This window comes from Musca autumnalis, unplaced genomic scaffold, assembly GCF_047663935.1.
Source record: "Musca autumnalis isolate F117 unplaced genomic scaffold, ASM4766393v1 scaffold_3, whole genome shotgun sequence".
NCBI classification, from domain to species: domain Eukaryota; kingdom Metazoa; phylum Arthropoda; class Insecta; order Diptera; family Muscidae; genus Musca; species Musca autumnalis.
The window spans coordinates 190,617,383-191,143,884 of NW_027411866.1; the positions used below are offsets into that span (position 1 = coordinate 190,617,383).

Below are 526,502 nucleotides of genomic sequence, written 5' to 3' on the forward strand. Positions count from 1 at the left end.
CAATGGACTCAATCGGTCTACTCATTCGGGTACCTCCCGTACAAAATTTCAGAAAAGTTCAGTATAGGACCTGCTCTGGAATCGCTTTGATTATTGTTGTAACAACTTGTATTCACTGTAGTGGTTGGAGCGTAAGATAACTCTCGAACGAATCTGCCGATTCGGTCCACAACTTGGCCTTCGTAATATTTTCTCTAAACTTAAACGGTAAATTTTTTTTCAGGGGCTAGTTCATACTTCTTGGGAAAACAGCCCGAAAGGCAATATCGGTCCACAACTTCCGGTACTTCCCACCAATATTTAAAGAAAACATCACTAAATGGTATGCACGATATTTCTTGAACGGGGAAACCAATTTGGTCCAAACCTTGGATCTCCTAATATGTTGTCCAAATTTAGTTTAACTTTTACAATGGCACATATCGGTCCTCTCCTTAGGGTACCTCCCCCACAAAAGTTCTAAGTGCAGTTTAGGGTCTGTTCGAGGATCCTTTGGAAATGTACATGCTGTTCGTAGTGGTCCTGTTTACAGCGATATTATGTTTTCAGTGGACAAGTCGATGCTTCCTGGCATACTGATCTAAAATCTATACGATGACCGACTGAAATAACTAGTCGGCGCAATATCTATCGAAAGGATATGACTCTCTGTCGGCAAAGCCAACTGATACTATTTTACTTGTTTTACAAAAGATTTCCCATTAGCTTTCCAGGATATTTATAGACACCGTCCAATAAACAGAGACCGAATGCCGGCTACCCACCAAAATCATATTTTTCCAAAATTGTTTATCTAAAAGAATTTCAAAATTTTGTAGTAAGGTCATAATTCCCGAAAAATGGCTTTTTGAGATACCCCGGATATATAAGCCCCATTTTCGGAATCAGGGCCGTGATTAAAAGATTTGAAAAACAAGTAAGAACGGTGTCAAGTTCGGCAGGGCCGAACTTTCTATATCCTCCACTACGAACAGTATTGCAGTGCAAGGAACAATTAGTATCATTTTTTAATTAATTTCTCGTTGAAATCGAGCTTAATGATCAATGATGCAAGTGACAAAATTTATGAAACTACTGAGCTACTCCTATTATTCCTTGCCCTTTAAAATAGCTCATATGAGGCGTCATCATGGACCAATATTTACAATGATCCGAATGGAGCTTTTGTGTCCTCTGGGAACACACATTATTAATTTACAGCAATCTCGGTTCGAAAATTTAACCCTCGAAATACATACAATTGGGAAATACCGGCTAGACTAAAACCCGGATACACATGGGTAGTTTGTTGCGAGTAAGTACCGAAAATTGGGTGATACCGTCTTATGGGGGCTATATGAACACATAGACCAACACCGACAAATATTTGATGAAAGGTTTTATACCCCAACGAATATCAAATTTCAGCCATTTCGGTGGGATATTGGAGGCAAAATCTGCAAAGTACCGAAAATTGGGAGGGACTATTCTATGGGGGCAATATGAAGACGTGGTCCTATACTGATAATTCTCTTCTACCATGACCTTTACCGAAAAACGGAAGGTACCGTTGTATGTGGCTACACGAAGACGTGGACCTATACTGAAAAATTTCAGGTGGAACGTTTTATTTTAACAATTTTCCGCAATTTCGATGAGATATCGAGACCACAACCTTTAAAATACCGAAAATCGGAAGGTAACGTTCTATGTGGGCTATATGAAGACGTGCACTTATACCGACAAATTTCAGGTGGAAAGTTGCATACCCCTAAAAATTGCTAAGTACCAAATTTCAGTTGAGGTAGTGATATTGAGGCCACAACCTTCAAAATACCGTAAATCATGAAGTAGCGTTCTATGGGCGCTATATAAAGACGTGGACCTAATCCAACAAATTTCAGGAGGAAAGTTTTGTACCTTTAATGAAGACAAAAATATCAAATTTCAGCCTTTTCGGTGGGATATTGATGTCATAACCTTAAAAATAACGAAAGTCGGGAGGTACCGTTCCACGGTGGCTATATGAAGATGTGGACCTGCACCGACAAATTGCAGGTGGAAAGTTTTATACCCCCAATGAAGACTAAATACCAAATTTCAGTAATTTCCATGTGAAAATGAGGCTAAAACCTTCAAAATACCGAAAATCGCGAAGTACGGTTCTACGGCATCTTCAGTACCAAACATCTTAGGAGTAATAGAAACTTTTATACCAAATTAAAAGCTCTATTTTAAAAATTGCGAGTTGAATCTTGATTTCAACAGACAGGCGGACATGGTTATATCGTCTTAGAATTATGCTGATCAAGAAACGGACGGACGAACAAACGGGTATGGTTATATCAACTTAGAATATATGTATATACTTTGTAGGGTCTACGACGAATAACGGAATGACATATCCTTTTTTCTTCTGAAAGATCAAATAACAAAGAAATATTTTTGTGAAAATCGGGTGAACTTGATAAAAAATTCTATGAAGAAATCGGAAAAAATGTATGTTTCGACGTACAGTGGTTAAGAACTCCATTTTCTTGGCCAAAACCCCAATTTTCGTTGTCAATATCGGATTCAATAGTAATTATACTGAAACTAAGAAAACCAAAAATTAGTTCAAAATATAGGAAGATGTGGGCGTGGAAAATAAGTCACATTTTTGGAAAATAAGTAATTTTTGCACATTTCTGGATAAAGAAACATATATATTTCTCCGAAACTATGGCTTTCCGCAAAATGATGTCTGAGAATGTCCACTTTCAGTCCATACCCAGCAGTAGTGTGTCCAAAACACCGTTTTTTTGAAACAAAATGAAAGCCGTACCTAAAATTTACTGAGTCACATTTTTGCAGAACATTTCGAAGCTGAAAAATGTCATCTTGTGGTACTTTTATAGCGGCTCTTAAAATAGAGGACGAAATGGACATTGAAGGAAGCGAGTTAGAAGGTCGAAGTGCTCTACGAAAATAATCCTCATTCGATTTGACTGAAGACATGTCACCAGGGGCAACTTTATATTTCTTGAGAAAACAGCCCGATAGGTGCAAACAAATCTCCTATGGCACCATATGTAGTGGCTGGAGAGCATATTTTTTCCAAACTTAGTTTAAGATCGAAAATGGACAATACCGGTACGCAACTTCCGGTACTTTCCCCAATATTTAAAATAATGAACGGGGCAACCAATTTGGTCGCAACTTTGGATCTCCTAATATTTTGTCCAAATTTAGTTTGACTTCTAAAATGGCCCATATCGGTCCTCCCCTTAGGGTACCTCACCCACAAAATTCCAACATTTGTAGCGTCTGTTCGAAGATCCTTGAAAATGTATACCGATGCTTTTCGTTGTGGTCCCGTTTGCAGCTTTGTTTGCTGTTTGCAGTTTGACCCAAAAATGACTAGTGGGCGTGATATGGTATGCACGACATCTCTTGAACGGGGCAACCAATTTGGTCCCAACTTTGGATCTCCTAATATTTTGTCCAAATTTAGGAGGGTTGGCGTTTTTTGTTTGGGATGACGACTTCTATTTTGTTTTTCAAAATAGTCAGGCTTAATCCCATAGTCGTTGTTTTAATATTTTATTCAAACAACTTTAATTTATTAGTGGGAAAAAATTGGCGATGTTTACCAAGGGGTAAGGCAGGGAATACTATAGTTTCAGATCTCGCCACAGATCTTCATCAGTTCCCTTATTTCTTGTTTTTCAACAAGAAACTTTTTTTTACCCAAGTGTCAATTGCTAGCTCAAATAGATACGTGCGCAAAGAAACACTCTGATCGAGAATTTAGTTTAAGAGAAGATCCTTGAAAATGTATACCGACGCTTTTCGTTGTGGTCCTGTTTGCAGCGTTGTTTGCTGTTTGCAGTTTGACACAAAAATGACTAGTGGGCGCGATATCTATCGAAAAGATATGGCTCCCAAAATAAGATCCACTACCATAATGGACTAAGTGGGCATGGATCAAGTATCTCCTTCGCAAAACTTTTGAACGTTAATCCTAATCCACATTTTTGTCGGCAATCTCAAATGTTAAAAGGGCCACACAATTCTGAAAAGACCCTAAATACATTCGATCTGTCCGTATATGAAAGTTCATATTCACATACGCTGAGGGTATATCTTTGTTGGCAAAGCCGACTGATACTTTTTACTTCTTTTATTTTATTTTGCTCTCCGCTGGATTTGATCATGTGAACTTCTGATTTGTAGCGGCACACATTACCACACTTTGCTACGCGTACGAATATTAAAGCTTCGTTCATGTACTTTTTAATGATAAAAGTTTTAAAATAGCAAACTGTTGAAAATGAGTTTAACATACACATTTTTCCAAAATGTACGGGAACGGAGAGATGGCAGAAACGTCATAAAAACTTGAACAAATGTCAAAGTCGGTATGTCAGCCAATCAGAAGCCGGCAAACATGTTGCACATTTTTGCTCACCCAAATTTGTCATGTAAAAAGTTTCTAAAGTGAAAGCTATTCAGTGCCATTTTGGTTCAAAGACAAGTGAACATTTTGCACGTTTTGCATGTATTTTACGTGTATGGGAAAGCATTTTGGGTAGAAATGTGCAAAATGTGTTTAATGTGTAAAAACTTTTTAGTTCTGGAACTAAGCTTAAGTGTTGTTGAAAATCTTACGTGTGCATCGCCAACTGTTTTTATATTTTTAACAAAAAAATCGCGTGCCGGCGGCATATACATTTCTCATTTTATAATACAATTTATAAATGATTTAAAATTTTTAAGGAAAATAACTATAAAATAAGTAGTAGTCAATACAAGTCAATCTATATTCAAAATTCGCTTTCAAACCTACTGTTTTTCAGTAGCCATTAAGATGAATGGAAATGGAAAACCTGTAAAAAAATACTGCCAACTTATGAATCTAATTCGTCGGTGTCATGTGTTTCATGCGCCATTTTCCCGTTTTGAGATAATCGCATTTTAATGTTTGCGTCCCAACTGTTTGGAGCTGACTGAAGAAAATATTTATATTTTTGACAAGATTTATCAGTAACTAGCAGACCCCGTTGCTGGCCCGTCGTAATGAGTTTTAATGACAACTTTTTATGGACTTTATGCTGACAATTCAAAAATATGTATTTTCTACTTCACTTCTTCGGTAAATTGTCAAACCGATGAGGATATTAAATTTATCAACAGATTTTGTCTGTAAACTTCCTTCTCTCTTACGGACTTTGTCGGATTTTTTGGCTTACTGATGCTGTTTAGGATTTAATATCGTCCAGGGGACTTTATCCTAAAGCGATCTAATTACAAACGTTTTTAAAAAATTATTAACTCGAATTCTCCCTCTTATTGAGACCTATACATATGTTTTAGTTTTTCATGGCTGATGGACTGTTGAGCCTGACCATTTAAAGAAATTTTTAAATACATATATCGTAAAAATTGCATGAAACTAGGTTCAGTAGTGTTGGAAAAAAATGTGTTGAAAAGAGTGGGCGTGGTCATCAGTTTTCAAGATATAACATAGTTAAAAAAGTGGGCGTTGTCCGGTATTTTGGCTACAAATATGTACTTAGTATACACATAATCCCATTGTCTTCCAAAATGTATGCTGAACTCGATATAATCATAAGTTTGGCTTATACATATAGCATTTAAAACAAAGGCGTGGGGAAAGTACCCCTCCTCGCTCGAAATTCATAAAAATATATAAGAACGCAAACCTTGCGCTTTTGCCGAACATTTCATGAAAAACGTTTCAGTAGTATTGGAGATATAACATTTTTTAAAAAAGCAGGTGTTGTCGGGTCTTTAGTCTTCAGATTTTAGATTAATTCGTAATTTTTTAAACCGATACATTTGTAATTTTTGCAAATATAGCGCTTTTTAAAAATATCGCATCCCATCCCTGTGCATTTTCTGACAATTTCTGAAAAATCAGTCCAGTAGTTTTTGTAGAAAAGATTTAAATTGAAAAAAGTGGAAGTAAAAGTGGGCGTGGTCAAATTCGGTCCAGCCATTCTCAACTGATGCCATTACCAACGAACGGCATTTGATTTTTATTTATATATGAAGATATAGCATTTTTAAAGAAATAGGGTATAAAGGAAGAATCACGCCCCCTCCGAAAATAAAAAAATAGCCCATTTTAACCGAGGGCTATCCCTGAACATTTCCTGACAATTTTAGAAAAAACGGTTTTTGTAGAAAATATAAAATTTGAAAATTGAGTCGGGTTATGGTATATACCAAAAGTTGCCAAAAGTTAGAGAAAAATTTGTTGAAATAAAATACTTAGTTTGTCATTTTGATTACAAATATGTTTTGACAGGAAATGAAGACATAAGTTCATGGTACAATGATACAGGTAGCATTATCGTACCAGCTGATGGTAACATAATGTGTCAACTGCATTGAGTTGATGTCAAATTTTGACACCTTATGTTACCAACAATTGCCGATGCGGCTACCTGTGTATTTGTACCATGCATAAGTTGGTATTATCGTATCACCTTCTTTCTTGCACAATGGTTGACTTTTTTGTTAACTCCATCTGTTGACAATATAAAATAATTTCCCAAGTTTTGTTCTTATATCTTCGTTCAATATTACTTAAGTATAGCTTAACGCCACACATACTAAACATTTTATATCCAATACACAAACCACAAAACAATCTCTACAAAATAAGCACACAATAAAAATCTTACCATTTACATTGCACAATTTGATAGGTAGGTACAAGGTGGCGCAAAAGTAATCTTCCGAAGTTTTTATACCCTCAGCATTTATGCTAACGAGGGATATACACTTTCATACGGGCAAAATGTGCCTCATCGAAATAATGGTTTTAGACCCCAAGTATGTTTGGACGAAATGTGTTTCAGACAATTTGGAGTTGATTTAGCCATGTCCGTCCGTCTGTCTGTCCGTCTGTTTGGCTGGTGCGCACGATAACTCTCGAACGGAGCTACCGATTCGGTTCAAAATTTGGCTTTCGTAATATTTTGCCCAAACTTAGTTTAAGTTCGAAGATGGGTTATATCGGTCCACTCCTTCCGGTACCTCCCCCACAAAAGTTCGAAAATGTTCGGAAAATTTGTGAGCACGATAACTCTTGAAGGGAGTAACCGATTTGGCCCCCACTTTGTACATCGTGAAAGTTCTACCAGACGAAGTTTAAATATGGACTCAATCGTCCACTCCTTCGAGTACCTCCCACACAAAATTTCGGAAAAGTTCAGTTTAGGACCTGCTCTCGAATCGCTTTGAATTTTGTTGTAGCAACTTGTATTCGCTGTCCCCCATACGACGGAACAAGTTTCATCAGGGGTAAGTCCATACATCCTGACAAAATAGCCTAAAAGGTGCAAAAAACCCCTATGACACGGTGTGAGTTGGTTGGAGCGCAAGATAACTCTAGAACGGATCTGGCGATTCGGTCCAACATTTAGCCTTAGTAATATTTTGTCCAAACATAGTTTAAGTTCGAAGATAAGCCATATCGGTCCACTCCTTCAGGTACCTCCCCCACAAAAGTTCAAAAATGTTCGGAAAATTTGTTACAATTGTAAAAGTATTTTTCAGGGGTAAGTCCATACTTCTTCATGTGTAGTGGCTGGAGATTCACACCCATAATGGTCAATGTCGGTACATTCCTTTTAGTATCTCCTCCGCACAACTTTTGATCTTTAATCTTAATCAACATTTTTGTCAGTTCAAACGCCGAAAATTTTTAAAACCCCCTAAATACATACGTTTTTGGGGAAAAAACTGTTTCAATATACACAGGCTGAGGGTATATCTCTGTCGGCAAAGCCGACTGATACTTTTTTACTTCTTTTGTTTTTCTTTCTTGAATATATTTCTGTGTGTTTCATCGAAAGAGGAACTTCCCGCGCGAAATGTTGGTGTCATACTCATTAACGAAATTAATGCGAGACAATTATTGGTCTGTTCCTTTATTTTTAAAAATGGTAACAGTGGAAAAAAATGGTAAAAGTGGTGACCTGTTCTCATATAAACTGTATGACTTTAAAAGTAAGGGAACACTTTGTGGGTAAAAAGTGGTAAAAACTGGTAACCTCAAGAACGTAAAGGAACACGGCTTATATTAGCAAATCGGATGACGATGAATGTTATTGTGGCTGTCTCTTTCTTTCTCATTTTCATGTTCACGAAGGAGCATTGCAAATTGGGAGGAAGTTGCAACAACAATTCTGTTTTTCGGCGCGCTTAGTTCGGTAAACGAACGTTAAAAAGCAATAGAAATAGAATATAAAAATTAAACAATATTGCAAATAGTGAAGGAAATGTGAAATAGAGTCTTACAACTTGATTTTCTAAGTTTTTTTTTTATTTTCAAACTAATATTTCTATTATTCCAATAAGTTTCATTTGTGCTTGACAGAATAAAAATGAATTGCTAGACCAAATCTTTACCCATATAAAAGAACTATTTTTAGATGTGTTATGGATTCCAATTAAAACCTTACCTGTTGATTTCGATATTTCGCTGTGCTTTTAAAGGATTTTGAGTCGCTGTGTTGCATAGCGTAAAAAGTCTCCAAACTGTTTTTTATTCGGTTTGAGTCGGAGATAGTGTCAAAATGTCTGAAGATATATTTATTTTCTTTCTCATATAAGGATGTCGCTAGTGTTAAAAAGTTCGTCTTTCGGTTTTTGAATATGATGAAAATCTAGATTCACAACTTGCGTAAATGTTATGGTTCATCAAGATATGACCAACTTAACCTATTTCGATAATAAACTTCACGATTTTGCTTTGTGAATGAAATTATGATTAAATTATGAAAACCTTTTAAATTCGTCTTCTTTTAAGAAATCGCGCAAGTGAGAACGTAAAGAACAATAAGGTTGCATTTTTGGTTACTGATTTATTGTAAATCATCAATAATAGCCCACAAAGTTAAAATCTTTCGAAAATAAATTTGACGATTTCGGTTTGTGAATAAAATTATGATTAAATTAAGGAAATATTTTTAGAAGCAATGGAAATTCGGTTCGGTTTCGATATGTAGTGCCGTGGTCGTCGTTGAGGTAATCGCGGAAATAAGAAACTAGGGAACAATAACGTGAGGTGTTTTGAGGTGTTTAGTGATTTACTACAAACTCCTTTAACATATTGGGTCACAATGGAGCAAAATAAGGTGCATTAAGGGTAAGTCTTTTTTATTGACATATTTTCCAGGTTTCTTGGGTAGATAATTAAAAAAAAAATATTTAAAAAATCTTAGTTTCTTGGGTTGATAATTTTTGAAAAATATTCTTTAAAAAATCCACGTTTCTTGGGTTGATAATTTTTGAAAAATATTCTTTAAAAAATCCACGTTTTTTTGGGTTGATAATTTTTGAAAAATATTCTTTAAAAAATCCACGTTTCTTGGTTTGATAATTTTTGAAAAATATTCTTTAAAAAATCCACGTTTCTTGGTTTGATAATTTTTGAAAAATATTCTTTAAAAAATCCACGTTTCTTGGGTTGATAATTTTTGAAAAATATTCTTTAAAAAATCCACGTTTCTTGGTTTGATAATTTTTGAAAAATATTCTTTAAAAAATCCACGTTTCTTGGGTTGATAATTTTTGAAAAATATTCTTTAAAAAATCCACGTTTCTTGGTTTGATAAATTTTGAAAAATATTCTTTAAAAAATCCACGTTTCTTGGTTTGATAATTTTTGAAAAATATTCTTTAAAAAATCCACGTTTCTTGGTTTGATAATTTTTGAAAAAACGTTCTTTAAAAATCCACGTTTCTTGGGTTGATAATTTTTGAAAAATATTGTTTAAAAAATCCACGTTTCTTGGGTTGATAATTTTTGAAAAATATTCTTTAAAAAATCCACGTTTCTTGGGTTGATAATTTTTGAAAAATATTCTTTAAAAAATCCACGTTTCTTGGGTTGATAATTTTTGAAAAATATTCTTTAAAAAATCCACGTTTCTTGGGTTGATAATTTTTGAAAAAACGTTCCTTAAAAATCCACTTTTCTTGGGTTGATAATTTTTGAAAAATATTCTTTCAAAAATCCACGTTTCTTGGGTTGATAATTTTTGAAAAATATTCTTTAAAAAATCCACGTTTCTTGGGTTGATAATTTTTGAAAAAACGTTCCTTAAAAATCCACTTTTCTTGGGTTGATAATTTTTGAAAAATATTCTTTCAAAAATCCACTTTTCTTGGGTTGATAATTTTTGAAAAATATTCTTTAAAAAATCCACTTTTCTTGGGTTGATAATTTTTGAAAAATATTCTTTAAAAAATCCACGTTTCTTGGGTTGATAATTTTTGAAAAATATTCTTTAAAAAATCCACGTTTCTTGGTTTGATAATTTTTGAAAAATATTCTTTAAAAAAACCACGTTTCTTGGGTTGATAATTTTTGAAAAATATTCTTTAAAAAATCCACGTTTCTTGGGTTGATAATTTTTGAAAAATATTCTTTAAAAAATCCACGTTTCTTGGGTTGATAATTTTTGAAAAATGTTCTTTAAAAAATCCACGTTTCTTGGGTTGATAATTTTTGAAAAATATTCTTTAAAAAATCCACGTTTCTTGGGTTGATAATTTTTGAAAAATATTCTTTAAAAAATCCACGTTTCTTGGGTTGATAATTTTTGAAAAATATTCTTTAAAAAATCCACGTTTCTTGGGTTGATAATTTTTGAAAAATATTCTTTAAAAAATCCACGTTTCTTGGGTTGATAATTTTTGAAAAATATTCTTTAAAAAATCCACGTTTCTTGGGTTGATAATTTTTGAAAAATATTCTTTAAAAAATCCACGTTTCTTGGGTTGATAATTTTTGAAAAATATTCTTTAAAAAATCCACGTTTCTTGGGTTGATAATTTTTGAAAAATATTCTTTAAAAAATCCACGTTTCTTGGGTTGATAATTTTTGAAAAATATTCTTTAAAAAATCCACGTTTCTTGGGTTGATAATTTTTGAAAAATATTCTTTAAAAAATCCACGTTTCTTGGGTTGATAATTTTTGAAAAATATTCTTTAAAAAATCCACGTTTCTTGGGTTGATAATTTTTGAAAAATATTCTTTAAAAAATCCACGTTTCTTGGGTTGATAATTTTTGAAAAATATTCTTTAAAAAATCCACGTTTCTTGGGTTGATAATTTTTGAAAAATATTCTTTAAAAAATCCACGTTTCTTGGGTAGATAATTTTTGAAAAATATTCTTTAAAAAATCCACGTTTCTTGGGTTGATAATTTTTGAAAAATATTCTTTAAAAAATCCACGTTTCTTGGGTTGATAATTTTTGAAAAATGTTCTTTAAAAAATCCACGTTTCTTGGGTTGATAATTTTTGAAAAATATTCTTTAAAAAATCCACGTTTCTTGGGTTGATAATTTTTGAAAAATATTCTTTAAAAAATCCACGTTTCTTGGGTTGATAATTTTTGAAAAATATTCTTTAAAAAATCCACGTTTCTTGGGTTGATAATTTTTGAAAAATGTTCTTTAAAAAATCCACGTTTCTTGGGTTGATAATTTTTGAAAAATATTCTTTAAAAAATCCACGTTTCTCGGGGTTGATAATTTTTGAAAAATATTCTTTAAAAAATCCACGTTTCTCGGGGTTGATAATTTTTGAAAAATATTCTTTAAAAAATCCACGTTTCTTGGGTTGATAATTTTTGAAAAATGTTCTTTAAAAAATTCACGTTTCTTGGGTTGATAATTTTTGAAAAATATTCTTTAAAAAATCCACGTTTCTTGGGTTGATAATTTTTGAAAAATGTTCTTTAAAAAATTCACGTTTCTTGGGTTGATAATTTTTGAAAAATATTCTTTAAAAAATCCACGTTTCTTGGGTTGATAATTTTTGAAAAATATTCTTTAAAAAATCCACGTTTCTCGGGGTTGATAATTTTTGAAAAATATTCTTTAAAAAATCCACGTTTCTTGGGTTGATAATTTTTGAAAAATATTATTTAAAAAATCCACGTTTCTTGGGTTGATAAAGTTTAAAATTTATTTAAAAAATCCCCGCTTCTTGGGCTAATACATTTTAAATTAAAATACTCGTTAATAAATATGAACATTTTTCTTTTATTGAAAAAATTATATATTAACAACAATAATTAATATAAATATGATAATATATTATAGAAGTTTATTTAATACTGAAGAAAGTTTTAAATTTAAATCTAATAAATATAAGTTAGTCTAGTACTGATCGAGAAATATTTCAAGATTATTTTTTTAGCAAAAAATCAATGAAATCGTTACTTTATTTGAATAATGTTGTGTATTAATAGATTTACGATTATTTAATTTCTGAATAACAATAAATATATGTTAGTTATAAAATACAAAAAATATAGTTTCCTTGTCTTCTTACGTACTCTCATAACATTTTTTGATTTCAAAAATAGATACTTTTTTTATAATACATTCTTATCTAATAACATATTTTGAATTTTGTGGCACAATTTAATTTGTTTCTTTTAAGAAAATAATTTTATGTGTGTTTTTATGATTTTTCTCTGGGATATATTTAAGATTAGTTTTCTAGAAAATTAATGACCTACAGCTATAAAGAAATTAAAGAGTTTTGATTGTTTTTTTCAAATACATTGTATAGATTTCGTCAGAAATGTTTAAGTGACTGATTGATTGTATAGTTTTTGAGTGGTATGTAGTAAATTTTTTGATATTTTTGAAAAATGTATCGTGGGTTTTATGGTGGGAAATAATTATAAAATAGATTCGCAAAAATCTTTTTACATAAAATAAGTTGAGGATATTCTAGAATTAAAACAGTATATACTATTAAAGTTTAAGTTCTTAAGGTTTGAAATAATAGTCTTTGCATGTAATTTCTTGCTTTTGTCCTCACAATTGCAACTCTTTTTTAAATCGAAAGTTAGCCTTGGAATAATGGTTGTAGATCCCTTCTTCCTACTGATCTTCAGTAAGTAGACCAACTCGTCTTCTAAAAAAATACCTACTGGCCTTTTGTAGAAGTTGTATGAATCTCCTATGAGGAAACTTACTGGACATGCAGGCTTCGGGATATAGAGACTTCGGGGCTTTACTTAAATTCCCACCGATCTTTTATACGAGACATACGGGTCTTCTATTCAAATTCAAAACTTTTAAGTCTTAAAAAGCAAAATAGATACAAAACTACCTTAAATTTCATTTCATAATCTCCAAATATAAATTAAAATTAAAAAATATCCTGAAATGTTTTCCTTGCTGTTAAAATTTTCATATAATCTTCTATTCTGGTAAATAGTTATTCAAAAAATATTTATTATTTGAGCATATATTGAAGTATATTGAGTAAATTTTGTTCCTTTCAAGATTCAAACACACACTCACACTAACAAAGACATATACTATTTGCACTTTATGTTCCATTCAACCAAAAGGTCACTGATTGATTTTGTACAGAGATACCCTGAAACCCTTTTAAAAGTTGTTTACCAAGAAGTTACCTATTTTGTATGTTGTCAATACTTATCATTTAATATTACCTTACAAACTATAAAGTATTCAATTGTACTTATCATAACTTACATACACATACAAACATACATACATCCTTAACAAAATCAGGTACAACCCTCATATAAACCTTCGCTTTAAAGACCTTAGCTAAACTGTCATACTTACAAATAAAATACGTATTTTTGGTTGAAAAAAATACAGTACAATAGAATAAATTAAGCACCCAGCATTTTCTTAACCGAATAACCAGGTACTGAGTACACGAACAGAACGAAAAATAATACCAGACCGCAAAACAGCAGACCCTTTAATATGGCCCACTTGTAGTTGTGCCAGACTATATAGCGAATCGATTTCAGTGGATTTACAAACCACATAAAGGAGGCATCTGGACGACTGAAAGAAAATAAGAAAATTATGAGATTTAAATTAAATTTGTATATAAGTTACATTTTTCATTGGAAATATAGATCCTTTCTGAAAGCTATGGTTCTTCTATAGACCCGTTCTGAATGAAAAGGTGCTTCCATAAAATGTTTCTGTAAGAAAGAGCGCTTCTATAGACCCTTTCTATAGACTCTTCCTCAAAGCATATAAAGTATGCTTCTATATACCCTTCATCAAAGAATGTGTGTTCCAATACACCTTTTCTGAAAGAAAGGGTACGTCTATAGATCCTTCCTCAAAGAAAGGGTGCGTCTGTAAATGGTGCTTTTAGAGACCCTTTCAGAAAATGGGTTCCTTGAAAGACCTTTTCGGATAGAAAGTGTGTTTCTAGAGACTTTCGGAATAAAAGGGTGTTTCTAGAGAGTCTTTCGGAGAGAAAGGGAGTTTCTATAGACCCTTTCGGAGAGAAAGGGTGCTTCTAGAGACTCTTTCGGAAAGAAAGGGTGCTGGTAGACACCCTTTCGGAGAGAATGGGTGCTGATAGACAGCCTTTCTCATAGAAATGGTGCATTTATATAACCTTTCCCCAATAATGGGTACTTCTCTAGACCCTTTCTCCAAGAAAGGGTGCTTCTATAGACCCTTTCTTTAAGAAAGGGTGCTTCTAAAGACGATTTCTCCAAGAAAGGGTGCTTCTAAAGACCCTTTCGGAAAGAAAGGGTGCTTCGAAAGACTCTTTCGGAAAGAAAGGGTGCTTGTATAGGCTCCTTCGGAAAGAAAGGGTGCTTCTATAGACCCCTTTCTCCAAGAAAGGGTGCTTCTATAGACCCCTTTCTCCAAGAAAGGGTGCTTCTATAGACCCCTTTCTCCAAGAAAGGGTGCTTCTATAGACCCCTTTCTCCAAGAAAGGGTGCTTCTATAGACCCCTTTCTCCAAGAAAGGGTGCTTCTATAGACCCCTTTGGAAAGAAAGGGTGCTTCTATAGACCCTTTCTCCAAGAAAGAGTGCTTCTATAGACCCTTTTTGATAGAAGAGATTCTTCTATAGACCCTTTTGAGAGAAAAGATTCTTCTATAGACCCTTTTGAGAGAAAAGATTCTTCTAGAGATCCTTTTGGAAAGAAAGGGTGCTTCTAAAGACTCTTTCGGAAAAAGGGTGCTTCTAAAGACCCCTTCTAGAGGCCATTACGGAAAGAAAGGTTGCTTCTATAGGCGCTTTCGGTGAGAAAGGTTGCTTCTATAGGCGCTTTCGGAAAGAAAGGGTGCTTCTATAGACTCTTTCGGAATGAAAGGGTGTTTCTATAGACCCTTTCGGAAAGAAAGGGTGCTTCTATAGACCCTTTCAGAAAGAAAGGGTGCTTCTATAGACCCTTTCAGAAAGAAAGGGTTCTTCTATAGACACTTTCCAATAGAAAGACCATTTTGGAAGGAGAGGGTGCTTCTATAGACACTTTCCGAAAGAGAGACCATTTTGGAAGGAGAGAGTGCTCCTAGAGACGCTTTCGGAAAGAATGGGTATTGATAGACACCTTTTCTCAAAGAAAGGGTGCTGATAGACACGCTTTCTCAAAGAAAGGGTGCTTCTTTTGACCGTTTCTCAAAAAAATAAAAAAATAAAATTTACTTCTATAAACCCTTCCTCCAAAAAAAGGTGCTTCTATCGACCCTTTCTCCAAGACTTCTTCTTCTATAGACTCTTTCTGCAAGAAATGGTGCTTTTAGATACCCTTTCGGAAAGAAGGGGTGCTTCTATAGACCCTTTCGGAGAGAAAGGGTGTTTCTGGAGACCCTTTCCGAAAGAAAGCGTGCTTCTAGAGACACTTTCTGAAGGAATGGTTGCTAATATACACACTTTCTCAAAGACCGTTTCTCAAAAAAATTTAATTCTAGAGACCCTTTCTCCAAGAAAGGGTGCTTCTATAGACGCTTTCTCAAAGAAAGGGTGCTTCTATAGACCCTTTCTCAAAGAAAGGGTGCTTCTATAGACCCTTTCTCAAAGAAAGGGTGCTTCTATAGACCCTTTCTCAAAGAAAGGGTGCTTCTATAGACCCTTTCTCAAAGAAAGGGTGCTTCTATAGACCCTTTCTCAAAGAAAGGGTGCTTCTATAGACCCTTTCTCAAAGAAAGGGTGCTTCTATAGACCCTTTCTCAAAGAAAGGGTGCTTCTATAGACCCTTTCTCAAAGAAAGGGTGCTTCTATAGACCCTTTCTCAAAGAAAGGGTGCTTCTATAGACCCTTTCTCAAAGAAAGGGTGCTTCTATAGACTGTTTCCCAAAGAAAGGGTGCTTCTATAGACCCTTTCTCAAAGAAAGGGTGCTTCTATAGACTGTTTCCCAAAGAAAGGGTGCTTCTATAGACCATTTCTCAAAGAAAGGGTGCTTCTATAGACCCTTTCTCCAAGAAAGGGTGCTTCTATAGACCCTTTCTCCAAGAAAGGGTGCTTCTATAGACCCTTTCTGCAAGTAAGGGTGCTTCTATAGACCCTTTCTCCAAGAAAGGGTGCTTCTGTAGACCCTTTCTCCAAGAATGGGTGCTTCTATAGACCCTTTCTCCAAGAAAGCGTGCTTCTATAGACCCTTTCTCCAAGAAAGGGTGCTCCTATAGACCCTTTCTTCAAGAAAGGGTGCTCCTATAGACCCTTTCTCCAAGAAAGGGTGCTCCTATATACCCTTTCTCCAAGAAAGGGTGCTCCTATAGACCCTTTCTCCAAGAAAGGGTGCTCCTATAGACCCTTTCTCCAAGAAAGGGTGCTTCTATAGACCCTTTCGGAAAGAAAGGGTGCTTCTATAGACCCTTTCGGAAAGAAAGGGTGCTTCTATAGACCCTTTCGGAAAGAAAGGGTGCTTCTATAGACACTTTCGGAAAGAAAGGTGTTTATATAGACCCTTTCGGAAAGAAAGGGTGATCCTATAGACCATTTCGGCAAGAAAGGGTGCTTGTATAGACCCTTTCTCCAAGAAAGGGTGCTTCTATAGACCCTTTCTCCAAGAAATGGTGCTTCTGTACACCCTTTCTCCAAGAAAGGGTGCTTGTATAGACCCTTTCTCCAAGAAAGGGTGCTTCTATACACCCTTTCTCCAAGAAATGGTGCTTCTATACAACCTTTCTCCAAGAAATGGTGCTTCTATACAACCTTTCTCCAAGAAATGGAGCTTCTATACACCCTTTCTTCAAGAAATGGTGCTTCTATACACCCTTTCTCCAAGAAAGGGTGCTTCTATGGAACCTTTTGGATAGAAAGGGTGCTTCTAGATACCCTCTCGGAAATAAAGGGTGCTTCTAGAGACCCTTTCGGAAATAAAGGGTGCTTCTAGATACCCTTTCGGAAGGAAAGTGTGCTTCTAATTACCATTTCGGAAAGAAAATGTGCTTCTAATTACCATTTCTAATTACCAAGCGTGCTTCTATAGACCATTTCTCCAAGAAAGGGTGCTCCTATAGACCCTTTCTCCAAGAAAGGGTGCTTCTATAGACCCTTTCTCCAAGAAAGGGTGCTTCTATAGACCCTTTCTCCAAGAAAGGGTGCTTCTATAGACCCTTTCGGAAAGAAAGGGTGCTTCTATAGACCCTTTCTCCAAGAAAGGGTGCTTCTATAGACCCTTTCGGAAAGAAAGGGTGCTTCTATAGACCCTTTCGGATAGAAAGGGTGCTTCTATAGACCCTTTCGGAAGGAAAGGGTGCTTCTATAGACACTTTCGGAAAGAAAGGTGTTTATATAGACCCTTTCGGAAAGAAAGGGTGATCCTATAGACCATTTCGGCAAGAAAGGGTGCTTGTATAGACCCTTTCTCCAAGAAAGGGTGCTTCTATAGACCCTTTCTCCAAGAAATGGTGCTTCTATACGCCCTTTCTCCAAGAAAGGGTGCTTGTATAGACCCTTTCTCCAAGAAAGGGTGCTTCTATAGACCCTTTCTCCAAGAAATGGTGCTTCTATACACCCTTTCTCCAAGAAATGGAGCTTCTATACACCCTTTCTTCAAGAAATGGTGCTTCTATACACCCTTTCTTCAAGAAATGGTGCTTCTATACACCCTTTCTTCAAGAAATGGTGCTTCTATACACCCTTTCTCCAAGAAAGGGTGCTTCTATGGAACCTTTTGGATAGAAAGGGTGCTTCTAGATACCCTCTCGGAAATAAAGGGTGCTTCTAGAGACCCTTTCGGAAATAAAGGGTGCTTCTAGATACCCTTTCGGAAGGAAAGTGTGCTTCTAATTACCATTTCGGAAAGAAAATGTGCTTCTAGATGCCCTACTTGTAACAAAGGGTGCTTCTAGAGTCCATTTCTGAAAGAAAGGGTGCTTCTAGAGTCCATTTCTGAAAGAAAGGGTGCTTCTAGAGTCCATTTCTGAAAGAATGGGTGCTTCTAGAGTCCATTTCTGAAAGAAAGGGTGCTTCTAGAGTCCATTTCTGAAAGAATGGGTGCTTCTAGAGTCCATTCCTGAAAGAAAGGGTGCTTCTAGAGTCCATTTCTGAAAGAAAGAGTGCTTACACCGACCCTTTCGGAAAGAGAGGGTACTTCTATAGACCCTTTCTCCAAGAAAGGGTGCGTCTATAGACCCTTTATCAAAGAAAGGGTGCTTCTATAGACCCTTTATCAAAGAAAGGGTGCTTTTATAGACCCTTTATTAAAGAAAGGGTGCTTCTATAGACCCTTTATCAAAGAAAGGGTGCTTCTATAGACCCTTTTGGAAAGAAATGGTGCTTCTATGGACCCTTTCGGAAAGAAAGGGTGCTTCTATAGACCCTTTATCAAAGAAAGGGTGCTTCTATAGACCCTTTATCAAAGAAAGGGTGCTTCTATAGACCCTATCGGAAAGAAAGGGTGCTTCTATAGACCCTTTCGCAAAGAAAGTGTGGTTCTACAGACCCTTTCGGGAAGAAAGGGTGCTTCTATAGACCCCTTCGGAAAGAAAAGGGTGCTTCTATAGACCCTTTCCGAAAGAAAGGGTGCTTCTACAGACCCTTTCGGAAAGAAAGGGTGCTTCTATAGACCCTTTCCGAAAGAAATGCTGCTTCTATAAATTCTTTCGGAAAGAAAGGGCGCTTTATAGACCCTTTTGGAAAGAGAGGGTGCTTCTATAGACCCTATCGGAAAGAAAGGGTGCTTCTATAGACCCTTTCGGAAAGAGAGGGTGCTTCTATAGACCCTTCTGGAAAGAGAGGGTGCTTCTATAGACCCTTTCGGAAAGAAAGGGTGCTTCTATAGACCCTTTCTCAAAGAAAGGGTGCTTCTGTAGACCCTTTCGGAAAGAAAGTGTGCTTCTATAGACCCTTTCGGAAAGAAAGGGTGCTTCTATAGACCCTTTCGGAAAGAAAGGGTGCTTCTATAGACCCTTTCGGAAAGAAAGGGTGCTTCTATAGACCCTTTCGGAAAGAAAGGGTGCTTCTATAGACCCTTTCGGAAAGAAAGGGTGCTTCTATAGACCCTTTCGGAAAGAAAGGGTGCTTCTATAGACCCTTTCGGAAAGAAAGGGTGCTTCTATAGACCCTTTCGGAAAGAAAGGGTGCTTCTATAGACCCTTTCGGAAAGAAAGGGTGCTTCTATAGACCCTTTCGGAAAGAAAGGGTGCTTCTATAGACCCTTTCGGAAAGAAAGGGTGCTTCTATAGACCCTTTCGGAAAGAAAGGGTGCTTCTATAGACCCTTTCGGAAAGAAAGGGTGCTTCTATAGACCCTTTCGGAAAGAAAGGGTGCTTCTATAGACCCTTTCGGAAAGAAAGGGTGCTTCTATAGACCCTTTCGGAAAGAAAGGGTGCTTCTATAGAACCTTTTCGGTAATTGTGTGGCCACATTAATCCACCGAAATGGCTGAAATTTGGTATTTGGTCGTCATTTGGAATACTAAACGTTCCACATGAAATTTGTTGGTATAGGTCCAGCCCTTTATATAGCCCCCATAGAACTTACCTCCCGATTTTCGGTGTTTTGAAGGTTGTGACCTCAATATTCCTCAGAAAGGGCTGATATTTGGTAAATACCGTTTGGGGTATACAACTTTTAACCAGAAAATTGTCGGTACAGGTACACGGCTTAGTATAGCCCCAATAGAATGGTAATTCCCTATTTTCGGTATTTTGAAAGTTGTGGCCTCAATATTCCACCGAAATGACTGAAATATGGTAGTTAGTCTTCGTTGGGGGTGTACAACTTTCCACCTGAAATTTGTCGGTATTTGGTCTTCATTTGGGGTATTAAACGCATATGAAATGTGTAGGTCCACGTCTTCCTATAGCCCCCATAGAACACTACCTCCTGATTTTCGGTATTTTGAAGGTTCTGGCGTCAATATCCCACCGAAATGACTGAAATTTGGTAGTTAGTCTTCATTAAGGATATACAACTTTCCACCTGAAATTTGTCGGTATAGGTTCACGCCCTCATGTAGCACCTATAGGAAGACATCTCCCAATTTTCGGTATTTTTGGTATTCACTTCAGTACAGTTCGAAGTGAAGGGGATAAAAAGTTCTGCCAGGCCGAACTTAACGCTTTTCTTACTTGTTTCTATATAAATTTGTTGTGAAGAAAAAAGATTATATTTTTGTAAAAACTTACTTAGGTTTCTCTAATGCATCTGGCTCGTTACGGCCATAACCGGCTGGATTCTGTTCTGCTTCTTCTTTGGTCAATAGATGGAATTCAGCTTCAACCTTTCCAGTAAGCTCCATTTCTTCATTTTGTTTCTTGATATAAAATGGCCACCAACCACGTACACGTTTTTGCTTGAAGATATTCACAGTTGGTATGTGATCGGTTTTTAACATATCCAGGGTACACAGTTTTGACGATTTAGCACCACGAGGAAAACGATTCAAATCAAATGATATGGCTCCTGAATATTGTTTCAAAATTATAACTAAACCAGAACATTTTGAATAAATATGTTCAACATTACCCAGAAAATCATCTGCCGAAAAATGATCGGCATCCCAGACCTGTAGTTCTAAACGAGCTGGTATCTTAACTTCGGTTTCATCCCAGCTAAATAGAGATTCTCTTCTTGAGAGAACTATACGCTCTTCTGCCGCCAAGTATTCGAAGGGGAAAATAAAACGCCAATTGAAGTTACCCTCACCGGTAAGGGAACGATAATGGATATCTGTCGATTGGCAATCTTGAGGACCCTTCAACCACCTGTAATTACACACATTTGAAATATTAACAGATTATTTTGAAACAAAATATCAATTCGACTTCCAACTTACCCCTTAACATAAATATCGGACATTTTCTCTCCCGTAAAGAAGGCATCATCTTCCAAGACCACATCATCTGTATTCCATATAACAACACGCAGCTCGTATGCCTTGGGTTTTCTTGGTGATATATCAACAGCTGGTCCCGGCAGCGGCATATCCATAGGAAACATATCTACCCACATTTCAAGTTTACCCTGCTCTATACCCGGTTTATCAGGATTATAAATTGGACGACTTTCAATATGTTCGGGTACAAGCTTTAAATGATTTCCACACAGAAATAATGTTAATATACATTTTCTTCTTATTATAAACATGTAAAAAATTTTAAAATATTTACAAAAAATTGATGTGGAATCCGAGATTATTTTACAAATACATCAATATTAAAAAAAATTTTGAATTGAAATTTTGTATCATTCATAATTGAATTAGAAGAAATTTAATTGCCAACATAGCTTAAAAGGAGAAAATGAAAGAAAAATGTTTGAGATATTTATCGGCGAGAAATAATTCGGTAATGTTTAATTTTAATTGTTTAGAAGAAAACATTCAAATTTTTGGGACCATTCAGTGGGATTTATAATTTTGCCCAGGTATATAAAAAACATTAATTGAACAATTTACCAATATTATTAAAATTTACTTTTTTCTACCAGAGTACAACCTAGGAAAACTTTAGATGGTACTTTGTGGTTCGAGATCTAGGAATAGTCCTTTTTTCAAGCATATAGATTCCGAACCACTGTATATCCACCCAAATCTTGTTATTATTAATTCATAGGTTAAGGCGTTTCAATTTTTTTAAATACTTTTTGTTTTGCTGTACAACTACACACAGAGAAAGAAAACGGTCGTTGAAATCATAATGTAAAAGTATTTTTAATTTTCCAATATACAGATAGAGAGTTAAAAATATGAAAATAAAATATAACAAGTAAAAAAGTATCAGTCGGCTTTGCCGACAGAGATATACCCTCAGCCTGTGTTTGAATCGACAAAAATGTTGATTAGGATTAAATATCAAAAGTTTTGCGGAGGAGATACTAAAAGGAATGGATCGACATTGACCAATATGGAAGTGGATCTCCAGCCAGTACATATGGTGCCTAAGGGGTTTTTACACCCTTCGGGCTGTTTGCTCAAGAAGTATGGACTTGCCCCTGAAAAAAACTTTTACCATCGTAATTGAGGCAGCGAATGCAAGTTGCTTCAACAAAAATCAAACTGATTCGATATCAGGTCTTAAAGTGAACTTATCCGAAATTTTGTGCGGGAGGTACCGGATTTAGTGGACAAATATAGTCCATAGTTGAACCTGATCTATATCTGGTAGATATATTAGGATGTGTAAAGTATGGACCAATTCGGCCACTCCCTTCAAGAGTTACCGTACGAACAATTTTCCCGAACATTTTTGAACTTTTGTGGGGGAGGTACCTGAAGGAGTGGACCGATATGGTTAATCTTCGAACTTAAACTACGTTTGGACAAAATATTAGTAAGGCCAAATGTTGGACCGAATCGGCAAATCCGTTCTAGAGTTATCTTGCGCTCCAACCACCTCACATGGCGTCATAGGGGTTTTTTGCAACTTTCATGCTATTTTCTCAGGAAGTATAGGCTTGCCCCTAATGAAACTTGAACCGTCGTATGGGGGCAGTGAATACAAGTCGCTAAAACCAAAGTCAAATCGATTCGAAAGATGGCCTAAAACTGAACTTTACCGAAATTTTGTGTGGGAGGTACCCGAAAGAGTGGACCGACTGAGTCCGTATTGAAATCTTATCTAAGTCTGGTACACATTTCAGGATGTGCAAAGTATGGGCCGAATCGGTTACTTCCTCCAAGAGTTATCGTGCGCACAAATTTTTCGAACATTTTGAAACATATGTGTGGGAGGTACCGGAAGGAGTGGACCAATATAGCCCATCTTCGGAACTTAAACTAAATATTACGAAAGCCAAAATTAGAACCGAATCGGTTCATCCGTTCGAGAGTTATCGTACGTTCCAGCCAGCCAGACAGACAGTCGGACGGACATTGATCAATCGACTCCAAATTGTCTGAAACACATTTCGTCCAAACATACTTGGGGTCTAAAACCATTATTTCGATGAGGCGCATTTTGCCCGTATGAAATGCTGAGGGTATAAAAATAGGATTTGTACGTTTATATTATTTAATAGGAAGACATTATAAATTTGTCATAGAATTAAATTACGGTGTCGCACAGCCTAGGATGTCCACTTTCACCCCATATGTATGTACTTTTGTACCCGTCCCGACCTGTTCATTTTATTAAAATTAAACGGAAAAAATATGAAAATCATGCCTGTGAAAATAAATAAACAAAGTAAAGTAAACAAAACCAACACCATAAAAAACCCGAACTTAAGTAAAAAATCACGTTAAATTATTATAAAAAGAAAAAAAATTAATGCAAAAATGCTTTATTAATAATATTACATAAAATATGCCAACATTTTGAATACTTATTCCGCCTCAAGTATCCCGCCATATAGCGACAACAGTACCCGATACATATCCCAAAACGTTTTGGGAGCAGATATAGAAGCCATTTTATATACACTAGCGATCATCTGAATAGTTTTGATTTTTTTTTCTTTTTATATGTTAAGGTATCTGCTGATGTGTTCGTATTACAGATCTATACTATTTAGTTTTTGAGAGTCCTATACTATGCCAACATTCCCAAGAAAAAACTTGACGGTGTTGCCATATTTTCGGAAAATATCCCTATTATAATAAAATATGTATAAAAATGTGTCCAATTTTTGCGATCATCAGAATAGGTTTGAATCAAATAAAATTGAAAAATTGTACTACCCATGCAAATATTGCGCAATTTTTGTGTTAAGTTTAGTAAACTGGAACATTCTGATAAATCCTACAACAAATTTGACCCGCTTTATTAGGAACGTGACGAGTGCAAAATATGAACACTTTAGCAGAACTTTACTAATAACTTTTAAAGAAAAAGGTGTAGATTCCTAAAATTTTGCACAAATGTTTCTTATATTAGTGGACAGTGTGGGGCTCACATAGACCCTAGTTTCCTGTAGCGCTCATGTAACGGTGGCTGCCATTTTTACATTTTACATTAATTTTTCAATCAATAATTTTTCATTTTGATGCAAATTGGTTATTGAGTTTTTAGCGGATAGAAAACTTATGTACAAAATATTTTCAATATAGGTTCGCGTTTTGGAATAGCCCCCACAGGCCGGGTTCCCTCACATTGGGTATTTTAGAGGTTAAAGACAAAAATTGCAGCCGATGTTGATGCAAACGTAAATTTTAAGATGTTAGCGAATAAAAAACCTCCTCACACGAAAGCTGTCAACATAGGTCCACTTCTGGGTGAAGCCCCACAACCCTACACATCTATTAAGGAGTAAAATGTCATTTTTTTGTGTTTTCATTTGTATCTATAATGTTTATTGGTCCATTCAGCAGGTCTGTACCATTAATTTTGTTAATAATGTCTTTCAGATCAAGTTCAGGTCTGCACTGCATTACAATTTTTAACGTATTTTGGTATTTGCACCGCAGCATCTAAAAATGGTCAGAGGTCAAAACTATGAAAAATTGCGAGAGGTCTCTTAATTTTACAGAAATTATCATTGTTAGAATTAGTGAGTCCATTTCTTCAAAACACAGTCAACAATGGCGTTCATTGTCGCGTTTACCTTCCACTTTTGGAAAATGCAACTGAATGAAATTCCCGAAGTCTTTTTAGAAAATCTTGAATGTCTCCAAAGACCGCGCGATACCGCAGCAGATTTATAGCTTTGCGCACAGAGGAAAATCCAATCTTTCAGATTATATATATCTTAACACGTGAATGTACGAAACTCACTTTTGAAATGCCCACGGAAAATAAAAAACTATAATTTTGAAAACTTCAAAAAATCACTTCTTTCCGACTAAAATTGCACGAAAACAATAAGGGTTTTTTGCATTTTTTTAAAGTGTGAAATACATAATTGTTTTGTAAGATAGTAAGAAAAATAAATCATGGCATACTGACTTACCATTTGTCCGCGCCACTCCATTTTTTTAATGAATCAAAAATACATTTCTTACAAAAAAAAAATAATTAAACAAAAGTGCAACTTTAAGTGCATTTTTTAAGTCGTTTGGTGGAATAAATCGGCTAACTGAGTATGGTCCACTTGCAGTGGAGTACTTAGCTAACTAATTCAATAAAAGTTTAATTAATTTCATGTACTTTGAAAATCCCTTAAAGTTCCACTAAACTTCCCAAATTTCGCACTGTGCGTGGGTTTAATTTTCAACATGGAAAAGTTACCAAAAACTTTCAGATAAAATAAAGAAATATTCCAACAAAAACGTTTTATAAACCTGCTTTAAATGACTTTTTGATTTCGTTAGATCTCTTCTGAGCTTCGAAAAGTGTCTGAAAGCAAATACCAAGTGTTAGTAATATTATTATGATGGATAAATTAGAAAGGTCATTGAAAATAGTTGGTATTTTAGCTCAGTAGTGCAATTCTCTAACTCATTTTTTGAGTTAACGACAAATGTCGGTAAAATTAAAACACACAATTATGAATGAAAAGTTCAAATAAAAGTCGACAACACTGTTGCTATCGATAGAACTTTACGACTACTTTCTCTTGGTCGCTAACTTACCGAAAAATTTCGTTAATTACCGAATTTATAAGCATTTTAATTTTACCGATTTTTGTCGGTAACTCAAAAAATATGTTAGAGAATCGCACTACAGGTTTAATTTTTAACTATCCTTGCAGTACAAATTTAAGTATTACCATGCTCACAAATCCACCATATTTGACCACATGTATCATAAATGTTCGAAAATTGGTCTGGAAGAATGTCTCTTCGACGACAAAAAAATAAAGTAGAAAATTGTAAATCAAATTTAAGTCAAAGGGGCATGATATCGCCGACTTTTTAGTGCTGTAATACCTATATTGTCAGTTCAAAAAGTTTTTTCTGTTAACAAATCATAAAACAAACACGAATAAGTATAAAAGAATGGACTACTGAGGTTATACAGCACTATAAAAGTCGGCGATATCATGCCCTTTGGGTTAAATTTGAATTACAATTTTCTATTTTATTGTCGTCGAAGAAACATTCTTCCAGACCAAATTTCGAACATTTATGATACATGTGGTCAACTATGGAGGATTTGTGAGCATAAAAATACTTAAATTTGTACTGCAAGGATAGTTAAAAAATGAAACTTGAACTAAAATACCAACTATTTTCAATGACCTTTCTAATTTATCGATCCTAATAATATGGTTACACTTGGTATTTGCTTTCAGACAATTTTCGAAGCTCAGAAGAGATTTAACGAAATCAAAAATTCATTTAAAGCTAGTTTATAAAACGTTTTTGTTTGAATATTTCTGTATTTTGTCTGAAAGTTCTTGTTAACTTTTCCATGTTGAGAATTGAACCCACGTTCCAAATAAAGCGGGCCAAATTTGTTGTAGGATTTATCAGAATGTTCCATTTTACTAAACTTAACCAAAAAATTGCGCAATCTTTGCATGGGTAGTACAATTTTTCAATTTTATTTGATTCAAACCTATCCTGATGATCGCAAAAATTGGACACTTTTTTGAACATTTTTTATTATAATTGGGATATTTTCCGAAAATATGGCAACACCGTCAAGTTTATTCTTGGGAATGTTGGCATAGTATAGGACTCTCAAAAAGTAATTAGTATGGATCAGGGATGGAAAAATGAAATTTTCAAAAAGTACTAAAATGGTACTTTTTTCACTGAAAAGGTACTTTTTATTATTTTTTAAGGAAAAAATATAAACAATTTTAATTCAGGCTTAAATCTATGAAATCTGAAGAATGTTCCAAAATGGTATATTTTTTTATACCCTGCTGGAGGTTATAATTAACTTTGTCATTCTGTTTGTAAAACATCGAAATATTCGTGGGAGACCCTATAAAGTATATAACCAGGTCCGTCCGTCTGTTGAATTCTATATACAGCACTCAATATTTAATATTAAGCTTTTTATTTGATACAGAAGCTTTAATTTCTCCTAGGAAGTTTGGTATTGCAAATGGGCTCTATCGGTTCACGTTTTGATATAGCTCCCATACAACGGTACCTCCCGATTTTCGGTATTTTGAAGGATTGAGCCATATTAACATACCAAAATTTTTGAAATTTGGTATTTAGTCTTCGTTTGGGCCACTAAACTCTCCCCCAGAAATTTGTCAGTGCGGGTAAACGTTCTGATATAGCCCTAATAGAACGGTATTGTAAAAGATTTATCCTAAGTATTCCATCGAAATTACTGAAATTAGATACTTTGTTTTCGTTTTAAATAGCCTGCAAACTGGCACACTATCGATAGTCCGACTACAGTTTTGATCGCCGTCGTAAAGCCTTATTTATATTGAACTCTGAACTACTGATTTTCTATTTAAATAATTCGTGACAGATAGTCCAAAAAAATGGTTTGGTGGCCAATGTAAACTGTGTTTTTCGTCAGTAATCAAAACAATAGTTAGACTGTCGATAGTTTTCCAGCGCTAATATAGCTCCTATAAAAGAGGTATTGCAGATTCTCGTATTGGAATGTACTTCTATACCACTCGATGTGAATCTTTTAAATGATTAGTCTACCGTAGTGACTGTAACTTTATATTTCGGATTCTCAAAGGGTGGAAGAGCTCCACAAAGAAAATGATCAACATGGGTTCATATTTTGGTATATTCCCATATATCCAGATTTATAAAAGTTCTAGTAATTTTATGGGTCTATCTTGTATTGCCACTAAACTTGAGTTGCGTTGTCAGTTGTCTGCGCGACTGAGACGAAATGTTGTACCATTAATGTCAACTCAACTGGGTGGTCGATAAACATGTTATCGATCAGTGTTTTTTCAAACTTGTGACCTCTATTCGCAAAAAAAAAACATTTTAAAAATAATTGCGGTTTGGATAACTCTTTTGTGTATTCTGGAAAATATTTTAATATTTTGGCTGAGTTTTCGAGCAAATTTGGAAAACAACCCAAGATTGGAATATAACCTGCCCGTTGAATCTTCGGATCGTCAAGTTTTATTTGCTGTCCCAAAAAATGATAAGTTCGGTGGAATTATTTTTTGATGATGAAGAAAATGTACAGGACATTGCATCTATTAGAAGAAATTTGAGGGACAAGTCGAATCCATTGGAATTGCCATCTGCACTGTAAGCTGATGATCATGTGGAAAGATCTGTATAGTCAGTAAATTATTTCAGGTTTAAGGCATATTTTCGATTGCCAAAGGATGCCGTACTTTACGTTGTGGAAACGTTAAAGGATGACTTCAAAGTAAGTTACAGATCAACAGCAATACCCCCACTTGTGCGCAGCGTTGCGATTCTTGGAGGACGGAAGTTTCCAAAAGTCCCATGTCAATGATTTCAACAATTGCATGGCTCAATCTAATTTGTCGAGAGTATTGAAGGAAGTTGTCCACTTGATAGAGGACAAATTGTGCCAAAATTGGATCGTTTCGAAGTTGACAGAGGAGGAAAAAAGGCAAAATAAAAACCATTTTTATTCAAAAACGAAATTCCCTGGTGTAGTTGGCTATATAGATGGAGGATATTCGTCATTTGTACTTAAACTGAACCTACTGTATTTGTCACCAAATTCATTTGCAAAAGATTTGCTGCTGTCCGCTCCAAAGGCGATAAATTCACTTATTGTGATGAGCCACCACCAGTGTCGTTGAAGTTTATTTTATTTTGAGGCATTTTCTTTTTCAACTTTGCTTTAAAGTGAATCCAGACTCTGCCACTCTTCAGGTTTTCGTGTTGGAGGTTCATTGCTGTTTAAACTGTCCGAAATGGACCTCCACGCTTCATCCGCTGTGGCTTTGGTTTCACCAAAACTCCCGAACTCCTCGGACTAAGTTTGGATTTTCACTCAGTTTATCAATTAATATTTCGAACTGCTGCTTTGTCGTTATTTTCACCATATTGATACACAAAATTAATTAATGATGCAAAGAATCAATAATTGTTAACAAAATGTTTATTTTTCCTTCTATTTTACTTCTTGTTTCTTCGAAAATGTTCACTGCAACTGAAAATTGGTGGTTGCTGAAAAACAGCCGCTTCGTCAACTGAGATTCGCAACTTCAGTTGAGAGTTACCATACGTGGATCAATTTTGACAACTGGCAACGCCACTCAACGATAATTGTTATCGATGATCGACCCCTAAAACTTTAATTTTGCAGTTTTAGTTCCAAAAAAATTTCTCTAGAAAATGGTACTGAATTGGCCGCGGGGGTACTTCGGTACTTTTTATAGTGAAATGGTACTGAAAAAAGTACTATTGTACTGAATTTTCCATCCCTGGTATGGATCTGCAATACGAACACATCAGAAGATACCTTAACATATAAAAGAAACAAATTCAAACCTATTCGGATGATCGCTAGTGTATATGCAAATATAGTAAGTCCCAATTTACATTAGGCGAGTTTACTTGCGGCAATTGTCAGTTTGATGGAGAGAAAGGTGAGGTATATGGTAAACCTTTGCTCTCAACACCCTCTCTCACCCACAAACTGACAATTGCCGCAAGTAAACTGTAAATTGGGACTAACTGACCCGTTTCTCAGGAACGGCTCCGCGTGCCGTATAGCGGCATATACTATAGGATGGGTAAAAAATACCTTTCCAACGGTACCCTTTGTGTATGTCACAACATTTTGGAAGCCCAGATATCGTCTATTTTATTTATGACGAAGGGTTGATAAACAAAAACCATTGAAAAAGAGAGAAAATTTTGTGTCGATCTTAAATTGCGCCAATTTACACATGGTCACATTGTACATGCATGGTTGCATTTCTATCATTTTGTAAAAAAGTGCATTTTTCGAAGAAGAAGCAACTTGTTTGCAGTCTATAACGAAATTCTGTAAAAAGGTATTTTTGTTACTGAAAAAATAAGTACAATTAAACTTGAATATTATGGATGAAAAATTTAAATAAATGTTTCCAGCGCTGTAGTTATCAGTAGATCTAGCCTGCTTCCTAATAACCGACTAATTACCTAAATTACACTGCGCAGCAGCATTTTTGGGGGGGGGGTGGAAAATTTCAATTGGAGATGAAAGCCCTTGATGAGTATACTAAGAAGCCAAAGGGAAATTTTCACCATAGGTCAAGTTTCTGAGATATCGTGCGATGAAGTTTTTGATTTTTTCCCTATAATACTTGGGAAAATAGCTCCATATCTCTGTTTGGCGTTGTTGTAGCTTCGTTTTGAGATAATATGTCTTCAGTCAAATCGATTGGCGAATCTTTTTGTAGAACAATTCATTCTTCTAACTCAATGCCTTTCATGTCCTTTTCGTCCTTTATTTCTTGAACCGTAGTGAAAGTACCACAAGATGAGATTTTTCAGCATCCAAATATTCTACAAAAATGTTGCTCAGAAGATTTTAGGTACGGTTCTCTTTGACAACTAATCGATTTTGTCCCGTTTTCGTTGTCATTTTTGATATTTATTCGGACTTGGTTCAGAATTAAACTATGTTTTGTTTTTCTGTATATTCGTTATTTGTTATGTATAGGTATGTAGACATAACAATTGGTTATTGCTTATGTAGACATCTGGGGTGCTTCTGAAATATTTTCCACAAATAGCTCTAGCAAAGTTTTCATAAGCGAATTAATTTAATGTGATTGACAGCTCTATAAGCTTTTTAATGATATACATATAAGTTTAAACTTAAAACCGGTTCAAATATCGGTTTTAATATCGGAATATCCGGTTCAAAAACTGAGATAACCGGATCTATCCTCCAAGAAAATTTGTTATTAACGTGTTCATCAATGCGAGAGCTATTTGTGGTAAATAATTCAGAAACACCCCAGATGTCTACATAAGCAATAACCAATTGTTATCTCTACATACCTATACATAACCAATAACGAATATACAGAAAAACAAAACATAGTTTAATTCTGAACCAAGTCCGAATAAATATCAAAAATGACAACGAAAAGGACAAAATCGATTAGTTGTCAAAGAGAACCGTACTTAAAATCTTCTGAGCAAAATTTTTGTATAATATTTGGATGCTGAAAATCGTATCTTGTGGTACTTTCACTACGGTTCAAGAAATAAAGGACGAAAAGGACATGAAATGCATTGAGTTAGAAGAATGAAATGTTCTACAAAAAGATTCGCCAATCGATTTGACTGAAGACATGCCATCTCAAAACAAAGCTACAACAACGCCAAATAGAGATATGTAGCTATTTTCCCAAGTATTAAAGGGAAAAAATTAAAAACTTCATTGGGCGATATCTCAGAAACTTGACCTATGGCGAAAATTTCCTTTTGGATTCTTAATATATTCACCAAGGGCTTTCATCTCCAAATGAAATTTTCCACCCCCAAAAATGCTGCTGCACAGTGTTATTAAAGGCGACAATCCTACCTACATTATGTTTGCTTCTTTGTTCTTCATTAATATTATCCATACATTAAAATCCCGATATTGGCGTCTTTAGAACATGCAATAACATTTAAATAAAAAAGAATTAAAAACATATACACAAATATATTTACAAAAAATCCTAGGTTGTACCTCGAATGATTTCTCAGATAATATCTCATCATAATCAACTTTTAAGCTATGCACAGACAATTCAGACGTCAAGGAGATTTATGTTGAGAAGATTACACAAACATTTAAAACAAGTAGGTTTTGCCAGAATGAATACCAAATAAGATGACAACGATTAAAAGAGAATTAAAGTTTTGGAAAAAACACATTCAATTTAAAAAGGAGACTCGTTTTGAGTAATTATTTTTTGTTTGATTTAGAAGAAAAAAGTAGAGGTAGTAGTAGTGGTAGAGAAATTGAAGAAGAGAGCACACGGAAAGACATTCACTCACTCACACACAGCGAACAAAACAAACCCACCTTACAACCAACACTTGGTATTTCACTCCAGCGATGTAGGACAGCTAAAGCCAAATGCTCATCGCGGTTACGGCAAGTACTGGGACCATTCCAGGCTATGACTTCCTCATCGGAAAAAGTCATACAGTACTTGCCTATAGCCACGCGATCTTGAAAATAATGTGGGGTATCCAATTTATTTTCTTTACACAACCTCGATAGGATTTGAGTTGGTTTCATGGGATCACGCCATTGATTGTAACCAATACTATGGTTGAGGAGGAAGGAAGGGACAAGAGAGAGATGTGGAATAAGGTAATAGGGAATTGGGTTTGGGGAAAAGAAAGATTTTGAATTATTAGTTGCTGATCATTAGAAAGTGTGAGGGGCTTTATGGAACTCAATACTTACTCTTCATAGCGCAAAGCTAGTCCACAGGTGGCCCTGTGTTTGCTGTAGAAACGATTTTCCAAATCAATGCGTGTCTCACCAATTAAATCATCCGAGCCCACCAAATCCCAATCGAATATTTGCACTGTCAACATTGAATCTTGGGGAAAAGTGGCCTCCACCTCAAAACATTTACCAAAGACGGGATTTAATTGCTTGCTAACATAGTTGTCTTTGTCTGATATGCGTTTACTGCCCAGGTGAAGGACTACGTAAGGATCAGCTTTGCCATTCAAATCCATGGGATGCAGGTCGGTGGCCTTGATTATATAGATACGAACCAGGACATGAATGGGTTCATTGGCAGGTAAATTGGGTACAGGATAATCAATGCCCTTGGGTGGTGGTAGGCGATACACTTTAATGGCTCCTTTAAAGAAGCCCACGGTGCGATTATCATCCTCTGTCGAATCGCCGGTTTTCTTGCCACGATACAGGGCAAATGAATGCAGCCAATCACGAAAGTTGTTAAATTCTATTTGGGCCTCCAGCTCACCAGCGTAGATCTGAAAGTGAGGAGCACGACGTGCCACACTACGAATTCGTTTTGACGACGAATTCGTCGGTCCATTACTTACCTGACACAAAGCTGTGGTGTTGGTCAATGCTTTTGCTTTGGCAGAACATGGTGAAATATTTTGGTCTTGTTTGTTGCTGCGGCCCAGCGCATTGGTCACGCCCTTGGGGCTAAGTTTCTGGACAAATTTGGAGCCGAATTTGCTGACACTTTGTGTTTGTTGGATTGTGGGCGGTGTTAGATATTTGTCCGTAGTTGTTAAGGCCTTCTCCGCCTTGGCATTGTCGATGAGGCGTTCATAGGACCAGAAGTATTTTGTCCACCAATCACGACTGCATTCATCGTCGATATCCTGTTGGTCACCCATTAGGGAGTTTTCCTTGTTCATGCTGCGTGGTGAGGATTTTTTCTTGGATGTTTGTTTTTTGACCCTGCATGGAAGGAGAATAGAAAAATAGGTTGAGTATGTTGATTACCGTCCTAGGTTTCATTCACCCACATTTTCGTAACGCATGCTGCTCCATACAATGTAAACTGATCACACGATGATCTACGATTGCCATAGAAATCTTTCATATTTGCCTGCTGCAATGAATCCATCATTGGCTGCATGCCAAAGCCATCAACCAAATTATTATAGGTCTCCTCGGTAAATGGAGCCGATAATATTATTTGGCCCCCAATTGTCTTATATTTTGTGATATCTTCCTTGGGTGGTGGCTTATAGAGATAACGATGTATGGATGTAATCTGATGTGTACCCACCAGGGTATAACGCCCAAAAGATCTACAATCCACACAACGTATGGTAATGGGCGGAGCGTAGGTTTCCTCCAGTGGCAATTCCAATTCAATTGATTTCAACATATTCGGAAAATTCGGATTCTTTTTGGCATTCTGTATGATCGTGGAACTCAATATCTTCCCGGAACACTCCACATCGATGCGCGGCTTATCAACCGACATGAAATGGACTCTTTTCAAATCTCTTAAACCCCAGAACAGGACTTCCAGGCGGAATCTAGCCAAATTAGGTCGCACCTCCTTGGGAACTGGAAATATGGTGTCCTGGGGTGGAATATTGTTCTTTTCATTGGTTTTCCCCTCAATGGCCGCCATGGTATCTTTGGGTTCTGTTAGCCTTGGCATATCTGGTGAACCGAGTTCTAGCATTTCAAATGCCGCCAATAACTCCCCGGCATTGTCGGGTCCGCGCACGATATCAAACCATTCCAATGTGGGTGTAACATAGGGATTTTCTCGCAACTTAACACGCGGCTTTGCTATGGCTCGACCAATAAATTCGGATTTACCCACTTTATCCTGATCGTAGATTTCAATAATAATGGTGGGAGGATTTTTCTTGATTTCATCTTTGGTACCATAAACAAGGATCTCATCGAAGACAAGCAATTCATCCCAGGTGGGGCTGAGAGTCTCCTCAATGACTTGGGTGGTTTTGGCGTATTCGGTGATATAAACGGTGGCATATGGATCACTAAGGCCCGAAGCGTCGGAGCCAATTAAGGAACGGGCTTGATAAATGTGGGCCCTCAACTGGAAAGTCTGAAAAGAAAAACAAACGAATACCTCAATAATGTTATTTAATTCAATGGATGTAAGTCTTACCGATTTTTCAAGATAGTGTATATTATTGGGAGCCATTGCTCCTGGTCTCTCAGCATTCCTCAGCTCATGTGACAAATCATAACCAATGGGTAAACCCTCAAAGAAATGTCCCTTGTGGTTGACCACACCCAACCACAAGTAGATCGATAGTTTGGCTTGTATAAACCAACTAGCTGTTCCGGTGGACTGTTTACCGGGTAAACGTAGAAATAGGGTTTGAATTTTACCGCAATGTATTCCAGCCTCCTCTTCAGTTTGTGAATAAATCAAATCTCTGGTCGACATTCGATGATAGCAATAACGTTTGCCATTGGCAATGAGCCACAAGAAAATATCAGGTAATGAATGTTGAGGCTGAAAAGAGTTAACTGAAATTAGTTTATATTGTTTTTTTAAAAGATTCAAATCTTACATCATCTATTAGGAATTTCAATTTAGGCATATAGGTCTGAGCCTGTTTGAAACGTTCCCTCAGGGAACTCTTGGTCACCAAGGCCCTTAGATTTCGGGCCAGATTACCTAAACTTTCCTGCACAAGGAAAATAAAAAAGACAGATAAAATGATGAGTGGTAAATTTTGATATTTAGTGGAGAAGGGGCAATACTTTTTATTATAAACACGTTTTTTTTTCTTTTATCCGTTTTGACTTATTTTTAGAAAACATTTACTACTTACAATTTCCCGCATACATAGCTTCATACGTTCTTTGTCCAATTTTGTTTTACCACTTCCTGGTCCCGTAGAGTTACCTTTAGTTATGGTCTGATAACGAACACAAGCCGATGCCAGTTCTTCCAATGTCGAACGAAGACGAACTTCTGCTTTTGGATCTTCATTTTCTATCATATTTTTCGTTTCCGCTAAACCGTCTTCCTATTATTTTAAAGAACCAAGGATATGCGAATGAACTTTAGGGAATTTGTTATATACTGTAAAGTACTTGATTTCGGTAATCTAGTTCCTAGATTTAATGTCCTAGTTCCTGAACGTGTGAGTGATTTTATAGAAACGAGCGTATGAAATATCGCACGCAGAGAATAAAAATATTTTTTCACTTTTGTTGGAACAAGAATATTTATTTTTGTTCCAACAATTAATTTGTTTTGTTCAAGCATTGCAATTGCAAATCCAAAAATACCATATTTTGCTCCAAACATTAAAAACAAAAACAACTTGCGAAATTCCGCAATATTGTAAACATCATTAACAATACCGATGGTAGGAACTATTATAATCTAGAATTTTTACAAAAACTATTGTCAGCCTAGATATTTTTGATTTGATTGTATATAATTCTCATATACACCTTTCACATAACTTTGGTATTAATGTTGTTGTTGTAACAGTGCTTATTATTATGTTTGTATGTTCGTTTTTCTGTTCAATCTGGCTCTGGGTCTATCACCAGCTCCAGGAAAGTGGCTGCTTCGATGGGATGTAACCACAGATCCACTGGAGTTAGATGAGTAGGTTTGGCTGGGCAGTTGAAAAGGTGTTTTGTGTCATGCGGGCCCATGCCACATGCTGGGCAGATGTCTTGCACGGCGCGGTCGATTTCCGCCCAATAAGAATTTAGGCGACTGCAATATCCCGAGCGTAGTTGAGCCAAAACTACTCTAGTTTGCCGTGACAGTTGACGCTCCTCAGCTGCGATAGATGGGGGATGTATTTCGAGGATTTTATTCGCACTATATTTGCTTATGGCCTTAGCAACTGCATCCGTGTGAATACTATTTAAACCTGCTTGATATGCCAGTTGATCTAGCGGTTCTCTCCTATATTGTTCGACCTCCCTCTTTAGATCATGAATATCCTTCCTGATATGCCTGAATGTGTCGGGCATAACCAGCAGATGGTGATTGTAATCGCTCCCGCGGTAACACCCAAGCATGTACTGCAACGAAAGCATCTCATTGTGTTCCTTTACTGGAAGAATCTTTGCCTCCTTATGTAGATGGTCCACTGAAGACTTGAGGAGGCACCCTGTTGCTGTTCTCAGGGCGGCATTCTAGCAGGTTTGAATCTTTTTCCAATTCGTATCACATAATCCCGGGGACCAAACTGGTGCCGCATAGCTTGCCACAGAACGACCTATCACGTTATATGTGGTCAACAAGGTTTCTTTATCTGCACCCCAAGTGCTGCCGGCTAGGGACTTGAGGACCTTGTTCCTACTTTCCAGTTTGTCGCAGATAGCTAAGGCGTGCGCGCAAAACTTGAAAGAAGTGTCGAATTTGACCCCTAAACTTTTGGGGCAGTTTGTGGTCGGAATTCTGCTACTGTCGACCACTACATTCAATTTTCTTCCAAACTGTGCTGTCTATGTGTTGAACAGAGTGGCTGTTGATTTTGTGGCGGAAATCTGCATATTCCTTGAATAAAAAAAGGTGGTAAGATCAGTTAGTATCTCACAGATGTCATCAGGATAGATACCTGACGCCAGGATCGTGCAATCATCCGCATATGTTACGATATCGATGCCGTCTGGAGGGGCGGAGTACAGGAGAGGTAGAGGTTAAATAGTTCCGGAGATATCACCCCACCTTGGGGAACTCCCTGTTTCACTCTACGGGGTTTGGACTTCTTGTTCCTGAATTCCACGTACGACTGGCGTCCACACATATAATTGACTATCCAACGCTTCAAGCTTGGCCGGAGGGTTGTCTGCTCAATGTCCTCAAACAGCGTGGAGTGTCTGACTGTATCAAAGGTTTTTGATAAGTCAAGCGCCATCATCACTGTTCTATCGTCTCTGGTTGAGTCCTTGACAAATATGTATATGTGGTAATGGCGTGCAGCGCAGTTGTCGTGCTGTGCTGTTTACGGAATCCATGCTGATGATCGGCAACTTGATAGCTATTTCTGATACTGGGAGGACTAAGGCTACGGGCGACAAAAGCGAAATCGGCCAGTACGATTAACTTTTGTTGGTATCCTTGCCGGGCTTCCGCAGTGGGACCACCCTGCCCATTTTCCAGACTTCGGGAACAATGAGGGTGGATAGCGACAAGTTGAGAACTTTAGTGACATACACCACTCCCGGCTCATCCAGCTGCTTCAGCATTACCATGGAAATTCCATCAGGGACCAACGCTTTGGATGATTTAGCGTTCCTGATGGCATTGGCAACATCATCCACTGAAAACTGTGGTGGTTCCTCCTCGGCAGGAAGAGATCTGATGCGACGTAATACTCTTCTCTTCGCCCTGTCACTCTCGGGGTGCTCGACAAACTGTCGATTGAAATAACTTGCGCACCTCTTCGGGTCAGTCAACGTAACGTCGCCAAACGTGCCTGGGGTCCTATCTTCCCTTCTTCCAGGGTTCGAAAGTGACTTAACCGTTGCCCACAATTCACCTATGCCGGCTCCAATGTTGCAACTCTTCAGATAATTTAACCACTTGTTCCGCTTATGCTCGCCGACCAGCCTGTTAACTTTCAGTGTCAGCTCCCTGACTCTGGGGTCATTGGGGTTGGCTCGCTCATTTGCTGATCCCGTCGCCTCTGCTGGGAAGTTTGGTCTTACTTCGGGTATTCGACCAGCAGGGATATGGCGAGCGGCTGCAGCAGTGATGACTGAAGGACTTTTGGAGGGATAATTTCCCCCCAACGATTTTTTTTAATATTAGTAGGATACATTTCAACTTTTTTACATTTCAACTTTTTAAATATATAGAAGGTACATTGTGCGGTTCAGTTATATGAAGGATACGTCAAAATGTGGACCTCAATGTAAAATTTGGAAAATTCAGCCATATTGATTGATTATTACGACTAGAATCCTAAAAATACCGAATTTTGGGCGGTACCGATTTATGGCGTCAGCATCAAAGGGTGGACCTACATTACTCGACAATTTTCTGGGGGTAGCCTACCTCCAGGAATGATTAAGTGGCATTTCGGCCATTTCGAATTAATAATTTATATAAAGCATTAAATTTCTTAAAATCGGGAGATACCATTATATGGGGATACTTTCAAAACGTGGACCCAATTCAAAAAAATTTTGCAAGAAGTTTTTCTAACATTAGGGAATACCGATAGCCAAATTTTAGCTAATTTCATAGAAAAATGTGGTCAACATCCCCAGAATGCCAGATATCAGGTGTACCGTCCTATGGGGGCTATACCTAAGGTTGGACCTTTGTTGAATTTTTTTGCATTTTTTTCATTTGTGTTACTAAACTAACCTTTACTGAAAATTTCGTATTGATATCTGCTCAGGAAGTATTTTTGGCCGCTCTTCCCATACAAATTCGACCACAGGGCAATGATCGACTACGAATAAATATGAATAAAGTCACTTAAGGATAATCGATTATCCGGTTTTCGCACAGTCAATAGTCGACTACGACTTTAAGAAATTTTACGGCTAATATTCGATTAACCGAAATCGATTTTACGCAGCTATGAACAAAGCAGTACTCTAGCGTCGATTCATTGCACAAATACTACAGTCACACATATTATTTTGTGCATCATTGATTTTACGTATCCCTAAAACGTAACTACTTTATTTCGCTTATTCAAGCACCCACCCCAGCATAACACGATGCGTCTTAACTAACTTTAAATGAAAAGTACTTACACCTGGGAAGTTTTTACGGATTCTGGAACTACAATGTTCAGAGATGAGAAAAATCGAAACACAAAAAAAAAATCGCCGGAGGGATTTTCAAATAAATTGCGGTCAAAGTTCACATTTTTAAGACTTTTTTTAGGTTTTCACGATTTGCTTGGAAACCGCAAGCCTTATCGATTGCACCCATGTCATCCATATTACCTAGTTAAATAATATACTTTTCTTCCTAACGTGATCTAAACGGGGGGTTTCTTTTATACTTACATATTTCTCTGCCATTTTCGCCAACATATTACTATTATACATTCTCCGTCGCAAATCTGGCAATGTACAACGCACATCCATGCACGGCTTATAATCCCAATAGGGCAGATAATAATGACTTTTGTCATGTGAAATGGGCTTACAGGAATTTGTGGTACTACTAAATGATGTGGTATCCACCGATTCCAATAAACAACCATCTTCTCCATCATCCGCCAAGGTGGAGAAACTCTCGTTATGACCATCAATGGAATTACCCGCGTTACCCATACTCAATTCAAAGAATACAGTTTTATCACTAATTTTCTTGTCAATCATTGACGCTTCAATAATGCTGCCGAATAAAAAGAATTCTTCATTGCGTGAATAACTGGATTCTGATATTAATTGGGTGGGTTCTAGTTCGACATTTTTTTCGGTGGTCAATTCGATGTTTTCAGTAATTTCAGTACGTATGGCAATTAATAAACGTGCACGATAGCTAACGCCTTCACCGAGTCCGGTATTTAAAGTCGAGTGTTGATCCAATATGGTATAATCTCGTGTGGAGCCATACAAGTGGATAAACGAAGGACCAAATGTTGGTAAAAATCCTTTTTCGCCATCATTTGAAATTTGTTTCAGATCAATGTAGTGGGTGCCAATAATTGAGGGTTTCATGGGATCGGCATCTCTTAGTTGGATCTAAAAAATACAGCAATTAAAAAGAAATTATTGTCAGTTTATAAATACATACATACATAAATCTTTGAAATAAGAACTTATTTTCTGATAAATTTTTGGCTCGAAGGACCAATTCTTTATTATAACAATTTTTGCTTTTGCTGTTGGACAGATTTACTTGCTAACTTCATTATCTGGCCCATTACAGAACATTTGTTCCATAGGCCGAACTAAGAAAAGGTCTCCAATTCTCTCTATTTGTTGCTTGGTACTCTGGAATACCGCGCCTCTCATCTCTTCATCCACTTGTTTGCGCCATCTATTCCTTTGCCTGCGAATTCTGCGTGCACCGCCAAGCGGTCCGTGTTTATACGCGTTTTTATCGGGTTCATCATCGCTCATTCTTATGATATGGCCTAGCCAACGCAATCGCTGCATCTCGATACGTTTAACAATATTGATGTGATTGTATAGCAGATACAGCTCGTGGTTCATGCGACGTCGATATTCACCGTCAACGCAGATTGGTCCGTAGATCTTTCGAAAGCACTGCCACGTCTGCTTGTCCAAGTACCCAGGCTTCGGAGCGATACATCAGCACGTGTAGTATCAGTGTTCTGTACAGCGTTATTTTTGTTTGACGAGATGTGGATTTGTTTTTAAACTGCTTACTTAAGTAGCATCTGTTGGTCAATACAATTCTTTTTTTTTAATTTCACAACTGATGTCGTTTGTTGTATTTACGGAGGTGCCGAGGTAGACGAAGTATTTTACTACCTCAAAATTATAGGAACCAACTTCCACAGTTGGTCCGAGCTCAATGGACGCATTGCGCGTCGACACCATCAATTTGGTCTTCTCAGCGTTTACCGCCAGACCCACTTTAGCAGAATCTCCTTCGACCTTCATAGAGGTATCACTTACTTCTTTTACTGATCGTCCCATGATGTCCATATCATCAGCATAAGCAAGTAACATGTGGCTATTGGCCACTTCTTGTGACGTTTGCCTCTCGTATAACCTTTCCGAGCAGGATGTTGAAGAGATCACACGAAAGGCTGTCTCCTTGCCTGAAACCTCGTTTGGTACAAAACTCTTCGGAGAGGTTCTTTGCTATTTTAACTGAGGATCTCATGTCGATTAAAATAATTTTACAAAGCCGGATGAGCTTTGCGGGGATACTAAATTCAGACATAGCTTGGAATATCTTTGAACGCAGCGGGCTGTCGAAGACTGTTTTATAAACTACAAAAAGTTTGTAGTTGTCGATCTGCATCTCTTGGGTCTTCTTGCCGCAGGGTAAATATCTGGTCAATGGTGGACTTGCCAGGTCTAAAGCCGCATTGGTATGGTCCAATTATCTCGTTGACCATAGGCTTTAGTCGTTCGCACAATATCCCCTATAATTAGAGCATACAGTTCCAATCGTCGGGTACTCGTTCTTCCTGCCAGATGGTGCTAACTAGTTGATGAATACACCTTATCAGCGTGTCGCCTCCGGTTTTGAACAGCTCGGCTGGTAGGCCATCAGCTCCTGCTGCCTTATTATTCTTCAGCCGATTTATTGCTGTCTTTACCTCATCTTGGCTGGACGGTATACATTCAATACCATCTTCTGGGATTGTGTTTGTGGTATCTTCGTCGTCTTCTCTGCTATTGGATACCAACAGTTTTTAAAAAAGTTCTTTCAATATCTTGAGCACACTATCTGTATCAGTTATCAAATTACCTTAATGGTCTCTACAGGAGGATGTGACTGTACCAAAGCCATCAGTCTGAGGCTTGACTCTTTGGTAGAATTTTCGGACTTCATTCTGGTTCCTGTACATCTCGATTTTTTCGCACTCCCGCTTTTCCATCACCGTATTTTTCCTGCGGAAAGACGTTTCCCCTCTCCCGATATCTTTCTCGTGCACTACGCGTTGCTACGGATTGTAAAGTAGCCCTATATGCCGCATTTTTCTCTTCGGTAGCAGCACGACACTCCTGGTCATAGCATGGATTCCTTAGTGGAGGTCTCTGGTATTCAAGTATTGATTTTGCGGCTGTTTGCCTGGAGTGGGCAATACTTTGCCTTCGCGCTGATATGTTATCGGGATGAGGAGTGCTTTGATTAAGCAATTGGGCTAGTTAAGTGGAATATGCTGTGGCTATCTGTTGTGATTGCAGCTTATCGATGTCTAACTTTCGTGTTGCGTCTGTTCGTACTTTGGCTACTACGTTTAACCGGGTGTGTACCTTTGCTGCAACAAGGTAGTGGTCCGAGTCTATGTTTGTTCCTCGGAACGAACGCACATCCAACACGCTCGATGAATGTCTTCTATCTATCACAAGGTGATCAATTTGATTTCTTATTTTCTGATCTGGAGACAGCCAGGTGCCCTTATGGATGTCGAGATGTTGAAATCTGGTGCTGCTAACTACCATGTTTTTTTGCCGCTGCGATGTCTATCAGCCTCATACCATTATCAGATATTTCACTTTGGAGACTGAATTTTCCGACTGTTGGGCCAAAGATATTTTCCTTTCCAATTTTGGCATTAAAATCGCCTAAAATAATTTTAATGTCATGGGCAGGACAACGATCATATGTTTCTTTAAACGCTCATAAAATATATCTTTGGTCAGTTCGTCCTTGTCTTCAGTGGGAGCATGAGCGCAAATAAAGCTGATGTTGAAGAATTTTGCTTTTATTCGAATTGTAGCAAGTCTTTCAATCACTGGTGTGAAGCTGGAGACCAGGTGTTTTAACCTCCGACCAACTACAAATCCACAACCAAACTCATGCTTTGTGTCATGACAGCTATAATACAGTGCGTCAACTTTAGGTGTTGTTGTGACGCCTTTCCCATTCCATTGTATTTCCTGTATGGCAGTAATGTCGGCCTTGTAAATTTCAAGAACATCTGCCAATGCGTAAACTGCACTTTCTCTATGAAGAGTGCGAACATTCCAGGTGCAGATCATGGTCCTTAAAAGGTTTGCGGGGGTCGTCAACTTTTGAGGGATTTGTTTTTCTTTTCTTTTGTTTTTTCATAGCGGGCTGCTTTTTCTAGGGGAGGGTTACTAACCCTGCGCCCAAATCCAAGATTTTAACGTTCTTGCACACATAAGGTCGTGGGTTCGATTCCCCGGCCAGGCAACATCAAAACACTTTTCAACGGTGGCAAAATACCCCTCAGTAATGTTGGCGACATTTCCTGAGCATTTCAGCCATGTAAAACTTCTCTACAAAAGTGGTGTCTTAGACACGCCGTTCGGACTCGGCGATAAACTGTAGGCCCCATATCATTGAGCTAATATGAATCGGGGTACACTCATTGATATAAGAGAAGTCTCCCTTGTCCCTTATGGGATGTTTGTGGAACAATTATTTAACGGGTGTTAAAGGGTGCTACCCCAGGTGACACCACGGGGAGGCCAGTGTTCACTTGTGATGAAAGAGGGACCAAGATAAATCCTGGACTTTGCCATGTTAAAGCCGGTCAGGACCGTTCCTTGGTATCTTTCATCCCCTACGCAGATTTAGAAACGCAAAATAAACCACTTTGGAAGTGTTAAAAATATAATTTTCGTATAAAAAGATAATGCCAAGAATAACGGTATAAATCTGTTCGGAAAATCCAAACTTTAACAAAAGAAGACTTATAATAATAAGGGTACGTATGAACATCACTATATCAAATTCACAAACGCTGTTTTTGGTCCTTCGAGCCGGACTCAAATCTTTTTATTGCAGTATCAGAGTTCACTTGGTAGTAGTTTTACGAATAGTTAAGGATATTTTAATACAAACCTTAATTCGTTGACACAATGGTGGAAACATTTCGGTAAATACCAACTGTTCATTCCACACTGGAGCATAGGCATTCTTCTTCACTGTAGTTTTACCGGACAAGCCAGCAAATGACACCTGGACATAAGGACTCACCAAATCCTTGGCCTCACCCGTTAAGGCCTTCTTAACATTGGCCATTAATGAAGAATTCATGCGAGGCAAACCATCGGCACGATAAATTTTAACTATAAATTTAGCTCGTTGTCTTTCGATGGGAACACCATCAGGCAATAGGAGGTTACTGGAGGAAGAATATATGTTTAGTATTATTATACTGAATTGAATGGCAGTTTATTCGAGGACTTACGCTTCAATATCATCGGGATCCTTTTCAGATTTTTGCGGCACTTTAACTGTATCACCTTTACCTATAATGCCAATATCACATTTGAGATATCCCTTGGGTCCACTATAGAAATCATCAGGATCGGTTAGTAGAGCCCACTTATGATAGAATTGATGATCTGAAAAATGTTTTAAAATTTCGGTTATTGTTATATTTCTTGAGTTGAGATAGCAAGCACATCTATAAGAGAAAAATTTGCAAGCGAAAAATCCCACTGATAAAAAATTAGATAAAATGGTGCAATTGAAAAGAAAACAGAATTTCATGCAGAAGAAGAAAATATGTGAAAATTGAAAAATAGAAAAAATTAAGGGAATTTTAAATATTCTTATTTTTTAATTAAGCCATAAGAACTACTCTACACTTCTTCTATTTCGATAGTTTCATTCGTAATTTAATATAGCAAATATATAATTAAAAATTCAATTAATTTTATATGAAATCTGAAATGTTTGGAATTTTTAATGCGAAATTCAAACGAAAAATATTAAATTACAAATAGATAGATGAATAATTTGATTCTAACACGGATCATTTAGACATGCAAATGATATGTCAATTCTGAGAGCGACTGCCTTAGCTCGAGGGACGGCCGTACCTCACCGATAATGTACGAACAAAAAATGCCATTAATATGCCCATTAATAGCAGCGAAATTCTGTTACCGCAGTAAGTAAAATTGAAATTCTTTTGTAATGGCTTTCATGTTAATGACGCTGCTGTCTATTGTCGCTTTAATATTTGGCAAGGGCTTAGAAAACATTCTTGAATTTGGTACCCATTCACTTGTCCTATAAGAGTGAGTTGACATAACAGTCTTGATCACTTCCTGATCTGTCCCGGATACAAATGCTCATAACTCCATGTGTCAATCTTCGCGAAGACGTCGGGGTCGTAAATGGTTACTGCATTCCGCGTAAAGATAACGCCTGTAAGTAGGGACCTAATAAACTGATGACAACTGCAATGACCCTAAAAGGCTAAAAACAAAGAATAAAAATAACTTACCTTTCACAAAATCTGAAGAATGTAGTGCATTAAGGTTAACTCCTCATAGAAACAGTGGAGAACGACCAAAGTCTACAGCTCAAAACAACTGAAGTAAACCAATTCAACGGATTCGGAAAACCAGAAGATCCCCACAACCTACGTAGATAGTACACACGGTGTGCCTTAACCAAATTTAAATGGAAGGTGCTTACACCTTGGAAGTTTTTGCAGATTCTGAAACTACAATGCTCATAGATGAGAAATATCAACAAACAAAAAAATCGCCGGAGGGTTGAAAATCCCGATTTAAGTTCACATTTTTAGGGGTTCTTTAGGTTTTCACGATTTTGCTTGGAAACCGCGAGCCCTATGTAAATAGGCCTAAAGAAAATGTTGTAGCTGTGAAAATTCTCCACAAGATTGACCTTTATGATATTTTCGTAGGTTTTACCGTTTTTGAGATATAGAAGTTCAAATTAGACAATGCACTGACTGTATCGCCTCCTTATAAAACAATATCATGCTCAGTGCGCCTTAACTAACTTTTGATGAAAACCGCTTACACATGGGAAGATTTCACGGATTCTGAAACAGCAATGTTCATAGATAAGAAAAATAAAAAACACAGAAAAAATCGCCGGAGGGATTTTTAAATAAATCTCGATCAAAATTCACAATTTTAGGGTTTTTTTAGGTTTTCACGATTTTGCTTGGAAACCGCAAGACGTATCGAAATGAGTCTAAAGAAAATGTTGTAGCTGTGTAAATTCTCTACAAGACTGATTATTAGGTTTTTTTCGTAGGTTTTACCACTTTTGAGATATAGAGGTTCAGTTCAAATTTTTAGGTTTTTATCTTAAGTCTTCAAGATTTTGCTTGGAAACCGCAAGTCAGATCAAAATGGGACTAAAGAAAATGTTGAAGCTGTGAAAATTCTCTACAAAGGTGGATGATTTATTTTTTTCTAGGTTGTACCATTTTCAAGATATATAAGTTTAATTTGGGAAAGTGCAGTAATGACATTGTTTTATAAGGAGGCATTGTCTCAATTTGAACTTCTATATCTCAAAAACTGTAAAACCTACGAAAATATCATAAAGGTCAATCTTGTGGAGAATTTTTACAGCTATAACATTTTCTTTAGGCCTATTTACATAGGACTCGCGGTTTCCAAGCAAAATCGTGAAAACCTAAAGAACCCCAAAAATGTGAACTTAAATCGGGATTTTTTTGAAAATCCCTCCGGCGATTTTTTTGTTTCTTGATATTTCTCATCTATGAGAATTGTAGTTTTAGAATCTGCAAAAACTTCCCAGGTGTAAGCACCTTCCATTTAAAATTAGTTAAGGCGCACCGTGTACAATCAAGACCGCAAAAAACGATCTAAACACATAAAAAAAGCCACCACCGAGAAGGCGTCTGAGAATACAGAAGCCAACAGCTCATCGCTAAAAAATTCATCCTTAAAATGAAGAGCTCTACATAATAGACTGTTGAGAGATGTCGATGTAGAAAAATATCTGTATCGGCGTTCGAAAAGGATTGTCAGGAAAAAGCAGAAGGCCGGCAGAAAGGACGTGAAAAAATAAGAATCTTCCAAAAAAAACATTGCAACAAGTCCAGTAGAAAATCCAACATAAGGAAGATCTTGAGCGGACGCCGTTGTTGTCAAACTACCAATGTCTTGATAAAACTAAAGTGGAATGCGAAACACAACACCCGACTCACAAATCTTGACTAATGAGATCAAAGAAGAGTTTTTATTGCAATATAATCAATTTTGGAGAACGAAGCGAAAAAATTCTGAAGAGATATCGGTTGAAGATCGTATGGATAACTGCAGAATAAAAATATAGCGAAGAAGGCAGACGGGGGGTGACGTAGGGGATGAAAGATACCAAGGAACGGTCCTTTAACATGGCAAAGTCCAGGATTTATCTTGGTCCCTCTTTCATCTCAAGTGGACACCTAGACAAAGCAGCCTACTATGAAACAACAACAAAAAAGAAAAACAAATCCCTCTAAAGTTGACGACCCCCGCAAACGTTTTAAGGACCATGATCTGCGAATCTGCACCTGGAATGTTCGTACTCTTTATAGAGAAGGTGCAGTTTACGCATTGGCAGATGTACTTCAAAAGTACAAGACCGACATTACTGCCATACAGGAAATGCTATGGAATGAGAAAGGCGTCACAACAACACCTAAAGGTGACGCACGGTATTATAGCTGCCATGACATAAAGCATGACTTTGGTTGTGGATTTGTAGTTGGTCGGAGGTTAAAACACCTGGTCTCCAGCTTCAGTGAATGAAAGACTCGCCGCAATTCGAATAAAAACAAACTTCTTCAACATCAGCTTTATTTGCGCTCATGCTCCCACTGAAGACAAGGACGAACAGACCAAAGATATATTTTACGAGCGCTTAGAAGAAACTTATGACCGTTGCCCTGCCCATGACATTAAAATTGTACTAGGCGATTTTAATGCCAAAATTGGAAAGGAGAATATCTTTGGCCCAACAGTCGGGAAATTCAGTCTCCACAGTGAAACATCTGACAATGGTATAAGGCTGATAGACTTTGCAGCGGCAAAAAACATGGTAGTTAGCAGCACCAAATTTCAACATCTCGACATCCATAAAGGCACCTGGCTGTCTCCAGATCAGAAAACAAGAAATCAAATTGATCACGTTGTGATAGATGGAAGACATGCATCAAGACTGTTGGATGTACGATCGTTCCGAGGTGCAAACATAGACTCGGGCCACCAACTTTTTGCAGGAAAGGTACGTACCAGATTAAACGTAGCAAACAAAGTGCGAACAGACATCAAACACGGAAGTTGGACATCGGTAAGCTGCAATTAGAACAGAAGCCACATCATATTCCACTCAACTCGCCACTCAATTGCTTAATCAAAGCACTCCTCGTCCCGACAACATATCAGGACAATGGCAAAACATTGCCCACTTCATGCAAACAGCCGAAAAATTAGTACTTGGATACCAGAGACCTCCACCAAGGAATCCATGGTATGACCAGGAGTGTCGTGCTGCTACCGAAGAGAAAAATGTGGCATATAGGACTACTTTACAATCAGTAGCAACGCGTAGCGCACGAGAGAGATATCGGGAGAAAAGGAGAGAAGAGAAACGTCTTTTCCGCAAGAAAAAGAGAGAAATGGAAAAGCGGGAGTGTGAAAAAATCGAGATGTACAGGAGCCAGAAGTCCGAAAATTCTACCAAAGAGTCAAGCATCAAACTGATGGCTTTGGTACAGGCACATCCTCCTGTAGAGACCAGCAAGGTAATTTGGTAACTGATACAGATAGTGTGCTCAGGATATGGAAAGAACATTTTTCAAAACTGTTGGTATCCAATAGCAGCGAAGACGACGAAGATACCACAGACCCAATCTCTGAAGATGGTATAGAATGTATACCGCCCGGCCAAGATGAGGTAAATACAGCAATAAGCCTGCTGAAGAATAATAAGGCAGCAGAAGCCGATGGCTTGCCAGCCGAGCTGTTCAAAACCGGAGGCGACACGCTGATAAGGTGTATTCATCAGCTAGTTAGCACCATTTGGCAGGAAGAACGAGTACCCGACGATTGGAACCTGAGTATCCTGTGTCCCCTCCACAAGAAGGGAGATAAGACTGTGTGCTCTAGCTATAGGGGCATAAGTCTACTCCCTATTGCCTACAATATCGTGTCAGGGATATTGTGCGAACGACTAAAGCCTATGGTCAACGAGATAATGCGACCATAGACCTGGCAAGTCCACCAATGACCAGATATTTACCCTGCGGCAAATCCTAGAGAAGACACAAAAGATGCAGATCGATACCTACCACCTTTTTGTCGATTAAAAAGCAGCCTTCGACAGCCCGCTGCTTTCAAAGATATTCCAAGCCATGTCTGAATTTGGTATCCCCGCAAAGCTCATCCGGCTTTGTAAGATGACTTTAACTGATACTAGGTCCTCAGTTAAAATTGGAAAGAACCTCTCCGAAGAATTTTGTACCAAAAGAGGTTTCAGACAAGGAGACAGCCTTTCGTATGACCTATTCAACATTTTGCTGGAAAAGGTAATACGAGATGCAAATGTCAAAAGAAATGGCACAATTTACACCTATAGCCACATGCTACTTGCTTATGCTGATGACATAGACATCATGGGACGATCAGTAAAGGAAGTAACTGATACCTTTAGGAAGGTCGAAGCAGTATCTTCGAAAGTCGGTCTGGCGATAAACGGCGAAAAGACCAAATTGATGGTGTCGACGCGCAAAGCGTCCATAGAGCTCGAACCAACTATGGAAGTTGGTACCTATAATTTTGAGGTAGTTAAAGACTTTGTCTACCTCGGCACTGCCATAAACACAACAAAAACATCAGTTGTGAAATAAGAAGAAGAATTGTATTGGCCAACAGATGTTACTTTGGTTTAAGTAAGCAATTTAAAAACAAAGCCACATCTCGTCAAACAAAAATAGCACTATACAAAACGCTGATACTACCCGTGCTAATGTATGGCTCCGAAGCATGGGTATTTGCGCAAGCAGATAAGGCAGTGCTTGGTGTGTTTGAGAGGAAAATTCTTCGATAGATCTACGGGCCGATTTGCGTTGACGGTGAATATCGACGTCGTATGAACCACGAGCTATATCAGCTATACAAAGACATGAATATAGTTAAACGTATCGAGATGCAACGATTGCGTTGGCTAGGCCATATCATAAGAACGAGCGATGATGAACCCGCTAAAAAGGCGTATGAATACATGCCACATGGCGGTGCACGCAGAATCGGCAGGCCTAAGCTTCGATGGAGCATACAAGTGGATGAAGAAATGAAAAGGCGCGGTATTCCAAAAAGGGAAGCGAAAAACAGAGAGGAATGGAGATCTTTTCTTAGTTCGGTCTATGGAACAAATGTTCTGTAATGGGCCAGCTAAGTAAGTAGGTAAGCTTGTCAAATTGCTGCGAAAAAAGTAAAAAGTCCTGGATGTGAAGGACCATCCCAGGCGTAACCCTTACTACAGAAAAAACACTGACAAAAATACTGGAGAGCCCTGAGAACATAAACCAGAAGTGTCTGGTGGAATAACGGAATCGTTAGAGGAGAACGAGAGTTTCTCAAATGTAGGAGGCGGTAATCGAGGACAGAGCTTGCCAAATTGCTGCGAACAAAGTAAAAAGTCCTGAATGTGAAGGACCATCCCAGACGTAAACCTTACTACAGAAAAAAACAATGACAAAAATACTGGAGAGCCCTGAGAACATAAACCAGAAGTGTCAGGTGGAATAACGGAATTGTAAGATGAATACCAGAGTTCTTCAAATGTAGGAGGCGGTAATCGATGACAAGGGAATTCAAGCTGAAAACTCGAGAAGTCTGTACAGTAGGCTTACAGGAAAAAATACGACAGCAAACGGCGAATGGGGAAAGCTCTACGGAAAGACATCAACTAATAATCAATGGGCCACGGGACATGAATGTGGCATGGAAAAGTTAAATCCAAAAAATGAGAAGATAGCCCTTCTTTACACAAAAACACCCGGAAGCAGAGGCAACCCCCAAACAAAATTAAAGCCAAGGAAGACAGCAGGACCAGATGTGATGCAGAAAATAGGTACTAAACGCCCAGTACTGCTTCTTGACACAAACAATGCTTAGTGCAAGGGAAACTCCCCATACATATTTTGAAATTCGTATTAGCAATGAAAAATACAGCCCTGACTCCCCATTAACTTACAGGTTATTCTGTGTACTCAACACAGCGGAGAAATTAATTAAACTGAAACTGGAAAAGGCTATTGATGGTAAAGGATATCTATCCAACAGACAACACAAGTATAGACGTGGCGGATCCACGGTAGAGGCCACAAGAGATTTCATACAGGCTTTTCAAGCTGAGCAACAGAAAAATTATGAAAGCATACCACTGATATTAGAAAAACCCAAATTTAGCGACGGAGAAATATGAATATATCCGTCGCTAAATCATCTAACACACTGTTCACCACCTGGACTTCTGAAATAACCCTGGACCCTTAACATATTGGTCGATGGCGTCCTGATTCCGAATACTAACTATCCCGCCCAAGTAAGAAGGAGGTTCTCAAGTCCCTTGCCGGCACCACTTGGGTTGCTGATCATTAAAGTCAATCTTGTAGAGAATTTTCACAGCTACTACATTTTCTTTAGCTCCATTTCGATATGACTTGCGGTTTCCAAGCAAAATCGTGAAAACCTAAAAAACCCTAAAAATGTGAACTTTGACCGCGATTTTTTTGGAAATCCCTCCGCCGATTATTTTTTGTTTTTTTTTATTTTTCTCATCTATGAACATTGTAGTTCAGAATACGCAAAAACTTCCCAGGTAGTTAAGGCGCACCGTGGGGAACTGCCTTTAACACCCATTAAAGGTAGTGAGCTAACATGTGCCGCGTGTTAACCCATAAGAACGTTAAAAACTTGGTTTGGGCGTCGGGTTAGTAACCCTCCCCTAGAAAAAACAGTCTACTATGAAAAAACGAAAGAAAAGAAAATCAAATCCCTCAAAAGTTGACGACCCCCGCAAATGTTTTAAGGACCTTGATCTGCGAATCTGCACCTGGAATGTTCGCATTCTTTATAGAGAAGGTGCAGTTTACGCATTGGCAGATATACTTGACATTACTGCCATACGAGAAATATGATGGAACGGAACAACACCTAAAGGTGACGCACTGATTATGCTGCCATGACACAAAGCAAGAGTTTGGTTGCGGATTTGTAGTTGGTCGGAGGTTAAAACATCTGGTCTCCAGCTTCACCCCAGTGAATGAAAGACTCGCTGCGATTCGATTAAAAGCAAAATTCTTCAACATCAGCTTTATTTGCGCTCATGCTCCCACTGAAGAAAAGGACGAACAGACCAAAGATATATTTTATGAGCGCTTAGAAGAAACATATGACCGTTGTCCTGCCCATGACATTAAAATTATACTAAACAATTTTTATGCCAAATTTGGAAAGGAAAATATCTTTGGCCCAACAGTCGGAAAATTCAGTCTCCACGGTGAAACATCTGACAATGGTATGAGGCTGATAGACTTCGCAGCGGCATAAAACATGGTAGTTAGCAGCACCAGATTTCAACATCTCGACATCCATAAGGGCGCCTGGCTGTCTCCAGATCAGAAAACAAGAAATCAAATTGATCACGTTGTGATAGAAGGAAGACATTCATCGAGGGTGTTGGATGTGCGTTCGTTCCGGGGAGCAAACATAGACTCGGACCACTACCTTGTTGCAGCAAAGTACGCACCCGGTTAAACGTAGCAAATAAAGTACGAGCAGGAAAAAGAGAGAGATGGAAAAGCGGGAGTGTGAAAAAATCGAGCCAGATTGAAGTCCGAAAATTCTACCAAAGAGTCAAGCATCAAACTGATGGCCTTGGTACAGTCACATGCTCCCGTAGAGACCAGCAAGGTAATTTGGTAACTGATACAGATAGTGTACTCAGAATATGGAAAGAACATTTTTCAAAACTGTTGGTATCCAATAGCAGCGAAGACGACGAAGATACCACAGATCCAATCCCAGAAGATGGTATAGAATGTATACCGCCCGGCCAAGATGAGGTAAAAACAGCAATCAACCGGCTGAAGAATAATAAGGCAGCAGGAGCTGATGGCCTACCAGCCGAGCTGTTTAAAACCGGAGGCGACACGCTGGTAAGGTGTACGCATCAGCTAGTTAGCTCCATCTGGCAGGAAGAACGAGTACCCAACGATTGGAACCTGAGCATCCTATGTCCCGTCCACAAGAAAGGAGATAAGACCGTATGCTCCAACTATAGGGGCATAAGTCTTCTCCCTATTGCCTATAAGATAGTGTCAGGGATATTGTGCGAACGACTAAGGCCAATGGTCAACGAGATAATTGGAGCATACCAATGCGGCTTTAGACCTGGCAAGTCCACCATTGATCAGATATTTACATTGCGGCAAATCCTGGAGAAGACCCACCACCTGTTTGTCGATTATAAAGCAGCCTTCGACAGCCCGCTACGTTCAAAGGTATTCCAAGCAATGTCTGAATTTGGTATTACCGCAAAGCTCATTCGGCTTTGTAAAATGACTCTAACTGACACAAGATCTTCAGTTAAAATAGGAAAGAACCTCTCCAAAAGAGGTTTCAGACAAGGAGACACCCTATCGTGTGATCTTTTCAACATCCTGCTAGAAAAGGTTATACGAGAGGCAAACGTCAAAAGAAGTGAAACAATCTACACCAATAGGCACATGTTACTTGCTTATGCTGATGATATAGACATCATGGGCCGATCAGTAAAAGAAGTAACTGATACCTTTATAAAGGTCGAAGGAGAATCTGCTAAAGTGGGTCTGGCGGCAAACGGTGAGAAGACCAAGTTGATGGTGTCGACGCGCAATGCGTCCATTGAGATCGGACCAACTGTTGAAGTTGAAGTTGAAGAAAAAGAAGAATTGTATTCGCCAACAGATGCTACTTTGGCTTAAGTAAGCACTTTAAAAACAAAGCCACAACTCGTCAAACAAAAATAACGCTTTACAAAACACTGATACTACCCATGCAAGTTCGTTGGCTAGGCCATATAATAAGAATGAGCGATGATGAACCCGCTAAAAAGGCGTATAAGTTCGAGCCACATGGCGGTGCACGCAGAATTGGCAGGCCAAAGAATAGATGGCGCAAACAAGTGGATAAAGAGATGAAAAGGCGCGGTATTTCAAAAAGCGAAGCACTAAACAGAGAGAATTGGATATCTTTTCTGAGTTCGGTTTATGGAACAAATGTTCAGTAATGGGTCAGCTAAGAAAGTAAGTAAGTAAGCTTGTCAAATTGCTGCGAACAAAGTAAAAAGTCCTGGATGTAACCCTTACTACAAAAACACTGACAAAAATACTGGAGAGCCCTGAGAACATAAACCAGAAGTGTCAGGTGGAATAACGGAATCGTAAGAGGAGAACGAGAGTTTCTCAAATGTAGGATGCGGTAATCGAGGGCAAGGAACAGAATTCAAGCTGAAAATTCTAGAAGTCTGTACAGTAGGCTTAAAGGAAAAAATACGACAGCAAACGGCGAATGGGGAAAGCTCTACGGGAAAACATCAACTAATAATCCATGGGCCAAGGGACATGAATGGAAAAGTTAAATCCAAAAAATGAGAAGATAGCCCTTCTTTACACAAAAACACCTGGAAGCAGGGACAACCCCCAAACAAAATGAAAGCCAAGGAAGACAGCTGGACTAGAAGTGTTGCAGCAAATTGCTACTAAACGACCAGTACTAGAGTTAGGTAATATAGTTCCTAGTTCCTTGTACTAGTTCCAAAACGTATGAGTAACATCATGAAATGTAACGTGTGATATTAAGTATACACAATTTGTTCCTTTGGCACAACTCTACCCAGTACTGCTTCTTGACACAAAGAATTCATGCTAAGTGCAAGGGAATTTCCCCATACGTATTTTGAAATTCGTATTAGCAAAGGGAAATACAGCCCTGACTCCCCATTAACTTACAGGTTATTCTGTATACCCAACACAGCGGAGAAATTAATTAAACGAATCTTAAAACTGAAAACACAAGTTTAGACCTGGCGGATCCACGGTTGAGGCCATACGAGATTTCATGCAGGATTTTGAAGCTGAGCAACAGAAAAATTCTGAAAGCATACCACTGATATTACAAAAACCCAAATTTAGCGGCGGAGAAATATGAATATATCCGTCGCTAAATCCTCTACCACACTGTTCACCACCTGGACTTCTAATTGAGGCTTTCGCTTAACATATTGGTCGATGGCGTCCTGACTCCGAATACTAACTATCTCGCCCAAGTAAGAAGAAGGTTCTCAATTCCCTCGCCGGCACCACTTGGGTTGCTGATCTCTTATAAAGAAATAGGACGTTCGGTGTCAAGCTATGCGGCGTTAGTGTGGTATACAAATGTTAATAGATGAGCAAAATCAAAAAAAAAAAAAAAAATGCCGGAGGAATTTTCAAATAACCCGCGGTCAAAGTTCACATTTTAGGGGTTTTTTAGGGTTACACGATTTTGCTTGGAAACTGCGAGTAGTATCGTAATGGGACTAAAGAAGAAAATGTTGTAGCAGTAAAAATTCTCTACAAGATTGACCTTTATGACTTTTTCCTAGGACTTACCATTATTGAGATATTGAAATTTAAATTGGGTTTTTATACCCTCATCACTTATGCTAACGACACTTTTATGCTAACTAACACTTTAATACGGGCAAAATGTGCCTCATCGAAATACTGGTTTTAGACCCCAAGTTTGGACGAAATGTGTTTCAGACAATTTGGAGTCGATTTACCCATGTCTGTCCGTCTGTCTGTCTGGCTCGCTGGTGCGCACGATAACTCTCGAACGGATGAACCGATTTGGTCCAAAAACTGGTTTTAGCAATATTTTGTCTAAACATAGTTTAAGTTCGAAGATGGGTTATATCGGTCCGCTCCTTCCGGTACCTCTCCCCTTGAAGGGGGTAACCGATTTGGTCCATACTTTGAACATCGTAAATTTTCTATCAAACTTAGATGAGGTTCCAATATGAACTCAATCGGTCCACACCTTCGGGTACCTTCCACATAAAATTTCGGAAAAGTTCAGTTTAGGACCTGTTCTCGAATCGGTTTGATTTTGGTTATAGCAACTTGTATTCACGGCCCCCCATACGGCGGTACAAGTTTCATCAGGGGCAAAACCATACTTCCTGAGAAAATAGCCTGAAAGGTTCAAAGAAACCCTGTGACAGAGTGTGTAGTGGTTGGAGCGCAAGATAACTCTCGAACGGATCTGCTGATTCGATCCAAAATTTGGCCTTCATAATATTTTGTCCAAACTTAGTTTATGTTCGAAGATAAGCCATATCGGTTCACTCCTTCAGGTACCTCCCTCCACAAAAGTTCAAAAATGTTCGGAAAAATTTCAAGGGAACGACCGATTTGGTCCATACTTTACGCATACTAATATATCTACCAGATATAGATCAGGTTTGAATATGGATTATATTTGTCCACACAAAATTTCGGATAAGTTCACTTTAAGACCTGCTCTTGATTAACTGTGACTTCTGTTGAAGCAACTTGCAATCGCTGTCTCAATTACGACGGTAAAAGCTTTTTCAGTGGCAAGTCCATACTTCTTGGAAAACAGCAAGAAAGTTGTAAAAAACCCCTAAGGCACCATGTGTTGTTGCTGGAGAGCACGGTAACTCTCGAACTGATCAACCGATTTGGTCTAAAATTTGGCCTTCGTCATATTTTGCCCAAACTTAGTTTAACTTCCAAAATGGTCCATATCGGTCCTCTCCTTAGGATACCTCCCACACAAAAGTTCAACATATGTGGCCAAGTGCAGTGTAGGGTTATTTCGGAGATCCTTTGGAAATTTATACCGATGATGTTCTTTGTGGTCCTGTTTACAGCCATATTATGTTTTCCGTGGACAAGTCCATGCTTCTTGGCATACTGGTCCAACAGGTGTACGATAACCCACTGAAATGATTAGTGGGCGCGATATCTATCGAAAAAATATGACTCTCAAAATAAGATGCACTTCCGTAATGCACTATGTCGGTCCATTCCCTCCTCCGCAAAACTTTTGCACTTTACTCCTATTCCATATTTTTGTCGGCAAGTTCATATGTCCAAAAAGTACCACAAAAAAGACCCTAAATACATTCGATCTGTCCGTACATGAAGGTTCCAATTCACATAGGCTGAGAGTATATCTCTGTCGGCAAAGCCGACTGATACTTTTTTACGTGTTAAAGTAATTTTTTCCTCACATCCCCTCACCTTTAAGCGTGGACTTTTAAAGTACATTTTTCCACACATCCCCACGCCTATAAGAGTGTATTTTTAAAGTCAATTTTTTCACACCCCCACCCCTTTAAGCATGGATTTTTTAAGTAAATTTTTTTACTCATCCCAATAATTTCTTGTTTTACTTATCTCCAGTCAAATGCTGTTAATCAACTTAATTCTGGTTTACTTTCTCTTTACAATTTTGATCTGACCAGTCAGTTGTTTACTCCCCATTGTGAAACATTGGAGTATGGCCGATAGACAGGAAAACCCTTTCAAGAAATTATCACCAATTTCCATTTCATTTAAACTTTAAACGAATCATTTATGTGTGTTTGTATGAATGTCCCTCAAGACAAGGGTCAACATCCTTTTTTCATTAAAACTATTAACAAGTTTTAGGTTCTTATGGCTTTTTTTCTATTAGACAGGATGCGTTAAAAGCAAAAAATGTGTATGTATTGTACGGTTGTATTTGTGGTTTTCTATGTGTATTTATGTAATTATTTTCCTGGGTTTACATTAAAACATGTTTAGCCATTTCCGCATGGTTATCATCGTTGTCTCTTTTGTTTACCTTTTTGTATCCAAACCGTTGCTACGTCCAATTTAAAATTACCAATTAATTTGTTTGGCCTTAAAACACTGCGACTTTGTAAGACCTTTTAAATGTTAAATTTGTATTTTTACGCAAAGTATTGACAAATTGTTATGTTTTTGTGGAGTATTTTTGGTGTTGTTATTGTTGTCAGTGTAGCGTGTAAAGTTGAGAAATGTATATGGGGTTTGTTTACATTGTTGTTGTGTTATATTTTTTCGCGAGAAGTTTGTAGACAATTTGTTGTTTTGTTTTACATAAAAAATTAGATTGTGGGAGAAGAGGAAATAACAAAAAAACAGAGAGAAAAGGGAAATTTAAATGGGTAGAAAAGAGAACATTCAGCGTTTTCTTTAAAATACAAAGTTAGGTATTTTCTTACAGTAACGAAGTTCTTGGAGAAAGGGTATTTACATTAGTCAAACTGGGCTATAACAAACGAAACAGAATTTTCCTTGCTTGATACAACTGCTTATAATTCATCACCATTCTTAAACGATAAATTCAGAAATTCAGCGAATTTGTTATAACCCTGTTCAACCACAAACAATTATCAATTAGCATAACATAAATATTTAATTTAGGATACTGCAAATGAAAACAAATCTGTTCAAACCCCTTCAACAGACAGATATGTTTCCTTATAATTTCAAAGTGAAGTTATTAAAATAATCATAAAGAAAAGGTAAATATGTATAAAAAAATGTTTTCTTAAAGAATATGCTTCTAAATTTGATAGAACATTCACTTGCCTATAAACAGGGGTAACACTAAAGAAAATTTAACAAATAAATATTTAAACACATAATTTTTTATGAAAAATGTACCGGGAGCATCATAAACAGTTGACAAGTCAATTTTAAAGGAGCCAACTAAAGTACCAGCTCGCAAAAATTTTCTAGATTGCAGGACCTTTTGATTTATTAAGAAATAATACAAAAATATTAAAGAGTAAGTATCACTTTGATTAGAAATAATTTCAATCATTAAATATCTTCTGAAGTTGACCTCTGTGCGGTTTTAATAAGAGCTTAAGCTTTTTACATTCCATTTACATTCCACCTAAAAAGATCCGAATGGTTCCTGAGGTAGCCTTAAATTCCTCAGGACCCATTGAATTTCATATTTTGATTTTTATACCCACCACCATAATATGGAGGGTAGGCCGGGGCGATTTAAAAACCTTAATGGGCCTTCGCGTTTCTTATTCCTGGGATTGTACTGAGCAAAAAAGTCCACTAGACCCTAGGTCTACGGTGAAAATCGATCCTCCTGATTTTGACTTTAAGTTTTTTTCCACGTTTTTGGAGATTTTGGCATATAACAGCCACACCATTGAGATTTTCGATCCAACATAAGGACAAAAGTTGTAGCCAAGACAGTAATTAAGAACTCTCTAATACATCGCAAAAGCATTGGAACGCTCCTTCAGGCAGTTTTGGCCTTGAGAAGGTGCAACATTTTCGGAAAATGTCGATAAATGACACTGTGCTACAAAAGTTGACCAGAAAAATATTCAATCGTTCTGATGCAAAATTCTATCGTTTTGGGATCCACAGACAACGAAAATGCCTTTAGTTCGTTTGGGACACTTCGTTTTATTGTTTTATAACGGCAAAAGTAGTGAAAATCTGGGTTTCTTACATTTTCAAATTTAAACGGAAATATATTCTTTTTTTCACAACGGATTTCTATTGATCCTTCTTCCTTTTAAAGGGGCGAATACTATCTTTCGAACAAGTTATTGTTTTTCTTTTAAATCTGTTAACAAATGGCTAAGTTAAAGTGTTTTAAGTCTGAAAACCCCCACAAAAAACTATAACTGAATTTCTCACAATTTTCGCAATAAATATTGAACAAAAAGTTTGCACCTTCTCAAGGCCAAAACTGCCTAAAGGAGCGTTCCAATGCTTTTGCAATGTATTAGAGAATTTTTAATTATTATCTTGGCTGTAATTTTTGTCCTTGTGTTGGATCAAAAATCTAAATGGTTTGGCTGTTATATGCCAAAATGTCCTAAAAACGTGGATAAAAAACATAAAGTAAAAATCGGGAGGCTCGATTTTCACCGTAGGCCTATGGTCTAGTGGACTTTTTTGCTCAGTTCAATTCCAGGAATCAGAAACGCGAAGTGCCCATTAAGGGTTTCTTTCCATACAAATCGCCCCGACCTAATGGATGGTAAAATTAAAATTTTCATTACGTTTGTAACACATAGAAATATGCATCGAAGACCCTATAAAGTATATATATTCTTGATCAGGGTAAAATTCTAAGCCGATATAACCATGTCTGTCTGTCCGTCCGTCGGTCTGTTGAAATCAAGATACTGCTCGCAATTTTTAAGATAGAGCTTTGTAATTTGCTATAGAAGTTTATATTACTCCTAGTATGTTTGGTATTGCAAATGTGCTTTATCGGTCCATGTTTTGTTATAGCCTCCATAGAACGGTACCACCCGATTTTCGGAATTTTGAAGGTTTTAGCTTCATTGTCACACCGAAATGAAATTTTTTACTTAGCCTTAGTGGGGTGTATAAAACTTTCCTCCAGAAATGTTTTGGTCTAGGTCCACGCCTTCATATAGCCATCATAGAACGGTACCTCCCTATTTTCGGTATGTTGAGGGTTTAAGCCACAATATTCCACCGAAATGTCTAAAATTTAGTATTTAGTCTTCGTTGCTGGTATAAAACTTTTCCGCAGAAAATTGTCGGTACAGGTCCACGCCTTAATATAGCCCCTATAGAACGGTGCCTTCTTATTTTCGGTATTTTGAAGGTTGTGGCTACAATAACCCATCACAATGACTGAAATTTGGTATTTAGTCTTTGTTTGGGGTATTCAGCTTTCTCCCAGATATTTCTCGGTACAGGTCCACGCCTTATTATATAGCCCCCATAGAACGGTACCTCCCGATTTTCGGTATTTTGAAGTTTTGGTCTCAATATTCCAACGAAATGGCTGAAACTTGGTATTTATTGTTTGTTGGGGGTATACAACTTTCCTCCAGAACTTTCTCGGCACAGGCCCACACCTTTATATAGCCCCATAGAACGGTACCTCCCGATTTTCGGTATTTTGAAGGATATGGCCTAAATATTCCACTGAAATGGCTGAAATTTGGTATTTGGTCTTCATTTGGGATATTAAACGTTCCATATGAAATTTGACTGAATAGGTCCACGCCTTCATATAGCCTCCTTAGAACGGTACCTCCCGATTTTCGGTATTTTGAAGGTTGTGGCCACAATAATCCACTGGTATAAAACTTTTCATCAAAAAGTTGTCGGTATTGGTCCAGGCCTTCATATAGCCCCCGTAGAACAGTAACTCCCAATATTCGGTATTTTGAAGGTAGTGGCATCAATATTCCACCGAAACGTCTGAAATTTAGTATTTGGTCTTCATTTGGGGTATTAAACGTTCCATATGACATTTGTCGGTATAGATCCACGCCTTCATATAGCCCCCATAGAACGTACCTCCAGATTTTCGGTGTTTTGAAGTTTGTGGCCTCAATATTCCTCAGAAATGGCTGAAATTTTGTACTATATCTTCGTTGGAGGTATAAGCCTTTCTGACTGAAATTCGTCGCTATAGGTCCACGTTTCGATATAGCCCCATAGAACGGTACCTCCCGATGTTCGTAATTCTGAAGGTTGTGATATCAATATCCCACCGACAGACTGAAATTTTTTGTTATTTAGTCTTCCATGGGATTATAAAATAGAAGCATACCTCTTGATTTTCGGTATTTTGAAGGTTTTACCGAAATCTCGGAAATTTGGTATTTAGTCTTCTTTCAGTCTAAAATTTTTCCGCCAGAAATTTGTAATTATTTGAAGACGTTTTGATATACGTCCGACATTCGGGAGGTACCGTTCCATGAGGACATATAACAACAAACCTGGACATATAACAACAAATTTCTGGCGGAAATTTTAATGTTACCAACGAAGACTAAATGTCAATTTTCTGCAATTTCGGTGGGATATGGATATTTCTGGGTTAAAGTCTTGTAGCCCCAAAGAAGACTAAAGACCAAATATCAGTCATTTCGGTAAGACGTTCTCGCTAAAACATCGGGAGGTACTGTTCTCTAGCGGCTGTATGAAAGCGTGGAGCGACATAGAGCATTTTCAATACCAAATATCCTAAGAGTAATATAGCTTCTGTAGCAAATTATAAAGCTTTATCTAAAATAGTGCGAGCTGTATATTGATTTCAACAGACAGACGGACTGATATGGCTATAACAATTAAAGTACAGTACACATTGTCAGTTTTGAATGACGATTTTTTGCAATTATCGATAACTGTCCAACCGTCCAGCATATCTTATATATCTTTGTCTTTGAGGTCGCACATCTTATTAAGTTAGAAAAACTAAAACCAGTGAAATGAATGTTCATTAAAGTTGCAGATCTTAAATTATGTTTATTATTAAATATGATTTTGCTGTTATAATAGGTGGAGGATATTTCTTTTGTCATAACTTAATTAATAAAGGAAACACATATTATGTGATTTGTTCTAAGCTCTGTAATGTTTACGTTTTTCGTTCCTAATTGTACCCTTAAGTAAATAAGCATTTGATACTAATTAATGTAATGACAATAATGTATATGTAATATCAAGTGAATGTGGGCAATGTAATATCAAGTGAATAAGGCAAAAAAAAAAAAAATTAATTATTGTTTATGAAGTCGTCTTCCCACTCTCCTTCAATATTCCATATTAGGATCAATTAACATAAAATACAATTCAATTCAGTTTTTTTTATAACTGTTGCCATTAGTTTATATTAAAAAGCATAATTAGAAAACAAGTAAGAAAAGTCTATAGTCGGACGGAGCCGACCATGGGATACCCTATACCACTATCCCTGGACAATTGCTCTCCACGGAACTTCTTTTCAATGATTGTGAAAATTTAATTATCAAATATCAGAGATGTAATGTATAATACTTATGACCAAAACCAAAAAGTTATCTAGCATGACAAAGACATTTTTGTAGCAGGAAAGGAAAATTGAGTTCACACAAATTAAAATGTAATGAAACCCACTTATGTAGTACTACTACTTCCGTTGTTTAACCGCTACGTTATTGAATTTTTTACCAATTTCACACAAAAGTTTCAGTCCATTTAACCCACTATGTATTATCTGATTTTCACGTTGGTTTGTACGCTTGGTCTTCATCATAAACTTAAACTTTGTTTAACATTTTGCGGGTTATTATTTTGACCTACAGAGCCGCTACAAAATTGGTTAAAATTTTGTTTTTGGTCCATTTCATCCCCTGAACATTTCACGATCATCACCAAAAACTAATCATTTCTATTATGGCCCGAACCCAATCTCCTTAAAAAAATTTTTACAATCGGTACATAATTGCGGCCTTAAGCTTGTTTACAATTTTTAATGGACGGACACACATCGCTAAATCGCTTTATCTCGTCAAAATATGAATTTTGGCATACCAAATAAGGGGTCTAGGACGAATATTTCGTGATGTTACATAAAATATTGGAGAGACAATATGTAGCATGGTATAAAAATGTGGTTCTCTACACCCATTATATATTAGGCAGTAGGCCCGTTATCTAGCAACACTTTATTGCAATTTACATCAGAGGAAAGGTCAGTAGTTGGCTACTTTGCGAAATATATATGTCCTCAAGGAATTAAAATATCGACCAAAAACAAAATTTTTATATTTTTCATACAAAAGTAATGGTCCATTTCACCCGCTAAAGAATATCAGATCGTCATACAAAATTGTAGGCATCTTTTTCGACCTATACTCTTACCCGGTGCAAAATTTCGTGACTATTGATGTATAATTGCGACTTCTAGCGAGTTTATTGTTACACTACAAACAAATAACGGAATATATTAGGCTGTAACTCTGTTATCTGATCATGCACACCAACATAATTGGCATCAGTTGAAAGGTCAAGCGTTCCACTTTCAAATATATCTCACTTGTCCGGAATGTCACTTCCAGTAATTAAGATATAAGCTGTATATTGATGTACGCGTTGATCGGACTATTATTGAGACCTACAGAGCCGCAAGGAAATTGGATAAATATTATGTTTTTGGTCCATTTCACCCGCTAAATATTTCACGATCATCACCAATAAGAATAGGGATCTATTCTGATCTCAACCCGACCTCCATACAAAATTTCGTGACGATCGGTCCATAATTGCGGCCTGGATCGTGTTTACAATTTATAATGGACAGACGGACGGACGGACGGACGGACGGACAGACACACATCTCAAAATCGCTTTATCTCGTCGAGATATGAAGATTGGTATACCACATTGGGGGTCTCCGACGAATATTTCGCGGTGTTACATGAATTTTTACCAAAACAAACTTATAATACCCTTTTCCACATTGTGGTATAGGGTATAAAAATTTAAACGAGTTTTGGTTATTGATGAAAGACTGCCAATCAGTTTCACCCTATCAAACAACCATTTCTCTAGATGTATTTAACTCCCTTAATTATTATTTTTGGTTTCTTAATATTTTTTTTTATTCGTCGTCCATTTGATCATAAATTAACTATAAGTACAGAAAATTGAATAAGATCTAGTTATTGATGCTATTCGTAGGATGTCAATTTTGAGATACATTTTTCTATGGCCGACTACGTTATGCTGAATGGTGTGCTAATTAGGTGAATACAATTTTTTGGATGTGTGTACTTCTGTCTCTATTTTAAAAATGAAATAAATCCCCAAAAACTTTCTTTCTATGTTAGTCTTGTGCCAGACTATGAAAATTTTCATCAGAAAATTCTTTGCCATTCTCTTTTAAAATTTCATTGACGTCCACAGTCATATAGGAAATCATATGAAATTTTTGATATCGTCTGCCTCGCGTTTTTGTTACCGAATGATAGTACAAGCCAAAATACGTAGTATGATACAAAGAAAATGATGGTATGTCGCGTTTTTCTATATGTTTTGCCCTTGTCGGAAAAGGTCTTAAGTCCACAAAATGTAGAAATTTTATTTTTTTAAGGTCGTAAGTCCACAGGAAAATTTATATTTTAAAATAATACTACGGCTAATGTGGTTCCGATATACTATTTAACGTCATCCTACATTGGAACCCAACCATACGTTTGGGTACATTGCAAAGAACTATCCTACACATTTGGATGATAATCAGATCATATTTGGCGGAGACAGTGAACCAATTTTTAGAACAAAAATCTGATAATTTCTATTTTGCAACGAAAATTTACATTTGACACCTATTTTCCTCTATAAGTTAACTGATTATGAAAGATGAACTTCTGGCCTTTTCATTGATACTAATTGGGATGATGTATGTGTCCAAACACAACACATATTGCAAAATTTGTAAAAAAAATTAATTTTATATTGTTTTTTTGTTGATATCTTACAGAGTCCCTTACTAAATAAAAATATTGATGTTTCTGCTGATTTTATTGGCATTTGCAAGCCAAGCCGTATTATCATACACATGTATGTACTCGGATCATAATTTGTTTAAAAGCTTTTAGAACCCTTAATTTTTTTTTTTAAACTATTCGATATGACCGATGACGCAAAAGTGACGGATCTGTGTAGTTTGAAATACACGCCAAATGGAGATCAATTGTTTTAACTGAATTTTTAGGATCAGTGGCAGAGTTAATCTCAAACAATTAATAATGGAATAACTGCATTGGAGTTCTCATCCACATACATATTAAGCAGTTCCGTTATTTAACCGCTACTTTATTGTAATTTGCATCAAGAGTAAGGTCAACAACAAATGGAAATATGGCAATGGGAGGGGGTCTACGATAAACACTTCACTATGTTACACGAATATTGTAAAGTATAAATATTTTATTTAAAAAATCCGTAAATTGTAAGAAAAGTTCGCAAGTCCCTGCAAAAATACAAAAATACAAGGAAAACGTCGTAAGTCAAAGACATCAAATTATCTCCCAAATGGAATTTGATCAAACAAAATACATACTGCCTTTACCACCATAACAATATCTTTAATAATAAAGTGCTGGAATGTCTTTCTTCCTCCTGAAAAATTTATGAAAATGGACTTACGACCTTTTCCGACGAGGCAGACGATATTTTTATTGCTTTACATTGGTTTGAGATTTAAGAAGAACATTTCACCCCCTTCAAACCTCTTGCCTATAAACTCATTTTCACATTATCTGGCACAAGACTTATATGTTTTTATTTTGTTCTTATGTAAAAAAAATAGTAATTTATAAAATATACAGTTATACAACAAAAATTTAGATAAGAACCAGTAAGGAAAGGACTTTATGAAACCCTACACCACTGTGATTTCGATATAATATGGTATCACACATTCCAAATTTCATCAAAATTGGACAGATATAGGGTGTTTGGTGCAGCAAATACCTGAAATCGGCCGAAAATATATATGGGAGGTATATCTAGTTAGTCTTCAAAGATTTTATTTTCATCTGAAAACGAAACTTCCCGAATTTCCCCGAATTTCCTCTCCCATATATGTATGTATTATTAAACATGTTGCAATCGCAACATGTTGCAACCGCTATCTTACCGTTTTTCAATAACTCAATTGACTTATCTATTTCACTGTCATTCATACACTCCGGTTAGGGTGTCCAAAACCGAAACCGGTTAACCGGTTAACCGGTTTTGAGTTACAAAACCGAAACCGGTTTTCGCCAAAAACGTCATTTTCGGTTAACCGAAAAAACCGGTTATTTGTGTCGGTTAACCGGTTTTAAAAAAGTAGTAATATTTTTAAAATTTAATTACAATTGTATTCTTGAAAGTGAAATAAACTTAACTGACAAAAGGTACGGAAAAATTATACATGTCAGATACCTTTAAACTTCAAAAATATTTTGTGTAAAATGGCACAACTCCAATATAGTTAAATTGAACGATCTATGAAAAAACTGCGTATACGTAATAAATCACTGTTGTTTGAATGACGTTATTCATACGTTTTTGAATTAGTACAGTAAACTTAGAACTTGTCGAATATAAGGTTGTAAAGGGTAACGATAGCAAACTGCATTTTGATTCTGGCACTATAATTTGAGGTTCTCAACGCAGGAAGGAGAATCCAGACTTAATAAAATGTAAATTTAATTCCTTTGGTACACAATCTTATATTTGTAAGGGCTTTTACTATTCTTAAAGCACAATTTCTGTCTTATCTTTGCTGTCTCCACTTTAAGGTTGAATGTTAAATAACAAGGATATTATCAGATAATTATATAATAACGAATTAGTTATACTTAATTTACCCCTTGTCGCACATATTTAATCAAATATTTATAAATTATGAGCAATTTTGTACCTATTTTACAAAACCGGTTTAAACCGGTTAACCGGTTTTGAAAATTTTTGAAAACCGAAAACCGGTTTTTAAAAAAACTGAAAATTTCGGTTAACCGAAAACCGTTTTGTTTGGAAAAACCGGTTTTTTGGACACCCTAACTCCGGTTCATCTGAATAGAACCAGCCAATATTTGTCTACAAATACCGTTATATCTGACGAAAGGAGAGGAATTGTAACTTATAATTTTGTGGACATGTAGAGTATATAGTAGCCGATATTTTCAATACTTAAGATGTTTCACATATGCGTTATAACGGTACTTTTTACTCGCTTTACGAAAAAATGTCAAAATATTAGCATTTTTAATGGTTCACCAGGATAGAACCACCCTAAGAATTTACACAAATCCTTTGTTAGATGTGGTAAACTTTAACAAAAAACTATTTATAATTATAAATAAATGCCGTGAGTGTTAATTGCTATCAAATATTGTGCAAAAATTTGCATTAGGGTCTTAAAATTTGATGAAAATCGATTCTTAGAGCTCCACAAAATGTATTTTTATGAAGAAATCGGTAGAAACAATTTATAAAGACAAAATTTTATACTGAATTATGTTCAAAATTTTCTATACTACAATAAAATTACAAAAAAGTCACATTTGATAGGTTTATGAGTCCGAAACAGAGGAAATATGGTAATCCAAAATTTGATATTTTATCTCAATAAAGTGAATGCAAATCGATGGGTTCTACCCAGTTTCGTTGGCTGTGGACATCTACAGGCCCAAAAAATGAAGAAAATTTCACCGCCGAACGCTTAATGTCAACATCAAGGGCTTTGATTTAGAAGATATCGCATGACATGGAAAGCACAGAAACAAAGGCTTTCTTTTTTGTGTAATAACGGATCGAAAATATTTTTTCGGTACTTATACTATGAGTAAAAGATGTGCGAACATCATGGCCATCAAAATTAAACCCTTTCCTTTCGAAAAAATTAACGTCTGCCTTCCCCTATCGCTAAGCTGTTTCTTCACATCAAATGTCTTAGAACCTTTTGAAATTCTAAGGACTTGATGGTGACATGGAGCGTTCGGCGGTGGAATTTTCTTTATTTTTTGGACCTGTAGATGTCCACAGCCATCGAAACTGGGTGGAACCCATCGATTTGCATTCACTTTCTTGAGATAAAATATCAAATTTTGGATTGGAAAGGTAAATTTTGAATTATCTTTACCATATTTCCTCTGTTTCGGACTCATAAACCTATCAAATGTGACTTTTTTGTAATTGTATTGTAGTATAGAAAATTTTGAACATAATTCGGTATAAAATTTTTAATTTTTATTAATTGTTTCTACCGATTTCTTCATAAAAATACATTTTGTGGAGCTCTAAGAATCGATTTTCATCAAATTTTAAGACCCTAATGCAAATTTTTGCACAATATTTGATAGCAATTAACACTCACGGCATTTATTTATAATTATAAATAGTTTTTTGTTAAAGTTTACCACATCTAACAAAGGATTTGTGTAAATTCTTAGGGTGGTTCTATCCTGGTGAACCATTAAAAAAATGCTAATATTTTGACATTTTTTCATAAAGCGAGTAAAAAGTACCGTTATAACGCATATGTGAAACATGTTAGGTATTGAAAATATCGGCTACTATATACTCTACATGTCCACAAAATTATAAGTTACAATTCCTCTCCTTTCGTCAGATATATTCAGATGATCCGGAGTGTATAACTATTCTTTAAATAGTAAAAATAGGTTGATATGAAACAAATTTTCACAAGAAAAATTTACAATTTAAATTTAAAACTCCGTATCGATCAGTATACGCTCTCCATCAAATAATATGAAATAAATTGATAACCAATAACTACATGAGAAAATACAACGACTGCGTGGTAAATTCAAAGGGATATTTGTACTAAATAATTAGCAATTTTAGAAGAATTAAATAAGTCCCCAAATTTATGTTTGTTGATTTATTTCATTTCCGAAATTAGGGAATTTTTTTCTTATTGATATTGAATATAATCTTCAATACTCGTAAAAGACGAAAATTGATTTTTTATGTTTCTTTTTGACATTGCTGCCAGATCTACTATTTTTCCGTTCCTTTACTTTTCTGGTAAAAATGTTCATGAGAGAGCAATTTTGACACTTTTCTCTTTTACCACCCTTACCATTAAAAAAGTAAAGGAACAAAGCTCTAATATTTCAACCTAGTGCTGATAGACTCAACATGTATGTACATATGGTTCATATTGTTCTGCTATGCTCAAAAGACGATAACTGCAGTGAAAATCATTAGAAGAAACCGTAAATTACAATAATACAAAATATAAAAGCATTAATAAAAATCAGCAAAATTTGTCTCTGGTTTGGTTGGTGGTGTGTGGTGGTTGTTAGTCAATAAAAACAAAACAATTCGCCGTAATTGTTTTTTTTTAATCTGTCAGAAGAAACCAGTATTTTTTTAGTTCTTTATGTTAGGAGTTTTTTGCTTTATTGAGACAATAATCCTACCTGCCTAACAAAAACACAATGAACACAACATCTACAATAATTACGTATTTGGAAAAAACTATCGTCTATAGGAGCACGCCAAGCCCACACTTTCCAATATGTTGATCTATTTTTTTGGTTTCCTTAGTTTCAATATGTACACTATCGAATCCCACATAGAAATTAATAACACTGTGCAACAAAATTCAATTTTTTTCAAAATGATGGGAAAATCGAATAGATTATGAAAGTAAAGCTAAAAATATGAGACACGTGTATCGGCGTTTTAAAAGTTTACGTCGGAAAGTAACCAAAATAGGAGGGGCAAGTTCCGCCCATTTTTAATTTTGTCGAAATATTCGAGTTGAGATATCTTTGAATCCTTGCATTTTAGGTATATAGTGTCTTTGGACTGTTTTAAACATGTATTTTTTGTTTGGCTTTAGGTCAGAATAATTAAAAAACAATGGGTTTTGTTTTTTACATAATTTTTTTTTTCCAATATTTCGACTTTCTTTGAAAGTCATCATCAGGGATTTTTCCTTTTTTAAAGAAACAAATAACAAAGTTTTTGATATTAAAATATAAACACAAAATATAAATGTTAAAAGAAAATTACATTTATTTTTCTTCTGTTAAACAACTATCGGACACATCCTCCTTCTCACTCGAGTATTTTCCAACTAATCAATGCTTTTTATTTACATTTAAATTACATTTATTTTTCTTCTGCTAAACAATATCGGACACATCCTCCTTTTCACTCGAGTATTTTCCAACTAATCAATGCTTTTTATTGTATTTTTCTATAGTGTTTCGGTAAATTTGTGCACAGTGTTCTGTGTCCATCTTGTAGTTGATTCTTTTTTCTATTGGTACATTAATTATATGCAGCATTTCAAGCAGGTATCTGCGTTTGTAGTTTGTTTCTTGGGTTAGAATTTCCACATCATTGAAATTCGGAGTGTGCCCCGTGGTTGCACAATGTGCTGCAAGAGCAGTTTTCTGCTCCAAAGGCTTGTTTTTGGCTCTTTGGTCAGACTTGTGACCACTTATTCTTGTTTTCAACTTTGTCTTTGTTGTGCCCACGTATACCTTGGGGCATACGTTAGACGAGTCACCATTACATTTAATTTTGTATACTATATTAGATCTGTCTTCGATGGGAACTTTCGTTTTTGTGCGACTGAAGAAAGTATTGTTCGTGTTACTGCTTTTTGTGGCCAATCGGTATTGGTTGTTATTATAGAGATTTGAACGAGAAAATCTTTCGGAGAATCCTGGGACATATGTAAACCGTTTATAAATCTTTTCAACTTTTTGGTCAAGGTATACGTGGGCACAACAAAGACAAAGTTGAAAACTAGAATAAGTGGTCATAAGTCTGACCAAAGAGCCAGAAACAAGCCTTTGGAGCAGAAAACTGCTCTTGCAGCACATTGTGCAACCACGGGGCACACTCCGAATTTCAATGATGTGGAAATTCTAACCCAAGAAACAAACTACAAACGCAGATACATGCTTGAAATGCTGCATATAATTAATGTACCAATAGAAAAAAGAATCAAATACAAGATGGACACAGAACACTGTGCACAAATTTACCGAAACACTATAGAAAAATACAATAAAAAGCATTGATTAGTTGGAAAATACTCGAGTGAAAAGGAGGATGTGTCCGATATTGTTTAGCAGAAGAAAAATAAATGTAATTTTCTTTTAACATTTATATTTTGTGTTTATATTTTTATATCAAAAACTTTGTTATTTGTTTCTTTAAAAAAGGAAAAATGCCTGATGATGACTTTCAAAGAAAGTCGAAATATTGGAAAATAAAAATTATGTAAAAAACAAAACCCATTGTTTTTTAATTATTCTGACCTAAAGCCAAACAAAAAAAAAATATATGTTTAAGGCAATATTTTTGTTAAAAATTTTAACCCGCATGCGGTTCATCAAAGGGGTCTTTTTTTCCTTTTTTCAAAAATCTTTCAAAAACACCTTAAAAATGTGATTGTATCAAATCCAAATATTCTACAAAATTGTTCGCCATATAATTCTACTAGAGGTCTCAGAATACACCAAATCTGTAACTCTTGTCTAATCGCCAGGAGTCTCTAAAAATGAAAAACACGTTTTAGGGTTAAAGTCGGACTTCATCTGAGTTTATTCAAAATTGTCCCACAATAAATAATTTTAGAGAGATTATGTCAGAGACAAAAATATTCTTCGTCAAATTTCACTATGGGTCACCAAACAAATGAAATGTCTGTTTACATTTTATAGGATGAAAATATCAGTATCAATTTTGCTGAAAAAATATGAAAATATTTCCCAATTTTTTGATGAAAAATTTTTCCTTCTTTTTTCGAGTTGGTACATGGAAGTAATATGAAACTTGGTTATAGGGGAAAAGTGTCAAAGGATGAAAAATTCTACATAAAATTTCGCTATGAGTTTAAAGATAAACCATATGTCTATGTATACTATTTCCTTAAAAAAAATTAGATTACAAATTTATATATATTAGGATGAAATTATATGTTTTAATTTTGGACTGTTAATTTTACATAATTCCATACTGGATCAAAATCTAGCAATATCCTTTACTTTTTGGGAATATTGTTAAAGAAAGAAATGTTCCAAATGAAATTTCATTATGGGTCTCTGAATAAAAGAAATCTGTAACCATAGCATATAACATTCTTAGCGGCATTTGTTTTTGATATATATGTTTTAAGGCCATATTTCCCAATTTTCATACAGATTGTCGTTATGATTGGATACTGTAAATATCATATTGATGGTTTTTCGTTGTGAATTCATACAGAAGATGTTGTGCGTTCCATTCATAATGCTTTTGAAATATTTGTGGTGCATATATATTTGGAATATAAAAAACCTACATTGGACCTGCCCAAATTGCGTATTTTTAGTACTTTCAACTTAAATTCCGTAGTTTGGATGAGCCATTGGTTGCTTATATTGTAATTGAAAACACATTAGAGGTCTACGGCTATGGTCAAGTGAAAATATAGGTGTCATATGGGCTCTCACATGCACAATTTGGTGTGGTCCAAAAAACTACAATGATGGGACTAACTCCTACTTTGGTGGCATTTACACAAAATGCAGGCAGGTCCAATGTGGGTTTTTTATATTCCAAATATATATGCAGCACAAATATTTCAAAAAAATTATGAATGGAACGCACAACATCTTCTGTATGAATTCACAACGAAAAGCCATCAATATGATATTTACAGTATCCAATCACAACGACAATCTGTATGAAAATTGGGAAATATGTCCTTAAAACATATATATCAAAAACAAATGCTGCTAAGAATGTTATATGCTATGGTTACATATTTCTTTTATTCAGAGACCCATGATGAAATTTCATTTGGAACATTTCTTTCTTTAACAATATTCCCAAAAAGTTAAGGATTTTGCTAGATTTTGATCCAGTATGGAATTATGTAAAATTAACAGTCCAAAATTAAAACATGTAATTTCATCCTAATATATATAAACTAGGGGACCCGGCGAACTTCGTCTCGCAGTCTGTTAGACGTCGTATTACTGAAGTCGATGGCTTGTCGTGTTTAATTGCAAATATTCCTTTGTTTTGAACTATTTAGGACGATCTTTGACGCAGATGCCCATTAGGCAATTGTACTTTCGATAATTGTCAGTTTGTCGAAGAAAGAGGCTATTGAGGGCAAAGTGTTTATATTTTCCTCGAATCTCTGTCCCATAAACTCACAATCGGGCAACTGTAAATCGGAACTAAGATATTTTTATTAAGCAAATAATATATTTTGCGACGCACAGTTGAAACAAAGTAGTATCGTAACGCCCCCATTAGTTTCATAATCGATGGTTTTCTTCTTAGCAGTACCTCCTACTTCTTGCTTTTGATACCCTCAGCCTTTAGGCTAAATGTGCCTCATCGAAATAATAGTTTTAGACCCCAAGGTTTTTGGACGAAGTTCTTTCAGACAATTTGAAGTCGATTTAGCCTTGTCCGCCCGTCTGGCCGTCTGTCTGGCTGGTGTGCACGATAAATCTCGAACGGATCAACCGAACCGAACTTCGTAAAACCTTGCCCAAACATAGTTTAAGTTCGAAGTTGATCCATATTGGTCCATTCCTTCGGGTACCTCCCCCACAAAAGGGCGCAATCGATTTGGTCCAAACTTTGCAAATCGTATTACTCCTTCCGGATATAGATCGGGTTTGAATATGGACTATATCAATCCACTCCTTCGTGTACCTACCACACACCATAAATGAAGTTTAGGAGCTTCTCTCAGATAGTTTTGAAATTTTTTCAGCAGTCCATACTTCCTGAGATACTGGCATAGAAACTCCAAGAAACCCTTACGGCATCATCTAAAATGCCAAATCCTGAAGATAACTCTCGCAGGCATTTTCTGATTGGTCCAAACTTTGCGCTTCGTATTATTTCACCCAGTCCAGTCGGTCCAGTCCTTCGGGTACCTCCCACACAAAAGTTGGGAAAATTGGACTTGAGGACTCGTCTTGGATCTATTTGATTTTTGTTTGCAGAAGGTTTTTTTTCACGATTCCTATTACAACGGTACAATTTTTTCCGGAGTAAGTCCATGACACCCTGCCGGCATATGCTTAAACTGCTAGTATAAAGGATAACTCTCTAATTTTTCAAAATTTTTTTCCAAACTTGGTTCAAACTCGCTGTTTAAACTTGTGTTAGCTTTTTTTTTTGTTTTTGGTCATGGGCTGAGGGTACAGCTGACTGATACTTTCTTACTTGTTTCTTTCCAATTATGAATATCATACTTGTTCGATATACATATATATGTATGTATTTGACCATTTGCAATTGCGTTCCAGCTCTGCGGGAACTAAACTGATTTTCAGTGGGGATATCATTTGTCAGTAACATGACAGGACCTAGACAGTATGGGGCGGCAGTGCCACCGGGGCGGCTTTGCCACCGCAAACGTCCCTTTATGGTAAAATTTTGATATTTAAGGAAGAAGTATGGTAAATGAAGATTTAGAGTCCCTTGGAGTAGGTATCGACGTCGGTGGCAAATCTGTTAATCTGCCCCATGGGTGGGGCGGCTTAGCCACTTTTTAGACATTTTGTAAATTCTCAAAAATTATATTTTAAAAACAAAATTATAAACATTTATATATCAAAACTTATAATAATATTTGAAAAAACTTTAACGGTGTTGATATTAGAACATTTTGAACAAAAACGTGGCACACCCTCCCCATGCTACCATATATGCCACAACCTCATTTCCAATGAAATTACCTCTGAGCTCTAGATTTTTCAAAAAAGCCACTAATTTTGTGGATTTTGTACGTTTTTCCTCAAAACTATGGAAACAACCATTTCCAGCGTCTTCACCTTCATCTTTTTAATCAGAATCTGACCGAAACCACTACTAATCTTTACAAAATCTAAACTAAACTCTCTCTTTTTAACAAAGTTTTCGCTGTTAATTTTCTGAAAAGACTCTTAAAAATAAATGAAAATCGATTTGATTGTTAATAAAAAATGTCTTTACAACTTTTAGAAATTGACAAAACAGAGTAGTACAATGGACCCTGACAGTTGGTGCATATACAATTTTCACCAAAAACTGTCAAAAAAAGGGTCACGGTATACTCCTAACACGAAGCTACATAGAAATGTGTCAAAAAATATTTTTTGCAAATTTTTCGCAAATTTTCGCGATTTTTTTTAGGTTTTATCCTTTCTGCCATGAGACCATTCCGAATTGGTGCGAATTGTCAAAATCAGTTCAGCGGTTCTTGACTTATAAGCGTAGTAACTAACATCATCCTTTTTTATATATATAGATTTGTAATCTAATTTTTTTAAGGAAATAGTATTCATAGACATATGGTTTATCTTTAAACTCATAGCGAAATTTTATGTAGAGTTTTTCATCCTTTGACACTTTTCACCTATAACCAAGTTTCATATTACTTCCATGTACCAACTCGAAAAAAGAAGGAAAAATTTTTCATCAAAAAATTGGGAAATATTTTCATGTTTTTTCAGCAAAATTGATACTGATATTTTCATCCTATAAAATGTAAATAGACATTTCATATCTTTGGTGACCCATAGTGAAATTTGACGAAGAATTCTTTTATCTCTGACATCATCTCTCTAAAATTATGTTTTGTGGGAAAATTTTGAATAAACTCAGATGAAGTCCGACTTTAACCCTAAAACGTGTTTTTAATTTTTAGAGATTCCTGGCGATTAGACAAGAGTTACAGATTTGGTGTATTCTGAGACCTATAGTAGAATTTTATGGCGAACAATTTTGTAAAATATTTGGATTTGATACAATCACATTTTAAGGAGTTTTTGAAAGATTTTTGAAAAAAGGACAAAAAAGACCCCTTTGATGAACCGAATGAGGGTTAAAATTTTTAACAAAAATATTGCCCACATACTCCTCCGTAAAGTTGCCAAAGACACTACATACCTGAAATGCAAGGATTCAAAGATATCTCAACTTGAATATTTCGAAAAAATTAAAAATGGGCGGAACTTGCCCCGCCTATTTTGGTTACTTTCCGACGTAAACTGTTAAAACGCCGATACACGTGTCTCATAATTTTAGCTCTACTTTCATATTCTACTCGATTTTCCTCGTCATTTTTTTGTTGTCGCACAGTGTAATTGGTGACGACCAAAAATTGGGGTTTTGGCCAGGAAAATTGAGTCCTGAACCACTGTGCGCCGGTGCATTGGTGTAGGACACTTTCATACTTGTTCCTCCTAAAATTTTCAACAATATCTGCCTGTAAAAATTATTGATTTCACCACAACTTATCTCCATAGTCATTTTGGAATGTGATGGCCATATTAGCTCCACATCGTCATACAACATTGTCAATTTATTATAAAATTCAGCAAATATAATTAAAGTATAATTTAAACAACACTTACCGATAATGTAATGATTTTATCAAATAACATAACTGGTGGCATATGAAAATCGAAGACAAAATACTGAAAATGAAAAACAGAGACAGAAACCAAACACACAATAGCACATAATTAATTGACAATATATTCTCAAAATAAATGGTAGTTTATTCCATCGTTCATACTTCGTTGTAATAAGGACAATTGGTGCTTTCCTTAACACTTGTGTATTTCTTTTGATCGCCCACTTGAATGCACACCACCGGATCCATATTTAAACCAGGTAATTGTCGTGCTTCAATTATGGTAATACAAACTTGGAAGTCCTGTGATTTTAAATGGTCTTCTGTGCGTGTCATTTGTTTCATCCTAGTGGGGGAGGAGGGTAATAAATTTGTATTTTTTTGTTTTATTGGGAATATTTTTTAAATTTACATATTATATTCGAAAACATTTAAAAAACATTTTATATTTTACTTACATTTTCCCCTGATCAATTTGTTGCATTTCTTCCACATCACTGGACTGATTTGAAATTGCACTTTCAGCTCCAGGGGTTGTTAAGGTGTTGGCAGTGGTCGTCTGTGTAACAATAACTTTGCCACGCCTTACACTTTCAACACCTACACCAGCCCCATCAGCTGGCACGGAGGAAGCGGCATTTGTTATGCCTGCGGCTCCATTTGAACCCATTTCGTTTTCGAATATGAGAGGGGATCTGCAATTGTTATAGGTAAAAATGTAACAAATAAAAAGTTATTTTGATATGTGAACTCGTAATGTAATGTATGCAACATATGTAAATTATTTAAAACATTTAATAAAATATAATTTGCACGCATGACTGTAGGGTAGACGTAGCCCCCACTAATGTCAATTTTTCTGGATATTTTTTTTTTTATATTTTACAAAACAAGAAAATCACAAACAATTTCAAAATGTATTTCTATCAATGTCATGGAATTGTGAAAAATAACTCGATTATATTTAAACATTTATTTAATTTTTTCATTTTATGGTTTTATTTAAAGACTTAGTTTGCATTTTGTTGGAAGATCTGGAGAACTTACTTTCTTCTGTAGTGATTAAATTTAATATGTATAATGAAAATATAATATAATCTTCTGTTTGGAAAATAATCAACATTTTGTGGTTTATTCTGGATGACTAATTTAATTGAAATATATTTGTATAACACAAAATTCCACCTTTGATATCAAATTTAATTATCGTAGCTATGGGTGGTAATGTATAGTGCTAAAATCACAACAACATCAACACGATTGACAGAAGTGTTGTTAATGCATTTATGTATTTGTGAAATATTCAGTAACTTTATAAAGTGTTGAATAGCTTGATTATTTTAATCGTGATTAACAGACATTAGATTTTGTATGTACATTAGGACTGTAACCAAAAACAAGTAAGAACGGCGTTAAGTTCGGCCGGGCCGAACTTTTTATACCCTCCACCACAAGTTGTATTGAAGTAAAATGGAATAATTAGTTTCCTTTCGTGTATGAAGAAGACTTAATGCTAAATTTCAGCAATTTCGGTAAAACAATGTGAAGCACCATTATATGGGGGCTATTTCAAAACGTCGATCTATACCGACAAACTTCTGACGGAAAGTTTTTATGCTCAAAGAAGACTAAATACCAAATTTCCTATATTTCGGTAAGAGAATGTGGCTAAAACTTAAAAAATACCGAAAATCAAGAAGTACGCTTCTATGGGGATATAGGAAGACGTGGACCTATACTGATAATACTCTTCTGGAATATTTTATAACTCTTGGAAGACGAAATAACGAATATCAGCCATTTCGGTTGGATAATGACGTCACAATATTCAGTATTACGAAAATCGGGAGGTACCGTTTTATGGGGGCTATATCGAAACGTGTACCTATACCGACGAATTTTAGTCAGAAATGGGGCAATATGAAAGCGTGGACCTGTACAGACATATTTCTGGCGAACGGTTTTATATCACATTGAAGACTAAATACCAAATTTCAGCCATTTTGGTGGAATATTGAAGACACAACCTTCAAAATACGAAAAATCGGGAGGTACCTTTCCATGGGGGCTATATGAAGGCGTGGACCTATACCGACAAATTTAAAGGGGAAGTTTGAGTACCCCCAATGAAGTCTAAATACCAATGTTCAGCCATTTCGGTGGAATATTGAGGCCACAACGCTCAAAATACCGAAAATCGGGAGGTACCGTTCTATGGGGGCTATATGAAGGCATGGACCGATACCGACAAAGTTCTGGGGGAAAGTTTTATACCACCAACGTAGACTAAGTACCAAATTTCAGCCATTTCGGTGTGATAATGAAGATAAAAACTTAAAAATACCGAACATCGGGAGGTACCGTTCCAGGGGGGCTATATGAAGGTGTGGACCGATACCGACAAAATTCTGGGGTAAAGTTTTATACCCCTAAAGAAGACTACGTACCAAATTTCAGCCATTTTGGTAGGATAATGAAGCTAAAACCTTAAAAATACCGAAAATCGGGAGGTACCGTTCTATGGGGGCTATATGAAGGTGTGGACCAATACCGACAGAATTCTGGGGAAAAGTTTTATACTCCTAAAGTAGACTACGTACCAAATATCAGCCATTTTGGTAGGATAATGAAGCTAAAACCTTAAAAATACCGAAAATCGGGAGGTACCGTTCTATGGGGGCTATATGAAGGTGTCGACCGATACCGACAAAATTCTAGGGAGAAAATTTTATACCCCTAAAGAAGACTACGTACCAAATTTCAGCCATTTTGATAGGATAATGAAGCTAAAACCTTAAAATACCTTAAATCGGGAGGTACCGTTCTATGGGGGCTATATCAAAACGTAGACCGATATATCCCATTTTCAATACCAACCATCCTGCAAGTAATGAAAACTTCTGAACCAAATTTTGACTCTCTATCTTTAAAATTGCGAACTGTATCTTGACGGACGGAAGGACGGACGGACAGAATGAAATGGTCAAATCGACATAGAATTTTATGCTGATCAATAATATATATACTTTATAATGTCTCCGACGAATATTTCGATGTGTTACCAACGGAATGACAAATTTAATTATACCCTCCATATGGTGGAGGATATAACAAGTGAGCACAGACTATAGTCGGGACGGGGCCGACCATGTGATACCCTACACCACTACCCCTGTGCCTAAGCTTTTCACTGGTCAACATTTCTATTAGGGAATATAATCCAACTACCACCAAACATAATATGCCTCTTTCTCTCTGGGACCCCTATAAGCAACGAAAGTATCGTGACCATCCGATCAAAATTGCGAACTGTAGAAGAATGGAAGAATTGGATGCATTACCGACTATTGTGGTATCTCCCTTGTTTGATCACCTTCGCCAACCTACTTTACACCAATGTAAAGGTAATATTTGCTTCTTCCATTGACAGGCCGTTGGAATACCCCTACTAGAAGCCGATATATTCACAAAGAATTAAACTTTGAATTTTTCTCCACATGAGTTTTTCCCCATTCCGACCGCTAAATATTATCCGACTATCACCAAAATCAATAGGCTTCTTCCTCTGTAGGGCCCCCATCAACCCCCAACATTTCGTGACTATCTGATCAAAATTCCAAGCTGTAGCGTGATTAAAAAAATGGAAAAATTGGATATATTACTGACTTTTGCGATATCTCGGTTGTTTGCCCACTTACGCCAACATACTTTGCATCAATATAATGGAGATATTTTCTTCCATTGACGTGCTTTCCTTTTGGAATACTCCTACCAGAAGCGGAAATATTCGCATAAGAAAAAAACGTTGAATTTTCTCCACATAAGCTTTTTGCTTATTCCGACTCCTGAATATTATCCGACTATCACCAAACTTAATCGGCTTCTTCCTCTCCCAAAAATTCGTGACGATCCGATCAAAATTGCGACCTGTAGCGCGATTTCGAAGAAAATTGAAAATGGGATGTATTACTACTGCTATATCTCCGTTATATGACCACTAAAGCCAACCTACTTTGCATCGTTGTAAAGGTGGGATATTCTACTTTCATAGTCAGGAAGCTCCCCAACTAAAACTGTGATATTCGTCATTATAATTAAAATCGCAAAAACGAAAAATTGGGTTGTATAAACGACTATTGCGATATCTTTGTTGTTTGACCACCTACGACAACCTACTAACATCGTTGTAAAGGTGATATTTTTACTTTCATTAGTAGGTTTTTTTTTTGGTATACCGATATAGATGCGGAGATATTCGATTTGAAAAAAAACGTTGACTTTTTCTCCAAATAAGTTTATTGCCCATCCCGACCCCTGAATATTATCCGACCATCAATAGGCATCTTCCCCTCCGGGACCCTCATCAACACTCAAAATTTGGTGACGATCCGATCAAAATTGCGACCTGTAGCGTGATTACAAGCTTTAGATGGACAGACGGACGGACACATCAACAAAGTCTGGGTATACGACCATTATTACAAACGTTACAAACTTTTTGGCCAAAACCAACTTATAATACTCTCCCCACATAGTGGTGAAAATAAACTATGATACATGCATACGGCAGTTTAGGTTTTTATCACTTACCGTTTTCTAAAAATTAAATCGATGTTTTTTAAAATAGAACTACATAAGTCGACTTATGTAATTTTTCAGCTATTGGTATCTCCACAAAAAAAAAAATGTTAATATAGGTCCATGTTTTGGTATATCACAAGATATTAGCTAAAGAGGGGGGGGTCCTAAGACATGCCGTTCGGACTCGGCGATAACAATTAGGTCCCATATCATTGAGCAAATATAAATCGGCGTGCACTCATGGATATGAGAGAAGTCAACCTGGTGCATTCGGGGAGGTAGTGGCTGCATATATACACGGAGGAAAAAAAGCCTCTCTAACATATGTCCCAAACATATTTTGCAGCAAACATATATTTGTTTACAATCAGTCCCAAACATAATATATGTCCTGCAAACAAATATATGTTTGGGTGCAAACAACATATATTTTTTCTGCATATATGTATACGAGTGGTTTATTATTTGTACACGAAACTCCTTGATCTCACCTTAATGTCGCCACATATTTCTATTTATATACCAAATTAATGTCATAAAAATCTACCAATATTTGATATGAATGTGAGTAGAGTATAAAAGTGAATTTTGTATCCCTCATTAGCTGGACAAATGACAGACCACTCTACATCTGCATACGAGTACGTCATCAACACAATCATTCCTCAAAATTTAACTTCAATACCTTATAATACGTAAAACATCAATGAAGAATATAATATGCAAAATCACTTTGGCAGTTTCTTAACTTGTTGTTTTTAAATTTGAAAACAACAAGTCTGATATTAAGCTCGCTTATATTACAAATACTAAATTTGCAAATATTTTGATCGGCCCTATATAAAAAATATGTCATCATTAACGTTTGTTTAAGTTGTCCTTTTGTACAGCTTTAAATAAAACTAGTATGATACGAGGGGCACTAGAAAAATTTCTGATCTAGGCAACATTTTAACATTTAACATTTTTTTTGGAAAGTTTGAAGTTTTTAGTCTAAGCGTACTTAGGACGGTTTGACATACGACCATGTGTTGGGTTGTTTACAGTGGTTTGATTGAGACACCTCCAAAACATGGTTTTCGAACGCTTTTACAGTATCTTCTTGCGATTGCTGCTATTTTTCGGGTTCATACGCATAGTTCGGTCACGATTGAAGTCATTAAACCAGTTTTTCATAGTTCTATAGGATGGTCCTTTATCGACATACAAAGATTTAATTTGATCGATGTACACTTTGCCGTGATTATCCACGTCGAAAGTTGTGAAAAATTATCGGACGAAAATGTTCACAAGTAAATTCCATTTTTTTGCAAAGTGATCTTTTCTAGTCACTGTAGACAACCCAATACAGGGTCGTATGTAAAACTTTCCTGAGTACGCTTAGGCTAAAAACTGTCAAACTTTCCCAAAAAATGTCAAATGACGCCTGGCTACACTGCGTGTTGCCTAGGCCAGAAAGTTTTCAAGTGTCCCTCGTAAACATTTCCCGACTACATTTTAATTTATTACTTCTTCCCTTTAGTTGTTCATTCTGATACGCACAAATCAACAACTGCCGTTAATATTTCATCCACATTAATGGATATGGATATGATTTTAAGCTTCCTGTCGGAAAACATTTATTTCCAATTGGAAATCCAAGCGAGATGTGTGGGGCCGATGTTTCATCGACATTTGAGTAAATGTACGCACTAGTATGTGCATCATATTCTGGCTCGTGCTTCAATATCAACTGTTCAAGTCCATAAATAGAATGAATGAATGCATTGCTTTAACGGTCAATGTCAGCCTGGAGCATGAATGGGCGACTACAATCAGGAAGTGAACTATAAAATATAGTAAATAGTTATTTTTGGTCTTGCGTGGGAATTGTGTATGGAACGGAGAAAATACAGACGAATATACAGTTAGACCACAAATTTATTGCAATGACCAAAATTGTAAAAAAATTCATATTAATTGTTCGTTTATGGCAACAAATTATTTAAAAACTATACCGCTTTTTGTGCAAATCTCTTACTATTGGTCCTCAAAACAATATTCCATCAAAATATACAAAATTTATTTGCAATTTATAACTTGATTTGGTAATTTTTGCAATTCTTTTATTGTCACCCCCAAGTAGTAGATAATTCTTATTTTAGTCCGCATTTGTTATAAATCGCAAAAAAAACTTTTGTATATTCTGACGGAATATTGTTTCTAGGACCAATAAGAAGAGATTTGCACAAAAAACCGTATATTTATACCCTGGGGAGGGTATTATAAGTTGATTTTGGCCAAAAAGTTTGTAACGCATCGAAATAATGGTCGTAGACCCATACTTATATATACTAAAATGAATGTCTCGACGAGCTGAGTCGATCTGGCTATGTGTGTCCGTCCGTCTGTCCGTCCGTCCGTCCGTCCGACGGAAAGTCTGTCCGTCTGCCCATCTAAACTTTGTAATCACGCTACGGGTCGCAGTTTTGATCGGATCGTCACCAAATTTTGGGTGCAGATGACGGTCCCGGAGGGGAAGAAGCCTATTGATTTTGGTGATGATCGAATAATATTCAGGGGTCGGAATGGGCAAAAAACTTATTTGGGGAAAAAGTCAACGTTTTATTTCAAAGCAAATATCTCCGTATCTTACTTACTTACTTAGCTGGCCCATTACAGAACATTTGTTCTATAGGCCGAACTAAGAAGAGATCTCCATTCCTCTCTATTTGTTGCTTTGCACTCTGGAATACCGCGCCTTTTCATCTCATCATCCACTTGTTTGCGCCATCTATTCCTTGGCCTGCCAATTCTGCGTGCACCGCCATGTGGCATGTATTCATACGCCTTTTTAGCGGGTTCATCATCGCTCATTCTTTTGATATGGCCTAGCCAACGCAATCGCTGCTTCTCGATACGTTTAACAATATTCATGTCGTTGTATAGCAGATACAGCTCGTGGTTCATGCGACGTCGATATTCACCGTCAACGCAGATTGGTCCGTAGATCTTTCGAAGAATTTTTCTCTCAAACACACCAAGCACTGCCATGTCTGCTTGCGCAAGTACCCAGGCTTCGGAGCCATACATCAGCACGGGTAGTATCAGTGTTTTGTAGAGCGTTATTTTTGTTTGACGAGATGTGGCTTTGTTTTTAAACTGCTTACTTAATCCAAAGTAGCATCTGTTGGCCAATACAATTCTTCTTTTTATTTCACAACTGATGTCGTTTGTTGTGTTGACGGAGGTGCCGAGGTAGACGAAGTCTTTTACTACCTCAATATTATAGGAACCAACTTCCACAGTCGGTCCGAGCTCAATGGACGCATTGCGCGTCGACACCATCAACTTGGTCTTCTCACCGTTTACCGCCAGACCCACTTTAGCAGATTCTCCTTCGACCTTTATAAAGGTATCAGTTACTTCTTTTACTGATCGACTCATGATGTCTATATCATCAGCATAAGCAAGTAACATGTGACTATTGGTGTAGATTGTGCCACTTCTTTTGACGTTTGCCTCTCGTATAACCTTTTCTAGCAGGATGTTGAAGAGGTCACACGAAAGGCTGTCTCCTTGTCTGAAACCTCTTTTGGTACCAAACTCTTCGGAGAGGTTCTTTCCTATTTTAACTGAGGACCTCGTGTCAGTTAAAGTCATTTTACAAAGCCGGATGAGCTTTGCGGGAATACCAAATTCAGACATGGCTTGGAATACCTTTGAGCGCAGCGGACTGTCGAAGGCTGCTTTATAATCGACAAAAAGGTGGTAGGTGTCGATCTGCATCTCTTGGGTCTTCTCCAGGATTTGCCGCAGGGTAAATATCTGGTCAATGGTGGACTTGCCAGGTCTAAAGCCGCATTGGTATGGTCCAATAATCTCGTTGACCATTGGCTTTAGTCGTTCGCACAATATCCCTGACACGATCTTGTAGGCAATAGGGAGTAGACTTATGCCCCTATAGTTAGAGCATACAGTCTTATCTCCCTTCTTGTGGACGGGGCACAGGATACTCAGGTTCCAATCGTCGGGTACTCGTTCTTCCTGCCAGATGGTGCTAACTAGCTGATGAATACACCTTATCAGCGTGTCGCCTCCGGTTTTGAATAGCTCGGCTGGTAAGCCATCGGCCCCTGCTGCCTTATTATTCTTCAGCCGATTTATTGCTGTCTTTACCTCATCTTGGCTGGGCGGTATACATTCAATACCATCTTCTGGGATTGGGACTGTGGTATCTTCGTCGTCTTCGCTGCTATTGGATACCAACAGATTTGAAAAATGTTCTTTCCATATCCTGAGTACACTATCTGTATCAGTTACCAAATTACCTTGCTGGTCTCTACAGGAGGATGTGCCTGTACCAAAGCCATCAGTTTGATGCTTGACTCTTTGGTAGAATTTTCGGACTTCATTCTGGCTCCTGTACATCTCGATTTTTTCACACTCCCGCTTTTCCATCTCTCTCTTTTTCCTGCGGAAAAGACGTTTCTCCTCTCTCCTTTTCTCCCTGTATCTCTCTCGTGCGCTACGCGTTGCTACGGATTGTAAAGTAGCCTTATATGCCGCATTTTTCTCTTCGGTGGCAGCACGACACTCCTCATCATACCATGGATTCCTTGGTGGAGGTCTCTGGTATCCAAGTATGGATTTTGCGGCTGTTTGCATGGAGTGGGCAATGCTTTGCCATTGCGCTGATATGTTATCGGGATGAGGAGGGCTTTGATTAAGCAATTGGGCTAGTTGAGTGGAATATGCTGTGGCTATCTGTTGTGATTGCAGCTTACCGATGTCTAACTTTCGTGTTGTGTCTGTTCGTACTTTGTTTGCTACGTTTAAGCGGGTGCGTACCTTTGCTGCAACAAGGTAGTGGTCCGAATCAATGTTTGCGCCTCGGAACGATCGTACATCCAACACGCTCGATGAATGTCTTCCATCTATCACAACATGATCAATTTGGTTTCTTGTTTTCTGATCTGGAGACAGCCAGGTGCCCTTATGAATATCGAGATGATTAAATCTGGTACTGCTAACTACCATGTTTTTTGCAGATGCAAAGTCTATCAGTCTCATACCATTGTCAGATGTTTCACTGTGGAGACTGAATTTCCCGACTGTTGGGCCAAAGATATTCTCCTTTCCAATTTTGGCATTAAAATCGCCTAGAATGATTTTAATGTCATGGGCAGGGCAACGGTCATATGTTTCATCTAAGCGCTCGTAAAATATATCTTTGGTCTGTTCGTCCTTTTCTTCAGTGGGAGCATGAGCGCAAATAAAGCTGATGTTGAAGAATTTAGCTTTTATTCGAATAGCAGCAAGTCTTTCATTCACTGGAGTGAAGCTGGATACAAGATGTTTTAGTCTCCGACTAACTACGAATCCACAACCAAACTCATGCTTTACGTCATGGCAGCTATAATACAGTGCGTCACCTTTAGGTGTTGTTGTGACGCCTTTCCCAATCCATCGTATTTCCTGTATGGCAGTAATATCGGTCTTGTACTTTTCAAGTACGTCTGCCAATGCGAAGACTGCACCTTCTCTATAAAGAGTGCGAACATTCCAGGTGCAGATTCGCAGATCATGGTCCTTAAAACGTTTGCGGGGTTCGTCAACTTTAGAGGGGTTTGTTTTTCTTTTCTTTCGTTTTTTCATAGTAGGCTGTTTTTTCTAGGGGAGGGTTACTAACCCGACGCCCAAACCCAAGTTTTTAACGTTCTTATGGGTGAACGCGCGGCACATGTTAGCTCACTACCTTTAACGGGTGTTAAAGGCAGTTCCCCAGGTGACACCACGGGGAGGTCAGTGTCCACTTGGGATGAAAGAGGGACCAAGATAAATCCTGGGCTTTGCCATGTTAAAACCGGTCAGGACCGTTCCTTGGTATCTTCCATCCCCTACGTCACCCATATCTCCGTATCTATAAAGAGTATATCAAAGGCAAGACCTGCGAATGAAAGCAGAAGCATATGACCTTTACAACGATGTACAGTAGGTTGTCATAGGTGGTCAAACAACGAAGATATCGCAATAGTCGCTAATATAACCCCACTTTTCATTTATTCGATTTTAATTCTAATGACGAATAACACAGTTTTTGTTGGGGACTTTCCAAAAACAAAGCATGGCTATCAAAGTAGAAAATCCTGTCTTTACAATGATGCAAAGTAGGTTAGCGTAGGTGGCAAAATAACGAAGATATCACAATAGTCGGTATTACATCCCATTTTTCCACTTTTAAAGAAATCACGCTACAGGTCGTAATTTTGATCGGATCGTCACCAAATTTTGGGTGTTGATGGGGGTTCCGGAGGGGAAAAAGCCTATTTATTTTGGTGATGGTAGGATAATATTTAGGGGTCGGAATGGGCAAAAAACTTATTTGGAGAAAAAGTCAACGTTTTATTTCAAAGCGAATATCTCCGCTTCTATAAGGGCTATATCAAAAGCAAAACCTGCTAATGAAAGTAGAAAATATCACCTTTGCAACGATGTAACGTAGGTTGTTGTAGGTGGTCAAACAATGAAGATTTCGCAATAGCCTCTAATAAAACACAACTTTTCATTTTTGCGATTTTAATAATAACGACGAATAGCACAGCATTGGTTGGGGACCTTCCAAAAGCAAAGTCCGACTATGAAAGTAGAAAATCCCATCTTTACAATGATGTAAAGCATCATGTTGGCGTATGTGGCCAAATAACGGAGATATCGCAATAGTCGGTAATACATCATATTTTTTAATTTTTTGTTATCACACGTCGTAATTTTGAGGAAAAAACCTATTGATTTTGGTAATGGTTGGATATTATTCAGGGGTCGGAATGTGATGGTTGATGGTTGGCGTACATCCCACTTTTCCATTTTTTTATTTGAGTTATTCTGACGATGCACTTAAATGCGTTTCAATAAAATTGACCTGTATTAATGAAGACATTCAGAGCAAAGGCGCTAAGCTATCCCAATTTTAATATTTTGAATTTTACCAGTCAAAAGCTCATGCACAGGGGAAGTGGTGTAGGGTATCACATAGTCGGCCCCGCCCCGACCCGACCATAGCCTTGGCTCATTTGTTTTTTCATAATTTTTTGCCATAAACGAACAATTCGTATGAAATTTTTACAATGTTGGTCTTTGCAATACATTTGTTGTCTAACTGTAGGATAGTTTAACAAACTCACATAAACTACCCACTCTGTGGTAAAGCGATGCAATCTGTTTGTTATGTATGTAAAGCATGGAAGTGTTTGCCCAACAGAATAAACCAAAATTACATGAGAAGTTGTCATGATTCTCACTTGAAAAGTGTAGCAGAAATATGAGTGGACAAACATTTTTGGTGTAATGTATACATTCCCTTATATTTAGGAATATACACACTAGACTGACCCAAAGAATAAAATTTTTTTGAACTAAATTGTTTCCATTTGTTTCAAAAACCTTATATGTGAATTTTTATGACGTTAATCCGTGTCACTCGGGTGACTTTTGTTTCCATAGTAATTTGTATGGGGCCAAGAGTGCATTTACACGGAAATGTTCTAAAAGCCGCAATTATAGTCCAACCGATGAACATTTTTACCGGTTCATTGTTGTGGTTAAAAAACGAATCGTACAAAAAATTGTGAAAATCGGATCGAATCGCCATATACATATAAGGTTTTTAGATCAAATGAAAAATATTTAGGAAGTGGGAGTTCCAAACAAAATTTTTTTGGGTCAGTCTAATATACACATACGCCTCTCGTAGACATTGTAAGAGTGTGCAAATGTTTGTCCATTAATGCTTCGGATATGAGTGCATAAGTCCATAAATTAATTTTGCATACATAATTTTCTCCTACTCTACAAAACATTGATAGTATTGTCGCCATGGTATAAATATACAAACAAACAAAAAATGTTAATAATCTTTAATTAGACATGGAATTTGCTGATAGCGGGATATTTTATGACAATTTGCATCTATTATGGTCGATATTTAAACGAAGCTAAATCCATTAATATTGATTCAGGTAGGTATATACGGTAACGTAATTCAAAGCTGTTAAATTAAATGAAAACGGTTCCAATAGTGAACAAGGAAGAACGGCGTTAAATTCGGCCCGGCCGAACTTATTATACCCTCCATCGCGAGTTGTTTTAAGGTAAAATTGAACAATTTGTTTGCTTTCGTTTATGAAGAAGGCAATTCCAACAATTTCGGTAAAACAATGTGGCGAGGTTTCGTTCTATGGGTGCTATATGAAGTCGTGGACCTATAGCGACAACTTTCATATGGAAAGTTTTATACCCCAAATGAAGACTAAATACCAAATTTCAGCCATGTATGAGGAATATTGAGGCCACAACCTTGAAAATATCGAAAATTTGGAGGTATCGTTCTATGGGGGCCATATGAAGGCGTAGACGTATACCGACAAATTTCATATGGAAAGTTTTATATCCCAAATGAAGACTAAATACCAAATTTTAGCCATTTCGGTGGAATATTGAAGCCACACTCTTCAAAATACCGAAAATCGGGAGGTACCGTTCTATGGGGGCTGTATGAAGATGTGGACCTATACCGACACATTTAGAGGGGAAAGTTGAATGCCCCCAACAAAGACTAAATACCAAATTTCAGCCATTTCGATGGACTGTTGTGGCCATAATCTTGAAAATACCGCAAATCGAGAGGTACCGTTCTATGGGGGCTGTATGAAGGCGTGGGCCCATACCAATACTACGTACGAAATTTCAGCCATTTCAGTGTGATAATGAAGCTAAAACCTTGAACCTGACATCGTGCAAAACATCTACTAAGCATACGGCACAAGCACGCACCACACACTGCACCCTTTCAACAGCCCTGCCAAACCTATACACCTTATTCCAGTAGATCTGTGTTTACATCCCATCGAAGCAGCTATATTCTTTAGATTAAGGAGAAACAAGTAAATAACATGAAGTTTGGTCGGGCCCATCTTTTTGACCCTCCACCATAAAATATTCAAAACTAGTTTCCTGTTAGGTACCAAAATTGTTCAACCATGGATACCCCAAATGTGTAAATTAGGTCAAAAAATCTATCTAAAAATGTCTTCAATCTATTTGTACCTTTATACGGGGGATGTACCAAAACATGAAGCTATGTGGACGTTTTTTTTTTTTTTTTTTTGGTGGAGGAGTTTCGGGACCTCTGAGAACTTCAAATGTCAAATAGCTAAAATTCTCAAAATACAAAAAATCGTGAGGTACTGTTCTATAAGGGCTATACCATATATAGTGACATCCGAAAATCCATGGTATCGTTATATGGGGGCTATACCAAAACCTGGACCTGTGTTCACGATTTTTGGTGGAGAAATTTTGTGATCGCGGGAAACCTCAAGTGTCAAGTTATGTGGGTGATGTACTAAAACGTGGACCTATCTTGGTATTTTTAGTGGATAAGTTTTTTTTTGTCATTGTGAACCTCAAACGGCAAATTTCAGCTAATTCGGTCAGAAAATGTAGCTAAAATCCCAAAATACTTTAAATCGGGAGGTACCGTTATATGGGGGCTATAACAAAACGTGAACCCATCTTTACAAAGTTTAGTGGAGCCATTTCTTGGTCATTGGGAACCTCAATGACAAATTGCAGCTAGTTCGGTCAAAAAAATTAGCTAAAACCCTCCAAATAACTTATTACCGTTATATACGGGCTATACGAAATCGTGGACCTACATATATAGCCCACCTTCGAACTTGACTTTCCTGAGGAAAAGAAACACTCTAGTGCAAAATGGTAGCGTTCTATCTCAATTATTGCGGACGCTAGAGTGATTACAACAGACAGACAGACATTTCTAGATCGTCTTAGAATTGTATCCTGATCAAGAATATATATATTTTATATGGTCGCAAATGGTTTGTTTAGTCTCTTACAATCAGAATAAAAGAATAAAAACAATTTTAACACCCGTTAAAGGTAGTGAGCTAACATGTGCCGCGCGTTCACCCATAAGAACGTTAAAAACTTGGGTTTGGGGGTCGGGTCCGTAACCCTCCCCTAGAAAAACAGCCTACTATGAAAAAACAAAACAAAAGAAAAACAAACCCCTCTAAAGTTGACGAACCCCGCAAACGTTTTAAGCTGCGAATCTGCACCTGGAATGTTCGCACTCTTTATAGAAAAGGTGGAGTTTACGCAGTGGCAGATGTATCTGAAATGTACAAGGCCGACATTACTGCCATACAGGAAATACTATGGAACGGGAAAGGCGTTACAACAACACCTAAAGGTGACGCACTGTATTATAGCTGCCATGACACAAAGCATGAGTTCGGTTGCGGATTTGTAGTTGGTCGGAGGTTAAAACATCTGGTCTCCAGCTTCACCCCAGTGAATGAAAGACTCGCTGCAATTCGATTAAAAGCAAAATTCTTCAACATCAGCTTTATTTGCGCTCATGCTCCCACTGAAGACAAGGACGAACAGACCAAAAATATATTTTATGAGCGCTTAGAAGAAACTTATGACCGTTGCCCTGCCCATGACATTAAAATTATACTAGGCGATTTTAACCACTACCTTGTTGCAGCAAAGGTACGTACCAGATAAAACGTAGCAAACAAGGTGCGTACAGACACAACACGGAAGTTGGACATCGGTAAGCTGCAATCACACAGATAGCCATAACTTGGATACCAGAGACCTCCACCAAGGAATCCATGGTATGGCCAGGAGTGTCGTGCTGCTACCGAAGAGATAAATGCGGCATATAGGGCTACTTTACAATCAGTAGCAACGCGTAGAGCACGAGAGAGGTATCATGAGAAAAGGAGAGAGGAGAAACGTCTTTTCCGCAGGAAAAAGAGACAGATGGAAAAGCGGGAGTGTGACCAACTCGAGATGTACAGGAGACATAATGAAGTCCGAAAATTCTAACAAAAAGTGAAACATCAAACTGATGGCTTTGGAGCTGGAACTGATGGCCAGCAAGGTAATCTGGTAACTGATACAGATAGTGTGCTAAGGATACAGAAAGAGTCGACGAAGATACCACAGATCCAATCCCAGAAGATGGTATTGAATGTATACCACCCGGCCAAGATGAGGTAAAGACAGCAATAAACCGACTGAAGAATAATAAGGCAGCAGGAGCTGATGACCTATCAACCGAACTGTTTAACACCGGAGGCGACACGCTGATAAGGTGTATGCATCAGCTAGTTAGCTCCATCTGGCAGGAAGAATGCGTAAGCATCCTGTGTCTCGTCCATCAGAAAGGAGATAAGACTTTAGCTCTAACTATAGGGGCATAAGTCTTCTCCCTATCGCCTAGTGTCAGGGATATTGTGCGAGCGACTAAAGCCCATGGTCAACGAAATAATTGGACCATAACAATGCGGCTTTAGACCTGGAAGTCCACCATTGACCAGGTATTTACCCTGCGGTAAATCCTGGAGAAGACCCAAGAGATTCAGATCGACACTTACCACCTTTTTGTCGATTATAAGGCAGCCTTCGACAGCCCGCTACAAAGATATTCCAAGCCATGTCTGAATTTGGTATCTCCGCAGAGCTCAGTCGGTTTTGTAAACTGACTTTGACTGACACAATATCTTCAGTTAAAATAGGAAAGAACCTCTCCGAAATGTTTTGTACCAAAAGTGGTTTCAGTCAAGGAGACAGCATTTCGTGTGATCTTTTCAACATCCTGGTAGAAAAGGTTATACGAGAGGCAAACGTGAAAAGAAGTGGCACAATCTACACCAATAACCACATGCTACTTGCTTATGCTGATGATATAGACATCATGGGACGATCAGTAAAAGAAGTAACCGGGGGAGAATCTGCTAAAATGGGTCTGGCGGTAAACGGCGAGAAGACCAAGTTGATGGTGTCAACGCGCAATGCGTCCATTGAGCTCGGACCAACTGTTGAAGTCGGTTGCTATAATTTTGAGGTAGTAAAAGACTTCGTATACCTCGGCACCGCCGTAAACAAACAACAAACGACATCAGTTGTGAAATAAAAAGAAGAATGGTATTGGCCAACAGATGCTACTTTGGCTTAAGTAAGCACTTTAAAAACAAAGCCACAACTCGTCAAACAAAAACAACGCTTTACAAAACACTGATAGTAGCAGTGCTGATGTATGGTTCCGAAGCCAGGGTACTTGCGCAAGCAGATAAGGCAGTGCTTGGCGTGTTTGCGAGAAAAATTCTTCGAAGGATCTACGGACCAATCTGCGTTGACGGTGAATATCGACGTCGTATGAACCACGAGCTTTATCTGCTATACAACGACATCAATATAGTTAAAGGTGTTTGGATGCAGCGATTGCGTTGGCTAGGCCGCTAAAAAGGCGTATAAATTTGAGTCCCATGGCGGTGAACGCAGAATTGGCAGGCCAAAGAATAGACGACGCAAACAAGTGGATGAAGAGATGATGAGATGACAAGGCGCGGTATTCCAGAAAGCGAAGCACTAAACAGAGAGAATTTGAGATCTTTTCTTAGTTCGGTCTATGGAACAAATGTTCTGTAATGGCCCAGCTAAGTAAGTAACTAAGATGGTCAGATAATATTTGGCGTCGGAATGGCAAATAAAAAAATATCTATGGGAAATGTAAAATTTTTATTTTTAAGCCAATATCACCGCTTATAAAATTTTACCAACAAACCAACACCACACATCAACATACCATCAAGTTGCCGAAGATACACTGGGCTCAGTCCCAAAACACAGAAAAATCTGGATATCAGACGACTCTTGGAACCTAATTTCTCAAAGAGGTGAACATAAGATGCAATTGAATAACAACAATATTGAAAAGAGGAGTATAAACAACTAGCTAAACAAGTGAAGAAAGCTGCAAGAAGATACAAAAGAAATTTCCTAGAAGATCTGGCAAAAACAGCAGGGGAAGCAGCAAGCCATAATAACATGAGAAAGCTACACCGGACGATAAATAGTCTCATAAATCAAAGGTTTACCAGGAAACCAAGCAGTAAAAGATCGCAATGGTAGACTACTAACGAACAATGATGAACAAATTCAAAGATGGAGAGAACATTTCGAAGAAATTAGCAACATTGGAAACACCATCGAAAACAACGAAATGTACAATAGCAGGGAAAATACGTTTAATATACCCTGTAACCCTTCCAGCTTGAATGAAATAAAAGAGGCAATAGAACAACTTAAAAGTAACAGATCAGTAGGAGATGATGGTTTGCCTGCAGAATCATTACACGCCGACGCTAGAACCGCAGCAGAATTATTACGGCCTCACATCATATCAGCTTGGGAAGAAGAAAGACTGCCTCCAACATGAAAGAAAGGTGTTTTTGTAAAGTTACCCAAATATGACGACTTGAAAGGCTGTAACAACTGGAGAGGAATAACCCGGTTCAATACCATATAAAAGAAACTAGCAGTTATAATATAAGAAAGAATTCAAAGGCAAGTATAAAACATTATGAGAGATGAACCAGCTGGCTTCAGACCAAATAGAAGCTGTGTTAAACAATCAATAGAATGGTGCACCCTCCCTGTATCTACTGTTCATCGATTTAAAGAAAGCCTTCGAAACCATCAGACCAATTGCCATATGGGAAGCATTGAACAAAAAGGGAGGGGAACTCTTAGTTCTTTCACAACTTCACAATGCAGAACTCTTAGTTCTTCACAACGGAAACATAAGCCAAACATTCCTCACAAACGTGGGAGTAAAGCAAGAATGTCAAAATGTCACCCCTACTGTTCAAAATTGTACTGGATGAAATAATGAACGAAGTCTTTTCTCAGAAAAGATGCATAACATGGAGTCTCTCACGACAACTCGAAGACTTAGTCGGCTTTCACACAGTGTACTTTCGTCACGGAGACGACGTCATTTCTTGCTCTCCGTTTTCGCTTCATTCGTATTTTTTGTAACCAGGGTTGCATTTTTGCGGGATTTTTGTGCCAATCGTACATCTTTACCTAAGTGTACTATTTATGTACCGAATGTACAAAAATGTCTTAATGAAATATGTTGAAATAGAGATTACAAAATATGTGTATACATTGATTCTGATGAAAAACATCATTGCAAGTAAGAAACATAATTAAATGAGTGCAATAAAATATTTATTTTGTATATGAATTTACATCAACAGTACTTTTTGGTTTTTTTTTTGGTCAAGCGTCGAATGACGATGGATGTTGGTCGAGTACCCAGAGTACTTTTTACCACTACTGTTTTTATATTTTATTTTATTTATTTTTTATATCGATTTTTTGAGGTAATCTCTTACAGCTGATTATAGTTGTACATTAGCTCGGTGAATGAATTTGCATAATTCCACAAAGTTGTGAGTTGAAAAGGTTTTTAAAAGCGAATGTAAGTCTTGGAAACATTTAAATATACCATAGTGTTTCCTTTCATCTGCATATTTTGTGCATTTAAGTATTAAATGATTTTCCGTTTCAGGAATGTTACACTGCTCACATATATTTGAACTTTCGACATTAATTTGGTGTAAGTACTGTTTTCCATAGGTGTGTCCAGTTAGAAGACGATTTATTAATTTGATATCCGCAGGAGACATTGAGGATTCAGCAAACCAGTAGCTCTTAGGAGGAGATGGAAAGAACTGAAAGGTGCTGATGTATCATAGAATAAGCATCCGTGATAGACAACTCAGTATTTATAATACAACCCACTTGAACAGCATGCTTTGCAAAGTAGTAGGCTCGTTCGTTCGATGGAATACCCACATGTGAGGGAGTCCATATGAGAACTAATGATGATATGTCGGAGAGTCTTATCTTTTGGAGGATGTTATTAGCTAGGTAATTATTAGCAGAGTTGTGTTTAAGGATTAAGCAGGCATTCTTACTATCCCTGAGAATGGCGACTTCATTGCAACGGTCTTCTATCATTAAGTCAATGGCTTTGTTTATGGCATGTAATTCCCTCATAAGGGATGATATCTTAGATTGTATTTTAAAAACATAGTTTTCGTTCTTTGTGATATTGCATACCGCACAACCAATTGCCTCGTTTGAAACTGAAGCATCTGTGGCCCATATCGTATATTCATCTAGTTTTAATTCATTAATTTTTTCTTGTATGGTTTTACGGAAATATGCATATGGTTGCGAATTTTTCCCAGTATTGAAAAGATTCATTTAGAAATGTTTCTTGTTGGAGGGATATTCCATTCGATTTATTACTGTTCGATCAAAAATGTATTGTATGAATTTACATCAACAGTACATTTTGCCACCCTGACAACATCTACGAATGAACGTCAAAACGGAAACTGTGAAATGGTGTCGTCAAAACGACACTGTGTGAAAGCCGACTTAGACAATGCGGTTGATATATGCCTTCTCTCTCACAAGATATCCAACATGCAGTCAAAATTAGAAGACCTGGAGAGACTTACTCTTAATGTTGGACTTGAGATTAACATAAAAAAACAAAGGCCATGAGAATAAACTACACCAGTAGAGAACACATCATGTTACAAAGCCAAGCAATTGAATATGTCGATAGCTTCTGCTATCTAGGAAGCACTGTAACAACGAATGACGGTGCAGAAACGGACGTAATCAATAGACTAAATAAAGTGAGAGCAGCATTTGAACATCTGCAAGTTGTATGGAGAAGCACACATATATCCAGTAAAAACAAAGCTTGAAATATTCGAAGCTTGTATAAAAATGGATTCTACTATACGGCAATGAAACCTGGCTTGTATCTAACACCATCACGCAAAAGCCACAGGTATTCATAAACAAATGCCTCATGATCATATCATATGCAGGATATTCTTGCCCAACACCATAAGTAACATAGAACTGTGGAACTTAACAATCCAGGAACCCATACGTAGGAAATGGAGATGGATTGGCCACACCTTAAGAAAAAATGTTCATAGCTTAACCAAGATGAAGCTTGAATGGAATCCCCAAGGATCACGAAATCAAGGTCGTCCAAGAAATGCTTGGCGACCAACAATAACGCAAGTACTAAGGCAAAACAACCTTACATGGGAACAACAACAAGTAACAGTGTAAGGTGGCGATGCTTTGTGGAAGCCCTGTGCCCCCAAGGGGAGTAACAGAAAAAAATCACCGCTTATATTAGGCATACAAAAAATGTCACCGTTACAGTCATGTAAAACAGATTGGCTGGCGTATATGGTCGAAGAACGGACTTATTGCTATAGGCGGTAATCCATTATATTTTTCCACTTTTTGTTTGGATTTTAATTGCAATGACGAATATCTCTGCTTTGGTTGGGAACATATCATTTTTGGGTTTGGGCGTCGGGTTAGTAACCCTCCCCTAGAAAAAACAGCCTACTATGAAAAAACGAAAGAAAAGAAAAACAAACCCCTCTAAAGTTGACGAACCCCGCAAACGTTTTAAGGACCATGATCTGCGAATCTGCACCTGGAATGTTCGCACTCTTTATAGAGAAGGTGCAGTCTTCGCATTGGCAGACGTACTTGAAAAGTGCAAGACCGATATTACTGCCATACAGGAAATACGATGGATTGGAAAGGGCGTCACAACAACACCTAAAGGTGACGCTCTGTATTATAGCTGCCATGACGAAAAGCATGAGTTTGGTTGTGGATTCGTAGTTAGTCGGAGACTAAAACATCTGGTATCCAGCTTCACCCCAGTGAATGAAAGACTTGCTGCAATTCGAATAAAAGCTAAATTCTTCAACATCAGCTTTATTTGCGCTCATGCTCCCACTGAAGAAAAGGACGAACAGACCAAAGATATATTTTACGAGCGTTTAGAAGAAACATATGACCGTTGCACTGCCCATGACATTAAAATCGTTCTAGGCGATTTTAATGCCAAAATTGGAAAGGAGAATATCTTTGGCCCAACAGTCGGGAAATTCAGTCTCCACAGTGAAACATCTGACAATGGTATGAGGCTGATAGACTTTGCAGTTGCAAAAAACATGGTAGTTAGCAGTACCAGATTTAATCATCTCGATATTCATAAGGGCACCTGGCTGTCTCCAGATCAAAGAACATGTAATCAAATTGATCATGTTGTGATAGATGGAAGACATTCATCGAGCGTGTTGGATGTACGATCGTTCCGAGGCGCAAACATTGATTCGGACCACTACCTTGTTGCAGCAAAGGTACGCACCCGCTTAAACGTAGCAAACAAAGTACGAACAGACACAACACGAAAGTTAGACATCGGTAAGCTGCAATCACAACAGATAGCCACAGCATATTCCACTCAACTAGCCCAATTGCTTAATCAAAGCACCGCTCATCCCGATAACATATCAGCGCAATGGCAAAGCATTGCCCACTCCATGCAAACAGCCGCAAAATCCATACTTGGATACCAGAGACCTCCACCAAGGAATCCATGGTATGATGAGGAGTGTCGTGCTGCCACCGAAGAGAAAAATGCGGCATATAAGGCTACTTTACAATCGGTAGCAACGCGTAGCGCACGAGAGAGATACAGGGAGAAAAGGAGAGAGGAGAAACGTCTTTTCCGCAGGAAAAAGAGAGAGATGGAAAAGCGGGAGTGTGAAAAAATCGAGATGTACAGGAGCCAGAATGAAGTCCGAAAATTCTACCAAAGAGTCAAGCATCAAACTGATGGCTTTGGTACAGGCACATCCTCCTGTAGAGACCAGCAAGGTAATTTGGTAACTGATACAGATAGTGTACTCAGGATATGGAAAGAACATTTTTCAAATCTGTTGGTATCCAATAGCAGCGAAGACGACGAAGATACCACAGACCCAATCCCAGAAGATGGTATTGAATGTATACCGCCCAGCCAAGATGAGGTAAAGACAGCAATAAATCGGCTGAAGAATAACAAGGCAGCAGGGGCCGATGGCTTACCAGCCGAGCTGTTCAAAACCGGAGGCGACACGCTGATAAGGTGTATACATCAGCTAGTTAGCACCATCTGGCAGGAAGAACGAGTACCCGACGATTGGAACCTGAGTATCCTGTGCCCCGTCCACAAGAAGGGAGATAAGACTGTATGCTCTAACTATAGGGGCATAAGTCTACTCCCTATTGCCTACAAGATCGTGTCAGGGATATTGTGCGAACGACTAAAGCCTATGGTCAACGAGATAATTGGACCATACCAATGCGGCTTTAGACCTGGCAAGTCCACCATTGACCAGATATTTACCCTGCGGCAAATCCTGGAGAAGACCCAAGAGATGCAGATCGACACCTACCACCTTTTTGTCGATTATAAAGCAGCCTTCGACAGCCCGCTGCGTTCAAAGGTATTCCAAGCCATGTCTGATTTTGATATTCCCGCAAAGCTCATCCGGCTTTGTAAAATGACTTTAACTGACACGAGGTCCTCAGTTAAAATAGGAAAGAACCTCTCCGAAGAGTTTGGTACCAAAAAAGGTTTCAGACAAGGAGACAGCCTTTCGTGTGACCTCTTCAACATCCTGCTAGAAAAGGTTATACGAGAGGCAAACGTCAAAAGAAGTGGCACAATCTACACCAATAGTCACATGTTACTTGCTTATGCTGATGATATAGACATCATGGAACGATCAGTAAAAGAAGTAACTGATACCTTTATAAAGGTCGAAGGAGAATCTGCTAAAGTGGGTCTGGCGGTAAACGGTGAGAAGACCAAGTTGATGGTGTCGACGCGCAATGCGTCCATTGAGCTCGGACCGACTGTGGAAGTTGGTTCCTATAATATTGAGGTAGTAAAAGACTTCGTCTACCTCGGCACCTCCGTAAACACAACAAACGACATCAGTTGTGAAATAAAAAGAAGAATTGTATTGGCCAACAGATGCTACTTTGGTTTAAGTAAGCAGTTTAAAAACAAAGCCACATCTCGTCAAACAAAAATAACGCTCTACAAAACACTGATACTACCCGTGCTGATGTATGGCTCCGAAGCCTGGGTACTTGCGCAAGCAGACATGGCAGTGCTTGGTGTGTTTGAGAGAAAAATTCTTCGAAAGATCTACGGACCAATCTGCGTTGACGGTGAATATCGACGTCGCATGAACCACGAGCTGTATCTGCTATACAACGACATGAATATTGTTAAACGTATCGAGAAGCAGCGATTGCGTTGGCTAGGCCATATCAAAAGAATGAGCGATGATGAACCCGCTAAAAAGGCGTATGAATACATGCCACATGGCGGTGCACGCAGAATTGGCAGGCCAAGGAATAGATGGCGCAAACAAGTGGATGATGAGATGAAAAGGCGCGGTATTCCAGAGTGCAAAGCAACAAATAGAGAGGAATGGAGATCTCTTCTTAGTTCGGCCTATAGAACAAATGTTCTGTAATGGGCCAGCTAAGTAAGTAAGTAAGTAAGTAAGTAAGAGGATTTTTATCTCCTTAGTCAGCATGGTCCCGACCATGGCCTTCGCTTACTTGTTTTTATGGTAAAGCCCTTTTCCTCATTTAAATATTTAAATTCATAATTTCCAAGGTTATTATCAAAGATTGGTTTCGCACACAATGTCATCCATATCCAACAAATGAATAAAATTCCTTGAAAATTGCTGTTCAATTCGTTCATAAAGCAAACAACATACGAATGCCACTCTTTTCGTTTCCAGGAATACTTTAAGAATATTCTTTTTATTCACCAGAAGAAAAAAATGGACAACACTTCAATAATATTTACACAACTTTTTTTTTTGAGTTGAATGCTTGTTTCCTCTTTTACGCTATATAAACTCACTTTTTTTCTATATGTCACATATCATTTGATTTTTTTTTTTCGTTTTATATTTTCTTTTTCTTACCTTCCTTCATCCTCGGTGCTACTATCACGTGTCTGCGAACTTTGTCGACTACGACCCAAACGCATTAAACTTCTTACAGCTCGCATTGTTATGCGTTTTTCTTTGACAGCCGGTACTGGACTACCACCCGGTGTGCCCGCCTCACTGGATGCAGCAGTAGCAACTCCACTACCACCACCACCCATTGATGCTGCACCAAATGAATTGCTTCGACATTGTGACTTGCCATAGTTGCTATCAGCACGTTGTCGACTTGGTACGATGGGTATAGCTTGTGTTGTTGATCCTGTTGCTGCCGGTGTTGTAGCCGATGTTGTTTGAAAATTTGATGTAGCACCGGAGGCGACACGTTTAAGTAGACGTTTTTTCGATGATTCACTACCACTAGAAGCTCCTCCGCCACTTGATGCCAGGGTGCCGCTTGAATCTGCAGAGATCAAGATATTAAGAAAATTGTTATTGCATTCTTCAGGAGGAAGTCTTGTTTCAATAAATGAATAATAATAGCACACACATGGAAATAATACGATTATTTATTCTATTGTACTCGGCATAAGTAGGTGGTAGGGAATATTATAATAAATACATATTATCAGTCAAAAACAATATCGGACAATATCTTTTAGATGTAAAATAAAAGGTAATTTAATATTTTTCAGATAGACAAATTGTAGGTGACAAAATATACATGTATGTTGATTTCTAAGTGAATTCGGACACTATTTTTCAAAAAGTGGTTTTGATTTCATTTATTTTATGTTGTGTTGATGCTGCTCCTCAGCAAAACATTTTAGTATATTTTCAGATTTTTTTACAAACTGCACCAGAGTATCCTGCACCTTTTAGTATCCCGCTCATAGAAGCGAATACTTGAGAGGCTAGGTTCAATCGGGACTACAGCGACCTTTTTGGGAGAAAGTGCATACTTCCCAAGAAAGTCTCGTCATAATTTTTATACCCTCAGCATTTATGCTAACGAGGGTATATACACTTTCATACCGGCAAAATTTGCCTCATCGAAATAATGTTTTTGACCCCAAGTATGTTTGGACGAAATCCGTTTCAGACAATTTGTAGTTGATTTAGTCATGTTTGTCCGTCTGTCTGTCTGGCTGGAGCGCACGATAACTCTCGAACGGATCAACCTATTCGGTCCAAAATTTGCTTTTCGTAATATTTTCTCCAAACTTAGTTTAAGTTCGAAGATGGATTACATCGGTCCACTCCTACCGGTACCTCCCCCACAAAAGTTGGAAAATTGTCGAATATAAACAAAGATTATGCGATTTTGGTTATGTCGTGTGCTTCCAAAGCTTATTTTAAGTTATATATTTTTCTGTTTATACTGAGTTCAAAAGTTTGTCAAAAAACTCATATAGACAAATTTTCAAAGACTTTGTGCCTGAGCTTTTTTTTATCGAAACACCTTATAATTAAAATGTTATCTAATTTTAGGTAAAAACCCATCAAAATATGATACAGGGATACAGGTTGTAAAAAGTCGTAAGCTTAATATACATACTAAATTTTTCGAATAAAAAAACAGTAAGTAAACGATCAAATTCGGGCGGGGCCGACTATATGATACCCTACACCACTGTAAATATGTAACATATATATGGGAGATAATATAAATCCATAACTGATTTCGATATAATATGGTTCACTTATTACTAGACCAAATTCCGTCACACATTCAAAATTTCATACAGGGTGTTTGGTGCAGCAAATACGTGAAATCGGGGGAAAATATATATGGAAGCTATATCCAAATCTGAACCGATTTCGATATAATTTGGCACATTTATTTTTAGACCGAATTCAGTCACACATTCCAAATTTCATCGAAATCAAACACATAATCCGTGTTTGGTACAGCAAATAAGTGAAATAGTTGCATATACATATATCGATATTCGAAAAGTAAAATATTTGATTCCAGTTATTTTGACATTCATTTTGACATTAAATGGTATGTCTTTAAATCTTGGGTTAGAGTACTTGTCGGTGGCAATTAAAACACATATATATATTTTAAAAAATATATGTTATTAAAGAAATTAGTTGTAGATGCTAAACTTGGCGATTTCAGGACGCAGTATGGTTATTATAGAAATATTGTTGGAAAAAATTCCATGTTAAAGTAAATCCTACAGGATACTTCAGATCAAGAGCATGAAATAATTTAAAGCAAGTATCTAAGCTTTCCAGAAAAGTTGGACATTTTTACAACGTTTTTACCTCTCCATCAGAATGTCCTTCTACTAGAAAGAACGGTTGTACAGTTAGTACAGCGGAGTAGTAAAAAAAACTTTCCCGTGCATCTCCACTTGTAGGTTTACTGCAACATTTTCCGGAACTATTTTTGATTCGTACTGAACATGGCAATACTCCGTGGTAGAAACTCTTGTTTGTAGCATAAACATGCAATAACGATCTTCTCTTCGATGTTTCATCTAACAAAATCGCCAAATACTAAGTAACACAAATAATACATTAGTAACTTATATAACAATGTGCAACATGTTCATAGCAATTTTGTGCAATCAACTTCTACTGTGGATTTTATGAAAGTACAGACCCAATTGACAAAAACCGTATTTTGGTTTTGGGTTGACAGATCGGATTTAGATTTTATGTCCTCATCTAAACATGGTTAAAAATTTACTTTTTAGAGACTCTTTAATCCCCTGAAGCAAATTTGTAGATAAGAGCATGAAGAAAATATTTGGAGACAAATTCACCTCATGCATTTGTTGCCTCAAAATAGATAATAATATATCTAAAAATTCCTTTATTTCGTATATCCAAAACAGTTACATTTCTCGCTAAGTTTTCTTTGAAAGAAATATCCGCTGGAATGTAGTTCACAACTCTTCAGAACATTCCATTCATGTTAAATACCTTTAACTGAATTAAATTTCTCTGAAAACACGAATTTTCACATAAAATACGAAATGTCACAAACAACTCAATAAAAAAAACAAGTAAAAAAGTATCAGTCAACTTTGCCGACAGAGATATACCCTCAACCTGTGTATATTGAAACATTTTTTCCCAAAAAACGTATGTATCATCTATGTTTAGTATAAATTTCACGATGTGCAAAGTATGGATCAAATCGGTTACTTCCTTCAAGAGTTACCGTGCGCACAAATTTTCCGAACATTTTCGAACTTTTGTGGGGGAGGTACCGGAAGGAGTGGACCGATACAGCCCATCTTCGAACTTAAACTAAGTTTGGACAAAATATTACGAAAGCCAAATTTTGGACCGAGTAGGTTGATCCGTTCGAGAGTTATCGTGCGCACCAGCCAGACAGACGGACAGACAGATAGACGGACGGACATTGCTCAATCGACTCCAAATTGTCTGAAACACATTTCGTCAAAACATACTTGGGGTCTAAAACCATTATTTCGATTAGGCACATTTTGCCCGTATGAAAGTGTATATACCCTCGTTAGCATAAATGCTGAGGACCCGACATATTCGATTAGTTGTCAATGAGAGCCGTACCTAAAATTTACTGAGCGATATTTTTGCAGAACATTTCGAAGCTGAAAAAAGTTATCTTGTGGTACTTTTATAGTCCCTCTTAAAATAAAGGACGAAAATGACATTGAAGGAAGCGAGTTAGAAGGTCGAAGTGCTCTACGAAAATAATCCTCATTCGATTTGACTGAAAACATGTCATCTCAAAAATAAGCTAAAGCAACAGTGAACAAAGATATAACGCTAATTCCTGATGGCTTACAGGGTCTCTAGCAAAAACTTCATCACGCCATAACGCGGAAGTTCAACTCAGGGCAGATCTGTCCTTCGTGGTTCTTAATATACTCACCAAGGGCTTTCATCCCCAAAAGGAATTATCTCTGCCCCAAAATTTGTGTTCACAGTGTAAGTAGAAACAATATTAATTTTAAATTTAAAATGTATTTCAATGTTATTTCTCGGTTACGTTGAACATTATTGATTTAAGAGTGTGCGATCTAATTTTTAAGTTGCAACTTTTCCCTGAGTGTACAGAAACAGTAGTGCTCCTCAGTCCTCGAAAATGTGTTTTCTTAAGATGCCATATATACATACATATGTATATATTTTCTTTCACACAAAATATGATTGAAATATAAAGGATTAGTATGCAATATAAAATATTTTAGGACAAATATGAAAAAGGTTATTAAAAGCAACATGTACGAGCCCTGTACGTGTTTTTGTAATGCATTATGTCTGTTGAATTCGAGTTCTTGTAACATTTACGGAATTTCAATTATTGCAAAAAACATGAAATTTTAAGCAAACGAAGAAAGAATTCCTCCATATTCAATGAAATGATCATAACACGTGTTTTACAGAGTATAATAACCTAAAAGGACTTATTTAATTTTATTAAAAAAATGCATAATAATAATGTAAAACATAAAATTCATATATATTTTTCGATTGTGACCTTCTTCATAAAAATATCGATTATACGCTAAAAATAAAAATAATAAAAACATGCATATGTATGTATTTTTCTAAAAGTATCATTTGCGCAATTTACATTATTGAATTGACACCGCCGCGTAATGGAAGACGACAAAATAAGAAGACACGTGTCCCGGCGTACTATGTCGCGCGTTCATATTAATTGTGGCCAAAAATAGAAGGAGTTGTCGTAGGTGCATCAATTTTGATACAAGTACTTATTGTTGAATAACAATCTCGAGGACGAATAACTGGGATGTTTGGTCCACGTTTTGATATAGCCCCCATAGAACCGTACCTCCCAATTTTCGGTATTTTGAAGATTTTAGCCTCATTTTCACACCAAAATTGCTGAAATTTGGTATTTATTATTCGTTGGGGGTATAAAACTATCCCCTTGAAATTTGTCGGTATCTGTCCACGTTTTCATATAGCCCCCAAAGGACGGTAGCTTCCGATTTTCGGTATTTTGAAGGTGATAATGAGACTATTATCACACCGAAATGGCTGAAAATTGGTATATAGTCTTCGTTAGGGGTATATAACTCTCCACCTGAAATCTGTCAGCGTATGCCCTCGCCTTGATATAGCCCCATGGAACCGTATCTACCGATTTTCGGTATTTTGAAGATTGTGCCCTCAATATCCACCCGAAATGTCTGAAATTTGGTGTTCAGTCTTCACATTTTTTCTGGGATTATTGAATACATCGAACTCTTGTCTTCAAAAATAAGATTTAGTGGTCAAAAACGGCTTTGTTGTAAAAAAACTCATGTGGATTTTGGCTGTTCACCATTTTTATACCCTCAGCATTTATGCTAACGAGGGTATACTTGTACACTTTCATACGGGCAAAATGTGCCTCATCGAAATAATGGTTTTAGACCCCAAGTATGTTTGGACGAAATGTGTTGCAGACAATTTGGAGTCGATTGGGCAATGTCCGTCCGTCTGTCTGGCTGAGCGCACGATAACTCTTGAACGGATCAATCGATTCGATCCAAAATTTGCCTTTCGTAATATTTTGTCCAAACTTAGTTTAAGTTCGAAAACCCATATAACCCGGTCCACTCCTTCCGGTACCTCCCCCAAAAAAGTTCGAAAAAGTTCGGAAAATTTTTACGTACGATAACTCATGAAGGGAGCAACCGATTTGGTCCTTTCTATGCACAACGTGAAGTTTCTACTAGACATAGATGAGGTTCCAATATGGACTCAATCGGTCCACTCCTTTCGGTACCTCCGACACAAAATTTCGGATAAGTTCACTTTAGGATCTGCTCTCGAATCGCTTTTATTCGCTACTTGTATTTACTGCCCCCGTACGATGGTACAAGTTTCAACAAGGGCAATTCCATACTTCCTGAGAAAATAGCCTGAAAGTTGCAAAAAAACCCTATGACACCGTGTGTAGTGGTTGGAGCGCAAGATAACTCTCGAATGGATCTGCCGATTCGGTCCAAAATTTGGCCTTAGTAATATTTTGTCCAAACTTAGTTTAAGTTCGAAGATAAGCCATATCGGTCCACTCCTTCAGGTACCTTCCCCACAAAAGTTGAAAAATTGTCGGAAAAATTGTTCGCACGGTAACTCTTGAAGGGAGTGGCAGATGTGGTCCATACTTTACACATCCTAATATATCTATCAGAGATAGGTCAGGTTCAAATATGGGCTATATTTGTCCACTGCATCCAGTACCTCCCACACACAATTTCGGATAAGTTCACTTTAAGACCTATCGAATCACTTTGATATTCGTCGAACTAACTTGCATTCGCTGCCTCAATTACGATGGTAAAAGTTTTTTCAGGTACAAGTCCATACTTCTTGAGAAAACAGCCCGAAGGGTGTAAAAACCCCCTATGGCACCATATGTAGTGGCTGGAGATCCACTTCCATAATGGTCTTTGTCGATCCATTCCTTTAAGTATCTCCTCCGCAAAACTTTTGATCTTAATCCTAATCAAAATCTTTTACATACGTCTGTTGGGAAAAATTGTTTCCACAGGCTGAGGGTATATCTTTCAAATAATAAATAACCACCACCATTTATAAATGTGTGTATGTATCTTTTTTGTGGCGTTTGGGTATGTATTAAACAAAAAAAAAAAAAAAAAAAAAAAAAAAAAAAAACAAAATAATTGTAAATATGAATATTTTTTTATTGAATGGAAAAAATTCATTCAAAAATTTTTTTAATCAAGAAAATATTTTGTTTTTATCAAGCAAAATGTGGAATGTTTTGATAAATATTTTTGTCAATATGTGAAATGTTTTATCAGTTCAAAATAAAAAAATCGATAAATATTTTAATCAATATTACAATTTTATTTTATCAACATGTATTTTTACTTTGTGATCACGAAATTTAATCGAATTTTGTCAATATGACAATTTTTTTATTGCCGGAAAATCGATAAATTTTTGGTTGAATCTTTGAATTTCTTTATCAAATGGCTACAATTTTTTTCTGCGAAGGTGTAAAAAATCCTCATTGTACCATATGTAGTGGTACAATCTGCCGATTCGGTGCAGAATTTGGTGATCCTAATATAATATTCGAAGATGAGCCATATCGGTCCACTTCTTTAGGCACCTCCCTCACAAAAGTTCAAAAGTTTTCACTAAAATGATGCGCACGATAACTTTGGAAGACGGTTACCGATTTGGTCCATACTTTGCACATTGAACCACCGCAGGAACTCCTTATAATAAAATGATTCACATAAAATTTATGTTTATTTTATTTGCGTAAATCAAAGAGTTTTATTGATAAAATAAAAAAATAATATAGTATAAGATATGTTTGAGTTCAAAAATTTTTCAAATTAAACAAAGAGGAAAAAAAACAATTTTACGTTTTTCAATCAATTTTGTTGGCTGAAAATGTGATATTTTTCCAAATATGGATAAATTCATAAGGTCACATCGCATTTTTGGAACTTTGTACGTGAACGACGTATGCAATTTTAGTTTTGACATATTTTTGTTCAGAAATGACCTTCCTTGCTGCAATCCCTAAAGCTTGCGTCTGGAATATAGACTTTTCGACTTTTTTTCGTCGATCGATTCGACTATAAATATGGCCTTTAGAAAATTCTTGTGAAAATTCACCTTTGGACCCATACAAATTACTATTGAAACAAAGATCGTGCTGGTGGCTCGGGTAAGCAATACTCGACCGCCATAAAATTTCATATATAAGGTTTTCCGTTCAAATAGAAAAAAAATGTTGTAAATTTTTCGGACCGGCCTACTGTACAGAATCGTCAACGATTTCTTCCTCTTTACAATCTTTGTCAGTCAAAGAGTCTAAAAGTCTTGTATATCATATAGTGTCATAATTAAAATAAACCATAATAAATAAAAATTAAATAAAATCCTTATAAGTGTCCAAGAAATATATAAACAACCCTTTTTATACACTTAAAACCCCAAAAAATAGGAATTTATTGTTTTGAGAGTTGTATAGTGCGTCCCTGCGGTGGTTCCACATGAAACCACTTTTTTAGCACATTTTTTTAAAAACTAAAATTATTTTTTTTTTTTTGAAATAGATATATTTCACATATTGTAGACTTTTTTGTCTACATTCATTATGTATTAATGTTTTGTTTGAAAAATATTTAGAAATATGTTTAATTTTCATTTGCCACTTGCGAGAACACATTTTTTCACTGTTTTGTTCAATTATTTTTCATAAACTTTTAACTTGCTTTTCGAACTGCACCTGTAACTCGAATGCCCTAAACGTCAGAGAGAAAAAGTTAGCTGCATGTGTTTACTGTTAGAAAAACATTTCAATAGCATCAAAATATTATTTTTGTAGTGTTTTTTTTTCGCTGAATCGCAAAACACTAAAAGTAGTTCCATATGGAATCTGCCGCAGTGATTGGGTTCATTTCATTGTTCATTTACTAAGCGAACAAAATATTAGGTCTGCCTCAGAGAGTTAGGAGTTTTTAATCTCTTTTGCATGAACATTGTAAAAAGTAAAGAGACACTGCAAAAACCAGCAAGCAATCAGCTGACTTGCCAAATAAAGTAAGCAAAAATGTTGTATTCTAGGAATTTTTTCCACTTTGCAACTTTGTTCTTAAAAAAAAATACATGTGTTCTTTTACTATCTGATGGATTTTAAAATGCAAAATAAACTAATTTAGAGGCATTAAAAATATAACTTTCACATCGAAAATTAATGACTTGAAGCTCCGCCTTGAAATTCAATCAGTTAACCGGAACGCTATAAATCTGTTCGGTAAATCCAAACTATAACAAAAGATGTCTTACAATAATGGGGGTTAGGCTTGCTATTTCCACAATAAAATTGTTTTTATACCCTCAGCATTTATGCTAACGAGGGTATATACACTTTCATACGGGCAAAATGTGCATCATCGAAATAATGGAATAAAATAGACCCCAAGTATGTTTGGACGAAATGTGTTTCAGACAATTTGGAGTTGATTTAGCAATGTCCGTCCGTCTGTCTGGCTGGCTGGTGCGCACGATAACTCTCGAACGGATCAATCGATTAGGTCTAAAATTTGGCTTTCGTAATACTTTTTTTTCCAAACTATGTTTAAGATCGAAGATGGGTTATATCGGTCCACTCTCTCCCGTACCTTCCCCACAAAAATTCGAAAATGTTCGGAAAGTTTGTGCGGACGATAACTCTGGAAGGGAGTAACCGATTTCGTCCATACTTTGCACATCGTGAAACTTCTACAAGACTTAGATGAGGTTCCAATATGGATTCAATCGGTCCACTCCTTCGGGTACCTCCCACACAAAATTTCGGAAAAGTTCAGTTAAGTACCTGCTCTCGAATCGCTTTAAGTTTTGTTGTAACAACTTGTATTCACTACCCCCCATACGACGGTGCCAGTTTCATCAGGGGCAAGTCCATACTTCCTGAGAAAATAGCATGAAAGGTGCAAAAAACCCTATGACACCGTGTGTAGTGGTTGAAGCGGAAGATAATTTTCGAACGGATCTACCGATTCGGTCCAATATTAATTCAATTCGTAATATTTTGTGAAAACTTAGTTTAAGTTCGAAAATGAGCCAAATCGGTCGGACAAATTGTGGGTACGATAACTCTTAATGGGAGTGACCGATTTGGTCCATACTTTACACATCCTATCATGTCTACCAAATATAGATCAGGTTCGAATATGGACTATATTTGTCCACTCCTTCGGGTACCTCCCACACAAAATTTTGGATAAATTTACTTTAAGACCTGATTGATTGACCTTGATTTTTGTTGAAGCAACTTGTATTCGCTGCCTCAATTACGACAGTAAAAGTTTTTTCAGGGGCAAGTCCATACTTCTTGAGAAAACAGACCGAAAGTTGTAAAAAACCCCTATGGCACCATATGCAGTGGCTGGAGAGCTCGAACCGAATACTGCGTTCGTCCACACTTTGCATATCGTAATATTTCTTCGAATATTAGATGAAATTAAAAGGTGGTGCTTTTAGGTCCACTCTTTCCGGTACCTCCCCCGCAAAAGTTCGAAAATATTCGCTAGATCTCTAAATATTGTCGAAACTTAGTTTATGTTCAAATTTGGGCCCTATCTGTCCAATTCTTGGGGTACCACCCAAACAAAGGGTCTGTTGAAAGATGCTTCGGACATTTTTACCGAAGGTTTTCCTAGTGGATATTATGTTTTTCGTAGGCTAGTATGGTAAAAAGCCCTATCTATCGATGTCCCCGCAAAATTTTAAGTTTTAATCCTGTCCATATTTTTGTCGGTTCATACGCCCAAAATTTTGAAAACCACCTACATACATAATTTTTTTTTTTCTTCGGTAAAAATTTTTCAATCCACACATGCTGAGGGTATTACTCTGTCGGCAAAGTCGACTGATACTTTTTTATTTGTTAACATAAAGCATAACATAAAGCACCGAATAATTAAAAACAGATGATTGATTGTTTTCAAGATGAAGAAGAATTGCAAGTGATTGAAAAAGAAATTTATCCAGCAAAAATTTTTGCAAACTCTCAGTAAAAGCACTGTCAAGATGTATCTCTCAGACGACTTCCAGCAACAATTGTTACAAATTTAAGGGTAACCAGACAGACCCATTGTTTGCTCATAAAATAATATTCCCTTTTTGCAATAAAAAAAAACTTCATGACTTTCACTTCTCCATGGCAGGGATGTTTATGAAACAAATGTATTTTCAACTAATTACACGTTTCAGCTATATTGTTGCGGCTTATGTCTGGAGTTTGATGAATTAATTTGTTGGCAGGATAATTAAAGTAATGAAGACTAACAATTTGTTTAAATTAACTGAAACAACAAAAAAGCCCTTGGGCAAGTTAGAAATTATTAAAACCCATTTAAAATTTTGAGTTAACGGGGAAAAAGTGAATGTTTTCAAAATAAATTGATTGAACGTTAATTAAATTGTCTAAGATTTTGTTGTTAATTGAAAATTGGGTCTATTGAAAATTTGAAGAGGTTATTGTTTCTTAAGGCGGTATAACTTTTATGGCGATAGGAAATTATAAATAAATGAAAATAGATTTTATCACGTCAGTATAAGCGAAGATAAGCAATTAATAAGTTAGGCCACCATTTTATTAATCCAACAAAAAGTAATTTTCCCAATGTATTTGATAGATACATATTATCTTAACAAATGAGGCAAATATATATATTAGAAAGTAAATTTTGGCTTGTGAATTTTTTATTTGACCCTTGCTGGAACTCCACTTTCACTATCGATCTTCCCGATTTATTACATTCATCATTTTCATTACATGTATACGAATTATTTTACTGCATGGAGGACAAACATTTGGGATTGTTTGTATAAAAATCTGTAAATTCAATTACAAAAATTTAATATACAGTAACATGTTCATTTTCTATCCATTTAAATTTTATTGTTGTTGATAGATTTTTTATGCATATGTATTTAAATTTTTGTTGAGTTATTCATTCAATGATTTTCCAACATACACAGGGTATAATTTATTCAAATATATGTCCTTATGCAAACCATGTCAAACTTGACATCTGTATCACATCATGGAAAAGAAACATAACAGACGATCTACTTGAAGGCAGCATCAAATAAATGATGAATTGCGAATGAAGTTAGATTATTGCCATTAGTACATAAGGGTGATTACTTTTCAAATTAATCCCCTCAAAAATTATTTCCGGTTGCACGAATGAATGATTTTTTATTTGTCTATTAACTACTGATATCTTTTATTTAATTATACCCTCAGCATTTATGCTAACTAGGGTATATAAACTTTCATACGGGCAAAATGTGCCTCATCGAAATAATGGTTTTAGACCCCAAGTATGTTTGGACGAAATGTATTTCAGACAATTTGGAGTCGATTTAGCAATGTCCGTCCGTCTGTCTGGCTGGCTGGAGCGCACGATAACTCTCGAATGGATCAATCGATTCGATCCAAAATTTGGCTTTCGTAATATTTTGTCCAAACTTAGTTTAAGTTCGAAGATAGGTTATATCGGTCCACTCCTTCCGGTACCTCCCCCACAAAAGTTCGAAAATGTTCGGAAAATTTGTACGTACGATAACTCTTGAAGGGAGTAACCGATGTGGTCCATACTTTGCAAATCGTGAAATGTCTACCGGACTTAGATGAATTTCCAATATGGAGTCAATCGAGTGGACTCAATTACGATGGTACAATTTTTTTCAGGGGCAAGTCCATACTTCTTGAGCAAACAGCCCGTAGGGTGTAAAACCCCCTATGGCACCATATGTAGTGGCTGGAGATCCACTTCCATAATGGTCAATGTCGATCCATTCCTTTAAGTATCTTCTCCGCAAAACTATTGATCTTTAATCCTAATCAACATTTTTGTCGGTTCATACATCCAAAATTTTTAAAACACCCTAAACACATACTTTTTTTGGAAAAAAAATATGTTCTCAATATACACAGGCTGAGGGTATATCTCTGTCAGCAAAGCTGACTGATACTTTTTTACTTGTTTTAATATTAACAAGTAAAAAAGTATCAGTCGACTTGGTCGACAGAGATATACCCTTAGCCTGTGTGAATTGAAGCTGTTATCTATTGACAATATCGAATCGAATACCGCCTGGCTTAAGTATCAGGGGGTATTCAGATTTCTCTTTTGGACATTTGAACTTGCCGACAAAAACATATTTCGATTACTGTTCAAAAGTGATGCAGAGGGGTATAAAGAGGATTGTATCGGAAAAGTCCGTTTTACGAATCATTTCTTTCCTATATATAGCGCGCCCATCAGTTCTTTTTGGTTGGACACCGTATAACTAGGTTTTGGACCAAAATGTCAGGAAACATTGACTTACCCACGAAAAATTTAATATCGCTGTGATTATACAATTAAAAAAGGTTTTCGAACATACTACACTGCGCTTAAATAAAAATCTTGAATTTTTTTTGGGAGGTATCTTAAGGATTCCATATAGTCCATATTCAAACTTTATCTAAGAGCTTTCGTAATATTTTGTGCAAACTTAGTTTAAATTCGAAGATGGGTTATATCGGTACACTCCTTCCGGTACCTCCCCACAAAAGTTCGAAAATGTTCGGAAAATTTGTGCCCACGATAACTTTTGAAAGGAGGAACCAATTTGGTCCATACTTTGCACATCGTGAAATTTCTACCAGACTTAGATGAGGTTCCAATGTGGACTCAATCGGTCCACTCCTTCGGGTACCTTCCACACAAAATTTCGGAATAGTTCAGTTTAGGACCTGCTCTCGAATTGCTTTGATTTGTATTGTAACAACTTGTATTTACTGTCTCTCATAAGACGGAACAAGTTTCATCAGGGGTAAGTCCATACTTCCTGAGAAAATAGCCTGAAAGTTGTAAAAAACCCCTATGACACCGCAAGAGCGCAAGATAACTCTCGAACGGATCTGCCGATTCGGTCTAAAATGTGGCCTTCGTAATATTTTGTGCAAACTTAGTTTATGTTCGATGATAAACCATATCGCTCCACTCCTTCAGGTACCTCCCCAAAAAAAGTTCACAAATGTTCGGAAAATTGTGCGCACGGTAACTCTTGATGGGAGTGACTGATTTCGTCCACTCCTTCGGGTATCTCCCACACAAAATTTTGGATAAATTTATCATTTTGATTTTTGTTGAAGCAACGTGCATTCGCTGCCTCAATTACGACAGTAAAAGTTTTTTCAAAGGGCAAGTCCATACTTCTTGAGAAAACAGCCCGAAAGTTGTAAAAATCCCTATGGCACCATATGTAGTGGCTGGAGAGGTCGAACCGAGTACTGCGTTCGTCTAGACTTTGGATATCGTAATATTTTTTTAAAAAATAGATGAAATTCGAAGGTGGTACTTATAGGTCCCCTCCTTCCGGTACCTCCCGCACAAAAATTCGAAAATATTCGCTAAAATGGTACGCGCGATATCTCATAGACGTAGGAACCGATTTGGTCCAAACTTTGGATATCTAAATATTGTCGAAACTTAGTTTATGTTCAAATTAAGAGAACCACCCACTCAAATGTTAAAAATTTTTGTGTGGTTAAGGGTCTATTCGAGGATCCTTTGGACATTTTTACCGAAGGGTTTCCTAGTGGTCCTGTTTATAGCGATATTATATTTTTCGTAGGCTAGTATGGTAAAAAGCTTTTTTGAACTTTAACCCTATCCATATTTTTGTCGGTTCAAACGCCCAACATGTTGAACCCCCCTAAATTCATGTTTTTTTTTTTTTTTTTTTTTTTTTTTTTGAAAAAAAAACGGTTTTCAATCCACACAGGCTGAGGGTATATCTCTGTCGGCAAGGCCGACTTATACTGTTTTACTTGTCTCTATTATTTTGAGGAAGTGTGTATGTCCGATGTCTATGAAATTTGGAAATCGAAATCGGTTAAGATTTGGATATAGTTATTTGATACACCAAACACCCCATCCAGATCTGTCCAATTTTGATGAAATTTGAAATGTCGGAATGACGGAAATAAGTGTGCCATATTATATCGAAATCGGTTCAGATTTAGATATAGCTCCAATATATATTTTACATATTCGCAGTCGTTTAGGGTATCATAAAGTCGGCCTGCCAGATTTTGATCATTTCCTCACTGGGTTTTTATTAAAAAATTCAGAAAAAATAAAATTTTCGAAATAAGTGGCTTTTGAGGGCTGTAAAAAATCGTTTTGAAAAATTTTACCGATGTGATCCTGTTTACACTTCCTGGCATACTGATCCGAAAGCTTTGACAAATACTTCAGCAACTAAGTAAGATTGTTTGGAAGGTACGATGAGTATAGTTATATAGTCATGATAATCGATAGCTATTGAAAGGAGTGACACCCAAATTAAAACTTCCAAGATCACCTACGAAGGACCATTCCCTCAGGTATAATACCCCTTCTCGGATCATGTTGTGATCCTGGCTGCAATTCAATACCAACAGTAAAAAGCTATACTTAACTGCACTTGGAATCCAATATCAAAAGGAAGTTAAGTTTAACTTAACATTCGGAGATACTGGATACGAAGTGCAGTTAAGTGCAGCTTTTTCCCTTTGCACGGTGGTTGAAACCACTGATCTAGCGGCGCGAAATTAATAACTTAAAAACGAATTGAGATATGTTACTGAAAACACAGCCTATGTCTTTGGGTAATAATGTGCCCAATGTGAACAATATTGGTTAATGTTATGGTATAGCACCCATATAACGGTACCTTCCGATCTTCAGAGTTAGTTGTAATTTTGTACTTAGGGTTCCTAGTGGTCACAAAACACTTCCACCAAAAATTATGGGCATAGGTGCATGTTTTAAGGTATTTTGAATATCACGACCACATTTTTCAACCGACTTGGCTGTTATTTTGCATTCTGTGTTATCACTGCGTGTAAAATCTTCTTACAAAACATTTTCAATGTGGATTTATGTTTTGATGTAGCCCCCTTTTATGGTACCCCCCGATTCACTGATGTTTTACTTGTTATCTCATATTTATTACCGGATTTAGCTATAATATGATATTTTAGGGAAGAAGATTTGCAAATATTTGCAGCCCTATTGTGGTTATTCCGTATCCAAAGAGTCAAATTTAATTCCCCAAAAAATAGTCGAACCCAAGCCGGCCAAGTTTACAAGATGCTCTCTATGGAAAATGCGCGAAAACCCAATAAAAACCCTATAAAAATTAATTTTTTTAATTTTATTGCTATATAACTATGTACCTCCTGACACAAAACTATTTTTTATAATTTAAGTCACACCCTCCGCTATCAATTAAAAATAAATTGTGTTCAGTTTTATTACGAATTTATTTAACATTTAAACGAATATGGACGCTAGATCAGTGGTTTCGACCAGTGTGCGTTGGTTGTACTTGTGTCTTACATTAAAACGCTTTAATTTATACCCTCCACCATATGGGGGGTATAATTAAATTTGTCATTCCGTTTGTAACACATCAAAATATTCGTCGGAGACCCTATAAAGTATATATATATATTATTGATCAGCATAAAATTCTATGTCGATTGGACAATGTCCGTCTGTCCGTCCGTCCGTCTGTTGAAATCAAGATACAGCTCGCAATTTTAAAGATAGAGAGTCCAAATTTGGTACAGAAGTTTTTATTACTTGCAGGATGGCTGGTATTGAAAATGGGATATATCGGTAGACGTTTTGATATAGCCCCCATAGAACGGTACCTCCCGATTTTCGGTATTTTTAAGGTTTTAGCTTTATTATCCTACCAAAATGGCTGAAATTTGGTACGTTGTCTTTTTTGGGGTATTAAACTTTCCCTCAGAATTTTGTCGGTATCGGTCCACACCTTCATATAGCCTCCATAGAACGGTACCTCCCGATTTTCGGTATTTTTTAAGGTTTTATCTTCATTATCACACCGAAAAGGCTGAAATTTGGTACGTAGACTTCTTTAGAGGTATACAACTTTCCCCCAGAATTTTGTCGGTATCGGTCCACACCTTCATATAGCCCCCATAGAACGGTACCTCCCGATTTTCGGTATTTTGAAGGTTTTAGCTTCATTATCACACCGAAATCGCTGAAATTTGGTACTTAGTCTACGTTGGTGGTATAAAACTTTCCCCCAAAACTTTGTCGGTATCGGTCCATGCCTTCATATAGCGCCCATAGAACGGTTCCTCCCGATTTTCGGTATTTTGAACGTTGTGGCTTCAATATTCCACCGAAAAGGCTGAAATTTGGTATTTAGACTTCGATGGGGGTACTCAAACTTCCTCTTTACTCAAACTTCCCCCTTTGTCGGTATAGGTCCACGCATTCATATAGCCCCCACGGAAAGGTACCTCCCGATTTTTCGTATTTTGAAGGTTGTGTCTTCAATATTCCACCAAAATGGCTGAAATTTGGTATTTAGTCTTCAATGTGATATAAAACTGTTCGCCAGAAATATGTCTGTACAGGTCCACGCTTTCATATTGCCCCATTTCTGACTAAAATTCGTCTGTATAGGTCCACATTTCGATATAGCCCCCATAGAACGGTACCGCCCGATTTTTTCGTAATACTGAAGATTGTGACGTCAATATCCAACCGAAATGGCTGAAATTCGTTATTTCGTCTTCCAAGAGTTATAAAATATTCCAGAAGAGTATTTTCAGTATATGTCCACGTCTCCCTATATCCCCATAGAAGCGTACTTCTTGGTTTTCGGTATTTTTTAAGTTTTAGCCACATTCTCTTACCGAAATATAGGAAATTTGGTATTTAGTCTTCTTTGAGCCTAAAAACTTTCAGTCAGAAATTTGTCGGTATAGATCGACGTTTTGAAATAGCCCCCATAGAATGGTGCCTCACACTGTTTTACCGAAATTGCTGACATTTAGTATTAAGTCTTCTTCATACACGAAAGGAAACTAATTATTCCATTTTACTTCAATACAACATGTGGCGGAGGGTATAACAATTTCGGCCTGGCCGAACTTATCGCCGTTCTTACTTGTTATATTTTTCTTACTTCCAGCGATATTTGCCCTATAGTTTTTGGATCTGTCAGTAGAATACTTAACTTGATATCTACCCTCCTAAAAATTGGAGATCTTTTAATGCTTTATTTAGGTCCACCGTTTTTCCTTTTTGTACAGTCATGGGTTGTTGTTTATATTGGATATCCATCATCAGTTGAAATGTTGGTGCGAACTATGTTCTTGTCATCATATTTCATTAAACAATATACCTTAATTCTACATATCTCTTTTTATTCAAATTATGTTTGCAAAATGTCATACATAAACTATCAAACATTTCATAAATATGTATAAAATGAATGTATGCATTTTGGTTAATCTATCACACTTTATCATCAGTAGACATTTGCGTCCTTGACCCCAAATGATAGACGTCTGCAATTCATTGACAAATATGTTCTTATAATCCTTGCTTTCACAATGAGCGATATGCTTTAGTCTGGGACAGAATTGTCATTGCCACCAACCTCAACCTAACCATTTGTAATATATCATCATGCATACATCATATAGATGTTTCTTACACGAGTGTCCTTGACATTAACACTTTCATGAATTGAATACCACGAAGCAACGAAAAGGGTTATTTGTCATCTTCAAGGGGCAAGATTTATTAAAAAAAAAATTAATTTAATAACTTTGTTGTATTTGGTTATTTATAGAAAATCATTTCTTTAAATAAATGAAATTACAGTAGTATGCAAATCATATAGTATGCATGTGCATGTGTAGCTAAGTTTTAATAATATTTTGTAAACATTCAATTGGCCGAGGAAGAAGGCAGAAAGAAATAAAAGTTCATAAACTCAATCACAACTTTTTGATATTATTTTCTATTTGTATTATTCTGTTTTGCTTCTTATTAGATATTCATACAGAAAATTGTTTTCTTTAAGAAGAAAAGTTTTGTGGTAAGAATTGATTTGAATCGTATTATATTAGAAAAGAAAGTAAAATGACTTTATATTTGATTCCTGTTCTTGGTCTAAAACTGTTCTGAGAAATAAAGCAGCTATGGTTGCCATTAAAAAGTTATATTTAGTATTCAGTTATTATTCTGACACGCATACAGTAACTATTTTTCTGCTGGATGTACTATATGCGACCGTTCTATTATATACTTTTAGAATTGGCAAAACTTAAATAGTACCTCTTCTGCAATTGTCATAACAAATGTCAAAGCTATCTACATGCATATGTACATATAAGTATACATATGTAGCCAGCTATAACAGACATAACAAAAGAATGCGAGCATTTGTGACTTTGAAGCTTTGTTTGATAGTTCAATACTGTACGAAACTTTATAAAACCAGTAAGGAAAGGATCAAAGTCGGGCTGGGCCGTCTATATGATACACTCCTGCACCACCTTTAAATATATAACAAGTAAGAAAAACGTTAAGTTCGGCCGGGCCGAACTCTTTATACCCTCCACCACGAACTGTATTGAAGTGAATAGGAACAATTAGTTTTATTTCGTTTATGAAAGTACTAAACTCTTCTTTTTATTACAGTAGTAGTACATATATCTCAACTGATAATACTCCCTTCAAAGCATTTAATATGGGGCGACATTTTTGTTCTTTCCAAAACATGGACCAATATTTACAATTTTTCGAATTAAGCGAAATACATAAAATTGGGCAAAACCGACTTGACCTAAACGTGGATATTCTTTATTTGGATAGTTAACAACATCGGGAGTGCCGTTCTATGGAGGCTGTATAAAACGTTAATCTGTACCGACAAATTACTAAATTTCGTAACTCCAGCGAAGACTAAATGACAAATTTCACTTATTCCCATTGAATATTGTGGCTAAAACTTTCAAAATACCGAAAATTGGGAGGGATCTTTCTATGGGGGGTATATAAAAACATGGAACAATATCGGAAATTTTCAGGTGGGAAGTTTTATACCACCAATGGAGATTAAATATTAAATTTCATCCGTTTCGATGGGATATTGATGACACAACCTTAAAATACCGAAAATCGGAAAGTTCTTTTCTATGCGGTTATTTGAAGAAAAGGGCGTATACTGATAATTCTCTTCTGCAATATTTTATACACTCATGGCAATTTAAATACTAAATTTCAGTCATATCGGTGGTATATTTAGACCACAACTTTCAAAATACCGTAAATCGGAAGGTACGGTCATATGGGGGTATTTGAGGACGTCGACCTATACCGCCACATTTCGGTTGGAATGTTTCATATCTCTATCAAAAACTTAATACCAAATATCAGCTATTTTGGTGGAGAACGAGCTATATGTAGAAAATCGGGAGGTACCGTTCTATGGGGGCAATATGAAGACATAGACCTATACCGACAAACTTCAGGTGGAAAGTTTTACACCCTCAACAAAGTACCATCTTGCAGCCATTTCCATGTTATAATGAGGCTAAAACCTTCAATATACCGAAAATTGGGATATACCGTTCTATGGAAGTACTAAAATTTCCTTAAAACGACGACGCGTCACTTTGTATGGGAGCTATACGAAAACGTGGACCTACATAGCTTTCAATACCAAAAGTCCTACATACATATAATAGATTTTACCAAAATTTCATCCACCTACTTCAATCCGTTCGGAAGCTAGAGTGATTTTCACAGACGGACGGACATGGTTATATCGATGTAGAATTGCACGCTGATCAAGAATATATATAGTTTGTGGGGTCTACAATGATTATTTCGAGTAGTTACAAACGGAATGACAAACTTAATAAACCCCCATCCTATGGTGGAGTGTATAAAAAATATAAAAAAAAGTAAGAAAGTATAAGTCAACGGTGCTGACAGACCCAAAAAAAAAACTACAACCAAACACAATAATTATGCCGTATATTAAATATATATTGATTTTTAATTACGAGTTTGCTTTAAAATCTGTATGTACCGTAATGTGGGGCTGTACCAAATTATTGACATATGTATACCAAACATTTTTAGTAACCAAACTTCTGCATAAAGGTCTCAAAATATTAAATTTCATTAAACTAAGTATTGAAGACATTTTTGAAAAAGTTTTAGAATTATCTTGCACAATAGCTATTTGAGTATGTACCGGCAGGGTTTTGGAGCTTGGATCATTATCTCAGAAAGTATTGACTTATTCAGGAAAAAGATTGTACCGTTTTAAACGAGGCCACTAAAACAACCCACTGAAAAAAGAATCTAAACGATGCGAGAGCAGCTCTTAAACTTCACTTTTTTAGAAATTTGTGTGGGAGGTACCCGAAGGAGTGGACCGATATACTCCATATTCCAACCTGATACAAAAACTACCTGCGTGAATTATCTTGCGGATTTGCCATTGTTGTCCAATATCTCAGGAAGTATGGACATGCGCTAGAAAAAAATTGTACCGTCGTAAAGGGAGCCGCATGGACAACCTGCTGAAAAAAATTCAAGACGATCCCAGAGGAGCTCTTAAACTTCACTTTAAGGGAGGTACCCGAAGGAGTAGAGCGGTATACTCCGTATTCCAACCTGATAAATGACTGGATGAAATAATATGATGTGCAAAGTCTGCATCAATCAGAAACTCCCTGCAAGAATTATCTTGTGGATTTGCCATTTTGGGAGGTACCGCAGGGTTTCTTGGAACATTTTGCCTAATATCTCAGGAACTATGGACTTGCGCAAGAAAAAAATTGTACCGTCGTAAAGGGAGGCGCATGGAATTATATTTGGAAGGAATAACACGATGTGCAAAGTTTGGACCAAATCGATTGCTCCCTACGAGAGTTATCGTTCACACCATTTTACAGACAAATGTTTAACCCTAAACTAATTTTGGACAAATTATTACGATACCCAAAATTTGGTTCGAATTGGTTAATCCGAGAGTTATCGTGCGCACCAACCAGCCAGACAGACGGACGGACATGGCTAAATCGACTCCAAATTTTCTGAAACGAATATCGTCCAAACGTACTTGGGGTCTAAACCGGTTATTTCGATGAGGCACACTGGTACTGCACGTGCTGATGTATGGTTCCGAAGCCTGTGTACTTGCGCAAGCAGATAAGGCTGTCCTTGATGTGGTTGAGAGATTTTTTTGGTAACATAAGAGAAATATTGTTATCGTAGAAAATTTTTTTCTGGCTGGTTCTGGAAGATTGCATATGTTTATATCCACAGCCTTTACGCTAAAGAGGGCATATACACCTCTTCGTGAAGGTGGTTTTAGACCCCAAGTGAGGTTGGACGCAATCCGTCCCATAAAATTTGGAGTCGATTTAGCCATTTCCGCCCGTCTGTGTGGCTGGCTGGAAAGAAATAAAACATTCGAACGAATCTCCCGATTCGGTCCAAACTTTGGCCCTTGTAATATTATGTACAATTGTATAAAAGTTTAATGTTGGGCCATATCGGTCTACTGCCGCGGGTACCACCTCCCCAAAAGTTCAACTTTTCTCGCTTAAGTGATGCGCAACATAACCTTTGAAGGGCAGAACCGATTTGGTCCATACTTTGTGCGTCGTAATACTTCTACCATACATAAGCTATATCGGCCAACTCCTTTGGGTACCTCCCACATAAAATTTTGGAAAAACGCTGTTTTAAACCTGCTCTCAAGTCGTTTTGATTTTTTTTTTTGCAAAAGGTTGTTCTTGTGAATCCTGTTATAAAGATTTTTTTTTTCACGGGCAAGTCCATACCCCCGGAGAAAATGGCTCGATAACTGTAAATGTCCCTATGACAACCACACGGAGGAAAACAAACGGCCTCTGTAACATATGTGCCAAACATATTTTGCAGCAAACATATATAAGTTTGCAAGTGCAAATAAATATTTGTTTGGATGAAATATTAATACAAACTCAAAAACCACAAAAAACGTACACACACATTTATAAATGGTGGTGGTTTTATACCCTCAGCATTTATGCTAACGAGGGTATATACACTTTCATACGGGCAAAATGTGCCTCATCGAAATAATGGTTTTAGACCCCAAGTATGTTTGGACGAAATGTGTTTCAGAAAATTTGGAGTTGATTTAGCAATGTCCGTCCGTCTGTCTGGCTGGCTGGTCCACACCTTCCGGTACCTCCCCAACAAAAGTTCGAAAATGTTCGAAAAATTTGTGCGCACGATAACTCTTAAAGGGAGTAACCAATTTGACCAATGCTTTGCACATCGTGAAATTTCTACCAGACTTAAATGAGGTTCCAATATGGACTCAGTCGGTCCACTCCTTCGGGTACCTCCCACACACAATTTCGGAAAAGTTCAGTTTAGGACCTGCTCTCGAATCGCTTTTATTTTTGTTGTAATAACTTGTATTCACTGTTCGCCATACGACGGTACAAGTTTCATCAGGGGCAAGTCCATACTTCCTGAGCAAATAGCCTGAATGGTGCAAAAAACCCCTATGACACCGTGTGTAGTGGTTGGAGAGCAAGATAAATCTCGAACGGATCTGCCACTTCAGTCCAAAATTTGGCCTTCGTAATATTTTGTCCAAACATAATTTAAGTTCGAAGATAAAGCATATCGGTCCACTCCTTCAGGTACCTCCCTCACCAAAGTTCAAAAATGTTCGGAAAAATTGTGCGTATGATAAATCTTGAAGGGAGTGATCGATGTAATCCATACTCTGCACATCCTATTATATCTACCAGACATATGTAGATCAGGTTCAAATATGGACTATAAAAAAATTAAAATTTCGGATAAGTTCACTTTAAGACCTGCTCTCGAATCACTTTGATTTTTGTTGAAGCGATTTGCATTCGCTACCTCCATTACGACGGTAAAAGTAATTTCAGGGGCAAGTCCATATTTCTTGGGAAAACGGCCCGAAAGGTGTAAAAACCCCTATGCCACGATAACTCTCGAACTGTTCAACCGATTTGGTCCAACATTTGGTCTTCGTCATATTTTATCCAAACTTAGTTTCATTGGGCAATACCGGACCAAAACTTCCGGTACTTCTCTCCCAATAAAATGTCACTTGAATTGGTCAACCAATTTGGACCTAATTTTGGTGCTCCTAATATTTTGTCAAAATTTAGTTTAACTTCTAAAATGGCCCATATCGGTCCTCCCTAAGGGTACCTCCACCACAAATGTTCAACATTTGTGTTTAAGTGCAGTTAATTCATAATCCACATTTTCGTCGGCATGTTCAAATGTTGAAAAAGGGTCACAAAATTCTGAAAACGACCCTAAATACATTCGATCTGCCCGTAGATGAATGTTTAACTTCACATTGGCTAAGGGTATATCTCTGTCGGCAAAGCCGACTGACACTTTTTTACTTGTTCTTTTATTAGAAATACCAAACACAAAAGCAACAACAGACGCATAGGTTCATAAAAAATTCCAAATACAAGAGATAGTGTCACACTTTTAGAAAGAAAAATAAATAAAATCTGTTAAATATAAAATATAGAAACACCGTTGAACGCTTCTCGTTAGTTGTGAAACAAAACACATTCTCCTCAAAATTTAAATCATCAACGGAAAATCGGCATCTGTAATCAAATGTTTATATAATGTAATAAATAGGAACATCCATGTTTCAAATATATGCATGTGTACGAAAATTGTATTAATGTTATTACCAATATTAAACGCGATTTCTTCTTTGTCCAATAAAATATTTCGGTTCACCTTTTTGATTTAATTATAAAACTTAAACTTAGGAAATATAACACTACGCAACACTGAAAATGCAAACAACTTCTAGTATGCGTTGTATGAGTTGAAACAAGTAACCTTTTGCAAAAATATTTCAAACAATTCTTCAGAACATTCTGAAACTCTACAATGCTTACTTCATGTTGTTTCGGCGGTATTTTGCATCATATCTTTTACAACACGTGTTTCAAACACAATTTACACCAACAGTTTATTCTCGCATTTCGGATTTCACCACATTATTGACGTGATAGAGACATTTTACAACAATAACATGTTCTGACGAGTTGTGTATTACATTCCAGTGAGTATTTTTCCAAAAGAAAACATTAAGAAAAAATTAATGTTTTTGGAGATATGGTGCGAAATGTATTCAAATTATGGAAATTTTCGATGTTTTATAAAATTTGAGGCAATAAATGTAGTTTTTCGATTTTATTATTTCTCCAAATATTTTATTCTTGCCCTTATCTACAAATTTGCTTCAGAGGTCAGATGAAAATTAACATAGGTTTCAGAGACATAGCCTAGAATTGCTTTAGATGGGTCCATAAAATCCAAGCTGGATCTGACATAACAAAACCAAACTAGGGTTTATGTCCTTTGGGTGTGTACTTTCAAAAAATCCTCAGCTCTAATTGTTTAAAGAGATATCAGTACTCAACAAACATCGCAACAAACATACTTTCCATGGAGTTCCATATTAAATTTAATATTCGCTTTACTGTTTAGCTCATGTGCTTTTGCTATTATGCAGTGGGCGCCACCTGGTGATTAGTGCTTCAACATACTAAAATTCAGATTTGGCAACGCCATCCATGTGGACAATAGTTGAACATTAGTGATATTCGCCTTTTGGATTGTGTCTTTGCTATTATCGTTTGCAACACCCATTTAGATTCCACACATCCATGACAGCACAGGTTCCACAAAATTTCTTCAGCCCCCTTTTTATACTACTGTCATATGACACCAAACTTTTTGACATTTTTAACAAAAAATTGCTGAAAATGTAGATGTGCCCTTTACAAAAAGTTTAGTAGTTTCTTATAAAATATCATGTAAACTTTTTTATTTGAGTTCCAGAACAGGTGATAATCCATAGAGAGTGGCACAGCGTGTGTTTGTCTAATTACTATCCGAAAGAGACAAAAAATGTGGAGTGCCAGCAATTAGAATACAAATTCAACTAATAAACAATTATTTCTAGCGTATAACTACGTCCACAGGTTGCGGATAGTGGAACTCTCCGTACATGTACGGGGTATTTGCAGTAACGCAGACGCGGACAGTCAGTGGTTTCGAGAGGAGGGTCTCAGGGGGTCTCCGAGTAGTATAGGATTCCTATTAAATCCTGAGTGCCAATTATAATCGAAGTGACAAGGCGAATATTTGGCGCTTTTAAATAACCAAACTACTAACATAAAGCGGTCCTCCGACTTCACAGGGGTTGCTCGCTGGCCTGATAAGGCGGAGTATAATACTAGCATATCAACGAAACTATGTACAAAAGCTAGAAGAAGAACAACAACGGATTTAACGGTACGACCAATTGGCTTTAAAACACGGACAAGAATTGGAACATGGAATGTTAGGACGTTAATGGAACCAACTCGCCTACTACAAGTCTGCAAAGAAATGTCAAACTATCGCCTGGATATTTTGGGACTCTCCGAAGTACGTTGAAAAGGTTCTGACGAAATATGGACGACAGAAGGGCAGTATTTTATCTTCAGTGGCAACAATACCAGTCATAGAAATGGAGTTGGCTTACTACTGACACCGCAATTGAAAAAAGCAATGATAGAGAGCAAAACAATAACAGATAGATTGCTAATGGTTCGGTTTAAGACGAAGTACAGGAATATTACACTTTTTCAATGCTACGCACCAACTGAACAGGATGAGGAAGACACAAAAATGAATTTTACGAGAAACTAAACTCAGAGATTGCTCAATCGAATAAAAGCGATATCAAAATCATCATGGGTGACATGAATGCAAAAGTCGGCAACGACAACACCAACTTGCGTTTTATAATGGGCAAACATAGCTTAAATAGCTCACGCAACGACAACGGAGAACGTATGGTTGATCTCTGCATGGAAAATCAAATATTCATCGGTGGCACAAAATTTCCCCACAAAGATATTCATAAATATACTTGGCAATCACCAGACGGAATAACGCGCAACCAAATTGACCACTTTCTCATTAGCAGAAAGTTTTTGGGATGTCTGATGGATGTTAAAACTATAAGAGGAGCAGACGTATACAGTGATCATCAACTCCTAGTTGGAATAGTGAAATTGCGGCCCAAAGCAATTTACCACCAAAGGAACACAAAGCCCAAATTCGACATCCAAAGTCTTAAAACCACAACGATAGCAGAAAGGTTCTCCAGCACATTAGACTGCAAACTTCGCCAACAACGCTGCAGTTGGTGGGAAATAGCAACAGCCTGCAAAGAAACAGCACGGGAAGTCCTAGGTTGTTCTACACACAACGCAAAACCCTGGATAAGCAATGAAACCTGGAAGCTAGTAGACGAGAGAAAAAACTTAAAACTTAAGATAGAAACAGCTAAACCCCACGAAGATATTTTGCTGATGAGAAGAGAATATCGTGCAATAAACAAAAACGTAAAGAAGTCGGTAAGACGCGATAGACGAAAGCACTACGATGAAATTGCCAAAGATGCGGAAGATGCGGCGATACGAGGAGATACGCGATCTGTCTACAAAGCGGTAAGACAATTAAGCTCCGAAAAAAATCGCACTGTGACGAACATAAAAGATGCAAATGGGCAAATCCTCACCACAAAACCAGGACAACTACAACATCGGAAGGAGTTTTATGAATCAACCTCACAATCTACTTCAAGAGTTCTTATAAACCCGCAACAGGAGCGCCTAAACCCAAGGAGGGACATATCTACGCGACCGCCATCAGTTTGTGAGATAAGAAATGCTATCACAAAACTAAAAAATAATAAATCTCCTAGCCCAGACAACATCCCCGCAGAAATATTCAAATACTCAATGCTACATGAATATATTTATCCCCTCGTCAGTGAAGTCTGAAATTTAGAGCTTATTCCGCAAGACTGGATAGAAGGCCTAATCATTACTATCACAAAAAAAGGCGATTTAAGTGAGTGTCGAAACTGGAGGTGTATAACACTTTTAAATACTATTCAAAAGATATTATCATTTATCATTCTGGACCGTATAGGACCAGCAATAGAACCCAATATTAGAAAAGAACATGCAGGATTCAGGAGAAATAGATCATGTATAGATCATATCCATACCCTATGGATTATAGTGGAGCAGTCGAATGAGTGGAACAGCCCTCTGTATCTCATCTTTGTCGACTTTGAGAGAGCCTTCGACATGATCAATAGAAGTGCTATCTGGGAACATTTGAAAAATGTTGGCGTTCCTCCCAAAATCATACAAATGATATGCATGATGTACGAAAATGCTTTGTGCAAAGTATCATTTAAAGGATTCGAAAGTGAACCTCTCACTATACAAACAGGGGCAAAGCAGGGGTGCGTTCTCTCCCCACTTCTGTTTCTTATAGTTCTTGACGCTGTAATGACGAAAACGAATGCTGAAGCCAGGGACGGTATACAATCCCAGCAAAAATTTGGATCCAGTAGTCATTACGTAACCCATTACAAAGTAATGTAAACAAACTTCTTTTCCCATTACAAGTAATCTGAAAAGTAATGGGATACTTCTTAAAAAAAATACAAGGCAAACCTACTTACTTTGCTCCTCACTAAGTAATGAGGACGGTGGCACAGTGAGTGTGTGTCTGACTATAAATCCTAGGGTTGTGTGTTCAACGCTCACTGTCGGCACGCGAGTTTTTTTTAATTAAAAAATAACAGTTCGTGGTGCACATGTGTAGTGCACATTTAAGTTCTTATGTAACCCTTAATGTTCGTGTGCGTGGCATAGTATGTAGTGTCTTTGGCTAGAAATCAGAGGGTTCGTGTGTTCAACTCGCACAGCAAGCGAAATAAAATAAAAGTAAAGAAGTGTGATGAAATTAAAAAAAATCTCTACATCAACTGTTCTAAAAATAGAATTTTTTTCAACTTACTTTTCAACTTCTAGTGGCCACAGAATAACTAGTTATTCTAGTGGTCATAAAATAACTACAAACTGAGTGCGACATGCCCTTGTAAAAATAATGGGGAAGAAAGGGGGTTTGCGAGTAGTTACGGCTGCCAAAAATCCCTTACAAAACCCATGATTTTGGGAGGACTTTTTTTGCTGGGATGGCATTTAGAACAACGTCTACACGATCTAGACTTCGATGACGATATATGCTTAATGTCCCATACACTTAATGGCATTCATAAGAAAATTGACAGTCTGAATAAAAACAGCCTAGCAGTTGGGTTAAAAATAAACGAAAAAAAGACAAAATTAATGAGAATTGGAACGTCGACCAATGCACCCGTACTGCTCAATGGCACTCCCATCGCAGAAGTAAACGTATTCACATACCTGGGAAGCACCATAGACAAACGGGGAGGAGAGCAGATGTGGATGTTACCAACAGAATAAACAAAGCTCGCCACGCATACGCTTCACTATCTAGAGTTTGGCAATCCTCACAAATTTCCAAAAAAAATCTACATATTCAACACCAGTGTGAAATCCGTCTTGCTATACGGGTGCGAGACATGGAAAGTCACTACATCAATCACATCTAAATTGCAAGTATTTCTTAATAAATGTATGAGAACAATGCTCAGGCAAAGGAAATGGAAATGGATTGGGCATACACTACGGAAAGATGAATCTGATATCGCTAAAATAAGCTTACAATGGAACCCACAAGGCACACGCAACAGAGGGCGCCCTCGAACAACCTGAAGAAGATCAGTTGAAGCAGAACTCCAATCAAAGGCAAAAACATGGCCCGAAATAAGGCGAATGGCACAAGACCAAACTTCATTTCGAAATTTTGTACACTCCATGTAAATTTATGTATATAATATATAATATTTCGCATTTCTAACTTTGCTTGTAATAGCTAGAGTTGGGCAATCTCGTTCAATTGAACGATCCGGATCACTATCTCGTTCAATGGACACCGGTAATTTATTTGAAAAAACTGCGTATACTTAATTTCACACGTTGGTTTTTATGATGTTACTCATTCGTTTTTGAACGAGGACAGTGATCCGGATCGTTCAATTGAACGATGTTGCCCAACTCTAGTAATAGCTATATGCTCCAATTGGGAGAGATGTTTTTTACATGTTTCCTTTAGTACATACTTTGGAATTAATAAAAAAAACTACTTAGACCCACAAGTATTAGTTAACGCATTATTTGGTAATAGAATTTTTGCTGTACGAGGGCAGTTCGGAAACTTCTTAGCCTAGCACAAAAAGCGCGGTATAAACAGAAAAAAGTTAAGTTTTTTGGAAACACTCTGTTATGAATACATGTTAAATTTTGTTTCGATCTGGCAACTCCTTCATATAGAAACAGGTGTTCAAAAAAGACGCATCCGCAATTTTTTTACAATGGAAAAATTAGAAATGCGTGCTGTCATTAAATATTTACATAACAAGTAAAAAAGTGTCAGTCGGCTTTGCCGACAGATATATACCCTCAGCCAATGTGAAATGAAACTTTCACCTACGGACAGATCGAATGTATTTAAGGTCTCTTCAGAATTTTGTGGCCCTTTTTGGACATCTGAACTTGCCGACAAAAATGTGGATTTAGAATTAACTGCACTAATGTTGAACTTTTGTGGGGGAGGTACCCTTAGAGAGGACCGATGTGGGCCAAATTAGAAGTTAAACTAAATTTTGACAAAATATTAGGAGATCCAAAGTTTGGACCAAATTGTTTGCCTCATTCAGGTGATATCGTCCTAGCATTTTAGTGAAATTTTTTAAAGAAGAAGTACCGGAAGTTGTGTACCGGTATTGCCCATAAAACTAAGGTTGGATATAATATGACGAAGACCAAATGTTGGACCAAATCGGTTGAACAGTTCGATAGTTATCGTGCTCTCCGAATGCTACATATGGTGACATAGGGATTTTTTTACACCTTTCGGGCTGTTTTCCTAAGAAGTATGGACTTGCCCGTGAAAAAAACTTTTACCGTCGTACTGGAGGTAGTGAATGCAAATCGCTTCAACAAAAATTAAAGTGATTCGAGAGCAGGTCTTAAAGTGAACTTATCCAAAATTGTGTGTGAGAGGTACCAGAAGGAGTAGACAAATATAGTCCATATTCGAATCTGATCTATATCAGGTATATATATTATTATGTGCAAAGTATGGATTACATCGGTCACTCCCTTCAAGAGTTATCTTGCGCACAACTTTTCCGAACATTTTTGAACTTTTGTGGGGGAGGTACCTGAAGGAGTGGACCGATATGGCTTATTTTCGAATTTAAATTATGTTTGGACAAAATATTACGAAGGCCAAATTTTGGACCGAATCGGCGGGTCCGTTCGATAGTTATTTTGCGCTCCATCCACTACACATGGTGTTATAGGGGCTTTTTGCATCTTTGAGGCTATTTTCTCAGGAAGTATGGACTTTCCCCTGATGAAACTTGTACCGTCGTATGGATGGCAGTGAATACAAGTTGTTGCAACAAAAATCAAAGCGATTCGAGAGCAGGTCCTAATCTCAACTTATGCGAAATTTTGTGTGGGAGGTACGCGAAGAAGTGGATCGATTGAGTCCATATTGGAACCTCATCTAAGACTGGTAGAAATTTTACGATGTGCAAAGCATTGATCAAATCGGCTACTTCCTTCAAGAGTAATCGTGCGCACAAATTTTCCGAACATTTTCGAACTTTTGTGGGGGAGGTACCGGAAGGAGTAGACCGATATAATCCATCTTTGAACTTGAAGTAAGTTTGGACAAAATATTACGAAAGCCAAATTTTGGACCGAATCGGAAGATCCGTTCGAGAGTTATATTGCGCTCCAACCACTACACACGGTGTCATAGGGTTTTTTGTAACTTTCAGGCCATTTTCTCAAGAAGTATGGACTTGCCCCTAATAAAACTTACAGCGTCGTATAGAGGACAGCGAATACAACTTGCGTAAACAAAAATCAAAGCGATTCGGGACCAGGTCCTAAACTGAACTTATCCGAAATTTTGTGTGGGAGGTACCCGAAGGAGTGGACCGATTGAGTCCGTATTGGAACCTCATCTAAGTTTGGTAGAAATTACACGATGTGCAAAGTATGGACCAAATCGGTTATTCCCTACAAGAGTTATCGTGCGCACAAGTTTTGCGACAATTTTTGAACATTTGTGGGGGAGGTACCTGAAGGAGTGGACCTATATGGCCCATCTTCGAACTTAAATCGAATCTGGACAAAATATTACGATACCCAAAATTTGAACCGAATCGATTGATCCGTTCGAGAGTTATCGTGCGCACCAGCCAGCCAGACAGACAGACAGACGGACAGACAGACAGACGGACGGACATTGCTAGATCTACTCAAAATTGTCTGAAACGGATATCGTACAAACATACTTGGGGTCTAAAACCATTATTTCGATGAGGCACATTTTTGGTCGTATCAAAGTGTAAATACCCTCTTTAGCCTAAAGGCTGAGGGTATAAAAAAGGTTTATCGGGACAAAAAATTCATAATGATATGGTGAATGTGTTAGGTGGAATGGCTCCTTCATATGCAACAGTAAAAAATTGGGTTGCTGAATTTAAACGTGGTCGTACAAGCATTGAAGATGAACCACGTAGTGGACGTCCAAAAACAGCAACAACAACAGAAATTGTAGCAAAAGTGCATGATATGGTATTAAATGATCGACGAATAAAAGTGCGTGAAATTGCTAATATCATGGGCATCTCAAATGATCGAGTCCATTTAATTTTGCACGGAGAACTACAGATGAAAAAGCTTTCTGCAAGATGGGTGCCGCATTTGTCAACAGTCGATCAAAAACGCATAAGAATGAACATTTTCAATCTTGTTTGGATCGTTTTAAGCGAAATAAAATGGATTTTAAGCGTCGTTTCATAACTGTTGATGAGACATGGATCCACCACTATACTCCAGAGACAAAAGAACAATCCAAACAATGGACTGAAGCTGGAGGAAGTGCCCCAAAGAAGGCAAAAACAATTCCATCGGCTGGTAAGGTTATGGCAACGGTTTTTTGGGATTTCAAAGGTATTTTATTGATTGACTATCTGCAAAAGGGTAAAACAATAAATTCAGAGTACTATTGCAACCTTTTGGATCAATTAAATGTACAAATTCGAGAAAAACGTCCTGGCTTACAACACAAAAAAATAATTTTTCATCAAGACAACGCACCATCGCACAAAAGTGTTTTAACAATGGCTAATATCAATGAATTAAAGTACGAGTTGCTTGACCACCCACCTTATTCTCCTGATTTAGCTCCCAGTGACTTTTACTTGTTCCCAAATCTAAAAAATTCCTTGCTGGCAAGCGTTTTACCTCAAATGAAGATGCAATTACAGTTGTAAACCACTATTTTGAAGACCTTGAGGAAAACTATTTTAATCAAGGGATAGAATTGCTAGAAAAGCGTTGGCCTAAGTGTATTAAAGTTTCAGGAGATTATATTAAAAAATAAAAATATTTTTGAAAAACTAACTATTGTCTTTCATTAATAGGCTAAGAAGTTTCCGAACCGCCCTCGTATACATACATGCTACGTCATCATACCAAATTCAAATCTCATTTCAATAAAAACAAAACTAAGTATCCATTTTAAACATTCCAAACGCAATTGTGAATACAAAAGATTGGTAAACACAAAATTGATTTAGTAAAAAATCAATGAAATGTAGTATTTTGTTAGCTTTGAGTTTGTTTTCGTAGTCCTATTGAAAACACACAAACTAAACTTAATGAAAACAAGTAAAAAAGTATCAGTCGGCTTGGCCGACAGAGATATACCCTCAGCCTGTGTATATTGAAACAATTTTTTCCCAAAAAAACGCATGTATTTAGGGAATTTTGGGCGTTTGAACTGACAAAAATGTTGATTAGGATTAGAGATCAAAAGTTTTGCGGAGTAGATACTAAAAAGAATGGATCTTCAGCCACTACATATGGTACCATAGGGGTTTTTTACAACTTCAGGGATGTTTGCTCAAGAAGTATGGACTTGCCCTGAAACAACTTTTACCATCGCAATTGAGGCAGCGAATGCAAGTGGCTTCAACAAAAATCAAAGTGATTCGAAAGCAGGTCTTAAAGTGAACATGTATCCGAAATTTTGTGTGGGAGGTACCGGATGGAGTGGACAAATATTGTCCATATTTGAACCTGATCTATATCTGGTAGATATATTAAGATGTGTAAAGTATGGTCCAATTCGGCCACTCTCTTCAAGAGTTATCGTACGCACAATTTTACCGAACATTTTTGAACTTTTGTGGGGGAGGTACCTGAAGGAGTGGACCGATATGGCTTATCTTCGAACTTAAACTATGTTTGGACAAAATATTACTAAGACCAAACTTTGGACTGAATCGGCAGACCTGTTCGAGAGTTACTTTGCCCTCCAACCTCCTCACACGGTGTCATAAGGGTTTTTTGCAACTTTCAGGCTATTTTCTCAGGAAGTATGGACTTGCCCCTGATGAAACTTATACCGTCGTATGGAGGGCAGTGAATACAAGTTGCTAAAGCAAAAATCAAAGCGATTCGAGAGATGGTCCTAAACTGAACTTTTCCAAATTTTTGTGTGGGAGGTACCCGACGGAATGGAACAATTGAGTCCATATTAAAACCTGATCTAAGTCTGGTGCACGCTCCACGATGGGCAAAGTATGGACCATATCGGTTACTCCCTGCAAGAGTTATCGTGCGCACAAATTTTCCGAACATTTTCGAACTTTTGTGGGGAGGTACCGGAAGGAGTGGACCGATATAGCTCATCTTCGAACTTAAACTAAGTTTGGGCAAAATATTACGAAAGCCAAAATTTGAACCGAATCGGTTCATCCGTTCGAGAGTTATCGTGCGCTCCAGCCAGCCAGACAGACAGACAGACGGACGGACATTGCTCAATCGACTCCAAATTGTCTGAAACACATTTCTTCCAAACATACTTGGGGTCTAAAACCATTATTTCGATGAGGCACATTTTGCCCGTATGAAAGTGTATATACCCTTCATAGCCTAAAGGCTGAGGGTATAAAAATTAATTTATTTAATAGAGTTTTTGGTGACTCTGTGTGTTGGAAAATGTAATCAATTCAATAGTATTTGAATATTTTTTTTTAAACATTGTCCTTTCCCAGATACATGAATGTATGTATTTACAACAATTTGGGAAGAGGAAAACACCTATTCACCCCTTGGCAGTGATAAACATAACATTTGTTGTGTTATTCTATGTAACAAAAGCTGCTCCATTAATTAACCATCATCGTCATCATCATATCCTCCAACTCGAGGGAATTTGTTACCGTGGTATTTTGTGGAATGAGTAGCGGGACGAACAACCAAAATATAACAAGCTTGTTTCCAGTATATGTTCACATTACAGCCATACATCATACCGTAACAATACGCATAAAACAAAACACATTGTTGACAGCGCCGCAGTCACAACAAGAAATTCCTAGAATTTAACATGTTTCACACACAAAAAGTGAAAGAAAAAATCTTTCTTATAGAATAACAATTACATTCACAGAAGATCTACTATGGCATAATTCAGGGATTATAAAGTTGTGAGTAATTTTAAAATATGTTTCAAGGCACTTTTTATATTTCGTGTGAATTCAGGGTATCGAGTAAGGAAGGAGATACGAAGAAATCCATGTCACATCTACTGAAACATAAGTTTAATTAGTAATTCTGTGAACACTAACAAGCCCAAGGCAGTATTGATTTTTACGCTCTGTGTAAACTGAAGTTCTTCTACATTTTTGTTACAGCACATTTCAGTCAATTATAAATATAAAGAAGAACATAAAAAATGGCTTAAATTTTGTTATGATCTACAGGGATTTTAATGCTTAACATCCTTTTCAAAAATTTAAACATATAAAATAAAATATTATCCGAAAATACTTACAAATAAACCCTTTTTGAGCTGAAACACAGATTTTTTCTGTGAAATGTTAATTGCGTCTGAAAAACATGTCGAACAAACAACAAAATACAACAACTTGATAATAATGTGTATATAAGGGAATCCTTTTGACCTATCACAATTTCGAATCATTAAACACAGAAAAACCACAGGACAATATTCATGGAATGCCAGTAATTGAATATTTTTTATTGAATGATAAAACCGGAAATTATTTAATTTTTGATATAATTTGAAACGTGAATATCTTAACGAGGCAAAGCCACCATTGATAGGGAAGGCGAAAAAGTTTAAGCCGCCAGAGACTGGCTCAAGCCGTAAAATCTGCATGGGTTACGGAGATTTTTGGGGCTGTGCACGTACTACCGTTAATTCGCCTGCACTGATTGGCGCAGAAAACTAAAAGACATGCTACACCCCGCTTGGCGGACAATGGTTCAGAAATCGATTTTCCTGGCCAATACCCCAATTTGTTGGTCGTCACCGGTTGGTAATTTTTATGTGTTTTTGTGTGTGTTTTTTCCAAACCGTTTCCCATATAAATTACAGTTTTTATACCCTCAGCATTTATGCTAACGAGGGTATATGGTAAATTTCAATTTTCTTTTGCAATTCCATTGGAAGAAATGTTAAAAAAAATTTTTGCGAGCACATCCGCAATTTTTGGAACATAGATTAAGAAAACAATCGTGGTTTTAAATCTGTTCGCGTTCACAAAATTGGATGCTGCGCTCCAAAGTTATGGGCGGTTTTATTCCCTTATAAAGAACAAATATTTAAAAATTCAATTTTTGCTGTAATAAGAAAATGTATATATAAAGCGTTAACAGCATTTAATATCTATCCGTAGATGCCTAAATATTTACTAAATGTATTTCTATTTTCGCGGAAAATCAAGAAATACTGAAAAAATCTTGGAGTAAATTTAATTTATTCTAATTTAGAGTCCAAATAAAACTCGAAAAAAATAAATTAAAAATACGTACAAATTCTAGACAACGCGTAGAAAAATATGAGACCAAAATTTTAACGATAGGATTTATAACTGACATATTACAGCAACAACAAAAGACTAAAACTTATTGTTGGAATATTATTTCAAAAATAATTTTTTTGTTTACTTCGAAAAATAGAAAAAAACATTTTTGGGAGTTATTCTACTATTTCGCTAAATTTCGGTGCAAAGACTGACGGACTTCGCTGAAACTTCTTGAGGAAAAATGCGATGACAAACCCGAAAGTGTATTTGCTTACTTTGATAAACAATAGGATTATGAAATAGAAAGTAATATTGAAATTACAACCACAGAAAAAACATAAAAGTTAAAAAACGTATAATTCGCGAATTCGTTAAAATCGGTTAAGGCGCATGCGCTTTTCAGATACAGCGAGTGCATCTCTATCAATATGTAGCGATTTTTCCACTTTTCATCCAGCGGCCAAAGTGTGCCGTCAGCTGCATCTTACTGTTCAAAAAACCTTTATGTGGGTAAAAATTGCGCGATGTACATAAGATTATAAGGCGCATCCGATTTCAGTGACTGCCTATAAAAAATACGTCATTATAACAAATTTTAAACAAATTCGTCAAGAACCGCGGATGTGCTACCAAATTCTATTTTATACGAAATACGAATATTACTCCAGAATCGCGGTAATTTATGCCACACGGTTTTGGAAAATAATATAATCGCGTATAAAGGATTCCGTTTATGTAAAAATAACCAAAGAAAATCGCGGTTCAATGCGCGGAATCATCAAAATATAATTTTGCAGAATTTCCTACTTTCAAGGTATCTATAACCGCCGTTTTAGTGGATGGATTTGAAAGCGGAAGGGTTCATTGGACCCGGCGCGTAAAAAAACTAAAATCACGCGGGGTTCAAGGGAACTTGATTCACAGTTGTAAATTTTGAAGCCAAAAAATAGGTTTTTAAAGAAAAATTACACACCAAAATTTCGTCTTTGGACTCCTATTACTAGGGAGCTGTATGAAGCACACTCATGAGATATACATCAAACGACGAGTTCTACAATCCAATACATAGTTTGGGTAATTATCTGGTTGCGCCCTCCAATTATAAGAAAAATTCAAAAAACCCAGATTTCAAAACTTCAAAATGTCAGCATCGATTTTAGGCGGATGCAGTGTATATATAGAAAAGTCATACATTAGAACCATGTTGCCCAAGGGGTATACTTCAATTCTTTCTTTGAACTCAGGTCTGAATTTTCCGTGGTTTTACCAGAAATCAAGAAAGAACACAAAAGAACTTGTAAACTTCAACACATTTTTACCCATTTTTTAATATTACCACCAACACAGCTTCCACATAAATTATTTGTTATGGTTCATTTTATGCGACCGCGGCTAAAACACTTCAATTAATATAAATATAGTCATATTGTATTAAATATATTGACAGTTCGCGACTTATTAAATGGTGAACCTCAACTTCAACGATTGTAAAACATTTTTGAATATTACCATATACACTTTCATACGGGCAAAATGTGCCTCATCGAAATAATGGTTTTAGACCCCAAGTATGTTTGGACGAAATGTGTTTCAGACAATTTGGAGTCGATTGAGCAATGTCCGTCCGTCTGTCTGGCTAACTCTTGAAGGGAATAACCGACTTGGTCCATACTTAGCACATCGTAATATTTCTACCAAACTTAGATGTGGTTCTAATATGGACCCAATCGGTCCACGCCTTCGGGTACCTCCCACACAAAAATTGAGAAAATACCCTAAAAGATGCAAAGAGCCCCTATGACACCGAGTATAGTGGTTGGAGAGCAAGATAATTGGTCCAAAAGTTGGCTATCGAAATATTTTGTCCAAACATAGTTTAAATTCGATGATAAGCCATATCGGTCCACTCCTTCAGGTACCTCCCCCACCAAAAGTTGCAAAATGTTGGGAAAAATTGTAAGCACGATAACTTTGGAAGGGAGTGGCCGATGTAATCCATACTTTGCACATCCTAATATATCTACAAGATATAGATCAGGTTCGAATATTGACTATATTTGTCTCCTCCTTCTGGTACCTCTCACAAAAAATTTCGGATAAGTTCACTTTAAGACCTGCTCTCGAATCACTTTAATTTGTGTTGAAGCAATTTGCATTCGTTACCTCCATTAGACGGTAAAACAGCCCAAAAGGTGTAAAAACCGCCTATGTCACCATATGTGGCTTTCGGAGAGAACGATAACTCTCGAACTGTTCAACCGATTTGATCCAACATTTGATCTTTGTCATATTATATCAAAACTTAGTTTCATGGGTCAATACCGGTCCACAACTTCCGGTACTTCTCCCCAATATTTAAAAAATGTCACTAAAATGCTAGGACGATATCACTTGAATGGGGCAACCAATTTGGTTCAAACTTTAGACCTCCTAATATTTTGTCAAAATTTAGTTTAACTTCTAAAATGGCCCATATCGGTCCTACCTAAGGGTACCTCTCACACAAGAGTTCAAAATTTGTGTCTTAGTGCAGTTAATTTCTAATCTACATTTTTGTCGGCAAGTTCAGATGTCCAAAAAGGGCCACAGAGAGCCAGACCTTAAATACATTCGATCTGTCCGTAGGTGAAAGTTTCGCTTCACATTGGCTGAGGGTATATATCTGTCGGCAAAGCCGACGGACACTTTTTTACTTGTTTACACAAAAGGACATTTTTGTAAGCATATGAGTTGTATGAGAACTCAAAGAGTATTTTTTTATTTTTGAGTAAATTTTAATTTTTTTTAAATATTTGTTTTCAATTTTTTTTTTTGTTTCATAATGTTTTTTTTTTTTTTAATTTTTTTTTGTTTATATGAATGTATATAGATTATTTATTGTGGTTTGACCATTCCCTGGTTGACAAAATTTCGCAACGAAATGTCGGAGAGAAATCGAATCGATTTCGGTATGATTTCGCAACGAAATCGGAAGAAAATTTAGAACGGAAATTTATTTCCGACATTCGCTCCGATATCGGAAAGAAATCGGTACAAAATCTAAACTATTTCGACTCCAAAAACCGTGTAGAAATCGGAACGAAATCTGAACGATTTTGCTTCGTAAATTATTCCGAAGTGTCGGACATCCGACATTTGGTTTGCTTTGTTTTTAATATAAAACAAGTGAGAGCGGCGTTAAGTTCGGCCGGGCCGACAATGTGGCTTCTATGGTGGCTATACCAAAACGTCGATCTATGCCGACAAAGTTTTTAGACTAAAAAAAGACTAAATACCAAATTTCCGATATTTCGGTAAGATATTATGGCTAAAACCTTCAAAATACCGAAAATCAAGATGTGCGCTCCTATGGGGGATATAGGAAGACGTGGACCCATACTGATAGTTCTCTTCTGGAATATTTTATAACCCCATGGAAGATAAAATAACAAATTTCAGCCATTTCGGTGGGATATTGACGTCACAATCCTCAGAATAAAAATTGGAAGGTACGGTTCTATGGGAGCTATATCGAAACCTGGACCTATACCGACGAATTTCAGTCGGAAAGGTTTCTAAATCCAACGTTGACTAAATACCAAATTACAGACATTTCGGTGGCTGATTTTCGGTATTTTGAAGGTTGTGGCCACAAACCTTCAAAATAATGAAAATCGGGATGTACCGTTATTTAAGGGCAATATGAAGGCGTGGACCCTTATCTAAAAATTTCAGGTGGAAAGTTTTGTACATCCAACGAAGACTAAATACCAAATTTCAGTAATTTCGTTGGAATATTGATGCCACAAACTTCAATATACCGGAAATCCGGAGGTACTGTTATATGGGGGCTATACTAAGGCGTGGACCTATACCGACAAATTCCATATGGAACGTTTTATACCCCCAAATTTTAGCCATTTCGGTGGATTATTGTGGCCACAATTTTCAAAATACTGAAAATTGGGAGGTATTTTTCTATGGGGGCTATATGAAGGCGTGGACCTATACCGACAAAATTCAGGGAGAAAGTTTTATACCCCCCACAAAGACTAAGTACCAAATTTCAGCCATTTTGATGTGATAATGAAGGTAAAACCTTTATATGGGGGCTATATGAAGGCGTGAACCTATACTGATAAATTTCAGGTGCAAAGTTTCAAACCCCCAACGAAGACTAAGTACCAAATTTCAACAATTTCGGTGGAATATTGATGCCACAATCTTCGAAATACCGAAAATCGGGAGGTATTGTCCTACGGGGGCTATATTAAGGCGTGGACCTATACCGACAAAATTCTGGGGGAAACTTTTATACCCCCAGCGAAGACTAAGTACAAAATTTCAGCCATTTTGGTGTGATAATGAAGCTTAAACCTTCAAAATACCGAAAATCGGTTGGTACCGAAAAAAGATTTTTGTGCGGCGGAGAGTTTGTTATGGACACTAAAGTTGGGTCATAGTGCAGTGTACTATTCCAGCAATCTAGATCGGCCGGACCGAAAATTTTATACCCCCCCTATCGGACGATACATTAATATGGTGGTATATCAAAGTTGAAAATATTTGATGGAGAAGTTTTGTGACCACTGGAAACCTCAAATATCAAATTACAGATAGTTCGGTCAATAAATGTAGATAAACTCCTCAAAACGCCTAAAATCAGGAGATGCTGTCGTATAGGGGCTACGCCAGAACATGGTCATATACACACAATTTTTGGTGAAGAAGTTTTGTGACCACTGAGAACATCAAATATTCAGTTACAGATGATTCGGTCAAAACACATAAAATATGAGGACTGTACCCAAACATGGACCCACTGGGAACATCAAATATCAAATAACAGATAGTTTGGTCTAAAAATGTAGCTATATCAAAATGTAAGCCGATATAGTCCATCTTCGAACTTGACCTGCCTATGCATTTAAAAATGCGAAGATTTTGATTAAATAGATTTTCTATATAAGGTATTGCTAGAAGCACTATCGATGATCTCAAAACGTACTGAGATTTCCCAGATGTGGGGAAAGTACAACCCAATTTTCTAAAAATGGTCTGGCCAGCTAATTAGGGACATTAGTAGTAAAATCAACTTTAAGGTTAACTGAGGCACATTTTTATACAAGAATTGCTTGTATTAGTTAGTTTCATACTTTACCTCCACCGACAGTCCTTTAAGGGACCGAAGTATTACTATAATCCCTAATAACGTGCTTTAGGCGTTATTTTCTGTTAATGCATCAGAAAAATTATATTTTTTGTCTCTGAATAGCAAAAAATATGTTTTTAGTAACCCCAGACAACATTTCGAGCCATACACTGCAATTACCGCGCCATAACGGGTGTAGATTTCTCCTTAAATTACTTATTAACCAGTTTGGATGAGTAATTAGAGTGATGGTAATCTGGTCATTAGCATGCCGACATAATGTAAAAAAATATTTGGCCGCTATCTATAAAATTGAGCAAAATTTTGATGAGGGTTTATTTACATACACAATTTTTACAAAGGCTGAAAAACACCAAACATTGATGGAAGCACCAGGGATTCTTGTGCTAGCTTTTGTATGGAACAAAGTACATTTTCACATCGAAACCAATCGATATTAATCATGTTTGTGGGAAAAGAAGTTTATATTGCTGGAATAATTATCCGGTACGTATAAACAAAATGTTGGTTTAATTGTATAGTTTTAAAATGGCATACACAAAGTTTCCTCCATGCCGAAAAACACCAGTTGTTGAAATAATACATTATGCCAGCATGCTAATGACCAGATTACTATATTTTTTGATTTAAAAAAGCATCGTATCTCATCCTTAAAATAGGATTTTCACCGTAGTAACTCATCCAACTGGTTAATAAGTAATTTAAGGATACATGTACACCCAGTATGGAGCGGTAATTGCAGTGTATGGTTCGGAATGATGTCTGGGGTTACTAGAAATATCATTTTTGCTTAAAGGGCCAAAAAAAAATCTGCTTATTCGTAGTGAATTAATGGAATATAAGGTCAAAATCACATTATTATAGGTTATAATAATACTTCGGTCCTTTAAAGGACTTGCAGTGGGGGGTAAAGCATGAAATCATCTGAATACGCTATTGACCAACTAAATACATACAATTCTGGTATACAAGTATGTTCCAACTAACATTAAGTTGATTTAACTACTAATGTCCCTAATTAGCTGGCCAGGCTAATATGGACCATTTTTGGAAAGGTGGATGTCCTTCCCCCACAATGGGGAATCTCAGAATGTTGCCAATATTTTATACACAAAATTTATTTCATAAAAATCTTAAAATTTTGTAATGAAATCGAGTAATCTATTAAACTGAATTTATTGTCCCGACACTGTATATGGGGATTTCTGAGTGAAATCGGACATTTTTCAAAAATTTGTTTTTGATTTCATTTATTTTTTGCTGTATTGATGCTGCTCATCAGCAAAACGTTTCAGTATATTTTAAGATTTTTTACTAACGGTTTCTGAGATATCGCGCCTTGAAAAAGTCGAATTCTGTAAAATCTATATGCAAAGACATACTTAATATTGACCAAAGTAGAAAAAATCTTTTTATACCCTACACCACTATGTGGGGAGGGTATTATAAGTTGGTTTTGGCCAAAAAGTTTGCAACGCATCGAAATAATGGTCGTAGACCCATACTTATATATACCAAAATGAATGTCTCGACGAGCTGAGTCGATCTGGCTATGTGTGTCCGTCCGTCTGTCCGTCTGTCCATCTAAACATTGTAATCACGCTACAGGTCGCAATTTTGATCGGATCGTCACCAAATTTTGGATGTTGATGAGGGTCCCGGAGGGGAAGAAGCCTATTGATTTTGGTGATGGACGGATAATAGTCAGGGGTCGGGGTGGGCAAAAAACTTATTTGGGGAAAAAGTCAACTTTTTATTTTAAAGCGAATATCTCCGCATGTATAATGGGTATATCAAAAGCAAAACCTGCTAATGAAAGTAGAAAATATCACCTTTATAGTATATTATAGTAGGTTGTCGTAGGTTGTCAAACAAAGAAGAAATCACAATAGTCGCTAATACAACCCATCTTTTTATTTTTGCGATTTGAGTTATAATGACGAATATCACAGCTTTGGTTGGGGATCTTCCAAAAGCGAAGCCTGACTATGAAAGAAGAATATCCCACCTTTACAATGATTCAAAGCGGGCTGGCGTAGATGGCCAAATAACGGAGATATAGCAATAGTCGGTAATACATCCCATTTTTAATTTTTTTTCAAAATCGCGGTACAGGTCGCAATTTCGATCGGATCGTCACGAAATTTTGGCAGTTAATGGGGGTCCCACAGAGGAAAAAGGCTATTGATTTTGATGATGGTCGGATAATATTCAGGGGTCGAAATGGGCAATAACTTATTTGGAGAAAACGCCAACGTTTTATTTCAAAGCCAATAGCTCTGTTTCTTTAAGAGGTATATCAAAAGCAAAACCTGGGAAGTAAAGTAGAAAATATCACCTTTACAACGATGTACAGTATGCTGTCGTAGGTGGTCAAACAACAGAGGTATCGCAATAGTCGGTAATGCATCCCATTTTCCGATTTTTTTGTAATCACGCTACAGGTCGCAATTTTGATCGGATGGTCACGAATTTTTTGGGATTTGATGCGATCCCCACAGAGGAAGAAGCCTATTAAGTTTGGTGATGGTCGGATAATATTCAGGAGTTGGAATAAGCAAAAAGCTTATGTGGAGAAAAGTCAAAGTTTTTTTCTTATGCGAATATCTCCGCTTCTGGTAGGAGTATTCCAAAAAGAAAGCACGCCAACCCAGCAAAAAAGTCCTCCCAAAGTCATGGGTTTCGTAAGGGATTCTTGGCAGCCATAACTACTCTCAAACCCCCTTTCTTCCCCATTATTTTTACAAGGGCATGTCGCACTCAGTTTGTAGTTATTTTATGACCACTACAATAACTAGTTATTCTGTGGCCACTAGAAGTTGAAAAGTAAGGTGAAACAAGTAAGAAAAGCGTTAAGTTCGGTCGGGCCGAACTTTTTATACCCTCCACCACAAATTTCAGCCATTTCGGTGGATTAATGTGGCCACAACCTTCAAAATACCGAAATTCGGAAGGTACCGTTCTATGGGGGCTATATGATGGCGTGGACCTATACCTACAAATTTCTGGGGGAAAGTTTTATACGCCTAAAAAAGACTAAATACCAAATTTCAGCCATCTCGGCGTGATAATGAGGCTAAAACGTTCGAAATATCGAAAATCGGGAGATACTGTATTATGGGGGCTATATCAACACTTGGGCCTATATAAACATTTTATGACAGAAATATTGTTTAGCCTCTGGAAACACAAAATACAAAGTTACAACCGATTATTTGGTCAAATGGGTCAAATAGATTCAAAATATATTAAAATGACGCGTACTTTATAAGGGGCCTTATATGGGGGCTATACCAAAACGTGGACCTATATAACCCATCTTTGGAAGGAATGTTTTTTGACCTCTGAAGACACAAAATACCAAATTACAACCAATTCTGTGGTCAAATGGGTCTAATACATTCAAAATATATTAAAATGACGCGTACTTTATATGGGCCCTTATATGGGGGCTATACCAAAACGTGGACCTATATAACCCAACTTTGGTAGGAATATTTTTTGGCCTCTGGAGACACAAAGTACCAAATTAAAATCAATTCGGTGGTCAAATGGGCCAAATATCTTAAAAATTCCTTAAAACGACGACGCGTCACGCGTCATTTTGTATGGGGGCTATACGAAAGCGTGGACCTACATAGCCCGTTTTCAATACCAAAAGTCCTACGTAAATATAACATATTTTCCCAAAATTTCATCAACCTACGTCAATCCGTTCGGACGCTAGAGTGATTTCCACAGACGGACAGACGGACAGACGGACGGACATGGCTATATCGATGTAGAATTGCACGCTGATCAAGAATATATATACTTTGTGGGGTCTACAATGATTATTTCGAGTAGTTACAAACGTAGTGACAAACTTAATATACCCCCATCCTATGGTGGAGGGTATAAAAAAATTCTATTTTTAGAACACTTGATGTAGAGAATTTGTTTTTAATTTCATCACACTTCTTACTTTTATTCTACTTTATTTTATTTCGCTGTCTGCCCGAATTGAACCCACGAACCCTCTGATTTCTAGCCAAAGACACTACACACTATGCCACGCACACGAATATTAAGGGTTGCTTAAGAACTTAAATGTGCAGTGCACATGTGCACCACGAACTGTTATTATACCCTCAGCCTTTAGGCTAAAGAGGGTATTTACACTTTGATACGACCAAAAATGTGCCTCATCGAAATAATGGTTTTAGACCCCAAGTATGTTTGTACGATATCCGTTTCAGACAATTTTGAGTAGATCTAGCAATGTCCGTCCGTCTGTCTGTCTGTCCGTCTGTCTGTCTGTCTGGCTGGCTGGTGCGCACGATAACTCTCGAACGGATCAATCGATTCGGTTCAAATTTTGGGTATCGAAATATTTTGTCCAGATTCGATTTAAGTTCGAAGATGGGCCATATAGGTCCACTCCTTCAGGCACCTCCCCCACAAATGTTCAAAAATTGTCGCAAAACTTGTGCGCACGATAACTCTTGTAGGGAATAACCGATTTGGTCCATACTTTGCACATCGTGTAATTTCTACCAAACTTAGATGAGGTTCCAATATGGACTCAATCGGTCCACTCCTTCGGGTACCTCCCACACAAAATTTCGGAAAAGTTGAGTTTAGGAGCTGCTCTCGAATCGCCTTGGGTTTTGTTTACGCAAGTTGTATTCGCTGTCCTCTATACGACGCTGTAAGTTTCATTAGGGGCAAGTCCATACTTCCTGAGAAAATAGCCTGAAAGTTACAAAAAACCCTATGAAACCGTGTGTAGTGGTTGGAGCGCAAGATAACTCTCGAACGGATCTGCCGATTCGGTGGAAAATTTGGCTTTCGTTATATTTTGTCCAAACTTAATTCAAGTTCAAAGATGGATTATATCGGTCCACTCCTTCCGGTACCTCCCCCACAAAAGTTCGAAAATGTTCGGAAAATTTGTGCGTACGATAACTCTTGAAGGGAGTAACCGATTTGGTCCATACTTTGCACATTATGAAATTTCTACCAGACTTAGATGAGGTTCCAATATGGACTCAATCGGTAAACTCCTACGAGTACCTCCCACACAGAACTTCGGAAAAGTTCAGTTTAGTAACTGCTCTCGAATCGCCTTGGTTTTTGTTGTAACATCTTGTATTCACTGTCCCCTATACGAAGGTACAAGTTTCCTCAGGGGCAAGTCCATACTTCCTGAAAAAGTAACCTGAACGTTGAAAAACAAACCCTATGACACCATGTTTATGGGTGGAAGCGCAAGATAATTCTCGAACGGAAATGCCGATTCCGGCCAAAATTTGGCCTTCGTAATATTGTTTCCAAACTTACTTTAAGTTCGTAGATAAGCCATATCTGTCCACTCCTTCAGGTACTTACCCCATAAAAGTTCAAAAATATTCGGAAAAATTGTCCGCACGATAACTCTTGATGGGAGTGACCGATTTGGTCCATACTTTACACATTCTCATAATATCTACCAGATATAGATCAGGTTCGAATATGGACTATATTTTTCCACTCCATCCCGTACCTCCCACACAAAATTTTCGACAAGTTCACTTTAAGACCTGCTATTGAATCACTTTGATTTTTGTTGAAGCCACTTACATTCGCTGTCTCAATTACGATGGTAAAAGTTGTTTCAGGGGCAAGTCCATACATCTTGAGAAAACAGCCCGAAGGGTGTATGGCACCCCAAGGTCTATGTCGGTCCATTCCTTTAAGTACCTTTTCCGCAAAATTTTTGAACTTTAATCCTAATCAACATTTTTGTCGGTTCATACGACCAACATTTTGAAACCCCCTAAATACTCCTACATAAGTTTTTTGCGAAAAAAGTGTTTAAATTTGCACAGGCTGAGGGTATATCTCTGTCGGCAAAGCCGACTGATACTTTTTTACTTGTTTTTTAATTAAAAAACTCGCGTGCCGACAGTGAGCGTTGAACACACAACCCTAGGATTTATAGTCGGACACACACTCACTGTGCCACCGTCCTCATTACTTAGTGAGGAGCAAACTAAGTAGGTTTGCCTTGTAATTTTTTTAACAAGTATCCCATTACTTTTCAGATTACTTGTAATGCGAAAAGAAGCTTGTTTACATTACTTTGTAAGGGGTTACGTAATGACTACCGGATCCAAATTTTTGTTGGGAATGGTAGAAGAAAAGATCTCCTTTATATTGATGCAAAGTATGTTGGCGTAAGTGAGCAAACAGCCGAGATATCGCAAAAGTCAGTAATATATCCATTTTTTTCATTTTTTGTAATCACGCTACCGGTTGGAATTTTGATCGGATAGTCACTAGATTTTGGGGGTAGATGCGGGCCCCACAGAGGAAGAAGCCTATTGATTGTGGTGATAGTCGGATAATAGTTAGGGGTCGGAATGGGGAAAAACTCATGTGGAGACAAATTCAAAGTTTTATTCTTTGTGAATATATCGGCTTCTAGTAGGGGTATTCCAAGGGCAAAGCCTGTCAATAGAAGAAGAAAATATTACCTTTAAATTGGTGTAAAGTAGGTTGGCGAAGGTGGCCAAACAAGGGAGATAAAACTATGCATCCAATTCTTCCATTTTTTGCAATCACGCTACAGGTCGCAATTTTGATCGGATGGTCACGAAATGTTGGTTGCTTATAGGGGCTCCGGGAGAAAGAGGCATATTATGTTTGATGGTAGTCGGATTATCTTCCCTAAAAGATATGTTTACCAGTGAAAAGCTTATGCACAGGGGTAGTGGTGTAGGGTAACACATGGTCGGCCCCGTCCCGACTATAGCCTTTGCTCACTTGTTTTTTTTTTTTGTATTTTTTGCTGTTTTATCAGCTCTCTAATAAAAAATAGAAACAATTTGGAACAGTGGTCTTGGATGCAATTTTCGCGATTTAAAATTGTATTATTGTACTCTTCAATATTCTTGAAATTTGTTTGTATTAAACTACGATTAATTATAAAAATATTAAGTCCTATTTGGTATTGGGATTCGAGTGATTATTATTTTTTCATACTGTTTTAAAATTTGTCAATACAATTTTTCCTTTATTCCAGTGTGAAACATATGTTATTTTATCAAAAAAAATAATTTTTTTAGCATAATTGCGGCATTTAGAGAAATTTTGTTTTGGCCCCTTACAAAATACTATGGAAACGAAGATCGCTTGTGTAGTGCAGCTTAACGTTAACCGATCGCTATAAAACCCCAGCAAAATTTTATGGAAGTGGCATTGGTTCAAATGAAGTCGTGAAAGATCCGATCTTTTCATCAGCATTTGAACCAATTCAAAGGAAGTCGTGATAGATCCGATCTTTTCCTTAGCATTTGAACCTATTCCATCGATCCAATAGAGATGAATTTTATGTTTTTATACCCTACAACACTATGTGGGGAGGGTATTATAAGTTGGTTTTGCCCAAAAAGTTTGTAACGCGTCGAAATAATGGTCGTAGACCCATACTTATATATACCAAAATGAATGTCTCGACGAGCTGAATCTGGCTATGTGTGTCCGTCCGTCAGTCCGTCCGTCTGTCCATCTAAACCTTGTAATCACGCTACAGGTCGCAATTTTGATCGGATCGTCACGAAATTTTGGATATTGATGGGGGTCCCGGAGGGGAAGAAGCCTATTGATTTTGGTGATGGTCGGATAATATTTAGGGGTCGGAATGCGCAAAAAACTTATGTGGGTAAAAATACAACGTTTTTTTCCAAAGCAAATATCTCAGGTTCTATATGGGGTATACTAAAAGCAAAACCTGACTGTGAAAGTAGAAAATATCACCTTTCTAATGATGTAAAGTAGGTTCTCGTAGGTGATCAAACAACGAAGATATCGCAATAGTTGGAAATAAAACCAAAATTTTCATTTTTGCGATTTTAATTATAATGACGAATATCACAGCTTTGGTTGGGAACTTTCAAAAAGCAAAGCCTGACTATGAAAGTAGTAGATCCCATTTTTACAATGATGCAAACTAGGTCGGCGTAGGTGACCTACTAACGGAGATATCGCAATACATCCCATTTTTCCATTTTTTGGAAATCACGCTACAGGTCGCAATTTTGATCGGATCGTCACGAAATTTCGAGGGTTAGTGGGGGTCTCACAGGAGAAGAAGGCTATTGATTTTGGTCATGGCCGGATAATATTTAGGGGTCGTAATGAGCAAAAAATTATTTGGAGAAAAATCCAACATTTTATTCCAAAGCAAATATCTCAGAGTCTATAAGGGGTATACAAAAATCAAAATCTGGCAATGAAAATTTTCCACTTTCACCTTTATAACGATGTAACGTAGGTTGTCGTAGGTGGTCAAACAACGAAGATATCGGAATAGGACCCAACTTTTATCACACCTTTGGTTGGGGACCATCTAAAAGCAAAGCCTGACTAAGAAAGTAGAAAATCCCATCTTTAAAATTATACAAAGTAGGTTGGCGTAGTTGGTCAAATAATAGAGATATCGCAATAGTCGGTAATACATCCCTTTTTCCACTTTTTCTGCAATCACACTACAGGTCGGAATTTTGATCGGATCATCACTAAATTTTCTCACAGAGATAGAAGCCTATTAATGTTGGTGATGTCGATAGTAGTCAAATATAAAATAAAATATTCATTATTTTGGTTCGTTTCGCCATAAGTCATTTGGTATAACAGCCATATAGGTGAAAACTTTCGTATCTCTCTAAAAGAAAAGTTTTCGAGTGAAAAGATTATGCACAGAGGTAGTGGTGTAGGGTATCACATAGTCGGCCCCGTACCGACTATAGCCTTTTCCCACTTGTTTTTCTTCATTTTTTGGTGTAAAATAATTTTGGCGGTTCGTGAAAAAAGTGTGTGAAAAATCAACAACATATCATGGATTTAATGAGTATTTAAACTTAAAGTATAAATTTTATAACAAGCATAACACTGTGTGTAATTTTTTGAGTCATGGAAAATTAACCACATTCTGACACCGCAGCGTGATAGGAGATGAAAAATAAGAAGACACGTGTCCCGGGATTTTTTCCCTTCACTTCGAAATTCACGGTTATGGGCCCCCAAAGACCTGAGGCCTTGATGTAAAAAGGGATAATTTTGTCAGACTCTAACCGCTAAGAATTCGGTTTCACTCGTGGAAGCAAACTTGTATCACTCGTCTTAGAGAATAATAAATTGTGAACACATAAAATCGATTCACCCGCATCTTCAAGGTCAAAATCGTTAAGGTCAAGTTTCCGTTATAAGTTTTTCTCAGATTTTGGTCTACAGAGATCAAACCGACAAAATTGAATCAAACAACCAACTACAAAAACGTACCTTAGGTCTCAATAAACAACTTCCTCGAACATATGAACTCTGTAGAAATGGTTCTTAAAGGTCAAAGTAGCAAAACAAATGTTATTTTTATCTTCTTTTTTCGGTTTCTGCTCCATAGAAATTAAACCATTCAAAATTCAAGAAACTAATCAACCACAATAATGTAGCGAATATTTCAGTGAACAACTTTGTGGAATATCAGAGCTCGCTATGAACTGTTCTTAGCGGTCAAAATAGCAAATAACTTTAGAAAATATTCGATTTTTATACTTGTTTCTCCGATTCTGGTCCATAGATAGCGAAACGTTCAAAATTCAAGAATAGAAACAACTACAAAAATTTACCTGAGATCTCAGTAAACAATTTTCTAGAACATATGAACATTCTAGGAGAGGTCCTTCAAGCTCAAAATTAACTAGCAATTATGTTACGGTTAACATTTCCTGATGCTCAGGTCTGGAAATAACAAACTTTTCATCACTCAAGGGAATTTGAAAGGTTTGTTATTTACGGACCTGAACAGGAAAAAATTGGTAAAATTATTGGAATTTTGAGCTTGAAGGACCTCTCCTAGAATGTTCATATGTCCTAGAAAATTGTTTACTGAGATCTCAGGTAAATTTTTGTAGTTGTTTCTATTCTTGAATTTTGAACGTTTCGCTATCTATGGACCAGAATCGGAGAAACAAGTATAAAAATCGAATATTTTCTAAAGTTATTTGCTATTTTGACCGCTAAGAACAGTTCATAGCGAGCTTTGATATTCCACAAAGTTGTTCACTGAAATATTCGCTACATTATTGTGGTTGATTAGTTTCTTGAATTTTGAATGGTTTAATTTCTATGGAGCAGAAACCGAAAAAAGAAGATAAAAATAACATTTGTTTTGCTACTTTGACCTTTAAGAACCATTTCTACAGAGTTCATATGTTCGAGGAAGTTGTTTATTGAGACCTAAGGTACATTTTTGTAGTTGGTTGTTTGATTCAATTTTGTCGGTTTGATCTCTGTAGACCAAAATCTGAGAAAAACTTATAACGGAAACTTGACCTTAACGATTTTGACCTTGAAGATGCGGGTGAATCGATTTTATGTGTTCACAATTTATTATTCTCTAAGACGAGTGATACAAGTTTGCTTCCACGAGTGAAACCGAATTCTTAGCGGTTTAGAAGATATGAGTCTGACAAAATTATCCCTTTTTACATCAAGGCCTCAGGTCTTTGGGGGCCCATAACCGTGAATTTCGAAGTGAAGGGAAAAAATCCCGGGACACGTGTCTTCTTATTTTTCATCTCCTATCACGCTGCGGTGTCAGAATGTGGTTAATTTTTTTCGTGTCGCACAGTGTAAGCAAAAGAAATTTTAAAAGACAAATGAAAAAAATAGAACATTTTATATCAAACCAGTAAGGAAAGCATGAAAGTCGGGCGGTACCTTTTTAGCTTCTTCAATATTATATGTTTTTTCTTTAATAAAATGGGTATAATATGCAAACAAAAGTGTAAGTTCACCGTCTTATAGTACGTTTAGATTTACGAAATACATTGGATTTCAAATGTCAACTTCACGTATACGTCAAATAAATCCCCGTCATAAATCCAGTGGATTTCATTTAACGTATAGATATGGAATTGACATTTGAAATCCAATTGATTTCGTGAATTGGTACCAGATTGTCACTACTATTTTTTGCCTATTTGGAACTTTTTAATAGATTATAAGTATGTATATGTGGTACATACTTATAATCTATTAAAAAGTTCCAAATAGGCAAAAATAGTGACAATCTGGTAGCAATGTCTCCATATGACGCTTTATTAACTATTGATTCACTACATCCAATATCTCTATAGACTCACTACTTCCAATGTCTCTATTGACTCACTACCTCCAATTCCTATATTGACTTACTACCTCCAATTGCATTACATGACGCCTCAGTAATTACTGAATTTCTACTGACATACTAGGTCCGTTTAACGGAAGTACGTCATACACTGTCGCGAGGTCATATTAACTGTGGCCAAAAATAGAAGGAGTTGTCGTAGGTGCATCAATTTTGGTACACGTACCTATTATTGACCTACAATCTTCAAGACAAAAAATTGGGATGGGATGAGTGTATTCAAATTTGGTGGTTAGTCTTCGGCAGAGGTATCAAACATTCCAACAGAGAATTGTGGGTTTTGATATAGCCCCCATACAACGGTACCTCCCGATTATCGGTAATTTGAAGCTTTTAGCCTCATTATTACACCGAATAATACTTTCACCTTGAATTTTGTCTGCATAGGTCCACGCCTTCATATAGCCCCCATAGGACGGTACTTACCTCCCAATTTTCGGTATTTTGGAGATTTTAGCCTGATTATCACACCGAAATGGGTGAAATTTAGTATTAAGTCTTCGTTAGGGGGCTCATAACGTTCTATCAGAAATCTGTCGGTATAGGTCATCGTCTTCCTATAGCCCCCATAGAACCGCGCCCACTCATTTTCGGTATTTTGACTGTTGTGACCTTAATATCCACCCGGAATGACTGAAATTTGGTGCTTAGTCTTCATATTGTCTGTGAGCATATTGAATATATCAAACCCTTGTCTTTATACATGAGAAATTTCCTTTAAAAACATTTTTTGACCGATGAGTGGTCAAAAACGGTAAATTTTTTGTAAAAAATCGAATTTTGACCTTCGCTGTTCACCATTTTTTTTTAATTTATATTTTAAAGGTCTCTCGTTTAAAGCAAAATTATTAGGTACTTAATAAGCCCACAAAAATATATGATGATCGGTTAATTCGTTTTCGCGCTATAGCCAACACCGCAAAACGCTTTGTTAAAAAAGGGGGTATCCTCTGACTGAGGTGGTCGCTGAAAAAGAAAACAACGCAAACAGCAAATAATATCTATATACTCTATTATACAATTTGTTCCCACTCCATTAATTTTAAAATTTGGTTCACAAAATCAATATACTAAGTACCACAGACTTGGGTAGCTGTAAACACCATATGACACTATTTACTCCTAAACAAAATTAAATCTATGTTTACTACATCCAAAGCAATCCTAAAAATGTATTTTAGAACGATATATTACTTTATATATTAAAATTTTGGAGCATAATACAATTTATTAATTTAAGTAAAATAATGATAAAAATACACATTTCCAACAATTATCGGAATTGAACCTTCACATGGACAAAACTACTTGACAAATCAATACCATAAATAAAATTCCTTCAAATTGAAATGTTTAAATTATATTTTCATCAATAAATTTGTATTCCGAAGTAATTGACTTTGACCATTGGCCACGGTCGTGACACTGTGCGTCATCGCTGTCTATTTTGTTTGTATTCCGTATATTTGTGTGTTGTTGTTCACCTAATGCGAATGTGCGACTGTGTGTTCGTTGCTTAGTTGGTTTCTGGAAGTTGCCAGATGCCCTAGAAACTTCAACAACGAAAAGCAACGGGATATAAATACCAGGAGATTGGGAAACAGCGAGCGAGTTGTGTTTTAGACATTAAACTGAACAGTCGGTTAAAGAAGTAAAGGAAAGCTGTGTGCTTAGTAATTAAAGTCGGTTGTGAATACGAGTAAAAAAGTAAATAAAGCATTGTAGAGGCGTAATTTAAAACGAGCCCTGCTTTATTTGGTACAAATCGCACTGGGGAATAAAACAACGTCTACACGGAGATTAGTTACATCCAATTCCGTAACAGTATATTTCTCACTTAGTACGCTTTCCTTTGTTTTTTTTTACAAATTGGTTAAATAAATAAATAAGTTTGAATGAGATTTGTTTCAGTTACACAAAACGTTTTATCAATCTTAACTTATTTTCTATCTAATTATGTTGCTTTGGTAAATATTCCTTTTTTGCTGTCATATAAAAAAACATCACTCAAAGATAAAGAGAGTTTACCAACAGGAATCACATCTCTAAATTATATTATCAAATACGGACAAATGAATGGCAAAATACATTTAAAAAAAACAAACATTTCATGGAATTTCTCTGCGAAAAGGTATTCTGTCACATGGATTACATTTTCACTTTTTAAAAAAAAAAAACAACGGTAATTGTTTTGTTTTGGCTTGACGTTTACATATTACATGTTACAAATTCAATTTTCCTAAATATGTAAATCTTGTGTTCGTAAACCGCTGCTTGATTTTCAAAAGGTATAAATTCTTATAGCAGTCTCTAAGAAAATGCAAAACCAAAAGTTCTTACAAATCTGAATTTTGGTGGCGAACTAATGTTTTCCATGGCAATTAATGTCGTAAAAACAAGATAAAAATACCAATTTTTAAGGTTTTATTAATGTATTTTGGACTTTTTTTGAAAAACGGTAGGACGTACCAAAAAGTGCAAAAATATAGATCATAGAGTCATTATTACATGTTTTGTTGTACTATTTATTTTTTACTATTATAAACCAATTTGGATGAATAAGAAATATAAGTTTCACATTAAAAGCTAATGTGAAGAAGGTACTCCTTGAAACTTTAACTTTAAGATATCCTGAACGCTATAATTCTCTCAAAAATATATATCCATAATGTACATCGGATATAGAAATAAGAATGTAAAATGTCGTATGGAATTTGACACTAGTATTACATGCCTAAAAGTCATGGATACTTAACCGCATACATACACCACAGACCGAAAAAGTTTAGACACGTGTCCCGCCGTTTTCCTAAAGTCACGCACTTTCATATTTATCTTGCAAACAGTTTAGAATTTTGATTTACTTTCGGAGGCCAAAGTTGTAGCTTTTGATACACAAAAAAATTAATAAAACTCCATCTTCAATGTCAAACTAGTCTAAGTAATTTTTTTTATAATTTTTTACCGATTCAGGTTTATAGCTACCAAAGCACTGTGATTTTAATGTTGAAGGTAATTGATTCTTTGTATTCACAATTTTTGTTCTGTATTACAAAAGCTACAACTTTGCTCTTGAGAGTAAATCAAAATACTACATTTTCCAAAAGGTCTTCTGTTTTATGTTCTCATATATTCCTTTAAAGCTGGTTTACCTGAATCATCAAAATACTAACAGTTCTGTTTGATAGAAAACTCAATGTGTTTTCTTAAAGAAGATCTGGAGGTCTCTTTATAGAATGATTTTATAAAAGATCATTTTGGACTTTTATAGTCGGTATTATTGAGAAAGAACCCAAGGTCGTTCATAAAGAGCAAGTAGGTCTTCTAACAGTCTTTGTCATAGAGGAGTTGTAGAACAGTTAGGTGTAGTATGTCAAGCATATATGGGACATACAAATTATTAATCCAAAGAGAACAATTGTTGAGTACAGTTGTTTGCAATGAAACCATAGACTAATTAATTTAGAGACAAAGAATGGCTCTCACCATTTTTCTGCGGCGAAAGAGATGTCGCTTACGCATGTTTGTGATTTGAGTGACAGCTACTTGTTTCACTCAAACGAAAACTCCTAAAAATATTAACATTTACGAACTATATGCCTATCAAAAAGAGTGGCATAGTTAATTTCATATGTAAAGTTCATTTTAAAGTGGCGAAGTTTGCAAACAGAGACCCTAATTGGTAGAAAAAACAAATAAATTGTTTTCGAAGTTGAGTCATTTGACTAACCCCAGTCTGACTTGAGTCAGATGACTAGCCCCAAATCTATTCGTGCGACATCTGGTTGAGAATGAAAAATGAGAGCGTTCGTAGTCTCTGCTTAATTAGTCTATGATGAAACTATTGGAGGGTATAATAGGAATCGCAATATTCTTAAACCGACACTAAAACTAAAATTTTGATTTGATTTCTATGAATTTGTTCATGTGTTTAAAAAATATTTAAAGAACCTGACAACCAACGTTCACTGAAATTCATTTTGGAGGACCAACTACAACTTTATGAAGCTAACGGTTCAATACGAGTATGAACAATAGGGTGGTTTTAAAAACTCGAATAAAAAGACCACATTTATTATCCAATCGAAGAGAAACTTTTACTAGTTCATTTCGATTTTTCTCTTTGAGTTAAAACCAGTCTAATGAGCAAGTAAAAAGGCGGTAAGTTATGCCGGGCCGAACTTTTTGTATTGTTGTATCTCTGTTACGAAAGTACCAATGTCCACAATTTGTGGTGCACATAAAATTTGGGCAGAAAATGTCTATAACAAGTAAAAAAGTATCAGTCGGCCTTGCCGACAGAGATATACCCTCAGCTTATGTGAGTTGAACATTTGATCAATGGACAGACATTTGAACTTGCCAACAAAAATGTGGATTAGGATTAAAGTTCAAAAGTGTTGCGGAGGAAATGGAAGTGGATCTTATTTTAGAATCATATCTTTTTGATAGATATCCCGCCACTACTATCACGAACAGATCCCAAACTGCACTTAGACACAAATGTTGATCTTTGAGGTACCCTAAGGAGAGATCGATATCGGCCATTTTAGAAGTTTTTGGAAAAAATATTCCAAAGTTTGAACCAAATTGGTTGCCCCCTTCAAAAGATACCGTGCATACCATTTTAGTGACATTTTTTAAATATTGGGGGAAGTACCGGAAGTTATTGTCCATCTTCGAACTGAAACTAAGTTTGGACAAAAAATGACGAATTTAAAATTGTGGACCAAATCGGTTGATCAGTTCAGAGTTATAGTGCTCTCCAGAAAAAAATGTTTGCCGTCGTAATTGAGGCAGCGAATGCGTGTTGCTTCAAGAGAAATCAAAGTGATTCGAGAGCAGGTGTTAAAGTGAACTTATCCGAAATTTTGTGTGGACGAAAATATTACGAAGGCCAAATTTTGGACCGAATCGGCAGATCCGTTCGAGCATTATCTTGCTCTCCAACCACTACACACGGTGTAATTGGGGTTTTTTGCACCTTTTAGGCTATTTTCTCATGAAGTATGGACTTGTCCCTGATGAAACTTGTACCGCCTTTTGGGGGCCCTGAATACAAGATGTTACAACAAAAATCAAAACGATTCGAGAGCAGGTCCTAAGCTGAACTTTTCCAAAATTTTGTGTGGGAGGTACCCGAAGGCGTGGACCGATAGAGTCCATATTGGAACCTCATCTAAGTTTGGTAGACCAAATCGGTTACTCCCTTCAAGAGTTATCGTGCGGACAAATTTTCCGAACATTTACGAACTTTTGTGGGGGAGGGGAGTGGACCGATATAACCCATTTTCGAACTTAAACTAAGTTTGGACAAAATATTGCGAAAGCCAAATTTTGGACCAAATCGGTTGATCCGTTCGAGAGTTATCGTGCGCCAGACAGACAGACTGACAGACGCACTTGGGGTCTTAAACCTTTATTTCGATAAGGCACATTTTGCCCGTATGAAAGTGTATATACCCTCGTTAGCATAAATGCTGAGGGTATAAAAACTTCAAAATACCTGAAATCGGGTGGTACCGTTAAATGCGGCCATACTTAATGTGGACCTATATCCCCATGTTTTGGTAGAGAAGTTTTTGGATCACTTCGGAACATAATTGCGAAAATAAATCTAAATTTGGCCGGCTATTCCAAAACGTAGACCTATGTCACAATTTTTATGAAGAAGTTGTTTGACCGCTACGAACTCTAAATTCCAAATTACACCCAATTTGGGCCGAAAACGTCGATAAAAAACTTCAAAATACCTGAAATTGGGCGGTACCGTATACAAGGCTATTCCAAACGTGTCAAATTTATTTGCAAAAATGGTTTCTAGCATCCGAAACCACAAAATTTCAAATTACAACCAATTCGATTGTCAAATGAGACGAATACCTATAATCCAACCTGTAACTAGTTTAAAAAAGCATTTCGTAGGTGGAAAATAGGTTTTGGAAGTTGTATATAAGTTTGTGGGACAGATATCATAAACAATGTCCACAACAGACCTAATTAACACAGTCTTCACAGAATACAAAAACTACTAAAACACGTTGCTAAATCTAACACCTATGTTGTCAATTTCGTAATACGCGTGGTCAATTTTTTTGACCATGGCCGTTTCAAATTTAGCACAAACGTGTACAAATTGACAACGATACGTGGTCAATTTTTAGTATCTGACAACGACTGTGCTCAACATGAGCACCTATGTGCTCGAATCGAGCACGGCTTGTGGTCAATTCGTAATCTTATGTATTCGGATGCATTTTTATTATTACTTTCGTGTTGCTGAAAGTGAAAGGACGCGTTGCAAAAAAAAAAACGTTGTGCAATGGTATGCACACCCGCCTTGCACGCTGAAGGTCGTGGGTTCGATTCCCCGGCCAGTCAAACATCAAAATTTTCAACGTTGGCAAAATACCCCTCAGTAATGTTGGCGACATTTCCTGAGTATTTCAGCCATGTAAAACTTCTCTACAAGTGGTGTCTTAGGACACGCCGTTCGGACTCGGCGATAAACTGTAGGTCCCATATCACTGAGCTAATATGAATCGGGGTGCACTCATTGATATGAGAGAGGTCTCTCTTGTCCCGTATGGGATGTTTGTGGAACATTTATTATATTATTATTATTAAATATGGAAAATATTCAAGAAAATTATACAGAATAGCAGCAAAATATCATTGGAGATCAATGGTAATATTATGACGTGACGACGATAATAAGCTTAAGGAATTCATAAAAGGCATAAATGGGGTCGCTTTATGAATACTTAAAAGGTAAGTAAATAAAAACAAGTGAGCCAAGGCTATAGTAGGATCGGGCCCGACTATGTGATACCCTACACCACTTCCCCAGTGCATAAGCTTTTGACTGGTAAAATTCAAAATATTAAAATTAGGATAGCTTAGCGCCTTTGCTCTGAATGTCTTCATTAATACAGGTAAATTTTATTGAAACGCATTTAAGTGCATCGTCAGAATAACTCAAATAAAAAATGGAAAAGTGGGATGTACGCCAACCATCAACCATCACATTCCGGCCCCTGAATAATATCCGACCATTACCAAAATCAATAGGTTTTTTTCCTCTGTGGGACCCCCATTTTGTTTTTGGAAGGTCCCCAACCAAAGCTGTCATATTCGTCATTATTATTAAAATCGCAAAACTGACAAGTTGTGTTCTATTAGCGGCTATTGCGATATCTTCGTTGTTTGACCACCTACGACAACCTACTTTACATCGTTGCAAAGGCGATATTTTTATACCCTCCACCATAGGATGGGGGTATATTAAGTTTGTCACTACGTTTGTAACTACTCGAAATAATCATTGTAGACCCCACAAAGTATGTATATTCTTGATCAGCGTGCAATTCTACATCGATATAGCCATGTCCGTCCGTCTGTCCGTCTGTGGAAATCACTCTAGCGTCCGAACGGATTGACGTAGGTGGATGAAATTTTGGGAAAATCTATTATAGGTACGTAGGACTTTTGGTATTGAAAGCGGCCTATGTAGGTCCACGCTTTCGTATAGCCCCCATACAAAATGACGCGTGACGCGTCGTCGTTTTAAGGAATTTTTAAGATATTAGTCCCATTTAACCACCGAATTGGTTGTAATTTGGTATTTTGTGCCTCCACAGACCGAAAAAACATTCCTACCAAAGTTGGTTTATATAGGTCCACGTTTTGGTATAGCCCCCATATAACGCCTCATATAAAGCACGCGTCATTTTAATATATTTTGAATGTATTAGTCCCATTTGACAACAGAATCGGTTGCAACTTTGTATTTTGTGTTTCCAGAGGCTAAGAAACATTTCGACCATAAAATGTTTATATAGATCCACGTTTTGATATAGCCCCCATAGGACCATATCTCCCGATTTTCGGTATTTTGAAGGTTTTGGCCTCATTGTCACACCGAGATGAAATTTGGTATTTAGTGTTCGTTGGGGGTATGAAACTTTCCCCCAGAAATTTGTAGGTATAGGTCCACGCCATCATATAGCCCCCATAGAACGGTACCTTCCGATTTTCGGTATTTTTAAGGTTGTGGCCACATTAATCCACCGAAATGACTGAAAATTGTGGTGGAGGGTATAAAAAGTTCGGCCCGACCGAACTAAACACTTTTCTTACTTGTCTACTTTCATTTTGCTTTTGGCATACCCCCTATAGAAGCTGAAAATTTCGGTTTGAAAAAAACATTGTCTTTTTCTCCAAAAAAATTTTCTCCATTACGACCCCTCAATATTATCCGACCATCACCAAAATAAATAGGCTTCCGATCAAAATTACTTAAATTTAAAAAAAAAATTAAAATTAATTAAAATTGGATGTATTACCGACTATTGTGATATCTCCGTTGTTTGGCCACCTACGACAACCTACTATACATCGTTGTAAAGGTGATATTTCTCGGCGATAAACAGTAGGTCCCATAAACTTTGTAATCACGCTACAGGTCCCAATTTTGATCGGATCGTCACCAAATGTTGGGTGTTGATGAGGGTCCCGGAGGGGGAGAAGCCTATTGATTTTGACGATGGTCGGATAATACTCAGGGGTCGGAATGGGCAAAAACTTATTTGGGGAAATGTCAACGTCCCTCGGAGGAAGAAGCCTATTAAGTTTGATGATGGTCGAATAAAATTCAGGAGTCGGAATAAGCAAAAAGCTTATGTGGAGAAATGTCAACGTGTTTATACCCTCAGCATTTATGCTAACGAGGGTATATACACTTTCATACGGGCAAAATGTGCCTCATCGAAATAATGGTTTTAGACCCCAAGTATGTTTGGACGAACTGTGTTTCAGACAATTTGGAGTTGATTGAGCAATGTCCGTCCGTCTTTCTGTCTGGCTGGCTGGATAACTCTCGAACCGATAAACCGATTCGGTTCAAATTTTGGCTTTCGTAATATATTACCCAAACTTAGTTTAAGTCCGAAGATGGGATATATCGGTCCACTCCTTCCGGTACCTCCCCCACAAAAGTTCGAAAATGTTCGGAAAATTTGTGCGCACGATAACTCTTGAAGGGAGTAACTGATTTGGTCCATAATTTGCACATCGTGAAATTTTTAACAGACTTAAATAAAGTTCCAATATCGGTCCATTCCTTCGGGTACCTCCCACACAAAAGTTCGGAAAAGTTCCGTTTAGGGCCACCTCTCGAATCGCTTTGATTTTTGTTTTAGCAGCTTGTATTCACTGCCCTCCATACTACAGTACAAGTTTCATCAAGGGCAAGCCCACACTTCATGAGAAAATAGCCTGAAAGTTGTAAAAAACCTCTATGTAACCGTGTGAGGTGGTTAGAGCGCAAGATAACTCTCAAACGGATCTGCCGATTCGGTCCAAAATTTGGCCTTAGTAATATGTTGTCCAAACATAGTTTAAGTTTGAAGATAAGCCATATCGGTCCATTCCTTCAGGTACCTCCCCGACAAAAGTTCAAAAATGTACGGAAAAATTGTTCGTACGGTAACTCTTGAAGGGAGTGGCCGAATTGGTCTATACTTTACACATCCTAATATATCTACCAGTTATAGATCAGGTTCAAATATGGACTATATTTGTCCACTCCATCCGGTACCTGCCACACAAAATTTCGGATAAGTTCACTTTAAGACCTGATATCGAATCCCTTTGATTTTTGTTGAAGCAACTTGCATTCGCTGCCTCAATTACGATGGTAAAAGTTTTTTTAGGGGCAAGTCAGTACTTCTTGATCAAACAGCCCGAAGAGTGTAAAAACCCCCTATGGCACCGTATGTTGTGGCTGGAGATCCACTTTCATAACGGTCAATGTCGATCCATTCCTTTTAGTATCTCGTACGCAAAACTTTTGATTTTTAATGCTAATCAACATTTTTGTCGGTTCAAACGCCCAACATTTTTAAAACCCCCTAAATACATACGTATTTTGGGAAAAATTGTTTCAATATACACAGGCTGAGGGTATATCTCTGTCGGCAAAGCCGACTGATACTTTTTTACTTGATTCATATGCGAATATCTCCGCTTCTGGTAGGAGTATTCCAAAAGGTAAGCCCGTCAATGGAAGAAGAAAAGATCTCATTTATACTTATGCAAAGTACGTTGGCGTAAGTGGGCAAACAACCGAGATATCGCAAAAGTCAGTAATATATCCAATTTTTCCATTTTTTGTAATCACGCTACAGGTTGAAATTTTGATCGGATAGTCACGAAATTTTGGGGGTAGCGGAAGAAGATTTTGGTGATAGTCAGATAATATTTAGGGGTCGGAAGGGGAAAAACTCATGTGGAGACAAATTCAAAGTTTAATTCTTTGTAAATATATCGGCTTCTAGTAGGGTTATTCCAACGGCAAGGCCTGTCAATGGAAGAAGAAAATATTACCTTTACATTGGTGTAAAGCAGGTTTGCGAAGGTGGTCAAACATGGGAGATACCACAGTACTCGGTATTGCATACAATTCTTCAAATTTTTTGCAATCGCGCTACAGGTAGCAATTTTGATCGCATGGTCACGAAATTTTGGTCGCTCATGGGGTCCCAGAGAGAAAGAGGCATATTATGTTTGGTGGTAGTTGGATTATATTCTCTAAAAGAAATGTTTACCAGTGAAAAGCTTATGCACAGGGGTAGTGGTGTAGGGTATCACATGGTCGGCCGCGTCCCGACTATAGCCTTTGCTCACTTGTTTAATCATAACTTGTTAAAGTTTAAATAATTTCTTGGATATTTGGTTACATGATTTAACATTTTTAGAACATTAGCTTTAAAATATCATAATACGTGACATATTCCATGGGTTTTCATTCAATTTTTTATGATATCAATACTGTGTATGATATAAAATCGGCTAATGTGACATCAGTTATAAAATTTTGTAGCAATAGCTAAAATTTAATTATATATGTGCATTTGCTTTCGTTGCCTTAAAAAGTTTGAAAAGGCAAGTTTGTTTATAGTTCGTTTAAAAAATGAGAACGAAAGAGAAGAATTAGAACTGTCGTAAGCTGTTTTTATACGGCTAGGAGTAGTGACCGGTGATCCTCCCCCACAATGTTTTTAAGAAAACCTGAAATCTTTGATATTTTTGAACGTATTGTTTACAGATTGTTTTCCCTGAATGATCGCGGTCATCACAAAGTTTTCAAAAATGTATTATTTCAATTAATATACATAATTTTAGTAAGCGTGATACAAAAATGATATAAACACTAGCTTAAACAAGTGGGATAGCGCGGTCGTGAGCTATTTTAATACGGCTAAGTGTAGTGACCGGAGGTTCTCCTTCAAAAAATTTTTTTTTTAAATCTGAAGTCCATGATATTTTTGAACGTATTGTTTACAGATTGTTTGCAATACTGACCCTAAATGGTCTTCGCGGAAGTGAAATATCGCGGTCATCGCAAAATTTGCAAACATTTATTATTTCAGATAATATACATAATTTTGTAAGCGTGCCTAAAAAACGCTATAAACGCTGAACACTAAACAATAAGTGGCGCTGTCCCACATCAACTCCACATTTTGGAATACAGTAAAATCCGGATGACTTGAGATGTCACAAGATCGAAATTCCAGAAAGATCCATTGGAAATCAGACAAAGTTATTGATATACAAAACAATATCATCATTGGAATCAGAATACCGCGATCGTGTTCGATTTTTGAAAATATTATAATTACGGATAAAATCTCAAAATGTGGGAAGTGAAACTTCATGAGCATTGATTTCAGTCCTTGGAATAGCTAGGTAAAGATACATTTTTTTAAATACAGCAAAATCTCGATAATAACAACTACAATTTATAGAAGTAATTTTTTATGAATTATATAATTTTGCCATACATATCCCGAAGGAACATTCATTTCGCTGAGGGGTATTTTACCACTATTGCATACATACCGAGCGCAAATAAAAAGGCTCTCCTCTTTAAAATATGTTAATACCAGATTTCAGCCATTTCGGTGTGATAATGATGTTAAATTCTCAAAAATAGCGAAAATCAGCCGGTACCGTTCTATGGGAGCTATATCAAAACGTGGACCTATACCAACAATTCTTTGCAGTAATAATTACGACCCCAACCGCGACCAACAATCCAATATATAGCAATGTTAATTGACGTGCACCGACCATTATATGTGGGTCACAAAGTGCTTTAAATTGTCGATTTATGGTGAAGGGTATAATAAAAGAGATTTTATATCTTAAATTTGGGGGAATTTATGTCAAAACATTGATTTATATTATACTGGATAGATAACTAAAGTTTACACGGAGAACCCAAACAACGGGCCAGCAACGCGGACCGGGTCAGCTAGTAAAACATATTTTTAAAAATATCGATTTAAATTGTTTTCACTATGGGAAAAAATAATGACACTGAATGGTGTCAATTTGACCCTGGATTGGTGTCAATCTGAGCAAATATTCCACCATTCTGATTACTAAAATGGCATGAAACGCGAAAAATTTGGAAATTATTATTCGATTATTGTGGTACATCATTTTCAATGCTCAGTTTAAAAATGCCATTTTTTGTTTCCGGTAAAATTTTAGTATAACGGTACTGTTAACGGAATATTTTTGTATGCCATCTTAAAGACAACTCTTCAGCCTACAAAATTGGTTTTTAAATAGTTAAAAAATCTTAACTCGTGTCCAAGCTATCAACGTTTACATTTGTTATTTCAGGTTGCATCATTTTCAATGACAGTCACTGTATATGAAATATTTTGAAACAAAATGCCTTTTGCTGCTATCTTTATATGACCACAGCTTCTACACAAATTTTTCCTGAAGGCTTTATTTTATAGCATTTAAAAAAACGTAGTTTTAGGTTTTTTCTTTCATAACAATTTTTTTTAATTATTACACTTACATCTCACGGTTTTCTTATGCATTCTCGTTGGAAATTCCATTGTGATATTTTGAAAATATTTTAAACTCTACTTCACTATATTTTGTATATTTCCTATCTAATTTATTTATGACCACTTAATATTTGCTATTCTAACAATTTCAAAACAAAACATTTACAATGACATTTGAAATTTTCTTTCGTAGGAATTCAATTATATTGCTATTGCGGAAAGCACGAACTATTATTTTTCACTTGAAAATTCATGGATAACCGATTTATTTATTTATTTTTATTTTTTATTTTATTTTTTTTATATGATTTAATTTTCACTTCTTTTTATATTTTGGATTACCGCACATTTTCGCATTATTTACATACATTAAATCAAAAACGCGTTGCATTCACGTTTCATTTCATTTCTACGGAATCTCAAAATTATGCTTGAGTTTAATTAATTGTTGGTTTATTTTATTAGGGAAACTATGCTACAATAACTAAGTGTACGCGCGTATCTATGATTGCAATAGCAAACATTTAAAAATGACTATTTTTTTTCTTTTAATTTAAAGCACCTCTACTTCGTGTTTTGTTTTCTTATTTTTTTTTTAATAAAATTTCTTTTCACCTTTATTGAGTGTCCGTTCCAAGTTCGCTATGTTCTGTTCGATGTCAAGTAGCATCTGTTGATCATCGTCCAAACTTTGTGTGCTGCAACTTATGTTGTGCTGCTGTTGAATGGAGCGTATCAAGTTGGTTGGCTCAAAATTGCCTGAAGCATCATCGGGAGATACATATTTGGCTTCGAAAATAACAAGGACCTGCAATGAATGAGAAAGAAAAGAAAACAGCACATAAACATAAAAGAGCATGAATACCATTAGAAATATGAAAGGCATAGAAAGGCAACACAATACAGACACACAAAAGCAATAAGAGCGGGAAATTGTATTCATAAAGCACTCCACAGTACCCCCCAGTTAGCTTTAAGAGGAAACCATGCAATGAAGTACTACATGGACCAGCTTTAGTTTCAGTGTTGGGAGGGGGTGGGGATGGCAAATTTAGGTGGAGAGATTGAATCAACAGTTTGTTTACATTGCGCACAACAAGTGTTTGTTTTTTGTTCTCTCTTTTTTCCCAGAAAATTAATACTCTATTTTGCGTTGTGTTCTCTCTGCCAGAGTACACTCATTTGTCAAAGGACATAACTTCATATCCTGTGCTCTGTTTTGGTTATATTTATTCATGTCGCAAAGCTACTACTACTCTATGCCTAGCATCCATGTGTATTTTGAATTTTTGCCGGGATAAGGTCATTGTAGAATTGCCTTGACTTTTTCATTAACAGTAGCTTGTTTACTCTCCGGCGGCAGGTGGAGGGAGAGAGGGTGTTTACTAAACCATGATACTTTGTAAATTCATGTGTGTACTTTATATGTCTGTTGTGAATCCTGGAGTTACATGGAGTATGATGAGCTGTTGTTAATGTTTCCAACCTTGTTTTTTCTCAAGGGAATTCCTGTAAAGTGTAGCCAGCCAGCCCAGCAGTGTGGGTATCAGTGTCTGTGGGGTCACATGCAAGCAACAGGTTACAAGTTAATGACAATTTTTTCATAGTTTGTTTTTGTTCTCTTTTCTTTGGTGTTGTTGTACTACTGCTAATTTTACTTCCTTGTTAGTTATATTGTGTGTGACTTTATGTGCGACATGTGATTTATGGTTAGGGAGAACACATTTTATTTGTCTGCAGCAGTAAAAAAGGGTAAATCTAGCAACAATGTTGGTTTTTTATTAGACAATTCACAAGGATAATTTGAGCTAATTTGTTATGAACATCGTAGATTAAGAGTAATGGCGGTAAATTCAAGTGACATTACAGGTAAGGTTATTTGTTTCTTACACGCAGCTCAGACGACGCAGTTTAACAAATTTTCGGGAATGATGGATTTTTAAGGAACTTCACATTTCTTATGTGCAAGAAGATATTTTTTAAATGTGACATTGGTTTCAGGAGAAGGTATCACGAATATGTAGATAAAAACTAAAAACCCTGAAATCGGTGCTACTGTTTTATGGGGCCCATCAAATACGTTGGTATATCTTACTGGACAAGTTATGTGATCCCTGGGATACTCAAATGTCAAATCACAAGTAGTTCGGTTTAAAAATGTTGCCTAAACCCTCAGAATACCGAAAATCGGAGGTACCGTTATATGGGAGCTATAAGACACCGCAAACCTATGTTGACAATATTTGGTCCAGAAGTTTTTTGACCACTGGTAAACTCAAATTTAAAACAAGTAAAAAAGTATCAGGCGGCTTTGAAGACAGTGATATACCCTCAGCCTATGTGAATTGAAACTTTCATCTCGAATGTATTTAGGGTATTTTCAAAAATTTTAAACTTGAATTTGGACTTGCCGATAGAAATGTGGATTAGGGTTTGGACCAAATAGGTTGATCGGTTCGAGAGTTATCTACAGCCACTACATAAATATCCATATTAAAACTTCATCTAGGTCTGATGGAAATTTCACAAACTGCATAGTATGGACGGTTACCCCCTTCAAGAGTTATCGTGCGCACAAATTTTTCGAGCATTTTCGAACGTTTGTGGAGGAAGTACCGGAAAGAGTGGACCGATATAACCGATCTTCGAACTTAAACTAAGTTTGGACAAAATATTACGAAAGCCAAATTTTGGACCGAATCGGTTGATCCGTTCGAGAGTTATCGTGCGCTCCAGCCAGCAAGACAAACGGATGGATATGGCTAAATCTATTCCTAATTGTCTGAAACGGATTTCGTCTAAACATACTTGGGGTCTAAAGTCATTATTGCGATGAGGCACATTTTGACCGTATGATAGTGCACATACCCTCGTTAGCATAAATGCTGAGGGTATAATTACAGTTATTTCCGTAAACATTGTAGCTACAATTCTCAAAAATATAAAATCGAAGGTAACGTAATACGGTGGTTTTTACAAACCATGGATCTATACTATCAACTTGTTGTGGAGAAGTTTCGTGACTGCAGACAACTACAAGGGGCAAAAACAGCTAGTTCGGGTTAAAATTGTAGCTAAAATCCTCAAAATGCAGAAAATCGGGAGGTTGGGGGCTATACCAAATCATGGACATATGTTGACAATTTTTGGTGAAGAATTGTTGTGGCCTCTAACAGCACCAAATATCAAACTACGGGTAGTTCAGTCAAAAAAAATATATATCTTAAACTCTCAAAATACCGAAAATAGGGAGATACCGTTATATGGGGTTATACCAAAACATGGTCCTATATTGACAATTTGTGATGAAGAAGTGTTTTGGCCCTCAAATGACAAATTACATTTGTACACGTTTTGTCACATCCGCATCTTCATCCGTATCGAACCTTAGGTGAGAAGCAATGGATGTCAGGAGTGGGTGAATCTAAGAGGTTGCTGGTAGCAGTGAGGTGTGGAACTGCCGAGATAGAGTTGCTGAACGTATACATCCCGCCGAGAAATACCTGTATCTCAGATTACGAGCTTGACATTAGCCCGTTTTTGGAAGGTCATAACCGTCTGGTCCTGGGGGACTTTAATGCGAATCATGAGATGTGGCATTCGGCCCTCGGAAACTACCAGAGGGTTACAGCGCTGGCTGAGCAGATTGATAGCTCTATGTCTTGCACGGTCAATGAGGACGTAACTACCAGAATTAGACGAGAGTGTCACAGTTCGCCAGACATTACCATCGTTTCATCTGATCTGACAAATGACTTTACTTGGCAACCCGTAATTTCCCTTGGATCAGACCATCTCCCCATAATTATCCCCATTAGCAGACCATTCGATTTCATCACCTCTGAACGCCGTACATTTGTCAATCATAGGAAAGCTTATTGGCAGAGTTTCAGAGAGTTCACAAATCACCACTTCAGAGAACTGCCCAATCCTTCTGATATTCGGGTAGCGAAAAGGACGTTCCGAGACATCAACACTGCTTCATTCGCTCCCTGCTGGTCGAATACCCGAAGTAAGACCAAACTTCCCAGTGGAGGAGACGGGATTAGCAAATGAACGTGATGAGCTTCGTCGAGCCAACCCCAATGACCCCAGAGTCAGGGAGCTGACACTGGAAGTTAACAAGCTGGTCGGCGAGCATAAGCAACATTGGAGCATGAGGGAAGATAGGACCTCAGTCACGTTTGGCGACGTTACGTTGACTGACCCGAGAGGTGCGCAAGTTGTTTCAGTCGACTGTTTGTCGAGCAATTATCTCTTCCTGCCGAGGACGAACCACCACAGTTTACAATGGAAGATCTTGCGAATGCCATCAGGAACGCTAAATCATACAAAGCATTGCGCCCTGACAGAATCTCCATGGAGTATCTCACTAAAGTTCTCAACTTGTCGCTATCCACCCTCATTGTTTCCGAAGTCTGGAAAATTGGCAGGGTGGTCCCGCTACGGAAGCCAGGCAAGCATGCCAGCAAAAGTGAATCGTACTGGTCGATTTCGCTTTTGTAGCACGTAGCAAAGGCCCTTGAGGCCTTAATCCTCCCCAGTATCAGAAATAGCTATCTATTTGCCGATCAACAGCATGGATTCGGTAAGCAGCACAGCACAACAAAAGCGCTGCACGGCTTCTCCACATATATTTGTCAAGGACTTAACCAGATACCGCCGTGTAATAGAACAGTAATGGTGGCGCTTCACTTATCAAAAGCCTTTGATACAATCAGGCCCTCCACGCTGTTTGAGGGCATTGCGCAGACAACTCTCCGGCCAAGCTTGAAACGTATGATAGTCAATTATATGTGTGGACGCCAGTCGTACGTGGAATTCAGGAACAAGATATCCAAACCCCGTAGAGTGAAACAGGGTGATCCCATGGTGGGGGGATATCTCCCGAACTGTTTAACCTCTACCTCTCCTGTATTCTGCCCCTCCAGACGGCTTCGAGATCGTCAGGTACCTTACCTGATGACATCTGTGAGAGACTGAACACCTATTTAACCGATCTTACCACCTTTTTCCACGCGGATTATGCAGATTTCCACCACAAAAATATACAGCCATTCTGTTCACCACATGGACAGCGCAGTTTGGAAGACAGTTGAATGTCGTGGTCAACGGTAGCAGAATTCTGACCACAAACTGCCCCAAAATTTTAAGGGTCACATTCGATACTATCTGCGCACGCCGCATCTGTCAGCGATGAACTGAAAAGTAGGAACAAGGTACTCAAGACTCTAGCCGGCAGCACTTGGGGTGCAGATAAAGAAACCTTGTTGACACATATAACGCGATAGGTCGGTCTCTGGTAAGCTATGCGCCGCCAGTTTGGTCCCCGAATTTAGTTAAAACGAATTGCAAAAAATTCAAACTAGTGGGTAGGCCCGACACATTTAGGCACATCAGCCAACTCCATCTCGAAAACTAACGAACCGATCGTTAACAAGTAAGAACGGCGTTAAGTTCGGCCGGGCCGAACTTGTTATACCCTCCACCACAAGTTGTATTGAAGTAAAATGGAACAATTAGTTTCCTTTCGTGTATGAAGAAGACTTAATGCTAAATTTCAGCAATTTCGGTAAAACAATGTGAGGCACCACTCTATGGGGGCTATTTCAAAACGTCGATCTATACCGACAAATTTCTGACGGAAAGTTTTTAGGCTCAAATAAGACTAAATACTAAATTTCCTACATTTCGGTAAGAGAATGTGGCTAAAACTTAAAAAAATACGGAAAATCAAGAAGTACGCTTCTATGAGGATATAGGAAGACGTATACCTATACTGATAATACTCTTCTGGAATATTTTATAACTCTTGGAAGACGAAATAACGAATTTCAGACATTTCGGTTGGATATTGACGTCACAATCTTCAGTATTACGAAAATCGGGAGGTACCGTTCTATGGGGGCTGTATTGAAACGTGGACCTATACCGACGAATTTTAGTCAGAAATGGGGCAATATGAAAGCGTGGACCTGTACAGACATATGTCTGGCGAACAGTTTTATATCACATTTTATAACTCTTGGAAGACGAAATAACAAATTTCAGTCATTTTGGTGGAATATTGAAGACACAACCTTCAAAATACGAAAAATCGTGAGGTACCTTTCTATGGGGGCTATATGAAGGCGTGGACCTATACCGACAAATTTAAAGGGGAAGTTTGAGTACCCCCAACGAAGTCTTAATACCAAACTTCAGCCACTTCGGTGGAATATTGAAGCCACAACGTTCAAAATACCGAAAATCGGGAGGTACCGTTCTATGGGGGCTATATGAAGGCATGGACCGATACCGACAAAGTTCTGTGGGAAAGTTTTACACCACCAACGTAGATTAATTACCAAATTTCAGCCATTTCGGTGTGATAATGAAGCTAAAACCTTCAAAATACCGAAAATCGGGAGGTACCGTTCTAGGGGGGCTATATGAAGGTGTGGACTGATACCGACAAAATTCTGGAGGAAAGTTTTATACACCTAAAGAAGACTACGTACCAAATTTCAGCCATTTTGGTAGGATAATGAAGCTAAACCCTTCAAAATACCGAAAATCGGGAGGTACCGTTCTAGGGGGGCTATATGAAGGTGTGGACTGATACCGACAAAATTCTGGGGGAAAGTTTTATACACCTAAAGAAGACTACGTACCAAATTTCTGCCATTTTGGTAGGATAATGAAGCTAAAACCTTAAAAATGCCGAAAATCGGGAGGTACCGCTCTATATCAAAACGTGGACCGATATATCCCATTTTCAATACCAAGCATCCTGCAAGTAGTAAAAACGTATGTACCAAATTTTGACTATCTATCTTTAAAATTGCGAGCTGTATCTTGATTTCAACAGACAGACGGACGGACAGACGGACATGGTCAAATCGACATAGAATTTTATGCTGATCAATAATATATATACTTTATAGGGTCTCCGACGAATATTTCGATGTGTTACAAACGAAATGACAAATTTAATTGTACCCTCCATATGGTGGAGGGTATAAAATGTGTGTGGGATTATTTAGAACATAAAAATATACTCTTTTATCGTTCATTTTCGTAACAAATATTAGGTTTTACGGAAACATTTTTGGTCATAAAACGGGCAAAACAATTAAAAAAATAGATAGATGAAGGCCTAGATTTTGACGTTTTTGATAAGCCCACAAAAATATGTGACAATCGGTTCATTAGTTTTCGAGATGGAGTTGGCAACGATTTCAAAATGTAATTTCAACAAAAATGCGTTTTACTTGCTATGCTACATACAAAACCCAAAAAAAAATTTTCCCTTCCAACGCTCATATCCCATCCAATATTGTTTCGATCTGCTGAAAATTTCAAGTTCAACCCAAAAAGATAACATCAACTAAAACTTCCTCGGTGCCCTTGAACCATCTTTAAATGAAAGGAGCTTACATCTGGAAAGTTTTTGCGGATTCTGAAACTACAGTGTTCTTAGATAAGAAAAAAAGAAAAAAAAATCGCGGTAAAATTTAAAATTTTTATTGTTTTTTAGGTTTTCACGATTTTCCTAGAAAAATCGGAAGTCCTATCGAAATAGAATCAGAGAAAATGAGCTGTAAAAATTCTCTACAAGACTGACCTTTATGATATTTTCGTAGGTTTTAGCATTTTTGAGATATAGAAGTTTAAATTGGGACAATGCACTGACTGTATCGCCTCACCGCTTACACCTGGGAAATTTTGGAGGATTCTGAAACAGCAATATTCATACATATATGGGAAAAATCCAAAAATAAGAAAAAGTCGCTGGAGGGATTTTTAAAAAAATCGCGGTGAAAATTCACATTTTTAGGTTTATTTTAGGTTTTCGCGATTTTCCTTGGAAACCGCAAGTCCAATCGAAATTAGGCTAAAGAAAATGTTGTTCCTAGGCTTTACCATGTTTGAGATATATAAGTTCAGATCACACTTTTAGATTTGTTGTTAGGTTTTCACGATTTTGCTTGAAAACTTCAATGGGACTAGAGAAAATCGCATAGCTGTCAAAATTCTCTACAAGATTGGCTTTTGGTATTTTTCCTATGTATCCCAATTTGAACTTCTATATCTCAAAAATGGTAAAACCTACGAAAATATCAGAAATGTCTATCTTGTAGAGAATTTTCACTGCTACAACATTTTCTTTAGATCCATTTCAATAGGACTTGCGCTTTCCAAGCAAAATCGAGAAGACCTAAAAACCCCTAAAAATGTGAACTACGAGGGCGGTTCGGAAACTTCTTAGCCTATCAATGAAAGAGAATAGTTAGTTTTTCAAAAATATTTTTATTTTTCAATATAATCTCCTGAAACTTCAATACACTTAGTCCAACGCTTTTCTAGCAATTCTATCCCTTGATTAAAATAGTTTTCCTCAAGGTCTTCAAAATAGTGGTTTACAACTGTAATTGCATCTTCATTTGAGGTAAAACGCTTGCCAGCAAGCAATTTTTTTAGATTTGGGAACAACTAAAAGTCACTGTGAGCTAAATCAGGAAAATAAGGTGGGTGGTCAAGCAACTCGCACTTTAATTCGTTGATTTTAGCCATTGTTAAAACACTCTTGTGCGCTGGTGCGTTGTCTTGATGAAAAATTATTTTTTTTGTGTTGTAAGCCAGGACGTCTTTCTCGAATTTGTACATTTAATTGATCCAAAAGGTTGCAATAGTACTCTGAATATATTGTTTTACCCTTTTGCAGATAGTCAATCAATAAAATAACTTTGAAGTCCCAAAAAACCGTTGCCATAACCTTACCAGCCGATTGAATTGTTTTTGCCTTCTTTGGGGCACTTCCTCCAGCTTCAGTCCATTGTTTGGATTGTTCTTTTGTTTCCGGAGTATAGTGGTGGGTCCATGTCTCATCAACAGTTATGAAACGACGCTTAAAATCCATTTTATTTCGCTTAAAACGATCCAAACAAGCTTGAGAAATGTTCATTCTTATGCGTTTTTGATCGACTGTTAACAAATGCGGCACCCATCTTGCAGAAAGCTCTTTCATCTGTAGTTCTTCATGCAAAATTAAATGGACTCGATCATTTCAGATGCCCATGATATTAGCAATTTCACGCACTTTTATTCGTCGATCATTTAATACCATATCATGCACTTTGACTACGATTTCTGTTGTTGTTGTTGCTGTTTTTGGACGTCCACTACGTGGTTCATATTCAATGCTTGTACGACCACGTTTAAATTCAGCAACCCAATTTTTTACTGTTGCATATGAAGGAGCACTTTCACCTAACACCTTCACCATATCATTATGAATTTCTTGTCCCGATAAACCTTTTTTAGGTAAATATTTAATGACAGCACGCATTTCTAATTTTTCCATTGTAAAAAAATTGCGAATGCGTCCTTTTTGAACACCTGTTTCTATATGAAGGAGTTGCCAGATCGAAACAAAATTTAACATGTGTTCATAACAGAGATGGAAGTTTCCAAAACACTTAACTTTTTTCTGTTTATACCGCGCTTTTTGTGCTAGGCTAAGAAGTTTCCGAACTGCCCTCGTATGACCACGGCTCCGGCGATTTTATTTTTTTTTTTATTTTTTCCCATCTATAAACGTTGTAGTAAGCAACTTCCATTTAAAGTTGATTCAGGCGCACCGTGATGCATCTACCAAAAATATATTACTTTCAATAAAAATCAATAAGACAAAGTTTTTGTTGTGGGAAACTCAATACTTGTAAGTTGCCATGGCACAACTATCCAGGTAGTGGCATCACACCAGCTGTTCGAATATGAAGTGTCAAATCCCTTTATAAAAAAAAATATTTTTGTTGTAATTTCACCAACAACATAAAGAAATTTTTGAAATAACTTATTACTGCTAAACCTAAATAACGACTGGACGTACACAAATATTTTACCAACCTACCAAAACAACGCTCTCTGAGCGTCCGTATTACCCAAATACGTTGAGTCCCAAATCACATTTAAAACACAAACTCCGCGGCCGAAACTTACTTAAATGTTTTCATTCGCAAAACAAATAATTTTCCTTTACAATGAGTTGTATTTCATGTTTTGTTGGGCTTTTGTTTTTAAAATACAAAACACACAGACATACAAACAATAACGTTCTGTCATAGTTGAATTTGTTCAACTTACAAAAAGTATACGCTCGACGTATTTCGGTAGTTCTCATAAGAATACATGTGTTCTACTTTTTTCACCACACACGCCCTGGGTATACGTCCGTATATAGGTATGGACCTTACAAATATGTCGAAGCCACTACCTGGTCGATATTCCTTGCAAGTTACTAAACTTTGGTAAATTACCTGCCATTAACATTAGACGTTTATCTCGTTCGTTTGTTTCTTATTTTCTCGCACAAAATCGGATAAACGAAAAAAAAAACATTTAAAAACTTCTATTTAAAGTTGTTGACATTGAAAATGGTAATAATTACAAAGAATAGACTTTAAAAAGATTCAGTTCTGTGTTGTGACTTGAAAGTATAGATTTCCCCTTTTCTCTCAGCGTTAGAGTTTCCTGAGTTTTTTTACTGTCAATTAAATTTGGAAATTAAATCTATATGTTGAAAATTGTATAAACCTGTTCCTCATTTTATTTTCTTTATTCACGTGTATAATCCAATTTCACTTTTAGAATTTTAAAGTCTCCTATTACAAGTTGTTCTTTTCTCATTTAACCCCTTTAAGTAATTAAAAACATCATCGCATCATTTTCCGTTGCTTTTGTTTTCAGTTTCCAGGGACATTTGAGATTCACAATCTTTTAATTCGAAAGTTTAACAACAATTGCTGCTAAGCTTTAAGAGTTTCCTTTTTCATGCCATTGCACAATGAAAGATTGTCGCTCGCATGTCGTCTTTATTTTCCGTGTCATTAGCCAGCCAGCCTCCATGGAGATTTGGCTTTTGTTGTTTGTTCTTCGTTTCTTCTACTACTGGTAACGTAGATGCAGTCCTTCCTTCCTTTCGTTGTCGGTTAGTTAGTTAACCATAGAAACGAAATGTCAACTAAACACCAGACAGACTTCGCTATAGAAATGTAAACTTTTTGTTTACTCTGCCCGCAATCGTACAAACATTTAAAAGGTCCACTGGCGATAAAGAAGTGGGTTGCTTGGTAAATTTGTCACCGACTTAAAATGGTTGTCAAGTGAATTGTTTAAGAAAAGGAGAGCAACTTTTAATTTTTTTTCTCGCTGCTTAAGAGATCAAGTTTTTTGTTTCAAAATATTAATTATTTTTTGCTCAAAATTAAATATTTATTTTATTTTTTCTCGAGTAGATGTCCACATGGATACATCGTTTCTGGTGAGAATTTGTCGTTTATTTAATTCGTTACCAAATAATTTACAAATATTCAATTTAACCATTTCTTCATTTCGAAATAAATTACTTGTTTTATTCCAAGAATCACTGTAAATTTGTGGTACCACAATTATCTTTGTTGGGAGTGCTTTTCTATTATTTTACCTTTATATAACCCCGATATGGGGTATAATTGGGAGTAGTTATTCCAATATGGAGTATTATTCTTGTATAATTTGGTTTTTTTTTTGTTAGGAGTAGTTCTCTCCTGGGAGTTATTTTCCATATATTACTTTTTAGTCTTAATTTAGATTATTAATTTAGATTTTTCATATATATAATTATACCAATACAACTGTATATTTTCAAAGCTATGCATATTGTAATAAGTTATTGGCCCTCAGGCTTATCATTACAAAATGAAGAAATAAAATAAAATAAAATAAATAAATAAATAAATATAACAAAAACTGTGAGATATCTTTTATATCTTGTGTGTTTATTTCAGCTAATGTCCATATTTTTTTACACTCTCCACAACATTTTCAACATACAACAGCATTAGATGCCATATCCACACATATCAGTAGAGGACTGAACTAGAAAAGGCCGTGCGACCGAACAGTCATGGTGGCTCTTGACCTATCGAAGGCTTTCGATACCGTCAACCATGCCATGCTGTTCGAGGATATAGAGAAGACTAATCTCCAGCCATGTTTGAAACGTTGGGTAATCAACTATATGTGCGGACGCCAGTCGTTTGTGGAATTCAGAAACAAGAAGTCCAAAAACCCTAGAGTGAAACAGGGAGTTCCCCAAGGAGGGGTGATAACTCCGGAACTGTTTAACCTCTACCTTTCTGAAATTCCACACCCTCCAGACGGTATAGAGGTCGTGATTTATGCGGATGAGTGTACGATCTTGGCTTCGGGTCCTATCATCGATGACATATCGTGATAGGTTAAATGTCTACATATCTGACCTAGTGCAGTTCTTCGATCTGAGGAATATGTAAATATCCACCGCTAAATCCACCGCCACATTGTTCACCACATGGACGGCTGAAATGAGGCTCCCACTGAACATATTGGTCGATGGTGCACTGATTCCGACCACTAACTACCCCAAAATACTGGGTGTAACGTTCGATATCATGTTTAAGTCGACCGCGCATGCCACAACTATTTGCGATAAGATCAGAAGTAGGAACAAGGTGCTCAAGTCGCTGGCCGGCAGCACTTGGGGAGCTGACAAAGAAACCTTGTTGACCACCTACAATGCAATAGGCCGGTCTGTGGTAAGCTATGCGGCGCCAACGTGGTCTGCAAAGGTTATCGCTACGCAGAAGATTCTAACCTGCCAGAATGCCGGTCTGAGGACTGCAACAAGGAGGCACCCTGACACCAGTGGACCATCTTCATGAGGAGACGAAGATTTTACCGGTGCGTAAGGGCAATAAGATGTTGTCGATGCAGTACCTGCTTGGGTGTTATCGCAGTGAGCATCTCTGTCACGATTTAATGGACAGGCTTTCTCCATCCAGGCACGTCAGGAGAGATCTTCATGATCTAGAGAGAGAAGTCCAAAGTTATAAAAGAGAACCTCTAAACCAACGAGCTTATCAGGCAGGCTTGGATAGCATTCACACTGACATGGTTGCGCAGGCAGTACAGAGATACAGTGTGAATGCCGTACTTGGAGACCACCCCCCATCCATCGCAGGAGAAGAACGCCAGATGCCAAGGCAAACACGAGTGGTTTTAGTCTAGTTAAGATCCGGATCAATTCGTATTGGGCACTAATTGACGCCACGATACCAACACATGCCCAGCATGTGGATTGGGACTACACGATACACTGCATTTGTTTAGCTGCCCAGCTAACCCCACTCACCAGTCTCCTGATTCCTTATGAACGCAACCAGTCCACGTTGCAGAATTCTTGAATCTTGATACAGAGGAACCTGATAAGTGAAATAATACGCGAACGAACACATTTGCGTTGCTACAACAACAACACCCCCACAGTCCCTCCACAGAAGCAGCACACTCAGCATCGAACACCGGCCGTTGTTATTCCAAACACTGCATTCTTTGTTGCAATTAAATTGCAATGAACTCCCAGGTAAGGTCGAGCAAACTGTGGATTTCATGAGTCGGAAGAATATCATGCTCGCGGCGGTGCAGGAAAGCAAACTCAACAACATCTACAGCTTACAGCGTTGTGAGGAGGGATCACACCAGAAGTGGAGGTGGGGGATTAAACTTGCTATTGCACCGGTCTGTTGAATACATACCTATCTCGCTTGAAGTTGGCTTTAATGAATGTTTACATCCTGTCGATAAATAGCAGTACTCAAGCTTATAGGACTAACAATAGCCCACTACTGGTTATGACAGTCTGGGCTTGGTAGACTTTCAAGCTCATCATGAGGCATTCGGTAAGCGGAAACAAGTGAGCCAAGGCTATAGTCGGGTCGGGGCCGACTATGTGATACCCTACACCACTACCCCTGTTCATAAGCTTTTGACTAATAAAATTCAAAACATTAAAATTGGGATAGCTTAGCGCCTTTGCTCTGAATGTCTTCATTAACACAGGTCAATTTTTTGAAACGCATTTAAGTGCATCGACAGTACAACCCAAATAAAAAAATGGAAAAGTGGGATGTATGCCAACCATCAATAGGCTTCTTTCTCTGTTAGACCCCCATCAACCCCCAAAATTTTGTGAGGATCCGATCAAAATTTCGTAGTGTGATTCCACAAAAATGGAAAAAGGGATGCATTACCTACTATTGCGATATCTCTGTTGTTTGACCACCTATGACAACCTACTTCACATCGTTGTAAAGGTGATATTTTATAATTTCCTTGCAAGGTTTTGCTTTCGATATACCTCCTACAAAAGGGAGATATTAACATTGAAATAAAACGTTGGTCTTTTTTCCAAATATTTTTTTTTGTCACATTCCGACCCCTGAATAATATCCGACCATTATCAAAAATCAAAAGGTTTTTCCTCTGTGGGAACCCAAATACACCCAAAATTTCGTGACGATCCAATTAAAATTGCGACCTGTAGCGTAATTTCCAAAAAAGTGGAAAAATGGGATGTATTACCGACTATTGCGATATCTCCGTTATTTGGATACCTACGTCAACCTGCTTTACATCATTGTAATGATGGGATCTTTTACTTTCATTGTCGGACTTTGCTTTTGGAAGGTCCCGAACCAAAGCTGTGATATTCGTCATTATTATTAAAATCGCAAAAATGAAAAGTTGTGTTCTATTAGCGGCTTTTGCGATATCTTTTGTTGTTGTTGTTTGACCACCTACCACAACCTACGTAACATCGTTGCAAAGGTGATATTTTCTACTTTGATTAGCAGGTTTTGCTTTTGATATACCCCTTTTAGAAGCGGAGATATTCGCTTTGAAATAAAACGTTGACTTTTTCTCCAAATAAGTTTTTTGCCCATTCCGACCCCTGAATATTATCCGACCATCACCAAAATCAATATGCTTCTTTCTCTGTAGGATCCCCATTAGCCCCCAACATTTCGTGACGATCCGATCAAGATTGCGACCTGTAGCGTGATTACAAAAAACTGAACAAAATGGGATGTATTGCCGACTATTGTGATATCTCCGTTATGTGGGCACCTACGCCAATCTACTTTGCATCACTGTAAAGATGGGATTTTCTACTTTCATAGTCAGACTTTGTTTTTGGAAGATCCCCAACCGAAGCTGTGATATCCGTCATTATTATTAAAATCGCAAAAATAAAAAGTTGGGTTCTATTAGCGGCTATAGCGATATATTCGTTGTTTGATCACCTACGAGAACCTACTTTACATCATTAGAAAGGCGATATTTTCTACTTTCATGGCCAGGTTCTGCTTTTGGTATACCCCATATTGAAGCTGAGATATTCTCTTAGGAAAAAAACGTTGTCTTTTTCTCCAAATAAGTTTTTTGCCCATTACGACCCTTAAATATTATCCGATCATCACCAAAATCAATAGGCTTCTTCATCTGTGTGACCCCCATTAACCCTCAAAATTTCGTGACGATCCGATTAAAATTGAGACCTGTAGCGTGATTTCCAAAAAAGTGGCAAAATGGGATGTATTACCGACTATGCGATATCTCCGTTATTTGGTCACCTACGTCGACCTAGTTTACATCATTGTAAAGATGGGATCTTCTACTTTCTTTGCCAGGCTTTGCTTTTGGAAAGTCCCCAACCAAAGCTGTGATATTTGTCATTATAATTAAAATCGCAAAAATGAAAATTTGGGTTTTATTTGCGACTATTGTGATATCTTCGTTGTTTGATCACCTACGAGAACCTACTTTACATCATTAGAAAGGTGATATTTTCTACTTTTATTGTCAGGTTTTGTTCTTGGTATACCCCGTATAGAAGCTGAGATATTCGCTTTGGAAAAAAACGTTGTCTTTTTATCCACATAAGTTTTTTGCCCATTCTGACCCCTAAATATTATCCGACCATCACCAAAATCAATAGGCTTCTTCCCCTCCGGGACACCCATCAACATCCAAAATTTCGTGACGATCCGATCAAAATTGCGACCTGTAGCGTGATTACAAGGTTTAGATGGACAGACGGACAGACGGACGGACGGACGGACAGACGGACGGACACACATAGCCAGATCGACTCAGCTCGTCGAGACATTCATTTTGGTACATATAAGTATGGGTCTACGACCATTATTTCGATGCGTTACAAACTTTTTGGCCAAAACCAACTTATAATACCCTCCCCACATAGTGGTGTAGGGTATAATGACCAGAGGGGTATAGTGCTGGCTGAGCAGATTGATAGCTCTACGTTTTACACGGCCAATGAGAACGCCCCTTACAGAATTAGCGGAGAGTCTCACAGTTCGTCACACATAACCGTCGTGTCACCTGGTCTGACAAATAACGTCACCTGGCAACCCATCGTTTCTCTTGGATCGAACCCTCTCTCCATAATTGTCTACATCAGCTGACCGCGCTATTTCATCACATCTGAACGCCGTTTCATCAATCATGGTTAAGCTTATTGGCATAGTTCTAGAGAGTTTACTAATCACCGCTTCAGAGATCTGCCCAACCCTTCTGATGTTCGGGTAGAAGCAAAGACGTTCCGAGACATCATCACTGCAGCAGTTGCTCGCCATATATCTGCTGCTAGAATATCCACAGAGAGACCAAACATCCCAGCAGGGGCGACGGGATTAGCAAATGAGCTGAATGAGCATCGTCTTGCCAACCCCAGTGACCCCAGAGTCAGGGAGCTGACATTGGAAGTTAACAGGTTAGTCGGTGAGCATAAGCGGAATAAGTGGTTAAATCATCCGAAGAGTTGCAGCATTGAAGTCGGAATTGAAAAGTGAATTGTGGGCAACAGTTAAGTCACTCTGGAACCCTGGAAAGAAGGAAGATAGGACCGACAAAGTGCGCAAGCTACTTCAATCGACAGGGAGTGACAGTGGGAGTTACCCCACAGTTATAGAGCTGACACTGGAAGTTAATAGGTAGGTGGGTAAGCACAAACGACTTGATTGTCTGAAGAGTTGCAACATTGGAACCAGAATAAGTGAATTGTGAGCAATGGTCAAGTCACTCTCGAACCCTGGAAAAAAGTCTGATTTGGCGACGATACGCTGACTGATCCGAAGAGGTGCGCAAGTTATTGCAATCGACAGTTTGTCGAGCATCCCGGGAGTGTTAGGACATTATATGTATAACTTCCTGCCGAAGATGAACCACCACAATTTACAATGGATGATGTTGCGAATGTTATCAGGAACGCTAAATCATCCATAGGGTTGGGCCTTGAGGGAATCTCCATGCTAATGCTGTCGTTAGCACCTACGTCGTTGCCGAAGTCTGAAAAATTTGCAGGGTGCCCCCGCTATTGAAGCCAGGCAAGGATGCCAGCAAAGGTCAATCCTACGAATGATTTCACTTTTGTTGCCCGTAGCAGTCGTCCAGTTGTCGATCATCAGCATGGATTCCGTAAACAGCACAACAAAAGCGCAGCACGATATCTCAACACATGTTAGTCAAGGACTCAACCCGAGCAAGCCGCGTGATAGAACAGTTAAGGTGACACTTGATTTATCAAAATCCTATGATAGTGTTAAGCACTCCACGCTGTTTGAGGACAGCAAGCAGAGAACCCCTTCGGCCAATTTTAAAACGTTGGATAATCAATTAAATGTGTGATCGCCAGTCGTCAGGAACTAGAAGTCCAAGCTCCGTTAAGTGAAGCAGCGAGTTTCCCAAATTGGGATGATATATTAGTAACAGTTTAACCTCTACTTCTTCTGTTTGTTATTATTGAGATCGTAACGTATGCGGACGATTGTACGATCTTGGCATCAGGTAACTTCCCTGATGTCATATGTAAAAGGCTGAACTGTTGGTTGACTGATCTTACCACCAATTCCCACGCGAAGAATATGCAAATATCTGCCACTGAATCTACGGTAACTCTGTTCAACACATGGACGGCAGTGGTGAGAACAGGCCTTACATTTGACAGCATTTGCATGTCGTCCGCGCATGCCACAGGTATCTGCGACAAGCTGAGATGTAGGAACAAAGTCCTTAAGATAGGCGATAGATAGCGATAGGTAGTTCTGTGGTAAACTACCGACAAAATTAAAGTGAAAGTGAAATACTAAATACAAAATACAAAATTTCAGCCATTTCGGTGGAATATTGAGACCACAACCTTCAAAATACCGAAATTCGTAGGGACCGTTCTATGGTTGCTATATTAAGGCGTGGACCTGTACCGACAAATTTCTGGGCAAAAGTTGTATACTCCCAACGAAGACTAAGTACCAAATTTCAGCCATTTCGGTGTGATAATGAGGCTAAATCCTTCAAAATACCGAAAATCGGGTGGTACCTTTCTATGGGAGTTTTATCAAAACGTGGACCGATATAACCCATTTGCAATACCAAACATCCTAGGAGTAATATAAACTTCTATACCAAATTACAAAGCTATATCTTCAAAATTTCGAGCTGTATCCTGATTTCAACAGACGGACGGACGGGCATGGTTATATCGACTTATAATTTTACCCTAATCAAGAATATATATACATACATTATAGGGTCTCCGATGAATATTTCAGTGTGTTACAAACGGAATAACAAATTTAATATACCCTCCATAATATGGTGGAGGGTATAAAAAGTATAAAAATCAAATATTTATACCCTCAGCATTTATGCTAACGAGGGTATATTCACTTTCATGCGGGCAAAATGTGCCTCATCGAAATAATGGTTTTAGACCCCAACTATGTTTGGACGAAATCCCTTTCAGACAATTTGGATTTGAGTTAGCCATGTCTGTCTGGTTGGCTGGTGCGCACGATAACTCTCGAAAGGATTAACGAATTCGATACAAAATTTGTCTTTCGTAATATTTTGTCCAAACTTAGTTTAAGTTCGAAGATGGGTTATATCGGTCTACTCCTTTCGGTATCTCCCCCCACAAAAAATCAAAAAGTTCAATAAATCTTGAAGGGAGTAACCGATTTGGTCCATACTTTGCACATCGTGAAATATATACCAGACAGAGATGAGGTTCTAATATGGACTCTATCAGTCCACTTCATCGGGTTCCTTCCACACAAAATTTTGGAAAAGTTCAGTTTAGGAACTGCTCTCGAATCCCTTTGATTTGAAAATAGCCCGAAGTTGTAAAAAACCACTATGGCACCAAGTGTAGTGGTTGGAGCGCACGATAACTCTCGAACGGATCTTCAGATTGGGTTCAAAATTTGGCTATCGTAATATTTTGTCCGAAGTTAGTTTAAGTTCGAACTTTTTAACAAAAGTTAAAAAGTGTTCGGAAATTGTGCACGCGATAACTCTTGAAGGGCGTGGCCGATTTGGTCCATACTTTACACAAGCTAATATATCTTAAGTTGATCGTTAAAATATCAGGTGATTTTTATTGCTTTGGGTCTGAGCCAACATAGTAAAAAGAAAAAACCAGATCCTTCCTATACACAGAAAAAAAATTGTTTAAATTTATGGAGCAGACATAAACTGGAAATATTCGTAAATGTAGTACAGCAATATTTTGTACCTTTCAATTCCATGAGGCGATCAACTCGGCAATATTAATGGTCTATTTAATTCTTCTCTTTCCGGAGATGCAAGAAGTAATAGATTTTCTATCGGAAACCTACAAATAATGATTATTTGCTTCGGGAAACTACTACATGCTTTTCCTTATAATATTCATTATGGTTGTCTAAGAAATCTAACCTATTTTTTCTGTGTTTAGGAAGGATCTGTTTTTATACCCTCAGCATTTATGCTAACGAGGGTATATACACTTTCATACGGGCAAAATGTACCTCATCGAAATAATAGTTTTAGACCCTAAGTATGTTTGGACAAAATGTGTTTCAGACAATTTGGAGTTGATTTAGCAATGCCCGTCCGTCTGTCTGTCTGGCTGGCTGGATAACTCTTGAACGGATCAACCGATTAGGTCCAAAATTTGGCTTTCGTAATATTTTGGCAAACTTATTTTAAGTTCGAAGATGGGTTATATCGGCCCACTCCTTCCGGTACCACCCCCCCCAAAAAAAACTAACCGATTTAGTCCATACTATGCACATCGTGAAATTTCTACCAGACTTAGGTGAGGTTTCAATATGGACTCAATCGGTCCACTCCTTCGGGTACCTCCCACACAAAATTTTGGAAAAGTTCAGTATAGGACCTGCTCTCGAATCGCTTTGATTTCATCAGGGGCAAGTCCATATTTCGTTAGAAAATAGCCTTAAAGGTGCAAAAAACCCCTATGACACCGTGTGTAGTGGTTGGAGTGCAAGATAATAACCGTAAGGAATTTCCGATTCGCTCCAAAATTTGGCCTTTGTAATATTTTGTTCAAATTTAGTTTAAGTTCAAAGAAAAGCCATATCGGTCCACTCCTTCAGTTACTTCCCCCAAAAAAGTTCAAAAATGTTCGGGAAAAATGTGCGCACGATAACTCTTGAAGGGTGTGACCGATTTGGTCACAACTGTGCACATCCTAATATGTCTACCAAATATAGATCAGGTTCGAATATGGGCTATATTAGTCCACTCCTTCGGGTACCTCCAACACAAAATTTCGGTTAAATTCACTTTAAGACCAGCTCTCGAATCAATTTGATTGAATTACGGCAGTAAACGTTTTTTTTTCAGGGGCAAGCCCATACTTCTTGAGAAAACAGCCCGAATCGTGTAAAAACCTCTACACCACCGTATGCAGTGGCTGGAGAGCTCGAACCGAATACTGCGTTCGTCCACATTTTGGATATTGTAATATTTCTTCGAATATTATATGAAATTCGAAGTTGGTGATTATAGGTCTACTCCTTCCGGTACCTCCCCCACAATAGCTCGAAAATATTCCCTAAAATGGTACGCGCGATATCTCATAAACGCAGCACCCTTGGGGTACCACTCACACAAATGTTCAACATTTTTGTGTGGTTAATGGTATGTTCGAGGATTCTTTGGAAATTTTTACCGAAGGTTTTCCTAGTGGCCCTGTTTACAGCGATATTATGTTTTTCGTAGGCAAATATGGTACAAAGGCCCTATCTAACATACAACATTTTGGAAACCAAAATAAATACATATGTAAGTTTTTTTTTGGGAAAAAAGTGTTTCACTCCACACAGGCTGAGGGTATATCTCTGTCGGCAAAGCCGACTGATAATGTTTTACTTGTTTTCTGTATAGTATGTTAGCTCAGACCCAAAGCAATAAAAATCACCTGATATTTTAACGATCAATTTATCTTAATGCTAACATTGGACCACATTATGGAATAAAAGTTATAGGAATTTGACGTTTCTCGAAGAACTGTACCCAAATTTCAGTAGAAGTTCAAGATTATTTTGCACCATCTCTCTTCTATCATTCATTTTTCATGAGTTCTTTATAAATCTAACAAGAAACTATAGACTTATGCAAAATTTTTAAAGTATTATAGACAATTAAAGGCCACAACCTTCAAAACGTCTCATTTCCCCAGTTTAAAGACATCGTTTGACCAATTTTAGCGTTTTAAACTTGAAATGGCTTTTATTTGTTCCAATTTTAAAGGCCTCCACTCACCTATCAGTCTTGCTGTCGGGCCGATGAACCCTTTTTGTATGTGTGTGCATGACAAGTGTGTAGCAAAGTATTCAGTCAATTCTCGAAATCTTGAAACTTTCCTCCAAAAATTAATTAATTTTAACTTTTTCTTTGTTCCTTCACAAACATTATTTTTTGTTTTTAAAAAAATTATACTGACAATTTGAAAATAAACACAATTCACCCCCAGTTGTTCAATAAATAGCAATTGTCTACTTTTACATAGGCATGTAACTAGTTACTCATTGATCCTAGTTACTTTACACCCAAAAATGGCAAATAAAATAACCTATAGCTTGCTTTTCTCACTAGAAAAGGGCGTCCCTGCCTATCATGTCAATTCACTAGTTACAGGTAATGCGGTGTGTAATATATTGACTATTTTATAGACTACCGATGGATAGTGTAATCGACAATGTTTCTCTCTTGTAATCTCTTTTCAACATTATTTCTCTTTTTGAAAACAAAAAAGAATAAATGTATTGTCATTTTGTATAAAATTTATTTTTTATTCTGAATTAAAAAAAGTTTTTTGGTGCGTTTGATGTGCAAAAACTTATTGTTAAATAAAGATGCAACAAACATGTTATTGGGCTAAATTAAAAAAGGATGACTATTTTTAGAAGAATATTTGGTAAGTATAGATACTTTTTGGGACAATACATTGTTTAATTATCTCATTAAACTTTTATGCATTTTATTTCAGGTACATCTGAATTATCTGAAGCACACTTGAGATGCCCATTCCCATGACCAAACAAACATAAGCAACATAAGTCCCAGTATCAAGGATTCACGCATAAGTTTCAATATCAAGGAATTTAAAGATTAACATTAAATTGTCATTTATAATATATGTATGTATGTATGTATGTACGGATGTATGTTTATCTACGTCATGCAATTAAAAAAGCGTGGTTAGCGCATATTCGAAATATACAGATTAACTGTTATAATTGTGTTGTTCAAACTGGTATTCTGATTACAACTTACTAGTGATTTGGGCTATCATTTCTGACCACCGAATTGACTGGTTACTGGTAATGCACTGAGGAGACAATTGCCTTTCACATGACTCTCGAATTGGGTGGTTACTGGTAATGCAGTGAGGGGACAATTGCCTTTCAAATGACTATCGAATTGGGTGGTTACTGGTAATGCAGTGGAGGGACAATAGACCCCTTCCTATGACATCCCCATGTTAAATTCACCAGTCTATAGCATTGCGAGTAGATTAGGTGGTAACTAGGGGTGTTTACCAGTAGCCAGCAAAATTGCTAGTTATTCCCTAGTTACCTGAACAACTGGGCCCAGACTGATTTTCATCAGTCTTGTAAAACTCACACATACATTCTCAAATTTTCTAACATTTACACATACTATTACAAATGCTGTCGGGTAGACTGATAGGTGAGTGACCCCCTTAAAGAATCGTAACAGCAGCGTTCAAAATTTGCAGTCGTTCTCGGTGAAAAACTTCGGCCCTACCGAACTTAAAGATTTTTAACTTCTTCTATGTTAGGATCCGCATAACATATCAATTGATATTTTGAGGAATTTATTATCATTTTGCCCATACAAATTGGACTTGGGGCCAATTTGATAGAGGCCACCTTCCACGTACACAAAATTTCTAGAAATAGTTTTACCATTTCTTTAATATCACAGTGCAACAAGGTTTCTGTGCGGTGGAAAATTCCTTTTGTAGATGAAAGGCCTTAGTGAGTATATTAAGAACCCAAAAGGAAATTTTCCCCATAAGTCAAGTTTCTGAGATATCGCTCGATGAATTTTTTGAATTTTCGCCTAGGATGCTTCAGAAAATAGCTTTATATCTCTGTTTGCCGTTATTGTAGCTTCGTTTTGAGATTACATGTCTTCAGTCAAATCGAATGGCGAATCTTTTTGTAGAACATTTCATTCTTCTAACTCAATTCCTTTCATGTCCTTTTCGTCCTTTCTTTCTTGAACCGTAGTAAAAGTACCACAATATGAGATTTTACAGCATCCAAATATTCCACAAAAATGTTGCTCAGAGAATTTTAGGTACGGTTCTCATTGACAACTAATCGATATTGTCACGTTTTCATTGTCTTTTTTGAAATTTACCCGGTTTTTGTTCAGAAAAAACCTATGTTTTGTTTTTCTGTATATTCGTTATTTGTTATGTATTGGTAGGTAGACATGCCCATTGGTTATCGTTTTTAAGGAAAATATCACTGCGCGGTGGGTGAAATATTGTTTCCAATACATAACAAATAACGAATATACAGAAAAACGAAACATAGGTTTTTTCTGAACAAAAACCGGGTAAATTTCAAAAAAGACAATGAAAACGTGACAATATCGATTAGTTGTCAATGAGAACCGTACCTAAAATTCTCTGAGCAACATTTTTGTGGAATATTTGGATGCTGTAAAATCTCATATTGTGGTACTTTTACTACGGTTCAAGAAAGAAAGGACGAAAAGGACATGAAAGGAATTGAGTTAGAAGAATGAAATGTTCTACAAAAAGATTCGCCATTCTATTTGACTGAAGACATGTAATCTCAAAACGAAGCTACAATAACGGCAAACAGAGATATAAAGCTATTTTCTGAAGCATCATAGGTGAAAATTCAAAAAATTCATCGCGCGATATCTCAGAATTTTGACCTATGGGGAAAATTTCCTTTTGGGTTCTTAATATACTCAATAAGGCCTTTCATCTCCAAGAGGAATTTTCCACCGCACAGACCTTGAGTTCCAATTTGTGGCACAGTGTATTTTATGGAGCTAATTTGTTTTGAAAAGAAAACTAACGCTTCTATGATTCCTACTTGATATATTGTTAATACGAAAATTCAAACTTTTCCCTTTATACCACACATTTCTGCTATTACCGCAAGCGTCAGTTAAACTTAAAGTAATCAACATGGAGTCTGGTCAACCTTTAACAAATAACAGCAAAACAGCCTTGGGATCCATCCATTCGCATCGATCAAACAACATTGCTGCAGGTCACGCAATAACAATCAAAACACATTCTTCCTCTTAACGAAATCATCAACACCCCAGCCCCAGCATTGTTTTTAAACTTAAACTTTGCAGCGCATCAAACTTCAACAAAGTGTAACAGAACTTTGGTAATCATTTAAAGTTGATTTCCTTTAAGGTAACACACACACAACATTTCTTTGCTTTTATCCTCCTCTTTCCAGGTAAATTTATGTGTATTCTTTGTTTTGGCATTTGTTACGGAATTATATTTGTTCGCTTAATGCTTTTAAGATGGATTTCCGGTTTGTCTCCAACATTATCTGTTGATGTCAATGTCATAGAAAAGTTCTTAAATTTTTCATGAAGAAAAAGTGGAATTTTGACTTATTTTTTATACAATCATATATTATGTATGTATGCACATATGTATGTATGAGGAGGATGTCGCATTATTTTATGTGTCACATGGAATATTTGAGAAGAAGAAAAGCGAATGCTGTCAAATGTTTATAATGGCTCTTTAAAAGTCAAAAAGTTGCTAAAATTTAAATAAATAATATATCAGTCCATTTATTGCTTTGTTGTTATGTGGTTTGCTTACGGGTAAAGCTTTTATGTGTAATTCGTTTTGAATGTGAATAAAAACCTTAACTTTTTAAAAATTTCTTAACAATAATAAAACAAGTTACAAAATTTTATAGTCGGAATGGGGCCGATTATGTAACAATCTACACAACTATCACTGTGCATAAGAATTTATTCCCCACTCAGGCTTTTAATATCCGATGACTGCAGATTAACCGAACTAAAAAACAAAACAACAACATTGTTTGATGTTAAACTTTTTCCACGTACAACACAATTGAAACCAGTTTAAAGCTCAGAATGTCTTCTTTAATATTGGTAGCATTTGATTAAATTCTGCCAACCCAAAGCTGAGATATTCTTCTTTACAATTAAAATAAAACAAGTACAAAACCGTTATGTTCGGCCGGGTCGGGATAATTAGTTTCCTTTCCTATTCACATTTTTGGGTGAAAACTTGTTCGACCACGGGGTATCCTAAATTATCTAATCTATCGGGTCTATATCAAAGTGTGGACCTATTTTGTAAACATGTTTTGTAGCTAAAATTAACCTCAAATATCAAATTACGGGTAGTTCCGTCAAACAATGTTGCTAAGACCCTCAAAATACCGAAAATCGAGAGGTACCGTTAAATGGGGACTATAACAAAACATGGACCTATATAAACGATTTTTCGTGGAGAAGTTTCGTGGCCACAAAGAACCTCAAATGTCACATTTCAGCTAGCTCGGGTAAAAATGGTAGTTAAAACTCTTAAAATACCGAAAATCGGGAAGTACGGTTATATGGGGCCTATACCAAAATATGGACCTATATAAAAAATGTTGGTGCAGAAGTGCTGTGACCACGACGAACCTCAAATGTCAAATTACAGCTAGTTCGGTTAAAAATTGTAGCTATAACTCCTAAAATACCGAAAATCTGGAGGCACGGTTATATGGGCCTATAATAAAACATGGCCCTATATAAACAATTTTTGTGGAGAAATGCTGTGATCACGAAGAACTTCAAATAAAAAATTACAGCTATTTCGGCTATGAATTCTAGGTAAAATTGTCAAAATACCGAAAATCGGGAGGTACTGTTATATGGGGGCTATACCAAAACATGCACATATGTTGACGATTTTTAGTGGAGAAGTTTCGTGACAACAGACAACTAAAAATATCAAATTACAACTTGCTCGGTTAAAAGTTTGTTGCTAATATCCTCAAAATACCGAAAATCGGGAGGTACCGTTATATGGGGGCTATACTAAAACATGGACCTAAGTTGACGATTTTTCGTGGAGAAGTTTCGTAACCACTAGGAACCTCAAATGTCACATTGCAGGTAGTTCAGTTAAAAATTGTAGCTAAAACTCTTAAAATACCGAAAATCGGGAAGTAAGATTATATGAGGCGTATACCAAAATATGAACCTATATAAACAATTTTGGTGGAGAAGTGCTGTGACCACGAAGAACCTCAAATGTAAAATTAAAGCTTGTTCAGTTAAAAATTTTAACTATAATCCTCAAAATACCGAAAATCGGAAGGTACCGTTGTATGGGGGCTATATCGTAACATTTACCTATGTTGATGATTTTTGGCGAAGAAGTTTCGTGACCACAGAGAACTTCAAATGTCAAATTACAACTAGTTCGGTTAAAAATGGTAGCGAAAACCGTCAAAATACTGAAAATCGGGAGGTACCGTTATATAGGACTATCCCTGTAGCATCCACAAAAATGGAGATAGGACGTTGAAATTTTGGGAAGATGCGTCTTGTGTTTGGGGGCAGGTCAAGTTCTATGATGGGCTATATCGGTCAACGTTTTGGAATAGCCCCATATGACGGTACCACCCGATTGCAGGTATTTTGACGATATTAGTCACATTTTCAAACCGACTTAGGTATAATTTGACATTTAGGTTTCTTGTGATCAACAATTTTATATTCCAAATATAGATTTCATCGTTTTCTGCGCTGAGCTTTTCTATCCGTTGACGAATAAAAAGTAATGTCCACTTTAGTATGAACATGTAGCAAACCCCTTCAAAATAACTTAAATCCGACAGTATCGTTATAAGGTTTATCTACCAAAACAAAGACATACGAGTATATCTACACATTACCGTAACTGCTGCCCGATAATATTGATTGTAATTTGTTGAGTCATGAAAAACTAACCATTAACATGCACTTTCGCGATTATGGGCCCAAAAGACTTGATGTTAAAAGGGATCATTTTGTCCAAACCGTTAAGAATTTTGATTTACTCTTGGAGGCCAAGTTGTAGCTCTTCATCTTCAAGGTCAGAATCGCCTAGGTCAAAATACGTTTAAAATAAGTCTATTACAAACAAGTAAAAAAGTATCAGTCGGCTTTTTTCCCAAAAAATAACTTATGTATTTAGGGGGGTTTTCAAAATTTTGGGCATATGAACCGACAAAAGTATGGATAGGATTAAAGCTCAAAAATTCGTGGGGATATCGATAGATATGGCTTTTTTTATCACACTAGCCTGCGAAAAACATAATATCGCTTTAAACAGGGCCAGTAGAAAAATCTTCGGTAAAAATATCCAAAGCATCCTCAAACAGACCCTTAACCAAACAAAAATGTTGAACATTTGTGTGGGTGGTACCACAAGGATTGGACAGATAGGGCCCAAATTTGAACATAAACCAAATTTCGAGAATATTTAGAAATCCAAAGTTTGGACCAAATCGGTTACTACGTCTATGTGAAATCGCGCGTACCATTTTAGCGAGTATTTTCGAACTTTTGTGGGGGAGGTACCGGAAGGAGTGGACCTATAAGCACCACCTTCGAATTTCATCTAATATTCGACGAACGCAGTATTCGGTTCGAGCCCTCCAGCCACTACATATGGTGCCATAGGGGTTTTTTACAACTTTCGGACTGTTTTCTCAAGAAGTATGGACTTGCCCCTGACAAAACTTTTACTGTCGTAAATGAGGCAGCGAATACAAGTTGCTTCAACAAAAATCAAAGTGATTCGAGAGCAGGTCTTAAAGGAATTTATCCAAAATTTTGTGTGGGAGGTACTCGAAATAGTGGACAAATATAGTCCATATTCGAACCTGATCTATATTAGGATGCGTGAAGTATGAACCAAATCGGTCCTTCCTATCAAGAGTTATCGTGAGCACAATTTTTCCGAGCATTTTTGAACTTTTGTGGGGGAGGTACCTGAAGGAGTGGACCGATATGGCTTATCTTCGAACTTAAGCTAAGTTTGTACAAAATATTACGAAGGCCACATTTTGGACCGAATCGGCAGATCCGTTCGAGAGTTATCTTGCGCTCCAACCACTACACAAGGTGTCATAGGGTTTTTTTTGTAACTTTCAGGAAGTATGGACTTGCCCCTGATGGAACTTATACCGTCGTATGGGGGGCAGTGAATACAAGTTGCTACAACAAAAATCAAAGCGATTCGAGAGCATGTCCTAAACTGAACTTCTCCGAGGGAGGTACCCGAAGGAGTGAACCGATTGAGTCCAAATCGGAACATCTGCTAAATCTGGCAGAAATTTGACGATGTGCAAAGTGTGGAGCAAACCGGTTGCTCCCTTCAAGAGTTATCATGCGCACAAATTTTCGGAACATTTTCGGACTTTTGTGGTGGAGGTACCGGAAGACGTAGACCGATATAACCCATCTTCGAACTTAAACTAAGTTTGGACAAAATATTACGAAATCTAAATTTTGGGCCGAATCGGTTCATCCGTTCGAGAGTTATCGTGCGCACCAGCCAGACAGACAGAGGACGGACATTGCTAAATCGACTCCAAATTGTCTGAAACACATTTCGTCCAAACATAATTGGGGTCTAAAACCATTATTTCGATGAGGCACATTTTGCCCGTATGAAAGTGTATATACCCTCGTTAGCATAAATGCTGAGGGTATAAAAAAACCTTAAACTTTACATCTTCCAAATTTTGTGTGGGAGATACCCTAAGGAGTGGTACGATGTACGTTCCATATTTGGACGTAATCCAAGTATATACGCGATTGTTATGTTAGGCACAACCAAGTTTAGTTAGTGCCGGCAGATTTTTTGGAGCTCCAGGGCCATTATCTCAAAAAGTATGGACTTGTCCCCGAAAAAGAATACACCGTCAAGGAAAAGAATACAAAGTCAAAATTTCGATTTTTAACAAAAAAAAATGTGCCGTTTATTGACCATTAATCGGTCAAAAATTTTTTAAGGAAAATTCTCTTATTTGAAGACAAATTTTTGATGTATTCAATAAACTCACATAAATATATGAAGACTGAATACCAAATGTCTGTAATTTTGGGTGGATAATGTGGCTAAAACCTTAAAAACCCGAAAATTGGGTGTGGGTTATATCAAAACGTGAACTAATACCAACAATTCTCTGTAAAAATATTTTGCAACACCTGGCGAAGACTTAATTCCAAATATCAGCTACATTGATTGTTTATTGTGGCTAAAATCTTGAAGATACCGAAAATCGGGCGACACCGTTCTATTGAGCTCTATCAAAACGTGGACTTATGTACATAATTTTTATCAGAAAAGTTTTTTCGTCCATTGGGAACCCTCAATGCAAAATTTCGGCGTATTTGGGCGTAAAACATATGTAAAATCTACAAAATTTCGAAAATCGGGAGGTACCGTTATATGGGGTCTATATCAAAACGTGGACCTATGTCCATAATTTTTATCGGAAAAGTTTTTTGTAAAGTGAAAACCACGCATATCAAAATTCAAACAATTTGGTTGATAAGTTTAGCTAAAATATTCAAAATACCGAAACATTAAGAAGTATCGTTGCATGGGGACTATCCCAAAACGTGGGCCGACCTTTTTTTGGCTCTCGACATTGTCAGTGAACTATTAGTATTTATACCAAAATTCATCTGCCAACTCCTTTTTTTGGCCACCGTTTATTTGAACTCGCGACATAGTGCAGCGTTCTTTTGAGGTTATGCGCCATTATCTCGGGAACTATGGACTTGCCCTCGGAAAAAAATTGATTCGTTTGAGAGTTATCGTGCGCACCAGCCAGACAGACAGATTGCTAGATCTACTCAAAATTGTCTGAAACGGATATCGTACAAACATACTTGGGGTCTAAAACCATTACTTCGATGAGGCACATTTTTGGTCGTATCAAAGTGTATATGAGGAAAAGTCAAAATTTTTTAGTTTCCATGAAGCCAAGGTTTGCAATATTATAATACGCGAACTATTGTAGTTTACCAGTAACTATGACTATTGCTGGATTAATTTAGATGTTTTTGTACAAAGCTCAAAAATTCAGCAAAAAAATTTAATTTACGTGGTAGTTACGACCGCGTAAAGGAAAAAACATAGGTAAAAACACGTTGAAGCTAAACAGGTTTTTTACATTGCTATTCGATTTCTGATTAAACCATTCAAATGACGGACATCTGTCCAAAGTAAAAGTTGGAGAATACAAAATGAAGATTACACTTCTAATGTATCACTTTCCAAAATTTCCACTGCATCCACCTTTTATGGATGCTGACATTTTGAAGCCGGATTTCAGGTGTTTTTTGTATTTTTTATGTAACTGGGACGCGCATTCGGATATTTCGAAAAACCAATTATAGGATTAAAGAACTCGCGATTTCGCATAATCTGATATGTATATTGAGTATGTAGCCCACACAGCAGCAGAGTAATCTACTGCCAAAAACCAAAATTTAGTGCGATATTTTTTCTAAAAAACCTATTTTTTGGGTACAATATTTACAATATCGTTTTGAGTGTGCTGGTACCCCGTGATATTTTAGTTTTTCGACGATCCGGATCATATGAATCACAGATCGTAAAAATCCATCTACTAGAACGGCGGAAATGGCTACTGCAAAAATTGAAAAATTTGCGAAAAATGTTTTTCAAAATATCGCTGACTAATTCGCGTTTTATGTGGATCGTTTCCATTTTAATGAAGAAAGTGAATCATCACTCGCGTTTGTGCGAAAACAGCGGTTTGAAAAATTTAGTGGCATGGGAGCTGTATCCGATTTATCCAAAAAATACTGTGTGATGCTACATCCACGGTTCTTGATGGATTTTATTGAAATATGTTTAGATCGATGTATTTTTTCACGGTTGATAGTGAAATCGGATGCGCATAAAAAGTGTATGCACTTTGTGCAAAATATAAGCGTTATACAGTTTGTTGTACACTAAACTGCAGACGATGCTACATCTTAGCGGCCAAAGTAAATCCTGGCAAATGTGTACAAATTAAAAGAGAAGAATTCGCTGTATTGGTAAACCGCATGCGCATCAAGTGATTTTGAGGATTTCGCGATTTACACGCATTTCAAAATGAACATTACCCGATACAATTTTATTTTAAGATTATACCCCATTTAAAGGAACCCAACATTTTTTTGAAAGATATCCATATCTTCTGCTAGATGTTAGCGTGTTTTCGAGAAGTGATTAGAATAAAAAATGTGATTTATTGCGTGAAATTTAACTAAAATAAAAGAAAAACTCCGACCTATTTTTCTTACATTTTGTCCAACTAACTCACAAAATAAATTTTAATAAATATTTTCTCTTACAAACAATTTTTAAATTTCCTCAATATAGTTTTTGTTTTTTGCTATAATATGCAAACCGCTAAACGGATTTGTATAGTTTTGGTTTCATTTGAATCTTCGCGATGTTTAGATTACGTACATATTTTTTATATATTTTTCAGATGCATAAACAGCTTGAATTTTATTAGAATAAGTTGTAAACTACCAATTGTTTGAATGCTTTCCTAATTTCCGCGAAAATGTACAACTTTTTCACTAAAGTTATGGGACCTTAGTAAACATATAGTATGTAGGGAGCCCCTAATTAAGAGAGTTTCTCAATATAATGATTAGAGTCTTTTAAAGATTTTTTTCTTTTTATCAGAATTGAAACCGCCATAACTTTTACGCGCAACAACCAAAATTAGTATCTCGAACAGATTTAAGAATGGGATTTTTTTCCCAATCTATGTACCAAAAATCTTTCATGTAGCTTAAAAAAAATTTTTAATTATTTTTTTATGGAAAACTAAAAAATTTTGTCTTTTCTTCATATATCCTCTTTAGCCTAAAGGCGATTTCGGTATTTTGAGGGTCTTAGCAACATAGTTTGAGGGAACTACCCGCAATTTGATATTTGAAGTTAATTATAACTACAAAACATTTCCACCAAATATTGTCAAGATAGGTCCACACTTTGGTATAGACCCAATAGATTAGTTAATTTAGGCATTTGGGGTATCCGTGGTCGAACAAGTTTTTCACCCAAAATTGTGAACAGGAAAGGAAACTAATTATTCCATTTTTGTTAAGAATATTTTGTGGTGGAGGGCATAAAAAGCTCGGCCCGGCAGAACATAAGGGCTTTATACTTGTTTTTTTTTTTTTAATTGCAGTTATAAATCTTTACCACAAAAGATGTCGACACTTTGATATAGCTCCATAGGTGGTACCTTTCACCTGGCTTAACACATTTTTAGATTAGATAATTTAGGCGTTTGGGGTATTCATGGTCGAAAAATGTTTCCACCTACAATTGTGAAAAATTATTCCATTTTAATTAACACTATTTTATGGTGGAGGGTATAACAAGTTCGGCCCGGCCGAACTTAACGCCGTTCTTACTTGTTACTTGTTTATATAATCTATGTGAATCAAATCAAGGCACATTGAATAGGTAGTGGTGTCACGGCAGCTGTTCGAATATGAAGTGTACAATCCCTTTGTAACATAATTATTTTTCTTGTAATTTCCCTAACAACATAAAGGAAATTTTGACTTAAGATATTCAGAATTTGTCGATACCTGTTCACTTTGCCTTTAATCAAATATAAATTGTTCAGTGTCAATGCAAACTTTAAGGTGTGTCCGCCACTTTTAAAGCCCAAAAAAGTCAATTTTTTATGAATTTTTTCCGAGAAAACTACCAAAGTTTTTCGGTAGATTTCTTTTTTATCAGAAAGAGCACATCTTAATCTAGTGCCTGAAATGTTTTTGTTGAAAAATATTATGTGGTTTTGTGGCAAATGCCAGTCCACGAAAAAGCATTTTGCGGTGCCAACTCTAGCTCGAAAACTAATTAACCGATCGTCATATATTTTGTGGGCTTATTTAGAACATAAAGATCTAGTCCTTCATCATACGATTTTTTAAAAATATTATATTTTACTAAAATGGTGGACCAAGAAGTCAAAATTTACATTTGTTGGCCTAAAAAACTGACGATTCCTAGTCACAAAAGGGACAAAAAACTTTTTAAAAATAAATTCGATCGATGAAGGACTAGATTTTTATGTCGTTGATAACCCCATAAAATTGTAGAACAATCGGCTTATTAGTTTTCGAACGAGAGTTGGCACCGATTTCAAAATGGCATTTCGAGCAAAAACGCGTTTATAATATTTACCCCTTCAACACCCATATCTCCAACTATATTGTTCCGATCGACTTAAAAATATTTAAAATAAACAAATATTTTTTTTTAACTTTCTGAAATTTACAAATCATCCCTTAAGTAAAATAGATCGTTTCAGTGTGGCTATTGCCACAGCATAGTTTGAAATAATTTTTTAATTCAAAAATATTTAAATACAATACGTTTATTTTGTTACTTATGTTTTATATGCTGAAAACATCTAATTCAATTTTAAGTCACACAATCTTTTTCGTTTCATTTTCTCCAAGAATATCAAAACTAAAAAATTGATTCTAATATTCACATGCCATTTTCTTCTATTTACAGGTAAATACCGAATGAAATAGTTTATGCAAGATTGAGATAAGAAATATGTTAATGTATCCCCCCTTGAGCAAATGTGACAACTATTCAGGCCATGAAGAAAAAATCTGGTAAGTCGTTTATGACAAAAAAGGCAGAGATAAAGAATTCCGTATTATACCACTCTAGTCTTTAAAGTACCCATTTTGCAGCTTTAGAAAGAAAATTCTTAAGGAGGAATTTTGTGCATATCAAGTGTTATTCATTCTACCGTAAAATAGAGCAAAAGAGCTAAAAAAAGCAAAAAAAAAATCCAAAGAATTTCGGTAGTTTTGTGCGTATCTCTTTCTCCCACTCTACGGAATGTTCCGTGATTCTTGTACATATTTTTTTCTCTTTTTCTGAGGAACGTTAAAAAGAAAAAAATTATAAATTATTTAAGGAAGAAAATAACACAGTAGACAAACAGCAGCAGCGGGATACTTAACAATAAAAGGATTTTCATAGCTAGAAGGCAGAAATATTTTCATGGATATGATTGCAGAAGGTTTTGTTGGATGGTTAACAAACTCTGCTGCTGCCATTTTAAGCCAGATATTGTTTATCGTTTCATTTTTACCTTAGACAAGGAACTAACCCCATTGTTATCTTTGGAGTATAACAACAACAATAATGTGGAAAATTATAATTATTTTGCTTATCATAATAATTATAATTTTCCATCCGTTGTTGCTGTTGAAAGCTCAGGGAAAAAATATTATTTTTCATTCCTCTTAGCATTACGACAATTTAATGATTTACTTTTAAAGAGTTTCCTTTTTACACATTCCACAATATAAGTGGGAGCACGAACACGTGTTGCGATTATAAGTACATTTGTGGAGCACATACACATACGGAAATTTAAAATGAAATAAAAAATGTAGCTGTAAAGACCTGTAGTCATAGATTTTTCTACCAAATCCAGCCTCAAGGCCAATTTGAGCTACTTAACCTTTTAGCAGAAAGTAATCACTTATTAAAAATAAACATAAGTTCAATAATATTGGAAATATATTAAGAAATAAAATCTTAATGATTAAAAAACATATGCAGTAGGATGATATGTCGGAAAAGGTCGTAGGTGCATTTTCATAAATGTTTCAGGAGGAAGAAAAAACATTCCAGCGCTTTCTGTAATAAATATTTTATTATGGTGGTAAAGGCAGTATTCTTCGCTTATTTATTCCGCTTTAATACGTGTGTTTTGTTAGATCAAATTCTATCGCGTTTGGGAGATAATTGGATGTCTTTGGACTCACGACCTTTTTCTTTTACAGTTTTGTATTTTGGCAGGGACTTACGACCTTTTCCCATAATTTACGGGGAATGTACTTTACACAACAATATGGAAAGGGTATTATAAGTCACGGTGCTTTTGAAGCAACTTTAAATGGAAGGTGCTTACATCTGTTACATCTGTTCATAGATGAGAAAAATCAAAAAAAAAAAATCACCGGAGCGCTTTTTAAATAAATTGCGATTCAAGTTGACATTTTAGGGGGTTTTAGGTTTTCACTATTTAGCTTGGAAACCGCAAGTCTTATCGAAATGGGACCAAAAAAATGTTATGGCTATGAAAATTCTCTACACGATTGTCATTTATTCGTAGGCTTTACCGTTATTAAGATGTAGAAGTTTAAATTGGGACAATGCATTGACTGTATGGCAACCCTAAAAATCTAAAAACAAGAAAAAATACGCTGTAGGGATTTTTTAATAAATCGCGGTCAAAGTTCACATTTTTAGGTTTTCACGAGTTTGCTTGGAAACCGCAAGTCCCATCGAAATGGGACTAAAGCAAATGTTGTAGCACTGAAAATTCTGTATAAGAGTGGCCTGCATAATATTTTCGTAGGTTTTACCGTTTTTGACATATAGAAGTTCAGATCAATCATTCAGATTTTTTTTTTAAGTATTCAGGATTTAGCTTGAAAACCGGAAGTCCTATCGAAATAGGGAAAAAATGTTGTAGCTGTGAAAATGCTCTACAAGATTGGCTTTCGTATCTTTTTCCTAGATTGTACCATTTTTGAGATATATAAGTTTATGTTGGGAAATTGGCTTTGCCGATAGAGATTTACCCTCAGCCTATGTGAATTGGAACTTTCATCTACGGACAGACCGAATGTATTTAGGGTCTTTTCAGAATTTTGTGGCACTTTTTGGACATTTGAACTTGCCGACAAAAATGTGGATTAGGATTAAAGTTCAAAAGTTTTGCGGAGGAGGGAATGGACCGACATAGTGCATTACGGAAGTGGAACTTATTTTGAGAGTCATATCTTTTCGATACATATCGCACCCACTAGTCATTTCAGTGGGTTATCGTGCACCTGCTGGACCAGTATGCCAGGAAGCGTGGACTTGTCCACGGAAAACATAATATGGCTGTACATCATCGATATACATTTCCAAAGGATCTCCGATCAGACCCTAAACTGCACTTGGACAAAAATGTTGAACTTTTGTGGTGGAGGTATCCTAAGGAGAAGACCGATATGGGCCATTTTGGAAGTTAAACTAAGTTTGGACAAAAAATGTGAAAAAGGCTAAATTTTTGACCAAATCGGTCTATCAGTTCGAGAGTTATTGTGCTCTCCGTCTACTACATATTGTTCCTAGGGGTGTTTTACAACATTCGGGCTGTTCTCCCAAGAAGTATGGACTTGCCACTGAAAAACTTTTACCATTTTATTAAGACAGCCATTGCAAGTTGCTTCAACAGAAATCAAAGTAAGTCAAGAGCAGGTGTTAAAGTGAACTTATCCGAAACTTTGTGTGGGAGGTACCCGAAGGAATAGGCAAATATAGTCCATATTCAAACCTTATATATATCTGGTAGATATATTAGGATGGACCAAATCGGTCCGTCCATTCAAGAGTTATCGTGCGCACAATTTTTCCGAACATTTTTGAACTTTTGTAGAGGAGGTACCTGAAGGAGTGAACCGATATGGCTTATCTTCGAACTTAAACTAAGTTTGGACAAAATATTATGAAGGCCAAATTTTGGATCGAATCGGCAGATCTGTTCGAGAGTTATCTTGCGCTCCAACCACTACACACGGTGTCATAGGGGTTTTTTGAAACTTTCAGGTTATTTTCTCAGGAAGTAGGGTTTCGCCCCTGATGAAACTTATACCGCCGTATGGGGGGCCGTGAATACAAGATGCTACAACAAAAACCAAAACGATTCGAGAGCAGGTCCTAAACTGAACTTTTGGGAAATTTTGTGTGAGAGGTGCCCGAAGGCGTTTACCGATTGAGTCCATATTGGAACCTCATATAAGTTTGGTAGAAATTTCACGATGTGCAAACTTTGGACCAAATCGGTTACTCCCTTCAAGAGTTATCGTGCGCACAAATTTTCCGAACATGTTCGAACTTTTGTGGGGGAGGTACCGGAAGGAGTGGAAGGAAGATATAACCCATCTTCGAACTTAAACTAAGTTTGGACAAAATATTGCGAAAGCCAAATTTTGGACCAAATCGGTTCATCCGTTCGAGAGTTATCGTGCGCACCAGCCAAACAGACAGACGGACGGACATTGCTAAATCGACTCCAAATTGTCTGAAACACATTTCGTCCAAACACACTTGGGGTCTAAAACCATTATTTGGATGAGGCACATTTTGCCCGTATATACACTACCCTCGTTAGCATAAATGCTGAGGGTATACAAATTCTAAAACTTTACATGTTCCAAATTTTTTGTGGGAGATACCCTAAGGAGTGGTACGATGTACTTTCCATATTTGGACGTAATCCAAGCATGTACGAATGTTATGTTAGGCACAACCAAGTTTAGTTAGTGGCGGCAGATTTTTGGAACTCCAGGGCCATTATCTCAAAAAGTATGGACTTGTCCCCGAAAAAGAATACACCGGAAAGAATACAAAGTCATTGACCATTAATCGGTCAAAAAAAATTTAAGGAAAATTCTCTTATTTGAAGACAAAATTTTGATGTATTCAATAAACTCACAAAAATATATGAAGACTGAACACCAAATTTCTGTAATTTTTGGTGGATAATGTGGCTAAAACATTAAAAACCCAAAAATTGGGCTCTACCGTTCCACAGGGGTTATATCAAAACTTGAATTAATGCCAACAATTCTCTGTAAAAATATTTCGCAAGACCTGGCGAAGACTAAATACCAAACATCAGCTACATTGGTTGTTTAATGTGGCTAAAACCTTGCAAATACCGAAAATCGGGCGATACTGTTCTACTGGAGCTATATCAAAACGTGGACCTATGTACATAATTTTTATCAGAAAAGTTTTCTGGTCCATTGGGAACCCTCAATGCAAAATTTCGGCGTATTTGGGCGTAAAACATATGTAAAATCTTCAAAATTCCGAACCGTACCGTTATATGGGGTCTATATCAAAACGTGGACCTATGTCCATAATTTTTATCGGAAAAGTTACAACAAATTTCATAACTATTCGTGAAGTGTCACTAAACTGCACTTATTTCAAATTTTGTGTGGGATGTACCTGAAGGAGTGGACCTGATGTATGCCTAGAGGTAGTATTACCATATGCAAAGTTTGGTTCAATTCGGTTACTCCCTTCGAGAGTTATTGTGCGCAGAAGTTTTGCGACAGTTTTTGAACTTTTGTGGGGGAGTTACCTGAAGGAGTGGACCTATATGCGACATCTTCGAACTTAAATCAAATCTGGACAAAATATTTCGATACCCAAAATTTGAACCGAATCGATTGATCCGTTCGAGAGTTATCGTGCGCACCAGCCAGCCAGACAGACAGACGTACGGACATTGCTAGATCTACTCAAAATTGTCTCAAACGGATATCGTACAAACATACTTGGGGTCTAAAACCATTATTTCGGTGAAGCACATTTTTGGTCGTATCAAAGTGTATATTCCCTCTTTAGCCTAAAGGCTGAGGGTATAATTAAATACTATTTTGGTTCAGTCCGCCTTAAGTCATTTGGTATTAAAGCCAGATAGGTGCTCAATTAAGTATCTCCCTAAAAGAAATGTTTACGAGTGATAAGCTTAAGCACAGGGGTAGCGGTTTAGGGTATCACATAGTCGGCCCCGTCACGACTATATACTTTGCGTACTTGTTTTTCAAAGTGTGCTATTGCATGTTGATATGCAAGAAAAACATAATATTGTCTGTTATGACAAAATTTATTGTTGTTTTGACAATATTACATTCCGAATATGGCAATATATTTACAATACAAAATATTTGCTCAAGACTTCTTTCTTCAACTTTTGTTAGATCAAAAATAGCTATTTTATCAAAACTTTTAGTTGTTTTGTTCGACCATTCCTATTGCGAATCTAAAAATACCGTAAAACAATTGTCGAAATTGAGCAATATAATAAAAATCACTTACCTACAAATCAAATAGACTTCGCAAACAAGACCTACAATTTTTACCAAAAGTATTGTCGGCCCAGAAAAGCAGTTACTCAAATTTTTGATTTGGTTGTATACAATACTCATCTCATTTTCCAAATACCTTTGTTATAAACGAAACATATGATATAGCAAACGGATGTTGGGTGAACACAGATATGAATCATGGTTCATATGTATATTCAACTTTCTGTATGTACCTACATATCTCTATGTATTTCAAAAGCTATTTTTATTATTACGCGAATAAAAAATCTTACTAGCTTTACCCCAGATGGGACTCGAACCCACAATCCCCGGCTTAGGAGGCCGATGCCGTATCCATTGGGCCACTGGGGCTGGTGATGGAGCATTTATGGGTAGCCAACATAAACTTCTCAAATGACAAAAAATGTTTGTGATACTATCACAGATGTTTATACGACTAATATTTAGCTATAAAAATATACAAAACCAGAGATGCTGCAAACATTTCCTAATTTTCCATAGAGCATAATTTTTTTAACCACTTATTGTTATTGACGACTATGAATATATGCCAATATAACTTCTATGTAAATTTCATTACAATATTTCAAAGATTTTTTCCTAAGAAATTATTCACAACAAAAAATCTTACACATCTTTACCCCAGATGGGACTCGAACCCACAATCCCCGGCTTAGGAGGCCGATGCCGTATCCATTGGGCCACTGGGGCTGTTAGCAAATTGGCAGCAAAGTTGTGAACTGTTGCTTAATTGCCACCAACAAGAAAATTCTATGGCACTTTTCTTTTTGGCTATAAATAAAAAATAAGGCCATAATAAGAACGCACACCTAGCAGAGAAATGCCAACAGAGATGGCCAAAAACATTCACACTCTTATTTTATATACAACAACAATGATGTGAAATATCTCAGAACAAATAAACGTTTGAGAGTTGTCCGAAAACATACATCTCTTAGATACAACATACCCCCGTACAATTCATTATGACCACACAAAATGTGTAACTCAGAAATAAAGAGTAAACGTTGAACATTACGCATCTCGTATAATGAACATTTCTTTAGCCACATTTCGTCTCTTTATAGCCCAACCACCACTTTTTTATTTTGTATCTGCAATCTCTTAGATATCGTTCTTATGGGCGCCACTCTACCCGACTCAAATAAAACACCACCACGCCAACGTGTATTGTAGCCACTATCGGCATTTCAAGTATTTTCTGCGCGTGCTATCGCTGTTTTTGTTTTGCTACGTTCATTCTGTTTAGTTTTTTAGAACTGCTTTTTAGTACTTTGACTGAAAGCGCCAGACCACAACAAGAACAAAAGATACGAGTTTGGGAGCACATGTTTGTTTGGCGCCTAATGTAAAAGCACGCATACGACCATGTGCGTCAGTCATTTGGTTGAACTTTGGGGTATATGAACCAGAGGTGGGAATTATTAGTTTCTTCATAATTTGGTTAATTGTTGCTCAGTTCAAGAACCTGCAAGAGTCTCTTTGACCATTTTATTTATTTGTTTTATTTATTTATTTCAATTCACATATGCCCAGTCTTTCGACCTTAAGGCTGTGCACTACAATACAAAGCCATGATAACAAGTAAATTTTAAATTAAGTAACTTAAGGGAGGGATGACTTTACTACTCCAAAACACAATTACTATGTATAAAAATAGGGGTAGTAATTATAAAATAAACAAAAAACTATATTAAATATAATATATTTTGATTGATTGAATTATTATACTCCAGGATACCTATGGAAGAGATGTTAAACAACTCCAACTTAAACTATTATCCTTCATAAATTTGTAAAAAAAAATCCAAAAATAGTAGATTCTGCAAGGTTCTGGAACAGAGCATGTTTCAAAAACGTATTCAAATTAAATAATCTATATATGTATGTACAAACATACATATGTACCTACATATGTATATCCAACAAAAATACTCATTACAAATTGGCCTACTTTCTCATTATTTTAACACGGGCATGTCATAGGCAGTAAGTACTTACAGAAATAAGGCCCCAAATTGAACATGAAAATATGCCCCAAAAAAGTACATAGAAAACAACAACAAAACTTTTGAGGCTTATTTTCGTTGTTTTGTGAGATTTTTTCATTCAGCTGTTGGGGCCAATTTGTCTTCACAATTCAAATCAACAATCAAATTGGGGTCTAAATAATATCGGGGTCTAATTCCATTTTTCATTGAGGCCTTTTTGCATATTTATGTTTAGGGCCCAAATTCAATCAAGTGTTTAATTGAAAAAACAAATTGGGGTGAATTTTCGAAAGTTATTTTGAAGAAAACGAACCAAAATTAGGGTTTAATTTCATAAATTTTGTTAAAAACAAACAAACAAAAAGTGCCCGGACATAACTCCCAACGATTTTCTTAACCCATATCGTACCGAGAAAAATTTTTTGTTTATTTTTTTTAAAAACAAAGCACTTTTTAGGGTAATTAGGACCCACTGATGTCAAAAACCAACTCAAAAAATTTTTCCGATTTTTCGTTTTCCCGGAAAGTGGTGTTCGAAATTTCGAACGCTGGTACTTAAGCTATATGTATAGAAATAAAATAAAATTGATTTATTTGCCGTTTTACTTATTTATTTCACCATTTTTGTATGAAAAAATGGTTGAAGATTGGTATTAAGACTTCTTTGGACCTACAAAACCTTTCCCCGAAATGTGTCAGCACTGGTCCACGTTTTGGATTGCCCCCCATAGAACGGTACCGCCCGATATTCGGGAGATTTCAAGGATTTAGCTGCATTATCCTACAGAAATGACTGTAAATTAATACATATTTAGTCTTTTTGAGGTTACTTAACTTTCCTCCAGAAATTTGTCAGCATAGGTCCAGGTTTTATATAGCCTCCATTGAATTGTACCTAACGATTTTAGGGCATTTCAGGCTTTTAGCCTTACTATCCTTTAGAAATGTCTGAAAATTAGTATTTAGTCTTATATGGTGCTATAATAACTTTTCCCCGCAATTTGTCAGTGAATTTCCACGTTTTGACATACCCATCGATATGTAGGTTAAGTACCAGCGTTCGAAATTTCGAACAGTCAACTTTGCACATCTGTAAAGTCGCGCTAGCGCATGTAAATCAAGTTCTCTATAATTTGTCAAACGGCTACGTATATTGGCAATAATTCCCCATGATTACTTTTTTAATTTCATTTTTTTTATAATTTTTTAAAATTAATTTAAAAAAGATCCAAAAATATAGGTTTTAAAAAACTACCCTTAACATCGAGGGGGGGTGGGGTTTTCAAGGGAACAATTTTTTTTTATTTGCTGACAGATTAGGCTTTATACATATACCAAAACATGTTTAAAATTTAACCTTTTTCATCCATAAATATTTTTTTGAAAAAAAGTGATTTTACTGTTCGAAAAATCGAACACCAAGTACGAAATGGGTTAATGTTAATTTTTTCGAAATTTTTTATTAGTTTCTTTTGATCAAAGAACTGTTATAAATGTTAGAGAAGAAGTTAGAATATAAGCGAAATTGTACATTTGGGAAGGCTTAAGTACCAAACAATACCGAAGTCTCCACAAAATTTTCCAGATTTCATAAAAGTATGAAAAATGAAATAATATCTGAATTTGTCAGTAGCAGTTCGGAGAAATTTTATCAGACTACTGTATTGGACGAAGACATTTCGTATACTATACGAGCAAAATATTTTTGCAAAAAATCGCTCTATTTTTTAAAAATATTTTCGCCCGCGGTTTTTTTCGGTTTTATACAATTATTTGCAATTTTTTAGAAAAACTTTGTATTTAGTAAAACTGTGAAAATATTGATGTAAAAACATCGCGCCATTTTTTCAAAAATATTTTCGACTACGGCGGTTTTCGTTTTTATAAAATTATTTGCAATATTTTAGAAAAACTTTGTATTTTCTAAAACTGTGAAAATATTTTTGTACAAAATCGCGCGATTTTGAATATTTTTTTCAGGCGTATATCTTCCAACAACATACATACACACCTACACCTTAATAGGAACCCTCACTCAAAATTTCCAGATTCTAGATCCAGCCGTTTCGCCTCTGTGTTGATTACCAGTAGGTCACTCAAATCGTACAATTTTAAGTACATTTTAGTACTAATCGAACCTTTCTAGTACGAATTTCCAAAAACCCTGCCTTATTACACACCTAATCGCCATTAGAAACCCTCACTCACTCAGTTTTGCCGGGAAATTAAGATACGAGTTTGTTGCATTTACGAAAATAGGAGTGTTGAAACTGAGGTATGAGGTATTGTAACTCGCGGACAGTTGTTATATACCATAACTTTTGAAGTCATTTAAGTAAAACAAACTGTTTTAGCCCGATTCACCGAGGGATTTTTTAAAATAATAATTTGAGCGGAAGTTGTGGTCGTGTTAATGTAAAAAATAGGAAAAAAACGTTAATGCTCAAAGAAGAAGTTAAACAATACACTTCAGAGATGGGGTTTCCAATGTATGACTTTTTAATACATATATCTACTGTATGTACCTGAAACGTATGCTGAGATTTTGAAGACTGAAAAATGGGATTTTCTGGATTTTTGTTCTAATCGGGACGCGCAGCTGGATTTATCTAAAAGCATATTATTCGATTGTAGTACTCGCGATTTCGCATTTTTTAATGTTTAAAATAGCGTGTAGCCTTCATAGGATCACAGCAATCAACGCTCAAAACCGAAAATTTGGTGCGTAATTTTTTCTAAAAAACCTGTTTATTTGGTTCAAAATTTGCAAAAGTCATTCGATTTCCGTGGAAACCCGCGTAAATTTAGTTTTTTTACGTTCTGAATCTAATAAGCCACGGCGCCTCTAAATCCATCCATCCATCGGTGGATATGATACCCCTCAAATTTCGCAAATCTGCAAGAAATATTTTGAAAATATCGCGTATTTAAACGCGCTTTGGATGTGTTATTTCTACTGAAAAAAAGAGAGCGATATGCCTGCTTAAAATGTGCAAAAATGGATATTTAAAAACTATAGCGAATCCCGAGATACAATTGGCTTTTTCTAAAAATTATGTGCGATGTGCATCCACGGTTCTTCATGGATCGCAATGAGAGGACATCAAATGATGTATTTTTTAAAGGTGATCATCGAAATCGGATGCGAATAAAATGTAAATGAACTTCGTGGAAATTATGACCATTTCACTGTTTTTTGCACCCTAATATTCAACAGATGCTACATCGTCGTCGTCATTCATTCATTTATTTACCATTATATAATCAAAGGCCGACTAAGGCCAAAACGATTACAAAGTATTATATAAAAATGACGCTATATAAAATTAATGCCTTAAAAAACTATACAACATATCGCTCATTTACTCAAAGTGTGACACATCTCAAAAAATCGAGATTCGGGAAAACGCGTTTTAAGTTGGCGATGGAAATTGGAGTTCCCAACTTAAAATGGTTATTACAGAAAAAATAACTACTTGGACCATATTTTGCAAAGAACTAGCCAGATATCAGTGCTAAATTTCTGTGTAAGATCAAGCATGATTTGAAGTGTTATAGTGTTCCATTAACTCAAAAAACTTTTTTGTTGATTTATGCCACACTTCTAGTAAATTAGCTGTAACTCGTTGAGTTTCAGAGATATCAACACGAAAATTTGACACAAGATAAAATAGAGGTCGTAGCAAAAATAGAAATTGCTAACTCAGAAAACACATTTTTTGAGTTATGCCACACTTTGAGTAAAAAAAACTAACATAGGGCAGAAGAAATATATTTATGCCATTGACAAGGAAATTCGCATTTAAATATTCATTTTAAAAACAGGACATGCACATTGCTTTAAAATGATTGCAGGACATAAACAAATTTTGTTCACTATAAGGAATTATAGAATTTCACAAACGCGTAGCTCTTACTTGGAAAGAACGTTGCATTTCTACTGCTTGATACTAATGATGATGTTCTAACAGAGTTACCGGACACAAATGTTGAATATAAATAAGAGGGGCGCCCAAATTTCATAACCTTAAACAGTAATTGTAAAACTCTTAGGTCCATGAAACGACTGAATGAACAGCCTAAAAATTGTGAGACATAAGAAGAAACATGCACATAATACCTTAAATTATATACATATCTCACGATTCGATTAATGCAAAGTTCAAGACGATCTAACACCGTCCATAGTACAATGCGAGAAAATCTGCAGATCATCCGCATATAGATGACCCTTCATCCTTTAACTTCAACAAACTGGGACCTACCACAAATAAAGGATTTAAACAGGTTACAAGAAGGTAAAGAGAATTTGAAGAATTGGATTAACTTATTAAGCAATACTTCGTGACATATCGAATCAAACGCACGTCTAAAGTTCAAGCTAATCAACGCGACAATATGTTTTTCATCCAGATGTCGCCTTATAGAGTCTGTCAAATCAAATCATCAATGTGGTGGTGCTATGCCCTTTCCTAAACCCTGACTGATATGTTAACACAGGTTTCTTTCCTGCAAATAATTCAATAGTTGATTGCTTACAATTATTTCAAAAACTTTAGACAAGCCAGGAAGAATGCTTATTGGACGAAAATCAGATCAGGAACTTGGATTTTTAATTTTAGCTATGGGGATAACTTTAGCACATTTCCAAGCCACAGGAAATGTTGACCAGAGAACTGCGTAAGTAGCTGTTTTTGACACTCATAAGCCACATGCAAAAAAACAAGCGTATGTGCGGCTTGCTACTCAAAAAAATAAATGCAAGTGTTGCTTGCCATTCTCAAAATATGTACGAGTGTGGCTAGCCACTCAAAAAATAAGTTATTTAAAAATGGATATTTTTTGACACTTGCGTATGCTTTGCCAAGTAGTTTTAAATACGCAATTACATTTTCTGTTTTACTTTCTTGCTCATCGCACATCAAGTGTTGTTTTCAACCCTTGTAATTCAACCGTTTGTCTTATGGTCTCCGAGAGAGTGAGAGCAAAAATAATTTTCTAACACCATAGATGGGCAAAATTAAATTGAGAGTATGAGTGAGAGAGAGAATGAAAATGCACTGAAAGGAATTAAGTGCAAGCATTTTGTGGTTGCTGCCTTAATGATCCGTAAACATGTACATGATATTGTATGCCAGGAGGAGGCATTGTGACTCACAAGAGAGCCCATGTGCTCTAAGTGAGCGTAAATTTGTTATCGCTCACAGCCTGTGTAGATGCTAACACGTTGTGAACAACAACAAATTTACGCTCATTGAGAGCACAAGAGAGACCCAAAAATGTTCTCTGCCTCACTCTGTTGTATGCTTTGTGCATTTAAAAAATTAAATAAGAAAATAATAATAAATATTATTTTAAACACATATTTATATTGCTTAGAGAAAAATTAAAAAAAAAATATTTAAACTTTTGAATTTTTTTCATCATAATATCATTTTTCCATAACATTATGCGTATTTAATTTATGATAATATGCGCAAAAATGTTTTTTTAAAACGTGTAACACTTTTTGTAAAATAACAAAAATTTTATTATGTTTTTATATACATTTTTAACAACATAATTAATTCCCTGAAAAATAATTGTAGATTTCGTTGTGTGTACACAAGAAAATCACGCGCACACCCCATATGTGTGTTCATTCTTCGGCTTCTCAGCAGCAACTGATTCGAAGAGCGTAAGAATGCGTGAGGGTTGACAATCAACGCTGGCGTGTATGAAAGCCCACCATTGTCTAACACTGATTTTCAAAGGTTAGAAGAGCATTCAAAAGCACGCATAACATTCCAAGCAAATAAAGAAAATCACACACAAACGAAACAACAAAAAATAAAATTAGAAATGTTTATTTTTTGTAATGTTGTGTGTGTGCTTCCACTTGATAAGTCACTTGGCAAACTATCTACGATTGCGAGTTTTGTAACAGTGCAAAATATGATGAATACTTGTTTTACTTATTACGCACAAGCAACGGTCTTGATGCGTCGCAAGTATTTTTGGTGGTGGTGGAAAAAATACAGAGTGCAAGAAAACACACGCATTAAAAAAGCAAAAGGCCAAAAAACTTGTGCGTGCACAATTGGCTTACGGGGACAAGTAACTCATTGATGATCTCTGATGTTGACGTCATAAGTATGGTATTAAAAATATAAACTATGTGTCTTGAAATTAAAGAAAAAACAAGTAAGAAAAGCGTTAAGTTCGGTCGGGCCGAACTTTTTATACCCTCCACCACAAATTTCAGCCATTTCGGTGGATCAATGTGGCCACAACCTTCAAAATACCAAATTTCTGGGGGAAAGTTTTATACGCCTAAAGAAGACTAAATACCAAATTTCAGCCATCTCGGTGTGATAATGAGGCTAAAACCTTCAAAATATCGAAAATCGGGAGATATCGTATTATGGGGGCTATATCAACACGTGGGCCTATATAAACATTTTATGGTAGAACTGTTTCTTAGCCTCTGGAAACACAAAATACAAAGTTACAACCGATTCTGTTGTCAACTGGGTCTAATACATTCAAAATATATTAAAATGACGCGTACTTTATAAGGGGCCTTATGTGGGGGCTATACCAAAACGTGAACCTATATAACCCAACTTTGGTAGGAATGTTTTCTGGCCTCTGAAGACACAAAATACCAAATTACAACCAATTCTGTGGTCAAATGGGCCAAATATCTTAAAAATTCCTTAAAACGACGGCGCGTCACGCGTCATTTTGTATGGGGGCTATACGAAAGCGTGGACCTACATAGCCCGCTTTCAATACCAAAAGTCCTACGCAAATATAACATATTTTCCGAAAATTACATCAACCTACGTCAATCCGTTCGGACGCTAGAGTGATTTCCACAGACGGACAGACGGACAGACAGACGGACGGACATGGCTATATCGATGTAGAATTGCACGCTGATCAAGAATATATATACTTTGTGGGGTCTACAATGGTTATTTCGAGTAGTTACAAACGTAGTGACAAACTTAATATACCCCCATCCTATGGTGGAGGGTATAATAAGTTTTATGAACTTCAAAGGGATTTCATCATAATGTAAAAAAGTCACTGCAAGAGTTGACATCTACATCACACCCCACATTATGACTGCTCGACAGCCCAAGATTACGGAGCTCTGACCACATTTCCTTTGAATATATTACAAAAATGTTTCTTTTTTCTCTGCGCATTATCCTTTTTAGTCGATTTCTATGTTTGCAAAAGGTCATATCTTTTGCGCGCAACTATCAAAGTTGGTAACGAAAACAGATTTGGAATGACAATTTTTTTTCTTATAGCCCGTTTCCACGGTACGTCGTTCGTTCTCTATTCGTTGTTCGACCCATAACTACGAATAAATTACTTATTTCCCCACACAAAATTCTATGAACGAACGACGATTTGTCTACGTTGTTCAATTAGAAATACTCTCTGAACGACGAATAAGTATGTCCCATCCCTAACAAATGAGAGAATTTATCGAAAATTAATTATGCCATGTCTAAATTCAAAATTGAAAAATTTGTGAAAACACAAACATTTTTCGAAAAAATGAATGAGATGAATGAAAATTAATGAACTAAACATTTTATATAGATGCAAAAGGAAGATGGTTGTGTTTCCTTCTTAATTCCACACACATTCCGTGTCCATTAGTTCAAAATCGCGTAAAAAATCAGAAAGAAAAGGGAAACAAATAACTGAAAGTCTGTGTACACAAATATTGTTTTGACATGTCTCTCTCTCTTTAATTTTGAAAATAGAAACATATACAAAAATATATTGAAAATACAAAATTATTCAGAATTTATGGAAAATATGAATGAAAAGTGTGTTGTTAAATATAGAAGATACATTTGAAGGAAAGTCTATTGCTTTTCCTGTTCATCTAATGTATATTTTATGTTTTTTCGGTTCAAATTCGGAAGGAAATTTTGTTTATGTTTCTGTTAATTACGAATGGTGTCGTGGAAACGGGTTAATTCGTGTACGTCGTTCGACAGGCGAACAACGTAATTGAAACGCTCGTGTGAACATGACATTAATCTACATATGTAAAAAAATCATTGATGTAGTATTAAAAAATTTGTTTTGATTTTTTTTTTGTTTTGAAATGGAAAAGACGATTTTAGACATTTTTCTTGATATATGAGAATTATATATAACCAAATAAAAAATTCAACCTATCGGCTAAAAACACTAAATATTCCGCCTAAAAGTATACTATTCAATTTTTTTGGCAACAAACTCAAATACACTCTGTAAACATTTTAAATCACTTTTGTTTTTTCAAAATAGTCTGGCTTAATCCCATTGTTGTTGTTTTAATATTTTGAAACAACTATTTTATCACGTAATGATAATCGCGATTATCCACGAAAATCAAGTGAATCGCGGAATATCACTCCTAAACATCTTCCGCGTATAACCAACTAGAGTAAGTGTTTATTCAAGGCGAATTGTGACCAAGAGTCCATACGAATCTTATGGAAGATCTTTAGAAGAAGAAAATATAAAGACAAAAATTGAACAATTCCTTTTTCATTCTTCTTTTTTGTTCCTTTCATTTATGTCGTAAATTTTGTGCCTTTTCCTTCTGGTGTTTGTTTATTTTTTGCTTTGGTATGGATTCTGTTTCTTCAGCCGCTTTTTTCATTTCATTTGGACGTTATTCTAGACAAGGCGCATAAAAAATTAAAAATGAAAGCTAATCTCGACTAATTTTCATTTAACTAAATACCATTACGACATACTACAAATATGAAAGATTCCAAGATAATCTGTACACAGAATGCTCAAGTCTATCGCAAGCGGAGATATTCGGATATGAATAAAACGTTGAACTTTCTCCACATAAGTTTTTTGCTCTTTCCGATCCCGAATATTATCCGACCATCTCCAACATCAATAGGCTTCTCTCTCCCTCTGAAACCCCCATCAACCCCCAACATTTCGTAAGGATCCGGTCAAAATTCCGACTTGTAGCGTGATTGAAAAAAAATGGAAAATGGGATGCTTTACCGACTATTGAGATATCTCTGTTGTTTGACCACATACGACAACATATTTTACATCGTTGTGCGTGTGATATTTTCTACTTTCATAGTCAGGTTTTGCTTTGGGTATACCCCTTATAGAAGCTGAGATATTCGCTTTGGAAAAAACTTTGACTTTTTCTCCAAAAAAGTTGTTTGCCAATTCCGACCCCTGATATATGATTTTGCTCCTATATCAATTTTTCCTTAGATATCCTTTTTTTAAGGATACCAATGGTTTTTTGGTTTAAGGTAGTTTTCAAGGGCCATGTCCATTTCCTCGTCGTGTAAAATTTTGTCTTTTCTTAAGCTTCAAAGAATGGCAAACGGTTTGTTTATTAAACATTTTGGTATTTTTATATGATTTTTGGATTCAAATAACTCTTGCCCAAAGTTGTTTTCGGGGTCTGCCACTCAAGTTTGAGGTGAATATTGTTTTCTAAACTCGAAATAATAACAATTTATGAAATTATTTTCTGGAAATGATGCCCTATAATAATTAATTTTTTATATTAAGTGTTAAAAATTTGTTCTAACGTTTTCCAATATAGTCTTAAGGGACACTAGAAAATGTGGGTTTCTTGAAAAACTCCATTCATATGCCATCCAATGCTACGAAAAGATCACATATAGGAGAGGGAATGGGTCATTGATTAAACTCTGATTGTATTCTGTATTAATAATGAAAGAAATTTTAGAAAATAACCTTTAATCATAAATACTTGAGAAGACTTGTGGCAGTTTCCATTGTTTTGCCAAGCCTCTCGAAGTAAAAAATGGTTGCAAAAAATGATGTTAAACATGGGTATTTTCGCATCATTTTGTGTTTCTTTTTTTGCATTTTGTTATATTAGTTGTGTTCCTTTACTTACCTCAGGTTACCATTTTTAAACTGCGAAGCGTTCCTTAACCCCAAAAAGTGGTAAAACTGGACGCAGTTTTTAAGAGAGAGGGAGTAGAGCAGCCATGCACGCTTCTTTACGAAAAAGTTAACTACAACTCTCTTTCCCATACAAAAACCCAAAATAGCATTCTCTTTTTGTGCACCATTGGAGTAGAGAGAGCAGCAATGCTTTCTCCTCTACCACAGGCTACCAGAAAAATTTCTTCGGGTAAAAAAATGGTAGAACTGATTTTTCCGCATTTGTTTGTCGATTATTTGACAATGAAGAAAAAATTAACGAAAACAGAAGAAAAAAGTGAACGCGGACAAAACAAAAAAAAACTGTGAAATAAAAGAAGAAAAGTGAATATTAATGTTTATTTTTGCCATTGCTACCAGATCTTTTCGTTCCTTTACTTTTGTGGTAAAACTGGTAATGAGAGAGCAATTTTGATAGTTTTCTATTTTACACTTTTACCATTAAAAAAGTAAAGTAACAAAGCTATTATAGTTTCAGATTGTAAATCTTGAGACCCTAGAAAGCTTTGGAGTTGTTATTGAGCAAAACATTCCTTCCTGAACGTCGATTAATACACGTTTTTCTTCAAATTTCTCAGGAAGTTTATATATTCCGTAGAATTCCTGGCGCAAATTGCATACAAAAGGCATTGAATTGCCTTGTAATATAGTCCAATACAATCCTTGGGCATTAATTGAACAGAAATGTGAAATATTTTTTTACAAACCTGTTCCCAAAGCTTCCAAAGCAACAAAATATAAGCACTAACAAAAAAAATGAAAAAAATGAACAACGTCGTTTTCCTATTATGATCTTTACCGTCACTATAGGGGCGAAACGTTTCGTATAATTGTACATTTCTGAGTCAATTGATGCCCAAGGATTGTATCGGACCATATTACAAGGCAATTCAATGCCGTTTGTATGTAATTTGCGCCAGGAATTTCGCGGAATATATTAACTTCCTGAGAAATTTTAAGGAAAAACGTGTATTAATCGACATCCTGGAAGGAATATTTTGCTCAATAACAACTCCAAAGCTTTCTAGCTAGCTTGCTATCTAAAACTATGTTTGTGCTTTTTATAAAGTACAATACCTAAAAACGCAAAGAATTAAGCAAGGGTCAGATTTAATGAGCTATACAAGAAGTCCGACCTTAAATAACGACATTAAACCCCAAAACTTATTTGTTTTCTCTAAAATATATCTCAGACACCCAGAGACATTCGCCAAAGCTAAAAAATGTATAGGGTAAGTGCACCAGTAGTCGGCACTTTAAGGATTCTCGTATCTTCAGCCGTATGTCATTCCGAGTCTAAATGTCCAATCAAATTGAATTAAAGTTGCTATGATTCGTTATTTTGTGTAGTTTTAGATTATATAAACAATTTTTTTGATTATTTCTGTTCAACATGCAAAAAATAAAATTTTAGTGAAATACTGCTTTTTCACCAGTAGTCGGCACCATTCCCCAATAGTCGGCATGATATGATCCAGTAGTCGGCATGTTATATTTAAATAATGAAAAAATTCATACTTTACATTTTTTCTTAAATATTTGAAAGAACTATAGCTTAACCTTTAACTTTGGAGGTGAAAATGTAGGACGTACTTTTTGACGTGGTGGTAAATTTTACCCCTATACATATTCTTAAATATTTCTTTATATATTTTCTATTTTTTATAATATTTTGCATTTTTTGCATGATATTGTGTCAGCAAATAATAAAATAATATCAAATCAAACCACACTCTTTGTTTATATAGTAAATTAGGCTCTACATTTCACAGACCTTTTTTTAATCCAACAAAAAAGGCATATTTTATTTTTAGAAGAAATAAATAATATAACAATGCTTAAAAACGTGAAATTACATTTTTTGACAGTCTTGCCTAAATATTTAATAAAAATACAGAGATCATTCAAAAACACACGTTTTTTAAAAATCTGCAGGGTACTAAATAGTTGATTTATCATTCATAATGATCGTACACTGTACACATACATATGGGTATGATGCAACCCATTTACATTCCTTTATTGGATTGGAAACAGGTATGTGTAGTTTTTTTGTTATGCCTACTAAGCAAATATAACATATTTTCGAGTCTTTGGGATATATTTTGGATGGGGCTATTGAGTCCTTGCCCAAGATCCTAGTAATAATTTAACGTAAGTAGCCTTTGGTTATGTTGAATTCGGGATCGACCATCACCGTCAACGTTGCTGAACTTATCGTCCTGTTCTAGCAATTGCCTTATTATAGGAACACTGATTTGCTGTGAAAATGGATTAATTGAAAATGCAGAATATATAATTCATATGCCGAGTTTGACGTGTGGTCAAAACTTTTCCATGAAATTCATACGTCGTATTGGACGTGGGGTCATTTTTTTACATAGGATACTTACGTTAGTTTGGAGGTGGTGGTAAAATATTTTCTGTGCCACAGTGACAAGAACTTGGACGTGGGGTAATTTTTACACCACCGTAAGCATATCTCCTCACTTGCTAGTCATATGACAACCAAAACATTACTGCCTACTTATGTTAAGGAAATATGAAGATACAGAGAAAATTAGACTGATCGCTCAAATCATTTGAAAGTAATTAAGCATTAGTTATTTATATATTCCTAGATTATTACATACGTTTCTATTGATTTTACTTCAAAAAATAAGGAAATTTAAACATATTGTTTAAATAAATTAGTTCGTACCAGTAGTCGGCATCTATTACCCAGCTGTCGGCACCCCACAACGTACGTACTTCATATCATGGCTAATATTGCTTAAAATCGCTAAAGTTCCTTTCTAATTGAAACTATTTTTTTATTAATTAGCCTTTAAAGTATTTCTTTAGTATTTTTTTATAATTTTTAGCTAAAAGTAATCGATAAAAATCAATGTTTATAACCCCATGCCGACTTCAGGCAAATTTTATATTTTTTTGTCCCTAATGTCGGCATCAGCAAAAATTGCACAATTATAAATATTTTTTAAAAATTTCTTTTTCTGAAGTGTTCTTCTAACTGTTCTCTACCTATATAACAAAAATGTTGTGGAAAATTTCTTCATTTTAAAATAATTACAGAGCTTATAAGGTTAACATCTCCATAATTTTTTTCTTAAGAAACATGCATTTTCGGTTGTGGTGAAAAACCCTCACTGACAAAAACTTAAATTTCGATATTATAATTGGTCCTAGCTCAATGAAATTTTATATCAAGTTAGCTGACAATATTGTTGAAGAATTTTTAAGATTATTTTCCTATTTTGTTTTCTTAATTTTTAGTTATTTGATTTCATATTCAAAAGGTGCCGACTACTGGTACATGCCGACATTAGGTGCACTTACCCTATTACTATCACCTTTTTTCTTATAAAGAAGTGTATTAATTAATGATAATTCAACATTTTATCAATTTGACTACATTGGAATTTTAAAATTTCTTCAGTATTGTACCTACATACTTCTTTGAACACATTTCCCTAGCTGTTTTAGTTTTCTAATGCTTCCTTGAACATTCGAGACTATAATAACTATAGTATGTGTAGTTGGACACCTCTGATTTTAAAAAGCACATGTTTCACGTAAGAATGAACTTTCATTTAACTGAATCTACCATTTGCTTTTATAAAACTTTCGCATTTTCTTGTCTCTTTCATTGTCGTTTGAAGTTTTGTTTTCATCAGTAAAGCTTTTTTATATTTTTCTCATTTTGTTCCAATGAATCTAAAAATTTTTACTAAAATCAGCAAACTCTTTTAAAAGTTGGTCACTTGCTCCCCAACAAAAACGTTCTCTTTTATTAGAACACAAATTCTCTTCTTATTATCTCTTCAAATGCGTCACCTTACGACTGTGTCAGACTGGCAGACTACGTGTGTTTCATTTAATTATTTATAACTTGAAACGTATGTTGGCGGAATGAGGTTACAAACTAACAAACGTACATGTTAGCATGTCAGAACTCATACCTCATACATACTTCTTGTTGTTGTTGCAGTTATATGGATTGTTGTTATTATAGCAGCACCAAAAGGGGCCTGCCTGTCTGTGGGTTATTTCAAAAGGTGTTCTGTTGCTATATTTGGTGGTGGATTTGTGATGTATTGTGTCTTCTAAAAATAGAACCTGTGATGTTTTTCGTTTCCTGTAATTTTTAGTGGTGGTTGTCGTCACACACTGCATAGTCATGAATTTATTAGCATCACTTTGACCAAGTGCGCCTAACCGCCCCAGTGGCCCAATGGATACGGCATCGGCCTCCTAAGCCGGGGATTGTGGGTTCGAGTCCCATCTGGGGTAAAGCTAATGTAAGTTTTTTTTGGTTTTTTTAATATTATTTTTTTATATTATCATAGAACATGTTCGATAATATTTTCTATATATTTAAAATTTAATGTTAATATATTTAAATTTAATTTAATATATCTAAATATTATTTTTGTATAGCATGTGTATATTACGCTTTTAACTTACCGGTAATGCTCGACTCGTTGATATATCCACCAGATGGTCTTCGACATGAACAAATCCCGTTTGTATAAGACCTGGAAGGAAATAAAATTACAAATATTTCATTGGGAGAGTTTTTTCAAAATCTTTTCTGTTTTTACTCTGATTTGATCTGATTTTTTGATGAAGTTCAAAATAGAATTAATAAGGCATTTGTAGATATTTTTCATAAAAATTATAAAATTTAAATAATTATTTCTGAAGATATTTGTAGGTAGACAAAAATTTGGATTTTTTATATTCAAGAACTGTTGCACTATACAAAACAAATATTTGTTTTATAATATGGATAATATGGAGATTATAATTAAATTTGTCATTCCGTTTGTAACACATCGAAATATTCAACAGAGACCCTATAAAGAGCATAAATTCTTGATCAGGGTAAAATTCTAAGTCGCTATAACCATGTCAGTCCGTCCGTGCGTCTGTTGAAATCAAGATACAGCTCGCAATTTTTAAGATAGAGGTTTGTAGTTTGGTACAAAAGTTTCTATTACTCCTAGGATGTTTGGCATTGTAAGTGGGCTATATCGGTCCACGTTTTGATATAACCGCCATAGAACTGTACCACCCGATTTTCTGTATTTTAAAGGTTTTAGCTTCTATATCACACCGAAATGGCTGAGATTTGTTATTCAGTCTTCATTTGGGGTGTAAAACTTTCCATATGAAATTTATCGGTATAGGTAAACGGCTTCATATAGCCCCCATAGAACGGTACCTCCCGATGTTCGATATTTTGAAGGTTGTGGCCTCAATATTCCTCCGAAATGGGTACAAATAAAACGCACATCCCAGTTTTTTTTAGTATTTTGAAGTTTGTGGTCTCAATATTCCACCGAAATGGCTGAAATTTGATTGGTAGTATTCATATACGTCCATAGAACGGTACGTTCAGACTTTTGAAAGTTATCTACATTGTTTTACCGAAATTGCTGGACTTGGTATTAAGTCTTTTTCAAAACAAAAGGAAATTAATTGTTCGGTTTTACTTCAGTACAACTCATAGTTGGGGGTATAACAAGTCGGGCCGAACTTAACGCCGTTCTTACTTGTTTTTTCTAAAATTACAAGGATAAATCGGACTCAACAATAATGAAAAAAGGCAGCTGCATCATCTGATTTTTTGTTTCTTACTTAAGTTGGTCAGTTATTTTCAAATTAGAAAGCAGTTTTTCTCTATCAGCTCTTGTTTTCGAGATATATTTTACGATTTTTAGCCAGATTTTCCTTGGTCACCAAAAATGTATTTTTTCGGTGCAAATGTCAAAACGCGGGGATTGTCCACGGCTTTGGTCTAGTGAAAAATAATGATGTCAAAAGGGGCGTAACAATCGAGATTTTGTCGAGGGTCTTAAAATTTCATGATAAATACTAGAACTGCATTGACATATTTAAAAAATTTGCTTAGAAATCCAAGTATATTGTCAAATCCGGACAATATGATATCCAAGGCTTGTCTTGGTGACTTAATTCTACATTAAAGTACTCAAATTCGGAAAATTTTACCAAATCCGATATGGGTCTTCATATTCACTATGAATATAGCGAAAACAGTTTAGATCGAACACACCTCATCTTTTTAATAAAATCATGTTAAAAATAATATACCGAAAAATATTTTTGGTGACCAAGGATAACGAAAAATCTGAGTAAAAATCGTTAAAACAAGAGCTGATAGAGAAAAACTGTTTCGGGATTTGAAAATTACTTGACAATTTGAGTTAAAAGCTGTAAAAATATCGAATGTTGACTAGTGTTATGAGTGCACGTTGTATCCATAATTTGGAACCTACTTTTTATCGTCCGAAGGGTGTGTCTTGAAATACTCAGGAAATATATGTAAGGTTAGTTTGAAAAGAGGGGCGAGGAATGGCCACATGTTCTGTTGAGTGTATGTCCAGAGTAGGCCTGTTGTGCACTCTAGACTAAGTTTTTGAATAAAAGGACTCCGTATACTTTTACTTAATGAATTCTGTGCCTATTACAAAATACCTTAACTGTTTTAGTTAATTTGCCATTACTTGATTGGGATCTGGTATGGTGTGGTTCTCCAAAAATTGGGATCTAATATTTGCGAAAGCGGAGCAATGGCAGAGAAAGTGTTTCAACGTTTCGTCGTCGTCTCCGCATAATCTGCATGTGCTATTACCCAGCAAAAAGTTTGCCTCCAAAGATGCAGTTAAATCATATGTACAAGTTATTAGGAAAAGCATAATCATCACTCTTCGGAATGAGTTTTTATTCAGTTTAAAGATGGAAAAATAATGCAAGCCATTGCAAAATATTCCAGAATAAATAAAAATAATTTATTGTTTGTGTAAAACAAGAATAATATGAATTTTATTACATTAATACAAATTATGAAATTGCTTCAATAAATTCAATCGCAACTGAGTTTGTTTAATCCAAGCTGAACTGTTCTGGCTTCATCTGCTAAAGGGGTTTTTATATTGTTTTCCCATCACCATTTATGATTTCGACATGCACTCCACTAGCACTCCATTAGCAAATTTTCTTCTCATGAGTTACCGCAAAAGTTTCCAAACTATTTTATTTTGGTCTGTTCATTTACCTTTAAAAATTATGAAATGCGCTCACAAAAATTGTATGCTTACATCAAATAAGGAACACTTTTCGAGTAAAAAGTGGTAAAACCTGAAGATTCTTGCACGTAAAGGAACGGGTCTTTTATAACAAATTTTTAGAAATGTTTTTTTTTCTGTTTTAGGACTAATTTTAGTCACTTTATGTACGCACAAAAAAAAACGGCCTCTCTAACATATGTCCCAAACATATTTTGCAGCAAACATATATATGTTTGCAACAGTCAGTTTGGGTCTGCATACAAATATATGTTTGGGTCTGCAAACAAATATATGTTTGGATGCAAACATATATATGTTTGGGTGCAAAGATATTTAGGTTTGGGTGCAAAGATATATATGTTTGGGTGCAAACAGAGATATGTTTGGGTGGAAACAATTTTATGTTTTGTTGCAAAAAAATACAAATCTAAAAGGCACAAAAAAACAAACACATGCACCAGTGGGCGCTTACTGAGAGCAGCATTCCACAGCCGCGAGAGCACTGTTATTACTCTCGTTGACAAACATCCTCTCTCCACCCATGAAACAAATGTTCTAACATAAAAAATATGTTTTACCCAAACATATCAAATTGAGATATGTTACAAAATGTTGCAAACATATATTTGTTTGGACCCAAACATATTATGTTTGGATCCAAATATATAGTTGTTTGCAACCGGTCCCAAACATATATTTGTTTGGATCAAAACATATTTCTAAGATAAATTTTTCTGCGTGTACTTGTAGGGACCACTAACAACTGCTAATAAAATGTAACGAACGGAGTGCCTTTTTCACAACTTCATTTGGACTGCACCTGGATGCTGTTAAAATGTGGGAAATGGATGTCAATTGTTGGATCGCATCCGAATGCGGTTAGAATGTAAAGAATTGGAGTGCATTTTTCACGACTCTGATTAAAATGTGAGAAATGGTTGTCAGTCGTTGGATCTGAATGGAGTGTATTTTTCACGACTCCGTTAGAACTTCATCAAAGCATGCCGTGAAAGAACTAGTCTACATTGCACTACTTCCAATTAATTTTGCTGGATATCTGCATATTTAATTTTGATGTTCTGTTCCTCGGGAAATCTGATCATCTTTTCCACTTCCGAAGATCTTTATGATCTCTTTGGGAACGTCCTGCGATATCGCCTTTTTGCTTACCTGGTACTTCTTGAGCTTGCTCCGTTGAGTCCCAGACAGCTGTTTCCTCTGTGTTGTGAGCTTTGCAATGATTTTGCTCTCTTAATATACCTTCTTGTGGAGGAGTCTTTCTTTGGAATTTTACTGACGGGTATATTTGATTTCCTTTCGCTATCGGAATCTGAGTTCCTACCCGTATCTGGAGGTTGAGTCGAGCATGAGCTTCCCCTTTGTTCCTCAGTCCCCTCCTTCCAGCATTTGCCCGTATGACAGGTGAAGGCATTGTGACTCACAAGGGAGCACATGTGCTTTAAGTGAGCGTAAATTTTTTATCGCTCACAGCCTGTGTAGATGCTAACACGTTGTGAACAACAACAAATTTACGCTCATTGAGAGCACAAGAGAGACCCAAAAATGTTCTCTGCCTCACTCTGCCGTATGATGTGTACTTGTCTAAGTACACACAGATGCCAATGTACACGCATTTGTGGGAGAGATCACGATCGCTCACGATCGCATGATGACGACGGTGTGTGACCTGTAGGCAGATCAACAACACCCGCCGGGTTATTTAGGCCCTGCGAGGTAACATTTTTACGTTGTCCTACTTTTTTCATACTGGAGTTTTTTTGTGTTTGGGTTTTTCGCGGCGAATGAGAGAATCCCTTAGGTAGGTGATCTTTTTGAATAAAAGGACTCCGTATACTTTTACTTAATGAATTCTGTGCCTATTACAAAATACCTTAACTGTTTTAGTTAATTTGCCATTACTTGATTGGGATCTGGTATGGTGTGGTTCTCCAAAAATTGGGATCTAATATTTGCGAAAGCGGAGCAATGGCAGAGAAAGTGTTTCAACGTTTCGTCGTCGTCTCCGCATAATCTGCATGTGCTATTACCCAGCAAAAAGTTTGCCTCCAAAGATGCAGTTAAATCATATGTACAAGTTATTAGGAAAAGCATAATCATCACTCTTCGGAATGAGTTTTTATTCAGTTTAAAGATGGAAAAATAATGCAAGCCATTGCAAAATATTCCAGAATAAATAAAAATAATTTATTGTTTGTGTAAAACAAGAATAATATGAATTTTATTACATTAATACAAATTATGAAATTGCTTCAATAAATTCAATCGCAACTGAGTTTGTTTAATCCAAGCTGAACTGTTCTGGCTTCATCTGCTAAAGGGGTTTTTATATTGTTTTCCCATCACCATTTATGATTTCGACATGCACTCCACTAGCACTCCATTAGCAAATTTTCTTCTCATGAGTTACCGCAAAAGTTTCCAAACTATTTTATTTTGGTCTGTTCATTTACCTTTAAAAATTATGAAATGCGCTCACAAAAATTGTATGCTTACATCAAATAAGGAACACTTTTCGAGTAAAAAGTGGTAAAACCTGAAGATTCTTGCACGTAAAGGAACGGGTCTTTTATAACAAATTTTTAGAAATGTTTTTTTTTCTGTTTTAGGACTAATTTTAGTCACTTTATGTACGCACAAAAAAAACGGCCTCTCTAACATATGTCCCAAACATATTTTGCAGCAAACATATATATGTTTGCAACAGTCAGTTTGGGTCTGCATACAAATATATGTTTGGGTCTGCAAACAAATATATGTTTGGATGCAAACATATATATGTTTGGGTGCAAAGATATTTAGGTTTGGGTGCAAAGATATATATGTTTGGGTGCAAACAGAGATATGTTTGGGTGGAAACAATTTTATGTTTTGTTGCAAAAAAATACAAATCTAAAAGGCACAAAAAAACAAACACATGCACCAGTGGGCGCTTACTGAGAGCAGCATTCCACAGCCGCGAGAGCACTGTTATTACTCTCGTTGACAAACATCCTCTCTCCACCCATGAAACAAATGTTCTAACATAAAAAATATGTTTTACCCAAACATATCAAATTGAGATATGTTACAAAATGTTGCAAACATATATTTGTTTGGACCCAAACATATTATGTTTGGATCCAAATATATAGTTGTTTGCAACCGGTCCCAAACATATATTTGTTTGGATCAAAACATATTTCTAAGATAAATTTTTCTGCGTGTACTTGTAGGGACCACTAACAACTGCTAATAAAATGTAACGAACGGAGTGCCTTTTTCACAACTTCATTTGGACTGCACCTGGATGCTGTTAAAATGTGGGAAATGGATGTCAATTGTTGGATCGCATCCGAATGCGGTTAGAATGTAAAGAATTGGAGTGCATTTTTCACGACTCTGATTAAAATGTGAGAAATGGTTGTCAGTCGTTGGATCTGAATGGAGTGTATTTTTCACGACTCCGTTAGAACTTCATCAAAGCATGCCGTGAAAGAACTAGTCTACATTGCACTACTTCCAATTAATTTTGCTGGATATCTGCATATTTAATTTTGATGTTCTGTTCCTCGGGAAATCTGATCATCTTTTCCACTTCCGAAGATCTTTATGATCTCTTTGGGAACGTCCTGCGATATCGCCTTTTTGCTTACCTGGTACTTCTTGAGCTTGCTCCGTTGAGTCCCAGACAGCTGTTTCCTCTGTGTTGTGAGCTTTGCAATGATTTTGCTCTCTTAATATACCTTCTTGTGGAGGAGTCTTTCTTTGGAATTTTACTGACGGGTATATTTGATTTCCTTTCGCTATCGGAATCTGAGTTCCTACCCGTATCTGGAGGTTGAGTCGAGCATGAGCTTCCCCTTTGTTCCTCAGTCCCCTCCTTCCAGCATTTGCCCGTATGACAGGTGAAGGCATTGTGACTCACAAGGGAGCACATGTGCTTTAAGTGAGCGTAAATTTTTTATCGCTCACAGCCTGTGTAGATGCTAACACGTTGTGAACAACAACAAATTTACGCTCATTGAGAGCACAAGAGAGACCCAAAAATGTTCTCTGCCTCACTCTGCCGTATGATGTGTACTTGTCTAAGTACACACAGATGCCAATGTACACGCATTTGTGGGAGAGATCACGATCGCTCACGATCGCATGATGACGACGGTGTGTGACCTGTAGGCAGATCAACAACACCCGCCGGGTTATTTAGGCCCTGCGAGGTAACATTTTTACGTTGTCCTACTTTTTTCATACTGGAGTTTTTTTGTGTTTGGGTTTTTCGCGGCGAATGAGAGAATCCCTTAGGTAGGTGATCTTTTTGAATAAAAGGACTCCGTATACTTTTACTTAATGAATTCTGTGCCTATTACAAAATACCTTAACTGTTTTAGTTAATTTGCCATTACTTGATTGGGATCTGGTATGGTGTGGTTCTCCAAAAATTGGGATCTAATATTTGCGAAAGCGGAGCAATGGCAGAGAAAGTGTTTCAACGTTTCGTCGTCGTCTCCGCATAATCTGCATGTGCTATTACCCAGCAAAAAGTTTGCCTCCAAAGATGCAGTTAAATCATATGTACAAGTTATTAGGAAAAGCATAATCATCACTCTTCGGAATGAGTTTTTATTCAGTTTAAAGATGGAAAAATAATGCAAGCCATTGCAAAATATTCCAGAATAAATAAAAATAATTTATTGTTTGTGTAAAACAAGAATAATATGAATTTTATTACATTAATACAAATTATGAAATTGCTTCAATAAATTCAATCGCAACTGAGTTTGTTTAATCCAAGCTGAACTGTTCTGGCTTCATCTGCTAAAGGGGTTTTTATATTGTTTTCCCATCACCATTTATGATTTCGACATGCACTCCACTAGCACTCCATTAGCAAATTTTCTTCTCATGAGTTACCGCAAAAGTTTCCAAACTATTTTATTTTGGTCTGTTCATTTACCTTTAAAAATTATGAAATGCGCTCACAAAAATTGTATGCTTACATCAAATAAGGAACACTTTTCGAGTAAAAAGTGGTAAAACCTGAAGATTCTTGCACGTAAAGGAACGGGTCTTTTATAACAAATTTTTAGAAATGTTTTTTTTCTGTTTTAGGACTAATTTTAGTCACTTTATGTACGCACAAAAAAAACGGCCTCTCTAACATATGTCCCAAACATATTTTGCAGCAAACATATATATGTTTGCAACAGTCAGTTTGGGTCTGCATACAAATATATGTTTGGGTCTGCAAACAAATATATGTTTGGATGCAAACATATATATGTTTGGGTGCAAAGATATTTAGGTTTGGGTGCAAAGATATATATGTTTGGGTGCAAACAGAGATATGTTTGGGTGGAAACAATTTTATGTTTTGTTGCAAAAAAATACAAATCTAAAAGGCACAAAAAAACAAACACATGCACCAGTGGGCGCTTACTGAGAGCAGCATTCCACAGCCGCGAGAGCACTGTTATTACTCTCGTTGACAAACATCCTCTCTCCACCCATGAAACAAATGTTCTAACATAAAAAATATGTTTTACCCAAACATATCAAATTGAGATATGTTACAAAATGTTGCAAACATATATTTGTTTGGACCCAAACATATTATGTTTGGATCCAAATATATAGTTGTTTGCAACCGGTCCCAAACATATATTTGTTTGGATCAAAACATATTTCTAAGATAAATTTTTCTGCGTGTACTTGTAGGGACCACTAACAACTGCTAATAAAATGTAACGAACGGAGTGCCTTTTTCACAACTTCATTTGGACTGCACCTGGATGCTGTTAAAATGTGGGAAATGGATGTCAATTGTTGGATCGCATCCGAATGCGGTTAGAATGTAAAGAATTGGAGTGCATTTTTCACGACTCTGATTAAAATGTGAGAAATGGTTGTCAGTCGTTGGATCTGAATGGAGTGTATTTTTCACGACTCCGTTAGAACTTCATCAAAGCATGCCGTGAAAGAACTAGTCTACATTGCACTACTTCCAATTAATTTTGCTGGATATCTGCATATTTAATTTTGATGTTCTGTTCCTCGGGAAATCTGATCATCTTTTCCACTTCCGAAGATCTTTATGATCTCTTTGGGAACGTCCTGCGATATCGCCTTTTTGCTTACCTGGTACTTCTTGAGCTTGCTCCGTTGAGTCCCAGACAGCTGTTTCCTCTGTGTTGTGAGCTTTGCAATGATTTTGCTCTCTTAATATACCTTCTTGTGGAGGAGTCTTTCTTTGGAATTTTACTGACGGGTATATTTGATTTCCTTTCGCTATCGGAATCTGAGTTCCTACCCGTATCTGGAGGTTGAGTCGAGCATGAGCTTCCCCTTTGTTCCTCAGTCCCCTCCTTCCAGCATTTGCCCGTATGACAGGTGAAGGCATTGTGACTCACAAGGGAGCACATGTGCTTTAAGTGAGCGTAAATTTTTTATCGCTCACAGCCTGTGTAGATGCTAACACGTTGTGAACAACAACAAATTTACGCTCATTGAGAGCACAAGAGAGACCCAAAAATGTTCTCTGCCTCACTCTGCCGTATGATGTGTACTTGTCTAAGTACACACAGATGCCAATGTACACGCATTTGTGGGAGAGATCACGATCGCTCACGATCGCATGATGACGACGGTGTGTGACCTGTAGGCAGATCAACAACACCCGCCGGGTTATTTAGGCCCTGCGAGGTAACATTTTTACGTTGTCCTACTTTTTTCATACTGGAGTTTTTTTGTGTTTGGGTTTTTCGCGGCGAATGAGAGAATCCCTTAGGTAGGTGATCTTATCACAGTTGATTTCCCTAGTTTAGAACAAATTAGTACAAATGCCTCAATTCGGCGGTAGGAAAGCGCCCTGTTGTTGAACTGACAAACATCCTCGGGCTGAGAGAGCCAAAATTACGCGAGGGGATTTGTCAACGCCGAAAATGTTTAAGTTCTCAGGGACTGAACATAAGACCTTCTTTCATTCGAATTTAATAATACGTATAAATCGCGAATTTATCAAATTCAAATATATTTCTATATATATAAAAGAGTAGTGAGGTGAGTGACTGACTGACTGACTGATTGACTGACTGACTGATTCATCAGCGCCCAGACGAAACCGCTGAAGCTAGAAAGTTGAAATTTTGGGTGTAGGTTGCTGTTGGTGTGTAGGGGTGAGATAAGGCTGGGTTTTTGGAAATTCGAACTAGAAGTGTACGAAAAGTACTAAAAGGTACTAAATATGGTACCCTTTGTATTAGGCAAACGGTAAGAGCTAGACTTCTGAAATTTGGAATGAGGGTAACTGATGGAGAGCTAGAAAGATGTACCAAAGGGTTTTTGGAAGTTCGAACTATAAGTGTACGAAAAGTACAAAAGGGTACTAAATTTAGTACAATTGAGATTTGGGTGAACATATAGAGCAGGAATCCTGAAATTTGGAATGAAGGTCACTGATGAAGAGTAACGATGAAAGGTTTTTGGAAATTCGAACTATAAGTGTACGAAAAGTACTAAATGGTACTAAATTTAGTACAATTTGGATTTGTGTGAACGGATAGAGCTGGAATACAGGCATTTGGAATGTGGGTCACTGATGAAGAGTAATAATGAAAGGTTTTTGGAAATTCGAACTGTAAGGGTACGAAAAGTACTAAATGGTACTAAATTTAGTACAATTTTGATTTGGGTGAACGGATTGAGCTGGAAGACAGACACTTGGAATGAGGGTCACTGATGAAAAGTAACAATAAAAGGTTTTTGTAAATTCGAACTATAAAGGTACGAAAAGTACTAAATGGTACTAAATTTAGTACAATTTGGGTTTGGGTGAACGAATAGAGCTGGAATCCTGAAATTTGGAATGAAGGTCACTGATGGAGAGTAAAAAAGAAAGGTTTTTGGAAATTCGAACCATAAGTGCACGCAAAGTATTAAATGGTACTAAATTTAGTACAATTCGGATTTGGGTGAACGGATAGAGCTGGAATCCTGAAATTTGGAATGAGGATCACTGGTGAAGAGTAAAAATGAAAGGTTTTTGGAATTCGAACTATAAGTATACGAAAAGTAATAAATGGTACTAAATTTAGTACAATTTGGGTTTGGGTGAACGAATAGAGCTGGAATCATGAAATTTGGAATGAAGGTCACTGATGAAGAGTAAAAAAGAAAGGTTGTTGGAAATTCGAATTACAAGGGCACGAAAAGTACTAAATGGTACTAAATTTAGTACAATTTTGATTTGGGTGAACGGATTGAGCTGGAATACAGACATTTGGAATGGGGGTCACTGATGAAGAGTAACAATGAAAGGTTTTTGGAAATTCGAACTATAAGGGTACGAAAAGTACTAAATGGTACTAAATTTAGTACAATTTGGATTTGGGTGAACGGATGGAGCTAGAATCCTGAAATTTTAAATTAGGGTCACTGGTGGAGAGTAACAAAGAAATGTTTTTAGAAATTAGAACTAAAAGTGCACGAAAAGTACTAAATGGTACTAAATTTAGTACAATTTGGATTTGGGTGAACGGATAGAGCTGGAATCCTTAAATTTGGAATGAGGATCACTGATGAAGAGTAAAAATGAAAGGTTTTTGGAAGTCGAACTATAAGTGTACGAAAAGTAATAAATGGTAGTAAATTTAGTACAATTTGGGTTTGGGTGAACGGATAGAGCTGGAATCTTGAAATTTTGAATGAAGGTCACTGATGGAGAGTAAAAAAGAAAGGTTTTTGGAAATTCGAATTAAAATTATACGAAAAATACTAAATGGTACTAAATATAATACAATTTGGGTATGGGTTAACGAATAGGGCCGGAATCCTGAAATTTGGAATGGGGGTCACTGATGAAGAGTAAGAAAGATGTACCAAAGGTCGAAAAGTCCTAAATGGTAGTGAGTTTAGTATGATTTGGATTTGAAGAGCTGGAATCCTGAAATTTGTAATTAAGATTACTGTTGGAATATAGAATTGAGATATGGAGGTAGCTTTGGAAAATCGTACTAATGTGCACGAAGTAGTACTAAATGGTACGAAATTCGCTATAATTTGAATTTGCGTGAACAGATTATTGTTGGAGTGTAGGATTGAGGTAGTTTTGGAAATTCGTACTTATGGAAAAGTGCTAAATGGAACTACATTGGCTATAATTTGGGTTTAGGTGAACGGATAGAGCTGAGATATGAAAGTACATTTCGGAAAATCGTGTACGAAAAGTGCTAAATGGTACAAAATTTGGTACCTTTTGGTATTTGCTATATGGTTTAGAATTTTGTACAATTTGTGATTTTTTAAAGGGTACAACTGGAATTTTGAAATTCGGTATTAGATTAGCAGTTGGTGTTTAGAGTGGAGGTAGGGAGTAGGTTTTGAAAATTCGTACTTATTTATACAAAAACTACTAAATAGTCCTCAAATGGGTTTCAGGGGAACTGGAAAACTGAATTGGGGTTAGGATATATGTTGAATATAAGGAAGTAATTTTTGAAACGTTTACCTATGTGTAGGAAAAGTTGGGTAACATGTTGATACCAAAACCATTTTAAATAGTTAAGGTACTAAATTTGGTGTTGGGTGTAGGAACAAAGCTGGGATTATATAATTTAAAAATACGAAATTTGTACAAAAAATACGAAATTGAAAAATATTTGTTATGAAGATCGCTCTAAAGTTTGAGACAAAGTTCTGAGTTTGAAAAATTGTACTGAATATTGCCCCATTGATTTGATGTTAACGCCAAGGAGTTTCTACATAATGTACTGAAATAAAGTAGTCAAACGTAAAGCATCTTTTCAAAAAATGTTTTTTGTTCTGACCGCTTTGGTACAATTTTGTTAACTAGAAGGTATTTACCCCTGATATTAAAAAATCCTAAATTGAAATGCCTTCAAAAAATTTTCCGTTATATACTGTTGACATACCGGTGCACATTAAGTACAATTTTTTGTAAAGAATTTTTCTAACCTTTCATGCCACAAATTCCGAATTTCGGTTGGAAAATGTGCAGAAGATCTTCAAATACTCTAAATCTTCAAAATATCTCTTCTAATAAACGTGGATTGAAGTGGAGATTTTTTAAATTAAACTTCTATATCCTCTGAGTATTCAAGGTCCAAATTTAAAGAAAATTGGACAATATACATTTGATCTTCTTTAAAAATACACTAAGTCAAGAGGTACCGTTATATGGGAATATACGAAAACGTGGCCGAAAATTTAACGGACCTATTCGGGTTCTGGGCGAAACCGCTAAAGCCAGAACCTTGAATTGTGAATGTGCGTGATTTTTTTTGTGAAGGGGTGAGATAAAGTTTAGTGTTTGGAAATTCGTACTAGAAGAGAAGGCTGTGTTAGTGAAGGGGTAAACCCAGGAGTCAAATCTGAAATTTGCAATATGATACGTATTTTTGGAAATTCGAAATAAAAAATATGGTAGCTGTGTAGGGATGCGATACGGCAATTTTTTTTTAAATTCTGACTACAATCGAAAAAAGTAGGTCTTAGTACAACAATATCTCCAGTATTCACCATTCCCGTATTAAATATTGTTTATATATATTTCGTTTCCTTTCCGCATACGAAGTAGCGGGCATTTGCTAGTCTTATATAAAAGACAATTTGTGTATGTACGTACATATGTTTGTATGTTCCGTATAGACTCAAAAACTACTGAACCGATTTTCCTGAACATTTCAGAGAATGGTCATATATTTTGTTTAATTTCGGAGGAGCGGGTTACCCCTGTGCCCTATTTTTAAATGCGCTGTATATGTGTCCGTTTCCCCGACCCAGAGTACATATTTTAGCCATATGACCTGACCACTTCCACATTCTTGAATATGTTACAAATCAATGGAAATCATTCTTGGCACATAAAAATTCTCTAGATGCTATAGTCGATTCTTAAAGGATTTAAGAAGAAATTTTAGATTTTAGACAGACACTTCAGTTATACTATTCCGGCAGATGAAATAAAATTGTTAAAATTCCATATCGACAGCAACATTTCTGATATTTTTTATTTATAATCACTTGCAGACCCCGACTAATTAGCGTTGCAAGAAAAATATAATTAACTTAAGAAAAAGTAACATACAACTGTTTCAAGTGCCAGCAACGCGGACCGGGTCGGCTAGTTTGATATATAAAATAAAAAAAAGCTAATGCCACTTTAGTTATGTCGTGTGCCTCTAACGCTTATTCTAAGTTTTATATCAGCTTATACTGATTTCAAAAGTTTGTCAAAAAAGCTCATATAGAAAAATGAATGACTTTGTGTGTGAGCTTTTTATCGAATCACGTTATAATTACATCTCTTATCTTAGGTAAAAACTCATCAAAATATAATACAGGGATACGAGATTGTACAAAATAATAACCCTATTGAAAACACAACTCTCGGATTTGTAGTCGGACACACGCTATGTGCCACCGTACTTATTACTTTGTGAGTATTGAAGTAAGTAGTTTTAATGTGTTACATTACTTTGTAATGGGTTATATAATGTCTAACGGATCCGAATTTTTGCTGGGTAGTTCCATTATCAAGCTCTCCCCTTGGAATATGCCCAACAGAAGCATAAATATCCGGCATGGAAATAAAATTCCACAATTTGGAAATGGTATTCTTCTACATCGCTATTGACCAATTTTGGTAAAGCATTTGGGTCCAATATAAAACTCAGAATGTCTTCATTAATATAGGTTACTTTTGTTAAAACGCTCTGACATTCGTCGGTTCATTTCAAACAAAAAAATAAAAATTAGGTTGTGTGTCAACCTATTTTCATTATTATAAAGGTGCTATTTTCTTCTTCCCCTGACGGACTTTCCTTTTGGAATACCCCTGCTAGAACCGGTGATATTCACATGAGAATAAAATTCTGAATTTTTCTTCACATACGTTTTTTGCCCATTCCCACCCATGATGCTCGGAAGATCCGTGCTTCTTTCGTAAAGATCTGATCAAAATTGCGACCTGTAGCGTGATTACTTTATCAATTTTGTCGATATCCGTTATTTTATCACCTATACCAACCTATGCTGAATTAATGTAAAGGTGTACTTTTCTAATTAATAGTCAGTCTATGCTTTTGGAATGTCCACATCCAATGCTGTGATATTCGTCATTACAATTAAAATCGCAAAATCTCCGTTGTTTGACCACCTACGACAACCTTCTTTACATCGGAGTAAAGGTGCTATTTTCTACCTTCATTGCTTTTTGTTTACCCCTTTCGGAAACGAACACCGAAAATTTGTTGATGATCCGATCAAAATTGAGACCTATAGCGAGATTACAAGGTTTAGATGGACACACGGACGCCAGATCGACTCAGCTCGTCGAGACATTCAGTTTGGTATATGGGTCTACGACGATTATTTGGATGTGTTACAAACTGTTGTATAAAAATGCATGAAATCGAGCGGAACCGGTCACAAATAGCTTTATTAAAATATATAAAATCAGGTGATACCGTTATATAGGGGCTAACCTTCACAATTTTTGGTGGAGAAGCTTTTAGACCCCTAGCAACCCTAAATGCCAAATTATAACTAATTCGACCTGAAAATGTGGCAAGAACTCAATATATGTACCTGAAATCGGGTATTAGCCGTTCAAACCGTTTTCACAATTTTAGGTGGAGAGAATGTTGACCCCCAAAAATGGGGCGGTACCGTTATGTGAGTTCTAAACTAAAACGTGGATTGATATAGCCCATTTTCGAACATCATCTGCCTAATTTCATTCTCCCATTATTTCAGCGTTCTATTTCAATTATTTTGGATTAGGATGTCTAATGATTAAGAGATCCGATTTCCATTTATTTGACTGCACAACCTTAAAACGAAGTTCACGGTATTGTTTAGTATATTTCCTTTCTAACCAATCATAACCATATCTTCCAATTCCTCATCACCACCATCATAATTACGAGTATGTACTGAAAAAGCACTTGGTGTTAATTAGTGCATGTGATTTGCACTATTTTAAAAATGCTCTGACAACACTAGAGGGGTACTAAGTGCAAATGTTTGCTGTTAAGTGCATTCGCCTCGGGTGTGTGTTTAAAAATAATCACCTTTCAAGGATGCTGTTGATTCAAGGAACCTTGTTTCCCGAGTTATGTATGTATGTATGTAATAAAATGTCATGAATGAATGAGAAGCTACGATATAAAAATGTTGCTTCAACATGTGTATTTTTCAAATGGTACAAAACATATGTTGCATTGTTAGTTCATGGAACATGATGCCATTAAAACAACATGTCCTTGCAACACTGTAATCCTTTAGCAACATTTAAGTAAAAAATCATATTTGGCAAAAATAGAACGATTTCACGTAAAATTACAATGTGTTCGCAATGTTGAAAATAATAAAACCCCAATTTCAAAAAATTTTCATCCTGTACTTCTAAACAATATTTGAAAATCCATTTAAATTCTAAATGAGTTTATATTTGTTTTGGAGGTCTCATGTCCTTCCAAAAACACACTGACATGCACTGATTTGTATTTTGAAATATTTGAACTCTGTGATTAGATTTTCCATTAAGGCTGAAATAGCAAAATTTAACAAAGCTTGTTTGAACTTGACCCAAAATTGCAAATACTCTACTACTTAATGTGGTTTTGTGGTAATGTTGGTGAATGGTTGTTCATAAATGTTGACAGATACTAGTATTCTCTAGTGTGTTTCTGTGTGGTATACGACGGCATATTTTTTTTTGATTGTTACTCATGTCCTATATAAAACAGTGCAAGATAGAAACATCTGTGTAAATATGTAGTCGAATATTAGGGTGTAAGTATAGAATAGATCTTGAATGTTGCTCTCAATTTTTTTAAAAGGACTATCTCCCTGAATATATGCTATATAATTATATATTTTCTTGAATTAAATTTTCAGATTTCTAAAACATCGGTTTGAAATCCATAGAAAGTAAATCTTTTATATTCCCGAGGGATTTTTTCAAGTAGTTATTATTGTTTGTTTTGAGAGCAGCCTAATATTCTTTTTACATTTGCGGTATTTGTTTGTTATTTTTTCTAATTCTCGGAAATTTGCTACACATTCTCTTTGTGTTGCAAATTTAAGCAGATGTTGCTTTAATGTGATCATGGCAATAATGGAATTTTTGGCAACGAGGTAGGCCTACGATTTCGCAGAATAAAATATAAATTACATTTCTGGCTATGCATGTATCTCCTCGAAGTGATAAATGTAGCACAGGTAGCCATCCACTGTACCAGAACCATCGAAGAATAAATACCCCTTCTATTATTCGCAAATAAAATCTAGTCTATAATCTTAACGAACAGATTTAGGAGTGAAATCGAAGAATATCTCGAAGAAGAACAGTGTGATTTCAGACACTTGATATTCACATTGACCATTTTATCGACCGTAAAGGTAAGAAATATGGAATGCGTTGGAAAAAAGAAATATCAACGACAATTTGATCAGACGAATAAGAAGTTTCTACAAAATATGACGAAACTGTGAGAATGGGAAATTCCACTTCGTAATAATTTCTAAAGGTGGAGTTACATTAGGCAAATATTTGCTCCAGCGACCGGCAGTGTGCGCTTACTGAGAGCAAGTGAGTATAAATTCAATGTATTATTAACACTCACTTGATCTCAGTAAGCGCACAATGCCTGTCGCTGGAGCAAATATTTGCCTAATGTGACCTTACCTTTACTAGCCAAGGTGTAAGACAAGGAGACATGTTGAGTCAATATTTATTTATAACGGCATTTACGACATTATTGTTTAATTGCTGGATGGGCTTATTGACCTGTTTATCGATACAGAGTCGGCGGAAAAGGGAACTGATGAAGTTGTTTGGTGACAACTGAAACTATAGTATTCCCTACCCTCCGCCCGCAACTAATCAATTTCATATCCACTGTAAAACATTTTGTTGTTATTCAAATACTTGAATACAACAAAATATGGACTAAAGCTGAAATAAACACAAAGATGTATAATTCTGCAGTCCAACAATAAAAAACGCCAACAACATTATAAAAAATTTTAATTCGAAATTTGAATATCAGAGATACATATCAGAGAATGCAATATTAGCCTATGCAGATGATGTGACTATAATAGCCCACAATCAAGAAAACACAACAAAATATAAACATTTTCGAAAACAAATGTGTCCTGTCGTTCTAGCTACGCATTAGAGGGTGGTATATATATATGTATATTGAATAGAACCCCCCTGAAAAATTGTTTCCAGTCTCAATTTTTTCCGATTTATACAAGATATGAAGTTTTTAAGTTTTGTTCTATTTTGCTTCATGTGTTTGGAGTAAACTTAGTCATTCATTTGCATTCAAATCCAATTTCTATAAGAATTATACAAGGAAAACAAAATAAAGTCAAAAATTTAAGTAAAAAAATTGGTTCATTTGAAGAGAACCCGCCTTTAAAACTTGGGAATACAGAAAGATTGTATTAAAACATCGATACATATTCACTCTATATTGAAAAAGAAGTACTTTCAGTAATATTCAGTAAAAGTATATATCTCTTAGAGATGGTATTTACCGGGTAAATACCCATTTGTGGGTATTTATTTGGGTATTTACTATATTGAATGGCAAATACAACATTTTAAACCCTATTCTTGGGTTTAGGTTGTAAATTCGTTTCAAAATGGATAGTTTTACAATACTTTAAACTAGTGGGTAAATACAGGGTGTTTTTTAAGCTAGATAGAACTTTAAATTGTAAAAAGTAACACAAAAAATTAAATTTTGATGAAACTTTTTTTTTATTTGTTTCAGTATACGCTGACAAATCATCATGAATAGACTCACGCTTGAACAACGCTACGAAATTATCCAAATTTACTTTGAAAATCAGTCGTCGATTCGCGCAACTTATAGACGACTCGTCATTTGTATGGCGTACATAATCGTCCATCTGAACAAGCCATTCGTCGAACTGTGGTTAGATTTCGTACCACATACTCTCTAGAGGATGCAATAACACCAGCACGTCGAAGGAATGTGCGTACTGAAGACAATATCGCCGCTGTAAACGAAAGTGTGGAAGAAAATCCAAATTTATCGATTCGTCGTCGGTCGCAGGAATTGGGGCTCTGTCCGTCCACTACGTGGAAAATTTTGCGCAAAGATCTCGGCCTACACCCGTATAAGATCCAGCTGGTGCAGGAATTGAAGCCACGAGACCATTATATGCGTCGTTCTTTCGCCGATTGGGCTCTAGAGCAGTTGGCAAATGACCCGTTGTTTTACCGCAAAATTGTGTTCAGCGATGAGGCGCATTTTTGGCTTAACGGGTTTGTTAATAAGCAAAATTGCCGCATATGGAGTGAGACCAATCCACAAGAGACCCTACAGACTCCATTACATCCAGAAAAATGCACCGTATGGTGCGTTTTTCACGCTGGTGGCATCATCGGACCTTATTTCTTCAAAATGAGGCCGGAGCTCGCGTTACGGTCAATGGAGATCGTTACCGCACCATGATCAATGATTTTTTGTTTGAAAATATGGATGACATTGATCCGGAGGAGATGTGGTTTCAACAGGACGGCGCTACGTGCCATACGGCGAACGCAACCATCGACTTATTGAAATCAAAATTTGGCGATAAGTTGATTTCGAGAAGTGGACCTGTCAATTGGCCTCCAAGGTCGTGCGATTTGACACCTCTCGATTATTTCCTGTGGGGCTACGTGAAGTCACTGGTTTATGCTGATAAACCAGCAACAATTGATGCCTTGGAGGCCAGCATTGTTCGTGTTATTCGTGACATACGGCTAGCAGTGCGCGAAAAAGTGGCCAAAAATTGGAGGTCCAGAATTCACTTCGCCAAGAACAGCCGCGGTGCCCATATGCCCGAAGTCATTTTCAAATGTTAATGTCACGTATTGATCTTTCGAATAAAAAAAAATTGATTACAATTTAATTTTTTGTGTTATTTTTTACAATTTCAAGTTCTATTGGGCTTAAAAAAACACCCTTTACTTGGGTAAATACCCGAGTATTTACCCAAGTGTTGGGTAAAAACCTCATTAACTGCCGAACCACTTGACGTAGGCTGACAAAATTTGGCTTACATCTTTCTTATGTCAACAGAACTTCTGGTACTGAACATGGGGTCCGTACCTCCAGATTTAAGGTATTTTTTGTCTATTAGCCACATTTTACAATAATATTGGCTGTAGCTTGGCACAGTGAGTTCTCAATGTATAGAAAATATCCTTGCAAACATTTCTCAATATAGATCCACGTTTTCTAATAGCCCTCATATAAGGGTACCCCGATTTCTAGTATTTACCCAAATTTTGGGTAAAAACTTTTTAACTGCAGAACCATTTGACGTAGGCAGACGAAATTTGGGTCAAATCTTACTTATATTAAGAGAATATCTAGTATTGCAAATGGGGTCTCTAGGTCCATGTTTTAATATAGCCCCCATATATCCCTACCACTCGATTTAAGGTATTTTTTACCTATTACCCTCATTGTACAATCATATTGGCTGAAATTTGGCATAGTGAGTTCTCAATATGTAGAAAATATCCTTGCAAAAATTTGTCAACATAGGTCCACGTTTTCTAATAGCCCCCATATAGGGGTACCCCGATTTCGAGTATTTACCCAAATGTTGGGTAAAAATTCTTTAACTGCCGAACCACTTGACGTAGGCTAAAAAAACTTGGCATAAATCTTTCTTATGTCAAAAGAACTTCTGGTACTGAACATGGGGTCTCTGGGTCCATGTTTTGATATAGGCCCCATATATCCGTACCTCCCGATTTAAGGTATTTTTTACCTATTAGCCTCATTGTACAATCATATTGGCTGAAATTTGGCATAGTGAGTTCTCAATATGTAGAAAATATCCTTGCAAAAATCTGTCAACATAGCTCCACGTTTTCTTGTAGCCCCCATATAAAGGTACCCTGATTTCGAGCATTTATCCAAAAGTGGGTAAAACTCATTAACTGTCGAACCACTTGACGTAGGTTGACGAAATTTGGCTCAAAACTTTCTTATATCAATAGCATTCAAGGTATTGAAAATGGAGTCCCTGGGTCCATGTTTTGGTATAGCCCCCATATTACCGTACCTCCCGATTTCAGAAACCCATATTGGAGCTAGAAGAAAATGTGGACCTACGTTGGCAAATTTGTGCAAGGATATATTATACTCATTGAGGACTCACTGCGCCAAACTTCAGCCAATTTGGTTGTAAAATGTGGCTAATAGATGAAAAATACCTCAAATCGGGAGGTAAGGCTATATGGGGGCTATATCAAAATATGGACCCAGGGACTCCATTTTCAATGTCTTTAATACTATTGATATAAGAAAGTTTTGAGCCAAATTTCGTCAGCCTACGTCAAGTGGTTCGACAGTTAATGAGTTTTTACCCACTTTTGGGTAAATACTCGAAATCGGGTACCCCTATATGGGGGCTATTAGAAAACGTGGACCCATGTTGACAAATTTTTGCAAGGATATTTTCTACATATTGAGAACTCACTATGCCAAATGTCAGCCAATATGATTGTACAATGAGGCTAATAGGTAAAAAATACCTTAAATCGGGAGGTACGGATATATGGGGGCTATATCAAAACATGGACCCAGAGACCCCATGTTCAGTAGCAGAAGTTCTTTTGACATAAGAAAGATTTATGCCTAGTTTTGTCAGCCTACAGCAAGTGGTTCGGCAGTTAATGAGTTTTTACCCAACACTTGGGTAAATACTCGGGTATTTACCCACTTGTTTAAAGTATTGTAAAACTATCCATTTTGAATCGATTTCATAACCTAAACCCAGAAATAGGGTCTAAGATGTTGTATTAGCGATTCAATATAGTAAATACCCAAATAAATACCCAGAAATGGGTATTTACCCGGTATTTACCCAATTTATCCCTCTTGATTAAGGATACACCCGTGTATCCTGCTTTGGCAAGGATTCTTTAAATAATCAGGTGTAAGTTTATTTTTGGAAGCGTACTGTCTCCTTTAGTCGTATATTTTACGCATAAGTCATTCCCATACATTTTAGAGAATATTTACCACTGTAGAATATGAAGAACTTGGGCGTCAATTTCATTCACCCTATAAGCGCACGACAATTTCCAAAGGAGTTCTAAAACAGGCATTTCTAGTAGTGAGAAACATTTTCGGATATCCCGAGTGGCAATTTCATCACGATTTCACAAACTTTTGTACACTTCGAGTCATCACAACGTAAATTTTTGAAAAGAAATTGCGGATATCCTTGAGGTCCCGTCATATTCCACAGTGGTAAATATTCCCTAAAATGTATGGGAATGACTTATGCGTAGGGTGTCCAAAACCGAAACCGGTTAACCGGTTAACCGGTTTTGAGTTAGAAAACCGAAACCGGTTTTCGCCAAAAACGTCATTTTCGGTTAACCGAAAAAAGCGGTTATTTGTGTCGGTTAACCGGTTTTTAAAAAATACTAATATTTTTAATATTTCATTACAATTGTATTCTTGAAAGTAAACTAATCTTAACTAACACAAGGTACCGCAAAGTTATGAATGTCAGATACCTTTAAATTTGAAAAATATTTTGTGTAAAATGTAGAGTTGTGCCAATACAGTTCACTACCCCCACATCGTTTGTGGGCGAATACGCAATATAAGACGGTTAAAACTAATATTAGTCATTATACAACAGACCGCCGAATTTTCCGATGCTGTGTAATATTCACTGTGACCAGCCTTATCAGGCAAAGTCTGTGCATAATTAACACAATCTTTAGTCGAATGTCAGGTTATGAAAGGTAACGATAACAAAATGTATGTTTGAGTCAGGAATTTCACTACAATTTTAGTTTGGCAAAGCAAGGCGAAGAAACCAGACTTAGTAAAATGTGAATTAAATTCTTTTGGTACATAATCTTATATTTGCAAGGGCTCGGGCGCCACCGTGGTGCAATGGTATGCACACCCGCATTGCACGCTGAAGGTCGTGGGTTTGATTCCCCGGTCAAAATTTTCAACGGTGGCAAAATACCCCTGAGTAATGTTGGCGACATTTCCTGAGTATTTCAGCCATGTAAAACTTCTCTACGAGTAGGGTTTTAGGACACGCCGTTCGCACTCGGCGATAAACTGTTGGTCCCATATCATTGAGCTAATATGAATCGGGGTGCACTCATTGATATGAGAGAAGTCTCCCTTGTCTCGTATGAGATGTTTGTGGAACACTAAGGGCACACTTTCTGTCTTTATTTTGCTGTCCCCACTTCGAGAATGAATGTCCAATAAAAAGGATATCATGAACTAATTATATAAAAACGAAGTCGGTATACTTAATTTATCCCTTGCCGTACATTTTGATACAAATACTTATCAATTTTGATCAATTTTGTACCTATTTAACAAAAACGGTTTAAACCGGTTAACCGGTTTTGAAAACTTTTCAAAACCGAAAACCGGTTTTTTAAAAATATGAAAATGTCGGTTAACCGAAAACCGTTTTGTTTGGAAAAACCGGTTTTTTGGACACCCTACTTATGCGTAGAATATACGAGTAAAGGAGACAGTACGCTTCCAAAAATAAACATGTTGGAAGAAATAATAACATTGTTTTATAAGGAGACGATACAGTCTGTGCTATCTGAAAAGAATGCGAGGAATATTTTTCTTAAAAAAATTAACCCTCGTGCGAGTCATAAAAGGGATCCTTTTGGTCCCTTTTTCCACAAATCTTTAAAATCTCCTATAAAATGTGATCGGATCAGACCAAAATATTCTAGAAATTTGTTGGCCATAAAATTTTACTATAGGTCTTAGAATATACCAAAACTCCAAATTATACCCAAACGCCAGAAAGTGACCCTATACTATATTCTGACATTCTGAATGAAAGAAACTCTGTACATACCTGCAAGACAAAATATCACATAAAAACAAAAATTGCAAATATGTGCAGGATGTTTCGATGGAAATTGGTAAAAAACCCTTCCTTTTTTATGAAATGATAAATTACACGGCCCAACTCGATCTTAATCACAACTATTTTCATAATAAACAATATCTGACCCTTTTTAGTGTGAATTGATAATTTTTTTTTTTTCGATTTTTGGCCAGGTTTTTTGGAAAATCGGACACTGTACATTGTCCCAATTTGAACTTCTATATCTCAATAATGGTAAAACCTACGAAAATACCATTAAGGTCAATCTTGTAGAGAATTTTCACTGCTACAACATTTTCTTTAGATGTGAACTTTGACCGCGATTTATCTGAAAATCCTTCAGGCGCACAGTGGATCCACCTGTATGGAGAAAGTGGCCAAAAATATTTAGAGTGTACAAATCAAGCCAATGCGCCGGTTACAGCTTTGTGCTGCTGCGAAGAGTGTTTTAAGAAACCACGAGCGTAAGATTGGTAAGAATTGTTTTATGCTGTTAATACAAAATGACATAAACAAAGGTCCCGATTATCTTATGATGCATAAATAGGCATGGGGAAACAAAACAATCTCCAAAACAACATAAAATCCAACCAATTTAGCGGAATGAAAAAATCAAATTTTTTGTCTGAAAATTGGTAAAATTTTTAATATATATCTTATAGCGTTCTTCCAGGAAGGCACATACCGCCAACGTAAGACAAATATGGAAGAAGATTTCTTTATCTTGCCACTGATCCCAATTATAATAATGTGGGTGGTCAGATAACAGTGTTATACGCTAATATATCCATAGAAACCCTATTCTAGGGCAGCTTTAGTCAGCGACCCACCATTTATAGTCTGGCACTAGACGGCAGCTGATTTTAATACTGAATAATCTTAAACCCATGACCTACTTTGGAAAATTATTCCCGAGTTGGGCACTGGTGGGCATCATGACTAAAACCTTAGGTCAAATTTAAGTATATGATCGAATTGGCATTACAAAATACACTAAGAAAATATGCAGCTAAGGAGAAATGCACAACACACTAAGACACTATTTTTTAATGAAAATTAAGCTACTACCTCCTCCTTCAAAATTCACTATAATATTTTGCTATATGTATTAGTTTGGCGATATTTCGAATATATTTACTTGCACTTAAAATATAGGTTGTACACACAACAAAAAATATTAGTCAAATGTTCCGAATTTGAAGCTATTCTTAAGAAGATCGCGTTCGAATGAAACAAAAACTAATATATTTTTATAAAGCTCCATGTCATAGCTGTCCGAGTTGCCAGATGTTGTACCGAAATTTTGACATTAATTTTTTTATTTTTGGCCAATGGGTGGATCCACTGTGAGGCGATTTTTTAGTTAAGTTAAGCCGTATATATGGGGTTATACAAAATACATATCGTCTGCTCCATCGGAAAAGGTCGTAAGTCCCTCTCAATAAATTTTTCAGGAGGAAGAAAAAACATTCCAGCGCTTTCTGTATTAAAGATTTTATTATGGTGGTAAAGGCATTATTTTTCGTTTATTTATTCCGCTTCAATATCTGTACTTTGTTTGATAAACTTCCGTCGCGTTTGGGAGATAATTGGATGTCTTTGGACTTACGACCTTTTCCTTGTACAGTTTTGTATTTTTGTAGGGACTTACGACCTTTTCCTACAATTTACGGACGTTTTTAAAATAAAATATTTATACTTTACAAAACAATGTAGAAAGGGTATTATAAATTTGTTTTGTTCAATATTCGTGTAGCATCGCGAAGTATTCGTCGTAGATCCCCACCCCTTGCCATTTTTCATATCTTGACGAGATAAAGCTATCCAGCTATGTGTGTCCTTCCATCCATTAACAATTGTAATAAAACTCCAGGCCTCAATTTTGGACCGATCATCACGAAATTTTGTGGAGAGGTCGGGTTCCGACCAGAAGTGACCCCATTAGATGTTAGTTATGAAAGGTGTGAAATGGACCAAACCCACAATTTTTACCAGACTTTGTAGCTGTCCTGTAGATCGCAGTAATATTCCGATAGGCGCAAAATTTTAAGAATGATTTGAGTTTAAGACAAAGAATAAGCTAGCAATTTAACATGGTGATGAGATAATTATTAGCGGGTTTAATGGACCAAAACTTTTGTGTGAAATATAATATATAAAAGACAATGTGTGTATGTTTGAATGTTCCGCATAGACTCAAAAACGGCTAAACCTATGTTTTTTGAAAATTTGAGAGAATATACAAGGAACAACCGAGGTGAAAATAGGCTTTATATTTTTTGAATTTCGGAGGGGGTAGGGGCAGGCCCTATTTTTTAAAAAACGCTTTTTTGCTAAAGTTATGAAAGTATCGGTCAGAAAATTAATTTGCGAGGTAACGGTTGTTGAATCTCCGACCCTTTTACTTCTAGGATGTTTGTATTGACGCCTTCAAATAGCCCCCATAGAACGGTACCTCCCGATTTCCGGTATTTTGAAGGTGTGGCCTCAATATTCCACCGAAATAACTGAAATTTGATATTTATTCTTCGTTTCGGGTATAAAACTTTCTCCCATAAATTTGTCTATATAGGTCCACGCCTTCATATAGCCCCATAGAACGGTGCCTTCCGAATTTCAGTATTTTTAAGGTAAGCCACATTGTTTTACCGAAATTGCTGAAATTTGGTATTTAGTCTACTTCATAAACGAAAGGAAACTAATTGAAGTAAAATTCATTACAACTCATGGTGGAGGGTATAACAAGTTCGGCCTGGCCGAATTTAACGACGTTCTTATTTGTTATTGATATTCACTTGCATATCCCAACTAATTTGCGATGCAAAAAAAAAAAAAAATTAATTGACATACGAAAAGGTAACATAAACTGTTTCAAGGGCCAGCAACGTGGACCGGTTCGGCTAATATTTAATATAAAACAGGACACGTATTGTCGCCTTCATGATTAATTCCGTTAATGTACATGGTTCCTTAGCTACATTGTAATCCCAAATAGTGTCCTTTTTTGTCTTCCCAAGTATTTCTGCCCCAAATCACTGCATCTTTTGTTTTTGTCTGCAAACCATGTAGAATCTTCAGCATGTAATGTCTTCCTGCGTTTAGGAAGTTTATCATCAAGCTTTCAGAATCACCGTGAAAACCATAGGTAACTAGACCCATGACACCATCGTCTAATTCCATTCCAAATTCATATTGCTCTTTGTTAGCAAGAACCATGATGTCTTCTTAGTTAATTAACATTTCAAGCAATTATTATTTTAGAATAATTTAATAGTATAAACATTGCACTTACCCGTCCGTTAGAAGGTATTACTTTATTGAATTCAGAATACAAACTAATCTCGTTACGAGTATGTGAATAAATGTCCCTAGAGAAACCACAAACTACCAGTTGATAAAGTTAAGTAAGATATACGACAGTAAAAACAGTAAAAATTTTGATTTTTTTTACAAATTTTTCAATATATGAGGTATTTGAACACATACAGCATCCCAATTTGTATCAATGAAAAGGCCAGAAGTCCATCTTTCATAATCAGTTCGCTTATAGGAGAAAATGGATTTCAAATGTAAATTTTCGTTGCAATTTAGAAATTATGACATTTTTGTTCAAAAGTTTGGTCCACAGGCTCCGCCAAATATCATCCGATTATCATCCAAAGGTGTAGGCTAGTTCTTTACATTGTACCCCAACCATGGATGACGTTAAACATAATATCTGAACTACATTAGCTGTAATATTCTTTTAAAGTATACATTTTCCTGTGGACTTACGACCTTTTCGTACTCAAATTTGTACGTTTTGTGGACTTACGACCTTTTCTGACAAGGGCAAAACATATAGAAAAACGCGACATGCTACCATGTTCTTTGTATCATACGACGTGTTTTGACTTCTACTATCATCCTGTAACAAAAACTCGATTTCCAAAAAAAGTGGACTTACGACCTTTTCCGACGGAGCAGACGATATATGAATAATATGTTTTCAAAACAGGAATTTTGCCAGAAATTGTTTAAGGTGATTCTGTTGAAAAATGTGAATTAAAATCCCAGAACACTCTAAATCAGGTAGAATCGTTATATGGGAACTATATCAAAAGGATTCGAAGATTTTTTGCAAGTGAAAACGGAAAGCCGAAGATTAAAACCGACAGAACCACCAAATTATATGATCCGTTTCGCTGTTAGTTAATCAGACATATCGGCTGTTGGAGTGGCTTCTCTGTCATCGAACTTTGCAAATGTGTTTTACAGCGACAGATATTTGTCCGTTCAATCTGCGGTTTTAGTGGTTTTAAAGGACTTTCATCAACTAGAACCAATATCGAAAATTTCATATCGATAGCTTCTCTAGAAAAATTTATCACATTCACTGTGCAACTGTTCGTTGGTCATATCACGAGAATGAGCATAACGAACGCGCTAAACATGAGATTAAAAATTGGAAAGAAAAGGTAATAAGCTCGGATAGTATGGAATCTATTTTAGTTCAGATTATTTAACTAATGCTCTGCATCGGGTCACATTATGAACAACAAATTACAACAGGCCCTGTACTTTACCTCAACACCAACAATTTTTAGTTTTCAGAATACATATTCCCAAAACTTATCAGACTTTCCTCCTTTATTTGCTATCATTTCATTTTTATAGTATAATATCATATCATCATCATGTTGTGATTTGTGACCTTGCACTTGTACGTACTATGATGAACAACATTACATATTCTGTCAGTAAGGATACTGTGCTGCGTACTCGTACTCGAGTTCCTACAAAAAGTCATTTCAAAGAGTACATACAGACATCTGTGCAACAACCGAATTGGTTGGTAGCAGTTGGACTGTTGTTGCTACAAATTGTTGCTTTTGATGATGATTGCATTTGTGTTGTTTTTAAATTTTACATCCGTTTTGGGGAGGTTGTTGGTTACACTCAGAGTTCGTTTCTTTTTTACCGTGCACAATTTTCGTTTGTGGGTCAAGGGTCTCAAGAACAAACAAAAATAAAGTTATTTTTGTATTTCTCTATGGTATGGCTGAAAGTTTTTGCTTCTTTCTTTTAAAACGTAGCCCATGGTTAGGTCGTGATGGCCACCATGTATTTTGTTTATTCTAATTTTTTTTTGCAGAAAATATTTACTTGCATGTACGTACGCCTGAAGGGTTTTTGAAAACGTTGAAATACTGAGACATTTCACTTGAGTAGTGCTAATTATAAAAAACGAAAACATAAGAAAAAGGCAGGTTTGTAATAGGTTAGAGATCTACACAATAAACTACATACACTTGGTTTTACCGGAAAAATACATGTAAAAAAACAACTACTGTGGGAGGAATGGGAAAAGTACCTACGAAAGAAAGCATGTTGCAAGTTGTTGAAATCGTTGTTGAAACTGTAGAATGTGACTTCTGCAACTGTCCTGGGGTTTAATTTTATGGGATCAGTCTGACATATCAATCTGAATTTTCCTGGAGTAAATATAAATTATTTCCTGATAGTTTCATGTTTTGTCTTGGTCCCACGTCGAATTAGTGTATGTGGAAGGTTTTCCCTACATAGTTAATTAGATTTTTCTACAATTTGGGATTTTGAGTTCTGATTGGTTAAGAAAACAATTATCTATATAAAACCATGTTGTTATATAGCCACCCTACATGGGTATACCTGATTTGGGACCTTTTGAAGGCTTTTGCCATATATGTCAATAGATTTCTCTGAATTATAAGTTATACATATAACATTTTGAAGAACAAAATAGAGCATTACGTCACTATACATATCACCAATATTTTTGAAAATTTAACATAGCTGAAGCCAAGGTTTACCCTTTTAGAACACGCGACTTGTGATTGCATATTATACAAATTAAATATTTTTGGATAAAATGTTTTTGGACGTGGCAAAAAATATTGGACTTAAAATATAATTTGCGTGGAAGCTGTGGCTATATTTATGTTAACAAATGGGTCAAAATGGGTTGAAGCCAACTTGTTTTTTTTTTTGTTTTCTCTCGATTTGTGAGTAAACTACACTTCTCGCGAGTAGTTCTTAGTTCATCAATTTTGTGAAGCAAATTCTAAAACAAGTAAAAAAGCATTAAGTTCGGCCGGGCCGAACTTTTCATACCCTCCACCATAAAATATTCATTCCTGTCCCCAACTTTAAGTGAGTACGTTAAAATGTCAGATAATGTACATAAAATGCTTCATTCGGGAGGCCCTTTTTTATGGTGCCTATATCTAACTGTTGACAATTTTTGGTGGGCTAGAAATTGGGAGGTACTGTTATATAGGGGTTATAATAAAACATGGGTCTATGTTGAGAGTTTTTGATGGGAGCCTTTAATGTAAAATAACTCCTAATTCGGTTAAAAAATTTAGCTAGAATCCTCAAAATATCGAAAATCGGTACATAACGTGGGAACTTCAAATGTCATTAACAGCTAGTTCGGAGGTATCGGGGCTATACGAAAATATGAACTTAAATGAACAATTTTGTTGCAGAATTTTTGTTGACTTTTAAATTTCAAATTACAGAAAGTTCGTCCAAAAATAAAGCTAAGGTACGGAAAATCGGGAGGTTTGTTTTGGGGCTATACAAAAACATGGACCTACGTTCGGCTAAACATTTTAAGTAAAATCCTCAAAGTACCGAAAATCGGGAAGTATCGTTATATTGGGGCTATGTTGAAAATTGTTGATGCAGATGCGTGGTGACCACTACAACCTTCAAATGTCAAATTACAGTTAGTTCTGTTAAAAATTGTAGCTAAAATGGCCAAATTACTGAAAATTGGGAGGTGCCGTTACATGGGAGCTATATCCGAACATGGACCTATGTTGACAATTTTTGATGGAGAGGTTTTGTGACTACTAAGAACTTCAAATGTCAAATTACTGCTAGTTCGGTTTAATATTGTAGCTAAAATCATCAAATTACTGAAAATCGGGAGGTACCGTTATATGGGGGCTTTCTTGACAATTTTTGGTGGAGAGGTGTGGTGACCTCTAAGAATTTCAAATGTCAAATGTTCAAATTACAGATAATTCGGTTAAAACTTGTTGGTAAAATTCTCAAAATACCTGAAATCGGGCGGTAACGTTATATGGGGGCTATTCCAAAACATGGGCCTATGTCCACTAGTTATATAAGTTTATTGACATTTAAGAACCTTAAATGTCAAATTATAGCTATATCGGTCTGAAAATGTAGATAAAAACGTCATAATGTCGTAAATCGGGGGTACCGTTATATGGGGGCTATACCAACACGTGGACCTAGGTCCACAACTTTTGTTATATAAGTTTAGTTACACTTAAGAACTTCAAAAGTCAAATTATAGCTTCATCGGTCTGAAAATGTAGCTAAAAACGTCAAAATACCGTAAATCGGGGGGTACCGTTATATAGGGGCTGTACCAAAACGTGGACCTATGTCCACAACTTTTGTTATATAAGTTTATTGATACTTAAGAACCCTAAATGTCAAATTATAGCTAAATCGGTCTGAAAATGTAGCTAAAACCGTCAAAATATCCTAAATCGGGGGGTACCGTTATATGGGGGCTATACCAAAACGTGGACCTATGTCCACAACTTTTGTTATATAAGTTTATTGACATTAAGAACCCTAAATGTCAAATTATAGCTAAATCGGTCTGAAAATGTAGCTACAAAGGTCAAAATACCGCAAATCGGGGGTACCGTTATATGGGGGCTATACCAAAACTTGGACCTATCTCCACAACTTTTGTTATATAAGTTTATTAACACCTAAGAACCCTAAATGTCAAATTATAGCTACATCGGTCTGATAATGTAGCTAAAAACGTCAAAATACCGTATATCGGGGGGTACCGTTATATGTGGGCTATACCAACACGTGGTCCTAGGTCCACAACTTTTGTTATATAAGTTTAGTTACACTTAAGAACTTCAAATGTCAAATAATAGCTTCATCGGTCTGAAAATGTAGCTAAAAACGTCAAAATACCGTAAATCGGGGGGTACCGTTATATGGGGGCTATACCAAAACGTGGACCTATGTCCACAACTTTTGTTATATAAGCTTATTGATAGTTAAGAACCCTAAATGTCAAATTATAGCTCAATCGGTCTGAAAATGTAGCTAAAACCCGTCAAAATACCGTAAATCGGGGGCTACCGTTATATGGGGGCTATACCAAAACGTGAACCTATGTCCACAAATTTTGTTATATAAGTTTATTGACACTTAAGAACCCTAAATGTCAAATTATAGCTAAATCGGTCTGAAAATGTAGCTACAAACGTCAAAATACCGCAAATCGGGGGTACCGTTATATGGGGGCTATACCAAAACTTGGACCTATGTCCACAACTTTTGTTATATAAGTTTATTGACACTTAAGGACCCTAAATGTCAAATTATATCTAAATAGGTCTGAAAATGTAGCTAAAAACGTCAAAATACTGCAAATCGGGGGGTACCGTTATATTTGGGCTATACCAAAACGTGGACCTATGTCCACAACTTTTGTTATATAAGTTTAATAACACCTAATAACCCTAAATGTCTAATTATAGCTACATCGGTCTGATAATGTAGCTAAAAACGTAAAAATACCGTATATCGGGGGGTACCGTTATATGGGGGCTATACCAAAACGTGGACTTATGTCCACAACTTTTGTTATATATGTTTATTGGTACTTAAGAACCCTAAATGTCAAATTATAGCCAAATAGGCCTGAAAATGTAGCTAAAACCGTCAAAATACCGTAAATCGGGGGGTACCGTTATATGGGGGTTATACCAAAACGTGGACCTATGTCCACAACTTTTGTTATATAAGTTTATTGACACTTAAGAACCCTAAATGTCAAATTATAGCTACATCGGTCTGAAAATGTAGCTAAAACGTCAAAATACCGCAAATCGGGGGGTACCGTTATATGGGGGCTATACCAAAACGTGGACCTATGTCCACAAGTTTTGTTATATATGTTTATTTATACTTAAGAACCCTAAATGTCAAATTATAGCCAAATCGGTCTGAAAATGTAGCTAAAAACGTCAAAATACCGTAAATCGGGGGGTACCGTTATATGGGGGCTATACCAAACCGTGGACCGATATAGCCCATCATCGAACTTGACCTGCCTGCAAACAAAAGACGCATTTTCCCCAAAATTTCAGCGTCCTATCTCCATTTTTGTGGATGCTAGAGTGATTACCACAGACGGACGGACGGACGGACGGACGGACGTGCTCAGATCGACTTAGAATTTTACCCTGATCAAGAATATATATACTTTATAGGGTCGCAAATGAATATTTCAATGCGTTACAAACGGAAAAACAAACTTAATATACCCTCCATACTATGGTGGAGGGTATAATTAGTGGAGTGGGAAAAAAGTGTGTAAAAGTGTATATCGATATTATTATACTCTCCACCATAGTATGGAGGGTATATTAAGTTTGTTTTTCCGTTTGTAACGCATTGAAATATTCATTTGCGACCCTATAAAGTATATATATTCTTGATCAGGGTAAAATTCTAAGTCGATCTGAGCACGTCCGTCCGTCCGTCCGTCCGTCCGTCCGTCCGTCTGTGGTAATCACTCTAGCATCCACAAAAATGGAGATAGGACGCTGAAATTTTGGGAAAATGCGTCTTTTGTTTGCAGGCAGGTCAAGTTCGATGATGGGCTATATCGGTCCACGGTTTGGTATAGCCCCCATATAACGGTACCCCCCCGATTTACGGTATTTTGACGTTTTTAGCTACATTTTCAGACCGATTTGGCTATAATTTGACATTTAGGGTTCTTAAGTATAAATAAACATATATAACAAAACTTGTGGACATAGGTCCACGTTTTGGTATAGCCCCCATATAACGGTACCCCCCGATTTGCGGTATTTTGACGTTTTTAGCTACATTTTCAGACCGATGTAGCTATAATTTGACATTTAGGGTTCTTAAGTGTCAATAAACTTATATAACAAAAGTTGTGGACATAGGTCCACGTTTTGGTATAACCCCCATATAACGGTACCCCCCGATTTACGGTATTTTGACGGTTTTAGCTACATTTTCAGGCCTATTTGGCTATAATTTGACATTTAGGGTTCTTAAGTACCAATAAACATATATAACAAAAGTTGTGGACATAAGTCCACGTTTTGGTATAGCCCCCATATAACGGTACCCCCCGATATACGGTATTTTGACGTTTTTAGCTACATTATCAGACCGATGTAGCTATAATTAGACATTTAGGGTTATTAGGTGTTATTAAACTTATATAACAAAAGTTGTGGACATAGGTCCACGTTTTGGTATAGCCCAAATATAACGGTACCCCCCGATTTGCGGTATTTTGACGTTTTTAGCTACATTTTCAGACCTATTTAGATATAATTTGACATTTAGGGTCCTTAAGTGTCAATAAACTTATATAACAAAAGTTGTGGACATAGGTCCAAGTTTTGGTATAGCCCCCATATAACGGTACCCCCGATTTGCGGTATTTTGACGTTTGTAGCTACATTTTCAGACCGATTTAGCTATAATTTGACATTTAGGGTTCTTAAGTGTCAATAAACTTATATAACAAAATTTGTGGACATAGGTTCACGTTTTGGTATAGCCCCCATATAACGGTAGCCCCCGATTTACGGTATTTTGACGTTTTTAGCTACATTTTCAGACCGATGAAGCTATTATTTGACATTTGAAGTTCTTAAGTGTAACTAAACTTATATAACAAAAGTTGTGGACCTAGGTCCACGTGTTGGTATAGCCCACATATAACGGTACCCCCCGATATACGGTATTTTGACGTTTTTAGCTACATTATCAGACCGATGTAGCTATAATTTGACATTTAGGGTTCTTAGGTGTTAATAAACTTATATAACAAAAGTTGTGGAGATAGGTCCAAGTTTTGGTATAGCCCCCATATAACGGTACCCCCGATTTGCGGTATTTTGACCTTTGTAGCTACATTTTCAGACCGATTTAGCTATAATTTGACATTTAGGGTTCTTAAATGTCAATAAACTTATATAACAAAAGTTGTGGACATAGGTCCACGTTTTGGTATAGCCCCCATATAACGGTACCCCCCGATTTACGATATTTTGACGGTTTTAGCTACATTTTCAGACCGATTTAGCTATAATTTGACATTTAGGGTTCTTAAGTATCAATAAACTTATATAACAAAAGTTGTGGACATAGGTCCACGTTTTGGTACAGCCCCTATATAACGGTACCCCCCGATTTACGGTATTTTGACGTTTTTAGCTACATTTTCAGACCGATGAAGCTATAATTTGACATTTGAAGTTCTTAAGTGTAACTAAACTTATATAACAAAAGTTGTGGACCTAGGTCCACGTGTTGGTATAGCCCCCATATAACGGTACCCCCGATTTACGACATTATGACGTTTTTATCTACATTTTCAGACCGATATAGCTATAATTTGACATTTAAGGTTCTTAAATGTCAATAAACTTATATAACTAGTGGACATAGGCCCATGTTTTGGAATAGCCCCCATATAACGTTACCGCCCGATTTCAGGTATTTTGAGAATTTTACCAACAAGTTTTAACCGAATTATCTGTAATTTGAACATTTGACATTTGAAATTCTTAGAGGTCACCACACCTCTCCACCAAAAATTGTCAAGAAAGCCCCCATATAACGGTACCTCCCGATTTTCAGTAATTTGATGATTTTAGCTACAATATTAAACCGAACTAGCAGTAATTTGACATTTGAAGTTCTTAGTAGTCACAAAACCTCTCCATCAAAAATTGTCAACATAGGTCCATGTTCGGATATAGCTCCCATGTAACGGCACCTCCCAATTTTCAGTAATTTGGCCATTTTAGCTACAATTTTTAACAGAACTAACTGTAATTTGACATTTGAAGGTTGTAGTGGTCACCACGCATCTGCATCAACAATTTTCAACATAGCCCCAATATAACGATACTTCCCGATTTTCGGTACTTTGAGGATTTTACTTAAAATGTTTAGCCGAACGTAGGTCCATGTTTTTGTATAGCCCCAAAACAAACCTCCCGATTTTCCGTACCTTAGCTTTATTTTTGGACGAACTTTCTGTAATTTGAAATTTAAAAGTCAACAAAAATTCTGCAACAAAATTGTTCATTTAAGTTCATATTTTCGTATAGCCCCGATACCTCCGAACTAGCTGTTAATGACATTTGAAGTTCCCACGTTATGTACCGATTTTCGATATTTTGAGGATTCTAGCTAAATTTTTTAACCGAATTAGGAGTTATTTTACATTAAAGGCTCCCATCAAAAACTCTCAACATAGACCCATGTTTTATTATAACCCCTATATAACAGTACCTCCCAATTTCTAGCCCACCAAAAATTGTCAACAGTTAGATATAGGCACCATAAAAAAGGGCCTCCCGAATGAAGCATTTTATGTACATTATCTGACATTTTAACGTACTCACTTAAAGTTGGGGACAGGAATGAATATTTTATGGTGGAGGGTATGAAAAGTTCGGCCCGGCCGAACTTAATGCTTTTTTACTTGTTTGATGTTTGAGTTGTGGAAAGTGAGTACTTCAAATGTATAAAGTTGCCAGCAGCAGAGTTTTGCCGACAAAACAATCAAAATCGGAATTTGGTTTTTTTTTTAAATGGGCCGATTTCAGAACCGCTTTGGGACGAACAGACATACATAAGTCTGCACAATAGGTGAATCTATGTTTATCCCTAAAAAAACTGGGACTATCGCGTTTCCTTATGAATGTTACACACAAATACACATTAATCGGTTAACTCTTTTAAGAAAAATTATCTTATTTAAATACAAAATTTTGATGCATTCAATAAGCCCAAATATATGAAGATTTTTGCCCTTGGCATTGTCAGTCAACAATAAGTACTTGTACCAAAATTCATTCACTTACGCCAACTCCTTCAACAAAACTTTTTTGTTGATTTATGCCAAAGTCCTAGAAAATAAACTGTAACTCGTTGAGTTTTGTAGATATCAACATGAAAATTTGAAGCAAGATAAAGTAGAAGTCGTGGAAAAAATAGAAATTGCTAACTCAACAAGTAACAAGTAAAAAAGTATCACTCGGCTTTACCGAAGGAGATATACCCTATGTGAATTGAAATTGTGAGCCAAATTTTGGACCAAATCGGTTGACCACTTCGAGTGCTATAGTGCGCCCCAGCCACCACACATGGTGTCATAGGGATTTTTACAACTTTCGGCCTATTTTCTCAGAAAGTTTTTACTTGCCCCTGAAAAAAGTGTACCATCGTAAGTGGGTCAGTTGCTTCAACAAAACTCAAAGTGATTCTAGAGCAGTTCTTAAAGTGAACTTATCCGAAATTTTGTGTGGGAGGTACCCGAAGGAGTGGACAAATATAGTCCATATTCGAACCTGATCTATACCTGGCAGATATATTAGGATGTGTAAAATATGGACTAAGTCGGTCACTCCCTTCAAGAGTTGTCGTACGCACAATTTCACCGAACATTTTTGAACTTTTTTGGAGGAGGTACCTGAGGGAGTGGACCGATATGGCTTATCTTCGAACTTAAACTAAGTTTGCACAAAATATTGCGAAGGCCAAATGTTGGACCGTAACGGAAGATCCGTCGGAGAGTGATGCTGCGCTCCAACAACTACACACGGTGTCATATGAGTTTTTCTGCACCTTTCAGGCTATTTTGTCAAGAAGTATGGGCTTGCCCCTGATGAAACTTCTACCGTCGAATGGAGAGCCGTGAATACAAGTGGCTACATCAAAAAATCAAAACGATTCGAGAGCAGATCCTAAACTGAACTTTTTCAAAATTTTGTGTTGGAGGTACCCGAAGGCTTGGACCGATTGAGTCCATATTGGAACCTCATCTAAGTTTGGTAGAAATTTCACTATGTGCAAAGTATGGACCGAGTCGGTTACTCCCTTCAAGAGTTATCGTGCGCACAAATTTTGCGAACATTTTCGAACTTTTGTGGGGGAGGTACCGGAAGGAGTGGACCGATATAACCCATCTTCGAACTTAAACTAAGTTTGGACAAAATATTGCGATAGCCAACTTTTAGACCAAATCGGTTCATCCGTTCTAGAGTTATCGTGCGCACCAGACAGACAGACAGACGGACATTGCTAAATCGACTCCAAATTGTCTGAAACACATTTCGTCCAAATATACTTGGGGTATAAAACCATTATTTCGATGAGGCACATTTTGCCCGTATGAAAGTGTATATACCCTCGTTAGCATAAATGCTGAGGGTATAAAACAACCTTAAACTTTACATGCTCCAAATTTTGTGTGGGAGATACCCTAAGGAGTGGTACGATGTACGTTCCATATTTGGACGTAATCCATTGGTTGTTTAATGTGGCTAAAACCTTGAAAATACCGAAAATCGGACGATACCGTTCTATTGGAGTTATATCAAAACGTGGACCTATGTACATAATTTTTATCAGAAAAGTTTTTTGGTCCATTGGGAAGCCTGCAAAATTTCGGCGTATTTGGGCGTGAAACATATGTAAAATCTTCAAAATTCAGAAAATCGGGAGGTACCGTTATAAGGGGTCGATATCAAAACGTGTGCCTATGTCCATCATTTTTATCGGAAAAGTTTTTTGTAAAGTGAAAACCCCGCATCTCAAAATTCAACCAATTTGGTTGATAAGTTAAGCTAAAATCTTCAAAATACCGAAACATTAAGAAGTACCGTTGCATGGGGACTATCCCAAAACGTGGACCGACCTTCCACATTTTTGCTCTCGACATTGTCAGTGAACTATAAGTATTTATAACAAAACTCATCTGCCAACGCCAACTCCTTTTATATTTGGCCACCGTTTGTTTGAACTCGCGACATAGTGCAGCGTTTTTTGAGGTTATGCGCCACTATCTCGGGAACTATGGACTTGCCCTCGAAAAAAAAATACAATGACGTAACGGGGGCCGCACGAACATCCTGTTACAAAAAATTTCATAACGATTCGTGAGGTGTCACTAAACTGCACTTATTTCAAATTTTGTGTAGGAGGTACCTGAAGGAGTGGACCGATATAATCCATATTCGAACCTGATGTATGCCTAGAGGTAGTATTACCATATGCAAAGTTTGGTTCAATTCGGTTACTCCCTTCGAGAGTTATCGTACGCACAAGTTTTGCGACAATTTTTGAACATTTGGGGGGGAGGTACCTGAAAAAGTGGACCTTTATGGCCCATCTTCGAACTTAAATCAAATCTGGACCAAATATTTCGATACCCAAAATTTGAACCGAATCGATTGATCCGAGACAGACAGACGGACGGACATTGCTAGATTTACTCAAAATTGTCTGAAACGGATATCGTACAAACATATTTGGGGTCGAAAACCATTATTTCGATGAGGCATATTTTTGGTCGTATCAAAGTGTAAATACCCTCTTTAGCCTAAAGGCTGAGGGTATAAAAAGTATCAGTCGGCTTTCCCGACAGAGATATATCTCAGCCTATGTAAATTGAAACTATCATCTAGGGACAGATCAAATGTATTTAGGGTCTTTTCAGAATTTTGTTGCCCTTTTTGGATATTTGATCTTGCCGACAAATGTGAATTAGGATGAAAGTTCAAAAGTGTTGCGGAGGAGGTATTTGAAGGAATAGACCGACATAGTCCATTATTGGGAGTCATATCTTTTCAACAAATATCGTATCGTATAGTTTTTGGACCAGTATGCTAGTAAGCATGAACTTGTCCACGGAAAGCATAATATCGCTGTAAACAGGACCACAACGAACAGCATCGGTATGTATTTCCAAAGAATCTTCGAACAGAGGAGGAGATCGTAGTTTGGACCAAATTGGTTGCTCCGTTCAAAGGAAGTCGTGATAGATCCGATCTTTTCCTTAGCATTTGAACCCATTGCATCGATCCAATAGAGATGAATTTAGTGTTTTTATTTTTACACATGTATATACATATATTCTTTATTTATCTAAATATGTACGTTTAAAGCAATGTAAGATTTATTACGCTAGGAAGTCCCAATCATTGAGCTAAAAGTAGAGTCGGACTGCACTCTTTGGTATTAGTCGTGTTCTTTTACATGCCTGAGGTTACCAGTTTTTACCCGCAAAGTGTTTCCTTACTTTTAAAAGCATTCAATTTATATGAGAGCAGTTCACCACTTTTACCATTTTTGCAACAATTACCATTTTTAAAAGTAAAGGAACATACCAATTATAAAAGATTCCTTGCCTGCTCTAGAAAACCCTGCTCAACAAGTCGATTTGTAGATCCCTAATCGTAAAATAAAATTCACGAAATAGTAATCTGCAGTTGGAGTAAAATCCTTTGGAAGATGAATCAAAACCTGTTGAGGAGGAAGTAAACTCTGTTGCGTGCAGCGGCGTTGTTTAGACTGCAACAGCTGGGACGGCCGGAAGTCAAGATTCTCACTTAAATTTACAACCTGTCGCTTGCCAAACACATCGTTCCCGAAGTCTGGAAAATTGGCCAGCTACTGAAGCCCGAAAGTGAATGTTACAAACCGATTCCGGTTTTGTCGCCCGTAGCAAGGACCCTTGTGGCTATAGTTCTTCCAGCATCAGAAAAAACTTTCCAGTTGCCGATCAATAGCATAGGATCCGTATGCAGCACAACAACTACGCTGAAGGCCATCTCCATATTAGCAGAGGACTCACTCAGAGCAAGCCGTGCTCATAATCTAGAAAGAGTAGTCTAACGTTACAAGAGAGAACCTCTAGATCAACAAGCCTTTCAACCAGGTTTAAGTAGCATTCACACGAATGCAGTAAACAGTTATCGTGTGAATGCGGTCCTTGGAGAACATCCACCATCTATCGCAGCTGATAAGCGCCAGCTGTCAGGACAAACCAGAGTAGTTTTGGGTCAATACGCTCGGGATGGTGCAGCCGTCAAAATTCCTATAGGGCAAGTACTGATGACACCGTGGAAAACATCTGCCCAGCATTCAGCACAGGCCCCCACGACACACTGCTCCATTTCAATTGCCCTACCAATCCTGCTAGGAAACTTAAGTTTGCAGCTTTGTGGTTACAAACCATATAAATAGCGAAATAGCCACATTCTTACGACTGATAGACCCAGAGTCAGATTAAGCAGAAAAATGAGAATACAAACATATTAACTACTGTTACAACAACGAGAACAAACTGCAATTATAGATGTAAACTTTATGATGATAAATAAATTATAGTTATTTCATTAATTCCTTTGAATTAATAAAATAAAAAAAATGAAAATCATTTTTCAATACAGCATTTTCCATTTTCCGAACAAGACGTGAAAATTACATGCCAAAGGGTTGGTGAAAATGACATGCCAAAGATTAGTGAAAGTGCTATTCTTGGGAATTGGTATATATGCCATGCCAAAGGATTGGTATAGATGCCATGCCAAAGAATTGTTGAAGATGCCATTCCATCGAGTTAGTAAAGATGACATGCTTAGGATCTGAAAATTAATTGCATCTTTTGGTGGTCACGCTCTTGTAAAAAGAATGAGTGAAGATGAAAAAACTGTGGTTTCAAATCTGTTCGCGTCCACAAAATTGACCGATGCGCGCAAAAGTTATAGCGGATTTTATTCTCATATAAAGAAAAAATATTTAAAAATATTTAAAAATGTCTTATTTGTTGTTATGAGAAAATTTATGCTTAAATCGTTAACAGCATTCCATATCTATTCGTAGAGTTTAAATATTTACCAAATTTATTATTATTTTCGCGGAAAATCAACAAATAATACAAAAAAATTGAAGAAAATTCAAATTATCCTTACCAGAGTCCGTACAAACCCCCAGAAAATAAATTAAAAAATATCTGCGGAATCTAGACAATGCGCAGAAAAATATGAAACCAAATTTATAGAGAATGGATACATAAATTGCATATTATAGCAACAACAAAAGAGCAAAATTTATTGTTAGACAATATTGTTGCAATTGTATTTTTTGGTTTGATTCGAAAAATTAGAAAAAAAAATATTGGGGATTTCTCCAACTATTTTGCTAAAATCCCATACAATAACTAATGAGTACTGCTAAAACTTCATCAAGAAATATGGTTTACCAAGCTTATTTGCTTACTGTGATAACTTATAACGATAGGAAATTAAGAGTAATATTGAAATTACAATCATTCAAAAATATGAAAATTAAAAAGTCTCTAATTCGCGATTTAGTTAAAATCAGTTGATGCGCATCCGTTTTTGGATACAGCGAATCAGTCTCGTTCAATATTTATGCATATTTGGATGTTTCACGCAGCGGCCATTGTGTGCCGTCAGTTGCATCTCACAATGCCAAAAACCTTAATGTGGGTAAAAGTCGCGCAATGTGCATACGATTTTGATGCGCATCCGGTTTCATTAGCGCCCATCAAAAAAAAAGTCAATATACAACTACTTGAAATAGATTATTTAAGAACGTCGGATGTGCCTGCACATTCTATTTTGCGTAAAAACCCATATTACTTGCGTATCTCTGTAATTTATGACATGCGTTTTCGCAAATATTATAATCGCGTATAAAGGATTCCAGTTATGTAAAAATGTTTAAAGAAAATCGCGGTTTAGGATTTGTCAAAAAATATTTTTGCTGATTTTCTTATTTTCAAGGCATCTACATATCGTCGGTGTCATGCTTAAGTGTTCCATACGCCATTTGCCTGTTTTGAGATAATCGTATTTTAATGTTTTGCGTCACAACTGTGTGGAGCTGGCTAAAGCAAATATTTATATTTTTGACTTGAAATATTAATAATAGTATATAGAACAAATTTGCAAAAATTTAGAGGAATATATATTGGAATATAAAACTTATAGAGATTTTTTCAAAAAAAGAATTTTTGTCGATTTGTTCCATATCCGCACTTATGACACAAATGTGAAATATTGTAAATCACATGGAACAAAGTGACAAAAAAATTTTCCATATTTGCCTCAATAAATTAAATACTTCTAAATCGAAAATTAAAATTCTGATTTTTGACATGTGTTTTTAAACTTGTAAGTTTTTAAAATATTAATTTCATAACTGAAAAAAGTTGATGCTTTCCCGTCGAGGCGTAGATATCTCGGAAGCTAGAGCAGATAGAAGAAATCCGACTAGAAATTCAGAAAGAGCATACCGGAAAACCCTAGAAACCACCTGTATCTCAAAAAGTCAAAAATGGCGTATGGAACACTTAAGCATGACACCGACGATATATCCGCGGTTTTAGTGGATGGATTCGATCGTGGATGGGCTCATTAGATCCGTCGCGTAAAAAAACTAAATTCACGCGGGGTTCAAAGGAAATTGAATGACAGTTGTAAATTTTACAGAAAATTCAGGCATGACATTTTGGCCTGTTACACACAAATGCACAAAGATACCACTTTGTGGTGTGGCGTATAATTATGTACTATGAACAATGTTTCAGGGTCGCCTAAAATCTCAACAAATCCCTTGCTTCCTTTTTGACAATTTTGTATAAATATTTTCCAATTACTCTTCTTTCCTCTAGCTAGCTAATGACTAACGCACTTGTCAGCTTACTAAAGTGTAAAGAAATTAGCGCTGCAAAATAAGTCAAGTAAATGTTAAGTTTCCATCAAAATTGTTGTTGTAAACATTAAAATAAATTGTTTCTTTGGAAACTAATTTACATAAAATTCATTACAAGTGTTGAGTATTCTTTTACCAGTAATGAGTGAGGAATAGAGTACAACGTGTTTTTGTGTGTAAGTCTCAGACAAAAACCCTTTCAAAGAATTTATGTTAATGAACTATTTGACCTTGTTCTTTTTTTTAGTTATGCAGAAGTTGCGTTGGGTATTAAATTCTTGTTATACAAAAGAGAACATTTAATAACCGTGACCTTGAAAATGAGTTAGAAATTCTTTGCATTTATTTTAAATTTATATTTTATTTATGTGAATTCGACGTTGTGACCTTATCCGATTGAAATGCAGGGGAAGTTTGTTTTTAGAAAGTCTGAGGTATTTGTGAAATTCAATAATCATATTTCAATGTCAATATAACAATCCAGCTATTAATCATGATGTAAAATACGAATATTTATAATGAATGTCATTTTCAGAGAGAGATATTTTCATCATTGCTTTGCGAAGACAAATTTGTTAAGCTTAATAGTATATTTTTGTAGATTGCTAAAACGGAAAGTTCGTAATTGAAACTGAACTCAGGGCACAGTATAGGAAATTACAATACTTTACAATTGGTTGTCATGTTTTTGGAAACAAATTGTTGACAGGATAAATAGGTAGGGGCACAATTTCCTTCCAAAAAAATTACAACCCAATTGCAAAGTATTATAATTTCCTATACAGTGTCCTGAGTTCAGTTCTATTTGACCCCAGACTAAAAATAATATTCTTGAATTTTAAGCAATTACAAAACCACATCTAAATATTTTGAATTGTATAAAATCTGTTTGCTTATCAATCATCAGGAAAATAGTATTCCAAATATAATAAAGATTATCTGAAGATAAAAGTAAGTTTAGCATTAACTTTTGCAGCAAAACATTGCCAACATTTTTGTTTTCTTCTAACAAATGGACGCATCTAACTGTCATAACATAAGCCTACCCATTAAGCACTTAAAACTACCACTCAATCCCACTTTGGCAATCTCAAATATGCTCTTTGAAAAGTAAAAAAAGGCATCAACGCCTAAGAGTATTAAACACATTAACATGCTAACATCATTTTGTCCGACTGAAATCTCGAAAACACATCAACCAACGTTTGGCTCTAAAACACGAAATAGCCTTAAAGATTATGCCTATCTGTATACAATATGGGACTTGTAGGACTTACCTTGCATCAGCATCATATATTGACCAACACATTTACTGCTGCTGGTAATGGTGCCGGTGGCTGGACTACCACCCATCCATCCGCCCGAAGCATGACTTAAACTTGTTCTGATTAGGGTTTTTGTTGTTTGTGTGCGTAGCTCTACAATCAGAGGTTCTTCATCTGTGGCTGGACGTGCAAGAGGCCATATAAAGGACTGTGTAATAAAATAAAGAGAGAATATAACAAATATATTATTTTATACATACATGTATGTTGTATATTATATATGCCACACATACAGAAAATGTAGGCTTTTTTCTTAAGCTGTGATTTTTATGTTTGTGATATTATATGACAGTAATATAAATAGTAATGTTAATAATGGATGGATGGTATGATGGTTATGATTTTGGGTAAATTTAATGTTTAGGAATAAAATGAAAATCTTAACAATTTAATAGTTTACAACGTCGTAAAAAAGGCCGATGACAAATTGGCTTTCTATCTTTTATAGATGTCATTTCTCTAATTTAAACATTTTGGAACCCAGCAACATGTTCGATGCCAAGGATGCTATTGAATCATGAGTGCTAGTGATCTGGCATGCCATCTTTTTAGCATTTTCACTCATGAATTTTATATGAGCGTGACCACCATAAGATGACATTCATTTTCGGATATTAAGATGACATTCATTGTCGGATCCTAAGCATGTCATTTTGACCAATGCTTTGACATGTAATTTTCACCAACCCTTTGGCATGACATTTTCATGTCTTGTTTGGAAAATGGAAAATTCTGTATTGAAATATGATTTTCATGACAAACCAAACTCTTTATTAATTCAAACTAATTCATGAAATAACTAGAACTAATTTATCAGCATAAAGTTTACACCCAAAATTTCAATTTAATCACCGTCGCTGCACCGCAACGGAGTTTACTTCGTCCACTCTCAGCCACTGATTTTGTTTCATCTTACAAAAGCTTTTCTATTATCTTCTCATCACCAGTTCATATTTCGACATGGACTCCAACAGCACTCCTTTAAGAATTTCCAGTTCGTGAACCTACATTTAATTTGTAATTTTGTAATTTTATAACAACAATTTTGAAAATGTATACCCTTTTGTTTTGATGTCGCTACATGTAGGGATGTACAAATCGACTTGTTTGTTTATAGTGATCTGTACAAATGATTCAAATGCTGATGAAAAGATCGGATCTTTCACGACTTCCTTTGCATGGGTTTAAATGCTAATGAAAAGATCGGATCTTTCACACTTGCTTCGAACCAATGCAAAATATGCTATGAAATCACGTCATCGCATAGAACCCCTTCCTTCAAATTTTGCTGGGAACACAACAAGTGCCTAAGGATGAACACATGCATTTTGAGTTAGTGTTGTCAAAGAAATTTATTGTAATAATTTATTTTTTATACCCCCCACCATAGGATGGGGGTATATTAAGTTTGTCATTCCGTTTGTAACTACTCGAAATAATCATTGTAGACCCCACAAAATATATATATTCTTGATTAGCGTGCAATTCTACATCGATATAGCCATGTTCGTCTGTCTGTCTGTGGAAATTACTCTAGCGTCCGAACGGATTGACGTAGATGGATGAAATTTTGGGAAAATCTATTATATGTACGTAGGGCTTTTTGAAACGGGCTATGTAAGTCCTCGCTTTCGTATAGCCCCCATACAAAATGACGCGTGACGCGTCGTCGTTTTAAGGAATTTTTTACCACCCAATTGGTTGTAATTTGGTATTTTGTGTCTACAAAGGCCAAAAAACATTCATACCAAAGTTAGTATATAGGTCCACGTTTTGGTATGCCCCCATATAACGCCCCATATAAAGTACGCGTCATTTTAATATATTTTGAATGTCATTTGACAACATAATCGGTTGTAACTTTGTACTTTGTGTTTCCAGAGGCTAAGAAACATTTCTTCCATAAAATGTTTATATAGGTCCACGTTTTGATATAGCCCCCATAGGACGATATCTCCCGATTTTCGGTATTTTAAAGGTTTTGGCCTCATTATCACACCGAGATGGCTGAAATTTGGTATTTAGTCTTCGTTGGGGGTATAAAACTTTCCCCCAGAAATTTGTAGGTATAGGTCCACGCCATCATATAGCCCCCATCGAACGGTACCTTCCGATTTTCGGTATTTTGAAGGTTGTGGCCACATTAATCCACCGAAATGGCTGAAATTTGTGGTGGAGGGTAAAAAAAGTTCGGCCCGACAGAACTTAATGCTTTTCCTACTTGTTATTATTAACCCATATCGTACTTGGCGTTCGATTTTTCGAACAGTAAAATCAATTATTTTCAAAAAATATTTATGGATGAAAAAGCTTAAATTTTTAACAAGTTTTGGTATATGTATAAAGTCTAATCTGTCAGCAAATAAAAAAAAATTGTTCCCTTGAAAACCCCCCTCCCCCTCGATGTTAAGGGTAGATTTTTTGAAACCTATATTTTTGGATACTTTTTAAATTAATTTTAAAAAATTATAAAAAAAATTAAATTAAAAAATTAATCATGGGGAATTATTGCCAATATATGTAGCCGTTTCACAAAATATAGAGAACTTGATTTACATGCGCAAGCGCGACTTTACAGATGTGAAAAATTGACTGTTCGAAATTTCGAACGCTGGTACTTAACCTACATATCGATGGGTATATCAAAACGTGGAAATTTACTGGCAAATTGCGGGGAAAAGCTATTATAGCACCACATAAGACTAAATACTACATTTCAGCCATTTCTAAAGGATAGTGCGGCTAAAATCCTGAAATACCCTAAAATCGTTACACGCAGAAAAAAACGGTCCCAAGCATATTTTGCAGCAAATAAATATATGTATGTTTGCAACAGTCCCAAACATAACATATGTTTGGGTCCTGCAAACAAATATATGTTTGGGTGCAAACAAATTCATGTTTGGGTGCAAACAATTAATATGTTTGGGTGCAAACAATTTAAATGTTTGGGTGCAAACAATTTAAATGTTTGGGTGCAAACAAATACAAACCCAAAAGCCACAAAAAAAAACAAACACATACACCAGTGGGCGATTACTGAGAGCAAGGGAGCGTAAATTCCAATGTAAAACACTTTGAAATGTATGCTCTCTTGCTCTCAGTAAGAGCTCACTTGATATCTCTATAATAAACACACAAATGATGGTGTTTTTGTTTATTGAAAGGCACAACAACAAGATACACATAGGTACATACAAAATTCCAAAGAAATACATAACACACTTTAATAAAAGAAAAACTGATAGAAATAATTTGTAAATAGTCACACTTTTAAAAAGAAAAATATATAGAAACGTAGTTGAACGCTTCTCTTTAGTTGTGAAATAAAACAAATTGTACTCAAGGTTCAAATATACATATGTATGTAATTACCAATATTAAATGCGATTTCTTCCTTGTCCAATAAAATAATTCCATTCAACTTTTCGATTCAATTATAAAATGTGTTGGGCATTTAATTTACTAAAAACACAATTTCTTTAAGAAAACACAAAACACTGATTTATTCACTCACTTTACCGTCTTGACGCTACGCTGGCAACTAAAAACACTGAAGAAAGAAAAGACAAAATAATTCATACCATTTCTTCTTATCCTCTTCCCCTGCTACGTTAGTTAACAACAAGTTGACGCATACACTTCTACGTCTTCTATTTTACAATACACACAACTCTTTATTATAAAACAGCATTCTGCAGCCGCGAGAGAACTGTTATTACTCTCGTTGACAAACATCCTCTCTCCACCCATGAAAAAGATGTTCTAACATAAAAAATGTGTTTTACCCAAACATATCAAATTGAGACATGTTACAAAATGTTGCAAACATATAACATATTATGTTTGGATCCAAACATATATTTGTTTGCAACCGGTCCCAAACATATATTTGTTTGGATCCAAACATATTTCTAACATAAATTTTTCTGCGTGTATATAAAACGTGAACCTATGCTGACAATTTTCTGGAGGAAAGTTAAGTAGCCTCAAAAAAGACTTAATATGTATTAATTTACAACCATTTCTGTAGGATAATGCAGCTAAATCCTTGAAATCTCCCGAAAATCGGGCGGTACCGTTCTATGGCGGGCAATCCAAGACGTGGACCAGTGCTGACACATTTCGGGAAAAAGTTTTGTAGGTCCAAATAAGTCTCAATACCAATCTTCAACCATTTTTTCATACAAAAATGGTGAAATAAATCAATAAAACGGCAAATAAATCAATTTTATTTTACTTCTATACATGTATCTTAAGCGCCAGTGTTCGAAATTTCGACACCACTTTCCGGGAAAACGAAAAATGGGAAAAAATTTTTTGAGTTGATTTTTGACATCAGAGGGTCCTAATTACCCTAAAAAAGTGCTTTGTTTTTAAAAAATAAATAAAAAAAATTGTCTCGGTACGATATACGTTAATTACTTATTTAATATTCAAAAGGTTCGATGCCAAAGATGCTATTCAATCATGGATGCAAGTGATCTGGCATGTCATCTTTGTAGCATCTTCATCGATGAATTTTATATGAATGCTTTGACAAGTAATTTTCACCAATGCTTTGACATGCCATTTTTACCAAACCTTAGGCATGAAATGTTCACGTCTTGTTCAGAAAATGGAAAATGTGGTAGTGAAATATGATTTTCATGAAAGGAAAAGGAATTTATGAAATGGCTCTAATTTATCTATCATCAAAAAGTATACATCCATAATTGCAGTTTGTTGTTGTTGCAACAATAGTTTATATGTTTGTATGTTCATTTTTCTGCTTAATCTGACTCTGGGCCCATCAGTTGGAAGAATGTGGCCATTTCGATGGTTTGTAAGCACACAGCTACATACTTAAGTTTGTTAGTAGGTTTGGTAGGGCAGTTGAAAAGGTGCAGTGTGTCGTATGGGCCTGTGCCGCATGCTGGACAGATGCTTTGCACGGTGTCATCAATCCTCCCTATAGGAATTAAGACGGCTGCACCATCCCGAGCGTATTGAGCCAAAACTACTTTGCTTTGTCCTGACAGCTACCGCTCCTCCTTTGCAATAGACGGTGGATGTTCTCCGAGGACCGCATTCACACGATAGCTGTTTATTGCTTCTGCGACTACATTCATGTAAAAGCTACTTAAATCTGCTTGATAGGCTTGTTGATCTAGGGGTTATCTCTTGTAACGTTGGACATCTCTTTCTAAATCATGAAGGCCCCCTGGCCTACCTGGGTATGTGGTCTGAATTCTGCTACCATCGACCATGACATTCAACTCTATTGTTCCCAACTCTGCCGCCCAGGTGGTGAACAGAGTGGCCGTAGATTTATAGGCTGATATTTGCATATTCCTCGCGTGGAAAAAAGTGGTAAGATCAGACAAAAAGGAGTTCAGCCTTCCACAAATGTCGTCAGGGAAGACACCTGACGCCAAGATCGTACAATTATTCGCATACGTTACGATCTCAATACTGTCTGCAGCGTTTGGAATAAAGGAGAGGATTTTTCACTCTACAGGTCTGGGACTTCTTGATCCTAAATTCTAAGTACGACTGGCGTCCACACATATAATTTATTATCCAACGTTTCAAACTTGGCCGGAGCGTAGTCTGCTCGATGACCCCAAACAGCGTGGAGTTTTAATAAATCAAGTGCACCAATCACTATTTTATCGCACATCTTGCTCTGTTTGAGTCCTCGACAAATATTTGTGGAGATGGCCTGCAGCGCAGTTGTTGTGCTGCTTACGGATCTCACGCTATTTATAGGCAACTGGACAGTTATTTCTGATGCTGGGGAGGACTAAAACCCCAAGGGTCTTTGTTACAGGCGACAGAAGCGAAATCGGTCTGCACGAATCACGTTTGCTAGCTTTTAAGGTTCTGTAGAGCAGGGTTCTCTAGAGCAGGCAAGGAAACTTTTATAATACCAAAGAGTGCAGTCCGACTCTATTTTTAGCTCAATGATTGGGACTTCCTAGCATAATAAATTTTATATAGGTTTAAACGTATTTAGATAAATAAAAGATAATATACATGTTTGTTTTGTTTTGGTTAAAATTTCAATCTCATTTGATTGTTTTTAGGTCTGGAGCATTACCCCAATGGCTTGAACTTCATCATTACTTTCTGTTACAGAGAGTAATGTTTTTCAAAACGAACCAATATCATGATTTCATCCCGGCGAAACGAAAGAAAAGAAAAACGAACCCCTCTATGCGAGTTTAATGCCAAAATTGGAAAGGAGAATATCTTTGGCTCAACAGTCGAGAATTTCAGTCTCATGGTATGAGGCTGATAGACTTTGCAGCTGCAAAAAAACATGGTAGTTAGCAGTACCAGATTTAATCATCTCGATATTCATTAGGGCACCTGGCCGTCTCCAGATCAAAGAACAAGTAATCAAATTGATCATGTTGTGATATATGGAAGACATTCATCGAGCGTGTTGGATGTACGATCGTTCCGAGGCGCAAACATTGATTCGGACCACTACATTGTTGCAGCAAAGGTACGCACCCATCTAAACGTAGCAAACAAAGTACGAACAGACGCAACGCGGAAGTTGGACATCGATAGGCTGCAAACACAACAGATTACCACAGCATATTCCACTCAACTAGCCCAATTGCTTAATGAGAGCACTCCTTGTCCTGATAACATAACAACACAATGACAAAATATTGCCCACTCCATGCAAACAGCCGCAAAGTCCATACTTGGATACCAGAGACCTCCACAAAGGAATTCATGGTATGACCACGAGTGTGGTGCTGCGAAGAGAAAAATGCGGCATATAGAGCTACTTTACAATCAGTAGCAACGCGTAGCGCACGAGAGAGATATCGGGAGATATCCGCAGGAAAAAGAGAGAGATGGAAAAGCGGGAGTGTGAAAAAATCGAGATGTACAGGAACCAGAATGAAGTCCGAAAATTCTACCAAAGAATCAAGCATCAAACTGATGGCTTTGGTAGAGGCACATTCTCCTGTAGAGACCAGCGAGGTAATGCAGATCGACACCTACCACCTTTTTGTCGATTATAAAGCAGCATTCGTCAGGCCGCTCCGATCAAAGGTATTCCATGCATTGACCAGATATTTACCCTGCGGCAAATCCTGGAGAAGACCCAAGAGATGCAGATAGACACATAACACCTTTTTGTCGATTATAGAGCAACATTCGACAGTCCCCTCCGATCAAAGGTATTCCATGCAATGTCTGAATTTGGTATCCCCGCAAAGCTCATCCGGCTTTGTAAGATGGCTTTAACTGATACAAGGTCCTCAGTTAAAATTGGATAGAACCTCTCCGAAGAATTTTGTACCAAAAGAGGTTTCAGACAATGAGACAGCCTTTCGTGTGACCTATTCAACATTTTGCTGGAAAAGGTAATACGAGATGCAAATGTCAAAAGAAATGGCACAATTTACACCAATAGCCACATGTTACTTGCTTCTGCTGATGATATAGACATCATGGGACGATCAGTAAAAGAAGTAACCGATACCTTTATGAAGGTCGAAGGAGAATCTGCTAAAGTGGGTCTGGCGGTAAACGGCGAAAAGACCAAATTGATGGTGTCGACGCGCAAAGCGTCCATAGACCTCGGACCAACTGTGGAAATTGATACCTATGATTTTGAGGTAGTTAAAGACTTCGTCTACCTCGGCACTGCCATAAACACAACAAACAACATCAGTTGTGAAATAAGAAGAAGAATTGTATTGGCCAACAGATGCTACTATGGTTTAAGTAAGCAATTTAAAAACAAAGCCACATCTCGTCAAAGAAAAATAACACTATACAAAACGCTGATACTACCCGTGCTAATGTATGGCTCCGAAGCATGGGTACTTGCGCAAGCAGATAAGGCAGTGCTTGGTGTATTTGAGAGGAAAATTCTTTGAAAGATCTACGGGCCGATTTGCGTTGACGCTGAATATCCACGTCGTATGAGCCACGAGTTAGCGATGATGAATGAGCGATGATGAACCCGCTAAAAAGGCGTATGAATACATGCCACATGGAGGTGCACGCAGAATTGGCAGGCCAATGAATAGATGGCGTAAACAAGTGGAAGAAGAGATGACAAGGCGCAGTATTCCAAAAAGCGAAGCACGAAACAGAGAGAATTTGAGATTTTTCCTTAGTTCGGTCTATGGAACAAATGTTCTGTAATGGTCCTGGTAATTTAAAATTTTAATAAATCCTTTAATTCCGCTGTTAATTTTGAATTTTTGCCTGAAAAACAGGGCAAATTACCTATAGTGCAATGGCTTAAACTTCATCATTACATTCTGTTACAGAGAGTAATGTTTCTCAAAACGGACTGACAGTGTTGCAAAATTTTACTGATCGCTACCAATATCATGATTTCATCCCGGCGAATGGAATTATCAATTGGCGTTTCAGCTTTTTGAAATCATTTCTTTTTTTAGCGCAAAACCGAACTTTTTAAGTGTCTAGTATTCTCAAATAAATGAGAATCACACTCATTTTTCGGCTTTCCCAAATTTTGCAACACTGTCAGTTCGTTTTGAAAAACATTATTCTATTTAACAGAAGGTAATGATGAAGTTTAAGCCATTGGGGTAATACTCCAAATGAGATTGAAACTTCAACCAAAACAAACAAAAAACAGCTGATGGCACGCGGCGGGGAATTTAACGAATTCCAACAACAATTACTCACAGGCAACTGTGGTGATGTTCTTTTCAACTTACAGAACTCGATGAGTTCTTAGTTGATACGTGCTGATAGTTGTTTGCAAATATTTTTGTTCTGATGTTTTTGGGAAAACCGAAAAGTGAGTGTGATTCTCATTTATTTGAGAATACTAGACACTTAAAGTGTTCGGTTTCAAAAAGCTGAAAAGCCAATTGATAGTTCCCTTCGCCGGGATGAAATCATGATATTGGTAGCGATCAGTAAAATTTTGCAACACTGTCAGTTCGTTTTGAAAAACATTACTCTCTGTAATAGAAAGTAATGATGAAGTTTAAGCCATTGGGGTAATACTCCAGACTTAAATACAATCAAAAGAAAATATACATGTGTATTAATAAAACAAGTAAAAAAGTATCAGTCGGCTTTGCCGACAGAGATATACCCTCAGCCTGTGTAAATTGAAACAATTTTTTCCAAAAAAAAAAAAAAAAACGTATGTATTTAGGGGTTTTTAAAAATGTTGGTCGTTTAAACCGACAAGAATGTTGATTAGGAATAAAGATCAACAGTTTTGCGGAGGAGATACTAAAAAGAATGGATCTCCAGCCACTACATATGGTGCCATAGGGGTTCTTACACCCTTCGGGCTGTTTACTCAAGAAGTATGGACTTGCCCCTGAAAAAACTTTTACCATCGTAAATGAGGCTGCGGATGCAAGTTGCTTCAACAAAAATCAAAGTAATTCGATATCAGGTCTTAAAGTGAACTTGTCCGAAATGTTGTGTGGGGGTACCGGATAGAGTAGAAAAAAATGTAGTCCATATTTGAACCTGATCTATATCTGGTAGATATATTAGAATGTGTAAAGTATGGACCAATTCGGCCACTATCTTCAAGGGTTACCGTACGAACAATTTTTCCGAACATTTTTGAACCTTTGTGGGGGAGGTACCTGAAGGAGTGAACCGATATGGCTTATCTTCGAACTTAAACTATAATTGGACAACATATTACTAAGGCCAAATTTTGGACCGAATCGGCAGATCCGTTCGAGAGTTATCTTGCGCTCCAAACACCTCACACAGTGTCATAGGGTTTTTTTGTAACTTTCAGGCTATTTTCTCAGGAAGGATGGACTTGCTCCTGATGAAACTCGCATGGGGGCGGTGAATAAAAGTCAAAGCGATTCGAGAGATGGCCCTAAACTGAACTTTTCCGAAATTTTGTGTGGGAGGTACTCGAAAGAGTGGACCGATTGAGTATATATTGAAACCTTATCTAAGTCTGGTACACATTTCACGATGGGCAAAGTATGGACCAAATCGGTTACTCCCTTCAAGAGTTATCGTGCGCACTAATTTTCCGAACATTTTCGAACTTTTGTGGGGGAGGTACCAGAAGAAGTGGACCGATTACGAAAGCCAAAATTTGAACCGAATCGGTTTATCCGTTCGAGAGTTATCGTGCGCTCCAGCCAGACAGACAAACGGACGGACATTGCTCAATCGACTCCAAATTGTCTGAAACACATTTCGTCCAAACATACTTAGGGTCTAAAACCCTTATTTCGATGAGGCACATTTTGCCCGTATGAAAGTGTAAATACCCTCGTTAGCATAAATGCAGAGGGTATAAACACAGAATTCATCTCTATTGGATCGATGCAGTGGGTTCAAATGCTGATGAAAACACAGGATCTTTCACGACTTCCTTTGAATGGGTTCAAATGCTGATGAAAATATCGGATCTTTCACGACTTCATTTGAACCAATGCAAAAGATCCAGTGAAATCATGGCCATTGATATATCACTTACTTTTTTTTCCGAACGGCGTGTCATAAGACACCAATTGTAGATATGTTTTTATGACTAAAATACTCAATGTCGCCTAAGATGTTGTCTGACCTAGGAATCGAACCCCGCACTTTAGCGTGCAAGGCGGGTGTGCATAACTTTGCACCACTGTGGCACCCAATCAATTCAACCTACCGACAAAAACAATGAACACAATATCTGTTATAATTTCGGAGAAATAGCTATTTCTTTCTCCAGGCACTTGCAAAATTGACGTATATTTTCAAAATTGGGAAAAATTGTCGTCTTTAGGAGCACACCACGCCCATACCTTTCAATATTTTACATACTTTTTTGGTTTCCTCAGTTTCAGTATGTTTACTATCGAATCCCATATAGAAATAACAATCAGTGTCGAAAAAATTGGGGGTTTGGTCAGGAAAATTGATTTCTGAACCATTGTTCAACGTAAACTTTTATGTCTCTGATACACAAGACTTCTACTTTTCGTCCGTAATATTCAGTAGTGACGAAAGCGTCATACTGTGTTCTTTCCGCGATTGTCGCGGATGGTACTACAATCGCCTTCATGTGACTTTTAGGTTAGCAAGGCGAGAGCAAATGCTTGCAGGGATATGATGTACACATGTATATTCACGGTGCTCTTGAAATCATTTTAAATGGAAGGTGCTTACACCTCGGAAGTTTTTGCGGATTCTGAAACTACAATGTTTATAGATGAGAAAAATCAAAAAACAAAAAAAAAATCGCCGGAACGCTTTTTAAATAAAACGCGATTTAAGTTGACATTTTTAGAAACCGCAAGTCCTATCAAAATGGGACTAAAGAAAATATGTTGTGTAACTATGAAAATTCTCTACAAGATCGTAGTTTGTACCATTTTTGAGATATAGAAGTTCAAATTGGGACAATGCACTGACTGTATCGCACCCTTATAAAACAATGTCATGAAGGGTGCGCCTTAACTAACTTTTGATGAAAACCGCTTACACAGGGGAAGTTTTTGTGAATTCTGAAACAGCAATGTTCATAGATGAGAAAAATCCAAAAACAAGAAAAAATCGCTGTAGGGATTTTTAAATAAATCGCGGTCAAAATTCACATTTTTAGGTGTTTTTTAGGTTTTCACGATTTTGCTTGGAAACCGCAAGTCCAATCGAAATGGAGCTAAAGAAAATGTTGTAGCTGTGAAAATTCTCTAGAGGATTGACGTTTATCATTTGTTCCCAGCTTGTGTCATTTTTGAGATAAAGAAGCTCAGTTTACATTTTTAGGTTTTTTGTTAGCGTTTCGCAATTTTGCTTGAATACGGTAAGTCTTATCGATATGGGACCTGAGAAAATCTTAAAGCTGTGAACATTCTCTACAAGACTGGCTTAAGTAACTTATCCTAAGTTGTACCATTTTTTTAGATATATAAGTTTAAGTTGGGAATTTACAGTCATGACATTTTTTTTATAATGGAGCGATACAGAATTGAATTTGAATTGTCCCAATTTCAACTTCTATATCTCAAAAACGGTAAAACCGACGAGAATACTATAAAGGAAAATCTTGCAGAGAATTTTCATAGCTACAACATTTTCTTTAGTCCCATTTTGATAGGACTTGCGGTTTCTAAGCAAAATCGTGAAAATCTAAACAACCCCTAAAAAAACGGACGGACATTGCTCAATCGACTCCAAATTGTCTGAAACACATTTCGTCCAAACATACTTAGGGTCTAAAACCCTTATTTCGATGAGGCACATTTTGCCCGTATGAAAGTGTAAATACCCTCGTTAGCATAAATGCAGAGGGTATAAACACAGAATTCATCTCTATTGGATCGATGCAGTGGGTTCAAATGCTGATGAAAACACAGGATCTTTCACGACTTCCTTTGAATGGGTTCAAATGCTGATGAAAATATCGGATCTTTCACGACTTCATTTGAACCAATGCAAAAGATCCAGTGAAATCATGGCCATTGATATATCACTTACTTTTTTTTCCGAACGGCGTGTCATAAGACACCAATTGTAGATATGTTTTTATGACTAAAATACTCAATGTCGCCTAAGATGTTGTCTGACCTAGGAATCGAACCCCGCACTTTAGCGTGCAAGGCGGGTGTGCATAACTTTGCACCACTGTGGCACCCAATCAATTCAACCTACCGACAAAAACAATGAACACAATATCTGTTATAATTTCGGAGAAATAGCTATTTCTTTCTCCAGGCACTTGCAAAATTGACGTATATTTTCAAAATTGGGAAAAATTGTCGTCTTTAGGAGCACACCACGCCCATACCTTTCAATATTTTACATACTTTTTTGGTTTCCTCAGTTTCAGTATGTTTACTATCGAATCCCATATAGAAATAACAATCAGTGTCGAAAAAATTGGGGGTTTGGTCAGGAAAATTGATTTCTGAACCATTGTTCAACGTAAACTTTTATGTCTCTGATACACAAGACTTCTACTTTTCGTCCGTAATATTCAGTAGTGACGAAAGCGTCATACTGTGTTCTTTCCGCGATTGTCGCGGATGGTACTACAATCGCCTTCATGTGACTTTTAGGTTAGCAAGGCGAGAGCAAATGCTTGCAGGGATATGATGTACACATGTATATTCACGGTGCTCTTGAAATCATTTTAAATGGAAGGTGCTTACACCTCGGAAGTTTTTGCGGATTCTGAAACTACAATGTTTATAGATGAGAAAAATCAAAAAACAAAAAAAAAATCGCCGGAACGCTTTTTAAATAAAACGCGATTTAAGTTGACATTTTTAGAAACCGCAAGTCCTATCAAAATGGGACTAAAGAAAATATGTTGTGTAACTATGAAAATTCTCTACAAGATCGTAGTTTGTACCATTTTTGAGATATAGAAGTTCAAATTGGGACAATGCACTGACTGTATCGCACCCTTATAAAACAATGTCATGAAGGGTGCGCCTTAACTAACTTTTGATGAAAACCGCTTACACAGGGGAAGTTTTTGTGAATTCTGAAACAGCAATGTTCATAGATGAGAAAAATCCAAAAACAAGAAAAAATCGCTGTAGGGATTTTTAAATAAATCGCGGTCAAAATTCACATTTTTAGGTGTTTTTTAGGTTTTCACGATTTTGCTTGGAAACCGCAAGTCCAATCGAAATGGAGCTAAAGAAAATGTTGTAGCTGTGAAAATTCTCTAGAGGATTGACGTTTATCATTTGTTCCCAGCTTGTGTCATTTTTGAGATAAAGAAGCTCAGTTTACATTTTTAGGTTTTTTGTTAGCGTTTCGCAATTTTGCTTGAATACGGTAAGTCTTATCGATATGGGACCTGAGAAAATCTTAAAGCTGTGAACATTCTCTACAAGACTGGCTTAAGTAACTTATCCTAAGTTGTACCATTTTTTTAGATATATAAGTTTAAGTTGGGAATTTACAGTCATGACATTTTTTTTATAATGGAGCGATACAGAATTGAATTTGAATTGTCCCAATTTCAACTTCTATATCTCAAAAACGGTAAAACCGACGAGAATACTATAAAGGAAAATCTTGCAGAGAATTTTCATAGCTACAACATTTTCTTTAGTCCCATTTTGATAGGACTTGCGGTTTCTAAGCAAAATCGTGAAAATCTAAACAACCCCTAAAAATGTCAACTTAAATCGCGATTTATTTAAAAAGCGCTCCGGCGATTTTTTTGTTTTTGGATTTTTCTCATCTATGAATATTATAGATTCAGAATCCGCGAAAACGTCCAAGGTGTAAGCACCATGTGTATTTCTATGTGAGTATGTATTATACTCACATACAAACATCAACTTCTATCACTGTTGCTTTTTATGGAAGCAGGGACATATCGGATGTGGACGTTGTTGCTATTACGGTATATTAAAAAGTTATTTTTTCCCAACGGAGAGTTAATGGGAAACTAAGGTGTCTTTTGATGGATATGAACCAACACTATTGGAATAAATGTCCATGGTGCAATGCAAATGCAGGGATGGAAGTGTTTAATTTTAATAAATTAAAAAATGAATATTAAGTCGAATGCAAATACTCTTCAAGATTTAAAACTGTGTTGAATTAACTAAAAGCAGAAACATAATAAACAATTTCCCTCCTTAGTTAAGCGCTTTGTTCTTTGATATACGTAAATAAATTTTATAATTTTTTATAGTAAAAGCCTATATATGACTGGCGAATTCTCATTGCCTTCGGCATCGCAAACAGTATTCAGCTGACATGAATGTTTTGTATTTAAAATGTATAATTTTATGAATTTAGAAGAAGAAAATTTGTATACAAATTGTAGTTTGTAATTAAATGTCCTACATTCCTCAAGCCGTTTAGTTGCCACACGGTCAGTTTTGCCGAAGAAACAGACGACCATTTGCTTCGAACTGCTTCTTACATGAACAACTTTTGTTGGATTTGGCTCGCTTTCGAAGACCTAAACGGTGGATTCCTGTTTTGTTTCGGGCTCCTGATCTAAGATTCGTCGTCTGTGACGATCTTATAAACGTCGTTTGAAGTACCGCGATCCTTTTATTCACAATTTCTTTACACCAATCCACAAGTTTTTTTTATACCCTCAGCAGTTATGCTAACGAGGGTATATACATTTTCATACGGGCAAAATGTGCCCCAAGTTTGTTTGGACGAAATGTGTTTCAGAAAATTTGGAGTTGATTTAGCCATGTGCATCCGTCTGTCTGTCTGTCTGGCTGGAGCGCACTATAACTCTCGAACGGATTAACCGATTTGGTGCAAAATTTGGTTGTCGTGATATTTTGTTCAAACTTAGTTTAAGTTCGAAGATGAAGTTCGGTCCACTCCTTCCGGTACCTCCCCCACAAAGGTTAGGAAATGTTCGGAAAATTTGTGCGCACGAAAACTCTTGAATGAAGTAACCGATTTAGTCCATACTTTGCACATCGTGAAATTTCTACAAGACTTAGTTGAGGTTCCAATATGGACTCAATCGGTCAACTCCTTCGGGTACCTCCCACACAAAATTTCGGAAAAGTTCAGTTTAGGACCTGTTCTCGAATCGCTTTGATTTTTATTGTATCAACTTCTAGTCATTGCCCCCCATACGACGGTATAAGTTTCATCAGGTGCAAGTCCATACTTCCTGAGAAAATGGCCTGAAATGTACAAAAACCCCTATGACACCGTGTGTATTGGTTGGAGCGCAAGATAACTCTCCAACTGATCTTCCGATTCGGTCCACAATGTGGCCTTCGTTATATTTTGTGCAAACTTAGTTTAAGTTCGAAAATAAGCCATATCGGTTCACTCCTTCTGTTCCTCCCCCACAAAAGTTCAAAAATGTTCGAAATATTGTGCGCACGATAACTGTTGATGGGAGTGACCGATTTGTTCCATACTTTACACATCCTAATATATCTACCAGATATAGATCAGTTCGAATATGGACTATATTTGTCCACTCCTTCGGGTACCACCCACGCAACATTTTGGATAAATTCACTTTAAGACCTGCTCTCGAATCACTTTGATTTTTGATGAAGCAACTTGCTTTCGCTGCCTCAATTGCGGCAGTAAAAGTTTTTTCAGGGGCAAGTCCATACTTCTTGACAAAACAGCCCGAAAGTTGTAAAAAACCTCTATGGCACCATCCACTCCATCTATCCACTACATGATGGAGAGCTCGAAACGAATACTACTTTCTTCCACACTTTAAATATTGTAATATTTTCGAATATTAGATGAAATTCAAAGATGGTGCTTATAGGTCCACTCCTTCTGGTACCTCCCCCTCCCAAATGGTACGCGCGATTTCTCGTAGCAACCGATTTGGTCCAAACTTTGGATCTCTAAATATTTTCGAAATTTAGTTTATGCTCAAATTTGGCCCCTATCTGTCTAATCCTTGTGGTACCACCCACACAAATGTTCAACATTTTGTGTGGTTCGAGGATCCTTTGGGCATTTTTACCGAAGGTTTTTATAGTGGCCCTGTTTACAGCGATATTATATTTTTCGTAGGCTAGTGTGATAAAAAAAACCCCTATCTATTGATATCCGCGCAAATTTTTAGCTTATACTTCCATACTTTTGTCGGTTAATACGCCCAAAATTTTGAAAACCCCCCTAAATACAGGCTGAGGGTGTATCTCTGACGGCAAGGCCGACTGATACTTTTTTTTTTGAACGATTGATCAATTTTGATGCATCTAGCGAGAAAATCCCTTTATGCGGTCAGGTGCTGATGCAATATCAAATGCTAGTTGGTGGAAGAAATGGGCAAGGGTGGTATATAACACGGTATATAACATGGTAATCTTTTATTATCCGTTCACGACCTTCAAGACCATCGTTTTTTTTTTTTTTTGCAAGATTCGGCCACGATTATATTCATTAAACCAGCTATAGGATAGTCCTTTATCGACATACAAAGATTTAATTTGAGCGATGCGTTCTTTCCTTGATTACACCGTCCGACAGCCAAAATTACACTTGAACCGGACTATATACGTTTGAAAGTATAGGCAAAATGAAGCAAAACTTATTTTTTAATTTTTCGTTTTCTCATCGTTTTGACCTTTTAGAGGACATTCAAATTTCATAGGTCAACATTAAAAAAAAAATATTTTAAATACTTGTACTCGTCGTACGATGCTGGTGTTGGTGTCATATTAAAGAGGAGAGTATAGGCTTTATATAATAATTATTAATTATTGATTTCCAGGATAACAAGGACATCCTGCAATTTTTTTTCAAAAAATATAATGTCCTTCATGTAGTGCAACACTTCCCGAAGTTTCAGTATTCTACCTCTCTTAGTTATTTTTATACCCTCCACCATAGTATGGAGGGTATATTAAGTTTGTCATTCTGTTTGTAACACATCGAACTAATCATTTGCGACCCTATAAAGTATATATATTCTTGATCAGGATAAAATTCTAAGACGATCTAGCCATGTCCGTCTGTTGTAATCACTCTAGCGTCCGCAATAATTGAGATAGAGTGCTGAAATTTTGCACGCGAGGGTCTTTTTTCCATAGGCAGGACAAGTTCGAAGATGGGCTACATCGGTTCTCTCTTTCGTGTAGCCCCTATATAACGGTACCTCCGGATTTGAGGTATTTTGACGTTCTTCGCCACATTTGCAGACCAAATTAGCCATAATTTGACACTTAGGGTTCCTAGTGATCAACAAACTTATATCCCAAAGGATATGGGCATAGGTCCATGTTTTGGTATAGTCCCCATATAATGGTACCTCCCGATTTTCGGTATTTTGAGAATTTTAGCCACAATTTTTAACCTAACTATCTGCAATTTGACATTTGAGGTTCTCAGTGGTCATGAAACATCCCCATTAAACATCGTCAACATAGGTCCATGTTTTGGTATAGCCCCCATATAACGGTACCTCCCGATTTTCGGTATTTTGAGCATTTTAGTTACAATTTGTAACCGAACTAGCTGTAATTTGCCATTTGAGGTTCTCAGTGATCCTGAAACATCTCCACCAAACTTCGTCAAAATAGGTCCATGTTTTGGTATAGCCCCCATATAACGGTACCTCCCAATTTTCGGTATTTTGAGAATTTTAGCTACAGTTTTTAACCGAAATCGCTGTAATTTGACATTTGAAGTTCTCAGTGGTCATAAAACATCTCCAATGAAACATCGTCAACATAGGTCCATGTTTTGGTATAGCACCCCATATAACGGTATCTCCCGATTTTCGGTATTTTGAGAATTTTAGCAGCAATTTTTAACCGAACTAGCTGTAATGATCGGTACTTTAAAGAATTTTAGCTACAATTTTGTCTATTCAAAAATAATCGTCAATATAGATCCATGTTTTGGTATATCCCCCCCATATAACGGTACCTCCCGATTTTCGGGAATTTTCAGTGGTCACGAAATTTCTTCACTAAAATTCGTCAACATGGGTCCATTTTTGAGGGTCTACATTGTTTTGATGAGACTACCCTCAATTTGACTCTTGAAGTTCCCTGCAGCTATAAAACTTTTCCGCCAAAAAATTTAAAGATAGGTTGACTCTTTGATATAGCCCCGTAGGTGGTACCTTTCACCTAGCTGAACACATTTTTTTAGATTAGATTAGATAACACTGTGCAACAAAATGGAGGTGAAAGTCTGGGGCACGGAAAATTCCTCTTGGGGAAGAAAGGCCTTGGTGAGTATATTATGAACCCCGAAGGACAAATCCTCCGTGAATCGAACTTCCGCGTTATGGCGTGATGAAATTTTTGTTAGAGACCATGTGGGCCTTCAGGAATTAGCTTTATATCTTTGTTCACTGTTGCTTAAGTGCTCTACAAAAACAACAAACATAGATATAATGCTAATTCATGATGGCTTACAGGGTCTCTTGCAAAAACTTCATCACACCATAACGCGGAAGTTCGACTCACGGCGCACCTGTCCTTCGGGGTTTTTAATATACACACATTAAGGGCTTTCATCTCCAAAAGGAATTATCTCTGCCCCAACATTTGTGTTCACAGTGTAATTTAAGCAATAGTGGGAGGCAGTAGGAGTCTATCCATTGTCGAAAAGTTGTTTCACCTTAAATTGTGAAAGGACCCTAATTATTCCGTTTTAATTAAGACTATTTTGTGGTGGAGGGTATAAAAAGTTCGGCCCGGCCGAACTTAACGACTTTTTACTTGTTTAATAAATATTTATTCCATTTAAAAAAAATTAATTTCTCAAATTTTACATATGAAACTAACTTATTCACAGATATTCAACATTAACATTGTTTATGAAAAGTATATACTTTTACGTTTGTAATTATCACTATTCTCACGACAAATTGACCAACAGTAATCAGCCAACATATGCGCAGCATTCTTTCCCCGAAACTGAATATGTTTGTATCTTTCGGATTTGTTGTTTCCCAAAAAATCACAGCACCAAACTACTCGATGCTTCCTTTTCCACTTATGTTAGTAAAGTTTGAAATTCTTTGCATTTAAGCAATTTCTTTAATTGTTGCCCATTGAACACCTCTTTGACAAAAAATAGTTAACAGTGGGATAGGGTGACTAAAAGTCTTTATTATCTGAATTTTTTTTACTACTTTTAAGACATTTTACCTTTTTCTTTTTAGATTCAATTGTGTAATGCTATGTAATTGTGATGACTTTTGTACATGTAAGTACTCAATAATATTTTTCATTAGAATTGAATGTGGGTTAGGTACATAAATTCAAGTGTACAGATCGGTTTCTCCGATTGACTCGGAATGAAAAGAACATCTAAAACATACATCCACATCGACTCTTAAGCAGCGCAGTGCGACCAACATAATTGTATATATTTCGTATAATAAAAGGTAGTTTATTTTTAAATTTATTCTAAATATATAGAATTTTTCCGTTATATTAAAAAATCTGCAATTTAATTATTCTTTTTGATTTGTTCTCAAACATGCATTGTATTTGTCCCAATTTTACTTTTAAATTGGCTAATCAGCATGTCATTCACGTTCGCTATTATACGAAAACCTAATGTTTCCCAAATGCCTAATTTTCATGTTGTGTTCATGTCATTTATTGTCAAAATGAATAGAGTCAAGTGTATGCAGCAACAGCGACAATACGAGAAGCAAATGATGGGTAATTTGCTCGTTCGAAGCAGGGCTACGGGGTCGAAAACGAGCCATTTAGACTATTGGATACAGTGTAACGCCCAACTCGTTTTTGGCCACACAAATATATTTATTCTTTCTTTATTTAATTAATTTGAAATGTAATGTGATGTTATTTTATGTCATTTGAAGTACATAAATGTACATAAACATGTCATTTGCCAATTAAAACTTTTTGTATGAATATAAGAATCTAGTTTAAGTTGAATAAATGATCAATGAGTTTTATTTCAAACGTAACGACCAGAAGGTCCCCCAGTGGTAAGGCAAAAACACTAACGTACAGTAATGGAGACACCTAGCGGAAATTAACCACATTAATATGTTGTACGCCGATGGAAAGGGAATGGAACGACGGCCAGCGACCAACAGGTATAAAAGGAGGTACTGTGGAGATAATCGAGACAGTCGTCTGTTGGCGGTTGTTGAGTCAAGTGGTGTGAAAATAAAACCTTGGCTTTTGTGGGAGTATAGTAGATGGTAGTTTCTGCGTAGTCAAGTGCTGTTGCAAAACAAAACCTTGACTCTGTGGAAAATAGAGTAGATAGTATTTTCTATGTAGTCAAGTGGTGTTACAAAACGTTGACTCTGTAGAAAATAAGGTAGATAGTTGTTTCTACGTAGTCGAGTGGTGTGAAAACAAAACCTCGACTATCAGTGGAAGTAGCTGCAGTATACTCTCGGAGTTAGTGGTCTCTCGGTTGTGCTGTCGTCAGAGTCAAGTGGTGTTGCAAAAAAAACCTTGGCTATTCGACAGGGCATCGAGTCGCCAATAGTATAATTGTTGTGGGGTCGTCTGAGTCAAGTGGTGTTGAAAAACGAAACCTTGGCTTCTCGACAACACATCAGTGTATACCAGACTGTCTCACGTCGCTGTCATCAACGTTTGTTCCCATTAGACCGCTGCTACGCTAACATCGCTGCCAAGCATCATATCTTCTACCAATCTCGCTGTCGTCAACCACATTTATTAGACCGCGGCTGTGATAACGTCGCTGTCAAATGCACTGTCATCAACATTGATCGAGCCGCTGCTGTGACAAAGCCGTTGCCCACCGCCTTGTGTACATCAAAACCGCTACGCCCATCATCTCGTGCTAACGCCTCTTCCAATGCATTTACCCAACAACATATGTACCAGAATATTGAATGTCAGGATATTGTGTTAACTATGTGTAGTGTTTCCGTGTTAGAAGAAATAAAGTGTGTTTATAACGTTTTATGAAAAAACAAGTAAGAACGGCGTTAAGTTCGGCCGGGCCGAACTTGTTATACCCTCCACCACAAGTTGCATTGAAGTAAAATGAAATAATTAGTTTCCTTTCGTGTATGAAGAAGACTTAATACTAAATTTCAGCAATTTCGGTAAAACAATGTGAGGCACCATTCTATGGGGGCTTTTTAAAAACGTCGATCTATACCGACAAATTTCTGACGGAAAGTTTTTAGGCTCAAAGAAAACTAAATACCAAATTTCCTATATTTCGGTAAGAGAATGTGGCTAAAACTTAAAAATACCGAAAATCAAGAAGTACGCTTCTATGGGGATATAGGAAGACGTAGACCTATACTGATAATACTCTTCTGGAATATTTTATAACTCTTGGAAGACGAAATAACGAATTTCAGCCATTTCGGTTGGATATTGACGTTACAATCTTCAGTATTACGAAAGGTACCGTTACCGGGAGGTACCGTTCTATGGGGGCTATATCGAAACGTGGACCTATACCGACGAATTTTAGCCAGAAATGGGGAAATATGAAAGCGTGGACCTGTACAGACATATTTGTGGCGAACAGTTTTATATCACATTGAAGACTAAATACCAAATTTCAGCCATTTTGGTCGAATATTGAAGACACAACCTTCAAAATACGAAAAATCGGGAGGTACCTTTCCATGGGAACTATATGAAGGCGTGGACCTATACCGACAAATTTAAAGGGGAAGTCTAAATACCAAATTTCAGCCATTTCGGTGGAATATTGAGGCCACAACGTTCAAAATACCGAAAATCGGGAGCTACCGTTCTATGGGGGCTATATGAAGGCATGGACCGATACCGACAAATTTCTGGGGAAAATTTTTTATACTCCTAAAGAAGACTACGTACCAAATTTCAGCCATTTTGGTAGGATAATGAAGCTAAAACCTTAAAAATACCGAAAATCGGGAGGTACCGTTCTATGGGGGCCATATGAAGGTGTGAACCGATACCGACAAAATTCTGGGGGAAAGTTGTTTACCCCTAAAGAAGACTACGTACCAAATTTAGCCATTTTGGTAGGATAATGAAGCTAAAACCTTAAAAATACCGAAAATCGGGAGGTACCATTCTATGGGGGCTATATGAAGGTGTGGACCGATACCGACAAAATTCTGAGGGAAAGTTTTATACCCCTAAGGAAGACTATGTACCAAATTTCAGCCATTTTGGTAGGATAGTGAAGCTAAAAACTTAAAAATACCGAAAATCGGGAGGTACCGTTCTATGGGGGCTATATGAAGGTGTGGACCGATACCGACACAATTCTGGGGGAAAGTTTTATACCCCTAAGGAAGACTACGTACCAAATTTCAGCCATTTTGGTAGGATAATGAAGCTAAAACCTTAAAAATACCGAAAATCGGGAGGTACCGTTCTATGGGGGCTATATCAAAACGTGGACCGTTATATCCCATTTTCAATACCAACCATCCTGCAAGACACAAAAACTTCTGTACCAAATTTTGACTCTCTATCTTTAAAATTGCGAGCTGTATCTTGATTTCAACAGACAGACAGACAGACGGACGGACTGACATGGTCAAATCGACATAGAATTTTATGCCGATCAATAATATATATACTTTATAGGGTCTCCGACGAATATTTCGATGTGTTACAAACGGAATGACAAATTTAATTATACCCTCCATATGGTGGAGGGTACAATTAACGAATGTGTGTCTCTCTCTTTATGGTCTCTAAACAAAAATAAATTCTTGTGACGAGCCTGGCCCTACTGCATCTACCCCAGCTGCAAAGTGAAACACTTCGTTACAACAGTGCGAAAAGAACTTGGAGGAGGCTCCATTATACTAAAATTTACCCAATGTCTCAATTATATTGCAATAAATATAAATTACTAATTGAAGTCTAGCCTATTGTCGGAATCTAAACAATGCTAAAATTGAGTTGAGATTCAGAAAATGTTCTCCTCCACAGCCCTTGCGGCGAACCATCAGCAATAGCATCAGTTGCAAAAGGATCAACAAGCCATGTCGGCCGCCAGCTGCACAATGCATCCATCCTTCCATCCATTGTGGGGAGAAAATTTGTATAAATGGATAAAGAAAGGATTGGTTGTGTTGGATGGATGCATTCAAGGATATTCAAATTAGCACAAGAAAAAAAATCACAACCCAGACGGTCTCTGTATGAAAACAGACACCAAACCATGCGGCTTTATGTGTGCATATTCATGAGAATATGCAATGACATTGACAAAGACACAGTACAGATGCAAGTGTGTGTAAATGAATGGCTGAGTGTGCCAATTTGTGTTGGTAGAATGAAGAATGGCTAATGGAGGGGGCTGGGAAGTATATCAACTGAAATATGGCTGGCGGCTAAAATCACAAAATAAACAATGCGAAAAATGCCAAACAACAAATTTGAAACTTGTTCATATTCAGTCATTTTAAATATGAACTTACCTGGTTGACATCAATTTGATTGGAGGATGAGCTTAACTCCGATGTGATGTGGGCAACGCCTGAAAAAGAAAAGGTGGAAGGAAGGCAAAAAATTTATTAAATCAAACCATGAATTTGTGTTGTGTCGCCTAAAATGTTGATGTTATAAAAAGTAATTTTTAATAGACCGAAATAAAGTATTCAAGTGGGAGTTATGTGTACATATGTATGTATCTATGCCTGTGTGCGTTTTTATTTTGAACATTAATAAAATATAAATGTTTACTTTTAATTTGTTGTGTTATTGTGTTGTGTATTTTTAATTTAATGGGAATTTTTTTGCTAACAATACCTGTGTCACACATGGCCTGACAAGTCCCGGCTCCAAAAAGTCCCCTTTAATTTATTAAATTTTTGTTTAAGATTTCCACATTTTAAAATTCACAATAAACATCAATCCCATGAGTGTATGTGAAACCTTAAATTTTAAAACAATTATCATCGTTCATGTTTTGAAGGCTTGCCTTCAAATTCTGTTTCTTTCCCATACATGAACCCTTTGAGATTTTGTTGTAATTTTTCAATTTGTTTACCCTTCACAAAATATGACAGTAGGTTTTTTTATTGTTCTTCTCATGGTTTTATTGTTTTCAAAATGAAGAAGTCGGAAAGTGAATATAACAAAATACTTGATGTAAATTTAACATATAAATTGTGTTCTTCAGTTTCTTTTTTTATATTTCCATGTCAATAATCACCTTTAATCTCTTGTGGGTATAAACTTCGCTGCCATCTTAAATATTTATATAAGGGTGAAGTGTCATAAATGTGCAGAATTCAAAATAATTGAAATAGGAAAGTAATCAGACAATAGGGTAAATTCGATGAAACGATTGTAAAGGGCATTTTTGTTTAAAAATACAACAGTAAACAAGAAACTGTTGGCTTAGTTGGCATACACTCATCCTATGCCAGTAGAATTTAAATGAAACTGTTTCCACAATTGTATCCGTATGATGTTTTAGGTACATCCGCCACGTTTGACTATAGAAATATGGGTGGATTCCTTTTATTACAAAAACAAGTAAGAAGAGAATAAATTCGGACGGTCATTCGATTTTATACACAACTATTTTGGGGAATAATTCATTCTCACAATTTTATGTAGAGATTTTTTAGCACTGGGAATATCAAAATCCTAATTTAAGCTGATTCTGTCAGGTAAAACGGACGGTGCCGTTCAGGGACGTACGCAGGGGGGGGGGGGCACTGGGGGCCCGTGCCCCCCCCCGAAATGGTTTGGTCGACTACAATCTTTTGAGCTACTTTAACAAATTATTACGATTTTTTCTCTAAAATAATTTTTGTTTTTAAAATTTCAAATGAAAACTGATATTGTTCTGAAGGTTCTGTACTGAAAATGTACTTTTTCATCATGTTGTCTAAGAAATATTTAAATTTTTTTTGTTTGAATACTCTTTTTAGAGAAACGTCCAGTATAACCGAATTCCTTCCTTATGCCATGCCAGTGTTTGGGAATTCTGTAATGAATATAAAGGTCTTGAGGCTTTAAACTCATTTTGTATTCAAAACATTTACAGATTCAGTATTGTGTGGATTAGAAGTACATAAAATGAAATGTCTATTGGACAATATGTACGACATATCAAGGGTTTTCCGTGGAGTATATCTCGAAAAGCAGTTAGAAAATTGTTTTACTGCCTTAATCAAAATTTTGTATTCCTAGTTTATATTAACTTGTTGCTAAACAGTGGGATAAAATAATGTAGAAAAATGTATTGTTATGCATTATAAAGTGATAATATCTGCTATAAATAGCGTGCCCATCTGAATTTTTTCCTGTTAGTAACAAATTTGTAGCTGAAAACAACCGTAAACGAAATTAATGCTCAAACTTTCGTTATATGGTATTGTATTAAAATCTGCTGTTATTTGTATTGTACATTACGGTGCTCTTGAACCAGCTTTAAATGAAAGAAGCTTAGATGAGAAAATCGAAAAACAAAAAATTGCATTTTTAGGGTTTTTTAGTTTTTGACGGTTTTGCTGGGAAACCACAAGCCCCATCAAAATGGAACTAAAGAAAATGTTGTAGCAGTGAAAATTATCTACAATATTGTTCTTATTTTCGTAGTTTTTACCATTTCTGAGATAGAGAAGTACAAATTTGGACAACTCACTGACTGTATCGTCGCCTTATAAAACAATGTCAGGACTACAATTTCCCAACTTTAACTTATATATCTCAAAAATGGTACAACCGAGTAAAAAAATTACGAATCCCAATCTTGTAAAGATTTTCTGTAGTCCCATTTCGACAAGACTTACTGTTTTGAAGCAAATCGTGAAAACCTAACAAAAAACCTAAAAATGTGACCTGAACTTCTATATCTCAACAAGTAAAAAAGTATCAATCGGCTTGGCCGGCAGAGATATACCCTCAGCCTATGTGAATTGAAAATGTCATCTACTGACAGCTGGAATGTATTTAAGCTGTTTTCTGAATTTTATGGCCCCGTTAAAAGGATATCGTGCATACCATTTTAGTAACATTTTATAAATATTGGAGGGAAGTACCGGAAGTTGTGGACCGGTATTGCCCATCTTCGAACTGAAACTAAGCTTGGACAAAATATGACGAATGCCAAATTTTTGACGAAATCGGCAGATCAGTTCGAGAGCTATCCTGTTCTCCAGCCACCTCATATGGATTTTTTTACACATTTCGGGCTTATTTCTCAAAAAGTATGGACTTGCCCCTGAAAAATATTTTACCGTCATAATTGAGGCAGCGAATGCAAGTTGCTTCAAAAGAAATCAAAGTGATTCGAGAGCAGGTCTTAACGTGAACTTATCCGAAATTTTGTGTGGGATGTACCCGAAGGAGTGGATCAATTGAGTCTATTTTGGAACCTCATTTAAATCTGTTAGAAGTTTTACGATGTGCAAAGTATGGACTTAATCGGTTACTCCCTTCAAGAATTATCGTGCTCACAATTTTTCCGAAAATTTTTGAACTTTTGTGGGGGAGGTACCTAAAGGAGTGGGCCGATCTTCGAACTTAAACTAAGTTTGGACAAAATATTACTAAAGCCAAATTTTGGACCAAATCGGCAGAACCGTTCGAGAGTGATCTTGCGCTCCAACCACTACACACGGTGTCATAGGTGTTTTTTTGCACCTTTCAGGCTATTTTCTCAAGAAGTATGGACATGCCCCTGATGAAACTTGTACCGTCGTATGGGGCAAATCTTGAGCAAAGTCCAATCCGATTTTTCGAAACCTAGAGTAGGTTCGAATGTGGATTATATCGATTCACTCCTTCAAATACCTTCAACACAAAATTTCAATTACCGATTTGGCGGAAACATCCTAAAATTACGTACATATTAAATTCTGAAACTTTTTGGCTATACAATTTATAGAAAAAAATTGGCTATGTAGCCCGTATTCGATCTGTTTATATATAAAAGTCTCAACTCACACAGGCTGAGGGTATATCTCTGTAGGCCAACCCGACTGTAACTTTTTACTTGTTTTCCAGAAAACAAAAGTTATGCACTTTCATAAGTTTGTCTCCGCTGTGCCGACAGGAGTGATTGGTCGTTGGAAAGTTTTTAAGGTCATCGAGTCCATAAACATCTAGTCGTACAATTAAGATAGAAATAAGCGGGAACAACAACCATTGATGTATCAGATGGAGTTTTTTGTCTTAAACTATTTTTTCAGGATTTAACTAAAATGTTGCCGAGCGTTTTTAGAGATATTTTTCGACCATGTGTTAGCGTAGTCTCAAACAGTACTGCGAGTGGGATTCGGAGTCTATGAGTCGTAGATTGCATCGCCCGGCTCCTGATATTTTTTTCCTTTTTTTTAATGTAATTTCTGAATTATTAGTTGGTTTTTACGGACTCTATCACTTCTGGTAAAATAGTAAAGTTTTCGTGTTTTTATGCACTAAAGAATATTATTTTCTTACAATAATACAAAACTTTTTTAATGACACTGAACTTAGTGTGTGATAAAGAAGAAACGGCGTTATGTTCAGATCGAACTGTTTATATCTTCCAAACAATATCTATTCGAAATATTCGCGAATGCAATCCCTGCGTTCGAACGTGGATCTATTTTCACCACTTCTTGCATGGAAGTTCTCCCAACAAAATGATTTCAAAAATCCATATTACTGACGATATTTTTAAAAACTATGCTTATAGCCTCGAATATAGAAAATGTTTCGAAAGCTATTCGCTGCGGGATTTAGAACCCAAAATGCCAAATAAGAGCTAATGTGGGATACACCAAAACGTACATCTATATGGGTAATATTAATTTGAAAGATTTTTTAGTTATTGCTTCATTTCTGTTGGAGAATTTGGTTAAAAACTTTTGTAAGGAGACTATGCCGAACGTGGTCTGATATGGTTCATCCAAGGACTAATATATTATAATCAGTTCCAAATTTCAATTTTGTATCTAAAATATTGTGATCTCTCTATTTTGAATGTATATACTTTGTGGCAATATTGAATGTACAAAAAATCAATTAAAACCCCTTTAAAATAGCTTTACGTAACGATACACAACATTTTTAATTTTCATGATTTTTGGTCAAGTTGGGCCCCCCCCCGAAATGAAATACTGCGTACGTCCCTGGTGCCGTTATATTGGGGTAAACCACAAGTTTAATAGAGAAGTTTTTAACCTTGTTGTTAATCTTGCCCGAAAATATAGATTACAAGTAAAAAAGTGTCAGTCGGCTTTACCGACAGAAATATACCCTCAGCCAATGTGAAGTGAAACTTTCACCTACGAACAGATCGAATATATTTAAGGCCTCTTCAGACTAAGACACAAATGTTGAACTTTTGTGGGAGATTACCTTTAGGGAGGACCGACATGGGTCATTTTAGAAGTTAAAAAAAAATTTTGACAAAAAATTAGGAGATCCAAAGTTTGGACCAAATTGGTTGCCCCATTAATGTGATATCGTTCTAGCATTTTAGTGACATTTCTTAAATATTGGAGAGAAGTACCGAAAGTTGTGGACCGGTATTGCCCCATGAAACTAAGTTTGGATATAATATGATGAAGACCAAATGTTGGACCGAATCGGTTGAACAGTTCGAGAGTTATCGTGCTCTCCGACCCCACATATGGTGACATAGGGGTTTTTACACCTTTCGAGCTATTTTACCAAGAAATGTGGAGTTGCCCCATGCGATGACGTGATTTCATGGCATATTTTGAGTTGGTTCAAACGAAGTCGTGAAAGATCCGATCTTTTCATTAGTATTTGAACCGTACAAAAGAAGTCATAAAAAGATGCTAAAAAGATGACATGCCAGCTCACTTGCACCCATGATTGAATGGCATCTTTGGCATCGAACAGTTTGCTGGGAACTTTTACCGTCGTAATGGATGACCTATGTTACAGTTTTTAGTGGAAAGTCTTGTAATACCCTAAGAACCTTAAAAGTCAAATTACAGACAGTTTGGTTAAAATTGGTACCTAAAATCCTCAAAATACCCAAAATCGGGATGTACCAAAACATGGTCCGATGTAGCCCATCTTCGACCTTGACCTGTCTATGGAAAAAAATATACTAGGGTGCAATTTTTGTGGATGCTACAGTGATTACAACAGACGACTAGATCAACTCAGAATTTTATCCTGATCAAGAATATATGGGAAATGTTGCCAATTATTTCATGTTCCATTTCCAAAAAATTTATTTTTTTCTTTTCGCGCTACATTAACGATTTTTGGTACATAGGTTAAGAAAAAATTCCCCAGTACAAATCCGCTCGCGAGCAAATTTTTGGTTGTTGCGGACAAATGTTATCGCGGTTTTACTTCCACTTTTAAGAAAAAATTATTATAAAAAGCCTAATTATTTTATTGAGCACAATTGTCACTAAAAAGTTATCACGAAGTGACGTCATTAAGTAGATTGCATAATATTTGTAAACTCAGCATTCGCGGAATTTACAAAAAATTGACAAAATTTCAAATGTAATCCGAATTTTTTGAAAATATTGGTCCATTTACCCGTCAAAAATTACAAAAAAGTAACAGTTTTAAAGAAAGAGACTAAACTTATAATCATCGGGATAGTAGTTAGGATATTATAGCCAAAATAAGCACATATTTGTGTTACAAAAAACAAATTTTGGTTTGGAATAATAGTTTTCACATGCATTCTAGAGTTGAAAATATTGGAAAAATTCTATAGGAGTACTTCTTTTATTTTTCTTGAAACTCCCAAGAAAATGGGCGGATTTTGCTTTATCTACATTCACATAGAAGGTTTCCCATTGAGGAAAGTTATCGGGTTGTTGAAATAAATCATTAGACTTCTTAAACGGAAATAGAGTTCAAATAAACCGCTGTAACATATATGCATTATTAAAATATGTGTAAATCGCGTAATTATCAAATTCGTTTTGTCCGCATGTGATTTTCATGTACAGCAAGACCATATCGTTTAATTTGTATATATTTTTCGAAATATAATTTGGACGCTAAGATGTAGCATCGGCTGGATCTTAGCATTAAAAACCCTATAAAACATCGCTAATTTGCGCAAAGTTCATACAATTTCGTTCCGCATCCGGTTTTAGTGTCACCATGAAAATCTGCATCGATATATACCTATTTCAAGGCAATCAGTCAAGAACCGTGGATGTAGCATCACACACTATTTTTGGGATAAAATGAATGTAGTTCCCTTATCAGTGAAGTTTTTAAATCTCTGTTTCCGCAAAAATGAAGATGATGCACTAGATTTTTCATAGCAGTGCAAGCGGCCGACAGAATACGCGATAAAATGCGCGATATTTTCAAAAACAATATTACGTGATTTTCCTACCTTGGAATTTCTCCTATCTCTCGTTTTTGGAGATGGATTTTAACGAGTAATGATTTATTAGATCCGCAACGTAAAATCCAAAATTTGCAATCATGCACGAGTAAATCGAATGCCAATTGTACAAATTAGACCCGAAATATATGATTTTTAGAAATTTGTTCGCACAAAATTTTCGTATTTGGATACAGATTTCTCTGAAGATGTGTAGGCTACATTCACGACACATATATCAAATAAATCAGAATCGTGAGTTCTTCATTCCTATATATGATTTCTTGAAAAACCTGTTTGCGGAACGAAATTAGATGTAAATTTCAAAAAACCCTTAAAATCTGGCTTCAAAATGTCAGCATCATTTAATGGTAGACGCAGATCAAATTTTGAAAAGTTATACATTGGTGAGATGATCCTTATTTAGTTGGCTTCTACTTTCACTTTGACAGGAAAATCGGGCAAAATGTGGTTTAATCACAAATCGAGAGAAAACAAAAAAAGTCACGTTGGCTTCAACCCATTTTTACCAATTTTTTAACATAAATATAGCCACAGCTTCCACGCAAATTATCTTTTAAGGCCAATATTTTTTGCCAAGTCTAAAAACATTTCATTTTATCCAAAAGCATTTAAATTGTGCAATATACAACCACTATTCGCGAGTTATAAAGGGGTAAACCTTGGCTTCAACGATGTTAAATTTTCAATAATATTGCCCATATATGCTTTGTAGGATCGCAAATAATTATTTTTTAACGCGTTTTAAACGGAAAAATAAACATAATATACCCTCCTTACTATGGTGGAGGGTATAAAAATTATTATATTCTCTCACAGTTTAAGATATCTGCCATCTACTAAATAATTTTAATCCGAAGGTATGTGTACTTTAGATTGAATATCTGGCTTAATTTTCTTTCCGATTTTTCCAAAATTTTTTCTCAAGTGTTAAGGTAAAATGTTCACATTTTCACAAAAAGTTATGATACATTTCGTGATGATCGGACTGTAATTGTGATCCTTACAGAGGCAAGCTTACCGATAAAGCCGTTAAAACTACATTTCAGTGAGCATACGTTTCAATTGAAATTTACGCTCCCTTGCTCTCAGAAATCGCCCACTGGTGCATGAGTTTGTGTTTTTGTGGTTTTTGGGTTTGTGTTTGTTTGCAACCAAACATATACATAATTTTTTTGCACCCAACCATATATTTGTTTGCAGGACCCAAACATATGTTATGTTTGGGACTGATTGCAAACAAATATATGTTTGCTGCAAAATATGTTTGGGACATATATTAGAGAGGCCTTTTTTTGTCCTCCGTGTAGGAAAAATTAACCATTTGGCCATGGTTTCTCTATAACTAATTTTCTCTATAACGTAGCAATTCTTCGGTCCCCAAGTGCGACGTTATAGAGATGTTCGACTGTATAGACGAACTAGAACATGTAGTTGCTAAGGCGACTGCCCACGATCGAGATAGATCCACTTAAGAACTTGGAATTTCTCTATCATTCTGTTGCGTGAAAAGAAAATTATCAAACCTACTTCTATATTTGGTAGTAGTTCCGTTATCGATCCGCTTATTTCAAGATTTTTGTAGACTAAAAATTACACCTTCTTGAAGTCAAACGTTAACTAAATTCTTCCAACAGTACTCGCCAATGTAAATAACTGTAATTTTCTAAATCCAAATACATACTAATGTACCCACAACCTTGGTAGGATTTCCCTTATTGTGTGACTTCCGCATATTGAAAAAGAAGTTCTTCTTCATTTTCGATATGCCCAAATGTGCAACAAAAATGTATTGCCATGAACTTGTAAAGTCAAAGGAAACATGGGTTTTCCGTTTCATCGTATTTTGCTTATTGTAACAGTTGTAATTTGTTGTTGGTTTTTACAGTTTTTTTTTGAGTTTATTTATTTCCCATTGACATTTGTACATGAGTTGTTTTGATGTTGTTCGAAAATACATTTGTATTTGTATGTCTGAAACATCTTTCATCTCCATTCATCTGAACCGATGTTATTTTATATTCAATGACTGATGTATTTCAATCGTCAACCGACAAATCCTCAGGAGAATATCTAAAAACTTGAAAACATACAAGACATTTTATTACTTTCCGTTTGATACATACATTGTTACATACATATGAATGTAGGTGGGTGTGTTTTTGTTTTTGCTTTCATGGATGCACAAGAGCATGGGTTTTAATACTTTCCTAAGCTTTCTGATTTGTTACAGTTTTTATGCCTTTGACAGTCTTCAAGGAAAGTCAATTATTTCAGTGGTTTCGTTTCTTCTACATGGACTTAGTTTTGCTACATTTTTCTACCTAAGACAGTTTTTAAAAAAATCAATGGAATTTAATTTAATAACGATTTTATTGTGGCTGGAAGGGTTTATACCATCCAACCAGATGAAAAGTTTAATCTCACTAGTGTACTAACTAAAACCTCCAACATGTAATCTGGAATAATACAAATACAAAAATAATTAAATAAATAAATGCAAAAATAAATATCTAACACTGTGCAACAAAATTCAATTTTTTTCAAAATGATGGGAAAAACCTAGTACATTCTGAAAGTAGAGCTAAAATATGAGACACGTATATCGGCGTTTTTAAAGTTTACGTCGGAAAGTAACCAAAAAAGGCGGGGCAAGTTCCGCCCATTTTTAAATTTTTCGAAATATTCGAGTTTAGATATCTTGGAATCCTTGAATTTCAGGTATATAGTGTCTTTGGCAACCTTACTTAGGAGAGTGTGGGAAATTTTAACCCTCATGCGGTTCATCAAAGGGGTCTTTTTGTCCTTTTTTCGAAAATCTTTCAAAAACTCATTAAAAGTGTGTTCGTATCAAATCCGAATATTCTACAAAATTGTTCGCCATAAAATTTTACTATAGGTCTCAGAATACACCAAATCTGTAACTCTTGTCTAATCGCCAGGAATCTCTAAAAATGAAAAACACGTTTTAGGGTTAAAGTCGGACTTCATCTGAGTATATTCAAAATTGTCCCACAAAACATAATTTTAGAGAGATGATGTCAGAGACAAAAATATTCTCCGTCAAATTTCACCTTAGGTCACCAAAGAAATGAAATGTCTTTTTACATTCTATAGCATGAAAATATCAGTATCAATTTTGGTGAAAAACCATGAAAATATTTCCCAATTTTTTGATGAAAATTTTTTCCTTCTTTTTTCTAGTTGACACATGGAAGTAATATAAAACTTGGTTAGAGGTGAAAAGTGTCAAGGGATGAAAAATTCGACACAAAATTTTACTATGAGTTTCAAAATAAACCATAAATCTATGTACACTATTTCTTTAAAAGAATTAGATTACAAATTTATATATATTAGGATGAAATTTTATGTTTTAGTTTTGGACTGTTAATTTTACACAATTTTATACTGGATCAAAATCTAGCAAAATCCTTTACTTTTTGGGAATATTATTAAAGAAAGAAATGTTTCAAATGAAATTTCATTATGAGTCTCTGAATAAAAGATATCTGTAACCATAATATATAAAATTCTTAGCAGCACTTGTTTTTGATATATAGGTTTTAGGGCCATATTTTCCAATTTTCATACAGATTGTCGTTGTGATTGAAAAATATAAATATCTTATTGATGGTTTTTCGTTATAAATTCATACAGAAGATGTTGTGCGTTCAATTAAAACAGCTTTAAAAACATTTGTGGTGAATATATATTTGAAAAATAAAAAAAAAAAACCAGATCGGACCTGCAAAAATTGTGTATTTTTAATACTTTCAACTTAAATTCCGTAGTTAGCATAATCCATTGGTTACTTTATTGCATGCGAAAATACATTAGATGTCTACGGATATGGTCCAGTGAAAATATAGGTGCCATATGGGCTCTCACATGCACACTTTGGTGTGGTCCAAAAAACTACAATGATGGGACTCACTCCTACTTTGGTGGCATTTACGGAATTAACCCTAGCAATTGACATAAATAGCTGTATCATTAATGACCATAACGAACCCAGTTATGATATAGTCATTTATGCCACTTTCTAAGGTTTATTCCGTAAATGCCACCAAAGTAGGAGTGAGTGAGAAATTTTATGACGAACAATTTTGTAGAATATTCGGATTTTATACGAACACACTTTTAATGAGTTTTTGACCGATTTTCGAAAAAAGGACAAAAAAGACCCCTTTGATGAACCGCATGAGGTTTAACATTTTTAACAAAAATATTTCCCACACTCTCCTAAGTAAAATTGCCGAAAACACAATATACCTGAAATTCAAGGATTCCAAGATATCTAAACTCGAATATTTCGAAAAATTTAAAAATGCCCCGCCTATTTTGGTTACTTTCCGACGTAAACTTTTAAAACGCCGATACACGTGTCTCATATTTTTACCTCTACTTTCATAATCTACTCGATTTTCCTTGTCATTTTTTTTTGTTGTCGCACAGTGTAATCTAAATAATTATCTAATCTTAAACATGAGTTCAATCAGGTCTGGACGAAGGCTGACAATTTTTGATGGAAAAAATTTGTGAATTTAGGGAGGTACTGTTATATGAAAGCTATACCAAAACATGGACACATGTATGTTTACAATTTTTGTTGGGAAGTTTCGAGACTGCATAAAACCTCACACGTCAAATTTCGAAAATTGGGAGGTACTGGCCAATACCAAAATGGAGCAAAAAGTCGAACAATATTGAAAAGTTTTACTGAGAACTTTTTTGACTACTGTGAAACTCAAGGTCAAATTACGCGAAGTTTGGTAAAACAGTTAAGCAAAAACACTTAAACTTTTAAAACGCCGATACACGTGTCTCATATTTTTACCTCTACTTTCATAATCTACTCGATTTTCCTTGTCATTTTTTTTTGTTGTCGCACAGTGTAATCTAAATAATTATCTAATCTTAAACATGAGTTCAATCAGATCTGGACGAAGGCTGACAATTTTTGATGGAAAAAATTTGTGAATTTAGGGAGGTACTGTTATATGAAAGCTATACCAAAACATGGACACATGTATGTTTACAATTTTTGTTGGGAAGTTTCGAGACTGCATAAAACCTCACACGTCAAATTTCGAAAATTGGGAGGTACTGGCCAATACCAAAATGGAGCAAAAAGTCGAACAATATTGAAAAGTTTTACTGAGAACTTTTTTGACTACTGTGAAACTCAAGGTCAAATTACGCGAAGTTTGGTAAAACAGTTAAGCAAAAACACTCAAAATGTCAAAATTCGGGAGGAACCGTTATATGCCCTATGTTGACGATTTGTGGTACAAAGGTTTCGTGACCACCATGTTGACGATTTTTGATGGAGAACCTTCATGACCACTGATAACCTCAGTGAAATTGCAGATAGTTCGGTTTAAACTTGTAGCTAAAACCCTCAAAATACCGAAAATCGGGAGGTACTGTTATGTGGACCTATGTTGACAGTTTTTAGTGGAGTAGCGTTGTGGCACCTAAACACAGCTGTCCAGTTAAATATTGGAGCTATACCTAAACATGGACCTATATTGACAATTTTTAGTGGAGTAGTGTTGTGACACTTAAGAACCTTAAATGTCAAATTACAGTTAGTTCGGTTAAATACTGCAGCTAAAATCCTCAAAATACAGAAAATCGGGAGGTATCGTTATGTGGGTGCTATACCCAGCAAAAATTTGGATCCGGTAGTCATTACGTAACCCTTTACAAAGTAATGTAAACAAGCTTCTTTTCGCATTACAAGTAATCTGAAAAGTAATGGGTTACTTCTTAAAAAATTATAAGGTAAACCTACTTACTTTACTCCTCACTAAGTAATGACGACGGTGGCACAGTGAGTGTGTGTCCGACTATAAATCCTAGGGTTGAGCGTTGAACACCGCTCACCGTCGGCACTCAAGTTTTTTTTTAATTAAAAAATAACAGTGCGTGGTGCACATGTGCACTGCACATTTAAGTTCATAAGCAACCCTTAATATTCGTGTGCGTGGCATAGTGTGTAGTGTCTTTGGCTAGAAATCAGAGGGTTCGTGGGTTCAATTCGGGCAGACAGCGAAATAAAATAAATGTAAGATGTGTGATGAAATTTAAAACAAATTCTCTACATCAACTGTTCTAAAAATAGATTTTTTTCACCATACTTTTCAACTTCTTGTGGCCACAGAATAACTAGTTATTCTAGTGGTCATAAAATAACTACAAACTGAGTGCGACATGCCCTTGTAAAAATAATGGGGAAGAAGGGGGTTTGAGAGTAGTTACGGCTGCCAAAAATCCTATACGAAACCCATGATTTTGGGAGGACTTTTTTGCTGGGCATATATCAAAAATATACAAATGTAAAAAAATACACTCATAAGTAGATCCCAAAACAAAAATGTCTAAATCCTTAAAGAAAAAAAAACCAAAACAAACAATTAAAACACAAAACAGAGAAGAAACTGATAATACAGTAATACGGCATATTCACTGAAACGACCAGAGGCATCGTCAATATTTTTAATGTCACACACGGAAATGCAAATATATGCAGCTGAAACCAAATTTTGTGTGAACATAACACTATTTCGAACATTCTTCAAAAAATTTGGAGAGTGGCGAAGGATGGCGAAGTTAGTAAAACTCAACTTCAATTTTTAGGACTTGGAAACAAGTATTATAAAAAATGTGATTTTCAGCACATTTTATGCAAATAATGTGTTTTTATGTAAAAGTAATTAGAAACCCTTGAATTGAAACTTCCATTTCGAAAAAAATAATTTTACCCTTTCAATTTTGTGTTACTTGCCTTGTAAAAAGTCACCATCTTACTGATGTTTTTAAAGTTTTTAAGAGATCATACGTAAATGTCAACTTCTTCTGTTTTGTTTTGTTAAATACCCTTATAAATTACAAAAACTGTGCTGGAATATAAAAATATATTATGTTTAGAGACAATTTGTTAAATTTGTTGACATCGATTTTTGTCGCAGGTTGGGACCAGTGTGCATTCCAGAGTTATCGTGCGCGTAGTTTTTCCGAACATTTTTTTTTTAACTTTTGTGGGGGGATGTACCTGTAGGAGTGGACCGCAATGGCTAATCTTCGAAAACTAAGTTTGGACAAAATATTACGAAGGCCACATTTTGGACCGAAGAGGCAGATCCGTTCGAGAGTTATCTTGCGCTCAAACCACTACACACGGTGTCATAGGGTTCGTTTTGTGACTTTCAGGCTATTTTCTCAGGAAGTATGGACTTGCCCCTGACGAAACTTATATCGTCGTATGGGGGGCAGTGAATACAAGTTGCTACAACAAAAATCAAAGCGATTTGAGAGTAGGTCCTAAACTGAACTTTTCCGAAATTTTGTGTGGGAGGTACCTGCAGGAGTGGTTCCAATTGAGTCCATATTGGAAACTCATCTAAGTCTGGTAGAAATTTCACGACGTGCAAAGTATGTACCAAATCGGTTACTTCCTTTAAGAGTTATCGTGCGCCCGAATTTTGCGACCATTTCGAATTTTTGTGGGAGAGGTACCGGAAGGAGTGGACCGATATAACGCAGCTTCGAACTTAAACTAAGTTTGGACAAAATATTACGAAAGGCAGATTATAGACTGAATCGGTTGATCCGTTCGAGAGTTATCGTGCGTACCAGCCAGCCAGACAGACGGACAGACATACGGACATTGCTAAATCGACTCCAAATTGTCTAAAACGGATTTCGTTGAAACATACTTGGGGTGTAAAACCATTATTTCGATGAGGCACATTTTGCCCGTATCATAACTATTCATGACGATTTTTAGGTTATGGCCGAATCATGGGCGCTATGAACGTTATCTATATATATAAAAGAGCTTAGTGATAAGTGAGTGAGTGAGTGAGTGAGTGAGTGAGTGACATGTATATCATCGCCCAGACGAAACCGCAGAAGCTAGAAAGCTGAAATTTTGACTGTGGGTTGCTGTCGGTGCGTAGGTGTGAGATAAGGCTGGGTTTTTGGAAATTCGCCGTAGAAAGGTACGAAAAGTACCAAAAGGTACTAAATATGGTACCCATTGTATTAGGCAAACGGCAAGAGCTAGAGTTCTGAAATTTGGAATGGATATCACTGATGGATAGTTAGAAAGATGTACCGAAGGGTTTTTGGAAATTCGACCTCTAAGTGTACGAAAAGTACTAAATTTAGTACCAATTGTGTATTTTGAACGGATTTAGCTAGAAACTTGGAATTTGGTATGGAAATGAAGGTTGGCAAGTGGTGTTTATATAAGGAAATGGTTTGTGAAATTAGTACTCATGTGTACGAAAAGTACTAAATGGTTCTAAATTTAGTACAATTTCGATTTGGGTGAAAGGATAGAGCTGGAAACCTGAAATTTGGAATTAAGATTACTGACGGAGTATTGGTTTGAGACATGGGGGTAGTTTTGGAAATTCGTACTTATGTATACGAAAAGTACTAAATGGTACTAAATTTAGTACAACTTGGATTTGGGTGATCGGAAAGAGCTAGAAACCTCAAATTTGGAATTTGGAATTAGGGTTACTGTTGTTGTGTAGGATTGAGGTAGTTTTGGAAATTCGTACTTAAGGGCACGAAAAGTATTAAATTTGGTACGATTTAGATGAACGGATAGTGCTAGAATCCTGAAATTTGGAATCAAGATTACTAGCGGAGTATTGGATTGTGATATTGGGGTAGTTTTGGAAATTCGTACTTATGTATACGAAAAGTACTAAATGGTACTAAATTTAGTACAACTTGGATTTGGGTGAACGGATAGAGCTAGAAACCTGAAATTTGGAATTAAGGTTACTGTTGGAGTGTAGGATTGAGGTAGTTTTGGAAATTCGTAAGATTACTGTTGGACTGTAGCATTGAGGAAGTTTGGAAAAATTATACTATGGGTACGAAAAGTACTAAATGGTATTCAATTTGGTACAATTTGTGTTTGGGTGAACGGATAGTGCTGGAATCCTGAAATTTTGAATTAAGATTACTGTTGGAGTGTAAGATTGAGGTAGTTTTGGAAATTCGTAATTATGGGTACGAAGAGTACTAAATGGTACTAAATTTGGTACAATATGTATTTGGGTGAACGGATAGGGCTGGAATCCTGAAATTTGGAATTAATATTACTGTTGGAGTGTAGGATTGAGGTAGTTTTGGAAACTCGTACTTATGGGTACGAAAAGTATTAAATTTCGTACAATTTAGACTTGGTTGAAATTTGGAGTTAAGGTTACTGTTGGAGTGTTGGATAAAAGAAGATTTGGAAATTCGTAATTATGGGTACGGAAAGTACTAAATGGCTCCACATTTCATAGAATTAAATTTGGGTGAACGGATAGCGCTGGAATTCTGAAATTTGGAATTAAGATTACAGTTGGAGTGTAGTATTGAGGAAATTTTAAAAATTCGTACTTGTGGGTACGAAAAGTATTAAATTTCGTACAATTTAGACTTGGTTGAACGGTTAGAGCTGGAATCCTAAAATTTGGAATTAAAATTACTGTTAAAGTGAAGAATTGAGGTAATTTTGAAAAATCGTACTTATGGGTACGAACAGATACTGCTGGAATCCTGAGATTTGGAATAACGATTTTTGTTGTTATTGTGTATAATCGTCAGTATAGCGTTGAGAGATGTGGTTGTACTAAAGAAGTCTAAATGTTGTATCGGGAGTAGGAACGGGTGGAATTCTAAAATTTGTTCTTATAGTCACTGTTGGTATGTGGGGTTAAGATATGGAGATGGATTTTTTTTGGAATTTTTGAAATTTTAGGAGGAGGTTTCGCAAATCGTTGTTATGAATTTATATGTAAATTACTATAATTGGGTTTGGGGGAACTGATAGAGCTGGAAAATAGAATCTCGGTTGGTATAAATAGTTCATATAAGAAGGTAATTTTTTGAGGTTATACACAGGTGTACGAAAAGTACTAAATTTAGTACGATTTTGTTATTGCATGAACGATAATATAAGGAGTTTTTTAACGCGTACAAATTATGAAATTTGGTATGAGGGTCGTTGATGGCTGAAATGATATTGGAAATACCTACTATTAGTTAACGAAAAAGTACTAAATGGTATTGAAATTTGGAATTAAGATTACTGTTTGAGTGGACGATTTAAGTAGCCTTATATTTACGAAAAGTACTAAATTGTACTTAATGTGGTAAAATTTGGATTTGATAAACGCATCGAGCTAAAATTCTGAAATATAGAATTAAGATTACTGCCAGAGTGGAGTCATTGAAATTTGTACTTTCGTACGAAAATTATTAAATGGTACTAAATTTGGTATTTGGAATTCGGAAATTTGGTATAATATTCGCTGTTATGAATGTCATTGTGGATATATGTACGTACCATAAGAGGTAGAGCTGAAATTGTGAAATTCGGTATTAGGATAACAGTTGGGGTATATTGTGGAGATAAGGAGGATGTTTCGGTGTTGCATAAAGGGATATAGCTGGAATTTAGAATTTTTGTATTAGGTTCTGTGTTAGTGTTTAGATATTGAGCTGGTGTTGGAAATACGGAAATACATTTTGATATCACAAATTCCGAAATTACAACTTCTTCGGTTGAAACACGTGGATACAATTTTTAAACTACCCTTACCGTTGTAGTGAAACGTGAACCGAAGTTTAAAATGTTGACGTGTAGGACGCGATAAGGTATTTCTTTTTTTGGAAATTCGAACTAAAGGTGTACGAACGGTATTTAAATGAAATTAAACATCAATTAAAATAGGTATTGGTACATCAAAATTTTTAGTGTTCACCATTTTCATATTAAATATTGTTTATTTGTATATTCTTCCCTTTCCGCATACGAAGTAGCGGGCATTTTGCTAGTATTATATATTTGAATACTGGAATATACAGTAGACACCCTAAGCATATCCGGTATGCCATATGAAGGTCCTATGACTTCCCCTGATGACGTAATTACAGCTTAAAATACTCAAAAATGCAATTTTTATAAGGTCCGTCGTATGTTTTCTATATTTTTCGATATATATTCACAATAATTATTTCAAAAACTTTCTGTATCGAGCGTACAACATCTCCTTCATATATAAGTGTTGAAAAACCCACAAAAAAAATTTGTTTATATCCGAAAATAACGAAATTCTGCGTAAAACTCGTAAAAAACGATTTTGTACAAAAGTACAAAAGCCGATGGAGAAAAACCGAGACTGGATTTGAAAAATAACTCGCCGATTTCAGTTAGAAAGAAAAAAAATTGGTTGAAACAAAAGACGTGTTGACCAGTGTAATCTATATAAAAAAATGTCGTTCGTTGGTAATGGCATCACTGAGAACGGCAGGACCGATTTGGATATTTGGTCATAACCCAACTTAGGTTTTTATGCAAAGAAAATTTGACCACGCGTACTTTTTTCAATTTTCAATTTTAATCTTTTCTACAAAAACTACTAAACTGATTTTCCTGAAGTTGTCAGGGAATGTACAGCAATGGCCACCGGTGGAAATATGCTACATATTTTGTTGAATTTCGGATGGGGCGGGGTACTTCCCCTATTCCCTATTTTTTAAAAATGATATATTTACAATAATCTCCGACATTACCTAATTTTTTTAGGACCCAAAGACTTGACCACGCCTACTTTTTAAACTATGTTACATCTACAAAACTACTGAACCGATTTTCCTGAAAGTAGAATGTACAGGGATGGCCTCATCAGGAAATAGGCGGGGTACTTCCCCTATGCCCTATTTCTTTAAAAATATTGTTTCGATCCCTAAAGCTGACTTAAACTAACTTCTTGCAAGGAAATTTAATTTTGAAAGCTGAGCTGATACCTTACGAAATGAAAATTCTTTGTAATAAACATATCCTGTTAAGATAGTTTCTGTTTCAGTCGTAATAGTCATCGAATTGATTAATTAATATATCGTGGAACATATTATCCTTTGACCTTGGTGTCTTCTTCTTTATTCTTAAAATGTTTGCCTCTTATAAAAATTCTTCTTCCTTTTTTCTAATTGAGCCTTACAACATTCTACAAAACAACATAGTTCTTTGAAAATGTTTCGCTATTTTCATTGAAATTGACAACTTAACATATTGCCACAACAAAACTTTTCTTCTACTTGCCACCACATCATAGTGATTTTGTGTTTGCACATGAAAATATTTAAGTTAATGCGTATCACACGAAACCATAGTTTTGCAAATCTCAACGCTTTCACCTTCATAAAACTTTAGTAACAAGACTGAGATTACAATCGAAGATAATCGACAGGATTTTATGATAAACTTAACTCGTGTAATCTTTAAGATTTCCTTTCGAAAAAAAACTACTTACACAAATTTACATTGGAATAACATTTCATTTAATGGTTTCAAAACACTGTACGTGTTTAAATGTGAATGGAAAAACACGTACCATCATGTTTGTGGTTTAGAAATGAGGTCTTTTTCTTTTCAATGACATTGCATTGACAGGCTCTTGTTTTGGATTTAAGTTTCCAACATAGTGTGGAAGTTTTTCTGACATAATACAAAGTAATAAACATAAAAGAAAAGTTTTGTTGAGCAAATAAAATATAATAGTTTTTGATTTTATTAAACATTTTCAAGAACTACGTTGAAAAGGCGTAAGGCGTAAGGGATTTAACGATTACGTCAATCGAATAAGGATATTTAAATTGCTAATATGTTTCAAGTTTAAAACTTTTTAAAATACTTGAAACGAAATTTTTGCAACTTTGGGAATGAAAATCACCAACCCATCGCCAGTTTATCGAGATTCAGAATTTGTGTTAATGGCCAAAACCCCAGTTTTTTGTCATTACCAATTTCTAAGTTATATATAGCATAATACATAGTAAGTAAAGGATGAAAGTAGGGCGGGGCCGACTATATGATACCCTACACCACTGTGAATATGTAAACTATATATGGAACAGCAAATACGTGAAATCGGCAGAAAATATATATGGGATCTATATCCAAATCTAAACCGATTTCGATATAATTTGGCACATTTATTTCGAGACCGAACTCAGACACGTATTCCAAATTTCATCGAAATTACACATATAGTGTGTTTGGAGCAGCTATATTCAAATCTGAACCCATTTTCCCCAAAAGCAATAGAGTTTTCCTAGGGTTAAACAAATTAAATACCCAATTTTCAGCTGAATCGGGTAATAAATGCGATCTGTACTTTGCGAACGGACGGACATGCATAAATCAACTCAGAAGGAGATTCTATGTATTTGCCTATGGGTCTATCTCGTTTTAAACTATTATATATTTTTATACCCTCCACCCTAGTATGGAGGGTATATTTAAAATAACTATTTGCGACCCTATAAATTATATATATTCTTGATCATCGCATACATGGCACATAGGTTTCAATTAGGAAATTTTTAGCCCAAACCCAATAAAAAACACACAAACATAAATTCTTGCTCAAATAAAGTGTATTTTTCTATTTTAAGATGGGAGAATTTTTTGTAAATACCTGTTGTGATTGAAATAGAGCGATAATACCCAAATCTATCAACCGATTTTTCTTAAATTTAATATTTAAGGGTTTCAGAGTGTAGAAAACAAGTATGTGTAAGTTTTTTGAAAATAGGTCCATTTTTTGTCATAGCCCCCACAAAAAGTACCGTCCGATTTTAGATATTTTGTGGATTTTACCGACACTTTATGACCGATTCGGCTGAAATTTGGTATTTCGACCTCTTGGAAGATATGAATCCTTCGTACCAAAAATTATTAACATAGGTCAAGGTTTTGGTTTAGACCCCACACAACGGGACCACCCTGTTCAACAAATTTTGGCTGTTTTTGGTCATTTTGGTTGATAAAACGTAAGAATTGCTGTTTGTACACATTTAATATAAATAATAATTAATTTCAATACAAAATGGACGTTGAAATAGTTTTGGCCAGAAAATTTGGATTTGAGACCATTGTGCATCGGTGCGTCTGTTCTAATCACTCTAGTGTTCGCAAAAATTGGGCTAGAGCGCTAGATTTTTGCACCCGAGTATCTTTCTTCCACGGGCAGGCCCAGTTCGAAGGTGGACTATATCGGTCCATGTTTATGTATAGCCACACATTTTGAGGGTTTTAGCTACAATATTTAACCAAACTAGCAGTAATTTGACATTTAAGGGTCTTAAGGGTCACAACACTACTCCACAAAAAATCGCCAATATATGTCTATGTTTAGGTATAGCCCTCATACAGTACCTCCCGATTTTCTGTATTTTGAGGGATCTTGTTACAATTTTTAACGAACTAGTTGTAATTTAGAATTTAATGTTCTTAGTGACCACAACACTACTCCACCAAAAACTGTCATCATAGGGCCATGTTTAGGTATAGCCCCCACATATAACGGAACCTCCCGATTTCGGAATTTTGAGGATTCAATTTTTAAACGAACTTGTTGTAGTTGTAGTTTTACGTTTACGTTTGTAAGTGGTTACGAAACTTCCCATCAAAAAATGTCAACATAGGTCCATGTTTAGGTATAGCCCCATATAACGGTACCTCCCGATATTGTGTATTTTCAGGATTTCAGGTACAATGTTTAACCGAACTGGCTGTAATTTGGCATTTAGGGAACTTATGGCGTCGCAACACTATCCCACCAAAAACTGTCAACATAGGTCCATGTTTAGGTATAGCTCCCATATAATTGTACCTCCCGATTTTCGGTATTTTGAGGGTTTTTAGTTACAATATTTAACCGAACTAGTTGTAATTTGAGATTTAAGGGTCTTAAGAGTTACAACACTACCCCACTAAAAACTGTCAACATAGCCCTATGTTTAGGTGTAGCCCCCATACAACGGTACCTCCCGATTTTCGGTATTCTAAGGCATTAGTTACAATATTTAACATAACGAGCTGTAATTTGACATTTAGGTCCATGTTTAGGTATAGCCCCAATATAATGGTACTTCCCGATTTTTCGTATTTTGAGGGTTAACTACAATATTTAACCGAACTAGCTGTAATTCAACATTTAAGGTTCTTAACTGTCACAACACAACTCCACTAAAAACTGTCAACATAGGTCCATGTTTAGGAAGAGCTCCCATATAATGGTACTTCCCGATTTTTGGTATTTTGAGGGTTTTAGCTACAATATTTAACCGGACTAGCTGTAATTTGACATTTAAAGTTCTTAGGATACCACAACACTACTCCACCAAAAGCTGCCAACATAGGTCCATGTTTAACTATAGCCCAATATAACGGTACCTCCAGATTTTCGGTATTTTGAGAGTTTTAGCTACAATATTTAACCGGACTAGCTGTAATTTGACATTTAAGGTTCATAGGTGCCACAACACTACTCCATCAAAAACTGTCAACATAGGTCCATGTTTAGGTATAGCGCCAATATTTAACTGGACAGCTGTTCTTAGGTGCCACAACGCTACTCCACCAAAAACTGCCAAAATAGGTCCATGTTTAGATATAGCCGCCATATAACGGTAACTCCCAATTTTCGGTATTTTGAGGGCATTAGCTACAATATTTAACCGGACTAGCTGTAATTTGACATTTAAGCTTCTTAGATGCCACAACACTACTCCACCAAAAACTGTCAAAATAGGTCCATGTCTAGGTATAGCCCCAATATAATGGTACCTCCCGATTTTCAGTATTTTGAGGCTTTAGCTTTAGTTTCTTAAGTGCCACAACCCTAGTCCTCCAAAAACTGCCAACATTGGTCCATGTTTAGGTACCCAGCAAAAAAAGTCCTCCCAAAATCATGGGTTTCGTAAGGGTTTTTTGGCAGCCGTAACTACTCTCAAACCCCCTTTCTTCCCCATTATTTTTACCAGGGCATGTCGCACTCAGTTTGTAGTTATTTTATGACCACTAGAATAACTAGTTATTCTGTGGCCACTAGAAGTTGAAAAGTATGGTGAAAAAAAATCTATTTTTAGAACAGTTGATGTAGAGAATTTGTTTTTAATTTCATCACACATCTTACTTTTATTTTACTTTATTTTATTTCGCTGTCTGCCCGAATTGAAGCCATGAACCCTCTGATTTCTAGCCAAAGACACTACACACTATGCCACGCACACGAATATTAAGGGTTTCTTTACTTTGTAAAGGGTTATGTAATGAGAACCGGATCCAAATTTTTGCTGGGTGTATGATGCTACATATAATATGAAAGACAAGTAAAAAGGTAAAGTTCGGTCGCACCGAACTTTATTATATCCCCTACCATGAAATATTCTGACCTCAAATGGAATAATTTGTTTCTTTTCCTGTCCACGATACCAGTCTGGGACGTTTTTTGACAACTAAGAACTCCAAATAGCAAATTACAACCAATTCGAACCAAAAATGTGGATAAAAACCTCAAAATAACTGAAATAGGGAGCTACCGTAATATGAGGGCTATACCGAAACCTGGAACCTAAGACCACAATTTTTGGCGCAGAAGGTTTTTGATCTTTGAGAACTCCAAATGGCAAATTACAACCAATTCGGGCCGAAAATGTTGATAAAATCTTCAAAATACCTGAAATCGGGAGGTACCGTAATATGATTGTCATGCCGAAACCTGGACCTAAGACCCCAATTTTTGGCGCAGAAGGTTTTTGACTATTGGAACCCCAAATAACAAATACAGCCAAATAGGGCCGAAAATGTAGATAAAAACTTCAAAATACCTGAAATCGGGTGGTACCGCTACATGGGGGCTATAGGAAAAACTGGACCCATATTGATGATTTTTTTGGCTAAAGTATTTTTTACTTATTTTTAGCATATACTGAAAGAATAAGATTAATCCGACGATTATAAATCGAAAATGGGCCATATCGGTTCACGTTTTCGTATAGCCTCCATATAACGGTACCTTCCGATTTTTGGTATTTTAAGGGTTTAAGCAATATTTTTCGACATTTAGGTTATACAAAAAATTGTCCACCAAAAATTATGGATATGGATCCACATTTTTATAATACCTCCCGATTTTTAGCATGTTCATGCTTTTAAGTACATTTTTACTAAATTTGCTTTGTCCCAGTGGACAAATAATTTCATCTTATTTTGGAAACAAATTTAGAATGCTTGCATTATCTTATAAAGAAGTAACACACCACATTATGTTAAGATTTATTATGGCTTTTATGAGATAATAATCTGAAATCTGGAAAATATATATAGAGGAGCTATATCTATATCTGAGCCGACACCGTCCAATTTTTGCACATTTGGTTCTAAGCCCATTATAAACATATGCACGAAATGTCGAAGGTCTAGCTTGCCCCTGTGATTTGTTGCCTTGTTATTGGCCCCACAGTGGAATGGAGTGACCGATTTGGTCCATAATTTACACATCCTAATATATCTACCAGACATAGATCAAGTTCGAATATGGACTATATTTGTCCACTCCTTCGGGTACCTTCCACACAAAATTTCAAATTTCTCAAATCACTTTGAATTTTGTTGGAACAACTTGCATTCACTGCCTTAATTACGGCATCAAGTCCATACTTCTTAAGGAAATAGTCCAAGTCCATACTTCTTGAGGAAATAGTCCGAAAGTTGTAAAAAAACCCTATGGGTCCATATGATCAACCGATTTGGTCCAAAATTTGGTCTACGTCATATTTTGTCCAAACTTAGTTTCAGTTTAAAGATGGACAATACCGGTCCACAACTTCCGATACTTCCCCGCAATATTTAAAAAATATCCCTAAAGTGGTATGCAGGATATCTCCTGAACGGGGCAACCAATTTGGTCCAAACTTTGAATCTCCTAATATTTTGTCAAAATTTAGTTAACTTCTAAAATGGCCCATATCGGTCCTATGCTTGGTGCCGTGACATAACTCCCAAATCGTTTTGGGAGTTATGTCCGCCTTGGTTTGCGGACATAACTCCCAAATTTTTTGGAAAAAATCGCGCGATTTTTTACAAAAATGTTTTCACAATTTAAGAAGATAAAAAGTTTTTGTAAAAATATTCAAATGCTTTCTGAAAAACGAAAAGCGCCGCAGGCGAAAATATAATTGAAAAAATCGCGCGATTTTTTACAAAAATATTTTCACAATTAAAGAAAATAAAAAGTTTTTGTAAAAATATTCAAATGCTTTCTGAAAACAAAAAGCGGCGCAGGCGAAAATATTTGTGAAAAAATCGCGCGATTTTTTACAAAGACATTTTCACAATTTAAGAAGATAAAAAGTTTTTGTAAAAATATTCGCGAATTTACAAAAATATTTTCACAATTTAAGAAAGTAAAAAGTTTTTGTAAAAGTGTTCAAAAATATATTCGCAATTAAAGGAGAGAAAATCGAAAATATTTGGAAAACAAAAATCGCACGATTTTTTACAAACATATGTTCACAATTTAAGAAAATAAAAAGTGTTTGTACAAGTATTCAAATACATTCTGAAAAACGAAAATAATTTTGAAAAAATAGCGCGATTTTCTTAACAATTATTTTTACAATTTAAAACTTCTCCTAACTGTTACTTACATAATTTCGTTTTTCAATAACTTTATGAAATCAGGAGGATTTTGTGGATACTTCGATATTGGTTGGCACTTAGGCTTTCTCAAATGTATAATTCCGCTTACATACTAACTTCTACTCTAAAATTTAAAAGAACGTTTAACTATAAATTTCAGTATTAAGCAAAGAAATAATTTATAAATTAAGAAAAACATCGTTGGGAGTTACGTCCGCGATTTTTTTTGGGTGTTATGTCCGCGTTGCCCTCACGGACATAACCCCCAACGAATTTTGGGAGTTATGTCCGGGCACCCTATGCTTAGGGTACATCATCCACAAAAGTTCAACATTTGTGTTTAAGTGCAGTTTAGGGTCTGTTCGAAGATCCTTTGGAAATCTATACCGATGCTGTTCGTTGTGGTCCTGTTTACAGGCATATTATATTTCCCATGGACAAGTCCATGCTTCCTGACATACTTGTCTAAAAGTTATACGATGATCCACTGAAATGACTAGTAGGCGCGATATCTATCGAAAAGATATGACTCTCAAAATAAGATCCACTGCCACAATGGACTTTGTCGGTCCATTCCTTTAAGTACCTCCCCCTCAACACTCTTGAACTTTAATCCTATCCACATTTTTGTCGGCAAGTTCATATTTCCAAAAAAGGGCCACAAAATTCTGACCCTAAATACATTCGATCTGTCCGCAGATGAAAGTTTCAATTCACATAGGCTGAGGGATATCTCTGTCGGCAAAGCCGACTGATACTTTATTACTTGTTTTATTTATTATTTAATTTTTATTATTTATTAGTTGTTATTTATTATTTATGATTTATTATTTATTATTCTTGTTTCACAAATCTTTAAAATCCATTTTTATTAAATTATTGTCTCTGTAAAATATTGTTATTTCCCCACAAAGAAAAACAGATTGCTTTCGCAAGCCGCATAAAAATCAAATCTAATCCCAATGAAATATACACCATCTAGTGTAATGTAATTTCCACAAAATTCTCTCTACCACCTCAACTATTGCCGTCACAGTCGTATGAGTTTCAGCCGCATTGTTTCAACAACAGATTTTCAAAGCATCATCAACATTTTCAGCAGAATTACCATCAACATTATCTCCTTTGAATGAGTGTTATATAGGCTTCTAGAGTTTTTGTTCCTGTAGTATAGCTGTTAGTATGTTTATGGCTTTGCCGCAAAGGGATATTTACTGAAATAGGTGTGTTGGCAAGGAAGTACGTACCACAGCTTCGCAATAAACTCTATGTTCTTTATGGCATAACAGTGAAATGATTAGACCATAAAAATCTTACGCACAATTTGACATTTTTTATTTTACCCCTAGCAGAGAGGACGATTGCTAATTCAATGTCATTGTGTCAGTAGGAAGTGTGGATGTGTGCCCTTTTTGCGCCTTTTCGCCATGGAAGTCAAAATAAACAAAAGAAAATCATTTATTTGGATTTAGTTAACAGTTTTTGTTATCAAAATATTTTTTTATTGTTAAATTTCATTTATTTTTTACTCGTTCATGGGAACAAATAATAAAGAATTCTTTCTTTTATGTGAATTTAGAGAGAGAGATAGAGAACGGTAGACATCGGCTTTGGATAACAAAAGGATACCCATCAAGTACGCATATCGTTAAGAGTATAATACGTATATTTGCCACTTGCCGCCATGTTAAAACTGTCAGTACTTGACATATAAAATTTGTTACCTTGTGACATATTATGTAAAAAAGTTTTGATCCCATCAAAATTCCATGGTGCAGCTAATCAATGGTCGAACATAATTTACTCACCCTTTCGGAGCAAAAACGAACAAATGTTTTTCTTTGGCATGTGAGAAAATATTCGTATACAAATTGTTTATTCCGTGCTCGTGCTCCGACTTCTTTGTCCTATCACTGTCCCATGAGAATAAAAACTTCTGCTGTTATGCTTTGGAATTTTGAGATCTGTTTAGCCAAACAATACTATGGCAATGGAAATGAATGTTCATTCTCTCCTTAAATCCACTAAGTGGAAGTTAACAAGTTTTTCATTTTTTTTTTGGTGGAGGAAAAGCGTTGGAACGCCACATAAACCCACAGACACAGATAAGTAGTATGTCACGCAAAAGTAGTGCAAATGACTTTCACTTTTGTTTGCTTTGTGTTTAGATTTTGCTTGTTTTTCGTTTTCATTTTTCAAATTACAAAGGATTCGCCGGCAAATGTTTGTGGCATGCCATGTCTGTCTGTTTCAATATCACTTGCTGTAGATAAGCACGTACTCTTCCATGCAGACGTACATCAGTTCATCGTTTCAACTGCTGATAATGGAAATGTTAACTTTGAGGAATTTTAATTAAACCAAAACAAAGTGCCCACCAAAATTTTATTATTGTGTGTGCGGGTGCCAAAAAAAATGGAATATTTGAAGGAGAATCTCACAAAAAAGCATCGAACAATGATGTTAAGGACATCTTGAATTCATTTTAAATTGGATTGTTTTGGGGGAGAATGAAAAGTCATGGTGTAATAAAAGTCACGTAGCCGACCGACTTTGTTATGCCAAATTTGGCAAGTAGTGTTGAACAATTTGTCATGGTTAGTTGGTCTTTCAATAAAATTTAATATTTATTAAAATGTTCAAATTTGTATTATTAAGGCGACTTTTTTTAATTTAAAATATATTTTTTCGAAGCAAAAAATGGTTACCAAATAATGAGTTTTAAGAGCATTTTTTGGTAGTCGTAACTACTTACAAAACCCTCTACTATCCCATTATTTTAACAAGGGCATGCCGCACTGAATAACTACCCAGCCAATTTTGATGACGTGATGACGTGCGATGACGTGATTTCATGGCATCTTTAGCATTGGTCCAAACGAAGTCGTGAACGATCCGATCTTTATACCCTTAGCATTTATGCTAACGAGGGTATATACACTTTCATACGTGCAAAATGTGCCTCATCGAAATAATGGTTTTAGACCCTAAGTATGTTTGGACGAAATGTGTTTCAGACAATTTGGAGTCGATTGAGCAATGCCCGTCCGTCTGTCTGTCTGTCTGGCTGGCTGGAGCGCACGATAACTCTCGAACGGATGAACCGATTCGGTTCAAATTTGGCTTTCGTAATATTTTGCCCAAACTTAGTTTAAGTTCGAAGATGGGCTATATCGGTCCACTCCTTCCGGTACCTCCCCCACAAAAGTTCGAAAATTTTCGGAAAATTTGTGCCCACGATAACTCTTGAAGGGAGCAACCGATTTGGTCCATACTTTCCCATCGTGAAATGTGTACCAGACTTAGATAAGGTTTCAATATGGACTCAATCGGTCCACTCCTTCGGGTACCTTCCACACAAAATTTGGGATAAGTTCACTTTAAGACCTGATATGGAATCACTTTGATTTTTGTTGAAGCAACTTGCATTCGCTGCCTCAATTAGTTTAGGGTCATCTCTCGAACCGCTTTGATTTTTGTTTTAGCAACCTGTATTTACTGTCCCCCATACGACGGTACAAGTTTCATCAGGGGCAAGTCCATACTTCCTGAGAAAATAGCTTGAAGGTTGCAAAAAACCCCTATGACACCGTATGAGGTGGTTGAAGCGCAAGATAACTCTCGAACGGATCTGCCGATTCGATCCAAAACTTGGCCTTAGTAATATTTTGTCCAAACATAGTTTAAGTTCGAAGATAAGCCATATCGGTCCACTCCTTCAGGTACCTCTTCCACAAAAGTTCAAAAATGTTCGGAAAAATTGTTCGTACGGTAACTCTTGAATGGAGTGGCCGAAGTGGTCCATACTTTACACATCCTAATATATCTACCAGATATAGATCAGGTTCAAATGTGGACTATATTTATCGACTCCATCTGGTACCTCCCATACAAAATTTGGGATAAGTTCACTTTAAGACCTGATATGGAATCACTTTGATTTTTGTTGAAGCAACTTGCATTCGCTGCCTCAATTACGATGGTAAATGTTTTTTCAGGTGCAAGTCCATACTTCTTGAGCAAACAGCCCGAAGGGTGTAAAAACCCCTATGGTACCATATGTAGTGGCTGGAGATCCATTCTGTTTAGTATCTCCTCCGCAAAACTTTTGATCTTTAATCCTAATCAACATTTTTGTCGGTTCTAACGCCCAAAATTTTCAATATACACAGGCTGAGGGTATATCTTTGTCGGCAAAGCCTACTGATACTTTTTTACTTGTTTCATTACTATTTGAACCAATGCAAAGGATGTCGTGAAAGATCCGTTCTTTTATCAGCATTTGAACCCATGCAAAGGAAGCCGTGCAAGATCCGATCTTTTCATCAGGATTTGAATCCATTCCATCGGTCCAATAGAGATGAATTTAGTGTTTTTATTTATACACATTTTTCTAAATATATAAGATTAATTATTTAAATATTTACAATGTTGTCGGAGACTCGAAATCACAACCAACGTTGTTAAAACTTTCGTCGTAATGATAATGTCACTGCAAAGGTTGGTGAAAATGACATGCCAAAGCATTCGTGAAAATGACATGTCAAAGGATTGGTGTAAATGACTTGCTTTGGATCCAAAAATGAATAGCATCCTTTGGGGTCCACGCTCATATAAAATTCATCGATGAAGATGCTAAAAAGATGACATGCCAGATCACTTGCACCCATGATTGAATGGCATCTTTGGCATCGAACATTTTGCTGGGTAGTTATTCTATAAACACTAGTTATTCTATGGCGGCTAGAAGTTGAAAAATTAGCTAAAAAATATATGTTTTATTTTCAGAGGTGGAATTTTCAATGTTAACACACTTCATATTGTTATTTTTCTCTCTGCTGGATTTGATCATGCGAACTTCTGATTTGTAGCGAAACACACTATACACTTCGATACGCGTGCGAACATTAAGTGTTTTTTAAACGTTGAACACACAACCCTAGGATTTGTAATCGGACACACACGCTCTATGCCACCGTACTCGTTACTAAGTAAGTAGTGAAGTAAGTAGTTTTACCTTGATATATTACTTTGTAATGAGTTACATAATGACTAACGGATCCGAATTTATGCTGGGTAATGATTAAACAGATAAAAGTCATGAAGGAATCCTGACGTCTTTTACATATATTGATTTTATGTCATGGATTTTTATATTATTTATAAATTAGCCTACATTATCATCTGCAAAAGATTCCACACTATACTCAGCCTTATGGCTAAAGAGGGTATATACACTATAAAATATGCCGCATCGAAATAATAGCTTTAGACCCCAAGTATGTTGGCACGAAATCCGTTTCATGCAATTTGGAGTCGATTAGCCATGTCTGACCGGCATGTCCGTCGGATTAACTGGTTTGGTCCAAAATTTAGTTATGGTACCAATCATAGTTCAATCATAGTTCAAAGATGTGTCATATCCGTCCAATCCGTAGGGTACCTCCCCAACCAATGACCAAACTTTTTTGCTAAAGTAGGAGCACGATAACTCCCGATACCATTAACCGATATGGACCATACTTTGTACATCATAAAGTATTACTATCAGACATAGGTCAGTTTCGAGTATGGACTTTACCGATCTACTCCTCCGGGTACCTACCATACAAAATTTTGGAAGGGTGCAGTTTAAGACCTACCTACAAGTGTTTTTCAAGATCAAGCCCATACTTCCAGAGAAAATTGTCCGAAAACTCAGAAAATTGTTAAAACAACCTATGACCACAGGATACTGCGTTGGACCAAATCTAGTCACTTTGAATCTAACCAAAGTTCTAAGATGTACATACGTGAAATTCTTCGGGTATCTTCTTGAACTGAAAAGGGCGCTTAAGTTCGCCGCAATGCAGTTAATGTCCCTTTTCATACCCTCAGCCACTCCTTTCAGGTACCTCCCACACACAATTTCCTATTACGGAGGTACAGTTTTTTCGGGGCAAGTTAGTGAATCCTGAGATAATGGACCATGAGCTGTAAAACCCCGGTCAATATCTAACAAATTACTAATGACCACAAAAAAAGTATCCGATTTGAACGAACCATTGCACATCGTAATATTTCTTCCAAATATATATCAACCTCCCGGTGCACAGTGGATCCACTTGTATGGAGAAAGTGGCCAAAAATATTTAGAGTGTAAAAATCAAGCCAATGCGCCGGTTACAGCTTTGTGCTGCTGCGAAGAGTGTTTTAAGAAACCACGAGCGTAACATTATCCCCCCTTTCCCCTCTGAAGGGGGTATACGGTAAGAAATGTTTTATGCTGTTAATACAAGAATAAGCTTGGGGAACAAATCAATTTCCAAAATAATATAAAATGCAACCAATTTAGCGGATTAAAAAATTAACAATTTTGTCTGAAAATTGGTAAAATTTTTAATATATTTCTTATAGCGTTCTTCCTGGAAGGCAAGTTCCACCAACGTAAGACAAATTTGGTAGAAGATTTATTCATCTTGCCACTGATGTCAATTATGTTAATGTACGTGGTCAGATAACAGAGTTATACGCTAATATATTCATAGAAGCCATTTTCTAGGGCAGCTTTAGTCAGCGACCCACCATTTATAGTCTGGCACTAGATGGCAGCTGATTTTAATACAGAACAATCTTAAACCCATGACCTACTTTGAAAATAAATCCCGAGGTGGGCACTGGTGGGCATCATGACTAAAACCTTAGGTCAAATTTAAGTACATGATCGAATTGGCATTACAAAATACACTAAGAAAATATGCAGCTAACTAGAATTCCACAACACGCTAAAACACTATTTTTAATGAAAAATTAAGCTATTACCTCCTCCCCTGCCAGCATATGGAAGTGTGTTTCTCACTCCCTCGCCTAGGAAGTCACTCCGGAGACACGTCAAGGAAGATCATTGGTGTATTACACAAACAATTTCTATAGCCTTATTGTGATTACCTTTTATCGCGTTTGCCGACACTTCGGGGTGTCTTCTGAGTGACTTCCAAGGCGATTGTTTACATTTATTTAATGATTCAACACATTTGAACTAATATGGGACATTTTTCTGTCTGATGATTATATGAGACGGTGGTGCAGTGGTAAGCATACTCGCTTTGCACTCTGAAGGTCCGGGTTCGCTTCCCAAGTCTGCCAACAAAACATCACATTTTTAAAATGACAAAATTAATGTAGGCGGAAATTCCAAAGAATAATTTCTCTAAAAGGGCGTACTTCAAAAAACAAAATAAATAAATAAATAAAAATAAAAAATAAATAAAAATAAAAAATAACAAAAAATAAAATAATAAAAGTAAATAGAAAAAAAAAAATAAAAAATATTTTTTTAATTCCAAGAACTATCGCGAAAATGATCTTCCAGAAGTGTCGCTGGAGTGACTTCCAAGACGACACGCCGGCGTGGTTCATTTCTTCACAACGGAGGTCACTTCAGGGTGACTTCTGCGACTATCGCCGCGACTGTTTTCATCACCCTGGGCGACACGCCTAAGTCACTTCCGCGATAGTTTTTGCTTGCAGGGTCCTTCAAAATCCACTATAATATTTTGCTATATGTATTAGTTTCGCGATATTTTGAATATATTTACTTGCACTTAAAAAATATGTTGTACTCACAACAAAAAATATTAGTCAAATGTTCCGACTTTTGAAACTATTCTTAAGAAGATCGCGTTCGAATGAAACAAAAACTAATATATTTTTAAAAAGGTCCATGTCATAGCTACCAGAGTTGCTAGATGTTTTACCAAAATTTTGACATTCGTTTTTTTATTTTTGGCCAATGGGTGGATCGGCTGTGCGGTGTCTATATCGGACAGCATCTTCGGATACCTCTTAACGAAAGTTGAACATTTCGGTCTAAAGTTTGTTTTGAAATTTTTAACAAAGGTAGCGATAATGTGTTGTTTTGTGGGTAACTGAATGCTTCCTAATAGCCCTTCCAATTTCAAAATGGACTATGTTGACTCATCCGTTAAGGTACCTACTCCGCAAAAATTTAAGAAAAATTTGCGTCACTTCTGCTGGGAAATTTGGTCTCAATTCGGTATATGGCGAGCGGCTGCAGCAGTAATAATGTCTCGGATGGTCCTTTCTGCTAGGTGAACATCAGAAGGGTTGGGTATATCTCTGAAGCGGTGATTAGTGAATTCTCTGAAACTCGGCCAATTAGCTTTCGTCCAGGCGTGTCCAGAGGTGATGAAATCGGACGGTCTGATGATGGAGACAATCATGGGGAGATGGTCTGATCCAAGAGAAATGACGGGTTGACAGATGACGTCATTTGTGAGACTAGGTCACACGATAGTTATCTCTGGCGAACTGTGACACTCTGCACTAATTCTGCTAGGGTCGTCCTCATTAACCATTGAAAATGTAGAGTTATCAATCTGCTCAGCCAGCACTATACAGAGGGGTATAGTTTCCGAAGAAACCGAATGCCACAACTCAAGATGAACGACGGTTATGACCTTTCAAAAGCGGGCAAATGTTGGAGTGCAGCTATTTATCGGCGGGTTGTGTACGTTCAGCAACTCTACCTCGGCATACATTCCATGTACGGGTCATTAGAGCCAGGCTTAAGCGGGCATTACGTTGACTAGCTTGCTACACCATGATATGATCGAGTCATGAAATCCATTATTTCCGGGATCTTACTTCAGAGTCCCTTGCATTTAAATTGTACAAAATAATATATTTTTCGGGATTGGAACAACAACGGCTGGTGTTAAGTGCTGCGTGTGCTACAGCTGATGACGATGACGAACTAGGGGTGTGTCCGCATGTAGCAACAAAGTCCCTGTCGTAACTAATATACGATTATTGTGGTGCATCATTTGTAATGCCCAATTTCGCATTTTTTGTTTTCTGGTAAAATTTTAAATAAGATATGCATACACCTGCGAAGTTTTTGCGGATTCTGAAACTACAATGGTCATAGATAAAATAAAATAAAAATCAAAAAACCAAAAAATTGTCGGAGGGATTTTTAAATAAATCATTGACCGCGATTTCACATTTTTATTTTTTTATGTTTCACGATTTTGATTGGAAACCACAAGTCCTTTTGAAATGGGTCCAGAAAAAATTTTATAGTTGTGAAAATTCTATACAAGATTGGCATTTATGATTTTTTCCTAGGTTTTAGCATTTTTGAGATAAAGAAGTTCAGAGTTGGGTGACGTAGGGGATGAAAGATATGAAGGAACGGTCCAGACCGGATTTATCATGACAAAGCCCAGGATTTATCTTGGTCCCTCTTTCATCTCTAGGGGACACTGACCTCCCCGTTGTGTCAACTGGGGAGCTGCCTTTAATACCCGTTAAAGGTAGTGAGCTAACATGTGCCGCGCGTTCACCCATAAGAACGTTAAAAACTTGGGTTTTGGGCGTTGAGTTAGTAACCCTCCCCTAGAAAAAGCAGCTTACTATGAAAAAACGAAAGAAAAGAAAAACAAACATCTCTAAAGTTGACGACTCCCGCAAATGGTTTAAGGACCATGATCTGCGAATCTGCACCTGGAATGTGCGCACTCTTTATAGAGAAGGTGCAGTTTACGCATTGGCAGATGTACTTGAAAAGCACAAGGCCGACATTACTGCCATACAGGAAATACGATGGGTTGGGAAAAGCGTCACAGCAACACCTAAAGGTGACGCACTGTATTGTAGCTGCCATGACACAAATCATGGTTGCGGATTTATAGTTAGTCGGAGGTTAAAACATTTGGTGTCCAGCTTCACCCAGTTAATGAAAGAGGAACAGACCAAAGATATATTTTACGAGTGCTTAGAAGCAACTTGACATTAAAACTATTCTAGGCGGATCCACTGTGAATCGCTCCAAAAAAGGCTCTTGTGGATTGTTTCAAAGAAATTGTGCATAAAATCGATCGCGGTGCTTCGAACGACGTTTATAACATCGTCACAGACGACGAAACTTGGATCTATGCGTAGGAGCCGGGAACAAAACAGGAATTGAGCGCTTGGGTCTTTGAAAGCGAGCCAAATCCAACGAAAGTTGTTCATGGAAGAGGACCTTCGAAGAAAAAAGTCGCCTGCTTCTTCGGCTAAATTGACCGTGTGGCTACTATACGGCCCGAGAAATGTAGGACGGTTAATTCTGAGTGTTACACTACAATTTGTTTGCCTCAAGTCTCCTGAGAAATTCGAAAAACGAACAAGAGAAAACGAATCGTTCTGCATCATGACAATGCGAGCTCTCACAGATCGATTCAAACCAGCGCACAGTGGTTTCGCCCTTGGACAAAAATCGAAAAATTGATGGCGACAAATCTGATTGCGATTGAAATAAATATTCTCTAAACATATCAAATTTTTAACATCCAGCATTATTTTTGTAAATTTACATCGGTTATACGTCAAGTTAAGTCGAAGAAACTGTGATTTGTATGCGAGGCATTAAAAACGAAAAATATATCCGCAAAGCATTCGTAGGTTATGAGTAAAATTATAAAAATTGGAGAGGTAAATGTGTAATTTTCAAAATGTAACTTATAAGTGATGGCATTGACAATGTTTTTGTGAAAAAACAAATTCATAATTCGCTTTCTAACTTCATTAAAAATAAATTCTTTATAAATGACTTTTTCTGCTATTAAAAATAATTACTGTTAATTTATGTTGCGTTTTACTAATGTTGTGAGCATTTGTGAGTCTCGAAAGTTTTTTTAAAATGCAGGGGAAAGTCTCTAATGTACGAAGTCCAGCTGCCCCCATCTGCCACCCGCTTAGTTATTCCCCTTATACCTCGCCTGTAAAATCGTCAAAATTCCGAAAATCGGGAGGTACGTTTATATGGGAGCTATACCTAAACTTGGAACTATACTGAACATTTTTTACTAGGAGGTATATTGCTCACTCAGAACTCAAAATGCAAAAATACAGCCGAATCGGTTGGAAAATGTGGGTAAAATCGTCAAAATTTTGAAAATCGGGAGGTACGTTTATATGGGGGCTATACCTAAACGTAGACCGATATTGACCAATTTTTTGCAATGAGGTATTTGGTACACTCAGAACTCAAAATACCGAATTACAGCCAAATCAGTTGGAAAATTTAGCTAAAATTGTCAAAATACCGAAAATCTGAGGGTACATTTATATGGGGGCTATACCTAAACGTAGACCTATATTGAATATTTTTTGCAAGGAGGTAGTTTATTCACTCAGAACTCAAATGCAAAATAACATCCAAGTCGGTTGGTAAATTTGGCCAAAATCGTCAAAATGCCAAAAATCGGACGGTACCTTTCTATGGGAGCTATACCCAAATATGGACCTACATCCACTAAAAATGGGTTTCTATCTTTTTGGCTTGTTATAAACCTACGTTTAAAATTTGGAGGCGATAGCTCATTAGGCCATATATAAAGTTAGTTCCATTTAAAATTAGTTCAGGCGCACCGTGTAGTGTAAATTTATTATTTTTGTAAATCTATAACATTTCATTTCATTATAATTTCAGTTATTTTAATACGATAAAAATTTTCTTTAAACCAAATCCGTTTAACACAGTTAGCCCGTCAAAATTTAAAATTTTTAAGATAAGAAGTATTTTAATACCATGCCGTTGAAAATACATACATACAGTAGGCAAAGTTTATATTCGTACACGCCTCGTTATTTATTTAACATTTTTATGCAAATATGAAACAATTGATGGGAATTACTATGGAGAGGAAGGATTTAGAAATACCAAAACGAATTTTTAATTTATTTCGCCTATGTTGGTTGCAAAGTTCGTTTTCCGGCACCTAGAAGCACTATATATTTGTGGCATTTAAGGATTTTTTAGGCGAAGTTCCGCTATTTTTTGTTCTTTTTGTCTATTGGAATGCTTGTGCTTTAGAAAAATTTAAAAATAACGATATTTTTATAGCATAAATAAAATTCGCACAAATATTCGAAATACTTAAGAAAAATGAGATTGATACGATTAACTAAAACTATTTTTCCGAATTTTTACGAAAAAAGGTACTTGCAGTCCTTCTGCAAAAATATTCGTGGTCTCATATGCAAATAAATTTTGCCAGCGCTTGGAAATGCAACGAAACGTAATCCGGGCTAAGGCAACGTAAAGACATTTTTGGTTTCTACTTCGTAAAAATCTCATGTTTCGTTCTATATTTGGTCTAAAATTAATTGTTATTTTAGAATACAGTTTCGAAAATCATGTTATGTCAGCATATATCGGAAATAACGAGGAATAATAGATTACTAAGGACGAAAATTTCCTCGAAAATAATGAATTTCTTCAATAGGTTACCACACGTTCATTCCTGGGAAACTTACGCCATTTTTTTGAAATTTATTTATCAATTTTGGACAATTCGGTAAAGAAATATTATTATATAGAAGTAAGTAGAAACAATTTTGTAAGAAATAACTCTCGTTCATGGTAAGCGTAGAATTTCAGTCGTACGCAGACAGTATGAAGACTTTTATAGCTTAATTGTTACTCATATTTTTAATAAAAACATCGTTAGTTTTACATGTTTCTACAGCACAATCATTCCAATAGACGAATAGAACAAAAATGTGATAGTGATATTTTGCTTGAAAAATCCTTAAATACCACAAATATATAGTGCTTTTAGGTGTACGAATACGAACTTTGCCACCCATATGGGCGCCATCTATACCTAAATGACGGAAAAATTAAAAACGAATACGAACTAACTTTGCCACCAATATAGGCGCCATCTATACCTAAATGACGGAATAAATTAAAACATTTGTTTTGATATTTTAAATCTTTCCTCTTCATAGTAATTCCCATCAATTGTTTCACATTTGCATATTAAATATGTAAATAACAACGATTTTATTCAGTTTTTAGGGGTGTCCGAATATGAACTTTGCATACGGAATGTCATCAGAAACCCTGTTAGGGACATTTTTATCTTTATATTTATACAAATTATGTTAGCCAAACATTTTTGATATTTAAAATACCCCCCGAAATCCCATTTCCATCCGAATGTCTTACTTTAAACATGATACCAAAAGTTTTGTTAGCAAACATTTCGTGAAAAGAGAAATTGTTTTCAAAGATAATTTTGAGTTGTGGAAAGTAGAATTATATGGTTGTAACCGTCCCGACTATAGCCTTTGCTTCGTTATTTATATGACTCCCATATATTTTATATGACATCAATATATGTCCGGTAGATCTATGTATGTGTATGTAATAAATGCATAATAGCAACCACAACATTTTTTTCAACATTATGTACTAATAATAACCTACTAACTCAAATACATACATAAAACATTCTTCCGTGAAGGACACACATCCATTAATATCCATGAAAATGTTCACTAAGTTTTGCCATGACAGAATACTTGTTCTTCTCTTGGAATATTGGACAAAAGGGACAGGCTAACTTTTACTCGCTGTCAGAAATGTGAGTGACGACACACAAGATTCTGATGATGTTGAAATATTTGTGCTAAAGTATTTCTTTTCATATTTTCGCTTAACGTCTGTTAATGTTCACTCGTGATGAACTTGAATAAAAGGCCAAATTTGTTGACAGTTTTATGGATGGCTTAAAAATAGTTTCAGGCATTAAAACATTACTTTTTTTATGATTCTCTAGAAGAAGAAAAAGAAGAAGATCAAGTGCAGAAGTGTATGATTTTAAGTGTCACCTCATTATAGGATATTTTTCATGAATAGTGTTAGCTATTTTCTTCTTTTATGTTGTGCTTTCAAGGGGACACTTTTATGTTGTTAGGATTTCTTTTATATTCCATACAAGCAAAGATTTTCGTATATGCAAGTGGTTTGCTAAGGTTTTCGGCTCTCAAAAGCAATGTGAATAATTCAAAATATCAAATAAGATATGTAGTAAAGTAGATAACGTGTAATAAATACTACATTGCGTTTACATATATATGTGTATATGGGCATTAGGGTGGTTTTAAAAATCGATGTCGGATTTTTATGCTGCACCCCCTGATGTGTTTAGTTTTGTTAGATTTGAAGATTGTCAAAGTTTGAGTCAATCAGAATATGTTAACACCTGCCGCTGAGGCCTCAAAGTTTCCATGAGCCCTATATATAACTAATATTAAAATCTGACCCGATTCTCAAAATTTGTTGTAGGATTACATGTTTAGCCACAGAATTGAACTGGTAAAATTTTGGTATCAGTTGAGAACGGCTGGACCGATTTAGATAATTCTTTGTTGAATTTCGGAAGTAGCGGGCTACTTTCCCTGTACCCTATTTCTTTGAATATGCCATATCTTTATACATAAAAATCAAATGTCGTTCGTTGGTAATGGCATCAGTTGAGAACGGCTGGACCGATTTGGATAATTATTATTTGGAAATGTTCGTCATAATCCAACTTAGGTTTTTAGGCAAAGAAAATTTGACCACGCCCACTTTTACACCCACTTTTTAAATTTTCATTTTAATATTTTCTACAAAATCTACTGAACCGATTTTCCTGAAATTCTCAGGAAGTGTATGGGGATGGCCCCCGGTGAAAACAGGCTACAAATTTAGTTTCGAAGGGGCGGGGTAATTCCCCTATACCCTATTTCTTTAAAAATTCTATATTTACAATAATTACGAATGTATCGGTTTGGCAATTAATTTGCGAGACAATTATGGTTGTATCTAAGACCTTACTTTTTTAGGAACCAAAGACGAGATCACACCCACTTTTTAAAATACGTTACGTCTACAAAACTACTTAACCGATGTTCCTGAAATTTTCAGGGAATGTACAGGGGTGGCACCCGGTGAAAAAAAGCTGCATATTTTCTTGAATTTCGAAGGGGCGGGGTACTTCCCTTTGTTATATTTAAAACACGCCGTATTTTTATGAATAAAAAACTACTAAACCGATTTTCCTGAGATTGTCAGGGAATGTACAGGGATGCCATCGAAAAGAGGCTACATATTTTTTTGAATTCCAGAGGGGGCGGATTTGAAAAAACGCTATATTTGCACAAAAATATGCATGTATCGGTTTAAAACTTTACAGATTAATCTACAATCTAGGTACTTTTTTGAGCCCACGCCTGTTTTTTAATATGTTATATCTCCAATGCTACTGCACCGATTTCCTTCAAATTTGGAGCAAAAGCTCAATATTTGCCGTTGTTATGTATATTTTATGCATTTCTTAGCAGGTGGGGTTTCTTCTCCACGCCATTTTTTAAACGCTATATGTATATGCCAAACTGACGAATCACGCACTTTTTTAAAAATGTTATATCTTGAAAACTGATGACCACGCCCACTCTTTTGTATGCATTAGTTTTCCAAAACTACTGAAATTTTTGCATATCGTGCATATTTTGACATATTTTTACATATTTGCATTAAATGAGCATATGCAAAACAATATGCAAAAATATTTACAAGGATTTGTGGTCTAAAAAGCCCACCGAAATGGCTGAAATGTGGTATTAAGTCTTCGTTAGGGGTATGAAACTTTACACCTGAAATTTGTCCTCATGGGTGGGTCCACGTCATATAGACCATATATAGCACCCACAGAAAGGTATCACACTTAAATGGCTGACATTTTGTATAAAGTCTTCGTTGGGAGTATACAACTTTCCACCTGAAAATTTTCGGTATAGGTTCACGTCTTCATATAGCCCCCATAGAACGATACCTCCCGATTTCCGGTATTTTAAAGTTATTGCCTCAATATCCCACCGAAATGACTGAAATTTGTCATTTAGTCTTCATGCGGGGTATAAAGCTTTCCACCTGAAATTTGTCGGTATAGGTCCACGTATTCACATAGCCCCCATAGAACGGTACCTCTCGATTTTCGGTATTTTGAAAGTTGTAGCCTCAATATCCCACTGAAATGACTGAAATTTGGTATTTTGTCTTCGTTGTGGGTATAAAACTTTCCACCTGAAAATTGTCGGTATATGTCCACGTCTTCGTATAGCCCCCATAGAAAGGTACCTCCCAATTGTCTGTATTTTAAAGTTGTAGCCTTAATATCCCACCGAAATGACTGAAATTTGTCATTTAGTCTTCATGCGGGGTATAAAGCTTTCCACCTGAAATTTGTCGGTATAGGTCCACGTGTTCATATAGACCCCATAGAACGGTACCTCCCCATTTTCGGTATTTTAAAAGTTGTAGCCTCAATATCCCACCGAAATGACTGAAATTTGGTATTTAGACTTCGTTAGGCGTATAAAACTTCCCACCTGAAATTTTTCGGTATAGGTTCACGTCTTCATATAGCCCCCATAGAACGGAATCTCCCGATTTCTGGTATTTTGAAGGTTTTGGCATCAATATTCCTCCCAAATGGCTGAAATTTGGTACTAAGTCTTCCTTGCAGATATAAAACTTTCCACCTGAAATTTGTCGGTATAGGTCCACGTCTTTATATAGCCGCAGAGAACGGTACCTCCGGATTTCTGGTATTTAGAAGATTGTGGCCTCAATATCCCTCCGAAATGGGTGAAATTTGGTATTAAGTCTTACTTGGGGGTATAAAACTTTCCACCTGAAATTTGTTGGTATAGGTCCACGTCTTCATATAGCCCCCATAGAACGGAATCTCCCGATTTCTGGTATTTTGAAGGTTTTGGCATCAATATTCCTCCGAAATGTCTGAAATTTGCTATTAAGTCTTCCTTGGAGGTATAAAACTTTCCACCTTGTCGGTATAGGTCCACGTCTTTATATAGCCGCAGAGAACGGTACCTCCGGATTTCTGGTATTTAGAAGATTGTGGCCTCAATATCCCTCCGAAATGGGTGAAATTTGGTATTAAGTCTTCCTTGGTGGTAAACAACTTTCTACATAAAATTTCGGTTTAGGTTCAGACCTTCATATAGCACCCATAGAACGATACCTCCCGATTTTTGGTATTTTGAAGGTTTAGGCTGTATATATACATTTCTCTATTTTATTGACTTGTCTGAAAAGAATTTTAAACAGACAAATTTAAAATACAAACATTTTAGTACCTATTATTGAAATATTTGTTGCATAAGAAAATATGTAAAATGAATAAATTTTGCATATGCAAAAAATATGCATTTTGCATATGTCATATGTTTCGATTGCAATTTAATCAGGAGCCAAAAATATGTCTAATCCCAATATTTGACATGAATCGGACCAAAAATAGGGGTTGCATAAAATTCCGCTGTCTACTGATGATATAGACATCATGGGACGGTCCGTAAAAGAAGTAACTGATACCTTTATGAAGGTCGAAGGAGAGTCTGCTAAACGGCGGGAAGGCCTATAATTTTGAGGTAGTAAAAGACTTCGTCTACCTCGGCACCGCCCTAGACACAGCAACAACAGATGTCACTTTTGCTTAAGTAAGCAGTTTATAAACAAAGACACATCTTGTCAAACAAAAATAACGCTTTACAAAACACCGATACTACCCGCGCTGGTGTATGGTTCCGAAGCCTGGGTATTTGCGCAAGCAGACAAGGCAGTGTTTGGTGTGTTTGAGAGAAAAATTTTTCGAAAGATCTATGGACCTATATATGTATATACGCATATATGTATGTGTATATGTACATACATATATTTATGAATTATTTTGTTTTTGTTGTAAGGACAACTTTAGTGGAGAAATTTTTGTTGTACTCGTAAATGTCTAAACAACAACAATTTGACCTTTTTTGGGTAAAATTAAAAAAAAAATAATAATAATATGTATACATATACTTTCAATCATATTTTACTTACCTCGAAATTCCACTCGTGCTATAAGATTTGATTTTGCCTTGGGCACTTGAAATTGTATCACCTTTATGGTCAACGACATCTTGAGGTTTTCCTTTGGGAGTCGTCAGGTTGTCTATTTAAGTTATTTGGTTTATTGCTTTTTAATTTGTTTTGAACAAGTTGGTGTATAAATGTTTTGTTTTTATTTTCTTGGTATTTTTTATATTCTATTTTAAGTGTTTGTATGAGGTTGTGGTACTGTAAAGGTTTTTTTTTTATTCTTGTGCTTCAAGAAGTTATTTCACACTTGAAATATTTCAAATAAACTTTTGTAAATTTTGTTAAAATATTGCTTTTTATTTGTGGTTTATTTCCATTTGATGGCATTATTGTGTGCGGGCGAGTGTGTGCGTTTATTTAAAAACTGACAACAACTTATTCTTTAAGTTATGAATGTGAGCCTGTAACGAGAAAACAAAAAGAAAAGTTTTAACAATTAATCCCATTGAAAAAGGTCAAAATAAAGTTTCTTATAAAATGTTGTCTAATGCGGTATAATGGATTCTAAATTGTTTAGCAGTGTTTTATATTTCTTTATAAAATATTAACCAAAAATAGAAAGAATATAAAGAAAATTTAAAAAGTTATTTATTTTTTTCGTTAGTTGATTTTCCACATTTTTCTTGTTGTTTATTTTCTTTGTTTTGTTTTTGTGGAGATTTCTGAAATCCTTTTAACTTAACACCATTATGTGAATTGGTGTAGCAATAAACACACACACAATTTGTTTTTTAAAGGATTTATTTAAGCCGGATTAACATGCCACTTTTAAAAGTAGGAAATATACATATGTATGTATGAACGTATGTATGAACAAAATAAGGTAGCAGCAGCTAAATGACACTGTTCACCTTGTTAGGCTTAGAAATGATGGAACTTTTTTTACAGTAACATAAGATAGCCAACACTTCTTTTTTACTTAAATCTTCTACTCACATTATTTTTATCTTAAACATTTTGCAATAATCCTTGAGGAATATTTATTTTTTTCCTATATATAACAATTCCTATGTATGCATGTATGACTACAAAGGAGTCACTACACCAGTGTAGATAGAGTACATACATAGTATATTATAATTCGCAAAGAAAATAATACAAAATTGCTTGTTCTAGTGTGAAAATTATTCCGGGGACATGTTTCTTGTTTTATGCCACATGTGTGTTGTTGTCGTTTCTTTATAAACCAAAAAAAGTGCAAATATGGCAAGTGAAAACATCAGCATATTTTATCCATTCTATGTGTATTTCTCTTTATTTCATGGAGAAATTTATGATTGTTATTTTCCAGTGCAATTATTTTCTGACATTCTCTTTTAAGGGGGAAAGCTCAGTTTATGATGTATGCCAGAAAATTTAATAGTATGCAGATAAATTTAAAGTAGTTAATAAGAACCAATGCCAAATTTTGGGTATCGTAATATTTTGCTTGAACTTAGTTTAAGTTCGAAGATTGGCCATATCGGATCGGACCTCTCCTTCGGGTATCTCCCCCACGAAAGTTAGAAAATGTTAGTAACATTTGTGCGCACGATAACCCTTGAAGGGAGTAACCGATTTAGTCCATACTTTGCACATCCTGAAATTTTTACCAGACTTAGATAAGGTTCCAATATGGACTCGATCGGTCCACTACTACGGGTACCTCCCACACAAAATTTCGGAAAAGTTCAGTTTAGGACCAGCTCTCGAATCGCTTTTATTTTTGTTGTAACAACTTGTATTCACTGTCCCCATACGACGGTACAAGTTTGATCAGGGGTAAACCCATACTTCCTGCCAAAATTCATTGAAAGTTACAAAAAACCCTTATGACACGGTTAGGAGTTTTTGGAGCGCAAGATAACTCTCGAACGGATCAGCCGATTCGGTACAAAATTTGGCCTTCGTAATATTTTGTCCAAACTTAGTTTAAGTTCGAAGATAAGCCATATCGGTCCACTCCTTCAGGTACCTCCCCCACAAAAGTTCAAAAATGTTCGGAAAGATTGTGCGCACGATAACTCTTAAAGGGAGTTACCGATTTGCTCCATACTTTACACATCCTAATATAGCTACCAGGTATAGAACAGGTTCGAATATTGACTATATTAGTCCACTAATTCGGGTACCTCCCACACAAAATTTCGGATAATTTCACTTTAAGACCTGCTCTCGAATCACTTTGATTTTTGTTGAAGCAACTTGCATTCACTGACCCCCTTCACTGACCCCCTTTTTTCAGGGGCAAGTAAATACTTCCTGAGAAAATAGCCCGAAAGTTGTAAAAATCCCTATGGCACCATGTGTAGTGGCTGGAGCGCACTATAGAACTCGAACTGGTCAACCAATTCAACTTCCAGTACTTCCCCCAAAATTTAAAAAAATGTCACTAAAATGGCAATTCTTGAACGGGGTAACCAATTTGGTCCAAACTTTGAATCTTCTAATATTTTGTATAAATTTAGTTTAACTTTTAAAATGGCCTATATTGGTCCTCCCCTTAAGGTACCTCCCCTGCAAAGTTCAACATTTCTGTTTAACTTCAGTTAAGGATCTGTCCGAAGATCCTTTGGAAATGTTCAAAAGGGGCCACAAAATTCTGAAAAGACCCTGAATACATTCGATCTGTCCGTAGATGAAAGTTTCAATTCACATAGGCTGAGGGTTTGTTTGCAAAGCCGACTGATACTTTGTTACTCGTTAAATGCATCAACAACATTTTCGGGCGACGAAAATCGTTGACCCACGCCTTTTTTCTTGCCTTGATGTGCGAGAATCAAATGAAGTCATTGGGTTTCAAGTCAGGGCTGTACGGTGGATTTCCCAACAACTCCACATTTTGTCCGACTAAAAAAGCGCTGGTTTGAATTGATGAGCGAGAGCTTGCATTGTTATGGTACAGAATGATTCGTTTTCCTTTGTCGGATTTCTCAGTAGACTTCAGACAAACAAATTGTAGTGTACCACACAGAATTAATCGTCCTACGTTCCTCAAGCCGTTAGTAGCCACATGGTCAGTTTAGCCGAAGAAACAGGCGACCATTAGCTTCGAAATGCTTCTTCCATGAACAACTTTCATAAGATTTGGCTGGCTTTCGATGACTCACCCCACGCTCGCCAAATTATATTATGTATAGTGACTTTTGGGTATAAATACGTTGTTTTATTAAGTAATATATAAATTCAGTTCAAGTTTTGTACTTGCTCATTCTATATACATAAATACGTATAAAAGACTTAAAAATAAAAAAATAAAAACTAAAGATATTGATTTCATTCTCCAGAAGACATATTACGTTAATATAGGATTTGGTTTTATTTATAATAGCCTACTATTTTACTATTTTAGTTTTAGCTTTTTTAGTAATTCAAAGTTTAAATTTAACTCATTCTTTGTTGTAACATCTTCTGAATAAATACATTTTTAAAAAGTTTATACTGCTAGGCATGCCTCTGACTCTGGCGGTAACTGAAATTCTGGTTCCGTAGTATCCTCAATTTCTTCGCTAGAATTGCCTTCATCTAAAACTACCAAAATTATGTCGTCATTATACATGGCATTGAAGGCAACTAATTAATCAATATCTTCTACGTGTTGGGAGAAATGAGAATGGAGACAAATGCCTTCAAAATCGTTCAAAAGACTATTATTCCCGCATAATGAAAACATTTAGCAATGACAGAAGACGCTAAATTTTTCCAGGGTTTATCTAATAAGAACACTGCATCCAACACATTTAATTTCGTACTTTCATTCTTTTATATTTTTGCCAGGACAGTGGGTATCTGTCGATCCCAGTAATGTGATTTTAATGATTTTATTACTCATTGGTATATGAGTTGTAAAACAGATGTATCATTGGGTGGTAAAAAGTCAAGCTTAATTGACTTGACGGCCACGGCTGCCACATTTGACGATTTATCGTCATTTTGACGATTTTTTTGGTAAAAAATTGATAAATGACAATTTGACGATTTTTAACAAGAAATTACGATTTTTGGATATTTTGCTAGTGCAGTCATAAAAAATGTTTTAAATTTATGAATTTGTAAAAACTTAGTTGATTTCAAAAATTAATTGTACAACAATAATCACAATAATCCCTATTTTTGAATGTAGAAGCTTGAAATATTGCCAGAACATGTATTTTAGCTTTATGTATCAGATTTCATTAATGGTGACGATATGTTTGGGTGCATATGCAAAGGAATTTTTAACTAGAACCAAACTTAATTCAATGGAAACAAGCAAAATATATAATTGCACTGCTCCAGAACCTGCAACAATCTCCTATTTTTTGGTAAATTTATAAAGGAACAAAAGGTCAAAATTTCAACAATAGTACATTCTGTTCTCGGCAATAAACTGTGTTAAATTGAGCTTTGTACAGAAATTTTAAAAGTTTAATAGATTTGATTTTGAAAATAGTTTTATTGATTTTTGACGTCCTTAACGAACTTTCACATTTTGTCAACAAGAACGAAAAGCAACAATTGGATTCAGAATTTCGTGAACTAAAGCTTTTGGATTTTGAGAATAATGAAACGTATTTATGAGGCATTTTAATATACGATTTGAAACGTTTTGATGGTTCATATGTTTTTCCTATAATAACATATTTTTTAAAGAAAATAATGATAGGTGATGCGCCGCATCACAAAAATGTACCAAGAAACCTTAAGGGAAAAACACAAGAAAAGAAAACACGCGGGCTGATGTTGTCTGTTTGATGGTTTTAGAGAGACTCTTTATTTACTACGAAATATTTAAACCTAAATCTTACAATCTAACAATAACTCACATACACATACATTTTGTTTACACGCACATTAGAAATGCACGCTGTGTCTATACCCAGCAAACAAATCGTACCGATATCGTAACGAAATCGGAACAAAATTCGGACGTTACGGCCGATATCTGATCCGAAATCGTAACGATATCTTCACGAAAGTTGTATGAAGTGGTAGACATAATTTCGGAACGAAATGTCGGAGCGAAATCGGATCGATTTTTTTTTTTTTTTTTTTTTTTTTTTTTTTATTGATTATTTCATTCTTTTTTTTTATAATTTACATTTATATATATAGCCCCAGCGCCATAGAGGCCTTGTTGGGGCGTATCTATTCTAATTAGTTCAAAAGAACGTGTATGAATTTCATTAAGGAGTTGTTTTTATGAAAAATTTATGAAAGATATACATAAAGACTTTAGTTTTGGATGTTTTTTTTTTTTTTATTTACACCAGAAGTATTTCAATATTTGTTAACAAAAATCTTTTAATTTCTCTTTTAAACGTTGAAATTCTGGTAAGAGACTTCAAGAAATTGGGAGTATTATTGAATTCTATACAACCATTGTGTTCAATTCGCTGTTTAGTTAATTCCAGGCGACATCTTTTTACTGTTAAATTTGAATTGTTCCTTGTAATAACATCATTTTGGTTGATATTAAACTGTATTGAACGTGGTCCAAGGTTATGAATGCTTTTGTATATGAACGTCAATAATTGAAATTTATAGATTCCATACACTGGTAATATATTGTGAGAATTATTTCTATATAACTCAATTGTAGAATATAATCGAGGCAAATTAAAGACTGTTTTAAGAGCTTTGTTTTGCGTTCTTTGTAACGATTTCAAACAAACAGTATTTTTGTAGGCGTATATCATTGCCATATAATTAAAATGACTTTGAATTAAGGCATTGTACAACAAGAGTTTCGTATCAGTACTAAAAGTATTTCTAAATTTGTGAAGAATGCCAATAGCAGGTGCAACTTTCTTTTTCAGCTCATCTATATGAACATTCCATGCTAGATTGTTTTGCATATGAATTCCCAAATATTTCAATGATTGACATTCATCAATCTTAGTATTTCCAATTTCAATATAAAATGCTGCATCATTTTGAGGACATCTAGGTCGAAAACGAATAAGTTGTGTTTTCTTCGAGTTTATTACAAGCTTATTTACTCTACAAAATTCCATAATGATTCTAGCATCATGCTCCATTTGTCCTTTTAAGATAATATTATGATGATATGGATATAGAAGTACGACATCATCAGCAAACATAACTAATTTTCCGTATAGTTCTAAGTTAGCTATGTCATTAAGATACAATTTAAACAGCAGCGGTCCCAACACGCTTCCCTGTGGCACTCCATGTTCCACAATTCCAACAAATCCTTTCATTCCGTTGATTTCAACAAATTGTTTACGGTTTGTTATGTAGCTTTCTATAAGTTTTAATCCTTGATCACGAATTCCGTAAAATGGCAACTTTGAAATCAATATATTATGGTCTACCAAATCAAAGGCCTTTGAAAAATCATAAAAGGCAGCACCAACTCCACCAAAACCCGAATCGAGACCATCGCAAATTATATTGATTACATTAACAATTGCTTCTTGTGTACCGCTGCCCTTCTTGAAACCAAACTGCATCGTATATATTTGTTCTGTTTGATCTAGAAATTTTGACAGTTGTTTGTATAACAACTTTTCATATATTTTGTCAAATAATGACAATAAAGCAATAGGTCTATAATCATTAGTTTTGCTTGCATTTTGCACCTTCGGTATTGGAACTATCTTTGCAATTTTGAGTACTTCTGGGTATGAGGCCATAGTGATCATTGTATTAAATATTGCCGTGAGATGTTCGGATAAGCAGCTTTTCGACGCCAATAATATTTTGCCAGATACTTCATCATGTCCTGGACTCTTGTTAGTATCTATATTACTAATCAGCTCATCGACATCCGCAGTGCTTACAGTGCTAAAAGAAAATGTTGACACACATCGTCTCAAGCTATTTAATTTATTGATGTTATCGTCATCTCTGTAGACAATATTTTCTTTTAATATTTTTGGTATATTTAAAAAATATTCATTAAACATATCACATTTTATCATGTCATCATCTATTAGTTCGTTCGCATCATCCCTCAATTGAATACTGGGTTTGCTTTTCCTCCCCAAGCACTCATTAATAAAATCCCAACTTTTTCGTGGGTTTTGACTTAAATGTTCAATATTTCTCTTAATGTACGAATTCATACTTATTTTGTTGGCAATTTTTATTATCCTGCTGATATGTTTCAAAATAAACTCAGTATTTCTATCCTTCCCATGTTTCCTTCTTCTCGCCAGCAATTTTTCTTTATATTTCCGTAGTGATTGTAAGTCTTCATTAGCCCAAGGGGTTAGCTTCATCTTTGCAGATTCTTTTACTTCCTCAACGATTGTATTGTCTTTTATAATTTTTGTAAATGTAGACGAAATATATTCAATATCAGTTGATGGGTTGCCAGAATGGCTGTAGTTTGCAAAATTATTCTGAATTGCCAAATTTATATTATTGTAATTATAGCGCCTGACGGTTCTACCTTTATCGTATCTATTAGAGCTTAATGTTTTCATTTTACACCAAATAATATTGTGATCAGTAAGTGAGCATTCAATTGAATTTATGCACAATCTGTTTGCCATATTACTATAGACATGGTCAATACATGTCTTGCTATTTGGACGAGAAATTAATGTATGGCACGATTTATAGTCAACACTGGAAAGAAGTGAAAACAAGTCCGACGAACTACTGGGGTTCAGGTGATTGATGTTAGAATCTCCAACAACTATAGATGCAGTTTGACATGGACCACATATCTTATTCTCCAAATACAACAGAAATAACTCAGAACTACATTTAGGGGAGCGATAAAATGTAGTAAATTTCAGCGGGATTCCATTTATCAAAAGGCCATCAATATAAATTTGAATTGCTTCAATGAAGTTTATACTCTCGCAGAGTTTAACAGTAAATACTAAGTTATCTCTCACATATAACGATGTACCTCCATATCCATCATTACGACAAGCGTGTACTACATTGTACCCAGGGATGTCATAAAGCTGCGTTAGATTTTTTTGGAACCACGTTTCTTGGACAGCTATTATGCTTGGCAGATTTGGAAACTGTGACACTATTGATTTGAAGTTATTGAATTTATTGATAGAAGAAATACTTCTGGTGTTTACAGACATTATATTAAAATCAAATTCATTATTAATTGAAATAGTTTCATTAAAAGAATCAATGTTGTGAAAATAGTTTTTTTGAGTAGACATTATATTAAAAATTTATTAATAAATGAATTAAAATAAATAAGTTCGAAATTCAGTTACGCTCAATATCAGGGGATACAAAATCAGCTTGTGCATCATTCAGGTCCTCATCTGTATCTTCTGGTAGCGGCACGACTCTCATGGATCTTCTTCCATGGATGTTAGTTGTTGTAGCTTGCAGCAAAATCTCATCTACGTCTTCCTTTTTACGGATTAACTTTGGCTTATTTATAGCACTTCTCTTGGCATATATTTTATTTCCGTTTGTGTATATATAGCTATACCCAATTGTTTTCAATGTTTTTGCGTAGTTGAATATTTCTAATGTTTCTTTACTTAAAAAGTCATTTACATATACCGATTTAGTATTGTCATTTTCTTTTAATTTCTTTTTAGAGTCCATTAACATATTCTTTGTTGATTTGGATCCAAATTTCACAATTAATGACTGCGTGTTGCTGTTCATGTTTTTCTTTTTTATAAAATAGGCATCATCAATTTGTTCCTCATTAATTTTAACACCAACAGTTTCTGATAGGGCAATAACAGTTTCAATCGCACTTTTATTTTCATTGTTAACAATACCATTTATAACGCAATCGTTTTTGACACGTTGATCATTTAGAATTTTAATCGATTCCTTTAGGGTTTTTATTTCAGATTTAAGTTTTGTATTTTCCTTTTCAACGTTATCGATTCTTTTGGCATTATTATTTATACTGTTCATAATTTCATCAAATTTAGATGACATAAAATCCACGGAATCAGTGAGACGATCAATTTTATTATTAATTTTTCCTTCCATTCGCTTTAGTTGTTCTTGAATGTCAGGTTCACTATTATCATTACAAAAATGGCACAAATATTCATCATCTTCATTATCTATCAAATGCTGGTATTGTTTTTTATCCAACTTAGTGCAAATAATATGGTACAATTTAGAACATTTATCGCACTCAATATAGGCTTCTTTTCCATCTTTAATCTCCAATTTGCACTGACCACAAAAAATTTTTTTTGATCGCAAACTACGGCGTCCAGTGGTTTGAGGCATTTTTTTTTTTATTAATTAATAACTGATTAAACGTAATTTCCCAAGTGATATTCAATTCAAAAGTATTTTTCCGTTTAAGTATGTGTTTAGCTGGCAACGTTATTTTTGATTTTTAGTTATGTATATGTGTATGAATTAATTGCATATTTTTAGGAGCAAAAATAAATTTCAAATTTAAAAATTGTGTATATTATTTTATAGCATATTTTCAGGGATTATTGAGAAAAGAAAAGCTTTTTAACATTATTTCAACATTTTCGAAAATGTTCTCCTTTAACACGACTAGTTTATTTTGTTTTGCATTTGACGTTTATACACTGTAATTTCGCTCATTTCACTCTCACTAAATTGTATTTTCTCTGTGTTCTCTATTTTTGTTATGCACCAAGTTGTTTCGATATTTTATTATTTTTGTAAAAACACTTTATAGCTTTTAAAAAACATGCAGATTATAATGAAATCACAAAAGCTGCAATTCTTAGTATATCTTGCACTTGTTTGAGGCTTAGATACGCGTAAATCCTTCACAACTTGCAATTTTCTACGAGCTTACAAAAACACGTCCGTTCGCTTCCCTTGCTCAATTTCAATTTTTTCGATCAGAATTCGCAACGAAATCGGAAGAAAATCTTTGGGAAATTCGGAATTCGAATTTTTTCCTCCGAATTTTCGTACAGATTTCTGAACGATTTCGGAATAATGGTGTATGAAAATCTGAGGTACCTTCCGAACTTTCGTAAAGATTTCTGAACGATTTTGGAATAATTTCGTATGATTATCGAAGGAAAAAATTTTTCTCTAATGCCTCTTTTTTATTGATAAATTTTCTTTGTTATGTTTTTTATTGGAAGTTTATAATTTCAAAGATATCTAATGATTTCCACTGTTGTTATCATTTTGTAGTTATAGTAGAACAATGCAAACTTTGTGTACGAATATGTTGAGTCTATCAGCACTAGCTTGAACTATTATAAGTTGCATTTATATTTAAAATATTTAAAAAATGTATATGCGAATTTTATAACCAACCTTATTGTTTTTCGACAACAAACTAAAATGTTGCTTGTTAGATATATACAAAAGGTGGTTGTTGTGCGAAGGGAAATTTGTTTCCGACATATCGATCCGAAATCGTAACGAAATCGGAAGAAAAACATTGGCATATTCTAAGGGAAATTTACTTCCGACATTTTCTCCGAAATCGGAACGAAATCTGAACGAAAAATCGTATAGAAATCGATACGAAATCTGAACGATTTTGCTTCCGAAATTGTTCCGATATGTCGGACATCCGACATTTGGTTTGCTGGGTAAATACATCATGCAGCCATGCACACACACGTTGCGTTGATAATGGAAAATACATCTTTTATTATAGACCCTTTCTTATCTTTACTATTTTGGGCACGACATTTGTTCCATTATTTATGACAGGCAGTTGGTTATTTTTAAACATAGATTCTTAGACCACATGCATTAAAAAGAGATCTTCCTGACTCTATTTAAACAGAAAGAGCCTTCTACAAAATTCACCAATAGGTATTACCACATTCGCCAGCAAATGTTAAACGTATTTTCAGACAAGTGAATCTTCACAAAATGTATCGAAATTCTTTTCATAAAGCATAGTACACACTGACCAGCTGACAGTCATCGAGGTCTATTTTGTTAATATCAAAGTCTAGCTGAATAATTACTTTCCTAATATGTAAATAATACTTTACATATTGCATTTCATATAATTTTAGCTAAAGAAATGTTTTTGTTTGCGAGAAAATTGTTGAAATTGTTCTAAAAGGACACCACTATATGGAAAGGGTATTATAAGTTGCATGTAACACCACGACATATTCGTCGGAGACCCCCAATGTGGTATACCAATCTTCATATCTCGACGAGATAAAGCGATTTTGGGATGTGTGTCCGTCCGTCCGTCTGTCCATTATAAATTGTAATCAAACTCCAGGCCGCAATTATGGTCCGATCGTCACGAAATTTTGCATGGAGGTTGGGTTCAGACCGGAATAGATCCCTATTTTGTTGGAGATGATCGTGAAATATTTAGCGGGTGAAATGGACCAAAAACATAATTGTTTAATCCAATTTTTACCGGCTCTGTAGGTCGCAATAATAGTCCGATCAACGCGAAATTTTAAATAAGGTAAGAGTATATGACAAAGAAGTAGCTTGAGATGCCGATCAGATAATATTTAGAGTGTTAAATGGACCAGAACTTTTGTGTGAAAATTGTGAAAAATTTTAATATACAGCTTATGACTTTGTTCCAGAAAGACACATTCTCCCATGCTACAAATTGTCTCTATCATGACAGAGAAATTTTCAGTTCAATTGTCAAATTGGATTTTTTATACAAATATTGCAACATGGGGTCGCCTCGCCATCTATTTTATAACAAAAGTATGTTTGGACGAAATTTGTTTCAGACAATTTGTAGTCTTTTTAGCCCTATCTGTTCATCTGTCTCTCATAATGTCTAGCTGGATGTTGCGCACGATAACTCTCGAACGTTTCTACCGATTAGAACCAAATGTTATACATCGTAATATTTTGCCCAAACTTTGTTTATGTTCGAATGTAGGCTATGTCGGTCCAATATGAATAATTTTGGAATTTATAAATTTGCATGCAAAATTTTTGAATTTCTATTCATTGTTAGTTATTTCTACTGGTAAAAAATATATTTTAGATACAAGTGCACAATTTTGGACGACAGATCTTCAATATACTCGCAATTTTCCCAATTATCAAATATACCAAATTGCATGGTATATATATTTATTTATTTTAGGTGTATTCCAAAAAGGAACCTGATATTCAAAGACAATTTGAAGATGTAGCAGGAGGGGCCAATCAATGTGAATTTTCCAATTTTCGAATATTTTTTAGAAATGTATAATTTATATATTTTTCCACAAACATCCCAGTAAAGATATTAATGGATTCATATTATGTTATTAATATGTGACCTAGTTTTTATCGCCCAATCCGTGTCCTAAGTTGCCACTTGTAGAGATGTTTTTCATGGCTGGAATACTCAGGAAATATCGCCAACAGTACTAAGGGGTAAGGCGGTTGCACATAGCTAATTTCTACATGGTCGGTCCCGTCCGACTATAGCCTTTGCTTACTTGTTTTAATAAAAAATATATTTAGATATAACTAAATATTACCATTTAAATTTTTGACGATTTTTTCGACGATTTTGTTAAATAGATTTGACGATTTTTATTTTAAAAATCATCATTTTAACGATTTTCCATAAAAAAAATCTGGCAGCCCTGTTGAGACCGCCTACATGACAGTCGTAATTTTCTAACCCCATCTTCGAACATGCTGTACAAAAAATACATATAATTATTGAGAAAAAATGTTCTTCCTCGTATGGTTTGACGTTATAACCCATAGCAAAATTCAAATATTTCACAAAAATCCGACTTTACAACCGATATGACGCTATAAGCGATGACGTTAAAAGCGATATTTATTTGTGTGGAATATAAAGGACAGAAATTGGGGACTTTTGGATTTCGTCGTTATAAGCGATATGACTTTATAAACGACGACGTTATAAGCGATTTCGACTGTATTTGAACAAATTTTTTAAAAAAATTTTTTCACAAAAAAACTTTTTTAATTTTTTGCATTTTTATCGTTTGTTTGGCGTCTATAATTTGTATACTTTTTAATTTAATATTCTTCATATTCTATAGTTATTTATTTTAAATGCATTTTAATAGTTTATCGCTTAATTTAATTCAATATTATTTACACTTTTTGGTTATTTTAATAGTTTTGACCTTATATTAAAATTTTTGATCAAGTTTGTTATACAATTTTAATTTAAGATTCCCTTTATTAATAACCCCGTTAATGGTGTGCGTCTTTGCTAAAATTTAAGTTTTCAATTTAAATTTCAATTTATTTTCACACACATTTATTTCACACACAACGAAATATTTGATGGAGGCCGAACGACATAGTAGTATACCCAGCATCACATGGTGGAGGTATATATCACCAATGTGAGGGTGGGATTTATAATATAGGCTCGCTGATGTCATCTACTATTAAGTTGCTTAGATCCTGTCTATAAAATATTGTCCCTGTAGACTCACGTTGTGATTGTAAAATAGGTATTTTAAAGGTCTTGGCAACATTTTTAACTAAATTGGGTAGAAATGCTTCTTGCAAAAACAAATTTGAATGTAGGATCATTATTTGTTAAACTCTCATAAAGACTTCATTGTATTCTTCCTATTTATCATATCCTTAAAGAGTACATTTTTATTTTTTAGAATGGTACATAATGTTCGGAATGATATGTGTATTCGTGTTTTTCTGATGTTGTAAAAAGTCGCCTTTTTCCTACAAAAATTCGAACAAGTAAAGTAGTTATTTTTGTTTTATTTTGCGTGAAATCCATTACGTGCCTTCTCTTTGTCAAATAGCTGAAATACTTGAAATATAAACAGTACTCGTACAAACATACAAACTATCCTTGAAAATTTTGAAGGTTGATTCGTTTTTGGCAAAAATTCGCTCTTATTATGTTAAGGCTACAAAAACACATATTAAAGCATATCAGGTAAATTCGTTGTAGCTTCTAAATTATTAATGATATTGGCAATTTACATTCGAAAATTGTCGGGGTGTAGAAAGGACATGAATGATATTTCAATGATGCATTCACAGAACTTCTGTGACAGGAGTCAAATTGATAAAAAGAGAAAACTAAAGAAATTCAATTTCTGAAACATTTCTCATTTTCTACAACTCATCTATACATGTCTAGAGGCTACTTGCAATCTTTTTTTTAATTTTAAGCAGAGAACAGTTTCCCTTCTCAGCATGACATTGAATGATTGCACATTCCTATAGTGCAATCATGACTTTTGGCACAACTAATCATTTCACATTTTTCATTTCCCTTCCAAATGCCACAGAAGCTTGTTGGATGTAAGGGAAAATCACTTTCAATTTTTATTTAAAGCAAAATGTTGTTGCATCAACAATTTTAGCACTTAACAAAAGCTTATTTATTCTGGCTGGTTGCGTGCCATGTAAAAGGATTTACTCCAAATCACTGATGTGTGTTTTAGTGTTGTTTTTAAACAAGGACTTGTACACAACAGACACATTAACAATTTTTAAATACTTTAAAAACAATTTATTGTTAAATTATTCACATTCAAACGCTTAAACTTTGCAAAACAAAGGTATTGCACGGTAAATTAATTAAGAGCGAACATGCAAAGGTAAAGGTCTGTGTTGTGATCCCATACGAAAATAATATTTTCTAAACTAAATACCAACCAAGCGTAAACGTTACATACGTTTTCGTTAAGGATAATTTACACTGTTACACTAAACCTTAACCTGTCACAAACCTTCAGTTCGAAATGAGGTGAAGGTGGTAATGTAAAACCGCACAATTGATGCTTATGAAATGTCAAAATGTCTCACCGTTTTCATATTAAAAACCATTAAGCTTGGTATATGATATGTGTAATTTGCAAGGAATTACATGGGTTATTTCATGTAATAAATGCAGGTTAAGGAGTAAAAATAAACATTACACCGCTATAAACTTGAAACTTGGGCGTATATATTTCTAGATCAAATTCCGTACACATTCCAAATGTGATCGAATTTGGACAAATATAGCATGTTTGGTGCAGCAAATACGCAAATTCGGCCGAAAAAATATATATCAAAATCTGAACCTATTTCGATATAATTTTGGCACATTTATTTCTAGACCGAATACAGTCACTCATTCCAAATTTCATTAAAATTGGGCGGTTATAGGGTGTGTGAAGAAGCAATTGCGTGAAATCGGCCGAAAATATATAAGAGCTACATCTAAATCTGAACCAATTCGGATTATAAATACGGCCTGTACGCAGCGAACTGACGGACGGACATACATAAACCGACTCATAAAGTGATTCTATGTATATTCGGGCGACCCAAAAAATTACAAAAAATGTTTTTTCCATTTGATTATTTCTTTTTAACGCTTACCTCCAATATTTTTATTTGAAACAAAAACCTTATATGTGAAATTTTATGGCGTTCGGTTAACCAAGGGTCCATACAATCGATGATAAAACTTTACCAGTTCATTGTTGTGGCCAAAAAAACGATTTCTTCAAAAATGTATGATGATCGGATAACGATAACCCATGCCCCTGACTGATCCTTATTTCCAAAGTACTTTGTACGGGCGCCAATGGCGAATTTTCAGGAAATCGCTCTACAGGCCACAATTATTTTCAAATGGATGATAAAAACTAATTCAGTCCGAAAATTCTACTAAAGAGTGAAACATCAAATTGATGGCTTTGGAACTGGCACATCCTTCTGTAGAGACCAGCAAGGTAATCTGGTAACTGATACAGATAGCGTGCTAAGGTTATGGAAAGAGCATTTTTCCAAACTGATGGTATCCAATAGTAGCGAAGTCGACGAAGATACCACAGATCCAATCCCAGAAGATGGTATTGAATGTATAGCACCCGGCCAAGATGAGGTAAAGACAGCAATAAACTGGCTGAAGAATAATAAGGCAGCAGGAGCTGATGGCCTACCAGCCGAGCCGGAGGCGATACGCTGATAAGGTGTATGAATCAGCTAGTTAGCTCCATCTAGCAGGAAGAACGCGTACCCCACGATTGGAACCTGAGCATCCTGTGTCCCGTCCATAAGAAAGGAGATAAGACTTTATGCTCCAACTATAGGGGCATAAGTCTTCTCCCTATCGCCTACAAGATAGTGTCAGGGATATTGTGCGAACGACTAAAGCCCATGGTCAACGAAATAATTGGAACATACCAATGCGGTTTTAGACCTTTGAACTGCACCATTGACCTGATATTTACCCTGCGCCAAATCCTGGAGAAGACCCAGATCGACACCTACCACCTTTTTGTCGATTATAAAGCAGCCTTCGACTGCCCGCTACGTTCAAAGGTATTCCAAGCTATGTCTGAATTTGGTATCCCCGCAAAGCTCATTCGGCTTTGTAAAATGACTATAACTGACACAAGATCTTCAGTTAAAATAGGAAAGAACCTCTCCGAAGAGTTTTGTACCAAAAGAGGTTTCAGGAAAGGAGACAGCCTTCCGTGTGATCTTTTTAACATCCTGCTAGAAAAGGTTATACCAGAGGCAAACGTCAAAAGAAGTGGCACAATCTACACCAATAGCCATATCTTACTTGCTTATGCTGATGTTATAGACATCATGGGACCATCAGTGAAAGAAGTAACCGATACCTTTATGAAGGTCGAAGGAGAATCTGCTAAAGCGAGAAGACCAAGCTGATGGTGTCGACGCGCAATTCGTCCATTGAGATCTTGAAGTTGGTTGCTATAATTTTGAGGTAGTAAAAGACTTCGTATACCTTGGCACCGCCGTAAACACAACAAACGACATCAGTTGTGAACTAAAAAGAAGATTTGTATTGGCCAACAGATGCTACTTTGGCTTAAGTAAGCACTTTAAAAACAAAGCCACAACTCGTCAAACAAAAATAACGCTTTACAAAACACTGATACTACCCGCGCTGATGTATAGTTCCGAAGCCTGGGTACTTGCGCAAGCAGATAAGGCAGTGCTTGGCGTGTTTGAGAAAAAAAATTCTTCGAAAGATCTACGGACCGATCTGCGTTGACGGTGAATATCGACCTCGTATGAACCACGAGCTGTATCTGCTATACAACGACAATAATATAGTTAAACGTATCGCGATGCAGCGATTGCGTATGCTAGGCTATATAATAAGAATGAGCGATGATGAACACGCTAAATAGGCGTATGAATACATGCTACATGGCGATGCATGCAGAATCGGCAGGACTAAGCTTCGATGGAGCATACAAGTGGATGAAGACATGAAAAGGCGCGGTATTCCAGAAAGCGAAGCGAAAAACAGAGAGAATTGGAAATCTTTTCTTAGTTCGGTCTATGGAACAAATGTTCTGTAATGGGCCAGCTAAGTAAGTAAGTACCTGAAATTTGTCAGTATAGGTCCATATCTTCATATAGCCCCCATAGAACGTTACGTTGGTATTCAGTGTTAGCTGGGGGTGCAAAATTTTCCACCTGAAATTGTCGGTATAGCTCGACGTCCTCAAATAGCCACCATTGGACCGTACCTCTCTTCCACCTGAAATTGTCGGTATAGCTCGACGTCCTCAAATAGCCCCCATAGGACCGTACCTCCAGATTTACTGTATTTTGAAAGTTGTGGCCTAAATATACCGCCATAAGACTGAAATTTATTATTTGAACTGTCATGTGTGTATAAAATATTGCAGAAGAGAATTATCAGTTTAAGCCCGTTGCTTCAAATAACCCCCAAAGAAGCGTACTTCTCGATTTTCGGTATTTTGAAGGTTGTGTCATCAATATCCCATCGAAACGGATGATATTTAATAGTCCGTTGGTGGTATAAAACTTTCCACCTGAAATTTTCCGGTATTATTCCATGTTTTTATATAGCCCCCATAGAAAGGTCCCTCCCGATTTTCGGTATTTTGAAAAATAATGGGTCATTCCTTCAAATTTCTTCAGGGAAAAACTACTTACTTAGGAGGTAATGAGTTATTTCTTAAAAATTGTTCAGGTCAAAACTACTTACTTTACTCATTACTAAGCAAGGAGGTACAGGTACACACTTCATATAATTTTTATACCCTCAGCATTTATGCTAACGAGGGTATATACACTTTCATACGGACAAAATGTGCCTCATCGAAATAATGGTTTTAGACCCCAAGTATGTTTGGACGAAATGTGTTTCAGACAATTTGGAGTTGATTTAGCCATGACCGTCCGTCTGTCTGTCTGTCCGCCTGTCAAAACATAGTTTATGTTCGAATATGGACTATGTTTGTCCACTCCTGTGGGTACCTATCACACAAAATTACGAATAAGTTTACTTTAAGACCTGCTCTCGAATCACTTTGATTTTTTTGAAGCAATTTGGATTCGCTTCCTCAATTACGACGGTAAAATTTTTTTAGGGGCAAGTCCATAAATCTTGAGAAAACAGCCCAAAAGGTGTAAAAATCCCTATGACACCATGTGTATTGGCTGGAGATCCACTTCCATAATGGTCAATTTCGATCTATTCCTTTTAGTATCTCCTCTGCAAAACTTTTGATCTTTAATCCTAATCAACATTTTTGTCGGTTCAAACGCCCAAAATTTTTAAGACACCCTAAATACATACGTTTTTTGGGAAACATTTTTTCAATATACACCGGCTGAGGGTATATCTCTGTGGGCAAAGCCGACTGATACTTTTTTACTTGTTTAAATATTAATAACCACCCCAGCAAAAATACTCACTACAAAACTCCTTATTTTAACAAGGACATGTCGCGTGAAATGATTGGTATTTTTCGGCTAGTAAAATAATTGGTGGTTATGATTTTTAGTAAACATTTATTTAACTACTTTTTGAATTTCTTATAATCTTTGATACTTCTACTTTTAAGAAAAAGGACGAAAAGGAGATAGAAGCAACTTCTTAGTTGGAAGGATGAAATGTTCTACAGAAAGATTCCTTATTCTATTCGACTGAAGACATGTAATCTCAAAATAAAGATATAATAAGTCCAGACAGAGATATAAAGCTAATTTTTGAAAGCATTATAAGAGGGACAAAATAAAAAGTAATTTCTTAATACTTTTTATTTTTTGGGCTTTTATCCGCCAATGGAATTTCCACCCCCAAAAACTTTGCTCAACAGTGTAATATAATTAATCTGATTTATAATAAAATATATACGACCATTATTACATGTCTTTTTTTTATAGTGTGGATTTACCGAACAGATTCATAGCGTTCCGGTTAACTTAAACTTAAAACTGATGATTGAATTCCAAGTGGAAGCTTCTTGGCATTAACTTTCAATGTAAAAATTATATTTTTAATGCCTGCAAATTGGTTTATTTTGCGTTTTCAAATTCAACAGATAGTAAAAGAACACATATAATAATGACCCATAATGTCATTAGTATATATCTCGCACTGTGGAACTCCAAAGTCATGCCTATTTTCTTCATAGGATTCCTTATTTTAAATTCATGGTATTTTGGACAAAAAGCATCGACTACAAATAGAGTAATATATGTATATTCAAATATAAATTTTAATATATTAAAACATAGTCGTATTTGGTCCATATAGACGTGTGTATATCGTCACCATAAATGCCAAAGGTCGTAACTAATAAAATAATAATTTTACAGGAGAAGAAAAAAAGGTTATAAAATGAAACACTGTTTTATGGAACATTAATCTTATGAAGACGAGTATATGGGATACATAATATCAATCATATACGAATGGGAGTAAGTAATGAAACCAAAACCGCGGAAACGCTTGGTTTTGGGATCCGTCATTACAACAAAATCTGCAATGTTATCCCATTTTCCGAAATGCCTTTTCTTGAATAGGATCGTTATTTTTTTTTTTTGACGTAGAAGCTCGAATTTTTGCAAGAGCATGTATTTCAGTCTTATGTATTAGATTCAATCTAAAAACTAATTTTGACTTTTTCGGAGATACGACTTCGGGCATTTATGGTGACGATATGTATATGCCAAAATATTTGCGCAATAGTTGTCCTGTCGGTTGAATTGTATGTGACAGCATTGAGTTTAACGAATATCACGTTTGCAAAATATCGAATGGCGGATTTTTTTGATTCTTTGTTTATTTTCCTTGGTCACTCACTGATACAATTTTGTATATTTGGTAGAAAAATACCCAATGTGTACATTTTATTTTTTTTTTTTGGTTTTGTTAAACCATAAAATCGATTTTGCGTGTTTTAACGTGTTTTCAATTTGTGGTACATGAATATATTTAATGAATTGTTTTATGGAAAAAGTTTTAAATTTTTTGTGACCATAACAGTTACAATATTTATACCAATATTGTCTATAGTATCATGGTGTTATTGGAAATATGTACATAAGTGCAAATTGTGAGGTGGAGATTTAAATAATGTTAAATAAAGAAAAACTTTTAAAGCCAGCTTTACATGGCGTTGACAATAATTAGCTGTCACCATTTGATGAAATGTCGTTCGTATACGTTACACTTGAACGGAAATGTATTTTTTGTTTGCAAATGACATCCACAACTGTCAATTGTATACAACGCTTTAACCAGTATCCTGACACACTTCTGTTGACATTGACAATGAATTTCACAATCAGAGATAGGGGAAAACGAGTTAATATTTGTCACTTCACCACATACAAACACATTTATCTTAATGGTATAGAGTAGTGAAGACACAGATACCACTTTAAATTCAAACAATGGCAGTTTATTTAATACCACAACATGTGAATTGTGGTTGACGCCTGTAGGAGGTGTCATCATAATTCACTAATTCACCCAAGCCCTTCAGATTCACACGTATAAAATGTTTTTGTTTTTTTTTTTTTTATAGAATGATGTTGACTTTCGGTTGTATTAAATTAAGCACGAAATTCAAAAGGCATTCCTAGAAAAGTACAACAAAAAATTAAGTACATTTTCAGTGGAAAATTAATAAAGCATTTCCTTTAGAACTGTTTGAAATCCTTCAGTAATATGGGGAATTTTTGTTTGGTTATTTAAGGTATGTCGATATACCGAGTTTCATAATGTTACTAATAATAAAAAAGTTCTGCACTTAGTGCTACTGGACGCGTAAGCAGATTTCTGAAAATGGAATGAATGTCTACACCATTCGAAGAATTTCAGTTGCAATTTGATTATTTCATTTGAACTTGAATTCAATTGTAATTCTCAAATTACAAATGAAATAATTCGAAATTCTGTCGGAATTCATAAAATTAAAAGTGAAACGTTTCGAATTATAATTGTAATTCTTCGAATTACGTGTGAAAACGGTGTAGTATTTATCGTCCTTTAAGAGTTGGGTTTGGGTTGTGTTAGTGAACTGTCCTTAGAAAAAAACCAACTAAACACGATTTTATGAGAATGTTTCAGACGAGACAAAGCTCTAGGCTCATATGAATGCAGATTAATTACTTTACTTGATTCCCACACATCACGTGTTGCCGGGCTCATTTTAAAATTTTTCGAAAGTTTGACTGTTTATAGCCTAAACATACTCTGGAAAGTTATACATACGACCATGTGTTGTGTTATTTACAGTGACTTTAAAGGATCACTTGGCAAATATATGGAATTTACTTGTGAACATTTTCGTCCAATCAATTTCCACAACTTTCGACGTGCATATTGATAAAAAAAAGCTGTGCTATTGCAGTATGAATAACTGGTTTAAAGAATTCAAACGTGGCAGACACTCGCTAAAAACGAAGGTCGTGGGGGTAGTCCAAAAACGGCCTTTGTGCTAGAAAAAACTTAAGCTTTGCTAACGCACAGATAATGCGTGATCGCCATGTTATATACCGTGAGAGATATGCATCATTGGGCATTTCTTCTACCAACTAACATTCGATATTGCATGTACACCATTTTCTCGTTAGACCCAGCACAATTTGACAATCGCTCAAAAAAGCTCTTGTCAATTGATGCAAAGAAATTGTGCGAAAATTACCTCAAAAGAATCAATCCTTGCAACAGTTCGCGTGGAGGCCATTTAAATGATGTAGTGTTTCACACTTAATACCAACGTTCAAACTTTATAATAAAAATATAAATTTCATAAAAAAATATTTTATTTATGTTTAACTATTTTGAAAAAAAAAAACAAAACCACATTGCAAACTTTATCCCACACACTGGCACGGACATATGTTTTTGTGTAATAAGCAATCAACAAAAAATGTGTTAACAGTTAACAAGTTTTTGTTGAAGAAGCATTGAAAAATAACTTCGGTGAATATCTACAAACAAGAAACAAGGGAACTGATGAGATTCTGTGGCGAGAAACGAAACTATAGTCTTCCCTACCTTACCCCTTGGCGAACAATGCCACATTTTCTCCACTTTATTCAACAATTAAAAAATATGAAGTTAGATATTTTTCAACAATATTGTTAAAATCTGATGCAGCAAAATGTCTTGCATTTGATAGTGAATAACTGAGTGAAAATTTATAACAAAAACAAAAATAATAAAAATAGGTAAAAAACTTTTTAAGTTAAACGGTTTTATGTTAAACATACATTGCAATGTTTAAGATAAATGTACTAAAAACCAACAAATAATAAAATAGATACAGTCGTGGGAATTATAAACAAATGCATAGACTAGACAAAAATAAATCGTGGGGCACGTCAATTGTCTACAATCGTTGATTAAAATGTTTGTTTTGTAATGTTACACTATAATTAGGCAGTTGTTCAACCGACAACGATGGACGTGTGATAATTAGAGCTAGAATGTGGAAATAAGCTAGCAAGCTCGATTATAAGCGAGTTTTAGGGTTTCATAGTGGTGAGCGAGTAGTACTTTGTCGATTAAAGACAAACTACGAGCAGTGAAACGCTTCCTCGCCAGGCAGCAGTGTGAATGTCCAACGAAAAACTAGTTGAAACATCTCTTTTATTTACATGGAGTGTATAACTATTGGAATTTCCATGAGCAAGAAATAGTAAGTAATTTCCTCACCGTCTGCGGGCCAACTGCCTAACGACGAATTAAACGATTCTTCTATCGCACATTAAGTCGATAATTTGTAGACAATTAACGTGCCCCACGGTTTTATTTTAGTCTAGTCTATGTATATGTTTATAATTCCCACGACTGTATCTATTTTATTATTTTTTGGTTTTTAGTACATTTATCTTAAACAGTGCAATGTATGTTTAACATAAAACCTTTTAACTTAAAAAGTTTTTTTTACCTATTTTTATTTTCTAGTTTTTAGTTTTTATTTCGCATTCTGTTTAATTCGTTTAGTGCTTCATTATTGCAAGGTTTCTTGCCTGTTAGTTTATTGCAGTCCAACTCCTCTATACGTAGTCCCTGCAAAGATCTTACTCTACTAAGAGCCACGTAGGCTTGACCTTCTTCAAACAGTTTCGCACCTAAGTATACGACTGCGTGATCCACAGTGCTGCCCTGCATTTTATGTATAGTAGAAGCCCATGATAGTATTAAAGGCAACATTCTTCTTTCAGCCGTCCCGTAATTGTACTTAGCTGGAAACTGTATGGCTTTCGGGTGTATAAGATGTGCTGTATAGTGCACTGCATTCTTCTTGTCAAGCCTTTTAATTTGATACCCATATTGGTGGGATTGATAAAAAATTGTTATCAGCCATTTGGTAGCGGCGGCCAACTTAGATTTCAATTTTGCATAGTAAATTGTATTCTACTTGTTGAGACCTTTCATTTGATACCCATTTTGAGGGGATTGATAAAACCTAAGTTATCCGCCATTTTGTAGAGGCCGCCATCTTTGATTTTAATTTTATATAGTACATTGTATTCTTCTGGTTGGGCACTTTCATTTGCCACCCATATTGATGGGATTGATAAAACCTACGTTGTCCGCTATTTTGTAGCGGCCGCCATCTTGGATTTCAATTTTTATAGTATATTGTATTCTGCTTGTTGAGCCCTTTCATTTGATACCCATATTGATGGGATTGATAAAACCTACGTTATCCGCCATTTTGTAGCGGCCGCCATCTTGGATTTCAATTTTTTACAGTATATTATATTCTGCTTGTTGAGCCCTTTCATTTGATACCCATATTGATGGGATTGATAAAACCTACGTTATCCGCCATTTTGTAGCGGCCGCCATCTTGAATTTATAATGATAATGAATAAAATCCAAAATCCAAAGTGTATACAAAATTTCAGATTAATCGGTTGACAGGAAGAGGGTGAAATTTGAATTACTAAATTTGACCCAAGAATAAATAATACATAAACAAAAAACAAACGGGGTGAGCTAAATAAAACCATTTAAAAACAAAATTGTAGTCAACAGAGTGTCTGTAATCGATACAGTTAAAAACTTTTCGCAATTTGATAGTCAGATTTTTTTATTTACGTGCCGCTAGATCAATGATTTCGACCAGTATGCGGCGCCGGGTTCTTCGACACCGGATTGACCCGGAACCATACAACACCAGTGTTCCAAATTTAGTTTTGGAACATCTTGACGATTTTCCAAAATTTTTTGACGATTTCCGCTGAATGTACGCCATCCTATTTTGCATTATTATAAAAATTAATAGTTTCTTCTTCCATTGATGGGCATTCCTTTTGTAATATATTCGCATACGAATGAATCTCTGAATTTTTGTTGACCCCTAAATATTATCCGACCATCACCAATAGGCTTTTTCCTCTCCGGGACCCACGTCAACACCCAAAATTTGGTGACGATCCGATCAAAATTGCGACCTGTAGCGTGATTACAAGGTTCAGATCAATGGCCTCCACCGCGCTGCTCGAGAGCACCGTGTGTGTGAACACATACAATCTCAATTTTGGTGAATTTCTACTGAATCTCACCACCGTTCATCTTCTTTGTTTCCTAACAAGAAAGTCATGAATCAACACACACGATGTTTATCGAGAGAGGGACAGATAATCTCGTGTGTGCCCAACACAAACGGAGCGGTTCCCAGCAAAATTTGAAGGAAGGGGTTCCATGCGATGACGTGATTTCATGGCATCTTTTGCATTGATTCAAACGAAGTCGTGAAAGATGCGATTTTTTCATTAGCATTTGAACCAATGCAAAGGAAGTCGTGAAAAATTCGATCTTTTCATCAGCAATTGAACCCATGCAAAGGAAGTCGAGAAAGATCCGATCTTTTCATCAGCATTTGAACCCATTCCATCGATCCAATAAAGATTAATTTTATGTTTTTATTTATACAAATTTTTCTTAATATTTAAGATTAATTATTTACAATAGACTTGATGTTGTCGAAGACTCGAAATCACAACCAACGTTGTTAAAACTCTCGTCGTAATGATAATGTCATTGCAATGGAAAATGACATGTCAAAGCATTGCTGTAAATGACATGCTTTGGATCCAAAAATTAATCGATGAAGTTGCTAAAAAGATGACATGCCAAATCACTTTCACCCATGATTGAATGGCATCTTTGGCATCGAACATTTTGCTGGGTTGCATTTGTACTTGTTCGTGAGCTCTGGTTTATATGGACAGACGGACTGACACACATAGCCACATCGACTCGTCGAGACATTCATTTTGGTATATATAAGTATGGGTCTACGACCATTATTTCGATGCGTTACAACATTTTTGGCCAAAACCAACGTATAATACCCTCCCCATATAGTGGTGTGGAGAATATCCACAAACAAGAAACAAGGGAACTATTGAGATTCTGTGGCGAGAACAATGGGATTAAGTCAGACTATTAAAAAAACAAGTAAAAAAGTATCAGTCGGCTTTGCCGACTGAGATATACCCTCAGCCTGTGCAAATTGAAACACTTTTTTCACAAAAAACTTATGTATTTAGGGGGTTTCAAAATTTTGGTCGTATGAACCGACAAAAATGTTGATTACGATTAAAGTTCAAAAATTTTGCGGAAAAGGTACTTAAAGGAATGGACCGACATAGACCATGGGGGTGCCATAGGGGGTTTTTACACCCTTCGGGCTGTTTTCTCAAGAGGTATGGACTTGCCCCACAAATTTTACCATCGTAATTGAGGCAGCGAATATAAGTTGCTTCAACAAAAAATCAAAGTGATTCAATAGCAGGTCTTAAAGTGAACTTATCCAAAATTTTGTGTGGGAGGTACCGGAAGGAGTGGACCGATATAACCCATCTTCGAACTCAAATCAAATCTGGACAAAATATTTCGATACCCAAAATTTGAACCGAATCGATTGATCCGTTCGAGAGTTATCGTGCGCACCAGACGGACGGACATTGCTAGATCTACTCAAATTGGCTGAAACGGATATCGTACAAACATACTTGGGGTCTAAAACCATTATTTCGATGAGGCACATTTTTGGTCGTATCAAAGTGTAAATACCCTCTTTAGCCCAAAGGCTGAGGCTATAAAAAAACAAATATATATGTTTTATTTACGTTTACTTTTGAAACCACGTAATGCATAACCCTTTACTAATGGTTTAAGCAGAGCTCCTAAATATTTATTTAGTGTTTGCCTTTGATAAACGCAAATTTGTATACTCATATATTGATTGTCTATGACCTTCATAATTTGTTGGTCATATAAAAAAATTGTGAATAAAATCACCATTAATTCATAACGCCAATTTCATTAACGTTTTTCTTATAGAAAATTACAAAAACTTTCACGTTTTTGTTTGTATTATAACTTATTGTTTGATTGAATAGAATTAGTGAAACCCATCGTAAGCATATTTTTTATTGTAGCCACATAAAGTACGTATTTTTATACGTATAAATTCTGTATATTAAATGATTGATTCATCATTCATACATATAACTAATAATCCGAAAACTGATTAGCTTTCATACAAATTAGTAGAATTCATTGCCTCAATCAAGTATATAAGTATACATATTCATATAAATACATGCATATGTACATATGTGGGCACATATTTAAATAAAACTTTTTATGTGATTTAATTACGCACATGAATACACTTGCGATTTTAGCAGTTTTATATTATTACTAACAAAGTCTCCGCTACTTCGTATGCTGATAGGATATAAAAGACATATAAACAATATTTAATTTGGAAAAGGCGAACACTAAACATTTTGTTGTACTAATACCAATTTTAATTAATATTTATTTTTATTTAATTACTGTTCATACCACCTTATTTCGATTTAAAAAAAAAAACTTCTTGTATCAACGCATTAACTATTGCAACCGCGATGCTCATTTAAACTCTATCAGTTCCCTCTAAACCAATTATAGTACTTTACATATAAATACATCAGTAAGAATTTCCGAAACCTCCTCTCAATATATCAAAACCTCATTGCACAATAAGAAATTGTACCAAAGTCTGTACCATTTACTAATTTTCATAGTATGTGTACAGTTTTGTAGAACTGTTTTTCTTTGTAAATAAAGTCAGGTAGATTTGTAAATAGATTAGGGTCTGTATTTGAAGATAACAGGACTGTCGGCCATAAATTGTGTATTTTTATTACCCACGAAGCATTATGCATGCTGTTAGCATAATGCATTTTTAGGTACAGCGTGCATATATGCGTATATTTACTTTAGATTAGATTTTAAGGCATAGTTGTAGAAATTATTCTGAATAAAGAATGAGTCTCTCTTAAACAACGAAGCGAACAACATCCTTCGCGCGCATTTTCTTTTCTTCGGTTTCCTTAGTGATGAGATTAGGAGTCGGTCTCATCCGTATGCATTTCCAAAGCCATTTCCATATCGTAATCACACATACCAAAAATGACTCTAAGAACAGATTTTAGAATTCCACCTCAGTTCCTATATTTAGACCGGTTTTCGTAAATTTATCTTCATTTCGCAAATTTATGGTACGTATTTCATAAACCACCCCCATATACCAATGTTACACACCAGCTTTGTCCCTACACGCATTAACATCTGGTAATTTTCGTATACTTATGGTACGTATTTCGACAACCACATATATCAACCTTATACTGACAATAATACCAAACAGTAATCTTAATTCCAAATCTCAGGATTCCAGCACTATACGCTCGTTCAATACCAAATTGTACCAAACTTAGAACCATCTAGCACTCTTGGTACCCATAAGTATGATTTTTTTTAAAACTGCATCAATCCTTCACTCTTAATTCAAAATTTCAGGAGTCCAGCGCTATCCGTTCACCCAAATCTAAATTGTACCAAATTTAATACTTTCCGTACCCATAAGTACAAATATGCAAAACTACCCCAATCTTACACTCCAGCAGTAATCTTAATTCCACATCTCAGGATTCGTTCTCGATCTGTTCACCCAAATCCAAACTGTACCAATTTTAGTACCATTTAGTACTTTTCATAAACATGACTACGAATTTCCAAAACTACTTCAATGCTACACTCCACCAGTAATCTTATTTCCAAATTTCAGGGTTCCATCTCTATTCGTTCACCCAAATCCAAATTGTACCATATTTAGTACCATTTAGTACTTTTCGTAAACATAAGTACGAATTTTTAAAACTACCCCCATATCTCGAATCAACACTTCAACATTAATCTTAATTTCATATTTCAGGATTCCAGCGCCATCCATTCACCCAAATCCAATTTGTACCAAATTTAGTACCTTTCGTACACATAATGCGAATTTCCAAAACTTTCCCCATATTTGAATCCTACACTCCAAAAGTAATCTTAATTCTATATCTCAATATTCCTGCTCTATCTGTTCACCCAACGGGTTATATCGGTCCGCTCCTTCCGGTACCTCCCCCACAAAAGTTCGAAAATGTTCGGAAAATTTGTGCGCACGATAACTCTTGAAGGGAGTAACCGATTTGGTCCGTACCTTGCACATTGTGAACTTTCTACCAAACTTATATGAGGTTCCAATATGGACTCAATCGGCCACGCCTTCGGGTACCTCTCACACAAAATTTCGGAAAAGTTCAGTTTAGGACCTGCTCTCGAATAGTTTTGATTTTTGTTGTAACAACTTGTATTCACGGCCCCCCACACGGTGGTACAAGATTCATCAGGGCTAAAACCATACTTCCTGAGACAATAGCCTGAAAGTCTCAAAAAACCCCTATGACATCGTGTGTAGTGGTTGGAGCGCAAGATAACTCTCGATCGGATATGCCGATTCGATCCAAAATTTGGCCTTTATAATTTGTTGTCCAAACTTAGTTTAAGTTCGAAGATAAGCCATATCGTTTCACTCCTTCAGTTACCTCCCCCACAAAAGTTCAAAAATGTTCGGAAAAATTGTGCGCACAATAACTCTTGAAGGGAAGGACCGATTTGGTCCATACTTTACGCATCCTAATATATCTACCAGATATAGATCAGGTTTGAATATTGACAAAATTTCGGATAAGTTCACTTTAAGACCTGCTCTAGACTAACTCTGATTTCTGTTGAAGCAACTTGCAATCGCTGTCTCAATTACGACGGTAAAAGTTTTTTCAGTGGCAAGTCAATACTTCTTGGGAAAACAGCCCGAAAGTTGTAAAAAACCCTATGGCACCATATGTAGTAGCTACCTCCCCCACAAAAGTTAAACTTTTGTGTCCAAATGCAGTTTAGGGTCTGTTGGGAGATCCTTTAAAAATTTATATCGATTATGTTCTATGTGCTTCCTGGCATACTGGTCCAACAGGTGTACGATAACCCATTGAAATGACTAGTGGGCGCGATATCTATCGAAAAGATATGACTCTCAAAATAAGATCCACTTCCGTAATGCACTATGTCGGTCCATTCCCTCCTCGGCAAAACTTTTGAACTTTAATCCTAATCCACATTTTTGTCGGCAAGTTCAAATATACAAAAATTTCCACAAAATTCAAAAAAGACCCTAAATGCATTCGATTAGTCCGGGGTATATCTCTGTCAGCAAAGCCGACTGATACTTTTTTACTTGTTATTTAACATTTTCCCCATTTTATAAAATAAGCTAGTTGCTACAATGACTACTTCACATCCACATTCTGTAATTAAAACAACACGTAATAATTTTAAGTTATTATTTTTATGCAATTGTAAACTTCTTACTATTTTTTTTAAAAGACTCAATAAAATTTAAATTGAAAAAAAAAATAGTAACTTTAGGTACTTTTCGTACTTTTATAGGTCGAATTTCCAAAAACTCTTTGGTACACCTTTCTTACTCTCCACCATTGACCGTCATTCCAAATTTCTAGCTCTTCCCGTTTGCCGAATACAAACAGTACCATATTTAGTAACTTTTAGTACTTTTCGTACCCTTCTAGGACTAATTTCCAAAAACCCAGCCTCACCCCTCACTAAGCACTCACTTATCACTATGCTGTTTTATATATTAAAATTGCAACGTTATTAAAATTGAATAGTATGTACATTTTTATGTATATTTTTCTATTTTTGTTTCAGGCTGAAAAATATGCGGTTTAAAGGTCAGAATTCATTATACATATGTATATCTCATTTACTCAAAGAGTTGCATAACTTAAAAAATGCGTTTTTTCGAATTAACAATTTCTATTTCCTTTCTACTCTATGTTGTGTCAAAATTTCATCTCTAAAACTCAACGAGCTACAGGTTATTTACTAGGAGTTTTGCATAAACCAACAAAAAAGTTGTTGGAATTTATGAAGCACTAAAACACTTCAAATCACGCTTTATCTTGCTCAAAAATTTAGTTCTGACATCTGGATAGCTCTTTGAAAACTATGGTCCAAGTAATTATTTAATGTTTGGTGTAATAATCTTTTTAAGCTGGGAGGTCAATTTTGAATCGGCGTTTTCTCGATACTGAATTTGTTGAGATGTGACACACTTAGAGTAAATACTCGACTATAGCCTTTTCAAACTTTGTTTTATTCATGACTTAAATTATATTAATTTTTGTAAACATTTGCATTACACCCTTATTTAATTATTATTTTATTGAGCTTTTTTAACCCTCCACCAAATATTTACTTATTTATTGTGAAGTTAAAGAACGTGACTTTTATATGAAATGAAAAAAACAAACATTGTTTTCTGACTTATCACTTTAATCTGTGACGAATTTGTTTATTGTTCTCCTTTGTAAACAACAATAAATCAATTACATGAAATCGACACAGTGGGTACATGTATGCATGTTTATAATAACAAAAGAATTTACATTAGCAATAAAATATCCGAGAAAAGAGATTAGTTTGAATATTGAATTTGAATCCCCTTTTATGTGTTTGTCTGGCCATAAGGCTACATACAATTTTTGTTATTGTTATTTAATATGTCATTAAGTTATCATGATATTAATTTGTTGAACATTATTACATATCTGATATGAAAATGTGAAATGTAGTACAACTAATGTATCTTTAATGGAACGCTTGCTCAATGAAAGAAACAAAGCCATTTTATGACCATTAAGGAGACAAAACAGAAAAACATTGTGAAAATTTCTACAAAAGCGAATCTACCTGCTAACGACGATAATATAAAGTTGATGGTATCAATGTGAAGAAAAGTGAAAAAAAAAACAAGTAAGAACGGCTAAAAGTTCGGCCCGGCCGAATTTGTTATACCCTCCACCAAGGGTGGTATTGAATTAAAATGGGACAATTCGTTTCCTTTCGTTTATGAAGAAGACTTAATACTAAATTTCAGCAATTTTGGTAAAACAATGTCGCTAACCTTAAAAGTACCGAAATTTGGGAGATACCGTTCTAGGGGACTATATTAAAACGTCGATCTATACCGCCAAATTTCTGGTGTAAAGTTTTTAGTCTGAAAGAAGACCAAGTTTCCGATATTTCAGTAAGACAATGTGGTAAAAACCTAAAAATACCGTAAATCAAGAGGTACGCTTCTACGCTGGGGGATATCAATGACAAATTTCAGTCATTTCGGTGTATTTTTCTATGGGGGCTATATGAAGGCGTGGACCTATACCGACAAATTTCATATGGAAATTTGTAAACCTCAAATGAGGACTAAATACCAAATTTCAGCAATAGAGACAACAATCAAAATACCGCAAATCGGGAGGCACCGTTCTTTGGAGGCTATATGAAGGCGTGGTCCCTTACCAGCAAATTTCTGAAGCTAAAACCTTTAAAATACCGAAAATCGGGTGGTACCGTTCTATGGGGGCTGTATGAAGGCGTGGACCGGTTTCGACAACTTTCGGGGCGAAAGTTTCGTACTCCCAATGAAGACTAAATACCAAATTTCAGCCATTTCAATGAATTATTGGGACCATAACCTTCAAAATCCCGAAAATCGGGAGGTACCGTTCTATGGGGGCTATAGAAAGTCGTGGACCTGTATCGACAAATTGAAAGTGGAAAGTTGAATACCCCTAACGAAGACTAAATACCATAACCTTCAAATTACCGAAAATCGAGAGGTACCGTTTTATGGGGGCTGTATGAAGGCGTGGACCTGTACCGACAACTTTCGGGGTGAAAGTTTCGTACCCTGAACGAAGACTAAATACCAAATTTCAGCCATTTCGGAGGAATATTGAGGCCACAAACTTCAAAATACCGAAAATCTGGAGGTACCGTTCTATGGGGCTTTATGAAGGCGTGGGCCTATACCAAGAAAATTCTGGGGGAAAGTTGTATATCCTCAACGAAGACTAAGTAACAAATTTCAGCCTTTTTGCTGTGATAATGAAGCTAAAACCTTCAAAACACCGAAAATCGGGTGGTACTGTTATATGGGGGATATATCAAAACGTGGACCGATATAGCCCATATGCAGTACCAAACATCCTAGGAGTACTAGAAACTTCTACACCAAATTACAAAGCTCTATCTTAAAAATTGCGAGCTGTATCTTGATTTCAACAGATGGACGGACGGCCAGACTTAAAGACGGACGGACAGACGGAAAGACGGACATGGTTATATCGACTTAGAATTTTACCCTGATAAAGAATATATATACTTTATAGGGTCTCCTCCGATGAATATTTCGATGTGTTACAAACGGAATGACAAATTTAATTATACCCTCCATATTATGGTGGGGGGTATAAAAATATGAGTAAAGCACAAACCACCAAAATTGTAATAAACAGTGAAAAATCATACTGATGGCTTTGGCGCAGGCACATTCTTCTCTAGATATAAAGCATGGAGTTCAGTAACTAGAAACATATATCGTGTGAGGGTAATGGAGAAATCACCTTTCCATGTTTGTGATATATAGAAGTAACCATGGCAAAGCATTCATACCAAAAGATGGTGAAGAATGTATTCAGTTAAGACAGAATGAATCCAGGAAGCCAGATGGAGCAGTGGCGATTAGGCTGTCATCTGATCAGTTGTATGTACGCGTATCAATTAGTTTCATGAATTCTTATACAGTGATTGGAAGCTAAGAAATCTATGGTCGTGTATAAAATATGGAAGCATAAATCTATAAAGTGTGAAACAAACAATGACAAAGACTGTAGACCAAACAAACCTACCATCAAAACAAATCGACAGCAACACTTTTAAAGGACTTTCATAATATATCCGAATTAAGTATACCACAAAGATCACACACCTTAGGAAATAAAACAAGTAAGAACAGACTATAGTCGGACGGGGCCGACCATGTGATACCCTATACCACTAAACGCGTCTTCTTGGGATAAAGTTATAAGATGTGCATTAGAAATTTTACCAATTTTCACACAAAAGTTTTGATCAATTTAACCCGCTAAATATTATCCGATCATACCGTTGACTTGCACGCTACTTCTTCATCTCAAACCAAAACTACGTTTAAAATTTCGCGCCGATCGGACTATTATTGCGACCTACAGAGCGGCTACAAAATCGAGCAAAAATTTTGTTTTTGGTCCATTTCATCCCTTTAACATTTCACGATCATCGCCAAAAACTAATCAGTTCTATTCTGGTCCAAACCCGACCTCCATACTAAATTTCGTGACAATCGGTCCATAATTGCGGCCTCTAGCTTGATTACAATTTTTAATGGACGGACAGACGGACGGACGGACGGACACACATCGCTAAATCGCTTTATCTCGTCGAGATATGAAGTTTGGTATACCACATGAGGGGTCTACGACGAATATTTCGCGGCGTTACATGAATTTTTGGGAAAACAAACTTATTATACCCTTTTCCACATTGTGGTATAGGGTATAAAAATGCATGTTTGTTGTTGCGTTCTAAAAAAATAAATAAAATACATATATTCCACAGCTAGTACAGTTACCTATCAATACGCATGGAAATACAATAGAGTTGGGTGGAAATAAACTCCGCTCTACAACAACAATCGAATAAGACTGTTAGTTGTTAGAAAATCGTCAGCCGTTAATTCGTTGTATCTAATTCCCAAAACTTGATGAGCACCATCACCAAGTGCGAAACATGTCGTGCAGTGGCTGGTGTGATAATTTCTCTGGCATTCTTTAGGCTGAAGATACGACCAAAAACGTGCCTCATCGAAATAATGGTTTTAGACACCAAGTATGTTTAGACGAAATTCGTTTCAGACAATTTTGGAGTCGATTAAGCCATGTCAGTGTGTCTGTCATTCCGTATGTCTATGTGGCTGGAGTGTACAAGAACTCTCGAACGGATCCACCGATTCGAAGCAAATTTTGCACATTTCACCTCCGCCACAAAAGTCCAAAACTTTTCTGTAAAATGCAGTGAACGATAACTCTCGACGTGGACAATCTATTTGATCAATTCTTTGGCCATCGTATTATTCCTTCCACATATAGATCGGGTTCGAATATGGACTATATCGGTTCACTCCTTCGGGTACCTCACACATAAAATTCGCAAAAAAGTGAAGTTGAAGAGCTTCTTTTTAATCGTTTTGAAATTACTTTAGCTGGCTTCTTTTACAATTTTTTTTAGGCGCAAATCCTTACCCTGACGAGTTTTTAATTTCAACACACTTCTTTTTTTTATTTTATTTCGCTCATTGCTGGATTTGTACACACGAACATTAAGGGCTATTTGAACGCTTTCATGTGCAACAACAACTGTTCTTTGTTTTTTTTTTTTTGACAAAGCATACCCGGCCTGCGCACAGTGTCCGATTTTCCGAAAACCTGGCCAAAACTCTAAAAATGAATGGATTTTGACCTAACCTTTGGTTCTTATGTTTTTCGGGCCGCTGATTACGTTTTTGATATTATTTAACCCTCAGACGGTCATTTAAGGGGTTTTTTTGGTCCCTCCTCTTATAAAATGTGATCTTATCGGATCAAAATATTCTACAAATGTCTTCACCATTAATTTTTCTTATAGGTCCTAGAATACACCAAAACTCTATATCTTACCTTAACTCCAGAAATATGCAAATTAGAAAAACATTTTAGGGTTAATATCGTACTTCATCAAAGTTTTGGCAAAATTGTCATACAAAGCATCATTTTAGAAGAATGGCGTCAAAGACAAAAATGTTCTCAGCTAAATTTCACTATAAGTCACCAAAGAAATGAAATCTCTATTTACATTACATACCAAGGAAATACCGGTATCAATTTTGCCAAAAACGAAGAAACTAAAATAGGGGTGCAAGCATCCACAATTTCTACAGTTTTGGAAATATTTGAGTTAAGATCACTTGAAATCCTTGCACTTTAGGTGTATAATGTCTTTGGCAACTTTACTGACAGGAATGCAAGGAATATTTGTCTTAAAAAATTAACCCTCATGCGAGTCATAAAAGGGGTCCTTTTGGTCCCTTTTTCCACAAATCTTTAAAATCTCCTATAAAATGTGGTCGGATCAGAACAAAATATTCTAGAAATTTGTTCGCCATAAAATTTTACTACAGGTCTTAAAATATATCAAAACTCCAAATTATGCCCAAACCCCAGAAAGTGACCCTATACTATATTCTGACATTCTGAATGAAAGAAAATCTGTATATACACTCCGGTTCATCTGAATAGAACCAGCCAATATTTGTCTACAAATACCGTTATATCTGACAAAAGGAGAGGAATTGTAAATTATAATTTTGTGGACATGTAGAGTATATAGTAGCCGATATTTTCAATACCTAACATGTTTCACATATGCGTTATAACGGTACTTTTTACTCGCTTTATTTAAAAATGTAAAAATATTATCATGTTTTAATGGTTCACCAGGATAGAACCACCCTATGAATTTACACAAATCCTTTGTTAGATGTGGTAAACTTTAACAAAAAACTATTTATAATTATAAATAAATGCCGTGAGTGTTAATTGCTATCAAATATTGTGCAAAAATTTGTATTAGGGTCTTGAAATTTGATGAAAATCGATGCTTGGAGCTCCAAAAAATATTTTTATGACGAAATCGGTAGAAACAATTTATGTATAAAGACAAAATTTTATACTGAATTATGTTCAAAACTTTCAAGACTACAATAAAATTACAAAAAAGTGACATTTGATAGGTTTATGAGTCCGAAACAGAGAAAATATGGTAAAGATAATTCAAAATTCTACCTTTCCAATCCAATATTTGATATTTTATCTCAGGAAAGTGAATGCAAATCGATGGGTTTCACCCAGTTTCGTTGGCTGTGAACATCTACAGGCCAAAAAAATAAAGAAAATTCCACCGCCGAACGCTCCATGTCACCATCAAGTCCTTGGAATTTCAAAAGGTTCTAAGTCATTTGATGTGAAGAAACAGCTTAGCGATAGGGGAAGGCAGACGTTAATTTTTTCGAAAGGAAGGTGTTTAATTTTGATGGTTATGATGTTCACACATCTTTTACTCATAGTATAAGTACCGAAAAAATATTTCTGATCCGTCATTACACAAAAAAGAGCGCCTTTGTTTCTGTGCTTTCCATGTCATGCGATATCTTCTAAATCAAAGCCCTTGATGTTGACGTGAAGCCTTCGGCGGTGGGATTTTCTTTATTTTTTGGACCTGTAGATGTTCACAGCCAACGAAACTGGGTGAAACCCATCGATTTGCATTCACTTTCCTGAAATAAAATATCAAATTTTGGATTGGAAAGGTAGAATTTTGAATTATCTTTACCATATTTTCTCTGTTTCGGACTCATAAACCTATCAAATGTCACTTTTTTGTAATTTTATTGTAGTCTTGAAAGTTTTGAACATAATTCAGTATAAAATTTTGTCTTTATAAATTGTTTCTACCGATTTCGTCATAAAAATATTTTTTGGAGCTCCAAGCATCGATTTTCATCAAATTTTAAGACCCTAATACAAATTTTTGCACAATATTTGATAGCAATTAACACTCACGTCATTTATTTATAATTATAAATAGTTTTTTGTTAAAGTTTACCACATCTAACAAAGGATTTGTGTAAATTCATAGGGTGGTTCTATCCTGGTGAACCATTAAAACGTGATAATATTTTGACATTTTTTAATAAAGCGAGTAAAAAGTACCGTTATAACGCATATGTGAAACATGTTAGGTATTGAAAATATCGGCTACTATATACTCTACATGTCCACAAAATTATAATTTACAATTCCTCTCCTTTCGTCAGATATAACGGTATTTGTAGACAAATATTGGCTGGTTCTATTCAGATGAACCGGAGTGTACCTGCAAGACAAAATATCACATAAAAACGAAGAGTGCAAAAATGTGCAGGATGTTGCGATGGAAATTGGTAAAAAAAACCTTCCTTTTTTATGAAATGATAAATTACACGGCCCAACTCGATCTTACACACAACTATTTTCATAATTTATTGTGAAAATTGATCTTGATAAAAATTAACAAGTACGGACATCAATTACACTGTGATACAAAAGTGGACAAAAATTTTTTGCAGGATTTCTGATGCACAAATTCGGTTTTGTGGGAGTCCATAGAAGACGAAAATACCTTTGGTTTCTTTGGGTCACTTCGGGTTTTGATTTTATAACGGTAAATGTAGTGAAAAATGGGCTTTCTTGGATTTTCAAATTTAAACGGACATTACTTCTTTTTTCCACAACCGATTTGCACAAACTGTTTTTCATTATAAAGGGGAGAGTAATGTCTTTCGAACAAGCCATAGATTTTTAAAATCGGTTAACAAATGGCTAAGTAATAGTGGTTTAAGTGTGACAAAAACGCTTTAAAAAACAGTAAAATGTTTTTCCTTGTGCTCTAGGCTGCGTAAAGGACACCTAACAGTACAATTATTTACTGCTAACAAGTAGGAAATTTAGTTGGCTTTCCAAAATGGGAAAAACCAACGAAATCGATTGAAAAATGAATGCGTTATGGCATTTTTTGTGTTTCAACTTTTTGGTTTTTTTCATATTTTCCTTTATAAAAGATGGGTATCTTAGCATGTATGATTCTAATTGTGATTATCCTGCTTAACAATTACGCACAAGGTATCAATGTTTTATAAAGGAAAATATGAAAAAAACCAAAAAGTTGAAACACAAAAAATGCCATAACGCATTCATTTTTCAACGGATTTTGTTAGTTTTTCCCATTTTGGAAAGCCAACTAAATTTCCTACTTGCTAACTCCAAATAATTGTACTGTTAGGTGTCATTTACGCAGCCTAGAGCACAAGGAAAAACATTTTACTGGTTTTTAATGTGTTTTTGTCACACTTAAACCACTATTAATTAGCCATTTGTTAACCAATTTTAAAAATCTATGTCTTGTTCGAAAGGCATTACTCTCCCCTTTATAATGAAAAACAGTGTGTGCAAATCGGTTGTGGAAAAAAGAAGTAATGTCCGTTTAAAGTTGAAAATCCAAGAAAGCCCATTTTTCACTACATTTACCGTTATAAAATGAAAAACCGAAGTGACCCAAAGAAACCAAAGGTATTTTCGTCTTCTGTGGACTCCCACAAAACCGAATTTATGCATTAGAACCCCTGCAAATTTTCACTGTAGCACAGTGTTATTAAAGAACGCACAATTCATTGGCGACACTGAACATGTTAAATACGTTTCACATACCTTTCATTACAATTACAAAAGAAAATATTTAATAACCGTTGTTTATTTTGCATATTATCATAGATTTATAAACAACTTAAATATTTAAAAAAAAAAAATAAAATTCCAATTAGGGTCACTTCGACCTGCTTTTATACCCACTTATTAAACAAGAAATGTATATATTTTTTTAATAACTACACGCAGTGGGATCCTATAAACAATATCTGACCCTTTTTAGTGTAAATTGATATTTTTTTTCGATTTTTGGCCAGGTTTTTTGGAAAATCGGACACTGTGCTGCTGTGAGCGTTGAACACACAACCCTCTGATTTGTAATCGGACACAAACGTCTGTGATACCGTACTCATAACTTAGTAAGGAGTAATATTAGTAGTTATTTTTGTTTACTTAATTGATTCTCTTTCGATTTGAGCTTATTATTTGAAAAAAAAAAATAGGAGTCTACCGAAGTCCCACGCATTCAACCATTACGCTATGTTTCACGGGTGGTTAAGCCGATCTTTAGGCGTATTGAATGTTGTTTTTGTGGCAGACGAAGGCAAAGCTTGGGAACTAGTATATATATCGCACTTCATTAGATAAATGCATATGCGAAATTATGTCAGTTAATTGAAACTCCAAACTTTTCCTATAGTCCTGCTTTGTTTACATTACTGTGTAATGGGTTACATAATGACAAATGGATGCGATTTTTGCTGGGATTATGAGTTATTTCTTATAATTTAACCTACATTTACTGCTTCGGCATGACGTAAATTTCGGCTAGAAATTGAGCCTTTCATCTGTGGACAGATTGAGCCACCGCAACACAACCAAAAATCCCTCTTTCTAAAAATGGCTTATTTAAGAATTTTCTAGTCTATTTCGGCATGTGGAACATTTGTGGTAGATATCTTGAAAATACTGGATAGAGATAATTTCTGTATTAAAATTGTGATCTATACCAACAATTTTGTAAGGAGATACAATTTTTGTACGGAATTATGTAAAGTCCGAAGTTACCGTTAAGTGGTAGGTATATTAAAGATTGAACAGATATAATCTCGTTGTCCCGTCCAAAGTTTGGAAGAAGTTTGAACTCAGAGCCGCGAGAACTATTTAAAATTGACTTTAATATTTATTCGCGAAAATGTCTCTACCTGTACATAAGTCAAAATTTTAAGAGGTGGCGCCAGAAAGAATTAGTAAACTCAATCTTCGAATTTGACGTAAGTTTGCAAGAACTATTTCAATGAACAACATTTGGATCAGTTTTTGCGCACTATCCATTTCAGTTTAGTTATCTCAGGAAGTATGGACTTACTCCTCAAAAAATATACCGTCGTAATAGTTGCCACTAGAAATATCTGCTGTAAAAATTTTAAAACAATCCGATAGGTGATTTTATACTACAATTTTGAGAAAACTTTTGCAATTCTTTGTGATACATATCTTAAGGAATGGACCCATATTGTCCATATTCGAACGTGATCATTGTCTCTATGACCAAATCGGATATTCACTTCGAGAATTATGGTGAGCACCAGTTTAGTGTTACTCGTAAATTGGGAACTAGGGGAAGTATCCGAAGTAGTTGTATGACCCATCTTCGAACTTGATCTATTACGATAACTACGCACATGAATATAAAGATGAGATGAGAAGCAGAGATATTTACAGAAGAAACAAAATTTATATATTCCTCCGTAAAATTTTGTTACTCAAATTAATAGGTTTTTCCTCCTTGAAATTTCGTGACTATCTGATAATGCTGACGGGATATGTATTGAATTTTTCCACTTGAAATGGCAAATTTCCAAAATGTTTGCAAATAACTTTACTAACTTTTTTATACCAAAAGTCAAAAGTAGACAGCGGAATTCTATGCAAGTACATAGGATGGTCGTAGAGAAAATCTGATTAGACAGAAGCTCGTTTTATCACAAAACAAAACGTATTAGGCCCAGATATTTTTGTATATTTTGCATATCGTGCATATTTTGACATATGAAAAACCATATACAAAAATATATGAAAGGATTTGTGTCCTGAATATCCCACCGAAATGACTGACATTTGGTATTAAGTCTTCGTTGGGGGTATGCAACTTTACACCTAAAATATGTCCTCGTAGGTCCACGTGTTCATATAGCCTTCATAGAACGGTAAATCCCTATTTCCGATATTTTGAAGGTTGTGGACTCAACATCACATTGAAATGACCGAAATGTTGTATTAAGTCTGCGTTTGGGGTATAACATTTTTCACCTGAAATTTGTCTGTATAGGTTCACGTCTTCATATAGCCCCCATAGAACGGTACCTCCCGATTTTCGGTATTTTGAAGGCTGTGACCTCAATATACCACCGAAATGACTGAAATTTGACATTTAGTTTTCATTGAGGGTATACAACTTTCCACCTGCAGTTTCTCGGTATAGGTCCACGTCTTCATATAGCCCCTATAGAACGGTACCTCACGATTTCCGGTATTTTGAAGGTTGTGGCATCAATATCTCTCCGAAATGGCTGAAATTTGGCATTAAGTCTTTCTTGGGGGTATGAAACTTTCCACCTGAAATTTTTCGGTACCTCTCCTTTTTCGGTATTTTGAAGGTTGTGGCTGTGGTTATATATTTCTCTATTTTATTGACTTGTCTGAAGAGAATTTTAAAGAGAAAAATTGTACACACAAACATTTTTGTACATATTATTGAAATATTTTTTGCATAGGAAAATATGTTAAATGCATAAATTATTTTTTTGCATATGCAAAATTTATGCATTTTGTATTATTTTTCATATGTCATATGTTTCGACTGCAATTTAATCAGAAGCCAAAAATATGACGAATTATCTAAAGAATTAAAAAAATAAAATTGTGAAGAAATGCGATATGGTGAGCTTTTTTCCCCACTCTGATTCTTGCGAAATTATTCGACTTCGGCTTTGCAGCCCTAAGAACATTTTATGTTATAGAATTTAAAATACAAATATATAATCAATATAATCATGCATTTTGTTTGAATTTTTCCATATCTTATTCATTAAAGAATATCTAAAGAAATCTGTATATTTTTGTTATTATAAATAATAACAAATAATTATTTTATCCTTGTATAACATTTACTAAATGGTAGCCAATTACCACTATTAAATGTCGTTCAATGATACTTTAAATCAATAAGAATCATTAATTTTTATATTCAAAGACCGGTTCTGTTTTCTTTGTCCTTTTCATTCCATTGTATTTTGCGAATGTTAAGGAAGCAATTAAACAGTATTTATATTGTGTTGTTTAAAGTGAACCATACACACACAGATTATAGCATGGCTCTTAACCAACATTTACTTTAATGGGTATTTTATTCACAAGTCATAAGGATGTTAGCCAGCATTCATGCAACAGCAACAACAATATAATCATTGATGGTCATCATCATTGCGTGTTGTCCACATCTTCACCACCAAAGGCTATGTGATATTGATACATGGGAAATAAATAAATTCATCTTTGTTGTTGTTTATAGTGGATATTAAATGGCGTAACGAAAACTCTACTAAAAATATCACAATTGGTATCAGATGAGAGGGGAAGTAAATAAAAAAATGCGGAATATTGTGATATATGAAACTTGGCATTCTAGTAATTTACTGAAGCTCTTTCTATGGCAGAGCTTCATTAACCTTTGGGCATTCTAGTCCAATAAAATGTGAATAGAAAACGATTATGTTCCTATATACATATAAATATGTTTATGTATGTATGTATGTATGTATGTATGTTATTATTGCATATTCACGTGTGTATATTGTTATGTTATTCCCAAGGTAATGTTACGTGATATGCCTATTTAAATAACAGACATTTGACCTAGAGTATATCTGAAGTAAACTTTAATATTAAAGGTATTTAAGGTTCATCAACAGAAATAAATGAAGCATGGAACCAAACATGAGATTATTTTTTTTTTCAATTTTCTCAAACTAAAATGCTTTTGTTATAGTTATTTAATATAATTAAATTGGGTTATGTACGTCGATATGTACCTTGGGCTGGCATAGTTTGGACATGGCAAATTTCTGGACCTATGTATTCCTTTTCTACTTTATTTAGTCACATACATTTTAAGGTGTCACTGGAGAGCTACTGCGAATACCCGTTAACGAAATGCGAAATGTGTGTCGCGAATCCTAAGAAAAAATTATTTATCTACTACCCCGGTGCGTATGATTGTTATAAAGTATAAAGAAGGTGATAACAATCATACGCAGTGTGGGTTCAATGTTAACAAATACAAAATTTTTTAAAAAATCAAAAGGTTGAAACTCTAAACCTTGCATAACTCATCTGTTTTTGTTATAATTTTTTTTGTTTTTCCATTTTCGAAATTTCCTTTTTTTAGTAGTGAATACTTATATTGTTTGGTATCATCTAAGCAGCTTAGAGCCCGGTTATAACGTTTGCTTGTTTCCTAATGCGTTTTTGCACTTTTTGCATTGTAACTTTTGAAAAGATACTAAAAATATATGGCTTGTTTGAAAAATATTATTCGATCCTTATAAAAGGTAAGAAACAATAAAATTAGAAATCTAAGAAACCACATTGTTATATCCTCAGTCATTAGAGTATACATATATCGGGATCTAAGACGATCTAGCTATGTCCGACTGTCCGTCTGTTGTAATCACTCTAGCTTTCGCAATAATTGAGCTAGAGCGCTATATTTTTGCACCCGAGTGTCTTTTTTCCATAGGCAGGTCAAGTTCGAAGATGGGCTATATAGGACCACTTTTTGGTATAGCCTCCATATAACGGTACCTCCTGATTTTGGGTATTTTGGGGATTTTAGCTAAATTTTTTGGCCAAACTACCTGTAATTTCACGTTTGGGGTTCCCAGTGGTCACAAAATATCTCCGCTAAACACTGTCAGCATAGGTCCATGTTGTGGTATAGCCGCCATATAACGGTACCTCCCGATTTTTGGTATTTTGAAGATTTTAGCTAAAATTGTTGACCAAACTACCTGTAATTCGACAGTTGAGGTTCTTAGTAATCATAAAACATCTCCACCTTAAACTGTCAACATAGGTCCATGTTTTGGTATAGCCCCCATATAAAGGTACCTCCAGATTTTTGGTATTTTGTTGATTTTAGCTAAAATTTTTCACCGAACTACCTGTAATTTGACAGTTGAGGTTCCCCGTTATAACAAAATATCACCTTTAAAAACTGTGAACTGAGGTCTACGTCTTGGAATAGCCCCCATATAATGTTACCTCCCGATTTTCGGTATTTTGAGGATTGCACCTACATTTTGCGACCGAACTACCTGTAATTTGCCGTTTGAGGTTCCCAGTGGTCACAAAACATCTCAACTAAAAACTGTAAATATAGGTCCTTGTTTTGGTATAGCCCCCATGGAACGGTACCTCCCGATTTTCGGTATTTTGAAGATTTTAGCTACAAATTTCGACCGAACTATTTGTAAGTCAACATTTCAGGTTCCCACTTGTCACACAACGTCTCCACCAAAAACTGTCAGCATAGGTCCATGTTTTTGTATAGCCACCCCCATTTTAAATTGTCAACATAGGTCCATGTTTTGGTATAGCCCCCATATATCTCCTCCTAAAATTGTGGACAGGAAAGAAAATAATTATTCCGAACTTAACACGTTTTCACTTGTTTAACATTTGTTGTTTTATTTAGGAACTAGCAGACCCCGGTCCGCTTTGCTGGCCTGTCGTAATGAGTTTTAATGTCAATTTTTAATGGACTTTATGCTTGACAATTCAAGAATAGGTATTTTATACCTCACTTCTTCGGTCCATTTTCAAACCGAGGAGGATAATAAATTTATCGACAGTTTTTGTCTGTAAACTTTCTTTTCTCTTACGGATTTGTTCGCTTTTTGGTGCTAGTTAGGATTTACTATCGTCCATGTCACCTGTCTTTATCGCGATATAATTATAAAAGTTTCTCAAAAATGGTTAAGTCGAATTTTCCCGCTTTTTTAAACTTATATGTTTTAGTTTTTATGGCTTATGGCCCGTTGAGCCGCACCATTTAAGAACATTTGTAAATATATCCTTTTTCTTTATCAGGGGCGCAACCACCGTTGTCTCGAAAATTAATGTGCTAGCCGATGCACTCATAAGTTTAGCAAATATAGCGATACGCCCCCGAAATTCGTCTAGAAATATATAGAATTTTGGACCACGGGACACTCCTGAACATTGAAAATTGTATGAAATTAGGTTCAGTAGTTTTGGAAAAAACTGTACTGAAAAGCGTAATATAACATATTTAAAAAAGTGGGCGTGGTCCGGTATTTTGGCTCCACATATGTACCTAGGATACACACAACCCAATTATCTCCCAAAATTTTTGCTGAAACCGTTTAAAATAAAGTCGTGTGCAAAGAACCCCAACTCCTCCTAAATTCATAAAAACGGCAAACATTGAGTTTTTGCTGCAACTTTCATGTAAATCAGTTCAGCAGTATTGGAGATATAACATATTTAAAAAATTAGGCGTGTTCGGGTCTTTAGGTCCCAAAGAAGTACCTAGATTTTGGATTAATTCCATTCCTTGTACATTCTATGACAATTTCAGGAAAATCATTTCCGAAGTTTTTGTAGAAAAGATAAAAATTGAAAAAGTGCATAAAAACCTAAATTGGTCTTTACACAAATTTGCATTCAAGCCCACTGTGCAAATTGTTTCTATTTTTTATTTTCTCAAATTTGATCAATATTAAAAAGTTATGAGTATGTCATTGCATATTGTTTTTGCAGAATTCGACTTTATCAAGGCTCAATATATCTGGAGCCGTTGGTAGTAAAAATAAAAAAGTAAAACTGAAAATAAAGCCACCATCAACTTGTCAAAGATTCCGATGACAAATATTGATGATCAAAATCTTCTGATACAGAAGGACAAATGAAAAAAAGGTGGAAAAAAGCTGCCTTAGTACTTGTAATAAAGCATTCAAAAATAGGGTTACCAGCCAAGTCGGAATATAGGAAAGGTTTGGAATTAAATGACTAACATTAAAATAAAATAAATAACACTGTGCAACACGAAAATTATTAACCATATTCTGACACCGCAGTGTAATAGAACACCAAAAATGAGAAGACACGTGTCTCGCCATTTTTTCCTATCTCATCAAGTTTCGCGGTTATAGGCCTCCAAAGGTTTGAGGCTTTGATGTAGAAAGGGTCATTTCGTCAGGACTATATCTTCCAAACCGTTGGGAAATTTGAATTTATCTCGATGGCAAAGTTGTAGCTCTTGTCTTAAAGAACAAAAATTGTGAACACATATAATCCATCAAGCTTCATCTGCAAGGTCAAAATCGCCATGGTCCACTTTCTTTGAAAAATTTTCTCAAGTTTTGTTATACAGCTTTCAAACCGATCAAATTTTGAAGCAAACAACCAACTACAAAAATGTACCTCAGATCTCAACAAACATCTTTCTAGAATATACGAACCCTGAAGGAACAGGTCTTAATGGCCAAAATGGCAAAACAATTGCGATTTGTATCCTCTTTTCTCGGCTTCAGCTTCATAGATATTAATCCGTTCAAAATTCAAGAAAACAATCAACCACAATAGTGTAGCAAAGGCTTCAATAAACAACTTTCTGGAATAGGGATAGGTAAGTCGACTTTCGGTTAATCGATTAATCGACTTTTTGCAGTCAAAAAATCTAAAAATCGTAGTCGACTTTTGTCTGGAGGGAAAATTGCATAATCGATTATCTTGTGATCGATTTTCGAGTTTGCCCATAGAATGTGGACTTGGCGGTTTTACAGTTTCAAAAGAAAACTCGAAAATCGACGAATATCGATTTTCTGCGGTTATGAAAAAGTCGAAAGTCGAGTTTTAAAACAACTGAAATAATCGCAAGACCGAAAAATCGCATTTTTAGTTTTAGACCAAAATCGAAAAGTCGAAAAATCGATTATTGCTTTCCATTACCTATCCCTATTCTGGAATATGCGAAATGTCTGTGAACGGTTCTTAATGGTAAAAATAGCAAAAATCTTTTGAAAATATCCAATTTTTATACTTTTTTCTTCGACTCTGGTCCAAAGATACGCAACCGCCCAAAAATTAAGGATACAGTCAACTAAACAATGTACCTTAGATTTCAACAAACAAGTTTCTAGAACAAATGAAGATTCTAGGAACGATTCTTCAAGATCAAAATTCGATTATTTTAGATTATTCTTCCCTGTTCAGGTTCGTAAATAACAAACTTTTCAAATTTCCTTGAGTTACACTGTGCAACATTTTTAAGGTGATCTTGTGCAAACAATTCGAACTGAGGATTTTTTGAAAGTACAGACCCAAACAACAAGAAACCCTATTTGGGTTTTGTTGTGTCAGATCCAGCTGGGATTTTATGACCCTATCTACATGGTTAAATATTGAGTTTTTAAAGAAATTCGGGGCCATATCTCTGAAACCAATGCGAATCTTCTTTTGACCTCTGAAACAAATTTGTAGATAAGGACAAGAATAAAATATTTGGAGAAATAATGAACTCGAAAAACTACATTTATTGCCACAAATTTCAAGATATATGCAAACATTCCATAATTTTTATACATTTTGCACCGTATCTCCAAAACCGCTAATATTTTCTGAATATCTTCTTTTGGAAAAATATTCCCTGGGATGTCATACACAACCCTTCAGAACATGTCATTGTTGTAAAATGCCTCTATGTAGTTGTTTTCAGTACATTTTTCAACGACGGTTTAATAAAAATGTCAATAATGTAGTGAAATCCGAAATGCGAGAATAAACTGCTGGTGTGAACTGTGTTTGAAATACCTGTTGTAAAAGATATGATTCAACATACCGCTGAAACAACATGAAGTAAGCATTTTAGAGTTTCAGAATGTTCTAAAAAATTGTTGAGAACTTTATTTGGAAGATTTTTGCAAAAGGTTACTTGTTCAACTCCCAACAGTTTAGCCAATACTGACCAGAATTTCAGCAATTATGTAAAATTTTCTATATTTTATAGATTTTGATGTCCTGGATGGAGTTTTTCTAATGTGGTTGTACCAAAAGATAAGTTGTACTAGTTTAGGGCTACAATATTGCTAAAGACAGCAAGGCCAAATTCCTATTCGTTTCTGAGATAAAGGCCTGATAAATGCAAAAAAGTGTAGATTTAGCCCCGTTTAGATGAGGCCGTAAAATTCGAACTGGATCTGACAGGACAAAACCCTACTAGGGTTTTCGTAGTCTCAATCTGTACTTTCAAAAAATTCATACAAGAAGTTGTTTGCATTTTCAGTGTTGCATAGTGTTAGTTTGTTATTTCTAAACTGTTAGTTTGTTATTTCCAAACCTGAGCAGGGAGAATGTTAAAAAAATTTAATTGTTCGTGAATTTCAGCCCTAAGAATCATTCCTAGAATCTTCATAAGTTCTAAAAAGTTGTTTATTGAAATCTTAGGTACATTTTTGTGGTTGACGGTATCCCTAATTTTTGGGCGGTTGCGTATCTTTGGACCAGAGTCGAAGAAAAAAGTATACAAATTGGATATTTTCAAAAGATTTTTGCTATTTTTACCATTAAGAACCGTTCATAGACATTTCGCATGTTTCAGAAAGTTGTTTATTGATGCCTTTGCTATGCTATTGTGGTTGATTGTTTTCTTGAATTTTGAACGTTTTAATATCTATGGAGCAGAATCCTAGAAAAGAGGATAAAAATCGAAATTGTTTTGCTATTTTGATCATTAAGATCCGTTTCTACAGAGCTCATATATTCTAGAAAGATGTTTATTGAGATCTGAGGAACATTTTTGTTGTTGGTTGTTTGCTTCAAATTTGATCGGTTTGAAAGCTGTATAACAAAACTTGAGAAAAAATTTTAAAAGAAATTTGACCATGGCGATTTTCACCTTGCAGATGAAGCTTGATGGATTACATGTGTTCACAAGTTTTGTTCTTTAAGACAAGAGCTACAACTTTGCCTCCGAGATAAATTAAAATTTCCTAACGCTTTGGAAGATATAGTCCTGACTAAATGACCCTTTCTACATCAAAGCCTCAAACTTTTGGATGCCTACAACCGCAAAAGTTGATGAGATAGGGAAAAACGGCGAGACACGTGTCTTCTCATTCTTGGTGTTCTATTACACTGTGGAGTCAGAATATGGTTAATAAAACGTGACTCAAAAAATTACACACAGTGTAATTCGTATATACAAATTTCGAATGATTTGTGATATAAATGCTAGTTTCCAAGCTTAGCTTTCGTCCACCCACTAAAACAACATTCAATATGCCTGATGATCGGTCTAACTACCCGTGAAATGTAGCATAGTGGCTGAATGTGTGGGGCTTCGGTGGATTCCTAATTTTTCATGTACCTCTTAGGTCAAAATAGCTCAACTCGAAAGAGAATTAATTCAAATATCACTCTAAAAATGACCGAGTTGGTCAATACTTTGCACATCGTATAACTACTATAGTCCGATCAAAATAGACATTGAAATAGCAAAAATTCCCACACGGCTGCATTTTGGTGGAGAGCTAGGGTTTGCCGTTAGAAGCAACGTCCTAAAAGTCCCCATCGATCCCACGTGTGCAAAAAAAGTTATTCGGGGTCAAAAGTCAAATTTTAATGGTTTTTAGGTTTTCGGATTTATTTTTTGAAAACGGTTGATCTAATCAAAAAGTGACTAAAGTAAATATTGTAGACAGAAAAATTGTCTACAAGTGTGATCTTTATAATTTTTTCCTAGAAGGAACCATTCTTGAGATATAGCTGTTCTAAAAAGCACATGATTTTTATGCACTTATAGGGGAAATATGCACATATTCATACGAACCGGCTAAAATAAGCGAAGTAACCGGGTCTGTCCCCCAAAAAATATATATTTTCTTGAAGACAGAAATTATAGCTATCTTTTAAAAATATTCCAATAAAATCGGAGCGTGTTTAGTAGAGTGATTCAATGTTAGAGTCATTTTATGCAAAAATAGCCCATTTAACCCACATGTATGATTGTAAGCCCAACGGGAACGACCCCAACGAAAACTCTCCGATTTTTTTCAAGTTTTGTCAGAAGGTAGGGTTTGTTGCGCTGATTACGGAAATGTATAATTTTCAACGGTTGCGGATCCGGTTCGCCGGTTATTCGAACCGAAAGGCCAAATTAAAAAACCGGGTTAGACCCGGTTCTACTGAACCGATTACTGCAAAGTGGACATCGTTTGAAAGCTTATGAAAGTATCTAACACATAGTGGCATTACTTTAACCGGTTCGCCTCATAATGTACTTACGCGGCTAATTTTTTATTTGACCTTTAGATCGCGATATCTCGAAAATGGTAAGTCTTTTTTAAAAATCGTAAAGACCACTCTTGCAGACAATTATTAAATCTACAACTTTTATTTTAGCCGGCTTTTGCCAAGTCTTACCGTTGTTGAGAAAAATTAAAAAAACTGAATAATGCCTCCAAAAATGACCTTTGACCCCGAATAACATGTTTTGCACACATGGGATCGATGGGGACTTTTAGGACGTTGCTTCTAATGGCCAGCCCTTGCTCTCCACCAAAATTCAGCTTTGTGGGAATTTTTGCTATTTCCCCCTTATACGCATGTCTATTTTGACCGGACTACTACAAGACATATGGCAACGTGGGGCGGCTTCGCCTTCAAAATGTTCTCATATCAACAGCGTTAAAGTTTTTTTCAAATATGTATTATTTTTGGTAAAAATACAGTTTGTTACAATTATGTTTAGCAAATTTTGTGAGGGAGGTACCCGTAGGAGTGGACCAATATGACCCAGCCAGACAGGCGGACGGACAGGGCTAATTCAGCTCCAAATTATCTGAAACAAATTTCGCCCAAACATACTTGGGGTCTAAAACCATTATTTCGATGAGGCATATTTCTGGTCGTATCAAAGTGAACTTACCCTCGATCGCCTAAAGGCTTAGGATACAAAAACGACGCTGACTGAGAAAGAAGTGTTCTAGGCGGTACACACTGATCGAAACCATTGATCTAGCGGCGCGAAAGTCAAAAAATCAAAGTATTAAATTGCGAAATGTTTTCCATTGTATCGATTACAGACACTCTGCTGACTAAAATTTTGTTTTTGGTTTTGTTGTTGTAAATATTCACTCAGTTATTAACTGTCAAGTGCAAGAAATTTTGATGCATCAGATTTTAGCAAAATTGTTGATAAAAACCTGATTTCATATTTGTTTAATTGTTTAATAAATTCGTAATAAAACTAAACAAAGTTTATTTTTTATTGGTAGGGGAGGGTGTAAGTTAAATTAAAAAAATGTTTGGAGCCTGAAGTTACATAGTTATGTAGCAATAAAATTTCAAAAATTATTATTTTTGTATGTTTTTAGTGCAATATACTTTTGTTGAATGGAGCGTAACTACCAAGGTCCACTGAGGATCAGTCCAATTTTTTTTACTAATTAATTTGGACTTCCTACATTCCGAATAACCAAAATTTAGCTGCAAATAGCTGCAAATCTTTCTGATAAATGGTCTTAAATCCTCAAAATACCAAAAACTGTCGGTACAGTTATAAGGGGCTATATCAAAATGTAGACCAATGTTCACAATTTTTGGTGGAGAAGATGTATAACCAACGAGAACCTCCTATGCCAAAATTCAGCTTATTTGGTCTGAAAATCTAGACAAAATCCTAACAATACCGAATATTGGGAGGTACCGTTATATTAGGACAATATCAAAACGTAGACCTATGTCCACAATTTTTGGTGGAGAATGTTTGTGTCCACTGGGAATCCCAAATACCAAATAACACCTAATTTGGTCGAAAATGTAGTTTAAATCCCCAAAATACTGAAAATCGGGAGGTACCTTATAAGGGGCCTATACCCACACGTAGACCTATGTCCACAATTTTTGGTGGAAACGTTTAGTTATCAGTAGAAACCCTAACTACCAAATTACAACTAATTTGGAAGGAAATACCGAATATCAGGAGGTACCGTTATATGGGGGCTATACCAAAATATTAGCCGATGTTGTTCATATTTAGTACATTATTACGCACGGACACAGACTGAGTTTGTGCAAAATTTCAGAAAGATATCTCCATTCGTTTCCAAGTTATTAATTTCGCGCCGCTAGATCAGTGATTTCGACCACTGTGCGGTAGTTAGAAATATCAATTGCTACAACAAAATTTTTCGTTGATTGTTTCATACGAATATTGCAACAAAGCAAAATTGCAGAACACATGAACGCGTGTGTACTGTTTCTTGAAATTATGTGATTTCCCCAAAAAATGCAAAATTTCTTGTCAACATTTCATTGAAATTACTCTAGTGCGGACCAGGACTATGTAGTGTCAATTAAGGAAATGAAAAGAAATATTGCTCTAATAAATGAAGATAAGTAAGTAAAAGACAAAACTCGACCATAACTACTCTTCAGATTTGTATTAAGACAAACACACATTGTGTAACTGTTACGACATTAAAAATTAAAATGAAATAAATTTGTTAATATCAGTTAAATATTGTATATTGGATCTATGAGTATGTTTGTGGCAGAAACTTTTCTTCATTGAAATAAACACATCGTTTATATATGTATCTTGTATTGGATACATTTTAACAAGGCATTTCAGCAACTTAATTAAAGTAAACAAACAACAGTCTGAATACTGTTGTTGTTTCTTCTATGAGACTGTCGATATGGATTATTAGGTTTTGATTGTATTACACATGACTTTGGAAATTTTATTAAAAGATATAGAAGGATCTCGACTAAATTCTTTAAATAAATAAATTAATGACAAATTAATTAAATTTGTCTGCATATAAATAATTGAATAATATATTATTTCTTAACCTAATTTAATAAACAATTTCAATATTGACATTGTGAAATGAGATGATAACATTGTAATCTAATAATCAATCAACAGAATCATATAAAAATAAATTAACATTTACTGTTAAAAGTCAATTTTAGTTATACATATTAATTTGTGATATATTCACAGATTGTTTACCACATCCACTAATAACTATCACCAAATATCATTTATATTAAACTTGGCGAAACTTAATTTCAAACCGAGAATTGATATTTCTTTGATTTTATTATTAAATTTAGATTTTATTGTGTTCTGTCTGCAAAAAAACATTAATTTTCCCCTATTAAAAAATTAAATTTAAATATTTATAAACTCAAAAAACCAATACCCACACAAAGGTTGCAATGACCCCTGCGTCATGTTATTGTTTTTACATCTCGATTTTTTTGTTTGTTTGCCACATTTCTTTGTAAAGTCTGTTAACAAATTTTATTTCAATTTACTGGGGTAGACTATTTAATTTTGTTTTGTTTCGTTTGTAAATAATGATACGTTAACCACTGAAGGGTCATATGACGGGGCAAATTTCACATAAAATGTTGAAAATGTTTTCGGCCTTAAGGGTATAAAATGTTGCAGTGTTGGCGAATACCCTTGTAAAAATTATTAAAACAAAAAAACAAACGCGTCATGTCAGCTTTAAAATATTATTTTTGTTTTACTTTACTGAAATGGCTTACTTTATACTATACACGTACATAATATGTATGTATGTTTATTAAATTGTGTTTCATGCTTTTTAAAACAAGTTTTGTTAAAATCATTTTAATGTTCCTAAGGTCGTTACAATGTGTATTTTAATATACACACATACATAAATACATATTTTGCATGTACATTACATTCTAAACAACAAAGGAGAGATTTAAAGTTGAGCGGGACCGAATATTTGGTATTATTAAAGGATTTTCGTGCACCCAAACGTGGATTGTTAAAAGGATTTTTTAATGCAGCCAAATGTGGACTTTTTAAAGGATTTATGGTGCAACCAAACGTGGACTTTTTAAAGGATTTGTGGTGCAACCAAACGTGGACTTTTCAAAGATTTTTTGGTGCACCCAAACGTGGACTTTTTAACGGATTTGAGGTGCAACCAAATGTGGACTTTTAAAAGGATCTTTGTTGCAACCAATTGTGGATTTTTTAAAGAATTTTTGCAGCAACCAAACGTGGACTTTTTAAAAGATTTTTGGTGCAACCAAACGTGGCCTTTTTAAATATTTTTGGTCCATCCAAATGTAGACTTTTTAAAGGATTTTTGCTGCACCCAAAAGTGGACTTTTTAAAGGATTTTTGCTGCACCCAAAGGTGGACTTTTTAAAGGATTTTTGCTGCACCCAAACGTTAACTTTTTAAAGGATTTTACTGCACCCAATCGTGGACTTTTTAAAGGATTATTGGTGCACCCAAACGTGGACTTTTTAAAGGATTATTGGTGCACCCAAACGTGGACTTTTTAAAGGAATTTCACTGCGCCCACATGTGGACTTTATAAAGGATTTTTGCTCCACCAAAAAGTGCACTTTTTAAAGGATTTTTGCTGCACCCAAACGTGGACTTTATAAAGGATTTTTGCTCCACCAAAACGTGGACTTTTTAAAGGAACGTTTGTGGCACCCAAACGTGGACTTTTTAAAGGAATGTTTGTGGCACCCAAACGTGGACTTTTTAAAGGAATGTTTGTGGCACCCAAACGTGGACTTTTTAAAGGAATGTTTGGGGCACCCAATCGTGGACTTTTTAAAGGAACGTTTGGGGCACCCAATCGTGGACTTTTTAAAGGATTATTGGTGCACCCAAACGTGGACTTTTTAAAGGATTATTGGTGCACCCAAACGTGGACTTTTTAAAGGAATTTCACTGCGCCCACATGTGGACTTTATAAAGGATTATTGGTGCACCCAAACGTGGACTTTTTAAAGGAATTTCACTGCGCCCACATGTGGACTTTATAAAGGATTATTGGTGCACCCAAACGTGGACTTTTTAAAGGAATTTCACTGCGCCCACATGTGGACTTTATAAAGGATTTTTGCTCCACCAAAAAGTGCACTTTTTAAAGGATTTTTGCTGCACCCAAAAGTGGACTTTGTAAAGGATTTTTTGGTGCAGCCAATCGTGGACTTCGTAAAGGATTTTTGGTATGCCCAATCGTGGACATTTTAAAGGATTTTTGGCGCACCCAATCGTGGACTATTTAGTGGATTTTTGGTGCACCCAATCGTGGACTTTTTAAAAGATTTTTGTGCGGCCATTCGTGGACTTTTTAAAGGGTTTTTAGGGCAACCAATAGTGGACATTTTAAAGGATATTTGGTGCACCCAATAGTGGACTTTATAAAGGATTTTTGCTGCACCCAAACATAAGCTTTCTAAGGGATTTTTGGTGCACCCAATCGTGAACTTTTTAAAGGGTTATTGGTGCACCCAATAGTGCACTTTATAAAGGATTTTTGCTGCACCCTAACGTAAGCTTTCTAAAGTATTTTTGGTGCACCCAATCGTGGACTTTTTAAAGGATTATTGGTGCACCCAATCGTATTCTATTTAAAGGATTTTGGTGCACCCAATCGTGGACTTTTTAAAGGATTTTTGATGCACCCAATCGTGGACTTTTTAAAGGATTTCTGGTGCGCCCAATCGTGGACTTTGTAAAGGATGTTTAGTGCACCTAATCGTGAACTTTTTCAAGGTTTGTTTGGTGCACCAAATCGTGGACTATTTAAGGATTTGTGTTGCACCCAATCGTGGACTTTTTAAAGGGTTTTTTTTGGGGTACTCATATTGTTTGACTATTAAATGATTTTTATTAGCACACTCGTTGTTTTTATACCCTCAGCCTTTAGGCTATGAAGGGTATATGGTAAATTTCAAATTTCCTTTACAATTACATAGAAAAAAAATTAAAAACTTTTTTGGCGAGCACATCCGCCATTTTTGGTACATGGGTTACGAAAAAAATCGTGGTTTCAAATCTGTTCGCGTTCACAAAATTGGATGCTGCACTCAAAAGTTATATGCGGTTTTACTCTCTTGTAAAGAAAAAATATTTAAAAATTCCTATTGTGTTGTAATATGAACATGTATATATGAATCGTTAGCAGCATTTGATATCTATCCATAGATGCTAAAATAGTTGCTAAATCTATTTTTATTTTCGCGGAAAATCAAAAAATATTGAAGAAATCTTGGAATAAATTTTATTTATTCTAAATCAGAGTCCAAAAAATCTCTAAAAAATAATTTAAAAATACGTACAGAATCTAGACAACGCGTAGAAAAATGTGAGACCAAAATTATAAAGATCGCGTTTATAACTTGCATATTACAGCAACAACAAAGAACGGAAACTTATTGTTGGAAATTATTTCAAAAATATATTTGTGGTTAAATACGAAAAATTTGAAAAATAAATGTTGGAAGTTATTCTATTATTTCGCTAAATTTCGATCCAAATCCTGAAGTATTTTGCGTAAACTTCTACGAGAAAAGTAATTATTCATCGTGAAAGTATATTTGCTTTCTTTGATAAGCAATAGAAATAAGAAGTAGAGAGTAATATTGAAATTACAATCAAAGAAAAAACATAGAAGTTAAAAACCGAATAATTCGCGAAATGGTTTAAATCGGTTGAGGTGCATGTGCTTTTCGGATACAGGGAGTCCATGTCTATCAATATGCATGGATTTTACCATGTTTCATTCAGCGGCCAAAGTGTGCCATCAGTTGCATCTTACTATTCAAAAAACCTTCAAGTGGGCAAAAATTACGCGATGTGCATATGATTATAAGGTGCATCCGATTTCAATGGCCCCCTATTAAAAATACGTCAATATAAATTATTTTAGACAGATTCGTCAAGAACTGCGGATGTGCCACCGCATTCTATTTTGTGATAAATAGGGATATTACTCCTGAATCTTTGTAATTTGTGACACACCTTTTTGGCAAATATTATAATCGCGTATAAAGGATTACATTTATGCAAAAATAATCAAAGAAAATCGCGGTTCAATTCGCGGAATTGTCAAAATATATTTTTGCAGATTTTCCTACTTTCAAGGTATCTATATCCGGCGTTTTAGTGGATGGATTCGACCGCGAAAGAGCTCATTAGATCCGGCACGTAAAAAAACTAAAATCACGCGGGGTTCAGGGGTACCTGTACGACAGTTGTAAATTTTAAAGCCAAAAAATAGGTTTTTTCAGAAAATTTACGCACCAAATTTTCGCCTTTGGACTCCTATTACTAGGAAGCTGTACGGAGCACACTCATGAGATATATATCAAACGACGTGGAATCGCGAGTTCTACAATCCTATAAACTAGTTTGGATTATTATCTAGTTGCACCCACTATTTATAAGAAAAATTCGAAAAACCCAGTTTTCAAAACTTCAAAATGTCATCATCGATTTTAGGGGGATGCGGTGTATATATCGAAAAGTCATACATTAGAACCATGTTGCCCAAGGGGTATTCTTCAATTCTTTCTTTGAGCTTATATCTGAATTTTCCGTGGTTTGACCAGAAATCAAGAAAGAACACAAAAAAACTTGTAAACTTCAACACATTTTTACCCATTTTTTTTATTACCACCAACGCAGCTTCCACGAAAATTATTTGTTATGGTCCATATTATGAGATCGTGGCTAAAACACTTCAATTAATATAAATATATTCATATTTTATAAAATATATTAACAGTTCGCGACTTATTAATTGGTGAACCTCAACTTCAACGATTGAAAAACTTTTTTGAATATTACCATATACACTTTCATACGGGCAAAATGTGCCTCATCGAAATAATGGTTTTAGACCCCAAGTATGTTTGGACGAAATGTGTTTCAGACAATTTGGAGTCGATTGAGCAATGTCCGTCCGTCTGTCTGTCTGGCTGGCTGGAGCGCACGATAACTCTCGAAGGGATGAACCGATTCGGTTCAAATTTTGGCTTTCGTAATATTTTGTCCAAACTTAGTTTAAGTTCGAAGATGAGCTATATCGGTCCACTCCTTCCGGTACCTCCCCCACAAAAGTTCAAAAATGTTCGGAAAATTTGTACGCACGATAACTCTTGAAGGGTGTAACCGATTTGGTCCATACTTTGCCCATCGTGGAGCGTGTACCAGACTTAGATCAGGTTTTAATATGGACTCAATCGGTCCACTCCGTCGGGTACCTCCCACACAAAATTTTGGAAAAGTTCAGTTTAGGAACATCTCTCGAATCGCTTTGATTTTTGCTTTAGCAACTTGTATTCACTGCCCTCCATACGACGGTATAAGTTTCATCAGGGGCAAGTCCATACTTCCTGAGAAAATAGCCTGAAAGTTGCAAAAAACCCCTATGACACCGTGTGAGGAGGTTGGAGGGCAAAATAACTCTCGAACAGGTCTGCCGATTCGGTCCAAAGTTTGGCCTTAGTAATATTTTGTCCAAACATAGTTTAAGTTCGAAGATAAGCCATATCGGTCCACTCCTTCAGGTACCTCCCCCACAAAAGTTCAAAAATGTTCGGAAAAATTGTGCGTACGATAACCCTTGAAGGGAGTGGCCGAATTGGTCTATACTTTACACATCCTAATATATCTACCAGATATAGATCAGGTTCAAATATGGACTATATTTGTCCACTCCATCCGGTACCTCCCACTCAAAATTTCGGATACATGTTCACTTTAAGACCTGCTTTCGAATCACTTTGATTTTTGTTGAAGCAACTTGCATTGCTGCCTCAATTGCGATGGTAAAATTGTTTCAGGGGCAAGTTCATACTTCTTGAGCAAACATCTCTGAAGGTCTAAAAAACCCCTATGGTACCATATGTAGTGGATGGAGATCCATTCTTTTTAGTATCTCCTCCGCAAAACTTTTGATATTAAATCCTAATCAACATTTTTGTCAGTTCAAACGCACAAAATTTTTAAAACTCCCTAAATACATGCGTTTTTTGGAAAAAAAATTGTTTCAATATACACAGGCTGAGGGTATATCTCCGTCGGCAAAGCCGACTGATACTTTTTTACTTGTTATGCTTTTATTTCACAATTAATTTTGAGCTGTTTTTCCTAATCGTCACGTTTTAGTTATAAATGGTCCATTAGCTGTTAAATCTAATATATAATTTCTTTTAATGATATCTTTATGTTTTTTACTTAAATTGTACCTCCTACCTAGTGCCTACAAGTAAATGTAGAACACATATGGTAGGGACATTAAAACTCCCATGGCAAAAAGTCACATTGACAGTGCAATAAAACGTTCATAAACAACTGATTACAATCAAGTAATACTCCACGCAGTTAAAAATGTTCGTGAAACAATGGTAAATGTTCAATACTGACTCTGCGGTAGCACAGTAGCATTAAAATTACATACTAACACATCGCGTTGTTGGGAAAACATAATCGAGGTCAGACTAAACTAACTGTTTATCGCCTTAGCTTCAATGATGCTGTTGCTTGTTATTCCCACTATAGCGCAAACATCAAAGCTCTTATGGAATGTGGCATTTTTTTCTCAAGAATTTTCTCTTTTTTGTTCTTTGCTTAACATTCTTCAACACTTCCTGTGACTAAAAGTCCACCCTCTTCCAATTTTATGATGTCTGAAGGGCGGTTACGATTCAACCCACTATCAGCCAACCACCTGCTAAATTCCACTTTGCTTTGCAGTCATAAAATGAAATAATCTTTGACATAATGACCGTTCGTTCTTCGTTCTTCCGCAACAGTTATTTGCGTTCATTTATAACAACAAGGACGCCTCTAACCATACACATAGACGCAATGCAGTAGAGGTTCGAGTAGTATTCCTTCCATTGCTATGTGTATCCATTATTACAGCTTCAAAATAGGCTGCCATCAGAAATGTATTGTAGATGGAAGCCTTGGTAAACAAACTTAGTTAGAACAATGCTCGACTAAAGACAATTTGTATTTTAGACACGTGGGAATTGTTGGTAAAGCTAAACATTTGTTTATTTATTCTGTGCCAGGTTTGGTCAGAATCATTTTGTAAATATTCGTCCGCCTTTTGGTAAAAGCTCCCAAAGATAAACTCAATGTTCATCGGCGTTACCATTTTCAACGAACTACTTTTGTTGTACCAGATAATTGTTGTTTATTCTCAAATGGGCCTAAAAAGAAAAATCTAATTTATTTTGAATAGTCTGGAGAATGAGGAAATGAATTTGATTATCCAATTATATATCTGAAAATATTTTGTGTAATAAGGAGTTAAAGAAAATTAACCCGCCTCTGTGGAATTGGTAATTGTATGTATTGGCTAAGAATAGTTGGTAGAATAATTTGTATTTGATTAGATAATCATTTGTTAATGAGACTCAATTGTCATTAAAACAATTGATGGTATTTGTATTGTATTGAATTTCGAATTAGAATGTCCACATTTTTATACCCTCAGCATTTATGCTAACGAGGGTATATACACTTTCATACGGGCAAAATGTGCCTCATCGAAATAATGGTTTTAGACCCCAAGTATGTTTGGACGAAATGTGTTTCAGACAATTTGGAGTCGATTTAGCAATGTCCGTCTGGCTGGCTGGTGCACATGATAACTCTCGAACGGATGAACCGATTTGGTCCAAAATTTGGCTTTCGCAATATTTTGTCCAAACTTAGTTTAAGTTCAAAGATGGGTTTTATCGGTCCACTCCTTCCGGTACCTCCCCCACAAAAGTTCGAAAATTTTCGGAAAATTTGTGCGCACGATAACTCTTGAAGGGAGTAACCGATTTGGTCCATACTTTGCACATCGTGAAATTTCTACCAAACTTAGATTAGGATCCAATATGGACTCAATCGGTCCATGCCTTCGGGTACCTCCCACACAAAATTTCGGAAAAGTTCAGTTTAGGACCTGCTCTCGAATCGTTTTGATTTTTGTTGTAATTACTTGTATTCCCGGCCCCACATACGGAGGTACAAGTTTTATCAGGGGCAAAACCATACTTCCTGAGAAAATATCCTGAAAGTTTCAAAAATCCTCTATGACACCGTGTGTAGTGGTTGGAGGGCAAGATAACTCTCGAACGGATCTGCCGATTCGATTCAAAATTTGGCTTTCATAATATTTTGTCCAAACTTAGTTTAAGTTTGAAGCTAAGTCATATCGATTCACTCCTTCACAAAAGTTCAAAAATGTTAGGAAAAATTGTGCGCACGATAACTCTTAAAGGGAAGGACCGATTTGGCCCATACTTTACGCATCCTAATGTATCTAAGAGACATAGATCAGTTTGTATATGGACTATATTTGTCCATTCCTTCGGGTACCTCTCACACAAAATTTCGGATAAGTTCACTTTAAGACCTGCTCTTGACTAACTTTGATTTCTGTTTAAGCCACTTTCAATCGCTGTCTCAATTACGACGGTAAAATTTTTTCCGTGGCAAGTCGATACTTCTTGCCCAAAAGTTGTAAAAAACCCCTATGGCACCATATGTAATAGCTGGAGAGCGCAATAACTCTCAAACTGATGAACCGATTTGGTGCAAAATTTGGGCTTCGTTATATTTTATCCAAACTAAGTTTCCTCTCCCTAGGATACCTCCACCACAAAAGTTGAACATTTGTGCCAAGTGCAGTTAAGTGTATGTTCGGAGATCCTTGGAAATGTATACCGATGATGTTCTTTGTGGTCCTGTTGACAGCTATATTATGTTTTTCGTGGACAAGTCCATGTCTCCTGGCATACTTGTCAAACAGGTGTACCATAACCCACTGAAATGACTAGTGGGCGCGATATCTATCGAAAAGATATGACTCTCAAAATAAGATCCACTTCCGTAATGCACTATGTCGGTCCATTCCCTCCTGCGCAAAACTTTTGAACTTTAATCCTAATCCACATTTTTGTTGGCAAGTTCTAATGTCCAAAAAGTGCCACAAAATTCTGAAAAGACCCTAAATACATTCGATCTGTCCGTAGATGAAAGTTCCATTTCACATAGGCTGAGGGTATAACTCTGTCGGCAAAGCCTTTTTACTTGTTATACCCTACACCACAATGTGGAAAGGGTATTATAAGTTTGTTTTGGTAAAAATTCATGTAACACCGCGAAATATTCGTCGGAGACCCCCAATGTGGTATACCAATCTTCATATCTCGACGAGATAAAGCGATTTTGAGATGTGTGTCCGTCCGTCCCTCCGTCCGTCTGTCCGTTATAAATTGTAAACACGCTCCAGGCCGCAATTATGGACCGATCATCACGAAATTTTGTATGGAGGTCGGGTTCAGATCAGAATAGATCCCTATTCTTATTGGTGATGATCGAGAGATATTTAGCGGGTGAAATGGACCAAAAACATTATATATATTCAATTTTCTAGCGGCTCTGTAGGTTGCAATAATAGTCCGATCAACGCGAAATTTTATATAATGTTAGAGTATATGACAGAGAAGAAGCTTGCAATTTGAGATGGCGATCAGATAATATTTAGAGGGTTAAATGGACCACAACTTTGTGTGAAAATTGTGAAAATGTTTAATATACAACTTATATCTCAATTCCTGGAAGATACATTCCGGACAAGTAAGCTACCTTTGGAAATGGAACGCTTGACCTTTCAATTGATGCCAGTTGTGTTGGTGTGCATGATCAGATAACAGAGTTACATCCCAATATTTTCAGTTATTCGTATATAGAGTAATCATAAACTCGTTAGAGGTCGCAATTTTACCCCAATAGTCACGAAAATTTTTACCGGGTAAAAGTTTAGGTCAAAGAAGATGCCTACAATTTTGAATGATAATCTGATATTATTTAGCGGGTGAAATGGACCATTACTTTTGTATGAAAAATATACAAATTTTATTTTTGGTCGATATTTTAATTCTTTGAGGACATATATCGGCAAAGTAGCCTGCATATGGAAAAAACGACTGACCTTTCCCCTGATGCAATTAGGCCGTCATCAGACCATCTGCTTTTCCACATGTATGACATCAGCTGTTCTGTATATTAGTATACCCAAAGTGACAACATACATGTGAAAAAGCAGATGGTCTGATGGCCGCCTTAGCAATAAAGTGTTTGCTAGATAACGGTCCTACTGCTTAATATATAATGGGTTCTGTGTAGAGAGTCACATTTTCCTCCCATGGTATAAATTGTCTCTATCATTCCCAGTTTTTACATCATTGGATTTTTATACATACGTTGCAGCATGTGTCGCTTTGCCACCTTTTTGCAAAACGATTCCCCAGCCAGGCAAAATCATTATTTTTTAAGCTTGTGATACGGTACCCCAAAGTTATTTCTTACAATAAGTTTATTTTCTCCATAAAGAAATTTTGTTTTGTGGAAAGCTAATTCCCAGTGGTGAAGGTGTAGGGTATCACATGGTCGGTCCCGTCCGACTATAGCCTTGGCTTACTTGTTTATTGTAGTTTTCTAACATTGGCAGTTGCAACTAACAGTAGATGTTTATTACCTTTCCTCGTTCTTGTATATTCCCTACATAAACGTGCCGCCCGATTTGAGATATTATGCCAAGTTTTAGACATGTATTGTATTGTCTTATTGTGATGTTATGTATAATTTTAGGTCACTGTTAAACACATTATGGGTGGCGTAGGTGATGAAAGATACCGAGTAATGGCTCTGAACTGTTTTAACATAACAAAACCCAGGACTTATCTTGGTCCCTATTTCACATCATGTGGACACTGACCTCCCCGTGGTGTCCCGTGGAGCTAGCTTTGACACACGTTAAGGGTAATGAGGTAACATGTGCCGCGCGTTTATTCATAACAACTTTAAAATCTTGGGTTGTGCATTGGGATAGTAACCCATCCCCCCAAAAGGCAATGTAGCATGAAAAACAAACCTATTTAATGTGTACGACCCCGCAAACGTGATTATTTTACAAGCGTTTAGAAGAAACATATCATCGTTGCCCTGACATTAACATCATTCAATTGGAAAGGGGAATATCTTTGGGCCAACAGTCGGGAAATTCAGTTTCCACAATGAAACATCGGACAATTATATGAGTATGATAGACTTCTCAGCGCCAAGAAACATGGTAGTTAGCAGTACCAGATTTATGCATCTCGATATTCATAAGGGCACCTGGCCTGTCGCCAGGTCAAAGAACAAGAAATCAAATTGATCACCTGTGATAGATGGAAGACATGAATCGAGCGTGTTGGATGTACGTTCGTTCCGAGGAGCAAACATTGATTCGGACCACTACCTTGTTGCAGCAAAGGTACGTACCAGATTAAACGTAGCAAACAAAGTGCGAACAGAACAACGTGGAAGTTGGACATCGGTAGGCTGCGAACACAACAGATAGCCACAGCATATTCCACTCAACTAGCCCAATTGCTTAATGAAAGCACTCCTCGTCCCGATAGCATATCAGCATAGTGACAACGAAAAATAGCCCACTTCATGCTTAATTCATATTTGGATACAAGAGAACCCATGGTATGACCAGGAGTGTCGTGTTGCTATCGAAAAGAAAAATGCGGCATATAAGGATACTATACAATCAGTAGGAACACGTAGTGCAAGAGAGAGGTATCGGGAGAAAAGGAGAGAGGACAAATTTATTGACCAGTTGTGCTAGATGGAAGACATTCATCGAGCATGTAGGATGTACGATTGTTCCGAAGAGCAAACATAGACTGGGACTACCACATAGACTGGGTCCCACACAGGAGGAAGCCTATTAATTTTGGTGATGGTCAGATAAGCAAAAAACGTATGTGGAATAAGTAAAAAATCGTTAGGTTCGGCCGGGCCATACCACCATACAAAAGTCTTAATTAAAATGGAATAATTAGTTCCCTTTCACAATTTTAGGTGGCATACCCCAAAAGTCTTAATTTTCTAATCTAATCTAAAAAAATGTGTTCATCCAGGTGAAAGGTGCCACTTACGGGGCTATATCAAAGGGTTGACCTATCTTTAGAAAGTCTGGTGGAAAAGTTTTATAAATGCAGGGAACCTCAAAAGTCAAATTACAGATATTTCCATCAAACAATGCAGCTAAGACCCTCAAACTACCGAAAATCGCGAGGTACCGTTACATGGGAGCTATACCAAAACATGGACCTATGTTGACGATTTTTAGTGAAGAAGTTCCTTGACCTCTGAGAACCTTTAATGTAAAATTACAGCTAGTTTGATTAAAAATTGTAGCTAAACTCCTCAAAATACCGAAAATCGGGAGGTACCTTTATATGGTGGTTATTCCAAAACATGGACCTATGTTGACGATTTTTATTGGAGAGGTTTCGAGACCACTAGCTTAAATCCTCAAAATACCGAAAATCGGGAGGTACCGTTATATGGGGGCTATACCAAAACATGGTCCTATAAATACGATGGATAAGGTGGAGAAGTTTCGTGGCCACTGAGAACCTCACATGTAAAATTTCAGCTAGTTCGGCTAAAAATTATAGGTAAAACCCTCAAAATACCGAAAATCGGGAAGTACCGTTATATGGGGGCTATATCAAAACATGGACCTTTATAGACGATTTTTGGTTGAGAAGTTAGTTGACCACTGTCACCTCGTCTACCTAGAAACTTCCATAAACACTTCAGTTATGAACTAAGAAGAATAGTAAAATTCTTCGAAAGATCTAAGAGGCCAATATGCGGAAAAGAAATTTCCACGAGGTAATAGTTTAGGTTGGGTGACGTAGGGGATGGAAGATACGGCCCTGACCGGCTTTAAAATGGCAGAGCCCAGTATTTATCTTGGTCCCTCTTTCATCTCAAGTGGACACTGACCTCCCCGTGGTGACACCTGGGGAACCGCCTTTAACACCCGTTAAAGGTAGTGAGCTAACATGTGCCGCGCGTTCACTCATAAGAACGTTAAAAACTTGGGTTTGGGCGTCGGGTTAGTAACCCTCCCTTAGAAAAAACAGCCTACTATGAAAAAAAAGAAAGAAAAGAAAAACAAACCCCTCTAAAGTTGACGAACCCCGCAAGCGTTTTAAGGGCCATGATCTGCGAATCTGCCCCTGGAATGTTCGCACTCTTTATAGAGAAGGTGCAGTTTACGCATTGGCAGATGTACTTGAAAAGTACAAGGACGACATTACTGCCATACAGGAAATACGATGGAACGGGAAAGGCGTCACAACAACACCTAAATGTGACGCACTGCCATGACACAAAGCATGAGGTTGGTTGCGGATTTGTAGTTGGTCGGAGGTTAAAACATCACCCCAGTGAATGAAAGACTCGCTGCAATTCGATTAAAAGCAAAATTCTTCACCATCAGCTTTATTTCCGCTCATGCACCCACTGACGACAAGGACTAACAGACCAAAGATATATTTTACGAGCGCTTAGAAGAAACTTATGACCGTTGCCCTGCCCATGACATTAACATTATTCTAGGCGATTTTAATGCCAAAATTGGAAAGGAGAATATCTTTGGACCAACAGTCGGGAAATTCAGTCTCCACAGTGAAACATCTGACAATGGTATGAGGCTGATAGACTTTGCAGCTGCAAGAAACATGGTGGTTAGCAGTACCAGATTTAAGCATCTCGATATTCATAAGGGCACATGGCTGCCGCCAGATCAAAGAACAAGAAATCAAATTGATCACGTTGTGGTAGATGGAAGACATGCATCAAGCGTGTTGGATGTACGATCGTTCCGAGGTGCAAACATAGACTCGGACCACTACCTTGTTGCAGCAAAGGTACGTACCACATTAAACGTAGCAAACAAAGTGCGAACAGACACAACACGGAAGTTGGGCATCGGTTAGCTGCAATCACAACAGATATCCACAGCATATTCCACTCAACTGGCCCAACTGATCAATCAAAGCACTCCTCGTCCCGATAACATATCAGGACAATGGCAAAACATTGCCCACTCCATGCAAACAGCCGCAAAATCAGTACTTGGATACCAGAGACCTCCACTAAGGAATTCATGGTATGACCATGAGTGTCGTGCTGCTACCGAAGAGAAAAATGCGGCATATAGGGCTACATTACAATCAGTAGCAACGCGTAGCGCACTAGAGAGGTATCGGGAGAAAAGGAGAGAGGAGAAACGTCTTTTCCGCAGGAAAAAGATAGAGATGGAAAAGCGGGAGTGTGAACAAATCGAGATGTACTGGAGACAGAATGAAGTCCGAAAATTCTACCAAAGAGTGAAACATCAAACTGATGGCTTTGGAACTGGCACATCCTCCTGTAGAGACCAGCAATGTAATCTGGTAACTGATACAGATATTGTGCTATGGATATGGAAAGACCATTTTTCCAAATTGTTGGTATCCAATAGTAGCGAAGTCGACGAAGATACCACAGATCCAATCCCAGAAGATGGTATTGAATGTATACCACCCGGCCAAGATGAGGTAAAGACAGCAATAAACCGGCTGAAGAATAATAAGGCAGCAGGAGCTGATGGCCTACCGGCGGAGCTGTTTAAAACCGGAGGCGACACGCTGATAAGGTGTATGCATCAGCTAGTTAGCTCCATCTGGTAGGAAGAACGCGTACCCGACGATTGGAACCTGAGCATCCTGTGTCCCGTCCATAAGAAAGGAGATACGACTTTATGCTCCAACTATAGAGGCATAAGTCTTCTCCCCTACAAGATAGTGTTAGGGATATTGTGCGAACGACTAAAGCCCATGGTCAACGAAATAATTGGACCATACCAATGCGTCTTTAGACCTGGCAAGTCCACCATTGACCAGATATTTACCCTGCGGCAAATCCTGGAGAAGACCCAAGAGATGCAGATCGACACCCACCACCTTTTTGCCGATTATAAAGCAGCCTTCGACAGCCCGGTACGTTCAAAGGTATTCCAAGCCATGTCTGAATTTGGCATCCCTGCAAAGCTAATTCGGCTTTGTAAAATGACTCTAACTGACACAAGATCTTCAGTTAAAATAGGAAAGAACCTCTCCGAAGAGTTTTGTACCAAAAGAGGTTTCAGGCAAGGAGACAGCCTTTCGTGTGATCTTTTCAACATCCTGCTAGAAAAGGTTATACAAGAGGCAAACGTCAAAAGATGTGGCACAATCTACACCATATATAGACATCATGGGACGATGAGTAAAAGAAGTAACTGATACCTTTATGAAGGTCGAAGGAGAATCTGCTAAAGTGGGTCTGGCGGTAAACGGCGAGAAGACCAAACTGATGGTGTCGATGCGCAATGCGTCCATTGAGATCGGACCAACTGTTGAAGTTGGTTCCTATAATTTTGAGGTAGATAAAACTTCGTATACGGTATCGAGCGTCGTAAACACTACAAACAACATCAGTTGTGAAATAAAAAGAAGAATTGTATTGGCCAACAGATGCAACTTTGGCTTAAGTAAGCACTTCAAAAACAAAGCCACAACTCGTCAAACAAAAATAACGCTTTACAAAACACTGATACTGCCCGTGCTGATGTATAGTTCCGAAGCCTGGGTACTTGCACAAGCAGATAAGGCAGTGCTTTCCGTGTTTGAGAGAAAAATTCTTCGAAAGATCTACGGACCGATATGCGTTGACGGTGAACATCGACGTCGTATGAACCACGAGCTATATCTGCTATACAACGACATCAATATAGTTAAATGTATCGAGATGCGGCGATTGCGTTGGCTAGGCCATATAATAATGAGCGATGATGAACCCGCTAAAAAGGCGTATAAATTCGAGCCACATGGCGGTTCACACAGAATTGGCGGGACGAAGAATAGATGGCGAAAACAAGTGGATGAAGAGATGAAAAGGCGCGGCATTCCAAAAAGCGAAGTGCGAAACAGGGAGAATTGGCGATCTTTTCTTAGTTCGGTCTATGGAACAAATGTTCACGGTGCGCCTTAACTAATTTTAAATGGGAGGTGCTTACACCTGGGAAGTTTTTGCAGATTCTGAAACTACAATGCTCGTAGATGAGAAATATCAAGAAACAAAAAAAATCGCCGGAGGGATTTTCAAATAAATCGCGATTTAAGTTACCGTTTTTAGGGGTTCTTTTGGTTTTCACGATTTTGCTGTGAAACCGCGGGTCCTATGTAAATGGGCCTAAAGAAAATATTGTAGCTGTGAAAATTCTCCACAAGATTGACCTTTATGATATTTTCGTAGATTTTACTGTTTTTAAGATATAGAAATTCAAATTGAGACAATGCACGGACTGTATCGCCTCCTTATAAAACAATGTCATTACTGCAATTTCCCAAATTAAGCTTATATATCTTGAAAATGACACAACCTAGAAAAAAATAAATCATCCAGTCTTGTAGAGAATTTTCACAGCTTCAACATTTTCTTTAGTCCCATTTTGATATGACTTGCTGTTTCCAAGCAAAATCTTGAAGACTTAAGATAAAAATGTAAAAATTTTAACTGAAGCTCTATATCTCAAAGATGGTAAAACCTACGAAAAAACCTAAAGGTCCCTACGGCGATTTTGTTTATTTCTTGATATTTCTCATCTATGAGCATTGTAGTTTCAGAATCTGCAAAAACTTCCCAAGTCTAAGCACCTTCCATTTAAATTTGGTTAAGGCACACCGTGTGTTCTGTAATGGGTCAGCTAAGTAAGTAAGTAACTATGAATTGCTGCCAATGTTGGCAATGAACAAATATTTCTACATATAAATAATACTACATATTTGGCATTGTCGTATTTCTAAATATTAAAATCAATGACAACATTGAATTAAATCTTAAATTTGATAAAAATTTAATTTACCCAACAGATTGTATGTTGCTTCGTTCGTTTGTAAATTCTTCAACGCACACACCAAACATTTAATCTGGCATCTAATCTCGTTTGCTTCTTCATCTTTTAAGTGGAAAACAATTCTGACTGTTGTAAGCATCATTGTAAAGCATTGCTTTACATCATCTGCGTATTCTTTATGCCTTACTAAAACCAGCAAGTTAATTTAATGCCTCCTGAGAGTTCTTCATCATTGTGTGTGTAGGTCTGTTCTTTTTGTGGTACTTTTAAATTAATGAAAATTCTTGTTCAATGTAATGTTTTATTCAGACTCTTTCCGTTCTGTTCAGTTGTTTAGAAATGCCCATAAATATTGCAGTTGTCGGTCGGTAAATAACTTGACTTTACAATTTTTTTTTTAAAGAAGTCTGTTTGGCATGTGTAGCAACTTATTTTTATTAACCATTGCTTATCAGAGATTAATTAATTAGATTTAAATAATTTAAAAAAATTTCAGTGATAACAGTATGAGTGGCAATTTGTGGCACTCATTTCGAGTTAGTTGTCTAACAAGTCCACAGTTGTGTAAACTAGTCTCACACATTTCTGTCATTGCCCATCCGCATGTCCTTAGAGAAAACAAAAAGTGCCATAATCCCTCATTACCAAGCCACTGCAACTAAATTAGCGTAGTTGCTTTATACTCGCTTGGATGATTTACTTTAATGAACTGAGTTAATGAATATTCGATTTGTTGGTCATAAATAATGTTAATGGCGGAGGTAGAGGATATCCTTTAATATATCGTCTATTCCAGTTCGTAGTTCTGTTTTTGTTTCTTTTTTCCAGGTTTATTTTCTATGCTTTGTTGATACTCTTGTCATGCTTAGGAGAAGATTAATTCACTTTTATAGAGGAATTGCAATAGAAATACCGAGAAATATTTACAGTAAATGATATAAAGAATAGTAAATGGATGTTAAAATATTACACCTAATTAATATGTAAAGAGTTATTTAAACTTATTACTTTTATTATAAATGAAGTCGGAAAAATGAAAATGAATTAATTTTCGTAGTTATATTAGGGGATGAAATATAACAAACAACGATCGTGACCGGCTCTAACATGGTAACGTCCAGGATCTATCTTGGTCCCTCTTTCATCTCAAATGGGTACTGACCTCCTCGTGGTGCATCCGGGGAAAGGTAGTGAGTTAACATGTGCGTGCGTTCACCCATCAAAACGTAAAAACTTGGGTTAGGCGTTGGGCTAGTAACCCATCCCTCCAAATAGCAGCTTACTTAGCTGGCCCATTATAGAACATTTGTTCCATAGACCTAACTAAGAAAAGATCTCCAATCCTCTAGTGCTTCGCTTTCTGGAATACCGCGCCTTGTCATCCCTTCATCCACTTGTTTGCGCCATCTATTCTTTGGCCTGCCAAGTCTGCGTGCATGGCGGTGGCTCGAATTTATACGCCTTTTTAGCGGGTTCATTATCGCTCATTCATATTATATGGCCTAGCCAACGCCATCGCTGCATCTCGATACGTTTAACTATATTGATGTCGTTGTATAGCAGATACAGCTCGTGGTTTATGCGACGTCGATATTCACCGTCAAGGCAGATTGGTCCTTGGATCTTTCGAAAAAATTTTCTCTCAAACACGAAAGGCACTGCCTTATCTGCTTGCGCAAGTACCCAGGCTTCGGAACCATACATCAGCACGGGTAGTATCAGTGTTTTGTAAAGCGGTTTGTTTGTTTGACGAGTTGTGGCTTTGTTTTTAGCCAAAGTAGCATCCGTCGGCCAATACAATTCTTCTTTTTATTTCACAACTGATGTCGTTTGTCGTGTTTACGGCGGTTCCGAGGTATACGAAGTCTTTAACTACCTCGAAATTATAGGAACCAACTTCAACAGTTGGTCCGATCTCTATGGACGCATTGCGCGTCGACACCATCAGCTTGGTCTTTTCGCCGTTTACCGCCAGACCCACTTTAGCAGATTCTCCTTCGACCTTCATAAAGTATCTGTTACTTCTTTCACTGATCACATGATGTCTATATCATCAGCATAAGCAAGTAACATGTGGCTATTGGTGTAGATTGTGCCACTTCTTTTGACGTTTGCCTCTCGTATAACCTATTCTAGCAACACACTATGAAAAAACAAAGAAAAACAAAATCCCGCACACGTTTTAAGGACCATGATTTGCGAGTGTTCGCACTCTTTATATAGAAGGAGAAGATTTCGTACCGACAGATGTACTTAAAAAGTACATGACCGATATTACTGCCATAGAGGTGACGTAGGGGATGAAAGATACCAAGGAATGGTCTTGACCGGCTTTACCATGGCATATCCCAGGATTTATCTCGGTCCCTCTCTCATCTCAAGTGGACACTGACCTCTCCGTGTTGTCACCAGGGGAGCTGGCTTTAACACCCGTTAAGGGTAGCGATCTAACATGTGCCGCGTGTTCACCCATAAGAACGTTAAAAACTTGGGTTTGTGTGTCGGGTTAGTAACCCTCCAAAAAAAAGCCTACTACGGAAAAATCGAATGAAAGGAAAAACAAACCCCTCTAAAGTTGACGAACCCCGCAAACGTTTTAAAGACATTGATCTGCGAATCTGAACCTGGAATGTTCGCACACTTTATAGAGAAGGTGCAGTATACGCATTGGCAGATGTACTTGAAAAGTACATGACCGACATTACTGCAATACAGGAAATACGATGCATTTGGAAAGGCGTCACAACAACATCTAAAGTTAACGCACTGTATTATAGCTGCCATGACACAAAGCATGAGTTTGGTTGCGGATTTGTAGTTAGTCGGAGGTTGAAACATCGTGTCTCAAGCTTCACCCCAGCAAACGAAAGACTCGCTGCAATTCGATTAAAAGCAAAATTTTTCAACATCAGCTTTATTTGCGCTCATGCTCCAACTGAAGACAAGAACGAACAGGCCAAATATATATTTTACAAGCGCTTAGAAGAAACTTGTGACCGTTGCCCTGCCCATGAAATTAAAATTGTTCTAGGTGATTTTAATGTCAAAATTGGAAAGGAGAATATCTTTGGCCCAACGGGAAATTCTGTTTCCACAGTGAAACATCTGACAATGGAATGAGGCTGATAGACTTCGCAGCGGCAAAAAACATGAAAGTTAGCAGTACCAGATTTAAGCCTCTTGATACTTATAAGGGCACCTGTAGTGCAATTCTCTAACTCATTTTTTGAGTTACCGACAAAAATCGGTAAAATTAAAATGCTTATAATTTTGGTAATTAACGACATAAAAATAAAAAAATTGAAAATTGAAAAAAGTGGGCGTAAAATTGGGCGTGGTCAAATGTTCTTTGCATAAAACCGAAGTCGGGTTAAGGCGCATATTTTACTTAAAGAATTTTCCAAATCGGCCCAGCCGTTCCCAACTGATGTCATAACCAACTAACGACATTTTATTTTTATTTATATAGAAAATATTGCATTTTTAAAGATATAGGGTATAGGGCAAGTACCCCGCCCCTTCCGAAATTCAACTAAATTTATAGCCTCCTTTATCCGTGGGTCATCCCTGTACACTCCCTGGCAATTTCAGGAAAATCGGTACAGTAGTTTTTGTAGAAATGAGAAAAATTGAAAATTGAAAAAAGTGGGCTTAAAAGTAGACGTAAAAGTGGGCGTGGTTAAATTGTCTTTTCATAAAAACCTAAGTCGTGTTAGGGGGCACATTTTACAGAAAAAATTATCGAAATCGGTCCAGCCGTTCTCAACTGATGCCATTACCAACGAACGACATTTAAGTTTTATTTATATAGAAGATATAGTGTTTTTAAAGAAATAGGGTATAGAGGAAGTACCCCGCCCCTTCCGAAATGCAACTGAATTTGTAGCCTACTTTAACCGGGGGCCTTCCCTGTACGTTCCCTGGCAATTTCAGGAAAATCGGTTAAGTAGTTTTTGTAGAAATTATAAAAATTGAAAAAAAGTGGGCGTGGTAAAATTTTCTTTGCATAAAAACCCAAGTCGGGTTATGGCGCACATTTTACAGAAACAAGTAAAAAAGTATCAGTCGGCTTAGCCAACAGAGATATACCCTCAGACTGTGTGGATTGAAATACTTTTTTCCAAAAAAAAACTTATGTATTCAGGGGGGTTTTCAAAATTTTGGGCGTATGAACGGACAAAAGTATAGATAGGATTAAAGCTTAAAGGATTAAAGGATTAAAGCTTAAAAATTTGCGGGGATAACGATAGATAGGCTTTTTATCACACTAGCCTACGAAAAACATAATATCGCTGTAAACAGGGCCACTAGGAAAACCTTCGGTAAGCATAAACTAAGTTTCGACAATATTTAGAGATCCAAAATTTGGACCAAATCGGTTGCTACGTCTATGAGAAATCGCGCGTACCATTTAAGCGAATATTTTCGAACTTTTGTGGGGGAGGTATCGGAAGGAGTTGACCTATAAGCACCACCTTCGAATTTCATCTAATATTCGAAGAAATATTAAAATATCCAAAGTGTGGACGAACGCAGTATTCGGTTCGAGCACTCCATCCACTACATATGGTACCATAGGGGTTTTTTTACAATTTTCGGGCTGTTTTCTCAAGGAGTATGGACTTACACCTGAAAAAACTTTTACTGTCGTAATTAAGGCAGCGAATGCAAGTTGCTTCAATAAAAACAAAGTGATTCGAGAGCAGGTCTTAAAGTGAATTTATCCAACATTTTATGGGAGGTACCCGAAGGAGTGGACAAATATAGTCCATATTCGAACCTGATCTATATCTGGTAAATATATTGGGATGCGTAACGTATGGACCAAATCGGTCACTCCCATCAAGAGTTATCGTGCTCAAAAATGTTCAGAACATTTTTGAGATTTTGTGGGGCAGGTACGTGAAGGATTTTGTGGGGCAGGTACGTGAAGGAGTGGACCGATATGGCTTATCTTCGAACTTGAACTAAGTTTGCACAAAATATTACGAAGGGCACATTTTGGACCGAATCGGCAGAGCCGTTCGAGACTTATCTTGCGCTCCAACCCCACAGGGGGTTTTTGTACCTTTCAGGCTATTTTCTCAGGAAGTATGGACTTGCCCCTGATGAAACCTATAGCGTCGTATGGAGGGCAGTGAATATAAGTTGCTACAACAAAAATCAAAGCGATTCGAGAGCATGTCCTAAACTGAACTTTTCCGAAATTGTGTGTGGGTGGTACCCGAAGGAGTGGACCGATTGAGTCCATATTGGAACCTCATCTAAGTCTGGTAGAAATTTCACGATGTGCAAAGTATTGACCAAATCGGTTACTTCCTTTAAGAGTTATCGTGCGCACAAATTTTCCGTTCATTTCCGAACTTTTGTGCAAGAGATACCGGAAGGAGTGGACCGATATAACCCATCTTCGAACTCAAACTAAGTTTGGACAAAATATTACGAAAGCCACATGTGGGACCGATTCGGTTGATCCGTTGGAGAGTTATCGTGCGCTTCACCCAGACAGACAGACGGACGGACATGGCTAAATCAACTCCAAATTGTCTGAAACACATTTCGTCCAAACATACTTGGGATCTAACACCATTATTTCGATGAGGCACATTTTGATCCTATGAAAGTGTATATACGCTCGTTAGCATAAATGCTGAGGGTATAAAAATTATCGCAATCGGTCCAGCCGTTCTCAACTGATGCCATTACCAACGAACGACACAAAAGTTCAAAAATGTAGCTCTTGAAGGGAGTGGCCGAATTGGTCCATACTTTACACATCCTAAACTATCTACTAGATGTAGATCAGGTTCAAATATGGACTATATTTGTCCACTCCATCCGGTACCTCCCACACAAAATTTCGGATAAGTTCACTTTAAGACCTGCTATCGAATCACTTTGATTTTTGTTGAAGCAACTTGCATTCGCTGCCTCAATTACGAAGGTAATGGTTTTTTCAGAGGCAAGTCCATACTTCTTGAGCAAACATCCCGAAGGGTGTAAAATCCCCCTATGGCACCATATGTTCAATGGAGATCCTCTTCCATAATGGTCAATGTAGATCTATTCCTTTTAGTATCTCCTCCGCAAAATTTTTGATCTCTAATCCTAATGATTATGCCCAAAATTTTTAAAAACCCCTAAATACATACGTTTTTTGGAAAAATTTGTTTCAATATATACAGGCTGAGGGTATATCCATGTCGGCAAAGCCGACTAATACTTTTTTACTTGTTATTCATAAAGATTACACTTTTTATCTGAATAATAACAATAACTCCGATTGTCCTTTTTTTATGAAACCTGATGTTTATAAACCATGTGCCCTATATAAATACTACTCACATAATAGTTGAAGTAAATCCCCAGTTTAAGTATGTATTTAATGTTCTACATATGTAATCCTTTATGAACATCTCTACTTATTGTTGTAAACCACTACACAATTCAAATATTTATTCAAATAAAACAAATATTCCGACATTATTGTTTTTAAATTGCATTCAACAAACAAATATGTACATAATTCATTGCAAACAGTTTATGTGTGCACATCTGTGGCTTAGTTAACTGCTCGTTTAGACTCATCGGATGACAAATGGATTTTGCATGCCAAATTGTGTAGTCGAATATAAAATACGACGATGTATTTTTATCTATTGAAAATAAAATAGTAAGAATTTATGGATAGAAAATAGTTTATGTGGAAATATTTAATGCACAATTGAGCTTGGCGTTCTATGTCACTGCAGGAGGTGGGACTAATTCATTAAAAAATACATTTTTAATGAATTCTTCATAGCTACTCTTTAAGTGTACAACTATAATGGAAATGACATATGGCTAAATTTGTTATTAATTTTGGTGTAAAAAACGAAATAGTAATGCAAAGTGATTTTATGGTTTAATTTAAGTTTTTTTTATATAAAAAGCACATTTAATATTTTGTTATACTTTATCGTATAAGTACCAACTATGTAATACCAAAAGGACAGTAAGATGTTCCCCTATAGCAATCGGTGCAGCCTAAAAAAATTTCTAGATGCTGAAGTACCCCGAAAATGTCAACATTATGCAAGGGGGTTTAGAACCCCCACAAAAGCGTGTTTTGTCGGACTATCTTACTCACGACCTTTTCCTTTCAAAACAGGGATTAATCTGAACTGTTTAAAAAATAAGAAAGGGAAATTATTCCTAGTGTAATATAAGCTTTTCTCGGATTTTACTGCTCTAGAGATTCTTTATATTTAAATATAAGTTACTTCACCCGAAAGTGTCCTCCAGGGATGATAACTACACCGTCTGACAATTTTCAAAAACTTTCGTTATGTTTTGCTTTTTATACCCTCAGCATTTATGCTAACGAGGGTATATACACTTTCATAGGGTAAAATGTTTGGACGAAATGTGTTTCAGACAATTTGGAGTCGATTTAGCAATGTCCGTCCGTCTGTCTGTCTGGTGCGCACGTTAACTCTCGAACGGATGAACAGATTTGGTCCAAAATTTGGCTTTCGCAATATTTGGTCCAAACATAGTTTAAGTTCGAAGGTGGGTTATATCCTCTCCCCCACAAAAGTTCGAAAATGTTCGGAAAATTTGTGCGCACGATAACTTTTGAAGGGAGTAACCGACTTGGTCAATACTTTGCCCATCGTGAAATGTGTACCAGACTTAGGTATAGTTTCAATATGGACTCTATCACTCCACTCCTTCGAGTACCTCCCACACAAAATTTCGAAAAAGTTCAGTTTAGGGCCATCTCTCGAATCGCTTTGATTTTTGTTGTAGCAACTTGTATTCACTGCCCCCCATACATACCGTCGTATGGGGGGCAGTGAATACAAGTTGCTAAAGTAAAAATCAAAGCGATTCGGTTTCATCCGGGGCAAGTCCATACTTCCTGAGAAAATAGCCTGAAAGTTGCAAACAAATTCCTATGACAACGTATGAGGTGGTTGGAGCGCAAGATAACTCTCGAACGGATCTGCCGATTCGGTCCAACATTTGGTATTCGTAATGTTTTGTTCAAAATTAGTTTAAGTCCAAAGATAAGCCATATCGGTTCACTCCTTCAGGTACCTCCCCCACAAAAGTTCAAAAATGTTCGGTAAATTGCTCGTAATGTAACTCTTGAAGGGAGTGGCCGAATTGGTCTATACTTTACACATCCTAATATATCTACCATATATAGATCAGGTTCAAATATGGGCTATATTTGTCCACTCCATCCGATACCTCCAACACAAAATTTCGGATAAGTTCACTATAAGACTTGACATGGAACCAGTTTGATTTTTGTTGAAGCAACTTGCATTCGCTGCCTCAATTGCGATGGTAAAAGTTTTTCAGGGGCAAGTCAATATTTCTTGGGAAAACAGCCCCCTATAGTACCGCAAAACTTTTGATCTTTAATCCTAATCAACATTTTCGTCGGTTCAAAAGCCCGAAAATTTTTAAACCCCCTTAATACATGCATTTTTTGGGAAAAAATGTTTTCATTATACAAAGGCTGAGGGTATATCTCTGTCGGCAAATCCGACTGATACGTTTTTACTTGTTTCTTAAAGAAATTGTGCTTTTTAGTAAATTAAATGTCCAATACATTTTATAACACTGTGCAACATTTTTAAAGTGATCTTGTGCAAACAATTCGAACTGAGCATTTTTTGAAAGTACAGGCCCAAACAACAAGAAACCCTAGTTGGGTTTTGTTGTGTCAGATCCAGCTCCGATTTTATGGCCCCATCTAAACATGGTTAAATATTGACTTTTTAAAGAAATTCGGTGCTATATCTCTGAAACCAATATGAATCTTCTTCTGACCTCTGAAGCAAATTTGTAGACAAGGACAAGAATAAAATAATTGGAGAAATAATTAACTCGAAAAACAACATTTATTGCCTCAAATTTCAAAATATATGCAAAAATTCCACAATTTTTATACATTTCGCACCGTATGTCCAAACCCGTTAATTTTTCTGAATATTTTCTTTTGGAAAAATATTCCCTGGAATGTAATACAAACTCTTCAGAACATGTAATTGTTGTAAAATTCCTCTATGCCGTTGTTTTCAGTACATTTTTCAACTACGATTTAATAAAAATGTCAATAATGTAGTGAAATCCGAAATGCGAGAATAAACTGTTGGTGTGAACTGTGTTTGAAATACGTGTTGTAAAAGATATGATGCAAAATAACGCTGAAACAACATAAAGTAAGCCGTTTAGAGTTTCGGAATGTTCTAAAGAATTGTTGAGAACTTTATTTGGAAGATTTTTGCAAAAGGTTACTTGGTTCAACTACCAATAGTTTAGCCGATACTGACCAGAATTTCAGCAATTATGTAAAATTTTCTATATTTTATAGATTTTGATGCCCTAGAAAAAGTTCTGTTAGTTAAGGGTTATAATATTGCTAAAGACAGCAAGGCCAAATTCTTATGCGTTTCTGAGATAAAGGCCTGATAAATGCAAAAAAGTGTAGATTTAGCCCGGTTTAGAGGAGGCCATAAAATCCGAACTGGATCTGACAGGACAAAACCCTACTAGGGTTTTCGTAGTCTAAATATGTGCTTTCAAAAATTGAATATTAGAACTTGTTTGCATTTTCAGTGTTGCATAGTGTAATTGAACCAAAAAGGTGAATGGAAATATTTTATTGGACAAAGATGAAATCGCATTTAATATTGGTAATTCATCAATACATTTTTCATATACATACATTCATACATATGTATATTTTAAATATTGATGTACCTATTTTTTACATTATTTGCCGATTTCCCCCTGATGATTTGAACTTTGAAGAAAATGTGTTTTATTTCACTAAGGAATTTATGTTCATTAAGACGAGAGATGCAACTCAAAATTCTTTATGGTATCGAAGATATAAGCCTGACAAAATGATAAAATGTAGGTCTAGAACTAAATTATGGATTAATAATTACTCTTATTTTTGATCAGGTTATAGTGGTTAATTTTGATCAGATCTGTCTCGTCGTTGGGAAACAATTTGTTGTATGCATTAATTTCATTCAAGCAGTACACAGAAGGAAAACATTCGACGCAAAATCAACACCGTATGGTGTCAACATGAGCAAGGGCGTGTTCAAAAAATTTTTTTGCACGGCTGTCGTTATTTTTTTCGAATCTGACCTTTAATAATATCAATATGAGCACATGCGTGCTAAATTTTTTATAATTTCGATCACATTTTTTCTCTCGGTGTATGTGTCAGTATGTATTCCTATGTAACTTATAGTCAGTCTGTTCCAGAACTGCAAGAATCTACTAATTTTTACTATTTCTTCCGATAACATACTATTTTGATGCACATACGATTTTATTAGCGCCCATCAAAAATACGTCAATATACACCTGTTTCAAATAAATGTGCCTCCACATTCTATTTTACGTAAAAAACGCATATAACTCGCGTATTTCTGTAATTTATAACACGCGTTTTTGCAAATATTATAATCGCGTATAAAGGATTCCATTTATGTAAAATATGTAAGAGAAAATCGCGGTTTAGTACGCGGATTTGTCAAAAAATATTTTTACTAATTTTCCTATTTTCAAGGTATCTATATCCGCGGTTTTAGTGGATGGATTCGATCGCGGAGGGGTTCATTAAATCCGTCGCGTAAAAAAACTAAATTCACGCGGGGTACAAAGGAAATTGAATGACACTTGTAAATTTTAAATCACTCATTTTGGCATTTAGACTCCAATTACTAGGATTCTGTAAAGAGCACATTCATGAGATATACATACATTAAATGACGTAGAACCACGAGTTATGTTCAAAAGCCCCGAAATTCCGGCGTCAAAATGTTAGCATCTATTTTAGGTGGATGCCGTGGATATATCGACAAATCATACACTAGTATCATGTTGCCCATGGAGTATTCTGTGATTCCTTTTTTGGGCATAGGTCTATAAAATATAAGGTTAAGCCAGAGATCGGAAGGGAACATAAAAAACTTATTGGCATCAACCCATTATTACCCATTTTTCAACATTGATGTCAACACAGCTTCCACGAATATTAATGTTAATGGTAGACATTATCGGATCCCTCCTAAAACACTTCATTTTAAAGAATTGCAGTCGTTCTATATAGAATATGTTAACAGTTCGCGAATTCTGAATGGGTGAAACTCGGATTCATCGATTGTAAAACATTTGTGGTTTTTGCCATATACACTTTGATACTACCAAAAACGTGCCTCATCGAAATAACGGTTTTAGACCCCAAGTATGTTTGGACGAAATTCGTTTCAGACATTTTGGATCGATTTAGCCATGTCCGTCCGTCGGGCTGGCTGGTGCGCACGATAACTCTCGAACGAATCAACCGATTCGTACCAAATTTTAGGTATGGTAATATTTTGTCCAAACTTAGTTTAAGTCCGAAGATGGGCCATATCGGCCAACTCCATCCGTACCTCCCCCACAAAAGTTAAAAATGTTCCTATAAAACGATAACTCTTGAAGGGAGCAATTGATTTCGTCCAAACTTTGCACATCGTATTATTCCTTCCAGATATATATCGGACTCGAATATGGACTATATCGGTCCACTCCTTCGGGTACCTCCCACACAAAATTCGGATAAAGAGAATTTCAGAACACTCTCGGATCGTGTTGAAATTTTTTTCAGTAGTTTGTCCTTGCGGCTCCAGTTACGACGGTACAATTTTTTTCTTGCTCACGTCCATACTTCTTGAGATATTAGCCTAAAAGCTCCGTGAAACCCTTACGGCACCAACCAAAATGGCAAATCCACAAGAAAATTCTCGCAGGGAGTTTCTAATTGATGGAGCCTTTGCACATCGTATTATTTCATCCAGTCATGTATCAGATTAGAATATGGACTATATCGGTCCACTCCTTCGGGTACCTCCCTAGGAAAAAGTGAAGTTTAAGATCGTTTTTAATCTTTTTCAGTAGGTTGCTCCAGCGGCCTCATTTAAACGGTACAATATTTTTCTGGGATAAGTTAATACTTCCAGCGATAATGGCCCAAAAGCTCCAAAACCCTAACGGCACATACCATAATGGCTATTGTGCAAGATAACTCTAAAACTAATTTGATATTTCGGCTCCTTTATGAAGACGTTCGGTTGCCAAAGATGTTTGGTATATGTCAGTTATTGGGTATAGCCCCACATTTCGGTACCTACAGATTTTAAAGCAAACTCTTGATTTAACAAGTAAAAAAGTATCAGTCGGCTTTGCCGACAGAGATATACCCTCAGCCTGTGTATATTGAAACAATTGTTTTTTTCCAAAATACGTATGTATTTAGGGGGTTTTAAAAATGTTGGGCGTTTGAACCGACAAAAATTTTGATTGGGATTAAAGATCAAAAGTTTTGCGGAATAGATACTAAAAGGAATGGATCGACATTGACCGTTATGGAAGTGGATCTCCAGCCACAACATATGGTGCCATAGGGGGTTATAACACTCTTCGGGCTGTTTGCTCAAGAAGTATGGACTTGCCCCTAAAAAAACTTTTCCCTTCGTAATTGAGGCAGCGAATGCAAGTTGCTTCAACAAAAATCAAAGTGATTCGATAGCAGGTCTTATCCGAAATTTTGTGTGTGAGGTACCGGATGGAGTGGACAAATATACTCCATACTTGAACCTGATCTATATCTGGTAGATATATTAGGATATGTAAGGTATAGACCAATTCGGCCACTCCCTTCAAGAGTTACCGTACGAACAATTTTTCCGAACATTTTTGAACTTTTGTGGGGGAGGTACCTGAAAGAGTGGACCGATATGGCTTATGTTCAAACTTAAACTATGTTTGGACAAAATAATACTAAGGCCGTATTTTGGATAGAATCGGCAGATCCGTTCGAAAGTTATCTTGCGCTCCAACCACCTCACACGGTGTCATAGGGGTTTTTTGCAATTTTCATGCTATTTTCTCAGGAAGTATGGACATGCCCCTGATGAAACTTGTACCTTCGTATGGAGGGCAGTGAATACTAGTTGCTAAAACAAAAATCAAAGCGATTCGAGAGATGGCTCTAAACTGAACTTTTCCGAAATTTTGTGTGGGAGATACCCGAAGGAGTAGACCTATTGAGACCATATTGAAACCTCATATAACTCTGGTAGAAAGTTTACGCTATACAAAGTATGGACCAAATCGGTCACTCCCTTCAAGAGTTATCGTGCGCACAAACTTTCCGAACATTTTCGAACTTTTGTGGGGGAGGTACCGGAAGGAGTGAACCGATGTAGCTCATCTTCGAACTTAAACTAAGTTTGGGCAAAATATTACGAAAGCCAAATTTGAACCGAATCGGTTCTTCCGTTCGAGAGTTATCGTGCGCTCCAGCCAGCAGGACAGACAGGCAGACTGACGGACGGACATGGATAGATCGACTCCAAATTGTCTGAAACACATTTCGTCCAAACATACTTGGGGTCTAAAACCATTATTTCTATGAGGCACATTTTCATCGTATCAAAGTGTATATGGGCAAAATTATTGAAAATTTAACATCGTTGAAGCCAAGGTTTACCCCTTTATAACTCGCGAATAGTGGTTGTATATTGTACAATTTAAATGCTTTTGGATAAAATGAAATGTTTTTAGACTTGGCAAAAAATATTGGCCTTCAAAGTTGATTTGCGCGGAAGCTGTGGCTATATTTATGTTAAAAAATGGGTAAAAATGGGTTGAAGCCAACGTGACTTTTTTTGTTTTCTCTCGATTTGTGATTAAACCACATTTTCCCCGATTTTCCTGTCAAAGTGAAAGTAGAAGCCAACTAAATAAGGATCATCCCACCAATGTATAACTTTTCAAAATTTGATCTGCGTCTACCATTAAATGATGCTGACATTTTGAAGCCAGATTTTAAGTGTTTTTTGAAATTTTCTTATAATTTCGTTCCGCAAACAGGTTTTGCAAAAAATCATATATAGGAATGAAGAACTCACGATTCTGATTTATTTGATATATGTGTCGTGAATGTAGCCTACACAGCTTCAGGGAAATCTGTATCCAAATACGAAAATTTTGTGCGAACAAATTTCTAAAAATCAAATATTTCGGGTCTAATTTGTACAATTGGCATTCGATTTACTTGTGCATGATTGCAAATTTTGGATTTTTACGTTGCGGATCTAATAAATCAATACTCGTTAAAATCCATCTACTAAAACGCGAGATAGGAGAAATTCCAAGGTAGGAAAATGACCTAAAATTGTTTTCGAAAATATCGCGCATTTTATCGCGTATTCTGTCGGCCGTTTCCACTACTATGAAAAAACTAGTGCAGCATCTAACTTTTTGCGGAAACAGAGATTTAAAAACTTCACTGATAAGGGAACTGCATTCATTTTATCCCAAAAATAGTGTGTGATGCTACATCCACGGTTCTTGACTGATTGCCTTGAAATAGGTATACATCGATGCAGATTTTCATGGTGACACTAAAACCGGATGCGGAACGAAATTGTATGAACTTTGCGCAAATTAGCGATGTTTTATAGGTTTTTTAATGCTAAGATGCAGCCGATGCTACATCTTAGCGTCCAAATTATATTTCAAAAATATATACAAATTAAAAGATATGGTCTTGCTGTACATGAAAATCACATGCGGACAAAACGATTTTGATAATTACGCGATTTACACATATTTTAATAATGCATATATGTAAAAGCGGTTTATTTGAACTCTATTTCCGTTTAAAATGACTAATGATTTATTTCATCAACCCGATAACTTTTCTCAATGGGAAACCTTCTATGTGAATGTAGATAAAGCAAAATCCGCCCATTTTCTTTGGGAGTTTGAAGAAAAATAAAAGAAGTACTCCTATAGAATTTTTCCAATATTTTCAACTCTAGAATGCATGTGAAAACTATTAATCCAAACCAAAATTGGTTTTTGTAACACAAATATGTGCTTATTTTGGCTATAATATCCTAACTACTATCCCGATGATTATAAGTTTGGTCTCATTTGATTCTCCGTGATGTCTTTATTTAAAACTGTTACTTTTTTGTAATTTTTGACGGGTAAATGGACCTATATTTTCAAAAAATTCGGATTACATTTAAAATTTTGTCAATTTTTTGTAAATTCCGCGAATGCTGAGTAACATTTTACAAATATTATGCAATCTACGTAATGACGTCACTTCGTGATAACTTTTTAGTGACAATTGTGCTCAATAAAATAATTAGCGTTTTTATAATAATTGTTTCTTAAAAGCAGAAGTAAAACCGCGATAACATTTGTCCGCAACAACCAAAAATTTGCTCGCGAGCGGATTTGTAAAGGGGAATTTTTTCTTAGCCTGTGTACCAAAAATCGTTGATGTAGCGCGAAAAGAAAAAATTCAATTTTTTGGAAATGGAATATGAAATAATTGGCAGTTTTGCCCATATACCCTCCTTAGCCTAAAGGCTGAGGGTATAAAAATGGCATAATTATTGTCTTTGGTTTGGTTTTGTTTTTATACCCTTCACCATAGTATGGAGGGTATATTAAGTTTGTTTTTCCGTTTGTAACACATTGAAATACTCATTTGCGACCCTATCAAATATATATTCTTGATCAGGGTAAAATTCTGAGTCGATCTGTGCACGTGCGTCCGTCCGTCCGTCTGTGGTAATCACTCTAGCATCCACAAAAATGGAGATAGGACGCTGAAATTTTGGGAAAATGCGTCTTTTGTTTGCAGGCAGGTCAAGTTCGATGACGGGCTATATCGGTCCACGTTTTGGTATAGCCCCCATATAACGGTACCCCCCGATTTACGGTATTTTGACGATTTTAGCTACATTTTCAGACCGATTTAGCTATAATTTGACATTTAAGGTTCTTAAGTGTCAATAAACTTATATAACAAAGGTTGTGGACATAGGTACACGTTTTGGTATAGCTCTCATATAACGGTACCCCCAATTTACGGTATTTTGACGTTTTTAGCTACATTTTCAGACCGATTTAGCTATAAATTGACACTTAGGGTTCTTAAATGTCAATAAACTTATATAACTTGTGGACATAGGTCCATGTTTTGGAATAGCCCCCATATAACGTTACCGCCTGATTTCAGGTATTTTGACGTTTTAAGTCACATTTCTAGACCGAATTAGCTATAATTTGATATTTAGGGTTCTTACTGACTAAAAAACTTATATTCGAAAAAATTATGAACGTAGGTCCATGTTTTGGTATAGCCCCATATAACGGTACCTCCCGATTTTCGGTATTTTGAGAATTTTACCTACAAGTTTTAACCGAATTATCTCTAATTTGACATTTGAAATTCCTAGTGGTCACCAAAAATTGTCAAGAAAGGTTGATGTATTGATAAAGCCCCCGATACCTCCCGATTTTCAGTAATTTGATGATTTTAGCTACAATATTAAACCGAACTAGCAGTAATTTGACATTTGAAGTTCTTAGTGGTCACAACACCTCTCCATCAAAAATTGTCAACATAGGTCCATGTTCGGATATAACTCCCATATAACAATACCTCTCAATTTTCAGTAATTTTGCAATTTTAGCTACAATTTTTAACCGAACTAACTGTAATTTGACATTTAAAGGTTGTAGTGGTTACCACACATCTGCATCAACAATTTTCAACATAGCCCCAATATAACGATACTTCCCGATTTTCGGTACTTTGAGGATTTTACTTAAAATGTTTAACCAACGCAGGTCCATGTTTTGGGATAGCCCCAAAACAAACCTCCCGATTTTCCGTACCTTAGCTTTATTTTTGGACGAACTTTCTGTAATTTGAAATTTAAAAGCCAACAAAAATTGTTCATTTAAGTTCATATTTTCGTATAGCCCAAATACCTCCGAACTAGCTGTTAATGACATTTGAAGTTCCCACGTTATGTACCGATTTTCGGTATTTTGAGGATTCTAGCTGCAATTTTGAACCGAAACTGTCCATGTTTTATTATAACCCCTATATAACGGTACCTCCCAATTTCTAGCCCACCAAAAATTTTCAACATACATAGTTATATATAGGCATTTTATGTACATTATCTGACATTTTAACGTACCCACTTAAAGTTGGGGACAGGAATGAAAACTAATTATTCCATTTTAGTTCAGAATATTTTATGGTGGAGGGTTAGAAAAGTTCGGCCCGGCCGAACTTAACGCTTTTTTACTTGTTTCTTTTGTTTTTGTTCAGCGGCTTAAGTATATCTCCACCAGCACAGTTGACTGATACTTTCTTACTTGTTTTTAATTAAAAAATGTAATGTCAGTTTAGGTTTTCCGTTGACAAAAATATATTGATTTAGACAATATTTGACTATACTCTCTAAACTTTTCACGTTTTCTGTTGTTGTTCACCTATACTGAGTACAAATTGACATGACTCGTTTTCGGTGGACTGGGAAATATCAAATTTACTGGCAATGGTCAGCATTTATGCGGAACTTCTGTAGTGGCTAATAAATAGACATCGGATTTTGCATATTTGCATATTTTTTATTAATAAAGATACGAAAATTCTGATTGGACCAAAATTCGTTTTGAAGAAAACTGAATGCAATGACAGGCTCATATTTTTTATTTTTTTTTTGCATATTTGCATATTTTGCATATGCACAAAATATGCAAAAAATATGCAAAATATGCAAAAAATATGCAAAAAATATGCAAAATATGCAAAAAAATATGCAAAATATGCAACTAATTTTTTTTGACGAAAATCGTCAAATTAAATTTGGATAGTCATCAAAAAGTGTTCTAAATTAAGTTTATTATCGTTAAACGTCGATTTCTTAGCAGATTATTATGTTATTGATTATTATTCCGCCACAGCAATAAATCTGGACTAAAAGACTTAGAAAATTTCCTATAACCCAGCCTTCTTATTACAATATAAGTTGCTTTCTATTTGTTCAAAATTTGTTCAAAAACTCAATCAGAAATGTCAAAATGAACGTATCCAAATATGTTAATAGTTTCTGCTCGTCCAAATTGTCTGACAGAATATCAAATGAGCTAGAAATTAAGACTAAGACAATAGGTTTGTCCTTGTACTTTCTCAGTAAATATTATTCAGTAACTTCTTTTTAGAGAGTAAAGCATTTTAAACTCTCTCAAAGAAAAAAATTAAAAAAGTAAAAAGACAACATTCAGTAAAGGTTTTCAATTTGATTAATATTTACGTTTATGATATTTGAATATTTTAAACTTTTTACAACTGCCTAAAGCTACAAAATGTTACTGAACAAAATTCCTTCAGTAAAAATTATTAGTTCTCAGTAATAAAAATTTCAAAACAAGTTTCTCAATTCATTCTCTTTTACTGAACATTTGTGTAAAAAGACAACATTCAGTAATAATTTGTAATAATTATTACAAATTATCGAGTACGCAGACACACTTAATATTGAATATTACATAAAATCTTTCATATTTTACTAAAAACATATAACATATAAAAACATATACAGGGCAATCATGAATATTTCCCTCCGAATTTTCCGCACGGAAAATAATTTTAGAAACTCTTTTAAAATCAATATTTGTTAAAAGTTAAAAGCTACTAGATTTGCTTCATGATGGCATATTCTAGTCGAATCAAAATATACCCTTTTTTCGCATAAATATGGAAAAAAATTGTGACATTTGGGAAAGGAAACAAATTATGCACGGAATTTTTATTCATGATTGCATTGATAACTATATTTTAATACCCTAAAGGTATTATGTCTTAGTGAATGAGTTTGCAACATGCAAAAGGAAACAAAATAGATCCACAGTTCCTTTTGATTATCTGCATAGATTCGCACTTATCCATCTGGCCAGATCATTTTGAAAACAAAGTACAGGTCACATTTATAGACCAATTCGCATAAAAATTGGAGATTTTTTGGCCCTAGTGCGATCCCTGTTTATTTTGGTAAGAATCGATTCAGATTTGGATATTGCACCCATATATACAGTATAATCTCGATAATCCCTACACCACAGGCGTTGTCCGAATTATCATATTAACGAATAGTAAAGAAAATAAATTATTTTCTATGATTAAATAACTCGTGGTAGTTATATAATACTCTACGTGCTCTAAGTGTTAAAAATAGTGAGATTTTTCTATACGTCAATCCGGACATTTTTATTGGCATTGCCCGTATTTGTTCCTTTCAATTTTCCCAAATTACAGAAAACGCCAATCAGATTGTGAAAGTAGAGCTAGAAATATGACGTTTTTAAAGTATACATCAGGATGTAAGCAAAACACGGGACAGGTTTGAAATTTCATTTTTTCTGAAAATTAAGATTCCTTGAAATCTTTGCCTTTTAGGTGTATAGTGCCTTTGGCAACTTTAATGACAATATTGCGGCGAATATTTTTCTTAATATTTTATTTTTATCCTAGACAACAAGACTAATGTGTTATAAAAGGTGTTGTATCCTTGTACTCGACAATTTTTTCTAAATGTTGCTGAAAAAATGTATACAGCAACTCCTCCATTAAACAACTGTCCAAATTCGAAACATTTGTAATAATTAGTTCAAATTATCGAGTACACGGTCAGGTATAAGTTAATTAATTGTATAATTTCTTTTTGACTGTGTTATCAAAATTGTTTTCCTGTAGCAGGAATGAAAGAACTATATTTTTTTAGCATTCCAAATGCTTTTCTAGCAGAAATATGTGAGTGGTGCCATGTTAAAGATAATTCCAAGGGTTTGACTTATTTTACCACTACCAAGCTATTGTGTGGTTTTTCTGAGTGATGTCATTTTGCACTAATCATTTGGTGTTCTTCACATCAATTTTAACTACATCCCAATTTAAATAAAACTTGTTGTTTTTAAAAATTTGAAAACAACAAAACACGAGATTAAGCTGAAATTATTTTACAACAATAAAATAATGCACATCTCAACAAAACTGCCAAAAGTGAATCTAAAAATAATGCATAACTTTTCGCTGAGGATTGAACATTTCCCAATTCTGCATTAAGCGGTTGTATTCGTACAATATACATATAAAATTATGTATTTTTAGTGCATTAAACTAAAACCATGTCATCAATATTAAAGCGGCAGTTAGAGCATTTTTCAAAGAAGCTTTTTGACCACAAATATAGGACTAAACACTATAAAATATATTCAAATCTAATATGTGGATATTCAAAACGTATACTTCTAATTATAGTTATATTCCAGAACCTGGAATCGTAAATGGTACTTTAGTACTTTTTCCCATTTTGCGCTAAAAAACGAACCCTGTTTCCAAAAACTAGAAAAAATTGCGCTTTTATCTAAACAAAAATAGCGATGACTAACTCTAGCTCCTTTGTTTTTCTGCTAGACAATTTTGGCCGATTAGAAACTATCACCATATTTGGATACGTTGATTTTGACATTTCTGATTAAGTTGTCCATTATCTATCTACATTTGTATAGGAAGCAAATTATGTTGTAATAGGAATGCTGGGTTATTTGACATTTTCTCACCTTGTGAAAACTGATTTAAGTCTTGTTAGTCCAGATTTATTGCTGTGGCGGAATATCTGGAGAGTCTCAATAACATAATAATCTGCAAAAAACTATGTTAAACGTCAACAAAACTTAATTTTGAATGCTTTTTTGATGATTTTCCAAATTTAATTGACGATTTTTGTCAAAAAAACACTTGCATATTTAGCATATTTTTTGCATATTTCGCATATTTTTTGCATATTTTTTGCATATATTTTGCATATTTTTTGCATATTTTTGATATGACCCCAAATATCGAAAAATTGACCCTCAAAACGCCTAGATCCAAAATTTGAGTCCAATCGGATAAGAAATAAAAAACATGCTAAAATCCGATGTCTACTAATAAAGTTCCTGAAAAAGGCCACGAATATTCTAAAAATCGTAGTATAAAAATCGTAAATTTTGTGGAAAATTATTTATTGTGTAGGCGGTATTCTTATCTATATATAAAAGGGGTTAAGGGTATATCTCTCTCAGCAAAGCCAGCTGATACTTTTTACTTGCATTTACTAATTAGAAGATTTGTTGTTTTTAGTCGCATATTTATGTTGCTCCTTCTCATTACTATTTATAACAAAACCCTTAATAAATCTAAACGTTGTGTCAGAAAGTTTGTAACACGGGTTATTAATGTCGCTTATCCGAGTGACATCTACACAGAGGGAAATTTAAATGTCAATTATGTATGTATTATATACAATATTAATCCCTTTTTATACCACCTTATCATTGTGATAGGGAAATATTTCCAATTAAACGGAGTTATCTTCTTAACAAATATATATTTTTTTAATATAGTACTTTAACAAGTTTATGTATAACTTTTCTTAATTTTTTTCTATACAAATCATAATGGGGTATATCAAGTCAATATTTGCACAAAAAAATAATAAAACATAATATTTTGAAAAGCAAACAAAACCTCATCCTTAACCTCCTGCTGGGAAGTGAAACACAACCAACATCCCAACCATCCACTCCATGCTGGCAAAAGAAAAGTTATAACTTTATGTTGAGATTTTTATCCTAAAATGATGAATTTTTTCTTCAAAACACCTGCTATAAATGGGGTTTTCTTGTTATGTACAAGGGTTAGGTGTGATGGCAGTATAAACGAGCTGCCATAAAATACGTGTCTAACTTAAGAGATCTGGATTTTATGTACAGAACATCACACTTCTTTTCATTAGTTCTGTCGTTATAATTGTCAGGCTTTTTAATTCATCCCTGAAATTTTGTTATTAAGTGCTTGTCTGTGTTAGTTTTATGCAACACAAATGAAGTGTGTCCTTTAGAGACTATTGCATATTTTATGAATGTTTTGTTGTTGTTGCTTGTTTCTAGGTCTCAGTTACAACATTTATTGCTACTATTTCTGTGGAATACAAAAACATCTGTACAAAATAATAAATGTAATTTTAGTTATACAATTTCTTCTTGCCGGGTAATAAAACTGGTGTTTGTTTTGTCTCGACTGTACGTAGCATAACTATAACTGTGTTTACAGGGGGGATTTTGCAGGATGTATGTAAGTAGTACATTTGAATCCTTGTATATTTATATGAGTCTGTTGTTTCTGGAATTTAATTATATATTTATGTTGTAGTTTATTCAACTCTATTATAATTTTAATGATCCAACAGGATTTTGTACGTTGAATAAACTATTTTGTTGCTACTCTTATGTTTTTAGCGTTTTCTTTTACCCATTATAGAACATAAAATTGACAAATGTGAATTTTGTGTTCTATCCAACACCCAATGTCCTAAAACTTTTTGTTAATTTTTTGTTTTCCTTTTAAGAGTCTCTAAGGTTGCCTGTATAGTTAGTGAGCAGGGACGCAGGCGGTTGGAAATGGCGCGGTACATACAGTGATTGTCACTGAAAAGGATGCAACCTAAAATAAACCATTAAAAAAGTGTTAGGTTCGCCCGGGCCGAACTTTTTATACCCTCCAGCATTAAACATTCTGAACTAAAACGAAATAATTATTTTCTATCCTATCAAATGACGAATTACAGATAATTCTGTCTAAAATTGTATGTGGAGAAGTTTCATGGCCATTGGGAACCTCAATTGTCAAATTACAGGTAGTTTGGTTAAAATTTTTAGATAAAATTCTCAAAATAAAATAAAAAAAGAATTCTCAAAATCGGGAGTAACGTTATGTTGACGACTTTTAGTGGAGAACTGTTATGACCACGTTGAATCCTAAATGTCAAATTACAGGTAGTTCGGTTAAAAATTGACGGACGGCCTGACGGTCGGACATGCATATTTTACGCTGATGATTATTTCAATGCGGTACAAACGGAAAAGGAAACTTAATATACCCTCCATACTATGGTGTAAGGTATAAAAATGTAAACGTTGATAACTTGGAAACGAGTTGAGATTTTTTTGGCAATTCAAAAGACAATTTTGTGGATCAATCCCACGGCAGCGGGTTCTTTCGTACCGGATTGACCCGGAACAACGCAAAATCGTTCCGGCCAGCGGATGCCACCTCAGTGCACAAATGTTTGTATTTCTTTTGTTTTTCTGTGTTGGGAGCGGAAACGACCAGAGAGGTACAGCGCTGGATGAGCAGATTGATAGCTCTACGTTTTGCACGGTCAATGAGGACGCCCCTACCAGAATTAGAGGAGACTGTCACAGTTCGCCAGACATAACCATCGTGTCACCTGGTCTGACAAATGACGTTACCTGGCAACCCGTCATTTCCATTGGATCAGACCATCTCCCCATAAGTGTCTCCATTAGCAGACCACCCGACTTCATCACTTCTGAACGCCGCACATCCGTCAATCATAAGAAAGCTGATTGGCCGAGTTTCAGAGAGTTCACCAATCACCGCTTCAGAGAAATGCCCAATCCTTCTGATGTTCGGGTAGCAGAAAGGACGTTCCCTGCTGGTCGAATACCCGAAGTAAGACCAAACTTTCCAGCAGAGTTGACGGGATTAGCAAATGAGCGTGATGAGCTTCGTCGTGCCAACCCCAGTGACCCCAGAGTCAGAGAGCTGACACTGGAAGTTAACAGGCTGGTCGGCGTGCATAAGCGGAACAAATGGTTAAATCATCTGTAGAGCTGCAACATTGGAGCCGTATAGGTGAATTGTGGCCAACGGTTAAGTCACTCTCGAACCCTGGAAGAAAGGAAGATAGGACCTCAGTCACGTTTGGCGACGTTACGTTGACTGAACCGAAGAGGTGCTCTAGTAATTTCAGTCGACAGGGCGAAAAGAAGAGTATTACGTCGCATCAGATCTCTTCCTCCCGAGGATGAACCACTACAATTTACAATGGATGATGTTGCCAATGCCATCAGAAACGCTAAATCATCCAATGATAGAATCTCCATGGTAATGCTGAAGCAGCTGGATGAGCCGGCATTGGGGTATCTCACGAAAGTTCTCAACTTGTCGCTAGTCACCCTCGTTGTTCCCGAAGTCTGGAAAATGTGCAGGAAGGAAGCCAGGCAATAATGCCAGCAAAAGTGAATCGTACCGACCGATTTCGCTTTTGTCGCCCGTATCAAAGACACTTGAGGCCTTACTCCTCCCCAGTATCAGAAATAGCTATCAAGTTGCCGATCATCAGCATTGATTCCGTAAGCAGCACATCATGACAACAGCGCTAGCACGCCATTACCACATATATCTGTCAAGGACTCAACCAGAGACGACCGTGCGATAGAACAGTGATGGTGGCGCTTGACTTATCAAAAGCCTTAGATACAGTCAGGCACTCCACGCTGTTTGAGGACATTGAGCAGACTCCGGTCAAGCTTAAAACGTTGGAAGTCCAAATCCCGTACAGCTAAACAGGGAGTCCCCCAAGGTGGGGTGATATCTCCAGTACTGTTTAACCTCTACCTCTCTTATATTCCGCCCCCTCCAGACGGCATCGAGATCGTAACGTATGCGGATGATTGCACGATCCTGGCGTCAGGTACATATCCTGATGAAATCTGTGAGAGACTGAACAACTATTTAACCGATCATACCACCTTTTTCCATTCGCGGAATATGCAGATTTCCGCCACAAAATCTGCAGCCACTCTGTTCACCACATAGACAGCGCAGTTTGGACGTGAGTTGAATGTCGTGGTCGACGGCAGAAGAATTCCGACCACAAACTGCCCTAAAATTTTAGGGGTCACATTCGACACTGCATTCACGTCGTGCGCCACACGCCAAGCTATCTTCGACAAGCTGAAAAGATAAAGAAACCTTGTTGACCATATATAACGCGATAGGTTAGTCTGTGGTAAGCTATGCGGCTCCAGTCTGGTCCCCGAGATTATGTGATACGAATTGGAAAAAGATTCAAACTTGCCAGAATGCCGCCCTGAGAACAGCAACAGGGTGCCTCCTCAAATCTTTAGTGGACCATCTACATGAGGAGGCAAAGATTCTTCCAGTTAAGCAACACAACGAGATGCTTTCGTTGCAGTACCTGCTTGGATGTTACCGTGTGAGTCATCCCAATCACCATCTTGTGGGTAGGCCCGACACATTCAGGCAGATCAGGAAGGATATCCATGCTCTACACACAGAGAAGAGATATTGTTGGAACAATCATATTCTAAGAACAAAATAGTGTATTTTAAAAATCTGAAAATATATTGTTGTTTCAACCATATATTTTTTATTAGGAAACATGATCCCACAAAATTTATTGTTGCGCCAACAATACATATTTTAAGAATTTTAAAATACACTATTTTGTTCTTAGAATATGATTGTTCCAACAATATTTTTTCTCTGCGTGTAGAGGGAGAGGTCCAACGATACAGGAGAGAACTCCTAGATCAACAAGCATATCAAGCAGGTTTGAATAGCACTTACACGGACGCAGTTGCCAAGGCCGTACTCGGAGTACATCCCCCATCTATCGCAGCTGAGGAGCGTCAGCTGCCACGACAAACCAGAGTATTTTTGTCTCAACTACGCTCGGGATATTGCAGTCGCCTAAATTCTTATTGGGCGGAAATCGATCGCGCCGTGCAAGACATCTGCCCAGTAAGCGGTATGGGCCCGCACGACACAAAACACCTTTTCAACTGCCCCGCCAAACCTACCAATTTAACTCCAGTGGATCTGTGGCTACATCCCACCGAAGCAGCCATTATTCTGGAACTGGAGATAGACCCAAAGCCAGATTGAACAGAGGAACGAACATACAAACATAATAAAAAACACTGTTACATCAACAATGACAATAATCGATTAATAATTTTCAAATTTTTCGTTTTTTATGTCATTTTAGAAATCAGAATCGTGCAATAATTGGTTCCCTATTGTTTTCATTAGTTTTGTCATTGATTCCTATAGAAAAAATTATGTTCTTGACGTAATTTTGACATGATTGCAATTAATGTCGCTTTGTAGACAATTTGGCTAGAAATTTCTAATTTTTGAAGTTATTTTCCAAAAAATTACTATGGAAAACAGTTTGATGATATTTGGAAAGTCCTGTATTCGGAATATTTTTATATGCCATCTTAAAGACCATGTTTCAGCCTACAAAGTTGTTTTTTTGAATTGTTAAAAAATCTCAACTCGTTTCCAAGTAATCAACGTTTACATTTTTTATTTCAGGTTGCATCATTTTCAGTGACAGTCACTGTATATTCTGTTCCTAAATCTCCTCCTTACAAATAACTCTACTTTGATTGAGTAGCTATTATCCAGTTAATTAATGTCTCAATTACAGTTAATATTAACTTTGCTGTCTTTAACACACAAACCGCAACCAATTAACATAGATGACAGTCTTGTTTATCCTTCACGTCAAACATAATCCTCTAAGCACTTATTATAGTGTGCAGACATTCATAGTTTCGAACGTGACTCTATCTCTGACACCACTTAATTAAAATTTTAATTGTAAACACAAAACATCAAAACATTCTCATGATTATGACTATGGTTACTTTAAAACTATGATGTTTATATCAAAACTTTATGCCACAGCACGCTGATGATGATGATGAGGCTTAAGCCCATTAGCAATTGTGAACAAAAAACTTTGCGTGGCAGCCAATTAGAACTTTTCCATAAATTTTAATACATATTTTTGGTTTAGATTATATTTTTAGTTGAACTTTAGTTTATGGCGTATGGTGAGATGTGGTCAATGTTCTCAAAATTATAGTCCTTAAATTTTCAAGGACAAAATTATTTTTATTTATTTATTGGAATTTATAAATTCCTTTATGAAGCTGAACGTGTTCCAAATTGTTTTTTTTTCTTTTGTGATAGATCATGAAAAAATGAAAATTATCTTAAGTGATTTAGGTTGTTAATTTTTGTTGGAGCGGAAATGTTTGGCCGAAAAGTAAAAAAGGAAAATCGTGTTTTCTTTTTCTTGCAATGTTAACATCAAATCGACCATACTTTTGGCAACAGGAAGGAAATTTCAAAAGTCCTTTGTAGGTTAGTGGACAATGACATCGAAAGCCTTCAGAACGCTTTTGTAAATTGAATTTTGGCCAAAGCCCAAATCATAAAAGTATGTTTAACTAAAATAAAAATTAGTTTGCTTTTTATTTTGCTTAACATTTTAAACAAAGCGAAGCATATCATAAACTGTCGTGTTACTGTGGCAATTGTAAAGAAATTCTTTTTTTTTATTGTATATGTACGTCAGTGACATTCATTAAAAGGTAGAATGTGCTCTTACTTAATTAAAATTTACTGCACCATTAAAAACTTTGACACTTTGTTGAAACTAAAGTAAGGGTTTGCCGTTAATTTCCCTTCTATGAACTTCTTACTATACTTTAAAGTAAAGTTCGGGGCGTTTTCTTTACAGTTGAGGAAGTTAAATGTAATAATGTGACAACCCTTTTAAAATTTTGCGGAATTGTCCGCCCTTTTACAACGTTTACAAATATTATGCAATATAATTATATGTTATGACTAGGGTTTTGGGTAGGGAAATCCCGCACCGGGATTTCCCGGGAATTCTCGGTTTTTTGATTACGGGATTTTCCCGGGAAACGAAAACATATTTCCCGGGAAATCGGGAAATATCTTTTTAAATTTATCGCAACTAATATTGAATTAATGAATAAACTCTGTCCGTCTCTTTTATACCATAGAATCAGAATTCTATTAGATTTTACAGAATCAATAAATTACAAAATATTTGGAAATATCTTTAATCTACAAACCTGTTTTCAGGGATAAAGTTATAAGAGCCGCACCAAAAACATGGACTATAACGACGGATTTTTATTCTTTATTATTTTCTATTTTAAAGTCCCTCAGTCATTGGGCTAAAGAGGGTCCGGCTTGCTGGCTGGTGGCCACGATAACTTTTGAACTTTGAACGAAGCCACCGATAACGTCAAATATTTAGCATTCCCCACAAAAGTTCAACAATTATCGCTAAAATGGTGCGCACGATAACTCTCGAAGGGAATAACCGACCGATTCGGTTATAATTTTCATATGGTAATATTAGTTCCAGGCATAGAACGGGTTCCACACAAAATTCGAAAAAGTGAAGTTTTAGAGCTCCTCTCGGATCGATTTAAAATTTTTTTCAGCAATTTGTCTTTACGGTCCCCTTTACGTCGGTACAAATTTTGTCGGCGGCAAGTCCATACTTCCTGAGACAATGTCTTAAACCAAGAAACCTTGACGGCAACAACTAAAATGAAAAAGTGGCATGATAACTCCTGCAGGAAGTTACTGATTGGTTCTAACTTTGCATATCGTATTATATCATCTAGTCATGTATGAGTTTGAAATATGGAATATATCGGTCTAGCCCTTCTGGTACCTCCATCACAAAATTTAGGAAAAGTGCAGTTTAACAGCTTATCTCGAATCGTTTTGAAATTCTTTCCAAAAAGTTTTACTTGAAGGCCCTGTTACTTTTGTTGGGAGGGCAAGTCCACTCTTCCTGAGGTAAAGGCACAAAATCTCAAAAAAGCCTGCCGATACCAACTACATTGTGTAGTACGTAAGATAACTGTCGAAGGGTGAAATCTCCCACACTCTCTCTTTTAAATGTTTGGCAACATGTTATGTGCCCTAGTTACAACGGTAAAAAAAATTCGGGTCAAATCCACACTTCCTTAGGAAGTGGCTCGAAAACTCAAAAAGTCCCTAGAAACGTCAGAAGTATTGTGTTTGCTTCTTTTCTTTAGGTCCGAGGCTGAGGGTATATCTCAGTCGGCACAGCTGACTGATACTTTCTTACTTTTTTCAAGCAATCTTAAGCATAAGAATAATAATACGATTTGGAATTTCTAATCAATAACTTAATTGTTTGAGCCAAATAACTTTCCATAGAGCGATTTCATTAGCTTTGAATAATGGAAATGGTCAGTGTGGGCAAAATCCGGGCAACATGGTGCATTTTTTCATATTTTTTCGATTTTAATAGATAGGGCGAAAACGTGTCCTCCATTTTTGATCCCGAAACTCTTTGAAAATATTGTATTTCATATAAGTTACGATGGAAAGATAAAAAAATCACGAAAACATTGATCCACTCTGGTATTTTAAAATTTCCCGGGAAATCCCGGATTCCCGGGAATGGCGATTTTTGGTTTCCCGTTTCCCGGGAATGATAAAAACCGGGAAAACCCAAAACCCTAGTTATGACTGAATTCTATATGGTTGGAATAAACTGCTAACGTACTTTTTAGTATGGTATAGTATAGAGTTGGGTAATCTAGTTCCTAGTTCTTTGTACTAGTTCCAAAACGTATGAGTAACATCATGAAATGTAACGTGTGATATTAAGTATACACAGTTTGTTCAAAAAATGTAGGCCATTGGAACTGCGAAGTGAACGAGATAGTTCCATATAGTTCCTTTGGCACAACTCTAGTATAGTAAGTAAAAATACTAGGCTGTATAAAGTTTACATAATTTCGGCTGCTCCCAGTGATTCTGAATCATCATCATTTTTACTTTAAACCAAACCAGTGATTCGGAGTCGAGGTATTTTTGGCTCGACTCCAACTCTAGACGAGTTTTTTTTACGACTCCGGTTCCGACTCCGAGAGTGAATTCCTATACCACTAAAAATTAATAAAATATGAATTTTTATCTTTTCCTATATGTTGGCCTATATAGACTAATGTGTTAGTTTTTCCTTACATATTCATTAGAAAGGGAATTCGTGCTAATACATTCGAACATCTCAATATTGTTTCTGCCGAATCTTACATTAAAAATAGCAAAGTTAGAAAATTTTCCTTTTCTTGCACGAGTATATTCTGGATGGAATACTTCCGCGTGAGAAAATATTTAAGCTTTCAAAATACATATGTGAAAATGAAGGGGTAATACAAATCATAAGGACTACATGCAATAAAAACACTGTGCAACACTGGAAATGCAAACAACTTCTAATGGGCACTTTCTGAAAGTACATATTGACACTACAAAAACCTTAATTGGGTTTTGTGTTCTTAGATCGGGTTAAGATTTTATGGCCTCATCTAAACCGACCTAAAATTAACCCTTTTTCCAGTGATCGGACCTTTATCTCCTAAACTAATAAGAATTTTGCTTTGCAGTCTTCAGCAATGTTGTAGCCCTAAAGTAGTAGAACTTATGTGTCAAACAGATGAACTAGGAAAAGCTGCATCTAGAGCATCAAACTCGTTAAAATATAGAAAAGTTTACATAATTTCTGAAATTCTGGTCAGTAACAACTAAACTGTTGGAAGTTGAAACAAGCAGCCATTCCATGTTCCATATAATGTGACCATCAATTCTTCAGAACATTCTGAAACTCTAAAATTGTTATTTCACGTTGTTTAAGGGTATTTCATAACATACCTTTTACAAAACTTATTTCAAACAATGTTCACACAGGCTGTTTATTCTCATGTTGGGAATTTCAATAAATTATTGAAATATTTACCAAATTGTTGTTAAACAATTTGCTATAAACAAGGCGATAGAGGCATTTTACAACAATATAATGTTCTGAAGAGTTGTGTACTACATTCCAGGGAACATTTTCCCAAAAGGTAACATTAAGAAGAATTTAACATTTTGGGAGATACGCTGCGAAAATATACACAAGTTATAGAATTTTTAGATATATTATAAAATTTGAGGCAATAAATGCAGTTTTTCGAGTTTACTATTCCTCCAAATATTTTCTTCTTGTTCTTATCTACAAGTTTGCTGCAGATGTCAAAACAAGATTAGTATTGGTTTCAGAGATACAGCCCTGATTTGTTTTAAAAATTCGATCTTTAACCATGTTTAGATGAGGCCATAAAAACCGAACCCGATCTAAGAAAACAAAACCCAAAAATGGTTTTTGCCTATTGGTCCTCTACTTTTATAAAATTCTGGACAGAAGTTGTTTGCACGCGATTGGATCAAAAATGTTGCACAGTGAAATTAAAAGCAATTCATGACCAAGTTTCAAACTGGATGTTAGCCAACATTTTAGTGTGCTTACCTTAATTTTTACTTAATTGTTACTCAATTTTTTCGCAGATTTTTTTTCTTCATCTAATAGAGAAAAATCTTGCGAAGTTTTGAGGCCGTCTACGAAACCCTGTTTCTATTAAAGTATTTTGCGGTGTCGAAAACTCGAAAACTAATAAACCAATTGTCATATATTTTTGTGGCAGATTTCGAGAAAAACACATTTTATATGTTCCCATCCAACGCTCATACTAAGGCAATATTGTTCCGATCGACTTAAAAATTTAACCACATATTCTATGCTTTTTATACTTTCTAACTTTTTCTGAAATTTATAAGTAGGGATCACTCATTTAACTAAAATTTAGCGCTCATATTTTGAACTTTGGTGTGGAGTGGATATTTTTAGTGAAATATTTGCGATATATTGTGTACACCACGTAATAATAATAATTGTTCCACAAACATCCCATACGGGACAAGGGAGACTTCTCTCATATCAATGAGTGCACTCCGATTCATATTAGCTCAATGATATGGGACCTACTGTTTATCGCCGAGTCCGAACGGCGTGTCTTAAGACACCAATTTGTAGAGAAGTTTTACATGGCGGAAATACTCAGGAAATGTCGCCAACATTACTGAAGGGTATTTTGCCACCGTTGAAAATTTTGCATATTTTGTGCATATGCGGGTGTGCATACCATTGCACCACGGTGGCACCCAAGCACGTAGGAACTGAAAAATTAGCAGACCATGAGATTTCGAGCATGAAAATATTTTACAAAAATGTTGCTAGGAAAATTTTATGTAGGGTCGGTCCACTAAGACGAGAAATCGATATTGTCATGTTTTCATTGTCCTTTATTTCTTTTACCCAATCCTTTCTTATGAAAACTATATGATTATGTATTTAATTGAATTTCGAGCATGCTGGCGGACAGATCCGGTTATTTGAATGTCTACATCTAAAGCCCCCATTGAGTATATAATGAATACTAGAAGCAAGATTCGCCTTTTGTCAGACTTCTGAGTTATGGCGAGATGAATCTGTCGTTGACCAACAACGAATTTATGATGTCCTAATTCAGAAGCGTAACCATCCGAATTTCATATATAGTTAATAGATTTTGCGAAATTTACCGAAATACATAATCAAACTTTTTTTGAGCAAGTAACGAGTAAAACTAATAAAGAGCAATGAAAACGTGACAATATCGATTTCTTGGATATGGAAAACATAAATATAATTTTCGGTGGAACCTTTTTATAGATAATTCCATTTTGTTTTATTTTTGAGTTCAAGAACAAAAGGACGTGGAAGGAACTGAGCTAGAAGGACAGCATATTCGAGAGAAAGGTTCCTCATTCTATTTAACTGAAAACATGTCATCTAAGAATGATGAAACATTATCTCTAAACAGAGATATAAAGCTATTTTCTCAATGATTGGTGGGGGTCAATCAAAAAATTCATTATGTCATAACTCAGAAATTTCAGCTATGAGATCCTTTGGGGTTTTAACTTGGGGCTTCATTCCGAAAAGGAATGATCTTGACTTCCATTTTGTATCGCAGGGTATTCAGTAAGATTTCCCATAGAGACCACATTGTCGTTAAATGAAGACAAGGATGACTTCTCAAAAAACAAGATGAGTATACCAATAGACGTTTGTGAGAATAGACCAATAGACCTTTGTGAGAAGACCAGTAAGACTTCTGACGAAAGAGGTTAAAGGTCTAATCTTAATTCGATTGTCATATAACTTTACTTTTGTTTGCAAAAATGTAAAGAATCAATTTGATCAACAAAATAAGGATGAATAGACTATACTTCAGAAGATAGTAAATATCCTGTGAATTGTCCTTTAACTTAGTATAATATACCGTTTGCATATATGTTTTCGTATACCTTTCTTTTAAAATAAATAATGATTTTTAAAAAAATGTTCTTGTTCCAAATTTAGTGTTGTATTTCTATAACTTAGAAAAAATTTCGCCCGGAGTCGGAGTCGATTTATTTTTTTCGACTCAGTCTCCGACTCCAGCAAAATTGCACGACTCCGACTCCAAAACAAAACAAACAAAAAATATAAGAAAGAAATTACAACAAAATAGATGATTAAACGAAGGGACTGCTGGAGCACAGCAAAATAGAAAACAAGTAAGAAAACTTTAAGTTCGGCCGGACCGAACTTTTTATACCCTCCACCAAAATTAAATTGAAAGAGAATGGAATAATTGGTTTCCTTTCATCTACGAAAGTACTTAGCTCCGCCTAACTACCAAATTTCAACCTTTTTGGTGGGATAATGAAGCTAAAAGCTTCAAGGTACCGTTCTATGGGGGCTACATGAAGGCGTGGACCTATACCAACAAATTTCAGATGGAACGATTTTTTATATCCTCAACGAAGACGAATTACCAAATTTCAACCATTTTGTTGGGATGCAGAAGCTAAAACCTTCAAAATACCGAATATCGGGAGGTACCGTTCTATGGGGGCTATATGAAGGCGTGAACCTATACCAACAAACTTCAGGTGAAAAGTTTTATACACCCAACGATAACTAAATACCAAATTTCAGCCATTTTTGTGGGATAATGAAGCTAAAACCTTCAAAATACCGAATATCGGGAGGTGCCGTTCTATGGGGGCTATATGAAGGTGTGGACCTATACCAACAAATTTTAAATAGAAAGTTTTATACACCCAACGATAACTAAATACCAAATTTCAGCCATTTTGGTAGGATAATGAAGCTAAAACCTTAAAAATACCGAAAATCGGGAGGTACCGTCTCCGACGAATATTTCGATGTGTTACAAACGGAATGACAAATTTAATTATACCCTCCATATGGTGGAGGGTATAAAAAGTGGCAATATTTATTTATTTATTTACCCGGTCCGCGTTGCTGATCCGTCGTAATGAGTTTAAATAACAACTTTTTATGGACTTTAAGCTTGACAATTCAAAAATTGGTATTTTCTACATCACTTACCATCAACACCAAAAGTTCACGTACATATAATAGATTTTCCCAAAATTTCATCCACCTACGTCAATCCGTTCGGACGCTAGAGTGATTTCCACAGACGGACAGAAGGACGGACATGGCTATATCGATGTAGAATTGCACGCTGATCAAGAATATATATAGTTTGTGGGGTCTACAATGATTATTTCGAGTAGTTACAAACGTAGTGACAAACTTAATATACCCCCATCCTATGGTGGAGGGTATAAAAATCATTATGGGGTATGTCCAGAGTACGTACAAATAATTTAATGATATATGGAAAGTCCTCTATTAGACCAGCTTGTCCATTATTATACTAGTATTTAACAGCTTTGCCATGGTAGAGGTGAAAATCAGGGTATAGAACAAATTTATTTGCACTTTTCTTTGAAAATAGTTTTTAGAAACATTGTTAACAATGTCGTGATCATGTTTGGTTTTATAAAAACAAAAATTTCAACACGCTTTGCTGCCATTCAAGCCAAACAATACTACTCCCTTCGACGAGTTTCATAGTATCACTCCAATTCTTTTTTTGGCGCGGGTTTTCTATGTCGTATTTTTGAGGGCATTGTGTGGTATAAAATTCATAGTTAAGATGAATGTCAGAATATCTGGCGTAAAATTTATGTTTTACTTGTGGAAGAAGCCAACACACACCTAAGTTTAAATAAATAAACTGTCGCTATCAAAATGCTTCGTCAGAAGTATTATTGTTTGGCTTCTATGGCAACAATGGGCGTTGAAATTTCTGTTTTTATAAAAGCAAACATGGTCAAGACATTGTTAACAATGTTTCTAAAAACTATTTTCAAAGAAAAGTGCAAAAACTTTTGTTCTATGTCCTGATTTTTCCTATATCAGGTCAATGCCTTTAAGAGCTAGGGGCTAAAGGGGCTGTGGGGCAAAGCTGGCTGATACAGGACTGTCCATATAACATTCAATTGTTTGCACGTCCTCTAGACATAACCCTTAATGATTTTTCATAGTAATTTTTTGGAAAATAACTTCAAAAACAAGAAATTTCTAGCCAAATTGCCTACAGAGTGACATTAATTACAATCATGCATAAATTACGTCAGGGACATCATTTTTTCTATCGGAATCAATGGCAAAACTACTGAAAATGATAGGGAACCAATTATTCCACCGTTCTGATTACTAAAATGGCATAAAAAGCGAAGAATTTGGAAATTATTTATCGATTATTGCTGTGCATCATTGTCAATGCTCAGTTTAAAAATTCCTTTTTTGGTTTCGGGTAAAAATTTAGTGTAACGGTACTGTAAACGGAATATTTTTGTATGTCATATTAAAGACAACTTTCCAACCTTCAAAATTGTTTTTTGAATTGTTAAAAAATCTTAACTCGTTTCCAAGTTAACAACGTTTACATTTTATATTTCAGATTGCATCATTTTCAGTGACAGTCACTGTATATCAATACACTTTGTCATTTCCCGTTAACTTCTAGTTTAGCATATTGATGCCAATATAGGCTTTCAATACATTGTACTTTTTTCTGGTCAAAGTCAATGGAGATGACGATGTCAATCAACTTATCGCTTAACACTGTGTCGAAGCATACATCCATCCATCTGTCTGTCTGGCTGGAGCGCACGATAACTCTCGAACGGATCAACCGATTCAGTTAAAAAATTGGCTTTCGTAGTATTTTGTCCAAACTTAGTTAAATTCGAAGATGGGTTATATCGGTAAACTCCTTCCGGTACCTCCCCCACAAAAGTTCGAAAATGTTCGGAAAATTTGTGTGCCAGATAACTCTTGAAGGGAGTAACCGATTTGGTCCATACTTTGCCCATCGTAAAATGTGTACCAGACTTAGATAAGGTTTCAATATGTACTTAATCGGTCCAATTCTTCGGGTACCTCCCACACAAGAGTTCGGAAAAGTTCAGTTAAGGACCTCCTCTCGAATCGCTTTGATTTTTGTTGTAAAGCTTGTATTCACCGCTCCCCATACGGTACAAGTTTCATCTGGGACAAGTCCATACTTCCTAAGCAAATCGCCTGTAAAGTGCAAAAAACCCTATGGCACCGTGTTTAGTGGTTGGAACGCAAGATAACTCTTGAACGGATCTGCAGACTCGGTTCAAAATTTGGCCTTCCTAATATTTTGTCCAAAGTTAGTATAAGTTCGAAGATAAGCCATATCGGTCCACACCATCAGGTACCCCCCACCCCCACAAAAGTTAAAAAATGTTCGGAAAATTGTGCGCACGATAACTCTCGAAAGGAGTGACCGATTTGGTCCATACTTTACACATCCGAATACATCTGTCATATGTATATCAGGTTTGAATATGGACTATATCCCCCAGTTTTTGTAAAAAATTTTATTCTTCTCACAGGAATTGTCAAATTTTGTAGATTGATTTACTCGCTTTAGCTCAAATGTAGAGCGCTGATTTTTAAATGTGGAATCCTTAACGATACATGGAACGGGTATACGAAAAATTGGATGTGTATGTCATCTGGGGGCTGAGCTATGAATGCCTAAACTATTACGAATATAGACGAACGACCACAAATAAGTTACAAAAACAGGGGGTATTTGTCCACTCATTCGGGTACCTCCCACACAAAATTTTGGATAAATTCACTTTAAGACCTGCTCTCGAATCGCTTTGATTTTTGTTGAAGCAACTTGCATTCGCTGCCTTAATTACGACGTTAAATGCTTTCAGGGATAAGTCAATACTTCTTGAGAAAACAGCCCAAAAGGTGTCCAAACTTAGTTTCAGTTCGAAAATTGGCAACAACTTCCTGTACCTCCCTCCAACATTAAAAAAAATGTCACTAAAATCGTATGCACGATATCCCTTGAACGGGGGATATCCAAACGTTGGATATCCTAATATTTTGTCCATATTTAGTTTAACTTCTAAAATGGCCGATATCGATCTTCTCCTTATGACACCTCCCCCACAAAAGTTCAACAACTGTATCGATTTGTCCGTAGATTAAAGTTTCAATTCACATAGACTGAGGGTATATCTCTGTCGGCAAAGCCGACTGATACTTTTTTACTTGTTTTCTAGGATTTTACATTTCTGGACCAATGTTTGTATTGGAAAAAGTGCTACTCGGCTTCCCATACTTCCTTAAATCTAAACTGGAATGTTTCCATGATCTTTTTCACACATTTAGTATATTCTGAAATGTATTATCTAATAAATAAGTCTGTTCTCGTTACAATATTTTGATTGATATTTTTTTCGGAATGGTAATAAATGTTGATTTTAACCAATCTTACGGATATCAACCTGTACCATATATAGGTTAAATAATTTTGTTAAAAGTTCAATGTTTTCTTCATCTCTTAATTGAGGGATTTCCGAAGGAATCTCGTCAGGGCCACACGGTTTCTTATCTCTCATAGTGTTCATAGCAATAGCAACTTCTTTTGGACGGATGGGAGTTCCTCTAAAAGGTGTTGAGTCTGTTGTTCAAAAATTTTTCGATGTTCATAATTTAGGTCAGCAATTCCCGTATTGTTTTCACAGTTCATTTCTCTTGTCTTATTAGTTTGTTTTTAAATGTTAAATATTTGCCCATGTTTACTGTTAACGAAAAATTCAAAACGCTAACTTGATAAATGGCAAACAGAAGTTGTATGTTTGTTATTGTATTCTCAAAATTCTCTCTTGTAAATGCAGGATTATATTCGTACTTCTTTTTGCAGGTTTAAATTCAAATGAATTTATTTTCTTTTCATAAAAAAATCAGTTTAGGAAATCCATTAAAATAATTGCAACTATTAAAATTCATTTGAATGATTGTTGTTTTTTCTTATATAAATTCTATGAAATCTGTTAATGTTAATGTATTTCAATAGAAGGGGGTGACAAATGTGTCAACCATACCCTCCTATGAATAATGAAGAAGAAAACGTTACGAAAACGTTTCAAATATGGCAAAAGCATATATATGCACGTATAAACTTCGATTTGTAAACAAAGATAAGAGCGTTTTCTTTGAGATGTGAGAGATATCTCCTATCTTGTTTAAATAAATTTTACTTAATTAGTTTCATTATCCTCTACAGGTTTTATCCATTTACCCTTTCTGGATACTTTCTTCTTGGAATAAACCATTATAAACTTTTATTCGTCTTTGTCTGCCTACTATTTACGTATATCAACTACTAACCTTCATTTTAATGGATACTGCTTTTACAGAAGCGTCCTTATTTATAATTTTTTATGACCATGAATGAAAACTTTTCAAAGCAAAATAATGTTATGGCTTTGTGCAAAGCTATATAACACGAATCGTTATGTGTCTTCTTTCTCTACTCAGCCTAAGATGGCAATAAAAATGTTCATAATTTTTTTAAACTAAATTTTGTCTCATAGGAATAGAGAGAGACTTAGTCTGAGAGTTAGAGAATGATGGCAAAATTATTCATAACAAATGCCATAACGGCATAAATTGGCGAACTAAAATTGTTCCCCAAAGTCATACATAATTTATTGGATTTTAGAATTATATGTTGGACAGAGTTTTCTGTGTGAGTTGGTATGTTTAAAATAAGTCATAGAGAAAAAGTACATTTGTATTATTATATGAACATATGCTAATTTTGATGTGTGGTGTGATAAAAATGTGAATTTATGGAGGAAGGCTCGGAAGGGCAGCGAGAATGACATTATGTACAGTTTGTGGCATCTGTGATTAGATAGGTACTCTTACGCTATTTTGTTAATTATATATCACTTTTTGGGGTGACGTAGGGGATTTAAGATACCAAGGAACGGTCCTGACCGGCTTTAACATGGCAGAGTCCCCTAGAAAAAATAGCCTACTATGAAAAAACGAAAGAGAAGAAAAAGCAAACCCCTCTAAAGTTGACGAACCCCGCAAACGTTTTAAAGTCCATGATCTGCGAATCTGCACCTGGAATGTTCGCACTCTTTCTAGAGAAGGTGCAGTTTACTCATTGGCAGATGTACTTGATAAGTACAAGGCTGACATTACTGTCATAAAGGAAATAAGATGGATTGGGAAAGTCGTCACAACAACCACTAAAGGTGACGCACTGTATTATAGCTGTCATGACACAAAGCATGGTCTCCAGCTTCACCTCAGTGAATGAAAGACTCACTGCAATCCGATTAAAAGCAAAATTCTTCAACATCAGCTTTATTTGCGCTCATGCTCCCACTGAAGACAAGGACGAACAGACCGAAGATGTATTTTACGAGCGCTTTGAAGAAACTTATGACCGTTGCCCTGCCCATGACATTAAAATTATTCTAGGCGATTTTAATGACAAAATTGAAAAGGAGATCATCTTTGGCCCAACAGTCGGGATAGACTTTGCAGCTGATAGACTTTGCAGCTGCAAGAAACATGGTAGTTAGCAGTTCAGATTTAAGCATCTCGGTATTCATAAGGGCACCTGGCTGTTGCCAGATCAAAGAACAAGAAATCAAGTTGATCACGTTGTGATAGATGGAAGACATGCATCAAGCGTGTTGAATGTATGATCGTTCCGAGGTGCAAACATAGACTCGGACCACAACCTTGTTGCAGCAAAGGTACGTACCAGATTAAACGTAGCAAACAAAGTGCGAACAGACACAACTCGGAAGTTGGACATCAGTAAGCTGCAATCACAACAAATAGCCACAACATACTCCACTTAACTGGCCCAACTGCTTAATCAAAGCACTCCTCGTATGAGGACAATGGCAAAACATTGCCCACTCCATGCAAACAGCCGCAAAATCAGTACTTGGATACCAGAGACCTCCACCAAGGAATCCATGTTACGACCAGGAGTGTCGTGCTGCTACCGAAGAGAAAAATGCGGCATATAGGGCTACTTTACAATTAGTAGCAACGCGTAGAGAGGTATCGGGAGAAAAGAAGAGAGGAGGATAGTCTTTTCAGCAGGAATAAGAGAGATGGAAAATCGGGAGTGTGAAAAAGTCGAGATGTACAGGAGCCAGAATGGGGTCCGAAAATTCTACCAAGAGTGAAACATCAAACTGATGGCTTTGCAACTGGCACATCATCCTGTAGAGACCAGCAAGATAATCTGGTAACTGATACAGATAGTGTGCTTAGGATATGGAAGGAGCATTTTTCCAAGCTGTTGGTATCCAATAGTATCAAAGTCGACGAAGATACCACAGATCCAAACCCAGAAGATGGTGTTGAATGTCAAGATGAGTGAAGACAGCAATAAACCGGCTGAAGAATAATAAGGCAGGAGCTGATGGCCTACCAGTCGAGCTGTTTAAAACCGGAGGCGACACGCTGATAAGGTGTATGCATCAGCTAGTTAGCTCCATCTGGCAGGAAGAACGCGTACCCGACGATTGGAACCTGAGCATCCTGTGTCCCGTCCATAAGGAAGGAGATAAGACTTTATGCTCCAATTATAGGGGCATAAGTCTTCTCTCTATCGCCTACACGATAGGGTCAGGGATATTGTGCGAACGACTAAAGCCCATGGTCAACGAAATAATTGGACCATACCAATGCGGCTTTAGACCTGGCAAGTCCACCATTGACCAGATATTTACGCTGCGGCAAATTATGGAGAAGACCCAAGAGATGCAGATCGACACCTACCACCTTTTTGTCGCTTATAAAGCAGCCTTCGACCGCCTGCTGCGTTCAAAGGTATTCCAAGCCATGTCTGAATTTGGTATTCCCGCAAAGCTCATTCGGCTTTGTAAAATGACTCTAACTGACACAAGATCTTCAGTTAAAATAGGAAAGAACCTCTCCGAAGAGTTTTGTACCAAAAGAGGTTTCAGGCAAGGAGACAACCTTTCGTGTGATCTTTTCAACATCCTGCAAGAAAAGGTTATACGAGAGGCAAACGTCAAAAGAAGTGGCACAATCTACACCAATAGCCGCATGTTACTTGCTTATGCTGATGATATAGACATCATGCGACGATCAGTAAAAGAAGTAATCGATACCTTTATGAAGGTCGAAGGAGAATCTGCTAAAGTGGGTCTGGCGGTAAACGGTGAGAAGACCAAGTTGATGGTGTCGACGAGCAATGCGTCCATTGAGATCGGACCAACTCTTGAAGTTGGTTCCTATAATTTTGAGGTAGTAAAAGACTTCGTATACCTCGGCACCGCCGTAAACACAACAAACGATATCAGTTGTGAAATAAAACGAATAATTGTATTTTCCAACAGATGCTACTTTGGCTTAAGTAAGCACTTTAAAAACAAAGCCACAACTCGTCAAACAAAAATAACGCTTTACAAAACACTGATACTCCTCGTGCTGATGTATGGTGCCGAAGTCTGGGTATTTGCGCAAGCAGATAAGGCAGTGATTGGCGTGTTTGAGAGAAAAATTCTTCGAAAGATCTACGAATCAATCTGCGTTTACGGTGAATATCGACGTCGTATGAACCACGAGCTGTATCTGCTATACAACGACATCAATATAGTTAAACGTATCGAGAGGCAGCGATTGCGTTGGCTAGGTTATATAATAAGAATGAGCGATGATGAACCCTCTAAAAAGGCGTACAAATTCGAGCCACATGGCGGTGCACGCAGAATTGGCAGGATGGCGCAAACAAGTGGATGAAGAGATGGCAAGGCGCGGTATTCCAAAAAGCGGTCTATGGAACAAATGTTCTGTAATGGGCCAGCTAAGTAAGTAAGTTCATCTGTCTGTCTGGATGGATGAAGCGCACGATAACCGATTTGGTCTAAAATTTGGCTTTCTTAATACTCGGTGCGCCTCAACTAACTTTAAATGAAAGGTGCTTACACCTGGGAAGTTTTTGCGGATTTTAAAACTACAATGTTCATAGATGAGAAAAATGTAAAAACAATAAAAATCGCCGTAGGGATTTTCAAAAAAATCGCGATCAAAGTACACATTTATGAACTTTGAGCACCTTTCATTTAAAGTTAGTTAAGGCGCACCGCAAATATTTTGTCCAAACTTAGTTTAAGTTCGAAAATTGGCAATATCGGTCCACTCTCTCGCGTACCTATCCCACAAAAGTTCAACAATTTTCGCAAAAATATACGCACGCTAAATCTCGAAGGGATTTACCGATATGATCCATACTTTGCACGTTTCCAAGTTTTTTTAGGGGCAAGACTATCTGAGAAAATGACCGAAAGCTGTAAAACCCCGCTATGGCACCAAGTGTATTGGATGGAGCGAACGATAACTCTCGAACGGAAAAATCGATTTGATACAAAATTTGGCAGTCGTAATATTCCAAAATGGGCAATATCGCTCCACTCCTTAGTTACCTTCACCAAAAACTTCAAAATGTTCGCGCTTTTTTCATACACACCGTGATAATTCTCGAAGGCAGTAACCGATTTAATTCATACTTTGCGCATCGTAATACTTCTACGAGACAAAGATCCGGTTAGAATATGGGCTATGTCTGTCAATTCCTTCGGGTACCTCCCACACAAAATTTCGAAAAAGTGCTGTTTAGGACCTCCTTTCGAATCGTTTTGATTTTTCTTGCAACATGTTGCGATCAACATGCGTTGGTCCACACTTTGCATATCGAAATATTTCTTCGAATATTAAATACAATTCGAAAGTGGTGCTTAAGTCCACTCTTTCCGGTACGTTTGATATCTCTTAAACAGAGCAACCGAGTTGGTCCAAACTTTGGATCTTGAAATATTTTGTATAAAATTAGTTTATGTTCAAAATGTGGGGTAGCACCTACAAAAATGTTCAACATTTTCGTGCGGTTAATGGTCTGTTCCAGGATCCTTTGGAAATTGTTACCAAAGGCCCTGCTTACAGCGATATTATGCTGTTTGTATCATAGTACATGTGGTGACCAACTGAAATGACAGGGGACGCGATATATATCGAAAGGAATGACCCCCAAAAAAATACCCACTTCCCAAATGGACTATGTCGGTCCATTCTTTTAGGTACCACTCCGCAAAACGTTTGAGCTTAGATTCAAGTCCATATTTTTGTCGGTCCATACTTCCAGAATCTTGAAAACCTCCTAAATACATACCTTTTTTGGGCAGAAAGAGTATATCTCTGTCAGCAAAGTCTACTGATACTTTTTTATTAGTTTTTACTTGCCTCTGCACTGCTTCAATAAGTCCCAATTTACATTAGGCGAGTTTACTTGCGGCAAGTCCCAGATTGTAGAAGAAACACGTAAAGGGAATGGACATGGAAAAAAATTTATCGTACCGGCAATTCTCAGGCAATTCATTTTACATTTTACGTATTTAACATTTTCGTAACTTGTCGGAACAGAATTACCTTTTATAAAAGCAAGAGGCAAGTTTAAAAAGGAACGAAAGAAAAATTGCCGCATATATACTCGTCTAATGTAAATTGGGACCATTTTTTGTTCTGTTTTGTCTTCATTGTCCTACTCTTAAATCAAATGACAATTTTTTCGTTTCTTATTTACCCTGAGACTGGAAACATGCCATGATAAATAGACGAAAAAGATACATCAGTTTTGTCTCCAAAGTAATTCTCAAATTCATTATTCATCTGTGTGGTAAATATTGGATGACATTTTTTATATTATACTGGGAATTGGTATTGTTAACTAGCTGGTCATTAAGATAATATTGTGTGAATTTATGAGTATTTATTATTTAAAACAAAATGTCGTACGACATATCTGGGAAATGGTAAATATCCTGACAACTACCAATCGATATAACAATTATAAAATTTCCTTAGTATGAAAATAATAGGTCTGATGAAAGTTGTCCTTTAATCGACCACAAATCGCTATCATTATAATCACTCGTTTCCTTTTTGCGTGTGAAACACGTTCGTTTTAATTGCTTGAAATGTCCACAACAAAGAGATAGAAGTGTCCTTCTACGGAAAACCACAAATTGCAGTCTGTATGCAATCACGAATGCCACTGACAATGATTCTGTTTTTGCAATTTACCATATATTGTTTTGGACAATGGAAAAATATGGAAATATGCAGTCATATATACAATACAAACGCATATTAAATGTGTTGTGTGCTATAAAAAAGTATTCTTCATTAGGACAATCTAATCAAGAAAAATCATATTATCCAATAATGGGTTTATATATAAATATTAAAGAGCTGTGTGATGAGTAGACAGCGGAATCCTATGCAAATGCATATATGGTTAGGATGGTCGTAGAGAAAATCTGATTAGACAGAAACCCGTTTTATTACAAAGTAAAACGAATTAGGCCCAGAAATATTTGCATATTTTGCATATTCTGCATATCGTGCATATTTTGACATATTTGTACATATCTGCATAAAATGAGCATATGCAAAACCACATGCAAAAATATATTCAAGGATTTGTGGTCTAAATGTCCCACCGATATGGCTGAAATTTGGTATTAAGTCTTCGTTAGGGGTATGCAACTTTACAACTGAAATCTGTCCGCATAGGTCCACGTCTTCATATAGCCCCCATAGAACGGTACCTCCGGATTTCTGGTATTTTAAAGGTTGTGGCCTCACTATTCCTCCGAAATGGCTGAAATTTGGTATTAAGTCTTCCTTGGAGGTATAAAACTTTCCACCTGAAATTTCTCGATATAGGTCCACGTCTTCATATAGCCCCCATAGAACGGTACCTCCCGATTTTCTGTATTTTGAAGGTTGTGGCCTCAATATCCCTCCGAAATGGCTGAAATTTGGCATATTATTTTCGCTGTGGGTATAAAACTTTCCACCTGAAATTTGTCGGTATAGGTCCACGCCTTCATATAGCCCCCATAGAACGGTACCTCCGGATTTCAGGTATTTTGAAGGTTGTGCCCTCAATATCCCTCCCAAATAGCTGAAATTTGGTATTAAGTCTTCTTTGGGGGTATAAAACTTTCCACCTGAAATTTATCGGTATAGGTCCACGTCTTCATATAGCCCCCATAGAACGGTACCTCCCGATTTTCTGTATTTTGAAGGTTGTGGCCTCAATATCCCTCCGAAATGGCTGAAATTTGGTATTAAGTCTTCCTTGGGGGTAAAAAACTTTCCACCTAAAATTTTTCGTTTAGGTTCAGGCCTTCATATAGCCCTCATAGAGCGATACCTCCCGATTTTCGATATTTTGAAGGTTGTGGCTGTGTTTATACATTTCTCTATTTTATTGACTTGTCTGAAGAGAATTTTAAGCAGAAAAATTTTACACACAAACATTTTTTGTACCTATTATTGAAATATTTGTTGCATAAGAAAATATGTAAAATGCATAAATTTTGCATATGCAAAAATTTATGCATTTTGCATAATTTTGCATATGCCATATGTTTCGATTGCAATGTAATCAGAAGCCAAAAATAGGCCTAGTCTCAAAATTTGACATGAATCGGACCAAAAATAGGGGTTGCATAAAATTCCGCTGTCTAGTGATGAGTGAGTAACTCACTGACAGATCAACGCCCAGACGAAACCGCTGAAGCTATAATCGTGAAATTTGGAATGTGAGTTACTGTTGTTGTGTAGGGGATGATGCTAGGTTTTTGGAAACAGCATTTAAATTTAACCCTTTGAATTGGACAAAAGGCTGGTGTTAAAATTCTCAAATTTCGAATTAGGGTTGCAAATGGATAGATTTAAAACAGAAACTGTTTGGACATTAGTTAACGGATAGAGCTGGAATTCTGAAATTTGCTATTAGTTCTGGTGTGATGGGTTGAGATAAAAGTACTTACAGACACAACAGGAAAGTTAGACATCGGTAAGCTGCAATCACAAAAGATAGCCACAGCATATTCCACTCAACTGGCCCAATTGCTTAACTAAAGCACTCCCCGTCCTGATAACATATCAGCACAATGGCAAAGTATTGCCCACTCCATGCATACAGCCGAAAAATCCATACTTGGATACCAGAGACCTCCACCGAAGAGAAAAATACGGCATATAGGGCTACTCAACAATGCGTAGCGCACGACAGAGCTATCGGGAGAAAAGGAGAGAGGAGAAATGTCTTTTCCGCAGGAAAAGAGAGAAATGGAAAAGCGGAAGTGTGAAAAAATCGAGATGCACAGGAGCCAGAATGAAGTCCCAAAGTTCTACCAAAGAGGGAAACATCAAACTGATGGCTTTGGTATAGGCATGTAGAGACCAGCAAGGTAATTCGGTAACTGATGTAGATAGTGTGCTCACGATATGGGAAGAGCATTTTTCCCAAACTGTTGTCCAATAGTACCGAAGACGATGAAGATACCACAGGTCCAATCCCAGAAGATCGTAAATACAGCAATCTAGTAGCCGAGCTATTCAAAACCGTAGACGATACGCTGATAAGGAGTATTCATTAGATAGTCAGCGCAATTTGGCAGGAAGAATGAGTACCCGACGATTGGAATCATAGCACTCTGTCCTGTTCACAAGAAAGGAAATAACATTGTATACTCTAATTGTATGGGCATAAGTCTTCTTCCAATTGCCTACAAGATAATTGGGCCATACCAATGCGGCTTTAGATCTGGAAAATCCACCATTGACAAGATATTTACCCTGCGGCAAATCATGGAGAAGACCCAAGAGATGCAGAGCGAAACCTACCACCTTTTTGTCGATTATAAAGCAGCCTTCGACAGCTATTTCTGAATTTTTTTCCCCCAAAGATCTTCCGGCTTTGTAAGATGACATTAACCGATACTCCGTCCTCAGTTAAAATAGGAAAGAACCTCTCCAAAGAGTTTAGTGCCAAATGAGGTTTAGGCAAGGAGACAGCCCCTGGTGTGACTGGAAAAGTTTATACAGGTTGCTGATGTTAAAAGAAAGAAATGGCACAATTTACAACAAAAGCCACACGTTACTTGCTTATGCTGACGATATAGACATCTTGGGGCGATCAGTACAAGAAGTAACTGATACCTTTAAGATGGTCGAAGGAGAATCTGCTAAGTTGATGGTTTCGACGCGCAATGCGTCCATAGAGCTCGGACTAACAGTGGAAGTTCGTACCTATAATTTTTAGACGATGAATATCGACGTCGTATGAACCACGAGCTGCATCTATTATACAACGACATCAGTATAGTTAAACGTATCGAGATACAACGATTGAGTTGGCTAGGCCATATCATAAGAATGAGCGATGATGAACCCGCTAAAAAGGATTATAATTACGAGCCACACGGCGGTACACGCAGAGCTGGCAGCCCAAGTCTTCGATGGAGCAAACAAGTGGAAGAATGAATGCTATAAAACTTGGACCGATGTAGCCCATCTTCGAACTTAATCTAAGTTCAGACCAAATATATGTGTCAAAATTTCAGCCATCTCTCTCAAATCCTTCGAAGGAGACGGACGGACATGTTTAAATCAACTAATTTTAGGCTGATCAAGAATATATGGTAAAAACCAAAATTCCTTTGCAATTCCATTTGAAAAAAAATTGCAAAAATGTTATCCGAGCACAGCTACGAATTTTGGTACAGAGGTTAGGGAAAAAATTTCAAAAAGTTTCAAATCTGTTCGCGTTCACAAAATTGGAAGATGCGCGCAAATGTTATAGCAGTTTTTATACTCAAAAAAGAAAAAATATTTAAAAATGTCTTATTTGTTATGAGAAAATGTATGCATAAATCGTTAACAGCATTCCTTTCCTCTATTCGTAGATGTTTAAATATGTACTAAATTTATTTTTATTTTCGCCAAAAATCAACAAATGATAGAAAAATCTTGAATTAAATCCAAATTATCCTGTCACAGAGTCCGTACAAACCTCTAAAAAATAAATTAAAAATATCTACAGAATCTTGACAATGCGTAGAAAAATATGATACCAAATTTATAGAGATTGGGTACCTAAATTGCATATTATAGCAACAACAAAAGAGAAAAACTTATTGTTGGAAAATATTGTTGCAAATACATTTTTTGGTTTGATTCGAAAAACTAGAAAAGAAGAAGCCTGATGAAGGAAGTGGAGAGCAGCGGCTGTAGCTGGAATGAAATTAAATGTATTGCGATTGATAGAATAGTTTGGAAAAACTTTGTAAAGGCCCTATGCTCCCCAAGGAGTTAAGTGGAAATAAAGAAGAAGAAAAAAAATATTTGGGAATTTTCCAACTTTTTCGCTTAAGTCCCATACAATAATTAATTTGAACTGCTAAAACAAGAAATATGGTTTACCATCGCGAAAGCTTAGTTGCTTATTGTGATAACTTATAAGAATAGAAAATTAAGAATAATATTGAAATTACAATCATTCAAAAAATGTGAAAATTAAAAAGCCTATTATTCGCGAATTAGTTAAAATCAGTTGATGCGCATCCGTTTTTGGATACAGCGAATCAATTTCTTTCAAAATTTATGCATATTTCGATGTTTCACTCAGCGGCCAAAGTTGCATCACACAATGCAAAAAAAAAACCTTAAAGTGGGTAAAATTCGTGCAATGTGCATACGATTTTGATGCGCATTCGGTTTCATTAGCGCCCATCAAAAATACGTCAATATACATATATTTCAAGTAGATTCTTTAAGAACCGCGGATGTGCCTCCACATTAAATTTTGCGTAAAATTCCCATATTACTCGCGTATCTCTGTTATTTATGATACGTGTTTTCGCAAATATTATAATCGCGTATAAAAGATTTCATTTATGTAAAAATTGTTAAAGAAAATCGCGGTTTAGTACACGGATTTGTCAAAGTATATTTTTGCTGATTTTCCTATTTCCAAGGTATCTATATCCGCGGTTTTAGTGGAAGGGCTCATTAGATCCGTCGCGGCTCATTAGATTGTCCAATTACTAGGATACTGTAAGGAGCACACTAATGATATATACATTAAACGACGTAAAATCAACAGTTCTATAATCCTATTATGAGTATGAAATATTATGGTGTTGCGCGTCCGGATTATTAAAAACTAGTAACAAAAGCGTTAAGTTCGGCCAGGCCGAACTTTTTATACCCTCCACCAAGAACTGTTTTGAAGTGAATGGGATCAATTAGTTTTATTTCGTTTATGAAAGTACTAAACTCTTCCTTTTATTGCAGGAGTAGTACATATATCTTAACTGAGAATGGGACGACATTTTGTTTCTTTCCACAACATGGACCAATATTTACAATTTTCCGAATTGAGCGAAATACATAAAATTGGGCAAAACCGACTAGACCTAAACCTGTAGTTGGATTCTGTAACTCATTTTTGCTGTTACCGACAGAAATCGGTAAAATTAAATCGCAAAATTATGACTAAAAACATAAAGAAAAGTTGGCATCACTGTTTGTGTCCGTAGAGGCTAGCGACTACTTTTTATTCATCGTTAACTTACCGAAAAATTTCGCTAATTATCGAAATTATAAGCATTTTAATTTTACCGACAATTATCGAAAACAGCAAAAATTAGTTACAGAATCCCACTACTGGATATTCTGGATTTGGATAGTTAACAACATCAGGAGCGCGTTAACCTGTACCGATAAATTTCTGGAGGAAAGTTTCGTAACTCCAGCGAAGACTAAATACCAAATTTCAGTTATTCGCATTGAATATTGTGGCTAAAACTTTCAAAATACCGAACATTGGGAGGGATCTTTCTATGGGGGGTATATAAAAACATGGAACAATACGGGAAATTTTCAGGTGGAAAGTTTTATACCACCAACGGATATTAAATATTAAATTTCATCCGTTTCGATGGGATATTGATGACACAACCTTAAAATACCGAAAATCGGAAAGTACACTTCTGTGGGGTTATTTGAAGAACAGGGCTTATACTGATAATTCTCTTCTGCAATATTTTATACACCCATGGCAATTTAAATACTAAATTTCAGTCATATCGGTGGTATATTGAGGCCACAATTTTCAAAATACCGTAAATCGGGAGGTACTGTCCTATGGGAGCTATATGAAGGCGTGGACCTATACCTACAAATTTCAGGGGGAAAGTTTTATACACCCAACGAAGACTAAATACCAAATTTCAGCCATTTCGGTGGAATATTGAGGTCCTACTGTCCTAAGGGGGTATTTGAAGACGTCGACCTATACCGGCACATTTCGGCTGGAATGTTTCATACCTCTATCAAAAACTTAAACATGGACCTATACCGACACATTTCAGGTGGAAAGTTCAAAATTTTAGCCATTTCGGTGTTATAATGAGGCTAAACCCTTCAAAACACCGAAAGCGTGGACCGATACAGGTAAATTTCTGGGAGAAAGTTTTGCATTCCAAAACAGGACGGAATGTCAAATTTCAGGCATTTTGATAGCATAGTATAGCTAAAACTTTCAAAAATACCGAAAATTGGGAGATATCGCCCTATGGGACCTATACCGACAAATTTCATATGGAATGTTTTATACCCCAAATGAAGACTAACCACCAAATTTCAGCAATTTCGGTGGAATATTGAGGCCACAACCTTCAAAAGTACCGAAAATCGGGAGGTACCGTCCTATGGGGGCTATATGAACGCGTGGACCTATTTCCGGGGGAAAGTTTTATACACCCAACGAAGACTAAATACCAAATTTCAGCCATTTCGGTGGAATATTAAGGCTAAAACCTTCAATATACCGAAAATCGGGAGATATCGTCCTATGGGGTCTATATCAAAACCTGGATCTACATAAACATTTTATGGTGAAATATTTCTTAGCCTGCGGAAAGACAAAATACAAAATTACTATATATTAAAATGACGCGTATATGGGACCTTATATGGAGGCTATACAAAGACGTGGACCTATATAAACAAAATTTGGTAGAAATATTTTTTAGCCTCTGGAGACACAAAATACCAAATTACAACCAATTCGGTGGTCAAATAGGACAAATATCATAAAGTTTCCTTAAAACGACGACGCGTCACGGGGTGCTATACGAAAACGTGGACCTACATAGCCCGCTTTCAATACCAAAAGTCCTACATACATATAATAGATTTTACCAAAATTTCATCCACCTACTTCAATCCGTTTGGAAGCTAGAGTGATTTCCACAGACGGACGGTCATGGCTATATCGATGTAGAATTGCACGCTGATCAAGAGTATATAGTTTGTGGGGTCTACAATGATTATTTCGAGTAGTTACAAACGGAATGGGTATAAAAATCAAAAAACCTTGAAATTCCGGCTTCAAAATGTCAGCATCATTTTTTGGTGGATGCAGTGGATATATCTAAACATCATACACTAGTATCATGTTGCCCATGGATTATTCCTCGTCTTTCTTTTGGCATAGGTCTATAAAATGTAAGGTTAAACCAGAAATCGGAAGGGAACATAAAAAAAACTTTTTGGTTTCAACCCATTTTGACCCATTTTTCTACATTGATGCCAACACAGCTTCTACGGGATGGAATCCCTCTCAAAACACTTCATTTTAAAAAATGCACGTCTGGAACTATATGAACTAAAAAGCCGGATATAGTTCCAAGTCCGGAATATTTCCTTGGAATTATTTCGTTCCGGAACTACACAACTCTAATTTTTATTTTATTTTGCTCTCTGCTGGATTTAATCAAACGAATTTCTGATTTGTAGCCGAACACACTATGTTTGAATGCTTACATGTACACAACCATCTGTGTTTTTATGAATTTACACTTAGAATTTCCCACAACACAGCCGATGACCCGAAAATTGTTGCAGACTGTAATTAATAACAATTAATTAATTAATCATAATTAATATTCCGTAGTAATAATCCAACATAAATACAAATACAATGACCAAATATACGTTTCAATGTTTCTTACTTTAACATTTAATTCTCTTTATAATTAAATCAAATACCATTAAATGGTATTTTCACACTTTGCAATTATGTAATTTCTTTTTTGTTCAACTTTATGACAGCATCACAAAACATTTCAATAAACAAATTATTTCATTTGTCACACAGCATGCAAATAAATTCACTTATCTTTTTGTGGTAATCTGTAAAAATCTTTGATGTGTGTTTTTCCTTTTCAAATGCAATTACTTAATTGATAACAACAATTATAAAGCAACAACAAAACAAACAAACATGATGTCACTAACACTTACCTGAGGCTTAACAATGATGATTACAATCATTTCCGTTTTATGTAGATGTCTATGTATGCGAAAACATAAAAACACTCACGTCGGCAGGGTAGAAATTCAAAATTTCTCAATGATAATGTTTTGTTTTGTTCCGTTCGTTTGTCTTCCTTTAATAATCAATAGCCACTTTCATTGATTGCAAATTTCCGATTTAAAACAAAAAGAATGAATAAATTTTTGTACACACATTCATGATTACAAAGTCATTGACTAAAAACAACAACAACAAAAGGAAGAATAACACGAGAAGATTACAACATCCTTTTGAATTTCAATTAAGTGGGTGGATGGTAGATTTGGTTTCCAAATTTTGTATTTTCGTTACATATATATATTTATATAGTCCTTGCTGAAAATATGTGTACATGCTTATCTCCTAAAGTGAATTTTTAGAATAAGGAACGTCCTTTTGTTTGTTTGCTTCTCATTTTCATTCATATTTATTTATGTTATCAATACAAAAACAACAACAATGCAGATGCCACACAGCATATACACTGAATATTAGTATAAGTAAATATTTTGCCAGCAGCAAAATAAAAGAAGATTCTCCTAATTTTATTGTATTCAATATCCAATATGAATATTGGAAGCAGCCAAATTATTTATAAGAAAATTTCAATGATCGAAATTGATTTTGGGAATTTAATTTAAATTAGACAGTATAAATGAAGATAATAATGATAAGTACGGCATTGTCATTGGACTATTATTTGTATTATAAATTCTATGCAATAGGATAAAGACATGTTCAAAATATAATAATAATTGTTCCACAAACATGGCAGATGGGACAAGGGAGACTTCTTCTCTCAAAATATAATTGATGAATAAGGGGTCGATTATGCATTGCCACCAAACTAGAGTTGCGTCAAAAAAAAAAATTATTTCAGTGGTAATATTTTTTGATGGTGAAGAAAATGTGCAGGAAATTGCATCTTTTAGAAGAAATTTGAGGCACAAGTCGAATCCATTGCAATTGCACTCTGGACTGCAAGTTGACTCCCACGTTGGAAAGATCATTTTTATTCAAAAACGAAATTCCCTGGTGTAGTCGGCTGTACAGTTGGAATATATGTGCACATTGGATTTGCACTCAATTTATCAATTGGTAGCGAACAGTAAATTTTGCAAGCTGTCAGTGCGTTTTGTAAACATTTTTCTCTACAAAGAGGAAAGTGATGAAGTTAAGCCAATGGGGGAAACTCCAGACTTAAACAATCATATGATTGAATCTTCAACTAAAACAAAACAAACAGAAAAAATCAACAATTGTTAAGATAATGTATATTTTCCTTTCTATTTTACTTTTTGTTTCTTCGAAAATGTTGACTGCAACTGAAAATAGGTGGTTGCTGAGATTCGCAACTTCAGTTGAAAATTTCCATACATTATGTAATTTTGGCAACTCACAACACCACTCAACGATAATTGCTATCGATAATCAAACCCTAATATGCCGTAATTGCTGAAAATTTCGGAAATGTTCAGATTAGGACCTGCTCCCGAATCGCTTAGATTTTTTTATAAGAACTTGAATTCGCTGCCCTCATAACGACGGTACAAGTTTTATCAGGGGCAAGTCCATACTTCCTGAGAAAGTAGTCGGAAAGTTAAAAAAACTCGATGGTACCACGTGTAGTGTGGTTGGAGCGCACGATAACTCTCGATCGGATTAGTCGAATCGGTCTAAAATTTTGCGTTCATAATATTTTGTTCAAACTTAGTTTAAGTTCGAAGATAAACCATATCGGTCCACTCCTTCAGGTACCTCACCCACAAAAGTTCGAAAATGTTCGGAAAAATTGTGCGCACAATAATTCTTGAAGGAAGCAACCGATTTGGTCCATACTTTTCGTATTGTAATATCTATACGGCACATAGATCAGGTTTGAATATGGACTATATAGATCCACTCCTTCGAGTGCTTCCCATTTATATTCAGAACACGTGGAACGTGGGGCTATACCAAATTACTGGCATATGCCAATAATTTTTAGTAAGTCGAATATGGACTATATCGGTCCACTCGTTCGGGTACCTTCGACATAAAATTCGGAAAAGGTGATGCTTAAGAGCTTCTCTGGATTGTTTTGATTTTATAGCAGATTGTCCTTGCGGCCCCCTTTACGAGGGTACAATTTTTATCGATGGCAAATCCATACATCCCGAGGTAATGGGCTAAAAGCTCCAAGAAACAGCACCAACTAAAATCGCAAATCCGCAAGGTAACTCTCGCAGGGAGTTTTTGATGGTTAAAACTTTGCAGATAGTGTTATTTCATTTATTTCTGTATCAGGTTGAATATGAACTATGTCGGTCCCGTCCTTGGGGTATCTCCTACCCAAGATTTGTAGATGGCTGTTTTCACACACCGGCACATACTAAAATGGCTTAATGAAAGGAACTTTTTATAGCCTCCACTATGAAATATTTTGAACTAATATGGAATACGCGTAATCAGTTTTCAGTTTTTAACGAAAGTAGCAATCGCAATCGGAGAATTTTTTACCACTGGAAACCTCAAATACTTAATTTTAGCTAATTCGGTCAGCTAAAAATTTAAAATACCTAAATTCGGGCTGTACTGTACTTAAGGTAAGGTTACATAAGGCAAATCTTTGCTCCAGTGACAGGCAGTGTGCGATTACTGAGGGCAAGCAAGCATAAATTTCACTGCGATATTTACGCTCACTTGCTCTCAGTAAGCACACACTGCCTATCACTGGAGCATATATATGAGGAAAAGTCAAAATTTTTTAGTTTCCATGAAGCCAAGGTTTGCACTATTATAATATGCGAACTATTGTAGTTTACCAGTAACTATGACTATTGCTGGATTAATTTAGATGTTTTTGTACAAAGCTCAAAAATTTAGCAAAAAAATTTAGTTTACGTGGTAGTTACGACCGCGTAAAGGAAAAAACATAGGTAAAAACACGTTGTAGCTAAACAGGTTTTTTACATTGCTATTCGATTTCTGATTAAACCATTCAAATGACGGACATCTGTCCAAAGTAAAAGTAGGAGAATACAAAATGAAGATTACACTTCTAATGTATCACTTTCCAAAATTTCCACTGCATCCACCTTTTATGGATGCTGACATTTTGAAGCCGGATTTCAGGTGTTTTTTGTATTTTTTATGTAACTGGGACGCGCATTCGGATATTTCGAAAAACCAATTATAGGATTAAAGAACTCGCGATTTCGCATAATCTGATATGTATATTGAGTATGTAGCCCATACAGCAGCAGAGTAATCTACTGCCAAAGGCCAAAATTTAGTGCGATATTTTTTCTAAAAAACCTATTTTTTGGGTACAGTATTTACAATATCGTTTTGAGTGTGCTGGTACCCCGCGATATTTTAGTTTTTCGACGATCCGGATCATATGAATCACAGATCGTAAAAATCCATCTACTAGAACGGGGGAAATGGCTACTGCAAAAATTGAAAAATTTGCGAAAAATGTTTTTCAAAATATCGCTGATTAATTCGCGTTTTATGTGGATCGTTTCCATTTCAATGAAGAAAGTGAATCATCACTCGCGTTTGTCCGAAAACAGCGGTTTGAAAAATTTAGTGGCATGGGAGCTGTATCCGATTTATCCAAAAAATACTGTGTGATGCTACATCCACGGTTCTTGATGGATTTTATTGAAATATGTTTAGATCGATGTATTTTTTCACGGTTGATAGTGAAATCGGATGCGCATAAAAAGTGTATGCACTTTGTGCAAAATATAAGCGTAATACAGTTTGTTGCACACTAAACTGCAGACGATGCTACATCTTAGCGGCCAAAGTAAATCCTGGCAAATGTGTACAAATTAAAAGAGAAGAATTCCCTGTATTGGTAAACCGCATGCGCATCAAGTGATTTTGAGGATTTCGCGATTTACACGCATTTCAAAATGAACATTACCCGATACAATTTTATTTCAAGATTATACCCCATTTAAAGGAACCCAACATTTATTTGAAAGATATCCATATCTTCTGCTAGATGTTAGCGTGTTTTCGAGAAGTGATTAGAATAAAAAATGTGATTTATTGCGTGAAATTTAACTAAAATAGAAGAAAAACTCCGACCTATTTTTCTTACATTCTGTTCAACTAACTCACAAAATAAATTTTAATAAATATTTTCTCTTACACAAATTTTATAAATTTCCTCAATATATTTTTTGTTTTTTTGCTATAATATGCAAACTGCTAAGCGGATTTGTATAGTTTTGGTTTCATTTGAATCTTCGCGATGTTTAGATTACGTACATATTTTTTATATATTTTTCAGATGCATAAACAGCTTGAATTTTATTAGAACAAGTTGTAAACTACCAATTGTTTTGAATGCTTTCCTAATTTCCGCGAAAATTTACAACTTTTTCACTAAAGTTATGGGTCCTCAGTAAACATATAGTATGTAGGGAGCCCCTTATTAAGAGAGTTTCTCAATATAATGATTAGAGTCTTTTAAAGATTTTTTTCTTTTTATCAGAATTGAAACCACCATAACTTTTGCGCGCAACAACCAAAATTAGTATCTCGAACAGATTTAAGAATGGGATTTTTTTCCCAATCTATGTACCAAAAATCTTTCATGTAGCTTAAAAAAAATTTTTTAATTTTTTTTTTATGGAAAACTAAAAAATTTTGTCTTTTCTTCATATACCCATGGCCCAATTATAAAGTTCTTCTCTCAAGCGAATTCAAACAAAAATACAGATTTTAAATGCCAAAATTCATAAACAAAGGCGAAAAAATTGTATTCGCCGTGACTGAATGTGCTTGTGGCGAATTTCTTTACTGTCAATTAAGGTAGATGCATACATCAGAAAATGTCAACTGATCGATCTTGAACAGCCAAAATAAGTTATTGTAAATAGAATTCTCATAAAAAAAACACAACAAATGTTGAAATTTTAAGTGTACAACAAAAGAGCTTTTTGTTTTTTTTTCGCGATGCATCTACCAGTTTCTCTGCAGTTTGACATTTCTCTGTCTGTTACATTGTTCACGGCGAATTAAAATGACAAATATGAATTTTGACAGCTCAATTTGAAATCAGTTGTTTTTGAGAGAGGACCTTTATAATTGGGCCATGTATATACCTAAGGCTGCCAAGATCACCCATATACGTTAACATGACTGCAACAATAACATATGTTCTCTTTATTCTCATCCGTCGTGGTTTAGCAAAAGAAATGCTCGCTCAGAGAGACTAATGCACAAAATATTTTGAGCACCCCCGGCCTAAGGTCACATTTAGACATACATATGTATGTCTACAGTTTTAGGTGGAGAATTTTTTTCGACTACTTTAAGCCTAAATTTCAACATATCTAGAAAATAATGTGGATAAAATCCTATAAATATCTGAAATCGGGTGGTACCGTTTTAGGGGGATATTAGACTGATACAACAAAAAATTTTAGAACTCCTACTCCCTACTTTTTTCATATTTTGCAAGTTAATTGTTGTGGCTAGTTGGTATTATTCAACATTAGTATCCGATTACGACTTCAGAATTAGTTTATTTTGTGTTTGAGGTTAGTTTCGAAATGTTTACCTATGGTAGCACTAGGAGCCCTAATTACAACGATATTATGCTTTTGTTATCACAACCTTTAGTAAAAACACATTCATACGACCAAAATGAACCTTATCGAAATAATGGTTTTAGACTGCAAGTATGTTTGGAAGAAATTCGTTTCAGAGAATTTGGTGTTGGTCAACCGATTCGGTTCAAAAATTTGCCCCGCGTAATATTTTGTCCAAACTTAGGTCAAGTTCGTTGGTTCGCATAATATTTTGTCCATTAGGGTTATGACTGTTTTACAACCTAATATTCCTGTATCATAACGTAATGAGTTTCTACATAAAAATCTTAATTATGAGGTGATTCGGTGAAAAAATTGCACGCACAAAATGATTTTAAAATTTATTTATCAGAATTATGGGCAATCTTTTGAAGTCACTTTAAGCAGATATATACTAGAAAATAAACTTTAGAGCAACATGAGATAACCAAACTGACATAATATTTGTTTCTCGCTAATTTTCTTTAATTCTGAGAATGGTTAAAATATCGTAAACGCTTTTTTTCAAAGATATAATTTTTTCAACAAAGTAAAAAATCAATTTTTTTCAAAGTGGTTTGTGCGTGACCCACTTCAATATTTAAATGGAATAAACATTATTTTACCCAGCAAAAAAAAAAGTCCTCCAAAATCATGGGTTTTGTAAGGGATTTTTGGCAGTCGTAACTACTCACAAACCCCCTTTCTTCCCCATTATTTTTACAAGGGCATGTCGCACTCAGTTTCTAGTTATTCTATGACCACTAGAATAACTAGTTATTCTGTGGCCACTAAAAGTTGAAAAGTAAGGTGAACAAAATTCTATTTTTAGAACAGTTGATGTAGAGAATTTGTTTTTAATTTCATCACACTTCTTACTTTTATTTTATTTCGCTGTCTGCCCGAATTGAACCCATGAACCCTCTGACTGTGCCACGCACACGAATACTTAAGAACTTATATGTGCAGTGCACATGCGCACCACGAATTGTTATTTTTTGATTAACAAAAACTCACTTGCCGACGGTGAGCGTTGAACACACAACCCTAGAGGATTTATAGTCGGACACACACACACTGTGCCACCGTCCTCATTACTTAGTGAGGAATAAAGTAAGTAGGTTTGCCTTGTAAATTTTTTAAGAAGTAACCCATTACTTTTCAGATTACTTGTAATGCGAAAAGAATCTTGTTTACATTACTTTGTAATGGGTAACGTAATGACTAACGGGTCCGAATTTTTGCTGGGTAGTTATTAGTTGGCTTAAATTTATTCATTTCTGTAACAGAAAACAATTTTTGAAAAAAATCTTTTTTAATTTCATACATTTTTAAAAAAAATATATTTTTTTTAAATCGATTTGTGCGTGAAATTTTCGATTCATACATGCTCAAAGCCTATTGATACCTTTTACTGGTTTTGTGACCACTTACCACCTACGTAGTTAGCTACAACTTTCTGAATCCCTACTAATGTAGTTCTTACTAACATACCCGGACTCCCGTTGCTGATCCGTCGTATTGCGTTTTAATGACAACTTTTTATGGAGATTATGTTTTACAATTCAAAAATAGGTATTCTACTTCTTCAGGTCCATTGTCAAACGGAGTTATTCATTGAGGATTTTAAATTTATCAATAGCTTTTGTCTGCAACCTTTATTTTCTCTTACGGACTTTGTCGGATTTTTTTCGCAATTGATGCTGTTTAGGATTTATTATCGTTCTGCTGTTTAGGATTTATTATCGTTCTAAAGCGATCTAATAATAAAAGTTAAAAAAATTGTTAAGTCAAATTTTCCCGCTTATTGAGACGCATATGTTGTTAGTTTTTCATGGCTGAAGGACCGTTGAACTTCACCATTTAAGGAAATTTGTAAATATGTCGTTTTTCTTAATAGGGGATATACCGTGCTACCTTCGAAATTTATGCGTACATGTACCACGGTACATTTAATAAAATTTCATGAAAATCGGCTCGCTAGTTTTCAAGATATAACATACTTAAAACTGGCCGTGGTCGGGACTTCGGACACCAAGATAGAACGTCTACAAATATATAGCATTTTGGACCACGGGACATTCCAGAATATTTTCTGAAAATTGCGTGAAATTAGGTTCAGCAGTTTTGGAAAATAATGTGTTGGAAAAAGTGGGCGTGGTCATCAGTTTTCAAGACATGGCTTATTTAAAAAAGTGAGTGTGATCCGTTAGTTTGGCTCCAAATATGTACCTAAAATCGGAGAAACAGCCCCATTGTCTCCCAAAATTAATGCTGAAACCGATATAATCATAAGTTTGGCATATACATATAGCGTTTGAAAGAAATGTGTGGGATGGTACTTCTCTGAAATTCATAATGTACACATTGCCACGGCAGACCTTCAAATTTCATGGAAATCGGTTCAGTATTTTGGAGATATAACATACTTAAAAAATTAGACGTGGTCGGGACTTTAGGCCCAAAATAACTACCCAGACTTTAGATGAATACGTACATTTTCAAACCGACACATTCGTTATTATTGCAAATGTAGCTTTTTTTTAAATATCAAACAAAATATGTAGCCTATTTTCACCGGGAGCCATCCCTGAAAGCTTCAGTAACATCGGTACCGAAGTTTTGTAGATGCAACACATTTTAAAAAGTGGGCGTTGTCAAGGCTTTGGGTCCCAAATAAGTACGTAAGGTTGGAGACTCAACCACAATTGTCTCGCAAATTAATTTCTAAACCGATACATTCCTAATTATTGTAAATATAGTAGCATTTTTTAAAATATGGTATAGGGGAGGTACACGGAGGAAAACAACGGCCTCTCTAACATATTTTGCAGTAAAATAACATATACGTTCTAACATAAAACAAGTAAAAAAGTAGCTTTGCCGACAGAGACTTGATGAATATAATTAATTAGGGTATTTTCTGTATTTGGTGGCCTTTATAGACATTTGAACTTGCCGACAATAATTTGGATTATGATTAAAATTTAAAAGTGTTGCGAAAGAAATACTTGAAGGAATGAACCGACATAGTTCATTATGAAAGTGGATCTTATTTTGGGAGTCATACATTTTCGATAGATATCGCAGTGGGTCAGTGGGTCATCGTATAACATTTGGCGTTGTATGCCAGGAAGTATCAACTTGTCCACGGAAAACACGATATCGCTGTAAACAGGATCACATCGAATAACATCGGTATACATTTCCAAACTGGAAGTTGTGGAACGGTATTGCCCATCTTCGAACTTAAACTAATTTTGGACAAAATATGACGAAGGCCGAATTTCCGACCAAATCGGTTGACCAGTTCAAGTGCTAATAGGGATTTTTACAACTTTCTGGCTATTTTCTCAGGAAGTATTTACTTGCCCCTGAAAAAACTTGTACCATCGTAAAGGGGGTCAGTAAATGCAAGCTGTTTCAACAAAAATTAAAGTGATTCGAGAGCAGGTAAAGTGAACTTATCCGAAAATTTGCGTGGGAGGTACCCGAATTAGTGGACAAATATAGTCCATGTTCGATCCTGATCTATACATATAGATAGATATATTACGATGTGTAAAGTATGGACCAAATAGGTCACTCCCTTCAGGAGTTATCGTGCGCACAAATTTTCGAAATATTTTTGAACTTTTGTCGGGGAGGTGCCCGCATGACTGGACTGATTGGCTTATCTTCGAACTTTAAATATGTTTTTAATATTTTACGAAGGCAAAATGTTGGACCGAATCGGCAGATCCGTTCGAGAGTTTTCTTACGCTCCAACAACTACATTCGGTGTGATAGTGAATTTTTGTAACGTTCAGGCTATTTTGTCAGGAAGTATGGGTTTGCCACTAATAAACCTTGTACCGTCGTATGGCGGGCAGTGAATACAAGTTGTTACAACAAAAATCAGAGCAATTCGAGAGCTGGTCCTAAACTGAACTTTTCCGAAATTTTGTGTGGGAGGTACCCGAAGGAGTGGACAGATTGGGTCCATATTGGAACCTCATCTAAGTCTGGTAGAAATTTCAGGATGTGCAAAAAAATTGTCTGAACATTTTCGAACTTTTGTGGGGGAGGTACCCGAAGTAGTGGACCGATATGGCTCATCTTCGAACTTAAACTTAGTTTAGGCAAAATATTACGATACCCAAGATTTAATTAGAATCGGTTGATCCGTTCGACAGTTATCGTGCGCACCATCCAGCCAGACAGACGGACGGACATTGCTAAATCGACTCCAAATTGTCTGAAACTGATTTCGTCCAAACCTAGTATGGGTCTAAGACCATTATGTCGATGAGGCACATGTTGACCGTATGAAAGTGTATATACCCTCGTTAGCATAAATGCTGAGGATATAAATATAACATAAAATATGTTTGAATCCAAAAATATGTTATGTCAGAGACTGTTACAAACATATATGTTTGGATCCAAACCTATTTTATGTTTGCATCGAAACACATTATATGTTTTCTGATCTTTTTTTCTGCGTGTACCACTCGCCCTCCGAAATTCAACAACATTTGTAAAAAAGTGGGCGTAAAACTGGGTATGGTCAATTTTCTTCTTAAAAAAACCTAAGTTGGGTTATGACAAACATTTCTGAAAAAGAATTATACAAAAAGGTCCAGCTGTTCTCAAGTGATGCCATTACCAACGAACGGCATTTGATTTTTATTTATAAAGATATAGCATTTTTAAAGAAATAGGGTGTAGGAAGTACCCCGCCCCTTCAGAAATTCAACAAAATATGTAGCCTACTCTCACCGGGGGCCATCGCTGTTCATTAACTGACAATTTTACGAAAATCAGTTCAGTAGTTTTTGTAGAAAATATTAAAATTGAAAGTTGAAAAAAGTGGGCTCAAAAGTGGGCCTGGTGAAATTGTCTTTGCGTAAAAACCTACGTTGGGTTATGGCGAACATTTCAAAAAAAAAAAATAATTATCCAAATCGGTCCAGCCGTTCTCAACTGATGACATTACCAACGAACGACATTTGATTTTTTATTTATATAGATGTGAAACAAAATGTTTGAAACGTAATTATTATAGGCGGCTTGCTATGCTTCACTTATAGTTTTGGGACTTTAGTATTTCTTTAACCTCTGTACATAATTCGATTCCCACTAGGCTGTTCTAATAGCCTACAAATCCTACAAAAACATCATTCCACAAATTAGCTACGAATTTTAATATTTTGGATCTCAGTGTGTAACCAACGCCCCAAAAACTTTGTGTGTTTCTCCATTCAATTAATTGTTTCTCAGTGAACTTCCTTTAAACGAAAATTTAACATAATTTTTAGAATATTAATTTTATGTTCTTCACACAATTTCTGACAATTTATGCCCATGTTGTATCCTTCCCCCAAGAGTTTGGATGAAACTTTTTCAAAAGGCGCTCGTAAATTTTTGTTAATTAATAATTAAAGGATATGTGCCCTCTTGTGTTGATTGCAAAAAATGTTGTTTAAACCGTTGTTGTTGTTGTTTTTATTTTTATTGTTAGCACCCGCAGCAACACCTCTAATTGACAACAGGATAACACGTATACGCATTGGTGGCAAAAAACTCATTTCATTTTATGTTCTCTCCGGCATATTAAACTTGAATAAAAAAATAACAATGACTGGCTGTACCCTGCATTCGCCACATACAAATTGCAAACATCCGTAAGCAGCTCATCAGACAAACAGATGAGGCAATGAATAAATAAAATATTGAATAATTAATGATTACAAAAGGGACAACAAAACAACAATTGGACTGGAAGGTAGTTTTAGAATCTAAACACAACTGTATTTTTCATTGATTTGAGATTATTTTTTTCAAGGATTGCAAGTATTATTCACTATTTTGTAATCAATCTTTTGCATCATATAAAACCATTGCACTACATATTATTCATTTGATTCAGCCTTTGTATCCTTCAGGTAATAACACAGGTACACTTACAATCACAAATTCACAAACACTTAAATCATAATCATCATCATAGATTTCTACTTTTCGTATCGTATAACATCTTATTCTTGCACTTGGTGTATATTCTTTTCTATTTGAAATAAAGAGGCATTACTATTGCTTAATGGCTGCGGTTTAGAAGTGTGGGCCGTATTTTGGTCTAACAACCTTTTTAATGCTTATTTTTTGTTTCTTTTTCTACAAACACCTTTGCCCGAGTGTAAAGAGGCGCGCTTTAGTTTAACAATTTTTTTTCTTTTTTTTCGGTTATATTCCGTTTGATATTTATTTCCTTGATAACGCTTTCCGCAATGTCTCACTCGTAACTGAACTGTTTGAGCAGGAATCGTTTGCTTAAATAAAACAATGATGTGCAACAAAAACATCGTAGCCGAAAGCAGCCACTAACACCGCCATAACCGAAGCAGATGTTTCCTGTGTGTCGTTGTTGTCGTAGTGCTTGCTATGTATGTTTTATGCTGGTTTGGTTGTTTGTATTTCGCATAGCTTTACTACAACTACACGTGCTTTTTTGTTTTTGTTTTGAAGTCCTTTAAACTCGCTTGTTGTTCTGTGTCCAGTGAATGTGCAAGTGTGTGTTTGAACATGCTTAAATATTTATTTTGATTACATCTGAAGCGGAAAGCTCTTCAACATTACGAAGAAGCATGTGGCCCATGGGAGGTGGAAGGCAAAAGCTTCTATGTTGTTTTTATGGGATGGAAAGACAATACTGCGAAGAGTTGCCATCAACAAGTTTAGTCAGCAATTGCCCGTAACTTCTTTTTTTTTTTGAATAACTCTAATGGGCGAAATAAAATAACAACGAGTAAAAAGAACTAAGCATCAGTCAGTTGTGCTGACGGAGATGTACTGGCCTAAGCCTCTGACCAAAAATATAAATAAAACAAGTTAAAAAGTATCAGTCGGCTTAGCCGACAGAGATATACCCTCAGCCAGTTTATTTTGAATCACTTTATTCCAAAAAATACTTCATAAGCACAAAAATGTGGATTAGGATTAAAGTTCAAAAGGCTTGCGAAGGAGGTACTTAAAGGCATTGACCGACATAGTCCATTATATAAGTGGATCTTATTTTGGGAGTTATATGTTTTCGATAGATATCGCTCCCACTAGTCATTTCAGTTGGTCATCGTATAACTTCTGCACCAGTATTCCAGGAAGCATGGACTTATCCACGGAAAGCATAATATCCCCATGGAAAAAAATTTAGACAAAATATTGGGATATCCAAATCGGTTGCTCCGTTCAAGAGATATCGTGCATACCATTTAAGTGTCATTCTTTAAATATTTGGGGGAAGTACCGGAAGTTCTGGACCGGTATTACCGAACTTCAAACTGAAACTAAGTTTGTACAAAATATGACGAAGTCCAAATTTTGTATCAAATCGGTTGATCAGTTCGAGAGTTATCGTGCCATAAGGGTTTTTTACACCTTTCGGGATGTTTTCTCAAGAGCTATGAACTTGCCCTGAAAAAACTTTTACCGTCGTAATTGAGGCAGCGAATGCAAGTTGCTTCAACAAAAAATCAAAGTGATTCGAGTGCAGATCTTAAAGTGAACTTATCCACAATTTTGTGTATTCGTACCTGATCAATATCTGATAGATATATTAGGATATGTAAAGTATGGACCGGGTGACGTAGGGGATGGAAGATACCAAGAAACGGTCCTGACCGATTTTAATACGGCAAAGCCCAGGATTTATCTTGGTCCCTCTTTCATCTCAAGTGGACACTGACCTCCCCGTGGTGTCACCTGGGGAACTGCGTTTAACACCCGTTAAAGGTAGCGAGCGAACATGTGCCGCGCGTTCGCCCACAAGAACGTTAAAAACTTGGGTTTGGGCGTCGGGTTAGTAACCCTCCCCTAGAAAAAACAGCCTACTATGAAAAAACGAAAGAAAAGAAAAACGAACCCCTCTAAAGTTGACGAACCCCGCAAACGTTTTAAGGACCATGATCTGCGAATCTGCACCTGGAATGTTCGCACTCTTTATAGAGAAGGGACAGTTTTCGCATTGGCAGACGTACTTGAAAAGTACAAGGCCGATATTACTGCCATACAGGAAATACGATGGATTGGGAAAGGCATCACAACAACACCTAAAGGTGACGCACTGTATTATAGCTGCAATGACGTAAAGCATGAGTTTGGTTGCGGATTTGTAGTTAGTCGGAGACTAAAACATCTGGTATACAGCTTCACCCCAGTGAATGAAAGACTTGCTGCAATTCGAATAAAAGCTAAATTCTTCAACATCATCTTTATTTGCGCTCATGCTCCCACTGAAGAAAAGGACGAACAGACCAAAGATATATTTTACGAGCGCTTAGAAGAAACATATGACCGTTGCCTGCCCATGACATTAAAATTATTCTAGGCGATTTTAATGCAAAAATTGGAAAGGAGAATATCTTTGACCCAACAGTCGGGAATTTCAGTCTCCACAGTGAAACATCTGACAATTGTATGAGGCTGATAGACTTTGACGCTGCAAAAAACATGGTAGTTAGCAGTACCAGATTTAATCATCTCGATATTCGTAAGGGCGCCTGGCAGTCTCCAGATCAAAGAACAAGTAATCCAATTGATCATGTTGTGATAGATGGAAGACATTCATCGAGCGTGTTGGATGTACGATCGTTCCGAGGCGCATACATTGATTTGGACCACTACCTTGTTGCAGCAAAGGTACGTACCCGTCTAAACGTTGCAAATAAAGCACGAACAGACACAACGCGGAAGTTGAACATCGATAGGCTGCAGTCACAAAAGATAGCCACAGCATATTCCACTCAACTGGCTCAATTGCTTAATCAAAGCACTCCTCGTCCTGAGAACATATCAGTACAATGGCAAAATATTGCCCACTCCATGCAAACAGCCGCAAAATCCATACCAGGAGTGTCGTGCTGCTACCGAAGAGAAAAATACGGCATATAGAGCTTCCTTACAATCAGTAGCAACGCGTAGCGCACGAGAGAGATATCGGGAGAAAAGGAGAGAAGAGAAACGTCTTTTCTGCAAGAAAAAGAGAGAAATGGAAAAGCGGGAGTGTGAAAAAATCGAGATGTACAGGAGCCAGAATGAAGTCCAAAAATTCTACCAAAGAGTGAAACATCAAACAGATGGCTTTGGTACAGGCAAATCCTCCTGTAGTGACCAACAAGGTAATCTGGTAACAGATACAGATAGCGTGCTCAGGATATGGAAGGAACATTTCTCCAATCTGCTGGTATCCAATAGTAGCGAAGACGATGATACCACAGATCCAATCACCGAAGATGGTATAGAATGTATACCGCCCGGCCAAGATGAGGTAAAAACAGCAATCAACCGGCTGAAGAATAATAAAGCAGCAGAGGCAGATGGCTTACCAGCCGAGCTGTTTAAAACCGGAGGCGACGCGCTGATAAGGTGTATGCATCAGCTAGTTAGCACCATCTGGCAGGACGAACGCGTACCCGACGATTGAAACCTGAGAATCCTATGTCCCGTCCACAAGAAAGGAGAGATAGTGTCAGGGATATTGTGCGAACGACTAAAGTCAATGGTCAACGAAATAATTGGACCATACCAATGTGGCTTTAGACCTGGCAAGTCCAGCATTGACCAGATATTTACTCTGCGGCAAATCCTGGAGAAGACCCAAGAGATGCAGATCGACACCTCGACACCTACCACCTTTTTGTCGATTTTAAAGCAGCCTTCGACAGCCCGTTGCGTTCAAAGGTATTCCATGCAATGTCTGAATTTGGTATCCCCGCAAAGCTCATCCGGCTTTGTAAGATGACTTTAACTGATACTTGGTCCTCAGTTAAAATTGGAAACAACCTCTCAGAACAGTTCAGTGCCAAACGAGGTTTCAGACAAGGAGACAGCCTTTCGTGCGACCTCTTCAACATTTTGCTGGAAAAGGTAATACGAGATGCAAATGTCAAAAGAAATGACACAATTTACACCAATAGCCACATGTTACTTGCTTATGCTGATGAAATAGACATCATGGGACGATCAGTAAAGGAAGTAACTGATACCTTAGGAAGGTCGAAGCAGAATCTGCGAAAGTGGGTCTGGCGGTAAACGGCGAAAATACCAAATTGATGGTGTCGACGCGCAAAGCGTCCATAGAGCTCGAACCAACTGTGGAAGTTGGTACCTATAATTTTGAGGTAGTTAAAGACTTCGTCTACCTCGGCACTGCCATAAACACAACAAACAACATCAGTTGTGAAATAAAAAGAAGAATTGTATTGGCCAACAGATGCTACTATGGTTTAAGTAAGCAATTTAAAAACAAAGCCACACCTCGTCAAACAAAAATAACACTATACAAAACGCTGATACTAGCCGTGCTGATGTATGGTTCCGAAGCCTGGGTACTTGTGCAAGCAGATAAGGTAGTGCTTGGCGTGTTTGAGAGAAAATTCTTCGAAAGATCTACGGACCGATCTGCGTTGACGGTGAATATCGACGTCGTATGAACCACGAGTTGTATCTGCTATACAACGACATCAATATAGTTAAACGTATCGAGATCCAGCGATTGCGTTGGCTAGGCCATATAATAAGAATGAGCGATGATGAACCCGCTAAAAAGGCGTATAAATTCGAGCCACATGGCAAATGTTCTGTAATGGACAATCTAAGTAAGTAAGAAGAGAGTAGCTTTCACTCAACCCGTAAACAATTGTCTGCGACATTTATTGCTTAAACTTTTTTCGAAGATAAGAGCTGAGGAACTTTTTAGTCTATACATTCATTAGTCTATGACAACATTAGCAAAATTATACAAATTTCGAAACTATCTTGAACATGTCCTTAAACTGCACATTTTCGTAAATTGTGTTCGTGATTTAAGTGTGAAAGAGATATCACTATGTGCAAAAATTTGTACCAATGTCAATCACTACATTCGATACTTACATATCGTCGGCTTAAGTGTTCCATTCGTCATTTTACGGGTTTGAGATAATCGCATTTAAAAGTTTGGGTTCACAACCGCGTGGAGCTTACTGAGAAAAATATTTTTATTTTTAACTTAAATTATTGATAATAGTATATAGAATGTATTTGCAAAAAATTAGAGGAATATCTGTTGGAGTAATAAAGTTATAGAGAAATTTTTAAAAATACAAGTTTTGTCGATTTGTTCCATATCCACACTTATGACACATATGTAAAATATTGTTTATCACATGGAACAAACTGACAAAACAAATTTCCCATCTTTGTCGCAATTAATTTAAAACTTCTAAATCGAAAATTAAAAATCTAATTATACCCTACACCACTATGTGGGGAGGGTATTATAAGTTGGTTTTGGCCCAAAAAGTTTGTAACGCATCGAAATAATGATCGTAGATCCATACTTATATATACAAAAATGAATGTCTCGACGAGCTGAGTCGATCTGGATATGCGTGTCCGTCCGTCCGTCTGTCCATCTAAACCTTGTAATCACGCTACAGGTCGCAATTTTGATCGGATCGTCACGAAATTTTGGATGTTAGTGCGGGTCCCACAGAGGAAGAAGCCTCGTGATTTTGATGATGTTCGGATAATATTAATAAACTTATTTGGAGAAATGTCAACGCTTTATTTCAAAGCCAATATCTCTGTTTCATTAAGAGGTATATCAAAAACAAAACCTGGCAAGGAAAGTAGAAAATATCACCTTTACAATGATGTAAAGCAGGTTGTCGTAGGTGGTTAAACAACAGAGATATCGCAGTAGTCGGTAATGCATCCCATTTTCCGATTATTTTGTAATCACGCTACAGGTCGCAATTTTGATCGGATCGTTACGAATTTTTTGGGAGTTGATGCGGGTCCATCAGAGGAAGAAGCCTATTTAGTTTGGTGATAGTCGGATAATATTCAGGAGTCGGAATAAGCAAAAAGCTTATGTGGAGAAAAGTCAACGTGTTTTCTTTTGCGAATATCTCCGGTTTTGCGAATATTTGGTAGGAGTATTCCAAAAGGAAAGCCCGCCAATGGAAGCAGAAAAGATCTCCTTTATATTGATGCAAAGTATGTTGGCGTAAGTGGGCAAACAAACGAGATATCGCAAAAGTCAGTAATATATGCAATTTTTCCCATTTTTGTAATCACGCTACAGGTTGGAAATTTGATCGGATAGCCACGAAATTTTGAGGGCTGATGGGGCCCCACAGATGAAGAAGCCTATTGATTTTGGTGATAGTCGGATAATCTTTAGGGGTCGGATTGAGAAAAACTCATGTGGAGACAATTTCAATATTTTCTTTGTGAATATATCGGCTTCTAGTAGGGGTATTCCAACGGCAAAGCCTATCAATGGAAGAAGAAAATATTACCTTTACGTTGGTGTAAAGGAGGTTGGCGAGGGTGGTCAAACAATGAGATACCACAATAGTCGGTAAAGCATCCAATTCTTCCATTTTTTTGGAATCACGCTACAGGTCGCAATTTTGATCGAATGGTCACGATATTTTGGTTGCTTATGGGGGTCCCAGAGAGAAAGGGACATATTATGTTTAGTGGTAGTCGGGCTATATTCCCTAAAAAAATGTTTACCAGTGAAAAGCTTATGGTATCACATGGTCGGCCCCGTTCCGACTATAGCCTTTGCTCACTTGTTTTAATTCATTTGTTTAGTGCTTATACGGACTCTGAGGTAGTATAATTTAGATTTGCTCCCAGATCTTTTTAATTTTTTTTGGATTTTCCTCGAAAACAAAAAAAAAGAAATCAGAAATTTTGTTACATCTATGGATGGGTGTCAAATGCTGTTACTCATACATTTATACATGCATTTTCTCAATAAAACAAATAAGACATTTTTAAATACAATTTTTCAAGGTAAAGAATACTAGTTTCATCCAAAGCCACTTGGACTCATCAGTTCTCTTAGTTCTTTGTATTGAAACAAAGAACTCTTCCCCAATTTTATGACGACCAGAGCTCAAGAATAAACGTAACCGATGAATTCGTTTAAATGCGAATTCATCAGAAACATTTAAAAAATCTAGTAGCCGCATATGTAAACCAAGTAACTACTTCCCACAGTTATGGACTTTGCATTGCAAAATTATAAAAAACCCCTTCATATAACTCTTATAATACCTCATATATTATATAAAAATGTACAATGTACATTTGTGTGAAAAGCTATAATTTATATGGTAAACGGTATGAAAAAAACACACATTTTCACCCATGTAATTTCAAAAAAATAAAAAAGTGTTAAACGAACTGAAAGAGCACCCGAGAGTACCATTCTGTGAAAACAGAACATTGTTCCATGTTGTTCCACGAAAGTTCTAGTTCACTAAATTTGGAATTCCATAAAATTTAATACCTGAGAAAAAATAAAAAACCTAATGTTGTGTAAACGCTAGGGCATTTTGTTAAAACGAATTTTAAAGGCCACAGTCTTACCTACAAACAAAAAAAAATAGTGAAAACAATGAACACAATACCTGTTATAGTATCCGAGAAATAGCTGCATCTTTCTCCAAAAATTTGCAAAAAATACGTATTTCCCAAAAATGGGACAATGTTCGTCTTTTGGGGCCCCCACGCTCAAACCTTCCAACAATTTAACCTAATTTGTTGGTGTCCTTAGTTTCAATATGTTTACTATCGGATCCCATATATAAATTAAATATCTGTGAGAATACAGAATTATGAATTTCGCCCAAGTGCAATTTGGGGCAACTGGGTTTCAATGAAATAATTTCATGAAATTAGTGGTTCTTAGATCGAGTTGCCCACTACAGCAAATTTCATGACATTACTCTACTATGTCCCGGTCCACAGTAGCGTGATTTCACTGAAATCAGTCGTCCTTAGATCGAGTTGCATACTAAATTATTTTTATGAATTTGCTGTTGTGGGGAACTCGATCTAAGAACCACTAATTTTATGAAATTATTTCATTGAAATCACTCTAGTGTGGACCGGGACATACTAGAGTAATGTCATGAAATTTGTTGTAGTGGGCATTTCGATCAAAGAACGCAAATTTTCATGAATTTTTTTTCAATGAATTCACACTCGTGTGGATTGAGACTTTTTCTCTTTTAAATTCAGCCTCCATCCACGCTTAAAATACAAAGATGGTCTACTTCTAAAAAATTCCAAGTTTACAATGCGACTTAAAATCATTAATGAAAATATACTCTAGGACAGATAGATTTAATTTAAAATGTATACTAAAAATGTCACTTATATGGCAGACCACGGATGGAAATTCAGTACAATAGTACATTTTTCAGTACCATTTCACTATAAAAATTAACGAAGTACCCCCGCGGCCAATTCAGTACCATTTCCATATCCTAGTCTCAAACAAATATTATGTTGAACTAAAAATGCAAAATTCAAGATCAAAATTCTAGAAATTTTATATGGATGGATATATGTACCTTTATTTTGGAAATATACCAAAATATGATCCTATATTGATCATTTTCTTCGTGGAGCTCTTCCACCCATTGAGAAGTCGAAATATCAAGTTACAGTCACTACGGTAGACTAATGATTTAAAGGTCTTCACATCGAGCGGTATCGAAGTACATTCCAATATGAAAATCTGCAATACCTCTTTTATGGGGGCTATATTACTGCTGGAAAACAATCGATAATCTGACGATCTTTTTGATTACTGACGAAAAACAAAGTTTACATTGGCCACCAAAATATTTTTTGGACTATCAGTCGAGAATTATTTAAAAAATAATTTGTTCAGAGTTCAATATAAACAAGGCTTTACGACAGAAATGAAAACGATAGTCGGACTATCGATACTTTACCAGCTCTAGGCTATTTAAAACGTGCATGTATACACACATTCTCTATAGGAATGTTTTATACCCATATCGAATACAAAGTATCTAATTTCAGTAATTTTGATGGGATAATGAGGCTAAAATTTTTAAAATACCGTTCTATTAGGACTATATCAGAAAGTGAACCCGCACGGACAAATTTCTGGGGGAGAGTTTTGTAGCCTCAACGAAGACTAAATACCAAATTTCAACAATTTTGGTATGATAATGTACCGTTGTATGGGAGCTATATCAAAACGTGAACCGATAGAGCCCATTTTCAATACCAAACTTCCTAGGAGTAATTAAACATTCCGTACCGAATAAAAAGCTCCGTATCAAATATTGAGAGCTGCATCTAAAATTTAACAGACGGACGGCCCTGGTTATACACATTATAGAGTCTCCCACGAATATTTCGATGTGTTACAAACAGAATGGCAAAGTTAATTATACCCTCCAGTTTAGTATACAAATATATACCATTTTGGAACATTCTTCAGATTTCATAGATTTAAGACTTTGTTGTTGTTTTTTTACTGAATAAAAAATTTTTATTTTTTCATTAAAAAAATTATAAAAAGTACCTTTTGAAATTTTTTTATTTTTCCATCCCTGTGACAAACCCAACTAAAGCAGACGTGACCAAAAAGAGAACAGCCCAAAATGTGAATGTATTCAAACTATTGGCAACTTATGACTGTGTGTTAGTGTGTTTTATGCACGCACGCTACAAAACAAAAACAAATCAAGACATTATCTCTTTTTCGTACGCTCTTTCTATGCATTCGGGTCGAATGTGTGTAAATTGCCGAAAAACTTCGGCACCGCTGTGTCAAAGAAGAACACATTTGGTGTAAATTGCCGAAAAACTTCGGCACCGCTGTGTCAAAGAAGAACACATTTGAACTAAAGCTATTTTTCGACTCAGTTTGGCAACTCTTTTTCATTGGAGGGCATTAAACAAATATTGCATAAGTCATTGTCAATGACATGCTGTAAGAGCTTTTTCGGCTAAAGCATGATTTTTAGTACAAAATACTATAAGGTAACGAAGGTAATTTACGTCAGCAAAGAAAAGTGTGCATGAACTTGGGAGATGTTCTAAAACTATGAGTGACAAAGGAAGCGAAATGCTTGAGTGAAAAAGGCAACATTATTACTCAAAACACAGCACTTTATTTTTGGCGGCGAAAATTGTAATCAAAACAAAAATGCAAAGGAAACAAAACACATACATAAACAAAATTTCGGGTGTTGATGTAGAAAATTATCCTGACGAAATAAAATCCATTTTAAGCTATGATACATACATACGTGCTACCTCTTTTTTATTAAGCCTTCAACATTTTCCCGTACCATACGTGATATTGATAAGCAAAAAAGATAAAAAGGTTCCATAACATAAATTATATTAAATAAGTTTTGCTTACGGGTGCGTGATTTTCTAAAGGGTTTCCTATGTTTTCGCATTGATGCGGAACTTAACGACAGAAAATACAATTTATGCCGTTGCTTTGGAAAAGTCTAAACGTAATATTTTATTTTAACAAGTTCATGGCTATAAAAGGGGATTTGTTGTACAAATGTATTTGCATTGATGCGACTATACCGAACAACACATACAAATATTTTTATAATGTCTATAAGTGTATTCTCCACAAATCCTCCTGTTTTCTTCTGTTTAAGGTCACTAACCAATGTCTATGAGGCTGTGATGATTCTTTTGTTGTCAACATTCGTATGGTATTTGGCAGGATTGTTATCTTCTGACGGAAAATGACAGTTTTTTCTTTCATTCTTTCGATGGCCATTTCATGTTGTGTATAACTTTCATTGTATCTGGACCTTTCGTGTTGGGTTATTCAGGAGTGGGTGTATGTGTGACAGGTTCATATGGTTAATATAAAGGAAATGCGAAAAGTTTCATTCATAAATGTATAACCCCTTCATCTTTGAAAGGATGTCATAACCATTGGAAGGATATTATAAGTGTATATTGGCCAAATTTCCAATATTTACATTTTAATTCAAATGTGAAGCAGCCACACTTTTTTCGGAAATGGGAAATATTATCACTAAGCAACATCCAAAACTTGAATTGTTTTTAGGTAAGGGGAAGGGACGTTATTTTTCGTCGATGATGTATTGTCTTTTTATGCATAGGTAGAGATGGACAGTGAGTAAGTACCCTGTAAATTCAATATGGAGGGTATTTTTTATTCTGAGGCTCCGCGCCTCTGATGGCAATGTTGAAGCGAATAGGCAACCAAAGTTTTAAGCATTTATATTCTTGATCAGCATTAAATTTTAAATCGATTCTACGGTTCGTAATATTTAAGATAGAGCTTTATAATTTGGTACAGAAGTTTCAATAACACCTATGATATTTGAAAATGGAATATTTCGGTATAGGTTTTGATAGAGAATGAATGGTACTTCCAAATGTTCAGCATTTCGAAGCATCATTATCCCACCAAAGTAGATAAAAATTAGTATATTGTTATCGTTCTTTAATCACAAAGAACGTGGTTGCTCGGACTTGATGTGATTTACTTCACTATGAAGCAAATTTTCATTACAACACACGAGTTAAACACATCCCGGGTAATTTCGTGGATTTTCGTCTGCAACTCGATTTTTAACAGAGCCAATATTCCATACCACACACCACAGTATCACTTATTAGATTTCCTGGTCATCTTTACTGAAGCACGTGCCTGCACCGAAACCTTCCGTTTGGCGCAATGTTATTTGCTAAAACTGTCGGACTCGAGATGATCAATCAATGGTCATTGTTCTTATTCTTTTTTATACCCTCCCTCCGCCGTATAATTAAATTTGCCATTCCGTTTGTAACACATCAAAATATACAGAAGTTTTTATTACTCCTAAGATGTCTGGTATTGAAAATGATACCTCCCGATTTTCGATAGTCTTCGATTGGGGTATAGTATAGGCCCAAGTTTTCATATAGCCTCCCGATTTTCGGTTTATTAAAGGTTTCAGCGAGTGTCGCGAGTTCATATAAATGGTGGTAAAATATAGAAGGAGTTGACATATTTGGATGAATTTTACTTTTGGATGACAATGTCGAGTGCAAAAAATTGGGAAGATCGGTCCACGTTTTGGTATAGCCTCTATACTACGGTACTTCCGAATTTTCGATATTTTTAATATCTTTATACCCTCAGCATTTATGCTATACACTTTTGTTCGGGAAAAATGTGCCTCTTCGAAATAATAATTAGACCCCATGTATGTTTGGACGAAATCCGTTTCAGACAATTTGGAGTTGATTTAGCCATACCCGATCGTCTGTCTGTCTGGCTGGATGGAGCGACGATAACTCTTGAACGGATCAACCGATTCGGTCCAAAATTTGGTTTTCGTAACATTTTGTGCAAACTTAGTTTAAGTTCGAAGATGGTCCACCCCTTCCGGTACCTCCCCCACAAAAGTTCGAAAATGTTCGGACAATTTTTGTGCACGACAACTCTTGAAGGGAGTAACCAATTTAGTCCGTACTTTGCACGTCGTGACAGATATAGATGAGGTTCCAATATAGACTGAATCGGTCAACTTCTTTTGGTACCTCCCACACAAAATTTCGGAAAAGTTCAGTTTAGGGTCTGCTCTTTTTGTTGTAACAACTTGTATTCACTGCCTCCCATACGACGCACAGTGGATGCGCCCAATGACAAAAATCAAAAAATTGATGTCGTCGTTTCAAAAATTTAAAAATGCAAATAGCTTCAAAACATTCCAAATTTTTCGAAACTCAACTTATTTTTTCCATTTTTCGCGGTTCTTAAGGAGAAAACGCCTCATGAACATGACTAATTTTGAAGAAAAATATGTATTTAAAAATGAGAAAAAGTACTTATATTTATGAAACAAAGGACTATTTTTAACGCCTTAACTTAAGATGACTCATTTAGTAAATTGCCTAAGCTTCATTTTTCTAGTTATGAAAATTCCTCTAAATCGCAAGGGTTGCCAAATAATTTGGTTATAATATTGGTAAAAATGTAATTATTTAATATAGATGTATGGATTTCCTTAAACTTTTAGTCACTTTTAGACTTAGACTTTTTGCGGAAATTTGCGGTTTTGGCAGTTATGATCAAAAGTTTAACACCCTTTTATAGTTGCTGAATTTATATTTTTTGGAATACTTTTAAGTAATTCTATTATCCTTTCTTAAATTTGGTTTCAATATAACGTTTTTTTGTGCTATTACCGATTTCTATGGTCATGGTAACTTAGACCTGTAATGAAAACTCGCGAAAAAAAGATTTGGGGGTAATCACTTTAACAAATAATTTATTTTATTTTTGGGACACCCTAATGTTGGACTACGCTAAAAAGTGGAGATTTTTCCCCGCATTGAGTAAAAAATGCATTATTACAAGTAATTCTGCAGAAAAATGTGGTTAAATCTTATAAAGTACAAAAAAAGATGGCAACCCTATATGGAGGCTGTGGTCAAAAGTGGACCGATACGACATTTCTTTATAAGATAATGTTCTGAAGTCTGAGATCATTATAGTAATATAGTCGCTTAGAATATTTGGTTGACATCTGCCCAAATAAATCGATATATAAATCATTGGGGAGTAAACCAAATCATGGACCAATACTGAAAATTTTTCGTGGGGATGCTTACAATACAATAATAACTACTGGTACCGAATTACAGCAAATTTGGTTGAAAATATTTAAATTCAAGATGAATCGTTTCATGGGAAACACGTGAAATTTTGGACCGAGGACCCCAATATTTTACGTAGAGTGTTTTTAGGCCACTATGACCCATTGATAACAATTTCAGTTCGATATAGCATTTAGAAGTATTTTTGTCACACCTTCCCATGTAAGTGCCACCACTGTGCGACGGTACAAGTTTCATCAGGGGCAAGTCCATACTTCCTGAGAAAATAGCATGAAAACCCCCTAAGACACCGTGAGTAGTGGTTAGAGCGCAAGATATCTCTCGAACTCCACCTTGACCAAAAATCATGAAATTTTAAAATGAGTTAATTATTGAGACAAGTTGTATAAATTCAATAGAGAAAGAGTTCACATTACTTAAGATACAATTTTGAAATTTGGTACAGAGTAATATATATTATGCATTACTTCATGGATATTTTGAATTGAAAATGAACCATATAAGACCATGTTTGGTATAGTTATCCGTATTTTTAAGTTATTAACCACATATGATCACATTTTGGTACATCCACATTCGCTCTTAATTGGCATTTTGGTTTCTAATTTCCGCAGAGAATTGCCACGTTTTTCGCTGTCGCAAGATTTTCAGTAACCAAAAATCTTACCTGTTATACGGATTTTGGGATTCCTTTGGTTGGAGAACCTCCATGCTGAAAGTGATTAAAATATATCCACGTTTTTACGCTTATCGAGATATCGCCCTTTAATTTCATGTTTCAAAAAGTTTTTAGTTCGATAAATCTTTGACCCCCATAAATTACATCTTATAAAACTTTTAATTGGAATTTAGTATATTGTAATATGTCAAGGTATTTTATTATCTCTTTTAAATTATTTACCTGAATAGACACTAAACGACACTAAGCGATCCATGAATTAACTATCTCCAAAAAGAAGAATAACTCGCATCGGCGAGTGCATATTGGAATTGTATCGAATAATTCCAATCGAATTCCAATCTACTGCTATTGTGTCGATAAACTAAGAAAATATTTGTTATGTCCGAAAACGCAAAAACTTTCCTTATTTAACCGAAGCGAATAAGAACCGTTTCTGCAGAGTTCGTATGTTCTAGGAAGTTGTGTATTGAGATCTAAGGTACAATTTTGTATTTAATTGTTTGCTTCAATTTTGACTGGTTTGATATCTGTAAACCAAAATTCGAGTTAAAATTATAACGGAAATTTGACCTTGACAATTTTGACCTTGAAGATGAGGTTGATGGATTTTATGTGTTCACAATTATTATCATTTACGACGAGAGCTAAAACTTTGCTTCCACGAGTGAATCCAAATTCTTAGCGGTTTACCGGATATAGTCCTTTGGAGGCCTATAACCGCGAAAGTTGATGAGATAACGAAAAACGGCGAGACACGTTCCTTCTTATTTTTTGTCTTCTATCACGCTGCGGTGTCAGAATATGGTTAATAATTTTCCTGTCGCATAGTGTTATATTTTGGAAAGCAAGTAAACCGTACCAGTCGGTTTTGCCGCCTCTGTGGATTGAGACGTTTATCTATCTACAGATCGAAATTCGGCTTCACAGAAAATATATTTTTCACCAAAATTTTTATTTTGGGAGTTTTCATAATTTTGTGGTCTTTGTAACGATTGTGGACGTTCCAAATAAATGCTTACGTTTTTCTAATAAAATTAATTTGGATTAAAGCGCAAAAGGGTTTAAATTTTGCGGAGAATGTTTCTAAAGGACTGTGCCGAGTTAGTCCATTAAACAAGTAGATTTCATTATGAGAGTCATTCCTTCCAATAGTAATCGCGCCCACCAGCCATATTAGCGAAAAATGTTTAGCTTTTGTGGTGGATAAACCCGAAGGGGTGGACCAATATGACTTACGCAAAGTTTGGAAAAATATTATGTCGTCCAAAATTTGGACCTAATCGGTTAATCCGTTTGAGAGATGTCATGCGTTCCAGCGAGAGGAGCAGACTGGGCTAAATGACTGTAGATTGTCCGACCGGGATTTCGTCCAAACTTATGTGAAGTCTAAAACCATTATTTCGATTAGGGACATTTGAGGGTAAACTTATACAAACACAATAGGAAAAAAATTAAGTGGGTATGCGACATATAGCAGATTTAAGAAGTTTTTGAAGCACAAAAATAATTTTTCTTCATTATTTTCAAACTGAGCCTGTGTGCAATAAATAGTTACAAAAGGGGCTTATAATAACGCATACATACATACATTAAATCCCCAACGAAATTGTTTTTAAGAAAAGTGAAAAATATGAAGCAATTTACAAATCAAATAGTGACAAATTGTCAATGTCGACAGAAATAGAAAAGATACGTATTTTTTACGGAAGTTCATTGAAATATTTCATTAATCTGTTTTTGAAAGTCTGCTGAGGAACCGAAATCGTTTTTATATTAGAAGACAACGAGTTCCACAATTTAGCAATTCTGATAGAAAAGGATTTCTAGCAAATACTTGTGGTAAAAAGATTTATTTCTATCTTAGAGTTTCTAGAAGACGATAAAAACTGGAATCAAATTAAACAAGTAAAACGGTATCAGTCGGCTTTGCCGACAGAGATATACCCTCAGTCTGTGAACCGACAAAAATGTTGATTAGGATTAAAGATCAAAAGTTTTGCAGGGGTGATACTAAAAGGAATAGATCTACATTGACCATTATGGAAGTGGATGTCCAGCCAGTACATATGCTGCCATAGGGGTTTTCCACTCTTCGAGCTGTTTGCTCAAGAAGTATGGACTTGCCCCTGAAAAAACTTTTACCATTGTAATTGAGGCAGCGAATGCAAGTTGCTTCAACAAAAATCAAAGTGATTCGATAGCAGGTCTTAAAGTGAACTTATCCGAAATTTTGTATGGGAGGTACCGGATGGAGTGGGCAAATATAGTCCATATTTGAACCTAATCTATATCTGGTAAATATATTAGGATGTGTAAAGTATGGACCAATTCCGCAACTGCAGTCATGAGTTACCGTACGAACAAATTATCCGAACATTTTTGAACTTTTGTGGGGGAGGTACCTGAAGGAGTCGACCGATATGACTTATCTTCGAACTTAAACTATGTTTGGACAAAATATTTCTAAGGCCAAATTTTGGACCGAATCGGCACATCCGTTCGAGAGTTATCTTGAGCTCCAACCACATCACACGGTGTCATATGGGGTTTTTGCAACTTTCAGGCTATTTTCTCAAGAAGTATGGACTTGCCCATGATGAAACTTGTACCGTCGTATGGGGGGCAATGAATAAAAGTTGCTAAAACAAAAATCAAAGCGATTCGAGACATGGTCCTAAACTGAACTTTTCCAAAATTTTGTGTGGGAGGTACCCGAAGGAGTAGACCGATTGAGTCCATATTAGAACCTTATTTAAGTCTGGTTCACACTTTAAGATGGGCAAAGTATGGACCAAATCGGTTACCCCCTTCAAGAGTTATCGTGCGCACAAAATGTGCGAACATTTTCGAACTTCTGTGAGGGAGGAGTGGACCGATATAGCCAATCTTCGAACTTAAACTAAGTTTGGGCAAAATATTACGAAGGCCAAAATTTGAACCGAATCGGTTCATCCGTTCGAGAGTTATCGTGCTCTCCAGCCAGCCAGACAGACGGACGGACATTGCTCAATCGACTCCAAATTGTCTGTAACACATTTCGTCCAAACATACTTGGGGTCTAAAACCATTATTTCGATGAGGCACATTTTACCCGTATGAAAGTGTATACATATACCCTTTCTAGCCTAAAGGCTGAGGGTATAAAAAGTAACAGAGGCATCGGATTTCAAGAAACCGATCAAATGAAAAACCTAAAAACCGAAGGGAAAACTATGCAATACAAAAAAAAAACTATATTTGGCGAAAACCAAAAATCCTTTGCAATTCCATTTGAAAAAAATTAAAAAATTTTTTGCGAGCACATCTACAATTTTTGGCATAGAGGTTAAGAAAAATATTCTGGTTTCAAATCTGTTCGCGTTCACAAAATTGGACGATGCGCCCAAAAGTTATAGCGGTTTTTATTCTCATATAAAGAAAAAATATTAAAAAATATTATTTGTTGTTATGAGAAAATGTATGCATAAATCGTTAACAGCATTCCATATCTATTCGTAGATATTTAAATATTTATTAAAATTATTATTGTTTTCGCGGAAAATCAACAAATAATACAAAAAATTTGAAGTAAATCCAAATTATCCTGTCCCAGAGTCCGTACAAACCCTCAAAAAATAAATTAAAAAATATATGCGGAATCTAGACAATGCATAGAAAAATATTATACCAAATTTATAGAGATTGGGTGCATAAATTGCATATTATACCAACAACAAAAGAGAAAAACTTATTGTTGGAAAATATTGTTGCAAATATATTTTTTGGTTTGGTTCGAAAAATAAGAAAAAATATTTGGGAGTTCTCCAACTATTTCGGTAAAATCCCATACAATAATTAATGTTTACTGCTAAAACTTCATCAAAAAATATGGTTTACCATCGTGAAAGCTTATTTGCTTACTGTGATAACTTATAAGGATAGGAAATTAAGATTAATATTGAAATTACAATCATTCAAAAAATTTGGAAGTTAAAAAGCCTATTATTCGCGAATTAGTTAAAATCAGTTGATGCGCATCCGTTTTTGGATACAGCGAATCAATCTCTTTCAATATTTATGTATATGACGATGTTTCAATCAGCGGTCAAAGTGTGCCGCCAGTTGCATCACACAATGCAAAAAACCTTAAAGTGGGTAAAAATCGCGCAATTTGCATACGATTTTAATGCGCATCCGGTTTCAGTAGCACCCATCAAAAATACGTCTATATACACATATTTCAAACAGATTCTTCAAGAGCCGCGGATGTGCCTCCACATTCCATTTTTTGTAAAAAACCCATATTACTCGCGAATCTCTGTAATTTATGACACGCGTTTTCGCAAATATTATAATCGCGTATAAAGGATTCCATTTATGTAAAACATTTTAAAGAAAATCGCGGTTTAATACGCCGATTTGCCAAAATACATTTTTGCCGATTTTCCTATTTTCAGGGTATCTATATCCGCGGTTTTAGTAGATGGATTCAATCGCGGATGGGCTCATTAGATCCGTCCTGTAAAAAAACTAAATTCATGCGGGGTACAAAGGAAATTGAATGGCACTTGTAAATTTTAAACGCAAAAAAAAAGGTTTTTTAAAAAAATTCACGCATCAAATTTTGGCTTTTAGACTCCAATTACTAGGATGCTGTAAGGAGCACACATTTTTAAACCATTTGTGGTTTTCGCCATATACAAGGGAATACAAAATTTCATATGTTTTTTGAAAGCATGGAACGATATGGCATAAAGAAGTAATTCAGAAAAATTTGAAAATTTCAAACAAAAAATTTTAAAACTTCAAACAAAAAATTTGAAAATATTTCTTACAAAACTTGTAAATGAAGTACGTTTTAGTACATAAACTTCAAAACTACATTTCATTTAAAATCTCAAAAAAAATCTCAATAAATACTTCATAATTACAAAATTGTAAAAGTGTTTGTATAAATAGAAGTTATCAAAATCAGCCTTTGTCTTCTAGCCATTAGCATTCAAATACGCCTGATGAGCCTGGCTTAAACCACCAGGCGAAACGATCGTAGCGTAATGGTTGAGTGTGTGGTATTTCGCTAGAATTCATTTTTCAATACAAAACTCCTTAGGCCATGTTAACTCGATTAATCCAATTAATTAAAAAATATTTATATTTACAAAAATTTAATAATTTGATATAGTAGCTCAGCAAATTTTGTTCCCTTTGTTTCCCTTTGTTCTGTTTGCGATTTTCAATGAGAATATGTGTGCATATATTTCTTGAGTCCAACTTACTGACGTTGATTTTCGATATTTATATTGGCTGTTTTTATTCGATTTCTATGAAATATAACCTTGTATCTTTGAGCAGTACCGATTTAATTCCTTAAAATCCTTGGATATGTTTTAAATTACTTTAGGACCATTATTTGAGTGGTTTTCTTTTTGAACATTACAACACTTTTTTCTATGGAACATCCCATATTTTCCAGATAAGATAACAATTGTTCTCTTAATTAGTTATCTTTGGACCTACAACTTAGGTTACACTTTTCGCATATTACTCTCTTACAAAGAGAAAACTGAAATAATAACATAAAATGGTTATCACTTTCACAGCAATTGCTAGAGAAGTTCACCATTCTAGGCAAATAAACAACAAAAATACTGATAACAGGCAACAAAAAGATATGAACTGATATTTACTGAGCAAAATTTGTTCGTAGTAAACGAATATTCGATTCACAACATTTAGTATAGTAACTGTCATTAAAACGATTAAAACGATTAAAACGGAAAATCAGACAGAAAGTTGTCGAGAGACAAATTATAAAAAAATAAGTGATTAGAAAAAGAACACCCCCAAAATAAAAATTCAAATTAAAAATAGGCTTTACGGAAAACAAAGTGTGAATATAAATAAATTATAAAATATTAAAAGTGTATTTCGTGTTATTCTACAAAATATAGTGTTCTCTTACATACCTACATATATCATATATCGTTTGTTGTTATCTTTCGTTGACCATAATTTGTTTTGTTTGTGTATTGTTTTGTAATTAAAAGTTCAAGAAATTGTTTATTTTTATACATCCATTGAAGACGAAATGAATGGTGACTCTATAAATAATGGTGACTCAAAACGAACAACCTCATCGGGAATTAGCAGTACTGCCGCCGCCGGTGGTGGAGGTGCTACAACAATTGTTAAATATGAAAAATCCTCCTGCCTTTTCTGCAATGAATGGTTTGATTCACAAACATTTACGGTACAGTTTCAATGCTTGCAAATCTAATTGATTTTTTTATTTATCAAAATTGATTAGCTGTTTCCTGCCGTAGGGGCCCTTTTTATAAGTAATCTTATCATTTGTAAATAAACAATAATACGCGACTTATAATGTTACACATTGAAGATAAAAAACTTGTTATAAGGGTATTATCGGTCAAAGTCAACTATACCATGGTGGTAACAAGTGTGGCGTCAACAAATCAATATTAACCAAGTATGTAAAGGTTATAGTCTGACGGGGCTGACCATGTGATACCCTAGTTGAGCTAGTATGAATCGGGGTGAACTCATTCATATTAGTGAAGTCTCCCTTGTCCCTACTGGGATGTTTGTGGAACAATTATGTATATCATTATACATTTCTAATAAAAGTTCCAAAATTGGAATATTGACATTGATAGCCTCTTCTGATACATCTATAAATTTTCTTTGTATATCAGGTTCCTTTATGGAATACACCTAATATAAATACATAAATATATAAGCCGCTGCAAATATACCCAATTACAATGCAATTTGCCATATCTGGCCGTGAAATTTTCGACAGACGGACATAGCTCCAATTCTATTGAACACTGAAAATGCTATATACAAATTTACAAAGGGAACATTCTGAGTTTATTGAAGATATATCGTCCAAAAAAGTGCATTTGTACCATACATATGGTTTGGAAATGCACGCGATCTTGTGCTTTTTAGAGTATTTCGAAAATAGTTCATTGTGGACTTTATATCCGGTAAAAAACAACTAATAATGAGTAGAAATTCAAATAATTTTCATGCAAACAAATTTATGGCTAGGGTTCCACGTAATTTGCAATAATGTTGGGAATTTCTCTATCATGATGGAGACAAATTGTAGCATGGGAAGAAAATGTTGTATTCTACACAAAACCTATTATATATTAGGCACATTATTGCAATTTTTATCAGGTGAAAGGTCAGTAGTTCATTTTCCATATGTAGGCTACCTTGCTGATACATGCCCTCCAGGAAGTAAAATATGGACCAAATTTGAAATTTTTATATTTTTCATGCAAAAGTAGTGGTCCATTTAACCCACTAGATAATATGAGATTATCATCCAAAATTGTAGGCATGTTCTTCGACCTAAACTCTTACATCGTGCAAAATCTCATGACTATTGATCTATAACTGCGACCTCTAGCGTGCTTCTGATTACACTACAAACAAATACCTGAATATATTAGGCTGTAACTCTGTTATCTGTGCACGTAAATCAACATAATTGGGATCAATGGAAAGGTCAAGAAATGGCCTTCCAAATTTTATTTATTTTATTTATTTATTTATTTTATTATTTATTTATTTATTTATTCATCTTCGAGAAATACATATATAAGCTGTATATTATAAATTTTCACAATTTTCACACAATAGTAGTGGTCCATTTAACCCGCTAAATATTATCTGATCACTATCTCTAATTGCAAGCTTCATCTTTGTCATATACTCTTACCTTAGATAAAATTTCGAGGCGATCGGACCATTTTTGCGACCTACAGAGCAGCTACAAAATCGGATAAAAATTAGGTTTTTGGTCCATTTCACCCGCTAAATATTTCACGATCATCACCAATAACAATAGGTGTCTATTCTGGTCTGAACCCGACCTCCAAAGTTTCGTGACGATCGGTCCATAATTGCGGCCTGGAGTTTATATTATTTATATTATTTATTATTTATAATGGACAGACGGACGAACGGACACACATCTCAAAATCGCTTTATCTCGTCGAGATATGAAGATTGGTATACCACATTCGGGGTCTACGACCCATATTTCGCGGTGTTACATGAATTTCGCAAAACAAACTTATAATACCCTTTCCACATAGTGAGAGTTATGTTTCAGCATGTGAAAAATAACGTGTTAATATATTAAACACAACTTCCAATTTGTACTTAAAACGTTGATATCTAAAAAAAGAAAATAATTGTCTAGTTCCCAGAGCGTAAGTCCCAGTACTCCCGGAATACAATGTAGATCTTCTGAGTCTGAAGAGTAACCATTTATTCAGTTTACAATTTCTTAAATATGTTCATGTTATAACAAATATGTATATATCGACAAAAATTTCTAAAATCGTCTTTTCCATTTCAAAAAAATCAAAAAAAAATTGTTGATACTACATCTATGATTTTTGGTACATAGATTAAGAAAAAAATCGTCATTCCAAATCTGTTTTCGTTACCAACTTTGATTGTTGCGCGCAAAAGATATGACCGTTTTAATTATGCTAATTAGAAAAAATTCTAAAAAAATCGCGGCTTAATATAGTAAGCTGTTATATCCAATTGTCGTTAACTGAATTCGCACCCTTTGAGAATATGCAAAAAAAAATTCAAAATGTTTCAATGGATTCGCGAAAAATTAAATTTGTTAAATAATTTCACGTATTTACAAACATATTATTGAAACAATAGCGCTTATACTTACAAAAAAAATATATAAAAAAAATTATAGCAGCATCCGGACATTGTGAGGAATAAAATGAAACCTAAGTCGTGAAGTTTGGAGCTATAGTATTCGTTTTATTTGCAAAAATACAATGAAAATGTGACGAAAAAAATAAAAATTATGTTATTCTAATTTTATTTTTTTATGGTTTTATAGGAAATGTTGAAGAAAAACTGATTGAGTTCTTCGTCATTTTCGTCCAAATTTCACGCAATAATGAAGATATTCCGTTGCAACAACTTTTTCACTTATAGTTTTACTATTGGCGAATATTTTTAGAACATTATATTAAATCACAAGGAATTCCAATTGTGGCATAACCTTAAAATAATGTTATATTGAATATTACAACATTTGAAACGCATAGAAACCGCGTAATAGTGGAAATCACAAGATGCGCATCCGATTTTCCAAAACAGCGAATCAATCCCTCTTATTTGATATACACTTTGTGAAATTCCATTTGACGACCACGATGTAGCATCAGTTGCATGTTAGGGTGCAAAAAACAGTAAAATGCCCATAATTTCCACGAAGTACATTTGCATTTTATGCGCATCCGATTTCAATGAACACCATTAAAAAATACATCATCCTATGTCATTTCAATGCGATCCATCAAGAACCGCGGATGTAGCATCGCACTCAGTTTTTAGAAAAAATTTATTATATCTCCGGATTCGCGAACGTTTTTCAATATCTGTTTTCGCACATTTTAAATATGCGTTTCGCTCTTTTTATCTAAGTAGGAATAACACATCTAAAACGCGTCTAAATACGCGATATTTTCAAAAATATTTTTTGCATATTTTCGAAATTTGAGGGGTATCATATCCGCCGATATAGTGGATGGATTTAGACGCGCAAAGGCTTGTTACATTCAGAACGTAAAAAAACTAAATTCACGCGGGTTTCCACTGAAATCGAAAGGCATTTGTAAGTTTTGAATCCAAAAAACTGGTTTTAAAAAAAAAAATACGCACAAAAATTTCGACTTTAAGCTGAGATTGTTGTGAACCTTTGAACGCTACACGCCCGAGTTATACATCAAAAAATACGTAATCGCGAGTACTACAATCTCATAATCAGTTTTTAAACGAGTACAGTTGCGCGTTCCGATTAGAGCAAAAATTCAAAAAACCAAATTTTTCAGTCTTCAAAATGTCAGCATCCGTTTGAGATTGATGCGGTGGTTATATTAAAAAATCATACATTAGAAACTTCATCTCTGAAGTGTATTCTTTAACTTCTTCTTTGAACATTATACTCTACATAGTATTGTAAAGCCACTAATTGAAAATTGACTTAAAAAACTCGTTTCCTTCAACGATTTTTTCCTCTTTTTTTACATTAATATGACCACAGCTTCCACTCAAATTATAATTTTAAGAAATCCATCGGTGAATCGTGCTAAAACAGTTTATTTTACCTAAATGCGTTCAAAAGTTATGGTATAGTAAAACAATTCGCGAGTTACAATACCCCATACCTCAGTTTCAACATAAGTAAATTTTCTACAAAAAGGCCGATATCCTCCACATTCTCCAAACTAAATATGTGTTCGGATTTGTGCTCGCTCTTTTGTTGCCGTATTGCACCTTAATGGTCTTCTGAATATTAACATGTCTTTTTTTAACCAATATATTCTTATCGCAAACATTCCTTTATATAAATTTGAAACTTTTATCGTATATCAATGAATATTAATAACATTCCTTAATCCCATATTGCCCTTCAAATTTTAAATAATGGTCAATGGTTTTCATGGTCAGTTTTTTTTTTGTATTTCCTAGAAAAACTGTTATCGATGGTTTTGTATAAAATCCACTTTAACAATGTTGATGCCAAAAATAGGAAATGTGCTCAAACACAAAAGTATTTATGAAGCTTTGTACACAGCTTACACAGTCAAACCCATACAGTAGGGGTATTCACTAGAAATTATATTGTTGATTGCTCATAGCAATATAATACATAATAAAGGTGATGGTTGCTGTTGTGAAAAAATCATGACTGAAATGAGTTTTGATTTATATGTGCTTATGTGACGTGCCTATCCCTGGTCTGTAGCAAGGAAACCACACGAATGCGTTTACTTTGATTGAGTACACTTTTACGCAAGGTCTATTTAATGCTTTGCAAGCAAAAACTATCGCGGAAGTGACGAAAAGTGTTTATTCGCGTTGAGAGTGGCTATATGATCCGTCACTGGAATAGTTAGGCCCAATTTTTATAATACCTGCTTATAAGGCGAACTAAAAATATTTCCATTTTTCTCTATTTGTTGCTTTACTTCTCCAATTAGGAATGCTTTGTTATGCCCTCAGCATTTATGATTACGAGGGTATGTACACTTTCATACGGGCAAAATGTGCCTCATCAGAATAATGGTTTTAGACCCCCAGAAAGTTTGGACGAAATCCGTTCTAGACAATTTGGAGTCGATTTAGCCCTGTCCGTCCGCCTGTTTGTCTGACTGTCTGGCTGGAGCGCACGATAACTCTCGAACGGGTTAACCGATTTGGTCCAAAATTGGCTTTCCAAATATTTTGTCCAAACTTAGTTTAAGTTCGAAGATGGATTATCGGTCCACTCCCTCGGGTACCTTCCCCACAAAAGTTCAAATTTTTTCGTTAAAGTTATGCGCACGATTCCTCTCGAAGGGATTAACCGATTTGGTCTATACATAGATCATGTTCGAATATGGACTATATCGGTCCACTTCTTCGGGTACCTTCTCTTTGACCACCACTCGAATAGTTTTGATTTTTGTTGTGAAAACTTGTATTTGCTGTCCCGACAATGACGGTACAAGTGTTTTTCAGGAGCAATTCCATACTTCCTGAGAAAATGGCCCGAAAGCTGTAAAAACCCGCTGTGGCACTATGTGTAGTGGATGGAGCGCACTGTTACTCTCGAAAGGATTAACCAATTCGGTCCAAAATTTGGCAGCCATATTTTTTTGCCCAAACTTAAATCAAGTTCTAAGACAGACCTTATCGTTCCACTCTTTTGGGTACCTCCCCCACAAAAATTCAAAACTTTTCGTTACAATGATGCGCAGGATAACTCTCGAAGGCAGTAACCGATTTCGTCCATAATTTGTATTTCTACGAGACATATTTCAGGTTAGAATATGGACTATATATGTAAACTCCTTCGGTACCTCCCACACAAAATTTCGAAAACGTGCAGATTAGGACCTCCTCTCGAATCGTTTTAATGTTTCTTGAAGCATTTTGTACTCAAGACCGCTATTACTATGATACATGTTTTTTCAGTGGCTAGTCCATTCTTCTGGAGAAAATGACCCAAAAGCTGTAAAAACCCCTACGGCCAGCATGTGTAGTGGCTGGTGTACGCAACAACGCTGGAATCGAATACTTTGTTGGCCACATTTTGCATATCGTAATATTTCTTCGAATATAAGATGAAATTCGAAGATGGTGCTTATAGGTCCACTCCTTCCGGTACCTCCCCCATAAAAGTTCAAAAATATTCGCTACAATGGTATGCGCGATATCTCATTAACAAAGCAACCGATTTGGTCCAAACTTTGGATCTCGAAATATTTTGTCCAAATTTAATTTATGTTTGGGCCCTTTCGGTTCACTACTTAGGGTTCCATCCACACAAATGTTTAACATTTTGGTATAAGAGCGGTTAAGGGTCTGTTCGAAGATCCTTTGGAAATTTTTACGTAAGTACTCCTAGTTTACACCTGTTTACAGTGATATTATGTTTTTTCGTGGGCATGTTCATGTTTCCTGATATAATGGTCCAAAAGCTCTAATGTATATGGCGACCAACTGAAATGTCTAGTGGGTGCGATATCTATCGAGAGGAATGACTCCCAAAATAAGACACACTTCCAAAATTGATTATGTAGGACCATTCCTTTAGGTACCTCCCCTGCAAAACTTTTGAGCTTTTATCCTAATTCATATTTTTGTCAGGAAGTTTATACGGCCAAAATTCTGCAAATCCCCTAAATACATAATTTGTTTGGGAAAAAGGTGTTTCAATTCACACAGGCAGAGGGTGTATATCTGTCGTCAAAGCCGACTTATAATTTTTTACTTGTTTTTATCTCGTCTTCCTCTTGCTTACTCCATCGAAGCCTTGGCCTTTTAGTTATGCGTGTACCGCCATGCATCCTGCATTTATACGCCCTTTTAGCGGATTCTTCTTCCCCCATTCTTATGACATGGTCTCGCTAACACAATCGTTGTATTCCGATACTTTTAACTGTAATGATATCGTTACTTCTTTTACTGGTCTATTCATGATGTCAATATTATTGTATATTGTGTCATATTGTGCCAGCAGAATGTTAAAGAAGCACACGAAAGACTGTCTCATTGTCTGAAATCTCTTCGCAGAGGTTTTTTCCAATTTTAAACGAGGGCCGGTTATCAGTTAAAGTATTCTTACAAAGCCGAATGAGCTTTGCGGGGATACCGAATAAAGACATGGCTTGGAATACCTTTGAAGGTAAGGGACTGTCGAAGGCTTGGTCTTTTTGCAGGGAAAATGTCTGGTAAAAGCTGCATTGGTATGGCACAATTATTTCCCTGACACTATCTTATAAGCAATAGGGAGCAAACGTATGCCCCTATAGTTAGAGGACTGTGTGTTCTTGTGGACGGGAACAAAGGATTCTCAGATTCCAATTGGCGGGTATTAGTTCTGCCAGATGGTACTAATTTGCTGATGCGTGTCACCCCCGGTTTTGAACAGCTCGACTGGTAAGCCATCGGCTCCTGCTTCCTTCTTAACCTTCAGTCGCTTTATTGCTGTTTTACCTCATCATGGGTATACATTCAATATCATATTCTGGGATTGGATTTGGTGGTACCGGATACAAACAGTTTGGAAAAAATTTTTTTCTTTATCCTGAGTACACTATCTGTATCAGTTACCAAATTACCTTGTTGGTCTTTACAGGAGGATGTGTCTGTACCAAAGCCATAAGTTTTATGTTTCACTCTTTGATTTAATTTTCGGACTTCATTCTGACTTCTTAATCGGAAAACACGATTCTCTTCTTTCAATTTCTCCCGATACCTCTCTCTCGTACGCGTTGTTACTGATTCGGTAGCAGCACGATACTCCTAGTCATAAAATGGATTCGTGTATGGAGATCTTTAGTATCCAAGTATGGATTTTGCGGCTGGGTTGCATAAAGTGGGAAATACATACTTTGCCAATTTGCAGATATGTTATCCAAACGAGGAGTAGTTTGATTAAACAATGAATGTCTTCCATTCGTCACAACGTGATCAATTTGGGGTTAGCTCTACTCATCAATTTCAAAAAATCGAAAAAGAACAATTATTGAGCATTGGAAGGGAACAATTTATTATGATTTGTATGTAGCATAGAAACTTTAAACGTGTTTTTCTCGAATTGGCATGTTTGAAGTCAGTACCAACGATAATCTGTTATTGGCCCGTCCCAACTATAGTCTTTTCTTAATTGTTAAAATAAGATATCTGTTCAAAGGACATTTACGCCCACTACCTACATATGTATACAGAGCCAAATGAAGCGAATAACCCATTACAAAGTAATGTAAACAAGTTACCTTCTGCATTACTTATTTATTTGGTGGCCTATTATAGAACAATTGTTCCATAAGCCGAACTAAGCAAAGATCTTCAATTATCTCTGTTTGTTGCTTCGCTTTCAGGAATACCGCGCCTTTTCATCTCTTCATCCACTTGTTTGCTCTATCTAAGCTTAGGCCTGCCAATTCTGCGTGCACCGCCATGTGACACGTATTTATACGCCTTTTAGTGGGTTCATCATCGCTCATTCTTATGATATGGCCTAGCCAACGCAATCGTTGCATCTCGTTACGTTTATATATACAGATGACGTTGTATAGATACAGCTCGTGTTTTATACGACGTCGACATTCACCGTCAACGCAGATTGGTCCATAGATCTTTCGAAGAATTTTTCTCTCAAACACACCCAATTCTGCCTTGTCTTTGCGCAAGTACCCAGGCTTCGGAACCATACATCGTTATATAGCGTTATTTTTGTTTGACAAGATGTGGCTTTGTTCTTAAACTGCTTACTTAAGCCAAAGTAGCATCTGTTTGTTGTGTTTACGGCGGTGCCGAGGTACACGAAGTCTTTTACTACCTCAAAATTAAAGGAACCAACGTCAACAGTTGATCCGATCTCTATGGACGCATTGAGCGTCGACACCATCAACTTGGTCTTCTAGCCGTTTACCGCCAGACCCACTTTAGCGGATTGCATTTCGACTTTTGCAAAGGTATCAGTTAATTCCTTTACCGATCGACCCATGATGTCAATGTCATCGGCATAAGCCAGTAACATATGGCTGTTTGTATATATTGTGCCACTTCTTTTGACCCTCGCATTTCGTATAACCTTTTCCAGCAGAATGTTGAATAAGTCACACGAGAGGCAGTCTCCTTGTCTGAAACCTGTTTTGGTACTAAACTCTTCGGAGAGGTTCCTTCCCTACAAAGCCGAATGAGCTTTGCAGGGATACCAAATTCAGACATGGCTTGGAATACTTTTGAACCTAGGGGCTGTCGAAGGCTGCTATATAATCGAGAGAAAGTTGATAGGTGTCGATCTGTATCTTTTGGGTCTTCTCCAGGATCTGGACAATGGTGGATTTGCCAGGTCTAAAGCCGCATTGGTATGGCCCAATTATTTCGTTGATCGTAGGCTTTAGTCCTTCGCACAGTATCCCTGACACTATCATGTTGGCAATAGGGAGAAGGCTTATGCCCCTATAGTTAGAGCACATAGTCTTATCTCATTTCTTGTGAACTGGGCACAGGATACTCAGGTTCCAATCGTCGCGTACTCGTTCTTCCTGCCACTAGGTAATAAATGCACCTATCAGCTTGTCGCTGGTTTTGAACATGTCGGCTGGTTAGCCATCGGCCCCTGCTCCCTTATTATTCGTCAGTCTGTTTGTTGATGTATTTACCTCATCTTGGCTGGGCGGTATACATTCAATACCATCTTCTGGGATTGGATCTGTGGTATCTTCGCCGTCTTTGTTACTGTCGAATACCAACAGTTTGGAAACATTTTCTTTCCATATCCTGAGCACACTATCTGCCTCAGTTACCAAATTACCTTGATGGTCTCTACAGGAGGATGCGCTTATACCAAAGCAATCAGTTTGATGTTTTACTCTTTGGTAAAACTTTCGAACTTCATTCTGGCTCCTGTACATCTCGATTTTTTCACACACCCGCCTTTCCATTTCTGTCTTTTTTCTGCGGAAAAGACGTTTCTTCTCTCTCCGTTTCTCCCGATACCTCTCTCGTGCGCTAACCGTTGCTACTGATTGTAGATTAGCCCTATATGCCTCATTCTTATCTTCGGTAGCAGCACGACATTCCTGGTCATACCATGGATTCATTGGTGGAGGTCTCTGGCGTCCAAGTATGGATTTTGCGGCTGTTTGCATGGAGTGGGCAATACTTTGCCATTGTGATGATATGTTGTCGGGACGAGTGCTTTGATTAGCAATTGGGCTAGTTTAGTTGAATATGCTGTGGCTATCTGTTGTGTTTGCAGCCTACCGATGCAACGTTAGACGGGTAGGTACCTTTGCTGCAACAAGGTAGTGGTCCGAATCTTTGTTAGCTCCTCGGAACGATCGTACATCCAAGACGCTTGGTGCATGTCATCCATCTACCACAACATGATCAGTTTGATTACTTGTTCTTTGATCTGGGGACAGCCAGGTGCCCTTATGAATATCGAGATGCTTAAATCTGGTACTGCTAACAACCATGTTTTTTGCAGCTGCAAAGTCTATCAGCCTCATACCATTGTGAAATGTTTCACTGTGGAGACTGAATTTCAAGACTTTTAGGACAAAGATATTCTCCTTTCCAGTTTTGGCATTAAAGTCGCCTAGGATAATTTTAATGTCATAGGCAGGGTAACTGTCAAAAGTTTCTTCTATGCGCTCGTAAAATATATCTTTGGTCTATTCCTTCTTGTCTTCAGTGGAAGCATGAGAGCAAATAAAGCTGATGTTGAAGAATTTTGCTTTTAATCGAATAGTAGCGAGTCTTTTATTCACTGGGGTGAAGCTGGAGACTATATGCTTTAACCTCCGACCAACTACAAATCCGCAACAAAACTCATGCTTTGTGTCATGGCAGCTATAATGCAGTGCGTCACCTTTAGGTGTTGTTGTGATGATTTCCACAATTCAACGCAAGACTTATAAAGGCATACATAGAGCTGGCATTACTCAGTAGACCTCGAATCGACACCACAACTCATTTTGGAGCCATCCATGCTGTATACCATAAACCGATTTCTACATTTGATTTTGCAGTGAATACCCCATAATTATTCATCCCCAAGTGCTGAAACTGTTCGTTTGTTTGGGGCAACATAAAATTCATTGGCGTTATCTGGCACAACATAAGCTCATCGCCGACATACACAAATACAAAAATAACAAAAGAATTCGTTTTCACAAATGATAAGATAAACCATGGAAGTAATTGACGCCCGAATACTTGTTGGAAACGCTTGTCAAAACACAGGTTGTTATTGTTGTTGTGTTATTCTCGAAACAGCTAATCAATTTTATTTACCGGCGAATAGTCAAGAAAATTTTTCAGTTCATTTTCCCCTTCTTACTCGTATTACAGGAACATTTAATCCATTGCGGTCAAGTGTTGGAACAATGTCCCAACACCTGCAATGTTTTTGTACCGCGGATACGAATGCGAGCCCATTTAAAAGAATGTCCGCGTAATAAACGTCGAAGTGCCAGTTTAGAACGTTTAGATCAACAAGTCGACTATCGGGTACAGGTTGTGGAGAATGAAATAAATACCCTGCGTTCTGTGCTGAATGAGGAAATACGCCAGCGTTTACACCTCATCACCGATGTTGGCAATTTGCGGAAACAAAATCAGGTCATGGATGATTGGCAACAATCCACCAACCAAAGTCTAAAGTCCTTGCAAAATCGTCTAGATGAGGAAAACACACAGAGGACATTTGAGGTGGAACAGTGCCAACAGGATTTTCGTTGTTGTTTTGATACTTTGCAGGTTTGCTACACTACCAGAAATACACACACACAAACATTTATTGCCGGAACTTTTATGAGCTCAAAATTTTCTGTTTTTTTTTTGTTTTTGTTTTACAGTCTTTAAAAAGTGAAATACAAAATGAAATCGATGATCTCGAGAAGCACATCAATCAAATGTCGTTGGAGTTAACCCAACATCAAAATCATTTAAATGATAACATCATGAAATTAGAGGAAACGGTGCTGATGCATGAAAAAACGAACAGGTTGTTGTCCCTGTTTTTTTTTTTCTCATCCTTTAAATGTCAAACCATTAAACAAATGTAATTTTAATTTTTCTTTAGGGATAAATTTATTGAAATTGAAAATTACCTGCAATCCATCAATTTGGATTTAAATGCCAAATTTGTACCTGAACATGATATCGGAAAATATGCTGCCCTGGATCTCGAAGTAAAGGGTATGAAACACATTGTCTGTGATACTGAGGAGCGCTGTGATAAGCTGGAGTCTTTGGTTGGACAAATTGATCGGAATTTACATCACACCATGCAGTTGGTAAATGATTTGGAAAATCATATTGCCACCCAACAACGTTTAATGAGTTATGTTAACTGCAGAGGTAGGAAAATGATTAACTATTATCTTCAAATTCATCATGTTAAACGTTTTCATTTCATAAGTCATATTGTTTCCTCATTATACCCTCAACCTTTAGGCTAGAAAGGGTATATACACTTTGATACGACCAAAAATGTACCTCATCGAAATAACGGTCTTATACCCCAAGAATGTTTGGACGAAATTAGTGTCAGATTGGAATCCATTTAGCCATGTACGTCCGTCTCACAGAGGGGAAACTTGTGTTAAAAGTTGATCAAAAGCCCTAGAAAGCTCGTTTATAGTCGGATTGAAATAAAATTTTGCACAAAGCATATCTTCTGTACAAGGATTAATCCTATAGAAAATAATGAAAATCGGTCCAGATTTGGATGCAGCTTCCATATATATTCCCATCTGATATGAGATAAAAATGCACCAAAATCACTGAAATTTGACACATGAAACCTGAAGTAGCCTAAAAAACATTGAGCCAATTTTCAAAGAAATCGGTACAGATGTAAATGTAGTCCCATATACATATATTTCATTCCAAATTTTATTTTTTTAAACTTACTTAAATTAAATGTTTCTCAATTCACATGAGAAAAGCCGTCAATGTTTCTGAATAATGCAAACAGATTTGATAGGTGTTGGTTTTGTCTGATAAATAAGAGTCCCGGTTACAAGGCGGAACACAATTTAATGTGAGCAAACCTTGCAATTCTACATAAAAATATTTAATATTTTAGTTGAGAAAAATTCGATTTTTTCGGAATGGCGCAAATATGCGCAATTTTTTATACCCTCAGCCTTTAGGCTAAGGAGGGTATATACACTTTGATACGATGAAAATGTGCCTCATCGAAATAATGGTTTTAGACCCCAAGTATGTTTGGACGAAATGTGTTTCAGACAATTTGGAGTCGATCTAGCCATGTCCGTCCGTCTGTCTGTCTGTCCTGCTGGCTGGAGCGCACGATAAATCTCGAACGGATGAACTGATTCGGTTCAAATTTTGGCTTTCGTAATATTTTGCCCAAACTTAGTTTAAGTTCGAAGATGAGCTACATCGATCCACCCCTTCCGGTACCTCCCCCACAAAAGTTCGAAAATGTTCGGAAAGTTTGTGCGCACGATAACTCTTGAAGGGAGTGACCGATTTGGTCCATACTTTGTATAGTGTAAACTTTCTACCAGAGTAATATGAGGTTCCAATATGGTCTCAATAGGTCCACTCCTTCGGGTACCTCCCACACAAAATTTCGGAAAAATTCAGTTTAGGGCCATCTCTCGAATCGCTTTGATTTTTGTTTTAGCAACTTGTATTCACTGCCCCCCATACGACGGTACAAGTTTCATCAGGGGCAAGTCCATACTTCCTGAGAAAATAGCATGAAAGTTGCAAAAAACCCCTTTGACACCGTGTAAGGTGGTTGGAGCGCACGATAACTCTCGAACGGATCTGCCGATTCGGTCCAAAATATGGCCTTAGTAATATTTTGTTCAAACATAGTTTAAGTTTGAAGATAAGCCATATCGGTCCACTCCTTCAGGTACCTCCCCCACAAAAGTTCAAAAATGTTCGGAAAAATTGTTCGTACGGTAACACTTGAAGGGAGTGGCCGAATGGGTCTATACTTTACACATCCTAATATATCTGCCAGATATAGATAAGTTTCAAATATGGACTATATTTGTCCACTCTATCCAGTACCTCCCATACAAAATTTCGGATAAGTTCACTTTAAGACCTGATATCGAATCACTTTGATTTTTGTCGAAGCAACTTGCATTCGCTGCCTCATTTACGATGTTAAAAGTTTTTTTTAGGGGCAAGTCCATACTTCTTGAGTAAACAGCCCGAAGAGTGTAAAAACCCCCTGTGGCACCATATGTTGTGGCTGGAGATCCACTTCCATAACGGTCAATGTCGATCCATTCCTTTTAGTATCTCTTCAGCTAAACTTTTGATCTTTAATCCTAATCAACATTTTCATCGGTTCAAACGCCCAAAATTTTTAAAACCCTCTAAATATATACGTATTTTTGGAAAAAATTGTTTCAATATACACATGCTGAGGGTATATCTCTGTCGGCAAAGCCGACTGATACTTTTTTACTTGTTATGATTGAATCTGATATTTGAGACTTAAGCGCATAAAAAATTAGAAGAAACTATGGTCGGGAAACGAAGGGGAAATAGACTTTTTCACTACTGAAATTGTAGTAATCTTAAAAATTATCATAAAGAGGATATGTATCAGCATTATTAAAGAGCAAAGATGCAAAGTCAATCTGAAAATTTTAAATGCTAATCTTGTTCGGAGACTGTACAAAAACAATAAATCTTGAAAATATAAATTTTAGCGAAAATAACGTAATTTTAATGTTCACCTAATTTCGAAAATTTACTTTTTGTTTTCAGTAAGGCTAAGTTCAATCGACTGCTGCATTGGATTGGTTAATCTTACAAAGTCGAGGATGGTTATAGCAAATGTAGAAAAGAGTCTGGTTGCCGTTTATCAACATTTTTTTTATAAAAAACGACTTTCATATTTTGAGTTTTGAGCAACTTTAGGCCTATGTTTCCCCTCTGTGCGTCTGTCTATCTGGCTGGTGCACACGATAACTCTCGAACGGATCAATCGATTCGGTTCAAGTATTGGGTATCGAAATATTTTGTCCAGATTCGATTTAAGTTCGAAGATGGGCCATATAGGTCCACTACTTCAGGTACCTCCCCCATAAATGTTCAAAAATTGTAGCAAAACTTGTGCGCACGATAACTCTCGAAGGGAATAACCGATTTGGTCCATACTTTACACATCGTGTAATTTTTACCAAACTTAGATGAGGTTCCAATATGGACTCAATCGGTCAACTCCTTCGGGTACCTCCCACACAAAATTTCGGAAAAGTTCAGTTTAGGACCTGGTCTCGAATCGCTCTGATTTTTATACCCTCAGCCTTTAGGCTAAAGAGGGTATTTACACTTTGATACGAAAAAAATTTGCCTCATCGAAATAATGGTTTAAGACCCCAAGTATGTGTGTACGATATCCGTTTCAGACAATTTTGAGTAGATCTAGCAATGTCCGTCCGTCTGTCTGTCTGTCCGTCTGTCTGGCTGGTGCGCACGATAACTCTCGAACGGATCAATCGATTCGGTTCAAATTTTGGGTATCGAAATATTTTGTCCAGATTCGATTTAAGTTCGAAGATGGGCCATATAGATCCACTCCTTCAGGTACCTCCCCCACAAATGTTCAAAAATTGTCGCAAAACTTGTGCGCACGATAACTCTCGAAGGGAATAACCGATTTGGTCCATACTTTACACATCGTGTAATTTTTACCAAACTTAGATGAGGTTCCAATATGGACTCAATCGGTCCACTCCTTCGGGTACCTCCCTCACAAAATTTCGAAAAAGTTCAGTTTAGGACCTGGTCTCGAATCGCTTTGATTTTTGTTTACGCAAGTTGTATTCACTGTCCTCTATATGACGCTGTAATTTTTATTAAGGGCAAGTCCATACTTCCTGAGAAAATAGCCTGAAACTTACAAAAAACCTTATGACACCGTGTGTAGTGGTTGGAGCGCAAGATAACTCTCGAACGGATCTGCCGATTCGGTCCAAAATTTGGCGTTCGTAATATTTTGTCCAAACTTAGTTCAAGTTCAAAGATGGATTATAACGGTCCACTCCTTCCGGTACCTTCCCCACAAAAGTTCGCAAATGTTCGGAAAATTTGTGCGTGCAATAACTCTTGAAGGAAGTAACCGATTTGGTCCATACTTTGCACATTATAAAATTTCTACCAGACTTAGATAAGGTTCCACTATGGACTCAATCGGTAAACTCCTTCGAGTACCTCCCACACAAAATTTCTTAAAAGTTCAGTTTAGGACCTGTTCTCAAATCGCCTTGGTTTTTGTTGTAACATCTTGAATTCACTGTCCCCTATACGAAGGTACAAGTTTCCTCAGGGCAAGTCCATACTTCCTGAAAAAATAGCCTGAAAGTTGAAAAACAAACCCTATGACACCATGTTTATGGGTGGAAGCGCAAGATAATTCTCGAACGGAAATGCCGATTCCGGCCAAAATTTGGCCATTGGTAACATTGTTTCCAAACTTAGTTTAAGTTCGTAGATAAGCCATATCGGTCCACTCCTTCAGGTAACTACCCCACAAAAGTTCAAAAATATTCGGAAAAATTGTGCGCACGATAACTTTCGATGAGTGACCGACAGAGATGGTCTGTCTGCAATTATGACGTATCTGACATACATTTCTGACGTATATTACATACGTCGGAAAAGTCGTAAACCTAGTCAAACAAACAAGGTTTTTGACAGAATAAACAAACGAATTTTATAACCTAAAAATCGATGTTTTTCATAATAATAAAACTCATTTTATTATTTTTTATTTTAGTTTTGAGATCCTGTTTTATTAAAAAACAGGCATAAAAAGATTTCACTCTAAAATGTACATTTTATATACAATATTTTTTATATTATATGGACATCATACATTAGTTTGTTTATTACTTCACCCGAAAATTCTTTGAATCAATGTAAAGTTGTTTCTAAATAAATAAAGTAGTGGTAGTGTTCGGAATATATTGTAGATGGCGTGCTAAATGCGTTATCCAATTTATTGTTCAATTATTTCAGTATTTTTAAAATTAAAATATTAATAAAAATATGCTGTTATTTTCAAAAAAGGTACGGACGCTCTTCAATAACAAAGACAGGCTTGCAGAATTAATATTAAGTACAAAATATGATAGTAACATGGATTTTTTGAGGTTTATGGCGTTTACTACTTTTTATACGTTTTCTACGGGTATATGACGTTTTCGACGTTTACAACTTTCTTACCGTCGATCTGGTGACCGATTTGATCCATACTTTACACATTCTCATAATATCTACCAGATATACATAGATCAGGTTCGAATATGGAATATGGAGTGGACAAATATCCACTCCAACCCGTACCTCCCACACAAAATTTTGGATAAGTTCACTTTAAGACCTGCTATTAAATCACTTTGATTTTTGTTGAAGCAACTTACATTCGCTGCCTCAATTACGATGGTAAAAGTTTCAGGAGCAAGTCCATACTTCTTGAGAAAACAGTCCGAAGGGTGTAAAAACCCCCTATGGCACCTCCATGGTCTATGTCGGTCCATTCCTTGAAGTACCTTTTCCGCAAAATTTTAAAAAAACTTTAATCCTAATCAACATTTTTGTCGGTCCATACGACCAAAATTTTGAAACCCCCTAAATACATAAGTTTTTTTGTGAACACTCATGCAACTAAATACATCAGAAATAAAAATGATACATGTTTGCTTTTTACCTGCAATAAAAATGCGAAATTGTGACGTTTTGAAATGTATAGCTTCGCATTTGTTAAATATTACGGCGTTATAAAATTCTCAGTCGATCTAGCCATGTCTGTTTCTAATCACTCGGGTGAAAAATACTAGAACGATGTATTTTTCACCCGAGTTATTCAATATTATTGTTATTCACCCGATTATTGTGAACGCTAGAGTAATTGAGATACAGTGTCCGAAGTAAAGATAGGTTCACATGTAAATTTGTAATTTTTTCATAATTCAGATGACTTTTATAGGATTTTATAATTTTTTATTTTGGAGTTGGGCATTCCCCATGATGTCAATATATCAGTTATTTGGTTTTGCGACAAAATAAAAATTTAAATTTGTTTCCTTATTTTAGGTGCGAAATAATGATAGGTTCAGGGAAATTTTTGCGGATTTACACGTATAAATTTGAGGAAGACTTTTTACAAATCGTTTTTTTAGATCGCCGAAGTCCAACGAGTAATTTAGTTTAGAAGTTGTCCCCGAATTATTTTAAAAAATTCAGATTTGTTTGAGATTTTTGACGTGGGAGAGGGGGTTAATCTGTGGTTGTCAGAGGCAAGGATCATTTCAAATTGCATGAAAAGAGTAACAATCGTACAACTAAATCTAGTTTTTTAAAAAGTTTAATAAAATGGTCGCAAAATTTGAACGTCAAAAAAGTCTGGAGGGTTCTCCAACACCACTTTGACTTCAAGAATCGCTTATTTTTCCCATTTATTGCAATTAAAATAATTTTGCATCACAAAACAACAGTCAACTTGATCATCAGGTATCGAAAATGCGATGTGAACAAACGTTAGTAAGCTCGAATCGACCTAGGAAGAATACAAAATTGCCACGTTAAAAATTTGTTTCTTGAAAACTGCTTTAAAGTGTTGAACAAATCTGCATTTTGAAAATAATTCGGAGACAACATCTAAACTAAATTACTCGTTGGACATCGGCGATATAAAAAAACAACGGTTTGTAAAAAGTTTTCCTCAAATTTATACCTGTAAATCCCCAATAATTGCTCTGAACCTATCATCATTTCGCACCAAAAATAACACTGTGCTCTTGAAACAATTTTAAATGGAAGGTGCTTACACCTTGGAAGTTTTTGCGGATTCTGAATCTACAATGTTCATAGATGAGAAAAATCAAAAAACAAAAAAATCGTCGGAGCGCTTTTTAAATAAATCGCGATTTAAGTTGACATTTTTAGGCGTTGTTTAGGTTTTTACGATTTTGCTTAGAAACCGCAAGTCCTATCAAAATAGTAATAAAGAAAATGTTGTAGCTTTGAAAATTCTCTACCAAATTGATCTTTATGGTATACTCGACGGTTTTACCGTTTTTTGAGATATATAAGTTCAAATTGGGACAATTCAAATTCAATTCAATTCTGTATTGCTCCTTTTATAAAACAATGTCATGACTGCAAATTCCCAACTTAAACTGATATGTCTAAAAAATGGTACAACTTAGGATAAGTTACTTAAGCCAGTCCTGCAGAGAATTTTCACAGCTTTAAGATTTTCTCAGGTCCCATATCGATAAGACTTACCGTATTCAGGCAAAATCGCGAAACCCTAACAAAAAAAACCTAAAAATGTAAACTGAGCTCCCTTATCTCAAAAATGGTACAGGCTGGGAACAAATGATAAACGTCAATCCTCTAGAAAATTTTCATAGCTACAAAATTTTCTTTAGCTCCATTTCAATTGGACTTGCGGTTTCCAAGCAAAATCGTGAAAACCAAAAAAACACCTAAAAATGTGAATTTTGACCGCGATTTATTTAAAAATACCTACAGCGATTTTTTCTTGTTTTTGGATTTTTCTCATTGCTGTTTCAGAATTCACAAAAACTTCCCCTGTGTAAGCGGTTTTCATCAAAAGTTAGTTAAGGCGCACCCTTCATGACATTGTTTTATAAGTGGGCGATACTGTCAGTGCATTGTCCCAATTTGAACTTCTATATCTCAAAAATGGTAAAACATACGAATATATCATAAATGTCGATCTTGTAGAGAATTTTCATAGCTACAACATTTTCTTTAGTCCCATTTTGATAAGACTTGCGGTTTCTAAGCAAAATCGTAAAAACCTAAACAACCCCTAAATATATCAACTTAAATCGCGATTTATTTAAAAAGCGCTCCGGCGATTTTTTTTGTTTTTTGATTTTTCTCATCTTAAACATTGTAGTTTCAGAATCCGCAAAAACTTCCGAGGTGTAAGCACCTTCCATTTAAAATTGTTTCAAGAGCACCGTGATAAGGGAAAAAATTTTAAAATTTTACAAATGTTTATTTTGTCGCAAAATCAAATAATTGATATATTGATATCATGCGGAGTGTCCAACTCCATAATACAAAATTATACAATCCTATAAAAGTCATCAGAATTATGAAAAACAAGTAAAAAAGTATCAGTCGGCTTGGCCGACAGAAATATACCCTCAGCCTGTGCAAATTGAAACACTTTTTCACAAAAAAAATTATGTATTTAGGGGGTTTCAAAATTTTGGTCGCATGAACCGACAAAAATGTTGATTAGAATTTAAGTTCAAAAATTTTTCCGAAAAGGTACTTAAAGGAATGGACCGACATAGACCATTCAGCCTTCGGGCTGTTTTATCAAGAAGTATGGACTTGCCCCTGAAACAACGTTTACCATCGTAATTGAGGCATCGAATGTATGAAAGTGATTCAATAGCAGGTCTTAAAGTGAACTTATCCAAAATTTTGTGTGGGAGGTACGGGATGGAGTGGACAAATATAGTCCATATTCGAACCTGATCTATATCTGGTAGATATTATGAGAATGTGTAAAGTATGCACCAAATCGGTCACTCCCATCAAGAGTTATAGTGCGCACAAATTTTCCGAATATTTTTGAACTTTTGTGGGGTAGGTACCTGAAGGAGTGGACCAATATGGCTTATCTACGAACTTAAACTAAGTTTGGAAACAATGTTACGAAGGCCAAATTTTGGCCGGAATCGGCATATCCGTTCGAGAATTATCTTGCGCTTCCACCCATAAACATGGTGTCATAGGGTTTGTTTTTTAACTTTCAGGCTATTTTTTCAGGAAGTATGGACTTGCCCCTGAGGAAATCTGTACCTTCGTATAGGGGACAGTGAATCCAAGATGATAAAAACCAAGGCGATTCGATAGCAGGTCCTAAACTGAACTTTTCCGAAATTTTTTGTGGGAGGTACTCGAAGGAGTTTACCGATTGAGTCCATATTGGAACCTCATTTAAGTCTAGTAGAAATTTTATAATGTGCAAAGTATGAACCAAATCGGATGCACAAATTTTCCGAACATTTTCGAACTTTTGTGGGGGAGGTACCGGAAGGAGTGGACCGATATAATCCATCTTTGAACCTGAACTAAGTTTTGACAAAATATTACGAAAACCAAATTTTTTGACCGAATCGGCAGATCTGTTCGAGAATTATCTTGCGCTCCAACCACTACACACGGTGTCATAGGGTTTTTTTGTAACTTTCAGGCTGTTTTCTCAGGAAGTATGGACTTGCCCCTAATGAAACTTACAGCGTCGTATAGAGGACAGCGAATACAACTTGCGTAAACAAAAATCAAAGCGATTCGAGACCAGGTCCTAAACTGAACTTTTCCGAAATTTTGTGTGGGAGGTACCCGAAGGAGTGGACCGATTGAGTCCATATTGGAACCTCATCTAAGTTTGGTAAAAATTACACGATGTGCAAAGTATGAACGAAATCGGTTATTCCCTACAAGAGTTACCGTGCGCACAAGTTTTGCGATAATTTTTGAACATTTGTGGGGGAGGTACCTGAAGGAGTGGACCTATATGGCCCATTTTCGAATCTTTTCATACCCAAAATTTGAACCGAATCGATTGATCCGTTCGAGAGTTATGGTGCGCACCAGCCAGCCAGACAGGCCGACAGACAGACAAACGGACGGACATTGCTAGACCTACTCAAAATTGTCTGATATCGTACAAACATTCTTGGGGTCTAAAACCATTTTTTCGATGAAGCACATTTTTGGTCGTATCAAAGTGTAAATACCCTCTTTAGCCTAAAGGCTGAGGGTATCAAAATAGAAATTTACATGTGAACCTATGTTTATTTCGGGCACTGTAGAACAATATATTATTGCACCCGAGTGTGCTTAGGCATGTCAAGTTCGAAGATGACACACGATTTGGAATAGCCCCTCTACCGGATTTTAAGAATTTTGAAAATTTTACTTGCATTTTTTGTTCCAACTAGCTGTAATTTGATATTTGAGATTACCAGAGCTCACAACTTCTGCACCAAAAATTGTCAACCTAGGTTCATGTTTTGGAGCTTAGCTACATTTGCCGACCGACTGATATTTAAGATTCCCAGTGATCACAAAACATCTGCACCAAAAACTGTCAGCGTAGGTCCATATCTTGATATAGCACCCATATAACGGAACATCTCTATTGTAGGTGTGTTGAGGAGTTTATTTACATTTGATGGCCGAACTAATTTAACTTATGAGGTTCGCAGTGGTCACAAAAGTTTTCTACCAAAAATGTTGAACATAGTTCCACACTTTTATATAGGTCCCATATAAAGGTACCGCACCATTTAGGATGCCGCACAAGAAGACATATTTTATAGTGGGGGTATAAAAAGTTCGGCCCGGTCGAACTTGTTTCCACTAAGAAAAAAATGAAAATGTTCATCCATAATGTTTGAATCATATCCAATGTTTAATGCGTTTTTATTGTTTAAAGGTCATTTGGTTTGGAGAATAAAAGACTTTTCTAAAAAGTTTGAAGAGGCACGACAATATGATACCATTCTACACAGTGCCATGTTTTCAAATAAACCATTCGGATATGCCTTAAGAGTAAGTATACTTTTTTGTAATAAAAGTGTAAAAAAAAATCAAAATATCACCCTTCAAAAATACTAATTTCCAGCTCGACATTTATTTGAATGGCAAAGGATCGTGGAAAGGTCGTAATATGATAGCCTGTCTCAATGTTATTGCCGGTGAATATGATCCATTGTTGCCGTGGCCTTGCCGGCTGCAAGCTGATGTTATTTTACGAGATCAAACAATAAATGCCACCCAACCGGAGGATTATGTCAAGACAGTTATGGTACGGAAGAAAAGTGATGATTATATTCAAACAAAACAATTCTTTCATATACCACATGCGATACTGAAACAACCTAATTATGTTAAGAACGATAGTCTTTTTGTGGAAGTAAGAATATTGAAATAAAGGAGATTGAATTTTTTACATTTTTTTGTTAATTTTTGATATTGTATTTGTTGTCTGGTTTTGGGAGGGAGCTACAATTTAATATTTTAACAATCTAACAAATAAACAAGTAAACAAGTAAGAACGGAGTTAAGTTCGGCCGGGCCGAACTTGTTATACCCTCCACCACAAGTTGTATTGAAGTAAAATGGAATAATTTGTTTCCTTTCGTGTATGAAGAAGACTTAATACTAAATTTCAGCAATTTCTGTAAAACAATGTGAGGCACCATTCTATGAGGGCTATTTCAAAACGTCGATCTATACCGACAAGTTTCTTACGGAAAGTTTTTAGGCTCAAAGAAGACTAAATACCAAATTTCATATATTTCGGTAAGATAATGTGGCTAAAACTTAAAAAATACCGAAAATCAAGAAGTACGCTTCTATGGGGATATAGGAAGACGTGGACCTATACTGATAATACTTTTCTGGAATATTTTATTACTCATGGGAGACAAAATAACGAATTTCAGCCATTTCGGTTGGATATTGACGTCGCAATCTTCAGTATTACGAAAATCGGGAGGAACCGTTCTATGGAGGCTATATCGAAACGTGGACCTATACCGACGAATTTTAGTCAGAAATGGGGCAATATGAAAGCGTGGACATGTACAGACATATTTCTGGCGAACAATTTTATATCACATTAAAGACTAAATACCAAATTTCAGCCATTTTGGTGGAATATTGAAGACACAACCTTCAAAACACGAAACATTGGGAGGTACCTTTCCATGGGAGCTATATAAAGGCGTGAACCTATACCGACAAATTTTTAAGGGGAAGTTTGAGTACCCCCAACGAAGTCTAAATACCAAATTTCAGCCATTTCGGTGGGATATTGAGGCCACAACGTTCAAAATACCGAAATTCGGGAGGTACCGTCCTATGGGGGCTATATGAATACATGGACCGACACCGATAAAATTCTGGGAGAAAGTTTTGTACCCCTAAAGAAGACTACGTACCAAATTTCAGCCATTTTGGTAGGATAATGAAGCTAAAACCTTCAAAATACCGAAAATCGGGAGGTACCGTTCTATGGGGGCTATATGAAGGTGTGGACCGATACCGTCAAACTTCTAGGGGAAAGTTTTATACCCCGAAAGAAGACTACGTACTAAATTTCAGCCATTTCGGTGTGATAATGAAGCGAAAACCTTCAAAATACCGAAAAACGGGAGGTACCGTTCTATGGGGGCTATATGAAGGTATGGACCGACACCGACAAAATTCTGGGAGAAAGTTTTGTACCCCTAAAGAAGACTACGTACCAAATTTCAGCCATTTTGGTAGGATAATGAAGCTAAAACCTTCAAAATACCGAAAATCGGGAGGTACCGTTCTATGGGGGCTATATGAAGGTGTGGACCGATACCGACAAAATTCTTGGGGAAAGTTTTATACCCCTAAAGAAGACTACGTACCAAATTTCAGCCATTTCGGTGTGATAATGAAGCGAAAACCTTCAAAATACCGAAAAACGGGAGGTACCGTTCTATGGGGGCTATATGAAGGTATGGACCGACACCGACAAAATTCTGGGAGAAAGTTTTGTACCCCTAAAGAAGACTACGTACCAAATTTCAGCCATTTTGGTAGGATAATGAAGCTAAAACCTTAAAAATACCGAAAATCGCGAGGTACCGTTCTATGGGGGCTATATGAAGGTGTGGACCGATACCGACAAAATTCTTGGGGAAAGTTTTATACCCCTAAAGAAGACTACGTACCAAATTTCAGCCATTTCGGTGTGATAATGAAGCTAAAACCTTAAAAATACCGAAAATCGGGAGGTACCGTTCTATGGGGGCTATATCAAAACGTGGACCGATATATCCCATTTTCAATACCAACTATCCTGCAAGTAATAACAACTTCTATACCAAATTTGGACTCTCTATCTTTAAAATTGCGACATGTATCTTGATTTCAACAGACAGACGGACGGACTGACGGACGGACGGACGGACAGACGGACATGGTCAAATCGACATAGAATTTTACGCTGATCAATAATATATATACTTTATAGGGTCTCAAACGAATATTTCGATGTGTTACAAACGGAATGACAAATTGAATTATACCCTCCATATGGTGGAGGGTATAAAAAGTATCAGTGGTCTTTGCCGACAGAGATGTACCCTCAGCATAAGTGAATTGGAACTTTCATCTACGGACAGATCGAATGTATTTAAGGTATTTTCTGAATTTTGTGGAACTTTTTGGACATTTGAACTTGCCGACAAAAATTTGGATTAGGATTAAAGTTTAAAAGTTTTGCGGAGGAGGGAATGGACCGACATATTGCATTACGGAAGTGGATCTTATTTTGAGAGTCATATCTTTTCGATAGATATCGCGTCCACTACTCATTTCAGTAGGTTATCGTACAACTGTTGGACAAGTATGCCAGGAAGCATGGACTTTTCCACGGAAAACATATATGGACCACAAAGGATCTCCGAATGGACATTAAACTGCATTTGGACACAAATGTTGAACTTTTGTGGGGCAGGTATCCTAAGGGGAGGACCGATATGGGCCATTTTAGCAGTTAAATTAAGTTTGGACAAAATATGACGAAGGCCAAATTTTGGACCAAATCGGTTTATCAGTTCGAGAGTTATTGTGTACTCCAGTTACTACATATAGTGCCATAGGCGTTTTTTACAACTTCCCAAGAAGTATGGACTTGCCACTGACAAAATGTTTACAGTTGTAATTGAGACAGCGTTTGCAATTTGCTTCAACAGAAATCAAAGTTAGTCAAGAGCAGGTATTACAGTGAACTTATACGAAATTTTGCGTGGGAGGTATCCGAAGGAATGAGCAAATATAGTCCATATTCAAACCTGAATTATACCTGGTAGATATATTAGCATGCGTAAAGAATGGACAAAATCGGTCCTTCCCTTCAAGAGTTATCGTGTGCACAAATTTTTCGAACATTTTTGAACATTTGTGGGGGAGGTACCTGAAAGAGTGAACCGATATGGCTTATCTTCGAATTTAAACTATGTTTTGATAAAATATTATCAAGGCCAAATTTTGAATCAAATCGGCAGAACTCTCTAACGGTTATCTTGCGCTCTAACCACTACACATGGTGTCATAGGAAGTATAGTTTTGCCCCTGATGAAACCTGTACCGCCGTATGGGGGCCCTGAATATAGGTTGTTACAACACAAACCAAAACGATTTGAGAGTTGGTCCTAAACTGAACTTTTCCGAAATTTTGTGTGGGAGGTACCCGAAGGCCTCTACTGATTGAGTCCATATTGAAACCTCGTCTTAGTTTGGTAGAAATTTCACGATGTGCAAAGTATGGACCAAATCGGTTACTCCCTTTAAGAGTTATCGAGCACCCAAATGTTCGGAACATTTTCGAACTTTTGTGGGGGAGGTACAGGAAGGAGTGGACCGATCTTCGAACTTAAACTAAGTTTGGACAAAATATTGCGAAAGCCAAATTTTGGACCAAATCAGTTCATCCGTTCGAGAGTTATCGTGTGCACCAGCCAGCCAGACAGACGGACGGGCATTGCTAAATCGACTCCAAATTGTCTGAAACACATTTCGTCCAAACATACTTGGGGTCTAAAGCCATTATTTCGATGAGGCACATTTTGCCCGTATAAAATTGTATATATAAAAAGTATGGTATAAAAGTATGGCTTATTTGAATGAAAGGTAACATACGACCCTTTTAACGACAGAAGAAAAATTCGTTGCAGAAGAGAATTTGATATTGACGTTGGATTTCTTAAGCCCGTGTTTTGACACACAAATTTTCGGGAAAGATAATTCAGTTTTTGGCAATAGGGGGTAAGAACGAGTATTGAGGAGCTCTTTCCTCTCCGCTCTCTCCAAAAAAACTCAATTTACTTTCTCTAGAAATTTGTGTATCTAAACACAGACTAAGAAACGGAGACATATAAATGTATACATACACTCAATGAATATAAATGCGGAAACACCCTGTGTATAGTGCTGCTAATTAGCACAGACAAACACCACGTCTAGAAAAATGCTTTAAACAAACTGTTAACGTATAAACTAATAAAAGTATAGACAGAGAAATTGTAGTGTGTTTGTTTTTTGTAGGTGTCGCCCTAACGGAAACTACGCAGACATCTCACTCAATTACATTTTGTTTTGGGGGTAAATCGGGTAAATTGCAAGATTTTGTTGAATTTGTTTATATGAGGATGTACAGATCATATTCAGTGACAATCATTGTAGCTCAAAACATTTGCAACTGAGCAAATTTGTTTAAGAGGTACGGTCACACTGATCAAATATTTGCTTAAAGGTTTCGGATATTTATTGCCAGTAAGTATTATGCAAAGGCGAACAAGAAAAAAGCTGATATTAGGAACCCAAAAATATATGCCGGCAAACCCATGCTCATTTAGTAAAGTTATCCAGAAAGCAAACTCAGGCCTTAGTCTTCTCTTGATGTCAAAAGAATGACACTATGTAATATTATTGGCACAATTAAAATAAAGAAACTGAGAAGAATAATTTTAGTTGAACTTAAATATTTATTTTTTTTTTTAAACAACAAGAAAGAAAGTACCAGTTAGCTGTGCTAACGGAAATATACCCTCAATTTATGACAAAAAACCAATCACAATAATTATACCTAATCATTGACATATACCAAAAATTTTAATGGGCAAACATCTGATTCAAAGAGAGAAAACAAAATATTAAATTACGTTATAGTAAGTTTATAAGAAATTTTCGAAAAATTTTGAGACTCATCTCTCGCGGGGCGCAATCGATTTGGTCCAAGCTTGACACATCATATTATTCCTTCCAAATATAAATCGGGTTCGAAAATGGACTACACCGGTAACAATATTCATAGTTGTGTACCTTTGTCATTGTGAGTTTGTAAATATTCCAATTTCCCATTGTGATTGATTCATTGTATTTTAAAGTTAACTGACAGAATGCAACTATGTAAATAATTTATTCTACTACTCTTGTAAAACAACTCATTAATTACTACTTTCGATATGTAAACTATTACTAATATATTTGCGCCCTACTATTTCTTCTCACGATTTGTACTTAAGCTAGAACAAAATTCAATAAAATCGCTCAGTTTGTGATCTACATTCTAACGCGTTACATAATCATCAGATAAGATCACAAGGGGTGATCTCCATTCTAACACGTTATGTAATTATCAGATAAGATCACAAAAGCCCTGTTCCTTTACGTTCAAGAATCTTCAAGTTTTACAACTTTTTACTCGAAAAGCGTTGCTTTACTTGAGACACAATACAATTCATATGCGAGCAGTTTACAAACTTTACTATTTTTGCCGGTTTTACTATTTTCAAAAGTAAAGGAACAGACCCAATGAGACAATTTGCTCCTCCGGCAGTCAACATCAATCTTCATTTGTGTTTTCCTGAACAATCAACGCCAGATTGTTATAATGGCGCCCAACTCGTGGCCATGTATCGCGACCCCACCAACCATAATCTGTGAGTGATAGCCGAGGACAACAAAATCAATAGCACAGCGTAATTCTTGGAACGATCAGTTGCCGCAATCGTATCCAAAGATGACCCACAAGAAAAAAATTCCTGTTGGAAAGGAAACTTGATGAATCAACAACCATGTACGTGTACGATGATGTTTTACTCCAGGGGGAGGCAAAATACATCCACCTCTACGGTTAGTTAGTCACCATTACTCCAGGGGGAGGTTCCGCCAGAAAGTCTTCAACGCCATCTTTATGCAATTACTACGGTCTTATTGGCACAGTAACAGTTTCAACAACCGATTGTTCCTGATGCAGTCTATCCTAAGCAGATGCAACAATCCTGATGCAGGTTACAATAGAAGTTCAACAATCCGTAATTTCTGATGCTTCATCGGGACGCTTTCAGCATCAGAGGGGGAGTCTGAGACAATTTGCTCCTCCGGCAGTCAACATCAATCTTCATTTGTGTTTTCCTGAACAATAAACGCCAGATTGTTATAATTTTTAATTAATTCTCTTTCGAGTTGAGCTGTTACGACTTAAAAGGTACATTGGAAAATTAGGAATCTACCGAAATCCCACACATTCGGGTTTTTAAGGCCGATCATTAGGCATATTAGAATTTTATTTTAGTGGGCGGACCAAGGCTAAGCTTGGAAAATAGCATTTATACCTAAATCATTCGAAGATTGTATATATGAATTATTTATTTATTTAATATCAGTTAGTTAATTCCAAACTTTTCCGGTAGTCCGACTTGGCTCCCAACACCATTTTTCAATGTTTTATTACAAATACTTTGGTAGCTTCTTTCCGCTTTTATTTGTATTTGTCCTTCTGTATCAGAAGATTTAATCATCAATATTTGTCAACGGGAACTTTGACAAGTTGATGGTGGCTCATGGTTGAAATTATTTTTGTTTTGATAATATATTGTTTCTTAATCATTTAATTTATCTTTTTCGAGACATTATTATAGAGTCCAGTGAACTTAATTTATATATTGGTAATCCTATGTTCTAAGGATAACAGTTAAAGATCAAGGTTTTATTCGATATTTAATAGTCTAGAGTTCATCTTAGAGTCCCGGAAACTTCTATATATAAATTTAAATCACTTAAACAGATCGGGTCGGACAAGAACAGAAAAAATATGTACAAAAAATACTAGTTATGCATGGTATATGTTCGTTTAGTGGCGATATCATGCCAAAATACGCTATTATAAAAGCCACCAATGTAGGCGTTAGTCCCATCATTGAAGTTTTTTGGACCACACCAAATTGTGCATGTGAAAACCCACATTGGGTTTATGTCAAATGCTAATGTTAATTCCGTAAATGCCAGCAAAGTAGGAGTTAGCCCCACCATTGTAGTTTTTTGGACCACACCAAATTGTGCATGTGAGAGCCCATATGACACCTATATTTTCACTTGACCATAGCCGTAGACCTCTAATGTATTTTCAGTTACAATATAAGCAACCAATGGCTTATCCAAACTACGGAATTTAAGTTGAAAGTACTAAAAATACGCAATTTGCGCAGGCCCAATGTGGGTTTTTTATATTCCAAATATTTATGCACCACAAATATTTCAAAAGCATTATGAATGGAACGCAAAACATCTTCTGTATGAATTCACATCGAAAAACCATCAATATGATATTTACAGTATCCAATCACAACGACAATCTGTATGAAAATTGGGAAATAAGGCCCTAAAACATATATATCAAAAACAAGTGCTGCTAAGAATGTTATATTCTATGGTTACAGATTTTTTTTTATTCAGAGACCCATAATGAAATTTCATTTGGAACATTTCTTTCTTTAACAATATTTCCAAAAAGTAAAGGATTTTGCTAGATTTTGATCCAATATGGAATTATGTAAAATTAACAGTCCAAAATTAAAACATATAATTTCATACTAATATATATAAATTTGTAATCTAATTTTTTAAGGAAATATTATACATAGATATATAGTTAATTTTGAAACTCATAGTGAAATTTGGTGTAGAAATTTTCATCCTTTGACACTTTTCATCTATAACCAAGTTTCATATTACTTCCATGTACCAACTCGAAAAAAGTAGGAAAAATTTTTCATCAAAAAAATTGGGAAATATTTTCATGTTTTTTCAGCAAAATTGATAATGATATTTTCATGGTATAAAATGTAAATAGACATATCATTTCTTTGATGACCCATAGTGAAATTTGACGAAGAATATTTTTGTCTCTGACATCATCTCTCTAAAATTATGTTTTGTGGGACAATTTTTAATAAACTCAGATGGAGTCCGACTTTAACCCTAAAACGTGTTTTTCATTTCTAGAGATTCCTGGCGATTAGACAAGAGTTACAGATTTGGTGTATTCTGAGACCTATAGTAAAATTTTATGGCGAATAATTTTGTAGAATATTTGGATTTGATACAATCACATTTTTAAGGAGCTTTTGAAAGATTTTTGAAAAAAAGGACAAAATAGACCCGTTTGATGAACGGCATGAGGGTTAAAATTTTTAACAGAAATATTGCCCACATACTCCTCTGTAAAGTTGCCAAAGACACTATATACCTGAAATGCAAGGATTTAAAGATATCTTAACGCGAATATTTCGAAAAAATTAAAAATGGGCGAAACTTGTCCCGCCTATTTTGGTTACTTTCCGACGTAAACTTTTAAAACGCCGATACACGTGTCTCATATTTTTAGCTCTACTTTCATAATCTACTCTATCTTTCCCATCATTTTGAAAAAAAAATTGAATTTTGTTGCACAGTGTAATTTATAAATCTTGAAAATAGGGTAAATAAAGCATATACATATACAGAAGTGAGATCAAAGTTATTATGAATCGGGAAGCTGTTAATGAGTAGTTTCATAATATTTACAAAAAGAACGATGAAATTTGTAAAATTAGCGTAATTTAAATATACTTAAACTTTTAAAAAAATTTCCAAATATGTCCACCTTCAAATCGAATTTGAGAAATAGCAGGGGGTCGGTGGTAATAAATTCAGAAGTTAAATCGTGTTCAAATTTGCCACAGTTAAAATAAAATGGTTTCTTCTATTTTAAGATGGAAGAATTTTTTGGAAATACCTGATGTGACTGTACGTAGTATCCAATTGAAATAGAATGGTAATACCCACATCTATCAACCGATTTTTCTGAAAAATTATATTTAAGGGTTTCAGTGTGTAGAAAACAAGTATGTATAATTTTTTGAAAATAGGTCCATTTTTGTCATAGCCCCCACATAAAAGTACCGCCCGATTTTAGATATTTTGTGGATTTTAGCTACACTTTATGACCGATTCGGCTAAAATTTGGTAGTTTGAGCTCTTGGAAGATATGAATCCTTCGTACCAAAACTTATTAATAAAGGTCAATGTTTTGGTTTAGACCCCACACAACGGGACCACCCTGTTCAACAAATTTTGTCTGATTTTGGCCATTTTGCTGTTTGTACACATTTATTATAAACTAGGGGACCCGGCGAACTTCGTCTCGCAGTTTGTTAGGTACAGAACTTTATGGCTTTGGTTCAAACCTATAATACTATTATTGCTGTCACCTTGTTCAATGGTAAATTTTTCTTTGTTTTGAACTGTTTAGGACAATCTTTGAAGCAGATGCACATTAGACAATTGTACTTTCGACAATTGTCAGTTTGACGAAGAGAGAAGGTACTGAGAGGCAAAGTGTTTCTATTTTCCTCGACTCTCTCTTCCATAAACTGACAATAGCCGCGAAAAAAATTAGGTAACTCTAAATCGGGACTAAGATATATTTTTTAAGCAAATAACACGTTTTGCGATGTAAATAAAAATATTTGGTAGCGCAGTTGAAGCAAAATAATATCATAACGCCCTACTCGTTTCATAATCGATGTTTTCTGCAATTCTTGTTTCCACCACTGAACACGATATTTCACTCAAGCAATTGAATATGAATTTGAGTTTAATGCTGAATATAGTGCTTATTTGAATTTGCGTTTTAATCAATTAACCCATTTTAAACCTATTTACCCATTTTGATCCGATCGTTATCAGGTAACAATAGTATGGAGGGTATGTTTAGTTTGTTTTTCTATTTGTAACACATCGAACTAATCATTTGCACATATATTCTTGATCAGGATAAAATTCTAAGACGATCTAGCCATGACCGTCTGTCTGTTGTAATCACTCTAGCGTTAGCAACAATTGAGCTAGAGCGCTATATTTTTGCACCCGAGCGTCTTTTTTTCCATAGGCAGGTTAAGTTCGAAGATGGGTTATATCGGAACACTTTTTGGTATAGTCCCCATATAATGCTACCCCACGTTTTTCGGTATTTTGGGGATTTTAACTACATTTTTTGACCGAACTACCTGTAATTTCACGTTTGGGGTTCTCAGTGGTCACAAAACATCTCCACCAAAAACCGTCAACATAGGTCCATGTTTTGGTATAGCCTCCATATAACGGTACCTCCCGATTATCGGTATTTTGAGGATATTAGCTAAAATTTTTAACCGAACTACCTGTAATTTGACAGTTGAGGTTCCTAGTGATCAAAAAACATCTCCACCAAAAACTGTCAACGTAGGTCCATGTTTTGGTAGAGCCCCTATATAACGGTACCTCCCGATTTTCTGTATTCTGTGGATTTTAATTACATTTCTTGACCGAACTATCTGTAATTTCAGGTTTGGGGTTCCCAGTGGTTCCCAAAGTATATCCACTAAAAACAGTGAAGGTCCATGTTTTGGTATAGCCCCCATATAGCGCTACCTCCCGATTTTTGGTATTTTGAGTATTTTAGCTAAAATTTTTGATCGAACTACCTGTAATTTGACCGTTGAGGTTTCTAGTCATCACAAAATATCTCCACCAAAAACTGTCAACATAGGTCTACGTTTAGGTATAGCCCCCTATATAACTGTTCTTCCCGATTTTCACTTTGATATAGCCCCATATAAGGTTCCTTACCGATTCAATAAATTTTTTATGTTTTTTTACCTTTTTTAGGTATCAGAGGTCACAAAATATCTTCGTCTAAAATTTTGGACAGGAAAGAATATAATTATTCCGTTTTAGTTCAGAATATTTAATGGTGGAGGGAATAAAAAGTTCGGCCCGGCCGAACTTAACGCTTTTTTACTTATTTTTTCTGACTTCTCTATTTAATGTGATCTCCCGAATTCTACTTGCACTGCAAATTCGGTATTAGATGCAATGGCTCTGTCAACATGGACGTTCTTTGTGTGTTTCGGATGCTTGAAGTCTCCGATTTCTTGTTTTTTTCCAATTTGAATATCATCCTTTTTTCGAATGACATACATGCAGTGTACCAACAGTACCAATGTACATATGTATGTTTTGTATGTATGTATTTGGCCGTTTGTAATTGCCTTCCAGCTCTGCGGGAACTAAATTGATTGAATTCATACTCCTTTTACAGTGGGGGCATCATTTTTGTTGTATCATGGCAGAATCTAAAGTATCAAATATATCTGGTACAGCTTAAATATTATACCGCATACATCGGAAGTTTATCTTTCGAAGATGTTTTTACCTACGGTTTAAAAGTATACATATGTATATGCCACAACTTCACTTCCAATGAAATTACCTCGGAGCTCTTGACGTTTCAATTAACCCACCAATTTTGTGAATTTATACCTTTTTCCTCAAAACCTTGGAAACCACTTTTGGCATTATCATCTTAGGCTTTTCAAACGGTATCTGACAGAAACCTCCACTAATCTTTACAAACTCTAAACTAAGCCCTTTTAACCATTTTTCGCTGTTAATTTCCTAAAAAGGCGCTTGAAAACAAAATTTTCGCCAAAAACTGTCCAAATAAGTGCCAAGATTTACTCCAAACGCGAAGCTCGATAGAAATTTGTGGAAAAATTGACATTCTTAAAAAAAATATTTTTGCAAATTTTTCGCAAATTTTCGCAATTTTTTTAGGTTTTATCCTTTTCTGCCATGAGACCATTCCGAATTGGTGCGAATTGTCAAAATCTGTTCAGCCGTTCTTGAGTTATAAGCGTAGTAACTAACATCATCCTTTTTTATATATATAGATAACAGTTAATTTCAATACAAAACGGACGTAGAAATAGTTTTGGCCAGCAAATTTGGATTTGGGACCATAGTGCAATGTTGATGTTCTAGTCAGGGATTGGACGCCAAACCTTCTGTGTGCATGGCGATCGTGCTTACCACTGCACGTCGGTGGCTTCCATGGAAAATAAGAGAAGATAGGGTAATTTAGCGCAATTTTTGCTTTGTTAAGGGCTTAAGTCATATATTTAGCCTATTTACACATAAGTAGAAAATGTTTGTTCTACGCTGTCCGACAGCACCTGTGAAAAAATGATCAAAATGCCATTTTAATGATGAAATTTTGTCTTAAGTGAAAAATCGTTATTTATTATTGCCTTTTTAGGACGAAGGCCATTATTTATGAAGTTTTTAATTAATTAATTGGATTAATCGAGCTAACATGGCCTAAGGAGTTTTGTATTGAAAAATGAATTCTAGCGAAATACCACACACTCTACCATTACGCTACGATCGTTTCGCCTGGTGGTTTAAGCCAGGCTCATCAGGCGTATTTGAATGCTAATGCTAGAAGACAAAGGCTGATTTTGATAACTTCTATTTATACAAACATTTTTACAAATTTGTAATTATAAATTTGAAATTTATTTAATTATAAAATTGAAGTCTTTTTTCTTTATCAAGTCACCCTAGTGTCTTGTCTAGGAATCATCTTCTCAATACATACACATATACAATTGAAGGGGGGTTTCCTTCATGAATTGTAATGTCTTCAGTTTTTGAAGTTTTGGATATCATGTCGACTAGTTTGTTGATATGATATATCGGCAGTGACTCAGAACGCTGAGATCTCGACAACATTGTCTGTTTGTCGTTATTTTAGACCATTTTTGGTCCAAACAAGTAAAAAAGTATCAGTCGGCTTTGCCGACAGAGATATACCCTCAGCCTGTGCAAATTGAAACACTTGTTTTACAAAAAAAACTTATGTATTTAGGGGGTTTCAAAATTTTGTTCGTATGAACCGACAAAAATGTTGATTAGGATTAAAGTTCAAAAAATTTGCGGAAAAGGTACTTAAAGGAATGGACCAACATAGACCATGGGGATGCCATAGGGGGTTATTACACACTTCGGGCTGTTTTCTCAAGAAGTATGGACTTGCCCCTGAAACAACTTTTACCATCGTAATTGAGGCAGCGAATGTAAGTTGCTTCAACAAAAATCAAAGTGATTTAATAGCAGGTCTTAAAGTGAACTTATCCAAAATTTTGTGTGTGAGGTACGGGATGGAGTGGACAAATATAGTCCATATTCGAACCTGATCTATATCTGGTAGATGTTATGAGAATGTGTAAAGTATGGACGAAATCGGTCACTCCCATCGAGAGTTATCATGCCCACAATTTTTCCGAATATTTTTGAACTTTCGTGGGGTAGGTACCTGAAGGAGTGGACCGATATGGCTTATCTACGAACTTAAACTAAGTTTAGAAACAATATTACGAAGGTAAAATTTTGGCCGGAACCGGCATATCCGTTCTAGAATTATCTTGCACTCCCACCCATAAACATGGTGTCATAGGGTTTGTTTTTCGACTTTTAGGCTATTTTTTCAGGTAGTATGGACTTGCCCCTGAGGAAACTTGTACCTTCGTATAGGGGACAGTGAATACAAGATGTTACAATAAAAACCAAGGCGATTCGAGAGCAGGTCCTAAACTAAACTTTTCCGAAATTTTGTGTGGGAGGTACTCGAAGGAGTTTACCGGCTGAGTCCATATTGGAACCTCATCTAAGTCTGGTAGAAATTTCATAATGTGCAAAGTATGGACCAAATCGGTTACACCCTTCAAGAGTTATCGTACGCACAAATTTTCCGAACATTTTGGAACTTTTGTGGGGGAGGTACCGGAAGGAGTGGACCGATATAATCCATCTTTGAACTTGAACTAAGTTTGGACAAAATATTACGAAAGCCAAGTTTTGGACCGAATCGGCAGATCCGTTCGAGAGTTATCTTGCGTTCCAACCACTACACACGGTGTCATAGGGTTTTTTGTAACTTTCAGGCTATTTCCTCAGGAAGTATGGACTTGCCCCTAAAAAAACTTACAGCTTCGTATAGAGGACATCGAATACAACTTGCGTAAACAAAAATCAAAGCGATTGGAGACAAGTTCCTAAACTGAACTTTTCCGAAATTTTGTGTGGGAGGTACCCGAAGGAGTGGACCGATTGAGTCCATATTGGAACCTCATCTAAGTTTGGTAGAAATAACACGACGTGTAAAGTATGGACCAAAACGGTTATTCCCTACAAGAGTTATCGTGCGCCCAAGTTTTGCGATAATTTTTGAACATTTGTGGGGGAGGTACCTGAAGGAGTGGACCTATATGGCCCATCTTCGAACTTAAATCGAATGTGGACAAAATATTTCGATACCCAAAATTTGAACCGAATCGATTAATCCGTTCGAGAGTTATCGTGCGCACCAGCCAGCCAGACAGACAGACGGACGGACATTGCTTGATCTACTCAAAATTGTCTGAAACGGATATCGTACAAACATACTTGGGGTCTAAAACCATTATTTCGATGAGGCACATTTTTGGTCGTATCAAAGTGTAAATACCCTCTTTAGCCTAAAGGCTGAGGGTATAAAAATCTCAAAATGACGATAAATCGTCAAATTCGGCAACAATGGGTTCTACTCCTTCTGGCCTAATATCATCACCTCCACTTGGAATTTACAACATGCCAAACCATATCGTTTCGGATCCTGGACTTTTGAGGTATCTTTATATGGGGGGATTATCATAAAATGAAAAATTGGCCTAAGAATTCAAAACCCTTTTGGGGTTTTGCTCTTCTGACCTAATACCATCCATTTCATTTGGAATTTTTCACCACCCAGACAATATCGGTCGGGAACCTATATTGAACATTTTTTCAGGAAGGTTTTCTACTTCCAAAGAAATCAAAATACAAAATTTCAACCAAATAGATTGGCAAATGTGGCGAAGACCCTCAAAATAGGTAAGATCTGGAGATAACTTTATGTGGGGGCTAGTCCGAAACATGGACCTACATTATACATTTTCTGGGAAAAGGTGTTTTTCACCCTGGGAAACGGAGATAGCAAATTAGAGCCTAATCAATTGAAAATTTGTGGCCAAGACCGAACAAGCTAAAATCAGGGGGTACCCACAATGTGAGGGCTAAATCAAAACGTGGACAATTGATGATTTTTTACATATATAGTTTATATTTACTTAGAACTCAAAATACCAACATTTGGCGAAATACGTTGGAAAATATAGGTAAAACGTAAAAAAATATTGGAAATCGGGGTATACCCTTATATGGGGGCTATAACAAAAAGTGGACAGACCATTGAATCTATATGTAATCCAAAGGCCTTTATCAATTTTCAAAGCATTATCTTTAATCTTGCGAAGCAAAGCGCATAATATTGGGGACCCATTGGCTTTGGTTAAGGTTATATAAGGGGCTCTACAAAATTTTGGCCTGAGATCGAAGAAACCTTTTGGGTTTTTGATCTACTTACCGAATACTAACACCTCTACTTTAAATTTTCCACACCCCAGACCATGACCCGAAAATTGTTGCATGGTGTTTTCTGGTGAGTGGTTATTTGTTTTTAGGCTTTTTGTTCAGTTCAACTTATTATCAATGTGACAGATTTTTTTTTTCTTTTATCTTAAAATGTTGCTGTTTCTTTTGTTCAAGGTATCCTAGACCTTTTGTTCGTTGCGTGGTAATCAACTTGAATTTATAATCTTTTGCTTACTGAGAGACAATTTAACTTACATATTTATTTTTACTTTTTCAAGGTTATTTGTAACTGTACGTAAGCATGCTATAATAGTACGTTTACATATAAACGGATTTAATAAATTCACTGGATTTTAAAATTAATTATTATTTTCTTCGATTGATTTTAAATTTCATTTGACTAAAGTTACTATGCCACTCTGCTCTACTTCCGATATTTCCCTATTGCAATACATTGTGTTACCAATTGCGCGAAATCCTGTGTGCTGAATTTTAGGATCTCACCTATAGTCGTAATTTTAAATTTAAAAACATTTTTGTATTTTAAAATAGTTTTTATTATTGTGTTTATGTGTGTGTAATTTTAATGAACAATATGACAATACAACAGCTAGAAAAGACACTGTCATGAGATTTCATTGGGTTTATTGTATCAAAAGTGGCATTAAATGCAATGTTTTGTTGTAGGTTTTCATATTTTTTTGTAATATTTTATATGTATAACAAAAATAATTGGAAAGCAAATTGATTGGTTATATCATATAACATGGAAATATTTTCAATATTTTATTATAGAATATAAAAATACTTTTGTTAATGGTAAAAAGTCAAAAATTTGGCTTATAATATTAATTTTTTCTTTTTGTCAATTATAACAATAAAATATGTACCATAAAAATAGTTTTTATATGATTTATAAGCATGTAAAAATACATATTTAGAAAACAAAATACTTATAGTTCTTATTCAGTTTTGTTTGTTGTTTTGTGAAAAATATTCGATTGTGTTCAATATCAAGTTTAATATATTATTTTCAAATAGATTCCCCCCGTTCTTCTATGCTTTTTATGTTATTGTGACCCCCTTGTGACTTTAAGAATTTGAACGTTGTTCTCCAACCAAGGCATATAGGGCATGTTTATAATGTCCAGATGTATCACCCTTAATCCAGCTCTTCAGGCTCTTGCCGTACATGCGTTCAAAGGCAGCCTTTATGTCAGCCATGTCGATCTGTAATATAAATGAAATAATAAGGTAGTTTTTTGAGAATACTTCGTTTTATATTTACCTCACACCGAGTGATAATCACACGTATCAACTGCTTGTCATTGGTACCAATACCCGCCATGCTTTTGTGCAAACGTGAAGCAAAATATTCGGCTTTGTTGTTGACACAACGGCAAATGGCAATTAAACCTTCCA

At 36.1% G+C, this 526,502-nt stretch overlaps 3 protein-coding genes and 3 non-coding genes across 18 annotated transcripts in view; 2 read left to right on the forward strand and 4 right to left on the reverse strand.

Moving 5' to 3' along the window:
* Window positions 1–12,482: 12,482 nt before the first annotated feature.
* On the reverse strand, window positions 12,483–466,954 carry LOC141398615 (otoferlin-like). 13 transcript variants are annotated; one of them, XM_073976050.1, is made up of 26 exons: window positions 466,613–466,954; window positions 455,039–455,203; window positions 333,649–334,088; window positions 290,532–290,590; window positions 266,663–266,858; window positions 222,172–222,242; window positions 167,078–167,270; window positions 100,960–101,386; window positions 77,071–77,307; window positions 76,775–76,958; window positions 76,611–76,673; window positions 57,743–57,827; window positions 44,266–44,422; window positions 43,917–44,199; window positions 39,458–40,141; window positions 35,287–35,484; window positions 35,023–35,139; window positions 34,611–34,964; window positions 33,481–34,547; window positions 33,043–33,412; window positions 32,426–32,970; window positions 32,036–32,282; window positions 21,052–21,302; window positions 20,742–20,980; window positions 20,402–20,678; window positions 12,483–13,855 (listed from the first exon to the last, which is right to left on the reverse strand). In XM_073976050.1, exons 3-26 carry the CDS (start codon window positions 333,725–333,727, stop codon window positions 13,675–13,677), a joined length of 6,564 nt encoding a protein of 2,187 aa, XP_073832151.1. In that variant the 5' UTR covers window positions 333,728–334,088; window positions 455,039–455,203; window positions 466,613–466,954; the 3' UTR covers window positions 12,483–13,674. The 13 variants fall into 13 exon arrangements, with proteins under 13 accessions (XP_073832151.1, XP_073832152.1, XP_073832144.1 ...); XM_073976051.1 differs by lacking the exon at window positions 57,743–57,827 and adding an exon at window positions 58,591–58,675; XM_073976043.1 differs by having other exon boundaries at window positions 32,426–33,412; window positions 466,790–466,954.
* Window positions 206,008–206,080, reverse strand: TRNAR-CCU (transfer RNA arginine (anticodon CCU)). Its single transcript has one exon. It is a non-coding gene; the product is annotated as a tRNA-Arg (tRNA).
* TRNAR-CCU (transfer RNA arginine (anticodon CCU)) lies at window positions 206,368–206,440 on the reverse strand. Its single transcript has one exon. It is a non-coding gene; the product is annotated as a tRNA-Arg (tRNA).
* On the forward strand, window positions 221,925–221,997 carry TRNAR-CCU (transfer RNA arginine (anticodon CCU)). The gene has a single exon. It is a non-coding gene; the product is annotated as a tRNA-Arg (tRNA).
* Window positions 466,955–486,565: 19,611 nt separating the features above from the next.
* Traf-like (TNF-receptor-associated factor-like) lies at window positions 486,566–509,903 on the forward strand. The gene is made up of 7 exons (XM_073972518.1): window positions 486,566–486,685; window positions 486,881–487,047; window positions 498,231–498,638; window positions 498,737–498,885; window positions 498,964–499,241; window positions 509,380–509,495; window positions 509,569–509,903. Exons 2-7 carry the CDS (start codon window positions 486,886–486,888, stop codon window positions 509,875–509,877), a joined length of 1,422 nt encoding a protein of 473 aa, XP_073828619.1. The 5' UTR covers window positions 486,566–486,685; window positions 486,881–486,885; the 3' UTR covers window positions 509,878–509,903.
* Window positions 509,904–525,613: 15,710 nt separating this feature from the next.
* The window catches only part of AnxB11 (Annexin B11), a 77,984-nt gene continuing 77,095 nt past the window's right edge, over window positions 525,614–526,502 (reverse strand). The window contains exons 6-7 of the mRNA XM_073975671.1: window positions 526,369–526,496; window positions 525,614–526,310 (exon numbers count right to left, since the gene is read on the reverse strand). Of these exons, the coding sequence (XP_073831772.1) occupies window positions 526,173–526,310; window positions 526,369–526,496 (266 nt within the window). The 3' untranslated portion in view covers window positions 525,614–526,172. The remainder of the gene's footprint in view (window positions 526,311–526,368; window positions 526,497–526,502) is intronic.

Bases quoted from the DNA above. Each gene is read 5' to 3' on its own strand.
- LOC141398615 (XM_073976043.1), bottom strand. From the start codon at position 333,727: ATGTCGTTGACCATAAAGGTGATACAATTTCAAGTGCCCAAGGCAAAA. The intron at 35,485-39,457 runs GTAAGTATAAAA...TTAAAATAATAG, and splicing joins CGAAAATGGCAGAGAAATAT to GAAGACGGTTTAGCGGAAAC. The intron at 13,856-20,401 runs GTAAGTTTTTAC...ATTTTCTTTCAG, and splicing joins GATGCATTAGAGAAACCTAA to TCGTCCAGATGCCTCCTTTA.
- Traf-like (XM_073972518.1), top strand. From the start codon at position 486,886: ATGAATGGTGACTCTATAAATAATGGTGACTCAAAACGAACAACCTCA. The intron at 498,639-498,736 runs GTTTGCTACACT...TTTGTTTTACAG, and splicing joins GTTGTTTTGATACTTTGCAG to TCTTTAAAAAGTGAAATACA. The intron at 509,496-509,568 runs GTAAGTATACTT...ACTAATTTCCAG, and splicing joins CATTCGGATATGCCTTAAGA to CTCGACATTTATTTGAATGG.